We start from the raw sequence: 546479 nt of genomic DNA, 5'->3' as shown, positions 1-546479 counted from the left end.
GATGACTAGGTTTACATTTTAGCTGCTTCATTGACGAGTATATAGATATATAAAAAAAACATGTATAATATTTTCACAAACGAAATATCCGTGTCTCCATTAGACATTAATTTCATTGTTTGAAAGTGTATAATGAATAGACAATCTTTGACTTGATGGGCATTTATCACACTCAAAAGTACTACGGTTTGTTGTGCTCGATCCAATATACCACACTGTTCATATTGTTTACTGTCTGACTGCAAGCACAACATCCCGTGTGTCCTCAGCAAGGCAGCAGGATAAATAATTTAAAAAAGTTGATTACATGGTGGTTTTGAAAATATAAAGGTATGAATATAATTGGGTGTATGTACAAAACGTTGACAAGTGCCTGCTTTTACGATTATTCCTGAATGTAGACAACCTGCGGTGGCCTGAATCATCTCGCATCTCGTTTGTCGATTAAAAATATCGCGTGGTCAGCCGTACGTATTTCTAAAGAGCCTCCAATAACACAAATGTATTAACACTCATCGTTTCCGTATTGTTTCATTTCTGCGGATAAAGATAATTGGAATTGGCTGTCGGTGAGTCGAGTCGCATTCATTGTTTGAACACACATGAAACCGAAATTAAGTTTCTGTCTTTAGTAGTGTGCAATAAGCCAATCAACCTTCATTCAAATGTATTTAATTGTAATAACTGTATCCAATTATAGAGAATAATTCAATATACTGTATCTCTACCCTTTTCTAACCACCATGTTTTATAAATAGTCTTCTTCCATCTATCCACATGCAGTAAACGCTTACAATCGCTAGATGGCAGCAATGACTCGTCCGAGCTGAAGGAGCGCATCGTCGCTCCGCACTGATGACCTGAGGCTGATCTCTGGTCCGTGGACGTTTTGTTAGTTTGTTTCATTCAAAATACGGAAATAACGTGGTTTCTTCGTTTTCCGTTTAAAACCAAAAACGATATAACGGGAATGTTTAAAATGAAAGTCAAAATAAAAGCCAGTGATATATATTCGTATTTACAGCATTCTATGATGCAAACACATAGCAGGGTAACGTTAGAATACTATTAATAAATACATAATAAATAAATATACCTGCATGTTAGCGACAGTAGTATGTATGTATTTTTTTTATTCAGTCAATCAAATACAATACAACATTATTATATATAATATTCAAAACAGACTGAAAAGGTATAGGTAGAAGCAAAAATATGCTTATATATTCCTATCCTAAATTATTAACAACAACAAATCAGAAAATTCATATAAAATTTTAAAAAATAACAAAGAAAATAAATAAAAAAGTATATATAAATACAGATATACATCCACATACATCTTCCATATAAATACATTTCAATCATACTTATAACTCTCGAATTGTTTTATAAATAATTCCTTTGAAAACCAAAAATGAGTTCACCATTCTTATATCCATTTTAACATTATTCCATAATTGGACCTCTACAATAGAAATACATCTTCTTTTAATCCTATTTTTAGTGACCACAGGCAGTTTAATATTCATGCATAAATCATACCTGCAAACTTGTCACCTTTCGCCGTTTTGAAATCAAAATAGGTCATCCACGTGAATCGTGTAGATTATGCAATCAAAGCTCCTTAATTTCCATTTAATTAACGCTAACACCTGCTGGATGATTTGTTAAACTCCTCTCATGTCGGTTCACTTGCAAAACACCAGCCGATGCATGGGATTGAACAATTATGCACACATGTTTTATATAACAATTACTATCATAACACACAGTGCAGAGTGATAGTTATATTACAACTAAAAACACAAGTATTCACAAGTATTCATGTTTGAAAAGCTACATTAGTAAAACAAAAGACAAATTACTTGTGCAAATCCTTGAAAAGATGATGCAAACATTTATCGTCACACTGGACCCACGGCCAGTGCCGCCGCTCCCATAACGGGCACCACGCGCTGTGCATCGGACACCAAGTCCTGAGGGGGCACCAAAAAATAGGCAACTAAAAAATCATCGTAGTTATAATAATTATAATGCCGATATTATTTCAGTATAGAAATATTAGGCACCTTTTAGGCACGTATATCACAAAACATGCAGAACAAGAGATATATTTAATTGCTCAAAAAAAAGTTTCGATGGTGCCCCCCCCCCCAAAAAACAAAAAAAAAAAAACAAAAACACATCAACTTCAACTTCTCGCCATGGGTGCCCTTTCCTCTCCTATCTCCTGCTTGACACTACAGTAGTAAGCTTCAACTTTTCGAAAATGGCCTCAAAGACAACAGAAAGAAACTGCGAGATGATCCCCGTGCATCACTTTCAGGTAAGTCCATGTTTAATCATTGTTAAATACGGGAAATGTGCTTGGTTTGGTTAGTTAATATGCACTACACAACTAGCTGACGTTATTGCTAATGTTAGCGAGCTGCAAGAATGTCTCACGCTACAGGTTATGGGCCCAGTCAATCAGGCCAAAGGTGGTTCAGACTTTTATTAGACGGTGATGAGAAAAATTACGAACTCTGGGAAACGCGGTTCCTCGCGCACATGGAGTTACGCCGCCTCAGAGACGTTATCTCGGAAGACCCGGAGATACCTGAGGATGACGAAGAAGCTCTCGCGGAAGACGAGGAAAAGAACGGTGAGGCATATGCAGAACTAGACAACAAGAGCTTGTCATTGGTAATGAGAGACGCGAAACGTGACGGAAGAAAAGCACTGAATATTCTTCGCGAGCACTACGCGGGAAAGGACAAACCCCGCGTTGTGAGTTTGTATTGTGAACTTTCCTCGCTCCATAAGGCTAGCAATGAAACGGTCACGGACTATATTATTCGAGCAGAGACTATATTCACGTCATTGAGAAGAGCAGAGGAGCAGATTAGCGATGGGCTTCAGATGGCTATGGTAGTAAAAGGACTACCTGATTCATACAAGCCATTCATCGTGTACATCACTCAGACAAGTGACACTGTAACGTTCGGCGAGTTTAAAACAAAACTGCGAAGTTATGAGTACGGAAAAATATGGGAAAAGTGACGAGAATGTTGAAGAAGACAACGTAATGAAGACTAGCGGGGCAACGAGGTCACGAGGAAGAGGACGAGGGAAGAAAATGGACATGGCTGATGTCGAGTGTTACACGTGCGGTAAAAAGGGACACATGGCCAGGGCATGTCCTGACGGTTACCAGGTGAGAAGAGAGGAACGAAAATGGGGCACCAGGGCTCCAGACTGCGACCAAATGGTCGCATTTTGCACCTAAAATTAGACACAGTGCGAGTAAATTTGTCATCAACTCGCGCATGCGCGACCAGTAAATTAGCAGATTTTTTATTTTTAAATATTTTTGTTGCTGACAAACTTGTTCTACACTTCAGCCCACTATAGTTAGCGGTAATGCCTGAATGACTGGTTTGCTAACCGACATTAACTCCAGAAGAAGAAGAAAGGAGACGAAAATAGAAGAAGGCTGGCCTGTGTGTGAGCGGGGGATGACCACGGTTATAGGCTAATGTGTGAAAAGAGGCGGGTCTTGGGGGTTATCGCGCGAATCCAAAGATTTGACATAGCGGTGTCTCCTGTAAACAATGGCGAAGCGGACTATCAGTTCGTACTTTCTTCCTAAACCGAATGATATAGAGAAGACAAATCCCGAGAATGAGTCCGACTCAGATTGTGAGGAAACGGTCGTGGCGAAAAAAGGCAGGAAATTCAGCTTTCGCGATGAGTGGCTGCGCGAGTTCACCTGGCTGAGGTATTTCAGGGAGACCAATTCAATGAACTGTAAATTCTGCTGTCGATTCCCACAACATGCGGGGAACACGAAATGTGCTGATAAGACTGGCACTACACAATTAAAACACGACACGCTGATCAAACACAACGCCAGTCTGAAACATAAAATGTGCCGCGACCTGTGCAATGAAAGTGCAGCTCCACTCCCAGTCCATTTAGAAGACAAGAGGCTGCTAACCAATAAAGCATCCTGGAATTGCGAGCGACTGAGTAATATCCGAAAATTGCGTTCTTCAAAACTTGAGAGCCCTGCGAATTGCTATTGAAGTTTAACACGCCGTATTTCATTGCCAAAGAAGAACACTTTGCAAGTCGATTTATAGTGTGCGCCCCTAAATTTTTTGCACTCTACATCCCATCGTTTCCACAAAACATCTTTTCAGTCAAAGCAGCGACAGCCAACGGAGCTGAGGTCCGCTTCAAGGACAGTGATAACTGGCTGGTCCACAAGGATGGTACCATGTTCAAAATGGACGTGTATGGTAGGCTGTATTACCTTAGCACTGTAGAGGATGAAACTGTTGATGAAGTGTATGGTTGTCATGACATTCAAAAGTGGCATAAGATACTTGGTCATTGTAATTTTGATGATGTTGCCAAATTAGAAAATGTGGTTGAAGGGATGTCTATAAAAGGGAAACATGACAAGTCCAACCAAAACTGTGAAATATGCACACAAGGCAAGTTTACACAAAGCAGAAACAGACAGGCAGACGCTAAAGCTACAACTGTGCTGGAGCTAGTACACACAGACCTATGCGGTCCGATAGAACCAGCAGATAAAGATGGATACAGATATGCAATAGCATTTACTGATGATTACAGTGGGATGATTTTTCCATACTTTATTAAAGCAAAGAGTGACACGACAAAAGCTACAGAAAAATTCATAGCAGATGTAGCTCCGTATGGAAAGATAAAGTGCATACGGTCTGATAACGGCACAGAGTTTACCGGGCAGGAGTTCCAGTCTTTACTTAGGAGTAACTTGATAAGGCATGAGAAGAGTGCACCCTACTCACCTCATCAGAATGGAACTGCCGAAAGAGGTTGGAGAACCTTATTTGAGATGTCTCGATGCATGCTATTGGAGTAACCTCCTAAAGCAATTATGGACATATGCTGTACAGACAGCAGCTCAAATCCGCAACAGGTGCTACAGTAAGCGGCTAGAGCAGACGCCTTACCGTGTTTTCACAGGAAAAACACCTAACCTATCTCACATGGAGATATTTGGCTCTGAATGCTACATATATCAGCAGAATAAGAAAAAGCTGGATTCTAGATGCAAAAAGGGGATCCTTGTAGGCTATGACAAATATAGTCCAGCATATAACGTGTATTATCCCGAGACAGGAAAAGTCCTCAAACATAGGCTGGTGAAATTCCTCACCAAAGGTAGCGCAGATAACCAGACTCAGACAGATTGTGACATGGGGGAAGATATTGAGAAAAGAGATGCACCACCAAAGAGAGTCAATCAGAGTCAGGAACAACCTCAGGAGAGTAAAGAGTCAAATGTTGAGGAGACTGCTGAGGCAGGTCCGATTCTGACAGATAGTACTCAGAGAGAAGAGGGAGAAAAGAGATACCCTATGAGACAGAGAAAGTCTCCAGAATACTTAAAGGAGTACCAGTGTAAAGCTGAGTGTAACAATGACGAAAGTGAAAATGTAGATTATTTCTACAGAGTGGCTTATGGTGTACCTAAAACACTTAAAGAGGCAATGGACTCTAAGAAGTCAAAAATGTGGGCTGACGCGATGAAAGAGATGAACTCTTTGACAGAGAATGATACTTTCACTCTGGCCCCACTGCCAAAAGGCAAACAAGCAGTGGGAGGTCGCTGGGTACATGCAGTGAAAGAGAGCCCAGATGGATCTGAGACATGTAAAGCCAGATATGTCGCAAAGGGATAAAGTCTAGGGCTGCAACTAACGATTATTTTGATAATCGATTAATCGGTTGATTATTTTGTCGATTAATCGGATAAAAAAACAAAAACAAAATAATTGTAACCCTTTATTCAAAACAGGGTCCGTACGGTCATGGAAAACCTGGAAACGTCATGGAATTTTTAAATGGCTATTAGCAGGCCTAGAAAAGTAATTTTACAAAATAAAATCCCAAAATAATTGGAAAAGTAATGCAAATGTGTTATATTCAAATGTAAATTTACACAGAATATATACAATATGCTTTGGAATTCTCATTGTTAGTTTAAATACTACATCTTCTCACTTTATCACGTATAGACAGAGTTTTCACAAAATGTTTAATCATGGAAATTTGGTTTAAAGTCATGGAAAGGTCCTGGAGATCCACTGATCAGCATGTGGATGAACCCTGTTCACTGGTTACCATGGTGATGAACCTGTTCACTGGTCACCATGGTGATGAACCTGTTCACTGGTTTACCATGGTGATGAACCCGTCACAAACAGACCAGACAGCTACTTACTCCTTGGAGTTGGCTATTTTTGTTAAACGCCTCACGGGTGAGGAGGGGGTCTCTCGTTGCCTTTCTTCGTGGAAAAATATTTTCCGCCATACGCCACTGAATAAATAACCATGTTTATACTCTCTCTTCTCTTGTGGAAAAATGCCACACCACGACGTGACATGCCCTGGTCTCTGGTGGTTCACGCCACCCGGAGGCGCACTCAGCTCGTGAATGTCTCGACGACGTGAATGACTTCCGCATCCAGCCACGTGAGCAGCAGCAGCCAATTAGATTCATCAACAGAGGAGCAGCTCAGCGCTGATTGGCTCACAAACGCAGCGCCCGCCTGTGCTCTCTCGCTCTGGTTTCTCCTGCGCAGCTTTGCTCTCAACTCAACTTTGTTTATCTCGTGACTTATTGAGAGTGCCGTAATCGCGCGACACACAACGAATCGATAATGAAATTCGTTGCCAACTATTTTAATAATCGATTTTTATCGATTCGTTGTTGCAGCCCTAATAAAGTCAAGTGGAAGGGATTGATTATAAAGAGACTTTTTCACCGACAGCCAACATGACCTCTGTACGAGCATTAATGCAGGTGGCTATACAGGAGGATCTTACCTTACACCAAATGGATGTGAAGACGGCTTACCTCCATGCTCCAATAGACTGGTATATATGGAGCAACCGGAAGGTTTTGAGATAAAGTCAAAAACAGGAGAACACTTAGTGTGTAAACTAAACAAATCATTGTATGGTTTAAAACAGTCCGGACGGAACTGGAACATGTTACTGCATGATCACCTTACAGAGAATGGTTTTGTGCAAAATGATGCTGATCATTGTGTGTACAGCAGCAAATCTGAGAACGAGAAAGTGATTCTGTTAGTGTGGGTAGATGACCTTATCATCGCAGCGAGTAACAACACCTTACTCAGTGATGTAAAAGAAATGTTGAAGAGAAGGTTCAAGATGAAAGATATGGGTCCACTTAAACACTTCCTAGGTATCGATTTCAGAGGGAGAGATCAAAATGACTCAAAAGAGACATAGAGAAAATATTAGCAAAATTTGGAATGTCCGAATGCAAACCGAGATCCACCCCATGTGAGCAAAAGCTACATTTTGACAGTGAGGGTGAAGTTATTGATTCGACAGGATATAGAGAGATAGTAGGTAGCTTGATATACATCATGACATGTACCAGACCTGACCTGAGCTGGGTTGTGAGTAAACTATCTCAGTATCTAGCAGAACCAAAGCAACAACATTGGGCCACAGCAAAACACATTCTGCGGTACTTAAAGGGTACGATAGATCAAGAACTACACTATCAGAAATGTGAGGAAAGCTTACTACAGCTGGAGGGATATAGTGATGCTGATTGGGCAGCCGATAAGGATGATAGGAGGAGCACAAGTGGATACTGTTTCAGCTTAACTGAGAATGGTCCAGTTATATCGTGGAAGAGTAGGAAACAGCCAACAGTGGCATTATCCACCTGCGAAGCAGAGTACATGGCACTCGCAGCCACTACTCAGGAGAGTATGTACCTTGTACAACTACTTAAGGGAATAGATAGTGGTAACCAGCATGTACCAGTCAAGATCTATGAGGACAACCAGGGGGCGATAGCTTTATCTAAGAACCCAGTAGGCAGACAGAGAAGCAAACACAGATATAAAGTATCACTTCATACAGTCTGCACACGCAGAAGGGAAAATATCTATAAAATATTGTCCTACTGAAAACATGGTAGCTGATGTTCTTACCAAGCCAGTGACAAGGAATAAGTTTGAGAGTTTCAAGGGGTATTTGTTTGGTGAGTAATGTAAACTGTTGTCTCCCTATCTTCAGTGTTACCTATTAAAATAATTTTGTTTTTTACTTTTAAGGAAAACTTTTTAACTGCATGATTAAGAGTTTTAGTTCATCAACCTAGCTTTACACTAACAATTGCATACAAAACATACAACTTTTTAAAATGTAATTATTAGATGTATTAGATTTATAAACTGAGTGTTAAAGAAGGAGTCTGACAGCAATATACATCACGTGATGTTTAGAATCACTTTTAAAATAACATTTCTAAAACGTCTTTGTTGTTGTTTCGCAGGCATTGTCGTGGGTTTGATTCTCAAGCTCCTCACTCACACAGGAAGCAGCTGTTTGCATCTGCTCACAAATCCAGGGGACGGACAATTCGGGCTGAACGAGACATAATTATTACAAAAGCTTTATAAAGTATTTCATTTGTCACATAGACTATGTACAGTATTGAGTTATCTCCTGAAGAGTTGAATGAATAAATGTACAACAAAAAGGGGATGCGATTTCATTCAACAAGCGTCTCACTGAAACGGAGACAATAGTGGGTACAAACTTTGTGCGGCTCACAATATCAAGAGGCCTGTTGGAAAAATACAGATTTGGTGGGTTTCTCCGTGTAAAATGATTAATTAAGGAGCGGCATGTCTTAAAAGTCGCTCGATATCTGTGCTATGTGTTAACAATTAGTGTTTTATTGAAAAGTTATTTTATTTAGAGAGTATCAAATATAACATCTTACCTTGAAATTTCTGAAACAAGATGGCGCCTGAGCGGCTTGTTCTAAGTTCTAATTCTTAATTGTGAAATAGAATCATGCACCAGTGTGACGTCATTGCACCAGGTGTGTTAGAGGCGCATCTGATTGCGACAATGAGTAGGTTTGTTTTAACCGACGATAAATACGGCAAGGTCGGTTTATCAAGAAGAAAACCTGATTGGAGAAATGCAGCTGCCGGAGGGCTTCGCGCAGAACTGCATAATCCATGATGAGAAGGTTAACATCAGCGAGGACGCTCAGAAGATCCAAGCCAGGAGGATTGAGGATTGAGACACTCAGGCAAAGGCCTCGGTCACCGTTCAGACCGAGTTGATGGAGAACACCAAGATCAAGTTTGATAACATTCTGAACCTCGAGCGGTTAGAAAACAAACGGCTAACTGTTGAAAATGAGAAATTGAGAAGAACACCAGCCCTGAAGAACACCAGCGACCAGGAGACTCAACATCTACCAGCAGAAAACAGATAAGCTGAAGAAAGACCTGTGGAAGTGGAAGCAGAGAGTTACGGCTGTGAGCGATGAAAAGACTTCCCTTCAAGGTGAGCTCCACAGCCCAGGTTAACATCAAAGAGCTGCTGGAGACCAACGCTTCTCTCAATGAGACAGTGAACCGGGTGCCTCTCGGTCAAAAGGCACCGGCCAACACCCAGGTGGTGTTGGAGGAGGAGAACACCTTCCTCAAAACAGAGCTCCACACAGCCGAGCTCACAGAGAGTCACGGCTGTGACTCAAGAAAAGACTTCCCTGCAAAGGGAGCCCAACACCAGATCAAAGACCAGCCGGCGTTGGAGGAGGAGAAGACTTCCCTCCAAAGTGAGCTCGACACGTCGCAGAACAAGATCAAAGAGCAGCTGGAGTCCATAGCTGCCCTGAATGAGACGGTAAAACAACATCCGCTCAATCAAGAGGCAGCCAACCACCAGGAGACTCAACATCTACCAGCAGAAAACTGATAAGCTGAAGAAAGACCTGTGGAAGTGGAAGCAGAGAGTTACTCCCCTTCAAGGTGAGCTCCACAGCCCAAGTTAACATCAAAGACCTGCTGGAGACCAACGCTTCTCTCAATGTGGCTGTGAACCGGGTGCCTCTCGATCACAAGGCACCGGCCAACACCCAGGTGGGGTTGGAGCTGGAAAACACCTCCCTCCTAACGGATCTCCACACAGCTGGAGACCATCGCTGCTCTGAATGAGATGGTGAAACAAATGCCGCTCAATCAACAGGCAGCGGAAACCACCCAGCTTGTGTTGGAGCAGGAGAACACCGCCCTCAAAACAAAGCTGAAAGAAGCCACGGTCAAACACAGAAAATATGCAAGGACCATCGCATATATGACCGAGGATTCTACTGTTCAGCTCCTTGAGGTACAGGCTGCGGCCCAGGACCTGGAGAATGAAAGGATCAAACTCCGCAAAGATCTCCACGCGTCCCAGGTCAACAACAAAGAGCTGCTGGAGACCATAGCAGCTCTGAGTGAGACGGTGAAACAACATCCGCTCAACCTAGAGGCCGCAGAAAACACAAATCTGGTGTTGGAGGAGAAGGACTCCCTCCAAGAAGAGCTGAAAAGAGCAGAGGTCCAACACCAATCTATGAAAGGACCATCTCTGATATGACCGAAGAACACCATGTTTTGATCCTTGAGGCCCAGGACCTGGAGAGCGGCAGGAACTCCCTCCAAAAAGATCTCCAGACAGCCGAGGCCAACAACAAAAAACAGCTGGAGGCCATAGCAGCTCTGACTCAGACGGTGAATCAGAAGCTGCTGGAGCTAGAGGGAGCACGCCTGGCCCTGGACCAGAAGACCGCTACCATCGAGGAACAGAACATCATGTTGGAAGATATCAGACGAGAGAAGGAGGCTGAGGAAAACAACGAGCTCCCGTTGGAGCAGGAGGACACCTCGCTCCTTCAGGCCAGAGATCCTCCAGCAGCCCGAGATCTCCAACCGCCCGCGGGGAAAAAAATGGTTCCAAAAGATCAACCCATTCTCCAAACATCAACGAAAGACAAAAGACTAGAGACAACAAGAGACACAATATATATATAATATAATAATAATAATATAATATATATAGTATTTATAACAACTGTCTTGATCTTATTTTTTTTATGTTTACTTATTATGAATGTGTGTCTTCTCTGTGCTGTGTGTGCTTTTTATTATATGCTTCACCGTGGGAGAGTGGGAAACGTCCTATCGATTCCTTTGTATGTCTAACATGTGAAGAAATTGACAATAAAAGCTACTTACTTACAAGATAGAGACGAGTTTAATGGGGTTAGAGAAAGAAGATTGAATTTAGTTTTTTGTAGAATGAGCTTTTGGCGTCAGATAGAGGCAGCGAAGAAGGAGAGAAGAGATCGATCAGCTAGCAGGTCGTCTGCATGGTTACATTTCCTTTTAGACGCTATTAGATGTATTAGATTCATAAACTGAGTGTTAAAGAAGCAGTCTGACAGCAAAGCACATCACGTGATGTTTAGAATCGCTTTTAAAATAACATTTCTAAAACGTCTTTGTTGTTGTCTCACAGGTGTTGTCGTGGGCTTGATTGTCAAGCTCCTCACTCACACAGGAAGCAGCTGTTTGCATCTGCTCACAGGACTGATAAAGTGCCAGACAGCCCTGGTTGGCGTGGTTATACTTACTAACATTAAGAAAAGTCTCCATGTTTTTTATTTAGGTATCGATTGCTGTGACACAAGAAGCAACTTCCAGGATCTCCTTGACGACGACGAGGATGGAGGACCACATGAGAAGGATGAAGGACTACAGGACCAGATGAAGAGCGGCGGTTGCCTTTCTTTTAGTGGGCGGAGTAAGTAATCCCTCACTCAGACTACAGAAGTATCAGTAATACGATCACATCATTGGAGGCCAGATCCAACACAATAATGTAAAGGTTGTGTAGTTCAAACGTATTCATCTCTGGTGTTTGTGTCTCACAGGGCAGGACTCTTCTGTCTCACTCCCAGCTGAGGGTGGACGTCAACCAACCCGTCACCCTCAAGAGACCACTGAACCAGTCTCAGCACCCAGACACAGAGAGTGCCAGACTCAGTGAAGTACAATCAGGACCCCCTGCCTGTCCACCCAAACCCCCGACACCGCCCGCCCTGTCCGCAGCCAAGAGGAGGAGGAGCACCCAGTTCCCACCGGCAGAGGACCTAGTTTGTCTCAGTCTGCTTCTTCTGTGCTGAGCTCCTCACACAAATCCAGAAGGAGACGGACAATTCGGGCTGAACGAGACATAATTATTACAAAAGCTTTATAAAGTATTTCATTTGTCACATAGACTGCGTACAGTATTGAGTTATCTCCTGAAGAGTTGAATGAATAAATGTACACCAAAAAGGTGATGCGATTTCATTCAACAAGCGTCTCACCGAAACAATAGTGGGCACAAACTTTGTGCGGCTCACTTCGGCCGAAGCGACCATTAAATCCATGCAGTCCCAGAATAAACTTCTCTACGACCGTGTGGAGGACCTGGAAAACAGGTCCCGAAGATCCAACCTACGTATTGTGAACGTGCCAGAGGGCAGCGAAACTGGCAGGGAACCGAAGCGGTTTATAGCGGACCTGCTAATGGAGACGGCGGAGCGGGAAGTGTTCACTTCACCTCCGCTGATTGACCTTGCACCGGACCGGTACTAGAACGAGTCTCCACCAAGTCTAGGTCTTTTATTGTGCGTTTTCACAACTATTCGGATAAGGACAAAATATTAACTCCCTCGCTCCAATCTCATAAATGCCGGCCTGCCAGTTGACGGGGGCCCCTAACCCATAACAAAAACTTGTTGGATCTACACGATTCACGTGGATGACCGTTTTTGATTTCAAAACGGCGAATTTTGCAGAAAGGTGACACTTTTGCAGGTATGTGTAAAAGAAAAACCTCTTTTGGCTTCCTGAGGAAGGCAACAGGGCAGCAATTTGGATTAAATACAAAAAAGCTATAGACTGTTTAAGAACACTTTCACTTCAAACTTTTAAAACCTTTTATAATGCTTTACCCTGCAGCCTTCTTTAAGATGACATTATACATCATCAAGTCATTCTTAAGATTCTGCAACTTGGGTGATAGTTTACCACTTTCTAGAACAGTAAAGTAAAATCTTTTGAGTGAATTCAAAAGGGTTGGTCAGTACTTTGGGGTAGCTGAGGTGCAGTGCATAAATTAGTCCAAAGATTACCAGCAAGGCATCGCCAAGTCTGACCGTGGCATCACTTTCAATGATGACAGAGATGCTCACAGGGTGGCAGTGAACTGGACTTGCGTCAGGGTCACTGATGACGGTAAGGAGGCCCCACTGCAACACCATCGAGCTCTGGCTCATCAGACTCGTCCTGAATGAATGAAAAAGAGATGCTCATCACAAACTAACACATGGAAGAGAACAGATGACATATAATGTATCTTTCTTTAACCAAGTCCTATTGAAAACCAAGACCTCTTTTACAAGGGAGACCTGTGTCTCATTGTAAGAGGTGAACAACATAAGATCCATGTTCTGCACACACAAACCAGCCACATTACCAGAGAATCTAAGTGGTGAGAGACTGAAACCAAGCTAAAGGACATTTATAGGGAACATGTTTTACTGAACATCTTCTCACTTGCCAATACAGTTCCTGTGTAGTGAGGGGAAAGAAAACAGACTATACACGAAAACTGTATGGGTAGACTAAACAAAGGTAGGCCCAAAGTCTTTTAGTATATATATTAGTATTTTGAAGAACTGTTTACATAACACGCAGTAGATTCTGTGAGTGACTTAAGGAGACTCACTGTGCAGGTTCTGAAGAATTCAGAAACATCGTCGCACAGATACACAGAAAGGGCATGGAGATCAGCACTTGGTGTGGATGTCATTGATTTCCTATTCAGATAAAAACAGGATTGTACATAATGAAGAATTTACTGAACAAAGCTGATTTTAAAAGTCCAATCAGAACATATGTCCACAAATAACCTGTTCACATCTTTTTTGCAATCAGACAAATGGCAAACACAAAGTGGACTAATGCAAAATTCACTAAGTTGTTTTGAGTCATTGAACCTGTTTGAAGTTCCACCGGTTCAACCTATGAAGTGTGTAATAATCTTTTTACCTGGTCATCGTGGATTTTAAAAATGTCATCAGAGCATCTGCTGTCTTCACAGTTTTTGATGCCTTCTGTCTGAATCAGGTCATCAGTCGAAGAAGATGGCGGTCAGTTTAGCATAGAATGTGTTCAGCAGGTTCTGATTCGTAATCCGCTGGAACTCTGCATACAACTGCATTGAAATAACAGCAGGAGAATACAGCAACAAATACAAATTTAAAAAACTTTCAATTTGAAGAATCTAGCACACAAAGCAGAAAATAGCAGCCAAATTAATAAGAATCACAAGTTTCACTTAAAAAGAGAGCTGATCCATATTACCTCACTCTATTTTGAGAGCAGGCCAGAGGTCCATGAGTTCTTCACTGGTTGGCAGAACATCACTATGGCAAACTGGACACAAATAGATTTCCTCCATTTTCGTCCGTGCTACGCACACCCAGTGAAGCCATCGGCGACAGTGTGCATTCAATCTGAAAGATTGAGAAATTAGTTTTGTTTATAAATGCGCTATACATGTACATCACTTTTAGACTTCCTACCCAATTATCTACAGATGGCTCTGAGGTGTCCCTCTCCAGAGAGTTCTCTTTACCACACACAGAGCACAGGACCTTCAGATTGTCTATTAAAAGATATTCCAATTTAGTGGGTTAAGTATAGGAACATGTTCAGTTGGGTTTAGATGTAAGCTTACCAGTCATCCATTTCGGCTCGCAAATCGTTGATGCCAACGTTGTCCATGGCGAAATCAATGCTGCTTTCAATCAAGAGCAGCTCGGCTATCTTAAATAAATAAAAGTTTAGCTTTATGGGTTTCTTTTTGAACGTTTTTAAATGCCTAGTAGAGTAAATCATCTTACTTTGCACACCAGCACTCCACAGGATGTTGAATCTTGCAGAGGGGGATGCAAGACTGTGTGGCTTATCCATCTTGATAAATTAGGATTTTTTTTTCACATGAAAACCCTAAAGCAAAGATAATTGTTACATCAGAAACCATAAGACATGAAACAAACGATACATCCTTATACACTTACCTTGTAGCATCCCTACAATGTTTCAATTGATTGGGAGTAGCTCCAAATGGATCGACAAACAAAACCCTTCCCTCCTTAGAATACATGGCCTTTAACAGAAAGAATAGTTATGTGCAAGATTCTGAGCTTGATATTTAGTTTCAGAAATGGCATTGTTTAAGTGCACTTACCACCAGAGTCCGATGGTGATTCTTGCAGACAGCTCCAATAAGAGTATCCCACTCCTTTAAATCAAGCTGCAAAGTGACATTATAGTTTATAAGAGTGTACAACTGTAACTGACATCTTTTAAAAGTCTTACCTGTCTCAAACCCCTTGATGTGCCATACCAAATGGCTGTCATCTCAAAACTGTCAATGACTTTCACCTTACTTTTAATTCTTCTGGTCACCCATACCAGGTAAGCATTTATTATCTAAAAATGTAAAAAATATCAAATTAACATGCATTTTTAAGAGAAACAATCTTAACTAGCTTACAAACACTTACTTCATTCTCCAATTCTCTGCCAGCTGCCAGGTTCTGTAAATCTGTAGTAAATAGTTTGTATGGGCCCAGTTTCGACCAGATAATATGGCCCTTGGTCTGCCATATATCCTGGATAGCTGAAAATGTAGAACATTTGTCATTTTAAAGAGTGTATAGCATTTGAATTCTTAGTCAGATTACTGAAATGGGCTGCATCTTTACCATGGATGGGTTGAGTCTCTTCAGATGCGGCTGCTGGAGGGTTGGCAGCATGTTGATTGGGGCTGGAGAGGCTGGGTGGTGATCGTTGGGACGGGGGGGTCAGGTATAGGACAGCTGCTAACCTTAGTGAGTCTCGCTGGGATTCGTTGCTCTGGTTTGCTAAAAAGCTGTAAGCTGGTCGATATTAGCGACCGTCTTGCTTTTGTCCTTGGCCAAATGTACTCCTTTTTCAGTGCCCCAACATATTTGTCTCCATTCCCCCCCCCCCCCTTCCTCTGCTCTTCTCGAATGTTCTTTTTTAACACCAAGTCCCCAACATTAAAATTGTCCTCCCAACCACATTCCAATTTCCGTTTACGGATCTTGGAGTGACTTTTCTTTCACATTTTTTCGAACTCTTGTGTAAGTTTCCGGTTGGTTGCTTAGCCCTTGAAATAGTTGCTCCCTCCAGGCCAAATTTTCAACTTTGTCAGTTGTCACCTGAATTAAAAAATATATATAAAGTTAATAAAAACACAAGCAAAGTAGTGTTATATTCCAAGCCAGTAATCCAAGTAATCTCAACCCTTTCACTCCAAAATAAAGAGAGCCACTTACCTCGTCGTTTTTTGGCACCTCTGAGGGATACCTGGCCTCTCTGCCAAACATTAAATAATATGGGGAATGCTGTGTGGTTAATTGTTTTTTTGGTCCGCAGGCCAAACATTGTCGCCTGAAGAAACTCATCCCATTTTCTGGGGTTCGTTCTGGCCTGTTTGCCAAGAGACCTGAAAGATTTCACATAACAGCAGATATTTTATGTCAACAATTTATTTTATTGATGGTGAATTTTAATTTCTGAGAATGCATCTTACCTCTTTATGGTGCCATTAAGCTTCTCCACCAAACCATTAGTTTGTGGATGGTATGGTGAACAGAAGCTTCCATCGATTCCAAGGGTTTCACAGAGTCTCGCATTCACCTTAAATTGCATTTAGCAGAACACAAGTCAGCATTTACAGTATTGCTTGATAACAGGTAACGTTACGTTACCTGATTTTTAAATTCTGTGCCCTGGTCTGTAAGCAGTCTCCCGAGTTGCACCAAATGTGTATACAAAATCAAAAATACAATTGGTCACCAACCCTGCCGATTTATTTTTCAAAGGGTAGGCTTCTGCCCACTTTGTGAAATAATCAACCATCACACAGATGTAGCGTGACACGTGTTTGCAGAAGTCGATTATGTGTTATTTGTACCAATTGTATTTCAAAGTGAGAGCAATTTGGTAACTTCCTGTTTTGACACACAAACAGCAAGGGACGTTTCAACTCAAGTTGTCTCTTTCTCTCAAAAGGACTCGACAACGGTATGTTCAGACCAGACACTATACGAGAAGGTTTCCCATTTAATTGTAGAATTAAACAGTGCGGCATTCGCGAGGACAGCTCAGTGTTTCTTGGAATTCTTAACATCTGCCGTAACTCCGACAACAACAGACGCATTCGACCGAAGGTCGCCAGTTAACAGGGTCGCCTGTTGAACGGTAACACCGGCAAGCTTAATGCAGAAAAATCGGGCGCTACGTTAGCTAGCGTACGTTCGTTAGCCGCCATTTTTAGCCGCCATTTTCTCAGTCGAACAAGCTAGTTTAGTGGAAAACCTCGCGCTCCTCAGCTGGTCCGAGATGCACCGTCAAGTAACGTTAGCTAGTGCTAACCTGCGTGCGTTAGCTAGAGTACGTTGACACACGAGTAGAGTACGTTAGTCTACGTTAGCCGCCACCTGCGTCTATTGAGTTCAAACCAGCCACCGCTGAAGTCGAGACGGACACAGGCAGAGAAGACTGGAGTCTCAGCGAGTGGAGCAGAAGACGCGTGCAAAGTCAGGACAATTATTTAAATTACGGTTTTACTTTTTAGAGGTTTAGCAACTGTCTGATTGTAACATAATGTAACTTAATAGATTACATAACGCGATATCAATTTATATATACAATACGTATGATTTAGCTCACCTCGAAAACAGTCTGAGCTGACTGACATCCGAGCCTGGTCCCGGGACGGGTCCGCGACGAGAGGAAAGTCAACTTCGCCCGCGAAATCCCCATAATGCACTTCGTTAACGGCCACGAACACGCGACGACGACTTCGATTTACACGACTAATTCAGTTGAACGTGAATTTACAGGTTAACGTTTTTGTCGTTGAGATGTTGTCAGAATTTAAAACGAGCGTCCCTAGAAGCTACAGAAGACTTACAAATGATACCTGCAGCTGCTCAACACTTAAGTAAAATATATAGGCTACATTCAACTGCCAATAAAAATACAAAACATATATTCATAAAATAAATATCATCACAATATTCTAATTTTCTGAGACAGTCCTGTATATTTGTCTTCCACTAATGTCTAATGCATTTCCGACCATTTCCCCCAATCAAATTGTTACTATTTTAATAGGCTATGATTGCAATTTATTTGTTATGATCGATTTTAATTATTTGGTGAAGCACTGAGATTGTATTGTATTTTATTGTATTTTTAAATCATCCCTATTTAAAACAATAGAAATAACAGGACTTTATCATTCTTAGCATGGAATTACTTAATTATATTAAGTTGGAAATGTTTTAAAGTTATGCTTACTTATACACAAAATAGTTCCATTTAATAATAAAAATATTAGTTACAATTACTTAAAAAGAAGAACATGTTACACCAACTTGACATAATTAAGTTAGTAGAACTTTTTCTAAAACTTTGAGTATACAATTCCTTATCTATTTAATTAATTTGGACGTTCGGGTTTACAGCAGTTGGCAGGAATGTTCTCCCGTATCTGTCCTTGGTTATTCCTTTCCCGCTGGCTATCCTCTCACCCTCCCTTTTGGTGTGGAACGTCCTGAAGAAGCTCCGGCCCTCGCCCCCCAGAAACCAGAAGAGTCTACCAGGAAGAGGACTCGCCCCAACTGCCCCGGCAGGACTGATAAAGTGCCAGACAGCCTTCCCTCGCGTCTGGCGGGGTTGCTGGTTGGCGTGGTTATAATTACTAATGTTAAGAAAAGTCTCCACGTTTTTTATTTAGGTATCGATTGCTGTGACACAAGAAGCAACTTCCAGGATTTCCTTGACGACGACGAAGAAGATGACGAGGGAGGACCACATGAGAAGGATGAAGGACTACAGGACCAGATGAAGAGCGGCGGCGGAGTAAGTAATCCCTCACTCAGACTACAGAAGTATCAGTAATACGATCACATCATTGGAGGCCAGATTCAACACAATAATGTAAAGGTTGTGTAGTTCAGTTCAAACGTTGTTCTCTGGTGTTTGTGTCTCACAGGTCAGGACTCTCTGTCTCACTTCCAGCTGAGGGTGGACGTCAAACAACCCGTCACCCTCAAGAGACCACTGAACCAGTCTCAGCACCCAGACACAGAGAGTGCCAGACTCAGTGAAGTACAATCAGGACCCCCTGCCTGTCCACCCAAACCCCAGACACCGCCCGCCCTGTTCGCAGCCAAGAGGACGAGGAGCGCCCCGTTCCCACCGGCACAGAGGACCTAGTTTGTCTCAGTCTGCTTCTTCTGTGCTGGTGGCTTCGGGAAGCTCCTCACACACACAGGATGCTCCTCACACACACACTGGAAGCTCCTCACTCACACAGGAAGCAGCTGTTTGCATCTGCTCACAAATCCAGAAGGAGACGGACAATTCGGGCTGAACGAGACATAATTATTACAAAAGCTTTATAAAGTATTTCATTTGTCACATAGACTGTGTACAGTATTGAGTTATCTCCTGAAGAGTTGAATGAATAAATGTACAACAAAATCTAAATATGTTTTTTTATTGTTAGAAACTACTGGGTCAGCAAACACAGTGTTATGATCTTCATATTGGGTTATAAATCATACTCTAATGGTTGAAACTTTTATACACTAAAATGTTAGTTTTTATATTTCCGTTTTGGGTTGTTGGGTCATAATATTTTTTTATGCCAGTGCTCTCATTACTCATCTTGGTGGTAAATAATATTATACGAGATACAACACGCAAAAGACTGACAGCCTGACTCGAGACTATCTGCTTCTTTCTTGATCCAGGTCCAACACAACAAGAAATACAACTAAACATATATTGTTTTCTAAATGGTTCTAACTCAAGTGGACGGTGGAGCCAACACATTTTCTTAGTCAGTTCTTTGCATCGGGCGTGCTTATCATTCACATAAAATGCAAATCGATTTAAAATACCAGCGTCTGTATACATGAGTAAAACAATTTAAATTAATCGGGATCCATGTGGTTTTATTTATTTTCAGAACAGAAATATTTTGATCGACAAAGGCAAACAATAAAAACATCCCATGAGCAACAATATTCTTAAAAATTAAATTTATATTTCTCATCCGGCACTTGAAAGAAAAAAAAACCTAACAGGCACCAATCACAATGGGTATATCCTCATATTATGTAGTGGCATTTGTGGCACTGAGAAATAATGTTGAATAAAATATAAAAGCTGTATTTATAAAAATTAGATTAAAAAACACCTTCAATAAAACAATGCTGATTTGTGCTCAAGCACATGCTATATCTGCTAATAGATACAGTGAAGGTTGCTCTTGAGTTGTTTCTGTCTGTCTGTCAAAAGCAAACCACATGCAGTGTGCAAGCTGATCAGAGGGCTTTAAAAGAAAATATGACCAAAAAAAGAGTTTGAGAGATGGAATTTTGAGTGTATCGCTCTCCAGTGATTAAGTTATGGCACATCCTGCAAGAGAGAAACCGTGTCAGTAAGCCACAGACCTCCAGCTACAAGCATACTGTTATACTTTTGTTTCATAGTTTCTCAGACTTGAAATGGGAGCTACAACTCTGAGGCTTGAGCACAAGTACAAAGCCATGCATTCCAGTCAGTATTATGATATTACGCTATCTGCAAGAGAATGGCAGCATTATACTGTACAGGCACACAGTAAACACAAGTTTTGTTTGAGGCCAATACTTACATAGTTTAGAATCTATTTGGGAATCCCAGCCACGATCTCAGACTCACAGGGCTCTCTTTTGAAGACAGGCAAGCGTGAGATTTCCATCAGCACCCGATACAGCTGACCGTTGCGCGCGCCGGCATCGAGCCGAAAAGAGTTGTTGACGGGGGTGCTAGTGACTATTTTTATTTTTTTGCTCCATCCCAATGCGCGCAGACCGGCGTCGGAGCTCTGCAGCGGAACAATCGATCGGCGTATTGAGCACCCCTGCATTCAAGCATTAAATAGCCGAGAGGTTTTTTCAGCGTGAGGAATTCGATGTGTGGCGGGAGTGCGTGAGATAAGACCGAAATGCGTGAGTCTCACGCTCAATGCGTGAGACTTGAGAGCCCTGGACTCAATACCTGCAGTGATTCGATCCTCGCAGGATCTTAAAGAATCCTGTAGAAACAGAAACAGACCAGAGGACACTTTTACACATTACAAAAATAATAGATTTGACCCAACGTTAGCAATTGTTAAGTATCACATTTGGACATAGTTTATGTGTGAGAACATATGGTATGCTGGCAATCTTGCATATTTTTTACATTTTAACCTGATGTGGAAAAATATTCATATACATTATTTTTAAACATAACAATGACACAAAAGTATTAAATAAAAATGTACTTGGGTATCCAAGTTTTGGATGGGTATGAAAAGTGTGTGTGACAATGTGACAATTCAACAACGTGTTCAGTTGAGGCTGGAGTTAATGTATAAAAACAAACTTTATTAGAATCACATACATACAAACGTATACATACAGATACCGACTGCATTACATTGAAGGGATTCTGAATATTCCATTCATACATATAAATAGGAGGGCTAGCGTTTATAAACAGATACACATGCTGGTACACAGCTGGAAATGAGAAGAACATAAATAAAGGAGGCGAGGAACCCGACAGGGGAGGCAAGAGTTCCACTTCAAGTGTGAGTGAGAGAAAGTCAGAAACTTAATTTGAAAAAATCACCGAGCTAAAACGTGCAATCGGCATTTCACCTTTTTCTCAAGAGGTTGCGAGTGTACACGCACTCAGTATTCTGTGTGTTTGTACACACACGTGACTGTTCATGGCGCTCTCACCAGACTTGTACAGCACAAAGTCTTCATAGACGGCGAAGGCTCCCTCTCCTGGCCCATTCTTGTATATCTCACTCTGACAGCACTAAATTGCACAGTAATATTTCAAGCCTCTTCAGTTGAAATGCGTCAATGAAAAATAACCTATTTTAGGATTATGTTACCTAGCCACAAATGTTTGATTTGAGCATTCACTGAATGTGTGGATTTAATACAAAATAATTTAATAGTTTAATTTTAAAACTATTTTAGGACTATTTAATCGAGATTACATTTTGTAATATACAAAAACAGGATTTTCTTCCAAGTAATACTTGTACGCAGGCCACCAGGGCACCAGTCACACACATCGAAATAAAGCACCTGACCAGCTGTGGGTGCAGAAAGAGAAAGAGAACCATAACCACATACTATAACTTTAAGATTCCCCAATGTCAAACCATAATATAACCTAAACATAACCATTATTAACTGCAAGCCATTTGCACTGTTCATTATATTCGTTTACATGTAATCTTTTGCGATGAAACATTTTGTAAGAACTTAGATCATGGTTTAGCACAAGATGACAACAGATATATCCTTCACTGTATTTTTAGTGTGTTCAAAGGGTGAAGGAAAACAACTTAATGAATCTTTGTGAACCAGGAAATGGATGGAATGAAACAAATAACCTGGATATATTCGAATGATTATATTTAGACACTGTATTTGTAAAAAGGTGTAGCTTTCTCTTGATTATCAACGATCTAATATTTCCTCATAAGTAGGAATGTGTCCTTAATATATCCTAACCACTATGAAAAGTATGAAAACGCTTGGTGAACCCGGAAGTCATGATTTGCGGATGTACACAACGTGCAGACTCATTAAAATGCCTGAACAACAGTTTGGAGCATGTTGACAGCATGGTGGTTGCCATAGTGTCACTGAACGGTAGTTTACACGTGATTTGTAGTTGTTTTAGAGTCCCTCGACCTATATACCGCAGTAATACATGAACGGGTGTGTCTGGGATCTTTTGGCAAACCTCGCCGGAAGGGAGGGGGCCTGTCTGTCGGTCTCTGTCTGAGGTCGGGCTGCGGGAGACCGGTGTTTGTGATGTGATCGAGCCAACTAGGAAGGGCGACTATACCTTTAAGTGAAAGAAAGCGAAACAAGGAGCAATCAGCGGGATCGCTGGGTCGGTGGGTCGGGTAGCTAGTGGACTGGACGCACAGGGCATTTCGATATGATATTTGTCAAACTAATTCTCATGTTTTGCTGCCTACGAGACATAACAGGTACGTTTACCATTGATTATCACGGAAGAGAAAGTGTTCCGTGGTCGCAGTGGAGCTAATCGGATCAGGCACTTGTACTCTGCCGATGTAACTCGCTAGCTAGCTGGCTAATGTTGACGGTAAACCGGTGTGTTTGTAGCCGCCGTTTACTCGTGAGGGCTCGTGCCGTGTGGTCGTCACGTAACCGAGTTGCATCCCGTTTAACGGAAGGTGGTATCGGCTGAGAACGGCTTGACAGTCCGGGGGGTGGCGGTGGGGGTGGGACTGACACTACAGCGCTAACGTCGACGGACGGGTCCAATGGCGAGGAAGTAGCGAGGTTAAAACACTCCTAAGTTACAGTTACTGAATGGGTAAAAACAACTAATGACAGTTAAACGGTAGGTTTAGCTTCGCTAATAAATATATACACGCTGGCTTTTGACGTTTAACAGCGTTTACCACGTTACCAGAAGTAACTTTGTGAGTCTATTTTGTTGCCACTATTGACCTTTAACGACCCAAACTGAGAACATTGAGTTGGTCCACGGGTGTTGTTCTCATCAGCTGAATATACTTTTCTTATTCTTAGCAGGATTAAGTGACAAGCTATACTCAATGTATGTTACTTGGTGCTAGGCTTGTCACCTTACAATAATTAAATATAGTTCCTAAGACATTCTCTGATAATAGTTCATCATTGTCACAAATCATCTTATCAAACTGTTTTGAAGCAGGCAAAAGCGTCCTGTAATGTTGGTTGCTAAAATATAAATGCAAGTGATTTTCTCCACCCTGTTGATAAAACAGAATGCTTAGAGCTGAGGAATTATTTCCAATTTTCATACAAAACAAAACATCAAAAGGACCAAAAAAAAAATAGCTGAAAGGGCTATTAGGGTACATTTTATTGATGCTTTTAGTTTATCACTTGTTGTACATGCTGTGCTGCCTTGTACCACTGGTACGTTTACCACTGGTACAAGGCAGAAGTTAGTCTGGCTGAATGAAAGCTTTATTACATTCCATAAAAAAAGATGATGATGTTCAGAAGACAATACTTGCATTGTAACTTTGTCTTCTAGGAAAATGCTGATTCTATTTTTTTGTATCATTTGTACATTAACTCCAACAAAAGTTGTGGAATGGAATACACCTGACACATAATGTAATTCTTTGACTTGTGTGTAGAAAAGCCTAGATTTGTATCAGATATGTCACAGCGCTTATCTTTTTGTCTGTTCATATACATTAACTTTGTGTGTTTTTAACCTATGATTGAGGCAGAGAGCTGCAAAATATTTTGTTCATTCTGACGGGCATATTAGCAACCATTGCCAGTTCTTCTGCAGCAGCGCTCGTTTAAGTATAGAATTTAGGTCAGAAAGCCTTCCAGTTTCTCGATTTTGTTTTACCTTGCATCTTCCCTTGATTTCAGCATAAACATACTGGTGCTTCAGTTGCATCATGGGACTGTGGAGATAAAAACAATAAGAGCAACATTATGCTTGACGGATAGGAAAGTTCTGATCTGAACCTAAATTGCTGCAATAAACCTAGCCATTTGCTTCATGCTAGTAAAACAACCTATTGCCCTGAAATGTTTGAAATATGACGGGCATGATGGAAATTATATGTGTGGTTAAATGTGGATCGTGAATGTTTTCTGAGGAAGTCAGTGTTTCAGATTAACCTGGTTGTCTCACTTTTGACACGGCGGCTGTAACTCGGCCTACTTACGGTGATGGTACGTAGCAGAGCATTTATTTTGGAGCATTAACTTTCATCATGACAATCTTGGTCAGAATTGATGCATGCAGGTTACAAACAACCCTCTTACTGTTTTTTTCAAGTACATGGTGAGACACAAGTTGAGGACAGTGAGACATTTGTACTGCGGGGGTGTCTGATGTGTGTTAGCCTGCCTGCCATCACCCAGCAAGCTGTTACCACCGCCTCTGTTCCTGTCAGCAGTTTACTGTCTGGCAAGAATTGCTCTTGAGGCTGAAACGGATTGCACTGAAATCACGATGACATAGCCTTTACAGTAAAGCTGTCTGCCAGTTGATTTCTCAGCTTTTGTTGCTGTCTGACTAGAAATTTCAGCTGCTACTTCTTATTCAGGTCTATCTATTTCAGCCCAAATGAAATAGGATTGTTCCGTCATGTCATCATGCATTGGATTCATTTAACAACACTTTAAAGCAATGAAATAGCTTGCAACTAAACAAATCAAATATAATTTACCACATATAATGTAATCTTGTTTGAAATGATTGCCAATTGAAATGCATTTCAATTTCAAATAAAATATTATTTTTACAAATATTTAATAAATCCATTACGGTGAATTTTTTAGTTTTGTTGCAATTTATTATCCCTCTATCCCCTAAAAGTGTCTGACTTATTTTGTGGTTGTTGCTATGATTCCAATTGCTTTGTATCTTTGTGTGTTTTTTATTCAGCTTTAAAAATATTTGTAGTTTATTATCTATATAACTTATTTCTATGTAATTATGCAAAACTGTAATGCATTAAATGGTTTCATTAAGAATACAAGTTAAGTTAGAAAATGAATTGTAAACCCGATTCAAAATAATGACTAAAATAATGTAAATAGAATGTGGTTTATTTGTCGTGTTAAGTTGAGGGGAATTGGGGTCAGCTTTTCAAATTGAATGTTGTTAAACCAGTTGAGAAAGTTTTGTAAAAAATCCCGCCACCTTCAGTTAAAACTCCAGTTTCTCTGAATTTCACTCAGCGCATCTGGTTAATTTACTAATAATACTCTTAATGACACATCTTGTTGTTTTCCAGTGTTAGCCTTCATATTAAAATATGAGGCAATTATCTCGGGATGTTTCAAATCTTTTTGTAATTGTAAATTTACATTGTCTCTTTTTCTTTTTTTTAAAACACAACTGTTTAAGAGCTGCCGGTCGCTGGTATTTTAGTTATTCTCATTTATTCTCTTACATATTCAGGATTAGATGTTTACTTGGAACACAGAGTAACCTGGTTACTCTGATGCCTGAAGAGATGATCATAATCCAGGTTTCTGATCTGCTTCTGTCGAGGTGTGTCTTTCCAATTCTGTATCTGAAACCAGGATAGGATGGTTCATGTACAAATAACAGTTTGCCTCAGTAGACCTGATTATCACCAGGACGGTTGTGTGCTTTTAAAATGATGCCGTAGTTGCTACACTTCTTTTTAATGGTTTTTCTATTTATTTTTTACATTTTGATGATCAGCAATAAACCTGAAATCTCAGACTTACAGCTTAGTTATTATGCAGGCCACCGTCTGTTCATAAATCACCCTTGTGCTGTCACATTATTACATATTAATGGAGTTGTCACGTCCTACTGAGAAGGCAGATCTGAGCAATCTGAGCCAGTGTTTTTTTGGGTACAAAATCAACACAAGCGGCTGATGGTTCGAATCTTTTTATGCTGCATTCATGGACAAGTTGCTGCTAGCCCTTTACAGCCACTCCCTGTTCGAGGAGCTGTGACTCTCACCACATGGTAGTCCTACTGTAATGAACAACATATTGTTTAGATACAAGCAATATGGAGCACCATATCCCTTTTGTCCTGTGGGAGTTTGTTAATAATGTGTATTCTTCTATTTGTTGTACAATAGCTTGAGCTCAGCTGTGTGTCAGTCCCAGCATGTTAACCTCTTCTCCTTCTTGCATACGCTGGCGTGCTCGGCCGACTCTACATTCTATCGGAGGCTGTCGCTGACTTTTAGTGCGAGAATGACTAGTATTATATGAAAAACAACAACAAAGGGATCCACTGGAACCAACCATTTCATGCTAGCTTGTCAGGAAGGTGGCTTAATAAGTTAGGACCCTAAAGTTTGGCAAGGGAATCACTGGCATTACCATATTCACAGGGGTCTGTTTATATTATATGTACTACATACATGTGTTATTCTTTCCTATTGTAAAAGTAGTTTCTTCTCATTGGGTTCCCTGAACGGTCTTGGAATTGCATATTGGAAAGCTGGATTTATATATTCATATATGGTGATGCTATTCTCCATAATAAACGTTTCAATGTTGTGAGACCATTTTTTAAAATCGTGTCCCGACTGTAGGAAATGACCTGTGGGGACTAATAGGATAATCACAGCCTCGTGACATTTTATGGCACTCCGAGGTATTTAACAATATTGGGTTTCTGAACAGTTTCCCAAACAGTAGCTGTAATTGTCACCCAATCCAACACAGTTTTTTAAAATCAATTATTGTCAAGTGAGAATATTGTTAAACCTTGCACCAAATCAGTGTAACAAATTGCGAGACTTAATTGAGCAACTTTACACACAGTGCATCTCAAATTATTCATCATTTAGATGACACAACACCACTTCCATGAGCTCACATTGCTGATCTGTTATCTCCCTCGAATGATCCCCCGTCTCCATTCAAACAAAGACAACATGTTTAATGGTAGAAAGGTGTGGAAATTAAAAGGTTAAATAGAGCCCGTGCTAATTATTTTCAAAGGCTGCTTTTGTAACTTCTAACCGAGCATTTATAACGCCAACATGTCCGACTGATATTAAGTAAGTAGCCTTCTGTGTTGTCTTAGGAATGTAGATAAGCATTTGAATAGCCTGCAGCCAATCCAGGCACTGTTCTTGCACAATGACATGCAGTAGACGTACGGAAACCGAACCCCAGTCACCTGGCGGGAATCATGTGCTCCTCAGTTGCGCTTCAAACTGACTTTCTTTGTCTTTGTAAAAAGTACAAAGAAATAGTCAGTTTGAAAGCCGGCTGGATTACCTCTCTGGGGTCACATCAATAAGCCGAACAAGCCTGTTCAGCATGTCGTGTGACTGACCGCTTGAGGGATAGCTGGCTACTATGATACAGATTCATCCCGGTTTTATCAACCTGTGTTTATTAACCCTTGTGTTGCCTTCGGGTCAATTTGACCCGATTCTATGTTTCACCCTCCTGTCGCCTTCGGGTCAATATGACCCGATTCAATGTTTAACCCTCCTGTTACCTTTATATTTACTAACATATTTTACCCTTGAGGTCAATATGACCCCAGCTATTAAAATCTCCAGAAAATTATTAGAATTAATATTGTTTTCCAAGTTTAAGTGTGAGGTACTTTATGTTTGTTTGTTGACTCCCGAAAGAACACCGACATTAAACATTGAATCGGGTCAAATTGACCCGAAGGCAACACAAGGGTTAAAGAAGACATGGTGACATTTCACACAGTAGGACAGGTGCAGGTAAATGATAAGATTAATGATGGCTGAATGACATCTAACTGTTTCAGATTCAGGGTTCTGATATTGAACATGCTGCTCCCTGTCCTGGTTCACAGGGAAACTCAAATCGAACGAAGCCTTTGTTAAAGTTATGAACAAACCCTGTGCACAAAAGAGATTTGCAATCGTGGATCTTCTTGCATACGCTCCATGTCTGATAAACGAAATGCGTTCGCCCTGTTTTTGTTCGCCCATTAGTTGTAAACAAGGTTAATCAAAAGTATCAAAACATGAAGTAATGATTTTAACTTTCTCTTCAATTTGTTTTGTGAAAACAAACACGTTGTACGCTCCAATATCTGTCTATACTGTGTCAGTCAAATTCAGTATGAAATGGATAAACGCTCAGACTAATAACTTAACCAGACATTACCGTAAAATAATAAAGCAGAAATATTTTCTCTTGCAGAAAATGTGTGTTGTTCAATGTTGATAAGTTATTGAACTCTCTTTCAGGTCAGTTTGGGAAGCCATTGGACAAATATATTCGCCATTATGAGGGTTTATCATATGACACAGAAGTCCTGCACAACAGTCACCAGAGAGCCAAGAGGGCACTCTCTCCTCAAGACAAGACTGTGCACCTGGACATCCACGCACATGGAAGGTCAGTTAAATTACAACTATTCATGCTCTCCTTCTATCTTTCACTTAACCTCATACTATGCTGCGTGTACTTTTGTTGTTGTTGTGGTTATTATTATTTGTCCTACTTTTATGCAGTTTTGAACATATGCTGTAATCGTTTTATTAAATGGACCTACAAACACGTATTGTTTTACTCATGAACGTATATTATAATATTAAGTCCCTTTCGTTAAATATAATATTTTAATGTTTTCGTGTCTCTTTTTCATGATATTTATCTCATAATTTTGACCTTGACCTGGGCTGGGCTTATTATGTTCCCCATGCCATCACCACAATATTGTCTATTGTCCTTTGCAAAAAAACGTGTACGACAATGCATTGAAATGTGGAAATGGATATGGAAATCTTTGTTCAGTTCCCCCAGTGCCATTAGATGTGACATGTTGTATTATTTATGAATCTGTTCTCCCGTCAGAAACGTTTCATTGTGCCGCTGACCCTGTGTTAACTTTTATATGACTTACAGTGCACCCGGAAAGTATTCACAGCGCTTCACTTTTTCCACATTTTGTTATGTTACAGCCTTATTCCAAAATGGATTAAATTCATTATTCTCAACAGTCTACACATAAAAACCCATAATGACAAAGTGAAAACTGTTTTTTGCAAATTTTTGCACATTTATTAAAAATAGAGAACGAAAACATAACATGTACATAAGTATTCACAGCCTTTGCTCAATACTTTGTTGAAGCACCTTTGGCAGCAATTACAGCCTCAAGTCTTCTTGGGTATGATTCCACAAGCGTGGCATACCTATTTCTCGGCAGTTTCTCCCATTCTTCTTTGCAGAACCTCTCAAGTTCCATCAGGTTGGATGGGGAGCGTCGGTGCACAGCCATTTTCAGATCTCTCCAGAGATGTTCAATCGGGTTCAAGTCAGGGCTCTGGCTGGGCCACTCCAGGACCTTCACAGAGTCGTCCCGAAGCCACTCCTTTGTTATCTTGGCTGTGTGCTTCGGGTCGTTGTCCTGTTGGAAGATGAACCGTCGCCCCAGTCTGAGGTCCAGAGCGCTTTGGAGCATGTTTTCATCCAGGATGTCTCTGTACATTGCTGCATTCATCTTTCCCTCAATCCTGACTCGTCTCCCAGTTCCTCCCGCTGAAAAACATCCCCACAGCATGATGCTGCCACCACCGTGCTTCACTGTAGGGATGGTATTGGCCAGGTGATGAGCAGTGCCTGGTTTCCTCCAGACATGACGCTTGGCATTCAGGCCAAAGAGTTCAATCTTTGTTTCATCAGACCAGAGAATTTGGTTTCTCATGGTCTGAGAGTCCTTCAGGTGCTTTTTTGCAAACTCTGGCGGGCTGTCATGTGCTTTTTACTGAGGAGTGGCTTCCGTCTGGCCACTCTACCAAACAGGCCTGATTTGTGGAGTGCTGCAGAGATGGTTGTCCTTCTGGAAGGTAGGGTTTTTCCTGCATAGAGAAAATTTGGGCGCGCTCCTAAGCCGTTTTCCCGAACACCTATGACAAATCCCGAGCGCCTAAGGCAAAAAAAGTCTGCGATAAAAAACAAAACAAAAAACTGTTCATCACGTGCACGTCAGCGAATATGTTCTCAATAGTATGTTTCAAGTAGGCTACAGCCGAACCCTCGTTATGTTTTTATCAATCGTAATCGAGTTAATAAGCGTGTCTTCTTGTCTGATCAATACGCAACTGTGAGGTGCGCGAATGGACAGAGCGGCCAGCTGCTGATCACTCAACAGCCCGACGTGCACGAATACACCTGGACTATTGTCAATAGGGATGCACCGATCTGATCGGCGCCGATATTCCCATTATCGGTTTTGATCGGCGCTCTCAAAACGGCCGATCAAACTTGGCCGATCAGATGACGTAACATCTGCGAGAACTATCAGACGTTTCAATCGCGGCGCATCGCAACGGAGTAAATGCGCCCGGCGAGGGCCGCAGAGGTCAGAGGTCCACGAGGGGATCCTCACGCACCGAGCGGCGTCCCTGTCCCCCGAGTTGAATCACTGCGTCAACTCAGCCGACTCTTACATGTCTGCACCTATAGACTGATGTTCACGGTAAACGCATTCGATCGGGAGCGCGCGAGGGTTTTGATAAAGTTAGCAGAAAAATTTACGTGAAAACATCCGGTTTTGCAAAGTTAGCGGAAAGAACCACGTGAAACAACATCCGTTTTTCAAAATAAGATGTCGATAAATCATACACGAACATATAAAAGTAAACAATGAACTGATTTTGTATCTTTAGAGATCGTTTCTGAGATTTAGCTTAAATTATGCTAACATTAAAACATTGTTACTGTACCAAGGAAGAGTTTATAAAAATAAGTCAGACTTTTGTATGTTAAGAAAAGTCCTGTATATAGATTTCCCCAAGAGTTCCAGGAAATGAATAATGCAGATGTATTCCATACATATCTGAAATCCCCATCACTGGCAATCAATCAATTTGAATGTATCAATTAGGACATTTTTCAAAGTAAAAGTCCTAAATGTTTAAAGAAATATGTAATTTCTTTAATGTTTGAGGTGCTTTATATATGTATTTCCTCATATTCCTAGGCAATAATGCTACACAATAAATAGAATGCTTCAATCGACACCGTGATCGGTATTATCGGATCGGCAGATACTGATTTCAGTGATCGGTACCAAAAAACCTGATCGGTGCATCTCTAATTGTCAATCTATTAGCCTATCTATTTTAATCTAAAGTGGAAGCAAAATGATTTCCTCAAGCATAGCCTCCATTATTTCTGTGAAGAAAAAAAAAATACATAGATGTCTGCTAATTACGGTGACGTGGCAATATAGACTGTGCGCGCTGCGCGCGCCAACATTTATTTTGGGAGCACCGAAGACTCATTTTGACCCAGGAAAAACCCTGGAAGGTTCTCCTCTCTTCATAGAACAACGCTAGAGCTCTGTCAGAGTGACCATCGGGTTCCTGGTCACCTCCCTGACTAAGGCCCTTCTCCCCCGATCGCTCAGTCTGGCTGGGCGGCCAACTCTAGGAAGAGTCCTGGTGGTTCCAAACTTCTTCCATTTCCGGATGATGGAGGCCACTGTGCTCATTGGGACTTTCAATGCTGCAGAAATCCTTCTGTACCCTTCGCCAGATCTGTGCCTCGATACAATTCTGTCTCGGAGGTCTATAGATAATTCCTTGAACTTCATGGCTTGGTTTATGCTCTGATATGCACTGTCAACTGTGATACCTTATATAGACAGGTGTGTGCCTTTCTCAATCATGTCCAATCAACTGAATTTAGCACAGGTGGACTCCAATCAAACATCTCAAGGATGATCAGTGGAAACAGGATGCACCTGAGCTAAATTTTGAGTGTCATGGCAAAGGCTGTGAATACTTATGTACATGTTATGTTTTCGTTCTTTATTTTTAACAGATTTGCAAAAATTTGCAAAAAACAGTTTTCACTTTGTCATTATGGGTTGTTGTGTGTAGAATGTTGAGGAAAATAATGAATTTAATCCATTTTGGAATAAGGCTGTAACATAACAAAATGTGGAAAAAGTGAAGCGCCGTGAATACTTTCCGGATGCACTGTATAAAACAGAAACCTGAACTTGGTTATACCATTTCCTTATTGAACCACCTGATCATAGAAATAGCTGCAGCGGAAGTCAATAAATGTCCCCATCATACTGGGCAGTTGCATCACAACTGAAAACTAGAGCTTAAAAGTGTCCATGTAGAGAAAGTACCAGCTGTTTTCTTTACATTAGATCAGACATGCTTGAGAGTTTAATTAATCTTATTTGAGGGATCAGCATGGATCTTGTGTTGAGTGGGTTTTGGACCAGGGATCAAAGATACCCATCTCTTTGGAGCAGGCTTCTCTTACCACATTGTGTTTTTTTAAATTAAATAAAAAAAAGACTAAACCTATTATTTCAATTAATCAAATTAAGTACAGTGGTGCCATCCCTGTTTTTAGAAACAGATTATTTGAGTTAATAACAGTTGGAATTTTCTCAGATTTGTATCTGCTTAGTTCTTGTCTCTCGGTATGAAGTGAAAGCTGGCTGCAGCAGAATCTGTGTGTGTAAAGCATTTGGAAATGAATGGCTTCCAGTAGTAAAAGAATATGAACACGTTATAGAGCTAAAATGTTCACTGTGACCGAGCTGATGGTTTTGTACTCCAGGTTTGTCTTTGTGAGACTGGCGGTTAAATTTCTACCAAATGAAAAATAAATGTTTTAACTCACATTTGTGAGTCAAAAAGTGGAGATACTAAACAGAACATTGACAAGGCTGAAACCTTTCTTAAGTTTGTTCTGAGTGCAAAGATGTGCTCCAACTGAAACATGGAGTCATGCCTGCCTTCCCCTCACTAGACATCAGGAGAGGAATGCATAGTACCTCAACGGATGACATGGAACATGTGGACGAGCTGCCTTGCTGTAGCTAACTAACGACAACAGCAGTTTGTTTCCTTCTGCTATTAATTTGTACATATCAGCTCTTTAGTATCCATTCCTCACACACAGTGCACTCCTGGGGCTACTCCTACTTGTGCAAAACAGGTTTCAATTTGTCACTTTCGGTCTCATCATCTACAGGACTGTCTCAGAAAATTAGAATATTGTGATAAAGTTCTTTATTTTCTGTAATGCAATTAAAAAAACAAATGTCATGCATTCTGGATTCATTACAAATCAACTGAAATATTGCAAGCCTTTTATTCTTTTAATATTGCTGATTATGGCTTACAGCTTAAGAAAACTCTAAAATCCTATCTCATAAAATTTTAATATTTCCTCAGACCAAGTAAAAAAAAAGATTTATAACAGCTGAGTGTTTGTCAAGGCTCAGGAAACCCTTGCAGGTGTTTCGAGTTAATTAGACAATTCAAGTGATTTGTTTAATACCCTACTAGTATACTTTTTCATGATATTCTAATATTTAGAGATAGGATATTTGAGTTTTCTTAAGCTGTAAGCCATAATCAGCAATATTAAAAGAATAAAAGGCTTGCAATATTTCAGTTGATTTGTAATGAATCCAGAATGCATGACATTTTTGAATTGCATTACAGAAAATAAAGAACTTCATCACAATATTCTAATTTTCTGAGACAGTCCTGTATTTGCTTTCCCTTTTACTCTTTTTGTAAATTTTACAATAATTTTCTTCAGTAGCACTGTTTTTTCAGCAGGCGCCTCCTCCTGTCCTCTTCACCTAGCCAGTATGTTGTCAAACAGATCCCTTTCCTGTGTTTGTGGGCTCTTTCCTGTCTTTGCTGGCCAGGGAGAAACAGCTGGTACTGCCTCTATCGGTCAAGTAACCACAGCGTAATACAGCACAGCTGAGTGCACTGTAGTGTCTAAAGAGGACATTACCACTATTTTGGAGAGGAAGTTGAATTAGAGATGGTTTGCAGTATGATGCAGTTTCAGAAAGAGGAAAGAGTAGTAGTACTGGTGCACCAGATATGTTTAATATAGAGCACTCAACTTCAGGTTACTGAACAGTTAAAGAGTAGATTTAATTCAGTTTATTTGTATCGCCAATTTTCACAAATTAGAAATTTGTCTCAGAGTGCTTTACAATTTGTACATATAGACATCCCTGTCCCAAAACCAGATGAGAGATTTATGAGTATGTAATAATCCCTTTGGCTGGACATAACTGACAAATATTTAGAATTTGTATTAATGTATGTTCATGTCCACAAGGAAGGAAGCAAGGTTTAGCTTCACATTATTGACTCCAATTATAAATACTTTCACAGCATCACAGATGTGGATACAATATCATCTATGCTTGCACAAGCTTATGCAAGCCACTATCATGGTCTTGAAGCAAATATCACCTATCTGATGCTTAAAGTATTCCATTTTAGGTTTTGTTTTAACTCTGGTGTTACGGTTGTCGTTTGTTGTGTTGACTGACTTCATATATTGCATATTTGCATTTGTGTTTTCCATAATTGTGATAAAGTTAGTTTATGAATGGTGGTTGCTGTAGAAGCCTATTGGGCACACAGTCATTTATTTAGACACCAATTTGTCTTAACTTTATGCTTTTTGAGGCAATCATCACTTTTTAAGAAATCTGAAAACCTAAACTGGAAATATGTAAAATTATATGTATATATATATAATATCTTTGAGCTGCCAGTGGTCATAAAGCTACTATCTTTCCCTTTATATTGTCAATGCATTCATCAAGTTTATCAGTGTGTGTGCAGCATGTGCAAACACAGCCACACACTCTCCCCTCTGTGAAAACCCAAGGCAGGACTGTGTGGCACTATAGGGGTTTGTTGTAACAGGAGAAAAGCTTTTTTGTGTCCCACTCTCATGAGTATTTGTAGCTGGATCAGTGGATGGAACGAGGCAGGGCCGACAGTTGTCTCTGTGGAGGACTCTCTTCAAAGAGAGGTGACACAAAAGTAGTAGAATATAGACAATGCTGGGGGAAGTGACACAATAGATGGTTCAGTTTAGTGTCCAACCTTCCAACAATAAGGTTCTGGTTTGTGAAATATATTTTTCCCTTGGAAATACATCCAGATATTAAAGATTTGCAACGAGATATTTTGAAGTTGAATTATCACTCGCATAGGGATTAATCACACATTTTTCTTATTAGCTGCTCTCTAATTGTGATCATAGTTCATAGCTGTTCAAACGGAGCCAATTACAATAAAAAAGTTCAGTTATGGACCAAAGCACCAACATAGATATACAGTTATACTGGGAGGCATAGTTAATAATAGTTAAATTACTGTTATGACATTTGGATATTGTCCTCTTCATACAGGCACACCATCTCTGTAAACATGGCTTGAGGGCGCTCCTTTACTTTACTGAGCAAAGTGTGTGACTGTCAGACGCTGATGTTCAGCTTTTGGGATCTGTCTGAATAATTGATCAGTCAGCTGCTTCTGTGTGATGAGAAGCACTGGCTTGATCCAAAGCCTCCCCTCTTCCTGTCTGCTGCCAGACATGTTTATTAGCCTGCAGGTTTTTTTGTCTGGAACATGATGCAGTGGTTTCTTCACCACTTTTCTTCTATTAGTTGGTAAAATCACCAACAATTCGAGGTCATTTTTAACTGTTTAGTGAATTCTTGGTGGGAATTTATTAATGACATTTCCTTTATGAAATTATCCTAATTTGAATCCCTTCTATCATGTTCATTCATAATTGCTTAGTTAGTTCGTACATAATTGTTTTCCCTGAAATTGTGTCTCACAATTCAATAGGTTTTTCATTCCCTCTGATCCATAGAGAACGCCTGAGCTGCATGATTTATTCATTTATGTATTGTCTAGTAGACTGCAGCTTGCTGTGTAGCTGGGATTATGACTATAGCCACGGGATGATGTGGCTTTGGCTGTGGTAGCCATTGTGATTTATAACAGCTGAGTGTTTGTCAAGGCTCAGGAAACCCTTGCAGGTGTTTCGAGTTAATTAGACAATTCAAGTGATTTGTTTAATACCCTACTAGTATACTTTTTCATGATATTCTAATATTTAGAGATAGGATATTTGAGTTTTCTTAAGCTGTAAGCCATAATCAGCAATATTAAAAGAATAAAAGGCTTGCAATATTTCAGTTGATTTGTAATGAATCCAGAATGCATGACATTTTTGTTTTTTGAATTGCATTACAGAAAATAAAGAACTTCATCACAATATTCTAATTTTCTGAGACAGTCCTGTATTTGCTTTCCCTTTTACTCTTTTTGTAAATTTTACAATAATTTTCTTCAGTAGCACTGTTTTTTCAGCAGGCGCCTCCTCCTGTCCTCTTCACCTAGCCAGTATGTTGTCAAACAGATCCCTTTCCTGTGTTTGTGGGCTCTTTCCTGTCTTTGCTGGCCAGGGAGAAACAGCTGGTACTGCCTCTATCGGTCAAGTAACCACAGCGTAATACAGCACGGCTGAGTGCACTGTAGTGTCTAAAGAGGACATTACCACTATTTTGGAGAGGAAGTTGAATTAGAGATGGTTTGCAGTATGATGCAGTTTCAGAAAGAGGAAAGAGTAGTAGTACTGGTGCACCAGATATGTTTAATATAGAGCACTCAACTTCAGGTTACTGAACAGTTAAAGAGTAGATTTAATTCAGTTTATTTGTATCGCCAATTTTCACAAATTAGAAATTTGTCTCAGAGTGCTTTACAATTTGTACATATAGACATCCCTGTCCCAAAACCAGATGAGAGATTTATGAGTATGTAATAATCCCTTTGGCTGGACATAACTGACAAATATTTAGAATTTGTATTAATGTATGTTCATGTCCACAAGGAAGGAAGCAAGGTTTAGCTTCACATTATTGACTCCAATTATAAATACTTTCACAGCATCACAGATGTGGATACAATATCATCTATGCTTGCACAAGCTTATGCAAGCCACTATCATGGTCTTGAAGCAAATATCACCTATCTGATGCTTAAAGTATTCCATTTTTAGGTTTTGTTTTAACTCTGGTGTTACGGTTGTCGTTTGTTGTGTTGACTGACTTCATATATTGCATATTTGCATTTGTGTTTTCCATAATTGTGATAAAGTTAGTTTATGAATGGTGGTTGCTGTAGAAGCCTATTGGGCACACAGTCATTTATTTAGACACCAATTTGTCTTAACTTTATGCTTTTTGAGGCAATCATCACTTTTTAAGAAATCTGAAAACCTAAACTGGAAATATGTAAAATTATATGTATATATATATAATATCTTTGAGCTGCCAGTGGTCATAAAGCTACTATCTTTCCCTTTATATTGTCAATGCATTCATCAAGTTTATCAGTGTGTGTGCAGCATGTGCAAACACAGCCACACACTCTCCCCTCTGTGAAAACCCAAGGCAGGACTGTGTGGCACTATAGGGGTTTGTTGTAACAGGAGAAAAGCTTTTGTGTCCCACTCTCATGAGTATTTGTAGCTGGATCAGTGGATGGAACGAGGCAGGGCCGACAGTTGTCTCTGTGGAGGACTCTCTTCAAAGAGAGGTGACACAAAAGTAGTAGAATATAGACAATGCTGGGGGAAGTGACACAATAGATGGTTCAGTTTAGTGTCCAACCTTCCAACAATAAGGTTCTGGTTTGTGAAATATATTTTTCCTTGAAATACATCCAGATATTAAAGATTTGCAACGAGATATTTTGAAGTTGAATTATCACTCGCATAGGGATTAATCACACATTTTTCTTATTAGCTGCTCTCTAATTGTGATCATAGTTCATAGCTGTTCAAACGGAGCCAATTACAATAAAAAAGTTCAGTTATGGACCAAAGCACCAACATAGATATACAGTTATACTGGGAGGCATAGTTAATAATAGTTAAATTACTGTTATGACATTTGGATATTGTCCTCTTCATACAGGCACACCATCTCTGTAGACATGGCTTGAGGGCGCTCCTTTACTTTACTGAGCAAAGTGTGTGACTGTCAGACGCTGATGTTCAGCTTTTGGGATCTGTCTGAATAATTGATCAGTCAGCTGCTTCTGTGTGATGAGAAGCACTGGCTTGATCCAAACCTCCCTCTTCCTGTCTGCTGCCAGACATGTTTATTAGCCTGCAGGTTTTTTTGTCTGGAACATGATGCAGTGGTTTCTTCACCACTTTTCTTCTATTAGTTGGTAAAATCACCAACAATTCGAGGTCATTTTTAACTGTTTAGTGAATTCTTGGTGGGAATTTATTAATGACATTTCCTTTATGAAATTATCCTAATTTGAATCCCTTCTATCATGTTCATTCATAATTGCTTAGTTAGTTCGTACATAATTGTTTTCCCTGAAATTGTGTCTCACAATTCAATAGGTTTTTCATTCCCTCTGATCAGAATCAGAAACAGTTTTATTGCCAGGAATGTTTTCACAAACAAACGAGGAATTTTTTTTGGTGGAAGGTGCAACATTTGGACATGACAAACAAACAACAATCAACACGACAGAAAGACAACAAATAATGTGAAGTGTTTGGGTGTGTGCTTCAAGTGGTGTGTTTTAGTTAAAGTGCATGTTAAAGTGACGTGTGTGGAGGAGGGAAGAAGAAGGAGGAGGGAGGAGGAGTGAGGAGGAGGAAGAGGAAGGAGCGGGAAGAAGGAGGAGAGAGGAAGGTGGAAGAAGAGGTGGTAGTCCTGGGGGTGACAGTCAGTCAGTCCCGGGGTCCATTGATGAGCCCGACCGCCGTCGGGAAAAAGCTTTTGGTGTGGCGGGTGGTCTTGGTCATGATGGACCGCAGCCTCCTCCCTGAGGGGAGGGACTCGAACAGGGAGTGTCCAGGGTGGGAGGGGTCAGCGACAATCTTTCCGGCCCGCTTCAGTGACCTGGAAGTGAACAGGACCTGGAGGGAAGGCAGATTGCAACCGATAACCCTCTCGGCCGAGCGGATGATGCTCTGCAGCCTGCACTTGTCTTTGGCTGTGGCTGCAGGGTGCCAGGCGGTGATGGAGGGGCAGATGATGGACTCAACGATGGCGTGTAGAATTGTACCATCATTCTCCCTGGCAGGTTGAATTTCCTCAGCTGCCTCAGGAAGAACATCCTCTGCTGGGCCTTCTTGGTGATGGAGCGGATGTTCAGCTCCCACTTGAGGTCCTGGGAGATGATGGAGCCCAGGAAGCGGTAGGACTCCACAGCGTCGACGGGGGAGTCACACAGGATGAGAGGGGCGGGTGGGGCTGCATTCCTCCTGAAATCCACAACCATCTCCACTGTCTTTAGAGCGTTGTAACGTAATTCAGAATTGAACAGCCTGGAAGAGCTTATACAATACTACGAGTCTGCTATAGTTCTCTCAATTTAGGGAGACGTTTATTCACTGATCAAAAGCAAAGTACAAACCACGGGGAGCTCTCCTCAACATGCAAGTCGAGGCCCGACAACCACACCTTCTTTAGCACATCAAGATTCCATCTTTTATACCCAGATCTCGTCACAGGTGCATATCCCTTCCCTCGTACCCCCGGGTGGGGGCTGTCTGTTGGCCGTGCGCCCCTCTTGGTATGTGTAAATACTGATAACAAGGGTAAATGTTGAATACTGTCAGGCGTGTAGCTGCCCTTGAGCTGCAGACACAATATCTCTGTCTCCTCACAGGCAAAGTGCCGTCTCTTCTGATGCTTTGCCGGAACCTAGAGCGTCCACGTCTTTAGAGCGTTGAGCTCCACGTTCACTTCCTGATGGCGCCGCGGAAGGCCGCCTCGGTGTGTTGGTGCGCGATGTTTTTTGTTGTTTTCGTTTTAAATACTGTTTTCTGCTGTGATTCCCAGAGCTCTTTCACCAGAGAAGAGCTCATGAACATCAGGGGAACAACTCCAGCGGATTTATTTCCAACGTTTTTAACTTCTGTGGAGTTACTGGACATTTTGTAAAGGTGTGCTCACCTTCGCCTGCGGTGAAACGCCGCGGAGAGGGAAGCGCTCAGGGCGCTTATGCGGCTACGGAAGCGGGATCTCGTACAGCGCTGCGGGCATATTTCTCTCAACATCCGCTCACTGTGCAACAAACTGACGAACTCCAGCTGCTGGTGGGGAGAGACAGAGACTTCTCCTCATCCTCCGCCCTGTGTTTTACGGAATCATGGCTAAGTGGATCGATACCAGATTCTGCGCTCCAGCTCGCTGGCTTCCAGCTGTTCCGAGCGGACCGGGACACGGAGCTCTCCGGAAAAGCAAAGGGTGGAGGAATCTGCTTTTACCTCAACAACGGCTGGTGCAACGACGTAACGGTGATCCTACAGCACTGTTCGGCGGACCTGGAATCTTTATCATTCACTGCAAACCCTTCTACTCCCCACGTGAGTTCGCTTCATTCATCCTGGCGGAGTTTACATGCCGCCGCAGGCGTGCACGAGGCACAGCGGACCCTCGCGAACAGATACGGTGTGTGGGCGGACCTTCCGGACTCTTTAGTTATTGTACTCGGGATTTTAACAAAGGAAACCTCAGCCACGAACTCCTAAATATAGACAGTTAATTAAATGCCCTACCAGAGAAGAGCACTCTGGACCACTGCTACACAACAATCAGCAGGGCCTATCACGCCGTCCTCGAGCTGCACTGGGAAACTCTGACCACGTCATGGTTCATCTGATTCCCTCATACAGGCAGAGACTAAGGCAAGCTGGACCTGTGGTGAGGAAGTTCAAGAAGTGGACCAGTGAGGCTCTGGAGGATCTACAGGCGTGCTTGGACTGTACTGACTGGGATGTCTTCAGGACTGCTACCAACAGCCTGGATGAGTACACAGAGGCTGTAACTTCCTACATCAGCTTCTGTGAGGACAGCTGTATTCCATCCAGCTCCAGGGTGAGTTATAACAACGACAAACCCTGGTTCTGGCGGAGCTCAGGAAGCTAAGACTGCAGAAGGACCAGGCATTCAGGAGTGGGGACAAGGACCTGTACACAGAGTCCAAATACAGGTTTAGCAAGGCGGTGAGAGATGCTAACGTCTGTACTCTGAGAAACTGCAACAGCAGCTCTCAGCAAACGACTCTGCTTCTGTCTGGAGAGGGCTCAGGCAGATCACCAACTACAAGCCCAAATCACCCCACTCCATGAACAATGTGCTTCTGGCAGCCGGGCTAAATGAGTTCTACTGCCGCTTTGAAAGACAATGGAGCAGTCCTGAGACCATCCCCACAGCCCCATCAACAAGCCACAGACCATCAGCCCACCTCCCCAGCCCATCAGGGGCTCACACCTCTGGAGCACCCTCCATCAACTCAGCGACGACCCTCGTCATCCTGGAGAGAGGCGTCAACAGGCTGTTCAAAAGCAGAACCCCGCAAAGCAGCGGGCCCGGACTCCGTCTCCCCTCCACCCTGAAGCACTGTGCTGACCAGCTGTCTCCGGTGTTCACCGACATCTTCAACACCTCCTGGAGACATGCCACGTTCCAGCCTGCTTCAAGGCCTCCACCATCATCCCGTCCCAAAAACCCAAGATCACAGGACTCAATGACTACAGGCCCATCGCCTGACCTCTGTGGTCATGAAGTCCTTGAACGCTTGGTCCTGTCACACCTCAAGACCATCACCGACCCACTCCTGGACCCCCTGCAGTTCGCCTACAGAGCCAACAGGTCTGCAGACGACACAGTCAACATGGCCCTTCACTACATCCTCCAGCATCTGGACTCCCCAGGAACCTACGCCAGGATCCTGTTTGTGGACTTCAGCTCTGCTTTCAATACAATCATCCCGTCCCTGCTGCAGGACAAGCTCTCCCAGCTGCACGTGCCCGACTCCATAGAGAACGCCTGAGCTGCATGATTTATTCATTTATGTATTGTCTAGTAGACTGCAGCTTGCTGTGTAGCTGGGATTATGACTATAGCCACGGGATGATGTGGCTTTGGCTGTGGTAGCCATTGTGATTGTGGTGCGCTTTGGCTGTTATTATTATGGCAGTGACACATTCATTTATGAGTGTAGTTACATTAACTAGTCATATCCACAGCATCATATATTAAACAACAACTGCAAACGTAGTCTGAACGATAACAATATCCACAGCTTCAGCCACCATCGCCAGGCACAAGAGCGTGTTAGTGTTTGAGAGGAGTAATGAGCATTAAATGCATAATGTAAAGTGTCACATCATCTCTCCCTTCTGTAGTATCTGCAGAGCATTCTCCCTGAACTGGCAGCGTATGACTTGCATCCATTCCATATGCATCAGGGGAAATAAAATACATATATGCGAGGGAATGCAAACCTTTTTTACATATTTTATATTCTTCATTATTTTATATATGTATACTGAAAACAACGCAATACAGAACATAGACTGGGGGTCTAAAACTGAGTCGGGGGTGTTGGATTTTCACCCTATAGTTTCATATTATAGTTGTCCATTCATAATGGACTCTGGCCAACAACCTGCCATTTTGGTGTAAGACAGGCTTGGTGTTAAGGTTTGAATCATTCTCTAAATATCTGGGTATTCTTTGGTTGAAGTAGCTTTATATACAAGAGGAACCACATTTCAAGTGTGCAATAGTAATTCATAGAAAAACATGTAGCTGTTATGATATTACTGACTTTTTTTTGTCCTCAGTTATTTGGAAGTTGTCACGGAGGAGGATCTGAATAATCAAATGTGTAAAAGGTTGCACAATGTAGTTTGAAAGAAACTAGGTTAATTCTATAATTTTTAGACGGGTTCTTGCTGAGGGTTGACCCTCTCTTAAAGATATTATGTAAAAATGCTGGAATGCACAGTAACTGGCAATAAACATCCAAAATGCTTTTGCTGATCCCCGATAGAGCAGATTACATTTCTGACTGAATAATCTATTTATGGATTCATCTGTGTCTGTGACCAGCGTGCAATGATGTTATCATGGGAAGACCAAGCTTTTGATCGACCATGAAGTCATGAGGTCATACTGATTGTTTTAGGGGCCACTGATAAGGTAGAGAGACCAAGAACTATAATTAGTGTATTGATTTCATTATTTCCAGAAACAAACGTTGGGTTGTTTCATACAACCATTTTGTGTTGGTAGATGAAGGGAACAACTTAATGGAAAATATTAGAGGTGACTGATGAGTTAATACTTGACAATTCGATCTAAGGGACCCTGATCTGACTGACACTTGCACAGTTGATTTTTCATAGTGACCGGAACATGTGGTAATGAAACACGGGTTCATTTGACATCCATAAATAACATCATTAGTCCTAAACATATTTTAACTAAAAAAACAACTGGGGGAGCTGCATAGAAACTGCTCTTTTCTACTTGCGTCTCTCCCGCTGCCTTTTTACTTCCCGGCCTTTAACTTCTCTGTCGTTTCCCTTCCCACTTTTAATTGCTCCAATGGGGAAAATGGAATTGGGAGTGAGCAGGATAAGAAATTATTTATCTTTGTCCATCAAGGTGGGATGTGTTTAATCAATGAGTTTACTATTTGTAAGACTTAACCAATCATATTGGACTATGTACATTTTTTGTCTATAATAAATCACCAGTAAAAAAACAAAAGGGGTGCTGATGAAATGACAACAGTGGTGAAGGGAAAACTGAATGCTGGGTCAGTTCAATGTGCCATCCTGGACGGGGATATCCTGGACTGTGTCTGACCTTTTCCACATTATTTGCTGTCTCAATTATATTCTGTTCCACTCCTCCCCAAATCTACAGTCTGTCTCTTATCCTCAGTTTAATTTACTCTATTAATGTTTTCATGTACTTTTTCTCCTCCTGAAAACATATACCTCTGCCATTATATAAAAATATGATTATTCAATATACTCATGCTAATGCGACCGTGGTGTAGTTTGTTTATAGTGTACGTAGCGTAGCGTTAGCTCTTATTGCAGCCGACTGCTTTAAAATAAAAATAAAAAGTGGTGTTCATTTCTAACTATTATTTTGCTGAACAAAACATGTTGGTATCCAAAACTCAGTTTGGCATCAATCTTATTTTCTGCTCTAAAATCCACTGGAAACATTCCGTGTTTTTTTTTTAAGGAAGCAGTGCGATGCTAATTAACTTCTGAGGTTGGCCTGTTACAATATTCAGCTCTTAAACCAGGCAGGGGGCTTCAAACTAAATGTACTATTTTGGTTGTGGGTAATGTAGGATCCATTGTTTTTTGAGATTGACCTATACAATAAATAAATGATTTTAAAAACTGAGTCAGTTACTACACTTGTTTGATTCCTAAAACATTTAAACCTGTCTGCCAATACTAATCTCTGGTTAGATGTGGCTACCACCTGCCTATGAAAAGACAGGTGATTACAACAACTAAAAGGATCAAGCAGGAGACCACTAGAATGATTAGTTAATCTACATTTTCCATAATGTTTTTTTTGTCCCTTTGCAAATTGTGCTCATGCAAGAAATTAAAAAAAGATCCACCCATAACGGGCTCAGTAGGACTTGTGAGCATCATTTGTCGTTTGGAGGAAGCTCTCCCCTGGAGACCAAGCCTTGTGGTTACTGAAGAGAGTCCTGGTGAAGAGCCTCTGGAATGCTCCCTGCATTGCCTCAGGTTGCTGTGAAGCTCGTGGCTCATGTCCACCTCATGTGATGCTTTTTTTCTTTGAAATAGTTTTATGTGAATGAGAGGATTAATTAAAAAAACGGTAGTATGGCTGTGCACAAATGTTCATGTGCTTTCCCTCATGATATAACTCTCCTTCTGACTTAGTGAGCAACAACCAGCACAGCAACATGGTGAATCTCGGTAAAACATGTGGGAACTAGAATGGCACAAGATTGGGCATATTGAATACATGCATTAAGCATATGCATTGATTTGGCATTAAACATTGAACATTGGTGCAAAATTTTTGGCATTGATCCAAAAAATTTGTGAAAAATGGTTGACCTTGATCTTGATCAATGTTGACCTTGAAATGAAAAATAAATGTCAAATTATCCAATCAAACCATCATCCCACCAAATCATCAGAATTTATTTCATGCGATTGACCCGATCCCAAAATCTGATCAACTAGTCCGAATCTATTTGATCCGAAATCAAACCAAATATCAATCATAACCTGGATAATAAACAAATTTCCAGTATTATAATAACAAAATTAAATAAATAAATATTTAAACTTTTTGTGAAATAAAATCATAAAATAACGCATAAAAAATAGGGCAATGAATTATGAACATTTTCGGCAATTTTTTGCATGCCAATTGGACAAAATGTATCGTGCTATGGTAAAAAAAGTTTAACCTTAAAAAGTATAGACTATACCTTCATATCTGAAAGATTCCTTATATAAATATCTGAATCCATGATATAATGGTAATTCCCATCCCAATTGCATGCCAATTGGACAAAAAAAATGGTAAAAAATATTTGACCTTTGACTGACCTTTCCATCCCTTGATGACAAAACCTTCCCCCGATTCCCAAAAAATATAATCAAATCCCCCGCGATCATTAAATTAACTTTTTTGAGTTTGTTAAAGATTTTGTTTGACCTGTTCATGACCTTTTTTGACCTCGATCCAAAATCTAATCAACTGGTCCCCGGATAATAAACAATCATCCCACCAAATTTCATGCGATTCGGTTCAATACTCTTTGTTTGCGAATATCATACAAATAAATAAATAACATATAAATAAATCAAAAACCAACCTTCCTTTTTTTTTCAATGCGAAGGTAATAAATAAATACACGGCGATCAAAACATAACCTTCCGGCATTTTCAATGCGAAGGTAATGATATTGACAGTACCAGGGTTGTTGGTGTGTATCGTGTTACCCACATGTCACTGTGTCAGAGTACAACTTTGCATTTGGGTTTTAATTGCTATGCTCGTTACATATGTTCTCCTCTTCTTCTTCTCTTCAGACATTTTAACTTGCGGATGAAGAGGGATACAACTCTATTTTCCCCAGATCTCATCATTGAGGTTTCGGGAGAGGAGGTATCCATTGATACATCCCATATTTACAGTGGAGAAGTCTTTGGTAAGTCCAGCTGTTTTCACAAAGCTCATCCTAAACCCAAGCGCAGTTTCTTTAAAGCAAATGTTTCATAATCAATTACGTCACTTTTATTTTCAATTAATTTGAGACCCTGTATCATAAGTTCCTTTGCCATACTGTAATTGCTTTCAGTATGGCAATGTATTCCAATATATTGAATCGGAATGCCTGTTTTATGATGTTGTATTGCTAGATTCTTGCCAATACACATTCTCCACCATTTCTATTTATTTATCACAAAAGTTGTGTACATTTATAAAATAAATTTCACTGTAATCATAGCCATTTTTAAAAATGCTTACAATACAAGATTTGTCATCCTCCATGCACATACCACTGTCTTTTTGTCCAAATTGTATGCTGACCAGATTTCTTTTCTTAAACTTCTTGAATATATAGATACGTTTAATTGTGTATTTTATATAAAAGGATTGTTAAATTTGATCTTTAGTTTCATTACAATCAAGGAATCTGTTTTGTCTGACTCTGCTCATCATCTTTTGTGCTTCAGGTGAAAAGGGCACACTGACCCATGGCTCTGTGGTCGATGGGCGCTTCGAGGGCTTCATTAAAACCAACCAAGGGACGTACTATGTCGAACCCTCCGAGAGGTACATAAAGGACAAGAATGTGCCATTCCACTCCGTCATCTATCATGAGGACGACATCAGTAAGTATTTTACTTTGCTCTTGCAATGGCATTTCCTTTCCAGATAATATTTACACTATTTGCCTTTTGATATGCCAGGGCATTTTGCTTTTTAACAGGAGTATTTTTGTAATGCCTCCTGTGTATTTCTATTTTTATAACAATATTGAGCAACATTTTTATTTTGTACTGTGAGAAATTAAATTGTGAATAAATTGCTGTGGTGCTTGTGGTTTTCAGATGGGGGATTATGGGTCAGCAGTTCGTAGATTAGCCTCACAAGCTTAAAGAGTGTTACGTTTGATAGACTGATACTGGTAGGATTTGGGTCTGGGTTCTGGGCCATGGATAAGGTGTCCAGTATTTATATTAAATGCAGTATTGGAGCAGGACAACCAAAAAGATATCTCTTGCTAATGTCAGACGACACCCAAATGATAACTGCTCAGGAAACTGCAGCTCATAGGAAACTGCAAGTCAACTCTGAAAAGAGTAGATTTCAGACAGACAGGTTGTGTTGGGTAAACAACATGTCGAGTAGAAACACAATCCAGTGACTAGAGACTCATGATTCTAGCAGGTTGAAAGTGATAAGAACCCCGCCCTGGCTTTGGGCTTTGGGCTGTGTGAGCATGCGCATGCAGGCTTGTTCCGGAGAGATGATTATCAGGACAAACCTGAATAAACATAAACACACACACACATATGCACTGACACAGACACAAGGGGGTTTCTTTTTAACTTCATGAGACAATTCAAGCAAACTCATTTCAATTGAATTTCCAAATCAAAGGAACCATTTTTGACATCTAGATTTATAATGAAGCAGCAAACAGCTGTTTGCTATGTTACGCTAGTGGAGTCATTTCCACCTGAGCAGAGAATGAAGTTGCTCTCTTTCGGTTGTGTTTTTATTCCCGAGCCTTTCCTTGCTCTGTTGACATAGTCGTACTCTGTACTGCTGTCATGCAGCGTTTACAGCTAATAATGACCTCCCAAAAGACGACGTCCTCACACAAGCGTAGCATCCATCCTCCGTCTCTCCTTTGCTGCCAGCTCTGCCAGAACTTTTGCCTTATTTTTGCACGGAAAAATAGACCGTTCGCCTCGATTTTATATCCTTGTGAAATAAAAGTAAATCATTGCTGAAAACTGAATTCATTCGTATAAAAAGCATATTCTCCGATCCTCTGCTTTAGAGATTATTCAGGTATTTAACATGATTAAAATGCACCCTGATCTAACTATCACACTATACTGGTAACAGCTAATCACAGTATGGGCAGTTTAAGCTGTACTCAAATATTCCTCTCAGAGCATAAAACTACAGTTTTAGATTTGAATCACGTCTGTCTGCCATCAGTAATATCTTTATTTTTTCAATGCTGGTATTGGTGAAAAAGAGTCAGGACCGTCCTCCCTTCTGTTTCTCGGCTATTCTTCCAATTCTTTTTCACTTCCGTCCGAATTGCAAGGGCCTGAGGATTAATCGTTGAATGAGATGGCATTCACCTTAAAGGCAAAGAGGGCCGTCTCTGAAAACACACATAGTCTGAGGTTAAATCTGTTGCTTCAGTGCGTCGCCGTTCAGTTTAACCAGCACAGGACTGTTCTCTTCACTGAATGACTAGGATCTAGGGAATGGGATTACAAACTGCTCAGGCAATTCACTATTTACAGTTTTGATAAAACTAACATCATCAGAGCAGAGAGCATATTGATTTAGCCCCCACAAAAATATTGCATCATAAAAACATTGCAAAAAATATTTCAACCCATTTTGTATATCAGCTTCTTAAAATGATAGAAATCGCCATCCTCAGCCTGTTCACTGTTGTTCACTATAGTTCAAGTAATGTTTGACTACTGACACTCACTAGGCTTTAACGGCATAATAATATTAGTGCGTAACAGTTTGACCATTAGCTTTTTTCTTTTGCTATTAGCGACAACTTAACTTTGAGGATTTTAATACATCGGGTTGTAACGGCTGCTTGGTTGAAACAATGTGTGGTATAGTGCTCGTTTTTTCAGTATGTAATAGTTTCCCATTAGATAAGCCCAAAATAAACATCTATTCTCCGTCATCATTCTCTTTGTTCATAGCTCTTTTATCTGAAATAGCTTTTTCAGTGAGGTCGGGCAACTATGATTCATACATTACTTGATGTTGGATTAACATTTGAGGGTGGCAAGTGGTGAACTGAGTTGTGACTATCAGCAGAGGTGGTGATTATGTATCGTGAGACTTATCCCATCTTCTTTTTGTGATCCATTAAAGACAGCTGCTGAAGCCAGATGGCCATGCGGCACAGATTAATATGTTGTTTGAAAAATGCTTTCATTTTGTACACGGTGTGCTGTCTGATATGACCACATCGGTGATTGTAAAATAAATGCTGTAATAATTCCCTGAGTAGTCTATTAGTGTTACATGATAGTGTTGTTTGGCATCCGAAGTGTTTAATCCCCCAAAATGGAAATAAGATTACTATTGTACATCATAAACACCGTCTCATTTACCCTTTACGTTTAATTGCAGTGTGCGTCGAAGCTTGGAGGGCACTCTGTTACACAGCAGTGGTATATTGGAAAAAGGCTGGTTTGAACAGAGAATCAATGTTTCCAATTAGTAGAGGCTGTGCGTTTCCTTTTACTGCTCCGTGAGGAAGGAGAGAGAGGGATGACATTAACTCGTCAGTTAGGATTTGTAGAGAGTAAAGCCATTCCGCTCCAGCTTTTTATTTTATTTTCATGCAGCTACTCTTTAACACCCGACTCACCCCGATTCACCTTCTCCAGCCCACCACACACTGTTCGAAAAGAGATCCATGAGGGCAGTATAATCCCTTCACAACCATTCTCTTAATTCCTCCCTATCTGCCAGATTATCCTCATAAGTATGGCTCAGAGGGCGGCTGCGCTGACCACTCAGTGCTGGAGAGGATGAGGAGGTACCAGGCAACCGCAGTAGAAGACCCAGTGAAAGTAAGCAACCGGCATCATAACAAAGCCCCTCCCCCCCTTCTTCCAGCTCATAATTAAACAGATAAAAAAGGCCTGTGGGATTAAAAAGATCTTCTATCATATCCAGTCTACCTTACACCAACAGTATAGTCATGTGTATATATTTTAGAACAGCTGAACACACTTTAAATCCAAACTATTATTTGAATGTTGAAGCCATGCTAAAAATCGTTTTGCAAAGCTGTGTAACGTTTCGAGCACCGGTCTCTTTCTCAGGCTTCCTGTTCCTGGTGCTCAAAACATCACACATCAATACAAATCATTCTAACAGGAACTACTTGGTTGATACATAATAATTAGGGCTGTGAAACGATAAAAATTTTTACTCGGGTTAATCACAGGTTTTTGTGGATTAATCATGATTAATCACATATTACCGATATTCTCGGTATATTTTGTGAGAACACATGACAAAAGACGGATATATACATTTATACATTCTTCTATACAATGGTGCTGCAACTCAGCAGTTATTTAGCAGTTTTCTTCCATATGGAACATTAATACATCTTCATCCTAAACAGAATGTTTAACCCTCCTGTTGCCTTTCGGGTCAATTTGACCCCATTCAATGTTTAATGTCGGTGTTCTTTGGGGTCAATTTGACCCCAGGCTGTTTTTCACTGTGTCAAACATATAAGAAATATCAACTTTTTTATTTATTTAAAGGGCTATTTAGGTAGTCAACAAACAAACATAAAGTACCTCACAATTAAACTTGGGAAGCAATATTAATTCTAATAATTTTCTGGAGGTTTTAATTGCTGGGGTCAAATTGACCCCGAGGGTAAAATATGTTAGTAAATGTAAAGGTAACAGGAGGGTTAAACAGAACATTTTTCTCTTGTTTGTCAACCATTAACTCCACCATGATACAATCTAAAGGCCTCTAGTCTTCCTCTAGCAGCTGCTGAGGCAAACTGACTGTGTGGGTTTTCTTCATGAACTGGGGTCATGATGAAAGGGACGGCGGGGACACCGCTGCAAAGCTGAAACCTCACCGGACAGGTGGACAGATTGACAAGTGACTTTTTTTTTGCTCGGTCCCGATGCGCGCGCACGGAGCTCTGTGGCGCGCGAGACGGAGATCGATAAGTGTTAACGCAATGCGAAGAGACAGAAATGACATGCTGCTGTGGAGATACGATCAACAACAGACGTTTAGTTAAATAAAAGAACAAAGACGTGCTATAGAGAACATGTCAGGGGGCGGGCCAATCTTTTTAATGTCATGCGATCTACCAACACTACGCCGCGATCGACTGGCAGGTCGCGATCGACGTGTTGAGACCCTGATCTACAAGAAGTAAAAGTCGTAACAAGGTTTCCGTAGGTGAACCTGCGGAAGGATCATTACCGATGAACAGACCGTCTGCATGAGAGCGGACAGAGTTCAGATTGAAGTGGTGTATTGGAAGCTCATTTTGCAAGTGACTTTTTTTCCGTCCCGACGACCAACAACAGACGGATTGGAAGCTCATTCTGCGCATGCGTTAAATGCGTTAAAAAAAACCAACTAGTTAAACCTGTAATTGAATTAACTGAGTTAACGCGTTATTTTTCACAGCACTAATAATAATGTATCTGTTTTAATTCTGCTAGACATTTCTCTGATCCAGCACTCTTCCTATCAGACACTGGATCTTGTTGAACCTTTTAAATATGGCAATGTGTCCCCACTCCATCTTCCTTCCGTTTGATCCTGTTTTTGTTTTTTTGGGTACAGGATGTGAACAGTGTGTCGAGGGAGGAGGAGAGCTCCCATGGTCCTGTTATTCTGAGGAGAAAGAGGGCAGCGGCGAAAGAGAAAAACACTTGCCAGCTCTTCATCCAGACTGACCACCTCTTCCACAAATTCTATGGCACCAGAGAGGCTGTCATTGCCCAGGTATGCACACCGTGTGTACACATGACTTTGGCTGGAACCTATAAACTCAATCACATGTCTAGATTTTGTTTTGAAATGGCAGCCAAAGCTGAGTGTCTTCAATGCAGTAACAATAACAGTCATCATGTGTTGTTTCTTGGGTTTTCTACAAATCTAATTGACCACTTTCTTCACAGATATCCAGCCATGTAAAGGCTCTTGACTCTATTTACCAGGCCACTGACTTCCTGGGCATTCGAAACATCAGCTTCATGGTTAAAAGGATCAGGGTGAGTTGAAGATTCAGTTTGTATAACAACTGACCTGAAAGGAATCTAGCCGCTCAGATGAGTGGAGAACTTAACGTTGTCTTTTTAGCAGTGGACAATGTGGCATTGACTTTACTCCGTGTGAACCTTTTTTTGTAAGGCCTTGCCGTTTCTGGAAGTTGTATCTGCTATTCTGCCAGTATTGGGGACTCTCTCCTCTCTCACTCCTCTTGTGTGATTGTTTAATTCTCCTTTATTTAGATAAACACCACCACCGATGAAAAAGACTCGACGAACCCCTTCCGCTTTGCCAACATCGGAGTGGAGAAGTTTTTAGAGCTTAACTCTGAGCAGAACCACGATGACTACTGCCTCGCCTACGTCTTCTCTGACAGGGACTTTGATGATGGGGTGCTTGGCTTGGCTTGGGTTGGGGCTCCTTCAGGTTGGTACACTACCACACACACACACAGCGACTCACTTTAGCTCATCAAGTTGAACAGCATTCTTCCAATTTGCTACCCTGATATTTTGCTTGATCCATTTTCATTTATTCTTTTGTTAACGTTTGATGAGTTTTGTTTAAGATCTTAGAGCTCAGCAGCTTTAGCATAATGCTGTAGTCAGCACAATATGCAGTGGGTGGTCTGCTGGTTGGATACAATAGAATAATTTGCATTATTGTGAAATGGATTTTGTCCCCACAATGTGACTGTAACATTCATAACCTTAGCTCTTCACTAAGTGGCTTCCAGAGCTGTTTGTATAGAAACACAAACATTACGGTCTTCTGATCGATCCTCAAGTTTACAATGTGTCAGTTAGTATGCAAGTTTAACTGAAACCAGAATCCAAATGAGAAGGATACTTAGACATAATATATTATCTAATAGGAATAATATTTTATGCATTAATGGATGCCAGAGGGAATACAGTCTCCTTCGTCATGATTCGTCATGTGTTCTTCCCATTACGTTTGCGTGATAGGTTAAGGAATTTCAAAACTCTCCAACATTATCTTAGTTTGTCTTTCTACTTTTCTCGAGGTATGCATTACAGTTATGGCCATCTTGCATCCCATTGGTTAGCGGTCGGATGACAATTTGACCTCTGAGGGTAGTTGCCAATAATTCTGCATTAATATTCAGTTTATACTTGCCACCTGTGAAACAACCAGGTTCTAGAAGTCGTCTCTCAACTCAAACTCTTTTCTTGCATGGCTGGCCAGTGGATGTACAGATAACGTACATCTGGGCCAAGACTTCCTCTACCGTGCTCTGGTCATTGTTTTCGCTCCAATTAGCAACTTGAGATGCAAGAATGGAGTTTGAGTTGAGAGACGACGTCTAGAACCTGGTTGTTTCACAAGTAGCAAGTTTAAACTGAATATTAATGCAGATGAAGTTAATTCAAAGCTAAGTCGTTGCGAGACGACAGCCAGTGGGTTCCAGGGTTGCTTTTCGGATGACTTTTTCCTATTTTACTGTCCACACCGACTGTTAACCTGCATTCAACCAAAGCCAAACTTGTCTACACCTATGGTGGTTTCTCCTTTCTCCTTCTTTGAATAAGTTCAGATAGCACATCTCAACTTGAAGAATACAGAAACAGACAATCAATACGGGGAAATTGGCACTGCTGTAAACTGAAAGAATTGATTGAGGATCAGAGATGGAGAGTGAAATGGGCTGCAGCGAGCTGCGGGGAGATTATTTCAACAGAGGGAGGTCATCAGGAATGCTGGTCAAGCACAACTAAAGTGTATCTTATCTGATATGAACAGCTGTTATGTGTCTTCAATGGAGAAGTTGCACAAGTACACACACATGTGCGGTAAACGCATAATGTGCGGCCATATTTGTGTACACTTACACAGAATGGACACATTGTTTATTGCTTTAAGTGCTTTGGTTTCTTGGCTTTGTTTCTGTGCAGCTCGGAGCTTGACTTGGTTTATGCATTATGGGAAGAACAACTCTAATGCTGACATGCTTACTGTTAACTGTGACAGTGTGACCAGTTAAATTCTTATTTGGCATTTTCATTTTTAATAATGAATGAAAAGTACAGAAAAAGCATCAAATTCATCACAAATACCATCAGTTCTGTGTTTTCTTTTAAACCAAATAAAAAATGCGTTAATTTTTTCATATACGTGTGTATATATGTGTGTGTATATGTATATGTATTGTGTATATATATATATATATCGTTACACAATTAATTAACATACTAATGCATGCAGCCATTTCAAGCCCTTTCTGACCAATACAAATAACTAATCCAATCCTTCACGAATGCACTCAAAAAATGTTCTAAATATTAGTACCGTAATAATGAAATCATCTTACATCACAGGTAATATGCTATTGTAATACTGTAGACCAGCAGTTATAATTAAACAATAGAAATATCTATCTGTCAATATGGATCATCAATGATCGGCAATTAGTGTCTGAGGCAAAAGAAAATGTAATCATGGATCTCTAAAAGTTATATTTGCTCCCTTTTTTCTTTTGTGATGATCCGATTCGTGACTGACCTCCGATACGATCCACTGAAGTCAGTGTAAACCGTCATCAATTTGAAATGATAGCCAAACAGAACCTTTTTCGATGACCATCAGCGATGCTGCCAACCTTACTAGCTCTTCTCTTGTCAATTTAAACACGATTGGTTCATTGTATTCATTCTCCTTCCACAGGAAGCTCTGGGGGCATCTGTGAGAAGAGCAAACTCTACTCTGATGGGAAGAGAAAGTCCCTGAACACTGGTATCATCACTGTGCAGAACTACGCCTCCCACGTCCCTCCCAAGGTGTCCCACATTACTTTTGCTCATGAGGTTGGGCACAACTTTGGCTCCCCTGTAAGTACTATCATTTTAAAACACTGGCCTTTATTAGTGCACTTCGTTCTTTTTTCAAGCGGTGCAATATACTATATGCATCTCTCTTAAATCACTCTTGCCTACTGTTTTCCAGCATGACTCTGGGATCGAATGCACCCCTGGAGAATCTAAGTTGCAGGGCAAAAAGGAGCAGGGCAACTACATCATGTACGCAAGAGCCACATCGGGGGACAAGCTCAACAATAACAAGTTCTCTGTCTGCAGCGTCCGAAATATTAGCGCTGTCCTAACGAAGAAGAGAAATGACTGTTTTGTTGGTAAATTGTCTTTTACGAACATATATCTGTTCCTTGCTGTGCGTGTGAGCGAGCTTCCGTCTTCATGCTGTTGTGTCTGTGTGTTCAGAGTCCGGCCAGCCTATCTGTGGTAATGGACTGGTGGAAGAAGGGGAAGAGTGTGACTGCGGCTACAGTGACCAGTGTAAAGACCCCTGCTGCTTTAACGCCAATGAAGGGGAGGGCAAGAAGTGCAAGCTCCAACCTGGCAAAATCTGCAGGTCAGATGGGATTAGCATGCTGTGAAGAGAATTATTTAGCACAAATATTACTGTTAATAGCGTTTGTTTGCCTCCATATATATATGTAATTCTTGTTCTGCAGTCCCAGCCAAGGCCCATGTTGCACACCAGAGTGTGTTTACAAGAACACGAATGACAATTGCAGACAGGAGTCCGAGTGCGCCCATGACGGCCGGTGTAACGGAGCCACTGCTCAATGTCCTACCTCAGAACCAAAGGCAAACTTCACGTCTTGCCATGCCGAAACACAAGTCTGCATGGATGGGGTATGTTGGTATTAATAACCTCCTTTCTTTTTGCGTCTGGTATGAACCGTTCGTAAGCTTGTGTTTGTATTTCATGAAAACTTTTTTAAATATCCCCCCCCCCCCCCCCCCCGCATGCTTGTTTGGAACAGGTATGCTCCGGTTCCATTTGTGAAAAGTATGGTCTGGATGTGTGCACCTGTGCCAGCAAGGACGAGAAGGATGAAGCAGCTGAGCTGTGTCACGTGTGCTGTATGGAGAAGAGTGAGCGACATAAAGGGCAAAACCGTTCCTGGATCAAATTCTAAATTAGAGCAGAAATATCAAGCAAGAATCGTGTGATGACGTCGTTGGCAATAGTTGTGTCGTCTTCAGGCTAAAGAACTGAGTTATGGTCAGCATCCAAAACGTCTCTCCCGCCCTCTCTGCCCCCAGTGAATCCCAGCACCTGTAGCAGTACAGGCTCGGAGAAATGGACCCAATTCTTCAACATGAAGACAACAACGCTGCAGCCCGGCTCCCCCTGCAACGACTTTAAGGGCTACTGCGACGTGTTCATGAGGTGTCGTCTGGTGGACGCCGACGGGCCTCTGGCAAGGCTGAAGAAAGCCATCTTCAATGCAGAGCTCTACGAAAATATTGCAGAGTGGATAGTGGTGAGCATCCCAAGACGGCAATAAAGTCCCGTCGGCACAATAACGCACGTACAGACGGACACTTTCTATGATGTTTCTCCCCTGTATTTAGATATCTTTTGATATATCCTCTGTTGTGCAGGCTCACTGGTGGGCGGTGCTGTTGATGGGCATTGCTCTTATTATGCTGATGGCTGGCTTCATCAAAATCTGCAGCGTCCACACCCCCAGCAGCAACCCCAAACTGCCACCACCAAAGCCACTGCCAGGTACAGTACATCACATGTTCATATTATGTATGTTCACATACACCCTCTTTAGATACATAGTTGAGTGCAGCTTTAGGAGACAGATGTTACATGTTGAGGGACTTATTTTTGTAGTTTCGGTGTGTAGGGGGTCTTAAAATGTGACTATTTGATAATCAGTTTTAAGATGTTACTGCTATTTTGGCCTCATCTTCTTTCCATGCCTACTACAAACTATTCATACATTCTGGCATATTCATTGAATGTGTTTATGTAACTCTGTAACGCTGTTCATTCTGGTCACATGACATCTAATGCTCCTGTCCATCCGGGGAGAGGGATCCTCCTGTTGCTCTCCTGAAAGTTTCTTCCCTTTTTTCTCCCCTATAAAAGTTTTTTTTCTATTTCTTGGGAGTTTATCCTGATCCGATGTGAGGTCCTGGGACAGGGATGTTGTATGTGTACGGACTGTAGAGCCCTCTGAGGCAAATTTGTCATTTGTGATATTCGGCTATATAAAATAAACTGAATTGAATTGAATCTTCTGCTATGGGAACCTTTCTGATGGTGTAGAAAAGGGAGCAGCATTTCCAGTTTTCCTTTTTTTCTTCCCTCACTGATGTGTTTATGTCCTGTAGGTACACTGCGGAGGAAAAGGCAGCAGCAGCAGCAGCAGGCAAACCAACAGGCACAGGCACAGGGCCAGCGCCACCAACGCCAGCACAGAGAGAACTATCAAATGGGACAGCTGAGACGCTGAGACTGGTCTGCTCTTTGCCTCGTTTCTTGCTTGTGCCTCCAATATGAGCACTTCAGTCCAAAGAGTCACCTTTACCACCTATTGCAAAATTCAAAGAACTTGCAACTGGATCAATTTCACTGGATAAAGCCCGACTGTTTGGTTGGGCTTAGCAAACTCACTCACTTTTTATAGGAAGTAAATAAATACCTTTTTCCAAGGAACGACAGGAGGAGAAATTCACTGATCTCTGTTATGTGGTCTTAATCTTTGAATGCTTTTTTTGTTTGTTTTTTACCAGAACAGATTTGTACTACAGTCGCACTCCACGGTCCTTAATCTGTGCCACCTTTTTTCTTTTCCTGTTCTTCCTCTCAGTTCTGCCATCATCAGCACGATGGCAGAACTGCAACTCACATTGGTATTTACTAAAAACAGCATTGAGATATTCCATTTTTTTCCCCTCCAATGTAAATTACATTACTAAAGCACCATCAAAAGCTTTTTTTTATTTTTAAAGCATAACTATTCCTTTAGTGTGCAATTGTACAGATGTTGCAGTAGTTTTCTTTTCTCTGTTTCAAATTAAATTGATTTTCTTAAAGATTATTTACTGTTTTAATTCACATTCTCAGGATTAATACAACAGCAAACAAGTGTATGAAGTGGAAAAGATGACTGCATGTTTATTTCAGGGTACAGCCCCTCGGGGCTGAGGCCTGTACAGAAGGGTTCATGTTGGCGGCAGGTTCTATGAAAATAATTTAGATAAATGAGTTTAAAGAAATGATCTCATGTCCTCTGTGATCAGATGAAGGGGCGATGGATTATCTGGATGTGCATTTGTATTATATGGTTTTGCAGCTGCGTTTACATAAATGTATCGTCTTTGTACTGAAGAGTATGTCTTTACATTCAGAGCGATGATCCAACCAAAACGGAGACTGGTCAAACTTAACTCTGAGGTCAAAAAAGCCTGCGTACATAAGAAGTTATTTCAGAAAAGAAGTGTCCCATTGGGATTGTCCTGCCCACATGTTCGCTTGTTGTGTTCTGTCCACTTTAAAACCACTTAAGAACAGTTGGATCCTCTCAACCTCTGTCTCCAGATGAGGAACCTTTCTGGTTAAAATGTGTTTAGCTTTTATTGATTTCACTTGCAGTGCAGTTTATTTGTATATGTGGAGGAATTGAATCAATTTGGGAAAACTGGAGCTTCTGATTTTCTAATTGCTTTGTTGCTGCTGCTAACGGAGATTTACCGGAGCGAACAGTCAGTATTGGTCAGCCACCCACCGCTGTTCTGGCCTCTCTTTTCCTCCTGATCGGGGTTTTCTCAAAGAACTTTGTCTCCCTTGTTACACCCTCTTGGTTTGTGTAATTGCAGTGAAATGTGCCTACTCAGAGAAGTTGGACTGAAGTTGGTGTCCTAGTGTCAGAGCCATGCATGAGCTGGCAGTTCACCCGAGCACTGTTTGATATATATCAACTCTAATTTGGCGTAACTTGAGTTTTCAGTCGTCTCCAACTTGGGTCAACTTCACTGACGGATAGATAAGAGGGCAGAAGAAACCAGTTGAGTTACCCGCAGACGATACAATGATGTGTATCTAGAGGTACTTAAAATGATTTTAGGAGGGAACAACTTGGGGGAGCAAAGTATTTTTTGGGGGTTTCATTTTTGCAAAAGAGTTGTATGGAGCACAGCTTCAGTTCATCCTGTGTTCTTTGCAAGATGGGAGGATGTTGTGTAATTGATCAGATATATTCTATGCAGAGTATCACAGAGCTCCACCGCTAACACGTCTTTACAGAGAAATGCCTTCAATGTTTTCCCCTAAATGGGCACATGGAATATTCTGTTGTCTTTTCAGAACAAACTGGTTACTTCCGTCTATGTGCTGCAGCAACGTTTGTGAACACACTCGAATACATCCCGACGTTGCTTCTTTTACCGATTTCGTTTGTCTCGCTGGTGCTACTGGCAGTGCGTTCTCTGGATCGGAGATTAAACTAGAGTTGTTATTATGTGTGTGTGTGTGTGTGTGTGTGTGTGTGTGTGTGTGTGTGTGTGTGTGTGTGTGTGTGTGTGTGTGTGTGTGTGTGTGTGTGTGTGTGTGTGTGTGTGTGTCCTTATTCATTATTCATTTTATTGACATGAGATGTGAACAATACTAGGTGTTAGGGTATAATACTCTGGGATTTTTTTTCTTTCTGTTTCACATATGTCGCTGTGATGTTGAGAAAATGTGCAAGTGGTGTAAACGAATAATCAAAAATGGTATAGATCCAGTACTACTGTCTGATTTTAATGTCTATTGTGTCTTATACAGTGTCTTTGCTTTTAGTTTTTCTTTACTTTTATTGGTCTTTCCCATTCTGCTTACTTTGAAAATTGTACTTAATTTGCAAAGTTATTGTGCAAACAAATTTAATTTCTTTTGAATTACTTGAAATGCATTAATAAACAAGAGTTGATAAAATGTTTGTTTTCTCTGTTTTGCATAACAGCCACAGGTAGTGTTATGATTGTTTAACTGGTTGTACTTTGTGTTTAAGGCACATCTTATTACACCATAAAAGTTAGACACTCATGGCAGCGTCGAGCTGCTTGACATCCCAGAATGCTCCGACATGAGCTTCAGTGTTGTGTTTAAACCTATAATCGTATTGATCAAGACAAATGGAGGTTTAAAAAAAAGGAGATTGATCGTTTTACATACACGCAAAGAAAGAAATTCATATACATCTTTTAGGAATTAACATCAAAAGGTCATTGAACGTCCGACTGCGTTTACTGTCTGGTTAATATTTGAATTGGCAAACGTTCAACAAAGACATTAGTATGAAGGCAAACATGTAAATATGGGCTTGTTACTCAAAGTACAGTGTGCAATGCTTAGCTTATTCATAATTTCACATACATCCGTCAGACAATCATTTCTAAATTATTCCCTAAATCTGCACAGCCTCACTTTGAGGAGTTTGTGGACGTTCATGCAACTGTGAACTCCTATTCCATCCATCAGAGATCTTGAGTCTGTTCCACGGATGAAGAGCCTAGTTGTGCTTTCGTCTGTGCTGCTTTGGCGTGTTATCTTTACAGCGCACAAACACTTCATCTCGTGCCACTTCAACACGATGTCCATCATTGGTCAGGGCGCAGAAGGATGTCCTACAAAACAGAACCAAAGTAGTTGACGAGGTAAACAGAGTGTGTGAAACAAGCCACTAGGGGGCAGTAACAGTCTGAATGTGTAAATGTAGATGTTTGTTCTGCTGTCAATGGGACTCTGCAACGTGATAGTATTTGCAAAAAACGAAACTATTCTTTATCGAATAGGGTTAAGTGTATTGTATGTAATTAGTAGGATTAACAACTTGGCATTGTTTACTTTAATAGTCCATGATTTGTGACTGCTACCGTAAATATATACATTTGATTGTAATGCTCAAGTAGTAATAATCATCTAATACTTATGAGTACAGTGCATTTACTCATCTCCTGTTCTTAAGTACAGTTTAGATGTACTTTTTAAATGTTATGGTCCATAATCTCAAAGTAGTATTATAGTCCTTTTTTCTCCACTACATTAATATGACAGCTAGATGTATAACTTTTTTTACAATTTTCCATACAAAAAGTATTATAAAATATAATAAAATATATACACTATGATACACAACGATCTGAAACAGCATACTCTTTAAATATTTACTAACTGTAAAAGCATGTTTGGAAGGCTGGTTGTAATGTTGTATTTATAAGTCACATGACTAATTGACAGATTGTATAAAAATAAACTAGAAACCACCTCAGATACCAGCCTGAATAGGACAAATAGACAACAGAGAGCCGTCTTGAATTGTGCTGGAATGATATCTGACCTTTGCTCTGTGGGCAGCTGATATATTTAACAACCAATAGTATATACATTTGGTTAAATTAGCTCAATTTTTGCCATCTACGGCGTTAAAATTGTGCTTACATCTTAAAGTAATAAAATACTGGGAAGATCTATAACATTCAGAAGTACTTTTACTTTTACTTTTATAAACTTGTATACTTTTTTGTTGATAATACTTCTAAACTTGTAACCTTTTTAATGTAGTAAATGCTGTAATGTACTTTAACTTGACTGCGTTTCGTTAGTATTGATACTTTAAAACCACGACTGCCTTGCTAGCCGCAGCTGTACCTCTCCTGCGTGTCGCCTCCTTTGACGCTGATCTTGCCCAGAGTCAGCAGTGGCTTCCTCTCCTGGCCGCCCCAGGGAATGATGTTCTTCATCCGGTTCCACATGTTCTTCCACAGAGCCGATCCTTCCCAGTGCAAGTGAAGCAACATCAGATCCCCTAAGTCTCTGTCCAGGGTGATCAGGAAGGTGTGCGTCTTATTCCCTGAACTGGTTCCAGTGCTGTAAGAGTTTAAAAAGAAAAACACAAAAACAAGCGGACAAAGTAAGATTACTACATCAGGGAACATCTTGTAACAGATAACATTTCTTTAATACAAAACAAAGTGACGGGCACCAATTAAAGCAGGCCAGCAGAGGATATTCCTCTTCTTACGCTGGTTTGCCCGAGGCTCTTTGATACACAGAACATGAAGGATAACACAGTTGGAGAATAGTGTCTTGAGTAAATTATTCACTCCATCATCCCCATTTATAGTTCACTTTCATGCAGCAGCTCCAGTTGTTTCCACGTGTGTCAGCTGCCCTCTTTCTTTCTGAGGCTGAGAGCACAGCTGCATATTGCATGTGTCAAACACAGAGTCCACCGAGCGTATGTGATGTACTGGGAGCATGATGGGAGCCGGTACAGTACTCACATCATGATGGGGACGTCCCCACTCTCCTCCTTTGTTCCAGTGAGAGAGATGATAAGAGAGGGCTCGATCTCCTCCATCTGGTTGACCAACTGGATCCTAAACTGGTAATGATAGACTGACGAGGAGGAAGAAGAAGAAGAATGGAAGATATAAGGGAGAAGACGAGATAAGGAAGATATAAGGAAGAAGAGATAAGGAAAATATAAGGAAGAAGAAGAAGAAGGAAGATGGAAGATATAAGGAAGAAGACATAAGGAAGAAGAAGAAAAAGAAGAAGAAGGAAGATGGAAGATATAAGGAAGAAGAAGACATAAGGAAGATATCAGGAAGAAGAAGAATATCAATGGAAGATGGAAGATATAAGGAAAAAGAAGACATTAGGAAGATATAAGGAAGAAGAAGAAAGATGGAAGATATAAGGAAGAAGAAGAAGATATAAGGAAGAAGAAGAAGAAGAAGATATAAGGAAGAAGAAGATGGAAGAAGAAGATATAAGGAAGAAGAAGAAGACATAATGACATAATGACAAGAGATCCATAACTGTATCTTAAGTTTGGGCTGACATGGCGATGAGATGACGCCCACATACGTTTGTAAGGCATCTGCGAGCGTGTGTTCAGGAAGAACTTCCAGCTGGAGCTAGTCCGGACCTTCTGGATGTCGTAGCCCAGTGTGTTGCAGCGATGCTTCCGACAGGCCAGACAGACGCCCTTGTCAAAGGCCGTTTTGTTCCTGCACCTGTAAGCCATGCTCAGTTTGTCTTTGTTCAGCAGCGAGTCGATGAAGAGGTGGACGGACCGCTCATGAGCACATTTCACTGTCTGCTCGAAGCCTATGGGAGGAAATAAAGATATGGTGGACATTTATAACGTGAGAACATTGATATATATATATATATATTTTTTTAAACAACTTTGATCTGAATTTCCACCCAACATATTCTCCTGTAGATTGAGAGGCTGTGGGGTAATGTATCATAGGGTCTGATCATTATTATTAGTGAATTGGCTTCATTATCACCGAAGCCTGACATCTCTCAGACTGTCCTTCTGTCACGTCTCCTAGAGCGTCTCATTATGTGTGGCACTGATCTGCTCCGCGGGCCTTTTCTCTAGAGTAAACTCTGGTAGCCTGGAGGCAGCTCAGCTCAGAGGGATGGACAGAGCAGAGGAAGGCACATGTTGCTAATTAACTTGTGAGGATGACAGATGCTTTAATGTGGCTCTCACGATCGTATTATGCAGATGTGTTATTGATGGAGAAGCACCATAAATCCCACTACCACTGGTGTTGGACTGGTGGGAATTAAACTCATCCGCCTGAGCACAAATTGAGAAACCGTCAACAAGAAAAAGATGAATTGGTGCCCAGGATATTCCTCCTCCACAACCACTGTTTTGAGGTGTCAACACCAATTAAGAAAACATCTTCTTATGATCGGGCAGAGGAAGAGGCAAACCAGTAATTGCTTCAATTGGAGTTTTGCATTTTCTTTCACAAATGCAGGGTAATAAATGGCATACAAGAGTAACTCAAAAACAATCATCCAGAGTGACTGTCTCCTTGAGAAGGAACTGGAATGGCCTTCAATCTGGATTTTTCTTTTTAGGCAGCATGCGGAAATCACAGAAACCGAAATGAATTTTTTAAGGCACCTTATTCTATTCCAAGTATTTCACTCTTTTTTCATAAGCCAGAACTGTAATAGTGGAAAACAATAATGATTAGTTAATCGCGTAATGGTTACCAAATGTTGAATTCTGATGTTTCTGGAAAGTGGAACTCTCTCACGCCACCATCAGGATAAAATTCCTATTTCTACACCAAAATACAAACATCCACAGTCATCTACTAAAGATATTGCAAAAACTAATGGCATTGTCTTCATATCATCACCATGTGGCCTAATATTTCAATTTGTACGCAAGAAATGTAAAACATTAATAAATAAATATTAATTAACATTTCTGAGCACATAGATGATACGCCTTTCTCCAGCCTCACATGACATTTTGAGCTTCATACTGCAATAAGACGAGTACAAAGTTCTTTCCGTTGAGCGCTTTGGTATTTTAGGGTGTATTAAACATTACAGCCTCTAGGGGCCACTGGCAGAACTTTAGATTGTCCAATCCCCAGTGGACCATCTTAAATCATTTCTAAAGTGTTGAAGTCTGTTCTTTATCGTACCGAGGAGCCCGTACTCGTAGACGTGGCCGTAAATACTATGCAGATCACATCCAGGTTGGAAGTCCCCTCCGTTGGGGTAGAAGTCATAATGTGCCACGGCCTGCTTGATGCCCACACTGAGGCCCAAATGTTTCTGGGTGAAGGTGTGGATAGCATCCACAAATTCAGCATCGTCAGGAGACAGTCTGTCTGTCGGAGACATGCCTTCAAAAAGTGGCCCCGCTGGATCGAGACCTGAGCAGATACAAGACGCAATCAAGAAACGTTTAGTTACATAATATAATATGCATTATATTTGTTTTGGCTTGTGGATTTAGAAAAACCCAATTATTACACTAACATTGTAAAAAAACAAAACGAATCACCTGTAATTCTTCCAATCTTCTCTGAACCTTCCAGATAACTTCCAGCAAATCCAGAGATGTGAGCCCCGAGGCTGTAGCCAATCAAATGAACCTTTCTAACTGGGTACCGGTAGTGTACCTGGGGGGGGGGGGGGGTAATGATTATGAAGAGATCTGACAACTTAAATATGACACCTGCATGGTGTTTTAAGCTGCCTATTCAGTAAAAATGTGAACAATGGTTCAGACTTCACTTACTTATGATAAATGGCAAAAAGGTGGCATTCTGAGTTTAAACCTCAACAATGGTATCTACTCTGAAAATAAAGTGGAGATGTCCCCTGACCTGAAGGGACTGCAGCAGGTGAGCGATGTCTTTTCCAACAGTGCGAGTGCTCTGTGCGGCCGTGGGGTAGTGCGTGTGAGCCAGGAGCAACCAGTCGGTAATCACCACGTTGACGTCGATTAGATTTGTCTTCAGGGATGTGGCTAACCTGAACACCCAGTTCTCCATCATACCATCGATCTTTGGAAAAACAAGACACGGTATAACTCTTTATTATAATGGTTCAAACCGTATCCACTTCAACCAACTGCATCAGTAACGTTAAAGAAAGTTACACTCTTGATGTCTCTGGCTGCATTTCAGGGAGTTTCTGTACGCCACCTGAATGTTTGGTGATCTCAGCTCATCTCAGGGATTTGTTTGTAACATTTTACATCTGAAACAACGCCAGCAACAAGTCCTCCACACAGGCCCGAGTTCCATGCTTTGTATGCAATGGTTTAAGTCAGTGAAGTGGAAGAAAAATTGACCTTACCGACCACCCGTGAGTGATGATGATGATGGGATTACTGCTGTTGAAGCCACAGGAGGTGAGCGTGTGCAGCTGCAGAGGATCCAGTGTGCAGTTGTCCTCACCTTCTAAAAACATCCTGAAGACTGAGCTGCTGACGTACGGCTCGCTCAGCCTCGGGACTACCCTCTGCTCTCCGTCCACTGCACCTCGGGAATCAAACGGCAGAAGAGTCATCTGTTTGTTCTGGGTAACTCGGCCTATCAGAACACGCCGAGGTACTGGATGTGTTTACTTTGAGATGAATGATTGAAAATTCACCTTGTCAGTCCACTTAGAGAGCAGAAGACACGTTTGTATGAATGCCTCGATGCGATAATAAGTAAACAGGAAGACACTTCCTGTTGAGGCCCTTTTGGGCTGCAGGCGGACCGACTCCCTTTCAGAAGCGCTTTGCTTTGTTTCCAGATCCCGCAGACCTCTTTGGCAGATGCTCACAGATACAACTTCCCAAGACGTCACATTAATAAGTGAAGCCAGACTCATATCGGAATTTCTTAAATAAACTTCTCCTCCCTTAACATGTTTAAAACCACTACACACTTTAAAGATAATTTAGCAATTTCATTTCCTTTATGATTCATCATTGATTCTTGTCAAGCATATTTATTAATATAACATTTCAATGTTTATAATGCCAGAAACCCATGTGCCTAAATGCTCCATGATACATCTGATGAGCTCTGGTTGCTCATACGATAAAAACATTTCCACAGTCAGAGTAGTTATCATCCATAACCCACATTTTCCATGGTGTACCTCACTGCATATTGCATGTGTCAAACACTTCACTGTTATGACTGTTCATCCAATTAAAAACAGTGAGACTCATTTTTAAGAGAGCACCAGAGTGTACTTTACAAATCTCAGACTGTAATTAGTTTAATACGGTTTATGCAATAATGTTGAAGGATAAAAATAAAAATAAATAGCTGCAGCAATGTTTGCATGCACTGTGCTCTGACTGATACTTTATGTGGCCCATTTTTTTAATTTAGTGATTATTTTGCAATTATTATTAGCAAACTCAACATTGAACACAGTTGAAGTAGATATAGTTTAAAAAGCCCACATTTAAGACACTTTGAATTAAACAGCGAATGCCTGCAGCAATATTTACCAACTATTTGATTATTGTATCTCTTGTATCATTTCAGAAACAGCCACTGTAATTCTGCTCCAAACATTATTGGTGTTAATATTCAAAATATATTCAATACAAATCAACAACACGTGTCGTAAAATGTAATTTCCTTTTCGGTTTGAGTTGTTTAAAATAAAAATAAAAATGTAATTAGAAGTTCTGACTGACCTTCAATAAGAATTATTAACAAAACACAAACAATGTTTTTTATAATCTTACAAGAACAAGATATGAATAAAACAGGAGATAACATCTCAACACACAGCTCGATGCTGTTCAGTATATTTGTTCATTTTTTTGATATCTAATATATTTTGAATCAATAATCTTCGAGAAGATACAATACAATACACTTTGGATAATTGCGTTTGAGGTATTGGTTAGGTTGTGAAACATTGATTTCATATTGTAAACACTTTATTCAGCATCACATGGTTTTCAGAAAAAGAATATGCATTCTTGTTTCATGGTAGATTGCTTACAGTAAATTTCAATGAACTTCTGGGGAAGTTTGAGGAAGAATATATATTTTTTAAACTGCGGTTTGGTGGCCCATGTTCTGAAACTATCCCCAGGAGCTCGATATAAATTACATAATTTATTATATAATAATAATATATTAACTGACAATATAATGTATGAATGGGAGTGGTCCACTTATATTTCGGGTGTCCATACATAAAGGAACTCGAGCCAATGCAGCACATGCCTGTTATCACATTTTCTGGGATTATTTAAACACATGTTACTCACCTGCTTTGTTTCCTCTCATTTTCTTCCCCTCATTGAGATGAAACGTTAGCAGCCAACAGAACAGGATTCTGACCACAGACATGGTGCCGCACAGACACTTTGCTAATTCCCTCAAACCAACACACGACAGGTGATGCTTAAATTCTTTAGAAGGTAAAACGCTGGTTCTGTAAGATCCTTTTTTTTCTTCTTTTCTTTTTTAAAGAAGTGTAAATACTGTCAGAGTTGGAAACACATTGTGCTCTATTGTACAGCACGAGAGGGCACCGCAGGAGTAATGGTTATGGATAAGGGGACATTTGGTCCTATCCTGATTGGCTGAGGGCTGGGCCGTGTGATCGAACACATTGCGAAAGAGCGAAGGGAAGAAAGGGGTGGGGGGGCTGGCACGATATGCACTGATAGTGACTGAGAGGTAAGAGCCCCAGACTCTTTATTCAGACCCACCTCATGTCCCACCTTTAAGTGAGAGAAATGTCCTTTTTCATAACGACCAGTTCCACGCCAACGTTTAGTCTACAGACACACATTCGGGACGAGATGTGGAAATGTTCCTGTGTTTGAACAGGTGAGGAGTAGCACTTCCTGCCCCGGTGTACTCAGGCTAACACGTGATTGTGTTCAGAAGTTATCTTTGTGTTTATTTTTCATGATCCAACAAAATCAATGATTATCAAGAGGAGATTATTGATCAAATCAAGCCAATTCCATTTCTGTGTGTAATGTCTGTGGTGTTTTCAGATAAGAGAGTGAAATGTTACACATGCATCTCCAAATGAATGCCATGTGGCCCAGAGTATGCTGGGTGTTTAAGGTTTCCTGCATCATTCCATATCATATCTCCTATTTTTTGCATAGCAAATTCACATTTTAACTGCTTAAAGAACTAATATACTTTCCAGTATTGCTCTATTTTTTTAATAAACCAGAAATTGCTGTTTGAGGTCTGAATGAATGTCCCATGAACATTATTCTTAAATTAATTAATTATTATATTAATAATTGATGCTTTTTAAATCAATATCAATATCAATACAACAGTTTGTGAGACTTTTTTGAAATGCAAATGGGTGCATGTGGTGTGCTCAATGTGCAACTGAATGAACAACGTTCTTTTGTGTTGTTATACAAGCTTCTATGATGAAGGTAATATTAATTATACAGCGGTTTTCGATGCATTTACAGCAACAACGTTCTTTAAACCATAGAGGCCTTTGAATTACCATATTTGTCATTATTAGATGTATTTATGGAATATGCCAGAAAATAACTGTCCCATATCAGATCAGGAGTCACACACATACACGTAGTGTTTATATTTATATATTTATATATATATATTTATATATATTTATATACCTGTTGCACTGTAAACGTTTTCTTTGAAGAGCAGAAGCAAAAGATTGAACGCCACATCTGTGTGGAACAGTTTGGGACAGCAAACATGAATAACCTTTGCTTTTCCAAGTACTGTGTGGGTGTGTGTGTCTCTGTGTGTATTTGCCAATCCCTTCTTTTCTGAACAAATATACACAAATACAACAGTTTATCATGGTAAGAAAAAAATACAATTCTACAAGAAGTACTAAAAAGAACAAGCGTTCATATTTTTTTAGATTAGTGAAGGACATGAAGGAATACTGTCATATGAGCAAAGGGCTCGCGTGCAGTAGCTTATGTAAAGCTGTTATATTAAATTCAAACAGAGGATGCACTCTGGGGAAGAGCTCTGAAACCATCTAACCGCAAAAACACTCTTCATCCATTCTTCATGAAGTTATATAAGCTTTTCCAGTTGACTTCTTTTAGATTTTAATACTATAATTTCTACTCATATTGATGATTGTGTATATTTACTTGTGTCTTTGAGTGCTCTGGACTAAAGTAATGACTGAAGGTTGTATTTGTTGAATAAATGCCTGGTCTAAAACAACCTGAAAACCAACATAAGTTGAAGCGAACAAATCATTTAAACAATATTTATTCAACATGAAATACACTGAATAAGACAAACAGCTAATTTAGATGGATAAAGGCAATGCATCTTAGGAAACTACCTTATAAAAAGCAAATACGCAACAACAAAAGACATATAAAAAGATCAACATGTTACTTCCTGACAAACTACCATTCTGGAGACCGATGCAGTGACATCAAAGTGTGAGAATATATATATAAATATATATATATATATATACACATATATATATACATATATATATATATATGTATATATATATTGATAAATGGATATATATTTTTTTCTAGAGAGAGAGATTCAGTGAAACAAACACCTTCAACTAATTTTCAACCATAATGTAATTATTTTAATTCACAGTGTAAAGGGAACTCCCCATGAGTGTTAAGATTGTTCTGGCGATTGTTCTGGTGATTGTTCGCAGAAAGAAAATCAATGTTTGATGTGCCTTTGATCATATTATTCTGTTTCACAAAAATAAAACAAACACATTAAGACATTAATTAAGTAATTGTCAAGTATATGTGTTGTGAAATGGCATTCAGTGAAGTGCAATGTAATCCCACTATCAGTGTCAGAGTATGTAGTATAATTAGTGTAAGCACTTTATATCAGCACAGGTCTACATGTATCCTGTTGTCTTTTTATTCTAAAACATGTCTGAAATTCCCATTGCTGTGCTCACGCACTATGTATGACAACAACACAATTAATAAGAGTCCATTTTACATCTCCACGTATTATGGTTCCTTTCTTGTGCTCAAAGGTTTTAATGTAAACAGTTTACAGTCAGTGTTTGCATGTTGCCCCAATACAACATGTCCACGGACACAATTCACCACGGATTTCAGAATCATTAGCAAAAGCGTGCAGACCTTTACATGTCGTCGTCATGTCTGTTACTTGAAGTTACGGCTTGTCAATATCAACGTTGTCTGTAAAGAGTAAATCTGGAATCCAGAAGTTTAAATCAAGTAAAGTGTGTGTGCTGCAACATTATGGAGAAGACTGAATACCAAAGCAATGCCCGGAAAATCATTTAAGGCTGGATTTACATAAACATGTAATAAAAACTACAACGCTGTAAGCAAGATAAAGCAATCAATGACACTTTCTTTACGCACATGAAGTCAAACAGAATAAGGAAGTCTGTCTATCAAACACATCATTAGCTAAAAGTAAAATAGATTAAAACATTTCTCAGTGTATAAGTGCTACATATATTACATGTCCATGTTTGTTAGGTAGACAGGAGTAAAAAATAAAAACACTGTACAGAAACTTGGCAAATACGTCTAATGAGAGGAGATGTTCCTAGTTAGGAAATAGGAGACATGGAGAATACTATACATGTGTGCAATGCAGGGGGAAATCTCCATAATAGAAACATCTAAAGAGATTATGATTATCAAGCTTCCTTAATATTTTGATTTATGAAAGAGCCTCAGGCAGATAAAATCAGTCTATAAATAGACCATACCTTTTACAAAAAGAGACTTTAAATTGCATATGTTCTCTGATTTTTTTCTATATCAAATGGTATAAAACTGTTTCATCAAGATGAACATTTGTTGCTTTGTTCTTCATTTTAACTCAAAGTTATCATTTCATATTTGTCCTGGATGTTGTTCTCCTCCTGTTTTTCAGGCTCGTGATGGTGCAACTCAATGAGGAGAAAGTAAACGCATGCTCCGACTGCTCCGCCCACCATGGGCCCGGCCACAGGGATCCACCACCAGCACCCTCCAGCTCTGCAGAGAGGATCCATACGTAGCAATGTGACAAATTGCAATAACCAATGTATTTACTATTATTAAGCAAGATTATTTCATACACATGCAGGATTCGAAATACAGGAATAAGAACCATGTGAGCACTGCAGACACTTGCCCTAATATTGAATAAACATTGTTTGATTGATGCGGTTTGCTGCTTTAATTCTGCCTTCTTATTTATGTGATTTATTTAATGGTTTGATGTTTGTTTTTAAATGTCTCCTGATTTATTTATTTTTTATATCTATTTAAGTCTGTGTATTTATGTGGTGAAACAAAAAAAATATTAAAAATGGACTGACTTTTTTTGTGGCATTTATTATGTCACACTATGTTATGATATTTAATGTTATAATAATTAATGTTGTTAGGGCAATTTTGTCCCATTTGTATAATGGTGTTTTTATTATATTTTTTATGACTGACAACATTATGAAATGTGTGGTTTTTTTGTTACAGATAACTATACTGTGACTTTGTTCATAACTTGATTATGGCGTAAATATTGACTCGTTATCTAAAGCTCACTAATTAACATGCTTTATATTTACTGTTTTGACATGAGAGTACATGCCGTACACTTTTAAAAGAAACAAAGTACACTGCCTCTCCAATTTGAATGCGTATGTTAGTATCAACAGAGGTGAGTTATATCCAGTTATCCCAGATTACAGTAAAGTCTTAAGGAGCTCTGTGTGTCAGACAAACTGCATGTGCCCTCATGTCTCACTCTGGACGACCTCAGACAGGTCCAGAGGAAGATTAGAGCCCTCGGTCACTGCGGCTGTTCAGGGCCTTTACTGCGAGACAAAGGGCTTCGTTACCGACCTGATGCACACGCCTGAAAGTAAACAAGCGCCTGAGCAGGTCATCTCTCTCTTCTGTAGGCACTCAGGAAGTCGACTAGAGAAGGATGGTGGATAGATTATAGACTACTAATCTATGGTCACGGCCATTATAGACTACTAATCTATGGTCATGGCCAGGAGACAGTGGGTCACATTCACGCCATGTGGACGATGCATGAAGCCAAGTGCCAGCCTCCAATGGATTTGACTGCATTAGTAGTCGCTGTATTTCTATCATAAATGTAAAAGATTATGCCAGGTTGAGCATACACTTGCATAATATGAACATGATAGCATCGAGGGCTTACATGTACATTAAATAAATCTTGGTATATATTTATAAAACTATATACTGGTGATAGTGACACCTGTGACATGGAGACAGAGGAACACTGTACCTGTCTCATAGCAAGCCTTGAGACTGCCTTTAATTCTTCTTTATATTTTGTCATTCGGTCAAATAATTCAGATCCATGAAAAACACTCGTCTTTTATATTGCTTTTATGTAATGGCATATTTATCCAAGTTACATGTATTACTAAGTTTGATGGCCACATTAATCACTCTTAATGCATGTCAGCGATGGCGTGCACAGACACTTTTAAGCGCAGGGCTTAAAAATAAAAAAACGAGCAGGGTCGGTCACAAACAGCATAAATGTGGATATGTCAGCACGTTGTAAAGAAGCTTTGATTCACTGGTTTAAAAAGTCAACGATGGCAGTGACTGTTATCAAAATGGGATTTCTGAGACCCGTCATCAAGCCAAAAAAGGTAGCTATTGGTAAAGTTGTACATCTCTAAAAGCCTAAACGAAGATCTGGAGGCTCTTAGCCTGCAGCATCTCACTGGCAGAGTTCATCGGTTTGTGAGAAAGCTCATCTGTGGAAAGGTGCCAGGCGTGGTTGAGATCAACTCCTAAAATGCGACCAGCTTTGGATATTTTAGGGTGCAACAGTTAACATGCCTTATTATTTTTTAATTTTTAATTTGATATACTTTATTAATCCACAAGGGGAAATTAGTTCTCTGCATTTAACCCATCCTTAGTTATTAAGGAGCAGTGGGCTGCAGTGATGCGCCCGGGAAGCAACTGGGGGTTCAGTGCCTTGCTCAAGGACACTTCGACTTGCAACTAATGGGGAGAGCGGGGATCGAACCGACAACCTTGGGGTTGCAGGACGACCCTCTTACCCCACTGAGCTTCTGTCACAGAGATGTTGTTAAAAAAAAGCCTCAGAACTGGAACAAGAATCAGACCGACTGACCGAGTCTCCTCATCATTGTCATCCTCAGGGCTTGTAATAGGTTACAAGTTCCCAAGGTTCCACACTACTTTGGCTCAGTGGTAATTTAAGCTTAAATCAAATAGGTTGTTCTTCTTTATTTTTACTTCGACATATACAAACTAATCAAACGTACTTTGTATGTAAGACATGTAATCATGAGCCAGGACATGCAGGGCTGCCTCCAAGGAAGTCAGGTGACACACAGTAGAATAAAGAGAGACACAGTCGACTAGGGAGGAGTTTGGGGTGGATGAATGGATAGGTACAAAAAGAAAAAGTTCATCCCAACTGCTCGAATACGGCAGCATGGTCTGAGCCTCTACACCTCAGACGATGCTCTACGTAGCCCTCTGGTGTCAGGGGGGTCAGCTCCCACTCATCATATGCAAAGTGTCTTTTGAAAGTCCACTTCTCACTTCTTCTTTTTTTTATATGCGTACAGTTTATTATACTTCAGATTTATGTTTCTTTAGTTTTGGGAATTACTTTGTCAACAAAGCTACTTGTTTAGGGTTAGCCAACTAAAGTACTTGACTTGTAAGTACGTTTGTTATCACTTGCTCTGAACAGCTCATCCGACCATCAGGGGCACTGACCACGCAGCGGGAGTGGGTGAGTTGGGAGCGGTTACTGGTTGACCAAACATGTGACTTTCACTGCTGTCAGTGTTGTGTGAAATCAAGTCAGTGTTGACATATTGCACCTCACTGTTGTTTCTAATCTGGTGGACTTAAGCAATGCCATGCCAGTAGGATCTTTTCCTCCACCTAACCAAGTCGTCCTGTTCACTAAACAGCTTCTGCCCCATCGAGGCGGATGCAGTCGCACTGAACGCTTATTTTGGTGACCATAACTTTTCAAAAGATGTGACACCTACTTTTGTAGAGGGATACGTTGAATCAGGATACTGGAAATAACTTGTCCTGTGACAAATCCATGTGACAGAACATTGTGGAAACAACATTTCAGGCTTCCACAGACATTCGAGAGGTCATATGTCTTTTATTGATCCCAGTGGGGATATTCTTTTCTGGATTTGACCCATCTTTAGTTGTTAAGGAGCAGTGGGCTGCAGTGAAGCAGCCGGGGAGCAACTGGGGGTTCAGTGTCTTGCTCATGGACACTTTAACATGCAGCTTATGGGGAGAGCGGGGATCGAACCCGGTACATTACCACTCTCCCCACTGAGCTACAGCCGAACTATATGTATTTGTAAACTGTGATCCTACAGGGATACCTCCTGGAACATTTCACAAATCTACAAAGTCTGTTGTTGTAAACCATTCAGTTTATATACATGTAGCACAGCGTTGTTCACATTCTTGACAAAGTCCAAAGTGAACTTGAGAGAGATGCACATTATGCCCTCTCCAGTTTGCACCATGCACACAGTATCTGAAATGTACTTTGTGGCATTAAAATTCTTCCGTTGTCATGTGATCGCTTTTGGTTTTATTAAATTGCGATCCCACTTCAAAACTGAAGTGATCGTGCATATCTAGTTGTCTCTCAATGAAATATGACATTTAAAACTGTATAAAAAAGTATATAACTTGTTTAAAAAGAGAGGAATCTTAATAAATACCTCGGGTTTGATTAAGTTGAATCCGTATGTATGTACAATAAGGAGAGAACAAAAGGAAGAAAGAGAGGAGCTCGGAAACTGAAGAATATAGAATTGTGTCATTTGAGTAAAGAAATATTGAATATTTCATATATGTGTGCATGCATTCTCTCCCTCTTCACGTAAATCCCAGAGCCCTTTTTCTAAATGCATGAAATACATGAAATATTTATTCAGATATTCAAGAGAGCCGAGATGGAGCTACACATGCTGCTCGTTATGTGGGATAGAAAAGAGACTTTGTTCAACCCAGTCTCTTACGTAACACATCTACTATGTCTCAGGCAGTGGTGACAGTGTGATCGGTCGTACATAATGGAGCCCTACTTCTTTCAGGCAGGCGACATAAATGCCTTTCATCTTTCTGATAATAGCTCCAACATTGCCCTCCTGGATATTAAAGACTTTAAAATGCTTTCTGTCATATTTTAATTTGGAAAATGCTCTTCAAGTACCTGAATACGTCCATTCCCCATCCAGCTACAGCCGTGAAGAACCGTGGGCCGAGGTCTCGCGCCGGGTTGATTGGATAGCCGCAGTTCAGACCCATGGACACTCCGATGGCCATGATGACCAGGCCAATGCAGAGCGGCTCCATGCCCTTTGGAGCGCCGATGTTCTTGTCCGTGATGGCCAGGATGCACAGGATCAGTGCAGCAGTTGCAATTACCTTGAAAACAAAAAGCGTCAGACAATTAGCACACATAAGTCACAAGAGGACAACATTTCAAAATGACGTGTGCACTTTTAGAATATAGAGTTAAAAGAACATACTAAATGACTCTTCTCAGTGTTGTTGTTGTTGTCTGAGTTACTACCCCAGTGACCTCTGCCCTATGTTATGTTGTATAAGCTTATTAAGGGGCTTTCCCTTCCCCCTGTGTTAGGCAGCTTTACCACACAGCCCCATATGGCTCTATATTTCACACGACTGACATATTATCTAAACATTTTCATTTTACTTTATTTCACAGATTTTAATTTGAGCTTTTAAAGTCCATTTATCAAATGTCACCATGTTTCTGATGGTGTAGCTTACGTCAGTAATGCATGTTAAAAATGGTTTAATTCAGGGCTTTATTTAAATATATTTAGTTAAAAACAGAATACTTTTTTATCTAAAAGAAAACACAAGAGAAAAATACTGATTTGACCTTAATACACAAACTAACATTTGTATCTCGCCTTGTGCACATCCAGAACAGATGCTAGCTATTCTCAGCATCGGAGCCGAGTTGTTCATACATCAGCAAACAATGCCCATGTCCATTTATGCTCTGGATGCATTGCTCACATCTCTGTCTGCTCTAGTGGGCTCCATTTACACTGTTGGGAAATGTCATTGAACACCATACAAATAAAGGATTGGACTAAACCATTAAAATATTTTTCTTATATGTTATCAGGCGGTTTGTATAAACTGGTTAAAGTGTTGCTATCCATGTGTCTATCAGAGTATTTTCCAGGGGAAATAGATAACAAGTCTTCAGCTCCACCTGATCAACAAACCCATTCAGGACCGAGAGATGTTTTGCTGGATAAGATGCAAATATGTTGGCAGTGGCATTTGGACCAGTAACAGCAAATTCTCCATTGGTATATTCCATCAAAGCATCTGTGGAAAAGAAAATACAACAAAGATAAGCAACTGTTTACATAGATACAAGCTCCTCCAATATGTGTGTTATATTTCTCACAAGACATAAAAACAGTGTTTAGGTAAATAGTGGAATTGCAGGAGCATAATGTCTCCACTCTTATATCAAAGTTATCACAAGAAGCAGGATAATAGCTGGATAACCTCTCTTCAGTCAATGTTTCACACTTGATAGGGTTCTTGGTTTCCTCTGTAATGCTATCTGGATAACCTAGTAATCCTTTCTGACACAGTTCATGTACACATACCATAATACAACCCATAGACAGCACAGGATCCAGCAAAAGCCCCCAGGAACTGTGCCGCCACATACACGGGGAACTTCTTCAGAGGAAGCTTCCCCAGGATCACCATGGCCAGAGAGACTGCCGGGTTCACGTGGGCTCCTGGAACCACGCAAGAAAGGAAGATGAACTAAATATAGTAACCAAAACAATAAATGACAGTGACAAAAGGTACCAAGAATGTTATAATTCTCTCTCTCTCTCTCTCAATATATATATAATATATAATATAATAACATTAATATATACTATTATCTTTTATCTTTTTGCTTGAGAAATGACTAAAAGGCGTACTCTCAGGTTAAACGATTGGACTGCTGTAACACTGTCGGATTGACTATGAGAAACTTTTTAAAAAACGATGAAGCAGAACCAGATATATTGTCTTTTATATTTTACCAATTTATTTATTCTTGTCAAAACTTGGTCCCTACATTTCCCACAATGCAACTCTACTTCCAACAGTTCGGTAAGAGATTTAGATTTGTTATTTCAGTCGCAGCTCATTTAGCTTTTAGATGGTGAACTCACTTATTTCTATCTCCCCACCCATAATATATTTGTAATTTTCAAACTTGTAATCATCGGATCTAATGACGCTGACTCAAGTGACATTACTGGAGGTCATTTATCAGATTTCACGCAGTTAAATCAACACACAATGCAGTCGTATTCCCCGAGACTTTGGACCTTTTCGTGTAAAATCTCCTTTAAATAATAACTGATTATTAAAATAAAAGTCTATTAATTTCTGTCAGATGACTTATTGATTACATTGCTAATTATTTTAGCTCTTAATCAACTATCAAACATCTGCGACTAAGCTGAGAAGGACGACTTAGCAAAGCGTCTTATAAGTCTCTTGCGTCTTCTCTTACCAGATAAAGTAAATTAAGTTCAGTGGATTAGAACAAAAGCTGTCTGACCGTTTAGTGCCTGTGGTCAAACGCTCGAGAGCTCATTCATTTAAAACGTTCAGGATATTCTCAAACAAAGAGCCCTGGGGTTTGTGTGCCATCACAGTGGGCCTGTTTCCCTATATTCTATATTGTCTTCAAGAGGCGTGTTTGAACACATTCCAGTCAAATGTTACTGGGCTGTGATGACAGTGTGAGGTCGTTTATTTAACACTCTGGGATCTTGGCTTTGACCCCACTGTGGTAACACCACTGGGGGTATCAGCCATGCGCCCATTGTTAATCTCCCCATCCTGTTCACAAACTCTGACCAACACAAGCCAGACCGGCCTGTCTGAATTGCATCTGACATAATCTGCCTGAATCTGCTTCAGGCACACGTAGACCGCAGGTCATTAGAGTGACCGTGATGTGTCACACTTACGGTACACTGTCATCTCAAATCTGAGACTACAAAGTGAAAACAATTGTGTTTTTTGTCTCCATGGGGCCGTCCTGCCAGGGAAGCCTGGTAAGCCAGGCTTGTCACACCTGACTCCCCTCTCTCCAGAGACCCATGCCCCAGTAGAGCTCATTAGTCCAATACCTATGATCATCTTCAGAGATGTCGTTGGACAGAAGCTTCCCGCTGAGCTGTGGACCCCGGGGCTGAATGGCCCAGTCATGCAGCAAAAGCTCTCCATATATTAACCTCCCTGTCCTCAGGCTTTTCTACTTTTCCTCTGAAGCTTCACAACTCTTCTCATTAAACGTGTAGCTCCAGTGACACTGTAAACAGACATCATAAACTAAATGGAGATGAAAATACTGTTTCACTCTGCTTTTTTCCATTCTGAATCAAATCAAAATTTCTCACTGAATGATTTTTACATTTTTTTAAATACACAATATAGTTTCCCCACATCACACATGACACTGCAGAATTTATGCCATCCTGAGACTGTCATGGATACAACGTATTTTTAAGGTTTTAAAGGAATAGTTTAATATTTTTTCTAAAACACGCTTATTTGCTTTCTTAACAAAATCCTCCTAGACTTCTGAACTTCCTTTAATAACATGTTATATCTATTTTGTTGAAAGTTAAACAAAAAAAGTGTTATATTCTCAGTCTGACCAGAAACAATAATTAGTCTGACACAAAATACTTATAAAACCGTGAATTGTTGTTTTTACACCAAACAAACAGCACATTGTTCATTGAGGAGCTTTACAGGTAGGGTAGCTGTTTCCCCTGTTCCTGTCGTTATGCTAAGCTAAGCTAACTGTCTACTGGCTGTTACTTCATATTTTATTGACAGATTTGAGAACAAGTCTATTTTACACTTTATATAAGTGCATTTTACACTTTCACTTTCCAACAGTGATACAAATGACCACATAAAAAGTCTATAAGCCTGCAGAACGCAACACTATTATACCCTTTATTGTTAATTGATTGACACTCACCATTTTGGCTAAGCAAGCCAATGAGAAGCACTGACATTTCCCAACTATCAGTCCCTATCTGGCTGGTAACACACAAAGGGCTCTTCTTGCTGTAATCCTAGAGGAATGTACCCCAAAAAGGTCTCATTTGGACATTAGGACACAATATCTCCAGAGCTTAAGCACACCGACACCGCTCTCACACTGAAAATCCTCCCATTAGAGAAGGTAAAAATACACTATGAGTAAGTCTTGACTTCCAGACCAGAAACGAGGAGACTATTGAATTTACTCCATTATGTAACACATAACAAAAGAGTATGGTCTTTATAAACCATTACTTTATCCCGATCAGTGGGCAGTTATATCAATCATAATTGTGCTGTAAGAGCAATAAGTCAAACATCTGTGACCAAAGATCATTCAGACAAACAACGACCTCTGTTACCAGCCTGTGTTTGTAGCTGTCTCCAGGGCAATATATCAAATAACTATGGATTTTGCACAAATACTTAACTAAAATACTTGCAGGTATTTCTGAAACAATTAGTCAACCATCGTAAATAAATTTTTTGTATTTGCCAAACATCTTTACAATGCAGCTTATTGAGTGAGAATGTGTTTGTTGGACTGTAAACTGAATCTCTTTGAAATCAATACCGTTCAAAAGTTTGGGGTCATCCAGACAATTTCGTGTCTTCCATGAAAACTCACTTTTATTTATCAAATGAATTGAAAATTGAATAGAAAATATAGTCAAGACATTGACAAGGTTAGAAATAATGATTAATATTTGAAGTATTCATTTTGTTCTTCAAACTTCAAGCTCAAAGGAAGGCCAGTTGAATAGCTTATATCACCAGCATAACTGTTTTCAGCTGTGCTAACATAATTGCACAAGGGTTTTCTAATCAGATATTAGTCTTCTAAGGCGATTAGCAAACACAATGTACCATTAGAACACTGGAGTGATAGTTGATGGAAATGGGCCTCTATACACCTCTGGAGATATTTCATTAGAAACCAGACGTTTCCACCTAGAATAGTCATTTACCACATTAACAATGTATAGTGTGTATTTTTGATTAATGTTATCTTTATTGAAAAAACAGTGCTTTTCTTTAAAAAATAAAGACATTTCTAAGTGACCCCAAACTTTTGAATGGTAGTGTATATATATATATATATATATATATATATATATATATATATATATTTCCTTTTGGGCTTTTGGAAACTTTCATTTTTATTCCATTTATTGAAAGATGAATTGAATAATCTTCAGAATAATCAATAGTGGAAATAATCACTAGCTTCAAGAGCTGTGAATGATTTAGTATTGTCCTGAAAGTGATCCGTGCATGTGTCCAGTGTGGGCTACTTTTACCTGACACTCCTCCGGCCACATAGACGGCCATCATGACTCCCAGAGTGAAACCAATGTGGATGGTCAAGGGCTCCCCGAGAGCCCCTTTACTCAGCACCGTCTGGGCCACTGAACCACATCCAAAGAGCTGGGACACAAAACACACACACAAAGGGTGGAGGTAGAAAGACTCGTTGTTATTAATTATTCCAATTATAACCGTCATTAACACTATAGACCTCTTGTCCACCAACAGCCTCAGACTTCCACAAAGAAGTTGGCCTTCTTGAAGCCGGGAAAAAAAAGAATGAATCCCCCATTTATAGGTCAAAGGCAGAAGTAATTCAGACAAAAACAAAGTGTTGGGAGGAGAGCAGTTGTCCAAAAGGGAGCTGCATCAATGCATCAGGCATTAATGTGGACTCAGAGAGGTGACAGGTGGAGCTCAGAGGTGACAGGTGGAGGCGAAGACAGACCATAATAACTGAAAAGCTGGCAACTGTTTCAAAGAAACAAACATTATACTCGGTACTGCAGATAATTTGATACACCTAATTTAATCCCATGTTTATTTATTATTTTTTTACCATAACCTATAACTGAGACACAATGACATATTACAGTTATAATGAATCCTCTTTTATGTTACTTTGCTCTTCTGGAGGAGATGTGAGGAAGAAAAACAGTCCCACATCAGTCACATCTTGTTATGATTGTCAGGAGCAAATTACAACTGCAGCACTTCAAAGAGAAAGTCTGTTACTCCCATAATATACTATCTGTTAATAGAGACATATGAGAGACAGCAGCCGGAGTCCCCGGAGACCCAGTTTGACACCTTATTAGCATACTGGTTCAAAGCCTTAAAGCGACTGTTTAAGCTGCATGACAGGTGCAGAGGGAGTTACTCACTATCAGGATAAATATCCCAAGAAATTCCGCCAGGAACTCCTTAAAGATGTCCCGCCTCAGGCCAAATCTCTCCTTTATCTTCCTCTTGCTCTCATTTTCCATTTTTTAAAAATGTGTTGTTGCTGTTGTTGCCGCGGCTCCTTGATGTCTTCCTCCGATCGGAACAAACAACTAACAACTAGAGGGAGCGTGTGTGTGATTGTCGGCGCTGTTGCCGCCTCCCACTCGGTGCGCTCGGGCTGCGCCGGCTGAGCGGCACGCTAAGCTTTCTGCGTCTGTTTCCCTCTCTAACCACCAGGGGTCTACTTTCTATTAGAGACATACAGGCTGCAGATTATTTGCCCTGCCACCCACAGCAGCAGATGAAAGTACACGCCTGTGTTTGAATTACATTTATATACATTTGAAAGTCTTTTAAAATATTTTTTACACTAATATTATAAGATTGGTGTGCATCTTTAAAATGCTTTTATTCTTAAGGAATAACGTGCGTTGACAAGAAAACTAAATATAAGAACATTATTCCAAAAATATATATTTACCTCACAGCCTGATGTCTCATATGAAATGTGAATAAATTATTCAACTCGTATATGAATTGATGGCGTGAAAGTCTGAAATGCACCCATAACTCACCAGTATCATACTTTCGCCATTTGATTAATGTTAAGCTTTTAGGAGTTAAATCCTTCCTTTATTATTAATAAACTGGTCAGTAATTATCTTACTTATAGCTGTTTTTTGATATTGTACATTCAGAGGTTCAACACGTACTCATTTAGGATGATTTAGAAGTTTTAAAATATAAAATTAGCTCACTGGAAATTGAAAACAAATTTGAAAAACTTTCGGGCCAATGAAAAGTTATTTTTTAGAACGATAGTCTGTATATTTCCAACATCATTTTATGTGGATTTAATTTAATACATCTTAAGCCGACACCGTTTTAATATAGGCACAAATAATGGTCTCAATTGAGATTATACATATACTTGTTAGTTTTAGCTGATATCATAGTGTTCTCCTTTTTGGTATTAAAACATAAAACAAATTGAAAAGTTAAAAAACAAACAATCAATTTGCCATTATGAATCGGCCGTCATGTGTCTGTTTACATGTCCCAGAACAATGTTTAAATAACGATAGTAAAATGTGTGTATATTTATATTTCAGAGTTGATGAGCAAGTGTCAGTGCTGCCTCTGGGCTTTTTAACCATATAGAGTCTTTAAATAATCGAATTGAAGCTACAAACAAGGTGTGTGTGTGAGTGTGATCAATCCGCCAGAAAACAACTAAACTAAGAGATCCCCCACTTCGCATCTGCGTATTTCGGCTCTATTATTTATTCAACCTATTTATAGATTTTTGGCTGATAAAAACAAAAAAAGACGACATTACATTTCTCTCTAAAAAAAATAAAATAACTACATACACATATTTAACTACCATATCCCAGAGCTCGTTGCTTTGTTGGCACTTTTTCTTGTTGTCATATCAGAAAGTTTTCTCACTCACCCTCTTCAAGCAGCTATGGTCACATTTAATGTATCTTTTCTTTCCTCATCCCTTGTTGTTAAACATGACCATCCTATATAGCTTATTAAACCGCTCATTGTAAACACTGTTAAACTTCGAATATGTGTCCGAGGCCCGCTCTATCCAACAGAGGGAGCTCCATGAATACATTTGAACCGCCGCCTCCAGAGTTTGTCACCCCGCTATATCTTATCTTCCGTTCACTGTGCTCTGTGAAAAGGTGAGGCGACAGGCTGAGGCTGGGATGTTTTGAAGGCATTAATCAATGTCACTGTTTCAGACACGTCCTCTTTGATGTGAAACAGACACGTTGAGAGTGTCGCCCATGCTGTGAAAAAAGGGTGATGTGCTGATGGAGAAACAGCATCCTCCGGGAATTTGCAAATGATGGGCCTGCATCTGTCTCCACACTCCTTTGTCCTGTCAAGAGGCTCCGATTATGAAACCCTGAACGCGAAGGCCCTTCCGCTGATGGAGTGTATCGACCATCTTTAGCTTGTTTTAAAAACTATATTGTTATTCCATGGACCACAGATATATTTCTCTAAACCACACATCGACATCTGATTTGCCCTCTAACTCTCAACGTGTGCGGGAATCGAGATTTGCGTTTTAATTCCTTTAGTCTTCTGAGAGAAGATCGTCCCAACTAATTGGTGCATGGATGTTTATTGGCAGGGTTAAAGGAGGCGCTGTAAGGAATTATCACCTGTAGGACAAATCTCTGCCTACAACACCCCAGCAAGTAGCAACAATCCTCCTAGTCTGCATTTACATAACATCTTAGACCATGGGGAGGTTGTGTTAGGCAAATAAAGCCCACGGGGTGATAGCAAGCCGAGGAAAGTAGTTTGACACCTCTATGTCACTTAGGAAATGGTTAATGATGATGTCAGAATGTGACTTAATATGAGTTAATATGAGCATGTATGCTGATAACTTGTTTGTTAGGTCTCAACTATGATGCCCACATGGGCGAGAAATCCTTATAGTGCGCAGAAAAATTTAAATCTGAACATCTAGAACTGCATGACAACTGATGAAGGTCGTGTGATATCATAACACGACCAGAACAGCGACTACATGGACGTTGTGAGATTGTTTTGCCAGATAAATATGAAGGCTTCAGTAAACTATTATGTTGCAGTAAATTGTAACTAAAGCTGTTTTACTCAAGGGGCCCAATTATATAACAAATAGGGCCAACGTCATTTATGGCCTCATTATTTAGTTCAGATATAATACCTCAATGCTCAAGTCAAAACTCTTTTATTATTTTATGGCGCAGTGTTTTTTTTGTGTGTGCGTAAAACTATGAATTACTTTTGAAAAAGCTGTGGGCTGCTGGTTGGTGAAAGGAGTGTAAACGGAGAGCACTGGGAGTGTTATGTGGGTGGGGTGGAAGTGTTTCTCCTCCTCAACACGCATGGCTGAGGTCGTTTATGTAAATGCATGAATTTAATTTTCAAAAGGACAGCCCTTTTCTTTGCCCAATGAAAATGAAGTGCGGCTGACACCTGGCTATAAACCCAGGAAGAAACCCAAAGTCCTAATCAGAAATCTGTTGAAAACCCCCGAGAGGCGCAGCAGGCAAGACGAGTGGAGAGACAGCCGCGATGACTTCCAGTAAGACCGAGATTCCCGGAGAGGTGAACAGCGACCCCGCAGCTCTCATGGCATCCCTCCAGCTGATGCCCTCACCGGTGGCCAACCCGGAGATCAAGTACACCAAGGTCGGTTTCTCTCCGCGCTCTCGCCGCCGAACCACTCGCATTGCGCGCAACGCGCTCACATTGTGCTCGTGGACGTGTGATTGTTTTTTGAAGTAAACTTCTCGTGTGTCAGCGTCAGCCCGGGGAGCTCACGCAGAGACCCGGGCTGAAACAAACTTCGCTTCACTCAACTTTATTCCTGATTAACTGACGAGTTTTAAAGTCTCTTCTTCTGCGTCCACGTGTTCAGCGTATCTCTGAATTAAATACTCAATAACTTCCTGACGGGACAATTTAAATAAGTTGATAATGTGCTTTAATGTTCTCACGTTACAATTTAAAATGTGAGTCTATCAATAAATGACCATAAAGACTGAATTGATTTTGGATACACATTGGCACGTTATAATAGTTACAAAGTAGGCCTAACAGCTTTTAGAAGCACGGTAACGTTGTAATAAGACATGTCATAGTTGGAGCTGGTTTAAAAGTGAAAGTGTGGTAAAGTTTATATAACACTGAGCCACGAGGACAATTATATTTTACGATATCATATATGTTTATATTTTATTTCACATTGCACCTGAAGACAGACCAACGTCATCCCATGTTACAGCATGACAATGCAATTTATTTTTCAATTCATGTTGAATTTAATTAATAAAAAAAAGGGATACTTGTAAAAATTGCAATATTGCAAAATCAGAGCCAAATCTTTCTATTTATTTCAAATTTTTAAATCATGATTAAAATGTTTCACTTCAATAACTTTGTGGTATCTGGTGTGTCCTAAAGTTCTTCATTTAATTTGTCTTTGATTTCTCACAATGATTTGGTTTCAGTGGCAAAAGCTGAGTGGGCAAACAAAACAACCCAAATTCTTTCTGCCCGGTCTTTACTTTCAAATACTCTATGCACATGTTAGTCAAGCCCAAAGATTTGGCAGTAATTTAAGGCATACTCTCATTATAACAAGAGCAATTTTCTTTAGTGAGTAACTGTTTAATTAAAAATACATGGCAAAGAAAAAAATGTGGGATCAGTTTTTGGATCGTCGTTCAGTCAGAAGTGTGTGGGTGGGAGAAAAAAGATGCAGGAACAGCTGGAGAAAAGAGCTGGAGTCAAACAAAGAACTCTATTTGAGTCACGAAGAAAATCATGTTGCAGATAAAAAAACTGCTTTCAGAGAGATTTTGATTAGAACATCTGGTGAGAATATAGGTCCTATTGAGTGGTTCATTTGTCCACATTGTGTTATAATAATAAAAACATAGTGTACATCTCTTACATAACTGAATCAATCATTAATCAGTAAATCACAGTCTTTAAAACCTTCGCTCTTTGAATGTGAGTCTTGACCCACCGCGAGTCATTAGCCAATACACACATGTTGAAAATGGTTCTCATGTGTTTGATACCATCTCTGCAATTTCTTGATAGTTTCTTCTTCTTCTTCTTTTCATCGGCACATTCCTATGCACACATTCCACGCTTTGAAGTACATTTAAGTAATCACTTAAAGATCCTCTGAGATTCTTGTAATATTTACTTTGTGCTATACTGAACGAATATTTAAGCTGCACAGCAAGTGTTTTGTGATTACTTTGATTAAATTGCACATCTCATAGAGGTCAGATGCCCGATAACGCCGGGTAAGTTCAGTCACTGCTATAATTGCTCTGTGGTAACACATACCTCAGTGTTTTAAGTGCAAAGGGCACGCTGCTGCACCGTGAAGATGCATGTGGTATAGGCTGTAAGCTTTCCGTTCCCTCTCAGTGCAGTGTTGCTTAACGACTGGGACAAAACGCTGTACAGGAGGACATTTAGGGAGCGACTTGGTGAATTAACCCCTTGGAATTTGGATCATCCAGTCCCTGTTGGTTTGGTGGATATAGGGGGCAGAAGGGCCCTGATTTATGGGAACCCCTGGCGTGGGCTCCCCCCACACCCTGTTCCTGTTCTCCACCCCACTGACTGCACGGGAAACACGCAATGCTGTTCACTGGCCTGCAGGACGTGTGGATGGAGCTGCAAGCTTCCAAACACATTTATACATTCAACTTTTTCTCCAACATGAAGGCTCTATTAAGCTTCATAAAAGTAACATAAAAATACCTTTGTTGTTTTGTAATGAAAGTATTACATGTGAGCCACCCTGGAGATAGAGATACGACTGATATCACTGCTTCACAGGTCTGCTTCTATAACATGAGCATGTGATACTGCAGTCAAGGTTTGCCCCTTGTACTTTTCACGAGTCATGAATTTCTCACCGCCAGCTGATAGTATCAGCAAAGATATATTCCTTACTGTGTGCATTTATACAAGATTGGAGTTCTGTTATAAGTCTATTGATATCCACGTATGCAACAATGTTAGTTTTCATACAGCCTCTCGCTAAAAGCTTGAGGAGTAAAGCTCTCTCTCCGTTGTCCCGTCCCCTACCCCCACATTTCAACAGCTGGGTTACAAGACGGAAACAGTTTAAAGGTTGATAGGACCACGAAGGAAGCCATAAATAAGAGAGCCATGATAGCTATTTATTGATGTTTTCCCACTTGTGGTAGAAGTAGAGAAGGGATACTGTTTATTAATAATTAAAGCAAATAGAGAAACTTTTGCTGCTTTTTTAAAAGTGTGTGATACTTCTGGTCCTTGTGGTTTTTCACACTGTTTGCTGATGATGAGTTGTTAAACCGTTTAGTGGGACAAACTTTACAAGGGTGGTAATAACTCTTTTGCTTTTACTTTGAAGGAGCAGTCTGTAAAATGTTGTGTGTTGGGAAAATGCAAGTCAGCTCATTGTTTTACCCTTCACAAAAGTTAATGTTTTAACATGATTGCACTTTAGTCAACCAATAAGAATGTATGTCAAATGTGGTTTGTAGGTCCAGTTTGCTTTTACTGTCACATCATTCTTTCATATATAGGGTAGTAACAGAAAATAGTTCTACAAATAGAAAACTAACAAAGACCAGATTGAGGGATCCCAATCATTGGCCTTGTTCCTTGTCTCAACTACAATCTGTCTCTCTTAAACTAATCAATATTTACACATTTTCTCTGCTGCTTTGCTCCTGGTGACATCAGTGCACTTTCACCATAGGAACTTTTGCAGAACCTGTCTGCCGAACACCAGAGTATTTGTAAAGCAGTCTATGCCGAGACAAGCACTCAATTTGGATGAATAAGAGGCTCCATCAATCTGTCACTGATTGAGATAGCACAGATGGAGGCTCGGGGCTCCCCGATGCTCGGTGCTGTCCACCAGGGTATAAATTATGACCGTGTCTCACTGTGTGGGTTAGTGGCCCTGCCTCGCCAGAGCCTGACCTGCAGTTCTGGAGTTTTTCACTTCAAAACCACCATCTCACTGCAATCAAGATCAAACAGAGCCCGAGTTAGGGGATACTGTGCAACGAAATGATTTATCACAACGAGCACAGTGAGAGCTCTCCCCACTCTTCTCTGCCTTTGCTTACACAATTTCCCCGTTCTCACACACATGGCCACATACTCTCCAAAACACATCTCTTTGATTGTGACAGGGTAAGTGTGCACTGCCATTAATATGTCCATTGGTGTGAAATGCCCACTTGTGCAGCGAGTGTAAATTATCATCTTAGCAGACACGTCAACATCGTGTCCCCTGTCTCTTAATCACTGTTTAAGGAAGAGCAGTGACAGCAAGGTTACCCTGTTAACTTCCCATACCTTCAGTCGGCGGCCCTCTTGACAAGCAACGTGTAAATCCTTACGGTGTCACTGCGGAAAACACTTGGCTTCATAAATCTGTTGTCGGATTGGCTCTTTTTCCACCAAGCACGAGACACGGTGGAGACGGAAGTGCTTTTCGAGATGTTTATTTGTCTGTGAAAAAGCGTCACATTTCTTAAAAATTACTTCCTCTCTGTCCACGGATCCCACGAGTGAAACTACTGTTCTTTTAACGTGTCCTTGACCTGAGATTTAGAGGATTGGTTAAGTACACAGGAAACCCATCACAGCTCAGATGTTTCATGAGGAAAAAAACACTAGTAGGAGAGGTCCATTTTATTGTTGTTTTATGTGTGTTGTTTTCTTTTGCTCTAGTCAGATATGTAAAAAGGGATGTTTTGGAGTTTGGATGTAGATTGTATAAATTAATTACAGACTTTAAACATACATTTAATGGATATGTATCTGATCAGAAACTAACCTTTTCTCAGTTTTTTAAAATATATAAGAAATTAGCATCATATGAGCCTTGAATACTGAACACTCCCGTGACGAGTCAGAGTGAACCACTTTAACCACTCGCCCGCACACAATGGTGAGACAGAGACGTTTGCCAGTCAGTGACAGCGAGGCCGCCCTCGCCAAACCCAGGAGCGCAGGGTGGCATTGTCCGTGGGTGTGTGAATGAAAAACACCAAGGCTCCATGGTGTACGGCATGTGGAGCGGAGTAGGAGAAAAAACACCAGCTGGTCTCAACTTTCACATGCTCTCCACTAACTGGTACCAGTAGTAATTCTAAGATTTTTGAAACGCATCCAGAGAGGAAATAGAGTTCCTGTGATATGAAACTTCCTGTGCAGACGAGTGTTGCAGGTGCGTGGGAAGCTATAACGCGTCTGGTTGTGGAATTTTGGCGTGTTGTGTACACACATAATATATAAACCCATACATTAAAACCCCCTCTTACTAATTCCCCCCCCACCTCTCAACCTCGGCCCTCTAAAAATGAAAGTAGTAACACAACCTACCCCTTTATCCGAAGAAGCATTGACCCAAACAGATGTTTTGTTGGCTGCAGAAAGTGTTTTGGCATTTCTTACATCCTATTACAGTTCACTCCCAAAAAGAAAATTATTACAAAAAATCCCAGCAAAGTTTTTTTATATGACAAAGGTCAAAGACATTAACATTTGACTTTGTACCAAAAACAACGAATCTTCATTATTATTATTTTTGGGGTGAACAAAACCTTTTGTAACGGATGCCGATGATTAAAACGCGAGCATTAAATGGTCAAATTAACAAACAAATGCAAAAAACTTTGAAATATGTTTGTGTATATCAGGTCTAATCTTTGCATTATCCCCATGGCCAGGCTCTCCTCGTTGACGTGATTGACAGCTTTTGCAGAAAAGCCTGGGAGTTGCTAAATGTTTGCAGCTGCCCTGTGGCCTATGCAGAACGTCTTGACCTATATGCTTACTGCTCAGCTTTAATCCACATCAGGCCTCCTCATTATGCGTCAGGCATCACAGATCACAGCTTTTTGTCTCTTCTAATGCGATTTTTAACCAATGAAGCGGCACAAAATATGTTACACCTTTCATTTTAAAGTTGTGCATTGCAAGAGTAGAAAATCTGAATATATTTTTAAATATCTCTTAGTACTTACTGGCAGCGCAGATTTTTATGAACATGAAACCAACATGTTAGGGGTGGTAACGGCCCTATAGAGAATGGGAAAGAAAAAACCGATTAGTCACTTGAAAACGTGCACCCTTGAACTTGCTTTTTCATTGTTGTGTTCTTTGCTACTCGCACAAATGATCCAAAAAGCAATTTTAAGAAACCTCGACAGTTGATTTACAACTCGGCCCTGTCATCTCAATCAAGTCTCTCAATGGAACGAGACAAAAGTCTAACACCAGTCCGAGTCCAGAGAGAGGACCGAGCCAAACGGCGGCTGACATTTGTCCTTTTCTAGCCGTGATTTAGGTGGCGGCCCGCTCCCCTGTTCTCGTGCTTCATCCTTTCTCCTTTAGCAGTGTCTTGTGAGAGGGGTTACGCCATGCATAAAGCTACCCATGGTCTGCATTCTTGCTCGGACTGTTGAGGCTGTCAGGGGGCTCCTCTGATTTAGGGCGCCCCACTTCAGTGGCCCCTATAAATTTTAAAACTAATTCAGTCCTCTACAGGACTTTCTGTTTTTGTAGCTGGCCCTCTGCTCCTTATCGTTACTGACAATTTTATGAAGTGCTCTTAATGAGCGTCAGATTAAAGGTGGCCTCTGATGGAAGGCGCCTGAGAACCCTGGGCTGGTAGAGGGAAGCCTCTCCGGCCTTGTCTATCTCTATGTGTGTGTGTGTGTGTTAAGGTGTGTGGGGGATGGTGTGTGTGACCAGTACAAAGGAAACATAGAGGAATGAGTGTGTGACGTATGGTTCTGTGGGGTGGTACACACAGATACTGAACACCTTAAACGTCTGCATGTGAGTTATTCATACACAGAGAGACCGCATTATGAGCCTGTGAGCCGTGGGAATGAAGAGGAGGAGGGAGGCAGAGAGATGTGTTTGCTGCGACTCCAACAGTTCTCAGACTCCCTGGCATTTTATACCAACCCGAAAGTAAACATGGGTAACAGTTTACAGCCAATTAAATAGTGCTTAAAACCCAGCGTTTTTGGAGGTAAACATGTTGGAGAGTTTAGGGAGGCTAAGGCCGGTGGGATACTTGAACTCTGCTCTCAGGTTTGCTCTCAGTGCATCTGAACTCCTCCAAAGTAGAGGGACGGTAAGAGCGTATGTATACACAGAGGGATATGTGCCAGCAGATGTTCTCCCTACACTCTATCTATCAGGCAGACTGACAGCCATTAAAAACAGTGTGAGAGTAGTCTGTCTAATGGATCTAAACATGTCGGAGAAGAAGGAGCTTTTTCTTATGACCTAGCTTACGTAAGATATATTTGTAGAATTCAAATCACACCTTGCTTTTTTCGTCCCACCTTTCATCAGCTTATGAAGGGTTCGCTTGTATTTTATGTGACATAATCCTCAGCGTTGCGACTCTGTAAACATTTATTTTTCCTTTGGTCTTAAGAGATGTTAAATATGCCCTGTTTGGAATCCCAGGCGGTTGTTTAACGGAAGACCTGCTTTAACGCATCACAGAAACCAAGCGCGGCACGTGTTTTATGATCTCGTAAACGAGCAGCGATGTTGTGAAACGTGTGTCTGTGTGCTTGGGGGTGGGTTGGTGGGTGGGGGTCTGGTGTCTGATAGGGATTTATCTGCACCCCCCACAACACCCCCACCCCTTTGTCTGGATAGTGGAGCACTCCCCAGAGAGCAATGCAGGACAGGCAGGAATCTCAGTCCAGATTTCCAGAGATTCTCCCATATCCCTTACACAAGAGCCGGGAAGAGCTGGGACTGTTTTCCACAGCCTCAACTACAAGCATGTGATGAAATGATGATAAAACATAACATACATTTTAAAATAAAAGTAAGATAGTCATCGTCTCCCACTCAGGCTGGTTTTCTTTGTAGTCAAGATTAAGTTAGTTTGATTAAGGTTTTTCATAATCACTTTGTGCATTTAATTCTTCCAAAGGAAAATGCATTCACGATTTAACATTCAGATTATTTGATGCATCTGCTTACAAAAATACTAAAAACTGCATTTTTGTTCCCCTTCAGATCTTCATTAACAATGAGTGGCACAACTCTATTAGTGGGAAGGTATTTCCTGCCTACAACCCGGCTACTGGAGAGCAGATCTGTGAGGTTCAGGAAGCAGATAAGGTAAATACAGCATGCATTTCTCTGAAAACAAGGTCATCTTACATATCTTCACAAGTATGTACATATCAATACCATACTATATTACAAAAATTCATGTAAAAGTTGGGGACTTAAAGTATAAGCAACAAAATGTACTTAATGTATCAAAAATAAAAGTATTCATTATGCAGAATGGTCCCTGTCAGTGTTAAAATATTATTAGATATTTATAATGGATACGCTAACATGCCAGCATTACTATAATGTTGTAAATCAAGAGGGAGGAACTTTGAACTACTTCATATACTGCTGAGTAGTTTAATCAATAACAAGCGGGTATACCATTACCTTCTAAAATGTAATGGTATTAGAGATAGAAAATAATCTAAATTGTTCTTAAGTATATATTGCTAGAGAACATTTACTTTGTCACATTCCAGCATTCCAGCACAGGATAATTTAATGATGAAAACCAAGTTTAAGTTTTTCTTCCTACTTCAGCCTAAACCCTTGTTTCAGTTGACTTTATTCTTATTTAAATGTTGAGGAAAAGAAAAAGAATCTGATAAAATATTCAGGTATATGCTCCTGTCATGAAAAGTGCAAAGCGACACCTATTTAATGGGTTAGTATGTCATTGTTACGCATCTTGTCTCGTAGGCTGATGTTGATAAGGCGGTGCAGGCGGCTCGACTCGCCTTTTCTTTGGGCTCCGTATGGCGAAGGATGGACGCATCTGAGAGGGGGCGCCTGTTGTCCAAACTGGCTGATCTGGTGGAGAGAGACAGTGTCTATCTCGCTGTAAGTTATACTGTCATGTCTCTGAATGAATTAATGTGAATAGAATAACTTTTTTCAGTTTGAAAAAGCGATGTTATTATCCGCATATGATAACAACAAGTCCTCTCATTCACTAGATTGTTACCCCGATCATGTAACTGTACATTTATAGCATAACTGAAACTGCATAGAAGTATAACAAGTATTCCTTTGTCTGTATATATCATTTTATATCTTGTACAAAGCACTTTGAGTTGCCGCTGTGTTTGAAAATTCTCATAAACTTGCGTTGACTTAAAGAGAACATATAACTGTAACTTAGGGGCTGTATTTGTAGCTTAGTGTTATCTCAGTGTCACATTTCACCCATGGGAGAGTGTAAAGACGGGAACAGTATGGAATTATGTGAGGATCACAAGGTTATATCACATATTTCTCCAACGTCTCCCCCGTCTCCCTTCAGACTATTGAGTCACTGAACAGTGGGAAGCCTTTCCTGCCCACCATGTTTCTGGACCTTCAAGGAACCATAAGGACACTGAGATATTTTGCTGGATATGCAGACAAGATCCACGGCACTTCCATTCCAATGGGTAAGATCCCTCTATGAGTACTACAGCAGAGTTTTAGTGAAATAGACAGAAGAGTATTGTTGGGATGCCTGGCTAGTAGGACTAGTTATCAACAGAAATACTAGCAACTACATTTGCTCTTCACTAAGTTTATACAACTACGGTGGCAAAAATTGGTTTCCTGTTCAGATTATGACAGTCAAATCCGTCTTAACTTGAACCTGCGTTCCAATACAGACACTACCATGCTGTTTAGTGAGCCAGAACAAATACTCCAATACACGGTATGACCAAGCTGTCCTTTGATTTTGGATGCATTTTGTAGTTTACAAGTCTGCATGCTTTCCCCGGCTGTTACCCACAATCCTCTGTGCAGCAGGTATACAAGCCGGAGGCTCAAAGATAGATTTGTTTATTTTTTACCGAGTTAAAACACAATAAATACATTTCATCTGCAATAGCCGATTCCAGCCTATTGGGGGCATTGGAAACACGCTGTAAACACAACACCAGCATATCACCAACATATCATCACCTTTTTACGTCGACGTGCCAAATTTGGTAGTAAACAGTTGCTTATTATTACAACCAGAAATTAAACAGCCTCATTATTTTTGTTAGATATCGTTTCTGGTCACCTGACCAATATAAGTACAATATTCACTCCTTTTAGCTGAGGGAAATATCCGACTCTGCTAAATGTTCCACTGTGTTCACCAGCTAGTTGCTAACTGTGTCAGGTCTGGTCTGCTGTCTGGTATATTATTCAGTTGAATACAAAAAAGGGTTTGTAGAAAAATCACACTTATACTCAGCAAATTAAGTTATCGAATTAGCGATCAATCCAAACACTTGGAGGCTGCCATTAGCGTCCCCTCTCTACAGCAGTTTAATTTGGGGGTTAGGAGAGGAGAACGTTGGCTGTCTGTTTCAACAGGATGCACAAAAAAGGAAAATAGAATGAGAGAGGACATGGGAAACCTCCTGATACCACCGTATTGTCCCTCTCAAAGCTTCTCTTGTACACCGCTGCCAAACCAACCGTGCTAAGCATTCTGCCAGAGCTTTGGTTTGAGCTTCAATGCTCTATTAGACTTTCAGAGGAAATAAACAAGGGTATTCCTGTAGCCTGTATAATATCAGTATGTCAGTCACTGTATGTTCACCTGTCAGGATTGAAGTGCAAGCCATTTCAACAACCAATCAGCATTTATGCAGTTATGATAAAATTATTGTGTTCAATTTGTCTTCCCAGATAGTGTGAAATGGAAGAGCAGTAACATTATGTGGAGACCCTTTGGCTTCACAGTGTAATATAGTTTACACTGTTCGGTCCACATTGAAATATTAGTCATCTTGCAGCAATCATACTTCCAAAGAAACCTCACAGATATTTCAGCTACTCCTAAGAATCTCGTGTTTATTAGGTTTCTGGTTTCATTCTCTGAACAATAACAGCTTTGAAATACCCAACATCCTCTTTGTTATAAAGGAGAAAGGTTGACATCGTTCTGTGTCCATTGTCATACCTTACTGCATCCCATTGGAAATCAGTATCTGGCTTGTCATCAACCACTGGTCATTCTAGTCCAATTTCAACTTGAGGCAATGTTTTATCAGCTGACAACTGCTGTAGCAAATGTAGACACACATTTCTCAATATCAATTGTTTTCTGTGGAGAATGAACAAGCATGGCACACCCTCAGCAAGTACCTCCTTTTACTTCAGTAATGCAAGAGGAATGAGCAAAGTTTCCAGCATAACACCCATCTCTATGACCTGAAACAGTTACACACATGCCTGTGCTGCACGGGACTCGAAAAGAAATGTAATCTCTCACCGGGGTAAAGCAACCAGGAATGTTGCGTGTAGATTTCTTTACAAATTAACATGTTGAGTCAACAACACCAGGGGTATCAGGTGGTGACATTTTTCATGTCTTTCAGGCTTTTTATAATTGCTAAAGCTAGAACATTTCCCTTTGTGTGTGTGTGTATTTGTTTGTTCCTCCACAGATGGAGAGTATCTGACCTTTACAAGATATGAGCCCATTGGAGTTTGTGGACAAATTATCCCTGTGAGTATAACGCTTCCTTAAAGTGACATATGATGAATACAAATGGTCATAAAAGCTGATAACGATGAATTGGTTGAGTGTCAACGAGATGTTGTCGGTTTTGAGTCAGTTCTTTTTGTTGATTTACATTCTGCATTTTCCATTAATTCCCGTCACTGATTATATGTGTACATTTAGATGGTGAGCCCCAAAAGTTCCAGTGACAATGAGCTTGACTAATAGAGAACGAGAAATAAAAAGCAAAACAGCAATGAAGGGATTTAGTGTGTTTGAGGAAAAGAGAATGGTGAGAAGGGAGGAAAAGATCAAGGAGTAAGAGACACTGTTGATTGTGCAAGAATTCAGAAAGCGTGTGGTTCTGCGTTAAGCCCCATGGGCTCCTGTGTAAAGCAGAAATAACACAGGCCTGTGTTTCGTACAGTGATATGGGTCTATTGCACATGTGTTGCAATTTCCCGTCTTTCTCAGAATACTGTGGGAAGAGAAAATACTGTAGAAGTGCCGAGAACTTTTCTCACTTGACTATGTTTAGACAGAGTAAAAATGAGAGTAAGTGACTTAAGAGCGATGAGTTATTGAACTTGACTTGTGACCACCCAGTGTGCTAGTCAGATGCATCATGTCTTTTTCCGCTTTGTGTTTGTGTGTGTGTGTGTGTGCGTGTGTGTCACGCACAGTGGAACTTCCCTCTGATGATGACAGCATGGAAGCTGGGTCCAGCGATCGCCTGTGGAAACACTGTTGTCCTCAAACCTGCCGAGCAGACTCCTCTCACCTGCCTCTACATGGCAGCGCTCGTCAAGGAGGTAAATCATCTCTTTGCCATCTAACCACACATGTGTTCACGTGGCAGTTAGCCAACATTTTATTTGGGCAGTCCAACGTTAATACTCCCAATAACTGCATGCTTACAGGGTTCAGTTTGCCAAGAACACAGTGTTCACTATGAATCTGGCCAACACTTTATTTGGAGAGCTCATTATTAATATAATCACATGGTGACAAAGAACAGATGTTTGACAAAGTGTCACTTGTCAATCGGACACATCTCTTCAGAGACTGTAATCCTAATGTCCGCTCTGAGATTAACACCAGACAACAACACGTGCGCGAGAGCTAAATGGTTACAAAAAACAAATTGTATCACTTGTGGTCAGTAGCTATGCAGATATTTCTGATTTAATTCGCTAAAGTCTTACGATTTTAATCTCTTGAGAGTTTTCCTACAACTCAAATAGAATGAAAGCCAATATAATTGTGTTTGTGGTGTTTGAAGCATTGGAAATTCCCCTTTAAAAACTGAACTGCAACATGTTTCTGATGAAACAATGCTCTGGTGGCTCAGGATAATTCACACATTTCTCCGTGAACAGTTTTTATAGCGACTGAGATGAAAAAAAGATGTGAAATATATGAACCACCAAATATTGTTAAACGTTTATTAAAAGACTGCACAAAGCCACAGAAACAATCATAATGTTATTACTGTTGCACATAGTTGGCTGCTGAGCTATTGTGCTGCATTCACGTCATATCGTCTAAACCACAATAACAAGCTGCTGAGTGAGGAGGACAAACGCGCACTCCAGTTTTCAGTCTATTGACAGTTTTCTGACATTGTGTGGCTAACATTTGCACTCGGGCTAACACCTCGGAGTAAAGATTAATCCTATAACAGTGCCCGTCTAGTTTAGTGCAGTATCACACTGAACACTTAACATGAGGTAAAGACGAAGCATACTACTGAACTGAGGATGTTCTGAAGTAGGGCTGGACGTAGTGACGGTATAAACAGTGATATGTTCCCTTAATGATGTACTGTACATACTGAAGTTTGTTTCAATGGTGATGTGGGAAAAAAATAATGTAACAAGCTATTTAGTCAGTGACAAATCTTAAAACTGAACTTAACAAAACATTTGGAATAAGCAAACTGTAAAGAGAAACGGGAAACAAGCAGCAGTTCACCCGAGAAAACCAGCCCAATGTTGCCAACTCCTTTCCAAAGAAAGAAGGAAGCATCACCTAAACTAAAAAAAAAACCTAAATCTATCATGAAAGTCCCCAAGACTGACATCACTGACCCTTCTGGCTTTCCTCCAAAACCACTCCCCCAAAAATGATCATAATGAACGTAGACAACATACATGGCTTTTGTCAGTTTGGGGAAGACTCGGGTTACGAGCAATGAGTGCACAGGTAGAATACGTGCAGGTAGACACCCGTCCAATCATTTATTTCAGGACAAATTAAATGATTGGTCAGGCTTATTACCGTCTTCAGACAGTCACACATGCTAGATGTATTTTCATGTTATGTGTTGGAGCATTTGATTCATTGATTGCTGTCAAGATGTCAAGAGAATTTCAACAAATCTAACAATTCATTTTTTTTTAAAGATTACCAACCCTACCTGTACCATCAATGGACATTTCATTATCAGTGCTGACAAATTACAAAAGAGCACTCACACGCAGAGCTTCATTTACAGAGCAGTTAAGAGGATCAAGTCAACACGGTTAAATATGACTAATACAAGTATGCGGTAAACCAAATTCAAAACGTGGCACAGCAGTGCATTGTCAACGTCAGAAGCAATAGGGATAGCCAGTTGTGGACAATACAGGCACACACTAAGTTAAAGAACATGGGAACAATGCAGCATCCCACTAATGTAGAAACCCTAATCACACTGTTCACATCTCAGTGTCCACATTCTCCCCGTCTCCCCCTGCCCTCTCTCGCCTCGCCTCTTTCTGGAGACTATCTGTCTGTCGCCTACGTCTTTTTGACGTTCTCTCCGTTCTCTGCTGGTCGGGAGATTGGGTTGGGTCCGGATTCCCCCACACCGCCTGTGGTTTTGCTTGGCTCTGCTGTCATCTCCGTGAAAGCTTATTTCCTCTCATATTGTTTTGACAGGCTGGGTTTCCACCGGGAGTCATCAATATTTTGCCAGGATTCGGGCCAACGGCAGGAGCTGCGATCGCTTCTCACATGGGCATAGACAAAGTGGCTTTCACAGGATCAACCCAGGTACTTCTAATAACATGACTCAGACCAACAGCTGCCCACTGCTCTCCTTTGTCAGCACAAGTGACACCGCGACCAACATGTGCAGAGCATCAGAGCCGGCTGGGCAGTTAAGGGATGTTGTGACAAACAAATGGGGTCTTATGCTGCGTGCCCTGTCATTACTATACTCATGAAAGGGGGCTCTGATTTTATCTGGCACACATGCACATATTTGCACTGTCAAGAGTATACAAACACATCTCTGTGAAAAACACGGCCTCTCTTCTGCTTCCCCTCCGCTGTCTCTGCTGTATTAACACACCTCCACCACAACTTTCATTGAACTTACCTTCAGGATAAACCCTCGTGACTTTTCAGAACAGAGGGCTGTTAACGGAAAGCTAAATCATCAAGGACATACACCATGTTAGGTGTTGAGTGGGTGGAGGTGCTAAACACATTCCTCAGGCCAGACTGACAGCAGATTCTTTTGATATCCAAGATCATATATAGACATTTGTTATTTCTAACTGCAAGTTAATCCACATGTAGAGTTTATGTTTTGCTGCGTCCAGCCAGTACACACATGCAACTTTGGTAAATGAGCCGGGTTTATGTCATGTTCAGATTAGCCTTGTGGTTTATGGAGATCTCGGTTAGGACTGTGGTGGAGTCCTGGAGAGAACGTGAGTATATGTGTTGAGAGCAACCTCCAATAAGCTATACAGGTATAGATTAATGTCCATGAAAAGCCATAACAGAAACAGTAACTAACGTAAAACTAGACAACATGATGAATATATATTCGGCTATAACATTGTGTTTTTATGATCCAGCACACTGTAACACAAAACATGCATTTTCCTATCCCGGTCTGTCACACACACAGACACACTTAATCAGTGAGTGCACGCGAGCTGACATAAATGCACCTTCTAACACAAACATCTTCTTTGTTTTATCATCTCGTCTTGATTGAAAATTTCCTTTGTGAGTGGCCTCGTTTTTTTAATTCTAGTTTTCCTGTTGTTTCATGTGATCTGGAGTCAATTACTGAGAGAATGAGCCAGTGCTGTAAGAGACTGCTGATGCCCAGACAGTGAGTCACCACGCTGTAGTAGCAGTGGTGGGGGGATACTGGCCACCACAGCATCTCCTCAGGGTGGAGGGTGGCGGTGTAGCTACAGGTGGATTTTAGGACCACAAATCATCCTCTTACTGATTCATATGTGGCTGTGACTCCACATGGAGGAGTCTCGCAGCCTAGCGTGTTTCCTTTATCCCTGAATAAACACGCTAACCTCCCCTTAGTCAGCTGCTTTGTGTTTCCCATCAGAGACAGACGAAACACATCAGCAACATTGACTCCGGGCCAAGTATTGTGTTGTTTTGCTTCGGAACAGTTGATACTGTTCTACTCTCTGGTTTTCCATTGTATCTTAGTTCATTAAAGCGACTCCGACACAAGATAAGACGGTGAGAGAAGATGAGACAGGAAGACAGAAAGGGAATTTTTTCTGCTTAATCTTGTCAGTTCTCTCGTAAATTAAAACGAGCTGCATGAGTAACAGGAAGATGAATACTTGTTGAGGGTGTAAGGTTCGTGAGGAGAAGGTGCGATAAGTTTCTCAGGCTTCTAATCTTTTGAGTTGAAATAACATTTCACAACATTGAACAAATATCAGTACACAGCTGATTTCTCTCAGTAGAGACTCATGAGAACAAGTTTGAAAGAGAATATCTGAAAATAAAGCAAATTACATAAATTTGATATCGGATGAATAAAGGCAGACTTATAATGACATCATTACCATGACTACTCAATCCTAAAGGAATAGTTTGACAATGTGGGAAAGGTTGATACCACTCATGTTTGTGTGAACCTCCCTCTGGTGTCACTTTGACATTGTGAGGAAACCAAATATAAACTTTTCTGCCCTTGAATTGTATTAGAATACTTAAGTCTTAACATTATAATGCAAGTCAAATAGATGCAGATGTATTGTTCCCTGTGGTTACCCAACATGATCACGGTTTGAGAACCAGCGTATTCATTTTTATATCAGTAAAAAACACAGCAAATGCCTGACTGTCTACCTTCTTCATACCATCCTCATGTAGTTACCCCCCACACACCCCGCCCCGCGGTTGCTTCTTCCTGTCGTCAGTTCCCAGCTGAAACCTCATTTTATTTTATAATGCCACCTCCAAAAATAAATATTAATTCTGTGTGTTTGTAGAACTCATGTTTCAGCTGGCCAACCGATTCTCTGTTTGGAGCTAACCTCTCTCGGCTATTTAATGGCTCCATCTGATTTACCGATCTGGCTGCAGGTCTGCATTTCTGTGAGTAAACTCCAAATCTGTTTCCTTCGCTAGGTCGGCAAGCTGATCCAAGAAGCAGCTGGGAAGAGTAACCTGAAGAGAGTGACGCTGGAGCTGGGAGGAAAGAGTCCCAACATCATCTTTGCAGATGCTGATTGTAAGTTTTCAAGTTATGTTTTATTCAGTGCTCCAGTCACCCTCACGAGGTGGTCCGTCACTATCACTGTTTGGTTTCGTCACGTGTCTCATTCTCTGGACCTGCAGTCTGTGGATAAACACACATGGAGTGAGATTCTTAAAATGCTCAGAAGCTTTGTAGTGCTATGAAAACCTGTTGATGAATGGGTTTCATATGAATTCTAAGTGGCTCACCAAACTGGGGGTGCTGAGGCTTTCAAATGCTTTCAGCAGCCGTGAGAGGGGCTCCCTAAGGCCTGTAAATCAGGAGAATGGACCCTGACTCAGTCGGGCGCTTCAGTCGAGACCCATAAATCACAGGGGTCCGTTAACCCTTTGTGTGCAACAGCAGGGTCCTGTCTCTCAGGTGTCAGGTATCAGATTTGCACAGGAAACCTCCAATAAATATCGGGGCAAATTGTGTAACAATATACTGTGCACATTACTTTTTCTTTTTTTCCAAATGAAGTTTTTGCATAATGATGTGATGATAGGAGTTTCTGTTCACATGTATTTGACAAGCAAGAAAGTACAATTCTTATTTAATAATTAACCTTTATAAATGTTATTTCTGTGGTTTATTTTTCATATTTACAACCCAATTTATCAAACTATTTTATTTACAAAAATCCCTTTCTCTCCAGTGGACCTGGCTGTAGAACAGGCCCATCAGGGGGTGTTTTTTAACGCAGGCCAATGCTGCACAGCAGGCTCTCGCATCTTTGTGGAGGAGCCCATTTATGATGAGTTTGTCCGGAGGAGTGTGGAGAGAGCCAAGAGGAGGATAGTCGGCAGCCCCTTTGATCCCACCACCGAGCAGGGTCCACAGGTGAGGGCCACAGATCTACCTTTATCTTTCACTTTCAAAATGTGTCTTTCTCTGTCTGGTTTTATTTGACTTATTTGTCCTGGCCTCTCGTATAACGTCGGTCCTCCACCTCCACAGATCAGCCGGGAGCAGCAGAATCGCGTGTTGGGGTTCATCGAGAGCGGCATCAGTGAAGGGGCCAAGATGGAGTGTGGAGGCAAAGCTGTGGACTCGAAAGGGTTCTTCATTGAGCCCACTGTTTTCTCTAATGTGAAGGATGACATGCGCATCGCCAGAGAGGAGGTACGATGATAAAGAACCGGGATTTTGAGAACTTGAGCGCAACTTAAGCCCGTATAACCGTGTGAAATGGAGTGGTGGAAGAAGTATCCTGATTATTTTCTCAAGTATTAACATCACAATATTAGAATACTTTCATTAAGTTAAAGTCCCATATTTAAAACTTTACACAAGTCAAAATACAAAAGTATTATCAGCAAAATATACTTAAAATACCAAAAATTCAATAATGCATTGCCATATTAATTGCAGTGACCAGGAATTTATTTTGGCGCACACACACAGCAAAAATGCAAAGTTACACAACAGTAACCCTCCAAGTAAAATGATGTGTTATATGAGTGTTATAGTATCATATATATTATATCATGTTATTATTGTTATAATGTTATTACTGATGCAATAACATGTAAGAAGCATTTCATGTTCTAGCTGGTCGAGGTGGCGCTAATTTGAACCACTTCATAATAAAATTAAATACTGAAGTTAAGTTTATCTGTACTTGATTATATGTTATTCCTCACCATTGACATTTTAGTGCACGATGATTGGTGGTAACCCCGATCCTGAACCTGTCACACTTATTTATATGTGATTGGTAATGTATAATTATAATATATACACATAATTTAAGTAAATTAACTTTATTACTATTGTTTTACAGATTTTTGGGCCAGTCCAGCTGATCATGCCGTTCAAAACTACCGAGGAGGTGATAGAAAGAGCCAACAGCACAGATTATGGTTTGGTTGCGGCTGTATTCACCAACAACATCAACAAAGCCATGACTATAACCACAGCCATGCAGGCTGGCACTGTCTGGTAAATTTCATCTACTGTGTTTTTTTTAAGCTACAATCTGTAATATGTAGGAAATATCAACCATTTCAGACACTGGCATCTAGAAACTCTAGACTGGCAATGTGCCACTTAACTATCATTACACAAGCCACAACGAAATGTTTTCCTTCCTTCCTCCACTTCTTTCCCTCAGAGCAGATATATGAGATATAAAAAGCAAACATACAAAAGCAACTTGGCAGTGGAAGAATATAAATTGTTAATGTAAACTGACACCCTAATTATATCATTTGTATCAATGAAATCGTAGTTCTTGACTTAGCCTGAACTTGTTTAGTTACTTTTGTATTTACCTGCAGATGGCTACGAATAGAGGTAGAATTATATCTCAAATATAGGCATTATTCAGCACTAGTCATACTGACTACAATCCTCTGCTAGCTGAGACATTGCTCAACCTTGTCTGCCCAATCACTGGTACCAATGGTCTTTTTTTAACCTCTTTTTTTCCTCGACAAATCCTGTCTATTATAAACAATATTACCTCAAAGCTGATACTGACCACAGTTTGTTAAAAAGTAGCAGACAACCAGGATTTTTAATGGTGCACCATTTTACAATATCAAACCACAGGAGTCAAATGCATAAAGAGTGATCAATGTTTTATATATTTTCCAGGATAAACTGCTTCAACGCCCTAAGCACACAGTGCCCATTTGGAGGATATAAGATGTCTGGCAATGGTCGTGAACTGTGAGTATGACTTGACTGCCTCGCCACTGAATACACAAATAGCCACACTGTTACGAATACTGATTTGGGGTTTTGAAAACTTTCCAAAATTGCGGAATATGTCATAAATCTTAATCAAAGAAGATATTGCGATATTTTCAGCAGTGTACACTCTATATGTCAATGCTGCTGTCAGCATGAGATTAACTAAATGAGAAGAATTATCTAACTTTTCTGTGATCTGATTCCAGGGGAGAAAGCGGCTTGAAGGAGTACTCAGAAGTGAAGACCATCACGATAAAGCTGGTCGCCAAGAACTCTTAGGAAGCCACATCAATATTGGGAGGAGGTAGCGTCTTCCTCATCACTGACCCGTCTCTCATCAGTCCGTCCACAGTGGCAAACCACGTAAACCATCAAATCCAGTTATCTCCATGGCAACTACAGGCTGTGACCACTCGCTGCCCTCCCAGTTCCTCCATCCCCACCGCATTGCTCGCCATGGACAGTCAGCCAATCCTATCCCTACCTACCTTGAGTCTAACTGACAACCACTGAACTACCCCCCATAATGTATACCTCCTCAACTAACTACACTAAAGCACTCACAGAGTCGATGGGGAGGCTGCTCTGACTGCAAACTCCAATAACAACCCCCCCTCCAGCCGCTACACCCTGATCCATAACCCCCCTCCGATGCTGGATGCTCAGAGACTCAGTCACCGCACTTGAAATTAACCCTTTACTAGCAACTTGTCATGTGTTGGGAGGAAGTTTCTCTTTGTACTGTGCTGTATGATCGTCAAAACCTTGTGTCATTTTCTTGGTAGAATGTATGCAAGCATGTCAGCTCATTCAAGACCACTGATATTGTCAGCCTCAGATATGAATGGATGAAATGTTAATTCAGAATTAAAATGCATTTTTAATTGTTTTTGTTTATATTTTAGCTTGTGTGACTTAACACTGTATGTCAACCTTTGACTGATGTAAACGTGAAGAGTTTAACCTCTTAAAAGCATTTTACTCTCACCTGCTAAAAGAAGAGTAGATGTATTTTAAACCTTATGTAACTGATTTTCATTGATGTTCATCCATGTTTATGTTTATACAATCATATGCTATAAAATAATAAAATAACCATAGTGTTTTCTTCAGTAAAAACCTTTTTACTGGACAATAATTTGTTGAGTTCACTACATTTCTTTAGAACGCAGTTATATAAGTATAGTCCTGATGCATCTCTTTTGGAAAGAAATTGGTCCAAAGAGATGATTTAATTTAAATATTTGGAAGACATATTTACCGTGCGTAGATAAGTAGTAATAAAAGACAGAATTCAGTCTGTTGTACAGAAGGCATTTTGAAATGTAACTAGAAACGCTGACGCAGTACATCGAATATGTAGAGAGAGGTTAAAACAGTAGAAAAAAGATAATATTTAGAAGAACTATAGCATAAAAATCCAAATTAGACATCAAGATCAGGAGATCAGATACTTTCAGAAACATGTAGATTGGTCGAAGGAAGGGGGGCGGCCTACTTCCAAGGCCAGTGGTTGCTTAATAACTTCTGAGGTTTACAGTTCTGACCTATACACCTAGCTACATAACTGGTGTATGCATTTAAACTTTATCAGAGCCGTTGGGTAAAGTAAGCAAATAATAAAAGATGAAACACAATAGGTAACTTGAACATTGATCAAGATTAAATGCAAATCTTTATAGCATTCCAGGACCCTGTGATTGAAATAGCTTAATGGAATTTAACCACGATTATTTTTGTATTTCTTTCCTTTTCCTGTTTCCTCAAAATGTAATCCGTGCAAACATCCTAAAAAACTATTTGCTTTTTTGAGCCTGTAAGAAATGTAAGCATGGCTAATGCTGTGTAAATTAAACGATAGGCAGTTTAAGTTACAGTTAAAGCCAAACCCCTTTTCTTCAGTATGTTGCACGAAAAGATAATTCGGGACATCGATTCCTCCACATGAACGTTAGTTTATCGACACATGCAGTTACATTAATTCACTGCCATCTCAAAAGAAAGAGGTGTGGACGTGTGTCCATTGCGAGGGGCTAAAACAACAGAAATACAAGTCTGGTTGGTGTGGAGATGATCAGATATAAAGACACTGCACCGCAGCCTGACTTTGGCTTTCAAATAATCAGGCTACAGTTTCCCACATTTCCCTTCCCAGTTGGTATCTGCATTCTTTCCGAAGAGAAGATGAAAAAGTGTGCCCTTATTGCAGTACTCTGTTATCACAACAGGGAACGTCAGTGTAGACCAGCAACACACACTCTTAAGTTTAGAGTGCAGCCATGAACCTCTATGTGTCTTCTAGCAAGAATACTAATGAAATAAAGTTGCATTAAGTCTCCCACAAGACAGTCCACCATCAAATGAGTCAAGTATCCCCTCTTAATTCAGATATATCCATTTTAGTTTACCGATGTTGATTAACTCCTCAGCTCCTCGAACAACTTAACACTTTCTTTCATTTTTGCCCGCAATTTATTAAAAATATTAAAGAGACTGACTCATTACACATAAGCAATTATTTAAAACTATAACTACATTATCAGCACATTGGTATGTGATATGTGTGTGAAGCTTCCTGGATTAATGTTTCAGTACTGAGTGGAGAAGTGCTGGAGAAATCTTCTCCATGGAAACTTCTAAAATGAAGGGAAAAAAACTGTTTGCACGCAAGCATTTCAAGAAATAAATCATAAAATCAGGCCAAAATGTCCTTCGTGAAAACATTTTTAAAAGCCTTATTTTCTTAGTGTGTACAGGAATAACCCTTCAGTTAAGGACATCAGCTTGGAAATGGACCACACACTGACACGGACATTCACCCTTTGTCCACATGGATACTTCTCCTCCAAAAGCCATGCATGTGTATAGCTTCTGTTACTATTCCAGCCATATAGCGCTGCTTCTATCTCACATGAGTTAACCGTCAAAACACACATTTGCATTTTGTCACTAAAAGGCCGTTTTGTGTTTGTTTGTTTTCATAGATTTTTCAGAGATGGCACACGTCTGATTCTTCTCACTGAAATATTGAGCAAGCGTCTTTGTACATGCCTCTCATTCCAGTGTCGTGTGAGTCAGGAAGTACTGGCCGAACAGATCTGGAGAGCAGAGACTCCACCAGACAGCGAGGCGGGGACAACCTCATGACTGCATGCAGGAGTGAAGATGACAAGACTGTTTAACATCATACAATATAATAGCTTTCTGAATCAGGGAATTTGCAGCCCTCTAAACATTTTGTGCAAGAGAAATATATATAATTTTTGTTCTGTGCAAAAATCCATCACAAGTTCAACCAAAACTAAACAAGACAAGAGGTGCAACTTCCAAATGTTCAGTCATTTAAGCAACTCTGAGACATGACTGAGGGTCAATCAGTTGGTCCAGCACATACAGGTCCAGACTGGAATATGTCAACAATGAATTTGCCACATCATTTTGTACCAGAGAACATATTCTACAGACTTTCATAACTTTTACTTGACCAAAAGGCTAATTTTTCATTAAATATTATTTAGACAACTATTGGAGGGAATACCATGCATGTTTGTACAGACATGTAGGAGTTTAACAAGTTTTGGACCGAATGAAGACTGAGGGTTTTGTCTCTTCTCTCTAAATTCACACTATTAACGGGGCTCTTTCAACATACTTATACCAATGTTATTAATATACCACTGTTAAGTCAATTGCGAGTAATTGAAGTAAGAATAAAGCTAGAAATGTTTTCATAAGTAGTGGTTCGCTCACACAGGCTCTGCCCTCTACTGGACTCCATGGGTAATACTCTCCTCCAATTTTGACCATTCTCCACTGAAAATTAGCTTACGCGTAGCCGGCAAATCAGGACATGCCTCTCCGAATACAAGCAGCACTCAGCTGCCTGAATCCTTATTATTATTCAGCAAACGGCGATTTGTCGACTGTCTGCCTACCTCCACAGATGGAGTCGCCTCTTCGATAACATTGTCAGAGACCATCATGTCCTGGCCTCACTGTCGAGACGATTTCCAAACAGAAATACTTTTTGCTCAGTGTACTTTCAATTCCGAAGACAATATTTTTGTTTCTCCTCGTCCTAAACAGATTGCCCTTTGCCTGCAAGACGTAACCATCAAGCAGATAATGGAATGGTTACCTTCTGTTCTATGTCTCCTCTGTTTCTTCTCTGTGTCTCTCCTGTCTCCTTGATTGTTTCATTCCCTGCACCTGCCCTCAACCACTCTTGTCTCGTTACTGTCTCATGCCTTACACCTGTTCCCCCCCCCTATATATTGTGCCAGTCTCATGCTGGATTGTTGTCTGTAGTTCTGTTCTCCTTGTGGTTTTTGTGCCAAGCTCTATAACGTTACTTGTGTGTATTCCTGCCCCTTTCTGGACTTGTTTGTTTTTTGGAACCTTTTGCCTCAGTAAAGAGAGTTGTTGTTATCCACATTGAGTCCTGTCCTGTTTCTCTGCACCTGAGCCTCACCCCTTAACAAACCTGTGACACTTTCATGTTGATTAACCCTGAAACATAGGAAATCCTTCTGGCTACTGTTCCACTATTTCATGGCACTCCACACCGTCAGCGGAGGTGTGGCTACGACACTACAGCCATTGTGCAACTGTGGTACGAGGATCTTTTATCTCAACGACCTAATTGTTGTTGACAAGTCCAGAGAATGAGCTTTGTTCCACACAGCTTAGTTGATCTTAGTAGGGTTCACAATCAACTTTAAGAAGAGAGGCCCACTGCCACAATAACAGCTGGAGTATCATGCAGGTACTGTGGTTTGCTAGCCTCTGATTGGATGCCAAGAAGCACAAGTGGCCCTTGTTTACCTTTTCACCCATGGCAGAGAACAGTCTACTCTACTGGGGGTCTCCACAACACCTGTTGAAGGGAATACCGCTGGGAAGAGTGACCTCCTATGTTACGTTGTTCACAAATGCCAAACTTAATCTGAGGTAGTGAAACAAATTTGGACCTGGTATTGTAACGCCCATTTCCGTTTCTCCTATGCCTCCTCTGTGTCTCCTCTGTCTTGATTGTTTCATTCTCTTCACCTGCCCTCAGTCACGCTTGTCTCCTTGATTGTTTCATTCTCTTCACCTGCCCTCAGTCACTCCTGTCTCCTTGATTGTTTCATTCCCTTTACCTGCCCTCAGCCACTCCTGTCTCCTTGATTGTGTCATTCCCTGCACCTGCCCTCAGCCACCCTTGTCTCGTTAGTGTCTCATGCCGTACACCTGTTTCCCCCCCTATATATTTTGCCTGTCTTTCCCTGGTCTCCTGCTGGATTGTTGTCTTTAGTTCCGGCTTCCTTATGTCCTGTGTATTCCTGACTTGCCTGTTTTGACCCTGCCTGCCTGCCCTGCCCTGCCCTGCCCTGACCTCCGATTCCCTGTCTGCCCCCTTTTGGACTTTTTTCTATTTTGGAACATTTTGCCTGCTTAAAGAGAGTTTTTTGTTATTCATATTGAGTCCGGTCCTGTTTCTCTGCACCTGAGCCTCATCCCGTGACCATCCCCCAGTTCTGGCAAGCTTTTTTTTAGGAAGTGCAATTGGCTTCACTCCTGAAGGGGGCAGGCTGAGGAGGCTTGGATTGGCTGTACAGGTACAGACAATCCAAGCAGCAAGAGTAAGATGTACCGTCGCCTCTTGTAAGGCAAAGTGGTTAGGGTTCCAACACTGGTGCAAATGTGGCTAGATCCCTATTCCTGTGCAGTTGGGTCTATTCTCCACTATGGCCTCTGTTAAATTGTATGCAGCAGCCATTTCACAGAATGTTCTTTGACCATCCCTTCATAAAGAGGTCCTTGCAAAGGGTCAGGAGACAGCACCAGATGATGCATGCCTCCTCCCTGCAGTGGGAACTGCCATAAGGGTTTCTGTTACGCTGAAGGTTATTCAGCATGATGTTTTATTTTTTCCACCCCCACGGAGGACAGGGAAAAGGTTACATTTGTTTTGCCCAGTAGCATATTTTGTTGAATGCACAGCCCCCATCCAATGCACTGATAAGCTGTTTTTGTGCATGTTATGGCAGACTTTGGTGTTTTCTGCCTTATTCTGTGGGATCCTAATGCACATTTTCAGTGGGCGAATGAATGCTGCCAATAGAGGTCCCCGCCCGTGTTTATAAAACAAGGGTTACAACACCTTAACCTGCATTATGTTTCTGAGCGATCATATGCAAAACCACATATCCCCTCCCCCCCCAGAAAATGGTAATACAGTGTTTTGGAATGAAACCCTTGAACTATAATGGTGGCAGGCAAGGTCAGGGTCAAGTGTTGGTTGGGAAATGAGAGCCGGTTCTCTGACAAGAAGCACATGATAATAATCAACGTTCATATATCTGTGTCGTTTTTTGTTAGTCGGCAGAGTTAAACCTGCTTCACCTGAAGAAGATACAATATTTTTGAGAAGATGGTTTTGTGTATTGGTAAATTAATTGTGCTTCCTGATAAGGCAATATACAGTGGCCTTATTGCTTGGTATCTTGTACTCAACATAATAATAATCACAGGACCATTGTTATACAGAAAAGAAACAGTAACAACCTTTTGAAAATAAAGGGATAGTGATTCCTTGTTGCATTTGTGTCTATGTGATTAATAGGTCACTAACACCTCCAGTTTAATCTATCACATAAAACATATTTTACATTAAGAAGTGATATCCTTAAAGACTGGTCAAGCCGTTATGGGATAGATAATATATTAGATGATTCAAGCCGTGTCTTGGAATTACTCCAAGGTTAAGTGGTAATCCCATATCAATCATCACTTGAGTCCCAATACAAATGACCTGGACTATGTATTTATTGGAAGGTGCACTTATGGAGCTTGATAAGTATCATTCACCAGCCATTACCCTATGCTCAGAAAGATGATCTATGAGAACCATTTGCATGCTAATCTCTCCATCTGCTCAATATCTTCAATGGTACCATTTTTCAGCACAATTTCTTAGATTCAACCACTTGGATAAAACTTCCCAAAGAACAGAATTACTGAAGTGATCTATTGGATTTCCATGGTGTGCCAAATTCATTCTGGGACAAACGAAATGACTCATTTGTACCTTGTTGAGTGAGTTGGTGACATTGCGGCTTTGAATGTCATCATAGAATTTGTGCTCGACATGTCTATGGCCAAGCGTGAGTTGTGCTTTCTTCAATACAATGGGGGCAGAGAGGGAGAAGATGATGCTTATCAGACTGACCTAAAGGGAGGTTTGATACTTCCCTTCTCAAGGCAGAGACACCTAATCGTGTTGGCTTAGCTGGTTTGGAACTATAACGAAGTCTCCAGTTGGTAATAACAGTGCAGCAGCAAATATATCATATACATTATATTTTACACCATGAGGAACTATTTTTGAAAGTTGGGAGGGGTGTCAATTTGTTCAAAAAGCATACCAAAAAATAATTATAAGCCTGCATCAAGAGTGATGTCAGTGTAATGATCATAATGCTGTCAAGGATGTTGAAATAGTTTCCATCTGTCTATACAATCAAAGGAGTCTTTATAATACAGAATTACAACCTGCAAATTACAGCGTAAAGATTACAGAGAAAATTAGAAAATTAGAATATTATGATGTTTTTCTTAAAAAAAAAAAAAAAAAAAAATTCAAAATTGTTCAACAAAACATTCATGAAATATCAAGTTTTTGCATGAAATTTTATTGATGATTATGGCTTACAGCTTTAAAAAAAAATAAAATATCCTATCTCTAAATATTAGAATATCATGAAAAAGTAAAAGTATACTATAAGGGTATTAAACAAATCAATTTAATTGACTAATTAAACACCTGCCGAGCAAAGGTGAACCTTGACCTTGACCTCAGCTGTTTTAAATCTTTTTTTTTTTTTTCTATTAAAATAAAATATTAAGGATTTTTAGATTTTTTTTTAGCTGTAAGCATAAATCAAGCAATAAAAAAAAAAAAAAAAAAAATGCAATATTTCAGTTGATTTGTAATGAATCCTGATGCATGACATTTTTTTTTTTTTTTTTTTATTAAAAAAAAAAGAACTTTATCAAAATATTCTAATTTTCTGAGACAGTCCTGTATATTGGGAACTACAGTTCCCGGTTTTGTCATATTGTTCTGATACGTTGTAACAATATCAATGTATCTTACAAAGTGTATTGCTATTGCTGTTGTATGCAGACAACCGCATGTACAGTATCATGCATACACATTTAATTGTTAAGTATCAGTTCTCAAACAAAGGCTGTTTATATATCCTCAAGTCTCCCATAACCAATCACATCTTTTTCATAAATACTTTTTCTAGCGGCTTCATTATTCTGGAAACAGTTCCCAACATATGCTCCAACATTATAAAAACTGTAGAGGAAAATGTTTATGGCAGTTTTCAAACAGCTCAGAAAAAGCAAAGTAAAAATAAATGAATATTTCCTCTCAACCTAAAAAATAACTGCAAACCAAAATGTATAAACACTGAACTCAGAACTTCTAAATGTTTTCAACAAATAAGTATTGTTTGCATGTTGCAACAGGCGGCGTGACGTGTAGGAGCTGATCTCCTGTGGGGCTTTTATTGTACACAGAACAATTGGTTTCTGTTCACAATACAGTGCTACCGGAGTGTATAATAGAACCAGGAATGGTTTTACAAATAGAATAATAAGTTGAAAAAAAACATTTGGTCCTTTTAATTCTGTTCCCAGAAACAGGGCCATGTAACGTGGCCACTAGCCAACATGTTCCGCTCATTTTCTGTAACCATTGTCACGTCAGCCTGAAAAACATGGTGGAACTAGAACGGGCACTCGGTAGAGCGCATACCTTCGCATATCGCAAGATTGGGCATTGAATTATGAACATTTTGGCATTAGTTGCATGCCAATTGGACAAAAATGTATCGTGCTATGGTAAAAAAGATTTTGACCTTTCCATGACCTTGACCTTGACCTTTGACCCGATTGATCCCAAAATCTAATCAAATGGTCCCCGGATAATAACCAATCATCCCACCAAATTCCATGTGATTCAAGAAGATTTGACCTGTTCATGACCTTTGACCTTGACCTTTGACCCGATCGATCCCAAAATCTAATCAACTGGTCCCCGGATAATAAACAATCATCCCACCAAATTTCATGCGATTCGGTTCAATACTTTTTGAGTTCTGCGAAAGATTTTGACCTGTTCATGACCTTTGACCTTGACCTTTGACCCGATCGATCCCAAAATCTAATCAACTGGTCCCCGGATAAGAAACAATCATCCCACCAAATTGCATGCGATTTGGTTCAATCCTTTTTGAGTTTTGCGAATAACACGCATACAAATAAATAAATAAATAAATACACGGCGATCAAAACATAACCTTCCGGCATTTTCAATGCGAAGGTAATTAGCCAGCTAATGTTAGCTAGCCAACTAGCCAACCACTAAATGAGATAAATCAAACCACTAAATGGTTCTTCTTCACACTCTTGTCACAGCGTATGAAAGACGTAGAAAGGTCATTCACACTTGTTTACCAGATTCTGGGAAAGGTGAGGAATGATTAGAGGGCCTTGACCTTTTATGTCACGCTGTAGATTAATCCAAAACTGTTGACGATCACAGCATTGCTTTAACAGGATTAGGGCTGATTCAAAACCGGAGCAGGAGTTGTGAGCCATTTTCAACCATTAATAGCTGTTTTTTATAAATTGGGTAAGAAATGTTGTTTCACCAACATTTGTTTCATCACAATACAGTCACATCATCTAGTTTATATCTTTAAAAAAAAGATGTTTCACTGTGCAGTCCTTTTATGACACAAGTTTACAACATCGATACAGGGTAGTTACAGGAAGTCATTAAAATCTATGGTATCAAGTCTCTGCAGGGCCTGAAATCAGTTTAAGTACATAATAACTGCTACGGAGCTCCCATTACTCCTTCCTCTCCAACACTACTGCGCTCTACTGCTCTGTACACTGTGCATGTACTTAATCACAACTTGTTTGCACGGCATCTGAGGCCTTGTATGGTACAAGACTCAGATAAGAACATGCCCAAATTACAGTATATTCTGCCTGCAGGTCCCAAGAAACCAAACGTTAGCCCTCTGCCAGAATATATCTGCTCGAAGGCTTCTATCGTTTATTGTACTTTCCAAACAAATAAGCGTTTCATCAAATTACCCAAACTGACAGACATGTGGCAAACCCAGGGACATCTGGAGCCATCAATAATCCAGTCTTGTTTAAGAAGTATATGTGTATGTCCGATGCTATACTGTTCAGGTGTACTTTATCTGAATTAGTTGATTACTCTGATAAAAGAACACACCTTATTGCCTGCTATAAATAATCTCACTATATGGCCTCAATTTAGCATTGAATCTATTATGCTCAATCATACATTTGTTCACCATATAAACAGAAGCTACATCCCCTTCACACCTGTGATGATTGCTTATTCTCAATTAAAAAAACACCCATAGTGCTCTGATGAAGGCTTGTTTGCTGAAAATCATCATCATAATAAAATGCTTAACTGAAGTTTCAGCATTATCACAGTTCCTTAGTAACTGTGTATATTTTGCAAACCTCTTGGATTCACTTAAATGTCTCTTCTTATAAGACCATTCCCTCATATCCCTCTAATAAATGCTAGCCTGTCACAATGTAGGTGTGCCAAAAATATATTTCAGCATTAATGGTCATCTGTCATCATTAATGAGCAGGGCTGAGTCATCATACATAAAAACTAAATAATATAACAACAAAACAACGAAACATTGCATGGTTTGGCTCCCTTAATGCCTGCTTTCCCCCCAACAATCAAAGCGTTGCTGTTGTAAGCTGAATAGTGACACATTTTATTGCAGCCAGATCCCCCCCCCTCCCACACCTCCTCCAAAAAAACCCTGAGATTTGTATTTCTAAAAAGTCTTCAATGATCCTTCGATCCAGAAGAGTGATACAATATGAACATCCGAGGCACACACAGCCATCTTTCACGTGATAGATTAGGTGGTGTTGATTTTTCATTACAGATGATGTAAAGCTTGTGTTAATGCAGCGAATGGATTAGTTTGTCCATCCAGACATTTTTCACAGTTTCATCCATTTACAACAATTCCATCAATGCAGAGCCATCTCACAGGATGTTCCATTTAAAAAAGCTGTTATCTTTAACCCCAAAATGACAACTATTACTCTATTATGATCAATCAAAGCTCATAACCAGATATACGCCAGAGGAAGCAGCATCCTGTCCACGCTCGCGATTTGGACAAAGTGACTATGCTTTTAAGCAAAAGGGAAAGAGAATATGTTAAGTCTTTAAGCCAATCTGGGTCTCTGCCAACCTGCCTCTAACCTTTGCTCTTTTGGTTTGGGAGTTAGCTAGTTTCCTTTTTCCTCTGACATCACTCTCCAGGATTCACACAATGATAACATGGCCCAGATTCCATGACGTTACTGCTTCCTTGAATGCACATGGGAGAATTGTGTTAAAAATCCCTCTCCACTACAGACTAACTGCAGTTTCCAAGCAAGCACCAGCTGCACAGCTAGTGTCCATGGGAGAGACAGAACGGATACACAAAATATAGACTGTTATGAGGCAGGAACATTTCCTAGGGCAAGATGTATCTTACAATAATGTAGTGTAAGGCTTTATGATTATGGTATTAAATGGCAAGTGTTACCCCCTCTTAAACCAAGGCATGTGACTGGACACAAAGTAATGTGTGCGGGATGTTTTAACTAAAGAAAACTGATATATATCAATGTATATATTGTCACAACGGTAAATGCATGTATTTTGCTTCGCTAAATAGATATGTTGGGACTACTATTTGAAATACTGCTCCACCTTCAAATTAGACACACATTGGAAGGGATACTGCTGTATTTACAAGTAAATGGATTTAACTACAAACAAATTGGAGTCATTTCTTGCCAGCTTTGAGATCTGAACCTGCTGTTTTCTTAGTAAACGAGCTTTACATTGCAATAAATCTTACAGAGCGCTTAAACTCCTGCATTTAATATGTCCAGACCCCCAGGGAGTCTGGTTCTGAAATTTAAAGCTAATTGCTCCTTAATATAAGTGTTTTTTCTCCATGTCTCAGAACTTAATTTGTTGTTGTAGCCTATTTCAGAAATTTAAGCCAAATACTAAAGTAAAGCACACACAAAGAGGGAAGAAAAAATGCACCTTGTGTGATTTTTTTTCTTCTTCTTTTTCTGTAATGTAAGCCAGATGTGCCCGGGACCATGGAAACAGGTGATGATAGCATTACACTGGGATTGCAAACAGATGGAGAAGGGCTTGAACCTATTCTTGTGTCATTGTCGGGGTCATAAATAAAGATTATTTTCTTCCTCTGATGAAACGATTTCTGTATAAATAACACAACAGCAACTTTATGTAAACAAGCAAAGGCCTCTTACTGGGGGTCAACTGTTATTCAAAAGAACATCAAATTATATATTTTTGAATGAAGTAGAAAAAAAGAAGATAATTGTGTCTGCCTGAGCTGTTGTTTGCAGGGGTGCTTGTAGCACTGCATAGTAAAAGAGCTGAGGATTAGTCCAACTGAGGCCCACAAGACCTGCGTGCCACCATGGTTCAGTGTGTTCCTATTGTGCAATTGTGGGTTATGTGCAGTTATCAATAAAAGCTCTTTCACCATTGTGTTTCACAAAACTGGGCCTTCCTTCTGCAGCAGGGAGACTCCTCTTGTTTCCCTGCTTCAGTAAATGTTCAGGACACAGGTCTGGATCACATCAGGTGAATATATCACTGGAAGAGGAATGTCTCCAGCAATCAGCCTTGATGAAGCGGCTGGTGGGGCTGTCCTGGGAGACAGAGGAAAGCCACTGTACGTGTTGGACTAGCCTCAGAGCAATAGAGGACACTGTGCAGACCTGTGCTGAATGGCAGACTGGCCACCCCTGAGAGATGGTTATTTAGTGAGCAATTACATCTTGCACCACTGAGCAAAGCAATGACCCCACCCTCCCACCCTCCCACCCCAATGGCTTGAGTATTCATCTTGTGACCTCATCTCAAGAAGTAAAGTTTTAAATGTTAAGTACGAGCAGTCAAAACTGAGCGCACATCTGCAGTGACATATAAAGGCCACATTCAGCTAAATCAAGATCATTGAGTCACAACATGTGTAACAAAGAGTTGTAAAGTGTTTTTTATATCAGTTTAGAGAATTAGGAACAGATAGAGTGACTTACAGAAAAGGGAATTTGCATTTAACGTTTTCCAGGCTATCCCTGGAGCGACCACAAGAGAGCACAGCTGGCCGACTCTCCCACTCACTGCTGAACCTCCCCTGTGTCACACACAGGTGTAAAAGCCCAAGCCTTGAGCACAGATCCATGCTGTCACAGCTTCAACCAGCAACCCCAAATGGGGCCTCCCATTCTGCCATTTGGGAGAGTGGACTTTCACAGTAATGGACACTTAAGAAAGTGACACCTTGGCTCAGCATGGTGCCGCAATGTGACAAATAGTGAGTTCTTAAATCATTGCATTACAGAGTAAAATGATTTATTGGCCCCTGTAGCAGAAAGCGTTATCCAGGGAGCATTAAAGATGCACTCTGTTGTCGATTTCACACATTCTGTAACATGTTTATGCAGCTGGATTGTTTTATTGGAGCAATTGAATTAAGCTGTGATAAGTGAGCTGAAGTACTATGCTCAAGGGTACACTAGAAAGCTGTGGGGATGAGTTTGGCTACAAGTTATGAAAGCTTTCTTTCAAGTATTCTAACAAAACACAAACTGTTGCCTTTGAGATTCATATTTTAGATTCACTTAAGTTTGTAAAAGCATATATATATATATATATACATCTTTATTAAAGACTATATGACCACAACCTACTTGGATCTTACAAGACCTGTTACACAAATTAATTTTGTTCCTGAGTTTTCCCTTCTCCTGAAGCTGTGGATTATGTGCGACTACAGTTATAAATAAAAGAAGCCAAAGCTTAGTTGCGGTCTGCTGGAGAGGATCAGCTCATTTCCCTTACCACACAGCAGTGTGCTGAGAGCAGAGCTTGTCTTGGAAGATCAATGTCTCCTCTTTTGTCGCATCAGTCATGCAGCTTCTGCGTCCCACAATGGCATCGGGGTGGTTGGTGGGGTGGTGGGACGCTTCACTGGAGAGCAGAGGACCACCTGACCATCTACACACACACACACACACACACACACACACCGCTGATTGTGTCTTTATCTGTTAAGTGACAGCGGATTTGTTTGAATGTTTCTTTTGGTCTCCTCCCCCTGCTATAGAGTAAGCTAAAACGCTTTATTCTAATTTGACATACCAAACCACATACACTATAACGTGTACTAGGCTACGTGCTCGGAGGATTATTGAAACACTATACAGATTTATTTCTCAGAATTATTGCCCATTAATTGCACTTTTTTTTATATGTCCACCCTGACATTTCCATCCATCTCATCTGCCAAGTTATTATATTTTATAAATGTTTTGTATGTTCATAATATATGTCAGATATGAGGCCTGTGGGTGCAGAAGTTTCATGTTGATTTGTTTATTCTTGGGATATTCATGACTCACATTGTGCCTTCAGTTTATAAGAAAAAACATTGGCAACGAACTTTCAATTTAATGTGCAAATTCAAGACGTTTAGACTGGATAAAGGGCTATGAAAATTTGAATTAAGTGTTTAACGTTTTTTATTATTATTATCATTGTATGAGTTCCCCAACTTTCCACATATCTACAGCTGTGCTGGTACAAAGTATGTTTGATGTTTATCTTTCTCTCATAGCTCAAAAGCAGTTAACATGAAAGGAAGATCCGAACTTAACGTGCAACTGCACATTGTCATTAAAAGGAGTTGCTAAGACAAGACGGAGAAACAAAATAAACAATCACCCGTCGAACCATTTTTCATCCTGAGCAAGAATGCAGAAGCTGTCGGATCGCTGGGATCCAGGGCCTGTTAGTGATGACACTTCTGATCTATTTTCTCTGTGGCCTCTCAGCCTTGACAAAGTCCAGCATCAGTGGATTTCTCTATCTATCTATCTATCTATCTATCTATATATATCTATATATCTATCTATCTCGTACACACACACCACACACTCACACAAGCCATTTGTTTTGTTAAGTACATGCTAAATGCTACGAGGTGATTATCAGGAAAGGGGGTGATCTTTCCAAATTTCTGCAGGAAACAAAGAGTTTTAATGACTGGTAGGAAACACTTCGGCCTTCTTGAACTTCACACAAGTAGTTCAATGTTAATGAGCTCACCAGGGACTAATTTATTGCTACATGGCACGGATGCATGAACATTTAAAATTAAAATACAACTAATAAAATATGGTGAAACCTTAAGAAAACTACCTATAAGAAAGTTAACTATGTGACATGTTCCTGTTTCACAGGTTGCCTTGAAAAAGATTACATAACGCCATTTAAACTTTAAAACAGTGTTGGAAAGACAAGGAGATTGTAGAAATGAATGCCAGCAAGGCACTGTTGGAAATGTAGTACCTTCCTCAGCACTCTGCTCCATCCACTCAACAAAGTGTTTAAGTCGTTGACAGTAACAGTTAACTTTACGAAGGATCATTTTTGTTAAAATAAAGGTTTTTATCTTTGCCTTTTTTTTTTACCTCTGAAACCTGTACATGCCAACTTTCACTAAATGGATCCTTAAATAAACTGGTGGGAGCGTGAGATAGATTAGAGTTACTCCTGTTGCCTAAGATGTTTAAAGACATTAGTAGTGCATGGGAGTCCAGTGCAGGAGGCTGCAGATAAAACAAGGCCCCTAAAGAACTTTTGTCTCTCTTTTTTTCAAAGTGCATTTATTCAGAATTGCCAGCGTTGCTCATTCTACAGGTCTCCAAAAGACTGGTTTTACACTGTCTATACGCATTACTCCCATAGTCTGTTGAAGGCTGATCCTGTCACCCACATCTTTCCTGCAGCCGGGCCACCCAGCCAGGATGTGCCTCCAACATGTCATCCCTCTGTGTGGTCCTTAACAAAAGAGAAACAGATAGAGACAGAGGAAAGCACAGCAGTGCCAACCGAGAGAGAGATGTTTCAAAATATGACAGCGTCATCTCTGGGAAGGGAGTGCAGAGAAGAGAAAAGAGAAACAGCGTGGAGAACAAAAGTGTGCGAAGAGAAGCAAAAAACTAGCCTGAGGTAAGTTCATTGGGATGTAAGGTGCATTTGAACCTTTTTACTAATATTTAATAAAATATTAAATTAATAAAGTACATCAAGAGGAGAACAAAAGGTGTTACATTTCATGAATTTAATGTTAATAAATCACTTATAACCAGACATGGTCATATTTTATAATTATTCATCTCATCACTATGTTTATCTGCACAATAAAACATAAATCAAAGTCTCCAAAGAAAAACAAAAATGTGACTTCTTTCTAAATGCCAAAAACTTTTCAGCATTCAGTTTTGCTTATTTGATTAAGTAATCAATCTAAGCCAAAGAATAACAGAGAATTCGATAAAATGTACAATTACAACTGATTTAAAAGCACAAATTGTCTTAAAAAGTGACGATGGAGATCTGATCCAAACTTGTCGTGTACTGCTAAATATGTGTGGTGCTCTGTTGCACACGTTTGTGTTTGTGTAATGATTCCTGTGCTTTGTGGTAATCTCTGGTTGATTTATTTGTCAGTTGATGGATATTAGATAACACTGCACTGCTATCAGGCTCATTTGTAATTTGCGAGATAAAGATCTCCAGGTCAAAAGATAGATATCCAATGTCCTGAACGTGTTTTGTGTTAGGGAACTATTTTTTGGCCTGATTGATACCAGCCCACTTCATGTGATTTACGCAACACAATATCATACACTCAAAGATAAAGAGTGGTGGAAACAAATGATCTGCAAGGCATACCCAACCCGCCAGCTGAGTTCCAGTGTTGCGTTGGAAAGCTTGGAAAGAGACAACATTCAAACACATGACACTCATGGTTCGCACCAGTCCATAATATGTCATTCAACATTGGATTCTGATTCTGATTTGTTTGCCGCCACACTATAACTGTAATTACTACAAAGTTTAAAACAATAATATTTTGAATTATCAAAAAAGAAAATGTATTTCTTTGATATTTGTATCATGTAAAACCTATTTTTTAAATACTTGATTTTAAGTTGAGTGTTATTGAACATTTCCATACAGCAAATGAGTGTTAAAACTGATTTTGAGGAGTGTTTTGGTTACGGAGAAAAGAAAAGGGCTAAAATGGCATTGTCTCGAGGAAAAAAGTGTGTAAAGTTATGTTTTTTGTCACAGTGTAAATTTGTTGGTCGAGGAGGAAGGGGGAAATGATAATGAACAAGGAATACTCTGTATTCGTACATCTTTAAGTAAACCTTTAAATTCAAAATAGCCCCCCAATTTGCCCTGCATCCGTCAAACTTTGTGACTTTCCAAACCTGCCAATTTGACAAGCATGCCCCCAAAACACCACGGAGCCAACAGTTTTTACCTTCATCAGTCCGGCCCCTCTCTACAGGCCCTTTGGCACCACCTTCAATACGCCATTCAGAAGAGCTCGAATACTTTTGCCCATAGGCGTAGTCAAACAACACTTAAAATAAAATAAAAAAACACTCTAAAATAGTTAATAATAAAAATACCATAACTTAATGCGACAGTGTATGATATCATATGTTCTGTACAGACTGCTACAGCTGCTACATTTAAAGATCAATTAACACAGTGGAGATGAACTGCATTCTTTGTCAAAGTAAAAAATACTCTTGATGTACCCAAACCCTCTCAATATGGTTTGAAGCAAGAATATTTGAGTTTGGTAAGAGTTTGGTAATTCTGATTGTATCCTAAAAACGACATTCCCACAATAACTTTACAAGAAAACTGCATCGTCAATGACTTGATAATTTTTTCCCGCATCACATTTGTTTTTGACAATACATCTGGATCAGTCTGCAGAAGTCTTTGGAGGAAGGAGGTCAAGGAGGTAAAACAAGGACAGGACTTTCACGTCGGTGACTGCTTTTTGTGTCCTGTGCGAAAGCAAAATGTAACGTTGATTAATTCTAATTTACGTCTGTATCTTAAAAAAACGTAACAAACATTCTTATATTTAAGCCAAACCATTATCTTTTACCAAACCTATAGCCAATAACCCTCTTGCTTAAACATAACAGAGTCATTTTGTAGCGTTTTGGCATTGTTTCGCTTTACTACATTAACCATATGTTTCAAACTGCGACTGTAATTCTTTCGACGTTTTCCTCAAAATGTCATTGAGGATGCAGTTTATTTGTACGAGAACTCCATTTAGTAAAAGACAGGGTTTCTATGCAAGAACATTTGTGGAAATATTTTCATGAAAGGTTGACTTAAAGTCATAAAACCTGAGAGATATCAGGTTAATGTCAGAATATTTCCTACCGTGCCAAAGGTGCTCAGAAAGTGCACTTCTCCGAAGGTTAAATGTTTTGCAGCAGATAAGTTTGAAGGATGTTTACGACACACAACAGACGACACAGGTAGCGATGCCACAGCGGCGCGAGGATCTCACACTCAGTTCATTCATCCCTCCACACATTACTGGTTTGAGAGAGCCGAGTGGCAAATAAAAGATTCTGCACATTATGTGCTTTTCTGGGCAGACTTGGAGGGGTCGATGTAACGGTTGGGGATTACTATTAAATGACGCTCTGCAGTGAGAGTAAAGCTCTTAATTCAGTTTCTTAGAGTGGTTTTGTTTTTTAGATTTAATGGGCCTGAGTAACCTGAGACAACATATTTCAGTCCACTAAACAATAAATAATTATATATTTCCATCATATACTGGGCAGAAAATAAAAGCATGTTATCCAAATTTATATTCAAACTTCTTCTACTTCAATTAATGAGGCAATGTTTAACTGTAATGCATGTTGACGGCATCTCAGTTACAGAACAAAATAATTTCTGAACATGAAATGTCTTCACTTTCTGTAAGTCCTTGCAGTCTTCGGGAATAATTGTGTTTGTTTGGATAGGACGACTCAGCTAAATCCTTTCACCACATGTGAACAGTGTTTGTCCACGATAATTACTGCTGCTACATTACACAATACAACACATTCAGTATGTCCAAGCCTAAAGTAAATCAGCATGTGGCAAACTCACACAGAAGTAATGACATGAGAAAGTGAATGGATGTAAACAATACCATAATATCAAGACATTATGGGGGAGCAGCTGGGCGACTAAACGGTGCTTCCCTGGTCCGCAAAGATCCCGCTAATGATCATTCATGTGAACTCCATATCCTGTCCCAAAACCTGCAGCCTATTTATCTTTACTTGGTCTCTCTCTCTCTCTCAAACACATAATCATTCATGCGTTCATTCATTCAGTCATACTCTACTCTCCTTGAGACTGTGAGTGCATTAATACAAGGAGCATTTACACAGTCTCCTGAGAAGACTATTTTCTATAAATTATGCTCCTGTCAAATTAAGCGATTTATTTGTTTGTGAACAACAAACTACAAATGCCTTGAACTGGAAGAGAAAACATTGAGTGTGTTCCTCATCATTTGTTGTGAAAACAGTCCCTCTGGTGGCCTCCCTGCCCCCAGCCAGTGTTTCCCCCACTGTAAATCATGATGAAATGGTTTGCAGGTGTCAGGATTAAAGAATACTCTCAAAGGACGTTGGCCCACAGTCACAGTCACAGCTGCTTCTCTCCTTTTGTCAGGTCCTTTATTGCCATTTGTTTTCTGTTTAGTGGGACGGTCTTGTAGTACCAGTGCTGGGGTGGACGAATGGCTGACCTCCAGAGGTTCGAGAACACAGTACTTGGAGCTTTGCCATGAAGTAAACATCAACGGTCTGATGCAGTGCCTTTTAAATTTTTTAAACAAAAGTATCCATCCCTCGTTGGCACATCTACCTAGGCACTGGATGTAACTTTGTATTTCTTTCTCAGAAACAACGTTGCCCTGTGCTCGTGTTTCTGGAACCATGACATACCTGTCATACATAGATCACTGTAGTCTGTATGTGACGATGGGGCCCCGTGCAATGACTGGCATCATGAGAATGAACCAACATGTATCTTAATGTTTCCCCTCAGACTCCCTCTTCTCTGGGAAACATCAATGACAGCTATAACAGCTCAAATTGTTCTGTAAACGGCAATTTTTTTAAAGTCAATTTTTGTTTTTGGACAACATTATTCTCTGTTGGTGTTATTTTCATCGCTTTGGCCATCCTTTCTGTCAGTGTGCCACGTCAGACTCAGCACACGCTCCTACATCAGAGAACCGAGTAAATGACCAGCGTAAACATGATGAATGCCACCTGTGCGTACAAATGTGTGTGCTTTCGTAATAATAGTAAATCAGCATAATTATCGACCCAATAATAACATATGTGCTATATTGACGTCAATCTTTCAAAGACGCTTAAAGGAAAGTCTATTATTTTTAACAAGTCAGCAGCAGAATTAAAGGACTTGCTGAAGCCAAGAAATGGGGAGAAAAACCCAATGCGTTTAATGCTTTTAATACTTTTAATGCTTATAATGCTTTTAATGTCACCTGAGGGTCATACTGCCACTGAAATATTGAAGAAACATCTCGCCGCAGTAAAATAACCGATGACTGCTACGGGAGGGAGTCAAATAATTCAAATAATTTTGCAGTTTGAGATGTTCCTATCGACATTATAGTTATATAATCAAATTGATAGCACATTTTACTTTATGATATCATTATAAATAAAAAATGGGTGATTGCGCTAAGTAATAAATCATCATAACTTATTCGTACAATAACAAATATGTCCTGATGAACGGCTGTTGCATGAGGCATATTGTTCTCACCAAAGTGATATTCTAAATAATCTCTTAAAATAAGTAAGATATAGCAAGAAAGGCGATAATACAGGCCAAATAAATTGATGCAAAGGAAAAAACGAAGACATTTCTTTCGGAAACCGTTACGGTTTAGAGATCAACTTCCTGCTTCAACTCTGACCTAACCTACTTGCTCATGACCAGCAGTAGGCGACTCCTCCGGTTGCAAAAAGTAATCTGATTGTATCAAAGTCTCAGAGAAAATGACCCTATTTATTGCCCCATTAAACATTGTAAACATCAGTGTATGATCTTAATCGCTAGTTCAAAGTCTTCTTCAATAAACCATTATTTGCATTATTTATTATTATATTATGGTCCCATTCAGAGTAAAATAGACCAGAAAGCAGATTATGCTTTAGGGCGTGTTGACCTTGTGATTGAGTAATTGCTACAAGAGCCATAAAGGGCGTCTCTACCATGGCTTCACTCCTCCGCTGTCCAATCACGGGCACTTCGTTCACTGGTTGCAGAAATCCGAGATGATGACGGCAGAAATCAACCAATTCCTTCGTGAAATGACTGACTGAGTTTTTTGTTGTGAAATGTTCCACCACATTATTATATGTGCTGACCGTGTGTGTCTGCTGGTAGTGTGAACAGAGAGAATGAACCAAAACGGTAAATATTGGTGACAACAAATAAAAACAAAGAGCACAAGGCTTCATATGGTTGCTTCACCATTCCAACAAGATGCATGAAAATCAAGCCCAAATCGAGTCGATAATCCTGCTGACAAACTAACTCACAAATCACAAATCAAGCTAAAAAAACCATTCTTCTTATGGGAGTTGTATTACAGAAATAAATAATCCAGGTTTATTCTGAGGTAAATTCAAGGATCATCAAGCTCACAGCAGACACTTTTTGACTTGTCAGGTCAAACATTACATTAAGTAACATTAATGATGGCTCTGTTCCATGGAGGCACCCTGGTGAGCCAGCAGGCACATTAGCTGGACCTCAATACTGGAGCGGCCCAATGGAACGCAGCCAGCGTCGATGTTGATAACTTTGCCTGCACATTTATTAAAAATAGACGAATGAGTAGAAATAGCATCATGCATATTAGGTCATTTGTAATATCACCCACTGTAATCTTTAATCCCATTTACCTATCAAAACACAGAATTAGGTTTAACTATGAGATCTTTAAAGAATATTTTGAAAACAAAGTCACTCAGAATCATGAGACTTAGAGCAACGTTCTCTTCAAAACTTCCCTGACACCAAAGCAGGGAGGAAATATAATTAGTTGAGGGTGTTTGGGTTAGTATGTAGGTGTGCCAATGAAATGAGATTGTGCAGATCTGGCTGTTAAGTGTTGGCCCACTTGTATGTAGTGTAGAGCTGTTCCAAGCACGTACGAGCCATATACTTTCACATGTGAGTTTGATGCAACATGAGTGTTAGTTGTATCACACTTGGGCAACGTTGTATTTACGATTACCTTGCACCTTGAGTTGAAAACCACTATGATGTATGTGTTGAGCGCAGTGCAATGCCAAAGGGAAACAGGATATCCAGGGATTAGATAGGGTGAGTCTGACGTTTGCTTCAGGATACATTCTTTGCTTTCGGTATTTTCTGGACAATGGGTTTTAGTGTATATTGTCCGTCTTTTTTTCTTGACTATAATAAATATTAACACACTTGTTCTGTCTAATCTACTTAGTGTTACCAGCAGATTTTGCAGCTCTACATCGGTTTGATCCTCTTTTAGTTCATTTTTTTGTTTTTGTCCACACAGGGACAGACTGGTTGACTCCCACAGTCCTCATCATCATAACAGTAAACACAAAAACAAAGACATGTTTAGTGTATCCACGTGACTGTATAAGCCGACAAACTAAAGCTAGAAACAGTGTAAAACATATAATTTTTCCACAAGTTTAAGGTTCTTTTTCTAACTTCTGTGTATCACTGTGGGAATCGCCTCGGCGTTACCAACTAAGGGAGCTCCGATGACACCACGTCTGTCAGTGATAGGTCGAACTGTGCTGGGCCCCGTCCCCTCATATTATCACAGTCGACCGCCCCTCTCAAATCATTCTCGTTTTCTTCCCGTGAAGAAACTATAGCTAAAGTCTAATGTTCTGTTGAGCCAAACAACCACCCGACCTCCTCCCTACGTGGGAGCTCTATAACAAAATACCCTGCTGACTTCTTCCCGTCACAATTTCTATGGCCGTTTGAGGGCTCAATTATCCCTTAAACGTAAAGATATGTTATTTGTATGTTATTTTGAAGGACAAATTACACCTTCATTCAAAAAATCCATGCAGTGACATCATGGAATTGCAGTCATGGCTCCGCCCACCTTCAACCTGTCTAATCTGCACAAGTGAAAACACCTGTGTGGGCATGCGAGGCCGAGTAAAGTAACTGTCACGTCAACAACTGACACTGGAGGGGTGGTCATAGTTTAAAGAGTGGGACCACTGACCGAGTGTTGGTATTTTATGAGTTGGGAGCATAGACCGTATATAAGAAGTGAACATAGTCATCATGATGGACCGCCGGTTTGAAGCTTCGAGTTTGGCAATTTCGAAGTCGCCATCTTGGATTAGGGTTGTCGCCATATGTTTTTAACGCAACCAATACACAGAAGTTACCATATTTGGAATGCAGAGGAGTGATGTAGAGACAACAACCTGCTGATCACAGTAAGCCGGTTTCTTTAACTCTCAACGGGGCCATAATTTGCTTCATGAACATCACACAGTATTAAAGAATACTTGAAACTAGAGATTGCAACTATAAACTCATGTTTACTAAGACAATAAATTTACTAAATCAAGTGAGAAGTTGGGTCATTTCTCATAGACTTCTATACAATCTGACTTAGTCGCCTAGTGCTGGTCATTAGAGAGCAATGCAAGTTTTAAGAGTTCCACATTGGCTTCACTGGCTTCACTCGGCAGAACCGGAGGTTGCCGCCTGCTTGAGAGCAAGAATGTGTTTTTACAATACTGTCAGTTTGGAGAAATGACTCCCAGGACATTTTTATGACCAGCTCAGTGTGAGAGGAATAAGAACAAAATAATGAAAAAACCACATGAAATAGGACTTTGAAGTGGTGGCATCAAAATTACAATGGTGATTACACAGCTGAGTCATGTTACCTTCACTGTCTATCCCAGCATGTGTCAGGCCTGACTGTAATCACCTTGAGACCTGCATGTTCAAAAACAAAGACAAACTGCTCTGGCACACAAGAGCACCTGTTGTGAGATTAAACTCAGAGAAAATGAAGTCCTTGAAAATGATGATGATATTGACTCTCTCACACACACACACACACACACACACACACACACACACACACACACACACACACATCGATAACAGATTTGATTAAAGCATTTTGTCATGACCTGGTATTTATGGCTGTCATTTGAAAAACCTCATGTATCCAACAAGGAACAAAACCAATAGCGCTGAAGTAAACACACATCCATGAAAGACCACACAGCGGCCTTACTGCTCCAAATGCATTCAGTGGTCTCTTTGTTAGGTACACCTGTAATGCAATGCAATAGTAACACGCTGTCAGTGTTCTAGTAGTTTGTATTAAATTGCATTAGATTGTACAAGTGTACCTCATTCAGTGGCCACTGAGTTTTAACTAATGCACCTTTTGCATATAGAGTATTTGTATCCCACTACCAAGCAGTTTCCACAATTACCATTAATCTCTAAATAAAGGAAGATGTTTTAATGAGATATAAGATGTAAACACAGTTTGTGTGACTGCAGTCTAGGACTGAAGCATCGTCGGGACCGATTGTGGACAAAAACCTACCAAATTGTGTCTCACCGTTGCCTTTTTAAAAACTGATATCACTCCACGTCAGTGAAAAATAAGATTCAGAAGGATATTCATACATATATAAGATCCTTAGAATTAGAATAATCGTTTTAAAATGTGTGTTAGAGTGTGTTTTCCAAATCACTATGAGCAAGAACAACTTTAAAGGAGAAGGGGTGTTATATCTGGCTCTGAGCACCTGTCTGGAGACTCATGCCATGCAGCATGTAAAAGATGTCACAGAGGAGCGCAGCCTGGTTCTCTCCTGCATCCACAACTCCTCCACACTCTGCTTTTTATGACCCGGTGCCGTGGCACCTGCAGGGGCTGAGACAGGGATGTAAACACAAGTCAACCAGGACCATCTGCAGCCTGTAAATGTTTGCCAGAGTGTGATACATTCTCCATTGGTCATGGCCCTCTCTGTGATGCTATGTTTTATGCTGAGAGGAAAGAAAGAGCAACAGGAAGACAAACACGCTTTGTGAATTTAGTTGAGGTACTGCGTCGATGACACTCTGTACACTCGTCGTAAATTATTCATCTTCTGCTCGCTATCACACAGATGTTATTGTAGTTATGTCTGGGGAAATGTAAACGGAGTGCAATTGTGTTGAGTTTCAGGATTTGATTGGTAACTTGGTAGGACATTTGTAATGTAAAGAAAATGTAATTTTTTAATTTTTAAAAAAGATCACAAAGACATGCAACCCTTGTGTCACTGACTTCAAAGTACATATCAGTTTTAATTTAGGTTTACCTTAAACTATAACAAGTTAAAGGTAAAAAGAAATTTGTACAAATGTACTTTTTTATTGTATTGCACAATATATGCATAGCTTATATTACACTATAATAAAAGACAGAATTGGACAAAGTGAATAATTTAGTTGGCTTTACTCCATGTCCAGAACCAGTAATCTAAACCTTCTCTATCGCATCAACCAACAAACAACAGCACAGGAAGTGAGCGCAAGAGATGCTGTGGAATTTGATAACTTGATCATACTATCAGGTTTTAATTGTATACAGATTAAAAGTGGCAGAAACCCATAAATTAGCTCGATATATTCTGGTTAAATGTGATTCAAATGCTTCAACGGGAAAAATACGGTCTGTCCATTCTCAGAACTAAGCAACCCGGTATCAGGGGACACTTCAGAGCTGTGGCCCAAAGTCCACTGGAGCACATTGATGAAGTGCGTCTTAATCGGAGTCAGAGACTCACATTGTCTTCCACAACCTCCCCTCATTAGGAACACATTTAGCACATGCTGGAAAAATAGGAAGTGGATAATGAGCTTCTTTTATTTTATTATTTTAACAATAAATGAAATGAATGTGTTATATAAAGGCTTTACACCTATCGACACACCAACCAATAAAAACATCTGACCAACCCTGCAGCTGAATGGAGTATTGTTTGGGTCTATCAGCTCCACATTTACTGAATAGTTCAGTCTCGCTGCTCGTTTGCCCGATTCCCTTTCGTGGCTGAACTTTGTGTAAACTATGAAGACAAGACAGGTGTCTTACTCCTTCATATTCAGATGAGATATCTAATACTTGACATAAAATCACATGCAGGGTTTAAACCCCTTTTTGCCTGAGGTAGAAACACATCCACCAGAGGGCGATACTTTTGCACATTTCCTCCCCGCAGCTATCACTCACGCTTAATCCTTCGCTGAATGTTATTACGTTTATACATGGCTCAGAGGAGGATGTTCATGGTGGGTTGCTGCCCTTGTAGCCAGAAACACAACTATTGCAGTGACAGCTGAGACGTTTCAGAAAACAACAACCAGGAGAGGGCGAGAAGGAAGAATCGTCGACATATATTGGGCGGTGGGGGATATATAGTTGCTGGTAATGTATGTATGTTTCAGATTGTTCTCAATAGAGTGAACGTGAAGTCATTGCTGTGCCGAGTCTGTTATGTTTTTGTCCCCTGAAACCAATTTCTGCATGTTTTTGCAATTAAATACAACGCTGTCCTTGTCTGTAGTTCATCAAGAACATTTTGCACATTGAAATGTTACATCTCAGCTGGAATATATTTACAGAGTGACGGAAGTCATCTAATAGGAGGGCGTAGCTGCCTGTCCGTCTGACAGCTTGTCTCCGAGAAAACAAAACATTAATAAATAAATAAGGAAAACAGTCTGGGCCTCCCACTCCCACTCTGGTTTATCATTGTATCCAACCATCCTGTGGGGCCAGAGCTGTGCTGCGGAGTCTGTGCTCCAACATGCGGTACTGCAATCAAAAACACCTGGCCTCGGGGCTTGGAATGGTCACAACATTACAGCATATAAACGAGCCAACTCCTTCATACGGAGGCCCCATAATTGTTGGACTGAAGAGGAGTTCTGCTTTTTTTACTGCATGGTTTTACTATTGTTGTAAGACACAAGACCCAGGGCCAAACTTAACCATCCAATTCAGAATTTATTAACATCATTTTACAAACAATTAGGGATTACCCAGAAAGCTGCACTCCGCTGACTCGCCAGAACTGTGAGACTCTGTCTGGCATGGGAGGTCAAACGAACTGTCCTTCAGCTTTAAGTGATTTCCAACACCCACACATAGCTGCTTCACACCTGGCCTCACCACACTTTTATTATAATATTATGAACTAGAAATATGTACGATTTGGCAAGACTGAGAATGGCTGAATTTACACTTCTGGTGCTTGTTAGTTCGGGATATTCTCAAATCAAGGAGCAATGAAAAACACTATTATGTTGTTTTGGTCCGCCCTTATTTCTGGACAGCTTTCGATTGATGTCACAAACAACACTGGCCAAGAAATTATACCTTAACAAACTGGTATACTCTGCTTGATTGCCACAACTGACATTACCCAGAGTTCTATAATCCTTCAACCAGCGTTCACTAAATTCAATACACTGAGATAATCAACTTGTATTGGAAAAGGATGTCTCAGACTTTAAGAGTTTACTGAGAAAAAGTAGATGCATGTATCAAAATATAGATCTTTAATTATTACAATAGGTACCTTTTATCAGGAAGTGGAAGCCTAGAATATAAATTAACTATAGAAAGTGATTCAGGGCTCAAATTCCACTGAATGCTAGATGAGGGGCGTAAACAAAGAAAATACGGAGTATGAAATGCTTGAGGAGAGAGGAAGAAAAAGTTGGACAAAAGTGTATTGTTGTTATAACATTACTGGGGATGCAAGAATAAGAATTTCCCTCCTCATTATGACCAAGCTGCCGGGCAGGGTCTCTGGTTTCTCCCCCCTGCCGTGCCCTGGCACCCCCGCAGCATCCCCACAGAGGCGGCTTCCTTGCCATGATGAGCTTTTGACAGGCCCCAACACAGCCCGCTTAATGCTGTGCCAGGCCAGACATGGAGCGGCTGGGATGCTGGCAGCTTCTTGGCCCACGCCATGCATCACGGGCCTCAACCCATTTCCCCCTTAGTTTTCCTCCCCTCTCTCCCTCTCTCCGTCCGCCCTTTCTTTCTCGTGCCTCGGGATTGTTATGCAAAGCTTTCCGAGCAGAGATGTGGGAGTTCTTTTCCACCGCAGATGTATCCAAATCATATTTGTACAATCTCCTGCCATGGCGGGGTATGTAGTGTCCGGGCTGAGAGCTGCCGTTATCTGTGGCTGAGCAGCCAGGTGCGAGGCTGAGGCCTCACCTGGGACACACACCAGCTCTTTGGAACACACACACTCACTATATGGAGCCAAACTGCTATTTAGCTCTTTGTCACAAGTAACTGCTGACAGCTGTCGGTCCTGTTGATATCTTCAGAGATTGTGACTTATGGCTTTACGATTCATAACAATCTTTTCCTTATCGGAGCATGCGTATTGAAAAAGTAACAATTTGAAAACATCTCGAGAAGAAAGTAACAGCCCTGATGACATTGTGTCAGTAAAACAACCGGTTTTTTAAAAGATCTTGCATGAAAACCTGACTAAATAACAAAAGCCCAGGCTAAACACGATACAATACTGCCACCCAGTGGTGAACGATGAGCACTACATGCAGAGACTTCAGATAAACATATAGTCCATCTGCTACGAGACGGGACTACACAAGGACAACTCATTACAGCTCTACAATGCCTTTTCCATTTGTGCTCAGTTATATGGCTTTTGAACTGTAAACATTGTTCCAAGGAAAAGGAAACATAATGTGTGTGTTGTGACATTCTTATCTCACTGGTTTACTACGCTTATATTAAACCTAGTTTTACTATTGGGGGGGCGAAGAAACATGTTGGTGGAGAACTACGGAATAACTTACATCTGAAAATATAAAACAGCAGTGTGTGCAATACAATAACAGTGCATGTGTATTTTATTGTGCTTTACAGAATATTAGAAGTACATGGGATCATATTGAAACCAAAAATCCAACTAAAGCTGTAACTAATTATTGATTACACCTATTAAATCAAATTCATTAAAAAGTGTAACAAGATGAATGAAGGAGGATCTTTTGAGGAGGATGTAAGATGTTGTTATTAGGGATGGAGAAATGGGCCTTTGCTCTAAACAACATGTGAGAGTGTGAAATAAAGCAGGGCTGCTGAGATGTTCACACCTCACAGTTTACCATGTGTCAAAACAAAAGCACACGTTGGATACGGCCGCCAGTGACCACACAGACTGTCACTGTTCACAGATAGCCGAACTACGAGTTCATCTAATGAATAAACTACCAAGCTTTAACTTTATGCATATTTGAATTTACACTTATCATTTGGTTTTCAATATAACATATTAGGCCCAAATATGAAACAGTATATGTAACTTTCTTTATCCAGTGGAATGCAACAAAGAACGTTTAATGAAGTGCTAACTAAGCACAATGGTGTGGGATCGAAACATACCTGAAACTCTACGACTACGTAGTAAAGCATTACTATTATGAAGTATGAGTGAGCAACAATCATGGAAGGAGTAGCGTATGCAGCAGGATGTTGTACCTGCTAGCTCAAGCTCTTGATTGGGTGAATATTTAGCCTTCTGCTGCTGGAGGTCCATTTTCAATTCATCAGATTATTAGAGAAAAACCTTCCCCACTAAAATCTTTGTAGAGTGGGACAAGCAAAAAATACATTACAAAAAGCAGTATTCACAAGTTCAATATGTTACATACCAAAGACCCACCATCTGCAAATCTGATCAAACCGTGGTCATCATTTCCACCACAATGAAGCCAATCTGAGTAAAACGCTTGGTAGTGCAGGCTCAATGAACAGAACATGGCCTCACTCTAATATTCAGTAATGTCTGAGTGCAGTATTTAACAGACAAACACAAGCTCTGGCAACATTCACATGCAATAAGCTAAGCCATGTCTGTTGAGTGTAAAACAAATCAAATCAGAAAACTTAATCTTAAGAATGTAAAGATGCAATTAATCATTCCCCTGACTGTGTTTTACAACCGGCACTCAGTTCAAGGCACCTCTGTCTTCTTCTTCTTTCCTTCAACAGATTCACCCACCAGTCAGGGAATATTTTCCGATCGGCCGGCAGCTGCAGGACTCTCATGAATGTTGCAGCCACATATCATGCTTCCTCTGGCAGTCAACGGTCAGGACATGAATTATTTGCAAGCTTCCTCTCACACACATTTCATGTTGAGATAAGTAGAGACCTCAGCACAGTCCTGTCAGGAAAGTATTTACTTTCCTCGTCGCCGCGTCGAGAGAAAACACACACACGCACAAGCACAGACACACACACACACACACCTTTCTTATCCACAGCTTGAGGCATTTGCATATGAAACATTTGTTCAACTTTCACACTCCAGAAAAACACAAATGAGTCGCGTCGTCTTTCTCTGACCTGCCGTGAGGTTTGTCCACCAGATTTTAAGATAAGTGAAACATATTTCTAAAAGATTAAAAAGAAGTTTCTCTCGACTCAGTTTGAGTCAGAGCCAGAGAGGACAATTACTTAAATATTCTACCGTTGACCTTTTTGGGAAAACTAGTCCCCTTTTTTGCTCTTCCATACTTCTACATGCCCTTTTAGAAAGAAATATTGTATCTCTACTTTTTTAAACAACTATAGTTTCTAGTTGCTTGTCGGTTTATCTTACACTTGATGACAACAGATATTGCTCTGTAAGCAACTCGTTTTGGTTTCCTAAATAACTAAAGAGGTAAACATATACAATATATATAATATTTAAGAATTTTGTATATTTACTGAAGTAACATTTTGAATGCGACACATTAACTTGTAACCATACTTTAACTGAAGGGAAGGATCTGAGTCGTTCTTCCATCCCTCGTCCCAGTGCAGTAAGAGGAGGGAGCACTGGTTCTGATTGGGATGAGGTGATGGGCCCCAACCGTACCTGCAGAAAGCTGCTGTATGCTGCATTATTTCATCTCGTCATGTGCACTGAAAAAAATATGACAAAAACATCAGAGAATGGAAAAAGCATGAGGTCAGACTTTGTAACTGGCAGAAATAATCCCATCATTCTGCTGAGGGCCTAACTCGTGTTTAACGCCAGTCTATACATCATACTGTATATCTAATTTAAGGCTGAGCTGACTGGTCTTTGAAGAGGCAGTTTTGAAATCACATTCCAGTTTCTCCTTCCCGAACAGCAAATTATTTCTACTCCCGCGAGACGTGTGATTTCGGACTCAGAGTTGGTGCAAATCACTTGCAGACTACTTCACGAGGAGTTTATTAATCTGAGACAAGGGGCCTGGGATTCAAGTTGAAGTATAAACAACCTCATCATCAATGGAGAACCTTTTTTTTAAAGCTTCGACTAGAGTGTGTGTGTGCTTGGTTCCACCTCAACAACACCAACATACGTTCAGAGTTAGCATTGACGCCAGATACCACAGAGAAAAGCTTCGGCAAAAATGTGCCCCATAATTGGTAACAGTCTCTGAATTTATGTAAGCAAGGTACTATAGGCTGTAATTAACCCCAGCACAATGAGGATCTTCTGCGGAGCGTGCTCGTGTATTTGTTATTGGACGTCACCACAGGGCCACTCTGGAGCCCATCAGATACAGTGTCTAAATACACAGCAATCAGATGCCTTTCCCCCCCTAAAGCATCTCCCACCAATATCTCAGCAAAAATTACCGGAGGTTATCAAGGGGCATCACCGACCAGTCTGACCTGCATGAACCCGGCCTCATTTCCCCCAAACGTGCCTCATTTCTTCCTCATTAGAAACCCAGAATCAGGCTGTTTAAGTTAAGATAGCCTGCAGTTGGGAGAGAGATGATGGGAAAGACGCTGAATGTATAGCTGGCTCTTCTTATCTACCACATATTAGCAAAGTTGAGAAAAGGTATTTGCCATCTTGCATTAGCCTGCTGCTGCCGTCCCATCATCGCCTGCCATTCCCCACAACAACATGATCCAAATGCAGTCCAGATGTCTCAGCCATCACGCTTCAATAATTCACTGACCCTACATTAATCTGACAGAGCACAGATCCCTGCTGATAACATCGCACAGGGTTTAACCCTTGTGTTGCCTTAGGGTCATTTTGACCCAAATCAATATTACACCCTCCCCCCGCTTTAGGATTAATTTGACCCCATTCAATGTTTAATGTCGGTGTTCTTTCGGTAGTCAACAAACAAACATAAAGTGCCTCACACTTAAACTTGGAAAACAATTATTAATTCTAATAATTTTCTGGAGGTTTTAATTGCTGGCGTCAAATTGAACCCAAAGGGTAAAATATGTTAGTAAATATAAAGGTAACAGGAGGGTGAAACATTGAATCGGGTCAAAATGACCCAAAGGCGGGGGGAGGGTGTAATATTGATTCGGGTCAAAATGACCCTAAGGCAACACAAGGGTTAAGGACTTCAGGGCCTGCTGCTGACCACAGCTTCACGAGAAACTAAATTAACTAAAGAAGCTGGAAAACTGACAGTAAAATAGTTTGCATCCATTTATTATTCACAATAGTTAAACTAATCTACATCTGTGAAACTGGAGTCTTAATTTATCTGAATGTACATAAGAGCCCAAATGTCAACACCGTTTAAAATATAAATCTTCCGTTTATAGAACACAGATGATATACGAGGAGCGATTCTCATGTGAAATTTATTTCACATATTTCCTTATCCAGATGAGTCACAAAGCACATCATGAATATTTCAGGCAATTGTCTTAAATGTTTTTAGACTCGACACTTTTAATCCATTTCAATGGGCAATAATGCAAACTATGTTATATTTAAAAAGGTGTGTTAAGCCCTTTAAAAACATCACAGTAATTATATGATATGGTTTCTCTTCCAATTATCAAAACTAGCATATGATGGGGGGTAAATGGATTAATATAAAGACCTACAGAATGATCCGGTATATTAAAGACTCAGACAAGGAAACAATGTTCTTCATGCTCTCATCGGTGAGCAGTTTAATTTTCTAGAGATGGTTTCTACGCTGAAAAGGCTGATGAGTAACTTCCACTTCTGTAATTCAGAAAACCCAAAAAATAGATTGACATTTGGCAAACAACCATTTGGAAAATCAAATACATTTATTAAACCGTACTCAACAATCTGCAGGAAATCCCCATTTTCTTTCAAGACAAATTAGTCATAAGTCACAGTCTGCCCCACCTGCTGATGCCTACGATTTCAATAGTATTGTTAACAAACAACCCTCTCAAGCTCAAGAAACAATGACATTATTGGTGTCAGTGTCCTGACAAGAAACATTTCCCTCATGATACATATTTCAAATGTAGATGTAAGCGTCCTAGTCAACAGCAGGTGTGACACTGAAACAACTGAACCTAATACGATCTGAATGACAATTAAGTCTCGTTTCTCAACCCGCCATTCAATTTCCTTAGACTTGGACACCAACTTTTTAAAGAGTCTTTCCACTGAGCAAAGACGTTTTTCCTCTCTGAAGAGTTCTTGTCCCTGGATTTTAAATCCTGTTTGATGGATCCTGATCGCGAGGTCCAACGGCCAAACTGGTTTCCCCAGCTCCGGCCTTCCAGGATCAGTCCTCCTCTGAACACTCGGAGAGCTCGGCTTCTTCATCGCGAACCTCTCTGTAGGCAGCCATGGGGCCACTGTCAGGAGTGTAGCTCCCCATAGAGATCTTCAATGCCTCAGACAGTTTCTGGGCTGCCTGCTTGGTCTGCAGCTCCTGAAATTAAACACAGAAGAAAATGTTGACATGAATAGGCTGGTAAACAGAACACAAGCACATTATTATAAAGCACCACAGCCATAGCTATTAAACCCTCAACAAAAGTAGGACTGATAATAAGCTCAAACGGCCTCCGTGCGTTGACAGCTGCACACTGTTTGAGGTTTGGCTCTAAAGTCATTACTTTGGATGTGAAGCTCCTACACTGCCTGAACACCGCCCCCTGGAGCTGAGGGAGGGGTCTGATGTAGACTTCATTCAGTCTATGCGTCCTTATTCATTTAACCTCCGTTTGATTAGAACATGTCATAAATGTAAACTTTTATATGTTGCATCCAGGTAAAATATCAACATCAAAACTCACAACTGTAAATAAATTAGTTTGTATTTAAACATTTCCATAAAAACAGAGTTGCTATTTTCATCCATTACACATACTGATGCTGTATGATTCAACATATTTACCTGTCTGGCAAGGTTTAGAGAAATATTTCAGTGTATGCATTTAAAATGAAGGCCATATTCAGAACGACTTTGTGAAAGATAACAGCACAACCCAGAGAACTCCAGCAAAGTAGTTGAATCTGCTCAACTTTAGTTAGATAGTAATGCAATGTCAACCAGCAAGACGCTGTGGTGTACAACCAAATATGTAATGAATCCTGCTTATCATTTAGTCACATGTCACCTTTCTACTATAGACACAAATGAAGCTGATAAGACCACCAAGACATTCTTTTCGCATATAAAACATTTTATATGTAAATACATGGAGAGAAAAAGTCAAAGTACTTGACTAAGTAGTGACTATGTACTATATAGTTGACTATGTATTCCATATTACATTTATAATATATAGTCTTTTATCACAATATCGTTATGATATTTATATACTGACATTTCTGACCCGTCAGTCTGCCTGCAGTTTAATGTTCACGCTGGATGTATAACATAAGTGTGTTGGGGACTCGGCTGCACTAACCTGCTGCCTCCTGGTTTGTTCCTGCAGGAGGACGGCCGACTCGTCCAGAGACAGAAGCTTGACTGGACTGTAGTGGAGAGGAGGGAGTCTGGCTGAAGTGATGTCATCCAGGTGTTTTCTGTCCCGCTCCTTCTTTTTGTGTGCAGAGAGAGGCAATGAACCTTCAGAAGACTGGATAGGAGATGAGGATCCTGAGGGAGAGATTCTTCTGAGAGGCAGCCTGGAAACAGGGTAGAATATGGTATTTGTAATAAGAACTATGAAGTAGCTGAATGAAATCTACACACTAAATATAAGTATTTTTGGCATAAATATTTAAAAAAGTAGTCAGAACACCAAGAAACAAAGTCCACTCACTGGTTTGGTTTGAACTGTTGCTTCCTGATAACTGAAGTATTCTCTGTTCTTTCCAGGACAGTTAAATAGTTGGGCTTGTTGGGTACGTAATTGTCTCTTGCTGTACTGTTGAACGGGTTTTTGAACTTGTTACTGGAACTAGAACTAGTTTCAGACAGTTTGATCCTGCCCAAGGCCTCCGCAAGGTCAGACTCTTTGGTCTCATCATTGTTCAAAGAGTCCCCAGCAGCGGCCGTCTCCATGGTTTCACCAGCAGCTGCGCTGGAGACCAAGTGGTCCTGTTGCTCATCCAACATATGATCTGAGACGGGTGAGGTCTCCTTCTCCTGGACCACATCACCTGATGCAGCAGCATGTTGTCGCAAAATGAAAGCCTGCTGATACTTGGACTGAAACTCTGTCCTGGCAACAGACGCCAGACTCTGTTTCCTCTCCTCTTCATTGTGGTGTTCAACGGCAAGGTGCAATCTCTCCACAAATTCTTTTATCTTTTTCCCTTTGTCAGGAAGACTCTGTAAAAATCTCCTACGAACAACACACAATTCAAAACAATCATTCCATATACAGCTGGGAGACAGACCAACAGCAGTGTTTTAGACAGACAGATACAAACGAATGAACTCTTTCTTTAAGAGTTATTCTCCATTTTGTTGTATCAAAACTCTCTCACAGGTGTTCAGTTGAGTTAATATAGCAATTGATTCACATTATTTCCTAATTCATTAGCTATTCACTCCCCCTGAATGAAACTATCTACATTTGTTCTGTTCCACTGGTCCTTTCTTCAGCTTTTCTTCTTCTCCACCCATCAGTTTTGGTTTAGGTTGTCAGGTTTAATTCAACTTTCAAATCGTTGTATCATCATACCAGTATTGTAGATTCCCGAGTATGCAATATAATCTCGCTGTATATAAATATAAATTATGCGTGACATATTAAAGAATTAAAATTGGCTTAGATGCTAACATCAATGTTTACAATAAGGATAAAGTTAAAGCTATGTTGTCATGTTTAAGCATCAAGTCACGCCTTATAGTCTGAACACGGGAGGCACAACATGGAGCTAACAATGTGAACTCACTTGTTCGAGAGCATCTTCTCCTGTCGCAGGATCAGTTCGTGTAGCTCGGCTTTGCTCTGCTTCCCCAGGTCTCCCACATCTCCCTGGGGCTGAGTCCACGACGAGGACATCGCTGTTAGCTAGTGACAGCTAAGCTAGCTGCCGCCATTCACAAACCGCGTGAGCTAACGTCTTCCAGTCCATAATAACTAGAAGTATTCGTGAAGCTAAAAGCTATACATGTTAACTGCCTCTTGTATAAGTTAGAGATATTTAGAAAACTTTAAAGCCGGCAGGTTCACTTCGACAACACGCGAGACAACAACATTTCAAAGTGGTGGAATTCTTCTTCTTCGTGTGCGGAAATCCAACAACACGCTTCGGCGTCGCTCTACTGCCCCCACTGTACGGGGTAGTGTAATGCACCTCTGCTTCATGTCACAGCCGGTGAAGGTGCTTTGCTGCCCTCTACAGGCCAAATATAGCCATCGGCAGCAAGTTAGTGCAGTCGGTCGGAGCAGGCCTCACTCAGACTCAGATTATTTCCAGAGCTGCATTTTCAAGTCCGGATGTTTCTCAACCACTGTGCCAACCCACTTATCATTCAGCACAAGAAACAATGAAACAACTTCAACCAGGAGGTTACAGCCAGGGCCGGACTGAGAGGAAAAAGTGGCCCGGGAGTTACTTTCAGACAGGCCCACTCAATACACGGCGCATTGCCCACTCAATGCATTGCACGTATTTACCAGTCAGTGGCATACTTGGAAAAATATCCACACTTGACATTATTTTGGATGATTACAAAGAAATGACATTGTATATGTTTTTTTAAATAACATTGGGATCCACCAATTTGCCTAGATGGTCACATGGAATACAATTATACTTGCTATTGTTACACGCCACGGTAGGTATAGTTTGCTAGATGAATATGCTTAACTCTGGGCTAATATCAGATGGTTGTATAACGACAGATCCTTAAGGAATGAATGTCAGCAGAGAAAGATCACACAAAGAAACTTGAATTAGAGAGTAGAACTAGTATGAACTATATTGTAGAAATTAACAGAACAGAACATATGATGGGATGTGAACATCAGTGGTATCAGCAGTATTACCTGCTGGGTGTTTTGTGTGTGTGTGTTTGTGTGTTTGTGTGTGTGTGTGTGTGTGTGTGTGTGTGTGTGTGTGTGTAGGGGTGTGTGTGTGTATGTAGGAGTTTTGAAAGTGTATAACAAAACAATAAGTTGAATAACAGAACCTAAACTAACTCTGCCGGCACAGGTGCTTTATAGTCACATGGTAATAAAAAACAATATTATTGGGACTCATGGGTTATTATTCCTATTATGAATTCACTGCCCAACAATGATGTTAGACAGAAGAAATATATCCAATATGTTGATGCACCTTCCTCCACACATCTCTTCTTTTTCTTCCTGAGCGAGTAATGCAAGTGTTTAGTAGTCGAGAGTGATATTCATTTAATAACACCCAAAACAAAGTTATACTGATGAAAGAGATTAGATGAGTAAAGAAGGTGGAAACCATGAGTGTGAAGACAGATCGCGAAAGGTAAATCTCCGTCAGTGTTCTGTGAACCATAGAATAAAGTCAGAGCCAGTGATGTCAGAGGGAGGGCCGGTTGGTGATGGAGGTGGGCCGGTATTGGACCAGCCCGACCCAGTCGGCCTACCAGGGATTTTTTCCCGGTATCCCCTTTGGCCAGCCCACCCCTCGGTACAGCTGTGTCCTCTCGATCTCTTCTCAGAGACTTTGAACTGTTCAAAAGTCAGTTCAACATTTGGCTGCTGCTGCATAGTGCATATTGCATTTTACATTTATTTATAATATATGTATACATATAATATATGTGTGTGTGTGTGTGTGTTTACCAAATCAGATCACAGTGCACCTCTCTTCTTATCAGTATCCCTCAAACTAAGCAAAAGTGTAGCACATGTACTTTGTGATCTGGACTGAATGTACTTTACTGATAATATTATCTACCGCACACTATATATTTTACCCCATTGTGTCATTGTACGACACAAAGCTTTAGATTTTTTTGTCAATCTACAAATGTTTTTTGCAACATCAGTGATATGAACACATTCTGAATTTGTCCGTTGATTAGTGTTTATATACGTATTATATAATATTGCATTGCAAAGCCTATGAATATAATTTACAGTTAAACAAACTAGAACAGACAGTTCTTAGAATGTAGTCACTGGGGTTTTGCATATTTACATAAAGTTTATCTTGAGTTTATGCATGCCAATAAATGTGAAATTGACTCATTAGAAATAGATGGAATACGCATACCATTACAGCCTGTTTTGTGTTTCTAATGAGCTTTGTTAAATTCAGACATAGTGATTCCCATTAAAGAACAATGAAGTCGTGAGATGTATATGCTATAGGCTCCGGGCTTTAAAAAATGTATGAAGTTGCACAGTATTAAAGTGCTGACACAAACAGGATGCCACGGTACTTATACAGTAAGTCTTTATTATCCAAACATACGCTGGCCTCTCATCATTACTCGCAGTATGATATGTATCGTTACAGAAAAGGCTGATCATAAAGCTTTTTCAAACACAGTTGTGGCAGTACAGATAACAGCTGGATAATACTTGTGCCTGTGGCTCAGGATTGGCAGTCACCTTAATAAGGTCAATATCTTTAAAGTGATTGAAACAGTCTTTCATCAGCACATACATTTACGTAACATTATATTACTGTATAACCCTGTTGCCAATTCAAAGAGATTCATCCCACCCCCACTATCAGAGAGTAGGCCGTTCATAAAGGCACAAAGCATGTTAATAAATATGTTGTACATAATGTGACAAAATCCAAATAATATTAATAAAATGTGTACAGTGCCAATAGAAAATGATATGAATAAAGACATAATACCTGTATCAACCCAAGACTGAATGCTCATAGCTCTTTGAGCAACATAAGTAGGTTTCATTCAGTATAAACAAAACAAATATAATCTTTCAGTACATTACTTACAAAATATTTAAACAGCGCATTAGATTATTTACACCCTACAGCAAGCAAAATTTTTATTTTCATTAATAGTGCTATGTTAAAACATAGGCTAAAACAACCTACATAAGACATTTTACATCATCAACCAGACTGAAAAATATGTGATAGTGAAATAACTAATATGCATGTGATAAAAGGTCGTTTTAAAAAACATAACTCACAGTGAAAATAAGAATAAAGACAAATGATTTTAAAGGATTCATTCAACATTTTAGGAATCACGCTTCTTTGACTACTTTAGAGGAAAAGATCGATACCTCTGAAAATGGTAAATGTAACTGCAGTTGAACTACAGAAACATATAACTGGACAGTCATGATGTTGAGATTAGCTTCATGCTAAAATAACTGCAGCTACATATTGTTTAGCGGAGATAAACACTGGAAACCTGTATCTAAATTAATCTATCAGCACGTGTTAACGTGTAAAAACGTCAATTTGCAATTTGATGAAGGTTTCTGGACCAGATTATTTCTTCACTGGCATCACGTATCCAAAGTCCCCCCCATATCCCCAGTTATATGGCGAATTGGCGATGCACTTCAGTTACCCTTCTGCACCAGCTTTCGGAAGTAGGACCGTCAAGTTTGAGCCTCTGTATCGTGTAATGCAGCTCCACTATGTGACTTGTGATATTAGGAACTTCATCTCTGTCTTTATCCTTAACATCTTGACCGAAAACATTGCCATTGTATAGCATATCCTTCCTTGGATGAAACCTTTTGATTGTATCTGTCTTTTAAAGAACTTCTGACGAGGTTGGGTTGCAGCTAGCAAGTGAGTTCTCAGATTTGTTGACATTATGGAACAGCAAGCTGCGTTTACTAATGTCATCAAAACCTCATCGTTCCTGACTGCACGGTTTGAACAAGACCTGCGGGCTAGCTCTTTCCTTCTTTTTTCATTCTTTATGCTGAGCAAATGCATGTTTCTTTCCCAAAATGTCGAACCATTCCTTCAAGATCACTCTATGTTTACCTTTTTGGTTGTTTCCAGAAGTTTCATGAACGGTGTATCAACTTGAGGGGCTCTTGTTCTTGGTTGATAAAAGAGCCGAGAAGAGAATTCCTCGGATCTCGGTCGTGTGTCTGTGTTTGTTTCTGCGTCAACCTCATCTCTGCCTGACTGGACTGGACTCACAGGAGGCTCAGCCTCTGATGGGCGGGTGTAGGACAATGTCCCAGTCGATAGTGAGGGGATGTGCTGCAGGAAACGGCTGTACTGGACAGGAGTGTATCTCAGTAAACTGGACTCCAGCCTGCTTGGTGGGGGGTTATTAGACATGAACGCCCTGGGTTGGGTGGGGCCTGTTAGGTATTGAAATGGATGTTGAGAGGAAGATCTAAGGGATGAAGGTTGAATTGAGGGCTGAGATTTTAATAGGGATGAATGAAGAGTGGGTGATAAAGGTAGAGTGGGTGATCGCAGTTGGGTTGGGGATGAAGGTAGAATGGGTGATACAGGTGGAGGGGGTGATACAGGTGGAGGGGGTGATACAGGTGGAGGTGGTGATACAGGTGGAGGCGGTGATACAGGTGGAGTTGGTAATAGTAGTTGTGTTGGGGATGACGGTAGAGTGGATGATAGAGTAGGAGATACAGGTGGAGGGGGTGATACAGATGGAGTGGGTGACACAGGTAGAGGAGGTGATACAGGTGGAGGGGGTGATACAGATGGAGTGGGTGACACAGGTGGAGGAGGTGATACAGGTGGCGTGGGTGATAGCAGTTGTGTTGGGGGTAAAGGTAGAGTGGGGGATAGAGGTTTTGTTGAGGATGAAGGTGGAGTGGGTGATACAGGTGGAGTGGATGATAGAGGTAGAGTGGGTGATGGAGGTAGAGTGAGTGGTGGTGGTTGAACAGGTGGATCGCGTTGTATCGGATCAGCTGGTTCATACAGAACAGGAAGTTCAACATCATGTCTTTGTGCTTCATGTCTGCAGATGCACAGTTAGACATCAGAGTGAGACACCACCTCTAAATGAAACACCAAATATAACCCGGTGCTACTGAATATGTTACACTGACTGTTCTTCTTACCTGGGAAGCAGATCGCAGCCTACTCCTATCTCCCTTATTTCCAAAACCTCCCGTGGTCTATTCTGTGTGGACATAAAATACTTCAGCTTGTCTTCTAATTCATTATTCTGGGAAAGAAGAAAGAGGAAACAACACTGTCAGGTCAGGTACATGCAAAGATCTGCAGTCACTTAACATGGGGAAGAGACTGAGGTGCAGTGACGCGAGGAAACCACACAGATGTTGAACAAAGTGCAGGGGATCGATTGATCAGCAGCCCAGACAGATTACCACACCACACCAAAATAAAACTCACAGTAAACACACAGAGAAGGATTTGTCTTACCTCACACTCCACTATCGCGATTCTGTCCAGAAGCTCTGAGATGAACATGTCCTTCTGAGCTACTTGAGATCGCAGTGATTCAACCTTCACAGATTAAAGATTGAAGACAATGTTCAAGTGTTTTCAATCAGACCTTTTCTCTGCTCTGCAACATTGTTGGGATGATTCATTGATCATTTTTATTGACATCTTTCTGAAAATACCTATATGATTTGGTGCACTAATCATAGGGAAAATAGTCATGGAATTAAATTACTGTAGCCTATGTATGCGTTGCTGACCTGATGTGAACTGACTACAATACTTTCCAAGTTGCATTAGCAATTCATTGAAAAATGTACTAACTGAACACTGTCTCTATTCGACCCAATATACAGTATATTAGAACAAAGGAATGTTCTAGAAATGATTCAGTAATTAGAGACCCATCAAATAAACCGTTACAGTCCATACAACCATACAAGAATAATCCTGATAACTAATAACTGAGTATGATGGACACTGAATAAAAAGTTGAACCTTTTGGAAAACCAAGCTGTGACGAGTAAAGACTCTAACAGTGCCCTTTATCTTCCGATTCCCAAACCACTAGACCAGCACAACGCTCCACCCTTTATTGACTTTGGTTCTGATTAAGTTTTATATGCCTTTTGTGCATTGGACACACTCTGGATGGAAAACAAACTTTATCTACTTCAGCTGACATTGCATGCATCCACACCCATTATTAAGCCACAAGATAAATACAACTCTGCCCACCTCCTCGATCATTCCTTTGACTTTTCTCTGCTGGCAGAACACCATGTCGTTCAAGTGTTTGATTCGTTCCCGGAGGTCCACCGATTCAGATTTCAGCTCTTTGTACCTAAGCAGAACCATGAAGCAGTTAAATCCACATGTAAATCCATCAAGCTGGTGAAAAAATATTTTTCTGGAAATGCAGCCACTTCAGCAATTCTGTTTTTTATGTTTTTGTGTCTTTTAATATCACGCTGCAGATTTTTCCACTGCTCTCTATTGGACTGAGGTCCTTCACCAAGGCTGTGTCATACAGTTTAAAACTCAGGAAAAAGAAAGGATTCGTAACATGGTGTTTGTTTAGGTGGGCAATCTCTGTGTACCTTTTGACTGAAGTTCCATCAGTTGTGTCTTTCAGCTCCGCCGAGCGGAGACGTTGTTCAAGTTCCTGCAGCTTCTTCTGGAGTTCACTCTTTTCCTGTGAAAACGTGTTTCCATTGTCAGTTTTGTATATCTGCAAGAAGTGTAGATATACCTTTGACATGTTCAAATATTGCCTTACCTTTCCCATACAGTCCAGTAGGCGTTCCACTTCAATAATCCTCTGGTCCCTATCAGCAATCTTGGCCTCTGCAATTCTGATGTTACTTTCTGCTTCCTCCAGTCGCCTGATGTACTCATCGAGTTGGGCCTGTGTGAGCGGACAAACATTTTGGGATTAGTTGTTGGACTGCATTTTAAAAACTCACCATCCACCATGGAAGAAATAACCACTAGTTCTGCTATTTACTTGTTGTGGACATTCCACAAACGTCGGAACACCTAATGCCCTCGTGTTTGGGTTCATAACATCACCCGTAGGCTCACACAGCTTGTACCTGGGGGTACGTGAAGGCACTCCAGGGGGTATGTCAGAGTTTTTTTTAAATCTCACGTAAATTGTCATTCATTAAAAAATCCTTAAAAGAACATGAGCCCTGTGTTACGTGACGTTAAGAACGACAGCATCAACTTCACACAGTTAAGGCCACGCAATGCACCTCTGTGAACACATGGGAGCTGAAGACACACACACGCACACACTGCTGCTGCACAGAGAGGTGCACTGGCTCTCTGAGGGAGAAGACTCATCTGACCGAGGCCTCGAGATGAAGTCACATCCACACTCACAGCTTTGTGTGTGAAGCAGGACAGACCCTGAGCTGGGACAGAAAGCTTTGGAGCAGCTCTTACCCTTTGCCTCCATATATTTATGTGAGTCCTCCTTCAACTTGATCACAGGAGTCGCCTCCCTGCCCCCAAGTGTCTCAATAGAATGTAAGTGCAAAAGCACTCAGTTCAATGCAACAGTTTACATAGCTTTCTAAAGTTAGTTCAATATGTTTTACTCTAACAAAACAGTGACACGCCATTCCAAATTCATTTTATAAGTGCCAATCCTGAGCAGGTCATCTGTCAGGTATTAGCCTTGCTTAGGGCTGCATACTAATTAACTTGTTTTATTACCGATGACATCGCTATGTTGATTGTCTCAATAACTAATTGCTTTGTCTTTGAAAATGTGAAAAGAAATAGGTAAAAATGCTCAAATTTCTCAGACACTTTGTCTGAGACGGAGTAAAGATGTGGTAGATTTCAAAAAGTGGCCTTGGGACCAAGAATGACTTTGAGTACTACAACACAGAATGTACCATCTACCTTTTTGTCAATTACAATACATTTTCATTGCATCACCATGTGTCAAGTAAGCCATCCTCACACGTCCATCCTGTTCTTATGAGCCATAAAGTCAGGTATCTATTGGCACGTTGTGTGTTTTTCGATCATGAATAAGCTGTAAAGAATGCAGACCTGTAGGTTTTCGATCTCCTCCCTGTGTTTCCGTTGCTCCTCTTGCAGCTTCTCCTCATACTCCTGCTGTAGCTTTACTGAGAGCTCCTGCACCGCCTGATTGTTGGCCTCCCGTGCGGACTCCACCTGGAAATTTCACAGCATAGCAAAAATGCATTATTCCACACTGACGGGATAGGATCGAAGATGCAGCGGATGTGTTGGCGTGCTGCAGTGAGCTGATCTGTTGGCAAATTTGCTGGATCACCACGTACTGCTTTATCTGCTGATTCTCAGACTGTGTGTCTTAAATCTTTGAAATTGGGGTTGTTTGCTGTCTATTGGAATGTGCCAGTACAGGTGTGTTTACTGTAATGTATTGAGTTGTGTGGATTTGTATTATTATTATTAAACCTTTATTTAACCAGGTGAAACCCATTGAGATTAAAAATCTCTTTTTCAAGGGTGACCTGATTTGATATTTAAAAGTAGTAGGTGCTATCAGTTCTTTGAGTTTAACCCAGATAATGTATGAGTTCTTTTATTTCAATGAGTTGCTTTTTATTGGATTCATGAGGGTTTATGTGAATGAGGACGAAGAGATGTAATCACCTGCAGTCTCAGAGTCTGGTTTTCAATCTGCGTGGCTTCCAGCTCTTTCTCCTTGTCTCTGAGCTGTTCTTGTGTTTTCTCACAGGTGCTCCGCAAACTTTTCACCTCGTCTCTCGTGTCCACTCTTTTCTGACAGTTTTCCAGAAGAGATTTCTGCAAAGGAAGCTTCTTTTACTTATCAAGCCGGCCCTTTCTTTGATGGCGTGCAGCTGTCATGAAGTCGGTCTCACAGAATCAGTGATATTGATTTGTTACCTGCAGGCCGATGTTAGCTGATAAAAGGGAGCTGTTCATCTGATCGAAGCTTTCCATGGCTGTGGTCCGGATCCTCACCTCTGACTCCAGACTCCTCTGCTGTGAATTGGCATTCTGCACACACACACACACACACACAAGGCACATTGCATTTTTCCATGTATTCACAGATTCACAGACTGCAGTTCGGAGCAGTCTCACAGTGTTACATAATGTATTACCTTAATATCCTGTGAAAGCTTTTGCATTGATTGCTGCATTCCGCCGAACTGCCCGTACATCCGCTCTCTCACCTTCTCCAAAGAATCTCTCACCTGGAGACACAAAACATACAGATATCACCCACGCTCCATCCCACACAGCCTTGCATAGATAATGTGTTGATCTGTTAGTTTCCACTCACCTCCCTGATGTACTTCATCTCGTCCTGAAGGTGATTGACCGTCCACTCTCGCGCCATCACCTCCTGCTGTCTGTCCGAACCCGTCCTCTGCACCACGCCGTACACTTTGGGCCCATGATTCTCCTGCGTGCTTTCTGGAGCCCCATTGGTCATGTCTCTGAGGTGCTGAGGGAGACAGAATCACACCGGTCAGGTTTCTGCAGCCACCCTTCCCTGAGGCCGACTTCTACCGTCTACTGCGAGTCTGTGCATTGGTTTTTTCGTTTATGCGCTCGAATGCTCACTTTGAACGGCATCACATGGTTGTGTGTTTGTGCTGAGTATATAAAGTTGATCAGGTATTTCCAGTATTACTGCTGGAAACAGGAGGCTGGGAACAACCAGTGAAAAAGAAGTGCAGGGTGTCATGTTTCTGCAACCCAGTAAATGAGCTGCTGTGTGTCTGCCTATTGTACCTCCAGCAGCCAGCCTACTGATGCACACCGGCCGAAAAGAAGTGCAGCACTTTAACAATGCACAGACTAAATAACAGATGACAGTTATACTCCTGGTCACCAATCAACGACGGAACTGAAATTTAGAGATTCAATTTCTTTAAATATTTTAGTACCGCAGTGTTTTGTCTGGAGATTAGAAAGAATGATCTCTAGCTACAAAGATAGACTTCGGACGAGGGATTTGTCGACAAGCATATGTTGAATTCATTATTAATGACAGCCTTGAGGTGCATGCACAGAAAGGTGTTTTTACAGAAGGATGTCAGTGACACATGCTGCAGCCGTGGCAGTGTCATGCCTATTATTCATGTGTTGGATTCATGCGGCTGTCTACCTGCTGAGGGGACTCCCTGCCAGCTGGCCTCTCTCTTTCGATCAGCCCATTCTTCTTCGTCTTCTTCTTCCATGCCCCATCCTTCTCTTTCCCAGCCTTCAGGAAGAAAAGAAATACAATGTTCACACACATGTGTAAAATAAGTGTTATTATATTGTGTAAACTTTCTGCGACACTGACAGAACTTCTACTTAGCAATGTGCATGTTGCGATACCTCACGCTGGTGTGTCCTTGTGTCTGGTCACATCTAGGTGCTCTCTCAACAACACCCAGAATGCAAGCAAACTAACTGTTTTGGGAATGTTTGCAATTTTACCCATAAAGCAGGATTCTGACCCGAACACAAAAACACTTGGAGAAATTATCTGAAAGTAAACTAAAATATATTAAGAGACTCCAGGCACTCGATACATGGTGTAATATACACATACAAGTAGAAAACTATGCAACATAATACAAATAAGAAAAGCTTCTTCCGGCCACGATAGACAGACAGACATACAGACAGACACACAGACAGACACACAGACAGACACACAGACAGACACACAGACAGACAGACAGACAGGTGTCAGTCTCCCCATCTCTCAGAGATCAGATGTGGTGCTAGAACAAAGACGCCAGTGTTGTCTTGTTGACAGAGCCACGCCTTATTACTCCACCATTTCATACACAGAGGACATGCTGTTGAGGAATGGTGAAGGCCTGCTAATAAGCGGACGTGAATTCCAGCAGATGGGAGATAAGGACAGCCGTGTTTATTTTTCAACATCACTGCAGCTCAGAATAACAATGCTCTATTATGCTGTCACTTCAGTTTTGACTTTTACGATGACAATATTTGGCCCCACTAGTCGACACTGTTAACCTGACTTTAACCGAAACTGCAGCCATGTGATATGTAAATAAAACACAGTTGTTTTGTTGTTGCCTTGAGAAGCATGAACTCCGCACAACTCACTGACTCCCAGAATCATGTCAACATGCAAACACGTCTTATGACTGAATTAATAAGGACTCGTCTTATTAGTTCAGCTCTCATGGAATCTCTTTGTGCTGAACGGTGTTCACGTTGAAGAGACCATCATGGAGATTACATTCAATCTATGTGTAGAAACTTCTCTATGTAACAACTGCGTCCATTTTGTGTGTGTCATGGTGCATATGTTTCACATCACATCTCGGCCATAGTCACGAGTTAGATTGTGTTCGTGGTGTGTAAGGTTGCAGGACAAACCCTTTTGATTTGATGTTGAATAACCACTTTAACCAGCGTTCCTACTGAAGCATAATATCTCTAGCAGATGATGTTTCTGTCATATCCTTCCTTCACACCTTCGCTTTTTCCTTTCTTTTTCACAAAGTAACAACAATCAAAAATGTGCAAGTGATCTACATTTGACCTTCCCTCTAGATTACTTCTCAAATTTAAGTTTGAGCAACTTCATCGGAGATTTGTCTTCTTAAAAAAGAAATAAGGACATTAATGTTACATGTGTGAATTAGTTCATGTAAAAAGTGGACTGTTGAATCGTCTCTGCTGTGTCCCTTTGAACGTTGTGCTGGTACTTGCACTAAATGTTGTTGCAACAACAGAATTATGCATCACCGCTAGTGCAGCAGCGCCAGCACAGAGCGGTCAGCTCAGCACTGAATGCTTAATCAGCACACGAAGAGGACATTATGTATTAGATGGTTATTGCACTTCAGTGAATTATGTTAGTTTATCTTGAGGGGAACAAATATGTTCAGGGCCAGGATCATCACACCTTTTGTGTTTTTGGAAACCTTTGAAACTTATAGCAATAGTTTAAATGTTCTTTTTGGGAAACACATGTATTCTCTTTCTTTCTGATTCTTAGATGAGAGATTGAGCTGGTTAGCTTAGCTTAGCCGAATGGAAACAGGGAAACTTATCTGCACCTGTCTTAAGTTAACAAGCACCTCTAAAGCTTATTTATTACACATAACCCTGTGCCATAAAACAGCATTTTTTACAAGTGTTTTTAAATATTAAACACACAAGATAAAACACATTAATATGTCAGCTATAAAGGTGCTGGTAGCCAGATTCAGGGCAGCTGTTTCCAGCCATTTCCAGTATTTCTGCTCCCTCCTGGCTGAATAAATACAATTCCCACAACATTCTTATTCCTTCAAGGTCATTTCTTCCTATTGTGTTGTTACTCTCTTAGTTTCTTCCCACCAATTTCATTACACCTCAGGCCTCACTTGATTGCCTATAATAAAATAAAATAAAAAGTGCCACGCTGCTGTTAGAGCTGCAGCTCAGTGCAGTAAACAGACACTGAAGTACACGTAATTATCGAGCACATGGTTGTTACTCCACTTCGTGTTCACTCTTGACCAGACTGTCCTCTGTCATCCGTTCCAATAGTCATGGTCACACCCTCGCTAAAGGAAGCAGATACAGAGATTGTGGGGGCGTGCTATCAGTGCAAAGTGTGGAGGAGTGGTCACTAGACGAATACCATACTATGGATTCGGCACATTATGGACCATAAACCCTCTCAATACCATCAATAAGCATCGTATCACAATCAGTTCTCACACTCTCTCTGTCAATCTCTGGCCTTTGGACGGCAAACAAAGGAAGGGGCAGAGCCACCTACAGCAAACACACACACTGACACACAGCCTGCAGCGTACTCACAATCAGACATGAAGTCTAGGCAGAATGTGCTTCAGTAAGAACATGCACAGGAGTGCGATATCTGTCTGTTTACTTACCAGCATTTGACTTCATACTGTGTCTCAGATGTGTCAGGTATAAATATATTGTGTTTCCATTGTAAATATTTTCTATCGTATGGAATAGATTTACAACACAGAGTCAGACTTTAGCTTTGAAGTAAATGTGAAACAGCTGTGTTTGCATTATCACGGAGACACACACACACACACACACATCTGTCATGATTGTGTAACTAGTCCAGATGATAAAATACATATAAATCTCAGTGGCTAAACCATCTTTCTTTTATTTGTATAGGTTGTATTTTTAGTGCTTATTATTCTTCCACATCACTATTTTTGAGTGATTTTTGAAACCTTTATCAAAGAAGTGCTGTCAAGCAAGACTTATAGGCAGGATGCAGAATGGTCAATTGTAAAATTTTAATGAGGGAGATATATTTGACTCACTGTGTCTGTTTTCGTCTCCGTCTGTCCATTATCTTCTGCATATAGAGTTAACCTGAGGCATCTGGTCCTCCTCTGGCAAAAACAAACAGACAAAATGCAAATAAATTATACTCTGCAAACAATATGATGTTTATATTAAGTCATCGGGAGAAAATATAGAAGAGTTGATTTTGAAACATCACTGAAACTGAGGGACAGAATGGTTTATTTATAGTCAATGGAAACAGAGCTACAAACAAAGTTTATGCAAATGCTCCTAAACTGTTGTTACGGACATATGTATAATATACACCACAATGAGTGCTTTGTTTTGTTGTTCCCTATAAAAGAAACTGCAGGGAGGAACACACTCATGCTCTGTTTCCTAAATCATAATTGGATCTTTCTTCATTAGAAAGCATTGGGAATAAGTTTAAAGGCCTGTTTAGTACAAAGACCGGTTTTATCTGAGAGCTGTTCAAATAAACATGACAGCCTTGCCTCCTGCACGCTCAGCTCACATTACGTGATCCTGCAAGTGAGCACATCCTATCTCAAAGCTTTAGATGATCAGGGGACAGAATATGTTAGTTGGGACCGGGGAAATGTAACTCACTGTATACAGACAAAAAACAAGTGGCTACAGAGTTCAGAGGAAACGGGGGACAAACAAAAGAAGCACTGGACTGTTTGAAAAACACAGAAGAGAAGGGAGAGAGAGAGAAAATGGGGGAGACAGAAGGAGAGTTTCAGGGCCCCGCCTCATCTCGAACTTCTTACCTCAGTTAAAGAATCTAGAGAGTCCTCTGTGGTGGTGGTGGAAACAGATCGCCCTGAACCGTAGCGAAGCATGTCTCCTCTTCTGTCCACTCCTCGTTTCTCTTCCTCTCCCTCTCCGGACCTCCTCCCTCCCTTCCTCTCACTTGCTCCTTCCTGAGTTCTGCTCAGACTCTCTGTGCGACCATCTGCCCCTGGCTCCAGCCAGGGAAAAAGGGGGGAAATTCCACTCTGTCAAGTCTGGTGTTAGTGGGAGTCCACAGGGCAGAGGTTTCCTCTCAGGTGAAATCCAGTCGCACGCTCAGCAACACAGACACAACTGTGTCATTGTCTTAATTGCAGCCTGAATGCTCCTAACTCCACCTGGTTGACAGGCTTGTCATTCTATCAGCAACCTCCCTGCCTCTTTCTTTCTCTCTCTTTCTCTCTCTCTCTCTATGAGTGACTCTGCATTCCCATCAGACCTGTCAGGCCACATTTCAGCTGGCTCCCTGGTCTGTGCCTCCAGCCCAGAGAGCAGGACTTCCACAGGGAGGGGCCTCTTCCTTGGGCTGAGACAGGTGGAGCCCTTCTTATCAACAGGAGGAGCTGGTTGTTCACAGTTTGACAATTTTCCAATTTTGTATTGTATTAGTTCTTTAAATACGTCTTCCGGTTCTTCTTCCAATTAAATAGAGTGAGAAATAACAACCTTATACTAAAGGTGAAGGAGGTGTCTTGTGATACAGGAGTTGTTCAAGTTAATACATTATTGATGTTGTTGATAGTGGATACTGATGAAAAGGAAGACTACGCAGCAAACGTTATTGTTACCTTCTGCCTAACAACTTCACCTTCATTCAGTTTTACATTATAAATATACACTCATCAGATTATAATTGCTCATCCTGTCAAATATCTTCAAGGAATGGGCAGACAATCATCAGAACAGCCGGGTCACATTCCTCGTATGAATGGACTGCAGTCACTCCCTTTTAACAGAAACTAGAGACACACTCGAGTCACAAAGGATTGAAGAGTCAAGTTTAAAGGCCGAAGTTGCCAAGCAAGTGCTAGTTCTACATTCTTTTTTTCAACAAATATCAGTTGTCAGATAATGTCAACATTTGTCAATAAATAGGAAAAGAAAAATTTCCAGAACGACATACAGCTCTGAGTCGTTAATCAGTAGCCAGACATCAAACAAAAGGTATTACCTCTGCTATCAGTGAGCCCAGTCCAATGTCATGTGGAAATCCACAAACATATCGTATCCACTCCGTTTACTCAACTACATTTCAGAGGGAAATATGTACTTTGTATTGCACTACAATAAATAAACATCTTTGCTCTATTTCCGATTTACTTTTTACATTTAGAATCTCCATATAAAACATGTGACCAGTTTCTGAAATAGCATACCGTGTTATAGATTAAATTGGCCATCAGATCTCATCAAAGTTGAGCTGATTAGTTAATCCTGGTTTCCGGCTTGTTAAAAGTGATGATTCGCTGCTTTTCCTTGTTTTAAATCATAGTAAACTCATGTAATTTGGGGCTTCTGTGTATTCGTTGCACAAATCAAGCGATCTGAAGGTGTCATTTTGGCCTCTGCGAAGTTATGGAGGGTATTTATGACGATATTATATATTTTAGCGATCGTTGCAGCCCTATAGAATAGTTACACATTTGCTCTACCACAACAACTACAACAGTATAATTCAGAAAACACATTAATGCATCAGTTAAAAGTTTAACACTCACAAAGGGCATTTGAGATACTTTAATTGCGGTACATTTGCTAGTAATGCTTTGACTTATTATACTTGTAGTGTTGTAATAAATTACCATTAGTGTGGGGTGTAGCTACAGAGTGCTTGTTCAACCACTGGACGATAATAAATCCGTAATAACTAGGAGTAAGTTGCGTATTGCAGGTGTTTGATCTTCTCTCGTGTGGAGGGTAGCGTGTAAAGAAATGTGCTGTTGAAACCCAAAACAATAACTGTTGTCTGTTCAGATTTAGTTTGACTTGCATTTTAATGATTGCTTGACAGAAAAGGACCATTACAACTGTTGACAGACAACGTGCTGTCTGTGGTGACATGGCACAGCTTTACAATGCCGCACTGTTTTCAGGAATGTGTGGAAAAGCAACTGACAGTCGTAATTTAGCTCTATTGAATTTAGGGTTTGTTCTGTTAGAGATGCAATTAGTAACATGTTTATTGTAATTCTTTGTGTTTCCACAAAGAGTTTCCTTTCTGAGCGGGGGTGGAGGGAACGTAACATGATTTAGAAGATCCTTAAATGAGTTATGTAACTGCTGAAGCCTCATTATCATTGGCTGACATGTTTTTTTATGAAATTAGGATTACGGTGGATGTTATTGCCTCAAGTTTTCAAATAGACCTGACCAGATGTAAACCAAGTTTGAAAAACCTGAACAGCTTAATGGATCTTTAACCTCGGATAAATCACGTGTTCAGTGAGATAATTGACATCATTAAAAAAGGGAGGGCCACATTGGGCTGGTTGTTGACTCTACAGTAGTAGATGATCAATTATCTTCACCTCTGTTATCTCACGCCTTTGATAATTGATACTGTGACTGACAATGTTGTGTTAAACCTCACAATAACTAAAGACAATCGGACACTAATCTGTTAACCTTTAAGGTTATCTAATCCAAATCTGTGTGAATTTCACAAAACAACCAGAGCTTCCTTTGTTACTTTAAAGAAATGGACACAGCCTTGTAAAATACAGATATAAAAACTCAATGTTGATCATAAAAGAGTTGCGATACACGAGTGACGCAAAACACACACGGCCTGAAAGCCGGTTTGTCCTGCTGTACGGAGGTATTCACTGCCAGAGGTCTTCAGGGGATGTTTACCTTGGTGTTATTGTTCAGAACCTAAGCAGCTTTACTTCTATTACTCAACACAAAAACTCAATACAACTTTATGGGTGTCGATCTACAAATAAGATTAATGTGACGACATATTCAGGTCGGACAGCTATAGAGGTTGAACTTACACAACGGTCATATACCTCTTATGAGCACTACATTCAGTAAACATCATACATATCATAATAATCACTCACTAAAGTCTTATAGGGAGTTATTCATCATTAAGATGGAAGTATTTGGGAGACAGACTCCCTCCTTTATGTGAACGCTCGGCCAGGTGATAATAACCAGCCTCCACTCCCACTTACACACCATTTACTATTTACTACGTCATTATTATTCCTGTGTTTGCAAGTAGAAACATAATTGAACGCTGAGAACCAACACTATGAAACCTAGAACCATTGTGACCGATAGGGGGCAGCATGGCACTGTGATATTGGAACAGAATGTTTTTATTGTTTCTGTCCACCTACACTTAACCGCCATAATTGTTTCTGGATCCCTGTAAGACTTGTTATACTCGTATGTTTCCTATTCATAAGTTTGAAATAGAGAGCGCCGTGAGTGAAGGAGTAGCTCGTCAAATCCTGAATCTAAGAAAACCTCCTCAGTTCCCTCTCAGCTGCCTAGCTCTTTATTTACCAGCAGTCTCTCTTGTTGAAGTCACTCAAGCACATTAAGGAATCCCAAGAATGATCACCTTGTTAATCATACACACAACTTTCCCCTCTTAAGCCGGCCGACCTGCAGACCCTAGTTTACTGCTTGGCTTGACACAAGAGAGAGAGAGATAATACTGTCGCACTCGAAAGGTTGATGTGTTTGTTCCACACAGAATAGCAACAAATGAAGGTCATGCCCTGCCAACAATAGCCAAATAGGCCAGTGTGAATAAGAAAGGCCAGTCCCGTCACCTCCTTGTTCTGCTGTAATCAGCTGTAGATTGTAAAGAAAGATTTCAGACTGGGAAGTCTACACCTCCAGATTTATCATTCTAAAAAGATTCTTTAATATCAAGGTACATGAATATCTCGACAATATGACCCAAATCAATGACTTTCAACTGCTTGCTGCAACTGTAGACGCCAGGATTTATTTTTGTTGTTACGCCAGAGACTGAAGGAGGTCAAAGCTCTGCACTGAAAGGTAAGCAGCACCAAACTCAGGATTCATATGCTTTATATGTTCCAGCAGGAGAAATACTGACCCACTGAGCACCAAATGAAAGATAAAGAGCAGCTATTGACACAGCTGCTTCGAATGAAGTCAGTGTTCAACACAGTCAGAACCTTATAATTCTACACTACTAGATTTAAGAGAGAATCGTTTTTTTTTTAAATTGCTTGATATGCTTTGTAACATTCACATTTTGCATTATGGAAACACTGCAGTACTTGTGCCTGAAATTGAGTCCTAAAAGTTGTGAAAATATTCATTTGTCAGAAACCGATTACAATAATTGTATTTACTTCTATAACATGTTGCTGATAATTTTAATGAATATAATTTTACTTGCAATAGACTATTTTCACATAAAAAAAGGGATTTGAAAACTAATCTTAATTTAGAATTATTTGCATATTAATGAATAGATTGTTCAATGACAGATAAAAGGTAGATGTAATATTAAGAATTTTAAAATATGCATTTGGACCTTTTTTGGAGAAAACATAAAACACAAATTAGTAACTAAATTAGGATTAATTCTTTGAATTTTAAAATACCTCTTAAAAACATGTCTGGAAGGGATATTTAAATGTTCAAATCAGTTGCCGGAAAGTATTCAAAAGGGAAAAGTATTTGAGAGTAACTGGAAGTAACTTTATTTTAGCCTCAGCAGGATTGATGAACATACAGATGCGTACAGAGAGGAAGTGGCAGCGAGTTGTCCACTCCACAGTTGTCACACTATTCAGCAAAGAGCCAACAGAGAGTGGAAATTATCACAGTGTAGCAAAACATCAAAGTCAGTTTATCTCATCTGAAGAAATTCCCTCATTTAGGTCAGAAAAAAATTAGAGGAGGCACATGTACTCGGAATTGCAATGTTTTATGTGCACAGTGGCACAATTCAATTGCACATGTACGAGTTTAAACACAAAGTTAAACCATGTTCAGTAACAACACTGCCTCACTCAGGAGGGAAACCACCAAAGCTAGAAGTTAAATCAAAGTGTTTTCGGTACAAAAACGTCTTCAGAGATTTAGTGTTTTTTGATATGTGGCTTGTTCAGTGCTGTAACTTTTCGAAGTCTGATTCAATAATCACAGAAAAGACAAGAGAAAGTTATTTTAGATATTGTCACATGATTGCACAAAGCAGCGTTTTCTAATAGATGTTAAAGCAATAATGTGATTTTACTAATATTTGGAGTAAGGTGTTCTAAAATTTAAAAAAAAATGCATGTTGATAATATTTTCATGGATCAATTATTTGTATCAAACCATATAAAACTGTATGAAAATGGATGTGCACAAAGTCCCTCATTTATTGTTCTCTAAAACCAGGATATTGTGTATTAAACTGTGAATAAATAAGAGAAACATCCTGGCACTCATCACTTCATATACTCGGATTTGATCTTTAAAAAAAAGAAAAGGCAAATATATTTCAGTTAACTGAATGGTATAAAAATGAATATTCATATACTGCAGGTAAATGTAACAATCTTCATAGGCATACAAACTGAGGGTTAAGAACTTCATATTGTTCACAAAGGCAGTACTGGTTGCGTCGCTTTACATCAACGAGTGCGTTTTCAAGTTTACTAATGCTCGGATAATCATGTGAAACCCAAGGAAAGTCCACTCAGAATAAACCTGGCAGATTGACATAAAACTTAATTTGGGGATATAAAAATACCAAATTAAACAGTATATACATTTAAAATCTACGTAATTCTATGATTTCATCCTTTATTCTCAAAGCTGCTCAAATAATACTGAGTGAATATATGGGCATCAAGATTGTACACATAATTAATCACACGGATGGTTCAGTGTAATATCTACAGTTTTCTTCAAAGCGCACACGGCACAGATCTCCAGCGGCTTAGCCCAACGGTGATGCATGTAAAGCAGCTTCCTCCTCCGGCCCGGGGTTTGTTTACAGCGTGAAGGTGGACAAGATGTTTTCCTGACTCAAGGAGCGCTTGTACCCCAGTGACGAGCTGAAGTACGTCTCCCCGTCGGTGCTGGTGTCGTCGTCATCGTCGTCGTCCAGAGCGTTGAGCAGCGGAGCGGAGGTGCTCTTACGCCTGGAGGACACAAAACAATTTATAACGAGAAACATCACTTCGAGCTAATCAAGCGGCAAAATCCAGACTGTTTGCTGTCCTGGCTCCTCGGCGGTGGAACGAGCTCCCCACTGACATCAGTCTCTACATCTTCCACCGGAAACTAAAAACACATCTTCTACGACTATATCTTAAATAAAAACAGATGAGTATCACTCATGGTATCACTCATGGTATCACTCATGGTATTTTTGTAGTTGGGCTTTCTTAAAGAAACGTCACTTTCCTGATTCTTGTTGTTCTCAGGTTGTACTCATGGTTGAATGCCCTTATTGTAAGTCGCTTTGGATAAAAGCGTCTGCTAAATGACATTTAATGTAAAGTAATGACAAACTGCTGTTCTAGGTTTACCTGAGGTCACTCCGCAGAGCTTTGAGTTGGCTCTGGAGCTGCTCGTTGGCCTCCTGCTGCTCGTCCAGGTCTCTCTGCAGCTTCTTCTTGCTGTGCTCCAGTCGGTCGATCTCTTCTTCCGCCTCGTCCATCTGCCTTTTTAAGGCCTTAAGGCGCAGATTCAACTTCGATAAGATCAACGCGTACGTGATTAGGGAGAACAACAAATATGTCTATTTATTAAATCAAGATCTGTAGTAAATTGAGTTTAACGAGTTACGTAATACGTACTTGATCCTTTTGATCTTGAATAGAGTGATGTTCTTCTTCACCTTGCATCATCATTTCTTTGACCTTCCTCTCTAGCCTGCGGTTCACCAGCTGCAGGTTGGCGCGCTCCCTGAAACATAAACGCCACGCATCATCATACTGTACATGTCCTGCGGCAAATCATTCACTCTTGTATTCATCTTTGACCTAAAAGTACGAGGAACTCGTAAGAGTCTCCGACAGAATCTTACCAATCAAAGTTGGACTCTATCTCTAAATAACAAAATCATGTAGAAATGAGTGTATAGCTACAATTCCTACTGATCTACAACATTTAATCCACTATTCTAGTTGTGCTCTTCTATATAAGCTCCAACATTGATGTCATCAGTGTCTAAGTATACTTTTATCGAGAAGACTACCTGGCTTGCACACCCAACCTAATGAACCTTTCTCTACTTCTCAGTCAACCTTCTCTCTTCCATCACCCTGACCACAGCTCATCTCTAGCCCCCATCGGAGCCTTCATCTCACCTTTCCTCCCCCTCCAGCCTCGCCTCCAACTCCTGTATGCGAGTCTCCAGCTGGGTTAGCTGGCCCTCTTTGTTGGACTTGTGGGAGCCCTCTAAATCAGCCACTGTGCTCTTCAGTTCTTTGGTCTAGAGAGGTGACAAAGAGAGAAGTGCGGGAAAAAGAATGTTTTTGGAGAATAAAAAAATCAGAATGAGAAATTAATGTGAGAATGGATGAAAATCTGATGAAAACTATGAAAAGAAATGTGAATGAAATGAGTTGGTGCCTTGTTCTGAGTTTGTAGAGCAACACTGTGTGTACTTGTTTTCCTCCAGACAGGAGAGTGTGTACCTGTCTCTCGAGAGCCATCTTGTCACACTCCAGGTCCTGTCTGCTAGCCCTCTCCTGCAGGAGTTCATTCCTCATCTGCTCCACCTGTCAAGCCGAGTCCAGACACTGTCATTGCTACGGTCCCAAACAGTCTGATGGCAATTATTATCAGACATTGTCTGTGTCTCACTCACACCATAAACCACCGGAGCGCTCAGTGACTCAAGATGCTTAACAATAGAAGAATTAATGCTCAAAGGCCCTTCGTCAACTGGTGAGCTGGTTTTTCTTGATGCACCATTCCACTTCTTGTTTAAATTTTCGTGTCTACTCAGTGACAAATGGTTGTAATAAAAACAAAACACACACATAATAGTTACCAGGCTATAGCTGTTTCACTCTGTATCACATGTGTTTTTATGCTAAGATAAGTTACTGCTGGTCTTATATTTAACAGACAGATAAGTAAGAGATATACGTAGATCTTCTCAACATAATAATAATATTTATATTTAAAAAATGTTGAAGTAATCCTTTAATATTAATCTGATTTCCTCATATATATTACTCTGTGAACAAAACATCAACCCAGAGAGGCCTTACTACATGAACATGACTGCTTAGTGAGAGCCTGGTTCAAAAGAACAGAGGATGAAAAGAAATCGATCCAGCGGTGATGGTTCTTTCTTTGTGAGCGGAGCTTAGAATTGGTGATATTTTATGCCAATTAGTGGGTGACAGTGGGCTGCTCTGATGAACGATGGCCCCTATAACTGGTGCACCCAGCACAGTGCTTGAGGGAGCTGAATCAGCAGACTGGAACATACAGCGAAACTAATCTGCTTTGTGAAAGACGGCAGGAGAGGAGAGGGGAGATTACTCTCATTTAGACAGCGGAGGAGCACCTGGTGCCAGGAGAGACGCAGGTGTTCCTACTGCTGCCTATGCTGCAACCCCACCACCCCTCCATCCCATTGCCATACACCCCCCCCCCCCCACTCCCTCTCCCGCCCGCAGACATTAAAGCACACCAGCACATACCCGCATGCATTCATGTGTGTGTGTGTGCGCACTGCCTAACACACACCACTAGCACTCAGCCATACTACACTCTGAGTGCACAAAGCTCAAATGTTGCCTTGACAACCGGCCTCAGCCTCATGCTGAATGAACCAATGCCTCAATGACACTCGTTTCTCCCTGCCAGGAATTTATTTTAAAAAAAGGAAATCATTTAAGGAGAATTAAAACACTACTCGACAGCACTAAGCTACGCTACGCACAATAATATTTATTTCTGGTCACAACTTTTGAATCTGTGCCAATCCCGGACTGAGAGGAACCTGTAGCCAAACTGTACAGACCTGTTTGGATCTCAATGATTTTCACTTAATATTAAGGAGATGTAACTGTCCTATGAAACTTTGACCACAAGACATACACATTTGCATAAACCAGTAGGTTCTAATAAAGTTATCGTATTTCAAAACCACCAGAAGCAACATCCTGACCCTGATTAGTAAGCGCTCTCCCACAATCGAACACCAATCACAAAAGCACACATACAGTATAGACGTTTTACTTTATCGGGCTTCTGTCGGCAGCTTCAGAGCAGATAACTGGAGCCTTTGCTTGTGAGGATATAGACTTCGAGCACATGAACTGGATTTGTTCCCAGGATGAAGTTACAGAGCGTTGTTTCCAAGTGAACTCCAGAACCTGAAAACTTTAGACATTTGGCAGATTGCATTTTTTGGCTCGAGCGGTGCATTAAGGGGTGTCTTTTGTGACTGATGCATGAACATTGGATCGTCGCTCTTAGATCCCACTGGCAGGCCACCAACCTGAATGATTATGCAAGATCACCTTACAAAGCAATAACCAGTCCACTGTATCCATTCCTGAAATAAACTGGGAATTTTGCAGTGTGGATATGATATGCCGACACCTGAGTGAGCACATGCACCAAAGCACTGATATAACCCGTCAACCAGCATTTATATCATCTGAATTGACTCTTTCAGGATTATATTTGTTTTGTGGAGATCACATATTTGTTTCATTCAGAGATTAGTGACTGCGGTCATGATGTTAGAGGTGGAAGACATAGCAACAGGAGATCTGGATATCATTTACAGGTTGAGATGGAACAGAGACGCGTCTGTTAAGACTAAAGGGGACATGGACCGACACAGGCGAGCACACATAATGAGAATGAGTTCACCTGCTCTCTTCCCCGGTCTATCCTGCTCATCAGCTGGTCTCCACTCTGACGCTCCTCATCCAGGTCCAACTCCAGCTGGGCGATCCTGTCCTGCAGGACGAAGCAATTACATCCGTACATAATCAACAACAACTGAGGTCTATCGGCCTTTAGTAGGGGCTTTGATTGACATCATTATGCACCTCTAAGTGTTTGACTTGTCGAGATTTTTCATCTTTAGCGTTGGCCTTTTTGTTGGCCTCCAGCTCCAGATCCTGGACCATTTTCTCCAGAGTCGTCTCCTTGAGCACGGCCTCGTCTCGTTCACTCCTACACTGCCGCAGGTCCTCCTCCCGGTTTGACAACTACAACGAAATGAATCAATATACTTCACACATACATATTCCTGAAACTTGCTGATTGCTAACACATTTCATTCCCCTGGATAAAGACCTAAACCACATATTGTTACAACAAACATTGTATTTTGTCCTTTCCTTTTAGTGAAAGGGGTTCAGTGGCGCATTAAACCCTAAGCATAGCGATAACCACTTCTTGAAGGTCTATCTCCCTGTTAAACATGTCATCTAGCTTCTTATCGTATGTAACGTAAGGATCTTAAGTATCAACACTGTAGCAACAATTTAGTTGCTGCCAAGGGAAGATATGATATGGTTCCCCCGAGTGATTAATGAATCCAGTGCAGCTAGTTTCCCCCTGTGTTCATTCAGCAGCTGTGCCCCCCACAGCAAGACAATTGCCCCCATTGCTTAATGCTAAGACAATGAAAAATCATCATCTGAACATATGTCCCACCCAGAACAAATACTTAGCCATTAGTGCAGAATAATTCCATATTTCATCATGTAAGTACTTCATACATTAGCAAAGCCATGAAGCTAAGCATACACTGACTTAATAATACAAGTAATGGGATAATTGTGCATCCTCACTCAGGTGTCCTGAACACCACTACTCAAGTACATTAATCAATTACTGTAATGACTAAATAAAGCAGATCTAGGGAGTACAACTTGGCCACACAGCATAGTGCTGTTTTATCGCAGCCTTTTTGGGAAGGTGTCTCTTGACAAGAAAAGAAAGAAAAGAAAAGATTGAATGTGCCCTCCACTTAATAATTTAAGTTGTAGTCAACCAAGTCCACATGGGTGGAGATGGACGAGGCATTTGAGAGCAGCTGGAAAAATGGACTCACTAGGCCCGAGTGCAGAACAATCTGAGTCTCAGGAAAAATGCAGGAGGAGGATGTGAATCCTGCCAACACAGCTTTCACAACAATGATATCACAATACTGACATCCTCCTCTTCCTGTGCACCAGCTGGATGCAGACAGGAAAAGAATGCTGACCATGTCCTTCCATACAAACTTACTGAAAGCCCTTATGAGGGACATCCAGATCAGTAAAATCTTCAAATATAGGCTGAAAGTAGTGACAGTTTCCAGTGGATAATTTCAATACTCTTCTTTTTTCTTTGCTATAAAGCCTTTTGAGATTATTAAGAGCGGAGCACAGCCTGCCAACACCTCTATTGAAAAGGTGCCTAGTCTTCATTGTAAGCAGGCAGGGCTTTGTTTACAGGGTTAGAGTTGTGGTACATTGTTTAAAAAACATGCTAAAGGCATTTTCTGCCTCCAAAAACATTTTAAATGTTTTTGTAATCGTCATTGTTTCAGCATGTTTACAAGTTTTCTTCTCTACATTATTGCCACATTAATTCCTTTTGAGCACATTACCTCCAACAACATGTAATATTACTTCATAGAACTACGAGTGGGCAAATTTTTTTTTTTTTTTACATGACCACATCAAATCTCAAACAGAACTCTCTTTAAATCCACTAAAACACAAAGTGTCAGGCACTGAAACCAGTGACCTTTGATGTACTCTTATGTGTATTACTCTGTTGTGTGTATGGCCCCTTTCTCCTCTAAATACATAAAAATACATAAGCCATCCTCTTTCTAACATAAAATGTTCACATTCATCTGTTACTAGTTTCAACAAAAACATTCCTTACATTCTCAAGTCCTGACAAGGACAAATCGCTTGAATTGAAACAATACCGAGTGGTCACAGGCTGTTAAGTTTCACCATCACGGTGTTGTGGCCACAAATCAAAAAGGACATCTCCACATTTCCCTTTAAGTTCTAACTCCGAGCGTAAACAATAATTTAATAAAGAACAGAGATTTCCCACAACTTTACTCGGCTCAACTGCTTCACTTTAATACGATGTTTAGGGTTTGAGAGGACGGCAGGGAGCAGAAATACCTAAGCGATGACATCAGGACATGATGATGTTAGTGGGAGGGGTCAAACTAAACGATGGCTCATCATCTGCTGTTGTATGCGAGGGCTCAGATGGGCTGACTAATGATGGTCTTGATTTGACCACGCTGACCATGAAAGCAATGTCAGCATTCCAATCTGTAACTCCTCGCTGAGGACCGATTACGCTACATGAGGCTGACGTGGTCCACTGTACCTCTCCATACAGGGTTTTGGTCGTCAGTAGGCACTTATCCAACTCCTGTCCTCGCTCCTTCAGAAGCTTCTGCAGATCGCTCAGCTCCCGACGGTTGTTCGCTTTATAAATATCGATCTGCTCCTGGAGCTCCAGAGTGGAAGACTCGGACGCCACCACGATATCGTTCATCTGTAGGCACAGGGAGGTAGAGGACAGTGGGGGAGAGCACAGGGTGGGAGACAGAAATAAATGTGAGGAAAAGGCAATGACTTCACATCCAACCGGAATCCTTTTGAGAAAGGCATTCTTTACAGTTCCACCTGATACCCTCTCTTCTAGCTCTAAAAAGAAGACCCAAAGAACAGTTATTTTCTGTGACTAGTTTTATTTAGTAATCTTCAGGAGCACTTGGCCTTAGCATTGTTTTAATTACTCCATATTTAAGAGCTCAACTCAACCCTTTGATAAGAGATTCATCAGTCTCAAAGATTAATGTGGCACCGGTGGGTGTTTCGGCTCGGCTGCAGAGTGGGTGGAGCAGGGGTGTGGTTCGGGGAACAGTGTCGGGACCAAGTCTAATCCACCTCAGCTGGTGGTTGATTGTTAATCAGCCCCAGTTGGGGCTAATCTGTGTGTGCCCTTCCCCATAAAGGAGCCGTAGGGACTGAGGAGTGAGAAAGAGGAGAGCAGAGGCACAGTCTGCAGTCGCAATAAAAGATATTACAAAATATCATCTATAGGCTCATCCTTTGGGGCTTGGGGGGGAGAAACCTACACGTGACAAATAATAAATGCATTTGACCAAAACGGAGCCTCCACCCAATGCGTCGCCTGCTGGGATGAAATGTTCTCTACTCTAGACTCAAGTCCTCTCACCTCCTTCTGAAGTTTCTCCACCGTGCGGTCCAGCATCTTCCTCTCATCCTCAATGCCATTCTTCATGTCCTTGTACTGGTCCTTCTGAGTCCTCTCTTCTTTTAACCTCCCTTCCAAGTGATTGTGTTCAGTGCACAGTTTGGAAAAGTTCCTCTGGAGAAGGACACAATGTCAAAGATGCCAAACCGTCCTTGTGAAACGTCTCTGCGTGCAGCGCTGCTGATCTCACCTGCACATCCTCCAACCGAATGGTCAGCGCTCGATTGGCACGCGACATCTCCTCTTCTTGCTCCTCAATTTCAGCCAAAGATTCTTCCAAGAGCTTTTTCTCTTTCTGTTAAGCAGACATTGTTGCATATAAGGCGCTTGTGTAGGGTAATATGATGCGGTGGCAGTGTAGAACTAAACCAGTCATGTAATTAAACGGCAGCAGTTCTGTGACTGACCACTCTTCATGCATCTGGACACCCCTTACCTCCAGTCGGCCGGCTCTGTCGCCCTGCTTGCTCTCCTGTAGTTTGGCCTCATCGACGATGCGGTTGAGTTTGGCCACCTCGTTCTCCAGCTCCTGTGCGCGCCTGTGCAGCCGCCCGGCCTCCAGGGTCAGGCGTCCTGCTTGGCCCTCCACTGCACCCTTGGCTGCCTCCACTTCGGCCTTCTCGCGGCCCACTGCTGCACTGCTCTAAGGATCAGAGAGAGACGCGAGGCTTCAGTACAAAAGGAAGCGGGAGTCTGTGGCACTAAACAACGATGCATGACGGGAAAGTTTGAAACTCTCGCAAAGCCCTCAAGTTTCTCACTGAACCTCTTGTTGCTGTGGAGACCCAGAGTAAAAATGCCCTTCTGTAATTCTCTCAAAGTACATAATGAAGCACAAACAAAGGCAACTAAATATTCCTTCATTAGCCTCTGTTGATTGAGGTCCACACAAAGGAGATCTGCTAGTCTTCTGTGATCCAGAGTTTTTACACCTGACATACTCCTGTGATACGCCTTGTTAGACTTAAGCCGTGTGTCCAGTGGCAGGAACACAGTCCTGTGAGCTCTCCCCGTGCCCACATTTGTGAATGAAGGCTTTGTTTTTGGCTTTGACATTTGAGGGTGGAATGCTGTGCGGGAGAGAAAGAGCGGGAGACAGACGGAAGTACAATGTCTGTGCGACAGGAGACTGAGGCGAAGAATACTGACAACAACCACACGACTCAATCAGTGCGACAGATAACAGGTTTCAGTTGTGTTGACAGCCTTCCAGTGAACACAACAGTCAACAACCGACATCCAGCACGTGTCTTGGAGGTTGAATGTTTGGAAACTGGTTTGCCAATTGTCTGTTGATCTCAGTACAGGGAGGTACAACATGACCCGAGACATTTACACAATGTATAGTTACTGTTTCACTTCATCACAGTGTGCTCACTGTGTCAAAGGGCATGAAGTTCAATGCTGTCTCTCTGCACAGACGGGTTACTCTCTGACATCAAAGTACGTCACAGAATGTGTGAGCGCACAAAACACACAGGAACTACAAACTGGTTTGTGTTTCTCGAGCACAACCTAAATTACATCACAATCAGCAGGTAGAGGATTCATGAAATATGGGTTATTTCCTCCAACATGTATTCATCAGAAAAACTTGCCTCTTTTTAAAAAGAACAAAGAAAGTTATAATAGCAGATTTAATATGACATGGAACAGTGTATAATTGTGTGAGTTAATGCACTCTTGTTACTGAGCAGTTGAAGGCAGTTACTTATTCACAAATGCTGAATTTTGTTTCGTCTAAAATCCAAAGTCTACTCCTCTTGTGACGGAGTTGACAAGGCGCTTGTTGATCGAGTCGTCATCATGCGTGAATATAGACACATCCTGTCCTAGAGGCTTGACGGGCGCCTCCCTGCTTTAGTGGTGGCAGGCCAGTAAGACCTGTTTCCCCTGTCTCCCCAGGGCCGCCCTCATTTCTGCCTGACAGGCTCATTTAGTTTCTTCAAAGGAGCGAGGAGCCATTTTTACCACTTAAGATTAGCCGGACAAATCTCTTGTGTTATGTTGGGTTCCAGCAGCTTCCTCACATTGCTTTGAAAACTCATATCAAAGTGTTGTTTGATGAATGGAATTGGGGGTGGATATCGAGCTTAACACACTACAATAACAAAAAGGCACTGCGCAGAACAAGGCCATGTCTGGCAAAGTTAATTTAACTGAAAAATATGGTTCTGTTATGTAAATGTAAAAGGTTCTCCCATGGTACACCCTTCAGCCAATTACAAATAAATGGGGCTAGTTTTGCTTTTATAACCCTACTGACAAAAAGCAATCAAACTAAAACAAATAAACAGAGCACATCTTGTTGGGTGAGGTAATAAAGCATTGACAGTGTGTGTCATTGCTCCATTTTAACAACATATTTACAACATGCTCAGCCCTCACACTACCAGCCTGTCCCACATCAGGTCATACCAGTTAACAGCATGGAGGAGACCACGCAGCCAGAAAGAGGGAGACCCTGCAGCTGCATGCGCGAGGAAGCAGGGGGGATGCAATGAAGTGAGTTGGGATTTTTTTAAATTTGACTTTCCATCCTGCAACTCTCATTGCAGTGATTTAAGTAGATCTGCATCATTCATGCTTTTACTTTGAAGTCAAGCACAAAGCCCGCGGGCCGGATGCTGCCCCCCACGCCCGCAGCGGCTTGAAAGACATGATCGCCTTTTCTTTATAAAAAATGTAAGAAAAAAAATCCTGTGCTTTTATTTTGAAGTCAAGCACAAAGCCCGCGGGCCGGATGCTGCCCCCCACGCCCGCAGCGGCTTGAAAGACATGATCGCCTTTTCTTTATAAAAAATGTAAGAAAAAAAATCCTGTGCTTTTATTTTGAAATCAAGCACAAAGCCCGCGGGCCGGATGCTGCACGCCACGCTGGCTTGAATGACATGATCGCCTTTTCTTTAAAAGAATTTAAGAAAAAAAATCCTGTGCTTTTATTTTGAAGTCAAGCACAAAGCCCGCAGGCCGGAAGCTGCACGCCACGCCGGCTTGAATGACATGATCGCCTTTTCTTTAAAAGAATTTAAGAAAGAAAATCCTGTGCTTTTATTTTGAAGTCAAGCACAAAGCCCGCACGCCGGCTTGAATGACATGATCGCCTTTTCTTTAAAAGAATTTAAGAAAGAAAATCCTGTGCTTTTATTTTGAAGTCAAGCACAAAGCCTTTAACCTTTGATCTTGAAACAGAATAGAATAGAATGTTGTGACATCACGATGTCACGTCAAAGCCACTTTTCTGTGGGGAAACCTTTATATAGAGACCCAGCTGCCCAAGGCACATCTTCAATCCTTTTTTTCTCCGGATCTTCACGGCAAGTTATTACTGACAACCAGCGCCAAAGTCATTAATACACCACAACCGTCTTGTTAAAGACTCACCACAGAAACCTTCAGGATACATATATCTCTCTGCGCCTCTCCACTTTGCTTCATGGATTGCGGAAATAACAAAAGACACGGCGCTGGCCGCCGTCACGGTCGTCGCCAGCAACGTCCTCAGGACAATCAACAAGACCTTCCACAGGACCGTCCTCAGGAACCTCCTCAAGGTCAATATCAATCTTGGGAATTTCCATTGTCTCACGAACATATAGCCCATCTGAAATGGGTTATTTTTCATTCTGAAGATGAGATCCAGAGTCTGAGGATGCGTCTCGATGAGAAAACTGAGATAATTCATATTCTCAAGGAAGAGAACGAACATCTCTTTGAGAAGTCCCAAAGCTCAGAGACACTAGAAGAAAAGATCCAGACACTTGAAAGCCAAAACCAGGCCTTGCAGGACAAATGTGAGGCTCTTGAACAGAGGACTGTCCTGACAGGAGATTATTGGGAGACAACAATACAGAATTTGCTCTCAGAACGCCTTGCCATGACGGAAAAGTTTGAGGAAAAGTTGGAGGAGCAGCTCGCCGAGACAGAGCGGTTGGAACTGGAAAATCAGGTCCTGACTCAGAAACAACAGAACCACGAGTCAGAGACCGAGCAGGTCCAGCAGCTCACAGCCCAAAACAAGATGCTGGAGGACGTCAGTCTCCAGCTCAAGAAGAAGAATCTAGGCTTCTTTGGGAGAAAGATGCAGGACAGAGACACAGAGTTGGACAAGATGAAGAATAAGATGGAGGTGAAGCAGAATAAGATGGAGGCGAAGCAGAATAAGAAAAAAGGGAAGCAAGTGGTTGTGGAAAACCAAGAGGAGGAGACGGTGAGTGTTATTCCAGCCCGATGCACACAAGCGTGTGACCTGGAAAGAAAGAGCTGCGAGACACTGACAGTTAAGCCCAGAGTTCACTTAAGCCAACTGGAAGAGAAGATCCTCAGTCTCACTGAGACAATTGAGGCCCAAAAGCAGCTGCTTAGCCAGAGCAACCAGTCCTGGCAGGACAAATATGACGCTCTTGAAGAGAAGAGCGCCCTGACGGCAAATGGCTTGGCGACGAGAATTAAGAATTTGCTCTCAAAATGCAGAGCTGTGGAGGAAAAGTGTCAGGAGCAGATCGACACGGCAGAGCGGTTAGAGCTGGAGAAGCAGGTCCTGGTTCAGAAACAACAAAGCCACGAGTCAGAGATCCAGAAGCTCACAGACGAAAGACAGATCCTGGAGGACGTCTGTCTCCGGCTCAAGAGGAGGACTCTCGGCTGCTTTGGGAGAAAGATGAAGGACAGAGTCACAGAGTTGGACAAGATGAAGAATAAGATGAAGGGAGGAGAATAAAAAGTGGTTAGTCTCGTGATAGACAGAAGGTGCTACACTGATGGAGGTAGATCCTCCATCAGTTTGTTTGTTTGTTTCACACACTGTCACTTACACACCGATGGAGGTAGATCCTCCATCAGTGTGTAAGTGACAGTGTGTGAAACAAAGCGCTGTTCATGGAAAGACTCCCAGGCTCTGGTAGCCAATGTTGATGTGTCCTTGGGCAAGACACTCAACTCCAAATTGCCCCCGTAGTTGATCTACGGTTTGTGAATGTAGTCCTGATGGGCAGGTGCTGCGCTGATGGAGGTAGATCCTCCATCAGTGTGTAAATGACAGTGTGTGAAACAAAGCGCTGTTCATGGGAAGATTCCCAGGCTCTGGTAGCCAATGTTGATGTGTCCTTGGGCAAGACACTCAACTCCAAATTGCCCCCGTAGCTGCGGCCGACTCCCTTTCCCCGTGACCCGTCGGCGCTGCGGCAGACTCCCGTTCCCCGTGGGAGCCGGCCGCAGCGCCGACGGGTCACGGGAGTCGGTCCCAGTGGCGACTCGTTCCCCGTAACCTGTCAGTCATCCGTCAGCCAGCCGACTCCCTTTCGTGACCTGTTTACTATTAAAACAATTGATTAATCCAAGTCGAGCGGTGCTCAGGTTTTCACACAAAATCAAAGTGCCGACTGTATTTCCCGTAACCTGTTGGTCATCCGTCAGCAATGCGGGTCACGACGGGTGCTCAGGTCACACAAAAAGGTCAATTGTCGTATTACTAACAGTTGTACCACGTGGTTTGAGAACCTGATGCTCAGGTGATTCCAGATGATTAGATCCTCCATCAGTTAAATGTATTTACTATTAAAACAATTGATTCATTCAACACTCAGTGGGTTTTATTACCCAGGTGCTCAGATTCCCCCCCCCAAAATACAAAATTCAAAATTAGTTAAATATAATTACTATTAAAACAATTGATTAATCCAAGTGTTTTTTTTAAACCTGCTGCTCAGGTTTTTCCACACACAAAAAAATCAATTGTTTTAATAATAATTATGTTTAACCAAGTGGGTTCTATAAACCTGGTGCTCAGGTTTTTCCCACACAAAAAAAATTCTAAATTAGTTAAATATATTTACTATTAAAACAATTGATTAATTCAATTGTTTTTTTTAACCTGGTGCTCAGGTTTTTCCACAAAATTCCAAATCCAAAATTATTACAATGTATTTACTATTAAAACAATTGATTAATCCAAGTGGTTTTTTTAACCTGGTGCTCAGGTTTTTCCACAAAATCCAAAATTCTAAATTATTACAATTTATTTACTATTAAAACAATTGATTTATCCATGTGGGTTTTTTTAACCTGGTGCTCAGGTTTTTCCACACAAAAAAATCTATTGTTTTAATACTAAATATGTTTAACCAAGTGGGTTTTATAAACCTGGTGCTCAGGTTTTTCCCACAAAAAAAATTCTAAATTAGTTAAATATATTTACTATTAAAACAATTGATTAATTCAATTGCTTTTTTTAACCTGGTGCTCAGGTTTTTCCACAAAATTCCAAATCCAAAATTCAAAATTATTACAATGTATTTACTATTAAAACAATTGATTAATCCAAGTGGTTTTTTTAACCTGGTGCTCAGGTTTTTCCACACAAAAAAAAATCAATTGTTTTAATACTAAATATGTTTAACCAAGTGGGTTTTATAAACCTGGTGCTCAGGTTTTTCCCACAAAAAAAAATTCAAAATTAGTTAAATATATTTACTATTAAAACAATTGATTAATTCAATTGTTTTTTTTAACCTGGTGCTCAGGTTTTTCCACAAAATTCCAAATCCAAAATTCGAAATTATTACAATGTATTTACTATTAAAACAATTGATTAATCCAAGTGGTTTTTTTAACCTGGTGCTCAGGTTTTTCCACACACAAAAATATCAATTGTTTTAATACTAAATATGTTTAACCAAGTGGGTTTTATAAACCTGGTGCTCAGGTTTTTCCCACAAAAAAAATTTCAAAATTAGTTAAATATATTTACTATTAAAACAATTGATTAATTCAATTGTTTTTTTTAACCTGGTGCTCAGGTTTTTCCACAAAATTCAAAATTATTACAATTTATTTATTATTAAAACAATTGATTTATCCATGTGGTTTTTTTGTACCTGGTGCTCAGGTTTTTCCACACAAAAAAAATCAATTGTTTTAATACTAAATATGTTTAAACAAGTGGGTTTTTTTAACCTGGTGCTCAGGTTTTTCCACAAAATTCCGAATTAAAATCCAAAATTATTACAATTTATTTACTATTAAAACAATTGATTAATCCATGGTTTTTTTTTAACCTGGTGCTCAGGTTTTTCCACAAAATTCCGAATACAAAATTCAAATACAAAACTATTACAATTTATTTACTATTAAAACAATTGATTAATCAAAGTGGTTTTTTTTAACCTGGTGCTCAGGTTTTTCCACACAAAAAAAATCTCCTCCGTGAACCGCCACCTTAACGTGGTGGAGGAGTTTGAGAGGCTTGTGATCCTGGGAGCTGCGTTGTCCGGGGCATTAGCCCCTGGTAAACAGGTCTCAGGGGAGAGCCTAGACTAAGAGCGGTTTATGTGCATCATTTATATATTAATAATATTAGTAATTGTGAATGACGGTTTATGTGTTCAATTCAGTTTATTTACAATCTGTACACATAGACATCCCTGTATCCATATGTAAGCAACTTCTTCGATTATAACATGAATCCATTCAATTAGAAATTAAACCCACATTACTGTATCAAAGATCAAACGCACATTATTACACCAACTTTGTTCCAAAATTTTTGTTTACAGTTGAGAATAAGAACATGTGTGACAGATGGTGGTTCTCCACTGGTCTGGGGCGGTGGTTCTCCACTGGTCTGGGGCGGTGGTTCTCACCTGTTCTATCTATAGTCCGGCGAGTAAACTCACACGGCTAAACTCACTCTAGTAAAGTAACGCAAACATTTTCTTCACTTTTGGTGTGAACGCAGCATGGAAGAGTGTGAACAGATGGCACTTTGCTGCGTAGAAAGTTACCTTAAAAATAAAAGCACAGTATCTTTTGCTTACATTTCTTTTTGCCCAGGCAAAGGTTATCGTATGTCTTTAAAGTCGACGGGGGGGCCACATAAAATGACGTGGAGGCCAGACTAGGCTCGCGGCCCTTGTGTTTGACCCTTGTGCTCTAGATCACAGGTGTCAAACACGAGGCCCGCGGGCCGGATGCTGCCCACCACGCCCGCGGCGGCTTAAAAGACTTGATCGCCTTTTCTTTCAAGAAAGAATCCTGTGCTTTTATTTTGAAGGTCATTTTTCTCCAGCGAAATGTCGTCTGTTCACTCTTTCATGCTGCGAGTACACCAAAGAGAAGCGAACTCTCGCCTGGCTTTACTCGCCAAACTATTTGCGATCGTTCGCTTCATTCACGCTAGATGCGCCGGAGAGGAGGCGTGGCTTATCGCCATGAAAACAGTTCATTACCGCCGTCCACCATGTAAGAATGCTTGTGTCATTACAGTGAGACTGGTGGGGAGTTATTTGACAATGATTGCAGGTGTATTTAAATGTGTTTTGGACCACTTCTGTGCTGCAGAAGTAATTTGCTTTATTGCTGTGGTTAACCATGAAGAACCTCCACGTTGGCTTACAGGCAAACATGCTCGACAATGAGCTTTTAATCAAAATTATATATATACAGGACTGTCTCAGAAAATTAGAATATTGTGATAAAGTTCTTTATTTTCTGTAATGCAATTAAAAAAACAAAAATGTCATGCATGATTCATTAATCAACTGAATATTGCAAGCCTTTTATTCTTTTACCTTTATTGATTTTTACAGCTTTGCTGAAAACTCAAATATCCTATCTCAAATATTAGAATATCAGAAAAAAGTATACTAGTAGGGTATTAAACAAATCACTTGAATCGCCTAATTAACTAATTAACACCTGGAAACACATTTTGAAACAAATGTTTGTTTTGTTGTTATAAATCTTTTACTTGGTCTGAGGAAATATTCAAATTTTATGAGATAGGATTTAGAGTAGAGTTTTCTTAAGCTGTAAGCCATAATCAGCAATATTAAAAGAATAAAAGGCTTGCAATATTTCAGTTGATTTGTAATGAATCCAGAATGCATGACATTTTTGTTTTTTTAATTGCATTACAGAAAATAAAGAACTTTATCACAATATTCTAATTTTCTGAGACAGTCCTGTATATACATTTCATATGTATATAATATCATAGCTCGCCTTTTCCCCCTCCTCTACACCAACTCAAAGTTTGACTTGGTCTCTCTTGTGTACTCAAACCGTTTGCATAAAGTTACACATTAACTAACGTTGTGCAGTCTTTGAAGCGCGCCACAATTACTGGAGGTGAAGTATGTGTCCCGAGTCGTGAAATCTTGGCTCTCTCAGTTGTTCCCACCAAAGAAGGCTCCAGCATGACAAGAGCTGATGGGCTAAAGATAAATACAGCTGCAAGAAATATGTAAAAAACAGAAATCTACAACCTGACAGGGCACATTGTTTTCCTACAATAGTTCAATCCACAAACTGCATCTACCTAGAAATGTAAGCAGGAGTAACCCCTTTATCAGATATACAGGTGACACCATCAACACTCACACAACTGCACATTAAACTCGGAGAGACTCCCTATGAGTGGGTAAAAAGGTAGCCCAAATATCAATCAGAATAACTGTAAACAAACAGGTAGTTTCTCCAAATAAAGTAATTTTCCACAAATCTTGCTGCTTCCATGCTGTCATTTCTCTTCCCTCCTCATTCCCGATGTTGTTCTGCCTGTGCTTCGTTTGAAAACCAACATATTTTTTTATCTCATACGACTTCCCCCAGAGCACCATCTTTGAAAAACATTTGTGTCCACTGAACCCAAACAGACTGGCACACAATATAACATGCAGTGCACCAATACATTCAAAAAGGAAACAGCAGCTGCAAAAACACGCCAACTGAGATGTGGCTTCCAAAAAGGGGCCAAGGCAACGCTGGAAAGGTGATTGGCTGATGCCAAATGTAGCTTCTGTAAAAGTCTCACGAGGAAGTTTGATCTCACACTTCTTCTGTCCTGTGTTGTCTAAGCTCATTTTGTTTACACATTAACTTTCCTCCTGCCCACAACAAACCGATCCGTATGATTCTCTCTTTTTTTAGACCAATAGTTAAACCATGATCTCCACCTCCCCCATGGCTGCCATCACCTGCAGTCTGCACTACTGATTCAACAGGAAGCTTCAACATCCACTTGCTGTCTGCATTACCACAAGCATAGACTCCAATCAGCATACTCTTAGAGTATTGAGTCTGCATGCGATGACGATTTTTACGTTTTTTTTAAAAGAGTGTACTGGATTTTTTTTTTTCCTAGGTGAAATGCACGTTATTTCCTAAGTCTAAACAAAGGGATTCACATTTTAAAACAGACTGTAAATGCGTGGCAGACTATAATGAGCGTTGTATATCTGTCAGCACCAAGTGTTGTAGACATGCATTATATGTTTATGACTTTCGTGGCTGGAGATAAAATGTCCCCAATCCTGTTTTTCCTTATCCCTTGAGTTTGTGATGTAGCCTCATTGTGTCAAATAAAAATGCATTTGACGGAAGAGGCATCAAATCCAAACTTGATTTAATTAAATCAAACTGGTCAAGGTCATTCAGAGCACTGGTCGTACCCGTGTGGCATCACATTATCTGAACTTAATCCTCATATCAGGAGGATAATAAGAACAAAAACCGTCTTGATTGAAGCCTTGCTTTCTTTTGCCAGCACAAAGTGTGTGTTACAAATACAACAGCGTTCTTCATTAAAGAAGACACCCAGACCTGAGGTTAGCTGAAAGCCTGCCACGGACTAAAAGGAAGGATGGAAGTAGAAATTAAAATGCGATAGCCGAGAAGCACTGGCATCTCTTTGGTGAAAGGAGGGCAGTAATCAAATCTTCTCCTCTGAGAAATGGAAACAGAAATCGGCTTTTAAAATGTCCGTGCAAAGCCAAACTTCAAGCGTGCTGGCGGTTTGGGATATAACATGAAATTATTGAGATTGTGACCATGCAGATGCTCTGAGTGACTTGATGATTTTGAGATTAGATGTATGGAAAGAATATTGCTTTCTTAAAATCACAGCCACACACACACAGCCACACACACACACACACCTCCTATCGTCAATGAAACGAGCACGGCTGTAAGACAGGAACCTGTTCTGATGTAACTTCAGCACAGCGCACCTCGCTTGCAAGATTAAAACAACTAATCCATCAGAAAGGGTGTGCACACCATCTGAACTGAGGTTTTCATGATCTCAGGGATGCTCTGAAAAACATATGCTTGTCAATTGTACTCGTTTTTTTACTCCATGACCATCAGTACAGTCACTGACCCCAAATATAGGGACACTTACTGTAGCATATCTTATCAAACTAGGTCCTGTGGGCTTACACTGAACACTAACACTTGACTAACAAGAAATAAATGTGATTTCAAAAGGAAACTTAAGGCAGCAATAATCAGAAAGGAAATTATAGTCGATTAGGTTATTATTTTAGGTATTTAAGGTATTTGGGTATTATTATTTTACTTTTAATGTAAATGTTGTTTTCAAAGTCTAAGTGTTTTTGTGATAATTGATCATGCTGTACTGCATTTTATGTATTTGTAATGTTTCTTTTGCCTGGACCCCAGGAAGAATAGTCTCCACTACAATGTAGACGAATGGGGATCCTTAATAAACTAAACTAAACTAAACCACGTTGGGGTTTCTGAAAAACCAACAAAGTAGCATCATCTAATCTATCGCCTTTCCATTCCGTTCAAATATCCAAACCGCTCATCCCATTTGGCGTCGTGGGGGTGCTGGAGGCGATCCCAGCTGACTTTGGGTGAAGGCCGTTCTTATCGCAGTGGATCGCACACCTACGGGATATTTAGAGTCCAATTAACCTGAGCTGCATGTCTTTGGACTGTGGGAGGAAGCCAGAGAACCGAGATCAGGGATCGAACACTCGCCTCTCTTGCTGTGAGGTGACAGTGTGAGCCGCTGCACCGCCACCCAGTCCTTCTATTGCCTTTTATTTCTGTAAAAATATTCAAATGTAAAACTGGAACAATCAGTGTGACACCAGATGTATCAACTCATGATACCATTTCCACTAATTAAAGAGTATTTATTTAAATGATGGATGTTGTTGCAGTAGACGTTACTCAAGACTTTGACTTTCAGGCTCCACAGTGCCAATAAAAACATGCACCGACATCCTGGCTAAAACTCAAAGAAAGGCTTACAACACGTGTGTGTCAGTGACGTGCGGTGAGGTTCATGGTTGGTGAGGCACTGACTCCTTTAGTGTCAGATTTACAAATATATAAACCCAAAAGAGGAGCTTATTCAATTGGCTGCTGGTTATTTCATGTCTCATCAGCATTCTCCACACAACACACACGCGCACACGGTACATATTACAGATACGTAAAACTTCCTTACGTACTTCGCAGCAAAAATTTTGTTAATTTTTTAATGCAAAGTAGCGTGAATATATGTGCATAAACTTGACTCGCAAGCATTATAGTCTCGTTTTGGAGTAATTTGATTTGTGTGTTTTTCTGTCTGTGTGCTTGCTGTTTGTCCTGGCGATTCGAGAATCGCCGTCCCACCCACCCCAATGTGAATCTCTGAGCCCCCCCTCCCAGGAGGGTGAACCCGCGTGAGATTCACAGAGTAAATTCCTGCTGGAAATCACTTCTATATATAAACTCTGTTTCGGCGCTCTGTGACGTCACAGCACAGAACCGGAAACGCTAGAACGCTAGCGCGCTATTAGCATCCGCTAGCTAAACGGCGCTAGCCTGAATTAAGAAAAAGTTTGAAGTAAACCTTTTAGCTCCGGCGTTGGTCTACCTGTGTTAATCACGTCCACTTTTGACTGAAAGTCCAGTTTTGAGACATTTTTAAGCTGAGCTATATCATCCTCTTCCATGTTGGCAGTCTGGCGTAGCAAAATACAAAAACAAATGGACTTGACTCGCCTGGCGCCTCTGCGTAGAAGAAGCAGCAACAAGTACCCGTTGGCTCACGAGCGCCCCTTCAGTGAGGCAGAGTATCTGCCTCACCCTGCGCCTTTTCACTGCGGTTTTATGTCCCATCAGCAAAATGAATATGTCACTTACAAACATTAAACTGTAATGGTTAAAGACCTTATAGCCAGACTGTGGATTATCAGGGCAAATAAACATATCTGCAAACATTATATTGGCGACATGCAGAGATACGGCAACCCGCACGGGCCAATTGCATGCATCAACCCAGCTTGTGATGGATTGCGCAATCAGAGGTGAGGCTCGACTCGTCGCTGCCTCACCTCTCGTTTCATCCTGTGTTTGAACAGGAAATAGGCCAATTCTGCGATTTTGACTATAAAATGTTCGAAATTAGTCATACATAAAGATCTGTGGACAAATATTAATATACATTTGATGTTATCATTATTTTATTTTGTATTTTTTACTTTTTTTACACACGTCCCTCGTGTGTGTGTTGTCCAGGCCTAAGGCCAAAAAAGACTGAGTTTGAATAAACTTGTGAGCAGAGAAGGAACGAACACAATCCACATCCCCCACAACACCGACCACTCAAACATCTCCGTCCAGATTGATGTTCTGAAAAGGTCAGCTGGCATAGTTACAAACACAAGATGGAAATGTAATCTAAAATACCAGGGAGACTGCCAGACATTCTGATTCATTATTTCATGGTCATGTGGATTATAAGAAGGCAGAACATTAAACAAATCAGAAAAATGAACAATCCCAGACACTTTTCCCTGCCTTTAAAAGCGGCGCTCGATGGATTCTAACTCTCAAATGCTATTGGTCACCTCTTTGGGAGATGTGTATTTACTTGACACCTGCAACTTGTTTGAGCAGATTAGGCTCCCACCACATCAGCATTCACAGGCAGCGAGGTGAAGGAACAACAAACACTAACATCCAGCCACTGGCTTCACACGGACGTGACGCTCATACGGCCGCGCAGCAACATTTTCTGAACTGAACGTTTTCCAACTGAACTGCTGCAGTATTTAATTCTCGTTTTTCATGTCATCAAACCATGACGTTATCATTAAAGCTATTTGCAGTCCAACAACGATAAATGGCTAATTCCTAGCAGTCTCTGCCAGGATCCAGAAACTCTCCATCATTTCCTTCCTCACTCACTGCCCTGCATCTCCTTCCAGCTCCTAAAGCTACGCTTGGAAATATAGTGCTATCATCAAACACACAGACTCATGCGGGAGTCTTACCTTTCATAACAAGCCTGAGGGGGAACTCTTCTGTGGGCCACGTCAGTTTGATGATCAAGACAGTAGGACTTCAGTTCACACACTGGCAGAGATTACTGGAAGGGGCCGGCGGAGAAAGAAGCGAGAATGGCACAGGCCGGGAAATTAACTGCATTGGAGGTGAGCGGGAGATCACCGCGGAGTCTTGTGTGGAAAACTGTGGAGTTTGGAAATGAAAAAAATACGCCATTTGGGATTGAGGTTACAGATGAGAGCGTGATAACAATGTGGCCGTGTTACACACTGTGCCTCGGGGCTGGAGGTGAAACTTAACACGAGCTGGAAATGGTGTGATAAGCACACGGCTCTGTCTTTCCAGTGAGGAAGGGAGCGAGTGCAGCTGAGCCCTATTAAAGCCTCCAACACTGAGAATCCGGAGCTGCTGCTGAGACGGAGATGCAACTGCAGCACCCAGAAGAGGCATGAATGAAAAAGTGCAAGCCTCTCCCGCAGGTCAGAGTGGGTGCACTGTAACAGAGCTGGAGTTGAGTGGAAAAAGGAGGTCTGCAGGGTGCACATTCTCCACTTCAACCCCAACATTCCTGGAAACAGACCCTTCTCTCTACTCACCACACCTCATCTTTCCACATGTTTTGCATACCAGCACATGCTGACACGCAAGACCAAATCCACTTCCAAAAATGGGCAGACGCCTTGTGCTCCAGAGCATTAAGAACTCAGGTGAGTCAATATTTTTAATAAGCTAATTCATATCTCCTCAAGAAAGTATGAACACTCTTCTTTTTTTTTTAAACCTTGATGACATTCCACAGATTTCAGCTCATTGTAAACACAATGCAGCTTTCAAAACAGGCCCCCCGCTTCTTTCAGGGGGTCAGCCACGCATCCCTTTTTCTACAGCACACTGACCCACTTATTCAGCATGTCCCAACCCCCGCTGCTATTATTGTGTGAAACAAACTCATCATTCATCATCGACTGAGGTCCACAATTACCCCCACTCTTTCAGGGCACCGAGCGAAGAGGGGACACGACGCAACTCAGAAACAGCCGCTCATTAGATTAGTGATGGCTTGACACTGCAATTAACTAGTATAGGGAGAAACTCGGTGCTCCAGTTTCCAGCATTCTTCTTTGCATGGGCTGCTCTGGTCCACCAGAACGGTCGGGCCACTCGGAGGGGTTGGTTTGAGATGGGGCACACAAATAAAAGATGCACAGTTCACTCTGGCTCTCCTCTCTCTGACACCCTCATACAAAGTTGAAACGTACGTGAGATAATAAACGGCACTCCCTTTTAATGCCAGGCGTTCTCAAAACCTGGAGCTCAGACTACCGGCCACATGCTGTGACCATCTGAGCTTCAAAAGGCTTTGGGTTTCATGGTGATACTTAAGCTTGCTATTCTTTTGGTATGTGCATATCACACTGTATATGGCACGAAAACATAATGTCCAGAATGACAGAGGATGTATTACCCACATGTTTTAAATATGCTGATTTTGTAGATATGATATTTTATATGCCGACTTGACCGATGTTATTTTACGTTTTCACATTGCCCTGACATAAACAGCGTATTTAGAAAAAATCTTAAAAGTGCCACTGTATATAGCAAAAACATAAAAGTGCCACTGTATAGATGAATTTGAGTTGACGTTTGATCGTCACACTCTTCAAATCTCCAAAGGCCTCGGCCTAAACCTGACGACAGAACATGAACTCAATGACTGAGAACTCTTTCACATCCCAAACCCAAACATACTTCATCCTTCCGAGTGTTTACAAAGCACTGAGGCTAAACCCCTGATGACACGCTCCCTTGGGGGAGCAGTACCTCCGTTTCAACTAAAGGAAATGTTCTCATCGACCGATGCTGCAGAGCGCTGCTGTGCACCCCCACCGGGCCTGCAGGAAGTCCAGAACAGGCACAACTTCCACTCTTTGAGACAAACAGGACACACGTGATGCGAGTCACACAGTGACCTACTAGAAACAATACGTCTTCAGTCCTTTCAGCGTGCCGTCTCCTGCCATGCACTGCTGCTCATCTTATCTCCACACACCTCGCCTCCCTCCATTTTTAGAACAACAGTTTACAAAGGCTCTCTGCTCCACAGAACATGTACTGCAATCATTCCCTTTTCATTGATGGCTGGTTCTTCACTGAGTCAAGGAGGTTTTTAAATTACGATGTGCAGGTTTTCAGAAGTTTACTTCTTGCGAATATTGTAGAAACATAAGTTTTGGAGCATAACAGGGCCTTCAATTGAGACTTGCTACTAAGCTACACTAGTGACCTTGCCAGCAAGGCAACTTCTTTATAATAATCTTCAGATACATTTGTATAAATGTCATTATTAAACATCCGTCTTCCTGTCAAATATTCCTCCCTTGAGGAGCAAGCTGAGATAAGACAACACCTCCACACGAGAAAGACTTCCCATGAAAAATGGTACGAGCGACATTTAGCTGTCACACGGCGTTTCCTTTTTATCAGTTTGCTCTGTTGATGCAGGTCAAGTGTGTGAACTAAGGGGAGCTGAATTTCAACTTGCGTCATTTGAAAGAAATCATACAGCTTCACACTGCTGTAGGTGAACATGTTATCCTATGCTGATCAGTGTGTTTAGATCCGCAATAAATACTAGAATGTTTAAGCTCTTTAACATCACAGAATGATGATTTATGACGAACACAGAAGCAGCAGCAGCACAAAACCATGTGCTTATCACATTATGAAATCTATGCAAGTATTCCTGGAATGTACAGGGTTAACAGAAATGTAAATATTGAAAAGTCAACTGCATGTACATGATGCTACTTTGGTGCTTCTAAGGCCGGTTGTTAGAAACTATTATTCACTGAAGGAGACTGAAGAGTATTATGCCGAGTGCAGGTCTGTGAAATGATGTTGTTGAACGATAATATTTTAAGGTTTTCGAGGTACAATATAAAAATAATCTCGTGTTACTCAAGTTTTTTCATTGCACTCCGATCTTTACCTGGTACAGTAAAACAAATGTGCCACCTTGAATTCACCATTTCTTAAGGGAGACAATGAAACGAGGCCTCTTTGCCTCTTTGCCTGATATTTCTGCATATCCTAACAATGATACTCTTATTCTGGAACCGGTATGTCCTGCTGGTTTTAGAACCACAGATAAGACACACAGACAGACACACACACACACTCACAGCTTATCTTGACTCTCCTCTGTGACAGGGCGTGTTTCTGGTGTGGGGGTGAGCGTACGCAAAGGAAATGAGGAGGAGGGAGCACAAGGAGTCAAACTGGAGGAGAGGGAAGAGAGGAGAAACTAACAAGAGGCTGATTACCTGCTTGGCCTCCACCAAAGATGTCTGCAGCCTGCTTATTTCCTCCTCATACTGATCCTTCATCTTGTCCACCTCCTGGTCATGAGCGGCCACTTCCTCCTTCAAGGCTCCTTTTAGAGCTGTGAGCTCCCTCTCTCTTCTCCTGAGCTGCTCCTCCTGATCCTCCTTGGCTTGGAGAACTTCCTGCATCTCCACCCTCATTTGCATCATGTCCTGTGTAAAATACATTTTTGGGGGATATATTCACACTGTATTTAAAACTTTTAAATACAGTGTGAAACTGCACCTTGAATGTTAACCCACGCGAAAGCTCCGTTTAACGTCATGGTTTTAGTATTCTAGAGGCCTTAAAACCTTTTATCTTCAATGGTGGTTTTGATGGGATTGTTGCAATCAGCCACATGTTCTACAAGCTTAAAGTAGAACAACTCAACGACTTCTTCTTCAGAACAATGAACACTGCATTACCCCCATAATGATCTCTCTCTCTTCGTCTGCGGCTGACTTCTTGGCTGAGTCGAGCTCGTCATGCATCTCTGACAGCTGGTCCTGCAGGTCTCTGATCTCTGTCTGGTGTTGCTCCCTCTCCATCTTCACCTGGAACAGCCTGACAAACCACATGACACGTCACAACACACAGTACAGGCACTCTACATACCGTGCACATACACACCCACACACCTGCACCGTAATTCGCACATAGAAATGGCAGCACCTGTGCTGGGTCTTAATGTGAGGCCTACAGAGCTCAGGGGTTAAAAGGAATACCGGAGCGACGGCAAAGCAATAATGTGTAAACGGCCTCGACAGGACGACACGGAGGAGGAGGAGGAGGAGGAGGAGGATATGTGATGTGACCTTAATGTAGACTGAAGCATATTCCTGCTGTAAGAATTAACTAAATGGTGTTTGGTATCTGAGAAAGAAGCACAGTAAAACTGAAACTACAGAGGATAGACACAAAACTTAAATTACACCTTTGATAAGGGAAGAATCCTGTTTTTGAAAAAAAAAAAAAAAAACTTTTTAAAAAGGTACAATAGATAAGGAGGCAGAAAAAAAAGAAACAAAACATATATTGTGAAGATTATTCCAACTATATCGATCTAAAATATTGAGAACCGAAAACAAATCAAGCGAGCGATGGATACGTCCAACCCCTTAGACATCAAACTGAGCAGTCCAATGGCATTTTTATAATATGTAAAGGAGCAACACTGGAGCAGTACAGTTAGTGCTGTCCCAATGAACAGTAACACAGTCACCAAGCATGCATTAATATGTGAAAGATAAACCTACCAAACCACAGGACCCACAAAGGGCGGATCATAAGCAACCACTACAGTAACTACCAACAATCCAATAGGTTCCATCAACAGACATCCTACACTGCTTTTGTAGAGACAGTACATGGGAATTAAGTGTCACGCAGTGCAAAGCAACAGTTTATGAATGTCAAGGTTATAATTATAATAATTATTAGTATAATTATTAGTATGGCATAAGGAAGGCGTTACCAGCAACACCACTTCTTCCGTTCGCCTGTGAACAAGGAGCTTCACGAGGAGGACTTAACTTCCCAGCAGATTGTGGGCAGGGTCCTCAACCAAGCGTAGCAACAAGATCCTGATTCCTTGTGTGCTAAACTTACTAAACCATACCAACAAAGCTACGCTCGTTGATGATCTCCACTGATCACGAGTGACTCGTCATTCTCCAGAAGAGTCGCTCTGCTCTTACTCTTCCACTGTGGCTTGCAGCTCCAGCTCGGTTCTGGACAGCTTCTCCTTCAGGCGCTTGCACTCCCCTGCACCGCGCTCCAGCTCCTGCTGCAGCTTCTTCAAACCGGCTACTGCCCTCTTGTCCGCCTGATTCTTCTGTTGGTGAAGCAAACAGGTATTACTGTTGACATTTCAGTGTCAGGACACACACACACAACTGGTCTTTTACATCCACAATCTTTCTTTAGATTGGATTGATCTTATCCGTTTGATAAAGACATAAAAGACATTGACATTTTGTTCAAATTAAATGAAACGTAAATGTGAAGCAAACAACAGTGTTTTGAATTCCCACTTCCTCTATTACAAAAAATCCACCTACCACATAATTACATGTTTTCAACATGCTGAAGAGCCTGTTAATAAAAAATTTGCCTCTGTGGTAAACTTTTTATTCTAAATCAATCAAATGCTCTTTAGGATGTTCTTGTGGAATAACACATTTAGCTATGGTGTTGGAGGCACAGCGAGACTGTTGTTACCGTGGTCTGGTCCTCGAGTTGTCTCTTCAGTTCGGCCATTTCTTTCCCCAGTTCCTCATTTTGCTCCTGAATAGCTTTGGTCTGTGCACCAAAGTCCAGAGACTGACAGAAGAAGACAGACGTTTTAGGGTTGCTTAATTATTATTCATTCATAATGAATAACATTAGAAGATGAATATATATTAGCAGTTGGTTATTAGGTAAAGGGTAAATATGAAATGGCTTACAGTGTCTGCTATGTCACAGAGTCTCAGAGATATAATATGTTCAAAGTCTTACAATATTGTAGTTTTCTTCTTGAATCAAACAGGATGTTAACAAATAATTTACTTTGGAAATTATTGTTAACACAAATAAGTTTGTTGCATTTATCAACCCATCAACCATTTCAGCGTCACTTTGGGAAGCTAAATCATCAAGGTAAAACTGCACTTCCACAACCCCATGTTTAGGAATCGAATATAAACATGTGCAAAATGAGCAAAGGAGAAGTGTCGTACAAATACAAAGAATAACAATGTCTCACCTTGATGTCGCCTTGTGCGCTCGCTGTGGCCCGAGACTTCAACGTCTGAATCTTCTCAAAGACGAGGTTGACCTTTCTCTTTGTCGTGGCGTCATTATCAGTGCTTCTATACACACACATTATTAAAAGGTAGGAAAAACAACTTTTACCAGTGTTTGGGGGGGGATCAAGAATTAATTGCAGACTGTTCTGGGAACGGAGTAAGTCATTCCCAGCTTAGAAAGGGTCAGGAAGGATCAAGCTGCTTTGATGTGTCACCTCTCAGCACAAACCGCTTCATGACATGCGCCCAATAAATTATGAGGCGTTCAAGCAGAAGAACGAAACGTATGGGCAGTTTAATGGAATTGCTGCATAGTCTCTCTTCCTAGTAGGAGCCAGAGCAAAATATTGAAAAAAATGCAGCAATCAATACATTGGTTAAGAAATATCACTATTTTTAAAGGAATTTAATGCCTACTGTAATAACAATGATATGATTTAGTAACATTTATGGTAACGTACCACCGTCGCTTATATCATTAGTTACCGAAAAACCAAAAAACAGATTTTTTTTTAAGAAGCCTGACCACAGTGGGTCACAAAACCAGCCACACCCACATATTTTCTGCCTCGGGGCTATTCTCTTTAATGGTAAGATATTTGATGTCCTATATTTAAAGATATAGTGCTAACCCTAATCATTGACTATATTGATCGGTTCAGTCAAAACCTCCTTAAACCTAAACAACAACAACATGTCCAGAGCTAAGAAAAGCAGATTCTATTCACATAAAAAAATAAGCATTTCTGAGTTTATTGTCAGTTTGAAAGTCCAGAGATAAGGGTTTCTCAACCCACAGAAGAGCAATAATTCCTCCAGTTAAAGTGAAACCATCAGAATTCACAAAACTGGAGTTTCACCACTTCCACATGCCAGCAGTATTCAATATATTATATGGCTGACCCAGATAGCTAAAAAACCCCAAAACCTATTTTCTCCTCATACAGATGATTTTCATTAAACTTTTATAACCCCCGTTTGGTCAATGTTTGTCTTCTGAGGCCTCGGGAATGTAGCTCAGTTTCAGCCCCACTTCCATCTGTGTTTCCTTTCCTTTGTCCTGTGACTCCTGACCTGTGGCCCGACACACCCAATCAGTTTCCTGCTCTCCTTCTACACTCTCACAAGTCTGTCACACATTAGAACATTAGCTAACTCTCTTTAACTGGGAAATCACACACAACTGATCCAACTGCTGTCGAGTACAGTTTAACTGGCATTTGTCCTTCACTTATACTTTTTCTAAATCAAGACTTTACAGTGACTTCCTACTACAAGTTAAAAGACTGTAAAGAACGCATAAACCATCATATTTAGCTGCTTTAAACCCGTAACTGCATTTAACCTTTTAACCCAGCAGGCAGTGAGTGTCTGATTACAGATACAAACTGAACGTTTTTCACACTGCAGCAAAGAGAAAGCAGAGGGAGAAAGTGGGATTGTGCAGAAAAAACAAACTCCAGACAGCTGGATCTCTCACAGCCTGGATGGGAGGGTAAGACGAGCACATTCCTGAACTTTTATCAAAAACAGTCCAACTCTGATAAAAAAATAACACAGAACGGTCTCTTCCTTCATGATGCATTACCTTATGGCGTAACAGATTACATGTGGGTGTTCTCGTAAACAATATGCTCAGTTCATGAGTCAACAGCCAAAGAACTAAGACCAAAAAATGTTCACCACATTCAGTCTTTTTTACGATTTAATATGAGCAAATAAAGCCAAAAAGTATATTGATAAGAAGTAGCAAAAGAAATTCAAGATAACTTACCCATCCTTAAGGTAATTGAACAAAATGAGTTTGGCTGTCTCTTCGTGTGTTTGTTGTGAAAGCTCCTGTTGACCTTTCAAAAGATCGGGTGTCGCCTGTCAATGACAGGAAGAGAGAACTTAATAAAGTAAGAGAGATCTTAACAAAGCAGAAAAATTAGTTATTCACTCACATATCTTGTTTTTATAAGAAGGAACAGACGATCATCTGTTGGAGAATATTCTTATAATTCAACTAAACTAAGACATGTAAAAACAGACATTTCACATTAAAAGAATTTAAGATTTAAACATAATTCTTCAGCATATATTCCCTTTTTACCTGAGCATCTGGCTCTGTATTGGACTTGTTGTCCAAGGTGGAAGAAGGCCTGGATGGAGGCGTTGACGGCGATGTTGACGAAACCTTTCCAGTTGATGAGGCACTGTCCTCGCTTTTGTGGCTCTTAAATTTTACTGAAGAGGTGCGAGTTTGTGGCTTGTAACCCTGTATGGCCCCTGCACTTTTAAAGATGGGGCTCCGAGGGGAGCCAGGGGAGCCGGGCGCGCTGGTGACACGAGTTGAAGCCCTCGAGTCGCCCTTACCATCGACAGACGTGAGCCAAGAGTCCTGACTGCCGCTCGTTCTCTGCAGCCGGAGCTGCGAGGGCCGCAGGACGTGCTCCATCGACGTGCCTCGCTGGCGGATAAACCCGTCCGCGTACGTGGAGCCCTCTTGTAGGCCGACGGCGCTATCCACACTGCGTGAGCGCTTCCTGTCGTCCGGATTGATCCTGTTTCTGCGGCCAAACCTCCCCCTGCGCTGGGGGCTGCCATCTTTGGCGTCAAACTTCTCGATGAGTTCATCGACACCCGGAATGGAGCCTCTGTCGATGTCTCTGCCTGAACCTGCAGAGAAAGGGATGTAGCGGCGGTTCTCGTGGCGATTGATGGTGTCCGTGTTCATGAAGTCCATTTGTTCCTCCATCAGAGTCTTAGAGGTGGACGATAAGGAGGAGGTGCGGGAACGCGATGTGGATTGAAGAACTGGCCCGCTGGAGTCGGTCCTGCGTAGGGGAAGGACATCCGGCGCACGGCGGTTGCGCTCTAGGCTGGAGTTGATGCTGGTCATCGAAGTGGGGGATTGGGACGATCTCTTGCTTTGTTCAGTGGGACGAAACACAGCGGAGGGCTGAGGCTCAGATGGAGACACTGGCTGCTGCTGCGTTTTAGAGGCTGGCTTGGACTGAGGTGCTTTCAGGTTGGCAAGACGTGGTTTGGACCGCGGCTGAGCCACGAGTGATTCCGGCCTGGTCTGGTACGGAGCCGGATGGGCTGAAGGCAAAGCCTGGGGCTGTGACCTTGGCATAGGAAGGGCTTTCTCAGCCAGGCTCTGGGATGGAAGTTGCCCTCTCTCTTGCTGCTCAGGAGCTTTGCTCCTGTCCAGGCTTGATGACATGGCATTGGACAGCGCAGGTACAGCCGATTTGGAGGAGGAACTGTGCTGTTGGTTCCCAGTCTCAGCCAGAGGCCTTGCAGGCAGGCTATGAAAACCATCAAGGGTCAGGGAGTTGTTGTCGGGATCATACGGCTGCAGTAACTCAGGGTGCTTCTGAAAGTTCAGAAGGGAAGATGGTTTCTTCCCTTGTGAATCTGCGATGCCATTTTGAGGACCAGTGTAATGAGTCATCTTCTGAGACCCGTACTCCATGAAGGGGCTGATGGATCCAGCCTCCTTTCCTCCCCTGAAATCGTACTCCTGGTAGTTCTCAATAAAAGAGCCCTCTGTGTCAATGTACCCATTACTGTTCGGGTCCATAAAGGATTGAGGACCCTTGTCCTGGTTGTTGAGCACTACATAGGGGTGTCCATCTATACCCTGGACACGGATGCTGAGACCGTATGTACCAGCTCCATTGCTGTGGGGCCTGGAGGGGCGGGGCGGCTGAGTGTGGCCCCGCTGTGGTCCGCTGTTAGGAATGCCAGTCACTCTGTACGACTCCATCAGGAATGCAGAAGGAAAATAAATCCCACTCCCTGGATCAGGTGGTCCACCTCTGCAAGCAAAGATTCAGACAGCTTTATGAGATGAGACACTACATAATTCAGTGATATCAACTCATCTTTCCCAGTTCCACACTCAGTCACGAATGAAACAATTAGGTCCTGCTGCATTTAATGTTGTTTTCTGCTTTTTCTTGTTTTGCATGAGTCTTAATGTTCCGTTTTCACTCTACTGAGATCTCTCCAGTCAAAGTGCTCTGAACAAATGAAGAATGAAACAATAATGTCCCTGTGTTGTCGAGAACATCTCAGTCAGAACACATAGTATCTCTGAAGATATGACTCAACATCAGCCACATTCTTTGCAAAAATGACCAGGGACTGTTTTGAAAAACACGACAGGTGTATCACTAAGACAACGACTGTAGGGCATGACATAGAATGTAGGTTAAACAGGTTAGGAGAAAGGTATTTAATACATTACTTTAATATGAGTCAGTCAGACCTGAGAGAAATGTGAGAACTCTGCCATCTCTACACAACTTTAAAGGTGTCAGATTTAGAGTGAATGTGCACTGCGCGTGTGTGTGAGTGTTTGTTTGTTTGTTTGTTTGTTTGTTTGTTTGTGTGTGTGTGTGTGTCTGCATACACAGTATAATCAATCCTTGTAAATGACATTGTAATTGCAACCCACGCTCACGGGATATGCCATAAAAAGAGAGCAACACAATCTTATTTGGCTCAATATTGTCACATTTATAATAAATGCGGGATTGTCGAGGTTTGACTGATTTGACTGTGAGAACACAGCTGGCAATAAATATTAAACTCTGTACAAACATTAAAGTAAGCAACTGAATGTTGTTAGACACATTTATGTCTGGAAAGCCAGTGGAGACAAAGCCATCAGCAGCAAACATGTGTATAATTAGACAATGGGCTTTGAACAGGTTCCTGTTGGCCTTGCTGATAGCGTCCCATTCTACCGCTGTTACAATACAAAGACGGGCTGAGATGGGGCTGGAAGGAGGACACTGATAAGACCGGCAGCAAAGCCACAGGGTCACATTAGCATGAAATAGGTAAAAGACAATACTGAGCCCTACTGAGCCTATTTAGTTTAAACATAGCACTGTGTAGGGTTTGGAGATATGCGATGCATACCATCACAAGATGTACATTTCGTAACCCACCGAGGTTTGCCATATTGGTTATGTCGGGTTTCACAAGTTCATTGTGAGCAAAGTAATAAGCACAAATCAAAGAGCAGCGTAGTTTTATGTCAATATTGGATTTTTAGTTTGATTGTTTTTGCTTCAATATTAAAAATACGTGTCAGGTTATCAATTGGCTGGATTAGCCCAATATTTACAGAAGTACTATATTGGGATTAAATATCAATATCACAAAATATATCTAGAATGAATGCACCCTGAAGGAAGATTTCAGGGTTACCCCATGAAATTGGTTAGACAAGGTGGTGCCAACCTGAAACATCTTGTTTACAAAGCATTTGCGGCATGATATCACCTGTGCTGTTTTTACCCTCAGGTAACATATAATTTAAATGAAGTGTATGAATCTATTTGTTTTGGCTGTCCGTGTTTCAAGTTAGGTGGCCTGCCTCTGCCAGAATACACACCAGGCACAATTTATTTGATCCACGTCGGCCACTCCTAGCACCACGAGAATAATTCACATCAGCTGGGTGTTGATGGGTGTGCATGGAGGGAACGAGGCCAAGTGTCCAGTGCACGTGGAAGAGTGCCATCAAGGACAGATTCAGGCCAAGGATGGCACGCTATAGATTATTGTATCCTCCGTGTCACATGTATGTCCCAACAAGTGTGCAACTGTCTTCCTCCCATTGTGTTTGGGAGGAATCCTTCACTGAGTTTGGGGAGGCCGTGCTGCCTTCACTGACCCCTGTGCTGTTGTGCAGAGAGGTCAGCATGGGGCACAGGTTGGATGTCAAGGCCCTTGCTTTGATCTGTGCAGAGGGGAGACTCTGCAAAGACTTGACAAAGCCGAGTTGTATCTCCTCGTGTGAACTGATTAGTGGTGTGTGTCACACAGAGTCCAGAGCGGGTGTGCAGCTGCAGTGGCTCACATGACTACACGAAGAAAACACTTCAGTTCACAGCAGCCGACCTTGACAGATTGAAGGTGAAAGAAGTGAGTCGAGACAGCGAGGAGTTACACTGTGGGAAACTATGAGTACGTTACGTAACATGAACGGGAGTTCACTAATCTGAAGCGTCAGGTAGATGCAACGTGAGCGTACGGGATCAACCGTAAACAATAGAAACAATTTAACACAAGAACACCAGTTTGTTCATGACTGGCACTGATTTAGAGGAAAGTCTTAAGCCCCGTGAAGTGAACATCAGTTGACTGAAGTGAAGTTAACGCAGTTTCTGGACTCCGTGCTACAGGTGGTTTAAATCACAAGCCGGAGATATACTTTAAAACTTGTTTCTTTCTTCCCCCGCGAATCGCTTTAGTAAGTCACGCGCGTGGCACGTCAGGTGTCCTTCTTGCTGTTAAATGTTAAAGTTGTTCTGCTTTTTGTTGAGTTTGAACGTCTCGTAACGCTCCTCCAAGCAGACGCGTAGTCCGTGAACGTCACAATGAGTCTGGTTAGTGAGCGCAGTTACTCACCAGCGTCCTCCTCGCGCGTTCAGGGATGATACGAGTGTGTTTACAACGATTTTTAAAAAAAGATGAGCGGGAGTGGAAAGTACTCACGCCACTGCTTGCTAACTTATTTAGTTGTGTGTTGTTTTGTGGGAGAGAGAGAGCAGGACAGTTTCAGCAGGACGTCCGACCCTCCGGGCCGCTCCGCCTCCAGAAACAAGCGCACACACCCTCCCTCCCTCCTCCTCCTCAAAAACATTCGGCTGGTCCAGGAACAGATTTCGAAACCGCAAATTGGAGGCGAGGCCTGACACGGTAATGGTTACGTTAATGGTCTTTCTTATTATTATCATCTAATTATCTTCCTCATTAGCTCATTTTATAAAACACTTTCAATTAAAAAAACTAAATAAAACCATTTTGGACTGCCAGAGAAAGTAATTAAATAGTATGCTCTAGTTGCGTGTACTCGGAAAAAGCTGTGCCAAGATAATAGTACAGAAAACACATTGAACCGATGGAGCCTGATTGAGCTCATACAGAGTCTTTGGGGATACGTTGCTTTTTGACTATGTGAAACAAAAAGGACGTGGGTGGACCCAGTAAATATAGCTTTTGGAGCAATATTATACGAATGAGCCAAACACACCCTGCTGAAATATTTTAGAGATTAAAGTTACAAACTTAAATGGATATTCATTTATTGTACAACCCCATGTTGTAATGCCCTGGAGAGGTGTACGCGTATGTGCTCCGCTTAAACTCGATGTCAGTTAAATTATAAATGCAATTTGCAGCTGCATGTCTTTAAAAACCGAGAGCGTCATCTAGTGGCTATAATATAAAGGTGTCATGAATGAGGTTAGTTAGTGACAACCGGTGCAATGTATGTTACCCACACAGAGGGAGGGCAGTAAATGCATCACAGAGTGCACGAGGATGGTGGGAGTCCAGGATTACAGTGTCAGAGCAAACAAGAGGCAGCTATCCCATGATGCAGAGCAGGATGAAGAAATGTTGAATCATGTCCTGCATATACTGAAGAATGGGTATTATTTTTTAAATAAAGTGCCCGCATTATGTGTGTGTATTTTAAGAGTAAGTGCAAGACGAAGCAAACAAACCTGAGCAGTGAAAAATATGATGGCTTAAAATATGGTCGTCGCAGGAGGAGGGTTCACAGTCAGCTCCAGCATAGGTGCACTGAGAGATGTATACTGTATATAAATATCTTCATGCTACAAAAACAACTATGTGATATTAGTGTTCACAGCATCTTAAAAGGACCATGCCCATATACTATATATAAACTGTTTTGGGAAATAAAACATTAAAACAAGTTGTTAGATAATAATAACTAAATTAGCTTCTATTATACTCTCACAAGAAATATGTTACAGTTTATGCTAAGCACTAAGTAACAAGAAAGTCATTAACATCTTTTTTTATAAAATACCACTGTAATACATATTGTAAATTAACATGTTTTATTGATCTTGACAATAATAAAAATAAAGATGTTCATTTAACTCAACAGGGATTTGGGAGGTTATACTTTGTGGTCTTGTATCTGATTGCATGATATTATAATGTGTTTGTATTATATTTAATCTTCAATGTATAAATATTAAATACAATATTTCAAACATCTCTATAATTTTGTTTCTCCATGTTCTTGCAATACTTACGCAGAACATTTTGGCAACAATATTTTTATTCCTCTGGCTATTCATTTCACACGGCACGCGTACAATTGATACAGTTACCTAATATAAGTATCTTTAATATCGCAGGCAGTATTTCATACAATGACAGTTTCCCTACTTTCAGAATCTCAGGCGGATGTTTGTATACAAAGTCCAGTAAAAAGTACTAAGATTAAAAACAGCAACAATACCACAAACAGATACATTTCAATAACATGTTTATTTAAAATACTACTTGACACACTGTTAGATAGTTTAATCTGCAGTGATTGTACAGTATTATATACAGTAAGTAGATCAAATGTTTCAAATGAAAAATCATCAAAGTAACTTCTGACTGTAGTTTACCCTTGAAGTATATAGTAGCAAATACAAATAAATATAAATATAAAGTATATAATACACGTAAAAACGGTACTGAATTACAGGAGTAAAACGTAATTACTTTCAAGTTCAAAACAGCGCAAACATTCTGACACTGAGATGTTGAACAAATGATAAACTAAAAGTTCTTCAGTAATAAAACTTGTCACTGCAGCATAAACTTTGTCGTGGCCCACTGTTTATGTTTGTGTGTGCAGAGACGCCGCGCGGTGCTCCGCAGCCTTTAATCCGAGCTCTTTGCCACTGTGCTGAGTTACAGCAGCACACAATAAGAGCTCTGTACTCTCTGGGCATGCTCAGTACACACAACAGGCTTATGCTGATTATAAGAAGGACTGCAGGCGTTCCAGCGACATGCACCAGAGATGTCATTGAGGCACGCATTAAACTCATTGGATGTCATCTTTTACGTTGTTGATTCATGACAAGAAATTGTTGGCAACGTTTATATGAACTGGCTCTGCACCAGTGTGACAGGCAGGAGCCAACACTGGAGACAATGTGGTGGAGCAATCAGTGCGTTTACATGATGGTATAATTCGAATCTTGCTTTAGTCGGACTATGCTATCTTTTGGGGGATCTGCTGTTATCCCAATATACATGGCAGTGAGTGATAGCATGTCATATCCGATACGATAGGTGGCGCTGTTTTCATTACAACTCGTGGTGATACAGCCATTTCTGCTTGACCTCTTCACCACTACCAACAACAACCAACAACAACAACATCAACATTTCGAGAAAGATGGCGAACAGAGAGCAAGGCGAAGCTACATCCCTCTACTATTCTTGCATGATGTTAATAGTGACATTATCGTCTCTTTCGACTTCCGGGTCACGACATGGGAGGGAGGGAGGGAGGAGGGCGGCGGGATCTCAAGCATGCGCAAAGACGCAAAGTCCAGTTCCTAATCCAATTCACCATTACATGCCGCGATAGTCGAATTATCAACCGGATCGGATCGAGTTATCCAGGGGTGTCGTAGTCGGACCGCACATAGTCGAACAAAGGTGTTTACATGAAACGGATCATTCGATTTCAGTCCGACTAAGCCAGTTATTCGAATGCATGTAAACACGGTCATTAATGACTACTTCCCTCTCTCAGTCTGTTAACATGTTTATGATTGCAGATGATAACCATAATTAGAGGCTCTATTTTTTTTTACGAGGCAGCTCAATAAGGCTTCATCCCTGGTGGACTGGTGGTGCAGCCAACGCCTTTCCAAAACGATACAAATGGTGGTTGATCTCCATTAGTTTAGGATTAATTGTCAGGAAGTTCAACAGGTTGAGTACTACAGAATTACAATTTCCTCTTCTTCTTCTTTTTAGTATTGACCCTTTTTTTTAGGACATTTGGAGATTTTTTTCATATACGGGAAAGGTATCATGCAAATATATTATTGTGGCACTAAGAGCATCCTCACAGGTAACTGTACACATCTCACAGGTAACTGTACATGCACAACACCTCAGAACAAAGTGGTGCAAACTGCATCAACAAAATTATAGGCAAGGAGCTACCATATTCTTAAAGACTCAACCCTCTAACCATCTTTTTACCTCCCTTATTTCTTTTAAAACACTGACAAATAACATAAATAGATTCAGTGACAACACTGAATAAACTCTGGTTTATTACCCAGAGGCTGTTTATTTCCATAACTCCAAACAACCAATGTGCTGTTATTATTCTTGTCCAAAAGACGCTGTCATTGTATCATGAGAATATGAGATCTCTGGGTATAGTCATGTAAAAGGCCCGTTCACCAAGGCATCCAGACTGATGCGTCTTTTTGTTCATCGTTCAGTGACATCTGATTGACATGTGACTGAAGCCTCTGATGTCAAATGAATATTTGTAATTTTAAAAAATTCAGAAGTTCCCATGAGAAAAAATGTGTGTAAGAAATGTGGTACAAATTCTAGAGGAAATAGTAATGTTCTGGTTATCGATTGTTCAATCAAGAAACTGAAACAGCAAATTGGAGAGAAGACAACCGGCTGAGTGCAGCATGCTTCCTGAGATTAGCAGAGCAGGATGATCGTACTGCTGAGTTTAAGGAGCAGAAGGTTCTTTGGTCGAGCTTCAAGGATGTGAGCCAAGACTCTCTGTCAGCAGGCCCAGCAGCCATGACAGGAAGTCAGCCTTCAGACATGGTGTCCCACTTCTACAGCAAACATGCACACCCTCCAACACCAACCCAACAAACACACTCACACCTGGAGAGAAGGTTGAAAAATGACATGCATGATTTATGTTGCATCGCTGAGCTCACCGCATGCAAAACAGCAGTCGGCAGATTGTCACCTCTGTCAGAAGAACGAGCTGGAATCCGACCTCTCGGGGTGTAATGAGTGCTCTCGTGCTCACTTGGGCATGCAAAGATTATTCTGTGCAGATGTAACGAGGTCTGAGATTTACAGCACAACGCTCCTCCAGGTTTAGAGCAGCAGCTACGCAACACTTTTGGGATTCGTGAACTTCGGTCAAAGCACAAAATTGAGAAACTGCCGACTGTCTACTGAAAGCTTCTTCATAACATAAGGAAACACAGTTTGTTCATTTCATAATGGCTGCACTTAGTTCATCAATTTGTTATTTATGTGCATTAACGTGATGTTTTAAAAATCAGAAATAAAGAATCTTGGAATTGACACCGCAGCAAATTAAACTTTCCCAAACAAACTTAAGATGTTCTCAATATTAATTAAATGTTCCCAATTGAAAACATGTTGGTGTGCTGGAGTGGATTTCCTTCAGGACCTGTCTCCATCTGTCCTTCATTCTGCATGAATCTAAATGTTATAAAAGTAGGACCACAGTACATGTAAATTATGCTGCTATCACACTTTATTAAAAATAGAAACATATTCAGAGTACTTGTCATACAGACTATGATGGTATTATATTAAAAAATGAGTTTCATACTATAAAACATTATTTTGGCCGATACACTGTAGAAATGTCTTTTAAAAAATGTCTAAATGAACCCCCTTATGGATCTGAGCTCAGCCCACTTTATCCTTCTTGAGCTTTTTCATGAAATAAAACTTTATGGAAAGGAAAAATGTAAAGATGGAGCGAAAACAGAAAAAAGAGAAAGAAAATTCTCGAGGAGAAAAAGAAATGGACATACAACTTTAAAAAAAGATGGCACATTTATTTCAACATAAATGTTATTTACATTGTTTTTCTTTTGAAAAGGACAGAAAATTCAAATTCTCGTTGCCGCAGTTTTTTTTATGTGCGTCGACAATACCTTTTCATTTGACACAAGAACAAATCTTTTAGCATTCAACACCGAGAGACTGAAAAACAAGATGATGGTCGCCTTTTTAGGAATCTGGAGCTCGTACGAAGTCTTTTGAAGGACTACGAGCCTAGTTCTTAAGATGCCATTTGTAGATGTCTTGTAATAATGGACAGGCTATTGTAAATAACCCTACGTTTTACTATCTAATATAGTAAAATAAAGTAAGAAACTTTTTACTCAAAACCTTTGCTTTCAAAAATCTAGAAAGAGTAATATTTAGAATTCAAGAAATATTCTTACAGTATTATTGTATAAAAGACTAAGGTAACTACAGTGAAAAATAAGCCAAATGTTTTTTTTTCCTTTTCAATTTTTTTTCTCATATATTATACAAGGAAAAGCATCTTGGAATACAGCAAAGTCTAACTTGGCAAACAGAGGACCAAAGAAACATCCCAAGGACAGGAAATGAAGAAAGAGCAGGAAGTGACATCCTCACTCAAAGTCTGCCAACATGAACACAAGCTCATGAATACTGAAATGAAGAACAAGGCCACATTCAATCAGAAAATACATGAACATTGTTGTTGTTTTCTTCTTTACAAAAAAGTTTTTAAATCATAAATCTTTAATGTAAACTCTTGATGTGGTATTCTTTATTCTAATTTAAGTCCCTTTTTTGTACAGAATATTGATTCTGAATGTGGCATCCTTGTTGAAGGTGTAGATAATGATAGGAGACAATATACAAAGACATTTATGGAATATAAAGCAAGTCTTAAAAGCAAAGACAAACACAAAGCATGCACCCAGACAGGAACAAAAATAATAATGATATGAACGATGTCTTGAAACACAAAAGACAATCCTATTAAGTGTTTTTGTTCGTTATTGTGCTACGGTTCTATGATATTCAACGAAATGCATAAATATATCTAGTCTGGTTTATTGTATGTTTGATGAAAACATAATAATAATAATAAAAATCTCTCCACTGAAACTGGATATTATAATGCTGGAAGCCTTTAGACATGACTTGTTACAAGACAAATCCGCATAACTCAATTTTTACTCCGAATTACTGTATTTGAACTGTAAGGTCTTTCAATATTAACAGAAAGAAAAGGAAATGACGTGTTCATCAGGCCAGGAGAAAGTGTGGTCGTCGTCGTCGTTTACTTTTTCTTTTTTTTTACTAATCCTGCAACCTCTGATTAGCTGGTGGCGGAAAAATGACAAAAACTAGCCCCTTCTGTGCTGACGTCAGGAGCACGTAAATGAAACTGAACAAAGACAAGAATCCGCTCCAATATGTCACTGGTTATATTCAACACTATATGGCAAAGAGACGGGTCATGCAAGTGCCCTTTCTTTTGGTTAACGCACTAACAATATGCAGGGTTTGCAAATAGTTGCTCACTTTATTTTCACTGTTCACAACCAAAGAAAAAGAGCACAACTACATTTGAGCTGTCAGTAAACCTTGATGTTACCATCCGCCTGTCACCTTTTAGAGAATATTGTTGATGCTTACGTAATCGGGCCAAATATTCTGCTGGTCAGCAGCACAGGAACAAGATCTAAACTACACAGAAACAATCATAGGTAGTTTTGGTAACACATGTGGCCAGTGGCAGAATGAATAAACTATAAATATAAATAATACCCTCTTTTTTTTCTTCAAATGGGGCGCATCTGTCTTCAATTCAAAAAAGCAAAACAAATTTAAGTTGGGTATAGATATCCTTCTAAACCGGCCAATAAATTAATCTTATCAGTGCCCAAATATTTCCCCCTCATCTCAGACTCGCCAAATATTTACCAGGGGGGGGGGGGGTGCTCAGTATTAATGGAGTGTAGATCAACTGATAAGCACCATACTTCTCTTTGACTTTGCTCAACTTTCCCTTTAGATGTTCCCTTTTATAGCTCAATAATGTAATAAATAGAAAAAAAAGAAACAAACAAACAAAAACAGTTGCTGTTACAATGCATTTGTCAATGCAGTTTAGGCACAGGGCAATTTCCACGATCGGTTGGAGGAGATTGCAAAGTCTCTGATTGGTCAGGAGCAACAACACTTCTTGCAGACGGTGATATGTGCTGAGGATCTTTTCTTTGAGGTGGGGAGAAATTTGCGGAAGGAAACTGGTCACCGGGAGCTGGACGCTTGGCTCGTCTTCAACCTTTTTGGATTGTGTCAGTCTCGTAGATTTGATGCAAGTGGTCTGTCTCCTTCGATTGGTGTCACAAACCGTGAGTCCTGTCTGTCACTGAGCAAGGTCGCCGACTCAAAACGGGACAGAAGTGATGTGGGTCACCTTGATCTGGAGAGACGAAGGGGGGAAAACGCTGATCAGAAGGAGGGAGCAATCAATAATCAGACAAGGTGCAAAACAACTTTGATAAATGTTCAATGACAAATGGTTGTGTCTGAAGTCTCACTGCTGTTTCATATAGTTATAGCAAAGGTAAGTAGGTCAGAAACAACTAGTCAATTAATCAATTCTGTCGACGTCCATAAATCACCCTGAAACTAACTGATCAATCACAACTTGTTTATCATGCAGCAGTGCCAAATATTACAAAGTTCAATAGCTTCTCCAGAAAACCCACTACTTTTATTGGGTTATTTTACTGTAAACAGGATATCTTCCAGTTTTGGAGTGTTGGTTAAAAAAAAAAAAGCAATTTTAAGACGACACTTTACAATTTAGGAAATTGTGATTTTTCTTAACCATTTTCTAGACAGGATTTAAAAAAGATCTAGTGAACAAAATATGTACACCATTTTTTTTAAATAATCAAAACAATTACAATAAATTCCATCAGTTAAGAGAATGCATAAGGTACAAAAATTACTGACTGCTGGTGATTGATAATCCATTGTTTGAGACAACAAGAACAACAGTGAGTTGCAGCCTTTAAGTTGAGAGTACCTGTCTGCTGCTCAGAGGTGGCCCATGGGGTTGGATGTGTCAGTCAGGCCTGGATGGACCCCCGCATGGGCTTGTTGGGGGTCACAGGAGCCCCCGGACACTTTCTCCTGCTCCCTTCTCTTAAGGCCGGCTGATTTGGGGTTTAAATTCCGCTCTGTGGGTTCAGAGAGACCGAAATCAAACTTTTATTCCATTTGACTTAAAGTAGTACATTGATCTGTTCTTTTTATTTTTTTATCATTCCACTTTATAAGTGTAAAATGTTACATGGACATCCAGCCTTCCATTGAATGAATGAAGCATAAAGCGGTTAATTGTGACACCATTTCTGACTTAACATTAATGATATCTAATCATATGCTACAGCAAACCAGAATGTCATCAGCCAGCGTCTTTCTACTCTAATACAGCTTCCCAGCAGTTTCTTCATGATGTTGCGATATCTTGGCTCAATATCCATATTTGGCAGTTATGTCAGTGAAATAACTCCCAATAAATCAGAGTGCAGCTCTGTTTACTGCCCTTCTCCTTTGTATACCTCCATATTTACAGTATCCTCGTTGGATGTGACAATGTCAATATTGAGTAGATGTGATGTAGCATGGACATTTCAGTTATTTGCAATAATGCTATTTGAAAAAGCTTTAATGAGCTGGACACTGACCTCTCACTTGGTGCTCCAGGTTAAGTATGACAGTCACAGCCTGATGGAGGATGAGCAGTTTAGTCACGGGCTTCTCGTTTTTCAGGTGCAGCTGGCACATGCGACCCAGCTCCTTGAAGGCCTCGTTGATGTCTCGCACCCTGAGGCGCTCACGGGCATTGTTAGACGTCCTCCTCTCGCGCTCACGCTCGGCCTTCTGCTCCGGGTTCAGGTCCTCGTCCTCGGTGATACTTTGGGAGAAAGAACTGTTTTACCGTTAATGTCACACAGCGACAAAAAACAAACAGATAGACATTTGTATTCAGAATTGTTAATAAAAGATGTTAATAATAAAATTGTTAACAGATTATTGTCATTGATGGTAGACAATGTCTAGTCTACTGCTCAGGGCTTATCAACTCTTTGTATTTTCTATCTTTAGAAAACATCAAAGTAAATTTCTGTTCAAAGAAAAATCAAGATTTAAACCATTTTTAAAGTCAATAATAAACCAAGCATCAGTTAAACCCAAAATTATTTAACTTTTAAGAAGTATTTTGTTTATTTCTATCTCAACATGTTATTACCTGGTGCGGGTGCCAGCTCTGGGTGTCCTCGCATCTCTTCTGTCGCTCTCATCATCTGATTTGTCATCGTCAGAGAGGTTATCATTCATGTCATCCTTGTCCTGCTTCTCCATCTTCAGCAGGCAGCTAGCAGGCAGATGGCCGGCCAGGGCTGAAGCGAGACCTGCGGGCGACAATGTAAACGCAAAGGTAAGACATCACTCACAGAAACCGTCAGCCATATCATGAGTTGACAGGACTCAAGGGGCGCATCCGACCTCTGAAGGTTTCCAATTGGTGGTGAAGATCTGAGCTGGATGTGGAGCCGGCGCTGGGAAGACCTCCATGGCTGTTGTTCAGGCTGGCAGAGTCGTCAGCGTGGGCACCTCCCTGTTGCAACACAGACAGGAAGGACATTGTCAAGCAAAGGAAGCTGATGTTCTCCGGAGACGGTGCATGAAAATATATTTTTGAGCAAGAGTGGAGCGATTAATTAGAGCCTAAAATTGAGTAATACACTTCAGGTGCCATGGCAGATAGTTATCAGGGAGATCAGTACAGTAGGAAAGTAGATCCAGGTCTCAGATTTTAAGAAAGGTGTTTTTACATGTTTAGTACATGCACACAAATAGTATTTGTTAGATTTAGATGGGATGCTATCTGAGAGCCTGCATATATTGGAAGATTGTTTTACAAACATAACGTTCAGTGTTTAATATTTCATTCAACGCTGCTGCTTTAGTGACTTGCTTCAACACTTTGCCTTACATGTTCACATCAGGCCAAGTTCTCTGTAACCTCAACTACAACCACGTCGGTTTTCATGTTTAAAATGAGACAAATCCTTCTTGCTCTGCTTCAGAAGATGTCAAACTGAACCCACTCGGCAGTCTCCATAGTTCCTCCTTATTTTGTACGCATTCATAACATACAAATGGTCAACTCCCATAGAGTTGACCCACAAAGTCCCTCCTTCGTGAAGGTCAGCACATGTTCTTGAACTATTTGATTTCCCCTCTGAGAACCAGAGAAAGGAGGGGTAATCGTCACTGAGGGCGGAGGGTGTCCCCTCCTTTTCTTAAAGGAATGTGATCCCCAGTCACTGTTGGCCTCTGTTAACCCCGCCACCCCGAGACCCTCCCCTTCCTCAGCACTACCATAATCTTTGCTGTGCTCTCAACAGGTGTCCCAACAACTCTTTGTCTGCAGGAGGAGGAGGGAAGCCGAGCTCTGGCAAGAAAAGAACGCTGCCATTTTCATGGCCGGGGCCTGATTACCATACAGCTGAGGACCTCTATTTGGGTGGAGGCTGCGGGTCCAGACACACGTTTCCAACGATTCAGATTTCCTGGGTTGTTAAAAAGAATTGATGAAAAGGGGTGGAAGGGGGTGTAGGGTGGGGTGTCGGAGTAAAAAGCCTGTGGCTGTGCCGTGCCGAGGCTGCTGAGCTCTGTCTGAGTGGACCTCTTCCCACACAGGACGTGCTGTGTTAGTGCAGACACAGTATGTTCTATCTCACAGTCGCAGTCGGTCAACATCACTGCCACAACCGGGCTCTCTGTAACAAATAGATCAAACTGAGCTCTTCTGACAACCACAAGAGGATTCTTGTTAGGGGACTAAACATGTCACTCTGAAAGATCCAACAACTTCTGGAGTACAAAGCCTCTTAAATAGATTTAAGAGCACAGAACAGAGAGAGGGACATAAAAAGTCCTGATTAAAAGTTGGACCAAAACACAGTGCAGCTTTGATCATCATGCCAACAAAACACAAAGAAATCGTTATGTCTTAATGAAAACATGATTCCTTCTTCCTTGTTGTTGCACTAAATTTCAAATGGATGTCAGAAAAATATATTTATAGTCATCAGCTGGAGGCCAGGGACTGGGTTCAAAAGGAAGATATGACACTACGAGAGCTGAAAGAAATCGATCAACAGAATAATAATTGGCATCATTTAATTCACTTTACGAGCATAAATGCTAATTATTCTTTTGTTACAGATTCTCAGACGGAGGATTTGCTGCTTATCTTTGACTAATATGGTAGTGACTTGAATCCGGTGATGTCCGTAGAGCAAAACCAGAGGACATTGTTTTCAGTACTTAAAATGAGTGATATAAATATGGCTCATCATGAAACATATTGTAAAAAGTGTTTATGATTCATTTTCTACGACTTTTTCCTTCACCGTTTGCTTTCCAGATGTATACTCTGAACTCGTCGAAAAGATTCAACATAGATTTTATTTTTTGTGTGAAAATAGTTATTAACAATTTCCTCCGGATGACAGTTGGACGAGCAATGGACATTATAATTTCCACAGCAGATCTTTTGGCTCTTTAGAATGAAATACTTTGGATTAAAGATGGGTGAACACTTCATGATTAATAATAAGATCTGCATTCTCCTGTGTCTTAAGAGATGTAGTGCAACTTATACTCACTTCCTACAACAAACTTGACTCAGCGGAACTGTTGTGAACAGGTGGTGTATATGAAGTTTGAAATAATATGCAGGATTACACCAATGTTTCCTCCCTCGTGTTGTGCAATATCCACATCAGAATAAAGATAAAAGAATAAAGATATGAAGTTCTCATACCATCGCTGCTGTCCGACTTTGAACCAATGCAGAGGCGGGGAAGTTTGCTCCCAGGGCTGCGATAGGCCCATTTTGTGCCTGTCCCAGCAGACTGTGTATGTCGCCGGGCAGACTGGCGGTGGAGCCCACTGCATGGTTCCTTAGAACAAGGATTGCATCATCCAGTCTGTCCAGACGATCCTCCATTCGAGACTGGGAGGACCAGAGGAATTGAAGAGTGAAGCGTTAGGGAGAGGGAGGGGGGGGAGAGAGCAAAAGAAGGACAGAGCCGCTTAGTATAAGCACATTAGGACAACAATTGAAAACACTGATTGTATGGTGTGGACTTAAAAAGAAAAAAACACATCTGAAACACAAGATAAAGAAGGCCATTCAAATGCAAAACCAATTGAGCTGTTTCAGCTTGAGTTGTAAAAGTCAAACAAATGCCGTTATTTCTGTTAAACTGAATAATTGACAGATGCACATCAGGAGTGCTTCGACAATTATTTTTGTATTTAACATTTAAGAATAACTTAACTGCAAGCTGGAACCGCGAAAACATAACATGACAATATGGCAAGAAAGGCAATAACAATGAAACTGCGTTACATAGTGAGGTATGTGGACTGCAAGTCAAAACCAAAAAATAAGGAATGCAAAGACTCATGGGACACGTAATGAGTAAAGACTCTATCGGAAGAGTACCTCGCAGACATCCTTTAAGAAAGACATGGCATCCTGGAGATGCTCATGTAACTGCTGATGAACTCTGTTTTTCTGTCAAAGTCAAATAAGAATAAGACAGGATTATGAAAAAAGAACAGTATCTATATAAATACGACAAACCGCACGGTACATAGAGATTGTTTTTGTAAAGACACACAGACAAGAAGGGCAGGATTTATAAGATGCTGACCTTGTCACTTTGTAAAGAAGTTTGCACATTAAATAACCACTTCTCTAGTATTGGTCTATTCTACTGGTTTGTAGGATGGGTGACACAAAGTTCACATCCTCCACCATATATTGTGCGCTTTTGACTTTTGATAAAGGCTGCCTTCACCATTGTCCATTATCACCCATAAGAGTTAACATTATCATGCATAATGTTACCATGTATTGTTATATTCATATATCCAGCTGCGCCTTTTGCTACACTGAAGTAATATGAAGCAACGGGCCACTTTAAACAAAGGGTTTGTGAATGATCAAAGCCGGATATCTTACAGAAATTAATAAAAATAAGCCTTAACTGAATGAAAACACATTCACTCACAAGATTAATGATCTAATCCTCAAGCCACATGGTTAGACAGTGGAATAACTGTAAAGGAATCTTTTTGAGTTATATTTAAACGCTTAAATGGCTCTGGATTTATTGGACATACAGATTAGGCATTCTCAAAGCTCAATGTTTTCCATATTTACGGCTTAAACTTGAAAGATATATAGTGATTTTCACACATATTTTAGGGTCAAGTATCCATGAAGTTTTCCACAAGCAGATGATGCTTACCACATGGCTGAATAAGTTAAATGATCAAAGAGCAAATATTTGAATATAACCTTGAATCTTGCTTTGACTTCGACCATGCTGATGGTTTTTAGCAAACACTGTGCTGTATTATTTGTCTGTATTGGCACATTTTTAGCATATTATATACTTAGGCTGGATGAAAGATGATCTGCACTTCTGGTCACATGGCAGCGAAGGAATCTGTTCAGCTAACAGCTGCCACCCCAACACCAGCAACCCAAACTAAACCCATCCCCCAACTGTCATCCCCATTCTGGCCCCCGGAGTGGAGGACAGATGGCAAGCCCCGAGGGACAAGTATTGTTCAGTTTGGTTATCCCTCCACACCCACCTTCCTCAGCAAAACATTTGTCAGACAGGAATCTCCCTGTAATGCTAGCTCAGTCCTTCCCGTGTAACTTATACAAAGCGAGCATCCATAATACAAGAGGGAGGCAGACGGGGAGCTTACCAGTGAGTGAAGAGAGGTCTCGTAATTTGGAGAAGAGGGGGTTTCTCCACCAGCATGGGGCCACTGGTTGGTACCTGATGAAGAGAGGAAGAGATCTTCAGGAAGTCAGCATTAGCAATCCCAATGATGCAGTTTCACATCAACATGGCTGATGGCAGTATCCCGCTCCACTGGGAACATCAATACAAAGACTAACTGACCCATACAATAACTTCTTGGTTCTTGTTGTTCTATGTGGGATATTTTTATGTTTTATGACTCAGTTGCATCACTTCCTGAAGGCTGGACTGCATTCTGACACACGAGTCAGCGGATTGTTTGTCTGAGATGTATGCTACATATGCACGTCAATACGCAACGCTATGAGAGAACTATTTGAGAGATCTGATTTAAGACGCTAGTTTTCCTTCACACTTCCTCGTTCCTGGAAACGTTGAGTATCGAAACACATCAGAGTGAATTTATGCAGTGTGGCTGAGTAGTCTTTCAGTTCATGGCCTTCATCAGGGTTTACGATGAGGGAAATATGCCAAGCATCTGGCTTCAATAAATCTCATAAGCTTCCCCTACATTTTCCAGTGTTGCTATCTTTCTTTTTAGTCTTTTGTCAGTCAAACATTGGTTTGACTCGTGATGCAGTGGCAGTACAGTTGGCTTCTAAGTATTTTAAACATCTGGGTTCCATTATTTCATTTATAACAATATATCACCCATTTAGCCAAATATGCTGATGAACTCTTCCTCTTTTCATTGAAAATAAAAACCTTGCATTTTAATCACACGATTTAAATATAGAGAAACTTAAGACACTCTGCTCTTGCTATTACAATTTCATTTGGCTGAAGGATGTTCCCATTTTATTTGAGCCAAAAAGTAAATCTACAGGCCAGAACAGGAAAGCAAATCAAGCCGATTTGATCCGGTGTAAATTAATGCAAAGGAAAAATAAATCCACATTTGCTCATCATGTTTCCAGTTCAACGTTTCTTTTGTTTTGTTTTTTGAAAGCTCAATCATCTGTCTAACTTATCTGCCATGTGCAAGAGGAAGCAATGCCTCATATAATCAAATAAACTCAGTGGACAGTAATGAACCTTTCCAGGTTATTCACAGTACGTGTGTGGATCTTTTCCAGCAGTCTTGTGACTATGATGGTGGAGGGATGCCAAACCCAACCTACAGAAATGGACTCAACTGTAGCACACTCTGCAGATGGAGATTTTATTTTAGTTATTTATCCTTTTGGGTGAATTAAAAAAATTCTTCTTCTAGCAAAGCTACAGATGGTAGAATGGTATTTGGTTTGTGTGAGCATGACTGGTTTAATAATAGTTTGTTTTTATAATTCAAGGCCTATGTGGTCAGACAAAACACGTAATAAGGCTGATGTAGAAAGAAATTAAACTAATTGAAATGGTTTTAAATGTGTTTTTCTCTTAATTCTTTCCCATGAAATGTCTCACGATATGCTTTTGTACGAGAATTTGTTGTTTCTTTACACTCACAGCCTAAATCAAACTTTAATTAACAGACTATTTAAAGTAACTTTGAAGGAGGAAATACAAAATCTGCTTTCTCCCAGGTGAGTGAGACAGGAACTTCACGTGAGCCTCTGCTGGCTGGCGGCTATGAAAGATTAGCCCGAGACTCCGGTTCCCCCGTGACCTGAGGACGGCTAATTGAACAAACCAGTCCTGAGTAATGTTCTGTTTATTGGTGTAATCCACATGATGAATGGATTTACAAGAGCGAGACAAATTTTGTGCCGATTTTAAAGTATTGTTCTTTTTTTTCTAACCCCAGGTGCATAATAAGAGTGAATAATTAGCAACACAATATTAATTTCCTACAATCCCAGAAGTATTAATTTTGCAGAATGTGTTTTTCTATTTATTAAATATATATTAATACCATTAATTAAAATAAACACAGAACTTACTTATATTAAATAGAAACCCTGATTAGAACATCCAGTTCAAAACCACAACATATTACATGATGAACTAGACTATACATTATTATATTGTGATGCTGCTAGGTCTGGCATGCTGGACTGGGAATAGGTCAAGAGAGGAATCTCCCGATGTGAGGCCATCCTCATCATCAGCTGAGTCACAGCTACCCTCCTTCATCCTTTGGCAGATAAATGAGGCCTTTTGCAGCCTGTTCTGTGTGCGCGTGTGTGTGTGTGTGTGTGTGTGTGTGTGTGTGTGTGTTGGGGACAACAGCTGTCCGTTGGGCAGGGCAACAGCTGAGGATGAGGGGGGTATCCGTAGAGACAGCTGTCACCACTCCATTACAGCACATGACACTACTGCCCGTTAAAACAACACGCTGGGCTTTCCCTGACTGCCTCCCCTCGTTCACTTTCCATTTACTCTCTCACCTCTGTTAACACATCTGACAATCCATATTCTTCTTATACACGTCTCCTTTGACTGTAAAAACCCAGTCTATCACAAACAGGAACCTCCTCTCATGTGCTTTCTCAGCTGTGTGGGTTGCTTTCCTGTTTTTGTCCTGAAGCATTTGTTGCACTAAAGGAATATAATTCAGAGGGAGACTCGTCTGTCCATCCTCTAAAATATAAATCGACATAAAAGACAAACTGCCAAGCACTTGGCTATGACCTGTGGAAAAAAGGATTATATTATAATAAATCTTTGATCCAAAATAAATAAAATCCCAAAAGCTTTTAAAAAATGAAAGTCAAGTCTCACCTCAAACATTCTCATTACAATATTTTCCAATCCTTAAGAACCCTAACAGCCACAGCCACAGTCTTTTCAATCTGCGTCGTCATTTTAGGACTTATTATTAGGACTTAAAAACATTAAAAAGTTCTGTCTGAGTCAAGACTTAAATGTCATTCCAAAAATACTTGTCAGCTAGATCTAAATGCATGAACATCAACGAGAGAGACAAATCTGGTGTATGATGTCACACAGGGTGTCGGCCATGGAAATAAAGCCCATGATGTGAAGAGTAAAGCAGACAGTCAAACACAATTTTACTTCAACATGGATTTCATGCATTAAGTGCAACCCACATCACTTTGTGAGCTCAGGGGCTGCAGATAGAAAGCAGCGAGTTCACTTGGTATAAGATGCACCCATCCGGCTTTTTACGAGACCTGAGCTTTGGGTATATTGGCTGATACCGATTACCGATTTGATTACAGTGTTTAAGTAATCAGCTGTACGCCTCACTGTGTGCAAGATCATTCTTCTATGTGTACGGCAAGATCAGGCTTGACTTAAACACTGCTCCTAACTTTGTAAATAAAACATAACAAATGAAGACATAGACATAAATGTAGTGGATTGTTATTTATAAAAAATAATGTAATTGGGTACCAGATGGGCCCATTGTCACGGATACTCCATCCAGATAGATCAGTATATCTCTAGTAGAAAGCATCTCTTCCCTTTGCTTGTGATTAACATTTGTTGTGCATACAATTATTATAATACAACGATTATTTTTTTATTTTTTTATTACAATATTAAATGCATTTAATATGTTTATCAAATACTTGCAGGACTAAAGTCAGCTTTCTTTTATAATGGATTAGTGTAACTAAAAATAAATTACAAAATCCATTCCCTGGCCTGGCATGTATAAAGTATATATAAATAAGACTTTGAGTATGAGTAGAGGCGGATTAGAGCTCCTTCACAACTAAAAGGGGTATTAAAGTCCACACTTCACTCTGTTTAGGCCTAATTAATCCAACTAATGCACCATATAGTTAAAGTAATTACATTAATAGAAAGCCATATTCATCAAAACCTCTAAATTAGTTCCAGATCATCACTGAAACTTATAAAGAAGCTTTAGAGAAGTACATATTATCCTGTTAATATCTGGTGTTGGTGCATAGCAGGTGTGTATGTGATTACAATCCCACCCTGGTGCTCACCTGGCCTTTCAGATGGGGGGCCGGCAGCAGCCCCCGCAGTGCAACCAACTCTGTAAAATTCAAGCATGTCTTAAAGACATAAAAACATGGATGACCTGCAACTTCTTGATGTTAAACTCAGACAAAACCGAAGTAATTTTAATCGGCCCTGAGCACCTCAGAGATCAATTATCTGGTGATGTGGATTCTGTAGACGGCATTGCCCTGGCATCCAACACCACTGTAAAGAATCTTGGCGTTATCTTTGATCGGGACTTGTCCTTTAACTCCCACGTAAAGCAAATCTCAAGGACTGCATTCTTTCATCTACGTAATATTTCAAAAATCAGGCACATCTTGTCTCAAAAGATGCAGAAAAATTGGTTCACGTTCGTTACTTGAGACTGGATTACTGCAACTCCTTATTAGCAGGCTGCTCTAATAAATCTCTTAGGTCCCTCAGTTGATCCAGAATGCTGCAGCTCGTGTTCTCACTAAAACTAAGAAAAGAGATCACATCACTCCTGCACTAGCTGCTCTGCACTGGCTCCCAGTAAAATCAAGAATCACTTTTAAAATTCTTCTCTTAACCTACAAAGCCTTGATTGGTGATGCTCCATCATATCTTAAGGAGCTTGTCGTACCATATTGCCCCACTAGAGAGCTACGCTCACTAAATGCGGGACTACTTGTAGTTCCTAGAGTCTTAAAAAGTAGAATGGGAGCCAGAGCCTTTAGTTATCAAGCTCCTCTTTTATGGAACCAGCTTCCAATTTCAGTCCGGGAGGCAGACACAGTCACCTCGTTTAAGAGTAGACTTAAGACCTTCCTCTTTGACAGAGCTTATAGTTAGGGCTGAATCAGGTTTGCCCTGGTCCAGCCCCTTGATATGCTGCTATAGGCTTATAGCTGCCGGGGACGTTTAGGATGCACTGAGTACCTATCTCCTCTTTTTTCTCTCCTTAAGGATGAATTTTCATCTCTCAATCACACGTTACTAACTCTGCTTTCTTCCCGGAAGTCCTTTTGACTTTACGTCTCATGGGGTCATCGGACCCTATGAGACGGCATAGATCTATCTGCCTGATGGATCGTCGAGGTCTGGGTCGTGAATTCCTGCTCATGACTACGCCACTGTCCTGTTGAGACTCCGCCACTCCTCCTCCCCACCGCCATCTGCCTGATGGATCGTGGAGGTCTCCATCGTGGAATATGCCTACTATGAACTATTCATACACTCTGTCATATTCATTGAATGTATTTTAACTCTAAATCTGTCCTTCTGTACACATTACATCTATTGCATCTGTCCATCCTAGGAGAGGGATCCTCCTCTGTTGCTCTCCTCCAGGTTTCTTCCCTTTTTTTCCCCCTGAAGGGTTATTTGGGAGTTTTTCCTGGTCCGATGTGAGGTTTTGGGCCAGGGATGTCTATGTGTACAGATTGTAAAGCACTCCGAGACAAATTTGTAATTTGTGAAATTGGGCTATACAAATAAACTGAATTGAATTGAATTGAGGCAGCACCTGCTGTGGCAGTCAGAGGTGAAGGAGAACCCACAGGTGTCGATGGGTTGGATGGGAAACTACTGCTGGTGTGGTCAGGAGAGTAAATCTGTCGGAGCGAGAGCAAAGGAACAAGATCATTAATGCACAATCTGCAGCCCGAGGACCAAAGAAACATCTTCAAGCCAAAGAATGTATGTTATGGAGATTTTGTTGCCAGGAATGTCATAAAAAAGCTACTTGCATTTATATGAGCTGTTAAAAGTCATCTGCTCAGAGCACGGACTTAACAAAATGAACCAGAAACAATATTCACGTTGACGTCTCTCGTCTGTTTCTGGCTGAAGGTCAACCCCAAAAGACAAATACTGTACATCTTAATAGTGCCTTTAATTATTGTAATTAATGTGGCTGGATAAAGGAAGTTGAATCTAAACCTTTAAAAAATATTAGTTTTAATTCAAGCAACTTTATTTATTTTTAAAAACAATAGAATTGTATACACTTAACTTAACAAATTGAAATATAATGTTTAAACTCACTTATTACTGTATGTATAAATGCATATATCTTCATAAAAAATAAATACATGTAACAGGTTGTTATGCTGTTCATTTTCAAAGAGCTGCACCAGATATTCTGAACCATATATTTAAAATCGAGTAAGATTTCTTTTAAATGGTCAACTCTATGAAGAGGTCAACGGTGGTTTTCTGCCACACGTAACATTAGAGTTACTTCAGTTTAATTTCTCCACTAACGTCATTGTTTCAGCGTGTCCTTTCTGGTTACACAAGGTCACTGAGTTTCAGGATGATATGTGAATCCCAAGGGAACGAGGAGATTATGTCTTCAGAACTTCCAAAGGGATTCCATTTGTTTAAATACATGCTGGATTAAAGCACAAACACATCCCTGATTCTTTCCCCCTCCTATAATAAGAGGATATTGTGCCATACTGGGACATGTCTCAGTGAACTCAGGGTATTACTGGTGGATCCTGACAAATTAGCAGAGAAAAACCCTGCAGATCCTCAGAGATTTCTACTCCAAGTTAAGATCAAATTGAACTTGAAAAAAGGACGTTTGACTTCTGCGGGGATGATAGAATGCACTCATTATTAATAATCCTCTTATTTCATCTTGATCTCCGGGCTTAACTTTTTCAATCAATTTGGAGTATCAGGATGGAGGTTACATTGAAGTGTAGAGGAGGAGGACAGTTGTCTAAAGGGAGGAAAGACTATTGATGCTTTTCTACACTCTGGGAGCACACATATATCCCAATATTTCTCAGTTTCTCAAAAGCCAGCTGTTTATTACCGTGACTTCTGACCCGACAATATATGACTTTCTATTCTGTTCACTCACTGGCTACTGACGCGGCATTCAAAATGAAACATGGCTCATTTTACTGGAATAAATGAATGCTCCGCCTCATCATCAGTCACGCTCCCGCAGGCGGCGTGAGGCCAATAAGCACGGCCAATTTAAAAGGGTGCAGAACAAAAGCTCCACAAAGGGCGGCCCGTGGAGTTGAGCCACAGCAGTTATAAACTCCCCTGTGCCCCCTGCTTCATTCCCCCCCACCCCAGTCCAACCGTGTCCATTTCACTCCCGCTTTGTCATGCTAATAGAATTGAGTCTGCAAATATAAAGGACTTAATTTGATATTAGCATCCCCAAACTCTCCTAGTTTGTCTTTACACTGATAAGAGATACCCCTCGTGAACGTACAGCTTCTTCTGCTGCCGTGTACAAAATAACCAATAACCAATAACAATGCACACATGTCTATGCAACATGTTTAACAGAACCTAAGGACCTTTTCTTGAACTTGTAAGGTGTAGACTTTTAAAATCATAAGCAGCATGTAATAAAGCAGAATTTTAAACAAATTTGAAATATCTGATAACCGATCTGATAAACCCAAATAAATACAAATACAATGCCAGAGATTTTTCCAATTAGACAGATTGGGGACAGTAGTGTTGGTTCAAGGTTAAATGTTAAACCTGTTGATGTTTTTTCTTAAATGTCCTTATTTATTATTGGGGAAATCTCCTTCTTAGGTGAAAAATTAGGACTGAGTGAAGCTTTCTCAATCATATTTGGAAACAAGTGTAGTGTTAAATAGTTTCTCTTGTTCTGTAACTTTGATATGATCGAGCTTTAGGGCTCTGCTACACATAATAGAGACTGAATCCATCGGCTGATACAATAAGCAAGACACATTTCTTTCCATTATGAGAGCTACAGCAAATTAAACACTTAATACGATGCTTAATATATTCAGAGCTGTTTTTCCTAAGTGAAGTGTAATCCACTGGCTTTAGGAGCATTTCCAATGTACAATTCCCTTTCTTGTATGCTCCTATTTAAAGCCCACAATTATCCAGGCTTAGGCCAACAAACAACTACAAACATGTTATTTGTTTGTTTTTTAATCAGCAGTCAGTATAGCACTTAATTCCCTGCATGATTACTGAGGTCAACTTCTTTAGAGAAATCCAAAGCGTCACTCTCTGAGAGCAGGTCAGACTTGAGGTGCAGAGGCTGTGTTTCCATGTCTATGGGTATGCTGGCTATGATCTCTTTTTGTTTAACATACTATTACATATCGCCAATGTAAACCACATCTTGTATGCTGGTTTTGATAAATCTGATTATGCTACCTGGAGAAGTCCAAAAGAAACCAGGATACTGTGGCATGCAACCACCAGAGCCATGTCTTTGGACATTCTCTGTTGGTGCTGAAAATGATGACTCAGATGTTGATTATCAGAAACTTGAATAAGAAGAATCATTTTTACAGTGATATAAGACCAGGTTTCCTCACGTTCAATGTAACCATGTAGGATAACACCCCACACCGGGACGTTATGTAAGAATGGGAGAATAAACTGAAGTCCAAGTTAAATGTGAGGCTGTAACTCACTGAGGCTAAAGCCTTGCCCAACGCTTCTCCAGTCAGGGAGCTTCCAGTGGCGTTCCCCCGATTTGCAGCAGCTAAAAAAACACAGAGAGAGTCTTTGTAAAAGCAAAGTCGGACAAATGACGAGTGGTCACGGTACACGAAGCAGCTGTCGAACTGCCCGACTCATTACTTTTACAGAACGAATGTTCGGTGATGATTACATCGGGGCCATTGAATTAGTCATTGTGACCAGGTAGCTGAGCTGTTAATGAGAGAAATTACCCATGACCCCATCGACCTCGTTGACGGACGTGGTGTGCGCTGCGGTGACGAATGGTGAAGTGCTGGTGTTGCTTCGGTGGAAGCTGGACATGGGAGGAAGGCTGGCATTGACGTCTGGAGAGACTGAGTGTCCGGGGTAATTCTGGAAAAAACGGTCACAAATGTAAATGTGTGTGTTGGAGAGAGAGAGAGCGAGAGATTATTTATTCTCTGAATTCTATATTCATCCTGACATCTCCCGGGCTGTGATAAAGCAAAAGTTACTGAGGGGAGGGACAGAGATAAAGAGAGGGCGGGCAGCATCTGCAGGCTCCCTGTGATGCCCCGCCAGCTGAGGCAGGCAGGCGGAGATCAAACACTGACAAAGAGGATCAGCGGTGTCTTCACTGATAACATCCAGACGACAACTGAAGACGCACACACACTCTAACTGTGGGCGGGTGGACGGCTGAAAGATAATGTACATGCTGTATACATTAGATCTCTTATGATGGTTTGATTCTAAATAAAGTTTATGAACAATCGTTTGTCACTTGCGTTGATATGGTTAGAATATTAGCGATATCCCCAGCTGAGAGGGAATGCTTACCAAGCGGTCGTGTGAGTGCAGGCTGCTGTAGCTTCCTGACTGAGGCATGTGAGAGGAAGATCCATGGAGCATTCCCCCGTAGCCGGGCTGACTGATCCCATTGGACGAGTTCCAAGGGTCAGACGAACTGTGGGTGCCATCTGAAGATAATACAGGGATCATTTCAAAATGCATTTTAGTTTTGACACAGTGCCAGAAAGCAGCCAACCTCCAACTCTACACTTAAAACTTCCTTTTTCCTCTCAGAGCTAAAACATGATCTTCATCCTGGACACAGCTGAGATAACACAAAGATAAAAACAATGAAATAAATGCTGAACACAGGACTATTATTGGAGCCAGGAGTATTAATAAATACTCAACTGTCTGGCAACTTAACAATATGTCACTGCGATAAGTGCCCCAAAATGATGAAATGATGACGAATTAACACATTCTGTTCTAAGAAACAAAAAACAAGCCCCATGAAAAAAACACACGTATATATATATATATATATAAATATATTATATTATATTATATCATATTAGTCATTAACACAAAGATATTATTAAACTAAGACAAAAACAAAATATTGGAATATAAGAGTATACTTTTTAAAACCTGTGGTGTAAGAATCAGATTGCAAACCAGCTTTTGAACTTACCAAAGAAAGTGCTTGCGAACATATTGCTGGAGGGTTTAGGGGAAGAGTAGGACGGGGAATCTCGGTTGAAGTCTTCTGAGTTTGGAGACGGTGCGTACACCTGCCATGAGAACACAAATGATATTAATAAGATAGCTTACGGCCCACCACACAGTAACATCATAATAAAACACTATTGTGAAGAAAAATTATGCTGAAACCTGTAAAAGAAGCTTGTGTTTCAGACCTTAATTCCAGTGAAGTATCACAAATATGTTTAGGTACGTAAAAATATGTGATGAAACACATGTACAGCTGAGACGACCCCCTAAAACCACAAACACACGATAATGACGAGCAAGCAATCCAGCTGGGGAGGGGAGGCGTGGATTATCAGGGGTATTTGCATTTCAAATCAACACAACCTCTAATGGAAGTATAATGACACCCTCTTACATGCGCAGACTAAATGCCTGACAAATTACAGCATTCCCAGAGAGGCAGAGATCAAATGAGTGCTCCAAAAGCAGCCCTGCTTTGCGTTCCCCATATTTGTACCTGCAAGCTGGTGGTGGCACAGTGAGAGGAGAGGCACAATGGGCATGCTGTTGTACAGCTGTGCGTGTGCCAAGCAAGGCGGGAGGATCAAAGAGACTGAAGGGCCGAACGCCAGTGATGTGGTCCCTGACTTCATCCACTCCAGATGGAGGGAGGGCGGGTGAGGGAGAAAGAGAAAGAACGCGGGAGAGAAGGTCTGAAGAAACTCTCCGTCCCACAGACAGGACTGTACGACCGTGGTGCGACACTAATGAGAGCCAGACCTGCCGGCTCCGTTCCACCTGCACACGCACAGCCCGCGTCTCCATCTCTGCAAGTTGAATCTTTTGTATGCCTCACATCGCAGCTCGGATGTTGGCAATGTGACAGTTTGATGACGGCCACAAAGGTCGCTTACTTGCTTAACTTGTTTTATGACACAGCGCTGATGGAAAATGTGCCACGAGAAAAATAAATATATATAAATACACTCGCTCGCACACATGTAAACACAATATCAATACAGAGTGCGGCCGGAGTGAGACTCTTTGGCTTTGCTGGGTGAGCTGGACTCCAGCTTGTTGTTGCATGGGAGTGTAATTAAAGTGCTCTTGGAGGGGTGGAGCCCTCATGGGTCTTCTGGTTTACACATGTGCCCAGGGTTGACAGTAGTTCCGTGGTGATCTCAGGTTAGGAGCCCGGGCTTTTGTCTTTCGCCTCTGTCAGGCGCTCAATGTGCAGCATATGGCGGTGGATAATGCTAATTGTCCTTTGTACCCTGGGCTAACCAGTCAGAGCATTAATAAACCATGCCCAAACGCTGGGTGCCTCATTCGGCTGGCCTATGGAAGAGAGGGCCCAACTGGGTTTCCTTTTACAAGGCCATTAATTAAAAGCTGTCACTCACACGGATCCGCCCACCAACACAGACATACACCAGTTGTTTGAGCGCCAGCGGGTATTTGTTATTAAAGAATAAATTCCCTTCTGTACCCAGTTCACATAAACTGAGGCTCAATAGTATAACACATGTCCGTGTGTTACACAATACCAAATGAACAAATTCGTCAAAACCAAAGTTGCATTAAAATAGCTTATATTTATGCAACAACACTCCAGCAGATAAATTAAAATAAATTATAATCTATTTATTTTCCTCTCAGCAAAGACCTGGCAGCTAATTATAACCAACTCTAAATAACAGTAAGGCAAACAATGGGGTGTAACTGTACCTCCTGATAAGTGAATGATACATAATTAGGATTGTGTTTAAGTTAGAGGTGGTAGAGCTCTTGGCTGTGACATTCAGCAGGACTCGACTGAGAAGTGAATACATCCTGTACACCTTCGTCCCAATGCTGCCTTTGAAGTTCATGCCACACTGATCAAAATATCAAGTGTTCAAACAAAAGCTACCAACTTGCACTAAGGATGTGACATAATAAAAAGAAAAAGAAGGTAAATACATCATTTTTAAACTAAGGAAAAAAAAGACTTATGGCCAAGAAGTTCAAAGAGAAGAGTTCAAAGTGTGTGTGACATTATTTGGAATCAAACCATGTGACCGAGGAATTTAGTCCAAATCTAACACACTTGCGAGGCTCAGTATATGCAGGACAGACACAATGCCTCTTCAAACAACTTGCAAGTGTTTTCTGAGAAAAAAAAGGGCTCAGTATTTTCATTCATTGACATTAGAACTAAAGTCTTGAAAAAGACCAACATTCACCGGTGAGGGGTTTTGATTAAGATGCCGATGTTATCAATTCTACAAGCTTAACAAGAACATTTCACATGTATTTGGGCGAATTCTATTTTTTTGTATCTTCCCTCAAATAAATCTTACTGTCCTAAACATGTATTAGTAAGGAAAGGCAATACATAGCCATACAGCTCTTGAAATTACAATTATATAATACATTTCAACACCATGTTTATTTTACTGACATGGAACTGGAATATAAATAACACGCAAAAAAATGAATAGATTGAGATATTTAAAATATTAAACCGCAGGGAGAAAACAGCTCAACAACACAACAGAATAGAATATTTTTTTGATTTCAAATGATGTGGATGCACAATTTCAGTCAAACAATTAGCAGGTTTAGGTTTTTTCTCCATCTTTAATTTAGCAGTAAAATATTTGAACCAGCTGCTCATTCTGACGGCAGAGCAGTCTCTCTGAAGCCGGTACTCTAAAAATAGCACAACTACACTGCAAAATAACACCTTCCGGTCGTTAATACCACGGAAATTAGATTTGGGCATCAATGCAACCTCATTAACCCTTAACAACATGTGTGATGTGTAAATACAGAATAGAGTATATAGTGTGCAATATGCAACATGCGAGCGTGCATGCTTCAGTGGAACACATGTACGGATGAGTGTGAACCTGTTGCACTACAAAACAACAACAGGCCCTTCAAAGAGCACATGTTGTCTCTTTTGTCATTTTAGATATTTTTTAGATCAAATTTGATTCCACTTTTCTTCTTTTGCATGCTCTTAACGTCAAAGCAGGGGTTTCATAAAAGGAAAGCATTTCTCAATGGAAGAAGATCAGTGGGCGGCTCCATCTGTATTGGTTCTGTGCATCAGCTCGTCAGCCAATGGCCGACTGTGAATTCTGCCAGTGCCCCAGATGGTGAGCCCGCTATGCAACTCGGCACGATGACACATTTATGTGGATCAAGTTGATGCAAAGAATGAGCGCCACCTTTCTTGTTTTCCATTGCACAGAAAACAGGAATAATAAAAGTTAAAAGTAAAACTGCTTTTGATCATTAAGTTTGCCCGTTCTATCCACATGCTCCCAATTTTCTCTGAATCATCAACTATAACACGCGCCTGTTAATACTAAATATGAAAAAGATCAAAGTCATCTTTTATGTAGCGGGAACAAAGAGGAAATGCCTTAACAGGTTATACGGAAAAGTTGAAACACAAGAACGAGTAGGATTATCTTTTCAGTACAATAACTATCATAACTTATTTTCCCTTCATGTGCCCTTTATGTAATAACAAAAACAGCACAAGCTATGACAGGTAGAAATCTGCCTGTGTAGTTTGCTAAGGACAGGATCATCACTTCAGGATTACTGACTGCACGACAGAACTCATTCAGCCATCGTCAGAACTTTGTCCTTGATCGGATTCAGACTGTGAGCCCGCTCATTGTTACAATTACACCGACCATAAAAAGAGGAGCATTTATTTCACAGCTGGACCTTCACATCAATGCCTTAAGTTTGATTTAAAAGTCACTTCCATCAAGTCCAAGTGCAGCAAACACACACACACACACACATATACCCATTTTTAACACACATACACACGCACACACACACACACACACAGAACGCAATTTCAGAGTAACAGAAATCAAAGAGATCATTAAAGAAAAGTTCAGAAATCACATTGGGCTCCCTGTGGCGTCAAGAATGCCAATGTGATTATAAACAGATGGAATAAGAGCAACACTCATGCTTAGAGCTCAATCTGCACAGGAAAGTCTAACCTCAACAGGCAGCCTCTTTACCATAATCATTCCCAGACTCCCACTTGTTAATATTTCAACAGTCTCAGAGCCGAAGCAATAAGCCAGTAAAAATAAATCCAAGGCTGCAAAAATCTTTTTCTGCCAAAATGTCAAAATGTTTATATTTCTATGTATGAAAAAAAGTTGTTTTAAATGGAATAACTTTGTACGTGTTGCCGAGCATATTAACTTGCGTGTACACAGCTATAAAGGATTTTAAAAATGGTCTGCTAAAATAAGTTTTTAAATAAGTTAAAACTCTGAAATTATAATTAAATTGTACTGTCACACAGCATTAACTGATGTAATGGAAAATCAGAGAGAGCTGCCTCAGGCACATTCACACACACCCACACACCCACACACACACACACACACACACATTCACATGCACACACAGCAACACAATAGTTTTAAGGTGAACAAATTCAAATACTTAAAGCACACTGAGACCGACAGGCACAAACACACACAGGCACACACACTCTTCTTCCAGCTCCTCTCTGTCTCATACACACACATCCCCAAAGAGACTACTCACCGATTTTCCGTTGTAGTAATACATTAAAGAGTTACTGCCCATTCCTGGGACAGGGTAGGCGCAATACATTATAGCTTTAACAGTTTAAGGGACACAGATACTCTACAGCAGCACACTAGCTTTCTCTCTGGACATACATCCAAGCTGTTCAAAAGGGTTTAATAATTCTTTCAGTGCTGGCCTCCACACACGACCCACTCAGAGGAAACTTATGCAAAGCAGGACTGTGCCATTCCACCCTATGGGAAGGGGTGGCTGTCAGAAGGGAGTGGCCCATGTGGTACATCCCTCTCTTAAGCCTCAAAGTGCTGAGGCAAAGAGGAAAAGGAGGAGGGGGAGGGGAGGCGATGGGGAGGTGGGTGTAGAAAAGATAAAGGGAAGTGGGCGGGACAGAAAACAAATGTGTGAGCGGATTTAGTAAGAAGAAGAAGAGTGGAAAAAATAATTCCCAGTATAAACATTTTAGATTTTCTGCAGGGGAATCCCAAACTGGAACAAAAATAATTAAATTCTAAGAAGGATTTCATTAATACGTGGAATTAAAAAGCATTCAAATGAGTGCATACATAAGTATCTTCCACACATTTTAATCCAGAGTGTCTAATCTCTTTTGTTTTTGTGATGACTAAATGAGTCTACAGGCAGGGAGGTAGAAATGCGGCGTGTTGGCTCACAACAAGTAGGAATTAAGGGGAGAAAGTGAAGGCTCGACATTTGACAAATTTCCCCTTGGGGATTAATAAAGTATATATCTATCTATCTATCTATCTATCTAATGGCAAAAAATAATAATAATCCATGAATATAAATCCAGGTAATGAGAGAAAAAAGAAAGATGGAAATCTGTTTTCATGAAATGTGAAATCTAAGAGTTTTTGGTGTTGGCACGCTGAGTCCTTCAGCTGAACAGTGCCTGTGGACACAGTTGTAAAGCATGCAACAGCTGCAGAAAGGGCTGCCTCGTGACGTCAAAACATGAACATAATGCTCCATTTCCTAAACCCGGGGGACGGGGGACGGGACGGGGGGGGCATCGACTGCCATTTTACCATTGGTTACTGTCACTGTCACAGAGCGATCTATTACCTTTATCATGTGGGAGGAGGGGGGAGGAGTGGGAGAAGGGAGGGGGGGGGGAGCAAAGAAGAGGAGAAGAAAGGAGGAGAGGATAGATAGATACCACATTCAGAGAGAGCCAGGTCTGTCCAGTCGGACTGGAGCCTTTCATGTCTGCCACTCGAAGCTTCCTGGACTAAACACAGGCCTGGACCTGGACTCATTGAGAACAGAGATGAAAGCTTCCACTTCCCTAAGAAAACTAGACCTTTATTATGCTTTACCTTTTCGTACTGTTATTATTTATCCCCCTTTCTTCTCTAGGACTCTTTTAAACGTGTCCAAAACACTGGCTCTACATGCGGTTACCGCTTTATATCCTGCACCGTTTCAAGTTTCAATGCTTTAAGGAAAAAGGCCATGATGGAAGTGTTTGAAGGGGTCTAAAACAAGTCCAGACACACAGCACCGTGTTGGGAGGGAAACACATGAAAGCAGAAGGAGAAGGGCATTGATTTGGGGAAATGATGCGCACATTTCATTCCATTGCTGGCTGACTCAGGACAATCAGTGCGTTTACATGATGGTATAATTCGAATCTTGCTTTAGTCGGACTATGCTATCTTTTGGGTCATCTGCTATTATCCCAATATACATGGCAGTGAGTAATTCGAATCATTGGCCGAAAGCATGTCATATCCGATACGATAGGCGGCGCTGTTTTCATTACAACTCGTGGTGATACAGCCATTTCCGCTTGACCTCTTCACCACTACCAACAACAACCAACAACAACAACATCAACATTTCGAGAAAGATGGCGAACAGAGAGCAAGGTTAAGCATAAATTCTGTCTGCTCTTCGGTCCAGAAATGTGTGGTGGCTCTTGTGTTCTCCATAGCGTTGTTTGTTTGTTTTCTGCCGGCCAGGCTCCCGGCAGTGACAACTTATCGTCTCTTTCGACTTCCGGGTCACGACATGGGAGGGAGGGAGGAGGGCGGCGGGACGCAAAGACGCAAAGTCCAGTTCCTAATCCAATTCACCGTTACATGCCGCGATAGTTGAATTATCAACCGGATCGGATCGAGTTATCCAGGGGTGTTAATCGGATCGTAGTCGGACCGCACATAGTCGAACAAAGGTGTTTACATGAAACGGATAATTCGATTTCAGTCCGACTAAGCCAGTTATTCGAATGCATGTAAACACGGTCACTGACATCCCAATATGGACTTAGTGAGAATTACTTTGTCAAGTAGTGAACATGTGTAAAGTAATTCAACTGAATGAATCAAATAGCATAACACGATGCACAGAAAACAAAGTCCAGGAGTTTTTCAGACAGTGAGGCAAAGAGAGGAGAGGGAACAACCAATGCTGTGAAAACAAGAGGAAGTTAGTTATTGTAGTTTGGCCTGTTTACCAACACAGCAGCTGGAGCGACATGCGAGTGGCTGTCACACTCAGCGCAGAGAGAAGCAGTTCAAGTTCAAATGTGCACTTATTTTCAGAGTCATAATGAAGTCTAGCCGCAGACATGATGCATATATTTTTTTATTTAAAATGGACTTTTCCTGGTTGTCATTATCCCTAATGTCCCTCACCAATATACATCCATCCATCTCCTTTGAAGTCATAGGAAAAAAGACTTTGTATAAGTCCAGAGCTTCTGAGACTCATCATATTTCAGTATGTTTGAGCATTAAGGTAATTCAGAGATAGCCATGTGTACATCCATGGTGGCGTTGAAACAGGAACTGCTTGTAGCTTCATTCGTGGACATCCTTGTCTCAGTTTGGGCTCACAGAGAAAGACTTTGGAGGGGAAGGCTCAGCTCCACCCACCTGTTCACACGGGCCTCTCTAAAGACACTCGAGTCCTCTCAAGGTGCTTTTCCTGGGATTTGTTTGGGTGTTGAAAAACACAGAGCAAATCCAGTCTGAGGTCACCCCCATCTCACGGTTGGATTTAGGGATGATATCATCAGACAGGAAGAAGCTTTATAAGACCTTCTTAATGACTTCATTAAATTCATGCTTGCCGTCTTAGACTACAGTACAGGGGCGCACCAGACCGACCTCAACACCCGACAAGAGGCCCAGAGTACAACATGAAGACGTCATGGACATAATCATTAAGATTATGAACTCTCTCGTGCAAAAAAGACTCAATCACTCACAGTTCTGTGACTTCACTCCTGTGTAACACATATACAACACACCATGTTTTAAACTGATTTACATGACCAATACATCGAACCAATTTCTATGGCCTTTGTTTGTTTTGTTGGATTTTATAAATTACTTTGTCCTCTCTACAACCAACACATTTTTACAAATAAGTTTTTGAGATGTGAACTCAAAACTGGTTTCGCAGTTTTTAAACACAATGGACAAGTTTTGGCACAGAATGTCCAAATGTCATAAAATGTCCTCTGCATTCATCAGGCAGCAATGTGTTCCCTTTTCCGCCCATTATAAGTTTGCTTTGGTGTATATGTTGCATGCATTTATGTTTTCAATCATGCTTAAAAGGCTGCAAGAAAGCCGTACACAGATTAATAATTGGGCACAGCGGTCTTCAAACAACTGCTATTTAAACTGCTTTAAAAGTCTGACGGCAGTAAATATGTGTAAAAAAAGCCAACAATTACTTCCATCCCCCAAGCTAGCAGAAATAAAAGGTAGCACATTTGTTGGACATCTGTCCTCAACCATTTGCTGGAAGAACTAGAAACCCAGAAAACATGACTTTTCCTGTTTACATTCTCATATTCACAAAAACAGATTTCTATCGTGTTCACAGAGAAACTGAAAGGCATAAGAGCCACGTGAAGAGAGCGATGGAGATTTCATTGAGGGAAAGTGAGGATGCATTTCTCCAACGGTTTGATTTTAGCTGACTTGTTCTTTTCTCACAAAAGCCAGAAATGACAAAAGTGGGGAAAGCAACGACCAGGTGGATTCAAGAAAAGACCTTGTGATACTACCACCATTTTAAGAGAGTCATGTATGAAGTCATGTTGATGACTTTGCCTTCTATTTGAACAAACTCTCTCATCTTCTGTGTCGCTGGATGCTACCTCACCCCTTTATCCAGCAGAAACATTGCTTTTCATGTTAGGCCCGTGTGTGCCCGTGTGCTGTACTTTACTGTACAACAACGTGTACACCTGGATGTATATTTTTCTAAATGTATATTTGAAAAGAGGAACTGGGAAATAGCAAAACAAGGGAAACAACTAACTGACACGTCCTGCTCTGAGCAGGATGGTCACCCACTACCACCATTACTTTGTCACCATTACACTGGATTCATCCCTCTCACGCATCACTCTACACATAACCATCCTGGAGGTAAGAACCTCAGGGACGCCATGAACCTCGTGTTGTTTGATGACGGACTCTCCTGGTCACAGCGGCCTGGCTTAGATGGTCTCTAAATAACAAACACAGCCTGTGTTCTTGAGCCTGCCAGCGATCCGAAATCAAGGTTTGCATTAATGCTGTAAACTCACGCAAGCCCAACATGAATAATACACAACAGGACAGAATTGGAGTAATGACTTTAATCTGTGCATTATTGTCATAGTCTTTGTCCTTTTAACTCCTTGTTCTCCTGGTAGATGAAAGGGGTCAGGCCTCTGGCTTGTTTGCCTGATCCATTATCTGCAGCCTCTAATGTCAGTGGTAAATTTCAGCAACCCAAACAAAGATAAACACAAAGGCCAGGGTCCCAGAGGTGGCCGGGACTGTTCAGCATCATCCCTGTCAAACCAGGGGTGTCTATCTAATCAGCCATCTGATGAGGCCATCTCAGGGGAGCTCGCTAACTCGGGTCAGGTCGGCGCCTAAAATACTGTCCCCTGAGAGCTGCACAAGCAGAGCAAAACATAACAACATCATACGATCCCATGCAGACATGTTTCTGCTAAACTAACCCGCACATTTGGAAAAAATGACCCAAATCATCGAGATATAGATCACACACCACATCGACAAATTTCCACACACGCCTACGATGAGTTCCAAATAATTTACAGCAGCATAACAGATGATAAAGTTTTTATGAAAAAAAAACAAGAAAATTGAATCACCAGTTCTGCATAACAGCTATCATGTAAGCGCTGAACTTTGTGAAAGCCTTTGTACACTATCTGGGCCCGTCTTGCACATTCAGAACCAGCACTCACTTACATGTCTGCTGTGTCATCTTGAACTCTGCAGGAAGCTGACACGTGTCTGAGCGTGTTTGCTGCCTATGGTTTTATGTGGGTGGACTCACTAAAGAGTAGAAAGACTCAACCACAAAGTGTAGAGCAGAAAAACCCCAAAACAATTATCTAAAGGCAGATTAAAGCTGCAGAGTCAGCGTGTTTGAGCAGCATGAGCCACCCGTTCGCAGTATGTTTCATAGTGTTATGTTGTGTTATGTACATGTTGATATTAGGTGTCTCTATACGCATTCGGATATCAGCAGCCAAACTATAACAAATGTCATTTGTATAATGAGCATTATTCACATTTTAAACTTTCTTTTAACAGAACTTTAGAGCAAATTAAGCACCAGTGAATAATGAATGATAGTGAACGAAGAATTTCTGTGGTCGAGGTTAGCCCAAATGAAAACTGTGAACAATCAGTTGGCTCGACAGAACATCCGTTTCAAAACAGTTTAACGTTCTTTAACCCTTGTGTTGCCTTTGGGTCATTTTGACCCGATTCAATGTTTCACCCTCCTGTTACCTTTATATTTACTAACATATTTTACCCTTTGGGTTCAATTTGACGCCAGCAATTAAAACCTCCAGAAAATTATTAGAATTAATATTGTTTTCCAAGTTTAAGTGTGAGGCACTTTATGTTTGTTTGTTGACTACCGAAAGAACACCGACATTAAACATTGAATGGGGTCAAATTAATCCTAAGGCGGGGGGAGGGTGTAATATTGATTCGGGTCAAAATGACCCTAAGGCAACACAAGGGTTAAGTCACAAAAACTGCATCGCCTAATGTTTGCTTTCTCATGGCTGCACTGTGGAATAATGACTGGAGCACTCAGTTCTGCCTCGTGACTCAATAACAATTAGAAATACACTTTTTCAAGGATGCAGTGCAAGTACATTTATTTCTATTCTTTAACCCTCCCAGTGTCAATGCTATTTGTTTGTGCATGTACAGCTTTACACCATTCTGCTGGTAGGCTCCAAAATCTCATCTTGCCTTAGAGACCTAGAGGCCTGGGGTGATGCTGGCTGTTAACACGGGGCTTTACTGATGCGTTTTATCCACAGTCTATTCACCGAGCCCTGATGCTATGTTCTGGCCTGCCGTGGTTCAGAGAAAAGAAACAAAATAGAGCCGCTTCCTCGGCAAAAGGAACATTAGGTTACTGATGGAGTACAATGAAATGATCTGTTGTCTTTGAGCTGTTGCAGACAGATGGATAGAGAGAGAGAGAGAGAGAATATATCTCTTGAATGTCACGCGCCAGACAGCGCTGCAAGAAACAGGCTTCCTTTCTTACAGCTCACACAGTACAAATCTCTCAGAAAACAAGGGTGTCTGAGTGATCTGTCAAAAGCAAATGTCAATCTATTTTGTCATCGACACTCAAAATTCTCACTTGCAAAAGTCCCCGAGGGCAGCTGAGTCTCTGCCCACCACTTTCTTTCTCTCATCCCGCAGCCATATCATCACCAAAGCCAGGGAGGAAGTGTCACATCAAGCCGCTGTGCCTCTGACAAGGGTTTGTAGGGGAGGAAGAAAAACTATTTACACAAACAAACAAACTGACGCACACACACACACACACACACACACACACACACACACACACACACACACACCATACCCTTGCAGCTTCCCAAAAATAACCTACAAGATGGAACTTTCCCCCAGAAGCAAAACATCTCTCTCTCTCTCTCTCCCTCTCTCCCTCTCTCTCTCTCTCCCTCTCTCTCCCGCTCCCTCCCTCCCTCTCTCCAGTCCCCCCATCAGACAGGTGCCCACGCAGCTGCCCATCAGCATCCTTCAGCGTGACAACATGCTCTGTCCTCCGCTCTCAGCGCTCACTTCATTCAGTCAAAGAATGCGGCGAGCCAATTATAGCAAATGTAGCTACTGTAACAATGATAAAGCTTTCATGCTTTGTCTGTCACACTGGGGTGTTAAGCTATATGTTAAATTTGTGAGCAAGGTTTTTTTTATGTTCTACTCCTACATTTGGCAAGGTGTAAAAACGTGGTTAAACAATGGCGGATTTGTTCAGCGTATGCATCACATAATTACTACCACAACGGCAGAATCCCACACGTCTGCAAGCGGATATCCAGCAGAAGACAGAGAAAGGTATTTGTGTGGCTTTGGGAGGAGGGTGTCTGTATATAAGTTGAAGAAACATTTAAATGTTTGCAATCAGCCAGCTGGCCTGTCTAGATAGCCTTCACATCCTGCTGCACTGCAGTGTCAAAGCCTAAATGCACAGAGGATGTGCTCCCATAAATATTTTGATTTAGCTCCATCATGTAGTGTACACTCACACACACACACGCACACACACACACTCGCACACACACATCATGCTTGGGCTTGCAACTTACATTGCCCATCTGATTCAAAACTACAACATTTATTTTTAGACTGAGAAGCGAGGATACAAGCTGGAGGGAAAAGGGGATTTGAGAAATGAAATAAATAAATAAGAAAATTCCCAGCAGTAGACATAATGATAGGAAGCACTGTGTTGATTCTATATATATATATATTTTAAATCAAGCATCTATTCAGGTCTCTGGTGATCCTCTCACGCTTGCTTACACAAGCAAAAAGCTTTCAGTGGCATCTGCAGCTGCATTCATGCTTTACAGGTACGCTGCAGGCTCTTCACACAGCTGCCCCTGGCAGAGCAGCTCTGACTCCAGGTGCGCCTTCCTCCCTCAACACTTCAGCACCGCCTTCACCGCTTCCAGTGTCGCTGCCAGAGACACAAACATGGGTCTTCACTGATAACCATCCTGAGACATACAGCAATCTGAAATCGTGACTTTACACATTTTTAAGGGCCACAAGTAGCTCTTTACACCATCAAATGGTTCATGCCACCGTACCTCACCTACGCCCCCAATAAAAATATCCTAACACCTCCTAAAAGCTGCCAGACAACCTCCCACTCAAACATGTTCCACTTATAAAAAAACAGCTCTCTGTTTTCCTTTCTCTGTCGGCAGGTTATTACAGACCTATAGCCCATTATTCAACACCATCTTTTTTCTTTCAAATGGGATCAAAGACTAACTGGGACAATTCCTCCGAGCTCCCGGCCTTATCTTCTGAGCAGCACTGAGTGACAAGAAGAAGCTGTATTTCATCCCATGCTCCTTCACTGTTTTCTCCCCATCTAGCATTGTACTGCTTGCTTTTTACTCTGATGAGTCACAGAACCGCACCTGCGCCCGTGTGTTAAGTACTGACAAATAAAAGCCCAGCGGCCATTTACACAACAAAGAGATGTAACCCGTCAGCCAACCCTTTGCCTCCCTCCCTCCCTCCGTCTGACAAGACCACAAATATATCACTTACTTAAGAGGAAGGCAGAACGCGTCCCTGCTGCTGTCAGGAGGCTTCTCTCCCTCGTGCTCTCTGACAAACTTCTTTTCAAATACAAAGCCAGAAACAAAAGACATGCCAGCCTTTTATGCTGCACGGCCTGTTCCATGTTTGATTCCAGAGTAACGGCAGCAGAGGTGACGATTATCAAGGCAAATCCTGTCCCAGACTCCCTCGCTAAAAAAATAAGAACAGACAAGCCTTTTCATTGTTTGAGGACGAAAAGGGTGGGATTTTGGTAAACCAGTTGCTTCTTAATAAAAAGAAAAGGAAAAAAATCCTTGTCTTGTACCAGTTCTAAGAATTTATGGCAAGGCTTAATACAACCTTTCCCAATCCACCAGGGTTTTAACAATGAACATCTGACTTACTGATTTATGCATATTAATGAACTCCGACTCCCCCTGTCTAAGCGAATGCAAGCTGAGCTCCACACTTCTCTGCATCCTAATGGTTTCTGCTCCACCGGGATCATTACCAATAGAAAATGTCAGATATTCTGTGCTATTAATCTCTGTCTGTCCTCCTGTTCGGCTACGTAATGACTAATTAAACATCAAAAGAGCAGAGCTGGGGATCTGCTCTGACAGCCCCTCTTTCTCCCAGGAGAGGCTGTGAGGAGGCTAGACTGTGACAGGGCAGCGCTGAAAATCAATCACCTCGCGCTGCACACGTGTTTGCAAGCACACACACACACACACATACACACGCTCATGGATGTTCACGCCAACACACTTACAACCACATCAGCTGTACAGAAAATAATGTGGCCAACAGAGACATGTTCATATAAATATAAAACAACAAACATAAAAAGTCAGTCTTAGATTATCAGGCAGCTCTGGTGTCACCGCTGAGGTGAAAGAAACAAACAAATTCCCATCCGAGAAGTGGATGTGAAGTCAAGAACGCTCCTTGTGTGTCAGTGTTGAGAGGGAGGGTGTGTGAGGGAAGAGTGTGCGTGTGTGTGTGTGTGTGTTTGTGTGTGTGTGTGTGTGTGTTTGCTTAAGTAAGCTCACTGTGAGATCTATTTATATGAGAGGGAGATGATCTTCCACTCACAGATGAAGGGAGGCCAGGAGGGACCTTGCGAACCTTCTTTGTTTGTAGAGGATCTGTGGAGAGATGAAAGCACATCCAGTCATTCACAGTAAAAAAAAAAAAATGAGGATATTTTGAATGTGTTGTAAACAAGCCATAACTCGCTATCAAAAATGTACTTTGTGGCATTGTTCTGTCAAAGGTATTATTTTGATTTAATTGTGACAAACTATTTTGTTCTTACAATACACTCAAACCAGAGAAAAAGACAAAAGCAAGTTCATCCACTTGCTCACAGCTGTTAGCATATAACTGTTTTTTTAATTTTTCATTAACGTCTAAAAGAAACTAAAGATTAAGACTTTAGTGAAACTGTGTCGACGATAAGTATCCACTTGGATTTTGTTTAGCATGAGGTTCTGATTATTTTAAATATTTCATACACTTGTTCCTGAAGCCTGAAGGATGGATAATAGAAAAACACTGACCGATGGGCGCAGGATCTGGCAGTGGTCGTCTTCTAGGATTGGCTGCATTGAAAGAGTAGAAAGGAGCTGCTGCTGACTTCCCTGACGGAGTCACTGGACTAGGACTGGCCAACGAGACGTCTGACCTAACAGAAGAAGACTGACCGAGAAAACAAAAACACAAATGCTTATAATCAAAGGATAATACCAGCTTTCATTGTCAAAAATGAGTGTTTACCATCGCTGTTTGTAGTAAAAAGTCAACTCGTAAATCCAAGCTCAATGACATAGATTGTGTTTATTTGTCTCAATGCATATCACACATCAACATTTAACATCAAAGATAATGTACTAAATAATAAATCAAAGAAGCACAGTGTGTTTACGGTAAATAGCAAATCTCAGAAAATCCAAATCACACATGTTGCAATGGTTGTACAAATTGTTTTTTTAATTGACTATCATATCACTTGTTAGGTGACATGTGACATGTAAGCCTGTAATTCTGTCACTGGACGGACTCCTCGCATCCTCTTATCCCCAATATCTATTTACATTAACCTCGAAAACACCAATAAACTGGGCTCAGAGCCCAATTAGGAGCTCGGTCTAGTTTGTGTAACCGGCTGCAGACCGGCCGGGATCTTGTGAGCGAGTATACCTCAGAGCCATGTGCAGTATTTGACTTGTAAAGTCGCCTCGTGTGCCCCGCTGGAAACAGCAGGCTAAAGATGGACACAGTAACTACTGAGACCTTTTATAACACTGACAAAATCCAAACAATTATAAAAAATAAAAATGAAATGCTCTATAAAGTAAATTATTTCTCTGACCTGTAGGCCTAAATGTAGGTCGTGAAAAACTGTCAGAGGCAACGTAACACAAATGTAACACAAAATATAATGAATCAGGTCAGGTTCAGTAAGACGACAACGTGTCACTGCTGCTACAGCATCCACATGACACAATAGACCTCCTTCTGCTGCTGCCTTTGAGCAATGTTTTTGAATCCCTGCAGCAACACAACTCTGACCTCTTTTACACTCTTGTAGCTTTACAGCGAGGAACCACTGAGGAGTCACGCAAAATAGATGCTCGTGAACACTTTGTGAACAATTCAGCATTAGTTTCATTGATGCAAAAACCAGATAATCAAACTATTGCTGATTAAATACTTTGTTGTTCCTAATAGCAGCTTGAGAAGACACACATATTCAGATATATATCAGACAAGTTGCAGTTGAGATGTAAAGAACTTGACCTATTTGTACCTGCCAAGTCATCGTCTTTTTTGGCTTAACTATATTACGTATAGGGCAGGCTATAAATCAATAGGGCGGATACAAAACCATTCATCTCAGATCTCTGCAGCTGACTCAAGAATCCCTGTCAACGTGAGTTTAATCGTGGATGTATGAATACCTTAAGGGTTCAAGGCACTTTAAATTTCTTAAAAGGTCAACATTTCAAGTGACTTGGGATTACATCTTGTTGAGCGTTGTAGACTCTTTGAAACAAAGGTCTGCAGCCCCACGTTGAGCCTTAGACACTCTGAGAAAGAGTGAGATGTTGAGATCAACTCTAAAATGAACAAGAAGCAAATGAAAGGAATAGAGTTATTTTAATAAGTTATGGACTCCCAGTCCAGGCAGAGATTTGCTTTGTTAGTGGTATTTATAATGAAGGGAGCTTTTATTTAAAGAAAAAAGAAAAGGATTTACAGTAAGCCAACTTTGGTTGAATAAAGTCATGGACTCCCTTTTTTAAATCAGCAGAATAGAGGCATGGTCTAACTTTAGCAACATTTAAAAGCAGTCAAAATTCAGGTGTAAATTAATGTTTTTGTAGTTGATCGGTTATTGAAAAAAGTTTTGGATCTGTTGAGCTTCAACTGTTTAGAGCCTCTTTTTGATACACTGATGCATATATATATATATATATATATATACACTACCGTTCAAAAGTTTGGGGTCATCCAGACAATTTCGTGTCTTCCATGAAAACTCACTTTTATTTATCAAATGAATTGAAAATTGAATAGAAAATATAGTCAAGACATTGACAAGGTTAGAAATAATGATTAATATTTGAAGTATTAATGTTGTTCTTCAAACTTCAAGCTCAAAGGAAGGCCAGTTGTATAGCTTATATCACCAGCATAACTGTTTTCAGCTGTGCTAACATAATTGCACAAGGGTTTTCTAATCAGATATTAGTCTTCTAAGGCGATTAGCAAACACAATGTACCATTAGAACACTGGAGTGATAGTTGATGGAAATGGGCCTCTATACACCTATGGAGATATTTCATTAGAAACCAGACGTTTCCACCTAGAATAGTCATTTACCACATTAACAATGTATAGTGTGTATTTTTGATTAATGTTATCTTTATTGAAAAAACAGTGCTTTTCTTTGAAAAATAAAGACATTTCTAAGTGACCCCAAACTTTTGAACGGTAGTGTATATATATATATATATATAATATATAACAATTTAGAACATGTGGCTTGATTTGTTTCCAGGTGAACCAGTTTTTGGGTTCACTTTTGGGTCGTGCCGTAACCACAAGGTAGCCGGTTCGATCCCCACTCCCCCCATTAGTTGCATGTTGAAGTGCCCTTGAGCAACACACTGAACCCCCTGTTGCTCCCCGGGCGCTTCACTGCAGCCCACTGCTCCTTAATAACTAAGGATGGGTTAAATACAGAGATGAATTTCCCCACGGGAAAAATAAAAGTCTACATTTCTTTTCTTTAATGGTTTTAGAGAATACAGAAGCTGACTTATTTCCTAAAAATTGTATGTAGCTCAGCCGTGAACTCACCTGGCCACTCGATGCTCCAGGGTTCCTCCCGTAGCCGGGAAATGGAGCCTTCTCTGATTTACCTGTAAAAACGCAAAGAGAACATAACAGCACTATAGATATATATATATATATACTGTATATATATATATATATACTCTCTTTCATGAGAGTGAACATGCACCTGCTTTAACACATAATAATAGACGACATGCGGTGTCCTGGTTGTTTTGTTGTGAAGACTTAAATAGCTGTTTTAAAAACATTTAACTTTATCGACAATAAAGTATGAAGATCCTGTTTATGGTATGAGTGTTTTAACTAAGAGGTGTGGTTCCTTATACTGAGTTGGTTTTCTTTCACTTGGATATCATCTGATGCTGGCTAAAAGAAAAGGGGGGGGAAAAGAAATTGCATTTCATAGAAATAACCCTAACAATGTATTACGTACTAAATATACTAACCAACAAGTAGTTGAATCTTAAGAAAAGCCCAAACCAAAACCTGCACTTTAGTTATTTATCATCAAGTTTTCAGTATGCAAAAAACTATATAAATATGATAAACATAAATAACAATAAATACAGAGTGATAATTGGCTGCGAGTCCTTCTATCAGTGTCACATTCAATGTGCACCCCTCAAAGGAATGCATCCGAGCAGCCATCACGGGGAGAATATAACTTACAACACACATGAATCATACACATCACAATATTCAAACTCAGCAGTTTTACTCCCACTGGAAAAACAAAACAAACAAACAAATGAGAGCTCCTTGTGGAGAATGATGAATAACTTTCCCAGCGTTGTACATTATTTTATGCCAGACTTCCAAATATTACAAGGACAGACACAAGCGTTGGAACTAAATTCTGTTTACTCTGGGGGAAAATGTAAATGTGTTTTTTTGTGACTTCAAAACTTGCATACCGTGTATCTCATGTTACACAATGACTGATCTGAACATTGCTTTCTCAAGCGCAGGTGAACAGAGGCACATCTAAGAGAATTCACTTGTGCTTATCGGGAGACGGTTGTTCTGCATCTGTACAGACGGTCCCGAGAGACGGAGGAAGCTGAGGAACTCACGGAAGATGGTTAAACTGGCACCGCTGCTTCTCTTGTAACAATAAGGCGATACAGCTCTGAGCCACCGCTCTTGTAAAAGGAAATCGGATTAAGTTGTCGGTTACCACCGACGTTAACTATTGTGGCAGCACGATGAAACATCTCCTTTGATGGAGAATTGTGAATTTCTGTATTTATGTCAAACATCTAAAGGGGGTTTAGTGGAATTCCTTTTCACTCCTAAAATGTTTGCGGAGGAAAAATAGTTATCTTAAATATTCATTGGCAGCATGTGTTATTGTCACACACACAGTGTGTCTCGTATGAATAATTGATGGTCACTGTTGTAGTTTCAGGGCCAACCGGGGCAGACAGATGTGTTAGAGAAACAATGTCTCGCTCCACGGTACGAGACGGTGAAGCAGCCGCACGGCGCTCCCCAGACAACTGTGGAGCCTGACAAAGGTCTATGAACACGGTCAATCAACAGTGAAGCCTAAATACACAGGAATGCACAGTATAACCAAGGCAAAATACCATGAAAGTAAATATTTACTGCATTTGTAAGCACTGCAATATGGTCACGTTCTACGAGGACACTACTTGTTACAATAGGAAAACACTTGTGAGGAAAAAGACAGTTTTACTTTTTTACCCCTCATAAGTTGCAACCATCATATTGCTTAGTTTATGCAAACATCCTGAGTGGTTATGCGACAACATCACATGACGTGTCACCTGCTATGACCGATGCGGTTCTTTTTCCTTTATTAGAGAGTTATCAATCAGGTATCAATTGTTCATACTTCTTTTATAAACAAAGTGTTGAGTGTATCTGGGCATCATGCGATGCAATGTCCAAGTTTAGATTCAGTCTATTATACTCTATGTCCTTCTTTTCTGTCTCAGAATGCTGCATATATCTTTTCAATATTTCATAATAGACTTGAATGTAATGAAACTATATTTGGTATTATTTAGAGTCCTGACTGAACCATGTTCCTCTAGTGGTAATCGAGGAGAGAACATTTACAATTACATTTTAAAACTATGATTGTAACAAACTAAAGCTACTGTTCAACACCAGTGTATGAATATGAACGTCACTTTCCTTCAGCATGATTGACACCTTCTATTGAGCATTGAAAAAAAAGGCTCCAGAATGGAAAGGATGATGTTCTCTGTCCTTCTGATGCGACACATTTATGTACAATGTCTTTCAAAATAGTCAGTCACTTGTATTTATGGTTTGTAGATTAGGAGAAGATAAAACAAAATATTCTTAGCATATCATACCAGAGCAAAGTATTTAATCACAGGGAAAAGTCCATCCAAAAAGCCATCACCTAACCACTAGACAACGTACGCTGCTGAATGAACTGCTTTTCATATTTCAGGAGAATGCATATTTATGATGGCGAGGTAAAGTAGAGCAAAGTGATAGATCAAGTGGAACATATTGCTGGGTTGGTCAGTTCTAAAGCCACCAGCCTAAATTAGCTGAATAAAATACACTCGTATCATGCAGTGACACAATCTCCTCCCTGACGCACACAGACTGTAACTCATTGTTAGGAAAAATAGGTTACTGTAATAATCAGAATTTCCCAAAAAACAACCTCAAAACAAGTTCTTCAATCACACATTTCCCGGATTGGAGTATTTAGGCTTGCAACACTAGCTTATGAATCAAAGACTGTTCCTACTGTCGGGTAAAGAGAAACACACACACACAAAAACTGAATTAATTTAATGAGTTCCAGGCATGTTATTAAACATGCTTTGTTTTCCCTCCTCTGAGCAGTCCTGTGTGACCACAGCCGCACAAAAGCACTATTATTGTTATCATTATTTCTTGAGTATGCCCATTTGTTCTGAGTAGGGCTACACGGGTCTAAGCGGGTGTTTTTTTCTGTGTGTCACAGACCTACTAATGAGTCTAAAGTGCAGTGATTGAGTGGAAGCAAAAGGAATTATCTACCTTAAAACAGCAACGCATGCAAAAGGTACAAAATGCAAAGAAGCCTCACGAGCTAAGTGGCATAATTACTGCACCATCAGTAATATCAATTTAAGTATGCAGACTGCCATCGCACAGAACCACCCCAATGCAAAGAAGAATCAATCTAATGAGGTTAGAAATTCCATAAATTCTAAGTTGCTCATTAGCATGAAACTCAGAGATGTGACTCAGTGCAGGAGTATCTATATTGAACAGAAATTGTCCTAACAAACAGATTATAGTAGTTGCTAATTTTGCACAGGAGACAACACAGGTCATTGGCTGTGTATGGAACAAAATCCTTCAGTAAAATGCAGCTGTGTGAACAACCCAAAATGTCCAAAGATATGGGTGTCAAGCTACATTACACAATGGCTTGTCAATCCCAAGTGAAATATCTATATGGTATATAAGTGAAGTCTCTTATCCCGAGTCAATGCAGTGGAACTTTTGGTAGCAATCATAGCTCCAGGTTCTCTTGTCTACATTATAGTTGCTCTCTCTCTGTCACATTGGCACAGACCCAGTCAAGCTTTTTAGGAAGCAACAGTAAGCCTATATGCCTGAGGTCAAGGCTTCGTGAGCACTAAAACCAATGTAAGGCACTCTGAAGCAGGATATACTTAATAATGTGTGCCTGCATCTGGCAAATTATTTGGTCAACACAACCTGGTGACATCTGAGCAATGTGCTGTGCCCAGTAAATCAGCTTTTGGTTAACCAGATCAAAGAATCTCATGCTTTTAGTCTTTCATAATGTTTTCCATACTCCAGGCTGCTGTCATGTGCCATCATTTCTTTCCATACAGTCCACATGTTAGTGTTACACTGACATGTTCTGGGTCTCTTGCTCAGTTTGGTTGGGATGAGTAGCTCCAGATCTCTTCTTCCACTTTTTTATTTCCTGGGATGAAACCCGCTGACATAGACCGACATTGACAACTGTCCCACACACCCGTTAAACATCTACACGACACAGGATGGGGGCTATGTGCATTGCACAAAGCTACAGTTTTAACACAAAGAAGTAATGTTCATCTTTCTTGAGCCAGATGTTTTCTTCTATTGCACAAGTTTTAACCGGGAACCTTATAGATATGAGCTTGCTTCTCTTCCACGCGTTAAGCACATCAAAAAATACAAGTGGTATACGACCAAATGATGGACATTTTGTTTAGCGAGCATTTTCTCAACAAACTGTTCAGGCAAAGCATTTTGGTGTTAATGTGAACTGTAAATATTGAGATTGTTCAACTAACACAAGATATACAAAACACCCCTTCCCCGAGCACATAAAAAGCACCAGTGCACCTGTTCAATTTCAATAACTGTATGTTCAAGTGTGAGCAATAGCTGTATTTTTAGCCACAAACTTATTTATCAAAACATGGAAATCTGACTGAATGAAATCCGACTGAAGGAAGAGCATGCTGGCCAACCATTTGTCGTGTGCATCCTTATTGATTACAGCGCTGCAGTGCAGCCCCTTATTCTGATAATGTGAGAGGTAGTGACCTAAACGCCTCCGGGGATCAATTCAAAACCATCGCAACAAAAACAGCCAATTAGTGAGTGTGCTTCACCGCCTCTCCAATGCATTCCAAGCGCCTCTTTTTTTTCCATCCAGAAAACACGTCTACTTTCCTCGCTCCAAGGAAAGTCATGAGACCATGAAAACAAACTCATCATACAGGATGAAGAAATGTTGTTCATGTAGAAACCGTGTGAAATGATCACGTGTGTCTGTGCTCATGTTACCGCGTGACGTCTTCCATGGCACCTAACCACGAAACATTGATCCTATCAAGTTAATAGTCTGTTTTCGGACCCCCCTATTAGGATTATTTATAGCAGAAAGAAACATTATTGTAAATCTTTATTTAAGACTGGCATCAAATTTGTGTTGTTTTTCTGTTATTTTCTATGAAAAATGCAGAAGGCCCTGATTCTGTGATAATCAAATCTTCTCTCCGATGTCAAGTCCTTGGAAGTAAAGCTGTACGGACTCCATGGTTACGAATACATTCTTCTGGCAACAAGAAACAGCACAAGGACACATCAGATGTACACTCACTCAGTTTTGCCTCGTACCTTTTAAAATGACCCCTTTTGTTTCCTTTACTCAAGAGTTTGAGTACATCCATCTTGTCAGAGCTGTTTGATGCTTCCACCAGGTTCTGTTTGACAGTAAATAAAAGCTGTCTGGGTTAGAGGTTAGGTCAAAGAGGATGAGGAAACAGGGAGGGGAGGTAATGCACTACATTAGCTTCCTCCCTCCCTAGCTGGGGGTGGATGTCTACAGCCCATCCGCAGGAACAACAGTATGACGGAGATACATGATGGAGCCACACAACACTGTGAAACATGTCGCCCCTGCCCTGAGCGTGACATTAATTTCTACGTACAGCCCTGTCAGCAGTGACATTATTCAAAACAGCAAGAGCCAATGTTAATGAGTTCTTATTTGCATATTCATTTTTTTCTTTGTTGAAATGTCACTGATTATTACGTTCTATGATGATAAATGCATCTGCTCATGCAGCCTGATGTGTAATTAGCCATTAGGTGGAATAAATAGATCAATTAAAGAAGAGGGACCATGATTAAGAGAAATCAAACCAAGAGTAAGTCAGGAGTGAGAAACAAAATAACACATTAGGCTTAGGGGAGGGAAGGTGTACCTGCCTTTAAATTAGACTAGAGATCTGAAAAAGGGATCAAAGATATTAAATACTATACTGATCATTCTTTAACCCTGAAGTACAACTTTCAAAATCAGGAGCTGCTGCCCTTTGAACTAAACAGTTTATTTTCTCCTAAAATCCATCTCTGTGTGAGAGAGGAGATGTGGATTTTCTGATTGTATTTGTCCCCTCCCGGGATAATCAGGTGCCACGGCTCGATCTATTTGAATTTTTTTTCGGTAAAAATAAAAGAGGGGGAGATGTAAAGGGGGAAGTGTTTTAGCTTGGCCTTTGCCTTTTTCCGAGCCCAACGATTCTCCTTCCAGCGCTTGTTATTCACGAATGAGAAAAAAAAAAGCATTACTGCAGACCAGATGGGAACATTCCACATGACCAAACCAATCAATCACCTTGGTGGGACGCAGGTGGGACACAGCGGTGCAGCAACACACCATTTCACAGTCTATCAGGCACAAACACATGGTCACCAATCAATGGCACCCTGAGGACCCATGAGGAGGGGTGCTCCTCCGCAGCCTCGGTGGTTCATGGATGATGACTTCATAATCACACATCCATTCTCTCTGAGGAGGAAGGCGATGAGCTACCTAATAACATCTCCCACCATGTGGGCACCAACACTGTAATGGATGCCCCTTCGATAAGGCCAACATGCTCCCCATGCATCACACATTCACACGTGAGCTCACCAGCACGGTCCCTCTCATATTGAGAGAAGGCTGGAAACAAGAGCACATTTAACAAGCTGAAGAAATGTCCCCTGGTCAGATATTGGAATCAAGTCATTGTGTGACATCAAAGTGGCGTTGTGTGTTTGATAGTAGATGCCAAACAACTGTTGAACAGTAAAACAACAGAGGTGAAGGACAAGAAAAGGATACACACATGGGTTAGGAATGCTGATCCAGCTCCAAGCACTGTGGGCATAGTTCCTAACACAGAAAACCCCTGCAAACCCTTTAAGTACATGAGCCTGCACTAAATAAAACACCAACAGCCTGAAGGGGATAACTCTTTTGATGAGTGCTTTCAATGTGGATGGCATTGTACTTGGTCAAAAACCGTGGCAGCCATTCAAAAGAGTTTTGTTGACTTTAAGTTGACAAAAAGAAATGTATCTTCCCACCCCCATATTCCTAGCTGAGAAGTAAAGATCTCACAGAGCTGTGCCTCTCTCCACTTCCATCCCCTCACACTCTGAGGGGCAGTGCCAGGCATCGTCAAGCAAATGTTTGCGTTTTATTAACCAATCACAATCCACTTCAGTCCAACAGGAAAGGAGTGTAACATTATCTGGTGTTTTGTTTGCCAGCACACCCAGCATGGACACAGGACGCCTGGGAGAGCCGTGTTGACTGTGGAAAAAATGGAGGCGGGGGTTCGGAGGAGTGGGCAAAAGAATTAAACAGCAACTGTTGGCCAGGTTTTCTGAGGCTCTTCTCAACAGAGGACTCAACCTTTGATGTGTTTTCAAAGTAGACACTTTAGCTGAGAGAAACTTTACAAAGTTCCCCTAAAACCTGACTTGTCCATGTTCCAGAGATTGTCCAGGACGCAGAGGCCAAGTTCATGCATTCTCCATGTTGTAGTAGAGTTATTCCGTTTCAAGATAAATAAAGAAAAGAGGGCTCCAGTCATCTGTGCTTAATCTGGTTTCACACCACAACCGTTACAAAATAAACGAGTCATGAAGTTGGCATTTGTGATACATGCAAGCAGACCACCATGTCATGCTTTTACTTTGTATTTTACATTCACACGTTCATACCCTTCGGTACATATCATCCCTACACTGTGCTCTTCTATGCTCTTCTGTAATGTACATATTGGAAAACCAATAATGTGCCTCTTGAAAAGATAGTGGTGTGATATTTCAATGATTATGTATTGTTTTTTCCATTTGCACAGAGGCCAGCAACATGAATCAAGAAGGTAATCTAAAGAGGAAAAACAACCTATACGCCCTATGGATCGGCTAAAGATGTGTGCAACAGGTGTATATAATAACACTTAGTGTCAGGTAAGATTACGGACACGGCTATTTATTCAGATTTGTCTCAACTGAAGCCAGCTGTTGCCTAGCTTTGATGATCAAGACAACGTCTGGAAATTCAAGAGATATTAAAGTCAGTGCCAACACTGCTAAATGTATCAACGTTACAATACGATTGCTTTGTATAGAGATCATTTTAAAAATGTGTTCAGTTATCCAATTAAATAGATGAGTCACACACTCAGTCCTGCTTTCTGTAAAGAAGACAGAAAAGGTTAGGACTCAATGGTCTCTGGCTTTTTTTGTTGTATATTGGAGCTACGCAGAGAACTCAAAACGACCCGCAACGCCAACGGCAAGCTGCACCGAAGTCAGCAGACTTTAATTGTTCCACTAACAGTCATTCTTCTGAATGAATAATTTCCATTTTAGCTTTGCACTTATATTAAATAATCTCCAACATTCTTCCTGGCATCAGCTGCAGGCAGCATGATGTGAGAGAAATGAGAGAAAGGGGGAGGGGAGGAAGAACCCAAGAGAGTGAAAAAGAGAGCGAGATGTGGCATTTACAAGTAGGCCAAATTGGATTTATCTTAACTCCTTTTAACCATTACTCAAAAATGTTCAGCACAAAATATATTTTCTTCAAGACAGAATTGTCTCTCTTTTTGATTTGCAAACATATGCAGATGCACATCTACACAGTGATCCACAAGTAGCTCATCCCGGACCCTAAAATAAATAAATATACATAACAAGCATTCTTTCTTAAAATGCAGTGAAACGAGCTGCACAAGGACACCTGCCGCTAAATACAATCGTAATGCGTGATGACTTGTTATGTCATCATACCTTGGCCTTAGCCAGGCTCTTCCATCCTCTTTGGAGAGACAGCCCTCCAGGCCTACTGAGACTACAGCTGATTCTCTGCAGCTGGGCAGCCTCGCCAGTCGCATGCTCGGGAAGGCGAGGCCAGGGCTGGGCTGGGCTGGGCAGGGCTGAGATGGGCTGAAAAAACTGTGCGGGGAGGCCTGGGTTGTGTGGGGAGATGTGGGCGGCATGTGGATGGAGTAAAGGGATTTGCACCCTTTCAGCTCGTCTTCAGCTCTTCATGCTCAACTGACCGCGGTAATAGATAAGCACACCCCGCAGCTCTGCATAATGACCGGCTACATCCACTAAACTGTGCTGCACATGTCCTCGTCTTCCCATCTGTGCTCTCTCTTATGTTCGGGATACAGTACACACATATATAGACATTTAGCATTTATCACTTTTGACAAAGTGAATGTGCAAAACATAGTCATGCAGTATTAATCCCTTACTATGAAAATGTGCAGTGTGTATGTGTTGGGGGGGTGGGGGGGGGAGTGTGAATGACAGAGTTGGGAGAGGCAGCACCTGTCACCCACTCTGCAGTGAAAAGAGAACTAAATGCACACCTGAACAGCACCTGGCCACAATCACAGCTAAGGAAGGGTCCCCCCCCCCCCCTCTCCCCTGGGACGCAGCATTAGCACATGACACCTGCCCCAATAAATACACACTGGGGATCCAATGTGATGTGGGATTTGACACTTCACCAAAAGCCTTGAGGAACAATTAGACGTTAAAAGGGAAAAGGCAGAAAGAGATTAATTCTATTCTAGTATAAAAAACTACATAGCATGGTGGTGATGGTATATGATGATATCTTACAAAATGAAATGTCACCTAAACAACCCCACAAAGTTTTAAAGGAAACAAAACCAACACAAAACAGAATGTTTTTGTTTATACATTTTGCAAATGAGGAGAGGAATCAACTGCACCATCAAATGCTTACTGAATGCTAATATGATGCAAATTATAGGTTCCAGCAGGGTATTATTACGCTCCCTTTAACCAACAGAGCACAGACAAATACACAGCATATGATTACCATTTCATGACATCCGTGATATCAATCCAGCAAAACAAGGATGGATATAAGATATTTGCAAAACCATTATATTACAACAAAAATGTTGGCTATGAGCAAACAGAGAGTAAAACAAAGGTCTGCCAATAAATAAATAAATAAAACATTAAACAATTAAATTATATGTAAACATCAAATCATCTGTAATAACACAATATACAAAGCAATACTATAAGGTTGCATGCCATTCAAATTAAAATCTAAACTATTGTTTAAGGTGAGGCATTGACCTCGAGTAGTTAGGGTCATGTTTTTTTACATTTATTTTATTTTGTTTAATTTTTATTATAAGACAAAAGAGAATACATAGACATAACACCTAGAGGTCGACGAAACAGTGCGGTCGACAAAACAATGGACATAACATCATAAAGTCAGAGTATTGTGAAATAAGATAGAAGAAGAAGAAGAAGAAGAAGAAGAAGAAGAAGAAAAGAAAGAAAGATGCATGTGTACATGTGTATATGTGCGTGTGTGTGTGTGTGTGCGTGTGTGAGTAGTTAGCGTCATGGTTACAGGTACCTTGGACGCCCAGCCAATCCTAGCACTCGAATGCTACACAGGGATGGTCTTGCTAAAAAAAGAGCAGTGGAATAGTGCACCTGTAATACAGGTTGTGGAGCCTTTATTTGGTCACGTGAGACAAATCTTGCTTTTTTCTCAATAAACAAAACATGTTCAAGAGAACTTGATCACTTACTCAAATACAACATAATTGCACAGCTGGAACAGATTTTTTAAATTTAAACTAAATCTTCCAATGAGGCCCTCGTGAGACTGAGCTATCAGTTAGGATGAAGTCTGAAAAACATTATAATACAACACGAGGAGCTTGTCTGTAATGTATCATGACTGCAACACCAGTACTGAGCTGTCTAGACATTCTCTTTCATGAATAATCAGCTACATGGCAACAGAAAACTCCACCTGACTGATGGTGATTGAGACCAGAGCAAAGCAGCAGTTACATAACAATAACATAAAGTAGTCCATTGTTACGTTTAATGTTCTGTATAACTAGCATGTGGAGTCTTTAAAGCTGGTGATATTTTACTGTTGGCTATGGAAACACCCAGTGAAAGGTGATCTGAGACAAAAACATGGGTAGTCACGTTAAGGCCACATGAGAATGCTCTGGGAGCAGGAGGCATGCAGCTACATGCGTGTGTTGGTGAGAGCGTTAAGCTGATTAGTTTCCATGCAGGGCTAAAGCTGCATGAGTAGTATGTATGAAGGATACCAGAGAAACGTGAGGATGAAAGTACGACTCAGCAGTTGTAACATCATGCCCTACGAGACCTGCAGAAGACCTTAAGTCAACCATTACTACCACAGAGAAGGAAGAGAGCCTTAGAGATTTACATCCATCGGAGTCATCAGCTGCACAGTAACATGACACGATTGGGAAGAACAAACAACTGTGTGAGTTTTAAAGCTCGATGTGTAATCCTAGAACAGTTGGAAGAAGTCCTTAGAGTCTGGACCAATCAGGGTTTCAAGTCATTCATGAATGTCACATCATATAATGAGAATTTAAATTGTCGGCTCATCAGTGATGTACAACAATTACGTAGAGATACTTCTGTGAAATGATGCTCCTTCAAGTCATTTCACCATCTATTGCTTCATCAATAATAAATCTGTGCATCTAGAAGTAGTCCAGTTCTTGTTTGTCTTTCTATCTCTGTTGAGCTGAATGGTGCCGTGCCAATTTACGTCAACCACACATATATCTTCGGTATTGGTCGCGACTTTGTCAGAGTATGCAATGCCAAGGTGAATGTTTTATACGTCCCTCCGCTAAAGGTGCAGGGAAGGCGAATATTATAATATAATATGTTAATTTTTCCCTGATGGAGGGGGGGTGAATAAAACATTTGCTTCCGTTGGCCAAGCAAATTCACAAATCGCATATATTTGCATCACATGGAGTTCAAGTTCAGTCCACATGTGCATGTGCGGCTGACCCCCACTTGGCACTGCCCACATTTACATATTAATTTGCGCATTTATTTGATCCTGCCCTGAATCTTTTCTCATGTCATCACGACTTCAACTTGTGCGATAAACACATCGCAAAAGACACATGGACGATATTGCTCTATCAGGCCGGTGCTTGGAAAAGAGAGTGAGCCACCGACGGTACTTCTTATGCTGCACAAGACTTTTCTGTCCGTCTCTGTACAAGTAGAGTGTGCGTTATCGCATATTTTCCTCATATTGTGCAGCCCTAATGAGTGGTCGAGTAACAGGAACGTACAAGGCTGAGAATGAAAATATGTTCCAGAGTGCCCGATATAATAAGCAGGAACAATGTGGCTGCCACCTGTCCGACAGCATGCAGTGGATGACGTGCGGATTAGTAAAAGGATTGCGGCCCAAGAGGGTGGGGCTAAGATGCCCGTGAGGGCCGGACCAGCTGATCCGTATTAACATGGGAGTCGGCCCCTGGTGAGAACAGTGTCATCCTGAAGCAACCGGTGCTTTACTGGCATTCACCCAAAACCTCATCCAGCTTCAAAGCCTCTCACTCTTCTCTTGTAAGCCCACTTTATCACAGCCATCTATCACCAGTGCTCTGACTATACAACTCCTTTAAATCCAGAGAACCGAGAGACATTTCTGATGAAATGTTTGAACTGTAGCGACATACACACTGATTCATGTTTTCAATTGTCCTATGGGAGTGTGTCGGATTTACTCAAATTAATCTAAATACAATACCTTACTCAAACAACATACTGTACACACAAACACTGATAATGAGCAGTGCATTAGCACAAGGCTATACACAGAGCAGCCTATTGGGATTGTCCAGTGTTTTTGTGATCAGGTATTATTATCATGTGTAATTCCAAGTGTTGAGCTGTAGCTGAGAGCTTTAGTAGTAGTACTTTAGTTTTACTACTTTAGTAGTACAGAGGTCCACTGTTGGTCAGGTGTTTGAAGAGTACACCACATTTCAACCACTTTTGACTTTTTTTTAGTACTTAAACTTTTAAATTTCAACTTGAATTTTTTTGTAAATTTGATTTTACAGCTTAAATTTTTGATTATTAATACTTAAAAGTGTTCAATTAGTCTTAACTCAATTATTTTAAGTTATCAAAACTTAAAATGTTCAATATGTTCAACCAACCATTTTATTCAGTTAAAAACCAGAAGTTCATAAGCTAAACCACCATTTCATGTATTTTAGTTCAATTTATTCAAATAAACTTAACTTTTTGTTTTTTTATGGCAAACAAATAAAGATTAATTACAACGTTTTAACAAACTCAAATTGAACAACTTAATTTTAATGTACTGAAAAAAAATTTTTACATGCTATTTTATGAAAATAACTTTTTTGCTTAATTTATAATTCAAAAAATTTCTTTATTATCACTTGTAATTTAAAAAAATTAACAATATAAAAACAATAATTTAAGTTTTGCTCAGTAAAGACAATAACATAATTTTATACCAAATAATTTAAAACACACTATTAAACTTCGAGTATATTTGATTAAATCATTAAAAACATCTGAAATAATAGTGGACATTTCTATTAAAAGAAAAGATATTTCTTTATAGTCAAAAAATAAAACATAATTTCATGAATGTTAAAAATCAATAAATAAACATTTTAATTTTGCAAAAAAATTTATAAAATTTTTTACACTAACAAAATAATTTGAATAAAGATAAATATAAATAATAGCATAATGAGTATTGTTGATATAAAAAAATGTATGATTTTACTGTACAAACCATATAAAAAGAAACATCCAATCAAAGAAAACAGATACACACACAACGAAATACAGAAAAATACTGATCCAGTACCATAATACATCATAAGCTGCATGGTTAGATCATATGAACAGAAACATACAATGGCCCAACATAAAGTATTTACACAACAATTCTGTTCCACAAACTCAAAATAAATGATTGATTATACTGAACTTGAGCTTTCAACATCTGCAATTTCAAACACAAGGTCAACTTTTATGAACTTTAAAAACTTGGTAACAAAAGAAACACCAGAATGAGAGTACCTCTTCTTTATGAACAAGAACACCTGGTGACATGTGCAGGGAAGCTCCAAAGACTACCAGGAATCATGAACCAAGTCTTGGGATCACAATTGGCATCCTGGGGGTAATCACACCATGCAATCTGTTTGTCATCAAAGATTTCCACCCACTGGTAACTCTTGACACTCAAGGACATCCAGACTGAATGAAAACAAACACAAGCTTGTAATCATCAGACCTAACCTGATTGAATGACTGAATGACAAAATGTATCTTTCCCAAAACAACAGATGAACACATGAGGCAGTTCAAAGGAGAACCATCTCCCAATGAAAGACAAGGTCCAAACACCAAGGAGACCACAAGTCAAGAGGGGAACTGCAAAACCCCAACAGAGCCATAAGACATGAACTGCAAACACCAGAGAAGCCAATTGTCCAGAAGACATGAACAGCACAGATGACGAAACAGCTAAAGGACATTTACATGAACATAGTACTGAAACATAATAGGGGTACATTTAAAAGGACAATGAGCTAAAACAATATAGCACAAAGGGTGCAACTGTTAATGAAATGAATCTCAAGATAAGTTAAGATAGACTGATGAACTGTTTGATTCACACACTGGAACAAAAAGTACATAGATTTCATTAAGAAACACTAGCATGTCTGTAGAATCCAGACATGTCAGGACAGACAGTGCACATTAAGGTATTTGGTCAGTGGTTTAAGTGTATAATTCCTTGTTTACATTATTCAGATAAAACACATATGTACATTTAAAAATATCCATTCACAAACAACAGCACAAACCAAATGTCATTCACAAAATTCAAAACATTCAAACCATACACAAAACAAAGTGGACTAATTGCAAAATTCATTCCAGTTCATCTTTAAAATTGTTCTAGTTCGACGATTCAACTTCTTTCTTAAGTCAACAATTTACCTGTTGGTGAATCTTGAATTTACTTTTGATCATCAGTGCATAGGTTCTTTGCTCAATGTGGATTTCTTTTGCAAGAAAAGCAAAGTTCTGAAGGTGGGAAAGCTCTCTGCTCTGCAAAGCTGAATGGAAAGATTGGTCAAGCTCTCAGTACCTAATAAACTGGCAAAAATCTTGATTTTAAATTAAAAAAATAAAATCAAATCAAATTGAAATAAATTATATTTATTAAAAAAAATTCAATTTAAGAAGAAGAGAAGATTCTATTTCGTATAAAAGAATCCATCCATATAAGAGAAGAGAATCACTGTAAATGAGACTAGAAAATAATAGCATTGTTTTGAAGATCAGTTAAATTTATTCTTTAGAAATAAAGAAGCTAAATTTAAATTTGTTTTAAGTTGATTTCAGAATCAAGCCAGTCACTGATCACGTTTAAGTTGATTCTTCTGGTTTCCTCATCACTTCTCATGAAGAATAGTTTTTCTGTCAAACTGGCTTGAAGAAGAAGGGGGCATCCTCAGACGACAGCTTCAGTTTGAAAGTCAGATGCAAGACCGCTTAGAGTACTACTTTATGAAATCGATTGCTGAGCCTTATATGGGCATGTCACAGTTTACAGATTATGGGCATGTCACAGTTTCCATTCAAAAGTTATGGCTGGAAAGTTGAGTTGCTATGAAAAATCATCACAGGGTTAGATATGCTTGTATGAATGCTTTGAGCAACACACTCTGTGAGGTTGGTCTCTGTACTCATGACATCTTGTCTTTGATGATATCTGACTAGGAAGTGCCAAGGAATGCAATCTGTGTTCAGCATGAAAAGTGTCTGAAAAATGGAAGAGGAAAGGTTGCTGCAGTGCAACAAGGTGCTTCTAGCAGTTCAATAACTGTATTCTGAGGGTAAAGAACAGTTAATTTTAACCAGCAAAGAAAATAAACCAAAAAAAAAAAAAAAAAAGAAAACAAACCAAAAACTAAAAACATTTTTAAATTAAAAAACAAAATTAAAATAACAAAATTAATACAATTTATAAATTAAAATATTAGCTAACAAGTTAATTAGATACAGCTACATAACATGCTCATACTTTGATTACTACGGTGTTTAAAATTTGCGTATTACATTTTTGTAATAAAATGATTTGAAAAAAAGATAAAATCTGAAAGTAACTGTTTCCTATTCATCAGAGAAAGTTTGAGTTTGAGAAGAGAGAAAGTTAAAAGGAAATTTTTAGTTCATTCTAAAAAATATAATTTATTTTAATTCTATATTTTTCTCCTAAAAATATTATAATTTGTGGTTCTGGAATTATTTCTTCCAAAAATCTTTTTAAAGTTCAATTTTTTTTCAGAAAGACATTTTTTACTACAGATAGTATTCAATTCGCTATGTTTTTTTAATTATTGTCATCAATTTTTTTTGTTCTTGACATTTACAAGATTTTTCTGTCTTTGTTTTTGATTTACATACTTCATTTCAAAGCAACACTGATTCCCATAGCCTGTTGGTCCTGACATACAGGTTAGGACAAACATAAAAATACATGTCACAACATTCATAAAAACATAGCATCAATACATGCAGCTTCATTATATCTTTACATAATATTTCATCTCAATAGGAGAAAACAACATCTAACCCACTACACGTATAACAAATATAACAATAGAACATTAGTAATGTAATAAAAACATTTATCGACGATACAAGAAATGCCAATAGTCACGCGCAACAAAAATAAGAGAGAAGAAACAAGAAATAGAATCGCGTAACCAACAGTTAAGGCCACGTAGCTCGGAGATCAGTTACGCGTTATGTTCTAGTTCGTCTCATGTTTAGTCTGAACAAGCAAGTGGAGTGAACTACGGAATGTTACGTTAACTCCGCGAACCGCGGTACTTATAGCTATAGTAGCATAGTATTAGAGTAACGCCAGCCAACGGAGAGCCGAGGCCACTTGTGTCTGAGCTCAAACCAGTGACTGCTGAAGTTGGAGAGACCACTGCTGAAGTTGAGAGGAGTCTCGGAGAAGGATTGAGTCGTAGCTCTCTCGTAGTCTCGCAGAAGTTCAGGAAAATTATTTAAAGTTATTTTTAGTTTTAGTTTAGTTTTCTGATTGTAACATCATGTAAATACACACACACACAAATATATAATATATAAACAAAACACTAAAAACTCACCTGAAAACAGTCTCAGTCGAACAGTCCGAGTTTATCTGCGATACCAAGCCTAAAAAGAAAAAGAAAAACCCCGTTAAGTCCCATAAATGCACTTTGATAACGGCCAAAACTTGAAATGACGCCAGTTGATTTTTGATTTTGTTGAATGTGAATTTTCAGATAACGTTTTTTTTTTCGTTATTATGTGACTAGTTATTTTTTATTATTATGATTATCACTCATTTTCTTTTGATACTGACTAAAAAAACTAAAACAACATTTTACTGTGTATTTTACACTTTTATTGTATTTTAGCATGTGATTTAGGTTTTACTTTTATAACTTAGCATTAGCATTATATAATATATAAATTTATACGTTATTACGCTTGTTGTTGTTTTTTTAATAAAAAAGTTCCAAATAAAAAAATAATTAAAAAAAAAACTCAAAAAGAGAAAATACACCAAACAACATAACATATTTAAGTTACTTTCTCTAAAACTTTTACGTATACTACTAAATCTTGATATTAATTTGGACGTTCGGGTTTACAGTGCAGATACAAACCATAATATACAGTTCAAGATCAGAACACTACAGAATACATTGTTACTTGTTGTTTGTCTCTGGTTCCTTTGATCTTCATTAATACTATTGTTTTACACATCTTCATCAAACATGTTCCAGATTGGTTTTAAATGCTTACATTTAAACATAATCTACAGTTGTAAAACAGGTGGGCTAGTTTTGTTTGTGTTTTTGTTGTTGTTGGTGTGTTAAATATTTACAAGTGTTGTACTTTGTGTATTTCTGTATTGTGTAACTGCATTATGCCATTGTGTTGGCGTAGTATTGTGATCAGCACTGCGCGGGGAAAGGCGCCACTAAAACTGCCAAAGAGCAAGAAAAGAGTCATCGGTTTGCTTTTCCACAGCAACGCGTGTGCAACTATGTTTCCACTGGTAATGTCTTTGCAACCAAAGCAAAAAGGGGGACAGATCTGTGGAAATAAAAAAAGGATATCTGTTCATCAGGTAAATTATGGTCAACTGTTGAGCCAGTTAAAGGCATGCTGCCACTGTAAACACACACACACACACACACACACACACACACACATATTTCATTGTACAACACACACAGCCTCAGGAAAACCCAACAATTTCCACACACCTGATGGAACGACTGACTATTTGGCCAATTCTGAGGTTTAGAAACTGTTCTATATGCTGTGTAACAACCACCAGGGTTGTTGGGATACTAAACAACCCATTCAACAGTTCAGAAACTGTATTAACTGACTTCTCCGTTAAACCATTGCTTTCACTACTGCAGGATGTATTAAAGGTTATGTATAACTGTTGTGTGGTTGTTGTAACCTGGAGGAATACAATTTCAGGCATGCTTTAATGAAGTTCTGAAAACTCCATAAATGTATTTAAGTCCCAGATATTACTGTGGAAAAATAATTTATTAAGACTAAACTCATCTTGAATTCCAAGCCTGAGATAAGCTCAGGCATTTGGAAAGTTTACAATCACGCTGTCTGAATGTGACACATCACTGCAACAGATCACATTCACATTCTGCAGCTGTTCAGTATAATTACTGATGCAGTTGAAAAGGGGTGAGATACGCAGTGTGTGCGTTTGCGTCTGAAACAGTCATGTGATCAATTACAAGAAAGATAACGTTGTGTTTCAATTCAGCAGCAACCATTTGTGAACTAATCGCTTTTCTTGGAAACCAGTCTCCAGGGCCGTTCCATAATGAGCTGAGATGTAGTTAGCCATAACACTGTCAAGTGGTTACACATCACAAGCATGCCAGGGCAAAGAGCTGGATAACACACAGCTTTTAATTATAATAAGAACACTTAGTCAGAAATAGGGTACCATATGTAGCTGCAAATGGTATTTGTGTCATCATTATCAAGAAAGAAGTTATGATTTAATCTATATCTTTAAAAAATCCACAAATGTGTGTTAAGGAGGAAAATAAACCAACAAATAAATAATCTTTCGGGAATTTATTATCACAAAAACAAATAAACTACCAGCAGCCACACCTTCGCCAACCTGTGTCAGTTGTTCCGCCCGAACACCACGTGTTCTAATTGAGCCTGCATGGAAACTAGATCCAAAGAGAGCAGGGAAGTCAAAATGGATCTTTGTAGAAGTAACGGATGAATGGCTTGAAATATGCAGCTTCTGCATTGCAAAGTGGCAGAAACATTTATTTTGACAATAAAATACACATTACGCAGTAAAAAACTAATATGTATTACTTTTTATTGAAAGAATAGTGTTAAATTACAAATAATATTTGTGAAACGAATGGTATTGACAATGGTACTTGAGCAAATCTACGAGCAAAAACATAAAAATAAAAGGAAATCACTGCTGCTCTGCACTGGAAAATAGATATAGAATGCAATTATAGAATTCTTCCCATTTATATCATGAAACCAAAAGGTGATTAAATCAAGCAAACAATGAGGTCAAGCAAGAGATATTTAAAATGAAATAATCTCCAATGAATTCTAAAACTTAGATGTCTCTGTGAGACGGTCTTCATCCGTCAGTTTAACCTTGCACCCTGAAGTCACTACCATGCTGCCAATGGCAGTTGCTGAAGGTGGTTTTGATGTCTAGGCTTCTTATGACAGAAAGCTATACTGATGGCTTGATTTTTAGCCTGGGGGAGGGTCATCACAGGAGGAGGAAGAGGGAGATACTGAGAGAGGGGAGGAGGATTAAGGGAGGAAATAAAGACAGCAGGAGAAGGAGAAAAAATAGCCCTGCGGCCTGGCAAGCCTTTCAGTACTGCTACCTCCAGATGCATGATGTGCCTTAACCTCAATCAGGCAATTTTCAAACGCGATTTCCACTACCAAAGGGCATGTGAGGGGTGAGTTGAAGAGAATCACTTACTTACCCATTATGTTTGAGTTCATGAAAGGTGTTGGGGACAATCCTTCGTGGGACACTAATCGACTGTCACTCAGATGATCGCCATAATGAGGCCTGTCAGCGAAACCCTGGGGGAAGAGATCAGAATAACCACATTACTGGGCAACTTCACCAATTGAATGATATGACATTACACTAATTAGAAAGAAGAGAGCACAATAGTCGGGAAAAAAATGTCAGGGGAGAAAAACAGCCTTGGCAACCCGCTGCCTACACTGCACAGCAAACCCAAAGAAGGAAGACAGACTCATCAAACAACCAAAGACTCGCTGAAGGCTAAACAAGTAGCAATATTTTGTCTCCATCTTTCATAGTTTCGCCATCTGCGTGAGCTCACCGTTGCAGTGCAGCAGAGATGGCAGAGAGAAGCTCAATTATTAGCAACATTGTCTCTCCATCTACGAAATGTTCCACCAATAGCGTAGCTCGCTAGAGCCTCATATCACAGTTTGTCATCTCAAAGATATCTGAGAAATGTTGAAGTTGGAGCCTTACTCCTTTAATTCTGATACCCAACGGCACAGAAAGATGACACGTTATGTGTAACATCAGCTTACTACTCTGGGGGGATTTGTGTTTGTGTCCAGTCTGTCCTTTGTTTTACGTTCTGTTAACACGGTGATGTTATTATCGTGATGTTGGCACTGTATGGTTCTGCAGGCTAGTTGTTTATGAGTAAAACCATTTCAATTTTCACAAGTTTTAGAATTAAAACAGATTTCCACTAAATTCTTCAGCATATGAAGCATATTGCCAACATATAAACACCTGTACATATTTGTGCTGTTTCTCAGCTCTTAGAAAACATTTGAACCTGCTGAAACCTTTGTTTAATCTGTATCACAATATGTCCATGAATCTAAACCTTAACTGTGTTTACATTTAAGTTTTCTTCGTGATTCTACTATTTTATCTATAACAGGTTTATATATAACACCCCGCCATTCATAAGAAGGTGTTGTTACATAGAAGAGAAAGAAACAGAGAGATGCAATCCCATATCATTTCCAGGTACCTGCAGCTTAAATAATTGTCTTTTTCTCCTTCAGCTTAACAGTGGCTTTTCGCGACAGTTATCAGTTTTGGGGGCTTAGGTCTAAATATCGGTCACAGTATGGTTTTTGAAACTCGGGGTGCTATGTAATAAAAGATAGTCTGTTACAGTGCTAATCTTAAACCCTGTGAAAATCCTCCTGTGCTTCAGAAGTCAAATACATCTCCCCAAACTCCCACCAGAGTAGCAGTGGGCTTGTATTTCTATAGAGTCATTTTCACCAACTCATACCCTTTGCATTCAACATACAGTAAGAAAAAAAGTCAATCTTATTATCCATCTTTTTTTTTGAGTGGATGGTGATGGAGTAATTTCAAAGGCACTGGGGTGTTGTGCTGTGTCGAGGGAATCCTCAGAGATTCCCTATTGTGCTCCTGCCAGGCCGCACACACTGTTAATCACACCATGAACAGACTCAATAACAACAACAGACCTGTGAGAGGCTCGAGCACGCTGACGCTCACCGGCTTACACAGCTAACGTAAGCAAAACACATCTCCTCTCTTCTGCAGCAAAACAAGGAAAATGCTTCAAACTTTGGAAAATAATACACTTATGTGTTTTCTGACTGATTGATACCCCTATGTGTGTGTCCATTAAACATTAGGCAGCAGCTAGTTAGCTTAGCTTAGCATTAATACTGAAAATAGGGGTAATCAGCGAGCCTGGCTCTTTATAACCAGCCCCTCGAAAGCTAACTAATTAACATCTTATATTTTTGTTTTTGTGCCTTCACTTTTTGCTTTCAACCCAAAAAATTATATGGCAAACTGCCATTTTTATGCTTCATTTCTTTTCCAGATTAGACGGACAGTATGTAATGTGTTAATTAGTGAGTTTTACATCTGGTTGTTTCGCCATGTTGTCACTCTGACTATAGCAACTGATTAAACAGACAAATCCTAAAGTGCTATTGATTGTATCACCTAACTCTTTGCCAGAAGGCAAGTTCCACAAAAAGTAACACTACTCCTTTTGATGACATATTAGAAAGCACTTGATCATTTATCAACAAGTCTTCTTGTTATGACCACCACTGTCAATCCAGGCCCATTGTGTGTGTGTCAATACAAACATCTGGGACAGTTACATCATCAATCACAGATCCCTTCTCATTCTCAAACACTAGTGGCCGACATCTATCTGAAACACTAACACACGATGTCACTGCAGCCACAGGGCAGCGTTGACACTATTGGCTAAATAACTGTCAGATCGCTATGGCGGCGTGCGGGCCTTTTCCACCAATCACTCGACCACAACATTTAAAAAGTCATTTCTTTCCCACTCTGTGCTGCGTCGCAGGTGAGCGTGTGGCTGCATGTGGCCGCTTGGGAAGTGATGATGTGGTCGTGATGGATGCGTGAGGGGTCGGGTATCAAGTCGGGGCAGGGCGCTGGGGAAGTGGGGGTTGTCGTGCGGTGGGCACAGCCCCCGACTGTCAGACCACCAGCCTACAGCCACAGCTGCCCAGGATACAGCGGCTGGCCGGCAGCCAAGGTCAGCACGGCAGACTCGGGACTGTTCACAGTTGACTGATCACAGTCGTAGCTCACCCGCTCAAACAAGCTCAGGGACAAGACTGAATCCCCTTTGGAAACTAAACAAAGATGGAGCACTGCTTTCTTCTGAGAGCCTTGGAAATATTAGTAAGAGAGTAATTGAATGAAATTAGTCAATCCTAAAAACATCTTATTGTCACGGGGTGAGGCTCAGGTGCAGAGAGACAGGCTGTACTCCAGATTTGAGTGAAACAAAAAACACTTTACTTCAGGAAAAGGTCAAACATAAAAACTCTGGCCTGAAAGCATCTACAAAAAACACTAGGAATCACCATGCAAACAAAGACTGAGAGTCAGACATCGAAACAGAGACACTACAAGAGAACAAACCGACAGGAGACAAGGGATATTTAAATATTTAAAGAGCTAGAGGAGCCTTACAATCATAAAGAATGATCTTACTCTCATTCCTGCCATTTATGATCTTCATCTTCATCATTTTAGTTTTACAATGGAAACTGAGACCAATATTTTCAGAAATGCGTTCTGCAGTCATATCTGGTTCGTTATAATATTTTGGATTCACGTTTGTTTTATTAGGAAACCAGGGGGGTTGAGAGGTACAACAGCTCAGTGACCAAGGAGTCGCTGAAATGTTACCATTACCATGGCAACGTTTGATTGCAGCTGATTAAGATGAGCTAATTAGTACAGTTTGACAAATGCACACTAATATTATTACGGGACTTAAAAAATAATATAAACTCTATTCAGACCTTATGTTCGACATCTTTCATACATTATGGGCCTATTAATCAACTGTTAAAGCCAGCATGTCAGATTAGTGTCAGTATTTCAACACACCTTAATTAAAATCGTCACACAAAATTTGCAGAAATCAAACCAGCTGCAGGGACTAAGAAGCACTACGAGTTACGTAAACATTGTCGAGTCTATTTCAATCAATTTCATATCAATATAAGGTGTATATAGATGTGTGTGGGTGTGTAGAGTGTGGCTTGTTTTATTGCCTGCCTTATGGTGGTGCAAACAGCTGTCTGCTGGCGGATGCTGTGCCTTGCGGTGTCAGAAACACTCATTTATATGCACCTGGAGCACAGATATCTCAAGCGTCTCTGTCTTAGAATTCAAATCAAGCTGCCTTTGTTACTATAGCCTGTAGATGTTCATTCGGGAAGGGCACAGAGAAATAAACAAGGTAACGCAGACCGAGTGGCTCTGACATTTAACTGAAATCTAATTGAAAGTGACAGGAGATTGACATTAAATGAAATTCATACAGGGCATCTAGAACAACCAATGTGTGAGGGACAAACAAACAGGGAGAGAGCTGTTCACACTTGCTCACACAAACAGTGAGATGTTCTCACTTTGATACAACCACAGAGATGCAGTTTAATATGCACAGTTTCTTTATCAATTTCAATCATTACCATTATTACTATTATTATTATACAAATGCATTCCACATTTATCCCTCTTTGTGATGCAATAATTGTATCGTGCATTGTCCCTGTTAAATGAAATAAAGCATTTTTAAGACAATAGCAATGATTTCATTGCATTGTACGGACTGTAGTCATTTTATTTAAAGATATAATAATACAATATCTAATTTTCTTCTTTAAAAAAAAATCTATGATCACTAACTATCACAAATAACATAGTATAATCTGAAATATTGAGGCTGCACAGAAGACCAACCTTCTCCTAGCATAGTGCAGAATAATATGAAATAAATGTCAATCTAAACTATATACTGTATACGGACAAATTATTGTTTCGATTTGCAACCAAAAACTGCTTAAACAGTCTGTCTAAATATCACATTTTATAGTTTTTCTTGTTGTTTTTCACATGACCCCCAAGTCATATAAATTGGTGTATTTGCCTCTGACTGACACCAAGAGCCATCAACTGGGAGCCATTTGCAGTAACAAATCCAATGTACTGTCCATACACTACTGCCATGTCTTCAAAGACTTTGAGCATGTGTAAACCCTTTGTGGTCAAACAACGAGCGTTCACTCGTCATGTATTTATCATTCATACATCAAGATCTCAAACAGAGGTCAGTGAATTCCATTCAAACCTGCTTAAAACCAAATATCTCCTGCTGTTGACTTGTTTCACGAATGTTGACGGACAGTTTTTAAATGCACAAACGGCTCGTTACTTTACATCATTAAAGCATTAAAGTTATTTCCTCAATTAAATATTTTAACAGACCTATATGAGGAAGCTTGAATCCACAATAATATCAGATGCCAGTGAGGGTTTCCTGCGATCTGTACAACATATTTGACTAAATGTAAAGAAATCTAATCCACCAGCTGTGACAACATTAACAAGTCCTCCCTGTCTCAGAGAAATGTGTCTATTACAGGTCATACAACATGACTGGTAGTCTGGATAAGGTGAGACTAAAACATTGTGAATGTACCCGTTTGATGTAATGAGTGTTAAATGATATGCTGTGGAGCAGAAAGGCCATTGAGAGGCGTTAAGGTGAGGGTCATCTTACCCGGGAGGACTCATAGGGGGGACTGGACTCGCCACCTGGGGCCCAAGATGCTTGGTTGGTCCGCTCATCCATACCTGTCAGAGAGAGAGATGCACGACTTAGTCAGCAAGTAAAGGTTACTCACACAGTTCAACGTACGTGTATCTACATGTTCTGCTCCTGTCTCAGATAGAGGCACGATGAAGAGATGAAGAAGTGGAGAACAACAGCTGCATCACAACGACAAACACAATGCTGGTCACTAAATACACGTATGATACAGGTGTATGCAGTGTCCCTGTAGTTTGAGTAGAACATCACATATAGACAATACTGCACTTGAAATAAAGACATGTTTTTCTCTGGATCCCTGAATGTGACTTTAAGAGAGAAAAGGATATATGTCTGAAAATATTATATAATTTTAAATTAGTGAAACCATTAGGCGATTAATTGAAATGACAGGGCAATTATATTGATAATTGAGTAGTCTTTTGTCAAGCAAAAGTATCAAACATTTTTTTTCTATAATTCAAAGTTAGTTTGGATTTGTTCGTTCGACAAAAAAAAAGAAAACAAAAAAAGGGATAATGAATGAAATAATTGACGGATTAATTGATGAATAATTGATGAAAATAATCATTAACTGGCAAATAAATAAAATCCTGAAATCCATTTACACTCTTCAGAAGTGATTTGCATACAAGCGGAAAAAATGCAACAGATAATCAGAAGGACAGGCGTATATTAAATATAAAGTTTGATTAACATCTCACTCAAGTATAAAATGTTATACGACATATTATCTTAAAGGGGCAGGATTTTACAACCTAACTAGGTTTCTTTCCAGTTTAGAAATTGCTTTATGATAAAAAAGAGCTTTTTCCATGGTGTCATTTTGTTTGCTTTGTATAAATCATGACCAACAATAGGCATTGTTTAATGCGCTTTGATGTTCCAAAAAGCCAGTTACAACTTCATGATTTGACATTGATGCATGCCAGGCTACTTCCAGAACGCTGAGCACTAAAACCTGATAAAACTCATTTTTAAATGAAAGAAAACATCTATGCTTCAAATGTCAAACAGATAAATACATAAAATTAATAACAGCAACCAACAGCAAAGACCATCTGGCCTATATAGAAAAACATACTATCTGATCTTTGGAATCTGATTTTGGAGATATAGTCTGTAAAAATATTTGAGGGCTCAATTGTAGTGGCTGTTTGAAACAATATTGTGAGTTATTGATTGTCCGTGTCGTAATCGCCTCAGTAAAATGCAATACCCAGTTCATGTTCACTTTCAAATTCAAGTAAATAAAGAAATCACATTTGAAGAAATTGTGTATGCTCTGAAAAATAATACAGCGAGAAAACAAACAATGTTTTAATATCAGGTCAATTTAGTTTATCTTAAAATCTAACAAATTATATGCACTGAACTGGCTCCATACAATCCAAGAAGCACGACTGAAACAAACAACTCCAGTAAAAGCAGAAGTCCAATCTGCACAGTAAACGCCTGTGATCACAGATCGACACACGTGGACGGGTTCTCGGGTTCAAGTCGAAGTATAGCTCAGCGAGCGGCACAACAGAAAGACGATAGCTATTGATTCCCCCCGACCAGGTTCAAGGCAGCTTCCTCGTATGCGTCACTAAGCCGAATCATTTCAAACTGAGCACTTCGACACCAGAGAAGAGTGTGAGAAAGCAGAACGATGGTGTTTTCAGGTACCTTATCTGTGAAGGTAAAACAATACCCGATCTGAAATGTGATAAATTACACATTTTTGTAGACAATGTGAGTGACAATTTTATATTATTATAAATAAATGTTCCAACTGTCAGCTGTCATGCTGCCAATCAATTCTCATTCAAAAATGTAATTATGCACTTAACCAGAAAGCATGTGACGTTTCTCTCACCAGAAATCACGCTGCAGTGAGCAGAGTTATAGAGAAGTTGCATCCTGACCAACATGTTGTTTTGCTGCTCGCACAAAGCAGATTCATTTCCTCTTTAAAAGACAGAGGCTTAACGGAAAATATATATTTATAACTATTTTTCTCATATATACACTACCGTTCAAAAGTTTGGGGTCACTTAGAAATGTCTTTATTTTTCAAAGAAAAGCACTGTTTTTTCAATAAAGATAACATTAATCAAAAATACACACTATACATTGTTAATGTGGTAAATGACTATTCTAGGTGGAAACGTCTGGTTTCTAATGAAATATCTCCATAGGTGTATAGAGGCCCATTTCCATCAACTATCACTCCAGTGTTCTAATGGTACATTGTGTTTGCTAATCGCCTTAGAAGACTAATATCTGATTAGAAAACCTTTGTGCAATTATGTTAGCAAAATTAATACTTCAAATATTAATCATTACTTCTCACCTTGTCAATGTCTTGACCATATTTTCTATTCAATTTTCAATTCATTTGATAAATAAAAGTGAGTTTTCATGGAAGACACGAAATTGTCTGGATGACCCCAAACTTTTGAACGGTAGTGTATATATGAGAAAAATAGTATATATAGTTGTGTATATATATATATACATACATATATATATACATACATACATATATGTGTATATATATATAGGCAACAGTCTCACTTTATCTGAATAGAGAAACTTGCATTGCTAATTTAACTTCTATTTTTGACACTCAGAGCACATTGTGGTGCTGTGACAACAGCAATGTGACATGTTGTAGCCCAACGGAGGTCTTTTTACACACAATGGTCAGCGTTTGCTCTCGGGGCCACTGGCTGTCATCTTGTCTAATTAGCATCTCCCTCCACGGCTCAAGGGTCCTCTCTCTTCTCCGAGCAGACAGGCTGCACAGTAAGATTACTCACAAAAGGCGAAAGGGACAAACACAAATACGATGAATTGGGCGACCCGGTGCTGCTCTGCTGTTTAAGATGCACATCATCAGGAATCCTGGTATCCTTTCCTCTCTCATACATATTCCTCAAAGCTATAATCAATAGTTATATATGAACAATGGATGTGTGTGCAATGTTAAAATCCCCCCAGAAAGAATTATCACCTAACTCGGCAGCTGCTCTGAGCTTTTTACCTTCTTTGAGCAACTTCACAGTTTCGCACAAACACACACCCACACACCCACACACACACATGCACAGACACAGACACACATCCACAAACAAGCTCTTCTGTAGGCAGCTACATGGCATCATAAAAAGCTCACACAACTCAGATGTACCCAACCTGCCCGTCACCAAACTACAGGGATAGATAAGGTTGCTGAAGAACATACGCTTAGTTACCAGTTTATTAGCTACAGCTCTCTAAACAAATGCAGTCTCTCTAATGCAACAGTTCTGTAATAAATCCTTACTTTCATGAAAACGTTATAGTGTTCCTTTTTTATTGAAACTATATAAAAGAGGTGTTGATTCAACTTTATGGGCCGACTAAATATTCGAAACAGAACCTTGCAAATGGTGCTCATTCTTTAACAATTAAACAAAAATGTGACACTCTTGAACACCTGATGGGTGTTTTTAATAAAATAAATAAGAGTGAACTAATGTGAATTTGTAGAATTTAAGGACAGAACTTCACGGTTGGAAGACGAAGGTTATATTTTCATGTGTGGCTACATTTTGGGAAGAAGGGTGAACAAGTGAGAGTCACAAAGCCTCACATGAAAGACGGCTCATGATGTCTTAGTGAGCTCTTTGTGAGAACAGAAAACATCAATATACATAGAAGAAGGATTAAAGTGCATGATTAAACTGATGATCAACATTGTGTATTAAATGATAAATTACCAGTGTCTTTATTTTTGTTGTCATTGTTATCAATTAATACAAACATAGAAAGTTTATGATTTTCCACAAAATACCTAAGAATAGATGTTTGGTTTTATTCATTTGTAAGTTGAATTGTATGTTTTATCTTAAGGAGAGACAGACAGAGGAATTACAGATACAAACCAAATGGGTTTTGACAATACAGAAAATTATAGAAAAACATAAAAATTATAATAATGTCAGAAGCCCCCAAAAGATATAAATCCTATTACATATATATGTTAACAACACCTCCGAATTTAAACTGGCCAAACAATTTCTCTCAGAACAAATAGTTAAACAGAACAAAAGCTTTACAAAATAAAACACGGAAAGCCTAGAGGTGTTTTCACATGCTTCCCATAAACTTTTAAACATAATTAAATAGAATATAGAATAGAATACATTCAGACACAAAGATAAACAGTTTGATTGAGGAATCTATAAAACCATTCCTTCTGAGATCAAATACTTCCCGCCACTCATAAACAGTTGGCAGTCAAACAACAGGGCTGAAAAAAAAGAAAGACAGAAAAGCTTCTGGTCCGGACGGCATCTTGAATAAAATGAGAAATGAGAAATGTTAGACATTTAAAAACGAGTTAACCTGATTCGCTGCACAAACAACTTTCCTATGACCCAAAATAAATAAACAATTATTCTGAGTAAATACACTGATGGAGGGTTGTTACATTTGACTAGACGATGGAAAAGTACTACGACTGCACTGGAATTAGTTGAAGACCTGCCTTCATTAAGCAAGTTGAATGAATTTAATGTTAACAAATAAACTCCTGCCTTGCTGATTCTGAAGAGCTTTTAACCAGATGTGGTTTCCTGTATAAATGAACTGAGAGCAGCACTAATGATCAATAAACAAAAAAACATGACTGCAACTAGCACATGTATACGAATGATGAATGGGAAGTCAAACCTAGACTGAGAAGAACAAAACAGTTAATGAATAGAATAGAAAATAAATGTCCAGGCATGGTGAGACTCCCTGTGACTGTGAAGTTCGTCTTCTTTACGGCCTGAAATTGTCCGGACATAAATCCAGACCAGAGACACCCAAACTACTCTCACAGGGTTACACAAACCAAGTTATTTGCTTTCTGATATATATATAAATGAGTACAAAGTAAAGTCAAACTTTAATACACTTAAATTAGGACATCGGTATTTTTACAAAAACTTAACAGAGCAATAGATGTTGTTTCATTATGTGCTGGAGAACAATACTATGGTTTCCACATTGTATTTATCTAGCCTGAAATGGATTAAATCAAAGTATTCAATTCAACATTAGTACAATCCTCATAAAGACAATGCTTACTAAATTAATCATTCCTACCTAGGTTGAGAAATGATTTACGACACAGGAGTGACCTCTGACCTTTGGTTTACCCAAAAAGCTAAACTCAAAGTGAAGCTCTTTGGAGCGTTTTAATGTCGGCATCCAACCGACTGACAAACCAACCTCCGAGCTGCTCATCACAACCAACAAATGTTCCACTGCATGCCACCAAATGAAAATGACCTCTTCAACAGCAGCCATCCACTGCCCCGCCACACTGTACCAGTCAATGGCCTCATCAAATGTGCATCATCAACACAGCTGTAAGGGAGAGATGATGAATCTCCGTTAGAGCCACTTCAGATTTATTTTCCAATCCATCTCTCTCCGGCACACTTTTGGAGGGTCTTGCCAGCCCCACTCTGCCTCAATTACATAGCTCTGCCCAGCTGAGATGCAATAATCCAAACTCTCATTCCCTGCAATTTCCACACTTCTGTCTGCACACTCACTTGCCTTATGTTCACAATCACTTATGTAGGCGCCTCTTCCCTTTCCTTGAGGATCAGAGACACAGGAACGCATCCCGGGGCTGGGGGAAGGAGGGCTTTTACCCACACGGGCCGACACACTGCTGAGGTGAAGCACTTCATTTGCACATCATTATTTCTGACGTGATAGTGGTTGCGTTTTGCATAATTCCGTAACAGGCCGGCAACTGACAGGAAAATAGACAGGAAATCGTAGAGAAATGCTAAACTATGTTCGAGGTCATTGAGAGAGAGTGTTTATCCTAAAAGTGAACTTCATTTCACTCGTCATATACATAAATTAAATTTGACCTCTGCATTAACTCATCCTATGTATGAGCAGTGGGCTGTGATATAAAGCAACCAGGGAACAACGTGGGGTCCATTCTCTCGTTACAGGACGCTTGTAAGCACTGGGATTGAACCAACAACCTTCTGGTTAAAGGGTAAGACACTCTACCCATGATTACCAACTGTACACAGTCGTGTAGTATATATCTCTGTGACAAATTCAGAAAAAAACTCAGGGGTGAGGATCACAATTCTGTTTATGTTGAGAAAGATTTCTTAAAATACCCAAATCAAGATCAGCATAAGCCTCAAACCCTTAGTATTGGTCAGGCCATGCTATAAACATCCTGAAATGATGAATCCATTCAGTAGTCAAACATATACAGGTTCAACATGATGGAGAAAAAAAAAATTTGATATCTTTAGGTTTTTCATGTTATTGAAACCCTGGACTACAAAAACACTGGAAACTGGAACAAATTATAAAGTCCTTGCATTGTTTAGATGCCTGTCCAACATTAGTTTTCTGACCATCTACTCAGAAAAAATTGTCCATAATTATCTACAAAATACCATACTAACTCATCTTTGATACATTTTAATATTTGGGGTTTCAATGGGTTCTTTATTAAGGACCTGTGTAATTATTTTTTTCCATTTTGCATTCATTCAGATATGTTTCGGGTTAAAATTCAAAGCATTTAACTGTCAAAACGTGTTCATTAATATTTCCCTTAAAACAAAATGAATCCACCAACATGTTAACCATCATATGTGGATGCAATATTAGGTCACCCAAAAAGGATCTGGTTATTGTGGCTGCCTTCTACCAATGAAGTTGAAGTTGCTGATAATCCACTCGAGCCGGGCAAGTTCTGTTTTATGCCATTACAGATGGATGAGATTTAGAAACATTTGTACAACTATTTATAGAATGATGTTAAATTGTTATAGACAAATCTTATAGGAAACACAAATTGTATAAATATGAAGTATAAATCAAATCTTTCGCTTTGATAAAACACAATTCTCTCCCAGCCTCTAATTCTTTTCTGTCCCGGACAAATCGCAGTGCGCTGCTGATGGAGTCTTTATTTAGAAGTCACAGAGTTCAAGGCCCAGCCGAAGGGCGGCTGTCCGCATGATGTCCACGTCTTACGATATTAAATCATAAAGCACACGCAGCAATGCTTCCTAAACAAAGCACATGGAATACATGGATGTGGCGGTCATTGTAGTGAAGAGTCAGTATATGCGCTCTGGTTATCTGCAGACTATCTTCAAGAATCAAAAGTTTCACTGTTTTCACAACCTGGCTTGTGACAAATGTAGTTGTCACTCATTACACTGAGTTACCAGCTAATGAGATACACCAGTATAAATTGATGGAAAAATCTGAACTTTGACACTTTTTGTTATCTTTAAGGCTGCAGTGGTGGTGAAGTGGCTGCATAATATTAAGAAAGTAGATTTTAGATCAAAAGGTTGATAAAAACTTTTTTTTAAACCCTAAAGACTCAAATAAATGAGGAAGGTGTGACTTTACAGTAGATTTGACCTTGTTTTACTGGAGCACACGCACACACCCACACACGCTCGCATGGTTAGGTATTCTAAAATGAATCCTCACAACTGCATAGTCATTGTGAGACAGCTCTGTTCTCGTTCCTTTGTCTCTTCAATCCGTTTCCACTAAGTGTGTGTCTTTAGTTTCACAGATAACTGACTACAACGAGGCTTTGTGGACTGCACACAAAACATGCTTTCAGAAAATATAATGCTTGATTGTTGATATACTTTTTGTAGTAGCACATCAGACAATAGATGTGTTTTGGATTAATGTCCTGTGGCATGTAAAGCTGGGAAGCCATCCAGAAGCAGGGAATCTGAAGTATTGTTATTACAAACGAACCATCCATCAAGTCAAGATGCTTCATAGATAAACCAAAAACGACAAGTAATTAGTGGAAAAGACGATTCAGTGTGTGTGTGTGTGTGTGTGTGTGTGTGTGTGTGTGTGTGTGTGTGTGTGTGTGTGTGTGTGTGTGTGTGTGTGTGAGGGCTATCAGAGGGACTTGCCAATTATCAAACTGCTACTTGTTCAAAGGAAAAAAACACTAGAGAAAACTCAATGAGAGGAAGTCTCACGAACCCATTAAACTACACTAGAGTTCACAGGCAGCTCCACTTCTGATTGCATCTCACTTAGACATATTAATTAACCTGATTAAAGAAGTGCCTCCAACACGCCTCACAGCGAACCCTGAGAAGATCAGTTCTGTTTCTCTGAACACTTGCTGCACTGGGCGATAAGAGCAAAACCTTCTATCTCGATATCGGTCACTTCATGTCTCGAAAGCGATACATTATATATATATATATATATATATATATATATAGTTTTATTAAGAACGTTAGTGCAAAATGAACGTCACAGTTTCAAGGGAAATTATTGAGAAAAAAAAGAATAAATATTCTCATCTAATACCAACTGTTTACATGCATGCACACAAATACAGAGTAATCACACTAATACAATAGTTTGGTTTAAATATACTGGGTTATTCCCAGAAGCAGAATTGTTATTGGGTTTTTTTGAGTTAGTATTCGCTTGTAATTATTAGTTTAGATGACATGTTTGTGTATTTAAATATCTTGATATGATTCCATTGAAAGTGATACATTATTAGATTAAATTATCGCCCAGCTCTACACTTGACATAACACAAAGTAGCCAAATCATGCCCAATTTACACCTTAGTTATGCCTCTGGCAGTACAGCAAAACATGATTCACTGTTTTGCACCATGATGCCAGATGAATAAAACATTGACACTTGTCCATGAACTAGAGCGCTTTGTTCTTCTTCTTTACTACAACACTCCACTGGAGTTCCAGGAGGAGAGCGCACGTTTTACCCACCAGAGCACACCGAGGGGGGGGGCATCACATGCAATACAGGACTGGAAACTAACACCTTTATCAGACGTTATACTGAAATAGCTTCGAGGGGTCCTACCTGGTGCAGTGAACTGACTGCTTCCGAGTGTGGTGGGCTTGTTTTTCGCTCCGCTTACAGGTGGAGAGAACATCTGAAATGAAGAATATGGACCTTCAGTTCGAGAGCATATACTCAACAGTGCATAAGAAAACACTCATATTATTTTAATTATATTATGAGCTGCAGTTCTCCTTAAAAGCAGCTTCTGGTTTTCAGAAAACATCACAGATACACAAATATATATATAGTCTGTCAAATCCTATTAGCCACCACTAATATAAACTGATCAATTAGTCATGTTTCGCCTATGTGGTCCTCCTCACACCTTTAAAAAGCCCTCAGATATGCGAAGGCACCAATAGGTAAAGACCCCCCCCCCCCCCCAAAAGAGTTGTTTTAAAAAAAAAGTCATCCTACCGCACTGAAATCCAGCAGGTCACTTAATTCCTTGTCTGTTCCGAGAGCGGCGATCCGCTGCTGAGGATTCATCCTGACGATCTATGAACCTGACGAGAACACAGTCCATCAGGTCGCAGCGTGGCTGCTTCACAGCGGAGCGCCACTGGTTGTGGGCGCCGAGCGGAGACCGCGGCGGGGAAGTTAAATTGCAGCAAATAAGAGACGCCGACCGTTCCGCCACATTAAGGGCGGATTAAAACAGTGCAAACATGGTGTCGGCAACGTAAGTTTATTTAAAAAGAGACGTGCGGGGATGCCGTCGCCCGGTCTAAGAGCTGCAGCATCATCACACCGCTGCGGTGGCAATTCGTCTCTCCCGCAGCACCGACGTGTCTGTAACCCGCTGCCGAGGCGGGCCACCGTAACGTCAGTGGTGTGCGAGGCGGACTCGGCGAGCAGCCCGGGGGTGAACGTTACACCGCGTCCCTCCGCCGACGGGCTCCCGACTCATTTACAGAGGGTTTAAGCGACGAGCTGCAGCTTGAAGACACGAAGGAGCGGAGACTTCTTCCTCCAGCGAGACGTACATTACATGTAAAAAAATAAGTCACTCAAGACAAACGCATATATTTCAAATGACAGTCTGAATCTCCTGCTCCAGAATACAACACGCAGTGATGGTCTTTTTTTTTCTTAACTCCTAACTTCTTTCACCCGTCCGAAAGCTTTTGGTAAACTCCCCCTGATATTTGACATTTTCTTCCGATTAAAATCCCGACTAGCTCTGGTGAAGACACGCTTTCTTGCAATACAACTCAAGAGCAAAATGTGATCTTAAATGACAATACCTGGGTAAAATATCCTCTCTATGTACATATATCAGTGACGAGTTTCCCTTAGGCAGACATTTTTGGTTTGCAAAAGCTTCAGCACCACGATGACATTAGTGATGTATCCCTCCGCCGAGCACAGCGACATGACGGTCCCACTCAGCATGAGAGTCCACACACACTGTCGCCGGTCACACTGGTGCGCCACATGGCTGCCTCTGCTTCATTGAAGGGGCGTCTAATGGATTATACAGACATATTTATATTTTAATGCCTGGAAAAAAATGCAATGTATTTCATGAGAATACATTATAGTCAAATACTTGCCACAAGATGTTGTTTTTAAAGCGTTGTCCATAGCTTTTCTCCCAAAGCTGATATTTCTTCATATGAGCAAAGTAAATGTTGTTAGCCTATACGTCATGCAGCAAAGGGATGTATAATGTATGTCATATCAGCTCATGTGGATCCTGCTGTGTACGCTCATTTAGCTGATGTGACAAGCTAAAAAAGCTAGATTCAAGTTGGTTTTGTTGTTGGTAAGACTATCTTTTTTAAAGAAACCGAGATCTGAGAGCGAGAAATGAAAGCGACCCTCTGCGAGGGAAAAACAATTAAGGGCCAACATCTCTTACAGCTTCACAGGGTGGAGGAAGTTAAAAGAAGACAAGAATATATACGAACTGACGGGACGTCGCTAACTATCTGTTGAACTTGTAGTTGGTGAAAGCCACGTGAGGTCATGCGGGTCCTCACATGCTCTTCAAAGCTCATAGCAGATGGGGCTTCATATAACGATGCATATGTACACAATACTGTATCTGACTCTTCTTCCCCCTCGTGTTATTGAACAGCATGTGAATGCATATCTAAATATTTAATTTAAATCAGGAGCCATGCACATCATGCTTCTAAAGTGGTTCTCTGACAACTCAACTTATCTCCAGGTGTGTTCAGGGCCAGTGATCTGCAGGTGTGTTCAGGGCCAGGGACATGCTTGTTCATGTCAGATCTGACAGATCGACTTTGAGATGCTAAAATGTGACCCTGTTGAAAAAATATGTAATACGTACAATTACGGCAGCTTAAACATTTCCCCTTTTTTGTTAAATGTTCTGAAAGACCACAGTCCGTAAACATGTAGACTGGACGGAAGGTATTGCGTATTGCGTAAAACACGGTTCAGTGAGGGTACTACTTTTTCCTCCGCGCTGTCGAGAAACCAGACAAGAGGACCCTCTGTCAAGTCGGGTTCATTTAGCCAATGCTGTAGCTTGAGATCGTGCAACGTGTTTAATGAATGCATTTTAAAAGCCTGGTACACATTTAACTTGTCATTACCTCCAACAACTGCTTTGTGGATTAATTGTGTTTATTTAAAATTCATCTTTAGGTGTTTATTTTGTTTTTTTGTTTATTTATTGGATCCCCATTAGCTGACGCCTTAGCGACCGCTAATCTTCCTGGGGTCCACAGAAAGGACAAAATACAATACATACAAAAACATACAAAACATATCGTGAAACCAATAGTTAAAAATAGTACAACAAAGTTTAAAAAATAGTGCAGTCAGATGCTCAGTACAGTTGAAGGATAAGATATATGTTATGCAATTCAACTTAATTCATACGAAGAAAAAGAAAAAGAAAATCAGATGACTAAAAAGCAATAGAATACGTCAAGTGGTGAATGTTCTTAGGTGCGCCTTTAATTGTTTTTTGAATGACAAATTATTACTCATGTGAGTTAAACGAGGAGGTAGTAAGTTCCAAGCGGTAATTGCACGATAGATAACAGTACGTTTGAGGTGTTTAGATGGATAAAAAGATATTTTATCAATCCCGCCAAGGAGATTTTTTTCACTACAGCAGCATTTATACATTCAGGTAAAGCAATATTAAATGTAGAAATGCAAAATTTAGAGAACAAATTAAATAATAATAAATTAACTAACAAAACAAAAGTGCAAAGATGTCACCAAACAAACAGGATATTGGAGTTATCCTTGAGTGATGCCTTTAATCAGAGCTAAATTATTATAGTGAGAAGGAATGATCCCCTGTATATGTCCTTTTTTGGTAACAATCCATAGATATTCAAATGTTAATTCTATGCTGAAACTGTAGCAAATATAAAAACAATTTCTATGTCTCCCCTGTTCAAATCATAAAAGACCTGATCATGTGGGAATATTGTAATTTTTAATCATGTTTATTATCGGTGCTTATTTTAAAAGTTGCATAAAAAAGGTGTTTAATCATTTCATAAATGTCAGGAACCCAGTGATGCATTTGGCAGAAACTTTAAAGCTACTATGAGGAACTTACATTGTGTGTTGATTTTGGCGGTCCCTGTGGACAAAAGTGGAAGTGATTCTAATCACCAGAGTCTGTTAAAGAACTCTGCTACTGCAGGCAGTCTACCCCTCTAAATCCTGGTTCTGGTTCTGCCGTGCCTCCCTTCCCTTTGGCGGGGCCAGCGACACAGCCTGAGTCTCCAGCAGCGGGGTGTTGGTGTTTTTCTCCTCTCAGAGATCGGTAGAGAAGCAAGGCGAATCTCTGCTCGTGTCCGGAGAAGGAGATGCTGCCGTCAGGCGCTGAACTCCTCCCGCTGAAGCTCTGACTGCAGGTTGACGGGGGTAAGCAGGATCTGGGTCCGACAGAGGGCTGGTTGATGCTTGAGGTCCGCTGGACTCTAAGTGGAAGCAGATTCTGGTGAACCTGCATTATATAATCGGATTTCATAAGAATCTGAACCGGTCACACCGATGACAATCAAACCGATGAAAAACTATGCAGAAATGGAAAGTCCTCTCATTTATGGTCTTGTTTACTTATAAAGGTCACATCAGTATTTCATAGAGACTGTTTTATAATCAGTTCCTCACAATAACTTTAACAAATTAAGAAAAGTTAGCGGACACTCCAGCAACTTAAATCTTGTGGAGTGAAGAGGATATAGGTTTGTGTTTGTCCTGTAACTTAATGCCATTAAAATGTATTAACAATAAAGAAACCACTTAAAATAATTTGTACGAGTATGGTGTAATACTTCCTTACACAACGCAAATGTTCACACTTTAACATTTACATCGATAAGTCATGCAAGAGGAGATACTTTATCACATAAAACAAGGTATCCCATAATGCTGAAACATGGACACAGAGCGCCTCTACCCTGTATTGTTAAATCCAGACTGCCACCTGTTGGACAAACTCAGATCACACAAAGTTCACCAGAAGTTCCTCACTTATAAAAATATCTAGATAAGCAAATTGTTTTAACATATTGTTTTTTGCTTATTTCTAAGATTTCAGAAATCGGAAAAGTACAAATTAGTAAACGAGAGATAAAACACATTTAGGATGTACTGTTTATATGAAGGAACATTATTTTATATGGTTAAATAATGTTTCTTCCTCAAAACTCTATAATAAAGGTTGCCAGGTTGCTACCATTTAGAGAAACTACAAACCAAATCGTGGCCTTCATTTTATGTAAATGTATTGATGATGTTAAGCAATATCTTGTGGTAAGAAAAACAAAACCCACGATATGAAATCTGTAGTTCTGAATGCATCCAACAATGGTGGCCTAGAATTCTTAGACTAGCTCTTTTAACAATACATCGAAGAAATTAACTCAGGGTTTTCACGTGTCCAGTTTTAACACTTTCCAGTCATGGAAAATACATGGAAAATGGGTGGGAAAAGTCCAATGTCCGAGAACATCTTGTGTTATCCTGGAAATGGTTTCAACATCCACAATATACCTGCAGCACTGTAGAAAGTGACTAAAGGCCATACAGAGCCCCACATTCATGAAAACTCGTAAACTATCACCACCTTAAGAGAGTTAGCCTCATACGGGTCCAATCAACTATTCAACTTTGTAAAAAATGTGAATCTGTCGGTGAGATCTGTAGCCGTATACCATAAAGTTCGCATTTTAACATTAAAAAAAATGTGTTTCCTTTTAACCTTTCAAAACAAAAGTCCGATTTATCTGTTAAGCGGAAGTAGTATAAAACGTCTATATTTAGAATAGAATAGAAATATACTTTATTAATCCCCAAGGGGAAATTTGTTTATTCAAACAATACAATATAAAAGGCATACATCACAATCAATAAGGAAAATGCTAAACAGTCAAACAACTCAAAACAATAAACCCTTCATGGGGTTATTTACAGGCGTGTTTACTTCTCAACAAAAAAACAGCAGGCATCTGGAAAAATCTGGGAAATAATTTGTGAATCGTTAATAAAACATGATTTACCCTTCAACTTCCACTGATATGCATGCAAACTAATACATCATTTCACACACACACACACACACACTGTCACACGCACAGACACACATACACTAAAACACACACATAATGACAGACACACACACAGACACTCGCATACATACACACACACTCATACACAGACACACACTATCATACACACACACACTCAAACACACTCTTACACACGCACACATACACACACACAGACACTCAAACACACACAGAATGACAGACACACACAGACTCTCACATAAGTACACACACATACGGACACACAGACATACACACACTCACACACACACACAGAATGACAGACACACACACACACTGTCACACACACAGACAAACACACACTCACACACATACTCAGACACACACAGACACTCACATACATACACACAGATACACAGGCAGAGACACACACACTCCCACACACAGACACACACTATCATACACACACACTCTTACACGCGCACACACACGCAGACACCCACTCACACACGCCGGCTCATGTCTCCTGTCCTCAGCCTCCAGAGGACGTCCATTCATGCTGCTGAGGTCCAGCGGCTGTGGAGACGTCCTCCTCCATGTTGTCTGTTCATTGGTTTTGTTTCAATGTTCTCCATCCAGTTAGGAGTTTGGTATAAAAGCATCATTTCATATACTGCCGGGGTCTGTGACTTACTTTCCTATTTTCTATTGTCAATGAAAATCTTGTAAATATAAATGATGCATTGCTTTAGTTGGATTATTTAGAGTGAAGATATATGTTGGTATTTGTTGCTGATGGTTGCCAACTGACATGACACATGTTGACGTTTTGCCATGTAGGATGTTTTGTACGATAAAATATCTTTGTGGTCATTTACTGTAAGCTATTTTTGGCAAAACACAAAACAAATATAATTTTTGGTTTAATTGTTTACCAGTTATGAAGATGATAAATTAGTACTGGCTTAAACTTACAATATATTACTAGGGCTGGGCACGTTAACGCATTAATCTTGCGTTAACGCATCAATGAATTAACGCCGACAATTATTTTATCGCGCGTTAACGCAGGTTTTATTATTTATTTTATTATTGTAAAAGTGTGTTGCTCACAGGCTTTTATTTTGTAAACGTCTGCTACTGCTTGCTGCGGAACCAGAAAAGAAAGTCATTCGCGGTTTAACAAACATGGAGAATCTCAACAAATGACGGCAGGTATGAGACGCCCTCAAGACACACATCACACGGAGAATACACGCGTTGTATGAAAAGGAGAGGACTGACTGCAAAAGCGACAGCTTCACAACGTGCACCCTGTTGCTCTCACTGGGGACGACTGGACATCGGGTGACCAGACGTCCAGTTTTCCCCGGACATGTCCTGCTTTTGAGACCTAAAAAATGCGTCCGGCAGGGATTCCAAAAAGGATTTTGCTTCGTCGGATATTTGTGTTTCTCTGGGTTTTCATAAACTAGTATTTACCCTTACAAGTTTTGGAAATGGTATCTTCCAGTATAGAGAACAGTCATTGGTCGACCGATCTCAGGGTTGCCAGATACACGATAATTATCCTCCAAATACAACCATTTTGAGCCTTTGGTACGATACTTCACCATCTCCAATCTGGCAACACGGAGCACCTTGCCGCCTCCACTAGTTCATTGTTGTTTGTACCATAAACTCCTACCAGCGCCGCCGCTCCACAAAATAGGCAACAAAAAAATCCTCATAGTTATAATAATTATAATGCCGATATTATTTCAGTCTAGAAATAAGAGATGTTTAATCTCAGCACCCCCCCCCCCCCCCCCCCCGAGACGAAGTGTCCTCTTTTTCACAAACTCAAATCTGGTCACCCTACTGGACATCACTCGGTAACCACAATGACTTCGGAGTTACTGTGCATTATATTGATGAGAAGTGGGCGCTGCATTCACATGCCCTGACTGATGAAAACAGAGGAGAGACATTATGCTGAAACGTGCGCGGGACACTTTACTGAAGTTGCACAGCAGTGGAATGTGTCAAATAAAGTAACCACACTGAGCACAGATAGTGCACCAGAGATGATCGCTGCTGCGAGACAATTGCCTTGTGATCATGTCCCTGCTTCGCGCACAGTCTCCAGCGTTCTGTCACAGTGTCTCTGCATAACAGCGTTTGACAATGTCCTGACAGATTTTATGGCACTTTAGTTCATATGGCAGTACATTTAAAATAAGTGTCAAGTTCTAGGAATTGACTAACTGCACTGAAAGTGTTTTCTGGTGTCTCACTCTAACAGGGACAACACATGTTATGGCACTTTCATTCATATGGCAGAACATTTAAAATAGAAGTGCGCTATACACTACTTTTGAATTAATTATTGGATTTTGCGTATACAAATGCGATTAATTGCGATTAATCGTGATTAATCAGGGAAATCATGCGATTAATCGCGATTAAAAATATTAAGCATTGCCCAGCCCTAGTTTAAGGTTTGCTGGAGACAGGCAGAGTGGGCACGTTGGGTCTTCTCCGTACCATTGTTGAAGGTTACTGGGCGATGGCAAGACATCATACGTTGCTCGTAAGATGAAGCTGGTATGAAATGCTTCCATACTCCACAGTTCCTTCTAAGAGAACTTCCTTCTCTCAACACCCTCCCACCTCATCCACTGTCCCTGTTTCGATTGGGAGACAGCCTTTGCGCACCTTGTTGCCTGCTCTTGCCGGCGCACCTCCTCAACGACCAGACCTCTGCGTTGAGATGGAGCTGCCTTGTGCCAAGATGGTCTGCTCTCTCCGAGGCCAAAGCCTCCTCTCCCCTGTTGCACAAAGCCAACGATGTCACGTATAATGTATATTAAAGTTTTTTTCTGTACCCTTAATAATGATCTCTGCAGGGAAACTTTTGTCGTCGACAGCAGCCACATATTTTGTAGACCACCCACCCATAACTATAATCTTCTCCACCATAAACATGCTTGACGACCATGAAATATGTTGCATTCACTCTTCACAAAGATAAAAGTAAATCAACTTATACAATCCAATATTGTGTGAATGTCCAATCTTTAATCCAGAACCGAAACAAATTTGAATTGCGTTATTGGATGGAAACTAATCTTTTTAATAAACGCTCCAGGAAGTACGACAAATACACTACGGAAGTGATTACTGATTGGTCTACACAGTCCGACCACTTCCGCCTTTCTCCGGGCTAACGCTCTGCTAGCGGTACAATCTTCTCCATCCTGTGTGAGGTAGACCCCAACTCCATGACATTATCTTCCTCAGATCGACGTGCACCAGTAGCGCTGCAGTTGGTATCTCCACACGACCTTTAATTGCGACCCAGAGGCTGTCGGTGAGAGAGGTAGGCGGAAACACGCAGCATGCACACCCAACTGACTGCAGTCTTTGTCTCAACGGCCACCTCTCACAGTGTGAACGTGCTAACGAGCTAATGTTACGTTAACCGATAACACCTGCAACGTGCCGACAGGATGAGTTGGCGATAAAAATTGTTTGACATCTTTCACAATTCCTGCTAAAAACCAGGTGGAGTGCTTCAACCTCGTCGCGTGTTGCAGAAAGCTGAAGAGCAGGAGCGTTGGTACATGCTAGCTTGTTAGCATTAGCTACCTGTCTGTAACAACACAGGTGAGCTAGTTTGAGGTAAGCGAGCTACACGAACATAACATGGACTAATACATCGGTAGATGGTTTATCCGGTGACTTTAAAGAGGTTTGAGACAGATAATATCTATGTTTTCATTTACTTCTGTAACGTGTTCATATAAATCTTAGATATTGAGGATCTAATTGAATAATGTGCTTTAACGTTCTATTTAATGTTTTGTACTATCTCGACCTTGAGACTGAAATAAAAGTTTGATTGATACCTCAGACGTCACCTGCCACACGTGCAGAAGTAATCATAACGGATGACATGTAAAGTGAAGACGACACTGCTATCATCCCCACTGACCTTTACAGAGTGTTTTATCTTTCAGCTTATTGTTTTGGTTTACGGACCTCAATATTACTGTCCTCTTCTCTCAACATCTGTTTGAGTGACAGCAGGCAGCTGTTTTCAAGGAAACGCCTGACTGCAGGCAGAGTTAGTGACTAGCTGGTGAACGTAGTGGAGGATTTAGCACCTAAATAAACAGATATTTGCCTCATGAGTTGTTGGGAAATAAATGGAGATAAAAGGAAAGTGAATATTCAAAATTGCCAGGTGGGCAGAATCCCCACTCTAATGGAATGGAACTGTTGCTCTGTGTAAGAAAGTGCTTACAAACACGTCGTACACAACCTGCTCAGCACCAAACACTGGAATATAAGCTAAAGACAATGGTATCATTGTTGAGTTGGTGAGGAGCAAAATAGTTCTTGAAGGAGACTTTTGTCAGGTGGCCAGAAACAAGACCACAAATTAATGCTACCGTACTCGGTCTGGAAGTGTAGATATGCTGACACACAGCCAGAAGAACTTGAACAATATTTTACTTGTAAAGCTAACAAGTGATAAATATGGTTTTTAAGAAGCCTTTGCTCCAGCATACACAATACCAGAAGCCAGACATTGTTTATTCAATTATTTACACAGGTGTGACTAAAAGTATTTGATCATTGCTTTGCCGTGTCGCTATCTAAAAAGTTTTTTAAAATATACTATTTAATGTTCAGGTTGGCTAAATACTGTGTTTTTCTGCTGCAGGTCCAAGATGTCTGAACTTTTTATGGAGTGTGTTGAGGAGGAGCTGGAGCCGTGGCAAAAACAAGTTCATGAAGTTCAATTGATAGATGACGACGATGATGAACCCATCTTCGTTGGAGTGTTCTGTATGTCATAGCACAATTTATATATGTTAATGTGTTTAAAAACCTAATTTTGTTGATGATGATCAAACAAAATCATATGTCGATTTCAGAATCACCATCTGCTTTTTAGTAATACACTATATAATATGAGCTCAGTATTGATCGTTTAATATTTAATGAATATTTTTGTAGAACATAATCTTTGCTCTAAAACTATCCTGTTAAAGTGCATTTGTGTGGCCTCTTTTGTATGTTCTTACAGCTAATAACCAGAAGGATGTTAAGCATAACCCTCCTCCTCAGAGGAACACTGCAGGGAAACTAGAAATAATGCATCCTGCTCCTAAGCCGGTCATTACCTCCTCACCAATAATGATGCCATTGAGTCTGACTGGAAAGGCAGTACACATTTCAGCACCTAATCTGACAACAATGACCCAACAGCCTGTTATGGTCAATAACCAGGTATTTTTGTTCTTCACATTTTTTTGTTTTCAAATAATATGCAGTAAAAAACAAACGGCTGTTACATTCCTTTTTGTCTTATTTTTATTTTTTATAGGGTTTTATTGTCACTTCTCAACAATTAGCAAACAGCAGTGAGTTTATTGCCTCTCTTGGAAGCCACTACCCTCCTGGGACTTCATTTACGATTATACCAGGTAAATTTGAGTATCATATAATATGAGGAAACCTGCTTTCCCCACATGTGTCACAGGAAATCGCATGCATTTTCATCTGGTAATGTTCGGTTTCTGTGTTTCAGCTGGTCAGCAGCATCTTTTTCAGCAGGTCACGTCAGCCGTGCTAATGCCTGGTGCTGTGCACAGGCCTCAGGTGCAACAAATCAGCAACAATGTTGTGACGTTGTCTAATGTGCAGAGTCCTGCTGTGTATTCAGCTCAACTCAACCGCTCCATCACACAATCTTTCCAGACCTTTTCTATGCCTGTAAATGCCACGAACAATAACATAGGTATTTGTATTTTCTCATATAATGTAATACATTATTTCACCATACTTGTGCATCAATCAGCTGGCATTAACCACAATGTTTATGTATTATTTTTGGGTTTCATACAGATCAAAGCTTAGGCAAACAACTATTACCACCACAGCAAATAGACAGCCCGGCAAAAAGAGCCAAGATTGAATTGGGTAGGTTTCTGTTCTTGCAGTAATTTAAAGACCCTTTTTATGTTAATGTACAAGCAGTGCTGATGGTAAATGTAGTCAATTAAAGAAATATATTCCCCGCTGCGTGATATATTGACCGAGAAAGCAGATTTCTCCTCCTGCAGAGCCGGGCTCTGTGGCCAGTTCGCTACGTTTGATCAATATCAAAATTAGACTCCCAAATTGTCAATAAAGAAAATATTCTTACGCCTAAACAAAAAACAACAACTGTATACCTTCTGAATTCACACTTAATTACTATTAAATACAAATGTATACCTTCTGAATTCAAACTTGATTACCATTAATTACTCATTGTAAAACACAGTTTATGTCATTCAAACAGAAATTCCCCCAAAATCGCCCTTGTGGTATGTGTTTTCTTTTCCAATTTGTCTTTGGTCTCCTAAAAATTTACAGCACGAATGCGGAAGAAAGCCTTCATGCATAGTAACACACACAGCTCTGTCTCTCTCTCTCTCGGTTGTTGGCGCTGAAATATCACTCGCTAGTTCTTCCATATGTTAGGTCTGCACATTTTCCCATAGAGATGCAGTTTTGTTCCTGTAAGCACTGTCGATTGTAACATCTAAACTGTTCTTCTGTAGGGACGTCAAACATAACCGTTCCAGTGGAAAACTGGAAGTTAAAGAAAAAGTGCCTTAAGTGTCAAGAAGAATTTCACACACAAGCGGCCCTGAAATTGCATATGGGGGTGAGTAAAAGATATTGTCTTCATGAGTGGAAATGAACATGAAAATGAGGTGTGAATATGTATCCACCTAAAAAAGCTCTTACGGGCACACAGTGCGTTTACATGATGGTATAATTCGAATCTTGCTTTAGTCGGACTATGCTATCTTTTGGGGGATCTGCTATTATCCCAATATACATGGCAGTGAGTAATTCGAATCATTGGCCGAAAGCATGTCATATCCGATACGATAGGTGGCGCTGTTTTCATTACAACTCGTGGTGATACAGCCATTTCCACTTGACCACTACCAACAACCAACAACATCAACATTTCAAGAAAGATGGCGAACAGAGAGCAAGGCGAAGCTACATCCCTCTACTATTCTTGCATAATGTTAATAGTGACATTATCGTCTCTTTCGACTCTTTCGACTTCCGGGTCACGACATGGGAGGGAGGGAGGGAGGGAGGGAGGAGGGCGGCGGGATCTCAAGCATGCGCAAAGACGCAAAGTCCAGTTCCTAATCCAATTCACCGTTACATGCCGCGATAGTCGAATTATCAACCGGATCGGATCGAGTTATCCAGGGGTGTTAATCGGATCGTAGTCGGACCGCACATAGTCGAACAAAGGTGTTTACATGAAACGGATAATTCGATTTCAGTCCGACTAAGCCAGTTATTCGAATGCATGTAAACACGGTCAGTGTGATGACAGGAGCAGCAGATGGGGTTTGAAAAGTTGATGTTGGATAATAAAATGTTTAGTTAGATATTATAATCACAGATTCTTCGATATGATACTTGGGCTTTGTCTATCCGCCAATACAGAGTACAGTCTGATACCCGTTTTTAATTAATAAGCTGTATGTGGAAGTGGCAATGATCACTCTTTTATAATATAATTATATTTATGTTTTCTAAAACTATTATTAATGAATTGTACACCAGCAACCTGGGGGTGAAAATCGTATCAAAGTGTATGGAAATTACAATTCAAGTATAATCCTCTACAAACTAGCCAAAAGTTGAAAAGGAATTATACTTCAAGTATCTAATGTATATAGACTATAAACATAAAACGTAATTTAATATATTGACCTCATTGTCACTGATATCTAATCCTGCTACTTTGAGCAAATAACACTCAATATACAATATTGGTATCTGTGCAGATTTTTTGATATGTTTGCATTGCTTTAGCGAATCTACATTCACATGAAGTTTGCTTATTTATCTCAAACATATCTTTATTTCAGAGCTGCGGTAAAATGATAGGAGGTACTCAGTCATCCCAGAATATTGGTGCAAACAAGCGCATCATGCTGGTCTCGGAGTTCTACTACGGGAGGTTTCAGGGAGATGGGAACAAAAAGGAGGCGCTGAAGCCAAACTCCACTTTCAAGTGCCAAAGCTGTTCAAAAGTTCTCAAGAACAACATCAGGTATGATCACATGTCTTCTTGCTCCCAGTAAAATAGGGTTCTAATCCATTTATTTCTGTATTTATGGCTTCACCGTGCTAAATATTCAGCAAGGGTGTGGAGCAGCTCTGAGTGACGATGCAATGTTTTCCAACATTCAGCCTCCTGTCAAAAACTTGACGTAGTCGTTAATATGCTCTCAAAAACAGACGGGGCCTTAAAGGACTTTCTGAAAGGCTATCTGTTCATTGCCAATAAAGACGGTGTGGATGTCTGTCGTGGTCCTCACTGCAGTGTTCCTCTCAGATGGATGACAGTATCAGACCGCTCCCCCTCATGGGCCTGAACATGAAAAATGACAGCTACTTGAGGCCCTGAAATAACTGTTCCTTTGAATAAATTACTTTGCTTCAGGACACTGCAAAAAAACAGCTTATGTAAGCTGCTTTTAATGGGTAAACACATTTGTACTGCAACCACACTCATCGTCGAGGTCATAGTTCATCCACATTTCTATTAGGGGAGCTGAGGCGGCAGAATGTGCCGGCTGAAAAATGGGCCGTGCCTCGTCAGGGCAGCGGTGCCAGGTAGCTGTGGAGGTGCTGGTTGCAGCCGTGAAGCACGACATCATTAAGCAAAACAAAAGATTTGTGCAATTGCTGATATTATTATTATCGGCCATTATGCATGCTTAAGGAAGTGAGGTGCAAGGAACATACTTAATTTATCTTTAAAACCTTTGGGACCATGACCATAACCACTGCACACATAAATTGTCTTTGTTGTTATTAGCTGTTTTGCACTTTATTACTTTATTACTACGATCACTTTATGTTGGAGAAAAGAGAAACTTACTTTTCTGATCTTCTGCACATATGGAAGAAGTAACAAAAAAGATGACTTTGACTTTAAATATTGTATGACATAGGTTTGGTTTTAATGCGGCAATATTTGAATCAACGAAAGCTAGAATGGTGACTGTAGTTCCCCCGTGGCCGGTTCGACACCGAGGCGCCACTTGGCTGCTCATCTGCTGGAGTTCTGACGCGTTTCATTGCGTTTCAGGGTCCAGTTAGTTTATTGTTTCATTTGCATGTATTTATCTCAAACTAAAGCTTAAACAATGTTGCCACCATTTAGGTGCACATACTTAAATCATAATACAACACAAAACCATTTCTGTTTCTGCTTTGCCGTATTGTCACCTGTAATAACAGGTGAATCACATCGAAAAACGGTTTGCTTCCCACAAATGAGCAACGCCTGGCCTCTATGCCTCATTTCGTAGGCCTAAACATCAAATGAAGTCGGCCTTGCGCCACCTAGTGGTGGGGTGTCCAAAGTAACAAAACCCGATTAAAATGGCTCTTAACAGGGACCTTTCTTTTTTTTCACCATCAATTAGCCAATCATTTTCTCGATTTATTGAGCAATTGTTGATTCAATAAAATGTCAAAGACATGAGGAGAATGTGGCCATTGCAAGTTCAGGGAGCCCAGTCAGACAGCCTCATATTGATTTTATTTGTCTAACTAATGTTTTTTGTCAACCCCAACAATACATAACTCACTATCATATATGACAAACAAAAGCAGCAAATTATCAAAACTTTACATCTGAAGCCAGCATGTGTGGACAATAAAATATCAGTTTGCTAAATTGTTGCAGTTACATTTTATGTTAATTGTTGTGTGTGTGTGTGTGTGTGTACTTCCCGTCTCGTGCAGGTTCATGAACCACATGAAGCATCACCTGGAGCTGGAAAAGCAGAACAGCGAGAGCTGGGAAAGCCACACAACTTGCCAGCATTGCTATCGACAGTACAACACTCCATTCCAACTGCAGTGCCACATCGAGAGCGCTCACAGCCCGATCGAATCCTCAAGTATGACATCGTAATCTTTACAGCTCAATCTGACAGTTGATGGTATGACCGTTTGCTCAAACACTATGCAGCCTTTTGTGATTTTTCTTTTTCATTCCTTTTTCAGCCAATTGCAAGATATGTGAGCTGGCGTTTGAGTCGGAGCAAGTTCTCCTCGAACACATGAAGGACAAACACAAGCCCGGCGAAATGCCCTACGTCTGCCAGGTCTGTCACTTCAGACTGCGTTGTGATTTGGTTTTTACCGTGAAGTGATGAAAACATTCACTGATACAGATGTTCTGTTTTACTGATTCCACAGGTCTGCAATTACAGATCGTCTTTCTTCTCCGAGGTGGAGACACATTTCCGAAGTGTCCATGAAAACACAAAAGAGCTGCTCTGTCCCTTCTGTCTCAAAGTTCTGAAATCTAGTTGTGTATACATGCAACACTACATGAAACATCAGGTACGATGCTGCATTTTATTCAGATTTGGAGTCCTGGCCACTTTTAGTTTGTACTATTAGCTCCAACTCCCAAGGTTGGATTGATTTGGTTGTCTGCCCTGCACCATACTGTAATACATAAAAGGATGACAATAAAACCTGCTTCTCTTCACCTGCCTTAAAGGAGCAATAAATATGGTTGAGTTGTAACCAAACCAAATTAATTGCTGCTGTATTAATAGCAATGAAAGTAGTTTTTCTCATACTCGTTATATTCTTTCAGTGAATCCAAATGAAACATCTGAGTAATTAGCCTCTAGTCACACCACTTATTAATCAGGGCTTTTTTTCTATTTCAGAAAAAAGGGATCCATCGCTGTGGAAAATGCAGACTAAATTTCCTCACCTGCAAGGAAAGATTAGAGCACAGGACTCACTTCCACAGGACTTTCAGAAAACCCTTTGCCCTGGAAGGCCTTCCTCCGGGAACCAAGGTCCGCCCCCGTCATAACAATCAGTACGATATACATTTTTTACCGTTTTGATCTATTCTTATATTAATACAATTATTGTTCTCTTTCCAGGTGACCATTCGAGCCTCGCTCTCAGCGAAGACTCCCACATACTCTGAACGATCTGGCTTTATTGTCGGTTCAGAAACCCAAAGTTTCAACAAGAAAACCAAACCAAGGTCCAGGTCAAATGTCTCTCGAGCAGGAAAAGACAAGATGACTCTGAGCCAGAAGCAAGGCGGCAAAACTACGAAATGCATTCTGACACTCAGGGATCTCAGGTTGTTAACTGAGCTTTTCACACAGCAGCCAGAGAAACTACAGCAATAACTCATTCATATTTTTATGGAACATAATTCTTTGTACAGATCTTCGCAGCCGTAAAAAAAAAGGGGTGAAATCTTTGTTATTAGAAAGTTTTAGTTCTTTTAGGTTGAAAGCGGCCCATGTAAATCTCCAGCATGTCCCACATCCCACCAGACCACTGATACAGCCCCACCTCCTGAATATTTATGACCGGGTGGAGGCTGATTAATATACGTTATTAAAGCCTATTCATACACAAAGTGGCTAATTGCATTTTCAATACATTTTCCTGACAGTGTTCATTAGGCTGGCTAAAAATATTATCCAGTAAAGCAGATAGTGGTAAATATTTCAACAAACTAATGGGTGTGATATTTGGCTATTGAGCTCAGTAATCCAAAACAATATATTGCCTTTAGTCACATGATGTGGGCTATTAAGCAGATGAGACATGAGATAATGGAGTGGTGGAGGAAGAGTTCAGACTAGTAGAATAAAATCAGGAACCTGCGGACCTCTCTGCACACGATTAACATAAGTCATTGTTTTGTGCATCTGCTATAATGAACCAACTCGGATTGCAACAGTTCTGATCGTTTGTCCCTTTCAGTGTCTTTAAAATCTGACTTGACCCATACAAACAGGGTATTCTCAGTCCCTTTTGATTTATCTTTATGTTTTTGTGCACATTTCAGTGTCAATGGAGGGTCGTACACGTGCATCGAGTGCAACTCAAAAGTCGAAGACTTCATTTCTCATTTCCCGGGTTTTTTATTAAGTTGTGGTGCGTGCACATATCGGACAAGTTGCAAAGTCTCTTTTGGGAATCATATGATAAGGTGAGGGAAGGAATTCCATTATATTAGGCCCAGTGGATATTTATCTGATCCATCTTGTAAGAAGCTTTTCTTTGTCCTGTGTTAGGTTTCATAGCACCATAACCAAAAACAGATATTGGAAAATGGATCATAAGAAAAATTCATCTGCATTAAAGTAAGTATCCTTCATTAAGGCTATTCTGCATGCAAAAGTAAAAGTCTTTTCTGATTTGAAACGGCTCAAACATTCAATTGTTTCCCTCAGATTCACCCTGGTCTGTCTCAACTGCGACCTCCTCGTGGACGCATCGTGCGGTGACCTGATGACCAAACATTTAACCGACAGACCAAATCACAAATGCAAAGTCATCCAGGAGAACGGTACGCGTCTTTCTTCCTGCGGCACCTCACTCATGGCTCGTTTAGTGTTGCGCGTCTCTTTATATTAACGTCTGTTTCTTGTTTTTAAACCATCAGATATCAAAGCCAGTGATCGAGTGTGAGTAGAAACTACTACCCACATTACATGCTGTCATCTGACTGTCTTTATTTAATCTATAATCTATTACAAATATCTCACTGTCAAAGACCAAAAAACATGTCGACACTTCTGTAAATGTCCTGTGTTCTCATAACCTTCGCATTGAAAATGCGGAAGGTAATGTTTTGATCGCCGTGTATTTATTTAATTGTATGCGTGTTCCTCGCATAAGAAAAAAAGTTTTAAACCGAATCGCATGAAATTTGGTGGGATGATTGGTTATTATCCGGGGACCATTTGATTAGATTTTGGGATCAATCGGGTCAAAGGTCAAGGTCATGGAAAGGTCAAACTCTTCTTTTTACCATAGCATGGTCGATTTTTATCCAATTGGCATACAACTAATGCCAACATTTTCATAATCCAATGCCCAATCTTGTGATATGCACTCTACCGAGTGCCCGTTCTAGTTTAAAATATTATCAAAATGGTCTGGTGTCACAATGGCGCTTGGGAAAGTTCTACCTCCTTATCTAGGTTTTTTTGCTCAAAGCGGTCTTTAGGCGACAGCTGTTGGTACAAACAGCGCCGCCGCTCCCATAACGCGCACTACGCGCTGTGCGTAGGGCACCAAGTCCTGAGGGGGCACCACAAAATAGGCAACTAAAAAAATCCTCAGTTATAATAATTATAATGCCGATATTATTTCAGTCTAGAAATATTAGGCACCTTTTAGGCATGTATATCACAAACCAGGCAGAACAAGAGATATATTTAATCGCTCAGCCCCCCCCGTCGACGCCGCTCGCCGTGGGTCCCTTTCCTTTCTCAGGGGGGGCATCATGCAGGAGTTATGCTTAGGGCACCAACATGGCTAGCGGCAGCACTGGGTACAAAGATTCATCTTCAACAACGCACTCTCACACTAGAGTTTACAACATCATTATATTTAGATTAGTTTTCAGCCATTCGAATGTGGAGGTTTCCTGCTTTTCTCTAACACTGAAACCTTTTTTCTCACAGTTTTCACTATTTTCTGACATTTTATAGACAAAAAACATAAATTTATCGAATAAAAATCATTATCAATCAATAATTCCTAAACTTCATTATAACCTCAGATTACCGATTAACAAATGTCGAGTACTGCTGTTTGATATTGTTTGGCAGATTAATTAATAGTAGCATATTGCTAAAGGCGTTAAATATATTTAAAGAATGTTTTTTAATGTTTTTTGTGTGCAGGCAACTCTCCCTGAAGCAGCCTACAAAGGCCTTGTACCGCTTGATGCCGCCGCCTGCTCTAAGACCGAAGGAAGAGGGCGGGAAACGTGTGGACAGTTTGACATCTGGAAACGTTGCTGCCGCCCCAGTTGACCGGCCGCAGTCACAGCCGATGTTACCCAAAGCTCATCCAGAAATGTCTCCCTCAGAAATAGCTGTCATTGAAGGCTCCTCTGAAGGACACTCAAAGTTGTCGTCGCTGCCCACGATGTCGCCTTCAGACGGAGTTTTAGATCTCTGTGACGAGTCGGTGAGTAACTCAGAGAGCCGAGATGTCAGAGAGCAGCTCCCTAAGCGCGAGACGAGGTCCCAACTCGCTAAATCAAAATGAACCAGTAAACAATGCTCCCGACGTGGAGATTACTGCACATTTAAGAATTTCAGAGTAACTACTTCATCAGTTGGCATTGTTTCTTTTACAAAGATCAAACGTGTTCGTGTTGCTTTGGCTGCTGGTATTTGCTCCCAACACCCTCACGAGGAATGTTTTTGGCAGGTACATTTCCACAACCAGTCAAAAATATTTCATCATAGTTGGTTTCTGTAAAACGCCATTGCCTAAGTAGATGTCAAGTGTCTTTGTATTTATGAATTAAAAAACAGCCACTGCAGTCTACTTAGTTTCCATATAAACCACAAAGTTAAATAATTTAAAGAGTCCTTTAAACATCAGAAATTAGACTAAAATGATTGGCCCATTTGGGAGTCATCTGATTAATGTCCTTAAGAAAACCAAGAGGACAGTCTTCTTCTCCTCCAGGATTATTTATTTGCTTAACTGAGAATTCTCAATGCAGTCCCCTTAAAAGTAAAAATACTGAAATAATGTAATGCCTTTTATTCATATTTCTAAAATCTTGGTTTTAATTTCATGTTTGTTTGGGCTTTTGAGACATCAGTGTTGCTGAAACTTTTCTTTTTAAATCTTATGAAAAGTAATCTCTCCTCCCATTATATATAATTTGTTATCTTGTAAAAAGAACATACACTATCACTAAATTGTTTTACATTGTTTACAGAAAAGTCTACAGTTGATACACATACATTATTTTGCTACAAGCTGGTTTTGAACATACTAGAGTAAAACTTATCTCAACACTCAGAAAGTTGCTTTAACTATTCCAAATGATGTAGTACATGTATAAATATTGTAACAATCCTCTGAGAAAAAAACTGTCAGATGTGTGAAATGTGTGGCTAAAATAACAAATGTAAGTAATGGCAGGGAATATTAGGTGGAATAATTACAACCATTTGAGGAGTGAGCAGAATATTATTTGTACATCATTGTGCTCAAGTATATTTAAATGTCTTCTTTTGAATTGGCTGGAAGTGCGAGCTTGTAAAATAAATGTAAACACAACATTGGGCGCCACACTTGAGGACATCTGTCTACCAATTGTTACGCCCCAGCTGCTGGTTAAAGTTTCCTGTCAATTTGCATACCCGGTGAAACAAGCTGAAGCTTCGGGAATAGTTTATAGGGTTTGATTTGTTTACTTTGTCTGACTTAATCTGTCAAAATTGTTTATTTCATAGGTTTTTAAGAAGGATTTTCGCTTGTGTAGTATCTATAGACCAAGTCTGTTAATGCATCTATGTCGATGATGACACTGTAAATGTAACCCAGAGTCTGTTCTGAATACAGTCCTCAAGATATTGTGTCCTCCCGAGGTTACATGTTCCTCAGATCTATAAAGTACTGGGTTTGGGTCAGTGTTTTCCATTCTGTTGTGTAAATAAATCTTTAATACAAGACATTTTGCTCTATGCGTGTTATTTTTCTTATCCAAAGAAGTGCATTGGTTACTTTACTATTATATTATTGTAAAACATGAATACCATAGTGTAGTGAAAACATAATAAACAAACTATAGTTCAAGGGACGTAGCTGATTGGGGAATTAAGACGGACATTATGTAAAAAATGTAGGCTAAATAAAACAATTCAGTTCATGTCTTTCGTCAGACAGTTTTTTCAAGGAGATAGTAAATACGTAAAATATGTATAAAGTCCGTTACAATTTTCAATATGAGTGCATTGTTGATGTTGGCTCCATAATACGAAATGTTGATCAAGCGGTCGTCTATATCATGTCTACAAATGACATGAGGCGGAAACGGGTGAAGAAGACGTTAAGATTTCGCCGGACCTGACGTCATCGTCAGCGCTCATTCTTATTGGCTTAGCGTACGCGGCGTTCCCAGGACAACGAGACCTCAAACAACCTCGGAAACACGGCGACACAAGCAGGTTAACGACGGCTAATTAATCGCCTCCTTGTCTACTGTGGTATCCAAATTCACTTGAATTTAAATCATTCAAAAATTGTTTACGCATTAGAGAGTAAAGAGGAGTTAAGTCCAAAAGGCGGGAAGCGAAGAAAAGCACCGCAGCCATGGTAAATCCCGAAGTTCCAGTTAACGTGAGCTCGACCACTACAAACGCGACAGCCACGTGACCGCACTCTTACCACTGTGTCACTGCTCCGTCGACTTGTGGTGTGTTTCTTTGGGGCAGACTGGTCACTGAACGTCTCAGCGCCAGATGCAGGAGCAGCTCCGGCAGCGGGAGGCCCAGCGCCTGGCCCGAGACCGGCAGCAGCAGGCCGGTATGCGGGACGAGGAGAGCTTCGAGAGGAGGAGGAACCAGCGACAGGCGCAGGAGGAACTCAAGGAGAGGCGCACGGAGAGCGCCATGCTGAAGGTATGCGTCTCTTTCTTTTGAACAAACTATGTATGACAAGTGACCCTCTCTCAAACTGTCCCCATTGGTGGCGCGAGAGCCAACTTTTGATCAGCACTATATTACACAACACTACGCTGTCTCATCAATGTATGAACTATAATTGACCTAAACTCAGATGTTAATATTCAAAATGTAACTTTACTTTCAGGCACAGGAGGAGAAAATAAACAGAGAAAAGCAACTGGAGCAAGAGGAGAGAATAGCTAAGGAGCTGGCCCGCATCAACATTGAGACACAAAGAAATGAGAAAATGAGACAGTATATTAAAGAGAACAGGTATGCACATCTACTTTATTACCTGGACTTACTTTATATTCTGGGTCAATATACAAATGCAGCACTTCTTGTGTAGGCCTTAGTGTCATCCTTCTCTGCTTTGCTCTCGTCATTACTTATGCACATTTTAAAAGCTATTTAAATATCTTTCAGCTTGGAGCTTCGAGAACTGGAGTCAAAGCTGAATTATGCGTATTTGAATAAGGAAAGAGCCGCACAGATTGCTGAGCAGGAAGCAACGAGGCTTAAGACAATGGTGAGCACCGTCCTCATTGGTTTCAGTCTTCTACCAAAAACAAGTCTGAACCTCTGGTTGTAAAAGATGGATTCTTCCTTTAAATAACTCTAAATGCTTTTCTTTGCATAAAAGCCACCGGGCAGAGTTAATAAAACAATTTTTAAAAGCTGGATGCCACTATTCATTGAATACAGTTTGATGAGCATCATGCATCAAGGCCCATACATCTCAAAGTACTCAGTTACACTTCAATTTAGCAGGAATAAAAAATAAGAATTCCTCGTATCAGAAGCGATGGTACACAATGGCTAAAAACAGCACATTCAATACGGGCTCATTACTGCCCTTGTTCTTTTTCTGCCATCAGCGCGAGGAGGCAGACTTAGCCCGCAAGATGAAGAGCGAATATGAGCGAGGAGACGTCGAGATGCAGAAACTGGAGGAGAAACGCCACGAGGAGCTGGTGCAGTGTCAGAGAGAGCTGCAGCAGCAGCTCGTGGAGAGGGAGCGCAAGAGACAAGAGGCGTACGAGGAGTTCCTCAAAGAGAAGCTCGTGGTTGATGAGATCGTCAGGAAGATCTACGAAGAGGATCAGATGTGAGTCCTTCATTTATCGTTCTTCCGGTCTTTAACAGGAATGCACAATGCATACAAGTCAGTTTGCTTTTGCTAAACCTCCAGAGGAAACATGACGGCTGTGCTCGTGTGTTGGATTTATTGAACAATAACAATGTTTTCTCAAGGGAGAGACAGCTGAAACTGGAGACGGTCAGAGCCACTCAGCAACACATCGAAGCGTTCAAGAAACAGCGAGCTGAGTGGAGACGCATGGAGCAAGAGAAGATGGAGGCGGAGAATAAACGGATCATGGAGTTTGTGAACAATCAGGAGAACATGGAGGAGAGCAGAATGGCTAAGATCAGAGAGAAGGAAAAAGGAAAAGATCATCTTCATAAAATAGTTAAGACAAGTTTTTCTAATATTTATTCCCATACTTTTATCTTTTCATTCATTGACCAATGCCTGGTTTTACCACTCAATAATTCCTCTGTTCTCCTCTAGCTGTCTGAGAAGATGGAAGGGGAGAGGCAGCATCGTGAAGAGATGCAACAAGTCCGTGAGGAACTTTATTTAGAAGAACAGGAAGAGGCTAACAGGCAGAGAGACATTGTAAGTATTATTACTAATCACCCATTCATAAGCAATTCTGACTATAAGATCAAACTTGAGACAAAGTAGAAACAAATAGTTATCAATTCATTTTTATTTTTAACTCCCAATGGAAATGGACAACAATACAGAATCACTGTTATGACACAAGAGACACACACCGAGTCCCGTGTGCTCTGCAACTTGAATTTATAAGTGCACCTGAACAATATAATATTTTTTTTTTACATTCATCAAACAGGAAGAGATGGAGAAGAAAATCCGACAGCGGTTGATGATGCAGCAGACCTGCCAGCAGCAGATAGCTTTCAAAGAGATGCGACGGCAGGCAGAGAAAGAGGAAGAGGAGGCCTTCAGGAGAATGATGATGGCTAAGTTTGCAGAAGACGACCGCTTGGAGCAGATGAATGCCCAGAAGCGACGCATGAAGCAACTCGAGCACAAACGCGAGGTGGAGGAACTGCTGGAGGACAGACGACTGCAGCGCGAGGCCGACTTGGTACGAACATCATCGCATCAGGAATGGTCTAGATTTACTGTATTACAGATGTACAGTCGTACTTCATCGTGGAAGGCAACAGGTTGCAGCAAACGAGTTGTATCATGATGATATTTGATTAACACAAAGTCTGAAGATGTATTAATGGTAGTCGCCCAACTTGACACACATCCCAACTTCTAGTACCATGGCTAGCTACTTTTACCACAACTATTAAGATTTATTTGTGGAACAGAAGTGAAAAACAACAAACTGTAAAGCATCATCTTTGTCATGTCGGTTGGGGAAGTTGAATGCCTGCTTTTATGATAACATTGATCTCTCTCTTCAAGGAACTGGAGGCTAAAGAAAGAGCCATCGAGCAGGAGAGGGAGGCGCTGCGTCGGCAGATAATTGAAGAGGAGAGGCAGCGGCTTCTTAAACGCCACGCAACACAACTCCTCGGGTATCTACCAAAGGTATGATGCCGTGGATGAATCCTAAATAATGTTACACAGGTGCATGTCTGTGTGACCATGAGTGTATCCATTTTCAGGGCTTGCTCCGTGAAGACGACCTGGAGCACTTTGACGAAGACTTCAGAAAAAACTTTAAACCACGGCAGGCGGAGGATATCTTCTCTGAGGACGACTGGGACGGCGATGAGTAGATTGCATTCTACGCCACTAGAGGGCAGTTAATGGTTCCACACAAAGTTCTTAAATTCCTCCATGATGGTGCTCATGAAGCATTCAGTAACTACAACATTATTAATTGATGTGTTTTTATTTCGACTGTGCTGACAGGATCCTAATAAAAACAATTCCAGAAAAGACCTGAGGCTGTCTGCTGGCTAAATGTGATAATAATAACGACATCTCTAAATCTAAATGCACTTTGAACCCGAAGGCTCTCATTTATCTGAACCTCTCTGCGTCTCGGACTTCCCCCAGTCCAGAGCCTTCATGAACTCGTCCTCTGTGAACGACAGCAGCTTGGCGGCTTCGAAATGCATCTGCATAAAACAAAAAGTCAGTTATTGATGAAGCTGTGGGCAGGGTGTGTGTGTGTGTGTGTGTGTGTGTGAGAGCAGGGTGTGTGTGTGTTAGATGGAGATGTGTACCTTTTGTCTTTTGAGGATGTCAATAAGCTTGAGCTGTTTCTTGAAACCCACAACGAGTTCCGATTTCTGTTTTTTGAGCATTTTGTTTTCAGCAAGTAGATTTTCTTTACTCTGATGCTCCTCGGTTATCTTGTCCTAATTCAAAATGATTTAAAAGACTTAAATTAGAAGTGAAACCGATCTTACCTTTTGGGCAAACTGAGGACTCCTTTGCAAACAATTCAAAAACATGTTGACTTTCAGTTGAAGCTGGTACTTTATGTAACTCCAAAGGGTTAAATAAACTTTTCTCTTTCCATCTTTAATTCTCATATTCCACATTTCGCAGCATAACATTTAGCAGCTCTACATGATCTCTCTGCATGCTTGAGTTTTATTATTTAGGTCAGTGTGCCCATGTTTCAATATCTGTGATCAGGAACTTGTATCTGCTCAAAGGAGACATTATCGTTTTACTTTAAACATGTTAGCACTTTACCTCACTTCACTCATACTTTTGTGATCTTGAAACCATATTAATAAGACACTCATAATCACAAGGCTTTAAAATGATATTAAATGAACCTTTTGAACACATGTTGCTGCTACGCCCTCTAGTGGAATAGATGTTATATTAAAATAAAGATTTGATTCTTTGTGATTGTCATGAATGTTTTTTAAAAGTTTTTTATAATTATGTGTTTGGTTAATGATACTCTAACATTAAAAATGCTTTTAAATGCACACTGTATGAAAGAAGTTTAGTTTACAAGCCAATAGCAGTTCCACAGTATCCATGAACATCTCTAGCTTGTTATAGAACCAATCACATTTGAATCATTTGATGATGTGTTCATCAGCAGTGTAATGTGCAAACCTTGTTGGTCTGTGTCATCTTGTTGAGTTGAGCCTTGAACCTCTCCCCCTCCTCCAAGGCTCTGTTCAGACGGACCTCCACCGTGCTGTGCACCGCCGCCGCTTGTTTGTGGGATCGATTCAGATGTTCTATCTCCTGCACAGAGCGAAGCCAGGAGACGATCCCCCATCAGCAGTTCACGCGAGTCACATAAGACGGTCCAGCATTGATATGTTTCACACCTTGTGTAATGCAGACACTTGCAGTTGCAGGCCATCGCACTTCTTGTCGGACTCCTCTGCTAAAGCTCTGTGCTTTTCCATCTGCGTCTGCTGGATGTTTGTAGTTTTCTGCAGTCTGGCTCGCTCCTCCTCGAGCTCCTTCATTTTAGCACCGAGCTTTGAATTTTCATCATCCTGCAACAACAGACGCGTAATGTTATTAATAAACAACGTTGAGTCGTCGCTCGATGGCTCACGGCTGTTTAAATGGAGCTCTGACCCCCTCTGCTGATGGGTGGGAAACGGGGCAATAACAGCTCATTGTCTTTCAATGAAGTACCTTCTTATAATATTCACATGAGAGTTGATCCAGTTCCTCCTGCATGATCCGTAGTTTTGCCTTATGAACTCGTATTTGAGCTTCTGAAACGCCTTTAATAAAAGAGCAACACAGACTTATGAATACATGAACAATGACTTTCCCCCCTCAAAATACATATCACTGAGAACTGTGATTCCTAATGTTGAAGCTCCAATTTATAATAATTTATGAAGTATTAAGTGGCAAGGAAAATCATTTCTTAGTAACATTTAGATCCCACATTAACTCCAAAATACAGGAAAATGTAATTATGTGAATGTGTTAATTATTGTTGTGAAACACATTCAGACTGAAGAACTGAAAACTAGTGGACCTGAGGGTTTTTTGGGTAATTCTAAGACAAAATGACATGTCTTTAAATAAATATTTATGGAAATTGTTTATAATTGCAATTAATACGTCTTGGGTTTACTTTTCACACCGTGTCATAAACATTACCTGGTCCTACATCGTCTCCAGCATCAACCTCTTCATCCACAACATCTTCTTGAATCACGATGTCGTTCATCTTCTCCTCCATGCTCCGTATCGTCTTTGCCAGGAAGAGATCAGAGTCTTCTCCATCTGCTAAATCAGCCACATGAGATATCTTTGGGGTTCTGAAATCAAGCCAATTATTGAAAAAAAATGTTAGCGGCCTTATAAAGAACGGTAATGCAGAATATATTTAACAAAATTCAATAAAATTGGTTGTAAACGACTCTGAAAATGATCTCCAATCAAACTCACACTGTTTTACAACGAGGCTCTTTTCTTTTGTTGGTCACCACCTAAGATGAAGGAAACAACAACAAAATGACATGTAGCCCTAAAGCATGAACCAACTCTACCTGTGGAGTGTAAACATCTCTGTTGAGCAAAGTGTCTGCCGGTTTCTGGAATGTAACTTTATAATCTGAAGTGATACCTTCACACCAGGCTGCTGCATCGTGCTCTGTGGAGGCCGCGTCTTCCTGGAGGAGAACAGAAAGACGGACAGACATTTTGGGAGATATGCTGTATGCATACATACATATATCAAGAAATAATTAATTATATTAATGATTGATTATGTTCTCTGTCTTACACTGCTTTAATTAACTTTCTATATTTGAGTAATCTGTATGGAGGCTGTAGACCCTTGCAGTAGTCACAAGAAAATGAACCACTGAAAAGTCAATAGCCATTCTTGTGAGAAGCCTCTAAAGATCTGAGTCTCAGATATGAATTACCTTGACTCCGCTTCATCCTCAACGTCCGTGAACAGGACGGTGGAGAAAGGTTTTGACAGAACTTCTCTCTGGTCTCTCTAAAATCCGATAAACACAAAGAGCGATTATCACTTCATAAGGCAAGTCCTTACTTGTCAACATGTGGATAATAACGTACCATAAGTTGTTCTGCCTGTCTTACTAGATCTGCTGTTTTGGCTTCCAGCTCTGCATTTAGGAGTCTGAAGGAGATAAAATGGAGAATAATCATATCAAGGGCCTAATTTTAACATGTACACGGATTTCCAGGACAGCAAAAAATACAATACATCCATTGTGTTTGCAATATGACTTATAACAAGATTTAGTGCCTTACGGCATCTTTAATAGAAATACCCGTTTAGATTGTTGGCACTCTTACTTGTGGGTATTAAAATGTCACTTGTGGTTTTTTATTTGTAAATGTAAACATGATGAATTTCTCCCTCGGATGGTTTGATGACAGAATCAACAGACGCTGATGGAGTCAAATAGACTTTAACCAATGAATGAGAAGTGTGCCTTATTCAATGTGTTTCCAATTATGTGGATCAGTGCTTCTTAAAAGAAAGAGAGAAATACATGTCTATTGGACAAGGTGCTCTTACTTGTAATGTTCTTCCTGAGCAAGAAGGTCATCTGTGTGCTTCTTTGTTGAACCACAGGCAGATTTTGCCTTCGGTCTGACTTCCACCATCTTGGACCTCACAGCCTTGCTGCTAAAGGACGGACGTTTCTTGGAATAAACAAGACAAAGCAGCAGACTTTGTAACATTAATTCGCTAATGTGAGATTTCACATTTCATGAAATTGGATATAGTTTAGAATGAATTGCATTTCACCTTGTTATTTTTATCTCAACTTTACCGATACATTGGCAGACACGTCGGTATGTTGGCTGACAACCTGAGAACCCTGACTAGTTCATTTTTCAACTACTAAATATTCCACTCAGTACAACAATTCTTAAAAAACAAAACCATTTTAAGGGATGTTTTTTATGTTGTGTTTTAGAAACAAATATCTGATATTTTTTTGATTAGATTACATTAGATATTCCTTTATTAGTTCCACAGTGAGGAAATTGCAGGATCACAGCAGCGGGTGCACATTAGAGCATTAATCAAAATAAAAGATACAAATAAAACACAAAACACAATAACAATACTGAATACTAATACTAAACTACTAACTATACAGAAGAAACAAAATACATACACAAGGCAGTGACCAAAGTGAATTTTCAGCAGCAATATTGCATGCACGATTAGAGAATGTGACTTATATGCATGTATGTAGAGCACTTTGATATCAAAGATAAAATAAGCACAATTTGGCTTTTTGCATTAAATGTTTTACACAGTGTGAATATGTAATTAAAGCAATTTGTGACATACTTGTGGACAAAATCCCAACTGCATCTAACTAAATTGTCTTGGTGTCCAGTCTATTGTACACACTGCATCAGTCTTATAACTTGTGGTATTAATATGCATAACTTTATTCATTGAGTTTCCCTCTATCTTAACATTAGTAATGTTGGAAGAGACAGAACTGATGAGGTTTATTAAACGTCGTCCCGCATAATTTGACTGGAAGCAGCGTGACTAGCTGGTGAACGTTAGCTTGTGTTAATGTTTGTTGACGACACTTCACCTTCCGTAAACAATTAGGTTTATGCTGGTGGCATGTAAAGCCGTGTTGTTTGAAACAATAAGGCTACAAACCTGCGAGACGACGCATTGAGGCGGACGGACCCTTTTATCAAAACTTCTTTCAGCCATTGTAGAAACACGGAGGCGATGCGGCTCAGGTTGCATAGCAACTACTTGTTCAGTTCGCGCACAGTACGGTGGCCTGCGACGGACATTTAAGGGCAAATTTACGAAAAAGGTATTAGATTAGATTAGATTAGATACAAGCCAGGCACGTGCACAGATAGAGCCCTAGTGGTGCTCAAGCACCAGCCCTTTTGCCCTGGATGAGAAAAGTGCCCTTTTGGCTGGAGCCCACTTTTTTTATTTATCAGTATTTAAGAATAAAAGTTACTCTTTCTGTCATCAAGTCCCCCCAAATGTGTTTTAATATCCGACGGGGCATTTATCTGAGAACTTCGCCCCGACATGCTCCGCGGCGCTCACGAGCTCACGTGCCCTTGTTTTTGGTTTGAGCACCTGCCCCCCAAAATGTATGTGCACGTGCGTGGATACAACTATATTGTCATTACACAAATTACAAGAACTGGTGCAACGAAATGCAGTTATCATCAAAACAGAAGTTCAACGCAGAAGAGTGCAGAGTATGTGCAACTGGTAATATAAATATAGATACAAGTGCAGATGTGACATAGATATGTGTAAAGTGCAGGTGAAGTACAGGTGAAGGTGGCAGTAGAGTTTATGAAGTTATAGATGAGGTAGGAGACATGATAAGATATACATACTATGAATATGGACAACAATATTAAATATATGAGGCTACAAAAGCGACATACAAGTGCCTCATAATTATTTATTTTTACACATTAATTAATCATTTGAATTACAAAATGAATTGGCATTACTTAGTTATGAATAGACTATGTTATTTCCTGATATACTGGCTTTGTGGAAGTTATATTTGCCCAATACGCCAGCCTGCGTAAAGTAATAATGCAGGTATTCAGCAAATGTGTCAATAAAGGTGCATGGCTCAGTTAGAGAATGTGTCTCATAAGCATGATCAAATAGAAACGGTTTGAGTTTGCTTTTGGCCCAAGACACAGATGTGACTGATCTCATGTGATCAGGCCCCAGGGCAAAAATGAACTGCTGAGCCCCTATTAACCCCTGCTCGTGCTCGTCTCTTTGAATTGTGCAGTCTATTGTATCTCTGTATTAGAGGTTTTTCCCCTTGTTTCCTGTCCCAGGCACCTCACTTCTACATTCACTTCCTCATCTGTCCTGCAGTAATAACTCGTCACCTGATCTTCCCCGCCCACCTGTTCACCTGTTTATACTTTCCCTATCAGGCCGTAGTATTTTACCAGCCCTTTCCACTCGACCCAACTCCAGATCGACAACACTGCTTTGTTGCTTCTTGTGTTTGAGAATCTGCTATCCTACTGTTTCCTTGAACCTGTTGACCGCTTCTCTGCCCCTCTGCCCCTCTGCCCCTCTCCCTGCCCCATTCCTGCTATTGTCTGGGTTGTATAGAATCTCTGTTTGGACTTGTCAAAAGGTTTATATACGTTCACCTTTGCAGTGAATAATAAACTGTCCCTGTCTGTCTGGTAGATTGCATTTAGGTTCTCTTCCTCGCTGTCTCGTCCTCACCCTTTTCTGAAATAGCTCACAAGCCTGAAGAGTTTGGAACTCCTGGTATAATATTTAATAATGCATTGTATTTTCTAAACTTAGATTATGTGTAAATGTAAAATTTTCACCTGAAAGTTAACTGGTACCTGCACATTTGTACGTACATAAAGTGGAGTAGAAATATATAGTATGACAATATTCAAGTAAAAGTAGCTCAACCGTGTACTTAAGTGCAGTACTTAAAATGTAGGCTACTTCGTTATTTTCTACCACTGGTAGTTTTCAGATAATAACGCCTGCATTATATCAGTGGATAGTATGATTTAGTGTTGCATATTTTTGAGTAAAGGTACAGGTTACCAACTGACCACAAACCATCCTCAAACTGTCAAGATGGGGCTTTTTGTGGGCCTATAGGTGTCTGGGCCCCCTAGACTGTTGCCTGCATCGCTATGTTGCTAATCCATATACAAATGCATATAATAATAATAATAATAATAATAATAATAATAATAATAATAATAATAATAATAATAATAATAATAAAAATAAAAATAATAATAATGATAATATATATTGATCAATACTAATCTTCTTATGCACATTTTTACATTACTGTTGTCTCAACATATATAACTAATACAAATATTCATATTTAAACAGATTTAAACTGATAGTAATAGTAATATGATAGTAACGTGCTCAGTAACGTCTTCTGTTTACATGTTTTTAATACTCGAGGTCTTAGTGCGCATGCGTTTCCCCAACAGCTACTACTCACCATGCACATGCAGAGCAATCCCATAACGTGAGGGGTACTGCAGGGCAGAGCACACCGGGGGACTCGCTAGTTGCCTTGCAGCTGTCCGTTTACTATCTACGCCCACCTTTATTTATACCCGTGCATCACGTCGCGTTTTTGACAGCGACCCGTAGTTTGGTTGCGCCGCGTCTTTAATTCACCAAGTGCTGCGACTCGCGATGTCGGAGGAGGACTGGGCGGTGACAACAACAACAACAGGGCGCGCTGCTGTCCCGTTAGCATCGCGACGACCTCCGGTCCATGTTGTTTAGCCCGAGTACGCCCGTCCACGACTCCCGCCCAGTCCAGCCCAGACTCGCGCCGAGGCCCGCCGTGATGGCCGAGGAGGACCCCGAGCAGCAGCCGGACCGCGGGGCGAGGAGTCCGCCCGGCCTGCTCACCGGGCTGCAGGGCGCTGAGGCCAGTGCTCTGCAGCTGAGGATCAAGAACTCCATCTGGTGAGGAGGCGTTCACTCACTTCCACTAGGATGATTCTTCATGGGGAAGTAATGAGCTGATATCTCATGTAAACTGAGGGTCAGTACCCAGAGGTTGAAGTAGTGAGAAGGAGTAGTGATACTACAATGTAATAATACTTCATTAGTGCAAGTAGTCCTGCATGCATACTGTTACTACTTAGGTGAAAGTGCACAAGTATAATTAGCACAATGTACAAGCATAACATGTAACTTGTTGAGCCCATTATGAGTATTACATTATTATATATTGTGTCACTGAATTACTGATGCAATCATATGTAAGCATATTGTTCCAGTTGCTCAAGTGGGATCCAAGTTTACCCACACTATATGCTTTTGTTAATCAACAACAATTAATTGTATTTTCAAGACGTATTGTATGTTTTACAAGAAAAATGTGAATCTATAGAGTTATTGTAAAATGGATATATGGCAGTAAAATGAAAAATTGACAGAATTATAGAATGGCAGAAAAGTGAAAAACTAAATGCAGCCAAATTCCACCACTTTGTTTATTGTTGTGTGTAAAAGAAGCAAAACCACATAGTACATACTTTCTATTACAAAAAAACACGTTTTGCCTTACTCATTATGCATGGCACAGTGGTTTCTATCAACGTCATTGTATTGCACTGCACATTATTGCTGAAATTTGACTTTTCATTTTGTTATTTATTTTCCTTTAAATTTGAACTTTTTTCATACTGTCAAATAGTTCAATCAATAATGATCACATATTAATCATGTTCTATTCACAGATTATGTATTGTGTATGTAAAATATTGATCTGTAACATATACCTGTCAGATGACTTTGATTGAGGAAGAAGTCCAAACTGTTCCTCTGAAATGCAGTGAAGCAGAAGCATTAGTGGCATTAAATGGAAGTACTCACATGAAGTTCAATTACCACATTATAGTGTACAAAAGTACATTATAATACTGGAAAGAATATACTCATTGTTTGTGGTGGTTGTAAGTGCTGACAATAAGTCAACACTTACAAAATCAATAATTTGTTTTAGGGTTGGGCGTTGACAGACAGTGGTGGAATGTATAAGTGCATTTACTCAGGAACAGAACAATGTGGAGGTACTTGTACTTAACTTGTTAGATATATTACTCCATTACATCTAGCCGGAAAATATTGTACATTTTACCACTTTGTTTTTTTGTACAGCTATAGTCACCAGTTGTTCTGCATATATATATAAACAACTGGTGACTATAGCTGTAAAGAAAAATACATAATATTATTGGTAACTTGATAAATGTTTTTGTTTGATGTTACTTAAACCAAGTACTTTATTCAAGTAACATTAAACATAAACAATGTAACTAATCACTTCTGCTTTACTTTGATTCAGTGAACACATTGCTCAAGAGCAGAAGTCATCAGTTAAATTACTTTGTATTACCTTCTCCAGCTCAGTATTTCCTTTTAGTGCTCTCAATGGCATTTGAAAGATTCCAGCACGTAGGAACAAGAGGAAGCAATGAGACTCAAGGAATCTCTCACGCAGCTGTCAATCACTGCTCGTGAACTTAAGCTGTACGATGCAGCACTATGTTGCAGTATTGCCTATTTCTCACCTCAAATATTTTCAGAAACATACTTTAATGTTATGTTTAGCTGTAAAATGAGAAAGTTCTGACTCGACTGTCATGTTTCAATTAATCAAACCAAAACCCATCAACGCCCACCGAACAGAGCAAACCCGCCCACTCGTCTTTAGCTTGATTATTGATTGGTTGAAGGCATTGTCGCAGTAATAGTCATCTACATTCAACTTCCCTCTCTTTCCATCATCAAAACACGACTGACATGCCGAAACCAACAGCTCCAGTATGTAGCTCCTGTAACAGCTGTGCTAAACCCTTGAAATACAAATATAATGGCATGTTTATTACCAGGATCTGTTTTTGTAAACTGCTCACACCTACCAGACATGGCCATGCTATTATCCAAATTCTCATACCAGTTTATTTAAAAGAGCTCACACAACTCACGTCTTTGTTTGGTTTTAGGCTACAAATAAAAAATTCAAAAAGATTAACCAGACAGAAGCACATGAGTGTGACATTACCAGTTGGAAATAATCAGGACTGACACGTATATACTTACATAAGATAATCCCAAACACTGAACCAAAGCCTTATGGAAACCTGGAATGTATCAAAAATACATTAATGCAAGGGTTGCATAGCGCTGCCAGTCAGTTTAACAGCCTGTTAATAATAGTAATAATACAGCAGTTGTTGTCTGTATTCTAATACATTTGTCAACTATAATGTTGTATTAATGAATTAAATGGGTTAAGAGATGTCACATTAGAACAAATACTTAATTGAGTTAACTACTGATAGTGAATTGTGTCTATGGTTGTTGCTATATAGGGCTGTTTTCTAACTGAAAGTAGTCTTTTATTTCTGAATGTGAATGAACTTAACAGCCATAAAATGTCAAAAGGCTGAAATACCAGAAAGCACAACAGTTCAGAGGTGAAACGTCTGCAAACAAATATATTGGATATTTGTCCTGCTCCCTAAATCTTTAACCTTTAAGAGGATTAGAGCATAAATATTGACGTTGCCTTGAGCGGCTGAGTGGTTCATGGTGGAGTGAGACCGTCTTAGACGGGGTCAGCAAGTTCATTTGCAACTAGACCGTCACTGTGTCTTGATCACCAATAATAGTCTATCGTGAATTGCTACTGTTCCTCCTGGTTTTCATTCAAGCCACCCAATCAGAGACTGAATTGTACCTGAATATTATACACAGGATGATTGAAAGTTATCAATTCTTCGATCGATTCAGTGCTTCCGGAGTCATTTGGCATCTCTGACAAATCTGCCTAACAAACAGTTCAATGACGGCTCCCTAGTAGCAGTGAAATAAAGTGAATTGTTCTTGTCGCGGTTTATAGCATCTCCTGATTCTGACCTGTCCAGTGTCTCCGAGTAAGCATCTTTAAATGTGACATGCCTTCTGTGTCTTAGTCAACAACAACCCGACCTGTCTGCAGATTAGGAATTAGACCTGGATAAATTGTATTCATGTACCTTGTTCCGTCCTAAATCATTCCTCATTGGTTTAATCTGTTTTTTAATCTTTGTTTTTGCATGAAAAAGTTATCTCATATACACTACCGTTCAAAAGTTTGGGGTCACTTAGAAATGTCTTTATTTTTTAAAGAAAAGCACTGTTTTTTCAATAAAGATAACATTAATCAAAAATACACACTATACATTGTTAATGTGGTAAATGACTATTCTAGGGGGAAACGTCTGGTTTCTAATGAAATATTTCCATAGGTGTATAGAGGCCCATTTCCATCAACTATCACTCCAGTGTTCTAATGGTACATTGTGTTTGCTAATCGCCTTAGAAGACTAATATCTGATTAGAAAACCCTTGTGCAATTATGTTAGCACAGCTGAAAACAGTTATGCTGGTGATATAAGCTATACAACTGGCCTTCCTTTGAGCTTGAAGTTTGAAGAACAAAATTAATACTTCAAATATTAATCATTATTTCTAACCTTGTCAATGTCTTGACTATATTTTGTATTCAATTTTCAATTCATTTGATAAATAAAAGTGAGTTTTCATGGAAGACACAAAATTGTCTGGATGACCCCAAACTTTTGAACGGTAGTGTATGACTGTGTAGTTTTTTTGTTAGTTTGATCTGCATCTTTTGTCTAACTAACCAGAATGGTCAGTATGGGTGGAACCGGGCTTCTTTCATGGTAGAATATAGAATAAAATACACATTAGTAAAAGTTGAAAGTCCATATTTAAAAAAAACTCATTCTTCCTTCAAGACATAGATATATACGTGTAATAGATTTACTCAGTGACTGCACATGAATAACTATTCTTCTGGCAGAGACAATGTTTCCACAGTGGCCGTCTCTCTCTCTCTCTCTCCTTTTACATATGACAACATGTGTTCCTGGTGGAGGGATATATGATCTGAGAGATGCTGCAGTGTCGTCTCATGCCAAACATTCCTGTGCTTTATAAATAAATACACTTTAGACCAAAGCGTTCATGTTACATAAGCTTGATACTAATTTATACTTTGTCTCTGTTTTGCAGCAAATCTGTTCAATCAAAAGTGGAAAACATTCTGGTAAGTTAGCCCTTGACTTGTTTTAACTGACAAATTACAAACCTTTTAATATAACTGTGAACATATTTTTTGTAATGTATTTTTGGTTCTAGTTTGTAGGGCTGAAATACTATTGAGTCCTATTGAGTCCCCAGCGTACTCCGGTTTATAAAAAAAAATTAAATAAATGGTGTACAGAATATATGCTAGCATACTTATATTGTTCCTTGGGTTACCAGTAATAGGTTAAAACGTAAAAAATATATCCTGGGAGTGATAAAAGAAAAGTTCATGGGATCGTTAAAATGAATAACCTAATGTTTGATCCTCTTTGGAGCAAATTTAATTTTGACCTGAAGGTTGCGCTAGTTCCAAAAACAGTAAAGCTCTGGGAAGAATGAGTGAGCTCTGGGAATATATTGTCGTTATAGATTAATCTGACAATGTGTTTCTTTAATTCATCGGTAAATCCTTTCGTCCATAAAACATACAAAAGTTGTGAAAAATAACCATCACAACCCCCCAGAGAAACACAAATATATTTCACCAGTAATCCAGTAATCATATTTGTGAAACAGGCAGTAAATCCTCACTTTTGAGAAGCAAGGACCTGCATTATATTTAGCTTTTTGGTCTTAAAATTGATTTCTTCTTGTGTATACGTTGTAGTAAACCAAACCCCTTGGGAATATGCAGGGGACCACGAATATCTCCAGTATAACGAAATATCTTTAACTGAATATCTGCAACTGAATTTTGAGAGCTGAATATTTATTACCATTAAGTAAATATCCTGCCCAAACAAAGCTGTTGGTGAGGCAGGGAAAAAATATATATATATATATATATATTTAAAAAATATATACATATTATATAGATGTTTACAGTGTATTTAGTTATCATGAATTATGTTTTGATGTCCGTCGTTGATACATTGTGACTAAGGCCGTGTTGACTTTGTTGTGTGTGATGCTCACGAGTAGATTTCTTAATCTGCTATATAAGAAGTCGAGTGCCAGCGAGTGCTGTATCTAACTGTATGCTACATTTGGTGTCCAGTGCTGTACAAGCCAGTTGCTATTCAACAACAAAATAATTGTTTTCTTGGAGAGTGTGATGGTCAACTCTAAAGCCTCACGGGAGCTGTAGCCTACATGTTGAAAAAATATAAATATGTTCAAAAGTCATGAAGAATAACGTTTTATTTGAGCAGTTGTAGACAACATTTACAGGTTTTTTCGTTTGCTCAGCGACAGCGGGCACAACTGGAGTCACATGTGCAAAACTCTAACTACAGTCTGCACAGCAGCAGTTCATGTGGACCAAACTCTAGTTTGTTTTTCATTGCTTGAACACAGTTTTCAAAACTCTACACACTTATCCCATGACTTTAACCACAACCTGCACAACACTGTGGATCGACAGCACTTTGTTCAAATGCTAACACACTGCTGTCAAAACTGTGAACCACATTCAAAACGGAATAGATTTCAGCCTTGTGCCTTTCAAACACTGCTGATTGCAATTTCAGCTGAAAGGCTAAGCAGGTGTCTTGTTTTAGACTTGTTAGTTAACACACATATATACAGGACTGTCTCAGAAAATTAGAATATTGTGATAAAGTTCTTTATTTTCTGTAATGCAATTAAAAAAACAAAAATGTCATGCATTCTGGATTCATTACAAATCAACTGAAATATTGCAAGCCTTTTATTCTTTTAATATTGCTGATTATGGCTTACAGCTTAAGAAAACTCTAAAATCCTATCTCATAAAATTTTAATATTTCCTCAGACCAAGTTAAAAAAAAAGATTTATAACAGCTGAGTGTTTGTCAAGGCTCAGGAAACCCTTGCAGGTGTTTCGAGTTAATTGGACAATTCAAGTGATTTGTTTAATACCCTACTAGTATACTTTTTCATGATATTCTAATATTTAGAGATAGGATATTTGAGTTTTCTTAAGCTGTAAGCCATAATCAGCAATATTAAAAGAATAAAAGGCTTGCAATATTTCAGTTGATTTGTAATGAATCCAGAATGCATGACATTTTTGTTTTTTTAATTGCATTACAGAAAATAAAGAACTTCATCACAATATTCTAATTTTCTGAGACAGTCCTGTATATATATTACAGTATATATAGGTAGAGCTCAGAAAGACTCATTTTGGAAATGGAACAAGGAAGACGGGTTCATGGCGGGAGAAGGGTGGCAGGGAGAGGGCGGATGCGTGGAGGAAGACAAAGAGCTGTTATTCCAGATGAAATAAGGGCTCCATTTATAGAGCATGTCTCCATGGTCTCATTGAGAGAGGCAGGTTGAGGGTGCAACCCAATTTGCAAAAATCCACAGTGGCATCTGTCATGCGAATTTTCCATCATACAAACAGGTGAGAGTTACATCCTTACAGTAAATGAAAACATTACAGGAATCTATTTTGTTTTGCAATGATAGAATATTTACACAGATATATATTACAGTAAGTTTGACTGTAAAATATATTTTTACAACAGGACCCAAAGGCTGCCCCCAACAGGGGGAAGAGGACAAATATTTTCAGATGCGCAGGAAAATGCTATTGTTGACATGGTTGTTGTCAACAATGCAATAAAACTGCGGGAGATTAAAGATAGAGTGCTGGCTGATAATGATATATTTGAAAATGTTAATTCTGTCAGCACAACTATTGCTCGAGTCCTAAAGAAACACCAGGTTACAATGAAACAGTTATACACTGTACCATTCGAGAGAAACAGTGAACGGGTAAAAGAGCAAAGATACCAATATGTCCAGGTAAGACGTCTGAGGTTACATACACAGCTATAAAGAATATTTACAGTAAAAAAAACACTAGCATTTCTACAGTAAAACTGTGCACTTACTGTTTTTCAGAGAGTAATGGAGGTGGAAGCACTGGAAAGACCACATTCATTTGTATTTATCGATGAGGCTGGATTTAACCTTGCCAAAACACGGCGCAGAGGAAGGAATGTTATAGGTCAAAGGGCCACTGTGGGGGTTCCAGGCCAAAGGGGGGGAAATATCACCATGTGTGCTGTAGTGGCCAATGATGGTTTGCTTCTCAACACACCACTTATTGGCCCACACAACACAGAAAGGCTCATAGCTTTCCTCGAACAGCTCTAGGCTCAGCTAGTGCCAGCAGAACAGGGGGACCAGTAAGAAACCCCCAGGTTGTTGTCATAGTTTGCGATAACGTTGCTTTTCACCACTCTGCAGCTGTCACAGATTGGTTTGCAGCACATCGCAGATTTATGGTTTTGTACCTGCCTGCATATTCACCTTCCTCAACCCAATAGAGGTGTTTATCTCTGCCTGGAGGTGGAAAGTGTCTCTTTTGGAAGCCATGCGTGCCGGATGTGAGGACAAAAGTCCAGAGGACTGCCAGGGATGGATAAGGCACTCCAGAAGGTTCTTCCCCAGGTGCATGGCAAGAGAGAACATTAGATGTGATGTTGATGACAACATGTGGCCTGATGCGAGAGAGAGGCAGGATTAGCCCCTCAATTATTTGTTCGAATTACAGCATGTACTTCTAGTTTCTACCTTTTTTTTCCTCATTACTGTAATTCCATAAATTACTACAGACTATTGAAGCAAACTGCTAATTTTCATTTACCTTAAAGAATTGTTATGTTCTAAAAAATTTATAAATCATGTGAAAGAATGTCACTCTTTTCTTTGAAAAAAATATTACTTTGTTTGAAGTCACTGAAATTGTTCAAACTGTAAAGATGAAAAGTTAGTATTTTCTGTATTGGTGTTTGATGCTCGTGTTTTTACTGTCAGTGTGTTCTGAGTGACAGTGTGTGTTACCACAGTGTGTTCTGAGTGACTGTGTGTGTTACCTCAGTGTGTTCTGAGTGACTGTGTGTGTTACCTCAGTGTGTTCTGAGTGACAGTGTGTGTTACCTCAGTGTGTTCTGAGTGACAGTGTGTGTTACCACAGTGTGTTCTGAGTGACAGTGTGTGTTACCACAGTGTGTTCTGAGTGACAGTGTGTGTTACCTCAGTGTGTTCTGAGTGACAGTGTGTGTTACCACAGTGTGTTCTGAGTGACAGTGTGTGTTACCTCAGTGTGTTCTGAGTGACAGTGTGTGTTACCTCAGTGAGGGCTGTGCAGAGTGTTTGGCTGCACTGAGCGTGTTTTGAGCCGTGTGTGTTAAGAGTTGTGTTGCTTGGAATGAGTTTTGCAGGTGATGTGAACTGTTTAGCTCAGGTGACTGTTGGTAGTGCAGACTGTAGTTAGCGTTTTGCACATGTGACTCCAGTTGTGCCCACTGTCGTTTAGCAATCGGAAAAAACTGTAACTTAAATATCCAGGTATCAAGTTTCAACTTTTAATAAAAGAAACCCTCAATGCAAATGGCGGAGCCAAGGCTCATCGGCCAGGACTTTGGTTGCCCTGATTTAATACTCTATATATAAGGAGTGATGTCATGTCGTGTTGTTAATACAAACTGGTTCGTCTACCCTCATCCCTTTCAAAAGGGGAAAGTCCAACATGCCCTTTGACCATGTGTCACCCTGTGTTGTCATCCTCCACACTCTCCTTGCTCTCACCTCAGATGACACACCTACAGCATCTTGTGTCAGACGTTGTGTACATCACAGAGTACACAGCTGCTCAAAACACACTTCCACAGTGCAGATAAACCACCCACTCCGGAAATGTACACTGTGTTTGTGTCTTGCATGCTGGTAACAACTTTGGTAAAGTGGGGATTGGAGTCCACTGTGCACAGCTGATGCCACATTACCAAAATGACTTGATCGTCCAAGTCAGCAGAGCAGCAAGTGAGTCGCACAACAACAACAAATGTCCTCTGAATGATGCACAACCAGGTTTAAGCGGTATTGCCTCTGAAATGAAGTTCAAATATACAATTAATTGTGTGACATTATTGCCTGGTTAAAACATATTGGATTATTTCTTATAGGGATGATGTGTATTACCTGTATTCCTCATGGCTGCTGTCTGTTACCTTCAGTCATGGGAGCGCTGTGGGGTCAGCAAGCCGCTCAAGGCAGAGGATTCAAGTTCACTTTAAAAGCCTGTCTGCCTGTCTGCCTGCCTGTCCGTCTGTCTGCCTGTCTGTCTGTCTGCCTGTCTGTCTGCAGCCATTTAAACTGCATGTGTGCATATACTTGTGTATCTCAGCTGTAAGAATGCAGCATATTAATGCCTCGTATTGGTGGATTCAAGTTCACTTTAAAAGCCTGTCTGTCTGCCTGTCTGTCTGTCTGTCTGTCCGTCTGTCTGTCTGCCTGCCGGTCTGCCTGTCTGTCTGCCTCCCTGGCTGCCTATCTGTCTGCCTGTCTGTCTGTCTGTCGGTCTGCCTGCCTGTCTGTCTGTCTGTCTGTCTGTCGGTCTGCCTGCCTGTCTGTCTGTCTGTCGGTCTGCCTGCCGGTCTGCCTGTCTGTCTGCAGCCATTTAAGATGCATGTGTGCAAATACTTGTGTGTCTCAGCTGTACAGCTGTAAGAATGCAGCATATTAATGCCTCGTATTTCAACAAGTCAGGTTAAAACTTAATTCATGCTCCTCACTTCTCGCCCTGTGCTTCAATGTGGGGATGGTATGTACGCTATGCCACGTTTGGCTTACGCCAAAAATGGGATCAAGCCTGACGGACAAAAAAAGCACCCTTCCAACTGTGCACCATCTCCGCCTCTGAAGCTTATAAGTACTTCACAGATTCAGGTGTGTTACTTTATTGGGGGCTAATGTAGCCTCAAGCAAAGACGAGGAGAGGGCTATATATCTGTTAAGCTCACTTCTTTATAACTCCACACCTCCAGATTTCTTTCTTTTCCTCAGCACCAATGATGCTGACTCAAGTGACATCACTTGAGTCAATTTAACTGATTTTGCACTGCTCACCCTGGAGCCACAAAGTACCTTTGACAACTTGTTTCACTCATGAAGTTGCCAACTAAAGTTAGACTTTCAGATATATTATGTATCATAATGCAAAAAAACATTTTGTATTTGCAATTAATTGAAATCAACATGTAGATATATTTGTTTTCTGTTTAAAAACAGTGAAAAAATCTGCGATTCAGAGTTGTGTAACAGCATAACATCAACATTTTCAATGGAGGGGGAAACTTTTCAAAGTATTTGTGACTGACATCCTTCCCACATGGTTGGAGTATTGCTCTTCTGGTATCATGTTTATTTTCCTTCTCAAGAACGGCGTTAGAAATATTTAAAAGTGTTAATAGCTCCCGTCCGTGCCAAGGACATTTAGTTAACACACATCTTAGATACCAAGGCTAACAGGACAGCCTAATGACATCTTGGAGTTGAAGATTACTTTTAGTTTGTGGAGGTAAGAGCAGTGAAAGGGTTCCTCTGCTGTCTGGATCTACAAAACAAGATGTCTCCAAGTGTATTCACTCAAGCTGGATATTTACAGGAGAGTATAAAACATGACAGAATTGAGCTTAATACATATTTAATATTCATCCAGTGAAGCAATTGTTACTTCACATTTAAGTTGGGATGGATAAGCCTGCGTGTATTGTTTGTTTGTGTTAGTACTGTTACATTGAGCATAGGCCAGCATCATAACTTACTCTTTCAGTGGAAGGAAGGCAGGTGCCCTGTTGATCACGCCTCAACAGTCCACAGCACAGGCCTCCAACTGTTTGAACTCTCAGAACTTATTTGACAGAATGAGAGTTGTACATCGCTAACAGCAGAGATCATTTACTTTGATGGTCTTTTGATAACATTTCAACTGCCGCCTCTATTTCAATCCAGCCATATATGCAAAGTGCTTCTACTATTCCTCCTGAAAATTTAAATGTCAATGTTTTGCCTTTTATTGTCCTTGGTATATTCTGCGTTCATTATCAAATCTGGTGTGCGCTTGCTAGTCTGCTCACGCCATCTAATGTCACAGCGTCAAATTGAAAGCAATGCAACTCATCGAATTATTAACTGATTGGCAAAATAATCTCTTTGTGTCGGAAGGGGGCGATGGCAGTGAATTTGAAACAGGTAGTTATCAAATGAGTGTACATATTATTTGAACCTTTAGCGAGCCACTTGAAAACAGTTTGCAAGCTACAGGTAGTGCAAGTGCTACTTGTTGGAGACCCCCGGCCAACAGCCTTTGGGCTAAATGCGTCACAATGACAAGGTTAACAGGTGTAGTAAGTGTGATGTTTCCCATCGTCACCATCTTACAGCTGGGCGTATTGGCATGCTAACATTTGCTTATCTGCACTTTACACAAAGTACAGCTGAACAAAAGTCAGGTGCTCGCCACAGTAATTGCTCTTCATCTCCAGGGTTTGATGAACGTGAGACTCGGATGTCGTTGTAATGCACCCGGTAGTTGTTGCTGAGACTTTTTAACTCAAAACCACAAATATGAAGCTGCTGGTGGCGCTCAGGAAATATTCAGATAATCCACAAAACCATTCATCCTCTGGGGATCATGAATGTCTTTCCTACATTACTTAAAGAAATTCCATTTAAAAAAAGTTTTACATATTTCTGGACCACAGTGGGGACTGAACCCACTATCTGCTCTGCAGGTGTAGCCGGATGACCTCTACATTTAAATCCAAGGCAGGAAGCTACTTCCTATGAATCGGAAGGCCAGATATTACAACTATATTATTTTTGTTCCCTTTTCTTTGTACAGCAAGATGTGGAGAAGTTCTCAGACATTGAAAAACTCTACCTCTACCTTAAGTTGCCTTCTGGTCCAACCAGCATCATTGATAAAAGGTAAGAAGACACTTGCTTTCTCACAATATTTACAAAAGAAATGTAAAGTTAATGAAGTGGCATGAATGTTTTTGTCTTTAAAATGTTTAGTATGTGAACGACAGAATGGTAAAATAACAATGACACACAGACAAAGTTAGATTATCTTGGGTGAGGATGATTTCTCAGGACTCGCTGAGGTTTCAGTGACTTGAGTGAGCCAAGTGTCGTTCTTTTGCTTTGTCAATCAATCAATGATCCACGTCTTCTCTCAGTGACCAGAGCGCCCTGTCATCAAGCCGCACTCAGCAGATGCATGCGTTTAACTGGATCCGCCATCATCTGGAGGAATACCCAGAGACATCTCTTCCCAAACAGGAGGTCTATGATGAATACAAGTAAGATTCTAAAACACATACAAAATATAAGTCACAGAGAATACATCTGATTTGTTTACCTACCTATAGACTCCACTATGTATTTGCACATGTTCCATTGGTGTTCACCTCCTGAATAGATAACAGCTACTAATGGTCGATTTTCTTTCTCTTCTAAATTACTGGCGGCTGAAGCAACAGTATAAATAGATGCAGCAGGCATGGGAATCACAGAGAGCGCCATGTGTTGGTAATATTAGAATGGAAAGTCTGAGACAGCCATTGAAATGCTCTGGCAGTGTTATGTAACGGTCTTTTTAACTCTACTAGATCAGAAATACAGTGCCCTCCAGAAATATTGGCGCCTTTAGGATAGACAGGTGAAAAGGCTTTAAAGAGACATTATGTGCTTCACTTCAAAACAAAAACTATTTGTTTTCAAATGGTACTGCAAGTACTGAAGTCAGGTAAAAAGTGCATGAAAGAAGGATGACCTCTCTTTATGTGAGACAGAAATGGGGATAATGCCAAATCAACCACAAGAACAACAATGTAGATACGAACGTCACTTAGTTCTGTTCTCAATTTACGAATGTGTCAAACTGTGGGTCACTTTTACAACTCTATTGTTGCACAATGTCTTTACATATTATACCGTTAAACCTGTATGAACTGATTTTTCTTTGGCCACTCGGTTGCAGCTAGACGAATCGTAAACACGACTTTGACGTTCATTTTTCTGCCTGTGATGTCTTTCAGGAGCTTCTGTGACAATCTAAACTACAATCCACTGAGTGCTGCGGATTTTGGAAAAATGATGAAAAATGTCTTCCCGAACATGAAGGCGCGTCGACTTGGCATGAGAGGAAAATCAAAATATCCTTCAGTGGAATGGATTGTAACGGTCTGGGTCTGTCTCTGGTCACAGACCATCTGCTGTTGCAGTTCATAAGCTCTCTAAATATAGATGTGAAATGAAATAAAGTCCCCCTCTGCCTCGGAAGCAGAAGCATAATACAGAGGCCATCGGGGGAGTCACCGTGATCTTAACCTTCATCACACAATTGTCTTTTTTTTATCTACTATTTTGCTGATGATGTAAAAGTGCGAAACTTGATTTATAATTATAACCGTGGGTCATTCAAGTTAAGGAATTATGTTGGTGTAATGTAAGATTGTTATGGGTTATGATGGCGAAACACTTTTGCCTGTTAAAGGGAGTTTGCTTTTTACTTGTTAGCAAACTGCTAGTGTCCGAGGATCACGGATTGGTTTTCATTAATAGTTTGACAATAAACACTAATTGAAATAATCTGTAAAATAACTTCTTCAATATCAGCATATTAAATTAAAATAAAATAGTTTAACTGCGCAAAGTGATTACATTTCTGGAAACTCTTGAATATTGAATTTCAAGCATGAATATTCTTATTTTCAGATTTAAGGCCCTTGATAGAAAATTATCTAAAATCTTAATTGGACATTGATCTGACACATAAAAAACAGGCTTGGTAACAAATATTGTCCAATTTTCTCATATTGATTTTTACATTAAGAATTTAACTGGACTGAACTTGGAATTCTATATTACTGGAGACGTTGGAATCCCATGTTTTTAATCTTAACACCAGTTTACATATTGCTACAGTGGACTGAGGAAGAGGCCCTTCGTCCACATGCCATCTTTACCATCTCTGGATCTCCATAAAACAGGAGATGGGGTAATGTTTTGACTACATTCTTGTCAATGTCCTGTAATGCAATGTATCATATACATATCTACATACATATCTACGTATATTCATATGTATACATGTAAAAACCCAAATCTTGTGTGTGTAGCTCCAGTGTGATGTTTTAGAGTCACCGGGCCAGCTGAGCAGCATAAAGGAGGAAGTGCGATTTGCAGCCTGTGACCTGGTGTGCGAGTGGGCCCAAAAGGTGCTGAAACGGCAGTTTGATGCCGTGGAAGACTTGGCTCGCTTCCTAATCGACAGCCATTACATCAGCAACAAGTCTCTGGCAGCTCTCACCATTGTCACCGGCACAGCAACAGGTCAGACGCTCTCCAGATCGGCTTCACGCCGCCTCTGTAAAAACAGGTCAACTGTGGCATCTTGAGGCGGCTGACAGCTACTGCTTTTTATGTCAGTGAGAACAAGTGTCTGCTCTAAGTTGCATGTCTTAAGTACCCAACTTTTCAGCTTTGCTGGAGATCTCTGGTACATACATATTACACATTCAATATGTGGATAAACAAAGATTATTCAGCATTGTAGAATCAACAAGTGCTCCCACATTCCAGAGACAAATGCATTTGCACTTAAATCAGAATGTAGCTGAATACATTAATGTAACTATCTCATGTTGCAGCTTTTCTAATTATCAGTTTAAATGTATCTGCACTTGATTGTTTGCATAATTTGATCCAGTTATTGATATTATTAACAAATTCATGTTATTTGATTTTGTTTGTATGGTATTGGGCTCAGAAGGGTTTTTAAATCTAAAAACACAAAAATAGTTTCTTAGCTTTTGGACCTTGCACTCATTATTGTATTAATGTTTGTTTTTGTTTTTAATGCGTGGACTCCTGGATGTTTAGTATGATAAACAATAAATTGTGGTATTTTCTATAGAAGTGCCATGATCAAAGCATATTATCTTTACATATTACAATGTCGAGGCTTTTACTTTATTCTCTGAACTGTAACATAATTGATCTCTAATCTCCCGCTGTTCCCTTTCTTTAGAGGCTAAGCCTTCACAGACGGTCTCAGCGTTCGTCCCCACTGCTGAGGCTCACTCCTTCCAGCCTCACGGCACGACGCTGTCCTCACCCTCCGTCGATGCAAAGCAGCAGCTCCAGAGGAAGATCCAGAGGAAACAACAAGAACAGAAGCTGTACTCCCCTTTACCTGGAGAGGGACACGTCAAGAGGGCGGATGACGGTGTGCCTTGTGCCAGCCCAAGCCCTCCGTCACCTCAGCCAACTATCGGCATCGTGGTGGCTGCTGTGCCGAACCCCATCACGGTGAGAAAGCAGCATGTAGATTACACTTTAGTATTCATGTTGTCCGATCTTCTGTATTCACCACACTGGTAAATAGAAATCAAGATTTTATTCAAATTTGACTTAAATTATAATACATTATAAATGTTATGTTTATGCTTAGAACCTGATGAACACATTGTGTGTCCCAAATCACCATTTCTTTTAAATCTAATAACACAAGTGAAACAATTGGTGAAGATGAGTGCAGTCATTTTCTTTTTTTATTATATTAAATAATCAAAGACATCAAAGTAATCACACTAATGAAAATGGTATTTTTCATCTTGTCTACGATGTAAAAAATAATAGAGATAGTCAATGATATTTACTTCAATGTCTCAACATTTTAGTCATTTGGTTTAAATATGAGTATAAAGCTGCCATTTTTAGAAAACCACATGATTAGTCAAAACAAATAATAATTTATTTTGGATTTAGTCAGAGTTTTGTGTTATCCACTTATATTCAACAGAATGTAAACTATGTTGAACTAAAAACAAAAACTAATATTACAAAGCTTTTTTCATACATGTTGGCCTGATGGCAGTTTTATAACTAAAGATCATTTGTTTTCACAGTTTGACATTTTATTAATGATCTATAATTCAGTTGTCCACTTTCTGATTGACCTTCCCTCCCTGCAGGTACAAAGAGGCAGGCAGCTGTTGTCCCCCAGCCCAATGGGAACAGTAGAGGGCAAAATGCTGCCAATTAACTTCCAAATGGTGACCCAGCCGGTCCAGGCCGTGAAACAGAGCCCCAAAACCCCACAAAGTCTTACAGCAAGTCCAGTGGGAGAACGCACGGTTCGGCAGCGCTATGCGCAAATCCTGCCCAAACCTGTGGCCGCGACTGCTATCACTTTGCGCTCGCCCTCCACCATGATCATCGGGAGCAGCCCTGTGAAGACTGTGTTGACCACATGTTGCGTCAGCCCAGTCAGTTTAGTCCAGATGACAGCCATATCACTCTCACTCAACGGCAGCAATACCACCACTCCCCTCGCAAACGCCACTCTGCGACCGGCTTCCGCCGGCATTAGTGGTACTCTGTTTGCAGAAGACATCAGCTCAAGTCAAAGCATGAGGAGTACTTCTGCATTCCCCATCCTGGCCCCGGTGGCCAGGTTCGGGCCGACTACTAACACTCGTGCCATCGATGTTGAAATGGAAGTTGAAGCTATACATAAATACAGCCAAATGCAAAATCCTGGTGCTCTAGTTTTTCCTCAAGAGGCAATGGCAAATAGGGCTGGAGGGGCTTTCCAGAGGGCTGCTAGTGTTCCCATAACTCAGTCTAAAGGCTTCTTGAGTCTGGAGAACACATCCAGCACCAATCGCAATGGAAATTCCTCTAATACTGTTAGACCAGTTGAAAATAGCAATAATAGTGCAAATAATACAAGCGCCTTGCACTCAACTCCGAATACCAGCGCTGTTTCTTTACTGAACACCAGCACACGACCTTCATTTGGGGAAAGCAGCAGTGTAATACCAGCAACGGAAGGTTTCCTGCCCACTAAGAGCCTCAGGAAACGTTCCAGCCTCAGTCCAGACCTTTCTCCCATCAAACGGGCTTTCATGCACCAGCAGCCAGTAGAGGGCGGCGCTGGTCTTGGATATGGGATTAGAAACACGGTCCCTAACCTCCTCAGGCCAGGAGCTCCAACTAGACCTGAAAGCGCACCAGCTGCCAGAGAGGTAGAGACGAGAATGATCTCTGCCCCATTCGCTCAAGTCCACGCACCTTGCACTTCCTCCGTCAGAGCCAGTGGCTTCTACTCTGTTGCCAAAACACAGAGCTCAATGCAGAGGAAAAACACTTCCACTGTAATGGAAACTTGCCCCTCAGTCAGTCACCCATTAATTCAGCAACAACAGGGGCACACGATGTCTAACGTGCATGCCGTACCGAATAACCACGGCCTCCAAACACATTCAAATGTGAGTGATGTTCGGGGTTCAGCCCCAGGGAGCCTGGAGGGAGCTCAACAACATACCTATTCTAAGTCTATCCCTGTTACGACACCCTTAGACTTTTTGAATCAAGCTTCATCCTCAAGCCAGCTCCCGATGCAGACTGATATGGACTACTTCCCCTTTGATGATGATGTGACTCAGGACAGCATTGTGGAGGAGCTGGTGCAGATGGAGGAGCAGATGAAGCTTAACCAGCAGGAGTTTGGAAACTGTGTTACACAGGGCCAACAGGCTGCGATGCCAGACAGCCTCGTGTCTACCAATCAGACCATGACCACCTACTATCATGCCACAAGCTGCCGCAGCAACCCCATCCAGACGCCAACACCTACTCCAACTCCCACATCGGAAATGATCGGAGGAGTCCAAGGCTTCACCAGAGAGAGCCCCTTCTCCCGCATCGCCTCCACGACACCAGTGGACAGCGCACTGGGAAGCAGTCGACACACCCCAGCTGGTACTCCGCACTCCAACTGCAGCAGCACTGTGCCTCCCAGTCCAGTGGAGTGCAGGAACCCGTTTGCATTCACACCCATCAACTCCAACGTCACTGGTTTCCACGACGGCAGCACCATCTCCAGCAGCCCAGTCAAGCCCATGCAGAGACCGATGGCAACCCACCCAGACAAGACCAGGCTGGAGTGGATGAATAACAGCTACAACAGCAGCAGCAATGGGAGCTTGAACAAGTCAAACAGTGGAATGGGAATCCTCCCCAGCTATCAAAGCCTGATCGGTGACCATTTCCAAAAACCCCACGCTTTCGCCATCCCTCACGCACGGCACCACGACAGCCATTTTGGCCGCTTGACTCCCATCTCGCCGGTGCAGCAGCAGTTCGCCAACACGGCCAAGCAGGAGGGCTTTGCTGTGCCGGCCCCTCTGGATAACAAAGCCGCCAACACAGCCGCCTCGACCTTTCGATGCCGCAGTGTAAGCCCCGCCGTGCATCAGAGGAACTTGTGTGGAAACACAGGAAACCTTCCCCATATCCCTCAGTCGGTCGTGTCTCCCTTTCACTCTCCCGTCACGCTAGAGATGTTGAACATCTTCGCGAACAGCCAGACGCAGTTTGGGGTGAGCAGCATGGCGCAGAGGAGCCATTCTGTGCCGCTCAACATCCTGATGCAGACTGAAGTCCAGCCCCCGCCGGGCCAACGCTGCAACAGCAAAAACATCGCCAATGTCCTTCTGAGCAAGCTGGATGGGGACCATGACGACACGGTTCGGGGGCTGGGCATCAATAACTTACCCTCCAGCTACACTGCACGCATGAACCTCACCCAGATCCTTGAATCCGACCCCGACCTCTCCTGCAGTGATCACCACCTCAGCCTGATGACCTCTGACTCCTCCACCAGCAGATGCAAGTTGCAGAGGCCAGATTACCTCATCGAAAATGCAATTAATGAACAAATGATTCTCTCAGCAGGTGACAGCCGAGTACAGTCGGCTTCCAGAGAGCAGCATCGACAACAGGCCCAGTCGATGTTGTTGACGCTGTGCTCACAGCAGCATCAAGAAGAACTGCAGCAGCAGTTGGATTTCAGCAGCACGGTGAAAGACCTGCTGGCAGACAACGGCCTCACTGCTGGCAGTCAGCTCCTGGACCAGGGGTCGGAGATAACTACAGGCACAGCCGATTTCCCTTGTGAAATCCGATTGACATCGGAGCTCTCCAGTAGCATCAATGACCTTAACGCGTTGGACACGGACCTGCTGTTTGACCCCAGCCAGCAGCAAGGCCAATACCAGCATGCTGCTGCAGAGGACGAGTTGGTGAATGATGTGCTGTTTCAGCAAATTACCAGCGACACAGCACATTCAAGTGGACTTGACTGGCTGGAAAGCAAAGATCATCCAACTGTTGGCTTGATAGGTTGAGAATAGAGCTTTTTTTGTGTGTCATGTTGAACATGTGAACCTGTTGTTCTTGTTTGTTTATTTATTTTCAGGCATTTACACTTTATATAATGCAACACTGGACACATTGAGGTGTGTCCGGTTTAAGTGCCAGGCTGAACGGCAACAATGCTGCAGCACTCTGATTAAAATGCTGGTCATTTCCGTGTAATCAGAGGACATCGCCTCACATTGGTTCCTCAAGTTAACAAAAGGTGCTGAACAAATAACAATCTTTCACTGGAAAGTCTGAAAAAACATAACACAGCTATGGATTTCTTAGTGTAAAGAAATGTAGACATTTCTGAAAAAAGGATTATCATGAAGAAGAAAAAATAATACTAATAATACAAAAATATTTATCATTGTGACTAACTCTTTTAACTGAAGCATTATCTAACGAAAGCATAATGTGAATAATGATTGCTGAACTAATAATACGTCATATTTGCAACATTTGTGTGCGATGCATATTCACTGAAAAAAACCTGCAAGTATAACAAGTTATCTTTGCAGGAGCGTTAGGTGTCAGTCTAGTCTATGTCTTTGTTTTTAGCAGAAAAAGATTTTTAACACGACATGTTTGAAAGTATACACATAAATATGATTCAGTGACAGAAACAGAGAGCAAAATTCATCCATAGAAATCCCGTTAATATATTCCTATGATCAGCTGGAGTTGGCATGGAGCATATGATGAGGATGCAGAACAATTTAAAATATGCAATGAATTAGCTGATTATATAAAAAATTAACATTGATAAATCAATTTGATGGAATTCATAAAAGAGAGGGATCAATGTAAAAACTGTCAGTTTCTGTGGTCCACATGTTCAAGGTTTGAGGTGTCGTTTATTTATATGTGGTCCCAGACTTTGTGCCTCTCTAACGGATTCAAAGAGTCAACCAAGTCATCCTCTCACGCCTTCATCTCCCGAATCAAACGTCTGCTCATTATGGAGCTCAGACCGCTTGAAGAGGATGATATCAATAATAGAATTTGGCCTCTTTTGCACTTTGTATTGTTTTCTAAGCCACATTTTGCAAACGTTTAGAAAAAGAGAAATTGTCTTTTATAATCTGCACTTTAACGTTGCAGAAACTCTCATGATACTCTTTTATTAACATGGAAAAACATTTCTTTGTTTGTTGTTCAATCCATATAAAGAAAACCAGCAGTGTAAGATGAGGGCTCTACTCTTAATCACTTGTAGATCCAAATGGAAAGAATTTATGAAATAACTATTTGATAATAATTAAACTAAACCCCATGAATGTGGGGTTTCTGCACTTTTAGATTATGATTCTTGTAGAAAAGAAGTTAGAGTAAGAGTTATGGGACATAATAATAGCCATTTTCTTAGCACTCAGAAAATGCATTATTGTATTGTTTGCAAATAACTTATTTGATTAAGCGGTGGAGGTTTTCATCTGATAAAAAATATATTACATTTATTAAATTGAGCGTTAATTAACTCCTTATCTCTAAAGAACTTGAACAATTTTGCTTCCTACTGTAGCACTCCTCATTCTGCACTGACAATCTGTAACACTTGTGTTTCTTAACATGCACTGAGTTTTATTTGAATGCTGGAGGAACATGATTGACTGCATGGCCTGAGAAGATTAATCATAAAGTCACTGATCATATATGAAAGTGTTGATTTGCACTGATTTAGAGCTGTGTGTGAAGAAGTCATGCAACCACAGATGAGATGAGACTCACAGGTGCTCCCTGAGGGTTCTGGTTTCTGAGCCTTATGTCCATACCAAAGACAAATTGTTACATATAACCTGCAATAACATGCACTAAGATATTGGCTGACATACTGAGTTATGTCTAGTAACAGCCATAACAAAGATTCTGTAATGTGAAGAATAAAATGGGAAATAAGTGAAACATTGGGGACAGTTGGAGCACTGGAAAAACCTTTCTTTATATAATCAGGACAATGTTATGATTTTTTAGTTTACTGTTGTTGGTGATTTTATAAAACCAACAGGTAAATAAGGTTTTATAGAGGCAAAAAAGACACTGTAATTCATCATGTTTCTCTGTGTTAGCATTAGAGAGTGTGTTTTTATTTTTTTGTCAGTCTCACCGTCGTTCAGGTTGTTTGTGTGTTTACTATTTATTCAGAGTGTGTTGTTTGTACAGAAGATGTAACCTTGCAAACTAATATTGAACATTCGCAACAATCATAATGTTTGGTAGCATACATGTTCAGTGTCAGCATATAACCACATAGTATACGGTATACTGTTGTTCAACAGATGATTGGTCCAATGAGGTGAAAAATATGAAAATGTAACAAAATTCGAAACCTTTCAGAACTGAATTTTGACAGAAAATTGCTCAAAATGTGTAAATCGGACAATCTAATTATACGGTGTAATATTAATGTCATGATATATTGCGAATGCAGAACATTAAATCTCTTTCAGTATCTTGATAAATATTGTGCGTTGTTTTATACATTTTTAGAAAACCTTTAATTTCTCTAAAAGCAGATCATGTATGTTATATATAGTCTCATTTTGATTATGATTTGACATCGATCAATTTAGACAAACGTTTCTTATTTATGTTTTAGTTTATCTTTCCTGTGTCTGTGAAAACCGGCAACGCATTGATTTGGTTCACACTGGTTTGTGTTTGAAGAAGACTTTACCCTTCCTCTTGCTGAAAGTGGTCCAGAGCTGTAGAACTGCCCTCTACTGTTGTGTTGCTGTGATCAGTGAACGGGGGGATTTTTTAATAAGGGGAAGTGCTTGTTGATATTGCTTTTTCGAGAGTTTTTCAAACAATAAACATTTTTAAGTACATACGTATTCTGGAATCAGTGTTTTTTATTTATTTACATATGCCAGATATGTTGTCAGACATGATGGGATCATCAGTTAGACCCCATTTTACTCTGAGGCGGTCTGACTTCAAAGCAACCTCGGCCTTCAGTTTAAGTAAGGATTAAGAATTAATGATTTATTTCCTATCTTTCAAACATTGATATTGATATCTGTGGTAGCACTTCAATGATTAATTTAAAGCGTGAGCATTTCCTTTTAGAGTTTTGAGTCTTATTGTAATAAATAAGGTTTACATTTGCAAATTCGGGTCTTCCAGTTGGCTGGCAAGAGAGAAATACTGAATGAAATCCAGATTAGGATGTGTATATACATTTTCAGCCTTGGCAGGTGTCCTTAAATAGAAATGTTGTCTGTAGATTCATGACTTAATGTCCAGCCAGTGTCTCTTTCTGTTGGGATTTAATAGAGAAAACGATTGTACTTTTAACTTATTTGACAGATATAGTTATTTAATTCATATTCATCAACCTGTATGATTATCTCACTGAATACAACACACACACACAGCGTACATATTATCATCAGTGATAACAACAATATTACAATAGTACTTTTACTCGATGTCGGTATGGTGGATGAGGTGCTGAGACTTGAAAAAAGTACAATATTTCCCTCTGACATGCATTGGAGTATAATGTGAAAGGTGCATAGATACTATAGCCTACTATAAAGTAAAGTAGCTGAACTATGTACAACTGTTCTTAGTTACACTACAATATTGCTTGTGGCTGATAGTAGGCTACCTAATTAATGAATTACATTGATACACAACGTGTACTTGTAATGAAGATTGTATGTACTTTTACTTGAATACTTCTCCCACCTCTCGTTTATTCAGAGAGTGATGACGCGTTCGGCTGAGCCTATCGCTCGTGTTGTTCTGGGCTTTCCTCAGACTGGAGCGGTGCAGGAAGAAGGGAACGAGAGGAGGAGAAAGGACGAAACACAGCAGGAAGAGGAGGAAAAGAAGAAGGACGATGGATCCAGTGAATGACGACGGTGTCTCAGGTAGTCGCTAGGTCAGGTTCACGGCAGCTACCAGCGGAAACACGCAGAGGGCATAATAGAGGCAGTAGAAACTAAACACCGAGAGTCGACGGTTGGCCGCGACACTATCGTCTCCTTCTCCTTACTGTCGCTCCCTGGAAGGAGGAAGGGCGAGGATACTATGGCTGCACTTTCTCCACAGATCCGAGGACTTCAGATAGATGAGGTAAACTAACGCTCCTGTCTCCAATCCGCCGTTAACGACCGTAAACACGTCGTTAGCCAGCGGGCTAACTAGTTAACGCGCACTCCCGCGTGAGCTAACCAAACACGACCAATTAACGAACGTTAGCGAGCAAACTGTGAAGTAACATTCACTGTGTGTAGTTATGTGTGCGCTACAATGTGGGGCTCGTCGATTGTCCTGATCAGTTGTACTTCTCAGCTCACGCTACACCACATTAGAGCTCCAGCTGTTCACTTTTTCTTCCAGGAAACACAACAGGCTCCTCGGCTGTTAACGCCTCTGTGTCGGCCAACGGCTGCTTCCCGTCCTCAACACACGCACACACACACACACACACACACACACACACACCAAACTGACATCGACCAAACTCTGAATTAACTCGTTCAAGAATAACACGGAACAACGTTAGGGCCCGATCGTTGTTTGCTTTTTGTCAGTTGGATTGATTGCGAAATAATGTGATTATTAACCAACTAAACAGTAAAGGCATAAACGAGAGCTATGAAGGGAAATGTGCAACAGTGCCAAGTATTGTCCGGATGTTACGTCTTCCCGTAAACACTGATTGCGGGGGTATGAACACGTGACAGGCATTCATACTCCAAACGCTATAGTTCATTTACATAAGCTGTGTGTGTGTGAGTGAGAACACAAGATGATATTCAGTGTTCTGGACTTGCATTACATATGTACAGCACATGACTAGGTACCATTATTCTATTCTAGTTTTTAATTTATTTTTCTCGTGAATATTGTTATTGTTTATATTTGCTACGTGTCCTAGTGCTGTTTGAGTTATGATTCATGAGTGACGCAAGACTCCATATCTGTCTTTATGTCATTAACATATACACAAACTCATGAATATTATTCTTTTTTTATTTTCAGGAAGAGTCCAGAGTCCTAAAAGTGAAAGTCGTTGCTGGAATTGGGCTGGCCAAAAAAGACATACTCGGAGCCAGGTAAGAGGGAGTTGGTTCACGCTTACTTCTGTATGTCTTATGATGAGGGCTGCAACTAACTTTTGGTTTAATCATCGATGAACCTGTCAAGTCATCTCATCATTATACAATTCTGATATCAGCAAATATATTACATGTACAGTATTTATATATTTTTCCATTCAGCAGTCCTAAAAGCCAAATGTTTACTATTACGCAGGACAATTTAGAACCTAAAACCATCAAATGTAACACTAAATTACTAATTATTTTAGCTTTACATACATTTTACAACTAGATCTCGTCGGTGTAGTGTCCGTCTCCTCGTCGGTGTAGTGTCCGTCTCCTCCTCCTCCTCCTCCTCGTCAGTGTAGTGTCCGTCTCTTCGTCAGTGTAGTGGCCGTCTCTTCGTCGATGTAGTGGCCGTCTTCTCGTCAGTTGGCCTCTTTATTTTCAGTAAAGTTGGACAGACAGAACGTGCAGCCTCTAAACCATTGTATGTAGATTAGAATGACAGGAAGTGGATGACAACCTTTTTCACAACAAACAGCACACGTACTTCAGCCATCTGTCAGTGAACCGGGAATCAGTTTAGGTTTCATTACTCCAGTTTAGTCCGCCATTCTCTCCAAAATTCTATCGACACTCTAATTAATGTGCTATATTTTGTGTGTGGGTGTCTCTTGTTTCAGAAGGATTTTTCTTTTTTTTGCAGTTTTCACAACAGACAAAGAGAACCTATGAATGCAATCTGACAGTGACACAACAAAACTAGATTGTGGATTTATTATCAAAATGTCTGTATTAGCATCACTCTAATTTCCTAGCACTCACTTAGTCTATCACCAATGACAATGCTGCAGGCCTAAAATCACATAAAGATTGGGTCATTTTTTAATGTGGCTTTAAATGCATGCCCCTGTCAAGGCTAATGCCACAGGTAGCGAGGTACAGGAGATCAAATGCAGAGGAATCGAGAGGACTCAATGTAGATGAACAAAAACCACTTCACTGAAGCCAAAAGGGTTACAAAAAACACAACAAAGTCCAAAAAGGGGCAGGCAGAGAATCGGGGTTCAGGGCAGGCAGGATCAGGTACATTATTACATTACATTACGAAAGACAGGACAACGGAAAAAAGACAACAATCCAGCAACAGACAAGGGAAAGAGTGGCACAATATATAGGGGGGGAAAGCAGGTGTACGACAAGGAAACAGGTGTACGACATGAGACATTAACGAGACGAGAGTGGCTGAGGGCAGGTGCAGGGAATGACACAATCAAGGAGACAGAGGAGCCACAGAGAAGACACAGAACCTTACAGCCCCAGTACCGCAAACAATCATGAAACAACAATTAGAGTCAACTTTGCATCAAGCACCAGTATGTTACGGGATTAACCTCCCTCAGAAATAATGTAGAGGTACATGACAGAAGAACAACATAAACCACTAATTCATAAAGAGAAGTAGATCATAACCATTTCAGTCGTTCTAGATCGACGTCTACACCAGACGTGAATCTAATGTGTGTGTTTTTGTCTTGCAGTGATCCATACGCAAGACTGTCCCTCTATGACCCTATCAATGGAGAAATCACAACGCTTCAGACTAAAACATTAAAAAAGGTGAGCAAGTGAACATCTACATTTGCTTTTAAGCTTTTTTTATTTTTTGTGGATTATATTTATTTTGATTTTATTTCCCTTCCCATCGCATGTTACATGAAGACACTGGACCCGAAATGGAATGAAGAATTCTTTTTCAAAGTAAGTTCAACTTAAAATGGATGAACATTTTTAAATGCATCTGTTTATCTCTCATGTTGTGTGAATATCTGCATAATGTCTCACGTTTTGTGAGATTTTATAACAGGACTCTAGATTTAATCTATACTTAATTATATGGTACCATAAAATTGTCTTTTTATTGAACCCAGTACGTGTGCGCTTTGATTGTATAGTCGATATTATGTTTCAGGTGGATCCCCGGAAGCATCGTCTGCTCCTGGAGGTGTTTGATGAGAACCGCCTGGTAAGTTATTTGCTAAGATTTTGATATACACAACATATCTTGGGTTGTGGATTCCAAGTGTGGAAAGCTTGGTTCATCTAAGGGCTACAACTAATGATCAATTTCCTTGTCAATTAATCTGCTAATTATGTTCTTGATTTTTAGTTGGTCTGTAACATTTCTTTCAATTGTTTGGTTTTGTTAGACCAAAAGTTTAAAACCCAAAGATATTCAGATTTACAGAATAAATGCTGAGTAAGTAGAAAATGAGAACATTTTAATATATCTGCTTGAATAGTTATGATTTTAAATAATCAATCAAGAAAATAGTTGCCAATTAAATTTTTCTTGATTGACTAATTGATAAATTGACAATTTGTTGCAGCTCTTGTTCACCTATGGATATTGGATACATCCCCTCTGTCAGTTTGTTATAATTGTGGGGCAAAGTGTTTTCATTACTATATTATTCTTAAAGGCCCTGGACAAGCTCTTACATTGATGGGCCTACTCGCTCTGTAATGACCAGAGAGGATTGAAAATCAATTTTAAGAGCCACTTCACTAAAGAGGGACACAATTTAATTGATATTTGTAACACACTTCGCCTATTGGATACAACCCATCGATGTTCAAGTCAGGAAATTATCTCAAATGTTTAAAAAGAGCTTTAAAACAATTGGTCGCGAACCAAAAATTCACGTCACCTAATATGCGTCGACCATAAAGTGAACAATGCATGCCAGATAAGGCGATGTGTCATATTTCTACAGATACGGGTATCCTCCAGTCAGTGCAAGGTTAACTTTGATCTGTCTGCCTGATACAGCCACCCGTATTTTGACACATGTGAGTTATTGTTGGACAACTGTGAGCCCTTATTATTCAGATCTGATAATACGGGAAAATCTGGCTACCTTAAGGGTAACTAAGGCTTGTCGTTGAGAGGCGTGGCTGGTGATTGAAAGAGTCATATCAGGTCACGGGTTGAATATCGTATATAGATATATATCGCTATGTATATGTAGTGAGATATATATGTATGTATTGCAGCTCAGTAGGAACTGAGGTTTGAGTTGTCGTGCTGGTAGTTTGAGTTTTGAGTGAGTGACTGTAGATCAGTGTTTTCTCATACGCAGTTAGTACACAGCCACGTTGAAGCTTTTGGGAATGAGAGTTTGTAGCATGACTTCAGTCGAGCTGCTGACCCAGTTTCACCCCGTTCTGATGCACACCAGGTACTGAGACACCTGAGCAGCCAGACTCGGTGAGCACCGTTGCTATCTGAGACTTCCTGCTCACGGTGCTCTCTGTAAGTAAACACAGTGAGTGAGTTATTGGGGTGTTGTCAACTTGGCAAACCACACTTTACTCATTTAGAACCGTTTTATCAGAGCTTTACTCAAAGAAAACCGGATGAGCAAAGTAATAGATTCTGTAGTTCGGGCACCCTACCCTACATTTATATGCCACATAGCTTTTATTTATTGATCTGTGGCTGCATAGCCACACATTGGATAAAGCCAAATATAAAATATTTTTGGAAAGTTGGGCGCTACTTGTTTTATTTAACTGCGGTGGCTTGATATTATCCCCCACTGTAATTTCCCTTTACGCTATTTCGTACTCTGTTCTGAAGCAAAGATAAGTTATAAACGTATAATGTTGTTGTGTTTAGTGCTTACAAATAGTAGTTTATTTAATTTATTATCTTGCAGTTTTCTTACAGAGTTGCAGCTCTAATGACTTTGCTCTTATCTTTACCCCGTTTACCCCACTGCTTCAACTACCTGTCCAAACTGGTAACGTCTGCTCAGGAAGCAGCACATTCGAATGTCAGAAGAAGACATCAAGGGCTGAATATCACATAGATTGTAGAGATATTATGTGTCGTGATACATAATATCTCCCCTACATACAGAGCAATATATATCGCTATGTATCACGACTGTGTCAGGCCTTTATAATACTAAACCTACCATGTACTCCATGTAACTTCTAATTGGTTCTGCACAGAATGAACAATGCTCTGCTATAAAGTGGAAATCCTGTATTTCTTTTCTCCCACTCCTTTCTGCTATTGTGCTTAGTTTCCTTGTGTTTGAAAATATGTATTCTTATTTTACACAAAGTTAAAACATACAGTCCACACATGCACATGTATTCCACACAAACTTAGTGTCTGCTTCACAAATTCAGCGTCACTCTATTTAGTTGAGTAGTTTGGCTGAGTGTTTGGAGGACGTGTCTTACAGTCAGACCAACCTGGGTGTGACTGACTCAAGTCTGCCTCGTCATGATATGATCCAGTGAAAATCTGAAGGGTGTGTCCACACTGTGAACTTGTTTTTATGCATGTGTTTGACACTCAGAGGAATGAGCAGGAAATCCAGGAAACTTGAGCAGAAATGTTTTGTTTTGTTGCTCAATGTATTAGTATTGTTCCTCAATAGACCCTGATCATGTTTGTGCTCTTTCACCTACTGCCATTATTATTATTCCACTTCGGCTGCCCGTTGAGCAGGTTACACTGTCGAGAAAGTGAGTGAAGGCAACTCCGGGCAATTTATTTAACGACAGTGGTGTTATTCCTGGAGACACTCGCAGAGAAAGACATACCCATAATCAGACCCGTGCTAAATCTATATAAGATGCATCAAAGATACATTCTACGGTTTGCTTTCTGCTATCACAAGCTGGCATGGAGATGTTTGTGTAGCAGACCTTGTCTCACTTCCAGAGGCAGCCTGAATAGAGGGTATGCACATGACCGTATGCAGAGGTTGCCATGGTTACCCCCCCTCGAATGAATGGCCATCATGAATTCACATGGAAAACACTGATCAAATGGTAAGGAGGAGCTGTTGTGCAACCAACTGCACCTCCTGATTCAGGGAGACGTTTTTACCGAAGGCTGAAGGGAATAGAAGCACACTTTCCAAACCCACTGTCATCTACAAGAAAAAAGTAGAAATAAAATGCTCCCAGCCTATTCTGATGGTGAGATTTGTCCACAGACAACTACATATCCACTGAAGTGTGATTTTGATCAGGCTATAGGAAGTACAGCAGTCATTAATATAGTAAACATACCGAGAACGTAAAGATTCAAATACACAGTTAGCCCATCAGTAATCCAGTTCCCTTCATCATCAAGTTTTCTGAGATGGTTCAGTAGTCGTGAGGCTGTACATGTGATGCTCGCAACTTGTTAGCCAAACACATGACGGCTGCTGATTGACAGCCATCCTGTCTCATGTGTCCCGCCTCTACTGTAACCGACCTGCCAGGGTGTCATGGCACAATAGGGCTTACCTTTCAGTGTTTCTTTTTTCGGCACGTTGTTTTTATGGTGCTGGATTCAATGTGTGAATCTCGCTTAGCTTTGTTTTATTATTGGCCTATGACACGCCACCACTGTAAGTATGTATGACACCAACATAAATCATGTATCACCATAAATGCGATCTGTTTTTGGCCACATGAGTGATTGGTAGCCAATCACAAGTTCTCCTGGTAGTCATGTCGGTTAAAATAAATGGGCAGCTGCCGCAGCGAAGTGTCCTCTAATGAATCATGTCTTTAATCCTGGCTGTCTCTTACTCATACAGCTTGTACTGAAACTGGTTTGGATTCATACTAATGCCCTGAAATAGGCCAGCCTGACGCACAATAGGCTGTCATTAATAAATCGGACTGTCAACGGCCACGGAGGGGAAATCAGACGGCACTGACTGTTACATGAGGTGTCACCTAACAGGTGTCATGTCACTGTCACAGCACCTTCTCATCTTCTTGGGTTTTCCGTAGGCAGGCAGAAAATGTCACAGCTTACTTTATTTTATATTATGTTAACTTTATTATTTTGTTATTACATTATCTGTTTCTTTGCAAACCAAACACTGTTTCTGACATATTAAGTTCCTTTTACTGATACTTTTGCAGTTTCCACTTGCTGTCCTGCACATTTTCACAGGCTATGGTGGTTTTATTTTGTGCTACGCTCCCCAGTTTGTTACAGAATTATGTTGAAAGTCTTTTCCTTTTGATTTCCTGTAATTCGATAGTAGTGTGTCAAAATATTGTAGGGGGCACAGAGCGGTAGTAACATTAGACGCACACCCGCAGCAGGAAGTAGAGTCTCACGGGAGAGAGTGGCCTGAGGCAGATGTAACAGTTTACCAAAGCTTCAGCCGAGAGGGGCCAGCATGTCGTCGTTTTCTCCAAAGGAGTGAGGCGGCTGGAACAGACACGCGGTGTCAGATATTAATCTGGCTGGAACTCGGGAGGCTGCCGTGAACGAGCAGCTAGCCTAAGGTTATAAAGCAGGTCAGCAGTGTCTTTTAAGTTTTTATTGCAATGTTGTTTTCCGTGTCGGCTTTAAGCTCCTTAAAGGGGCCAACGTCTGGGATTGCTCTTGTTTCAAAGGTCGTATGTTTGGGTCATGTCTCCAAACAGAACCACTGACCCCCCCCCCCTCCGACGAAAAACTGAGATCAGCCTGCAGAGGAATGTAGGGTGTCACCAGAGCTATTTTGGCAATGTACAGCCGCTAATGATTGTGATCACAGAGCGGAGCGCGGAGCAGTTGCTTCGCTTTCCTTTTTTCCTCCCAGCGAGTTTGATCGTGCAGCTCTCGCCAGCGCTGCAGGGATTAGAGAGTTAACCGAATGGCACGTCGGCTGCGCTTACAATTTGCGTCGAGGAGAAGCAACACGGACCCTCTGTCAGAAAGCCTCAGCAGCCACGGCGAGGAGAGTGGAGTCGGTGCGTCAGCTCGGAGCGCCGCAGAGAGTCCGGCGCACGGCTCTGTCCACTTTAAGGTGACGCCGCTGTCCCCAGACTATGCTAATCCACAGCGGCACTCTTCAGTATTCATACCCAGGGTTAACACTGGAGGATTTAATAAGAAGAGCACTCTACAGATCTTGCTGCAGCCTCGTGGAAAGCTTAGTGGAGAGCGAGATGGCAGTATAGAGGATGGAGACCCAGGGGCCAGAGGAGGAGGAGGAGGAGGAGGAGGAGGAGCGGGCGGTGGCTCTGGCGGAGGCTCGTGCAGCAGCGGCATGGCCAGCGATGCCGGGTACTGTAGCAGCAACAGCATCTTTGAGCCAGAGGCGTCAGAAAAGCACAGGACCACCCAGGAGAGGAGTCGACTCCGCTGCAAGTCAAAGGTCCCGTTGAGACGGTGCTACTCCTTGGTTATATTTCAGAAGAGCCCCTGCAACAGCCCGCCTGCTTCTCCAGTCTGCCCAATGGCTCTGTCTGCTCTCCCACCCGTGAGGGGCTCTCATCAGTCATCGCCACAGACAGTAAATTGCAAAGAGTCCACTACCACAGCGGTAAGCGGCCAGCGTCTCCCTAAAGGAAGCTGTTCCGCCGAGTTAAGGGACATCAAGCACGTGGTGCAATTTAAAATTCCTTTCCAGGAAGAGCCAACATGCAAAATGGAGGACAGGAGTAAAATCAGGGAAACGTCGTTATCTTCAGACCGATCGAATCGGCACTCCAGCAGCGTGCTGCTGCACTTTGCCCACCAGAGACCAATAGTGTCCGGCAAGGGAGCTGCAACCTCGGCTAATGTGGATAATCCTGAGGCTCCTCACCACCCCGATGGTGGACACAACCCTCGGAGAACACTGTACCGCAGTACTTCTGCCTGTTTGCTCTCCTCGACGAAACCAACAGAGAAAAAGGTCTGTTCATCAGGGAAAGGACAGGAAGGGCCTGAGGAAAACAATTGTCCCCGAGTCATACAAAGGAGCTTTTCCCTGGAGGTGCCATACGCCAGCACTGGAATTTCATGTCACGTTTCAAATCCCAAACTCAGTAGTCCTCACACTCCACATGTGCACATTCATTTGTCTCCTTGCTGCCCAGCTAAGTTGCCCAGCTCTTTTACTGATGTCAACACAAGGCACGAAGGGATTAACATGCAAAAGAGTCCGGTTGAAAACACCAAGGTGAGTGTTAAGTTTCTTCATTGGAACTCGCTGATGCTCGTTATCTGTCTCCACCGGAGAGATGTCTGCCTTCCCTCAAATATTACGGGACTATATGGTGCTCAAAGTGCCAAACGTATATTCCCATTAAATTGAAGAAAACACAGACATCTCCTCAGCAAAACACCAAACAATCCAGATTGATAAATAGCCCTACAAGTAAGAGGAAAAATAGAATTTATTTTATTTTAATCTGTCACATTAACAATGAATTGAGAGGCAAAGAGCTCTTTAGGTAGTAGGAGTCAGAAAAGGCCCTCTGGTGTTGAACTGTGGAGTCAATTTAAATGTTGTTTAACTGGTTCAAGCACATTCCAGCCTGCTTTGGTTTGACAGCTCAGGTGACGCCACTCAGACTTCTTCTTTAAATTAAAGTTTGACGGTCATAAATATTTCCCGTAACAAATAAAATAGTACATTTTGTGCTTATAGTTGCTGAAGGAAAGTTAATCCTTTTTAAAAGATACTTCTGGCGTTAAATCATTTCCAGGATTTAAATGCTGTGATGGCGGTGCTCGTCTTCAAAGCTATCACCATTAAAATCCTTAAAACGCGGTTTACTGAGCCATTAGGCTCACCACAAGCTCGAGCGACTTTCAGTCACGGAGAAGATCACTACAGCTTAAGGAATGCAATTAACAAGCCCGATGTGGACAAACATTCAGAGGTATTCAGTTACATTACAGGGATAAACATTTTCATATCGGTTTCCAAAAATGCGTGAATGAGGAAAAAAGTCTTGTGAGTCTGTTTGTTGGCGAGTATGAAGACAAACTTTAGAATAGCTCTCCATTTTTACTATTCTCTTAGCGCTATGAGTAATCGACTTTAAGTATTTACCCGGGCTATTTTTAGTGGTGGGAAAAGCAGAGCCCCTTGCTGGTATAAATAAAGTGCTTCTGAAATATTCCCCTTGACTCCAGATAGTCTGGCGGTCTGTAGCACTGCCCAGTCCCATGGATTCAAATTTAACAGCATGATACTAGAGCAGCGCAGTCATGCAGTGTGTGTATAATGTAGGCAGGAAGGGAGCGTTCCCTTCCCTATGGGTCCGCCTACCAGGCAGTGTTTGTGATCTATCAGGTGTCAGCCCCCCTCCTGCATTTAGCAGGCTGTCAAGTAAGGAGTCCTACTCCATTTCAGTTTAAAGACCTACATTTGATTTAGGAAATCTAGATTTCATTATCTTAATTTAAAATGCCTGTGAAATACCAGCATCAAATGTATTATTTTCACTTGAACTTTGATGTTCAAAGTCCTTGGTGAATATTTAGTCACTTCACACATCTCCCTGTTAAAAGTCTGTCCCAAATACTACACACCTTTGTTTACATTCTGACTGTCTGCTCGGACCTGAGCAACAACAATATGATTGAGACTCAATAAGTCTCTTAATTCAAAGATCGGGGAAGCATACGTAAAACTAAAATATATATTTCAGAAATGTAAGTATTTATTTGAAGTGGTTGTGGTTACTACAAGCAATCAAAGGGAAAACATACAGTTGTTACTCATCTAAATAATGCTAAATCTAAATATCCCCTTCCCCAAGACCTATATGGGCTGAATGTGCCTCCCTTTGTTAATCTCAACAGTGGCAGGTTTGAGATCGTTATTTTCAAAACAAAGATAAATCTGTTTCAATATACAGTTGCAGCAGGATGTGGTGTTTTTTTCCATCCCACAATGTAATTTTTTTATGGAAACTTTTGGTCTTCTTTTCTTATCTTATCTCCATTGCCCTCATAACCCGTACACCTTACCTCACGAGTTAATGAACAACCGGTAGTGACCACATTAATCAAGGAAGAGAAAAAAACCTAACTCGTAAGAACCACAAAAGATGAACGACACACTTCTAACTTCCTGAGGGATCAAGTCGACGATGAGCTCCGTGTCATTACGGAGCCTCCAGATTTGATTGTCTCAGCTCGGTGTGTGCAGCTGCCCCGCTGTTTGTGGTGCGTTGCATTTCCCAGCTCAAGCTGCAACTCTTTCAGATTCTTTCACAAGCGATAACATGTGGTTTCGAAAAGTCACTCGTCCGGAATGAAAAGACCCCGGCAATAACGAGCTTAACTCTTGGACTTTAACTTTAAAAACTGGAATATAGCAGCAGACAAGAACAATATGACCCCTTTCTTCCTTTTTATTGTTAAAAAAACTGTTTGTGTTAAACCACTCTCAATCAGCATAATGAGCAGTGCAGGCCATCAGACTTGGGGCTGCTGCCTCCTGCTGTGACAGCAAATGCTTTCAGGTGTGGAAAACAAGGGCTTCCTCATTTCAACGCGTTAACTTTGTCGAGATGAGCATCGTCTCTGCAGCGCTGGCAGACTCATGAGCGGGTTTGACAAAAACGTAACTCGTTTCAAACCTATTTCATGAAATAGTTTCTCCGATGTGAACACAAGTTCCTGGTCAGGCTGGCTTATCGTCAGCCTCTGCTCCAATCACATCAGCCGCTCGTCAGGTTTAGGTTTCACATGCTGCGGTCCACCTGTTGAAAGCAGTTTGTCTGAGCCCAGCTGAGATGGATATCACTGAGCTCGCTCTACAGATGCCCAAACGTGTGTGGCGCTGTTTGCCACAACCTCCCACAGTACATGGTCAGCACGGCTTAATGCCACAAGCGGAACTGAGTTTCAATTAGTGTCACACGAATCTTCTGGGATGCTCTTCGTGAACACGTGTCTATGGCTATCTTGTTATCTTGGGAAGTCTTGTCATGTCCAAGGCAAACACTTCCTCTTTGTTCAGCGTGGCCTCAATCCCCTCTGCATCCACTCACTTTCCAAGGGAAGAGACGGCTTCACTTGTTTGTGACTGATATAGAAATGAACCGGCTTGACTTGTGAAACCAGCAGGGACAGCCATCGCCATTAGCCTGACTTGTTTATGCGTTGCTGTTTATGGCATACGCTGTTTTAAATTGACCGAGGGATCGCTTGTCCAATTAGGCTGTAATTGTTTGTCTATTGTTAAGATTCTCGTCATCTGAGCGGACTGTTCCAAACAAGTGCAGATTGTATCGATAAAGATTAACATTTCCAAGAGGTACAGAAGTAAATGAGTGACTATTACATGAGCTTAAAATGTATTATCAAAGTGAGAGTTTAGATGAAGGTAGATCGGATCAGTGCTGATGTGAATGTGACACAGACATGTTGTCCTGCTAGATGTTGTACTTGATTTATTAACTTGAATAAGTTATATTTTAACAGTTATAATGTGAGGCAAGACTGAAGTTTAGAAATGTCCTTCATTCCAATGTCCAATGCCTCTGGCAGTCGACACGAGGCCTGTTCATTTATTTACAGTTAAGGGGGAGGAAATTATCTACAGTGTATTATGAAGACATGCATACATTCATGTAAAGTACACCAACTGTCTGTCTGTAAACGATATCAAAAGAAACACAAATTAAACTTTTTTTAATGCTCCGTAGTGTGTAAATATATATCCAACATTTATGGCCCTGGTCCCTCTTTTAATAAACATCCGTATTTTAGAAGACCTCACTGTCAGGGAAACGCTGTGCAAGGCTCTTCTCAAAATGCCCCGTAAACGCAGTTACCCACTGCAAATAGAAAGCAACTCCAGCTTGCAAAAAAGTAATGACAACACTTATGCTTGACATACCATACTGAATGTGTGTTGCCTTTTTAGATCATTGGGACAAAATAAGTAATGGAATTATTATTATTAGAGCTTTGGGAAATTGCATTTGGTCACTTTAAACTCTTTTCCGTCATCAAATGATTAATTGTGTTGTTGAGTCAACGGGCTGCACATTAAAAAATAATTAAAATAATTGTTAACTGTAACCCTCCTTCTGTACACGTGTGATTTCTATGTTGGCTGTGGATCTTTGTCCAGAGGGACTTGCAGTAAGTGCTGCCATTAAGTCAGATTGAATACCTCAAACAACAACATTACAAGCAACATGTAGTAAGACTTGTGTGTCTTAACTTGTGTGTCTGTTTAGGTGTTCAGTTATGAAATATCCAATAATTACCGTTATTAACTATGATGTAGTTAAAGTTCACATGAAACCCAGAATGGGTCAGAACATTTAAAATGTATTTTTCTAAATAATTCAAAGACCATCAGTGAAAACTGCTCACCAAACTAGTTGCCTGTATTTATTAACCTCGGCATAACGGCTTTTCTTGGCTCCACTATTAGACATGCAAGGGCAGGACGGAGGAGGCCTCCATCTATATCTGTTCACGTAAACACTCCAGACTGCTGTTGGACCGTTCGACTCGGCGCGGGTGTTAATTTGGTCCCAGAGCTGGCTCCCTCAGTGCAGCGCGTGTTTGCCTTTGAGACTGTAAGGGCAGCAACAAAGGCCTGCAGTGAATGTGTGAAGTGTTCAGAGAAAAGAAAAGCGTATCCAACAAATGCTACATTATGTTGGTCCCACTCTCTGGAACTAACAGTTGGCCATTCATTGTGGGCTGACATTCCTATGTAGACCACATACTTAACATATAGATATAGAAATAGATGAAATAGTAAGAGAGTGCATTGTTCTGTTCAATCTAACTCTTAAAGAGCGTGTGTGAGAGGATTTGGCTCGTAAGAGATGTAGCAGACAAAGAAAAAGTCTGATTGCGATAAAATAACACAAAAAGAAAAAATCACTATCGGAGACACAGCATCTTCCTTTGTGTTTCTCATGACTCCAAAGTGGGCTGATTAACAGCATGTCCTCTGTGCCTTTGAATGTAGAAGGAGATAATATTGTCATATGGTCCTCTTTCTCTCTCCCTCTCTCCTCTTCACCCCCCCCCCCCTCCCCCCTCCTCCTGTCAGACACGGGATGACTTTCTGGGACAGGTGGACGTTCCCTTAAACCAGATACCGGTAAGTCTTTGGTTGCAGGAAATCCTTGTTCTCTGTATATTGATATCTGTGACTTTTTCCAAGTACCGTACGTTAGGATCTATTTAGTTTTGAACTGTAGCTCTGGACCTAAATCTCCCCCATGTCACCCTGGGAGTATACACCCTTATTCTAGTGGCTGTTCCACATCGCTGCCTATCGTTTTGGAAACACAGTCCATCATGTTTATTTTATGCTCCTGCTTTTGTTTCATTATAAATACAACACGCACAAATAAGCCCTCATGGTTCACTGCCACCATCATCTATCTTTAAATATACAGTCCTGTGTTCTGATACACTGCCATGCAGTAGATTTATTCACGTCTTTTTTAAAAATGTTTTGAGAATTAAAGATTTCTTTTTATTGTTTTGTTTTTTTCTCAGACAGAAAATCCTAATACAGAAAGGCCATACACATTCAAGGATTTTCTGCTTCACCCACGAAGGTTGGCATGATTTCATTGCTTTTTAATCCTTTTGTCTTCTCCTGTTTTACATTCCATTTCACATATGTTAATTTGCAGGGGAAATGATAGACCACAGTTCATACTTAATTTTTTTGTCATGACAATATTAATTACTTCATTGTTTAAATAAAAAAGTATTAATCTGTTGGTTGGTTACGCAGCCACAAGTCCAGAGTCAAAGGTCACCTGCGTCTCAAAATGACATATCTGCCAAAAAACCCAGGCTCAGAAGAGGAAACGGCAGAACAGGCTGAGAACATCGACGTAAGTTTCACTCGTGATTCCTCAAGTTATCTTGTTAGAGCATCAACCCAAATAGATTGACAGTTTTAGTTCACGGTCACTCTGAATTGCTATGAGCCAAAGAATATACCAGGTTTTTACCCAAAAACAAGTTGAAGGCGGCCTCAATTCTGATTGTTGTTTACCTTTTCGCTCCTTGCAGTCACTCACTGCAGGTGAAATGATTGTGTATTATTCAGCATGATTGCACGTTGAAATCAGTGTCTGGCCATTTAATATCTCCACATGTCTTAATTAAACCTATAAGTTAAATACTATGTCGAAAAACTTGTAATTAATGCTTATTAAACTACAACCTCTGATTTTTTTTTTTAAACGTCACTTTCAATATAATAAAGCGTAGTTTGATTTCACCGTAGACCACAGTTTAAACAATCAGAGGTCAAAGCACTAATATGAGCTCCTCCCTATGTTATGTAAGTCTTGTCTTAACATAAAGTCCATGAGTGCATATTTGTCCCACAGTGTGTCCTTGGCCTTTTTAAAATATGCTCATGAGTTATTTACGTAATATAACTCAAAGCTCCAGTCTTCAGGGAATGTTCTTGTAGTTTGAAAGTCTTTTTTGGTGGCTAGATTTTTTTTCATAGCTAGCATTAGGATATTGTCCCCCTCCTGCTTGTGCCGCCTTTTAACACTTTCTGTTCATGTCGAGCAGCCTGGCTGGGAGTTTCTGGAGTCTCAGGACATGTCGGGTCCCAGACAGAGCCAGCTGCTGCCTGCTCTGCCCTCTGGCTGGGAGGAGCGGGAGGACAACCTGGGAAGAACCTTCTTTGTCAATCATGAGAGCAGAAGCACACAGTGGACACGACCCACAACCCAGTAAGACTGCTCTCCCCCATCCACAGCAAAGTTACATCATTTTCTTTGTTGTTGCAGTACTGAGTGTGTGTCTGTGTGTCTGTGTCCGTCCTCGACAGGGAAGGTGATGTGACCGTGCAAAGAAGGCCGAACAGTAATATGGATGCGGAGCAAGCTTTCAATACACGCAGAAGACAGATCTCAGACCCAGATGAGAACCCTGCACGAGAGTCTCCTGAGGTAATTGCACTGGTAGCCGTGTGGTTCTGGCTTGTCCTCTGAGGGCTTTAACATTTGAGGAAATACACTTTATAAACAATGAGACTTATTTTAGGTTTACAATACATCCGTCTGGATGAATCTCATCTGTCTCATCTTCTAGAGCTGGGAGATCATCACGGAGGACGAGTCCACCATGTTCCACAGCAATAACCCGCTCGCATCGCCCCCACCACACGGGCCTGCAGAGTTCCAGCTGTTCCACGACGAGCTCAGAAACAGCACTCACTTTTCTGGGGCCACAGCTGTCGAGCCGCGCGCCTCCCACACGGTGAGTCACTTTTTGTGCGCCATACGGTTCTGCTTACCAGGAAAGTCGGAGGAATAGAGGCTCACATTGAGATTGATAGGAACCACACACTTTTAAGTGAGAGAGGGAGAACAGTGAAAAGTATACAACACATTCATGGCCATGGTTGTCTTTGACGTGCTTCTTCCTCTGTCCGGCAGCATCATGCAACTAACTCAAGTCATTCCAGTCGCAGAGGAAGTGCCCCAACTTCAACGGGAGAAGAACATCCTGTTAACCCTGTGGTGAGTACTTCACTCACTTATGAAATCACTCCTTCCTACTTTGTACTGAAACTCTTACATCAGAATGTTGCTGTTTGTGTGGACACATGGCAGCGTTCAAGATTCACAGCTGTTTTCTTTAGTCTACCAGTTCCTGTGCTTTGGAAGTTAGGAAATAGTTTGAGTGATGTTATGCGTTTGTTGGTGTTGGGTTTCTCAATGAGCTGGAGGTTTTCAGTATTGATCACTTTTTATGTCTTTCAACAGCATATTCCAACCGCAGCCGTGCTGCCTTCAGGATGGGAGGAGAAGCGAGACAGTAAAGGAAGACGCTACTTTGTCAACCACAACAGTCGAAGCACTTCATGGTCACGCCCCCTCATTCAGGTACAACGTTTTTTATTTTATTCTTACTGATACTGATAAGAGGGCGAAAGTATGTAAACTAGTACTCAACTAGCAGTTTTTCAAGCACATTTCTCCATACCACCTCAATATTCTATTTATTGTTGGACAGAAAACCACAGAAGCACCAGCAGTAGTGGCACCAGCGGTAGCAGCAACAGCACCACCAGCAGCAGCAGCAGCACAGAGTGGTGCAGGTGTACCCCAGAGCCAGGCTCCACCCATGTCCCCCGGGGACTCTCCCTCGCAGCACCCCCCAAGCACAGAGGCCACACATGACTCTGGCTCCCTGCCGGCTGGTTGGGAGGTTCGCAGCGCTCCCAGTGGAAGACCCTTCTTCATTAACCACAACACGAAGACTACTACCTGGGTGAGGAAGCAGCAGACTTCAGATTTGCTTTTATCTTCAATCTTAAGTCGTGACTATGAATAAATACAAATACAATACAAAGTCAGCTTAAAAATAAATGATGGTTCGTAGTCTGCAGTATACTAAATGCTGTTTGTTGTGTAAGTATTTCCTCTTTGACTGAAACCCACCCTGTTTGTTTTCCTCTGAATAGGAGGATCCCAGACATCCCAAAATTCCTGTGCTAATGAGGAAGAGACCCTCACTCGACCCATCTGATCTCGGCCCTCTGCCGGTAAATTCAGCAGTTACAGAATATCAGTAACACTTTAATTGAAAGACATTTATCAGCGTTGGGCTTTAGATCTCAGGCAAAAATGATATACGAGACCTTAATTACTCTGTGTTGTAATAAATAATCAGAGCAGATATTGCTGTCTATTTCATTTAATAGTATAAAGCAAACGTATTTAGAATGTAAAATGTTCTTCCTTCCTAGCCTGGCTGGGAAGAGAGGATCCACAGTGATGGGAGGATATTCTACATCGACCACAGTGCGTATGATTACATTTAATACTAAGGTGCCAGCTTGGACTAAACAATGTGTAGGTTTCCATGTTAATGAATGGCCTCTGATGTATTGTATTTCACAGACACCAAGAACACACAATGGGATGATCCCAGACTGCAGAACTCAGCGATAACCGGACCAGTGAGTACAGATTATTTTTGACAAATTATTCTTTAGTAATATGATATTAGCACTCAATAAAAAAAAATTTTATTTATAGTTTGCTGGTTTCCTGTAAATATGTATCGTTGACTAAAGTCACATGTTACGGTTGGTTTGTCCTCCGTTGCTTCTAGGCAGTGCCTTATTCCAGAGATTATAAACAGAAGTATGATTACTTCCGGAAGAAGCTGAAGAAGCCGGTGAGTGTCCTCAAGGAGCAGCTGTAACTGTTGCTCCTTTACAGCTACTTCCACCTTGCAGATACTTGATCCCAATCAGGACTGGTGTTGCTTTAACCTCTGATATCAGTTTGTCCTTTCACATATGCTGTATTTATTCAACCTAGAGATATTCATAAACTCTCTTCTTAATAGGTGGACATCCCGAACCGCTTTGAGTTGAAGCTGAAGCGGAATGCGGTGCTGGAGGACTCGTACCGACGCATCCTGTCAGTGAAGAGGGCCGACCTGCTGAAGGCAAGACTGTGGGTGGAGTTTGAAGGAGAAAAAGGACTGGACTATGGCGGTGTGGCCAGGGAGTGGTTCTTCCTCATGTCCAAGGAGATGTTCAACCCGTACTACGGACTGTTTGAGTATTCTGCCACGTGAGTCTACCCACTGTCTCTGTTTATGTTTCCTCTAATGGTCTTATTCATAATTAAGTCCTGTTTAGACGAGGTCGTCTTGTCTTGCTGCACAGCCATTCAAATGTAGAGGTTCAGATGTGCTGGTGCGCTGACTTGTATGAAGAAACCGTAAATAAAGGACATTCAGAACAGATGTTCTGCCTCTGGGTCTGGAAAGTCCAAGGAAATATGAGAAAATACCATCTTAGAGAAATACACATAATATATGTGTATGATATTTGACATTTATGTTTGTACAGTATCACAGGCCACAATAAGATTCAAATAGCTCATCTTCCTTTATTGTCCTACAATATGTGGTCTGAAAAACTTTAATTGTGGAATGGAAAGCAGTTAGTATTTACATAACTTGTGATGAGCATCAATGAAACGTCAAGCGGCAATATCTCCTCACAATCACAGGATTATATTTATTATAACAGCAGCAATCTAAGCATACACATAAACAAGCTGGAATTATCTGACAGAAACCAGAACAGCTGAATTCTAAAAAAATATTTGTTCCTGTTCATACTTTGTGATTTGTCTTCCAGAGACAACTACACACTGCAGATTAACGCCAACTCAGGTTTATGTAACGAGGACCACCTGTCATACTTTAAGTTCATCGGTCGGGTGGCGGGCATGGCCGTGTATCATGGCAAACTGCTGGATGGTGAGTGCCACCTGTGTACATGTTGTCGTGGGCACAGGGGAGATCAAAGGGGTTTGAGCAAATGGAGATTTTATAGATCCTGACATTTTTATTTGTGTCCTTTTTTTAAAAGCCTTCTTCATTCGGCCTTTCTACAAGATGATGCTGCAGAAGCCGATCAATCTCCAGGACATGGAGTCCGTTGTGAGTGTCGCATGTTTCCACTGCCAATACTTCGGTGGATCAGGTACTCTGGAAGATATTTATGTTGTGTGTTGTCGTTTCAGGACAATGAATATTTCAACTCCTTGAAGTGGATTTTGGAGAACGACCCGACGGACTTGGATTTGAGGTTTGCCATCGACGAAGAGCTGTTTGGACAGGTGTGTTCAACATGTCGTCTTAGATTTATGAGAAGTGGTTAACTGTGTAATTCGCATTATAAATGTAATTCTTCTTGTTCAGACCCACCAGCATGAACTGAAGCCGGGCGGCTCAGAGATCGTCATCACTAACGACACCAAGAAGGAATACATCCAGTAAGAAAGAGGAAAAACCCCTTATCATGATCACCAAAGTGTTGAAATGAGGGTCCGATGCTAATCGGCTGTGTTGTGTTTGACAGTCTGGTGATGCAGTGGAGGTTTGTGAACAGGATACAGAAGCAGATGACCGCCTTCAAAGAGGTCACAACTTATTTGATACATTCTTTTTGCAACATGGTAGACACCATTAAATAACATTAAGTAACAAGAAAAGTCATCTTTTGTCTTTAGGGATTCTTTGAGTTGATACCACAAGATGTGATCAAGATCTTTGATGAGAACGAGCTCGAGGTAAGTGGTCACTGTGTCTGATGTGCTGAAATGACCATTCGGGTTGATTGTAGATGTATTCCAGATTAATAATGACGTGTCCCCCTCCACAGCTGCTCATGTGTGGTCTTGGAGATGTCGATGTGAACGACTGGAGAGAGAACACCAAGTACAAGAACAGCTACTGCTCCAACCACGCTGTTATCCAGTGGTTTTGGAAAGTAAGACAACTTTCCATGCCTGAAGCCATCAAGCTGAGCTGTGGACCTCTTTCAGAGTTTATTGTCCTTTCAAAAAGAGCTTTGTCTTTGTTATGTATTTGTATATCTGTTTGTGTTGTTCAGACGGTGCTGTTGATGGATGCAGAAAAAAGAATCCGGCTCTTGCAGTTTGTGACGGGAACTTCCAGGGTCCCGATGAATGGCTTTGCTGAACTCTACGGTGCGATGACGCTTGTTTTACTGCATCTTTGTGAAAAAGTAGTTTCTTGCCCAGTCTCGATAATTCACTCTTGTCGTGTATTATGATACATTTCATATCACATGTTTCCCTCTATACTGTGTATCTATATAACACTTCAATTCACAGGTGTTGTTTTATTGTAAATTAATTCCAGTTGAAATCAGGTTGTATGTGTTTGTCTAATGTTTGATGGGTTTGTTTTCCAGGGTCTAACGGACCACAGCTGTTCACCATCGAGCAGTGGGGAACGCGTGAGAAACTCCCTCGAGCCCACACATGGTGAGCGCTTCACTCGCATTATTCCGCTAATATTTTCCCACGTTTAAAAAGGCTGAAGCTGATTTTTGCCCCAAAACTAATTGCTTGCTGACATTACTTTGTTCTCTCCTCGCTAGTGATTTGTTGTTCATGTTGAGCAGTGAGGTTTGTCATGAGAGATTCCAGTTAGGCTCCAAGGAGCAGTCATTGTATCTTGTGTCTGGATGTTCAGAGCCCACAAAGTCTCTTGATGATGATAATAATCTGTGCATGCGAGATAAAAAAATATAGATATTTATGGGCTTCGACAAGGATGTCCAGCCATAATACGGCATACGGGGTTGTCCTTGACCCAAGAAGTTCTGAGTCGACAAACACCCAATGTTGCCGACTCGTTAATTAGTTAATTTAATCGACATAAATGTAAAACTGAGTTACTCCCCAAAGAATCACTGAGATTTTTGTGTGAACCAGAGTTGTGCTCACATGTTGCTCATACCTTAGAAATAAGTAATTCAGCATGAAAAATCATAAACATGGCTAATAGACTTTATGTCCAAGACTAAAACGACCGAATAGTTGGGGGGGGGGGGGGCTGCCCTGCCCTGCCCTCATGGCATCACTACTTATCTGCCCTTTCTTTATCTGAGGTTTTGTGTGGCCATGATAAAGAATGATAATGATGAAAAGATATAGTGGGTTGAAGCCCTCTAGTGGCTGGATACAGGCATAGCTCTCCCTCTGCTCTAAGAAATACATCCAGTCATTAGGCTCAGAAAGTCGCCTCACTGTTTATTAAGGGTGAACTCAACTGATTTTTTTTTTAATGTCAAATTGCATTTTCTAGTAAGTCACAAAGAGAATGCAATCGTAGCAACGTTTACGTTTTATGACATTTGCTTGGATATGATCTCCCCCATGTTGTCCTCACTGTCTTTACTCTCACCTTGTACAGCTTCAATCGACTGGACCTGCCTCCTTACGAGTCCTTTGAGGAGCTGAGGGAGAAACTTCACATCGCCATCGAGAATGCACAAGGCTTCGACGGGGTGGATTAGAGCTCGTGGTGACTTTACTGCGCGATGTGGTGAAGACGTGTAATGATGAGAAAAAACAAGCTGTGCGAGAGAATGTTGTCTTAACCTGCCAGCTGTGTGACAGATGAAGGACAGTCACACAACCTTCACGTTGGTCCTCTGTCGAGCCACATGTGAAGAGAGGACAGTGCATCTGGAGGAACGGGGTTATTTAATCACTCTACATGTTTTAAAGTTTACAAAGAAAAAATGCAAAGCTGTATATTGTATGACAAAAACATCTAACCTTTTTTAAAAAGTTTAATTTGGGCTGAATTGCCTCAGAAAGCGTTGCGCTCCGATTCTCTCATCAGGTACATGTACGATTTTGTCTTTGCGTTGTTTTTGGTGTTAACATAATTTCGGCTGTCGCTCCCAAATCCCTGAACTCGTTGGAGTCAACATTGTGTCAAATGTTTTTCAACAAAAAAACTTAAATAATCAATTGGCAATTCAACCTGGATTAAACATGTTTTCCTAACATTAAATTCTATACATAATTATACATTTTTCATTCCATCACACACATAAACATATGCACCTCAAAAGCATTGACAGTCGAACATGTGCACGTTGTAGATGCGTTTGAGCGAATACACTTAAGGAAAGTGTCTAATTTTATTAGTATAGTAGCGATGTAATAATACCAGGACCAGCAAAAGGCTACATTTAATATACTGTCGTTTGTAACTGACTTCATGCAGTGTTAGATTGTGTGAAATTGTTAGGCACAATTGTACATATCGACATGAGCTAATTGAATATCATCCAAAAAAACTAAACTGTAGATATGAATTGAACTTTACCTTCTCCAAAATTATAAAGTTAGAAATAACGGTTATTGGTGCACCTCCTACATTAATACATATTTCAACGCTAACTTTGTGTATCAGAGAATTAAACAAATGTATTCACGCATAATATCCAACAGGCTTACCTTTATCACAAACGTTGCATACAATAATGTTAGAAATTCAGTTTTGTCAATGAGTGATTTTGTTTTGTTTTCCTCGACTCGTGTTTGTCTAATTGCAGCACGGTGCTCTATTTTTAAGAGTACAACTTTAAAAATTGTTGGTTGTCAAAATATGTACAGATTATTGTCCGCTTTCAAAATGAGTAATCACTTGTTAATACCTTTTGTAGGAACGCAACTGTTCTTTCGCAGTAGTTTTAATATTTTCTGAATGGCAACACGTGTTTACACGACCTGCCGTGTTTACAGGTCATTGATAAAAGAAGATATCGTGGGCTGGTTCTTGTCTCTGACAACACAATTTTATACTTTATGCTTTTATACAGTCAAGCACTTTGTTGATATCGATGAGTCTTACTTCTAAACTGTCTGAATCTTTGCCAATCTGTCACCTGCAGACCGCTTGAATCGCTCTTTAAGAAAATGATCCTATGCTTCAAGTGCACGTCTTTAAATGTTTACATGTGAACATTGCTGAAAATAAGCACATTCTCTTCTTTCACTTATATATAAAGTTAAATACAGAGGCCTTCGTTTGTAATGTATTGTAGAATTTGATTATTAATGTTTTAATCTCTAAATGTAAGTACTGTTATATAGCTATTGTCTACTGAAGAATATTGAATAGATCAACACTTAAGTTCTGAAATATCAGATTTGTATTATTATAGAAATTAATTAAAACACCTATAAGTGCATTAAAACAACAACATACATATAAGAGAGTTAAAAGGGTTGAATCAACGGTAGCTGTCGAATCCCCATTTGATGGCATATAGCACACCAAATTCAATACAAATATATTTGAAAAATAAAGAAATATAAAAAGTTATCCTGTGTCTTCATGTCTAACTTTCCCACGGATGTGCATTTGTTTTATTTCCTCTTACTGCAGTTTTCACCACTGATTTGAAGTCTGACAACTTTATTCAAAGACTGACGCAGCGATCTCAACTTCAATGCATTCAAAGATTTTACACAGTTGTTAGTAACACTTTACTTTAACTTGGTTGAATACAAAAACTAAGTTTATAACACATTGTAGTTTTAATGTATGTATTCTTCAACAGCTGTAACTCCTCCTGGGTACCTAGAAGTGGAAGCTACAGTAGATACCAGTAATATAACTTGTCTAGATTTGAGTTTTGATGGCTGATTACAAAACACAAAGTTAACATACCCTTTATAAATGTTAAATAGGATGGTTAAAGTGTTGATCAGTTGTCTACTTATATACAACTACCACATGGAGAACATGATTGGCAGACCATTTAACACCAGTAAAATACATTGAATTACAAGAATTCACCTTTTAGAGTTGTCTCACAGTCCTTCTGTTATGTGTGATATAGTCAGAGCGAGCGAGACAATGTCGAGGTATAAAACGTGTGATTCTGTAACCGGTGGGAAGTCTCATGTGAAAAGAAACACGAGGCTGGTGACCTGGAAAGAGAGACGCTGAAGCCGGAGGGTCAGAGTATTCTGTGGGAGAATCACTGGACGGACACTAGTAGTCCAGCTTTGTAGTCATGAAGTTGGTGGTCCTGCATAAACATGTTTCTCTCATGATGCACAGTGTTTAATGATTGTATGAGGAGTTTTAAGGACATATCTTGAAGCTGCCGTTTGCTGTTTGTCATCGCCCAGTGTGGTGTTTCTCAAAATTGGGCTTTTGTTCATTTACAGAAAAATTCATAATTCATTTCAACTGTTTTTAGATTTGATTTAATGGATTTTAATAGGATTTTAATTGGACTTTTGAGATCTTACACTAATATCTTGCTTCCATTATTTCAGAGTATCCTAAACTCAGTCATGAGACGTGTTGTTTCTCTTTTGGGTGGCACACATGTGGAGCCAGATGCTTGTGGTTTGAACAGATGTGTGTTTGTAGTACTGAACTCTTCCAGATGGGGGAAGTAAAACACAATGTATTCTTTGTGAATGGCGTCACCCAACTATTCAACATTTAAACTTACATCTGTCGAACAGAATTTGTTTGTTTCCCATCACATCAGCAGGAAGCTTTTGACTCAATTCTGCTTCTTTATGTCCAAATGTCGTCTCACATTTTGGGATTTATTTTTAAACTACATTTCAGTGCTGTGAGGACAGCCTGTCTGGTTATTTAAAGCTAATTTAGCTGCAGTCGCGTATGCATCTGTGATCTCTCCGGTGAGCTTGTTGACCTGCAGTATGGAGAGCTGATTCATAAGTCGTGTTATCTGTTGACAGGCTCTGTGGAGAGGACTCGTCAACATCTCTGTGGTCAGAGCCTTTTATGTGACTCAGCTCCTATATTCTCCTCAACCCCCCTGTTGTGGCACTAAAAGCCCCCCTCCTATCCACAGGGTCAGTGGAAAGGTCGCACACCATTCAGGCCGGCCTTTTGGACACCTCAGGGGTCAGTGGGGATGGGCATGAGGGTCAGCAGGAAGACACAGGCCCCGGCCAATGGCAGCAGGTCCTGGGAAAGCTGGCTCCCCTTTACCCACAGCCTTACTAGCATTCATAACCTGATAATTACTTTTACTCCATTGATCCGGCCACAGAGCTTGACCCTAGTTTAACATCCGGCTGACCATCGCTCCACCCACAAACTCACCCACCCACATTGGCAGGTGCCGAAACTGCATATATTATTAATTAAACACCCTTGGGAGAGCCACACTGACCATGCATGAGGCCATGCTCTCACTTTCCCACGTTATGTAAGAGAGGTGCCTGCCATCTGTAGGAAAGCTGTGTAGTATAATTTGGTTTCCAATATAGTTATACACTTTAATCACATTACACTTAGTAATAGTGTGTGTAAGATGTACTGTGGGCACAAGACACTATGTTAACAACATATATTGAAAGAGGTTAGATTGTTTTGATGAGTTGAAATATATCGTGAGGCCATTCTTAGAACGAAAGTGGGAATACAAAAATAATATAACCAGAAACTATTACATTTACATTTATATTAACCTCTTTGTACACATTTATTCATGCCAACTATAAAAGGTTCCACAGTTTAAGAAGTAATTTTTTTTTATTGATAATTTGTTATCTGACTAAAGTTACCAAATAATAATAAAATTCTATTCCTGTTTAATATTTAGGGGAAATTATAATGATATTGATGATGACAATAATTTCTTTCATTTTTTAATACCTTTTTAATTAATTTCTTTCGCGGAGAAATACACAAATGGCTAAATTTCAGTTAATTGAAGCAGTTTGAGTCTTGCAACATACCCTCCATGTTTCTAAATGTATTTACCAAGTGCATAAATGGAATTGGAAACATATATTGTTAAAACCCTTTGCATCAGTGACACAGTGTTTCTCACGGGTATTTCTGCAGAACTTTTTCTTGGGTGTGTTTAGTTTTCTGATTGACTGGACATCACAGCTGGGCTGCGTGCTGCTGAAAGAGGTTCACAGAGGGAGGGGCGGGACTGTGTGAGGGAGGGGGGGGTTGGATCTCTCTTCACAATAAGGGATGGACATCGGATCAATATCCACACTGGCACAGCAGATGTCCTGCTTCCTCTTAATTAAAAGGACCCAGTTTTAAAAGACATTCATTTCCATTCACATTTATTTTCAGTCTGCAGAGACCATTTGGCGTACAGTTAGTCTCATCAATACAGCTTCACTTGTATTGATATGGGAGAGGGAAAAGGTCTTGGTGGACGAGAATATCGCTGTGCACACGCCGAACTCCCATTGGTACAAAATGTACAAAGCATTCATCATTTTGCTGTCAGACAAGTGATCTGGTTTAAAAGTTATTGATACAAAGCATGCATTGTTATTCTGTTTTCCTTCATGAATGAAAGGAAGCTCCAATCAATCAATGCAATGCATAAAAGTCAAATACATAATCAAAAATCAGCTTCTTCAAAGGATTACTGATTTAGTATGTCCTCAGAAGCGTTAACGTAGACACAACAATGGTATTCAGTCAAATCTTCAGTGGAAGTAATTGTCATGGGCTTTCCACCCCTGTAAATATACACATTGTACTTTATGTCATCAGATGGCACCTGAGCCAGAGACATCCAGACTCTCCTCCAGCAGCTGGAACTACTGTTCCTCACCCAGTGGACAGGTGACCCCCAGCGGGATGCGACGGACAGGTTGCTGTTCTTGTACATATCGTTGCAGTAAAGAGCGTATATGTTGCCAATGTATGACAAATACTGAAAGCATTTGAGATACCACCAATGAGAACAAACATATCTACTTAGTATACCCCATGTTCATAGAATTAACATCTACAGATATACATAAGAACACTACATTACCACCATTTTGTGAGACATCATCAAAGCCGGCTTAGGTCCAGACCACGAGGTGCCCTGAAGGCTCCATATGTATGATTCTAACGGTTTGTTATTTGTTTAGTAAGACATTTATTTGGTAATGTGCACGTTAAAGAATAACAAACTGAAAAGATAAGGGCATCCATATGGACAATGCATTGCTAGCTGTCTTGTCTACCTGTCTTATAAGTAAGTAAGTAAGTAAAGTTTATTTATAAAGGGGCCTTGTGTTAGAATGTACACTGGTGTGTACTCCTAAATAAATGAGGTGTAGATTTAGTTAATAAGTGGGGACACACACCTTGGCTAATGTTTTCCCTTATTGCAGGTTAACCTTCACCCCACTCAGAGAGAGATATTGTACCTCATACTCAATTACATTTATATAACAGCTGTCGTTATAGTTTATTTTCAGATAGTATAATAAAATATATAATATAATATAATGTGACACATAATGCAAAAAGCATCATAAAGTAATAACTTAGTGCTGGAATACCCTCAGCAGTATAACATAGCCTCGTGTTTCCATCCATCAGCACAACGACCGGGACCAGGTTGAGCAGGTGGGTGCAGTACGCGCCACTACCGCCAGATGGCGCTGGACTAAACGCTCCATCCAAACCCACCGACCTGATGCTTTGGCTAACGTCCGTCCCAGGGGAGGGGAAACGCTCGCGCTGCAGCTCCACGCGCGGGTCCTCCTCAGTAGCAGCGCAGCGCATCTGGAGGAAACAGCCGTGAGAGGAGCGAGCCGGCACGGACAACTCATGTAGTCCAATGGCGCCTGTCAGAAGGAGACTTTACCAGCGGTGGCTGTTCCTGGTCGCGTTTCTTCCAATCTCAGGTGAGGAACGTTTTCAGCTCATATTTTGGCTCCAGAGTGAAGTGAAACGTTAAAACTCTTAACAATTAGGAACACGTGACTGTCCGTCACCTGCATGAATACACGAGAATGCCACCCTGATAACTTGATGAACCGGGAGTGCATGTTCTAATAAATTAAACGTGTGGATAATTATTCACAGAACAATTGGCCGAGAAAACATCATTTATCGTTCAATACGTTTTTTTTCTTTTGAATGCCCGCTGTTTGTATCTGAAATGACGTTAATGTTATATTAAATAGTTAACGGTTGTTTCCATCAGTGGCTTTACTCTATTTAATCGTCTCTAACTGCTGGAAGGTTTGTTAACTTGTGTAATTATCGTTACTTCAATTCAACACTGTGCTAAGCTCCAGCTAAATATAAAGAGATCATGTTACTGCTGAGGGCAAACTAACGTTAACAGGGTGGATATATTCTTTATAAAGTCACATTCAATGCTGTCAAGTTGTATTTTGGTTGAGCCAAAGTAAACTGACAGTATTTGTATTGTTAAGTATTACAGAGTATTTAGTTACAGTTCGACTCCTTGATCCTCTTTCCACATCATCCAATTACAGAGCTGACATGAGAGATCAGCAGTGTGTGTCAGTCCAGCAAAGAACTCGTTTCTGGTCCAGAATCAAAACATCATATCAACCACTGAGCTGCTGTTGGCCGTGCTTCATGTTGCAGGTTCACGTGTCAGTGCTTTGAATTAAAAGTACCTGCAATGTATTCTGTTGACATGAGGAGGAATGACTCTGTCTCTTTATTTGGTCCATAAAGATCACATTCATGAAACATAAAGCTCATCCTGAGAGTTCAGTAATATGTTCTGTGTAAACTGAGGCGACTAATCGGATCAACTTTCCCCGTCAGCTGGTAACTTTATGAGCGGTAAATAATTGGATTAAAGTGCTAATGACAGCTACAACGTGATTACAGCGCCCTCTCAAATGTAATATTTCACCTTATAAGTGCCACATTTGTATCTGAGCCTATAACACTGAGCACTGAGCACAGCCTACAATAAGTTTACTTATTGACCTAAAACTGACCTTTTAAAATCACTTTAAGCCATTAACCACCGTCACTCACATGCTTTTCCTCTCTCTTTCTACAGGTATTTTATGCTTTAGTGAGTTATTTTTCTTCAAGGAGCCCCATGATGTCACTGCCATGCGGAGAGAAGCTGTTATTTTGGACTGTCAGGCACATGGAGAGTCACCCATCAACGTCCGATGGCTCAAGAACGGAGTAAAAGTGGTGGAGAGCGAGCGGGTGTACCATCTCTCCAATGGCTCCCTTTATATTTCGGAGGTGGAGAGCAGAAGAGGAGACAAATCAGATGAAGGGCTCTATCAGTGCCTTGCTCAGAATACGTATGGCGCAATCCTGAGCCAGAAGGCTCGTCTTACAATCGCAAGTGAGTATCACGCCGAAGTCACGGCATTTTAAACGTTGCATTATTTCGCTGCTCGGTGTTGCGTTTGAGGCGGCGTTGGTGGCAGAGAGGGAGACGAACAAAGTCTTCAAAGTTAGAGTCCGAAAAAAAGATGGTGTTTGGAAGAGGCCCATTGGTGTGTTAATGAAGGGGCAGCCGATCTGAAAGGTCAGGAGCTGTCCAGGAGGCCGGGTCTCCAATGCTAAAGAGCGGATGACCCCTATTCACTGGCTGGGGCTTTCATGTTATTGCACCCTGATCACTTTAAGAATTGTCCTTTTGGAAAGCTTTCTCATCCGAAGTTGGTTTCGTATTTTAAGGGGGGAGAAGAGAAGCTTTAGGCACAGTTGGCTTTTTGGGACCTTCCATCCCCTCCTCAAACACCACAGGCATCTTGCTGTGCCACTTTTTGAAGAATGCATGTTGACCTTTTTACCCTGCCAGCAATACGTTCACTTGTAACTACATATTTAACATGGCTGAAGATTTATTTCACGTTCAATTCAATGAGGCAGAAATGGCCCTATTGTCCTGGGGTTGCATTGAAATCTTTATTTCCATGTGGACCATTGTTTTCCCGTGAAGTCAATTTCACCTCAATGTGTGATCCAAGTTGCTGAGAGTGATCATTTCTGATGGTTTTCTTTTAACAGATGATCAAGAAAAACAAAGTCTGCTGTCATGTAAAATTAAAAAAATCCTCTCAGACAAGCAGCGATTAATAGGAGCTGATAACCAGCACTTTTGGATAATTATAAATTAACTTTGGTTTAATGAGGTGAAATTAACTTAAGTTACATAACAGTTATTGAAGTTCCTTGAGCCAGTTTGCATTAATTCTTCTCAAGTTGTACTTAACTACATCCAATGCTCTCTAGTGGAGTACCCAGTCTTAAGTCAGATATGTTCTGATACTTACAAAGTATATATAGTTCATTAATTATGTGAGTGGTATACCTGCTTTATAGTTTGAAGTTAAGAGGCGATAAAGACGGCCAGTAAGCTTTACTAGTTAGTTTAAAATGGCACTTAGACCTGCTTGAGGGTCTATCTGGGAGCTCATAAAATTTACACATACCTGAGAAATGCTCAGTTGCAGGACACAGAGGGATCAGTGGGGGTTGCAGCGAGAGGTGTGCCACACACTGACTGTTTCCCAGCCTGACCCCGAGTGCCTCAGTGACCAAACTTTATGGCAGGTCTTACCAGGTCAGTCGGGGCTGGAGGCTTTGCACACAATGGTTTTTCTGCCTCACTTCTCTGGTGAAAGGGTGAAAAGCTTTACACTGACTTTTTTTTGTCCACATTGTCTCCCGTGCTCGCAAAAAGGAAAGAGTTTCTTTGGGGTCAATTGTTTTGGCCTGATATCAGTGGGCAGAACAGCTGGATCTGACCACCACTGAAAGGCTAATTACATTTATTGCAAAAGTTACACATCAGAGATTGATTCTAAGTTTACATTTTGATTTAAAAAGTCAGGGTGGCGATCCTCATCCAACAGCATGGCTCTGTTCTATGAGCTGTTGTCCTGTTCAGTCGGCTCAGAGATCTTGGCAATACGTGAACATTTGAATTTGATCTCTGGAAACTAATCATTAATTCGATCCAAGTGTCCCTGTGTCCTGAGGTCTTTTTCACATGTCAATTCCTCCTCAGAGAGATCCATGGTGGAACACGTGGGGACCCTCCAGTCCAATTACATAACCCTCTTTATCATACTCATGCTCCCGTTTCCTTTCCGTGGTCCTTCAGAAGATGTGTTAAGCGTGCAGGAGTCGTGCCCTTGGTGAGTTGTTCCACGCTCCTGGACTGAAGCTCTGGACCTGCTGTTCGTTGAGGAATGCGATGATGATGGAGGGTAACCTTAAACATTGCGTTGCTAAAGCACAAAAGGTGAAAAGGGATTTGGCCACGATGAAAAGGAATGTGACACCTGATCCTCGCCATGTGACTTTAGTCAATATACTTCAGATGGATGGGGATTTCAGGAGAGAGAGAGAGATGTCTCCTTTCCTTTTTGCCTCTCCTGTTCCACGTAAACACAAGTGGCATGAAAACTGAGAATAATATCAGAGTTGTCATCTCATGTGTATGTCTGAGTTCTGCCCCCCCCCCCCCCCCCCCCCCCCCATGTTGGTGTAAAGCCAGAGTCGTTGAGTTGTACGAATGCATTGCATTCTGGGTGGTTTCAGACTTGATGATACTTTAACCCTTGTGTTGCCTTCGGGTCATTTTGACCCGATTCAATATTTAACCCTCCTGTCGCCTTCGGGTCAATTTGACCCGATTCAATATTTAATGTCGGTGTTCTTTCGGGAGTCAACAAACAAACATAAAGTACCTCACACTTAAACTTGGAAAACAATATTAATTCTAATAATTTTCTGGAGATTTTAATAGCTGGGGTCATATTGACCTCAAGGGTAAAATATGTTAGTAAATATAAAGGTAACAGGAGGGTTAAACATTGAATCGGGTCAAATTGACCCGAAGGCAACACAAGGGTTAAGAAAGTTATTGGCCTGTAATGATTATGCTCTGCTGTACTCAAACCACCAGGAACAGTTGAAATTTAGGCCGTCTGATCAATCACGGAGAAATGAAAGAGCCTGTGTTGCAGAATACATGTTTTAACAGCTCAGATGTTTTATATCACATTATGTGTCATACTCACAGGGGGCGGCTGTAGCTCAGTGGGGTAAGGGGGTAGTCCTGCAACCCCAAGGTTGTCGGTTCGATCCCGGCTCTCCCCATTAGTTGCAAGTCGAAGTGTCCTTGAGCAAGGCACTGAACCCCCAGTTGCTTCCCGGGCGCATCACTGCAGCCCACTGCTCCTTAATAACTAAGGATGGGTTCAATGCAGAGAACTAATTTCCCCTTGGGGATTAATAAAGTATATATCTTATCTTATCTCTTATCTTAACACTGATGGTGCTGGTTTTAAATGTGACATGATCCACGAGTCGTGCCTTGTTGAAGTGTGCGTTGTTGCTGCTTGATGAACGACAAGTCATTTAGCAAAGTGCTGGTTTCGTGGCGGCCACTTCATTTGCAACTGTCGTCCAAAGCAATCTGTTGAAGTACCGATCCAACTTTTTTATCTCCCAGCAGAATAAGTGCCAGTGCCTTGTAATGGCATCCGAGATTAAAGTTTTAGTGTGACTGTTTCTAGCAAGTTCCAGAAGTTAGATATCTCATCCTGCATATTCGTCTTTTAAAGGAGTGCTTTGAAGGAGCGGCTGCTGTTCATGGACACAGTTTATTTGACCTTATTGGTGTGTGTCCATAGGCATTCAGGCCGGGGCCACAGCATGATTTTCGAAGTTGCTACGGAATGGTCCTGACTCGCTCGGCACAATTAGAAACCCCAATAAGACGAACGCAAACCTTGCACAGTGTGATCCGTGCGCTGTGGGCTGAATGAATGAAATGGACTGATGGGAGACGACTCAAAGCCTGGAATCTTGTTTTTCTCCTCGGCTGGACACGAAATGTAACCACGGTTCCCCTGAACGGCAGCCCCAGAGGTCAAAGGTTTCTTTAAGTTGTTCAATAGATGGAGGGCAATGAGACAGAACACAGGACTTAAATCTTTCCGCCAACAATTCAGGAGTTTTATCAGTTGTAATAGTCATCAGTCGTCTACTCTCTCACTTATCTGTCGTATTGTGCGACACAACTTTTATTTCGTCATCTGCCATTCATTTCTTTATCTAATATGCCGTGACGAAATACAACGCTGCTACAGAATGTAGCTATTTACAGAGTTCCTTGTTTAGCTCTATATATATATACACATATGTATATATCTACGATATGGAGATTAAAGACAATGAAGCCACTGTTTGTGCTGAGTGGAGGTGGCTGTTGAATGACTGGAAAACTTTGGAGCAGAGATAAGGGGTTGGAGGAGGGGATGAATGCTCCTTCCAACACCGCTCCCCCACCGCACGCACGGTGCTCTCAGAGGTCACGCTGCTCATGGGAATAGTTCTTTGTTTGGCCAGGCCAGTGGTCACTCGACTGTCCTGCAGCCTGTGTTTAGCAGCAGGACATCTGCCAGCCGCCTAGTGATTGATTTGTGGGCTTTTTCAGCTCTGCATTCTTCTCCTTCTTGCTTATCAGCTTTTCTTTTTTGCCAAGAGCCCTTTTATTAATGTTTAGTCACTGAACATTGTAAAGGACTCATCAATCAGTTGAAAAGTGGTGTTTCTCAGGAGGAGTTGTGGAATAAGTGAATGTACTAAAAAAAAAACTTATTTCGGTGCATTCAGGTTCACAGGGTGGTGGTCCATGAGGAGAGTATGTCCAACTTTTCAAGAAGTTTCAATGATTCATGGGCCTCTTGATATCGAAAGACATCAACTTAGCTTGCAACAAGAACATTATTTGATTGAACTCTGGGGGGGGGGGATGGGGGGGATGAACTGCACACACACACACACTGCTTCATCTACAATGTTAAAACCAGATTGAAGTTAACATACTGTCATCATACTGAAAATAAATGTTTAAAAATTTGTTTATTCCAGAATCTTTTCAGTTTGGGGATTTTTACAAAACAGCAATTTTTTTATTGTCCCCGATAAAACAATGTAAAAACCTCCTTCACGCATACAGTAAGAAACATTAACATAACAAGTCTTATCTATTCGACACAGAGTGTGTTTCCTTACCTGAATAAGAGAACACATGTTTAATATGAGATGTGTGAAACGGGCTCTCTGTGTTCAAGCTCACTTGCACTGAGAAACTGACCACAGAAACCAGAGGAGAGAGGGCTGAACTAATTCCTGGTATTTGTAAGGGAACCTTTGTTTGGGCCTGACCTGTCCGCTGACATCAGCAGACCCATCTGTTGCAAGCTGATGGGAAGCAAATATATCATTTTTCAAGGGAGCATCCAGAGATAAATAAGGGATGTGGACGGACTCATATTTGTAAATCTCTAGTTTTGAATGTTGACATTGCTGTCCCTACATGCCAAGCATGCAGTTATATGGATATTATTACAACGCAGCGTTTAAAGACGTCGCAGCTGGAGAACAAACTGGGAGACCTCGAGGCAGTGAGCGGCAGTGCTGGATCGGGATGTTCATGTGCGGCTCTGAGTTGGGTGCGAGCTAGGATTTGTGGAGGTCAGAGGTCAGAGGTCAGAGTGTTGGGAAGTCAAAACTGTTTCTTCATGCTTTTGGGGAATAGGCTTTGGAATGTATTCGTCTTTATCCTCTTCCTCTTCTTCTTCCAGTTAACTGAAGTGTTATGGCAAACGAAACCAAAGAATGTATATATGTTGGTGAATTAAAATGCAATGATGCTCAGTGATGGTGAACAATTTAATTGTTTAATTGACACAAGGAGTCGATGGCTCAATGAAGATAGTTTAAGTTAATCACAAACGGCTTGGCGTGTTCGCTCTGATCATTTCATCTGCACTCAAGATTCTTCTCGGCAAACATTATCGTTCACGGCAGAAGGTCAGCCTCCTAGTTTCAGCCGGTAGTGCTCTGGCCAACGCTCGACAAACCCTCACACTTATAGATTCCTCTCCTTGTCTTAGTAGTTTATCAATAATCAATAATCATCTCGCTGTTTGTCAATCCAGCGTTACTTGACTGAAAGGCAAAGTCGTGAGGCAGAGGATCGGTGCAGCTCATCTCTCATGTTCTGCTTCACCTCAGCACATGAACGGCATTTTTGTGAGAGCCTGCGTTAACAGTCGGGGGTGGGACATGGCGTGCATGTGAAGGAGGGGCTTTGATGCCCCCCCCCCCCGCTTCTGTCTTCACATCAAACAACCTCAGTGGAGCTGAGAGGGGTAACAGCTCAAGACTAATTTGATTAAATGTGTCGATGGCGAAACGATCGGACTGTGACAACAGTTTGCCTCTTGTCCGACAAGAATGATAACAGGCTGATCAAAGTCTGTGAGGGGCCATGCCCAGACAGCGTGTTGGAAACAACATCCATTCATTTAATAAAGTTATTTAGATTCTCGTCTCTCTTTTCGGGTCCCATTACGACACGATGACAATGGGGGGGAAACAGACTCAGCAGCCAAAATAAGTTTGTTTTTTTAACTAACCAATCATTACATTCATTTCAAATAATCTAGAAGTGATAAAAACCATACATTATTGTTCATCATTTTATCTCAGGAACTAAAACTGCCACCCTTCTGATGGATTGGCCAAAAACCCTCTTGACTTCCCAGATGTCAGCTCGATTTGGAGGCAGAGCGCTGTCAGTCGAGTACAAGTCATAAATCACTGGATGTTTTTTGGCGTTTATAGCTCTCCTGCTGTTTAGCACCAGCACACCTGGAAACAGTGCAGGCACACAGCCATCCATCTTGCTCCTCGTGGACGCCACAGTGTGTTTATGGCAGTGAGGGATGGCCTGTCGACTTTTCTCGAAAACACAGGTTACCACAGCATAGTGTTGCTTGTAACTGTGTCTACAAATATATGCTAATTAGGGTCTTAGATATACAATTTAGTATAAATACTTACCAGACATAATGTTTTTTTCCCCTTTGGTTTCATGAGGATCTTTTAAATATTCGACTTATTTACGCCATAATGGAACATTGTGTAAAACAACGTGTTATATTCGTCTCATGTTTAGTTACTCATTTAGTAAATGATTTATTCATTTATCATTATTACAGTTATCCATACGGGTTTATTTCTCTCCTGCACCGAATACGTGACATATGTGTTTTCACCTTGATGCTCCTTTCTGATGGCTCCCTGCAGCATGATGCTCGGGATGTGTGGACGGAGGTCGGAGCACCACCGAGTGTTTCATTACTTGGGAGATGATGGTTTCTTCCTAAAAGCAGGCTGCAGTTTTGCGTCTCGAAACGGACTCTTTGAAACGATGTATTATGTCATTTGGTAGAATGGAAAGTTCTACAGCTGTATTCTTCTGTTCCATCAGGGGAAAACATGTACAGTCTCTTGATTTGTCCATCTCTGTTTGTCCCGTGTATTATCTTCATGATAATGAATGTCCTGTTAGTGTGCTGTGTGTTTTCTGGTTATCATAGTATTCGCTCTCTGTCCCAAACAGAAGTGCAATTGATTTCCTTTAACAAATGACTGACCTTAGGCTTCTGCAGCTTTTCTTGCACAAACAGGGACGGTTCAGAAGTGGGTGACCTTAATGGCTTTTCGGGATAATACGGCCCAGGAGGAACCCCTGTCAAAAAGAGCATTCATTAACAAAAATGTTAACACAACTTCTATCTTTACAAAATGTTCGGATGACCACAAAAGGCCTGATTGTAATTCGTGTCGGGCCGTATTTGCTTGCTGCTCAGCTGGTTGCTGACGACAGCTCGGTTTCAGTGAAACCTTATCCACGCAGGATGTAGCTGTTCCACTCCAGTCATCACCTTCTTGCAGCACTCAGCGGGTCTGGAGCTTTAGGTAATAGCCTGAAATGCATCAATGAGTTTGGAAAGGAAGAGCGGTAATTCAGAGAGAGATAATGAGATGTAATCATCTTGTAATACTTGCCACACACACGTTATGTCTATAATAGCGTTTAGGTCATAGTGGTGGAAGTTTTATTGATAGTGATTTAACTTCACCGTGGATCATCTTTCCCTGCTCATTCAGAGTGTCTCTCTAACCCTCTCACCTGTCGACTGATTTCACGTCTTGGCGACTACGATCAGGGAGAGATTCTACTGAACAAGATGTCGTTAGTTTTTGTGTGTTCGTAGAAGCTGTGACCAAACTGCTCCCCTTATTGCCTTCATGGCCAATGTACAATCTCAATATGTGGCTGAAGAGAGACGAAGACAGTCTATATATCGTCTCACTCTGAAGCTACACGTGTAATGAAATTGTTTCTTGCTGCTGTGTTTTGCTGCAGGTATTTACGCTTTTGCAATCCAGCCAACGTCCATCGTGGTGACTGAAGGCTCAGTCGCCAGGTTCTCCTGCAAAATTAGTGCACACCCTCCTTCCATCATCACTTGGGATTTCAATCGTGTCACATTACCCCTCGCCACTGAAAGGTATGCACTCTGGTGGTTTAAGTTTAATTTCATATATGATATTCCAGTTATTGTGAATATGTGATGTGTAATTGTTCCATATTCTAAGTAACACATGCTGTACCATATTTCTGTCATCCAGAATCACAGTCCTGCCCACTGGCGTTCTCCAGATCCTCGGGGTGCAGCGGGCAGATGCTGGGAACTACCGCTGCATCTCCACCAATATTGCCAGCCGGCGCCGAAGCACAGAGGCCACCCTCACCGTCACCCCCGGTGGGTAGACCTCTTTCTGCAAATGCTTTGTGTGAAGAGCATCAACACATAGCATCGTCATAGAAACTGTGTTTACATTTTCTGTACGCCTATCAAATCTGATGGATGTTCTCTAATTAATTCTAGGAAAGGAATTGGGATAGAATTATCACACGGAGAAAAAAAGATTCAAAGGCTTATTTGTTCGCTCAAATCTCCAATGTCCGTCACATACCACCACATGCACTAAAGCTGTCTTCCTCCCGGTCCCGGCAGCTCCCAGAACCCGGCTTTCCCAGAGGCCACGCATCATCGCTGGTCCACAGAACATCTCAGTGTCGCTGCATCAGAGTGCCATCCTCGAGTGCATGGCCACAGGCAATCCCCGACCCATCATTTCCTGGAGCCGAGCAGACAGCAAGTCTATTGATGTCTACAACACCAAAGTGTTGGGAAACGGCAACCTCATCATCACTGACATCAAGCCCCAGCATGGAGGAGTCTATATGTGCAGAGCCACCACTCCTGGCACGCGGAACTATACAGTCGCTTCAGCCAATATCACCGTGTTAGGTACAGATATACTGTAGTTTGGCTATATATATATATATGTATGTGTGTGTGTGTGTGTGTGTGTGTTTGGGTTTTGTTTTGATGATTCCAGATTCTCATTGATGTTTTTCTCCTCGATTTTCTTCCTCTGAAGCGCCACCTTCCTTGGTCGAGTGGCCAGAAAGCCTGACCCGCCCCGTGCCGGTACCGCCCGCTTTGTTTGTCAAGCTGTCGGCGTTCCAACGCCGCAAATCACCTGGCTCAAGAACGGAGAGAGGGTTCACTCCAACGGTCGAATCAAGATGTACAACAGGTATGTTCCTCTTGATATTCAAGGGATAATTCCTGAGATCCATAACTCTCTTTCTCGGCACATGTATTTGCATCTGTGTGCACAGAGATAATGGAAACAGGAACCCTAACTCCTCTTACTGTACCATGAAACACTTTGTTGGCAAACGTTTTAAATATAAATAATTCACTACTGTCGCTACAGTAGAAAGAAAACTGAATAATTGACATCAGTGCAAATGGGGTTTCAGTTGGTTTCTCTATAATTTGCTACGGCTACTTATTTAACTGTCATGCTTAAAGGGAATAATAGAATGATTACATCCTTTCAAGGGAGCCAGAGGATGAAGCCATCTGTGTGCACACTCTTCATCGTTGTGTCTCTGTGTCACATAGCAAACTGGTCATCAACCAGATCATCCCTGAGGACGATGCCATCTATCAGTGCCAGGCAGAGAACAAGCAGGGGTCGGTCCTCTCCATGGCGAGACTCATTGTGGTGATGTCTGAGGATCGGCCGAGTGCTCCCAGGAATATTGGAGCTGACACCGTGTCGAGCTCCGCCATCCTCCTGGCTTGGGAAAGGCCTCAGTATAACTCGGATAAAGTTATTGCTTACTCGGTGCACTACATGCGGGCTGAAGGTGAGTGATAATGTTTACACAAACAAGAGATAGCGCGGATCGGATCTTTTATTTGTCACACAGGGATACTGTCTCCAGTGAAAAGTTATCGTTATTTATTTAGGCATTTCATGTTGGTGGAGTTTAACAGAGCAGAACACGTCCTGTCTAGAGACTATATTGTGGGAGCTGACGGCCATGTGCTGTTAATGCTATGTTGGTGGGCAGAGGTCAAGGGAAGGAAGAATAAATGCTTCTTTAGGATAAAGAAGAACAACAAGCCATTTCTTGACAAACAGCAGTATCCCTCTATAGACCCTCTATAGCACTGTTGAGTTTCAAGATGCAGGTTCCTCTCCTTTTGACTGACAACATTCAGCATGCGCACAAAACTACTCACTCAAAGCACAAGGGTTGAAATGTGGCAGCAGAAAGGCCTTTCAGCTTCCATGGGAACTTTTGCTTTTGACAACAAGAGTCACATTCAAACAATGCAAGACAAAATATCAGCTTGTTCATTCCTGCACTTAATTATAATGTCACTAACCTCCATCGGGAAAGTGAAATGTACAGAATGCCTCTGGAGAGAAAGGAACACCTGCTATATTTGGTTGGGGATAAGGAGATCAACCTAAAAAGACCACGTTGAACAAATTCTCTCTGTTTTATTGAATAACTGGCAACTGCCAGGGATTTTTTTTTGCACTTGATTTAGATTTAGTGACACAGTTTCCTGGGTCCCAGCCACAGAGAACGGCTGTTCACTGACCTTGAATATCAGTGAGTACCTCACGCCACAGAGAAAGAAGCTGAGCACTAATTGGAAGCTCTAATGAAAGGAGGAACTAATTAGCCCGTGTGATGGAGTGTCCAAAAGTGTGTATTCTGTCAGGGCTGTGGAGGGTGTGAATTGGACAGGAAGGTAGACTTTGTTACACTTTTCTGAGAGGCTTACTGCTGCATTCAGACGACGGAGAAAGCTTTTTTTTCTTCTTTTTTTTACTTATCAAGTACCTTGTTTTACCAAGTCAGACATTTTTCCCAGGACACAAATACATCCTTTGTGCTTCTCTGCTAATCTTCTCTAATTAAATGACGTGTACACAGTAGGTCATAAAAATAAAAAAAGCTAGTGCATCTGGAGATGAATGTAAGAATAATAGTGCTGTAGGAAGGAAGACTCTAGCTTTACAATATTTTTGTAGTGATAAGACTATGGATGAAAATGTGTTGGGCCTCGAGGGAAAATTATATTGTGTGGCGTTTAATTTAATTTAATGGAATAAGAATTTAATGAAATAAAAAGAGGTGAATGTCTTTTTTTCTTTATTGTTTTACTTGAGTGAAAACATAAACTGTTCCCCACTGGTGATTAAACTACACAAATGTATTTATGAGAATATTAACAAAAAAATGTTGTTAGCTGTTATTTTTCGCGGGCTGGAGATGATGTTTCCTGTTGTGTCCAGAAGTAATGTTGAATTGTTTGGTTTTAATATAAAAACAATTTTGACAATGTCTTCTGTTCAGGATTGAATAACGAGGAATACCAGGTTGTCATTGGAAACGATACAACTCGCTACATTATTGATGACCTGGAGCCGGCTCGCAACTACACCTTCTACGTGGTGGCCTACATGCCGATGGGAGCCAGTCGTATGTCGGACAACGTGTTCCAGCACACGCTCGAGGATGGTGAGGCTTACACTGAGTGAAGGTCACAGACAATACAAACTTCAAACTGTTAAAACAGAAGCATGTCATATCCAGAGAGGGAGATGGACAGATAACGAACCAACCGATCTCATGGATCTTTAAAGAGACCCCAAGACTACGTTACCCCAGTGGGAGTTTATTTACAGAACATTTCAACTGCATGGGAGACAATCAAATGATTTGTACACAGTGTATATACGTGTATGTGTGTGTGCCTACACACTCACGTTCATGTCTGTGTATCTGTGTTTGAATCCCATGACCCTCAATTTTATTTAAATTCCAGGCAAAACTATTTTGTTCTGACCCCACCCCTGTTCTACACCCCTGGTTCAATTTAAAATTGCAGCTTGTGCGATCACATTTCGAGATGGTCCCATGCATCACTCAAGTTCTCAGTTCTCACCGTTCCAATTGCAGCAGCTCATGGGACGGCCACTGAAGTTATATGTTGTCAGTGATCTGCCATGTTCGGAAAGAATTGTAGCAAGTGAACCCCAATCCTAAGGTTCCCCTCTTTCTTATTAGTAAAGACAAATCTTCAGAAGTAACATATATTCAGAGCATCAGGGGTTACTTTTCCTGTTTTCTTTGGCTCACAGGAGTTCATCTGGTTTTAACTTGCCTGTCTTGCTGATCCACAGTTCCTCTTCGTGCCCCTGAGCTCAGCCTCACCAGTCGCAGTCCCATGGACATCCAAGTTTCTTGGCAACCACTTCCAGACAAGCTGAGTCGCGGCCGAGTCTCCGCCTACCGTTTGTCCTATCGCATCAGTACCGACAATAGAGTCTCGCAGATGGAGCTACCTGGAGACAAGACCCAGCATCTCCTGGAAAACCTGCAGCCCGACACCATCTACCTCCTGCGTATTGTTGCTGCCACCAGCGTTGGGTGGGGCGAGCAGTCTGTCTGGACAACCCACCGCACTCCAAAGTCATCCAGTGCGCGAGGTATAACTTTTGGAGGAGTTGCCTTCATTCACAAAATATTAACATCTAGAAATACAGACAGATGGTGCAAAAAGGTGAATTATCAATGAGCGTTTCTCTTCGGCTTAAGCCATGAGAGAATCGGCTCTCATAATTTTGTTACGGCATTGCGTTTGTTACTCTTTGACCTTTGCCCGGCACTGAGAGTAACATTGGAAGGGTTCAGTCATGGGTCGTAAAGGCTTTTGGCTGGGAAAGAGTATTTGGCTGTTTAGAGCCACATCTGAAGCTTTGAGCTGGGGGAGGGGAGGATTTGTTTTTCCTGCCCATCTCTATTGCCCTCCAGTTTAAACCGTTTAAGTCTTTTAATGACAAACTTCATTCCTAAAATATAAATCTGTGAAATTGCTCCCTGACTACTAGAATAGGATGGTAATAGATCTTGACATATTATCTGAATATAATTGTTTTTCTGACTCTTCCTTCTGTAGTTCCTATGGCTCCCGAGCTGCATTTGGAGCCTTTAAACTGCACCACTATCTTGGCGCGTTGGCAGCTTGCACCCAGGAACTCAGCCAGTGTTCTGGGCTACAGACTCTTCCACCATGAGGAGAGCCAATCAGAGAGGGCCCCGGTTCAGCTGCGTGCCTTGGAAAATACATACACCTTCGGAGGCCTTGGTAAGTTTGGTTTTCGATCCTTTGAGTTCCCTGCTGCCACTGCAGTACCTGTTACGCAGCCATTATAGTCTACTTGTGAATACCAACACTCAACAACAAAACAAATATACAATATTTACATCGGAAGACTCCTTTATACCGTAGATTTTAGAGCATTTTAGAGTACCTTGCTGCATAGATTTGCATATTGGAGAAGAAAAAAGAAAAAAACTCAGATAACTCATAGGTGCTTTAAAGTACACGTTCCTATCAATAATGCTGGTTGTGATGTGGAAAAGGTTTACCTTTCTTCTCTAATTCCTAAGTTAACGTAATTATTGACCATCATTACATCATGATGCCAGCTGAAGTACTCTTTTTGTAGTATGTGAAGCAATATGACAACATAGAAATATTTGAGCATGCATCAAATATATTTCTACAAATAAGTGACACCCCCAAAGCTTTTACAATAAATATATACATGTATTAATCGTCATTTAAAATGTTTAAACTCACAAAGCTGGAACTGAATTAGTTTGTGGTGGTTAAACCAGCAGCAGCCTCTATAGGCAGCTTCTGAGTGATAACTGGTCGTATGTGTTGAGCAGCAGAAAAGCACCACATCCCACTTCCACGACCTCTCAACCTCTGTGCAGGATTTCAGTGTGTGCCTTTAGCAGCTGCTGGTTGGTGTTTTGGACATATCACAGCTCTTCTGGCCTTTAGGTCAGATTCATTTTGGCTTTTTTTGTTTGAGAGAGGAGAGGGGGCTCAGGCCAATGCAGCGGACAACTGACCATCTGTGGGTAGAGGGGTCAACCAGGTGGTCAGCAGCTGACTTGTAAATCAGGAAGCTGAGTGCTTTATACGGGATCAGAAAGAAAGAAAGAAAGATGACTTGGCACTATAAATTACTTTAGGTGTTAACTCCGACTGCTGCAGGCATTTAGTTAGTTAGATATTTAGTTCAATGGGTTAAATACCACTACTATTAGTGCTACAATACACCTACTATGAAACCAATGGCAACTACTCTTTTTTCTATAAAATCGCAATAATTACTAAACACATTTAGCGAAATATAAGATAAGAGATAAGATAAGATAACTAGGGCTGTGAAACGATTACAATTTTTAATCGGGTTAATCACAGGCTTTTGTGGATTAATCATGATTAATCACATATTACCGATATTCTCGGTATATTTTGTGAGAACATAGAGATTTATGACAAAAGACGGATATATACATTTATACATTCTTCTATACAATGGTGCTGCAACTCAGCAGTTATTTAGCAGTTTTCTTCCATATGGAACATTAATACATCTTCATCCTAAACAGAATGTTTAACCCTCCTGTTACCTTTCGGGTCAATTTGACCCCATTCAATGTTTAATGTCGGTGTTCTTTGGGGTCAATTTGACCCCAGGCTGTTTTTCACTGTGTCAAACATATAAGAAATATCAACTTTTTATTTATTTAAAGGGCTATTTAGGTAGTCAACAAACAAACATAAAGTACCTCACACTTAAACTTGGGAAACAATATTAATTCTAATAATTTTCTGCAGGTTTTAATTGCTGGGGTCAAATTGACCCCGAGGGTAAAATATGTTAGTAAATGTAAAGGTAACAGGAGGGTTAAACAGAGCATTTTTCTCTTGTTTGTCAACCATTAACTCCACCATGATACAATCTAAAGGTGGACAGATTGACAAGTGACTTTTTTTTCGTCCCAACGACCAACAACAGACGGATTGGATGCTCATTCTGCGCATGCGTTAAATGCGTTAAAAAAAAAAAAAACTAGTTAAACCTGTAATTGGATTAACTGAGTTAACGCGTTATTTTTCACAGCACTAAAGATAACCCTTTATTAGTCCCACAGTCGGGAAATTTCAGGATATATAAAGTCCTGTCTGGGATGATAGTTTGATAATATATAAAAGAACTGCTTCGTTCATCTATTATTTATGTTACGGTCACATTTTCATTATTTATGTCTACTAATACGTGGAGATCTGCAGTTTTTGAAAGTTGACCGAGTGCTCTTTCTTACTTCATCCGATTGCACCGAAGGTTGAATAAATGTTCTGGGAGGAAGAGGAATATGCCGTCAGAGCTGCTGATAAATATTAAGCCAAATCAACAAGCTCTGCATTGCTGTGTTCTGAAGAGAGGGAAGCTGTTCCGTGGAGGCAGATTTATGATGTGTTTTATGGCTGCTTTGAGCGGGGTTGACATCAAAGACTCATTGTGTTTGGCTCTGAGAGCCACAAAGATAGTTTATTAGCTAAGACTTAAAGGAAATGCAACCTCTCACCAACTGAGCCGTGGCCCAAACAATGAGTATGTCTTGTGAGCGAACTATCTTGCAGTTCTGAGATTTCTGTCTCATTAATTAGTGCTGCGGCACTGTGCCAAAGCTTCTGACCCCCTGTGTGGCAACACATCCTGCATCAGAGAAAGCCCTGCTGTGCTGAGAGGAATCTGACTTTATGGCTTAAGCGCTTAACACCAATTATTACTTCCTTTTTTTTAAGGCTTTGCTTTTTGCTGTTATTATTGCTGCTCCATTCAATTAAAATTAAATCTCACCGGGAAAAATCTGAAAATTACGCGACTGACCGGTCACCAATCATGGCCAGTCGGCTGAAAACTGGCCGGTTTCTTTTTAAAGTTAGCTAACATTACCCCCCCATAAGCCGCTGGACAGCTTAGACCTGAGTGTGAAGCATAGTCACTGCTCTGTTTCCACAATGATAATAAAAGAAATGTTCCTTGTTGGAAATGTTAGATCAACTGTTTGACTTAATGCATTATAAATAAATACCATTAAATGTCTCTACAACATGTTATTCACTGAAAGCCGGTTGCATTAAATGATAACAACATGTTGTTATTTACTCACAAGCACATGAAATGGATTAAAATAGAGTGTACTAGGCTTCCATTTTTTAAATATTCACGTACACTGGGTAAGCAGGTGCTGATGTACAAAGGAAGTAGATGCACAAAATACGAGAATTACGAGAATTACAGTAGTCTTATGAACTGAACGGTAATACTAAACGGCAGTGCTTGAGACTTAAGATCTTCCTCTCAGACACATTGTGTAGAAAGTTTTGGAAGTTTTATTATTCAGACTTCATAACAAGGCCGCAGTTCCTGCTCTTTATCTTTCTCTTTCACACACATACATCAAATTTGTATTTTTTTATGATTCATATTTCCGCTAATTAAATCAGCTCGTACTGTAAATGGCAATTCCTATAATCCAACAGAGGCCATTCCTTTTTGCCAATAGCAATGATTTCTGAACTGCCGGTTGTAGCTACACTGGATGCTGCAGATTTCGCTCTCTGTCGGTCTGCAGAAGGTCATGCTTGGAGCTGGCTGTTAATTTGTCGCGTTTGACCAATCCAGATGATTGAAAGCACACCCTGAGAGACAGGAATGTGTTTGAGGGGCTCCAGTTGGGTAGAAATGACACGGCGTTGTGACCTTTCCTCGTATGTTAATTCTCTGCTGAGATGAACATGTCGTCGTAGTCGAGGCTTGAATACCTCTCATACCTGTTGGCACCAGGCCGTGTGCACAACTGCAGATGTATCTCATAGCTGCAGGCCGTCTTGCATCTGGTCCACTTTTTGTTCCACAAGGCAAAACATGCTTACTGTAAAAACTACATTTGCACTCCAACATTCAAAGTTTATGCTTAGTGTCAGTATGCATCTGTGTTGATTTGCGTGGGTAAGCGCGAAAGAGAGAGGGGGAGGAGAGAGATAGAGAGATGATAGATGCTGGTGTGAGGGTTCATGCAGGAGTTGACGTTTATGGCCCCTGTTCAGGCCTGGCTTGCCGCGGCCTGGGGGGCCTTTCACAGGGCAGAACAAAAAGCTCAGAGGCCAACAGGATCGGCATTTTGGCCGTAGAGAAAAAAAGGGTGATCACAAATGGCTCAAATATGTCCTTTAATACAAACAGCATAATTTATGGGAGTAAGGACATGTGAGATTTATCTCAGTGGGAAATGTCTTCACTCAAGGAATGGAAACAAACAAAACGCAGTACTCTAATGCAACGTGTGGTAATGAAGCCACATTTATGTTTTTCACTGCTATATCAGGTCCTGTTTAAACAATTAGTCGATTAATTTTAAATTAATTAGCATTAAGGTTGATAATGGATTCATCATTTAAGTCTTTTACTCAAGCAAAAATGCCAACATTAGTGTTTTACAGCTCCTGAAATGTGAAGATTGCTGCTTTTCTGTGTTTTATGTCCCTGCAATCTGAATATCATTGACTGTTCTTAGAATTTGTGGTTCCGAACCGAGAAAGAAACGTTGGTTGCAGGGTTAATATCAGCATTCATGAATAATAACTATTTGATTATCTGTCACTGTGGTAGAAAGTGTATTTATTGGGGTGGTCACGTCATATAATGTTTTACGGTAAGAGCTTCAGGTGTCAGGGCCATTGTGAGTGAACAACTAACTTTTCCTCCTAGCTTTCTCTGATCAGGACACAGTGTTATCACCTATTCAGTGGCATTTTATTTTGACTCTTGGTGTTTCCCTGTTCTCACTTCCTGTGCTTGACCCTCCCCCGCTCAGAGAGAGGCCTATCACCCCTCCTTTTGCAGGATTTAGCTTGCCCAAATTCCATGTCAAAGGTCGTGGCCCAGATGTCACAGCTTCCCCCCTCGCAGTGCTACTCTCTTGCATAATTAAGACAGGCCCATTGTATTGTGGGGATGGGTAGAGGTGCACACGATGGGCCTGCTCCTCTTACGAGGTCGACACTAGGAATAACAAACTGGGCAGAACACTTTGGATTACAAGGTGGACATTGCAAAAAAGTGCAGGTTTTCTGGTTTAATTCATCTCTTGCAACAAGACAAATAAATATATCAACTTACTTTCCTTGAGATTAGTCTTTGACAATTATCTACCCGTCATTCATTTCATAAAGCAGTTCATGTCGGTGATTAGTATGTTGTATTTTTCTTTTATTCCTAATTGTCGTTGCAAATAGCGAAATAGTTTTCGGCAGGGAGAATCTGTGAGCAGAAATAATGAGGCTCATCTCATATTCCGAAACCGTGACATGAGATTCTTTCAGAGTTTAATCTCGGCCTGACCTGCTGGCCCTGGTCTGGCTCCAGTGAAACTCCTGAGGGCTGTATGGGGGTGCGAGAAGGGAGACTCCACCCCTTCTAAACTTCTCTAAGCTCCATGCACACAAATTCATCTCCTGTGGTCTGCCTCTTCTCAGGAGAACCTAAACTCCTCATACACCAGTAGAAGTGTGCTTTCTGCAGGATAGACAGGCCTGTAATAATATTAATAGTCAAGATTATTTAGTAAAGTTGATGAGCTTCTGTAATAAACCAGCCTGCAAGAATGTATCGCTCTAGAAGGGCATCTATTGCAGCGTATTTTACAGTTGCTGCTCACAGACTCGTAAGCACAAATGGTTTAGCACTTATAGTCCGGTACAAACAAAAATACATTAGACAATATTTTCATACCACAATGTCAAGAATGGCAGGTGGTGCCACTCTTACATATTTTAAAGTTCCTAGATCTCAGAATATAAACTGCTTTGATTGTAATTTAGCAACATGTGCATACATGGGATTACAAAAGTGAATTTCATATTCCCACCAAATGTGACCAAGAATTTGAGATACGTTCATTCAAAAGATCAGTGTGCATTCATTTTTAATGTATGTAGGAGTTGACAGATATGATCCAGATTATTATAAGTGGATGCAGCATTAAAATCAAACCCTGATTATTGTTCTTTCATGAATAAAAGGGAGATTCGGTCAGATGGCTTTTGTTCAGCCACAGGCTCTAAGGGTCACGGGGGCCTGCAACTGTGGATTTTGTCCGTCGATTTGACCCCCAGATTCTGGCCCTGAATAGGAGTGTCCACTGACCAATGACCAGCAGGCCTGACTGAGGCCGTAGAAAGGGCCTCCTTATTTCCTCAAAAGACTGGAGGTGACAGCGTGATGGATAGTGGAGCTCTTCTGTTCTGCTGCAGAAGCTGACCAAAGGACTTAAGGCACTGAGCATCTGTCGCACTGCCTCACCTCTGGTTCCCATCGCACCATCAAACCAGAGAACCTCACTGACCCCACCCCCACACAGCCCCAAGTCTCTTTCATGTATCACTCCTGCTTCCTGTTAGCTGTAGGAATCACGTAGTCATCTGTCTTGGTGTTGTGGTCCAAGCTGAAGAGTTGAGTGTTGGTTAGAATAAATCTCTATGGATGTGGACCACAGTCCAGATCTGAGACTTGCGAGTAGACTGATGGAACGTTCTGCGTTTCACATTTCTATGAGTGATTTATTTTTAACATGTTGGGCTCTTCTTCTTTTTCTTGATGTAGACCCAAGGAAGATGTACCACATAAAACTTCTGGCTTATAATTTTGTGGGAGATGGCTACCAGGCTGACCAGACCATCAGCACTCCTGGATGTGTCTGTAAGTCCCACAGTATACTTGAAAAAACATTTTTTTTTTAAAGTGTGTCTGACTCTGAAGCATGATGATGTCGCTTGTATTTGACCGATAAATAACATGACCTTTAATGTATCTCTCAGCTGTCAGAGATCGCCTCGTGCCCCCTCCACCTCCTCCACACAATGTGTACACCAAGACTAACAGCTCGACCGCCGTGTTCCTGCACTGGAGCCGACCGGCCTTCACCTCCAGCCACGCGCTCAACTACACCGTCCGCTGCAACCCGGTCGGGCTGCAGAACGCCTCACTGGTGCTCTACCTGCAGACGTAAGAATGTCTTCATCTCACAAGTTTTCATTTTAAGCAGCTTTGATCGTTGTTTTGAACTATTAATTGATGAATGCAGCTTTCATACATTTGTGGGCCGTTTTATATGATGCTTTCTTGATTGTAAATGAGTGTTTTATTGAACGTGAAACCAGGTATAACACGCGTGTGTTTGTGTATCTTCCTGTGTGATGACTTCACACTTCTCTTCTTAACGCCATATTATATTATTGACATATCACAGCCTCATCTGAATCACATCACCAACACGGTTTCTTTACAACACTTTACACACACAAAATAAATTAAAAAAACGTTCCTAACACTTGTTGAGGAAACTTTACTGGTTTCCAGAAACTCTTAGTTGTTTGTTTTCCACCATTGCTAGCACAGCTCCATATCGCCACCTGCTGGGCAACACCCTTTATTAAAGGACCAGTTTACAAACACGATATAACTTCATAATGCATACGGATTTATATAATTATATCATGAACGACACATAGCTTTTAAAGTTATGTAATTTATTTGTGTAGTCTGCGGTACACACTTGTCATTGATTGTATCCTTTTAGAGTGATCTCTACTGATATCTCAATACCTCAGCAAATCACATTGAACTGATTTTGGTTATAGATCTTCTTCGAGGCAAAAGTAAATGTAGTACGTGTTGAATGACCCTCTGTCGTGTCTTTCTTCTACAGGAGCGAGCAGAACCTCCTGGTGCGAGATCTGGAGCCTAACACCAAGTATGAATTTGCCCTTCGCCTTCACATCGACCAGCTGTCCAGCCCCTGGAGCCCTGTGGTCTATCAGAGCACTTTCCCCGATGGTGAGTGCAGAATGATCAAACATTTAAATCGTAGTAATTATATGTGTACCAGGAGTTTGTGATTGCTGCCATGTTGTCATTTGACCATGTTCTTTGTATCTGCACCCACGCAGCTCCCACGCTGGCCCCTTCCAATGTGAAAGTGACTCTGATTGAAGAAGACACGGCGCTGGTTTCATGGAAACCTCCAGATGAACCCAACGTAGCGGTGACACATTACACCATCCTGTATGCCGCCAGAAGCGCCTGGATAGCTGGGGAATGGCAAGTGCTGCAACGAGAAGGTAAGGAGAGAACGAGGTTGCACAGGTATGCGGGGGGGAGACACGGAGACGTCCTCCTGTCCCACACCAACGGGCCATTGGAAATCAGTAACTCATTTAATGCTGCTCCTTGTGATCCCTGAATGGTGCCATGACAGGTTGAGCTCACTGCTTTTGTTTTAATGATGGAAGAGCAGCTTGGAGGTTTAATGTCATTACAACAAAGACTTTGATTTACCTTCTTATTGACCTTTTTACCACAAAGACGCTTTTGAACCACTTCTATTTATAGAAACAGACCATATCTGTCCCGGTGATGCACTTTATGCAAATACCAGTGCGGCATTGGTGAATGCATTTATTCTCTCTTTCTGGTTGTTTTCCTCTCTGTTTGCATTTGATTAGGTATTAATATAAAGTATGCAGATGAATGCAGCTTTTAACTCATAGTGTCAATGTGAACAAGCAAAAAGAGGGCTCTCTACAGATGTTTGTATGTTGTCTGCGCTCCTGTAAAGTATCATCCGTGTCAGATCATGGATTTGATTAGTTTTCATCAAAATAATCAATATGCAGACTCCATCGACTGTGTAACTGTGTTGTTTCTGGTTGATCTTAAAACAGTATCTTTAAGTCCAAACTAAGTAACTAAGTTTTAAAATGCATTTCATAGTGTATCCTACAGCAGGTCTTAACTCTTTCAAGCAAGATTCAGTTTCCTATGAAGTTGTTTCAAGAATAACACATTATTTTGCCACATTACAACTGAGAGACATCTTTGATTTTGAATGTACACTTCGGATGGGACACGTGGGAATTGAGTCAGACATAAGTTACTTTTTATCGAACAGATTCACAGAGATATAAACCGCAAGTGGGAGTTATCTGTTCACAGACACATATTGTTTGATAGGATAAAGGGATAACGGCAGAGGGAAACCAATACCAACAAATATTCTGAATGATTAAGACAATAATTTTGCCCCAACAATAAGGGAACGTGAGAAATCTTTGTAAAGCAGCCATTCCACTCAGTCACAGGCATTATAAAGCTGCCACTCTATCCGGGTTCTGAGGCAGAGAAGCTGTTTTTTAGGACACATGACCTCAGGAAACACAAAAAGACACACTATGCCCCCTGGTGAAGGGGTCAAAAGTGAAGCCGTTCACAAAGCTCCCCCAGCTTAGCCCAGCCCCCCTAGCCCTTCATACTGAACACCTCTCTCCGGTCTCTTATGGGACCCTGGTGGTGTGTAGACTGGGTGGTACTGGATAAGGGAATGTGTGTAGCCCTGACCTCCTGACCCCCTGCTCTTCACTCACACAGCATCTTTCATCTTTGAGGATTGTTTGTATGTTTGTCTTTTTACTGCGTCACAAAGCTCTGCTCTTCAACGGTGACTGAACAGATCAGATGTTTACGTGCATCTTTACAGTAGCATATCGGGGTAACAGCACATCAACTATGTGTGTTTATTTAAGATGAACTCTCATGTTGTGGTGCTTATATATAATTAGATATTAAAGGAAAAGTTGAACATTTTAGGGAAACTCGAAACGTATTCGCTCTCTGGATTTTCTTTCCCAATGTGCAGTTAGTGTGCAGTTAAACACCAGAGTTAATGTCTCCAACAGGAACCATCACCATGTCACTGCTGGAGAAGCTGAAGCCTGGCCAGATTTACTTTGTGAAAGTTTCTGCATCCAACAAGATGGGCGATGGGCCGTTTTCTCATACAATAGAGTTAACAGTCCAAGCAGATTTATCCTCTGGTCATGATCCTCGAGGCTCCACCCACTCCACAGGTCAGTAATATCAACGTCACCCTGACAGAATCACTTCATAACTCACATTTGGGGTTTTCCTGTCACAAGCACAAACTTTTCTCCGACTGCAAATTTGCCAAATGATTGATACTCAATGTTGCTTCATCCTTCACAGGATTTTCTGATGGCTTCTACCACCTGGATCAAAAGTCTATGACAGGGATCACTGTTGGAGTCTGCATCGCTCTCATCTGCATCATCATCTGCGCGTTCATCATCGTCTGCAGAGGGAAAAATAGGTACTTCGTATGTCTGAATGCTTCTAACAGCACACATTTCCTTACGTAGTTAAACGCCAAACATCATGTATTTGTAAGAGAGGAACTAATTGGACTGGAGTGACGCCATATTTGTTTCCCTCCAGGAAATTGTCCGCTGTTAAAACATGCAGAGAAGGAGTGAACACGTCTGCCTCGGCTGCAGGACATCTGGGCTCTGAGGGACAAGCTGAACATGCTGATGTCAGCATCCCCATGATAAGCCAAAATCATGTCATTGATTCCAAGGTACTTGACACTACAGCATGTAGCGTGCTCACCAAAATCATGATATCATTGTGGAATGTGGTTTTTCTGAAAATGTGTCAAATACTTTTCTTTTGTTCTAATTGGTGTATCAGAACTACATGAAATGTAGTTGCAAGAGTATCATCTCCAATCATATTCATTTTTACAATAGAGTTCTGCTTATGGCTCATACGTTTTCATACTTAAATATAATTTTAAATATTTATTTATATATTTTCACTTGTAGGGTGGAACAAATCTCATTATAAATTATCTCGGCCCCGTTCAGCCCAGCACTGAGAAGAAAGAGAAATGGTTTTCCTTCAGCAGTAGTGTGAAAAAGGACAGCGAAGCATTGCAGGTAAGATTAATTAAGATTAAGATCCCAAAAAATATCGTACCAGTGTTTGTAGATTACAAGAGACTCTGTTGACCTTAATGGAGCTTCAGGCTACATCTAAACCTGGCTTTATGAAAAGAGGAGACCCAAAGCTCAGCCTAAAGCTCAGCCTAACCCTCAGCAGATCTTATTGGTGGTGCCTGTTGGAGGTATTTGGCTACCAGGCAATTAAGGCCTTCTAATTTAAGCTTGTGAGTGCATTTTGGTATTTAAAGGTCATTCTCAATCTTTTTCTCATTTAGTAATTATGAATACAGTGGAAGAATCATGAATGATGTAAAGAAGGTATAGATGTTGTTATTTTTCATCTACCAAAGGTGAATAAAGAAACAACATGAAGAGGAAAGTAGACACATTTTATTAGTATTTTCTATAAAAAAAGGCTTTTTAGGAACTGCAAAAAAGTCTTCTGAGGGTCCTATTTATAATGTGGATGATAGCATGTGAAGGCAGAATAAATTCGATAATAAAGTTGCAGCTATCTGCAACCACACAACGACAAATAAACACTCGGACTAACTGAAGCAACATGTTCTCTGTGTTGTAGAGCGTGAGGCACAGCTCCGCCTCCTACCAGCCGAGCACCACCGTGTTGACCTCTGAAGAGGAGCTGTCCGTGTCTCCTGACCAGCCGACCACCCTGCAGGCTCTGCTGTGGCGTCCCGGTGACTCGGAGGGCTCCTCCAACAGTGAGGGCAGCCACGCAACCGGGGATTCGGGTCGCTACTCTCACGACGAGACAGAGATGACCAACCTGTCGTCTGGAACCAGCAGCCGCCCTCCGTCTCCGACGGCGGAGGAGAGCGGAGGCTCGGACTGCAGCACCCCCCCCGAAGAGCCCGACGAGCTGCTGGAGGAGAGTCACACTGACCTGAAGTTCATGGAGTCGGTGGAGAACGCCAGCTTTCATCATGAAGCACAGAGCAGTTCTGAGTCTGCACTTTCTCTCCAAGAGACTGTCTGTGTGTGAGAGACTGTAAGTATGTGTGTGTGTGTGTGTGTGTGTTTGTGTGTGTGTGCGTGTGTCTGACGATATGAAGACAGTGGTACACTTGCAAAAAACTGCACTGAAGTCGAAAAGCAGCTGAGCAGATCTCTGTGATCGCTGCAGCTTCCGATTTAAAAAAACCAAATGTTTTCACTCAATTATTCATCTTTTTGAGAAAAGTGGTTTCAATCTTTTCATCTCTTGTCTCTTGCGTGTTTCCCAAAATGTCTCACGAATCCTTTAACTATGGAGCTGCCACCAACAAAATTCTAAAGTCATCCAGGTAAACCTCCTGCAGTTCTTTTCTGTAAGTGTACCACAGGCCTGAATGTGAGTGTGTGTGAGAGAGAGAAAAAGAGAGAGAGAGAGAGAAAAGGAGAGAGAGAGAGAGAGCTGTAAAAGAAACAAAGAGAGACACCTTTTTCAACCTTTATCCTGGTCCAACACACAATGAACAAAAAGCCGAAAAACGCCTTTTACAGTATAAAATATTGGCAGGGAGGGGTCATTTGATTTCTTTTACCTATTTCTTTTTCATTCAATGAATGTCTTTTCTTCTTTTTTTCGTTTTTTATTTGTGTCTGTATGTTTAAAAAAAAAATTCTCACCCACCATGAATGTTTAAAAAGACAGTCAGAAATGTGACAAAAAGTGACATTTCTGGCATTATTTAAGAGAGTTTATCACTGGAGCGAAAGGGAAGTGCGAGTCCTCTTCACGAATAATCTACCTCGGTTTACCTCCGGGTAAACCTCCACTGTATATTTAATAACTACTTATACCTACGTTTTGTGATGGGCTGCCCCAGTTTCATTACACTGTCTACTTCCTGATGACTTTTCTTCCCATTGTCATCCATGTTTGTCCTCTTCTCTTACTTTGTCCTGATTTTACTGGATGGTAAGGGCGCTGCTGCTCTCTCCTCGAGCTCCACCTGCTGTGCGGCCTGAAGGACGGGAACATACAGTCTGTTATTTATCTCCTCAGATGTTGCTGAGGTACTGAGCCAGTATTAATAGTGTTTTTGATCATTTTGTCCATTATTGAGTAATGGTGTGAAAAGATAATGAATGTCTGCTATTGTTTTGTACGTCAGTGTGCAGCTGCCCTTGCTATTCCTATTTTATACTACCTCGATTAAGAATTTACGTTATTGTCTTATTGTTTTCCTAAACTCAGGGAACACAGTTTAGTACATTTATAAAGTCATGTCGTGTTACATGCTTCACAGGGTATCTTCTCAGTACTAAACTGTTGCAGAGTGTAATTGCCGAATAGAATGAATGTGTCTGTTGTTGTGCCGCCCTCCCCACAGATGAAAACCTCCTCTGGTCCTTTCACGTCAGTTTTTTTTTTACAACGGACTCTTTTGTTTATTGACTTCTTCCTTTATATTTGCGTAAAGATTCACACCAGAAGTGCTTGCAGCGGCGTGTCGGTCCAGAAAAGCTTTATATTTGGCCTTAACGTGGGAAAGCCGCCCTCAGATGTGGAAACCAAAGCCTAATCTTTCTGAGGGAAAAGCTCCGCGTGAGGATGCAAAACGAGAAGAATGATTGTAGTAACAGAAATGGAAGTGTTTAATCAGAGAGGAAAGTGAAGAATTGGATGAACACCGTAAAACTATATTTTTGTTCGAAGATAATGTAGTTCTGAGTACACATCGTAGTTACCTGTGTTCCAAGTAGTTTTTTGTTTTGTTGTAGAGTAGATAAAGATTAGCACTTGTCTGCCAAGTAGTTTTGTATTATCTGCCAATGTGCAGCGGTGACTGATGCTATTAACCAAAGAGTTGTTTGCTACCTGAGTTTATTTTTGTCTCTCAACTAATCTCTGGCAGACGGTTACTGAGGAATGTGAAATGATCGGAACACGTGAGACCAAAGATGAAACGCGGCCTTCGAGATCAGTTGAGCTCCTCAAACGAAGCCTTGCACGTTAGTGGCCTTGGCCCGCGACCAAAAGAGGGAAGTGTTGCGGGTTAAAACTCTGAGGAAGTGCCAGCGGGATGAACTGGCACGACGGAGTGACGATTAATAATCAATCTTATGCACCCGAATCAAATTATTCTGTCGCAGAGTGCCTCCAAAACTATTGCAAACGGATGTCTGTAAATTGTAGGTGAGAATGATGAAATACAGTATATTATATTGAGTCGTGTCTGTGTTGCAACAGTGCAGTCGTGTGAAAATGAGCTCCCACTGATTTTTAAACATGATTTACAAAATAATTTTAAAGTTTGCGAAATTTCCTCTCATGGTACATACGTAAAGTACGTTACGAACAAGAAATATATGTATTTGTTCATGCCTTTTTATACAGATAACTTAAAGATCTCTCACATTTGTTTTCCAATATAATAACAGAGAATGTAGAAACGTCAGTGGGCACCCAAATGTTTTCACACTTCTGTATTTTTAATCAGAGGATTCTGCGGCGGATTCAATCATGGATGAAAAGTGACACAATCAGCTTAACTTTCTTTTGAAAAGCAAACAACGTAAACCAAAGATTATTTTTAGAGGTCACCGTTGCGTATTGGCATACTGACAGAGATGAAATGTGGTCATTGTCAGTGTTCTCATATTCATTTTATTACTGTATAATATGTTGTACAATGAGAAAGCAGGTTGAAAGCTGTTTTTTAATCATTTATTTCCACTAAATCAAGTTATTTTTGTCTGTTGTCTTTCAAGATACTTTTTTTGTTTAACACAGTGGAGTCATGAAGGATATCCATTTCCATTGTAACTGGATCCATAATGTATTCCTATACATCCGGTATAGTTAGAGCTTTAAGGGCTCAATCCAGAATCTGAAATCAGCTCTGTTGCTTATTTTCTGAACCCAAAATGTTTAAGTCATTTTTTTGAAGCTGTGGTAAGATACTGAACACACACACTCTACTACCTCTGGTTTTTATTTTGTCATGTTCCTGTTAGAGGTGCAGATGAATTTCAGCTGGGTCATTATTGTCTGTAAGATTGAAGTCAAGATCCTCAAGCAAATGTCCCGAGATGTTGGTCTGTGGTCTGTCGTCTCATGAATGGTGTTACGTTGGAGTTCTGTTCCTGTCCAGACGTGTGAATGTGGGGATGAAACACAGCGTTTTGTTTTCCCTGTTTGCAGTATTGTTGTGTTTTGATAATGAGGTGGAGCGCTGTGGGTCATTTTTAGTCAAACTCAGGGGAACCCACAGCTGCTCCTCCTCAGTGGGAAAGAGGTCTCAAGTCTGGAAAATTGAATGTACCTTTTTGTAATTAATATCTTTTCTGATATGTTCTGTTACTGTTTTGTTATATTTCGACTTTGTCAGCAAAGTTGGATTTTGCAAAAAAATTGTTTAGTTAGGAGGTTTAGACATTGGTTAATTATGAAAACGTCTGATTCTCAATTTAAATAAAAGTATTAAAAAAATGCAACGTGTCTCCATTTGTTTTTACTGTCATCATTTTGTATTGCTTTAGTTTAGTTTAACTGTAAAGGCTGTAATTGTAACCACAATCCAACATGTTCCTTTAACTTCTTGAGGCCTTCCAGAAAGGAGACATATTTGTAAATAGACATGAACACACACACACACTCACTAAAGTGGTTTTAATAGAATAATACAGCATCATGTTTGTGAGCATTCAATCTTTGAGTTGGTTGAAGTGTTAAGTTTAAACTATTTTATAGCGCTGCAGCTGATCATTATTTTCAGCAAAAATTCGCCAGCTGCTTATTTTCTTAATGAAATAATTGATTAATTTGTTTCCTAAAAGAATCTGAGAATAGCGAGAACACCCGTCATAAATTACCCAGAGCCCAAAATTACTCTTCACAATGCTTGTTTTGTCCAATCAATGTTTTCATAGAAATTGACTAAAATGACTTTCACTGTATTTGCTGAAACATTTTCTGTCATTGACTAAACGCTTCAACTCGACTTGTATTACTCGTTGGGTGTTCTAATGTATGACAACGAATACCATTTTGTTAAGCTCTTCATACGTCACATTGTTATTTAAGTTTAAGGCCCTTACTTTGTTCCTCTGCTGTTTCTTCTCCAGTTAGCAGGGAAATTTAGTTTTTACTCCACATTTTAGTGGCTATTCAGCATAACGTGATATTATACATTTTTTCTGCCAATATTTTTGCTAATGTTACGTCCCGTGACTGAGACGGCCCTCTTTCAGGAAGAGGGTGGAGCTATCTCTCTCAGTTCTGGTACGCCTGGAGTACCACCACCTGAGAGGGATCACCTAACCCGCAGGCGGGGCTTATATACACCCTGACTAAGTGTTTCTCTCTCTCTCCACCTCTGAGCTGTGACCATTCTGTGGTATGGTGCCGAAGTGTTGGCCACCATTTGTATTTTCGGGTCAAGCTTGTAGGGGTTCTCTGCCATTTTTGTTGTGTCAGTTTTCTCCTGTTTTGTGGTCAGACAGGGAGCTTAGTATTGTTTTTCCTTTCTTCAATGGTAGGTCAGTGGTATCTTTCGATTTCTAGTTAGCATTGTGGTTTTGTTTGTTGTGTTGGCCTTGGAGACCCTGACGCCTATTTTTCCTGTTGCTTTGCTTCTGTGTTATTCGGCCCTTCGTTAAACCTTTAACTGTGAAATAAATCTTCCTTATTTTGTTCAAGTATTTAACTTTATTATTTGCCTCCTTTGTTTCCCCCTTAGCTGTATCCCTTTTTGTATGTTGCGGCCTGTGCATCCCTAGTTAACCGAGAGGCCGTAACATAATTGGGGGCTCGTCCGGGATATGGCTTTTATTATGGAGTGCTTGTTGGAAAATCCTACCTTGGAACGAGGTGTGTTTCCCCTAGCAGGTTCGGAGCAGTCGACCACAGCAGATGACCCTGAGGCAGCTGCTACAGGGACGACATTTGTATTGGGTGCCCCTGAGGATTTCTCGGGAACACAGGCTGCTGAACTACCTGGGGAAAAACTACCTTGGTCGATGTCACGGTTTGAGCAAGTACCAATTGACTCTACTCCTGTTTCTTTTATGGGTGCTCGTTTAAAAGTACGGTTAGCTCGTCTTGCACTTGAAGCAAAAGAGAGGGCCCGTAGAGAGGAGCTAGAATTTCAGCTGAAGTGCCGTAAGCTTGATGCCGAAACGGCAATAAAAATTCGCCAGCTTGAGTTGCAGTCTCAAAAGGAGGCTATTAGCCAACCTGGGTCTTCCCAGTCAGTTTTAAACTCGTTAGCGTTCGATGTCAGCAGAAACATTGCTCTAGTCCCTCCTTTCAGAGAAACGGAGGTAGAAGCCTATTTGAGTGCATTCGAGTGTATCGCCACCGCCCTGCATTGGCCCAAGGAGGCCTGGCCTCTACTGTTACAATGCAAGTTGGTTGGTAAGGCACAAGAGGCCTGTGCAGCTCTGTCTATTGAAGACAGTTTAAGTTATACTCGCGTGAAACAGGCAATACTTAGGACTTATGAGCTGGTGCCGGAAGCCTATCGACAACATTTTCGTAGTCTGAGGAAATCTCTCCCTTAAACCTTTGTTGAGTTTGCTAAAGAAAAGGTGATGCTTTTTGATAGATGGTGCCTAGCCAGCAAAGCCACTGACTTTAGCTCACTTAAGGAATTGATGCTGTTGGAAGAGTTTAGGAACTGTGTTCCAGAGCGGATCATAGTGTACCTGAACGAACAAAAAGCCTCAACGTTGCAGGAAGCTGCTGTCCTTGCGGAGGAGTTTGCCTTGACCCACAAGAGCGTCTTCGTGGTGAAGGGGGAAATCGCTACCCATGACCATGTCTCAAGAAATTCTAACCCACCTTTCCAGCGTTCGCAAGGGTTTTTTTCAAAGTCAGAGAAGCAGTGCTTCTATTGCCACCACACTGGGCATCTCATCGCTGACTGCTTGACCCTCAAGCGCAAACGGCAGCCTCAGCCAGGAACGCGGGCCAGGGGTGTTAGTGATGTGGTGAATAATCATAAATCAGTGAAGGATGACTTGGTGGAAAGTCATCCTGATGTTTTTCGTGTCAGTGTCCTCAACAGGTCCCAGAGAAGGAGACGGAAAGGAGGAAACCTGGCTGCCGCCAGTCTTGCACTTGTCTTAGAAAATGACAAGCTGCCCCTCGATCATCGTGATCCTGCACCTGAAACCCCCAAAATGGCAGACTTCTCGTTGGATAAGGAGATGCAACAGCGCGGTGGTTTTTGCAAAGAGCCAGCCCAACGACCCACGTTCGGAGCAGGTGCAGAATGTGGCAAGAGTTTGGACGCTCTGCAAAAGTTCAGAGCCAAGGAAGTCAGACGGCGGCGTGGCGCGGGTGATGTGCAGGGTGCTCGTCAGATGACCGACTCGCGGAAGCAAGTGGGCCCTGTGTCAGTACCAGTACCCATGACCAGACGGGAACTCCGGCGGTTCCTATCACTGGTTGGTGCTCTGGTATTGGCTGCCCCAGACTTCACCAAACCAGTCAAGATGGAGCATGAAGAGAAATTAGGATGGTCCGGTGTGACAAAACTTAAAAATTATGCATGTTTTTATGGGAAGGGGTGTTACGTCCCGTGACTGAGACGGCCCTCTTTCAGGAAGAGGGTGGAGCTATCTCTCTCAGTTCTGGTACGCCTGGAGTACCACCACCACCTGAGAGGGATCACCTAACCCGCAGGCGGGGCTTATATACACCCTGACTAAGTGTTTCTCTCTCTCCATCTCTGAGCTGTGACCATTCTGTGGTATGGTGCCGAAGTGTTGGCCACCATTTGTATCTTCGTGTCAAGCTTGTAGGGGTTCTCTGCCATTTTTGTTGTGTCAGTTTTCTCCTGTTTTGTGGTCAGACAGGGAGCTTAGTATTGTTTTTCCTTTCTTCAATGGTAGGTCAGTGGTATCTTTCGATTTCTAGTTAGCATTGTGGTTTTGTTTGTTGTGTTTGCCTTGGAGACCCTGACGCCTATTTTTCCTGTTGCTTTGCTTCTGTGTTATTCGGCCCTTCGTTAAACCTTTAACTGTGAAATAAATCTTCCTTATTTTGTTCAAGTATTTAACTATTATTTGCCTCCTTTGTTTCCCCATTAGTTGTATCCCTTTTTGTATGTTGCGGCCTGTGCATCCCTAGTTAACCGAGAGGCCGTAACACTAAGAAAATAAATCAGCTGGTAATACACGTATTTATTCTTTAAGGGTTGGTTCCATGAAGCATCCTCATGCTGCCACACAGTAAAACCCTGTTATATATATTATTAAACTCTTAACACAATACCATGCTGTTGTGTGTGGGGGTTTAGTGTCAGTCGTTTTGCAATGTTAGTTACTTTTTGCTCAAACTAAAGGATACTTGTAACTATTGGTGATTTTAATACTCATAGTGCCAACAAAACTAGTCACTGTACTAGTCCATCCAGTCGGGGAACATCACTTTGTATTCATCAACCAGATTGTTGGTTCACAGCCGATAAAACGCGCCAACTGCCCATAACAACGACGAGCACGTGCTTGTCCGCATTTGTGGAATACTTTATCAAACTTATGCGAACACCACTGCGCAGTACAACAACACCCAAGTGAGTTTATTTTGTTGTCTTTTCGTCGTGATTGAATCTATTGGCGCGGTCTGTCACGCTTCCTTGTTTATGTTTACCAAAACGCAGGAGTTGTTTCCACCCTCGCTAAGCACGTTGGGCCACCGCGCTGACTTATGGGAAATGTGGTTTCAAGACTCCTGTGCAGGCGCGGCGCTGCCTGATCACCCACACCAGTTAAAAACTACACTTCCCACAACACTTCCCGTCGACAGTCAATTTTTCCGTGTTAACGAATAACTTGGGCTGCAACAACTCTTGAGCTCCATGTAAACAGCTGCTGCGTCGTTGGGCACAAGATACCGGTACGTTAAGTACATTTTCTACACAAGTGTTTCACAAGCTAGAGATGTTAAACGTGTGCTCGAGATAAAGATATCGATAAAGCACTCCTAAACCGATGCTCAGGGGGTGATGTTACTAACCAACGTTAGCCTCTAAGTTAGTGAGCTGCGAACAGACCGTTAAACGTCACCGTGTGGTTGATGTTAGCAGATGTTTGCTTCAGGGAACGACTGTTGTTAAGGAAGTTGGCTGTTTTCGTTGTCAGGCAGCAGAAGCTGGCCATTTGTGTCTGCTATTGTTGTGGTTAGTCACCGATAGAGGTCGCTGTTCACATGTGTTTAAATATTATTATTATTAGTTTGAATGAGGGATACAAGTATTCAGTCTCAAGTCTCTGAACTAATGACTGGACACATCTTAGTGCTGACTGAGGTGGTGAATGAAACTAGATGTAGCCATCCAGCTTAACCTGTTCAATAAAAACAGTTTTATATTTTCTAAAACAATCAGATTGGGCTCATAGTTAACGTAACTTAAGGATCTTTATACAAAACAAAAAAGTGTTTCCAGTACTTAGTAAAGTAGTGATAGTCAAAGTAGAATAGTGAACCAGTTACAAGCTGCTTGGGGGGCAGGTTAGGTTTCGGCTCAATCGGGTAACCCTGAATAAATAAATATTAGTGTCATTGTTCAATGTCAGCGTGACACCACACCGTGACACAGGCACCGTCAACACGTTCATTTTCATCAATGAACACAGAAAACTGGTTTCAAAGACTTATATCAGGTTCCTGCTATTTAATGTCTTTATGGCACTGAACTTGTATATCCGACTGTCAAATACACTAAAAGAAAGAAACGCAAACAGTGTTTATTTGCATAAGACTCTTGAAGTTTATTATTGTATTTTATATCTTGATTATGTACAATAATATGCTCATTTTGGACTGTTAAAGCTGAAGATTCATGACACTGTTTTTCAGCTTGTGGACACATTTGCACACTGTGTTTCTGTCACATGCTGTTGACAGTGTTTAACCTCATTATCTCTTGTAGATCCCTGGACCCTGTATGTTGCTGACAACTGACAGAAATGTCAGAGACATCAAGTGATGCAGAGTCGTCCTGTGGCTGGACCATTATCAGCAATGAGGTATATAAATACTTTTTTTGTTCGTAATCCCAGCTATTTTCTGTTGTTGTAGTCGTATTTTTATCTTATTTTAAGGAGGCAGCAAGGAGAGTTTTTATAATCTAAACAAAACGAGAAACAAAACCTATCCAAACTTATGAAATTATGACTGAAATGTCTGTGAAGGAAACTAAAGATATGATTATTAAAACACAGATTAGCACTTCAGTGGCACTTAACTGGCTCTTATTATGGTACTTTTGGAGTTCGACTATGTTAAGGAAATGTTACTTTCTGTATTCTTGTTGGTCTGTTTGTACTCTAGGTTGAATGCACTTATTGTAAGTCACTTTGGATAAAAGTGTCTGCTAAATGACATGTAATGTAATGATTATGATATTGCAAGATCAGTGCAGTCTAGCATCACATTTATTATCTCAAACACCCCCACAACTTTCAGCAAACTGTGAAACATTTTGGCCTTTTCTTCCCAACTCATTCATGGAATTGTTGAGAAAACTTGTATATAGTTTTATATAATGATCCGTTCATTTGACTGTATTAATACTCTAAGACATCATACACTGATGTGACAGCACAAACCTGTAATAAACATTATCACAATAAAAGATCCCATTAAAAAGGGACCATTTGCAACTCCCTAGAATAAACTGCAGCAACTTGTATCCACAAATATATGTTATGAACCAAAATTCAAGCCATGGTTTTAGTTATAAAGACTATTTTTGCACATAATTATAATTTGTTGCAGTTGTTAGTCAAGGCTAATTTCATACAAATAATTTCTGTACTTGCTTATTAATATCAAATGATGCAGTAGTTATGATTTTGAACAAATATATATTTATATATATATATATTTCTTCCATCATGCTCAGTTTTAATGTGTGCTTATTGTGTTTACAGGGTTCAGATATCGAGACGTTGGGATCGGAGGCTGCAGTGGAAGCTGAGCTGTTAGAGCGCGCTCCAGGGAAGGAAGCAGAGCTGCAGCATAATGGTAAACATCTTCATAATAAACTATTTGTTCTGCTTGAGTTTAACAATATCAATGACTATAACAGTAATATTAACTGCTAATTATGTAATTTGGGGGCGGCTTTAGCTCAGTGGGGTAAGCTCAGTGGGGTAAGAGGGCCGTCCTGCAACCGCAGGGTTGTGGGTTCGATCCCCGCTCTCCCCATTAGTTGCAAGTCGAAGTGTCCTTGAGCAAGGCACTGAACCCCCAGTTGCTTCCCGGGCGCTTCACCGCAGCCCACTGCTCCTTAATAACTAAGGATGGGTTAAATGCAGAGAACTAATTTCCCCTTGGGGATTAATAAAAGTGTATATTCTATATTCTATTCTATTTGTGGGATATTATAAGATTAAAAGGTTTTCTTTGGTACATCAAGTGTGCAGACAAAAACAAGTGAGAATTGCCATATGTCATTCATCTGAAAGTCACACTGTAGCCTAATTCTTTAAAGATGCTAAATTCAAGATTTTGTATATAAAAATCAGATTTTATTAGCTTACCATTGCAAATGTTAATTATGACCTCCTTCTGAATGTTTGTTTTGAAAAGAAATATGAATTATAATCAGTTGAAATAATTATTCAATTATTTACTCAGTTAATTATCAGAAAATGTATCTGTAACCATCGGGGAACAGATTAATTTGTCATTTTTTAAAGTAAAACTGGTTAGGAAGTGATTTGCCAATTAGCCTTGTACGACATCAAACTAAATATCTTTTTATGTAGTCTGAGCAAAACAGATTATTGTAATTTGTCAACTTGGACTGTGTGTTCGTCAACTCACTATTTGTCTTTCTAGACCAAACTATTAATCAAGAAAGTAATCAACGGGATAATCAATAATGAAGACTTGACTTTCAGCTCTAATTATGACCGTCATTGCTGTTACATGTATTCTTGCTGCACGACTCAGTAAAATGTTACTTTGTGATAATAACAATTCCCTCATCTCACTGTGAATGGTTTGTTTTCAGCTCAGCCGGTTGAAGAGCATGTCGCCGAGTCACTGGACGAAACTCTGGAAGAACAAACCATAGATGAGACATTGTGTTCTTCCGAGGTGAGAAGACTTCACTCATAACCTCCAGGTTGCTGTTGAGTAATTCAGATGCTGCTCCCTTTGCCTCCCCACTTCAGCATGTTGTGTCCTCAGCAGGCCGGAGACGCCGCCAAAGGGACGCAGCTCGCGGCTCTGTTGTCCTCCAGCGATCACTCCGACATTGTGACTCTTGGAGACTTGAAGGAGGGCGAGCACGTGGAGGCGGCGGCCAATAGAGAGTTTGACCTCGGCACGTCCTGCAGCAGCCTGTATGCCTTCACTGCAACCGAGGCTGGTAGGACTGCAACAACACTTCCAGCTATACACTGTTCTTTCTTTAGCAGCTGGTTTTATTTCACAGCCAAAGAGTCTAGACTACAGGAATTAGACGCATCAACACAAAAACTCTGTTCCTCTGCCTTTTTTTTTCTACATCAACAAAGCAGGTTTGATGTTGAGTCACTGGAAACTTCCACAGAGCCTCGTGAACTTAGGCTGCCGTCTGAGCAGTCGGCTCACTGGAGGCCGCTCGCTTCCAGGTGGCCTGATTGAAACTGGAGTGAATCTAATATGATGTTAAGCTTGCTCACAATCCACAGAACTAATCCCCATCAGCACCCCCCGTTTCATGATGTGAGCCAGTTGTGCTTCTTTAATAAAGCATGATAATCCACATATAGAAAGAAAAAACAGTGTTTCCACGTGTGTGCATGTTTGGGTCTTTGTTGATCTGTCTACTTTAGAGTTCGAGTGTAATTAATATACTAAATTAAGAGATATTGGAATTCGGATGAAATTCAGTCAGTATAAGAATTGTAAACGGATAATATGCCGCCACAACCCATGACTCTTTTGTTTAATATCTGTGTGCATGAGCAGATCTAAGGTGTGATTCATAATCTAAAACAAAGCGTTAAAGTGAATTGATTGAAAGGGAACATTTCGGTTTTACATCAGTCTTTACACATATCTTGTTTTTGCCGTCCTTTTGGAAAAAGGTTGTTTGACATTTTGGGAAGTATGCTATTTTTGTGTTTCCCTCTTTTTGTGTAAATTTATTTCCAGTAAATAATCACTGCAGCCATAACTTTGTGTATTTGGCCTTAGTTTACCCAGTGCAGCAGCCTCCAGGGACAAACTCGAGCAGCAGTGAGGACGAGGCGGGACGAAGCACCGGCACTGTGGTCCGAAGACGGCGGCTGAGGAAGAATATCATAACCATCGTCACAGAGCCTGAGGAGGAGGCGCTGGAGTCTGGTCAGAGTGAGGAGGAGGAGGAGGAGGTTAAAGAACAGAAGTTTCAGCAGCAGGAGGAGGAGGAGGAGGTTAAAGAACAGAAGTTTCAGCAGGAGGAGGAGGAGGAGGTTAAAGAACAGAAGTTTCAGCAGGAGGAGGAGGAGGAGGTTAAAGAACAGAAGTTTCAGCAGCAGGAGGAGGAGGAGGAGGTTAAAGAACAGAAGTTTCAGCAGGAGGAGGAGGAGGAGGTTAAAGAACAGAAGTTTCAGCAGGAGGAGGAAGAGGAGGCAGAAGTTAAATGTCTGGATTCCCGACTGCGAGGCCAGGGCGGCAGCATCCTCAACAGCTGTATCCTGATGGCCCTCGTCATCGCCATCAGTATGGGTTTTGGCCACTTCCACGGTAAGAAGGTCACGACAGAACTAAACGATTTTAATGACGTTATGGGAAACATAGAAAGTATTTCACAGACATTAAAATGTACATATTTTTTTCTTGCCAGAGGATTAACAGTACAGCACCTTCATCGTCGGTGACCCATCAGATAGTCCCACTGGTTTTCAAAGGAATGTCTCTGGGTTTGCGTCGTGGCCCTCGTCTTTCAGATGTGACGTTGCGCTTGTGTTGTTTATTCATCAGACTTCTCCGTCTCCTCTTGCAGATTTATAAATGTTTCTTTTCCCACAGCTCGGTTTACTTTAGGACCAAGAGATATCTCAGCGGTTCGTATCTCTGGTGGAAATGACAGTTCTTATGTGAAATGTAAACCATGTGTCCCTCTTTTGTTCCTCCTAACTGTCTTTGAGGGTTTTTTAGACCACTTTAAACTGTGATGTAGACATGATTCCTATTGTTAAATAAATATGTAATATCTGAATATTTGTGTTTGTGTTTCAGGTACAGTCCAGATTCAAGAAAGACAGACGACTGGCAATCAAATCAGAGTAAATGAAGTTGATGCTGCGAGGGCTCTGATTCAACATGTTGGAGAACAAGCTCTTACAAAAGAGGTAAGTGTCAACAAAGGTCACAAGCTGAACGAAACATTTCAATAATCATTTCCTCATTCTGGTCCCTAATGTGTAGTTTATGTATTCTTAAATGCTTATTCAACCAAACAAGTCTCATCAATTCAAACATTTTTCATCCATAATTTTTAATTGATACTCTCTCCGAAAGGTGTTTGTTCAACTCTGGTTATTCTTGAGTTTGAAGTATTGTATTGGATAACAACTTGAATGCACCATGACTCGTCTTCCTTTTACCACCAGAGGGATGAGTTTGGTTCGGATGACCCGGAAGAGCAGAAAGGGATTTCTCTGCTCACAGAAGTGATTGAGAAGATAAAGAAAGAGAACCAGGAGCTCAACATCAAGCAGGAGCACATTCAGGTAACTTGTGAACTTATTTGGTAATGAGGAAATGTTATGAGTTACAAATCCAAACTGAAGCACAAACTCATTTTATTTTTCCTCTTGCATTAATGTTTTACTGCTCTAATGCTGAATAAGTCATTCAATTAAATAATCTAATATTTTGTTTGTTTGTTGTTTTCCTTCTTCCCATGAAGGCCCAGAGAGATGACCTGGAGCTGCTGCTGAAACAGAGGACCGAGGAGAGGACGAACATTGTGTCTCAGCAGCAGGAGTTGACGGCTGAGAACCAGCTGCTGAAAACCTCCCGAGAACGTGATGAAGAGTCCCTTTCCACCCTCCAGCTGGAGCTGAGAAACCTGCACTCAAAGATGAGAGACTGGGAGGCGATGGAAGCGGGTACCCACGCGCTGCTGTCCGAAATACAGAGGCTGAAAGAGCAGCTGGAGGAGGAGAAACGGCTGATCGAAAGCTTCCACAGCCAGAGGGCAGACACGGTGGCCGAAGCACAGACACTGAATCATCAACTTGACGAGGAGAGAACGATCACAGGAGAGCTGAGGAGAGAGTTACATGTGCTGAGAAATGACATCCCAACGGAAGCTGCTTCAGAGGCAGAAGAGCTTCAATCCCGACTGGCGGAGCTGGAGAAGAGGCTGAGCTTCGAGCAGCATCGCTCGGACCTGTGGAAGAAGCTGTACGTGGAAACCAAGGGAGACGGAGCGAGGGAAGACGCGGAGTCCAAATCGAAGAGAACAAATGAGAGCATGGCCGGCAAAGTGAAGCAGACATTTGACGCTGTGAAGAACTCCACGAAGGAGTTTGTCCATCACCACCGAGAGCAGATAAAGAAAGCGAATGAAGCTGTGAAGGAGAAACTGAGGAAGTTTTCAGATTCTGTCAAATCAACTTTCCGACACTTCAAGGATTCGGCTTCGACCTTCTTCAACAAAGCCAGAGGGGTTAACGATAAGAGACGCGGTGGGAAGAACACGAAAGAGTCGCGGAGCCACAGATTCCACAAACCTCCTCACAGAAACTAACGCAAAGCTGACGGGTCCTTCCAGAGCAAGCAGGCACACGGCTGACGCCCGACGCCATTTGACCCCAAATTCTAAAAACATCTCAACTGGTTTGATATGTTTGCAAATTCTCTTTTGGGTTGTTTAGAAGCAAAGTCTCATGTTTTTTGTAAGTTTGCACAATGTTAACTTTTTAATGCTACTGAATGTCCTTGAGCTGTTTTGTTTTTAGTGACGTAATCGTTATGTTTGAGTGAAAGATGTGGCATATCTGATTCACAAGTTTCATAGATAAAACTCTAATACAACTGGAAATTGGGGACCTGATGATTTATTCGTTAAACTACTGCACGTGTGTTTAAAAAATATACGTGAAATTCTTGAGCAGAGAAATGTTTATTGGGATTTTTTTCTTTACAATAATTTAAATTATGCACATGCCACATTATTGGATGTTTTCTTCTATAGCCATGTAGTGAGTGTGTGAAGTGATTTAAATGTCATCTCAGAGGTAAGATGCATTGTTCCCACATTCCACCTCATGCTTGTTTTAACTCACAGTTTTATTTGTCTTTGTTTACATGCGTTGGCAAAAAAGTACAAGCAATAATGTCACCAAATGTAGTTGTGAAAATAAATACAGGTGGTGTTATACTTTAGACATATCTGATAATTGGGATTTAAAAAAATAGTTATTACAATATTTAATACAGTAGAAAATCAATATCAAGTCACATTCTCATTTAGGACAGAAACTTGCCGTTGTTCCAGTGTTTTCACTGTCTTTCATAAATAAAGATGCTTCCTCCAACTCTTCCCTCTGGAAAGTGAGTATGAAATATCTCCGCTGTCCTCACAAACTTATTCCCTTGCAGAAATACGGAGATTTCCTACAACAAAAAACACATATACAAATCACACATTTTGACAAATACATTATATAGACATCATTTGTGAATATCTTACCTTCTCCAAAACATCAAACAAAACCAGATGGGTCGGTAGAAAAGATTTGTGTGGAAATGAAGTTCTGAGCCAGAGGGGAGGATCGTCGTAGAACCGGTCGGCTTCATCAACGTAGCCGTCTTCTCCAAGATCTGGAGGACACTCCAGAAACCTCATCTTCATCGGGCAGTGGACGTGGCTACGAACAGAGAGCACAGTCAGAGGCAACAAGTTATTGTTTTCGACAAAAACCTAGACTTAGAAAGGGACTGTAGCCTTATTTATTTAATCTTTGGTCACATATTTTCGGAAATCAATACCTAGTCTTTATTTTCTTAGAAGGCAAAGTTTCATTAAAGAAACAATCTCTTTTACATAAATGTAGCATACTTCTTTTCTTTATTTAAAAAGGGTTAACGTGTTTCTATTACACACAGAGTTCATTAAAAAAAATACGTTAACGATTTTTTTTGGGAAATTCCGAACCGGAGCATCGATCTTGAGAATAAAAAATATATATTGCGTTTAGTCCTCACCTATAATAGGGAGTTGAGTGGCAGGGCATGAGGAAGAGGACATCTGGCTGCAGAGGGGAGGAGCTGCTGCTGACGTCACACAGGGTCTGGAGGTTGCCCATGACGACCAGCGGGCCTCTCTGGTGGACCAGGCCAGTGTACAGCGCTGCGGCCAGGTTGCTCACTAACAGGATGAAGGCAGCAGTTCGTCGCCACGCTTTCAAACTAGCCAAAGAAATCCCTGCAGGAGAAGAAGCATTAAAAGACACGTCTGACATCTAGTTCATTATCACAAAGATATTGTACGTGTGACATAACAACCTACCACAGAATATCATACAGAAAGGCAGCACCGGGTAGATGAATCTGAACTCCTTGTGAGGAAGCAAACTGAAGGAAAGGATTCAAACATGTCGGTAAGTGGTCGAGGTTTGGTCTTAAAGGCGCTCTGTGGAGTCATGAGTGGGTCACTGGGTGGCAGCAACACACCAACAATCACAGCAACGTGCCAGCACAGAATATGGATGTTAACAATGCAGGTTTCAAAATGATCAAAAACTAAAATAAATCAGGCTGCCAAATGTTTCATCAAGATATGTTTGTTAGAGGACGTAAAGTAACTACAACTTTGTTTACAAGTAAACTCTACAGGGCACCTTTAAGAACAACATTCAATTATGAATCCTTCAGGATGACTCCAACTTACAAACGTAAGAATAAAAGCTATTCATGAACTTTCTTTTGACTTAAGAGAAGTCAGCAACTTCTGAAAAATGTTGACTGATGTATCAAGATGAATAATTGGTTCTGAAGTCATTCAGAATACTATTTGTTGCTGCTTTCTTGTAAGCCCTTATCTGCAGACACACATTTGATGTTACACTACTTGCCACCTATTATCTAATCATATACATATTGAACACATTTATTGCCGCTGTAGATATTTGTTGAACTACACAAACAAATCCAGCTTTTATTCTTCTGCAGAATAACATCTGACTGAGAAAATGAGGATGGCATTTGAAAGAATGAAAGATGCCGTCTGTGGGATGAATCCTTGTTTCTGATTGGCTATTCTTACACTTAGCCTACATGTGATTAATCATGTGATTCCACTCCAATGCTTCACTGTAACGAGAAGTCCCTGTTGGCTCAGTAGAGCAGTAATACGTGTAATTCATTGAGGTTTGATAAATACAGGCTCATGGATGTGAACACAGACATTTTACCTGTAAACCCCGACGGTCCAGACGACCGCTGCCAACAGAATAGTGTATCTTTTGAAGGCGATGCAGAACCCGTGAAGGAAGAGCGGAAGGTGTGGGCCGATCACGACGGCAAACCCCTGAGTGAAGTACCAGTGCCAGGGATGAGAGCCGTAGAAGTCCGCTACACTATGGAAGACGTTAAACTTCAGGAAGTTGAACTGCACCATGGTCCACTGAGAGACAGAGAGAGCCGCGGTTACATCTGTAAAGTGCTTGTTTGAATAAGCAGATATTACTGTCATCCAAAAATTACATGATGGATTTTAGCTTTTTACCTTTTCATAAAATATACAGTCGATCACTGTTGAAATCACGATCGCCAAAGCTCTGGAAAAGAGAGGGGAAAAAAGATTATGCAATGAAGACGTGAGGATGAAACAGAATCGGTTGACGGGGGATTCAAAGAACAAACCCTATTGGAAGTAAGTTGTGAGTGATGAGCCTCAGTTTGTTCTTTTCCACCCAGAAATGGTACATCACCAGAGGAAACCAGACAATCAGGGCCGTCGGGCGGACGATGACGGCCAAGGCGACCAGGGTCAAATATATTTTGCTGGAAAAACATAAATAATGTGACTGTAAATAATACATTTTAGGGAAGTTATGAACACGAGAAATGCGTCACAAGCCCGAGACCTGCTGTGTGTTTGGGATCCAGGCAGTGGGAAGTAAGACAGAGCCAGACAGGTGAGGGTCGTCTCCGTGCTGTTGGTCAGAGTCCTGGTGCAGCAGAACCACGAGAACCACGAGCACATATGGCAGAAGAACTAGAGAGCAGAACAAGAAGAGGCTGTAGGACTCCAGGATGTAGGATGAGTGTTCGGTGGCTAGTATCTGCAGTGACTCACACAGTTTTACCGGTGAACTCCTTACCGTCCATTTTGCAACGTCACCACTTTCCAACCTTCGGATGAGGAAGAAGAATTTGACATCTGCAAACGCAGCGAATAGCGCTTGAATTATTCGTGGAAGCCATATCTGTAGAACAAAGCAGACCAGGATTAGTGGAGCGAAGTGACTACAGGAAATATATTTGGTCATGCCGATGTAAAGGTCGTCTGGATAGAAGATATGTGAACTTGCCAGGAGATGAACTGAGTCGCAGTTTATGAAGTATAATAACTTGTATATGAATGCAAAGAAGAGTGGATAGGTGAATCCTCTTAGTCCTTCCTTCCATTCCCAGGTCACATAGCCATAAGTCACACTGTTAAGGTCATGATAAAAATATAACATACAGGAGTCCAATCTGAGGTGTTTCTTTACATGTGATATCGTACTGATTATAGAGTTAAAAAACTCATTCTAAATGATTCAACATTGCTAAATCATGCTTTCTATACGGAGGTGATGTGAAAAGTAAAGCAATATATCTGCTCCCTTAAGTGATGAACATTGTGTTAATTCAAGTGTAGCCAGATATTTGCTCTCAATGTATTGAATTCTGTGTGTGGCGATAATAATTGGTGCATATTTTATCTTTAGATAAAACCAGCCTCACCTGCACTCCCACCTCTTCCATATCTACAATAAATCCCAATAGAAGTGAACTCTTCCACGGCGTCATTGAACCGACTGTGCGGATCACAGTACCTTGTGATCAGCATACCGCTCATACAGTCCTGATAGATGGTTCTTAAATATTAATTATGATACACAACAGCCCAGTCACATCGTTGCAGATGACAATGCCAAAGGATATTCGAAGACCATACGATGGGACACCTCCAGAGACTGCCAGTACTCATCAGGGACGAAGCTGGTTTGAACCAGGAGGCAGTTGATGACTCTGAATGCCACAGAAAACACAACAACTCTGGTTCTCAGCTCACCTGTGGAGTTCAAGAGGAATCACTTCATATTAGTGGTATTACTGATGTACTTTCATCACAGGATGCAGTTGTTTGGTCTACTACTGTATTTGAAATATCACATAGAGGGAACCCACCGTCGTTAAGAGGACTTTCATCGTCCTTTGAGTACAGTTGGGTGTTCCGTTGCCTCAGTTTCACATCTTCGACTTTATTTCCAGATGTAAGACGTGTTCGGATGTTCTCCATCAGGACATTGTGTCTCTCGGCTTTTATACCTGCCAACACAGTAAACCGGTCAGGACTATATACCAGTATCACCTGAAGGGACTATGAACCTGTCAGGACTATGTACTAGTATCACCTGTCAGGAAGATGTACTAGTATCACCTGTCAGGAAGATGTACAAGTATCACCTGTCAGGAAGATGTACTAGTATCACCTGTCAGGAAGATGTACTAGTATCACCTGTCAGGAAGATGTACAAGTATCACCTGGCAGGACTATGTACTAGTATCACCTGTCAGCCTGTAACTCATGTGTTCAGTCAGAAGCTGCGTCTACTCTAAAAAACAATCAGCTTTATTATATTAAATTAACGTCAGATACAGTTGTTGGTCGCATCCTACGGTTGAACAGCCGTCACAACATTTGAGTTCATTGAGCCAAAAGTATTAAACTTTACATCTAAACGAGAAGTAATTGATATCAACCTGGACTTTACTTCGCACAGTGAGCTGTGTTCAAGTTGTGGCTGCACTTCCGCACTCACACTTACTTCCGGCGGAGCGTTGTTTCCAGCCTTCAAAGTAAAAGGTCGGAGCAACTAACGTTCAACGCCGTAATGCACCGTTAGACACATTTATAACTTGTCCACGACTGTGCATATAAATATATCAGTCGTAAAGTAAATGAAATAAAAAATGTTGACCGGTGGGAAACAGATCGTAGCCTAAAAAATATTAATAAAACGATCTAACGCAGGTTACTCATTACTCCGCCAGGTGGCAGACGGCAGCGTTTGCAGTTCTGCCAGAACAAAGTAGAAGAAGAAGGTTTGCCTTCTGTGACCACCACACAGACGCCTCCTCTGGTGCATGTTGTCGTTTCTCGTGTCTTGACCTCTGCGCCTCTTTGCCTGTCTGTGTTTGGGGATTGCAGAAACTGCGAATAAAGCGCTTCCTTGGTGAGTTAAGGCTGTTTGATAATCGTCTTTACAGCAGCTCCATTGTCACGTTACAGTTGTTTTCAGTAACGCTAAATGATCAGGGAACTGTCAAGCTATCAGACACAGTTTTTACATATCCGGTCTGGGCTTTTCAAATTAAGATACGTTTAAACGTCTTTCGTTCACTGGAAATAGTTGTATTGTCAAGGAAAATATCTCTTTTGTATTGCTGAATGGTTTATATGACCATAAAAAAAGAACATGTTGTCATCTAATATTGAGTAAACTTGTTTAATTAAAGCGTCTATGCTAGAGCAACACATACTTAAATATTACACCTTTAAAGATTATACTGCCATCAGTGTATAGGCTAATCTAACCTAATTTGCCTTGTTCCAAATCCATCAAATAAATACAGATCCTCATTCAGCTTGTATAGGATATACACAGGTGTAGATTCCTAATAATACAGGTGAAGGGCCATTATTCAGTTGTCAGCTTTAATTTAAAAGTGATTTTGTGTATCTGGTAATGATTGAAAATGAAAATCTACCATACACACATTATTTATGCAGAAATACTATGTGGATGTGCTATTAAATCAGTATCAACAACCCTACTTTATCTGTATGTAGAGTATCTAACAACCATGCGGAAAGTTATGCTTACAATTTTGTAAAAACATGTAACTTTCAACAAACAGAGCAAAGGAGATACAAAATTATAAAAGATGATTAAAATAAAAAAGAAGATCAGTCATAGTGCCTCGATAAAGTGTCTTGGATAACACCACTTTACTCTTCTTTCAGGATCGTCTTGAGTCTCAACATTTCATCTCCTACGATCTCGTATTAAAGGAAGCCATGTTTCGACGGAGAGTGCCCTTCTCTCAGATCACCGTGGCCATACTGCTTGGAGTCGGAAGTGGTGTTTATATTTACAGACCTTATTTTGAACCGGTGCTGAAGCCCTCAGGTGAACAAAACCAGGATGTGGCAAAGAAACCAAATGAAACGGACTGAAATGATTCATCAATCACAGGAAATAAGTGACATACAGAAGCCAGAAGAATACATCAGAGGCTGCTAGACTATCAGAACCGAACCGTACCAAAGGAAAGGCCAGCATGGATACGTGCATGGTTGTTTGGGGTTCTTTGTATGATTTCTAATGTCCAAAATAAAGTATTTAATTTGACACCCTGAATTATCATCTATTTCAAAAGGATGTGTGTCAATGTTGAATTATACATCAGTTTTAATTTCCAAAGCTTACGGTAGTCGTTTTAAAGACATTTAATGAGTCGTCTTGCGTACTTTAATGTTGTGTTGAAAATTGAATGTATTAAGTAAACAAATGTATATTGTTGCATATTGGCTTTGAAAAACCTAAAGAAAAGCATAATTAATATTGCACCAAGTCTTCATGTCAAACATGACAAAGTACTGTAAATTGTCCCCTGGAATCTGAAAATAGTTTGTTGAGAAAATGCAGCCTTCTAAGGCAGATATGTAACCAAGTACGTAGCCTACATTTAGTTAATTCAAGTGCTTAAACACACTAAGGTATTGCACTTGAGTATTTACATATCTTCTAGGCTACTTCTACTTTTTAGTGCTACATTTATTTGACAGCTTCTACTTGGTTTTTTTGCAGATTATCACAAAATATGAATACACTAATAAATGAACCATTATTATTGAGGCTTCACATTTGCCAGCTGCAACATTAAAGTGATGAAAACATGAATCCATCAATATTTATAATTCAGTACCATAATAAATGATTCTGAAACGGGCCATTGTGCGTCATGAGTACTTGTCCTCGTATCCTAGTGCAAGCAGCAGCATGGTGGGACTACTCGGTCGAGGACCTCGTCATGTCGTTTCCTCCAGTTGGCTCTGACGTGAGGAGGAGCTGTTGTTTCTCAGCCACCACGGAAACTACAGGGAGGTGTTCAGCGTTAACGCAGCTGGTCGCTCGTCCACGAAGAGCCGAGACGCGAAGGAGAAAGTGAAGCCAGCGTCGTTTATTCATACTATATTATTATTAATAAGTCCCTCTATACTAACTGTCAGGACACTGCGCAGCTGCAGCGGCCCGAAGCTGGTGAGTAACGTTTCACACTGTTTTCAGGAAATGTCAGTCCAGATCATCCGTCTGTCGCGTCTCTCAGCAGTTAGTTAGTTCGCGTAAGTTGTGAAAGCAAAAGTTGTATTTGAACTTTAATGATCTGCGTTACTACGAACTCGGCGTGTTCAAATTCAACCGTCGCAAAAAGTTGGGAAACATTTTCTCCACCTGCCTTTTCCTCTTTTTAGAGTCGTATAGCTTCTTCCACACTTGCTCAATAACGGTGAAAGACCGTCACCACTGTTTACACAAGTTTATACAAGTGTATAGAAGTTTATACAAGCGGATACATGTCCACATGTGTGTGTCAGTGCTGGGGTCCATATGCTGGCTGCAATATGTCTGACAGAGGAAGCTGGGAAGTTCGCATCTTATTTACGCATCAAGTAAAAAAAAAAAAAAAATGGGGGCGGGAGGATTATTTGTTACCAAACACACGAGGACCATCTGAGGGTCTTTGTTAACTTCGGTTAATTGTGGTGATTGTTTCTTGAGCCCCACGCGGCTGCTGTTAATGACGCCTCACGAGGAGGTTTCATCAGGCGGATACCAGCTGTGGCAGCCGAAGTCTCAAAGATACGCGCTGCCTTTCTCAAATCATTTGATTTTATTTAGAGTTGTACATCATATGGCGCTAAACACTTTAAAGTTGATGGTATGTGAAGATCCGGATTTCCCCAAGGAGCTGCCAGGGCCTCGGTGTTGGACAGCTGCCCGGGGTGGGTCCTCCACTTATCACTCCACGAACGCTGCTGTTAGTGTTCTGGTCTGCGTGTGTTGGCAGGAGTTGGGAAACACAGCTCGTTAACTCCCAGTGAAGGAGGAAATGCCAACAGACATGAAGGTAGATTAACGTTTGTTTGAACGTGATGTTATTAGGATTAAACATCTCTTTCACCAGAGTCAATAGGGCTTCAATGTGTCTTTTTATAAAAATAAAAAAAATTCTTCTGGTATCATCATCCAGTATTTTTTCGCACTCCTATCAACCGATGCAGATATGGATTTTAAGTATGAATGCAGGTGCAACACAAGTTCATTCTTTTCAGACATTCTTGTACAAAGGTAATTAAGAAATGTTGTCAATATTTTGTTGTTAGCTTTAATCAGTTTCTAATAGGGACCCAAGGCCCAATGAACTTCCCTTTCTCCTGCGTTGTAAACATGTCACTTAGTAATACAGTGGAGGTAAAGGCAGGGCCACCAGGCAGGAGGCACCGCGAAGGAGGCCAGACCTGTGAGGCCAGACCTTAGAAGCAGGAGGCACAGATAAGGAGTTAGGGCCATTGGGAAGGAGACCAGGCCTAGGCCAGAGGCTGGATGCAGGAAGCAGGGGCAAGGACCCAGGACCAGCGTAAGACACAGCCAGGTTGCTTAGGAGGCGAGAAGGCACAAAGACTCCGGGAGGAAGAGTTAGTAATGTGCGATGGAGAGATGTAAAGGAGAGAGAGAAGAGGAGAGAGGGGCTCAGTTTATCTACTGCCGCAAAACATGTATTTTGGTTTAGGTTAGGGTTATATTAGATTACACTCAAATGTGATACACAGTGCTGTGTCATCAGTACCTAATTTAATATAGAATATATTACATTTAGTTTATGTTCTTGAATATTTTTTAAATGCCTATTTTCAAAGGATGTTTTAACCCTTTAACCCGTTGGTAATACAGACTCAGATGCACAGATCTTGATACACAGATTTGGTCTTTGGAACTGAGGGTTGGTAATCATGACAAACTATCAACATTTTAGAAACTCTTCAATCAGAAAACCCAGCCCAATGCTGCGATCTCTTTCCCAAAGTAAGAGGCTAGCAGCACACGCTCCAGAGGGAAAGCAAGGAAGTCAAAGACATTCACGGCCTCCCTCAAAGCAACTTCCCCAATACTCTCATTACGAACATGTAGAACTCCCAGCTGTTAAACTAGCAGTGACAAGCAATGAGTGCCATGCAGGTAGACATGCAGGCAGACAAGCAGGCAGACAAGCAGGCAGACGGGCAGGTAGACATGTCCAATCATTACATTCGGGCAGAAGGAACTTATTGGACAGGCTCGTTTGTCCTGCAACAGCCAAAAATACCTTTGCTTCATCCTTTGTTGCTTTCAGGATTTAATGAGAATTTAAACAAGATCCTTCATGTTTTTTAAGAACAGTACTTTTACCTTTTTAATAAGTAGTAAATGCGATCGATCCGTTGATTACAGATGCTCGTTCTCTTTCAACTCAAGTCCCGTAAATTTCCCCACTGCGGGACTAATAAAGGATTATCTAAATAACATTGAAAAAACACTTCCTTCCATCGTTACATTAATTCAGTCACTGCTAAATAAAATAAAAAGATCTACTACTGGCTTCAGATTGTCTTCTGGAGCAGCTAGACTATGTAAATATTAGAATGGGTTAGAAAAAGTCACCGGATTGCATAAAAAGGTTATAATTTGTAATCAGTGACTCTAATTTTTAAATAGAAAAAACTATTTTAAAGATGGTATTTACTACATGTTTAATATTCCAATATATTGGTGCATATCACTTAAGAATGATAAACACACCTTCTCACCATCCTGCCAGAGATTGGGACATTGCTGGTTCTGAAAAGTGTCTCGTTCATGTTGGGTTGAAGTCTGGAGACGATTCATTGAGCTCATGCTGCTCCAAACACAACAGAAGATCATTTAAGACTCTGCCATCAGTTGTGGTCGGACTGAGACGTGTACTATGACTTGGAAAAGTTATGTTTTTACCACAGCTTCGCATACCAGACAGACACATGATGCATGATCATTCACTTATTGTCATGATGACATTCCCTTGTTTACATGAATTCATACTTTTGATTGTTTGTAATTGGAGCTAAATAAGAAGACTTCTGATTTACCCGATAAGTCTGCAGACATGTGCGCACACAATCTTCATTGTGTGGTTTTGCGTGATTGTGTCAGTTATGTGAACAGAAATCATATACTAATGTTTATAGTGATGTCAGTCAAAAGTAGGACAGAAAAACAAATATATATATATATATATATATATATGTAGTCACAATTACCTTTTTCACAGCAGATGCTTTGACCTGTCACTAATCATATTAAATATGTCTCCATCAATTGTCCCGGTTGCACACCCAAATGTCTGCTGTCAAAAAGGTTGAGTGGGAACATGCAACTGAAACTGACGCAATCTACATAACTGGAGCTGTTGCTTCATGTTTGTAGTAATTTCAGAGATGAACCGTCATTGTGGTGGAAAACATTTGAAGGAAACATGGCTCAAAAGAGCAAAACGCAATTCATGCAGCACCATCGACTGTGTGCTACCACATGATCATAAAGTTGAATCAACACCTCTAAAACCGTTACCACAAAAACTGAACATTATAACCTTCATGCAGGTCTGATTTATTGCATGTGTGTGTATACATCGTATACATCATCGGGCCTTTTGAGTGGAAGGTAAGAGCCCAGAGGTGTAATGAAAGATGAAATGTGGCAGGAAGATGTGAGTGTTAAGCTAATTAGTCCTCTTGCTCACAGGTGAAATATAAATGTGTGAATGTTGTGATCTGAGACACGATTATACATTTTTGATGTTACACTGTTTACAGCTTCTCAGTGGGTTTCCATGCAAATATTTACAGTGAACCTGTTGATCACGCATGCTTACATCCTATTTTGAAACCATATCATACTGAAATTATAATCTTAGCTGTTTGATGGTTGCCTTGCAATAAAAAAATATATTTGTAAAGAAGATTTGAAAAGCGTTATAAAGAGCTTTGAAACAGACAAAACCATTTACCAAAAAAACTAAAAACATTACACCTTTTAAGCTACTTGCAGGGCTCCAGACTGCGACCAAATGGTCGCATTTTGCGCCTAAAATTAGACAGTGCGAGTAAATTTTTCATCAACTCGCGCATGCGCGACCAGTAAATTAGCAGATTTTTTTTTTTATTAAATATTTTTGTTGCTGACAAACTTGTTCTACACTTCAGCCCACTATAGTTAGCGGTAATGCCTGAATGACTGGTTTGCTAACCGACATTAACTCCAGAAGAAGAAGAAAGGAGACGAAAACCGAAGAAGAAGGCTGGCCTGTGTGTGAGAGGGGGGGGGGGCTAATGTGTGAAAAGAGGCGCACCGCAACGGAGGGCCGCAGAGGTCAGAGGGGATCCTCACCACCGAGCAGCGTCCCCGTCCCCCAAGTTGAATCTCTGGGTCAACTCAGCCGACTCTCACATGTCTGCCCCTATAGACTGATGTTCACGGTAAACGCATTCGATCAGGAGCGCGCGAGGGTTTTGATAAAGTTAGCGGAAGGATTTAAGTGACAACATCCGGTTTTGCAAAGTTAGCGGAAAGAACCACGTGAAACAACATCCGTTTTTCAAAATAAGATGTCGACAAATCATACACGAACATATAAAAGTAAACAATGAACTGATTTTGTATCTTTATAGATCGTTTCTGAGATTTAGCTGTAAAAGTCCTAAATGTTTAAAGAAATCGGTAATTTATTTAATGTTTGAGTTGCTTTATATATGTATTTCCTCATAGTCCTCATAGCAATAATGCTACACAATAAATAGAATGCTTCAATCAACACGGTGATCGGTATTATCGGATCGGCAGATACTGATTTCAGTGATAGGTGATCGGCACCAAAAACCTGATCGGTGCAGCTCTAGAAACCAATAAATGTTTTGATTGGCCACATCGAAGTGCAACATGCACATGCTCAAGGTATGTTTTCTCTTAAAATATGTTTAAACTCAATACAGTAACTTCTGAAGAGTTCTCTGTTGTGAATTTTTTGCAGTTCATGAAGGCAAACAGACATAAGATTGTATATTGTCAAATTATTTATCAGTAATACAGTAAAAATGATGGGGAAACTTTGCAAGTCGATTTATAGTGTGCGCCCCTAAATTTTCAGTTTGCGCACCTAAAATTGTAAGTTAGGGGCCACTGTGCTCCTAGTAAAAAAAGTTAGTCTGGAGCCCTGACTTGAGTGAAATCGGCCCACGAGCAGTAATGTGGACCTTGTAGTTCTGGGGCTCGTGGTCTTGGCTCACTGTTTGTGGATCCATCGGTGCTTCACAGCGAATCTATCATGGAACTTGATTTTCCACGAGACCAGAAGCTGCTTATGACTCCAGAAGGAAAGTTCAGTGAGGGTTACACTGAAACTATTCCAGACTTGTCTGAAGTCTTTTCTACACACCGGTCATATGATACAGCTGCCCTTTCATTTGGATCTTTTGACCGGAGTTAATCGACCATGTCAAATGTTTCATCCAGTACATTTCAGTGTGGTTCTCTTTGTGTAGGAAAATATGTGCTTCTTCACTTCAGTCCTTTTATTTAAATCAATTAAATATCTACACCCTTTTAATCTGTGGATCAAAAGTACAGCTACATGCTGGTCGTGCTGCGAGTGAGTCTACAGACAAACTTTCTGTGAGAGAAACCGAGGAATTTAAAATGCTTTCTGTTTTGTCGGCAAGATGAAACGGCTTTTACACGACACACGTTTGCCCACAATGCCATCAACTGGACACATCTGAATATGGATGGCTAGCATAATATTGTCAAAGTGTCAGAGATATTATATCTTTCTCACTCCAGTATTGACTGTCAGTGAAACGCGATATCAGAGTAATGAAGGGACCTGAGCCCATTTCTTTTGATACTTTTAACATGAATGTTACAATGCATGTTTGACTGTGTGTGCATATTCAATTCAATGAAAGCTAAACCTACATGCCATCACTGACTCTTCACTGCACGGCCCTTTAGATTACATACGTCTCTCTACATCAGAAAACTAGCAAATATGGATATGTTTTAGCTTCTTTTTTTACATTTCTGTTTTCAGTTCAAACCGCCTGTGACGACTGAGTTTATGTCGAGACGATGGCTAGAAGACGACTGTCAACCAATGTCATTTGCATACTGTTAACGCAACCTGTTGGACTCGTAAAACGACAAATTTAAGATTAGACATAACCAGACGGAGGGAATCCGTATAGCCAATGTGCTTCAAAGGGAACTTGATTGACATCTCCCTCCCTCCCTCTCTTGTTCTGTTTAATTCCTTCCTGACTGGCAGGAAATAAAGTGTCTATGCCTCCTCCACACAGGTCGAGAGCTCATGTAAATGCAGTCCCTAGCATGACGTGCGGGCTGCCTGCACTTGTGTGGGCTACACTCGGCTTCTTTGATCTTCACACTGTCAGCCTGATGTTTTCCGCTGGTTATTCACGAGATAAGATCCATGTTTTGGGACTCTATTTTGCAGGTTTAAGGAGGAAGGAGGGAAAGCACATTCTGTGTGACCGCAGTGACGCCTACTTTCACATTCCTGTTCACCCCGAACCCAGAGAGTTCCTTCATTTTGCCTTTTGAGTTCAAGCTCATGAGTTTGCCACCCTATTGTTTGGCTTGTCTTGCTCCTTGCCAAAGATGCATGAGGCGATCCTTAACATTGCTCGGTCTGAGGGGAATAAACATTCACCCTCAACTCAACGATTGCTTAGTGAGTCCTTGTTTTTTAGATATGTGAAAATGCTGGCATTTGAAATGTATAGATAGGGAGGATAATTACAATTTTGTATTCAGACAGATACACTAATTGGTCATTGTGACCTCATATCTGTCCCTTTGCATTTTAAGGGTTCTCTGGTGTTTAAATAGTTGGATGAGATGTAGATCATTGATATGATCCTCCATCATTGCTTCACTATTTCATTTTCTACACCTGAGGAAAAAAAATATTAATATTTAAATTTTTTGATTTATTGCTTTTTCCGAATGATTGTTGACTGAGTTTTTCTTTTTGTGTGTCTCAGAAATAAGCGCTCACGATGTCTGATGGGGACTATGATTACCTCATCAAGTTCCTAGCCCTCGGTGATTCTGGCGTGGGGAAAACCAGCTTTCTCTACCAATACACAGACAGCAAGTTTAACCACAAGTTCATCACGACAGTTGGAATAGACTTTCGAGAAAAAAGAGTGGTAAGTTCAGTCAAATTTGGATTTCTTTTATTCAATACTTCCGTAAAAGCACACTTGGTTTACGCTCTGTACTACTGGCATAACATTTCCTTGTAGGAATGTACAGCTTCCTAATTACGAGCTTAAATGCATTCCCACAAAATTAAGCAACTCTCTTGTAACAAAAGACTTCTGATGAATGTTGCAACAGAAAGCCGAGTAATGACTAATGTTGGTGAACAGCAGGCAGCAGCCTCCTTAAGAATAAACACTTCATGCCATTGGCAAACAGCTGAACAGTTTTCATGTTTACACAGTATTTTGTCTTTAAGGCTTCTGGCCTCAAGCTCCAAGAATATAGTGTGGAGAGTTTTATCAGCTCTACTGGAGTTTGTCAATCCAGGACAATGTATCATGTGACTCGATGTCCATTATTGACCATCTTTTGAAAAGAAGTATTTCCATCACTTATGATAAAAAAGGATACAAATACAGCTAGTTAATGCTATGTAAGGAAACACTTGGAAAAGTTACACTTACAGATTTTAAAAATAAATAAATATCAGAACTAGTCATCATGGTTTAAGCACAATGCAAAATTATATTGAGTCCTCAAACAATGCAGATCTGTACTTCCTGCCTTTTTGATTGTTAGAATCCATTAAGTGAAACAATTAATTAGTTTTGGTTTTCCTGTTCGTGACATTAATATGAAGGTGCTTATAATGGGATTCATACTCCAGTAACACTGGCTCCCTGTCCAGTGGTCACAGTCAAAAAGCTGAAAGCAACAGCACGCTTCAAGACCTCATGCTACTTGGCTTTACACCACTTTTAATCATAAATAGGTTCCATGCTGACAACGTATGCACAAAGAAAATATGTGAATAATATTTAAATAAATTAATATGTGCAGTTACAGCCGAGGACTCTTTTAGTCAATTCCTACACTGTTGGATGAAACTCCAATAACCCAGAAGTGTCTATCTGCTTCCAGTTTACCATAAATCACCAGATTAATGCTGCTAATCTTTTATTATGAACTCAAACTGGTGGGAACTGAATTGTGTATCAGGAAGTAGTTTGCCATCTATGCTGTAACTAAAGCTTTAACAATCTAAAAAACCACTGAAATGCACGATTTATTAAAAGCGATATAATGCAGGATATTGATTGTCCGGTAATGGACTACAAATACATCATTTCCAAAGACTATGACTGGATGTGATCACAGCACCAGGATACCTCAAATACACATTTACATTGGCTGGACATTTAAGGTTAATTTCAGTTTCCTGAAGTCAAATTTGCCTTAAACCTGATCGAGAGGCAAAATGTGCAACTCCACTAAACTACACTCTGCTTTACAAATTCACTCCTTCAACCCGTCTGTAACTACAAGCCGTGTTCCCACAACACGACTGGTACAGATTGAGATGAAATATTTTTCGTGTTTGTTTTATAGCGGTTTGTAATCTGGTAAAGTTGGTGCATGGAACACTAGTAGAGGTAATGTTTGACCTCCCCTGTCTCTCTTTCACTCAGGAATACAAATCAACCAATCCAGATGGGTCTCCAGGTCGAGCACAGAAGATCCACATGCAGCTGTGGGACACTGCAGGGCAGGAGAGGTACAGGACGAGCGAGCGCTTCCTCACCAACCGCAAAACTGGGGTCTTTTTTTCGAGAATCATTATTTTTCTCATGAAATGTTTTTTTCTGAACGGTGTCAGGTTTCGGAGTTTGACGACCGCGTTCTTCAGAGACGCGATGGGCTTCCTCCTCCTGTTTGACCTCACAAATGAACAAAGTTTCATCAACGTCAGAAACTGGATGAGTATGTCCTCTGATGTATCGCTCTAAATGTGAACTTTTAGTCATCAAAATGATGTCATGTTGTTTTACTTATTTTATGTTTGAGAAATTCAAGTGCACAGGACATTTGACAATATTAAATTGCATCCAGTGAATGATGACAGCTCTTTGTTCATATAGAGTTGACACTATGTTGTTGTCAGCAAATGTTTTACCACTGATACTGTGCTCAACTTTGTTTTATTTGATGGAAATACAAGACATTAATTATCGCTTGATTTCTTTTTCAAAAGCAAACGTATAACGCTTCAAAATAGGACCAAATACATAATAACTTTCTGAATGTGTCTTTCAGGTCAGTTACAGATTCACGCATACTGCGAAAGTCCAGATGTTGTTCTATGTGGCAACAAATGTGACCTGACGGATCAGAGAGCAGTCAGTGAAGAAGAAGCCCGTGAGCTGGCAGAAACGTACGGGTATGTCCCGGTTTTGATCCATCTGTACATGAACCTCTCCCTCCGTTGTTTGTCAAGAAGGCAGTGGCTGCATTGTTTGCCCAAGTCTGTGCAGGAGAATGTCAAACTAAAATGGTCCTCCTTGAAAAGCAAATATTTGTTCACATGTGTAAAATATCCTGCTCTCACCTATTAGACACACCTTTACAAAAAACACACATATTGTAGTGGACGTGTGTAATACATTTGAAATGCTTTGGAGGGAGTAAACTCCAGTATTAAATATAACGAGTCAATCCAAGATGACAGGTTTATTTTAGTAATTAGTGTTTTATTTTTATTGTATTGACCTGTTACGCCTGTACGAGGAAGAAATGTAATGAAATGTCGTACAAATTGATTTTGTGAATCTATAGAAATATATTAAATACATTTTGTTAGGACTTTGAAGTAAATATGTCTCATTGTATGATTGATCGTTTGAAGTTTTAATAACAAGGCAGTCTGTTATATTCTTTTTTTCTATATTTTTCTTAATGTCAACAAATCCCAGAAACAGACCAAACCCAACATTGTAGATTACCATCGTTGCCCCATAATGTGAAAACATGGGCACTGTAATTTAGAGTTGATCACACATAGACCAACCCGCTGCTTTACAAACTCACCAGTGCTTTAAATGTGTATTAATCCGCAGCTGAAAATATTCCTCAACAAAGGCAATATTTACTCCTGTTTGAGAAATGTTTTTTTTTTAACAACGGTTTCCAGCTGTTTCAGGAAAGAGTCTTCAACCATATATTTAGCAATGAGTTTTTAAAGATTGACATCATCAAATGGAATTGAATGTGTTTAAAAACAACACAGACAGTTAGAGAGTATTGTGAGATAGCCTGAGTTTGTTGGATATAATAACAGAATAACTTCAGCCGTATTCTTATTTTCCTCTAACCCAAACATTTTGTGTCACATTGTAACTGTCAGCAACAGTTTTACGATAACCAATATTGTCTCCAATGCAGGATCCCATACTTTGAGACGAGTGCCGCAAACGGGCAGGAAGTCAACGAGGCTGTGGACGTCCTGCTGGATCTCATCATGAAGAGGATGGAACGGTGTGTTGACAAGTCCTGGATCCCCGATGGGACCGTCCGAGTTAATGGATCCACCAACACAGACGTCGCAGAGGGATCTGAGAAGAGCAAATGTGCATGTTAGCGTGAACAATGGTTACATGCATGTGTCGATAATACTGAAGAAAAAAAATAGGAAGACATCCAGGTTTAACGGTGGGAGTATATATGGTATAATTTTATTATTTGAGAGGTGAAACTTTACATTATTTGTGTCCATTGGCCCACAAAGCACTGCACTGATATGCATCCATCGACATGGTGTATTGTTTGTCAGTACAGATATAGTGCCTTTTGAATGTGGGCATTTCATTTGAATTCATATCATGGGTCTTTTGAATAATTTATTCATAGTATGGGTTTATTTTTTCTTATGCCTAGCTGAAATGTACAGTCACTTAAATGTTGACTGTGATACCTGCAGTCATAGTTTATTGGGTGTGTAAAATCTGCTACATATGTACTTTAAGTAAACTTAAGTTATAAGTGACTGATTGTTCTGCTGAATTCTGCAATCTCACTGGTGCCATAGTCAGAAAACATGTTGCGTGTTGTTTTTCTCAAATGTAAATTATAGAATAAATAGCTAAGACATCTACCCTTCAATATAAGACAATCAATACAAAACTTGATGTTCAGTAGTTCAATGAAAGAAAAGGTTAGCAGTAATTCAATTAATTAATCCTGTTGTATGAAGGACCCATGCAAAAAACATTGGAGTTCTCCCAATATATTTGAAAGAAAAAAGATGTAAATGATAAATCTTAACGTAGTAAGGCTGACCTTCAGTCCCTTGTATTGCTAAATTTATATCATTGTTGACCTTTGACGATGCCTTTCGTTGTAAATTCTACATTTTAAAGTATACAGGCTCCACAACATTTTGATATTAGTTCTATACTGAAACGATGAGCATCTTTGCTGAAATCATATAATAATGTATTCACTTTTATCAAATTAAACTTTAAACTGCAGGGAAAATAAGCAGAGGTGCTATTTCACAGGCAATGCCATGTTTTTATTGAGTGGATATTGTTTAGGCTGTCAGCGAATACAATATTTCTAATAGAAACACTATATTCAAGTGCTAGAAGCAGTGAAAAGAGCTGTACGGTATTAAAGGACAGCTCCATTGCTAAATGATCTAAGAGGTGACATGCAGTTCAGTTATCTTTTATAGTGTGCATTTAAAATCTTAAAGCTCACGCTTTTAGATCAGTTTATAATTCCACTTATATTTTATAAATACTTTCACTCACATATAGACTTTATTTGTATTGTACTGTCATTCTTTGCTGTATAAAAGGGTGACATATTGTTTTAGTTAAGACGCAAGTATATTTTTTCACTCAGTTTCAATCCACAGATATGAAAAATGACCACTCAAATTTTATTTGATATTAGTAAGAATACACTGGAATTTGTAATGTTTTTAATTGTGCCATAACGTTTTCATATGCAAAATATGTAAATGGTCCAAAAATAAACAATTTATTTATGCATTCCTTGAAGCAGTATCGATTTGTATGAAATCCTTCTTGAAGATGTTAACCAAGTAAAATAGTAACAAGACGTGTTGCTATGAGGGGCCGTGAGGGACATTATTCAGAATACCCTCTCACACACACAACTGAAATGCTCTCACACACACACACACACTCGTGAAATGCTCTCACACACACACACAACTGAAATGCTCTCACACACACACTCGTGAAATGCTCTCACACACACTAGTGAAATGCTCTCACACACACTAGTGAAATGCTCTCACACACACTACTGAAATGCTCTCATACACACAAGTGAAATGCTCTCACACACACTACTAAATGCTCTCAAAAACCAGCCCAATATCAGAACTCAAAATATGCCCGTGCCAAACCATATACACTGCTTTTAAAGTCCAACAGCATTGCTATCATTGCCAAATGTATTGTAATATCTACAAAGTAACACCAAATGTTTAGTATGCCAGCATTAAAAGCAGTTTATGGTAGGATTTGGGTATAAATAAATTATTTCATTTAAAATATGGATTTTTATTGAAAGATATTCATGTAATTTGCATGCAAAATAGGTCTACCCGAACCAGCGGACACAAAATTCAACCCGCGGCAACACTTCAAAAGTTGCCCAATGCCGCGGGAAAACCGCGGACCTGGCAACACTGCACCTTCCGTTGCAAGTGAAATGCCTTCCGTTTCAAGTGAAATGCCTTCCGTTTCAAGTGAAATTTTCATATGTGTGTATGAGAGCTTTTCATATCATGTGTGTGTGTGAGAGCTTTTCACTAGTATGTGTGAGAGATTTTCAGTTGTGTGTGTGAGCATATCGTTTTTCAGTAGTGTGTGTGAGAGCATTTCAGTAGTGTGTGTGAGAGCATTTCACTCGTGTGTGAGAGCATTTCAGTAGTGTGTGTGAGAGCATTTCACTAGTGTGTGTGAGAGCATTTCATTTGTGTGTGTGAGAGCATTTCACTAGTGTGTGTGAGAGCATTTCACTAGTGTGTGTGTGTGTGAGAGCATTTCACTAGTGTGTGTGAGCATTTCACGAGTGTGTTGTGTGTGAGAGGGTATTCTGAATAATGTCCCTCACGGCCCCTCATATGTTGCACTCCGCTGGTTTCCCCCTTTCGCGCCTTCCAGCACCAAGGAATGAAAACACTAGTGTGTAACATTTGGCAAGATACTTTATTCAGTGTCTACTCTGCCGGTCTGTCTCTCCATCTCCTTTGCAGTTTATGTAGCAGAGAGACAATCAACCTGATTGCCCACAGCTGAGACCAATTAGGCCTTTCCCTGAAACCTGAGCCACTCCCCCACACACCTCCACAGCTGACCGTAATCACGCCTCAGACACCACAAATAGACACTTACCACTTTTAAATATCTTATGTAGAGGTATAAGAAATAAATAGATACACATTTTATAAAATACAAATACCACAAATGAACAAACTCACAAAGCTCCATTTAAAGTGAACTGGTAGAGCGCAGCGTTTAATACATTTTCTAAAAACAATGTGATTTAAGAACTGTCATCTCATATCTGACATTGCTGACCTTAGCAGGTTTTATCTATTGCTTCATTCTAATCCACTCTCTAATATTAGCCTGTGTATCACCTGTTGAGGTGTTGTACCATAAGGTGATATTCTGTATTGCATGCTAACTTTAAAAGTTTCATCAACCAGTTCATGGTCAATAGCTGCTTTTATCTGGCTCAGACAGTCGTGACGTGCAGATACGCATTAATATGATGTCCATATTAGCAAAGGTCTTTGTAATACGTGGAATCGGATAATCATAAGTGTGGCAAAAGTATTTGCAGACTAGTATGACACCCTCGTGATAAATGGCCTATCTCGTGAAAAAGGATTGCCTATATTATAGGCTCCGATAGTGTGTTTGTCTGATATCCATGTTTATATTTGGAAACTATACTGTAGTTATAATGATTTATAGATGGGCAACATAAATGACCTTGTTTGCATTGCAACTTTGCGTTTTATCTTCTCAGTGCTCCAGATTGAAACCAACCTTGTGTTACCAGTTTAACCCCTATTCCTGTCAAGATATCCAACATACAAGGACAACCGACTGAGCAACCATCACCGCAATGTTGACTCCTAGCAGCCGGTGGCAGTATAGGACTGTGACTTAACTAAAGACTAGCTTTACGTCAGCCTCTTGTGGTTGCAGAGGACTTGGATGAAACAAACGTGTCTGCTTTGTTGAAGGGTCATACGCTGCGGGAATGTCAGTGCTCAGTTTAACTCATGTGTGTTCGAGTAGGTAGATGATTTGGCGGCGACGGTAAACTGTTTATAGTTCCCCTGTCTCCTCATATGTTTTACTTTGTTTGATTCATGTTGCAAATTATAGTTTGGATGCCGAACATGTAAATTATGGAGTGTATTTGTAAAATTGTTTAAATGTGATGGCGTTGCAAATTAGGCATTTTGGAGAAGTCTGTGTGTGCCAATTTCAAAAACTGAAAACTATCACTGTTGAACAAAGTACATCCACTCCTCATAAACTCTTCTGCCTCTGGTGGGACCACACATGATTGATAAGTGATTTCATTATTCCACACTGTACCTAGCAGGACTAGGAGTGCCTGTGTGTCTTTTCTTGAGGCAATTCATCAGCTATTGGTCTCAGTATATCTGTTACTCTGAAATATTCTCTCTTCTTTTAGGTGATACTAAGTGACTATTTTTCCTATAATTGTTGTAAGATTATGGATCCTAACACCAATAAGTAGTAGTTCCCACAAGACACACTTTCATATAAGCTTAATTGTATTAACTTTATTTGTTAATCAACAACAACATAAATGGTAATGAAATGAAAGATAATCTACCAGTGCAAATATCCGCTTTTTTATTTCATAAACTAAGGTTGGTTTGAATGTTTTCAACTTGTTCAGCTGGATATTAACTAAATATTCAGATTACTTTTTTTGGTTTAATCTTGGAGTGGCAAGTGGACTGGACTTTACACAGTCATGACATCAAAACATCAAACCATATTGTGCCGTAAAAAACTTCTCATAAGATATGCCATGGTACATTATGCCATACAAATGTGTAATTAAATATAACATAGTATAGTTTGCCAAAAAAGTGTCTTGGAGTATTATGTCATAAAACATTGGTTATGGAACCAAACTCCTGAATACTTTTCTATTGTTATATAAATAAAATAAAAATATATATAAATATATATATATTATCTACCGGCAGGGGGCAACACTGCCCCCGCATTGCTCCGACTAACTGCAGTATTAATCCAGTGAAGAAGAAGCTCCAGCAGCCTGAGCGGTTTTGAAGGTATCTGTGACACATTTTACATTAACGTTTATTTTGACGTTACGCCAGTAATGTTAAATTAAGGCGCCAGTTTGACTAAAAGCCAATGTCTCAAAACCGACAACAAGGCGATACTTCAGCTACATTTCACTGAGCTCAACATTGAGACAAAACGCTAGCTTCATTTTTATTTGGCAAAAGTTTCGCTATCGTTTGAGTTAAAACTGGCTAAGCTCCAGCTGGTTGGTCTTTTGACGTAACGGCACTCGTTATTTCACTGGTTTTCTCACGTTACTTCACGACCTCTTGGCTCACATTTTGTACTTTAACTGTCACACAGAGTAATACTACTACTACTGGGTCACATGTTGGACTTTAACTGTCACAGAGTGAATTTACCACTACTGGGTCACTACTTTAACCCTTGTGTTGCCTTCGGGTCATTTTGACCCGATTCAATATTTAACCCTCCTGTCGCCTTCGGGTCAATTTGACCCGATTCAATGTTTAATGTCGGTGTTCTTTCGGGAGTCAACAAACAAACATAAAGTACCTCACACTTAAACTTGGAAAACAATATTAATTCTAATAATTTTCTGGAGATTTTAATAGCTGGGGTCATATTGACCTCAAGGGTAAAATATGTTAGTAAATATAAAGGTAACAGGAGGGTTAAACATTGAATCGGGTCATATTGACCCGAAGGCGACAGGAGGGTGAAACATTGAATCGGGTCAAATTGACCCGAAGGCAACACAAGGGTTAAATAACACAGAGTAATATTACCACTACTGGCTCACATGTCGATAGATGTGCATTAATGTGTGTGTTTACTCTTGCAGAATGCCTTTCCATTTCTGCCCCCAGTGTGGGAAAAAGTTGCAGCCTGATTTCAAATTCTGTCCATGCTGTGGGGAGAAGCTTCCCTCTCCTGTTGATGAATCTGATCTTGTGAACTTGACGCCGTCTTTAAGTCTCTCTCCACCCAAAAGAGATGAAGCAGTAGCTAAATCAAGCCTGGCTTCATGCTTAATATGGGAGCCGACAGAAGGTACAGGTAAATATCTTGACAAGAGTGACTTGTTGTCATTCATACATATGTGTGTAATTATGCACAAATGTAAATTCTCTTTTTCTTTAATCCGTGCATGTAACACCTCAACTCCAGTTACACCGCGTCCTGCACTGCAAAAGACCCGCATCTCCCTTCGTCTAGACAAAGAAGTTAAACTCAACATTAAAGATGCAACTCCACCTGTGGTGCCCTCCACTAGACCTGTTGGAGATGGGAGGATCAAAGGTAATTAAAATGGCCTGGAAGAAGAGTATTTGCCTTGAAAGGTTTATTTAAGCCGCTGTATAAAACCTACATTAAACCATCATTATGACATAAAGCGTCCTCCTTCAGGCAACACATGATGGGGCGGGTATAAATGTAATTATTTGACAGCTGATGCCCTTCTTTGGAACAACTTTGCTCTGATTTGTATCAACAGATATCGGTGTTGGATTGGTTGGAACTCCACCAAAACCTCCCCCAGGCCCTTCTAAACTGGTCACATGCACAGAGACCGCTTCAGAGTCTCCTGTCCTGAAATCCCCTCGACCAGGTGAGCTGAAACACGAAGCATCTCTTGTGAAGAAGGCAATGTCTCTTTTCTGTCTTCATGTTGTATCTTATTCATCTGGTCCATATGAAGTGAGGGGAATGGCCAAACTCTGCAGCCCCGTTAAGCAAGTAGAAGAGAGAACGAGTCCGATGGATAAAACAAGGAGGAAAGCGGAGGAATCCACGGTAGACGTCTCTCCTGTGGCTGTCTCTTCCCCTGTTCTTCCTCCAATCTCCAGGTCCCCGTTGAATGGTGAGCAAAGAGGTTTGCCATCGCTCCGCAACTTGCTTATTTTTTTTTTAAGATTTATTTTTTATTCACAAAAATTTTGTTTTACAGAATATTTGTCGTGAAATAGCATTTACAGTTTGTTATGCTGAAAATATTATTTTACAAAAGAAAATATACAAATGTATAACCTTGTGGAAATCACCACACAAGGATGATGTTTTTTTTAACATAAGATGAAAACAAGGAGAAAAAAAAAAAAAACCAAGACAAAACAAAACAAAAACATTACACAAAACTTTTTCCCCATCCCACCCCTCCCCTTGTATGGCTCTGTTTCCTTTCATTTATACATCTACACAGTCTCTACACAGTTTACCTACACACATCCGTACACATTTGTATCTACATAAACCAATACAGCACTCACAACAAAATAAAACCAAAAAATAAATAACCTGCAGCAGGCTTAATTTGACGCCGGTCTCACACCACCACGATCAGCCAAGTCCAGACTTGCTTATTTAACAAGTAAAAGGTTTATCATATTATTATTATTACCAGTGAAGTTCAGCCTCCTACTAAATGCGGACGTAAGTTAGAAAAGTTGAAAAAGAAAACGTAAAGCGCCACATGCAGTTACAGTTTTTGAAGTGACTCATTTATGAGGGGGAACAATAAAGCAATTCAGCTTTAATAACCACTCGTAAAATGGTCCCGTGAGACGACCGGATTCACACGGCAGCGTTTCACGAGTGGTTCTTAAAACTTGTAATGTCAAGAGATGTAGAGTGGGGGCGGCCTCTTTGTAACTGTAACTGTGGCTTTCCTGATTTGATCCCGATCATCTTCCTCTCTCCTCATGTCTTCTATCACTGTGCACTTCCTGTTGTTGGGACTAAAACACATGAATGTCATTAAAGAGAATCTGGAAAAGAGCCCCACATTTGTTGTTGATTTAAAAAAATGTTTAAAATAAAAAACATCTGTGACATCAGGATGCAGCAATTAAGGCCTGAGAGACAAACTGTACAGTTGTGCATCATTTAGTCATGTGAGTGTGTTGGCTTACCTTTTCTTCTTGTATCTACAGCGACGGCAAAAAACAAAGCCAAGAAGGCAAAGCATGCGTCGGCTGTGGAGCCGCTACAGGAAGGTGAAAAAGTGACGGACACGACGGGAAAGACGTGGAGGCTGGTGAAACTGCTCAGTCAGAGCACGACAGAGCTCATCTACGAAGGTGAGACTGTGTACATGACGGCGTGGGAAAACCTGGGAGGTTAAAGAAAGGAAGAAGAAAGCGTTCTAATGATGATAATATTACATTTACGGTTAAATATCTAAATACAAACGTAACAGATTTTAAGGGGTGAACTTCATTAAAGCAGATGTCGAACCAGCTGTATAGAAAGGGATGACACGGCTGCATTTTTCTACAACACAAAATAACAATTAATTCTTAAACATTTTTTTAGAATAGTGGTAGCAAAGAGTCTGTATTGGCACAATCAAATAACGTTGTTTTGTCTTTTTTCTAGTTTTGCAAACAGATTCGAGATCCAATTCCAAGGAATCAAATAACATCCTCAAACTGGTGAGTATCAACACTTTTTTTTAAGTACTGATGAATTATAATCACAGATGTTACAAAAATGAACACGATCGCTCTCCTACTTTCCTGCGTGGGATCACTAAAGTTGATCTAATGTTATTTTTCTTTATCTCAGGGAGCTAAAGTTGGAAGAATCTTCAATGAGCAGAACTTTCTGCAGAGAGCTGCTAAACCTGCGTCAGGTACGGATTTAGTGTGTTTCTAGTTTAGTACCTTTAGATAATGTTCTGTTACCTCTGCAGTCACACCAGGTCTCTTATCTCATCTGATGATAACTACAAGAGACGTATACTTTGTCAAAACAAAGGCAGGCGCCGTATTTAACGTTAAGTACTTCAGTGGTTATACTGCTGCTTAATAATCAGTTATAACAGCTGACAGACAGAAACAGAACTACTGACAACTAAGTAGACGGTAAAAAGTGTTCCGGCAGTTTGTCACGAGATCTAGTTTCACTTTTATTTCATAATCCATTCAGTAGAAAAACCGAAGTGGACAACCTCTTATTCAACAGGAGCAAATGAAGTGTGTAAGCTTTCAGGAGCAATCGTGGTTTGTCTGGAGTGTAACTTTCGAACCACACATGGTAATGCAAACCCACCGTCTCTCTCCAGTGGACAAGTGGATCAAACAGAACAAGATGGACTTGCTGGGGATTCCTTCCTGTGTTGGCTTTGGTCTTCATTTAGAGTCCTACAGGTGTGGACATGCACATTGTAAGGACGAGTTTAACATCAACACTGCTCTGCTATAAATGTTCTTTATTTCATTTGTTTTAAAGGTTTCTGATTCTCCCCAACATGGGCGCATCTCTCCAGTCTGTCATGGAGAACGAAGCAGAGCTTCCTTCTGAGAAAACCGTCCTTCAGCTCGCCTGCAGAATAGTGAGCGTAAACCGGATGGATTGTTTTATCAGACAATGTTCTTGATTTCACCCTCACCGAATAAACAACGTTTCTTTCTCCTCCAGGTAGATGTGCTGCATTACATCCATTCAAACGAGTATGTTCACGCTGATATCAATGCCGAAAACATTTACATCAAAACAGGACAGAAGTCACAGGTGAAAAATATGTTGATGCTGTAAATCAGTTCCCATGATTGAAATGTGTTTTACGTTGACCACGTTTTGCTTGTGTGTGTGTGTGAGATTAGGTATACCTCGGAGGATACTGCCATGCCTTCAGGTACTGTCCTAGTGGACAACATGTAGAGTACCGTGAAGCCAGCAGGACACCACACGAGGGCGCCATGGAGTTCATCAGCCTGGACGCACATAAGGGAGCAGGTGACCTCAAACTAACCCCACCAGATGTATTCTCGTCTTTCCTCAGGGAACTCCTGCAGCCCGTCGGTCTGCACACAGGCTTCACATTATGAGACCGTTTGTTTAATTGTGATATTCTTTAGTCTAGGAGTCACTCATAGGTGGACCTAAAATCAAAAGATAACTAAGAATTATACCATTTTAATGGAGTGCCTCTATTTCAAACGGCGCAGCTTTTGTAGCCTTTATGGCTCTCGTTCAGCCGTCCAGGAAACAAACACAACAACCAATTTCATGCGTTGTAAATCGTCTCGCATGCTATTTGGCCAATCAAATGTGTGTATTCTGATGTATCGCCCTCGACTCGAGGAAGATAAACACACATGTCGAGAGACGGGGCGAGAGACCCAAAAGTCGGAGAGAACGTGAGTCGGAGAAGTTATTTCACATGACGTTCTCTAAAAATAGAAACGTGGACAGCGAGACCAGAGGCTTCAACTAAGACTGGACAGGCTCGTATGTTCAGTCTTCACACGGCCAGTTCAAAACCAGTTCGTCTCGTATGTTCAGAGACGGTGGGGATTTGTCGATTTGATGGAAAGGCGGCGATGTGAAACGCCACAAGGAGACGAAGCACAAATATTTTGAGCAGACGCATCGACACAAATTCACTGACCGACAATGATGTTAACAGAGAGGAGAATATAGCTGAGGTTTAAATAACCACAGACATGACAGTCAGTTATTACATCTATATGTTAATTGTTAGTCTACTTTAATATATATACTAAATATGAGCTGAACTAGACATCATTGCGATGTTCCAGACCTTCTTAACCCTCCTGTTGCCTTCGGGTCATTTTGACCCGATTCAATATTTAACCCTCCTGCCGCCTTCGGGTCAATTTGACCCGATTTAATGTCGGTGTTCTTTCGGTAGTCAACAAACAAACATAAAGTACCTCACACTTAAACTTGGAAAACAATATTAATTCTAATAATTTTCTGGAGATTTTAATAGCTGGGGTCATATTGACCCCAAGGGTAAAATATGTCAGTAAATATAAAGGTAACAGGAGGGTTAAACATTGGATCGGGTCAAATTGACCCGAAGGCGACAGGAGGGTTAAATATTGAATCGGGTCAAAATGACCCGAAGGCAACAGGAGGGTTAAGAGGAAATGATCTGTATCTGGACCGTGTTGATTTGGTATTGAAACTGCTTTAGTGTCATCGGTCTTGACTTTGAAAACTGCAAAAGAAGGTGATGTGTCCACCTGAGGAGTGTTTGCGGTGTTGATGTATCTAACGGGGTGAAAGTGGGAGGAACAACATATGTTGTAATCACCATGTCTGTGTATCCTCCTTTCAGCTCCGTCTCGACGCAGTGACCTGCAGTCTCTGGGCTACTGCATGCTGCACTGGCACACAGGGGCGCTGCCCTGGACCCTCCTCACCGACCCGGACCAGGTAGCCAATCAGAAACAGAGGTGAGAGGAGTGTATCATTACCGCTGGGATGTTTAAAGTCCAGAGACTTGCGATTCACCAGAGTAAGGCTGAATTGCGTCTGCATGCCTGCATAACATAAACCTAAATGATCAGCCTATTAGTACGACACAAATATAATGCAAGTACTCTAAATATTGTCTTTGTAGGTACAATGAGGATGTTCCTGCGTTGTTGAGTGACTGCTTTAAGAAGAAGGGAGTTTCCAGTGAGTTAAAATGTTTGTGATATAACACAAGTGTGTGATTAAGTGCCATGTTCTGATATATGTGTGTGTGTGCGTGTGTGTGACGCTGTAGGTGCATTTCAACCGTACCTGACTGAAGTGATGGCTCTGCAGTACTCCGAGCAGCCGGACTACGCTGCGCTGAAGGCGGGACTCGTTGCCGCTTTGCTGCAGCTTGGGGGCGCACCGGAGCTGCCGCTCAGTCTTTAGGTGATGACTCCTCACACGGCACGTAGCGTCACGGTTCACATCACGGGGTCCAGACACTTCACAACCAGAAAACGTGCTCTGCAGAACATTTAATATTTTTAAGAATAAGAGGTTCAGCTCCACCGAGTTGGCACCTTGGGTTTTTGGGCAGTGACACATTGTGTTCTGCCTTTTATATTTCTTCATATTTTTTGTGAAAAGATTATATGAAGAGATATTGTTACCTTCCATTTCCAATTTACAGCTGCAGTTCCACTCTTACATTACATAGAGATCTTAAGGTGATAAACTATTTTAATTCAGGACACAAATAATTCATGTGAAATTGAGAAGGAGACGTTCCTCTCATCCTCAGCAAATATCAAACCTCAAATCTGTGTTGAAAGTTAAGAACCATTCTGTGTGATAATTGTATTTTTTAACTATCTGTTTTACTTTCAGAGGAATGGAACAAAAAGAAGATTTTTTATTTAGATGTTTAACTTGTTTTTATCATGCCGTGTTTTATCCTTGATGTTTTATGCACTGAATGAAGTGTTGTAGAGTTCAATATGCAAATTACACATGTTCTGTGCTCATTTTAAGCATTTCTGGTATTGTGGGTTCTTATGTATTAGTGTATTAAACATTACAAGGGCAACGTGGATCTCACGTCTATCCTTGAGGTTTGTTGACACTGTTAGTTAAATGTGTCGAATGTTCCTGTTAGCTGGTCACCTGTTAAACACTTTAACGTATTACTACTGAACATGTCCTTTCCTTAAGACACAGATGTAGATGAACACAACTCAACACTTGTTGATGACTTGCGTAGGTATCCGTGCCTTAGTGTCCTTTGGCTTCAGCAGAAACACCTCATTCACTTTATGGGGTGTTGTGTTTTGTTGTGCTCTTGCTGTGATGTGACAGTCCTTATTAAGATTAAACATGCCGATCCATTCAACACAAGAACAGACGTGTTTATTTCAAAGAAACCTTTATAAAGTTGAAACATTTCTGAACATGAACATTTCAAGACATATACAATTTTTTTAATATGAAACAGTAAATATCTCTTATTGTGCACACTCTTAAAGTAATTCAGAAAATAAACACTTATCTTTTGCCTGATCTCTTCTGTCGTGGCATTTCAACCCATACATCTGTCACTTGAGGCACTTTCTGAATGAGGAGGCTTTAGTGGAAGTGAAGCATGATGCTGACAGACTGCAGCGCCCCCGTCAGGCGGCTTTTGAACACGGCTACAGACCTGATGACTTCTTTGCACTGAAGCCGAGCTTACACACTTAAAACTGATCCGTTGAGCTTTTTGTTCAGACATGCTGGCAGTGTGAGGCAGCTACACATGCGGGTTTAAATATACTTTGACACTGCAGATTGTTTTCATGGTGGACCAACGTTTGAGGAGGAAACTGAAGACTCCCCGAGTGTTTCTATTCAGTCCTGATATCACTAATGTTCCTCGTGTTGATCTGAAGGTTGAATGTAACTTCTGCACTCTGTGTGTTTCTGGATCATTAACGGTCTCTAATAGCTGGAAATAAAAAGATATTGTCAGGATACATTCCAGGCTTAGAATTGACTTAATGTCCAGAGCACATCGATGAAAGACTCCAGACAAACATCACGTGCTCATGAAGTCTTTCCATCCGTCACTAACGGGGGAAAGAGCTCGGGGCCGTAAACTGACTTAACACTTGATTCGTTAGTTTTCTTCATCCGCATATATCGACGGTTTTGAATGCAAACTAGGGACAACTCAGTAAGTGACTGTAGGCATATCTGTATATTTTAGAAATCCATCAACTTAAACTAATAAATGCTCTGTAATAAAGCCATAAACAAGGCCGCTTTCAGCTGCTCATGAAATGTTTTTGGACATTGAATTTTCACATGAGAGAAACAGTTTATGAAAGCGTAAACTCAGCGATCTCCCACCGGCAACGTGATGGATTGAAAGGAATGAGGACTTTGAAGGGACTTTTCTTTTGGAGGGGGGGGGGGGCTTTCATTCATGACTAGGGTGCAGACACCTCGAGCTTTATTGAGGCAAATATGTGCACAAACTCGATCGTGATGGAGGAGCTCGTTTGTCTGAGCGGGAAGTGGAACGTCCTCGAACACATGAGGAGTGTAACGGAGATGGCGTGAGTGGCTGAAATGGTTTGGCGATGGTTCCACGGTGCCATTAGGAGTCGGTAGTGGCCAATTGGGTGGGAGTAGTGGGGCGCTCCTCCTGACCATGTGACGGGTCCTCTCCTGAAAGATGAAAAACAGGGGAAGTTAAACTCCTCCCGCCTCCCGTTCTGCGGTCACGTGAACGGCTGCAGCCTCCGTTGACAGACAAACTCCTCACCGTGTTTTCCGTCTCCCTTTTCCTCGCCGTGCTCCTCCCTCTCCTCGGGCATCTCCATCTGACACAAGTCCTGCGCGTCCCCGACGCTTGACTCCTTTAAAGAAATAAAGTTTCTTTTCTCAACTTGCATGTGGTTAACATGAAAAACACACTCGCATTTAAGAGGATACTTTGGTTACCTGTGATTCAGAGAAACGATCTTCATCAGAGTTCCTGAATCCTTCTGGCGCCTCCATGAGGATCTGGAGAGCGTCTGCCTCCTCCTCCTCCTCCTCATCGCTGCAGAGGGGGACACATAACCGGAGGCGAATGCAACAGGGACTTGTGCATGCGGGGCAAACGTAAACACTCTAGTTGCATGCATCCACTGCATGACGGACATGATGTATGGAAACACCTGGATGGTTCCACATCCCTTCAAACACATTTCCCTAAAATATCGACTGATGCATTTGGTATATTTGGCGATTTTGGCCGGATTTAAATTAAAGTTGGTCACTAAGAAGTTTATGGGATTTAAGAAACCATAAGACCTTCTTTAGTAAGATCTATTGCTGCGTTCATACATATGAAAAATAATTAAGTTGGAGGTATTGATTGGGTTTTCGTCAAACCTCTGGCTACCAAACACCTTCACTCAACAGCGGTTTCCTCACTTCAGTTGATTCGGCTCATTTAAACGAGTTTTACACTATTTATGTGGTTTCACTCGTTAAGAATCCGCTACAAATACGTAACACAAAAAAGTAAAGAGTTGTTTTTTCAGTTGTGTGACTGCAGTGCTTGAAGTGGGAAAACCATCTGGGAATAATGCACGAAAAGTCCCCCGTCAGAATAACGGGAGGTGTTCCCGTTTGAACAGGAAGTTGTTTTATGTTTATTAGTCATGTGAAATGGACAATTGTTTACATCACTAACACTGACCTTCTTCCAGAGTAAAAGTGTTCTTCAGCCTCCACTTTCTCCTCCTCCATTTTGTTTTGGTTCTCTTCACGTTGCCCGTCTTCCTCCTTCTTTTCTCCTTTGTCGTCCTGTTGTTCCTCGTCTTCCTCCTCAAGATCAGAGCAGTTGAGAAAGTCAAAACTTTCAAGGGCCGTCTCGACTTCCAGAGTGAAACTAGAAGAAGTAGGAAAAGAAACCTGTGGAGAAAACAAATGCAGGTGTTGAACTATCGGTGCCACGACGCCGTTACCTCGACAACCGTTACAGCAACAAAGGCTGAAGCTCACCGGCAGAGCCTCCGCTGGCGGCTTTGCCTCCTGGACGGCCTGATGTGGCCCTCTGTGTTTCTCTGATGCTTCTACCTGGCGTCCCTCTGCGGCTGCAGTGGTGCCGTCTTTCGTCTGGGCTTCAGTCCGTCCGGCCTTTACCGACGAATCCTCACGCGCGTCGTCTTTTCCCCCCTTCGCTGAAATACAAACGCGCGGGACGCCCCTGTCGGACAAACCCTTTGCTTCCATCAGCGACACGGGAGGAACGGAGGAAACATCGGGGCACGAGCAGCTCGGGTCTGCCGAGGACTCCGGGAGGTTAGCCGATTGGACGGACGCTCTGTCAGTCACCGTGCGGTCTGGACTGTGAGCGCAGGGAGTCTGCAGATGGCCGTTGGGCACCGCGTCCGCCTGAGTGGACACCCCCCCGGCTTTGCTCTCGCGCTCCTCTCGGTGAGATGAGAGCGACGGCGTTGACGCGCTGGGCTTGTGCGGCGTGAGGGACGGCTGAGTGGGGAGAGTGGAGTGCAGCATGTTGGAGGCCGTCAGCCTCTGACCGTGGTGAGCCAGCGCCGGGCTGGACGAGTCGTCAGAGGATTCGGAGGAGTTGGACCAGACGGTCCCGTTCTCCGGCTCCCCCTGTCGTTTCAGCAGAGACTACACGGGGAACAAGACGGGGAACATCAATGGGAACGCGTGATCTCGTCAACACAACCGGGTTAAAGGATGACGTGTGCATGTTGGTCATCAAATGCATTCGATAAATACAACTGACGAACGCAATAATACAGTGTGCCCAAACTGTGGGTCACAGAGGAAATGAAGGTCAACGGAGGTTAAAAATGTGGAACTAAAGTTCAATGATTTGGTGGCATGTGCGACCGGTCGGGCGGGGAGTGGGATATGAAACGGTTTCTGCTTCCAAAAGTGTTTGAGAACCGGTCCGTCATTCTATTGACAGGAGCTCATTCCTAAAACTAGCTACGTATTAACACAACAAACGTTTGGAGATTCACGAAGACGTCGTCGTATAAACCTGATAGATTTCTTTTTTAGTTCCTTCACAGATTACAATATGTAGGAAATGTTCATTTATTATTTTGGGCTCCGGTAACATGTAACTTGTAATATCCTACACACTAAATGGTTGTCATTGTTTGTTGCTTTCAATAGGCAAAAACAATCACTTGTAACTCAATTCATTGAAGGAGAAAGTGATCAATTAATGAGCCTTAAAAACGTTACAAAGAACCATTCATACACTTTCAGCTGACAACATGTCTGCGATTGTTTCTCTTCATTTTAGATCAACATAAATATAATCAGACTGTCTAATATTGTCATCTATTCATTGTTTGGTCACTATGAACTAAACTACAACTACACCCCAACACATGTAGTCAAATAATGAGCGGTTAAAAGTTTTGCATATCCGTCATACAACCTGTAACCTCGTCGTGTAACACAGCAGGTGTGATGGTTTGTTGTTCTGTATTCTGGTAGGATCTCTTTCATTGTGACTCACATAAAACACCTGCTCCCGCATAGAGGGCGTGTCAGGAGGGCTCTGATTGGACAACAGACGTTTGGAAACTGTACTCGAGGAGGATGTCTGGTCGTCCTTTTCAAACGGACTGAAAAAACAAACAAAAGCAAGACAACAACTGAGAGACAGAACAACAACAAAAAACGAGCTAAACATGTCAAAAGGGTTGAATTGCAAAGACATAAAAGGCCGTGCGAGGTTCAAGTACCTCCAGGTGACCACGAGGTTCAGCTTCACCGTCCCGAGGTCGTTGATATCCACGGCGAGCGTCTGGGGAAGCGGGCAGAACAGGTCGAGCATCTCGCAGGACACGCTGCCCACCACCACGTGATTGGCCAGGCTCTTCAGCTCCGTCACCTTGACAACCAAAACAAGCAAACCTCAGAGAGATGGGGACGGGCCATGTGAACTCAACAAAACGGGACAATTAGCTACGGCCGGCGGTCTGTGAGGATAACGCCGGCGACGGCATATATTGCACCGTTTATTTTGAGTCGCCGCGGTAAATACAGCCAACGTGTGAAAGCTGATCTCATTACCTTGATTGAGAGCAGTTCTGTGACGAGAGGCAGGAACACGTACTCCTCACCGTCCCATATCTGCTTGTTGCTGACTTCCACGCGGCCCCGTAGCCTCCAACGCTGACGCCCGTAACGCATGAGGACCTGCCGGGGCCAGAAGCAGCCGACGTGATGCGGGGACCGATGCAGGGACTGCGCACAATACGCGTCACGTGCTCGTATTCGTGTTTCTTACCTCATACTGGTCACCAGCACACAGGCGTGCAAAGCCGGCGAGGCCTGGAACGTCCGAAAGAAGAACATTAGAGCTATATAAATGTATCATGACGCAGAGTGAAGGAAATAGGAAGTGGTAGAAAGTGACTCACCCTTCATCTTCACATGAAATTCTCCCATCTGGCTTTCTAATTCACTCTCAAGTGAGCACATGTGCTGCAGAGGCAGAAGGAAGAATTTGAATAACATAACAGTGATGTGTTCGAACATACAGGACATAGATATCTATTTTAAACTCAAACACAGCACAAAGAACCCAGTGTTTGCTGAAACACACGCGGTGTCACCATGTCGGTCACTTGCCTCTGTACATTCCCTGTAGCCTTTGTTGGCTTCACTCAGGCTCTCTCTGGCCTCCTTGCTGCCAGTGGCGCAGTTAAAGGCCGCCACCATCTTACTTGCGCCGTCACGCAGTCGCCGCTGTATACAATAAGCATCGTAAAGCTCCTCTACCTGGAAGAGAGAATAGTGCACAGGCATCAACAAATTAATGTGATGCTGGATTCTCACCAGAACAGCGGATGGAAATGAATGTTATTGCAAATTTACTTTTTATCAGTGTCTTGAATATTGGATGAAAATGAACTCATAGCAAAATAAATATATATATATATATATATACACATAGACACACATATATAATTATATATGTATGTATATAATTATATATATACTGTATACACACACACATACATATATATATATATATATATATAATTCATCTAATTAACTCCTCATACGCACCTTGCTGAGGTGGAACTCCAGGTGACGCATAAACCGCTCTATACCTTTCACTTGCTACAAAAGAAAAGATGTTAATTATTAAACTTGACCAACTAAAGACGAAAGTCTCTCTTCTGTCTTCGTACAGTTTCGATGTGCTGCACTGGTCTCTGGAGCAACAGGTGTGAATGAAACTCACCTTATCCAACTCATACAAAGACCCCTGCAAAGAGAAAAAACACACATTTAGCATCACAAGTGTCAAATTAGCATCCCGACTGACTGACGGGCGATGACAGCCTCCTGACCGGTATGAACGTCAGTCAATACTGGGAATACTGGTCTGACGACATGGGCGCTCACCAGACGACCGTTCCTCTTGTTCTCTCTGCTCTGCTGGCCCAGACTTTCCAGCTCCAGCTGGTGGACCTGCAAGTACGACCTGACAAGACAAACAAATTGGTATTTCTTTATTTTCAGACTAAAAAGGCAACCGTGTCCTGCCCTTTCTGTGATTTTCCACCTGGCAGCCGTCCACGAGAAGCGTTGCCAACGGCGCCCGAGACGCGTTTACTCACTGTAAGCCTCGACGCAAGGCGGCGTACACTTCATCCAGCCGCTCGGGCTGCGGGGTTTTCGTGGGTGGCAGTTTTGTGGAGCCTGTGAACATCCTGCTTCCTGACAAGGCACGTTTCTCCTGGATAAAACCGCGCTGAGGGAGGGAGAGCAACACGGGATCACGTCGGATAAGATCCGTCACGGTTATCTCAATTAAAGCACGTTGAAAATCAAGGCAGCGAGGAAACTGGCCGCGCAGAGAGTGAGAAATAATAAGTAACGCTCACCTGCTGAGTAACGAGAGATCGTGCCTGGAGAGTCGAGTGCAGCGCTGGGGCTTCAACAAACTGATGGACATGTCCTGTAATGACACCAGAAGGAGACATGAGAGACAGAAACGTCCCTCTCTTCGCTGCATACCTCACTGTAACTGGCAGGATTCAAGTTCTTACTCTGTGATTATCAAGGCTTCTGATAATTACAGGAGGTCACTGGAGGAAAAGAGACGACGGGAACCGTTCTTTCACTTCCTCTGCCGTGTTTCGTTGAACGTCTGAGACGGTGAACGGCGTGCATGCGGCGGCCACGGTGGCCGCGGCTGACCACAGTAGGAGCACATTGTGCTGTTGCTTCTCTTCCCCTTCCTTCCCTACTTCTCCACCCCCTCCACATCCAAACACCAGAGGACAGGAAGTCTCACGGCTGACTCTACACAGGAAGTTCGACACAGAAGTTCGCCTCAAGAATATAAAACTAGCCCTCTGCTCCGTGCCAGGATGTCGCAAACGTTGCCTTTTCGATGACAAAATGAGCCCTTAAACGTGCAGATTAGTGCGACGGCTCCGCCGGGGGAAGCTGTAGGAAGAGAGGGTCGTGCATGAGCTAATCTAGTCACAAAAGAGATTACAGATTTAAACCAAAACTAAAGCTGTCGAAGCAGGAGCCAAACCCATATTAACACATGGGATGTGTGAGGAGACAGGACAGAGATGCGGCACATCGACTTACACAGGAGGAGAAATGTGTCGTATTGTCACAGATGGTATTAAACAGACAGATTATGTATGTGATCGAAAACCTTGTTAGGGACAACATTGCTGACATTAGAATAAACTGTACACACCCTGCTGTCTTAATCTATGTTCTCCTGCCACACAAAGAGGGCTCGGGGTGCAGCAGGCCAGGGCTCCAGTTGAACCACTAATCTCAGCTGCTCACTGGGAGGATTAACTCCAGTTGGTCAGGGGACAGAACACGGCAAAGAAAAGGTGCCATACCAGACTTTACGGATTAAACACCCCACTACCAACCACATTTTGCCAAACATGGCCCAAGAACATGGGAGGTGGGCACAGCTGTGAAAGTGAGAAGTCATCAGGATGAAGCACAGATCTTACACACTCCCACCCACCCATCAGCAGACTTTATATTGAGAATTGATCATTCCGAGAGCCATTTAACTCAGATGTGCTTTTATGGCTTTTTTTACATTAGAGATCATTAACTGGATTAATCGTCTCCTCCGAGCGGAGGCAACAAAGAGGACACCGTTTCCAATCACCTCACAAGACTGGAGTTTAGTTGGAACAAAATTAATTTGGTTCACTCTCTGAATTCACAAGCACATGCAGCCTTGTTCCGCCAGTAGATTGGATTTACAAAACATTCACGGGTCACAATCATTTCTTTTGACAAATGAATCGATCACTGAATAGGGCTGCAGCAAATTAGATATTTTTTTCATTACAACTGATTTAAAAAAGAAAAGAAAAGTTGTTTAGTCTTTAAATAGTCACCAAAAAAAAGGTACCAAATATGTCCACGATAAAAAAAATTATATATACAACGGTATAAATCAGATACAGGTCTGACGTTGTAGAAGCTGGAATGAGTAGACATGTGATTGATAATTCATAATATATATATATTGTTTTACAATTATCAAAACAGTTGACGATTAATCAATGTTTCAGCATATTCATCCCGATGCACCGCATCTTGAATCGGTTTAGTAGTTGCTCGATGTGTTATCACACAGAATAGAGAGTCGTGCATGTGACGTTTAGAGATTAGTCATAATCATAACTGGAAGTGATTAGTTCATTGTCGATCAGATGATCCGCTAATTCCCGAATCATTAATCCCGGGGATCATTGGTGCCGCAGATCACACCACATTAGATCCATACTTTGAGGGTCTAGGTGTGTTTGAGGAGGAAGAGGAGGAGGAAGAGGGGAAGTGTGTTACAATAAAATGCCACCACCTCCAACAATATTCGAGATTACTGGATTAACCTAACCCGGCGGCAGCAGGCCACCGAGTCGGATCAACGCGCTCCCGCATCCCGGTCGTGCTCTTCAAACGGAAAAGGAAAAGGATGGAGGTTTAGGGAACCGGAGTCGAGACAGATTTTGCATTCGGTACATATCCCACCCCAGCCCCCGTAGCTCATCACAGGCCACAAAAAAGTCCACTCCCGTCCCCAAGCAGGACCCCCAACACTCGGTTCCCCCAAAGTGTCGCTCCACCAGCACACGATGAACGCCAAAAACAGCACGGAAAATTATTAATGAAGTAAATCTCAGCGAGCTGGCTAATGTATTTTCGATAACATCACAGGAAAGCAACTTCACGTTGGACGGACTTATGCCCATGTAGAGAAAAACATATCCAGGCTTGTTCTGTGACCTTGCGGACAAAAGCGGCAGCCCCCTACCTCTGTTTTATTGTCCGACCCCACGGAGAACAGGACCGGAGTCTCATTTCCAACGCGATGCTCCACACAGTTTGCAGAGGTTTACAGTTATTCTGGGCGCTGTCCCTCTCCTTGATTTCGCAGTTTTTTGTGTCCACAATCAAGCTAACGGCAGCTACCACAACTAACTTCCGGTTCATGGTTTTCACGATAAAAGCTCACACAAGTGAAGAGAAATGTGCAGTTGTTATGATGTATTTTGGTGCACAAGGTTTAGGAAACGTTGAACATTTATTCAAGGATAGTATATATACTATACATATATATATATATATAAAGTTGTTTAGTCTATAAATAGTCACCAAAAAAAGGTACAAAATATGTCCACGATAAAATAAAAAAATACAACGGTATAAATCAGATACAGGTCTGACGTTGTAGAAGCTCGAATGAGTAGACATGTGATTGATAATTCATAATATATATACATATATATACTATCATTGCGATATACAGGGTAAAGTCAGTTTCATTTATTAATTTAAGATCACAAGTTTTTCTCAGAATATTATTAATTTGTAGAAAACCAATGCCCTCTTTAGAACCTCAATGTGGACAAATAAAGGTTTTTCCAAAAGCCTTTAAGGGAACAAAGGAAGATAAACAGAGAGCAACCTTGGGACGAGAAACAGTGGAGGGATGCCTCCTTCATTTCATACTAATTTATACAAAAATTGCTGTAGATACATGATACAATTATGAAACGGTCTGACAGTAACAAAAGTCAATTTTGAGTGTAACAAGTTAAAAAGCAAAATACAAGAAGTATAAAAGCCCAAGCCATGTGAACACATTTAGATATCCACCTTCTGGAATCAACAAAGATGAGCATAGTACATTTGTCAACACAGTATCAAATGACGCCGACTGAAAACTAAATATTTGACAATCATAGACACTGGCTACACAGGGTTATAATAGTCTATTGTTGTGTTATAATGATTCATTTCAAAACAAACATTTGATTTTCAGTATATCTGTAGCTTTAATTGTGAACAGCTGCACATAATTCAGAAGAATTGTTTTTCCCAATGTTATAATGACATTAATTATCCACAATTAAACCCCTTATTTCACAAATTTACTGTAAACATCAAGAGGGAGCCAGCCATAAATCCTTTCCAAGTGTCGATTTTCAGACTTGATCTCTCATGGGTTAAATGTTGCTCCACGCCTCATTGGATACAGTATTGATGAAAGGTGAGATCGAACTCATAAAAGCGCTGCATAACTCTGCTTACATGTAACACGATGTGTATGTTTAATCTCACTTTGGACCGCGAACATATGTCATGTCAAATTCACACCAACGAGTTGCATAAAACGATTGCACGCGTTTTATTTTGAACTGTTGCTCCAGCAGCCGGAAACCGTGTTTCGGCTAGTTGCTGTGGCAACAAGGATGTCCTATAGCCTGTCACTGTTTGCTGCTCGCACTTCGCAATCGCTAACGGAAAGAAAAAAAAGCAGGCACGGAGTTTCCGAAGGAGACGAGGCAGACAAAGTGCCAACGTCTCCCTCAGCAATAGTTGACACCCAAGGGTGGCCCAGTGATACGTGAAAATTCAACTCGAGCGGTTCAAACAACCAGATGCAGCAGCGGGGGGAGGCCGCCCGAGCCGGGGGCGGCTGGTGGAGGACAACATGTGGCGCTTTTTTCCTCCAGATTTCCTACAAAACAGGACGTAGCAGCTGACCAAACCAAGTGTTGCAATAACTCTTCGAGATGGGATTGTTATTCAATAAATAACGCCGATATTTATTGCTTTATAATATTCAATAATTCAGAGTGAGTTATAACGTTCACTAGATACCTCCACCGACGTGTAAACAAAGTTTAATCAAGTTATTGCGTCACAATTATCCAGACACCATCACCAAGTAACTAATTATAATCTAATTAACATATCTAAAGTTACCCAATGCTAGATCTAATTAACATATCTAAAATTACCCAATGTTAGATCTAATTAACATATCTACCTAAATAGATCTAACGTTAGGTAGATATGTTAATTTTATCATATAATTAACATCTACATAACTTTATGTATAATTCATTATATATATATATCCTATAATGACGCTTTTTGAGTTCTTGCTGCTTCGAGCCTGAAGCTTCACACGTCATAGCTGTAATAATAATAATCATCTGGAGCCAAGATTACAGAGACTTCTCCACTATTGCATGACTGAGGTTCACAAACCACAGAAAGCCCGGAGACACTAAATAAATGTCGGATGCAACACAAAAACTAAAAAAGTTATAAATATTTCGCAAGGAAATAATGTAAAGAAGACATCGCTGTTTAATTAAATACATTGAATAGTGTCCACATCTCATGCCATGTTGCATTTTGGGATTACCCAGCCACCATGTCAACAGTATGATAGGAAACCAATCACTGGGCTCAATGCGTTGATTCACTGGGAATTAGGACGTTTGTATAGATAGACTAGCTTAACAGCTTCTGCAATAAAGTAGACTTTAAATCCAATATCAGTTGGGGTATATATATTTTTACAGATAGCATTTATAAAAGTAACAGCACTACTGGAGAAAAGAAACTAAAGACACATTGGAAAGTACAAAGGAATACCATTGAAGAACTTAATTATCCCCAACAGGATGTTCTCACATGATGCTCATGCATGCAGCATGTCACATGGAAAGTTAGTCAGTATTTCTATAACCTTCCAGAACAATTAGAGCCAATAAGCACCAATGACAAGAGCACTTCCTCAGGGAAAAAAACCACTAAATTACTGTGTGTGTAAATTGAAGCAGTTAGGTTTTGTATGCATTCATAGAAAAGAGCTGCGCAACTTTTGATTGGATAAAAGTCACAGCAACCATCGGTCATGTAGATAGAAGACCGAGTGCTCAACTGCCGACAGAAGTTCAAACCTCAGGAGAAATATTAACAGTCTGAATTTTGGTAAAATCCCCAAGTTACACTGGAATGGACATTTACTCTGCTGTCTCGTTAGTTCATAGAAAAGAGGAGATCTTGATATCAAGTAGTCCATTTAATAAAATAGATCTGCAAGCAAAATACAGACATTTGTTAGCACTCCCGTTGTTTCACTGCATATTTTGATAAACAATGTTCCAGCCATAATTTAATGGGGCTTTAACTGTACTTCAAACCAATGTTAACTTCTTCAAAACAAGACTGATTTTAAACATCCATTATTGAAGTTATTACAGCTGCAGACGCATCAACATTTACTTTTCTTTAAAACGTGGTTGTAAAGACATACATCTGTTCATCTGCCAGTTATTAAAATATCATTCAAGCTGCTACGTCACATTGCCAATGACACAAAAGAAAAACATCAACCCAAGTGGAATGGCTACAAAAGGAAGCAAAACAATGTTCATTGCTTGCACTGATCAGAGACAATGTTTAGTAATACAAGTCATCTAAGGGTGGCACAGTAGCAAGAAAGGATAATAAGATAAGCAGGCTATTACGCTTTTAAAAACTAGAAGTGGTTTTAATTTAAAAAATAAAGAGGAAATACTAAAAAAACACAGAAAAGTAAAAAAAAAAACCTCATCCTGAAAGTGGCTGTGATAAACAGCAGTATCATCTTCCTGAAAGTTGCCTCTGTTTCTGAAATCGTATGACATTTGTTATGTTGTCAGGGACTTTAAACTTGGGCCCGAGTGGACTTTTCTCCAAAGCAAACCCAAAAAGCCAGTTTCTCTTTTATCTCATCTATTTTCAGAGTAGTTTTATGTCCAAACTGAGAGGTGCACAGAGCTCTTCAGTGAGGATATAGAATATTGCCTGTAGTTACAGCAAACAAAATTAAAGCAATGTCCACATTATGGGTGTGACTGCTACCTACGTACAACATTTACTCACACAGGTGTATAAAGTAAAACATAAAAAAGAAGTTTCACCCAGAACTTCTATAAAAATGACATGCACCCAGTATAGATGTAAGGAAGAGTCAGTCTACCAAGTCAAAATATATATATATTAGACTAGAACGTAGAAGAGATCTTGTAATGTAGAAGTGTTCTACCACATAACAGCTAGGAGGCTAAAGGTACTGCTGTCAATTACAGCCATCCAAAACTCAAATGTACTAAAATGAATTTGTTGGAATTAAATCCATATTAATACAACTCTCATAAAGCACATCTTAAATTACAACAGTGATGTGCAGGATGCAAGTAATCCTACATGACGGGAAAGAAAAATGAAGATGTGATCATGGAATTATACGCATTTACATGTTAGACTTCCACATCCATCACCGGTCCATCATGCTGAGGATCATCTCAGGAGTGAGGTCTCCGTTCGGTGCGACCTGGGGAAAGTCCTCCAGCTGAATGGTCGACTTCCCTCCGCCGACCACCACCTGCTCCACGGTCTCATCGTTGGCATTCTCATCATGATCAACCTCCTTCTTCACAATTATGTCATCTATCTGTCCAGTGACTTCATCCTCCACGCGAATGATGGCAGCCGCTGCAAAGAGTCTCAGGTCAGATTCTGGTACTATAAGCTATGAAAATGTAGAAGTCATTTTTTTTTATTCTAGCCATTCTTTTCTGTTGTTTTCATCGGACTTAGTGCATTGGCATCAAGTCTCACTATGAGACAGGACAACGTGCCCAAAAGCATTGTAGTCCTGACACTTACTGCTTAGCTTGTTCTTTGGTGGCCGTCCACGTTTCCTCTTGACCGGTGGCTCCACAGGGGTCGGGACAGGGACGACTGGTGGGTCCTGTTCCACTTCAAGCTCGCTTAGCTCCTCTTCCTCCTCCTCCTCAGGCTCATCCATTTCATCTTCTACAGATCAAAGCGTAGGGGCATAAGCAGATTTGACTGTAAAAAACAGACTACAACAACTTTTTAAAGCACAGTTAAATTTAACCTATGTTGAACAAACTTCATTGCATATTCTGAAATAGAATTGGGGGACCGGCACACACAAAAACAAGACGGGTTAAATTTACAATACCTGTGTCCCCCTCGTCCCTCCTGGCCTGCATCTTCCTCTTCCTGCCACGACGAGCCTTTTTGGGCGCAGGAGTTCCATTTTCGTCTTCTTCAACTTCACCCGTGCAGTTATCAGTGTGACGCAGCATGGTGTTCTGTGGAGCACACACACACACAACCATCACAACTCAGTCACATACTGTAATGACAGGTACATGCATTTGATAGAACTCAGACCTACCCTGCGGGTGAACGTCTTGTTGCACTTGTTGCAGACGAAGGCTGTAGGCACAAAGGTGGGATCATGGTAGCGCCTGAAGTGCATGTCCAGAAGCTGCTTCTGACGAAATGTTTTCTCACACCGGCTGCAGGCAAACGGCTTCTCCCCGGTGTGTGTACGCTTGTGCATTACCATGTGGCGTTCCTATGAGGCAATAGGTCAAAGTCATTAAGCATGAAAATAAAAATACCATAATCATATTCCGCTTGACACACACCTGTCTGCAGCAGTAGTCACACTGTTCACACTTGAAGCGTTTCTCATTCTTGTGAGTCTTCTGGTGTTGGATGAGAGCATAACGCTCATGAAACACAGCATCACAGTAACGACATTTCTTTCCCTTCTCAAGGAAGGAGTGCTGCTTCCGCAAGTGAACACCTGGAATAGAAAACAAGATACGGAAATCTGTTACGAATGTTACTTATTGCATGGGGGACAAAAAAGTCTTACAATACTCAAATGACTCGGACTCGCACGTTTTAAACACTATTTTCATTGCATTATTTGGAGATGAAAAATCATTTATCCAACAACTATAGGTTACATAGAAACAAAAGTCAGCCTTCCCAGTACATAAAAAACATTCTAATATATGCAGTTGATCACATAACGTAAAAAAATATATAATGTTAACACATAACTAACCGAGGTCACTTTTGCGGGCTATGACCGTATCACAGTGTGGGCAGTGGTACTTGGCCACGTTCTCTGTGTGCTTCTGCAGAATATGCATCTTCATGGTGCCACTCTGTGTGAAACGGGCATGGCAGATGTAGCACTCGTACGGCTTTTCACCTGCACAAAAGAGGATGGAATTTAGTTAGTGTGGTACTCTTCTGCAACTTGGAATAACACTTCTTTTGGGCCAATAGATGATGCAAGTATGTTACCTGAATGTGTCCTCATGTGTCTCTTCAGCTTGTAAGTGTCTCTGCTAGCATAGCTGCACAGACTGCACTGGAAGGGTCGCTCCCCAGTGTGAGAGCGAATGTGCCTCTTCAACTTACTCACCTATAGAAAAATAAAAAAGAGAGTAAAGAGGATTTTATTCCTGGGAGTAAATTAACGATTAAATGAGCACTTAAAAGACAAACATGTGGACACGTACCTCCACGCTGCAATAGTCACACATGGAGCACTTGAAGGGCTTCTCGTGTGTGTGTTTGTAGCGACGATGACGCACCAACTCACCACTGGTGACAAACGCCATGTCACAATCTGTGCACTTATGTGGGCGGGTGCCTAAAGAAATAGAAGTGAGAATGAAAAAGCGCCGCCATTTATTAATACAAATATTTAAAAGTAACGTTCCATCAAACACAAAAGCGTGACAACTAGTCAAAAGTGTAAACTCCTAATAAATATCAGAATTATTATAAACTGTAGCAGTTGTATAAATATCATTTTCTGCATTACCCGTGTGTGTATTGAGGTGGTTTCTCAGTAGTGTGACAGTTCGAAATGCCCGTCCACACAAGTGACATTTATGTGGTCTCTCATCTGTGTGGCTCTTCATATGTCTGTCCAGGTTGGAGCGCCTTGGACAGGTGTAGCTACACAACTCGCACTGGAAAGTCTTCTTTACACCTGGACACAACAGCGTAGGATTATGAAAAGAGGAATGTCACACAGACAAACTGCCATCTAACATGTGTCTTTTCTGCATCATGTCGATACATTTACAGAAACGGTATGAAAGACAAACCTTTTTTCTTGATCTTTGTAGGCTTTGGTGGCTTCATGTTGCCGACAACTTTCTCAGCATTCACTTCTGACAGCAGCCCCTCTTGCTGCTCTTCTTCAAAGTCGTACACAGAAACATCCATGTCACGATTGCCCTCTCCATAGCGCAGGCGGCTCTTCTTTGGTTTCTTCCCTTTATTTCGTAGACCGGAGATGGGCTGGTAGTCCGGGTCCTTGGTCCATTCTGGGTCTTCTAGTGGCACAGCGATTTGCATTTCTGCTGGCGCTTCCACCTCCTCTCTCACCTCTTGAAGCGCCTCATGGACAGAGTGCAGCTCCCCTTGCTCTACAGTCTCCACCTCCCCATTGGCACCCACTTTTACCACCTAAAAGAAAACATTTCATAATCATCGTATTGTGACAAAAGTAGTCCATAGTTAAGGAGCTGTTCTCTGCATAGAGTTGTTTCTCACCTGGAAGCCCTCAGGCAAGGGAAGAGTGTGACAGATAACAGGCTCTGCGTCCTTGTTACCTCCTAATACATTAACATAGGTGGCCTGGAGACCCTCAACATTCACTGCTGTGACAGGTACCTGCACCAGCTGAAGCTGACCAAGACTCAATGCACCCCCTGCCTGCTCCTCCATATTCACCACCTACATAAAAAAAACATTGCTTACACATCAATAAACATTTGACAACAAGGACAGTAACAGATAATTAAACTGTAGACAACATTGAACTTTATCACTTGACTTGTGTTCTATACCAACCTGGAGCGTGATGATCTGTCCCTCATCACCACCAGTAACCATCACTGTACCTCCGCCCTCCAGCACCTCCGTCTTCATTTGCAGCAGAGTTGGATCAAGAGCGTCCATCACAATCATCGCCATGTTTTCAGCCGCTTGTGCAGCTAGAACCGCTCCTTGTATCAAAGCATCTCCACCCTCTGGCAGGACCTTTCCATCAGGAACGAGGGCAGTGGTCTCCATGGAAACAACCTCTCCCTCCAAGACAACGGGCCAAGTAACACCCTCTATAAAGGAAGACAGAAAAAAAAGCTAGAAAAATGTACAGTGCAATAAAATGATTTAAAAGCAATTGCTTTTCCTTTTGCATGTATCCAGATGGTGGTAGTAGTTGCAGCGATGGGCTCCACTAGGGGCACATGTGTGGTTCTTATTTTGATGACCCAGTTCAAATAGTACTTCAACTGTGTGCATTAAATCTGTCCTTCTGTACACATTACATCTATTGCACCTTTCCATCCTGGAGAGGGATCCTCCTCTGTTCTCTCCTGAAGGTTTCTTCCCTTTTTCCCCCCCTGAAGGGTTATTTGGGAGTTTTTCCTGGTCCGATGTGAGGTTTTGGGGCAGGGATGTCTATGTGTACAGATTGTAAAGCACTCCGAGACAAATTTGTAATTTGTGAAATTGGGCTATACAAATAAACTGAATTGAGTAGAAAATATTTAACTACAGGTACTAAATATACATTTCAGCGTATGAAGGAGCCTGAAGGTTCAAACTGGTGATTGATTGCTTGTAATGCCATAATATACATTCACTATAACTGGAGTTTGAGGCATTATATAATGCACTGAGTGAGCAAATCGGAGATAGTCTCTGCCTTAGAGACCCGTAATAGCATGTCCCACAACACGCCAGTGAGAAGACCCCCCCCCCCCCCGACTTCTCACTGCTCACCTGGCTGAGAACGAGTCAGCCAAAGTTAACTCGGGTGATAAAAGTATCGTGAAGAAGCAAACTGTCTGAGCTTATCATGTGTAGTTTCACAACAGCGAGGCTACACTGAACTCTTGAAAAGTGACGGTTTAGCGGTTCGTGTCCCTGTGTTGATGAGACAATGATACCACTCAATCGATCAATCGATACTTTGGAGCCACTCGTTCGACAACGAGAACGTTTAAATTACTTTTTCAGACATTGAACGTTTAAATTACTTTTTCAGACATTGTCGACAGTTTACAGGCGAAATAAATGGCGCATTGTTAAATATGCAAACTATTCAAACATCAACTCGTGTTAGTCAACTCGGAAGGCGCGAGTAGGATCTGAAAACAGGAAACAAAGGGCACGATAAGATGGACGTCAGGCCTGAACAAACTTATATCAGAAATACTCATAACTATAAGTATCCCTGAGCACATACCCCGAAATATCAGGCCCAAAGCCCCAAACAGCTCAACCGAGACATGGAGTTCCAGTTTATAGACAGATTTAGTGCGTTTTGGATAACGATAGAGGGAGACAAACACCCCCCGCCAGCCGCCTGGTCGGTAAGCCCTACCGTGACACCTAGAGGCCGACGACGGCTCCTACAAAAACGTTTCCGTGTTTGGAGGAAAACCAACGACTTCACTTACTCGCAACTTCTTCTATCCGCCGATATATTCAGTTTGCTGCACAATGCATTGGGTTGTTCTCCTCGGTGCCGCTGTAATCGTCCGTACGTGCTGAGCGCCGGACTAATAGTTTTCACCCGCTTAAGAAGAGTGGGCCTCACACAAAATGGCGGTTCTTAAGCGCAAACGCGGCTGCGCAAACACAGAAGCCGAGGGAGTAAAGGGGCGTGGCCGAGGTGGCTGAGGGGAATAGGCGCCAGATTTGAATTCAAGCGTGGGCGTGGCGTCCGGAAATCTGACGAAGATTATTGATAACATGGAAAGGACTATTGATTAGTTTTATGGCATATCACTGTTGCCCGGACGTGACTTTTAGATCATCGTCAATTTACAGTTAAATTTAAATCGAGTTTACATGTAATTTTGTGAATTAAAGCAATTCACAAAACCGTCACAAGAGGGCGGTGTGAATGTTGTAGGTGTAGGGCGGGCCTCATATACTCAATGGCTTTTATAATGGTGTCATACTGTAGAATATTAAGGAGACCATTTTACATGCAAGTAATCACTTCAACGAGTGATATTGTGACGCTAGCCGCATTTTGAAAAATAAGATCTTGGGCTATAGTTTTTCTTGGTACTTCCTGGCTCCAGATATGCTGATTTTGTTTTGCTTCTTTTTTGCTTCTCTACTAGAGGTCTGGATACATCTGCAATCTGCACCTAAGCACTAAACTAGCTGATGCCAGATACGTGGAAAACCTGACATGTTCAAAGGTGGAAAACAAGTTACTTCTTGGTTGTTTAGTAAGAGTCAACCTCTCAGAACGGAAACACTACTTCCCGAAATAAATATGATAGCCTACCCAGAGAAATTGTGCAGATTTGGCAAGTTAATTCTAGAGTCAAAAATCAAAGTGGTATCATATTAATCTTATTATAATGTGTAAATTATACATTTGAACCAAAGAGTTTCAAACTTGAAATTGAGTTGCCTGTTTTCATTATATTAAGCTAATGCTTTTGACCGAAGGGACTTGCAATCATATTACAGTCATACACAGCTACAGGGAGCAATTCAGGGTAAAGTGTCTCGCTCAAGGACACATCGACTAGGGCCGGGATTGAACCACCAACCCCCTTATTGAAGGACAGACCTTCTTACCACTGACCCACAATCGCCCCTTTCAATATCTAAAATATATACAAACTACATCAAACTTCCTTTATATGCACCATGGGGATTTAGTAGTATGATTAAGATACATAAAGATGTGTCCTTGTGTGTGTGTTTTATTTTAGCATGTTTGAGCAAGTCTTACAGCTCATTATCCAGACATCTAGCACTCCTCTGTATGGGCTATTTATTTGTTCTATTACTTGTGAGACATCTTTTTTTTTATTACAGCATGTCTTTTCCGCATATAAAATAAATTATTAATTTCTTGCATAACCCAACACAACGTTTTGTTCATTGCAGTATCCTCACTTGTCATATATCAGGATGCAGGGTTGAATACATGTCTTTGTGGTCACTCTATTCTGCCATCTCTTGGCCTCTTGTTATTTCATCACCATATTTTTCTCATGGTTCCCCTCTTGGAGGGGAGGGGTCTGAGAAAGGAGTGATTCATGGTGTCAAATCTGTCAGTCTAGCCAGCCTGGCCCCTCCCTTCTCGGTGGAGGCATTACATACTGCTCCAGCTCTTAGCAACGGTGCCTCAGCAACAGAGCTCCACGGCAACAGCGTGCCGTGTCTCCCCAATGGAGCTGCCGTTGGGCGGACCAGCGCTTAGGCACTACACCCAGAGCAGACCGAGACCTCACCGACAAAAACTGAACTATCGTCCCAGCAGACCACAGGTACTGTGAAGGAGGATGAGAGGATGGCAAAGATGGAGTGTGAGGAAAAAGGTGCTGTGTGTGAGGAGAGAAAATGGAAGGGAGGGAGAGGGGAGAGATGTAATAGGGTACAGAGGGGAGAGGCAGGGGGAAGGGAAGGATGGAGGAGGAGTGCTGTAAAAGATGCCTGGTCCCTTGAATAAGGGAGTCCCATTGTACCGGTCACCGGCTGTTTGATGAACACACACTTGGCATTTTCCGTGTGTAAGAGCAGGATGACAATGGATGAAAGACCAAGCTGTGGCTTGGTCTGAATGTCTTCTTTTTCTCGCACTGAAAAAAAAGCCACTGCCTTTTTTTTGGCAATATAATTGTATAAAAATGGGTGCGATCAGCTCTCATTTTCCACTGAGCTGATCCTGTTGTCACAGAGCCATTAGGCTGGAGACACACAGTCACTCCCTTGGAGCCTGTGGCCAGGGAGACTAAATTCAAGCAATTCCCCAGACAGGATATCATGTAACGGAGACTTCTGCAAAATGTGTGTTCTGCCGTCAACCTCCTGGTATTAATATGATCAGAATAATGCAACACCGGCTGCAGCGTTGATATCACATATCGGCAAAAATGAGTTATCTTGCTTTCATTCTGCATGTAAAATCCAGTGACGCCCCCCAATTGTACGTTACTGAGCAACTGACGCCCGGGAGGCTGGTTTTCAGCATCTTCGATGAAAGATTCCAGCCAAAATAAACCCATAGATGCAGAAGAAATACTAGTGCCAGAATGTGGGTTTTTTCATAGTTTATCGTTACGTAATGTGAAGTTTGTTTGATCTTTGGAGTGAAATGTTTTTCTGTGTATGTGTCTGGTGATTAGGAGACAATAATTGAGAGTGACAATGAAGTCCTTGAGCTCATGGGGAGAGTGGATGAAGGAGTTGAAGAGTTCTTTACCAAGAGAGTACTTCCTACTGATTCACCGTGAGTATCAACAGCTGTCCATTTACTTCTTTATAGTTCCTTGATATTTAGCCAATCTAGACACTAGCTGCTTTAATACACGAGAATTGAATGCACACAGTATTTTAGTTTGATATACACAATATGATCCTTAATAAAGGGAAAAGCAAGATGAGGAATCCATCACAGTGCACGAAGTGGCCCCTGCCAGCTCTGTCCCCTGTCCACCGCCGGCGAAAACACTCAGGAGGAAACTCGGCGATTTCTTTACACTCAAAAGGAGACGAGGTCTGAAATCAGAACCAAGCCAGGAGGGCCGACCCAAAAAGACCTCCATCGCTGATCTCATCCGCCCGCTCAGAGCTGAGAAAGAAAAGGATAAGGACAGAGTCAAGGAACAGGGCAAGGAAAATGAAAAGGAGAAACCTCCCGGTGCTGTTACTGGAGAGTCGGCTGCTCAGGAGACACCTGGTGCTCAGCTGAGGGGGGAAGTGGGGCCTCCCCGTCGGGCTCTCAGAGAGGGGAAGTCCCAGTCTCTCATTTTGCTGTCTGGATCAGCAGCAGCAGGGAATACTAATGGCAGGAACACTTCAAAGGTGGGTGCGAGAGTTTAAGTCATATATACATTTATATCAGTAGATTTGTTTTGAAAAGCACTCACTACGCTACCGTGGCTCATTTCAGAAACAGCTGGAAGGCCAACATAGCTTTGAACAGAAACTCCATTTCATGCTTCAACGTATTGGAGTTTCCAAAACCCAGCCAGGAGAGGCACAGGTTTGTGAACGTGTATGTATACATTCACAGGTGTATACTGCATGTAGGAGTCTGCAAACGTGTTTAAATGCCTCTTTTATTCTTGTAGAATCCGGAGGGAGAGATGAAAAAAGCAGAGTCTGAAGGTATGTCCCTTTGTCTATTTTAAGTTTCGTATGACTGAACTCCTCTCTGCTCCAGCTTAGTGTTAACGAATCAGAATTCATCTTTGAAGTTGAGGGATTTGTATCAAAAGGAGAGAACACACATCACTTCTCCATTAAATATATTTAATGTCTCTTTGGGCAGATAAGACTGCTCTCCATCTGCTATAAAGACATATTGGTGAATTAATTCCTCTGGTAAATGATCTTTGTTTCGAAGGTACTATCATTGACAGCAAACCTGAGCCACCGCCTACTTTCACGAAACCTCGGACGATGTCTGCATCATCAGGTAGAGCACCAACACGGACTGACTCTCTCACACAGTATGTGTATGACAGGCTGAATCATTTGCACATGCCTTTTTGTTTTTCTGTAGATACAAGACATCAAATCCGCTCAAGCGTGTCAGCACACGAGTCCGCTGGGAAACCCGCTTTGCTTCCAAAGCCCGTTATCAAACCGGGTCCACCCCGCTCAACATCTGGCCGCAACACACCTGAGAATGAGTTAGCCCAAATACAGGAAGGGGAGTCCAACACACCCACGAGGGCTCCATCTGCCCCTGCTGCTCCGGCACTCACTGCTACCACCACTCCTACTGAACCGACACTCTCAAACTCAGTCCCGGAATCTACCAGTTTTACAAGTCCTGTACCTCCCTCTGACACAGATATATGCACCGACTCTGTGAGCCCCACTGCAGCAGCTACAACACCCACCAGTGTTACAGAGCCCAACAGCGGACCTTCCGTCCTTGGAGCTAATGCTACTACCCCTGAACTACCCGCCTCCACCTTTCCGACAACCCTTACGAGCAGTACTACACCCACCGAGCCCCCCGCCACTGTTTCGGTTACTTCCGCTTCCTCTGACTCCATCACTCCGAGCCTCTCCGACACTTCCAACTCAATAACACTAACTACGCCTTCCATTACCACCTCGGAAACGGTTTCTGCTGCCAGCAATGAAAGCTCCGTTTCCACAACATCAACCATTCTGTCAACGAAATCAACTTTCCCAGAGACCAATGGTGTCCTCTCGGTCGATGCTATTCCTGCTGTTGGTGATGATGCAGCTATTTCTGTCATCGCCGCTACTTCGTCACCATCCATCAGCATACCAGAGATGCCCCCAGGCTTGTCTGCCACCATCAATTCAGTTACTGAAGAAGCGTCAGTCAACTCCACGAGCTCTGTAACTTTGGTTTCATCAGTCACTAAATCAACATCTCCTCCTCCTAACTCAAGTCATAACATTACAACTGCAGTTCCTCCATCACCTGTCGCCTCCATTACCTCCTCCTCCCTGATCTCTTCCGCCCTTCCTCCCACCATCTCTACCTCATCCAACTCCATGACCACCCCAACATCCACCGACTGCATGAACTCCATCTCTACCTCCGCCGTTACTCCCACAGCCACTTCTAGCCCTGCTGAAAGCTCTGTTCCCTCCACTTCTTCCAGTGAAACAAACCCCACAGACACCACCTCCTCCACCACCACTTTAAACCATGCAGATAGCACTTCCACTACCAGTTCAGCTACCGCTGCTGCAATTTGCTCCCCACTTATAACTGACTCAGACCCACCTTACACTTACGACGTTAGCACTACACCAACTAATGATAACTCAAGTGCTACTACGCAACATTTGACCAGTCCAGCCCCCTCTAGTGATAAACCAGGTCAAGATTTACAGACATCTCCTGAAGAAAGATCCGATGTAGAGCCTGCAGAAAAGGGCACAGGTAAGTTTTGAGTTCTGTGAGTATGTCTTGTTTGTAATTTCAGCTTGATATGTGTGTTAATGTATGTTGAATGCTGTTTTTCGCAATTTCCGTCTCTCAACAGCAAATGAGAAGCTTAAGATGGTTCAAGAGAGCAAGCAGACTGAGATGGATGAGAACAAGAAAGTCGTTGACGGTGGGAAGGAGAGCAAGCATGAAAACAAGGAACCAGCTCTCACTTCCAGCAGTGAAGTTATGATGAAAGAAGTGCAGGAAGAAAGTGTGAAGCCGGACGAAGACACAATGAAATCAGAAGTGGGAATGGCTGAACCTGCATCGGGGAAAGATGGTGAGCTGTGCAGGAACAAGGTGGAGAAAGAAGGTCAAAAACAAGAAGAAGGTGAGGAGTAACTGGAAAATAAAGAATGTGCTAAACACAGGACCAACTACTGTGACAGGGGCAGGAGAGGCCACAGTAAAGGGTAACGGAGGAGGGGGAGACGATCCATGGCACTTCCAACAGGGGCCACCACATTACAGCAGCACACCACACAGGGTGGGCCACCGGACCAAAGAACTGAGATCCCCTTGGTGTGATTTAATCAACAAATCCAGCAGTGTCTTTGTCCTTTTTTAACTTATGTTTGAATTTTTTGCATTGCACGTATGATTATGTACCATAAGACAACTACTGTGGTAAAATACACCATGTTTACAATAGATGGATAAGAGACATAGTTATGAATATTAAATGGGATATTAAATGAACTGAGTTGCTTTCTTATTTCTAACAAATTAATGTTACTCAAGGTATACTTGCTAGCTAGTTCAGGAGTCAATGGTCTTCCTCGGTTGCCATGGAGATAGCTCAGTTGTTGCAGTTATATCATTGTCTTGGTTCAATAATGGCCTTTGGTGCCAGAACAACAGTCGACAACAAAACAAGACCTCTCATGATGAAATGTCTTTCAGCCTTCTTGACTCAAAACACATATATCTATCATATAACATATATTTGTAATGGACCAGGCACTTTTATACATAACAGATTGTTTTAATATCACAACAGGGGGAAGTATACAACACTTTTGATGCTATAGCCTACTTTAAAACCAGTGTAAGGAAGTTCTCAAATTGATTAAAAGTCATATTTTGTTTTACATTACAGCACTGCTGTATATTATGTGTGCACACAGCGCAGTCACATAACTAAATTCTAAAATATAGGTAACTTTTTTATCCAAACCAAATGCATTATTATTACAGTTGTATATATCAGCAGTTAAAATACGTCCAAAAAGTCCCAATATACTTCCTGTGTCTAATATTGCCGAAAGAAGGCTGGTCAAAGCCTATAGAACAGGATGTAACGAAGGGGGGCCTGTCACACCAGCTGGAGGAGTAATAACGAGTATTGTGGGCCTCTTCACAAAATGTGTAAATCATAGTAATGTTCTACCTCTTGATCTTGAACAAATGCTTGTGTATAGTTGAACATGCAGAATGTGTTTTGTAGGCCTACATTGTATAAACAGACGTAGCCTACCTGTTGATGACACCCTAATACTTGATGACCCGCGGGCAGAGTGTAAACAGTTGAAGCACAGGGAGCTTTCTTTAGGTGTCTTTAATGTACAAAGACAAACACAGATTACCTTTATTTCTTTAAAGGTACATTTACATACAACACGTGCCTGTTCCTTGTTTGGATGTCCATGTTTGTTTAGGCCGTTTGATTCAGATTTAGAAGTAGAAGAAGAAGAAGAAAAATAAAAGAGTTCATCATCCACACCAGCAGGGGTCGCTAGCGGGGACATCGCCCAGAAAGCCGCACTTCACCCGGAAAAGGAGGACCGAGGGAAACGACGGCAGAGGAATTGTTGTCGAGTCTCCACACAAGAGTTTATTTCGCTATTTAGATAATCCAGCGAGTTGCGAAACAACTACTACCTGAGCTATTCGCAGGAGGATTCAGCCTCGTCGTGCACACGGTAGAGATGTCGGTCGCGCCTCCCAATCGCTCGGCCGCCGGCTGGCCGCGCGGCGGTGCCGTTCAGTTTGGGAACAAATACATCAGCGGGCCTGCGAAGGCGCTCTCGCTGGAGAGGACCATCAACCTGTGAGTGCATGTGCAGCAGACATTTGCAGCTCGTATCGGTATCGAAAGGTGCTCGATAGTTAAGTGGATTTAGTTTTTGTCAATAATTTGGTGCCAAATATTTTTGATTTACTCAAATACAACTGTGTGTTTGACACAATACATCAGTGTCCGTGTTGTGGCCATTTATTGCACTCAGACGTGGTTGCTTTTCAAGAATTAAAAATACTGGTGTAAATTTTATTAACAAATATATAATATTCCAAATACAACCCCACACGTTTCAGCTTCTCGCATGGCATTTATGCTGGTTTCCTTTGTCTACTAATATATGAAACTAAATATGTTTGGAAAAAAGGGGCACTTTAATTGCCAGCCGTGAATTTGTGATACTTCTTTTTTTTTAATGAGTATTTACTTCAATTATACGCATTTTGTTATCCCGACGATGAATTGAGAATACAAGCCACAACTCGTCCATTCAAACTCAGGAAACTAGTAAATGTTCAAATTTCAGAGGCTGGAGGCAATACCATTAATCAATCATCAAATGCTTGGGGACTCAATTTATAATAAAGCATGTGGAGGATTTGCTCCTTTTTATGTTTTATTTGAATTGAGATTAAATTAGGGTCTGTGTAAAAAAATAATTTAATCTTTGCGTCTCCGGAAATTACATTGTGCACATTTCACTATTTTCGGACAAAATTTGATTAGAAAAACAACCAGTTCACTTAAAAATTGCAATATGTGGTTTAATTAAATTGTTGCAGCCCAAGATTACAATTGTAGTATTAAATACCAAATTCCTAGTTTTACTTTTTTATAGCGTATAGGTATGAACCACACTCTATTGAGCTCTGGTCATGCTTAATTACTTTTCTTGTGTACTTCAGATACCCTCTAACCAACTACACATTCGGCACCAAGGAGCCTCTGTATGAGAAGGACAGCTCGGTGGCTGCCCGGTTCCAGCGGATGCGGGAAGAGTTTGATAAAATGGGGATGCGGAGGACAGTGGAGGGTGTCCTCATTGTCCATGAACACAGGCTGCCTCATGTGTTACTGCTGCAGCTGGGCACCACTTTCTTCAAACTGTGAGTAGTTGATGTTCAGAGCATGCAGCAGTAGAAAGTGCTTCTAAAGGTTTTTATGGAACTGACAGTTTGCTTCTCTCCTGCAGACCCGGGGGAGAGTTGACTGCTGGAGAAGATGAGGTGGAGGGTCTGAAACGCCTGATGACGGAGGTAGCTACATCACTGCACAGTTTTAAGCTTTTAAGTGGTGATTGTGGAGTTTACACATTAACTTTTGTTTTGATGTCAGATCCTTGGAAGGCAAGATGGCGTGAAGCAGGAATGGGTGATTGACGACTGTATCGGCAACTGGTATCGTCCAAACTTTGAGCCTCCACAGGTTAGTGCACAGATATACATTAACAAGTTCTGAGGATTTGATTGAAAGAACAATTTAATAGATGCTATTTTCAATATATTATTGGAAACCGTTGTAGCATTAACCAATCAGTGCTGATTTAGTTTATATCCGAGTCCCAATGTGAGCTGATCATTGTAGTTTGTCTTTCAGTATCCGTATATTCCCGCTCACATCACCAAACCCAAGGAGCATAAGAAGCTATTCCTGGTGCAGTTACAGGAAAAAGGTCAGTATATCACAACATAACTTATGAAACTATTGCATGTTAGTGTTGATGTTTATTAGAGCAATAAAATAGAGGAGACTCATGGATAAAAGTTCCATTGTACCGTTGCTTGTTTGGAAACCTGTGATCCATGTTTCTGCAGCGCTGTTTGCCGTCCCCAAGAACTATAAACTGGTGGCGGCACCTTTGTTTGAACTGTATGACAACGCTCCTGGATATGGACCAATCATTTCCAGTCTACCACAGCTATTGAGCAGGTATAGTTTATGTCATTGTGGAACTAGCCTGAATTGAACTGATACCCTTGGTTTTTCTGTTTTTTTCTTCTTTTCTTTTCTTAACTGTCACTGGCTAAATTTAAACGTGGCCCTGGAATAAAATGTCAACACATAAACTGTCTGAATCAAGGATTTGCTATGTGAAACTGTTGACGACCTGTATACTCTGTAATTTTCTTACTATTCAATCGGCTTGTAACGTTCATGTTTTGAAATGTAACATAATAAACATTTTATCAACACAGTGAAAGCACAATGAGTATAGAGACTACTAAAGAGTTTTTTAGATAGTATCCATCCTTCTGAAGTATCTGAATACAACACCGAAGACTCAACCACAGCTTATCTATCAAAGCCAGGAGAAGTAATACAAGATGTATACATTAACACACTATTTGCAGATAAAGAGTCTAGTTAAAAAATAACAAATATGCACTAAAGTGTGCAGGAGTGTCACTTTTTATCCAAGTTGCACACACTTTTGGTGTATTTTGGCTTTAAATTTAATCTGAAAATGATTTTATGTAAAGCGATAAATTAATACTGCAAAAGGGATACGTTAGTGCTGGAGTAGTCCTTCAGAGCAGGAATTGACTCTTCCATGATCTCTAAAACTTAAAGGGTCAGTGTGTAGCATTTCAGTTGACCTTTTAGCAGGAATGGAATATACTATTTTTACCGATGTTTCTATTGGTGTGTAATTAATTCAAACTAAGACTTATTGTGTTTTCTTTAGCGTCAAATGATTCTGTATCTACTCGGGGAGCAGGTTCTCTTCATGTAATCCATGTTTCTACAGTAGCCCAGAACAGACAAACTGAACACTGGCGCTTTAACGTTGCTCAAAGGCCACCGTGGTTCTCTGACACGCTCTCGAAACGGCAAAACGGTGGACCAGAGGGTGTAAAACCAGGTCCCACCAGCAGCCGTCTGACTTCCGTTGCTCCTAAAGTCAAGTCATGATGGTAAGGATGGTCTCCGAGTAAGGGGAGCAGCATTTGGCTGTTCCGTAACTCCAGTCTTGGAAAGGGAGGCGTTAGTGGAGGGATATTCAGTTGGTAACAATCTGCTGCCAGACCCGTTAGATGCCACTAAATCCTACACACTGTCCTTTTAAAGGTTCCCTGTGGGCTTTTCTTGTATGTTTACACTCACTTTTTTTCACAAACACATTGTGTATCTTTGAGATAAAACAAATGTGTTTAATGCAGGATTTGATTTTCACCCCAACAAAAAAAACCTGCTCAAACTCCACAGTTTACCATAGTTTTAACATAAAAAATAAGATAATACTTAATGTTGCATTGCCATTATTGTGAAAATCATTAACTGGATCTTGAATAATTATCTTTTTATAGGTTCAACATCAGTTACAACTAACTAGAAGTACGTCTGGCTGTCTCCGTGAGTGCAGTCGTGTGTGAGTGAAGATACTTCTCATCTTTAGCTCAACTTTCACAAAAGAAAAGCTTGTCATGTTACACAAGGGGTGTTTTTACTATTCGAAGAAGAAAATTAAAAATGTCATGCGCCTTTTATACATTGAGAAACTGCTTGTTTTGTACTTTGCAAGTCTCTATTCCAGTGCGTGTTTATCAGATTTTATGTTCAGAAAAGGCTAATGTTGGATTAAACAAACCACATCATTGTGTTTCATGTTTTAACCTGTGACGATGCTGTTTTTTTCCTTTTTAATAAAGCAGTCTGTTTTTTTATAATGCTTTTGCTTATTTCCTCATATTGTCATTTGGTGAAGGTGTACACAAATATTTCAGCATGAATTACAACCGGAGCTCATGAGGCTCAAATGTTATGATCCTAATCGATTAGCCAAAATTAATGTTTGACTAATAAGACCATTATTCTTGTCAGTTATTTTAAAATGCAGCATGCAAAGTTGCATTTAATAATTGCACATTTGTACTGGGAAAAAATATATTACTTTGGAAACCAGTATTCTCTCAAATCAATCCAAATCTAACATTTTCTGTTAAACACGATAACGTAAGAAGGTGGTACCAAAATATTACACCAACAGAACAGAGGATATGTGGTCTCTACTTCTCTAATGCATAAATGTTTTCAGAAACATAAAGTGTATTTGTTCACCTATAAGGAATTTGCCTGAGTGTTTGGGGAATACACGCAATAAAAAATACATGTCAAGTACTACAAAATCCAAGAATCTAAATATAGAATAGAAAATTAAGAATCTGAAAAAAACCACTGTAAAAATAAATATTTATTAATTGTAATACGAATATTAACAATATATATGGAGTAGTGTCTAAAATATGTTAATGCTGTGAAATGATTCTAATGGGGTAAATCATTTCACAGCCCTAGTTAAAACATTTGATTTAACAAATAAAGTATTTTCTGTCAGTTTGCCAAAGCTGCCTTACAGTCTATACTCAGGGCAAAAAATTCGCTCTTTCTCTTACGTCATTTCCCCGCGTCGCACGAGTCATCTCACACACACGCGTCTGTAGTGTGAACGGACTGTCAAAGCCGTTCACAACCTGCGTGATAGTGTCTATAATGGCGTCCAGACGACGTCCCGCTGACAGCGTGAAAACAGACAAGAAGAAGAAGAAGACGACGACGACGAGTGAGGAAACCGCTGAACTCTGTTCACTTGTAGGCGACGAGCAGGTGAAGAAGAGTGTGCAGGAGGCGTGGAGCCAGAGGACTGCTCACAGACAGGGTGGGTGAAGCAGGAAAACTACAACTTTTATCAAAGCTCGTTGACACTTTGTAACGCTGCCATGTCACAAATATACATGAGACATTAACTCTTAACTGTATGCAGCTTGACTGTCAGGATACTATTTACTACCATGTACCCCTTGAACCAATGCAGGTGAACTATCCAGTAGTGACTTGACTCGTTGCTGTTTTGGTATTAATGATTGTCGTTGGCTTAATTATTGATATGTCATTTTATGTTATCATGGCTATTATATTGTATTGATTTTTCTTTACAAAATAATTGAGACGCTGTTTATGAATAACATAACCGGAAAGAGGTATATCTTTTCTAGGCCATAATAAAGACAATGGTGCTCATTGATTTGCAGTATGATGCTCAAATATCTAAGAGGTCCAAATATGAATGGTATAAACGGTTTGACAAAACACTGAGACCAGTTTATATTCTCTAATGGTACATTTACATATTGCCCAACCTTCTGACATGTCTTGACTCTATGAGTGGAGGATAATTATGTTCTCAATATCTTTTGATCTCATTTAACCTGCCCTACTTGAATAAATATGGACTTTATTTTGTAACTATCTCTGTAACTATTACTTAACTTTTCTTTTTGTGCAGTTCAGTTAATGTCTTCTGTTTGTAGTCCAGAGTCCTTCCACAAGCAGCAGGGAGTTATTTTTCCACATAATAATTTGATACTCACCAGTTGACGGATTATTTTGTGTTTATTATGTGCAGGAGATCTGGAGTTGGACTGCCACCCTTTCCCTCACTGCATCATCAAGAACTTCCTCGGCAGCGAGACATTCGTGAAGAACTTGCAGAGAGAACTGATGGAGCTCAACTTCCATGAGAAGTCAAATGATCTGTACAAATTCAAACAGGTGTCTATAAACGGACCGTCTCACAGATTTATTCCTGTTGGTTTGTGTCGTTTTCTTATGATCTTCACTTTGTTGATGTTCCCACACAGTCAGACGACTTGAAGAAGAGAACAGAGCCACATATCTCGGGACTGAGGTAAAAAAACAACTTGTGTTTGTGTACTTTATGATTATTAGAAGTTGGTATGAGTTTCCTTCGTCAGTAGAAAAGGATAGATTGTTAAAGTGTAGATAATGTTGGTCTCAGAGGTACAATAAAATAAAAAAAGGGGGAAGCTCATTCTGTCAGGTGGGAAATATGCTCACAACTTGCTTTAATGTCCATTTGTATTACAGGTCATCTGTTCTAATAGACATAACATTTACTCAATCAATTTGCAAGTTGGTGTCTTATAGTCTTTTTAAGGATAAGTTATTGTCATTATGCAAAACTGGAATGCACAACAACATTCAGTTGTAGCTTATTTGAAAATGCAACAAACACGGGACAAATAAAACAAAAGCAGATGTACATTTCTGTCATGCATTTATTTTATGAATTTGCATCATAAGGAACAAACAATTCTCTTGGTAGATAATATGGCTGACACATTATTCAACATGGGGAACACGTTGTCCATCAACGTTGACTGTTTGAGCATTATGTGTAAACTATAGTCCAGCTCTTCTCGTCCCTCCTGGGTCCTGCACTCTGTCCTCCTGTCCGCCTGTCAAGTGCAGCTTCATCTGGGATGGAGCCAATTAATCTTGATCAAGAGCCCAAATTAAACCAACAATTAATGCTGAATCGCCTGAGCTACAGCTGTGTTTAAAGCATAGTCCCTACTGGTAGTCCAGTGTAATCATTCCCAGCCTAACAGAAGGGACGACCTTTCTCTAAAGCTAGGTAATTTTATTATTCATCCTGATTTTGACTTTTTTGTTTTCTTTTTGCAAAACAAAATGTATCACATCTGTTCGTCCATTTTGATTGATATCCAATTTCATACCTGACAAAATGAGCTGTCTTAATTGAAACCCCTTTTCCTTCACTGATGATGTTCTTGAGGAACAAGCTCAAATAGTCAGCACTATGTTTTACTTGTTGCTGATCTCAGATCTGTAATTCCAGCGACACACGTTTAAACATACTTCTAGCTTCTCAAACCTTTTGCTTTGATAAAATGTGTGTTGCTGATGCCAGTCCCACACATATTCAACACATAAATTGAGAGATGTCTTAATTTCTGATCTAAAAATAAATGCGAAAGTAGTTTTGTGTCTCTAGTATTACTCTGCATTTCTAAGTGTAAAGTTTAAAAGAGGTTGTTTTAGTCGGCAGTGAATGAATCTCAAGGCATTAATGCTGGTGGAGACGAGTTTATCAGCTCCACCAGGTGGAGCCAGACGTCACACCGGTCTCCTACTTAGTGCATCCTGTTCTTTTAGTGGTTGATTCTGACGGCATTAACTGAGGCATGAGCTCAGTGGGAAATGCACTCAGCTGCAGTGGCTCAGCTGTGACCATTGTTAAAGCGAAAGGGCCGCTTCTTATTCAGTCTGGTTCCAGTGCTGCACTTTGCAGTGAACACAAGGGGAGCACACTGCAAGTTATTACAGCAGTGTAAATGTTGTGGCTTTCAAACAAATGACTCGAAACAAATATGTAATTGTAAAATTATAGAGCAGCAAACCTGCCAATATGCTCAGTGTTTTAACCAAGTAAAAGAAAAAACAAGGTCTCAGTGGATAAATCAAGACGATATAAGCTGGGTGCCAATTTGAATCCTATTACCCAGATAACAAAGTAATACCAACATCTTTTTCCTTATTTTTTAAATTATTGTGCAGTTATTTTATGATGATTGTGACGAGCAGCGTTTACAGTGAGACTGCAACATGTACTTTCTTGCAAATATGTATTTGTGACTCTATACACTGGGCTACACCGACTGAAATACCGCCCTGGAATAAATACCACAATTAAACACACAATAACGACCTCCTCTCGTGATCATCTATTATTTATGTCACAACAAAATGTCACGGTAGGTTTGAGCACACCAACAATCTGTCTGTGTGGTGAGGCTTTCAAAAGGTCTTTACAGTTTATACAAGGTTAAAGGTTCATCCACATTGTTACTTTCAATACAAAACAGGATTGCACCATAAAATCTATTTCTTGTGTCACTGTTGTCAGGGCAGCACTGTTTGGGCGTTTCCGCTCTTGGCTTGGGGAGGTGTTGCAGGTTGCACTGGAGCCCGTGGTGGATATCTCTTGTGCCAAATATGAATACACAGGTGAGCTTTGTTTCAGGTTTTTGAGAAAGAAACTTCTGTGCATTTTCCTTTTTCCCCCAAATGTAAAGTTCCTTCTTCCTCCTAGATGTTCTTCTGTGTCACGATGATGAATTGGAGGGGAGGCGCGTTGCTTTCATCCTGTATCTCGTGCCTCCGTGGCAGAGCAGCGACGGAGGAACCCTCGATCTTTACACAACAGACAGTGAGCATCTTACTTTGTGTGTGTGTGAATTTCTGTGCTTTTCTCTAGATGAGTCTTGTGTAATTTCTTTCTCTGTCATCAGGTAATTTCCACCCACAGAGTATAGTGAAGTCGCTCGTACCCTCTTTGAACACGCTCGTCCTCTTTGAAGTTTCTCCAGTCTCCTTCCACCAAGTAAGAAAAGTTGCTCCTGCCTTTTCATCTTCACCGTTGCACCAAGGAATCGGTTTTGATTGCAGATGATGAGATGTGTTGCGTTTGTCCAGGTGTCAGAAGTTTTGACGCGGGCCAAGTGCCGTTTGTCTCTTAGCGGTTGGTTTCACGGGCCGTCATTGGAGCGCCCTCCTCGCCACAGAGGGCCCCCTATCCCACGGAGCCCACACTTACCAAGAGATGTGAGTTTGGTCAAACGTTCACATTATCTTTACAGGAACAGTTTCAAATACATTTTAGGAAATACGCTCATAACTTGTGTTTGTTTGGCAAAAGATTTCCGCTTCAGCCATTTAGTTTAGCTGAGCATGATGACTGGAAACAAGGAGACAGCTGGCCTGGCTCGGTCCACAGGGAAACCAAATACCAAACCAAATGAAATCTAAATCTCACTCATTAAAATGTTGAATCAAGTTTGTCTTGATTTGAATATTCTTGTCTGACTTTCAGCAAGAAAGTGAATGTCTATTTCCCAAAATGACAAACTATTCCTTTAACAGACATGTTAAACATTCCTACTGACTTGTGTTTTTGTGTTCATAACAGGAAACATTGCTGCTGGAGTGGGTCAATCCAGTGTACTTGGACATATCTTACCAAGAGCAGATCCAGGAGGAATTTGAGGACAGCTCGGAAATCCAGCTCAAAGATTTTCTCAAGGTAACTTCTCACTTGTGTTGTATGTTTCTTCCTTTGCACGTGTCTATTCCTTTCTGTCGGTTGATAGTGTTTATCTTCAGGAGGAAAAGTTCAAGGAGGTGAAAGAAGCACTGCACCTCGCTCAGATTCAGTGGACAAAGAGAGGACCACCTAATAAGAGGTAGGGCATGTTTCAGAGGTTATTTTAGAGCGTGATCTAGGACTGTGACTGCAGGTGCTGCATTTGTGTCCATTTAGATGCTATGAAGCGGCCTCTATGAACACTTTACCTCAGTGTGTGAGTGCGTGTTGGGAGCTGCTCAGTTCAGAGGCATTCTTCCTGCTTCTCTCCAACTTCACCGGCCTTCGATTGCACTACCTGTGTCCTGCCGATGATGATGATGAGAATAAAGATGAAGAGAAAAAAGATGAAGAGAAGAAGGATGTACGGGACGCTGAAGCCACAGGGTCTTCGACCAAATCACCATCAGCAAATGCGAGCGGAGAGAAAGGTGTGTGTGTGTGTGTGTCAGTATGATTGGGTTTCCTCCTCAGCCTCAAGTCTTTGCAGCTGTTTGTTTTGATCTTTGTCGTTCGCTTTAGAGCTGAGCACACCCATGTGTTGTGGGGAACTACGTCGATGGTCTTATGGCGGCTACACTCTGTTGCATGATACAGAAGCATCACGTGCAGAGTACGCTCTGGACCTTGTTTTACCTTTTTGTGGAGCAGGTGAGTCGACACACACACACACACACACACACACACACACACACACACTGAAATCTTGTGACTGTTACAAAACCTTCTTTCATAGACTGGCAGTCAGAGTTCGGGGGCTTCACTTGTTATGTTGCTAATGAAGAGGATGAGGAGGTTAGTGTTGTTTACACTATAAAGTGGAATTGGTTTCTGTTGGCAATACTTCATTATCATCATCGCTTTGGTTTCTTCCTCATCGCAGCTGCTGACAGTGTATCCAGAGGATAATTCCCTCGCCCTCGTCTACAGAGACAAAGAAACCCTCAAATTTGTCAAACATGTCAACCACAAAAGCTTGTCTGATTCTGACAACAGTTTTACCTGCAGATCCTTTTTTGACTTCTCATTTGTGTACTATGAATAAATATATGTCTGTCCATCTTGTGTGTCTTCTTCACATCTTTGTTTCATCTTTCTAAAAGGGTGGTACATTTTAGGACATACCACGTACACATTAACAGATGCTGCCCTGGTCTTTGGGAGCTATTTGAGGTTCAGTATTTTGTTTAAGGACTCTTGAGCTAGGAATTAAGCCACAGACACTTTGTTTACTGGACCGCACCAGTTACTCTTGAAACCTAATTATACTTCTTCTGTTTAAAACTATATTGTTCAGGGATACCCGTTTGCAAAATATCAGTCCCCTAAAGGTCTGTTGAGTTTCAGTCAGATTAGATAGCTCCTTTCAGTATGTCTTCATTTCATGAAAAATACAGATCGATGATTTTCGTGGCACTGTTATTTTGATTAAAGTAGACATCAGCCAAGTGTGCGAGATGACAATTGAGCAAAGATGGGATGAGACGGTTCTGTCCCATCTCGTCTTAATTTTAACTGAATCATTAAATATTACAGGTTTTTTTGTTATAAGTGTCAGTGTTAAAAGGTTTAAGTGAGAAACACAAGACTGGATGTAAAATAAAAATCCAAAATCTGAATAGTTTTGTAAAGAAATCTTAAATAGTGTCCACTTAATTGGATTATCTGAAAAGTTTCTCATTCATTTTCAATCGGCAATCTATTAATTGACAAATTATTTCTGTTCAATTAACAAACGTTACCTTTTAATTCATTGTCACACTTCTGACAATGCTTTGCATTGTTGTTTTTTAGCAGCTGTTCACACAAATAAAAGCAGAAAATATTGCCACAGTATAAATTAATATATTATAGAAACCCAAGACAAATATTGGATCATAGAGAAAATCGGTGAAGCTTTTAAAATTGACAACATTGTTTATTCGTGTTGTCATGAATTACAGACATACTGATTGAGTAACTTCACCCAAGCAGTCTGACCGCCCTCAGCCACTTCCTTTGTCTTATTTCACTAATTATTTAAACTCATCAGTTTGCCCTGACAATAATGTTTATATTTCAGTCATAAGGAATAATAACGAGGGAATGTTCATGTTAAAGATAAAGCGAATGAGATGTTTTCTATTCCTACATTGAATATGAAAAACTCACTTCCTTCCTGTCATGATTCATCCCTTCAGGCGACATGTTGATTTCCACCAATCAGCGTCTTCTTTGATCCAAGCTCAGCCAATGGGAGGCGACGAATTTATGGCGTGCCAGTGGGTGTGATCCCGCAGGAGGAAGCGTCAAGCCACCGAACAATATACAAAAGTTGTAAGGTAAGTTTGTACCCACTTTAACAACGACTTACTTCACAGTAACTATTCAGGATAGTGATTTAGAAACCACATCTACCTGACACAGAGCCTTATCTGTGATGTAAACACGTCAGCACTTTATTTGTCGCGCCGTGGCCGACGTTTTACGGCAGTTGTGTCCAGTTACGCCGTGAGTGTACGTGAGGTTTATCAACACGATCTACGTCCGATCTCCTTTTACTTCTTCTATTGAAAACACAACTTTTACGATTAAAAATCACCCGGTTCATGTCTGCAACGTACCTTTGCAGTTATTGATCAACGATTCACGTCAGCGGGACGTAACGAGCTAACTTCACGTCAGAAAGTCACGTGTGACGTTACTACAGCAACCACTTTATTTAGCTGTCGGCCTGATAACTCAATAAATGTATCGCTTTGACATTATAGTTACATCTGGATCTGGATTCAGACCATCATGATCTCTCCATATTGGTATCAATAATTGGATTAGTTTAGGAAACTATACATACCAGTTATATGCTAAACACAACATGAGTGACATTAGTTTAAGAGCTATCCTCACTTAAAGGAGAGGTTAAATGTTGTTTTTAAGTCTCAAAACAATACACAAACCTATGTATGTTAAAAGCATTAATACTCTCTGTAATTGTTTTTTGTGTCCATTCATACTAATTGTAGCGAAATCCCTTAAATGCTCAGTTTAATCCCTGCCACCGAGCAGCTGAGGCCTATCTGACCCGCTGAGCATGAAACCTCTGTGAAACAAAATAAAACTTTAAATACTGTTACTTTGATTTTTTTCTTCTTTTCCTGTCAATCGATTGGTTGACTAATTATTTCAGCTAACATCACTCATAGAAGTAATATACATTGTTTCCAGTTACTTTTTCTATTGTTTTACAAAACAGACGCTTCTGGTCTCTCTGGTTGGTCAGATCACACTGCAATGCTTTAAAGAAAGCATCTCTCTGTCGCCATTATGGGTAGGGGGACTGATTACTCCGATCAATAACTGTTGCTATGACTATGTATACCCGTGGGTATTGTCTTGTGACAGATTGGAAACATTTGAACCTTTTCTTCATGCCCCTACACAACCACGATACACCTACACAGGGGTTTTCGTTTATTCCGCCTGATTAGTAAAAAACGTACCCCTCTCTATCACCGTCGTGCTGTAATTCCCAGAATAGCCGGGGTCAGGACATTCATATGATTACAGAGTTGGTTTAGTGAGAGTCACAAATGCTGTGCATTGGCAATATGACACTTAATTTATTAAATGTAGTTCATTGCCTTGAACGAGGGACTGGCTGATGTGTGGCATCCATGTTTGAGATATTTAATAAACACGGCATGAGCAGATCCCTCAGCAAAGGCCGAACCAAAAGCACCTGTGCAGCAGGACTTGTATATATTTATAAATATTTTTATTGAGTGTACGTATAGACACGAATTGTATTCATTAGAAAATGTAATGCTTTACCTGTTCCTGATGACGTGTTTTGATTGATATGAATTGACTTGCCTCTAAGTTGCATGGATATCGTTAAATCAAAGGGATAAGTTAACAATAATAAGTTAACAACTGAATGTCTATAACTGGTTTTAATGTGTGATTGTGTGCCCCACATTCTTATTGCTTTTATCTATTGTTTTTTTTAAATTGTAATTTTAGTTAGTTTTATTGTATAGCTTCTAGGATGTTTTAATTATGTGATGTAAAGTGTCTTTGAGGACTTAGAAAAGCGCTATTCAAATTTAATGCATTATTATTAGTAGTATTATTATTATTATTATTATTATAAGTCTATATTTATCTATAAGTTGAATATTTAGCCAGTTGACAGAAAATGAATCACCAATTACATTTTAATGATATATTAATAGTTTAAGTCGTTTATCAATCAAAACATCCATTCTCTGTTTCATATTGTGTTAAATTGATTGTTTTGGGGGTTTGGACTGCTGCTTAGATAAATCCAGCAACATGAACATTGGGATCTGTAAAATTGTGAAAGGCATTTTCTCATCCAGTGACTAAATGATTCATCAAAAGATAATCAACAGATCGTCTGGTTCGCTATAAGCACTGAAGACACAGAACAGACACAGGCTTCAACTCCCATCCTCACATGAAGGTGACGTTAGTAACATCCTTGTGCGAATCAATAGATTTCACCTAAATGTCAGCCAAGCTGTCAAGGGAATACTCGAGGTTGCCTTTTGACTGCAAAAGCTAAATGATATATTTTAAGCTCCTGATGATCCTCATACAGCTGTTGAACAAATCGCACAGTATACTTGCAGAGTATCGGTAGATGGGATAGCATAATTATATGGTGGCTAAATTGTGGAGATTCCTGTCGAGCCAGCAGCCAAGTGTACTGTGTATTAGCGAAATGTGAGGACATGCATGTAATCCAGATCAGAGGATGCTCTTTCCATGCAGAGCGCTCTGCATCCCGGGCATGGAAATGGCACCAAGAGGGCTAACGGGCGTGTGCAGCAGATAGGTGCTCGGCGGGGGAGGGGAGGACTGAGATTAAACATGTTTTTGCGTAATGAGGGTTTCAAAAGGAGGCTGGAGTGAAAAAGGTTAAAGTGGAGTGAAGCCGAGTCAACCAGAGGACATAAATTGGTTTAACTCTATGAGGAAACATATTTAGAGTGGTTATGCGATTTATTTTCCTCTTCACTTGGATTGGAAATGATTTCATCGGCTTCAGTTGAAAGGAAAAGCATTTTGAACATTTCATCAATTTCAAATTGGAAAAATTTGACGGACAATTCAGTTCAGCCGAGACAATATCAACTGTTTTTGTCACCACATATTTGTTTAATTTAATAATGTATTCAGTTTTAACAACATTGATAAATGCTTCTCACAATATAACAGAGCCAACGGTGATGTAAATATGGCCAAATATATTCAATGTACAATCATAGGAAACAACCCATCCTCACATTTAAGAAGTTGAACCGGTGAATGTTTGGGGACGATTGTACTCTCACATATTGTTTGTCCACTAGAAACCACCCAGAAACCACTCTACCGGATTCCTTCGAAGCTCAACTATCAGCTGCAGCTAAATTGCGTATTAAACTTGACTACTTATTTTTGTTTACCTATAAATAAATAAGTTGTCACACAACAGCAATATAGTGAATGTAATCATGAATATTGTGAATGTCTACCTCACTAATCCTTTGACAGTGTTGACCTCTGTAAGTTTTAGTTTTAGTCAGGTCCCATGATGTTATCATATGAAATGGTTGTCGTATTATGTAATTATAGCATGTCTTTAAAACTAGACAAATAAAATCAGTCAATTATTTTAATGTAAATTATATTTATTGATTCGTGACATTTTATAGGATAAATAGAAAAGGATTATGCAGCAGTCATACAGATGTTACAAATACACACAGAGACACACATTTGTCAGACTGCTGGATACACAATCAAAATCAAACAACTGCACTTATTAATTTACACACTAATGGAAGAAATGTGAGGACAATCTTGGCATTTCATGGGGTGGAAACCATCATGAAGGCAATAAAATACACTTTTTATACAACTTTTTTTTCCTTCTGATTTACATAATGTTTCATATAATTAACACATATATTGGGGAGAGCTGTGGACACATGGCAAATATCTTTATTCCCAGTCAGTGTTATGTTGGTATGAAGAGGAACGTGGCCAAAACAACGGGGAGATATTGATTCCTCAGCGATATTTCAAAGCCACTCAACACACAATTGAATGAAATGACTCAACACTTTTAGTGACTTGTGTTGCCTTCATGTTGTGTTCAGAAGATGGCAGACAGGACAGTGGACCGTGGACCGTGGACCGGATGTGCCGTCATGTTCCTGCAGTCGCTCTACCCCGGTGTGAACCTGCTCTCTCTCTTCAAAGACAGAGAACAGGGAAAGTTCATCATTTTCAAAGTCATCAAGCTGACTCTTATCGGTGAGCTCTCGCATCCGAATTCAGATGAAAGATGAATTCATCATGACACGTTTATCTTCTTGGATGTAACATTTATTAATCGGTATTTTACGTGGTCAGATTCTGCAGGAGGTCTGAGTGGTTATGAGATACTTAAGGTCCATGACGCCGACCCCTTTCTGGGGGTGGAGGTGAAGTTTGAGGATGTGTCGGCGTGTCAGCGGTTCCTGGAGAGCTACAGCTCTGGATTGGTGCGCCAGTCCCTCTCGCAACACGCCTGTCGGCTTCTTACTCTCCCCCAAGAGTTCACAGTGGAAACTCAGCTCAAGGCCAGCGAACACATCCTGGATCTGTGTCTGGACAAGCTGGAGCTCTGCCTACAGCACATCCACCTGTCACAGGTACACTGGGCTTTTCTGTTGGTCTATTCTTTGGCAATTTGAGATGGAGCTGCAGTATCAAGTCAGTCTGAGCTCTTCCTTCAGCCTGACATTGTGTTCATGTCTGCTGGGGTATTCACTTTTAGGCTTAACCAAACACTAGAGGTTGATATTCATTCTTTTCTGTTGATGAAACTTTGCTCAACAACTTTTTTCACATTACTAAAAAATAAGAAGGTACATCTTAGTTGTTACTTCTGCACTATTTAGCATTTTTGGGAACTCATTAAGTTTGTCATCTATTAAAGACAACATGTCGATGTTACTCATCTCCTCCACAGGGTATTTATCATAATTCCCTCAACAAACATACATAAAGAAAACTAATTTCATATTAAAACTCCAGTTTGACGTTTTCATATTCAGAAATCAATCTTTAATGAGACCATATTCTAACATCCAAAAGAAGAAGAACATCTTTGGACAAACTTCTGTGTAGTTTAATTGGCAACGGTCACCAGATGTGTTGTATTATTTCCGGTTGGTATAAAATGTATTTAAAAAGATTTCCCCAACACTTTCTAATGTGTCATAATCTGCTCATAGCATTGTACATTCATAGTGATAATAATAGTGATCATAACATAACAAAGCATGTTATAAGGATTTAAAAGGGGAAGTTTCATGATACTTCATTTTGCTGGTCACTCTCTGACTATAATTACCATTGTTTTATCATCTTATTCTAACATTACACTGTTATAATGCTTTATAATGGTTTTATTATCATAAGTTCCTCTAAGTGGTCATTGTTTGCATAAAGTAAGTTTTGGGTGTTGTTGATGATTTATTTTTCTTAACGTTTTATTACGTGAGTCCTGTGGTGGCAGGATGTACACTAACAAAAACAAGAGAAAAACAGGGTAAGTTCACCTCAATGTTTTCATTCCTTTTCTTCAGTGTGCGTGAACTTTGTCATTTGGTTTTAGCCGGAGCGCCTGCGCGATGAGGAGATTGATTACCTGGAGGAGCAGCTGCAGATTCAGGCCCGTGGCCCCGCCCCTCAGCCGACCCCCATCATACAGGAAGAGTGTCCCGTCCCCGGCAACTGCTTCAAGTTTCAGAATAAAGTGTTTGGTGAGTTGAGACGATCATTTCCACTTTTGAGTCTTGTGTAATGCGTCCTTCACAGACTCTGCGCCAGACTTTTGGTCGAGTGAGGTCACGATAGAGATTAAAAAAGCATTTCTTAAACACTTGGTGACTTGTATTCTAGATTCACCAGAAGCACACGGTTCAGTGACAGATAGGGAGGAAATCATGCTGTAAACTTTAAATCACCATACTACATTTCTTCTAATCCCAAAGCATACCATGAGTTTTTAATTGATTTCCTGTCTTCCAGAACGCCATTTGTTTCACTTCAACGGAAGTTGAGATACAAAATTAATGGCAAAATATAATCCATAGAGCATCAGATGGTATTTATTGTTTACAACGTCTGTGTCAAAACTGCATGTCTGTACAGTCTGAATATTTAAACCTTTTTAATCTTTGTTCGCGTCCTCATCTGAAACCTCAGCATCGGAGATTTATAGGTCTGCGGACAAAAAGTTTATGATCCGAGACGCCGACAAAGGCATGTTAGCCGTGTTGCTATCACAACATCTGACCCTGACAGCATTCACTGCTGTTTGTCATCTGACTCTAATCCAACCTTTTACTAATTATATCGGTCTATGGGAAGAGATTAGTGCGAGTAGATAATGTATTAGGATTGCATTGATTTTAATTTGTCGACCTCATACTGAACTGTTAAATTAACATGAACTGATGAGGCATTAGAATGTCTTGAAAGTTAATTTGATTTTCTATTTTTGTTAATTAAAGATTTGATTTCAGTTCATGTAAATGTAGTTTCAGCTTCCTCAGAAACACAACTGTGTCTGGGCATCAGGGACTTCTGCTCCCAGAGTGCCTCCTCCGAGGCACCAACGGCCCAGACTGACCTGGTTTCTGGTTGACTCTTATAATGAAAAATGATTATGTAGTGGGTAAGCCACATTTGAAATAAAGAAATGTAATACATGTATTAATTACACATTGGCTTCTGTTAATACAAGATAAGATCAAATTTATGCAATTAAATGCACTTCCCAGTTGCACTAATCTCTTTTATCTTCAATCGGATGTTTGGTGGCCACAAGCTATTGTCTAAGCTCGCCGCTGCTGTATAAAAGCAACGTGGTGGCTGTTTCTTTGTAATTGCTTTAATCGTCAAGCTATGAAACTTGTCAAACTCCCTGCATGTTGTAGCAAAATAAGAAATACAGTTCAATTCAGATGGACGCTTTAATTGCATTTGTTAATTGATGTTGGTACTTTTGATATTCGCCAATGATATTTAATTAAACTAAAACTACAAATGTTGGTATTGACTTACGCATATTTCTAACCATGAAGGTGCACAAGTAAATATGTTTGTATCGGCAATGGATTCAATCACTTTGAATAATGTGAAAGATGTCGCTTGTTGTGGAAAAACTCAGAGAATATCTTCAGCCCCTCTCAGCATTAAGGAGCATTTTAGCATGTTTCAGGTCATTGTTTTGGTTTTATGACCTGCAACTTAACAGTTTTAGACCTCAGCACCAAACAGCAGACATACACAGGTTTGTGGCTGTCACCAGTAGGTTTCTCCCCCAAGCATCGAAGGACGAGCATACAGGACGGATATTTGGTAATATCTTTTATTAAAGATTGCAGACTGTGCCTCTGCTCGCCTGCTCCTCAGTCCCTACGGCTCTTTTATGGAGACAAACGCACACATACGCATAGATTGACCTCAGATGTGCTGATTAACAATCAGCCACCAGCTGAGGCCAATTAGACACCGTTCCTTGAACCCCACCCCTGCTCCACAGAGACCAATCAGACTTTAAAGACAGTTAATATTGGACTTACATTGTCAGGTCAAGAACACAACTCCTAATTAGTGCTAACTCTTTTTCCTTTAACCTTTGGCCCATCAGAGGACCGAATGCTGACCGCGGGAGATGTCCAGAGCTTTTCTAACGGAGTGGGCCGTCAGTGGAAGCATGTCGGGAGGGCCCTGGGGAAGAGCTGCCGGGCTCTGAAGAGTCTGGACATAGACAACCTGGCCTACGAGTATGAGAGGGAAGGGCTGTATGAGCAAGCCTATCAGATGCTCAGTCGCTTCATCCAGGCAGAGGGCCGAGCAGCCAAGCTGAGCCGGCTGGTCAAAGCACTGGAGGACTGCAAACTCACCAACCTGGCGGAAAATATTCTGGAGCCACGAGAATAACTCTGTGTGCTTTTGTTCTGCGTGTACGAGTTTTAAAAACTGAGGGGTGACGGATGCTCTCTGCATGAGGGGTGGTTGACTGTGTGTGTGTGTGTGTGTGTACTTGTGTGTGTGCCTGCGTGCATGTTTCAGACAGGTTGTGTTAACACATCTGCGAAAATTGATATTCATATCATGATCTGCTTTTCAATTATTAGCGGTATTGTCTCATTTAGAGGAAATTATCTGTCATCACTGTTTAAAGGACATGCTGTCTCGAGTTTAATGCACTGTTTGAACCTTTTATTTGTGCTTGATGTCATTTTACAGATGAAACCTTCAACAACTGAAGGTTATTGATTTTTTTTTCTCTACAAAATGGTTGCATACAAATTAAATGGTTGTATAAATTTTTTTTGTGTTTAATGCATTAGTGTAATTAAATCTGTTATTTTCTGAAAATTCCCTCAGGTATAATTTAGTGTTAATCCTCCCTCCCTAACACACACGTGCACATGCTCATATGATTAAACTGGGCTGCTTATGTGTGGATGGACCTGCATGTGTCACGTTGTGGGGGCTTCAGGGCAGAGAGGTGGAGGGGGTAGCTGAGGTGTGTGGTTTTCAGAGGTTTTTTCTCCGCTTGGCTGATGGACACAGTCTCCTCAGGTTGAGCTCCTCTGCTGGTTTCCATTCAGGGTCCAGTGTAAAGCCCCCCCTCCCCCCCTCTTTTTTTACTCTACTTGACCATCCATCCATGTGATGTGTGGATTAGAAGCTTTTATCATACACACAAACATTTATTATTGCTATATGGTACATCCACAACCCCCAACATAGACATACACATTTTAAGGCATGATTAATAATCGCATCTCTTTTTACTTCTGCTGTAACCGGGAAACTGAAGTTATGCCTGAAGTAAAATTTCTCGGGATTTTGTGGGTTTGTGAAATGAGTTGATGTTCTACCTGGACCAAAACATTACAGATGTTGGTGTTTCAAAGCCAATTTATTGTATTATGATCAACAGAAGTGGAGAGTGAATATGTACATTTAGACACAATTTGATTTTTTCTATTTTCTTCATGGATGTTTAGACATTGGGACTAATAAAGGACTTGAGGAGCCTATAACTTCCTTTTCCTTCTGACTACTTCCCTACATTCATAAAAAAAAAAAAATCTGTATTTGGACCTATATGGTGTTTTACAAATCAAGTTATTATAAAATGTCTTTGATAATCTTCTGAAATATAATATACCATTTTGAATGCAGGACCTTTACTTGTATACTGGTGTGTGTGTGTGTGTAGCCTACAGTGATATACTTGTACGTAAGAACCGGATCTGAAGGGCTGCCTCCTCCACCGTCTGTTTTACTTCATTCTAAACTAAACAAACAATTAATGAACCGACTGCATTTTTTTATTTCGGCTAATTAAAAGAAACCGTTAATCTTGTGCTCCTTGAACGCCCCACGTGTGTGTGTGTGTGTGTGTGTGTGTGTGTGTGTGTGTGTGTGTGTGTGTGTGTGTGTGTGTGTGTGTGTGTGTGTGTGTGTGTGTGTGTGTGTGTGTGTGTGTGTGTGTGTGTGTGTGTGGCCTGTTTGCGTTGTTACACGTCCGCGCAGTGCTTGTGGAGCAGAATACAATTAGTGGTAGGGGCGTTTTAATTTCAACTACCATTTCCATTAATGCCAAGAGACAAGAGGGCAACATTTGGCATTCAAACGGCTCTTTCGTTTGAATAATCTTTCATAGGACGTGATTAAAGCCCCGGCTGCTCTGATGTAAGCGAGATGTTCCGCGTTAGGTGAATCTCGCGCAGCTCAGCTTCGCTCCGCGTCCTCTCGCGCGCCCCTCCTGCGCGAACACATACGATGAAATCTCCGGCGCTCTTAGTCATCATCACCACCAGCACCGCCCTGTAGAGAGAGAGAGCGAGAGAGCGAGAGCCCCCCCTCCCAATCTAACAACATCCCCAACCCCGCAGGCTCGAGCACAACGACCCCACCCCCCAACCCCCTCTGAGAGAGGAGACGGAGCGAACGAGGCGCACATACAGAGTCACGGAGAAAACACCGTTTCGGGATCCCGGCTCCGCTTTGCCCTCAACCCGGGCCTAATGCTGTAGCAGACAGCGCAGGAGGAGCTCGAGCGAGAGACCGCGCACTGATTGAGAGTCGGTGAGGGACAGGGCGCACCGGAGAGAAGACGGGATTGCTCACTCGCCTGGAAACATGGGATGTACGCTGAGCGCCGAGGAGCGCGCTGCTCTGGACCGGAGCAAGGCCATCGAGAGGAACCTGAAGGAGGACGGGGTGGTCGCCGCCAAGGACGTCAAGCTGCTTCTGCTCGGTAAGAGAAGAGCCTCTCCGGCCGCGGGGCTGCCGCGGGGCTGCCGCTGCGCCTCGGCGGCGCGGCGCGGCACGGCACGGCTCGGGTTGTGGTTGGGACTGCGTGGGGCGGAGGTGCTCTCCGTGGTACTGATTTCCCTGCCGGGTCTCACTCTGCCCTCCCGTTCTTTACAGGCGGCGGGGAGTCCGGTAAAAGCACCATCGTCAAACAGATGAAGTAAGTGTGTCTTGTTCGGCTTCGTTTAGCCCTTTGCGACTCCGCCAGAGCAAAAGGCCCGAGATTGCGCCTCCCATATCTGTGCTAAGGCAGGTTGAGCCGCCATGTTTCGAGAGGCCGTATAGCACCGGAGGAGTGCCGGTGGCTCGAGCACCTCCCGCAGACGGACAGCTCGGCCGCGGAGGCCGGCCCGGTGCCTCCCGGGGTGCTGTTCACTGCCCGGGTGCTGAAACGTAGTTAACAACGGTTTTACTTGACTATAGGGAGTGTGCGACTGGGGATACGTGGGTGTTGTTCCTCTATGTGTGTGTGTGGGCGCGTGTGTGTTATGCCCGTGTGCCCGTGTGCGTGTGTGTGTGTGTGTGTGTGTGTGTATTTGATGTGTGTGAATTACATCGAGGTCACTCCAGCTCCATTAGTGAATACCTCTGCTTTTAATCTTAATGGCTTTAAGTGCCCGATATCGCCGGGAGTACTTTGCTTATAAAGCGGATTTACGCAGAAATATGGCTTCTAAACCTTCCCCTGTCTAAGCTAAATCATCTTTTGATGTTTTAAATCACTGTTGTGGTTTTTCACTAACCCTTTTAGTTCGGTTTCTAGATATTCTCCTGCGGAAAAGGCTCGGTCCGTTGTGGGTTATACGTGTTGTCTGCTCGTGGTGTGGCAGTGTTTCTCTCTGCCTCCGTCCTGCTCAGCGCATCCCGGCCTGCAATGCACTGACTGCGCCCTCCCTCCCTCCCTCCCTCCCTCCCTCCTTCTTTCCTTCTCTCTGTGCCCTGCTTCCTCCTCTTCCCTTCACCTCATTACCCTCCCCGTGCATGGTCTCTAGTCGTCCATAAATCACGGCTGTGCCCTGAACACAAGACACTGGCTCCAAATAGTGTTTACAAATAGTGCTCATGGGTTTGATTGAGCCTGTAGCAGCAGATGGATGGGTGTCACCGGCCGACACAGTGTGGGCCGGGAAGTTTAGATGTTGGGGGGGGGGGGGCAAGTTTAACCTGCTCTGCTGTAATATGACCACTCATCATCATCATCTTCATCCCCTGATGTGCAGGTTAGTATAAAGGTTTCATATTGTGTGACCCCGGCCTATGGATGGTGGAGGTTTTGATTGCTGTATGTGTGTGTGTGTGTGTGTGTGTGTGTGTGTGTGTGTTTGAGAGAAACAAAGATGGAGAGAGTCTCACATTTTTGGAGAAAAACGATTTTAAAAAACTTTGAAATGGTCAGAAAATGTTATAATCGAGTATCAAAGTGAGAAAGATGAACACATGGAGTATATTTGATGTTTAATGAATGAAACAAAGAAGCCTTCATTGAGGGTGATGGACGGCACTCATGTCAGTTGTGTCTATTTTTAGACTTTTTTGGAGACTGAGATTGAGCAGTTAAGTTTTTATCACTTGCGCATACTGAACGCGACAACGATTAGTCAAATCATTAAATAAATAATCTGCAGTTTGATAACCTCTTAATGGTTTAGGTCATTTGTAAAAGAAAAACTCTATTAAAATCATTGTTTCTGTCTTTATAAAATGTGAATATTTACTTGAATTTTGGACTGCTGGTTGGACAAAATTACAGATTTGAAGATGAGCCCCCGCGGCCGGATGTGCATTTCCAACTACTTTAATAAAAATCTTTTTCACCAATTAATTACGGAATCAAGAACATAATTAGCCAATTAATGAATGCAGTATGTAATCGTTAGTTTCTGTAATTGTAACTTCTTTGGCCCGTGAGGCCCTTAAGTATCTTATTGAATGCACAACATTCATTAAATGCACCTCTTAGTGTTTCAAGCACCTTACACCTAAAAAATAGTCACAAATACTTTAGCGTTGGAGCGATACATTGATTAATCAATTAGTTATTATTGACATAAAAATGATTCTGCAACTATCCTCATGATCGAATAATCCCTTCAGTTTGTGTTGAATCCCAAACATCCACTGGTTCCTGTTACTTAAATGTGAGGGTTTGATGCGTTACAGTCAATGTAATATTTTGGCTTTTGGACTAAGCGATTAATCGACTCATTATTTGATAATAACAAAGTAATTGTAGCTTCTAGCCCTAAACTATCTAATGGCCTTTGCTTTGTGAAACTGCTCCTCGGCTCCTTCATCCTGACGGCGAGTGTTTCATTTCACAAAACTCTTCATTTTTATGACCTTACTGGAGGTGGCCAGTTGGCACTGCTATAAAACACATTTTCATAACGGGCACTGCTGGAATGAATGTAGGTGAAAACCCATCATCCCTAATTTATATTCCTCCTCAAACATCATTCACGGATCGCAACAGAGGTGAAGAGAAGCTGGTGAACTTTCAATGTGTCAGGAAGTTATGCCTGATATATGTTATAGACTCAGTGTGCACGAGGTCAGGGTGAAGAGGGTGCGCTTATGGACAATTTAATGATGACCAGACTTCAAGCAGTTTAACTGTGCCGCACTAAATGTAACATACTGTGTGGTGCGATTGATTAGCGCTCTGGCTGATTCTACTCCATCGCCCATCATAAATTATAAATGGCTTGAATATCACATTCTTGTCCAATTACAGAGCGCAGATTGAGAATGTGATCAATTCCCATCCCATTACACACTGACGATGTTTTCGGGAGAGACGGTTGGAAGAAGAGAGACGGGAAAATAATATGTGTTGTGTTTGATGCCAAGAAACACCTGACACACACACACACACACACACACACACACACACACACACACACACACACACTCTAATCTTGGTCTCTATGGTCGTATGGATATGTGATGGTTATTCTTTTAAGTCCATACTTGTGTCTTTGTATTAATATCTGTGTGTGCCTGCAGGATTATCCATGAAAATGGCTTTTCTGGGGATGATGTGAAGCAGTATAAGCCTGTGGTCTTCAGCAACACCATCCAGAGCTTGGCGGCCGTCCTCCGAGCCATGGACACACTGGGCATCGAGTTTGTAGACAAGGATAGAAAAGTTAGTCCCCCAGTTAGGCTCAAATGCTCACCTACCGAGTGCTGAGCAACTGATGTTTTATCTATATGTAAGGGTTGAAATGCTATATGTATCTATTTGGATTAAGACACGTAGTTGACGTCACCTCATGTTGACTGGAAGTCTTTTTAAGAAACCAGAAAGTGCATCTGAATAGTTGACCACAACAACATTAAACCACAGATATAAGTTTGCTCCTCATTCTCTGACCTTCTGACACGTGTTGGTCCAGGCCGATGCCAAGCTGGTGTGCGATGTGGTCACCCGTATGGAGGACACGGAGCCGTACTCTGCAGAGCTTCTCACCGCCATGCAGCGCGTGTGGGCCGACGCCGGGCTCCAGGAGTGCTTCAACCGCGCTCGGGAATACCAACTGAACGACTCCGCTCAATAGTGAGTGGAGCGAGAAGGACTGGGAGAACCCTGATGTGCAAAAGAGACACCGTCTAACTCACATTGTTGTTGATCGTTATCTCAGCTACCTGGACAGTCTAGACCGCATCGGGGCAGTAGACTACCAGCCCACAGAGCAGGACATCCTGAGGACCCGAGTGAAGACTACCGGTATCGTCGAAACCCACTTCACCTTCAAAAACCTCCATTTTAGGTAGAGCGCACATGCAGCGCAAGCGGACTTGGTCTTTGTCGTTGGCACGTTGTATAGATTAGGTTCAGGGATTACAGCTCGACCACTGAACTGACTTCTTGCTCCTTTTTAGGCTGTTTGACGTTGGGGGTCAGAGGTCAGAGAGGAAGAAGTGGATCCACTGCTTTGAAGATGTGACTGCCATTATCTTCTGCGTTGCGATGAGCGGATACGACCAGGTGCTCCATGAAGATGAGACAACTGTAAGTGTGACTTAATTAATTCAGTCTGAATCCCTCTGGTGCACAATTCACTGAGGGGTTCTGATTTCCCGGCTTCCTGATTGGTTTAGAGACGTACGACTGCAACATCACCTCTGTGAGTCTGGATGGGGGTGCATTCACATCCTCACTTTGGACCTTTGACTCTCTGCGTCTCCATTTCCCATCTGCACACTATCGTTTTCTATCGATTAAATGCAAAAAGCTCAATAAAGAAATCCTTAAGAGTTACAGTTTGACAAATCCAGCACACTTTTTGTGCCTTTTTTCGCATCTCAATTTTATTATAAATTTGAATTTTCACTCAAGTCAAACATAGTTACGGAGCATATTTTCTTATTTTAGTATCCCAAATATGTCCCAGAGGGTGTCAGAAATTATAGAAATTATATCCTTAGACCCTTAATTTGAGTAAATCTAAATGTCCTGGGGAGGCAGAAACCCCAACAGACAGTGAAACAAACTAACAATAAAGAGTGAAATACTTTATTTAGTCGTCCTTTAATAAATGATTGTTTTACTTTCTTCCTCTGAGGTCAGTCTGGTGTCAGTGGTTGGGATAGCAGAAAAGACTTTAACATTTAAATGTTTATTTGTTCTGTTCCTTTTTGATAATTGACGAAAAAGAACTTTGACCAATAAATGTTATTAAATCAGTTATTTCTCATGTGTCGGTTACACATTAAGCAATGGGTTGTGGAAGCTGTTGTAAAGTTGGTAAACTGGCATTTTGTCATTGATTGAAGTTATTCTACTCTACTTCCTGCAGAACCGCATGCATGAGTCACTCATGCTCTTTGACTCCATCTGTAACAACAAGTTCTTCATCGACACCTCAATCATCCTCTTCCTCAACAAGAAGGATCTGTTCGCGGACAAGATCAAGAAGTCACCGCTGACGATCTGTTTTCCAGAATACACGGGTGAGTTTCCTCTTCAAGCAGAGCGTCGTCATGAGCAACGTGATAAACTCTGGTGCTTCATGCTGTCTGCTCTTCTCTCTCTGTCTTGTCTCCAGGTGCTAATACTTACGACGATGCTACTGCATATATTCAGGTTCAGTTTGAGAGCAAGAACCGCTCTCCTAATAAGGAGATCTACTGTCACCTGACCTGTGCCACAGACACAGGAAACATCCAGGTAGTGTTTGATGCCGTCACCGACATCATTATTGCAAACAACCTTAGAGGGTGTGGCTTATACTGAGGCCTGGCCAAGCACAGAGGTTGTTATGGAGAGTATGAGGTGTTAATAATGATAATTTAGATGATACTTAAACACATTAATATGTAATTCTTTATTCTACACGTCCAAATGGACCCAAAGAGCTGCCGTCTGACACCACACTGGATTATTGCCATGATTTGTTCCCTTCCTCTCATTTTGATTTCAGTATACAACCCCAGTTTTGTCCTATAAAAATGTGTTTGTGAGCTGAATGTTTCATGTTTTCTGATGACTGTGTCCACAACTGGGAAGGTCAGAAGGGGCAGCACCAGGCTTTTGTTCAGCTGGAGCCTCGTTTAGCTAAACTCAGAAATGCAACGCGAGGAGAGTGCAGTGTCATTTCTAACCACAGCGCGGACTACGGTTCCCTTCTTTAAGTGACGTTTTTATGTGCAAGTCTCGAGGCATTTATATCTGTACTGAAAATAGCCTGTTGTGCTGCGTTTGAAGAGCTGCTGTGTGTATGAAGGTGGACATGATGATGATGATGATGAGGTTGGGGAGGTGCTGTACTCGTGGCTGACGGTCATGGTTGGGAAGGAGGCTATTTTAACTTTCAGAAGGGACAAAGCTTCCCTCCTTCAGACCCACACATGACTGAGTAGCCTGCAGGTCTTTTCCACTCTGTTTTCTCTTTTACTTTAAAACATAATGAGAGGATTCTTCTGTTCAGAGTGGCTACCCATTTCCATTGGCCTCCTGCAGTGTGAGGAAAAAATGCCTCGCAGCCAATGATAGCTTAAAAAAAACTAAAAACACATCATATTGGTGCCAACCATCTGAGGACAGATTAGAATCAGAAATTATAGTTCATGTTCATACTATCACGTGCTATTATTTAAATAACAGATTATTATCATCAAATGACTTATTTATTCAAGCCTCATGCACTCCATACCTCCTACCTCCTGAAATCCCGTGCCACATATTTATTTCCCGACATGACAAACTGGGGGTACAACAGACACCTGTCTCGGGTTCAGAGGGCAGAAAGCAGCCCTCCGATGACACCTTGTTCTCTGTGTGGTGCTTTACCCTTCGATGTGAATCTGTGTAGAAGTAGAAGACTGAACAATATCATTTGAGGCGGCCAGTCTGGGGGAGTCGTGGGTTCCCCCCCCAATCAGTAAACAGGGAACCATTAGCCCCCCCCCCCCCCCCCACACACACACACCTCCTCCCCCGTTTCACTTTTCACAGAGAAAAAAAGTACAGCTCTCCATTTTCACCTGTGCACCCAGAAATTTCTCCCATCTCTCTCTATACTCTTATCTATCACATATCAGTCCCTATATCCATTTTCACCTTAAAAGCACCGTACTGTATATATATTATGATTATACCAGATTTTTTTTTTTTTTACTGTGAATGTTTTTGTGCTGCACCCCATCCTATTTGGTAGTTTATTGGTTGCTCTCATGTGGAATGTTTGTGCTGAGCCAATCGAATGTTGTGTTTACATTAAAGCCACACTTTTCCTAACTATTCCTGCCGTTTGTGCTCCGAGTCTTATTTCACTGACAGAAGTAAGAGGTTTAAATACACACCGACCTGCGTTAATCTATGCAGAGAATTGAGGTTAGACCAGGAAATTAGGCTGACAATTATGAGAATGGACCACTTTTAATGCTTCAATGCCCAGTGAACACAGCTTTGTATTTAGTGTCAGAAATATGTATAAAAGATTGGGAACCGGTCTTACATAGCAACAGAGCAGCTCTCAATTTATTAGGTTAAAAGTGTTCCATCATAACAGACAAGGAGCTATTCATATATTGAATGACGAGGCTGGATCAGCTGTCTGACCTGCTTCTGTCAGTTTAATGGGTATGCTGTTCATTACTGCTCCATTTCACCGACGGCTCCACTCCTCGGTCCCAGTGTGCCCTCGTTTCTCAGAGCCAGCTACAGGTTAACAAGTCGGGACTCCCGGTGTGACACAATTATGCTTTTTAATTACACATTCAAGGGAATATTCTCATACATTACAGATCATTCATATCAAATAGTTCACCATTAACCATAAAAGCTGAGCTGTAGCTATGATACAGACCGACATGAGCCGTGTGGAGCAGAGGGCAGAGTCTGAAAAACCTGTCGGAAATCTCCAGGATGAGCGTTTTGGTTCCAGACAAAAAGAAAATCCCTGGACCATTTGGCCCGCCCACCTCCATTTACAGAAACATGGATTAAACCTGGATTGTGCAGAGCTCTTTAGTGCAAAGCGTCACAAGGTGGTTGCTGCACGGCTCCCACTGAGGACCAGCGGAGGGGTTCGTGAGTTACAGTCGCAGCCTCTTGATATCTTCACTTCTGAAGTCGATACGAAGTGCTAGAACCTGACGCACCTCCGCCGGGGTCAGCCGCCACGTCAGCGGGCCCGAGTTTGGGCCCCAATAATCCAGGATCTCAGTTACCTGCAGGACAAACAGGTACATGTGAGTAAACCAGGAGGAAGTACTCACATTTACTGAAGTAAGTAATAGTACATTTTATCTTTAATCTTCAGCTAAATGTAAAATAGCTAAAGATTATGCATTACTATTCATAATGCATAACCATGCCCCAGTAAGTATATAATCAGCATTTCACTGGCAGTTTTGCAGCACAGGTGCTTCAGCTTCATGGTTTGCATCTATAAACCCCAAGTTCAACTGGATGCCCCATTTTACTGTTGTACTTGTTGAGCTGGAGCCAATTCAACTCCTTTATATATTGTCAGTAATCAAATGAATACTAATAATGGGAGTAAAGTTGAGTAGAAATATTAAGTAGCATAAAATGGAAATACTCAAGTATAAATATCTCAAACATGTACTGAATCTGTACTGAAGTAAATGTACTTAGTTACATTCCCCCACTGCCATAAACATTATTATTATTAACAATTATTCAGTGCACGTCTGTCATATGATCTAAATTACCCGCTCCAGGTTGAGGATGGTGGCCATTTGTGTGAGGCGAGCAAATTTATCCCTGATGGTCCAGGTGGTCACGGTGGTGAGGTACGCCACGAGAGACCGGAGCTCTTTATCGAACTGCAGCCCTCCAAGCTACGACGGAACAATCAGAATCAGTGAATGGACTTCATGTTGCACAAAGTATTAACATTCGATCAGCGGTTCACTGTAGACACGCTCAAAATAGGAAGATGCTATCGTGACAAAAGGAGGCACCCTCCCCTCCAGGCCTTTCTGAACTCATTAATAAATCATTGCTCAGGCTTATCATCATGTGTCAGTGATGTAATGCGATGTGATGCAGAGGGCGCCCGACGCCATCTTGTGGCCGAGCCCGGCTCCTCACCCTGCTGAATGAGCATTTGAGAACAGTTTTCTCCATTTCAATAGAAATCAAGCTCGTCATCAGGCTGGTCAGCGTGTCGTAGATGAGAGGAGACAAGGCAGTCTGGTGAGGAGACATAGAGAAGTTCAAATGACAAGTGTGAAGGATACATTTCGGTGTTGTTGTCGTAGCTGCACAGATGATACCTTGAACTCCCCCATGAGCTGCTCCAAGTTAACGATGAGGTGCTGCACCCAGGGATCATTAGCTTCGTAATCACTAAACTCCTCCTGTGAGGAACACCAGCTGTTACAGCAACATGTTTTCGTGACCTTGAGTTTATTTCCGTTCACTATTCCGAGTGCGTTACCTCTTCTATGTTGTGTGTGATGGACAGGAAACTGCCGATCCAGGGTTTGATCTGAGACTTTATGGCTGTTGTGTTTAACTCAGTCAGGCCCTCCTGTGAAGTAAAACCACATCAGAGGATACAACATGTACTTGTTTACACACACACCTCCAATACAAGACCTCAGACGCATGTCCTGCGTTACCTTTCGATAAAACCTATTAAAATGGTTTTCATCCTTCTTCTGTGAAATTACACCAATAATTCAGCTCTCTCCTTAAAATGTACATTTATTGAAGAACAATATTCTAAGATCTCAAGGTCTGTGGATTGGACTTCTTATATTTATCAGTAACTTTTCAATATAATAGAATAGTCTGTAACACTAACCATTTAAAGACATATAAGATATGTTCCCCTTTCCCACAGCCTCTACTGTAAATCAGTAAATACACAACACTAAGCTGACAGGCACTGATCAATATGTGTCTGTGTGTGTTCATGTGTATGTGTGCGTGTGTGTGAGAGAAAGACAACAACCTGTAAGAGATCCTTGAACTTGGTGGATGTGTTGACGAGGTCGGACAAACAGCTTTCAATCTTAGCTTGTTCTCCAGAGCCGGGGACCTGAGTGAACAACTTGGAGCAGTCGTTCTGTGAGGAAAGAAAAAAAAAAGAGGTAAATCTCCAAGTAATGAGGTCAAGTGTAAATGAGAAGACGAATAGATGCAGAGTCCTCGCACAGATGATCAACTTACCTCAAGGTTCCTCTTTAAAGTTGTGATGTTCTCACTACACACCTCAACATTATTCAGAGTCACCTGAATTAGAAAGAGAGAAAAAAAGCCAATATCGTTAAAATCTGCTGAAATATTTTGGCAGTTATGAATCTTTAAGTGTTTCTTGATTCTAATTGATCTTTTGACAAATGGGTTGACATGTTTTTGGGGGGGTAGCACTTCTTTTAAATATGACCTTACTTAAATTAGGTAGAGGTTATTCATGCATTTGATTTCTCACTTAAATTAAATAGCGAGGTAGGGACATACACATGTATGTGTTTGTCTCTGCATCTTACCAGAAATGCCGCCTTGGCGTCTTCAGCACTTTCGATGCCCATCGTGTTGAACTTCCCCTGCTGCAAGCTGCTCTGCATGAGACTGACCGCACTGCTGACGCCACGCTGGATGTCCTGAAGCGTCGTAGCCGGGAAGCCCTGCCGCAGCTTATTATACAACACCTCTCTGACAGGTGCGAGGCGACGGGGCAGGAAGAGGCGACATCAATGAGACGTGAAGAAGTGTAGAAAAATATTGAACGCGTCAACTGTGACGTGAAAGAGGGAGCACCTGAAGTCAGACTCCAGCACAGAGTTGGCGTGGTTGATCATGGCGCAGAGGCAGTCGATGCTGGAGCTGGATAAAGCTCGACTGATGCACTTCTTCACGATGTAGAAACAGTCGTCCACCATACTGGAGTTGAGCTGGCCCTTTTCATATGTATCCATAGTTACAGCCTGCGGAGAAAAATACACTGTTACTATCATAACTGTTCAACACTTTCACCACATATTATCTTATAGTCAAATGTCGAGGTTGATCAGATAATTTATCTCAGTTAGTTGGAGAAAATACGCTTTAAAATATTAACAAGAATCTGAATTCACTTCCCAATAACACTTAAAATATAGATAGATGTGAGGAATTGTGAATGTATAGTTATTTAATTTGATGACTCAAATTGGTTAGTTTCTTTGTCGTTTTTTATTTATTTTTCTGGTTATTATCATTATTAGATATTTTATGTACTTAGGCAAAACTGAGCTGGATAATAAGATTTCATTAAGAGGAAAAAAAGAAAGAATTAGAATCAGAATCGATGCAGCAGAAACCAGATACATCATCGGATTTTTATTCCACGCTTTATTTTTCCTTGTCAAAATCCGGTGCCTACAATACCAACAATGCAACTCTGAGTGCCTACAGCTGGGTCACAGATTCAGGTGTGTTATGATAGTAGTGGCTAATGTAGCCTCAAGCTTCGAGCCTCGAGCAGAGATGAGCAGCAGGTCACTTTAAGATGAATTTTTAAAATATAGATATCCCGTATAAAACTAATGTACCTTGTTGACGGACTCTCTCATGTAGTACTCTTCCATTGGAACATAGTAGCCAATCAGCTCCTGCATCGTCCTGCTCAGCACGCAGTGCTTCAGGAGCGTCTCCACGTTCTGCTGATGCTCTGGATGTCCAAATATGTGCAAAGAAATAGCATTTTAGAGCATAGATAACTTTTTAGCTCCACATTTCCAAAGGCAATCTGTGCATGCATCGCCACACGCTAAAGTAAAACTACCCTGTGTGACGCTCTGAGCATCCCCAACTTCAAAGTCGGCCAACATGCGCCGGCGTAGAAAGCGCAGGTAGAGCTCGGCCCTCGCGTTCATCAGGGTCACTTCACTCAGCACAGGGTCCAGCTCCCTGTTCGGGTGAGACAGACGGATAAACAACAACACCACGCAGACAACAACAGAGGAGAGCAGGATGTTGCTGAGACAAACATACTTGGGCTCGATCCCCTCCCCCGGCACGCTCTTCATCATGCTGCTCTGGACGACCTGAAACTAGAGGAGGGATTCAAGTCCACAGTAGATCAAAGCCACAGACTTTGACATGAACCCCTTTAGTGTTATATGATCGGTCTATGTGTCGCTGTTTACGACCTGCTGCTCTGTTTTTTTTATGCCGCCGTCTCTGTTTGGTGAGCCAGAGACAAATCACCAGACAGAGAAGAAGATGTCTTGTATTGTACAGGTATGCAGTGAAACATGTCACGCTCACCTTGTTGTGGTATCCTCTCTGTTGGATGAACTTGTCGACTATTTTCTGGGCCTGTTGGTCACACTCCTGCTGCAGGTGAGTGATAAGTGTGTAGAGATGCCCCGGGCCATAATACGTCTCTACTATGGGCTGGTGAGTCTCAACTACACGAGCAATACCTGTCAACACACACCAACGCGTTAGATGTTAGACATGTGCGAATAAAGCTTTACCTGCAACATAACACCATTTTATTACAGAGGTTTTAAGCAATGATCATCATTCAAGCACATAATGATAATAGGAACTTATTTTATTGAAAGTGTTCAGTATAATTTGGTCATTGTGTTTGAACAAGACAGTATTGCTTGGCATTTAAAAAAATGTTTCTTGGAAAATTGTTTATATATCCTACCATTAAATATGCATATTATGAAGTTGGTTAAATGATTTTACACACACACACACACACACACACACACACACACACACACACACACACACACACACACACACACACACACACACACACACACACACACACACACACACACACACACACACACACACACACACACACACACACACACACACACACACACACACTCACCTTCCAGCAGCAGCGTCAGAGTGTCTGCAAATACCAGCGGCGCTCTCTTCTCGCTCAGGTCTCCTCCTGTAGCCAAGCGCAGGTTCTCCTCAGCTTTGGTGGCAAGCTGTGATAAGATGCGTGTGGAAAAAGGTTTTAAAAAAACATCTCATATGATCATCAATTTTCTTAGAATCATAAAAAAACAGATGAAAACATGGTGGCTTCTCTTTGTTTATGGAGCAGGTCATTGTCCTCATGTTTTTACAGAGAGGGAACACTTTACTTTAATTCAAGTATCTACCCAAAACTCTTGTAAAATGGGAGCAACATCAGGATCAAGAAGCCCTCAGAATGCATGAACCTAAACTCTCCATTTGATCTTCATTAGAATACACATTGTGATGCAACAAATACATTTACCAAAAAGGTTTTATTCAAGTGCATCAGAGAAAATAACAAAAATGTGTCGAAATACATAATTCTTTAATCCTCGGATCTGCAAAATAATCATATCAACTGTTTATTGGTCCACGGCCTCTTTCCACCAAACTTAAATCAAGTTTTTGAGCTTTAGCCAAACAGGAGCCACAACACAACTGACCTGACTGCAGAGATATTGGCCAAAGCGGGCGAGGCCCTGCTGGTGGAGGCCCAACAGAGGGAAGATCTTGAAAAACCTTTCCACTTGTGAGAGGTCGACTGCTGCAACCGCTTCGTCCAGCTTCTCAGCAACAATGACCTTCAGTTTCTGCTCTGCCTCCTGCAGCATTAACAGACTGGCATCCACAACACTGCCTGAGGAGGAGACACGATGCATCGGCGTCACAGTGTTACAGTGCAAGCCCGTCTCTATTTTAAAGCTCATTGTAATGTATACTTATAGTGCAGTGAGAACGGTTTACATAAATAACTACAATCCTATAACAATCGGACAGATTTTATGTCAAAATAGAACAAAACCCCAAACTCCGATAAGATAACACTACTTCTTCACTGCAGTGAACGACTACATACTGAGCTGCACTATGACAGAGAACTAGAGGCCTCGTACTTTCTTCTCCCAGTCTGCTCAGCTCAATGACCGACTGGTCCAGAGAGAGGTATCGGTGGATGTGGGCAGCAGCCTGCTCGTAATCTTCGTTATGTAGAGCTGTCTGCACGCCGTCTGTGCAGAACTTCAGATCGAGGATATCGTCGGCACGCTGGATGACATTATACAGCCGCGTCTACAAAACCAAAAAAAACAAACACACTAAGATCCTTGTGTGGGATCCAGTACACCATTCTCACTGTATGCAACAGTGGAAACATATACACTTCGTACAGGTGTTTTAGACGTGATGTTCTTACCTTTGCCAGGTCGAGCTGTCTGACTTTGCGGCTGACGTTTTCAGCCAGGCTGCAGGTAAATGTGATCATACCTGACAACTGACTGGCATCTCCTCCAATCAACTGTAAGTTGGGCCTACAGAGCACAGAGACAGCTGTTCTCACACAACAATATTATTGTTTCATTTAAAGAACGCAGCTTGTGTTAGTTGGAGCTCAAATAAATGATGATGAACTCCACTGATTTATAAACTGTACCCCATCCTCTGCAAAGCCAGCATCTTTGTGTGAATGGTCCCCTCCTGGCCCACCAGTCTGTCCAGCTCAGAATCCACTTCTTTCTGTATTACAAAGCATGCAACGAGCAACAATATTTTGTTCAGCATTTTCTTCACAGATCACATATACTATGTATGTCGCGACACATTTTAACATGTTTAACTGTGTTTCTTTATCCAGTGTCCAGCTGCTTTCATACTCTCTATCAATCCTTCATAAATAATTCAAAGAAACCACTTATATATAATACTTATCTATGCATGTTGATGCAAGTGGTTTAAGACGGCATCAGGACTCCACATATTCGGTAAAGTAAGCGTCTGGGACCTGACTTCATGTGTCATTTTCTTTATTTACTAAGCTCTCCGGATATCTGTATCATGCTGTCTTCTTTGCTTTTGTTCATGTGCTTAATGACACAAACAAATCATGGATACAAAAACACCTTATGGACCATACTTCATAGTTAATGCACTAAAAGCCGAAAGACAAGCAGTAATGATCTGTTCTGTATGTGAAGTGGAAGCACTCAAATCAAGCCACTATACATAAGGAACACAGCTAACATGTGTAAGTTCCGGTTCTAGGTCGGTGTGGGTGTTTCTTTTGCTGTAATTTGTACGAACATGCAAAGACAAGTCATGAGCTTAATTATCTAATGTTCATTTAGCCATCATTCAACAAAAAGTGGAGTTTGTGTTAGGAGCCAGCAGCGTCCCGGAAGTTTACGTGGATGACGACAGTGAGTGTACACGTCAAACAAACTGCCATTAACGGCGGTTCATACGAACCTCCTCCGCGCAGAGCTGCCGGTAAACTCTCTCCAGGTCCTCCAGCTCCGTCAGCGTTGAGATGGTCTCCATGCTGACGGAGGACAGAGAGCCAGAGTCGCATCTTTTCGCTGCGATGGGTCCGCTGTCAGCCATCTTCCGCCGCCGATACAGGGGCACTCAGCACCACGTCACCGTGTTGTCATACTCCCTGGGTTCTGTCTGTCAGGCGGCGCTTCTTCGGCGGACAATGGTGGCACTGGTTACATCGTTTTATTCAGTCTAAAGGGTGCATGGACTCCTTGTTTGACATGTATCCTAAACATGACCATAACGGTGTCCTTGGCCGTCTCTAACACGAACCCACATGATACCTTGGTGGTCGCAGCTCAACAGCACTACCTGAGAAGTCACACTCTGGGCCTAAAACAGCCCACCATAGACGCATGCGTCGTACGTAAGTGTTTATTCCATGGGTTAATTTATCTGTATATGTTGCTTGGAGCTCTTAACTTAAAGTGAATCAGTGATATTGTGTTGAAATAGTACGTTACCTCAGGTTTGCTGTGATCTAAGTTAGACATATGCACGTTGAATATTTAATATTTAATAAAGATCTGTCTCGGTCAACATGAATACAAAACTAGAAAGTAACAATATCCAAGTTATTCAGGATAAAGTTGGCCCCACTAACTAACATCATTAGTTATGTATACATTAAATAAAGGAGTTTATGGACATCTAATTATTTTATTGTCTTCCACATAAAGATTTGTCAAACGAGTGAGACTCCAGTGGATGTATGCAACTATTTTAACCATAAAAAACGGCCTTTAAATCTATAAGTGTATAGACTTGAAAATGATCCCTCCTAACATTCTATATTGCCCAAACATCCTGTTTCAACAATAAGGATGCTACCCTTATTGTGATTGATCCATCTCATGGTCAGTTTCATATCAATTGTTACTGACAACATGATGTATTGTGGGTACTAAAAGTAAGAGAGGATGAATCAATTAAATTAGTTGGATTATTTTAAGCTCTCGCTGTGAAAATAATTAAAATCTCAAATGTAACTACATAGCAGTAGCACTCTCTGATGTGTTAGTACTGTCATCATTCCAATTCCATGGCAAATGTACACATTTGAGTGAAAAGACAAACTTTGGATTTGAAATCTGTCCTGCAGACTATATACATTTTTAAATAGCTTGTTACAGCCATGAATTCATATAGGTAGATGATGGGAACAAGAGGTTTTTCCTTAATCAAATGTCTATTGATGTAAGTGGACGCAGGACATCCCACAATTCAATGAGCCAGGACCAGAGTGATCAGTAGAGAAAGGATGATGCAGTACAACACAGCTGTGACCCAAAAAACAACAACTGCTCATTGATTGTTTAAATATACATATTTTACTTAAAATGGAGTGTACATTTTTACATTAGTCCCAAAGCCTTTGTAGAATATCTCAAATCAGGAGGAAAACAAGCCAAGTCTTTCTCTTTCTTGCTGAAGCTCTTCCCATTTCCTCAGCAGTGCCGTCGTTTCCTTCTGCACTTCTTTTCTCTGTCGACTCAAGTCTCTGGCTTCCTCCAGCTGTGCCGTCCTCAAGGACTCGATCTGCTCCCTCTCTGCAGCTGCCTCTCTGGCATTTACTGCACGCAGCTTCTCGAGCAGCTCCCTCTGATACTCCAGATTCCTGGCCTCCACTCGCTGCGCTCTCCTCAGAGCCTCTATCAGCACACGCTCTTCTCCTTTAGACACTTTGAACCAAAGAGAGGTCACATGTTTAGTGTCATTACAATCTTGAATACAGAAGAAAATACTAAATGAAAAAGTTAAAAAAAGTCATGTTAATTGAACATCATTAAATAAATTAAGAGATTCATCCACTCAAGTTACACAAGGGGATTATGGTTGCTGAGATACCAAATTGTTTTCTTAAAATTACTGAGAAAATGATAACACAAGTAATTAAATAATGTGCTGGACGATGAGTCACCTTCTTTGGACTATAAGGGCAATTTACAGAGATAAATATATCACCATACCTCTGATCACTGATACAAAACTGGCTGAATGTTTCATTAACATTTAATTTGAAACATCAGCCATATAAAAGCAGGGCTTGTTATCCAACTAACCTCGATACCTTTTGGTACCAACTCAAGCTACTTCATGCTGTCAAATACTAAAAGCGGGCCTCAAATATCAGTTTCACGATGTTGTTTTTATTATAATATTATTATTTGCCTGATTTTAATACAAATTCTGCAGAGTTTGTATAGCATGTTATCTAGGTTGGTGTTTATACAACATTTAATATTTATCTTCTAATAAATGAAGACGTGTTGTAAAAACAATTATTAATTAATATTTTTTTCTAGTGGCACATGTTCCAGATCTGGTGAAAAACTGCAAAAGGTTTTGCAGGGATTCGTCTCAAAAAGGTAAACGGGACACATTTAACATTGCTTTCTTATAATATATATATATATATATATATATGTCACTTATTCCACAAGGTGTCTTTGACAAAGACAGAACGAATGATGTATACAAACAACAGTCAGCTATAATACATTACCAGAAAACGGTCGCTGCTTCTCTGTCTCCCCAGCGTTCTCTGGTCGCATCAGTGTGTGTGAGTGGGGTGCTGGTGGGTGCTGCCCATCTGCTGCTAGCTGAGAAAACACCTCCGGGTGTCTTTTGGACATGTGTCGATGTAGGTTGCTGGTGCTGCCGCCTTCAAAGTACTGTAACTTCTTCATGCAAATGCAGCAGCGAGCAGCAGCCAAACTGTCCAGGAGCTCGTAGTGCCTCCAGATCAAGCTGCGTTTGTTCCGCCTACGTTTCACAGGGTGGTCGTCACTCTCCTCCTCGCGCTTTATATGTTTCACTGGACCTACTTGTGCATAGTCCAGGAGGCCATTCATGGTAGAATTAAGGGTGTCATTGTCTCCATCCTCCAGAACCACTTCGACTGAATAAGAAGAAAACAAAATTATGATTAGGTTTGAAACTAACAATTAAGTACAGAATTATATGTGGATAAAATAATTTAACATAACTAATTACTTGTTCGGTGCGATAAAAAATCTGCACATATTATACTGAAGCTTAGATTATAGTCTTTCTAGGTTTATGTCACCGTTAGCATCTGTGCTCTGTGATGAGTGGGGTGCTGGTGCTGGTGGTGCTGGTGGGTGCTGCCGATCTGCTACCAGCTGAGAAAACACCTCGGGGTGTTTCTTTGACATGTGCCGGTGCAGGTTGCTGGTTCCGCCCTCAAAGGACTGTAACTTCATGCAAATGCAGCAGCGAGCAGCAGCCAAACTGCTCAGTTCCTCGTAGTGCCTCCAGATCAAGCTGCGTTTATTCCTTTTGCGTTTGACAGGTTGATCAGCACGCCACTGCGCACCTTCTGGGTCGCCATTCATAGCAGAATCAATGCCAGCTTCATTCACCACGATAAATGTGTCAGAATCTCGGTCCTCCAGAGCCACTTCCACTAAATAAAAGAAACACAAAGTTAGAATTAATGACTGATTTTTGATTAATACTTTGATATATATATATATAGGTTCAAGGTTCAAGTTTTTTATTTGCCATCTGTGCCTAGACCAGCAGTCCAGACACATCGGAATTATTTTTGCAGGGTTCTCCGAGTCAACAGAGGTACAAAACAAACACACTATAATAATAATAATAATAGTAACCGTAATAGAAATATGAAACATATTTTAAAAAACACTGTACAAAAAAACACACTGTTCATAGTGTGGTAATGTGTATGCAATATTTACAGTAATAAGTATGTAAGTAGGCTAGTGCTGTACCTAGCTTGTAAAAGGAAAGAAAGAGGGGGAGGGGACAGTGTTATGGGGATATTGCACATGTTCAGATGTTGGGGGAAGGTTGTGTGGGGCTATTGCACTGATTGTAGTGTTGCACATTTTCCACAGTTTCAAGGAGTGCCTCTTTCTCAGTGGCTGTGTTGCGCCATCAGTCTGACTGTGGCAGGGAAGAAGCTGTTGAAGAAGCGTGTCCTGTGGGTGACGATGCTGTCCGCTCGGCTGTGTCTCCGGTTGTATGTGCAGTGTTTGTGTCGGAGCAGAGAGTGAGCTGGATGAAGTGAGTCTCCAATGATTCCCTCTGCTCTTCTCCGACAGCGCAGCACATGCATAGAGTCCATGGACGGAAGTTGTGTCCCTGTGATCCTCTCCGCGGTCCTTATGACTCTTTGCAGAGCCTTCCTCTCTGCCTGTGTGGTGTTTCCATACCACACAGTGATGCCTGCGGTGAGGATGCTCTCGATCAGTCCTCTATAGGCCTGGGTGAGAGGGCGACGGTTCAGACCAGCTTTCCTGAGCATCCTGATGAAATAAAGCCTTTTCTGGGCCTTTTTCACTGCGGCTGTGGTGTGAAGAGTCCAGCTCAGGTCAGATGTCACCTGCATTCCCAGGAATCTGTACCCGTCAGCCCTCTCCACCTCAGTCCCTTTGATGATGAGAGGCTGTAGAGGGGGAGGGTTCTTCCTGAAGTCCAGTATTATTTCCTTGGTCTTGTTTGTGTCGAGGATGAGGTGGTTCTCCTCTCCGTAGACCAGGATGTTGTTCACCAGGGTCCTGTAGCCCGACTCATCCCCGCTCCCCTTGATGAGCCCCAGGACGGTGGTGTCATCGGCGTGTTGATGAGGATGGTGTTGTCCTGTGGAGGTGCAGTCATGGGTGTACAGGGTGAATAGTTTGGGGCTCAGGCAGCAGCCCTGTGGGGATCCTGTGCTGACTGTGAGCTCGGTGGACACCCGTCCTCCCATTCTCACCACCTGGGGTCTTTCTGTCAGAAAGTCCAGAATCCAGTTGCAGGTGGGAGTTGGGACGCCGAGGTCTGTCAGCTTCTTGATTAGTTTTCCCGGTCGGATGGTATTAAAGGCAGAACTATAGTCCAGGAAAAGCATCCTGGCATACGTTCTGCGGCTTTCCAGGTGTTGCAGAGTGCGGTGTAGAGCTATTGCTACCGCGTCATCCACTGATCGGTTGGGGCGATAGGCAAACTGGAGGAGGGTCGACATTGTCCGGGACCGTGTGGTTGATGTGGGTGAGGACCAGTTTTTCTAGGCACTTCATGGCGACTGGTGTGAGTGCCACTGGCCTGAAGTCATTTAAGGTGGGTGTGTCTGGTTTTTTGGGGACTGGTATGATGATGGAGGATTTAAAGATACGGGGAACTACAGCCTGAGATAGTGACAGGTTAAAGATGTCAGCATACACTCCGGCTAGTTGTTCCCCACAGACCTTTAGGACTTTGGGGGGAACTCCATCATATATATATATTTGATTAATTATTATTAACAGTGTACAAAATGTCAGACAATTGGAAAAGGAAACAAGTTGGTAAAGCAGCACAGCCTCACACCTGAAAAGCAAGGACAGTATTGGCCATTGTTGAAACTTTAATAATTCGTTTCAGCTTATTAATTTTCAATTACAGCACTATTATGATAACCTGCTGCTTTTCCTTGCTTCTTATCATTTCAGATGTGACGGAAGAAGATAACAATCAGAGTAAAAGCCGTATGCTTAGGGAAAGGAAGATCACGTGTTGGGTTCAAATAAACATGAAGGAAAACTTACGTCACATCCGTTTCTTAAACAGCAACAATAACAGTCACTCTTACTCCTATTCATACTTTCCAATATACAACAATAAATTAAGAAAATCCTTGATACCACATTGACAACCACAATCCGGCTTAGCAACGACATATACCGGGCTCGAGCGAGCGGCGGTTGGGCGGACAGCAGCGACACACGAGAGGTCATCTCACCGCAGCAGGACGGCTCACTGGCCGCGTCCTCCTCTTGGCTGCTCCTGGAAGTTGTTTGTTTATTTCTTTTAAAAGCTCCGATCGGCGCTTCTTCTGCGGTCCTTAACTTCGCGGTTCATCATCAGCCAGCATTCACCCCTGTGAACCGGATGTTATCACCTTCAGCCTCGCGGCTGTGGAAATATCGTCTAATTTCTACTGCTCAGTAGTTACTAAATTTATCGGCTCTTACCAAATTGATAACTGTAAGAATCAGTGGGGTTTATTCGGTGTATTCTTATCTAAACCTCCGCCCCACAATGCATTGCTGTCGCAATACGTCATATCCGGGGTGGGGCCGGTCTTGTCATACAGTAAAACCGTTAAGAACCACTTAAGCCGTTACACCCATCCCCATTTCGAATAATAGATGATTTGTAATGAAGATAAAATTGTCCTTTTTTCATAAATTGAATGTTGAAGCGTCAGTTACTTTCTGTTGCACATTTGGTAAAAGTACAAGAGGATTATTAATGGTTAAATTTGTTTATTAATATATTACCCGATGTACCACACAGGGGTATGGCACTGTAATTCAAGACATTCATGCTCATGTATATGTGCATTTGTAATCATATGTTAAAACTAGTAACGTGGGACTTAGAATGGTTCACTAAATAGATATTAAAATACATATTTTGAAAGTAATATTACATTACATTTAATTTATCTTTAATATCTGCAGCAATCGGGTCCTGTAAAGGCAAGGCAAGGCAAGGCAAGTTTATTTATATAGCACATTTCATACATGACTGCAATTCAAAGTGCTTTACAAAAAATAGATCAAGAATAAGAAATAAAAAAGAGGAATACAAAGTGCATCAAAGAAACAATTTAAAAAGGCATAAAAGCATAAAAGAAGATTAATAAAAGAAAAAATAAAGATAAAAATCTAAGTGCAAAGAATCATTCCTTCTGTCGTTGTCTTATTATTTCAGGATTAATACAAGATTCAATTTAAGGCAATGGAGAACATAAACGTTTTTAGCCTGTTTTTGAAAGTAGTAAGAGTTGGTGCAGATCTAAGCTCTTCCGGAAGTTTGTTCCAACTGTGTGTGGCATAATAACTGAATGCTGCTTCACCATGTTTTGTTTTAACTCTGGGAACAGTTAGCAGACCGCCCCAGATGACCTAAGAGGCCTAGAGGGTTCATAAGGTGGAAGCAAGTCAGAGATATATTTTGGACCTACACCATTTAGAGATTTATAAACGAGCAGCAGTATTTTGAAGTCGATTCTCTGACATACTGGTAGCCAATGCAGAGACCTGAGAATTGGTGTAATGTGTTCAACTTTCTTAGTCTTTGTTAGGACTCTGGCAGCGGCATTCTGAATAAGTTGTAGCTGTCGAAGTGCTTTTGGGAGACCTGAAAAAAGACTATTACAATAGTCTAACCTACTGGAGATGAAGGCGTGAATTAGTTTTTCTAAATCTTGTTTGGACATAAATCCTCTAATTCTTGCTATATTTTTTAGATGGTAATAGGCTGATTTTGTTATTGATTTGATGTGGGTATTAAAATTCAGATCCGAATCAATTATAACACCTACATTTTTGACTTGATTTTTCGACTTTAAAGAAAGGGAGTCCAGATGAGCACAAACTTTCAGCCTTTCTTCTTTAGCACCAACCACAATTATCTCGGTTTTATTTTCATTTAGTTGGAGGAAATTTTGGCACATCCAATCATTGATTTGGTCTGTGCACTGACGCAGTAAGTCTATGGGAGCATAGTCACTTGGTGAGAGAGCTATGTATAGTTGAGTGTCGTCCGCATAATTATGGTAAGCGATTTTGTTATTTTGCATAATTCTGCCTAAGGGGAGCATGTAGAGGTTGAATAGAAGAGGCCCAAGGATTGAACCTTGTGGAACTCCACACGTCATGTTAGTCCGCTCAGATACATAGTTGCCAATGGAGACAAAATAGTCCCTGTCTTGTAGGTAGGACTTGAACCAGTCTAGGACCGTACCACATTACTGTAACATAGTACTCCCACGGAGAAATGATGACTGTGGAGATGAGGGACAAGGCATGATGGAACATATAAATATGCAGTTAATGTTTGAAAGTGATTATTCAGGCCGATTATAGGTAAATATTAGCACGCTGCTAGCTCAGTTGAGAACACTGACCTGAGGAGAAATATTAGATTTACAAAATATTAGATTGTTTAAAAACAACTATTTTTTATAGTTTCAAAGTACAAAGACTTGGCAGTTAAACGCCACTTTTGTCTTTAGAAAAATAATAAACTGAAGTTTGACCAATGACACTATTATTAAAACTGTATTTATTTAAGGAAATATCTGTCAGGTAGTTGAACAGTACAGTTTTTGAACTTAAATGCAACACATTGTGCTCAAAAAGCCATATTATCAATTAATACAACACTAACTCTAAAACAGAAATATTACAATGGCAATTCACAGGCTGAAAACACAAACACTGAACAGAATAAAGGATGGGAAACTTTCTCCACACCAAGACATACATAAATACAAAAGTCTTCCTTATACAAACACAGTAAATTACTTTTTGCAGTAAGTCGGCTGCTGCGAGCGCCACTCTGCATATTAAATGTCTGGCATTGTATCAGTCATCAGTGCAAAAAACAAAACAAGAGCAACAAGAAGGTGAACATTTAGTTGGAATGCATTTTAATAGCGGTGGGTTCTGGAACAACCTGCAGGCAAATGTGATGTGTTTTATAAGAACACTTAATGTAAACTTGATTAATTGCTTTGGTAAAGCACTGTTGGGATAGCGTGAGGTAAGCGTGTAAAGTGAATGTATCCCTATTTGCAAATTCTGCGTAGGTCTAAAAAGGGAACGGACCAATCGAATCCAAGTACACTCTCTTTCTGTCTTCACTTCCTGTCTCAGCAGTCGGAGCACTGAGGCCCAATATTATTCAGGATATTCAGCAGTGCTGAGATGCAGTGAGTGACAACAACAACAACAACATATAACATACAACAACCGTAAACTGTGAAACATTTTCTTCTCTTCGTCTGAGCTTTTAGTCCAGTGGTTCTACTCAATTAAAGATCAGTAAGGTTTCAGGTTAAATGGTGTATCGGGGTGGATTGAGCCTCTTCTTGAGAATTCTAAACATCTGTAATAACTTTAAATGCATAGATCGCATGAAACAAAACCTAAATATAAAAACATATAAAATGACTTCAACAGATAATACATGTAAACAAACCTTTTAAACAAAATTTGTGTCGCATCTAAAACCTTTGACAGTTTAACAATAAAAGGTCACCAATCTGTAATTTCTAGAACAGGCCTGTTTTTACTCACGTAATATTTAATGCGATACTCCACCTCGAAATCTATAATCTGAGCATCAAATGCTCATCATGTAAACTTGACGGGTGGCTTCTAAAAGATGCTTTCCTTCTTCAAAGTCAGTTTCGATGGCTACATAGATTTCCATTGGGGAGTTTTCAGGGTGGAAAACGGGTACCAAACCTTTCACTGAGGCTTAATCCACTTCACCGTAGTCCTTCGACATGTTCTATTTATATCCAGCAAACGTTTTATATTATAAAAACGTTGCGTCGCCCTCATTGAAGCTTCTTACAGTCGTGTATACATCTGGAAGCAGTACATGTTGATGAAATAATGATTGACCATATGGATGACCTATGAGTGGTTTAAAGTTGATGGTTTAGACACTTTTTCCACGACGAAAACATGTCACTACTGTTATACTGTAGCTGTCATGAATGTCTGTGAAGAAGGAAACAAGGAAAAAAAGCCTTAGGATTAAGCATCACTTTTAGAATTGGGCATTTTGAGGGGCAGTGCTGCAAACTAGCATTTTTTTAATTCAGTTTTCTACATAGCTTATTTTACTCAATCCCTGGTATCTTGTGTATGCCATGTTATGTCATAACATCAACACCTCCAAGCCCCTCTTGCAATCTTTGACTGGATGCTTATTATCAAATATTACACAAATAAAAAAATATAAAAAAAACTCTGCACAGCTCCATTATTCTGAAGTGTATCGAGGCTGAGCCCCAACGTCATATCATTTGAATTCTGCCGGGCGTGTTTTGTTAATCAAATCATCCTCGTGCTTTGATATTTAAATACATTTCCAAGCTCAATGCTTCCTTTCAGTATAAGGTGCTATTCATGTTGGGAATAAAGGAACACCAACATCTAAATGTTATGTACAACATAAAATACAATATTAAATAAAATGTTTTCTTGGTTGAACTGTACACTTACAGTTGCCTGATAATGAGCCACATTACAAAACTTTACTAAATTAATGGCTTGTCTCAACAATTGGTCTTTATGCCTGTGCAGCAACTTCACAACTTTGTTTTGATTGTGTTGACTATTCAACCATGTATTGGTCTTAATTGTAAACTGATCCATCTCTGATCATCAGTCAAACACAACAACTTGCATGTTTCTTTAAATACAGAAATATATCCAAACATGATAATGAAAGTGAGGAAAAGGTCAGACATTCATTGAACGGTTGTTTTTTGACTGCCGTGGAATTTCCCCCCTGGCCAATATTTGACATCGTGCCTTTCTGACAGGTGACATACATCAACCTCATTTAGCAGGGTCATGACTCCATGACTTCAAGCTTCCGTGAGAATAACAACTGCTAACCTTTTGGCGTGGCAAATGTAATAAACGTGTAAATGGAAAGGTAGCTATTTAAATATTTCTTTTGTTGGGAATCAGAATAATGGAGCCGTGTTCACGAACTTAGTGTACAAACGAATCATAACTGCGAGGGCACAAACATCCACGACACAGTCATGTTTTCTAAATTAAAGTATTCTGCTCAATGTGACAGAATTTGAATATTCAAAAAGTAGTCATGGGTAACGTAAACTGCCTCTGCAGCTGAATTAAAGGGAAAACATTCAGAGCCCAGTTTTGTCAGACACATGGATAAGTTGCACTGGGTGTATAAATACGTAATAATATAATATTTAGTTCTTATTTCTCTGCAGAGCCTCACACAGGTTGTGATTTGGATCTGGCTCCTGACTCATGATCTCAACACACTCCCATTCTCCACTACAGCCGGACTGTTTCACCGCCTCGACCACCGTCTGAACATAGAGGCCATCCTCGAATGTTGGTGCCATGGCAACCGGTCCTCGTTCCCATGACCTGCGCTCCTCGTGAGCCTGAAAAGACTGTCTCAGTGCCTTAACCATGGAGCTCAGACCCTGCAGGTGAGGCAGAGGCATCTCTTTCACCTCTGGTCCCACCCACCCGCTGTCGCCTAGCAACAGCTCCTCACCTTTACTCCCATTGTGTTGACCATACAGCTCTGCCCCCCTGGCGACCAGTCTCCCAGTGGATCCAACGACCATAACCTCGTGAACAAATGACCCTGGCATGTTGAAGTTCAGGGTCACAGTGCAGCACACACCACCAGAGCGAGACCCAGTTCCAGACATCAACATTTGGAAGAAGCAAAAATCATCGCTGGTGACGCGGCGGATGCCTCGGATCAAACCATTTTGTTGTACAAAAGTCCGCAGTAATCCATGAACACGATTGGCTCGAGCACCGGTTAAGTAACTTAAAAGGTCAATGATGGACGAGCCGACAGTGTGGAGGCCGCCTCCTCCCATCAGCTCCTCACATGTCCAGCCGTAAGACTGGTCCAGGAGGCTGGGGCCATAGACTCGGACGTCACACACCTGGATTTCTCCAACGTATCCCTCCGCCAGCAGCTGGCGCATTGCCACAAAAGCTGGCAGGAAGCGCAGGGTATTACCCATAATGCTGAGCAGCTGTGGGTAGTATCTGGCTGCAGTCACCATCTTGAATGAATCCACAGCAGTTGCAGCTTTCTCACACACGACATTCTTACCGATACCTGCAAAGAGAGAGAGAGAAGGGCAGAGGTTATCATTCTTCAGATAAACTGAATTCAATAGAGTGCTTCAGTAAAAGGTCCTAAAATCCAGAAATGAGTTAGCATCTTTGTACTGCCGGTTCCGTTGCCTTGAAGACAACGATTATTTCAATGTTTTTTGGTTAGATGCTTAAAATACGGTCTGCAATTAACAAAGGCGTAAGATATTTTTACTATTGGTGTTTAGGACATAAAACAACACATTTTCGAGCTTTTATGCGTTATAAAGAAAGGTAGTTGCTCATAAATGAGACTCCAGACTAGGAGAGTACCCGCTATCACTCTGAACAAAGACACTCATCTATTCCCTAGTGGGCCTTTACAGCCTGGTTGTGATTATACTCATGCTCTTGCAAACTTTAGACTTAAGCTTGATGCCACTCACGAAAGGTTTTTGCAGAAGACGTAAGCAAAATCCAGTTTGGAAATCTCAAGTTGGAAGCTTAGTAGCAGTAAAGTTTAAGTCGCGTGACCGTGGTGTAGTTTGTTTATATCCTATGCTGTCTTTTTACTTCCATCAAATTTAATTCATGCTTGAAAAAAGGTTTTCATTTGTGAATATTATCTTGCTGAAGAAAATGTGCAGGTATCATAAGCGTTTGTTTGCCACAGAGCTTTTTTTCTGTAATAATCTAAACTCGAGTGGCAAAATCCTCTTGTTTTTTTGTTGAGTGAACCACTGCAATGCTAACTTCTGGGTCGGCCGAGCAGAATACGTCATCCCTGCCGTACTCTATGACTCTGACATAAAATGCAATGAGAATACTAGAAGTTTAAATGTCAAAAATAAAATCTGGCAAATCTCTCACCCCGATTCAATGCCAATTTGTAAAACTGTTGATTAGACTGCATTTGTTTTCGCTTAGTGTACCTTTTAAAATGCAACATAGTGTATATTAAATACAATTTCAAGATGTAGGGCAGACTAAGTGTCTCAGTGCTCTGTGATAGCACAGAAGGTGTGTAAAGCTATATATGGTGATCGCCAGCCTTTAGTTCCCCTTGGAAGTATTACCGTGGATAAGTCCTTTGGCGGGGACACACACACAGGAAGTTGCAACTATAACAGGAAGCTGAGGTCAACACTCAGGAATTCCATCAGATACAGTAAGTTAACTTTATAGAACTACTCTCCTCTGATAAGAGAGGAGACGTTGATCATGTTTGTTTCAATGTGCTGCTTGTGAAGGACTGTATATTCATCCTTTGTGGAGGACTGTCATTGCAGTCCAAACGTTAATTTCAATTGCAGAGCTCCCCCGCCACGCCCAGCTGGGTCTGATCACATGAGCAGTGGAACTGGTAACATGGTATCAGTGGAAACTGGAACGTAAGACGTGGCATTTTGGAAGAAAACTTCCAAAATCTTAGTTGCTGTCAAGAACAAAAACATTCTGAATTCTTATATGTAAAAGAAAATTAATCGCAATGCTGGATGTTTTATGAAATATGATAGTGTGAATGCATGTTGGCTTCGCAAAAATATTGAGTAAAAGTGAAAGTTCTATACTTAAAATATGCCCGAGGCTTTTGGACAGGACAGCGGGAAAACCTCCCCGCATTTTAGTAAAAGTTAAATAATTACTTACCGAGTGCTTTGACAGCAATCTGTCTCGTCATCGAGGGTGGTATATAGATGCAAACAAGGTCGACATCTTGGTGCAGCAGGACGTCATCAGATCGGCTGGTGTGAAATGGGATGCCGAGCTCTCTTGCCAGGCAGCACGCTTCCTCTTCGCTTCGCCCCCAGAGCGCATGAACCTCAAAGCCCTCAGCTTTCAACAACGGGACAAGCACTCGGGCTGTGCTGCCCGTGCCAAATACACCGACTCCTGGCAACATGGCAGTGCCACTCAAAGCGTCCTTACGTGTTAACCATGGCTCACCTCACCGACATCCCAAGATCCTAAGATTCCTGGAGAGCTCACCGTGCCTGTAAAAGAATAAGAAAAGAACAATAACACTATGTGACATTGACAAAATTAAGTATCACACTTTTTTAAATTCCAATTCATATTTTTTTTTAAACAATAGTTAAATTCAAGGTGAGCAATAATGACCATGCATGTAAACATTCATTATGAAAATCCCTTTACTGCCATGCAGGATTCAGGACCAGACCGTAAGCCATTTAAACTATATCAAAATGTTAAGATAAACTAAACCACAGAAAATAACTTGTCTAGGAAGACAAGCTCATTATATATAGTGACTATATTGACAAACAGGACCAACACGTCCAGTAGCGGTCTAGACCAGTTTTGTAATCAGTAATCTCTGACAGCTACTTACACTCTGTCCTGCAACATAGTTAACATACCATTCCTCATTTGTTCCACACCCACCGAAAGTCAACGTCACCTCTACCTCTGTAGCAATGTAGGTTACGTCTGTGTGTTTGCCCTCATACAGGTCATCCGTTAGGGACCTGCGACTGCTGTGGATTTCATTCGTCAATGTAATTTCTGTTAACTAGTTTGAGTGGTTGGGCACCAGTGTTATCTATGGGAGGGTGGGCGTAGGCGCTGGCAAGAGCTCAGTCTGCCTCACCTGTCTCCCTGTAGCCATGACATGTAAAATCTAGCTTTGTCACATTGTACCACCACACACATCCATTTCCCAGGCTGACAGCAGGTGAGACGTCCTTCTCTGAGACACAGACCCCGACGTAACCTCGCCGCGCTGTGCGGCTGGTCAGATAACAAAGCCACCATCGATCCAGTAATCATCCATAGTCAGTTGGGTCTCCACCGTATGTCTACGATAACACAACCTTGCGGAAAGTGGCCAACAATGTAACTAATACAGGCGGTTAATGCTCCGGTTAGCCTAGGCACACACACACTAAGCTAGTTAGACGACTCATAACATTAGCTAGCACGTTCAGCTAGCCACCAGGCGTCCACAAAGTGGACTCAAACAGTCCCTCAAGAAGGGAGCTACTTTACAGAGTTAATACACAAAGTAAATTCATCTGATGGTATTCAACTGTGGTGTATAAAACTACCCATATTTAAACATAACGTTATCTACCTGCTGTATTCACCAGGACAATGTCAACAGCGGTTCAAGGTGTTCCGTCGTGCGCTGCCCAGTTGCTAATGGTAACTTCAGTAGCAACCGCAGCAGGACCGTGTGGCGGGACAGAGACACTACAAGATAAGAGATGGGCCACCAACAGAGAATAAAGTAAATGGGACACAGTGGGTAGCAGCGTTAGGACCGTGTGGACTGTGGAGGAATAGAGACAATACACGAGTGGAGATGGAACCTAAGTGGAGAATAAAGGAAAGGATACACAGGGGACCAGCTGGACTCGATGGCGTTGGCTCAAAACATGTAAATAACAGGCAAACATTAAGTTGTTCTATTTTTAGATGAAATGTAAATAAATAAAACATGATTGATAAACTCATGTAGCTCGTATGTTCACTCTTTGTGCACTTTTTGGTCGGGTACCATGTTTTCCCATGATTCAGTCTGGTAGCCACCTTTAAAAACTGACTTGATGTTTGTATTAAGTTTTAGTTGGGGTATTTCTACAAGTTATGTTTTTAACAATATGATGTTGCTTGGTTACTTAAACATACATATTAACAGGTCTATTATGGTTTATGTGGAATGCACTGTAAGGTTTACCACACACTGACCGGCAGGTGTCTATACATTTCTAGAACTTAGCCTTATTAGCCTATGTTTCATGAATATAAATACACTCTTATAGAATATTTCAGAAAATAACTACAAGGTGTGTTTTTGTGTGCTTCACACACGTCATACTGACGACTCGGATAATACCAATTATATAATGATAAAGACAAATGAAGTCGACATTTACAAACCTATAGTGCTCATTTGCATTACGCATGTTTAAATTTCCCAGAGTACTCCTTAAATTGGTTTTAATTCGTTTTAAAACAGTTCGCTCAAATTTGAAGTTGTTTCTTTTGTAAATATCCTTTAATATTGGGCAATGAGATCTGAAGCTAAATGAACTTCCATAAAGTATGTTTGATGTAGCATAACAATATCTACCTGACTTAAAACTCACACATGTGGATAAAGAGATTATATCCTGATGTGTCTGACAGGTGAAGTAATAGTTGTATGTGGATGATAAAAAAAGATGACAACATCCAAACCAGTACATCATTTTGTGGCTTTTGGTGGTTGCCACTAGATTCAATCACAAAAGAGGAGTCTACGAGGTCATCTGGTGGATGATAAAGGTTACTGCCACATGCAGACATGCATAGTTTTAATGTTCTCTTTCAGGTGGTAGGATTGGCAAAGCAGTGGAAGGAAACGGATTCAAAATGGGGTGGAATTGAAATTTAGCAAGAGCTTGTATTTTCTTTCAGTATTTATTTTGTCAAATTGAATATATGGACTCATTTGATCCTCCCTGGATGCTTGATATAATACTATAACATACTACTTTTAGGCCTAACATTTATTGCAAACTGATTTGCTTCGCAGATACATGCATATGGTGGAGAAAACTCTTTGTAGGAAACTCCTTTTAAATGGGCTGCATTTCATCTTTGAATGATATTGAACACTTCTAATTTGGGTTTATGTGTGTTCAGTATGAGGATGTGGATATTTACTCGCTTAATTAACATTCTGGAAAGCTTCGTTTTACACCTTCACATGTGTTTTTACTTATGTTGCCTAATTAGACTTCTACCCAGGATTTAGGCTATAAATTCATGGAGTTTGTTTACATAAAGGTAATTCCCAGGAGGTTTAACTTTATTGAACCGACCCATTAAGACCAAGGTCCCATTTCTAATGGGGCCCTATAGCTACATGCATGAATACAATAAGTATATGATCACAAAACAATAAAAGTGAGAACAAAAATCAACCATCAATAATGAATTGTAACATATCAACAATTACACATTCAAACTAAAATGTATTTCAAGCATTCTCAGACCTTGACATAAAATGTAAGATATCATTGAATTTTCTAAAATAAACTATGGGTATCTCTTGAAACGTATTAGGCTCTTCAAACAGACTAATTAAATATATTAAATAGAGCTGTCTTCTTTTAGCGGCCAAGGACGATCTGCCCACCTGATAAAAGGATCACAAAGAAGTACAATGCTGGGGGATGAACTGTGTCAAACTGTTTAGAGTTAAGTAACGACTGGCATGTAAGCAACAGCTTTCTATATTTCGAGTGTACTTTACCCGACTAACGTTTTAATAAGCCAGTGTATTTGAAAACACTTGTGCAGAACTGTGTATAAACCAGTTTTGGAACAGACAATTAAAGTATTTCCCTCAGAAACACGATTATTCAGAAACACAATCTGCATTGTGAATGAAGCTATTCTTCTTCTACTGTCAGCGGAGCTCAGAGTTGTGTTACCACCGACTGACCAGCAGGGGCGGTAGTCAACTAACGGACCTGGGCAGGAAGCGCAAGGCATTATGGGACTTCTAGTTCTCAGTGGAGGACCGCTGGCTTGATAACACCGCGAAGAACAAACCGAGACATTTACCACCGAAAATAAAATATCAGCCTCGAATTTCGCACAAGTAAGACCTATGCAGGCTTCGAGTCCGGATAAATTAAGGTGGATTGTATCGTCGTACGAAGAAAAGAGGCTCACTTTTGGTTTAAAAAAAATAAACAGGAAGTTGTTAGCGTTGTGGGACGTGTAGTTCCGCTTGTAGGCCACTGAACGTGATAACAACGCGTAGAATAAAGAAACAACAATAAAATAACCTAAACTTCATTGGAAGACCGTGCTTTTGGCCTTGGCGTTTGGGTAATCATGCCAGGGTTCACCTGCTGTGTCCCTGGGTGCTACAACAACTCCCACCGGGACCGGGAACTGCGCTTCTACACATTTCCTAAAGACACCACGCTGAGGGAGCTGTGGCTGAGGAACATCTCCCGGGCCGGGGTCAGCGGCTGCTTCAGCACCTTCCAACCCACCACGGGACACCGAGTCTGCAGTGTGCATTTCACCGGCGGGAGGAAGACCTACACCATCCGAGTCCCGTCCCTCTTCCCTCTGCGCGGGATAAATGAGCGCAGGAGTCGGCGGGGCAGAGGCAGGAAAGTGTCGGTTACTGCAGCGACCTCCGGGGTCGTGATCAGCAATGCCGAGGGCAATGCCGAGTGCAATGCTGGCGGCGAGGCGAGCGATGACAGTATCACCGTGGTTCAGATCGGCCAGAACGGGGAGTACCTGGGCACGGCGCGGCTGCCCGCCCAGTCAGAGGGGACTTGTTACAGCGCCGACGAGCTGACCGCCGACGACTCCTCGGTGGAAGCCGCGTCCGCGCCTGTCCAGTACGTCAGTGTGACCAGCAGCCCGCTGGACCACTCGTACTCTCTGACCACCGGCACCACGTCGACCGAGCTGCTGCGGAAACTCAACGAGCAGCGGGACATCATCGCGCTGATGGAGGTGAAGATGAAGGAGATGAAGGCGTCCATCCGCGAGCTCCGGGTGAACGAGGCCAAGCTGCAGGAGGAGGTGCGGGATCGGGACCGGCTGCTTTACGGGAACTCGGCGGCTTTTAGCGTCCGAAAGAAAATCTGATGGGTGAACATCAACGGAGGCGACCCGTTACAGAGACTCAGACTAACGGAGAGGACACCGAGGGGTTTGCAGGCAACAGATCCAGACCTATTTTGTATAAAACCACACGCGATGACAATGTATTTTCAACAAGTAGAGCTGATTTGTTGTTTGCCTGTGGTAAAGAGAACGTTAGGCTATAACAATAACATCATTGGTAACTATCATGCACACTCCCATATTCACATACAGCTAAACCAAGGTGTTCATTCAACCAGGACTCAGAGTTTGCACAGTCACACTTTAGGCCGGCATACACACTTAAAACCAGACTGACAGGAATATGTTCAACACTTCCCAGTTGCATAGAAAGTTTTTGTCTTTAAGATTTCTCTCATGTGTCTAGTTCCTTGTTTGTGAATTTTAGTTTAGGAGGCATTTATAATACACTGCAGATCTGCAGAGGTAAAGTTCTCTAATATGAAACATGTTCTTGTGAACAAAACACTACTCTCGGCACACTGTCAATGAAATGACTTCATCTGAGCTGTCTTTAAAGTCACTTTAAGTGGTTTTCCAAGTTGTTTTCCTTTTATTTTTGTGGTGAAAAAAACTTGATCAACAGAAAATGGAATTAAAGGAATTCCTTCAAACTTGAAGTGCCGCTCAAAAGATGTAATGAGTTTCTTGGTGACATGGATTTCATTTGCTCAACCTTTTGGGTTTTTAAGAACATCTTAAGAGAACTACAAAGAAAAACATTTTCTTAAGATACTTTATGCAACTTGAACATGTCCGTCTGTCGCAGAGGTTGTTGAAACAGGCCTGCTGGTTTCAGTGTGGTTCTTTTGTGGATGTTTCTCCACACAGACATTTAGTGGCTGCATTTCTCCGTCCTGTACACCAGGTGTTTTAGACACGTTGAACTTGGTCTGACAGGTATGCTCTCATTTTGAAGTCCATTTCGTTTTGAAATGGTGTGTATTTCCACTGAATAATTTCTCAGTTCATGAAATGTTTCCTGATTTTATCCAGTGTCACAGTTACAAAATGTTGAGTCGGTAGTATTTGTAATGATTTTACCGTCAAGTTGAGCGCTTATAGCTCAACTCAAATGGGTCACACTCATCTGTCTCGGCTTCTTGTTTGGACTTTTTCTTACGAAAGATGAGCAGATTTTGAATTTTCAATAACTTAAGCATTGTAAGTATTTATTTTCATCTGTTCTGAGTTGTGGAAAAAGCAATAGTTTGCATCTTAGAAAATCATAAATCATAAAGACTCAAATCTCAGGGTTGCTAACCAGTCGGCTGAAAGCCTCACTCGACATTTAGCTACCCTGTCATTGTTAAGAGACTGTCCTGATAAAGATAATGCCTTATTAATATTAATGTGATAGATGTGATGAAGAGTGCAAACCATCCTTTGAGCTTGCTTCTGAAATATTACTTGTTAAATATTAATTGGAGTTATTTGTTGAGAAACAACACAAAAGCACTGACTCCTGCTCATGTTTATGTTTGGATTGTAAACTATGGTAAGCTTTATTATGGAGGGATTACAATAACAGATGAATTAATTGGTTTGGCCATAACATGTTCAATAATAATGAAAAGGCTATTAAGAGATACAATTGTGTCCTCAGATTTCTTTTATTGGTTTAAAAGTTAAAAAAGAAAATGAAAGGTTGTTTTTTAAACCGGCAAATTGTTACATATGAAACCACATTAAGAAAGTGTTTATCTTATTTTTCTATGATTTAGTTACAGTGCAAGCCCCACTGCAGTGTCTGGTTTCTGTTTGTTTATGTACTTGATTTATCTCACTGGTTGATAGAAGTCAATAACACGTGGTAAAATGTGTCATGTTGCAACATGACTTTCCCCCCCTAGATGGCGGTGGCACAAAAGCTTGAAGAGCAGGAGGTTGAGCTCCTAATTTGTCTGTCTGTGTGTGTTGGCAGCTTGGATGGTCATTTGCTTAATTGTTACTTATATTAAAGCAGTGAAATGTGGAATGCCTTAATGTGATTGTAAAGCAGTTACTCAACGCAAACGTAAAGCCGTCCTTCTGAACACCTGCCGTGATAATGGGCCACATCAAGCGAGAAAGAGGGAGAGCCGGATGAATGGATAGAAGCAGAGCATTGGAGAGAGCGAGGATCCAGATCATAATCTCATCTGCATCCCAACAGTGTTGCATAATGCCTTAATCCAGTGCTGTCGATCAAAGTTGCTCAACTCCATCTTCCCTTTTGAATGACCACTGCCATTCACAACTGCCGTGTTCACAGTGGAATGTGACACACATTTACATTTACCATCAGATATCTGGCTGTTAAACTGTCCAAATAAAGCTGTTAGGGGGCGTTGGATCTTCAGCATCAGTAATCAGCATCCATGATGTCCATCCTCGGAGACGAAAGACTCCTGTAGAAACAGGACCGGTTTTCTTTTTCCATTTGTTTGTTTGCATTCAATGATCAAAATACACACATCATTTTCTCGTTCCATGCAAATCCACATTCTTGAACCATGTCGAAAGCCATGTGCTGACGTGTTTTAAAGGGTTGTATCGGTCCTGATTAATACCGTATATACACTAAAATGAAGCTTTCAGGTCGCGTTAAACTTGGGCCTTTCTTATTACGTCATCAGATATTTACGGATTGAAATCAAAATTCTGCATGTTGTCGTGTTCATATTTTATTTAGACAGAGTTCTTGTTGGTGACATCTAAAAATATATAAAATATAGGATTGGAAAAAATGTTCATACTCAAAGTAACGTTGGGGAAAAGTATTCAAAAATCAAAATTCCTTATATATAATATATATATATATATAATATATATAAGGAATCCCCAAAGGGAGGTCCATATCTATTTAAATATATATACAGAACATTTTCATGATGATTTGCACTGCATTGCCAAAAGTATGTGAACGCTTCAGCCACAAGAACATCTGTGAGGTCCGAAACTGACGTTGGACAATAATGCTCACAGTCGTTGCTCCAATACATCCGATAGGTGTTGGATGGGTTTGAGTTCAGGGTTCATACACACCAGACTGGGGAAAGCATTGAACTTCATGGAACTCTCTTGAAATTAAAACCAAACATTAGACATAAAGTTGGAAGCACTAATAGCTGAACTATTGCTGTATACTGCAGCATTACTATTGTTCTGAAATGGCACTTCTTTCAGGGCCAACAATGACAGCCCAAGTACATCCCTGAATACTAGAGTGAAGCGCGAGGCCCTGGGTGTCACACAGCACCCTTACCCCAGGCATTCTTTGCATACAGTTGCATCAACTTGCCACAACACAAGTCCCAAACAATCAAATATCACTACAAATCTGTGGAATGACGTCAAGATTACAGTCGTGCGTCACAGACAGCTCACATCCAGCTCGATTGATCCTGAGCGCATCTGTGAGGTAAGAAAGTACAAAAACCTGATGTTCTAAGGAAGAAGCACATCTGGAATTGCTGCCCGAGTTCCCATGATGTATTGATTCAGGCCAGCGGCTTCAGATGCAGACAGATTATTCTGCAGTTAATGGTTGTTTTAAGCCACAGATTAACAATGGATTACCATTCCTCCTGTGTCAGTGTACAGATGTGAACAGGGACTTACACTAATGCACACAGTGCGAGCCATCTGGGGGGCGTATAGCTGGAGATTTAAAGGCCGAGAGGAAGATGAGGAGGGGGATTGAAGACACCAGCTCAAGTAAGAAAAGTTGGGAACAAGGTGGATGGTTTACAATCACTCATCCAAAATGTGTGTCTGCATGTGTAGTGTGTCGCTGTCCAACCTTTAGTTCAGAGTATTCAACGCACACAGCGCTCTCCGATAACCCATCGTGACCCACATAGCTGTGGATGATCCTCGTGTGTCGCTGCTATTTTCAGACGGCGCTTTGCAGCTGTGACGGACTCCCAGGTGAGCAGGATGCTCTTATCCTCAGTGGGACTTCATCCATCTGTCCACATGAAAACAAAAATCCTCCTGACACTTCCGATAATGTATTCCTTTACTTTCATTTGTGAAAAACTCCTAGTTTAAACGTAAAATCTGTTTTTTTTGCAGCAGGTATAGTGAGTGAACAAGACAAAGGTGGTGAAAATTGATGACGTATACATATTGAATTTGTGTTTCAAATAAATGTACTTAATACTAAAGACCGGAAATGAGTACTCTCTAATCCAGTGTGCTGTCATCGGTCTGCTGCCTCCGAGCTCTCTACGGCTCTCACCTCGCGCCCCTCCCTCGTGCACACACACACACACACACACACACACACACACACACACACACACACACACACACACACACACACACACACACACACACACACACACACACACACACACACACACACACACACACACAGCATCCTCTCTGACTCTCTGCGATGCAACAGCCTCTTTCACAGTTAATCCAGACGGGTTGTGCCACTGTGCATTGCTGTGCTTTTGCAATCAACGGATGGCCGAGCACGTCACATTTTAAAGCAGTTTTGGACTCTTTGGACTTACAGTCAGTGGGAGCTTCATACATCAGAGCCTCTGGTTCAGAGGTGGGACTCGTGGAACCAACGATGAAGTCCCAACCAGGCATGGCGACCATGCTGCTGCCCATCGCTCTCTGCCTTAGTAAGGATGTTTCTTTCATCGTTGTGTCAGTGTGCTGTTATGTGCATTTATATCTTCTGGAAACATTTGTATGTTCTGAGTTTGCTCTTGGCTGTCCTATGTGGCACACAGTTTTTCTGGTGTAATATGTTTTTTTTGCACGTCCTGGAATTCAGGTTGAGACCTTTTACCCCCCTCCAAAATATTTACGTTGATTGAGAAAGGATATTCCATTAAAGTTGTTCTGAAACTGAGGAGAGGCAGGTTGTTAAATATGCACTTACCTTCATGAATTACACTCTCTCCTCATGTCCTAATTGTTTCCCGCTCTCAGCTCCCATTTGTGTGTGTTTCTGTGTGTGCGGTGTGTATCTCAGGCAAAACATCTTGTATTTAAGGAGCAAATTCTACTATCTGTTATTTTTGTAGGTTATTTTGTATACATTTTTCGAGAATTACTAAATATTTTGCAGTAAAATCATTAAAAAATAAACAAGGGATGAACAAGAAATTAACAATCATGATACAACACATATAAATATAAGCATGCAAATACAAGAGAACAGGAAAAAAGAGGGCAAAATCACTTAAGCTAAAGTGTATAGCTTATATTGTCGATAAAATAATCACCCACTGACCTATTAGGTCAAATATAGAGATAGGACATTTACAAATAATTACAGTAATGCTTTTTTTAAAGTAAGTATATGCTTTTAAGGATGAAATGGACTTTCAGGTAATTACTACTTGTGCTTGCAAAGGTTAATTTGCCTCTGGCCTTTTTTAAATAATGTGGCTAAAAGTAAGTGGACACTCCTGCACCCTGTAGGTCTGGGGCTGTTTTCTGCGTTTTGATGCACTGAAGTGCATGCAGTGCTCGCAGTTTACCAACGGCTGCTGACAACTACACAGATGTCTTCAAGGCCAACAACACAGCATCTGTGTTGGTTCTATTAAAAGGAAGATAGCGACAACTGAAACACACCTCCACAGCCTCATGCACTGATTGGGTTTATGTAAAACATGTCAAACTAGAACGGGCACTCGGTAGAGCGCATACCTTTCGCTCATTTTTTGTTGCATGCCAATTGGACAAAAAAATGTATCGGTAAAAAAAAAAAATTTTTTGACTTTTCCATGACCTTACCTTTGACCCGATTGATCAAAAATCTAAATCAATGGTCCGATAATAACCAATCATCCACACCAAATTCCATGATTCAGAAGATTTGACCTGTTTCATGATCTTTGACCTTGACCCGATCAATCCCAAAATCTAATCAACTGGTCTAATAATAAATCATCCCATACAATCACATGATTCGGTTCAATATTTTTTTTTTTTTTTTGAATAACAACACCACAACAAATAAATAAATAAATAAATAAATACACGGCGATCAAAACATTACCTTCCGGCATTTTCAATGCGAAGGTAATCAATGTCTAAATATTCCAGTCAAACCTTGATTCCTCTTTTAAGGAACATTTCAGTGATTCAACTAAAACCGGCCTCAGAGGGACATGTTACGTATGAGCTGAATTTGGCTTTGAGGTTGGATAATCCGTCCCGATAAATGGAATAGTCCATGCTATACACATATTTCTGTATTTGTTTGATCCATCTAAGCACCAGATGGACCGTGTCTCTATGAACACAATGGGCTTCACTCCACAAGATGAAATCCCCGACCCAAAGAATCTAGATTTGATTTGTCTCCCTCATCCCGAACTCATCCCGATACAAATATTATTACCTTCGCATTGAAAATGCCGGAAGGTTATGTTTTGATCGCCGTGTATTTATTTATTTATTTCGTTATTTATTTATTTGTATGTGTGTTATTCGCAAAACTCAAAAAGTATTGAACCGAATCGCATGAAATTTGGTGGGATGATTGTTTCTTATCCGGGGACCAGTTGATTAGATTTTGGGATCGATCGGGTCAAAGGTCAAAGGTCATGAACAGGTCTAAATCTTTCGCAGAACTCAAAAGTATTGAACCGAATCGCATGAAATTTGGTGGGATGATTGTTTATTATCCGGGGACCAGTTGATTAGATTTTGGGATCGATCGGGTCAAAGGTCAAAGGTCATGAACAGGTCAAAATCTTTCGCAGAACTCAAAAGTATTGAACCGAATCGCATGAAATTTGGTGGGATGATTGTTTATTATCCGGGGACCAGTTGATTAGATTTTGGGATCGATCGGGTCAAAGGTCAAGGTCAAAGGTCATGAACAGGTCAAAATGTTCTTGAATCGCATGAAATTTGGTGGGATGATTGGTTATTATCCGGGGACCATTTGATTAGATTTTGGGATCAATCGGGTCAAAGGTCAAGGTCATGGAAAGGTCAAACTCTTTTTTTACCATAGCACGATACATTTTTGTCCAATTGGCATGCAACTAATGCCAAAATGTTCATAATTCAATGCCCAATCTTGTGATATGCGAAGGTATGCGCTCTACCGAGTGCCCATTCTAGTTGATGAATGAATTTCTCTTGATGTTCCTCAAGTTTAAACTATGCTTTTCTCTTGTCTCTCCCGCTCCATTAGGCCTGGTCACTGTGTGTTTCGGAGCTGCGGTTCCCTACGCATGTGGTTTCATCTACAAGAGTTTTGCTCAGTGTTTACTGACACTTGGAGACAGTTTGGTGGATACACAAAAAGACCAGAGCACACAGGACATTGATTCAATCTGCAGGTGTGTGTCCGCCCGTCACTGTGGTAACCATCCAGTAAACACATTTTCTGTCTTAATACAAGACATTGTTAAAGTTATAATCCTTAAAGCTGATACAATGCCCACCATCGATGTTAGTGTCAGTCGATCCACCTCTTTGGTCACCAACTGTAGCATGGATAATTCATCTTACTCATTCTTAGTGATCCTCTTGGGCCCTTAGAGGTTGACATTTTAGGATTTTTGTGAAATGTCTCAACAACTATGGATTGCTAAACCCAATGAAAAGCTTTATTTTTTGTGCTAGCGAATATTAGCATGCTAAACTAAGATGGTGAACATGGTAAACATAATACTTGCTTAGCATATTCATTGAGGGCATTTCCACATGCTGATGTTGGCCTTGAGGTCAAAGCAACAAGTGCAGCCTCACACAGCTTCCATGGCTGTAAACTCCTGTTATATTCACAGCGGATGTCACATGCAGTGACGAACCCACAGAGAATTATCGCCTGATTGTGCAGCACGAAGAGTTATGCAGTCTTTAAACTCATTGTTTAGGGTTTATGTGCCTATCATGTTATAAATATTGTTTAGATTATGCCAAGAGGCCAAAGAGTCTCTGAGCATAATTTCTTTGTTAAAAATCATTACGCTCTTCTTCTGTTGGTTTTCTGACATCAGCATGTTTACTTCCCCTGAATGGAACTCGACTGTTGAAACATAGGCTACTAGCCATCATCATCACCAGTAACCACAGGTGTTGCCAAATAAACAAAGGCAAAAAAAGAAGGATTATAACTTTAAAAAATAATTTAACACCAGACCAGCAACATAAGGAGTTAAACCAGGGACTCATACTCTCATCCCTGTATTGGTGCATTCTACCTGTACATTTCTTCACTGATATCTCCTCATGCCTGGTTCATTGAAGGTCCTGGAATGCGTTCCATGTCTGTGCCAACTCCGCCCTGGCCGGGTGTCCTGGTGAAGCAGCCGCCGTCTGGGAGTCACTAAGACAAGAGTCCAGGAAGACGGAATTCTCCGGAAACCTCTATGACATGTGTGCCAGCCGCACCACCCTCCCAGCCAGCATTGTGCCTGCGGCCCAGAGCCCCCCCACCTCCGACCAGACCAACCAGGATAAACTGACAGGGCAAACGAATAAGCACAGCCCCACCGCCAGCACACTGCTGTTACCTGTATGCAGCACCTTACTCCTTCTGCTCAGGAGTTAATTAACCCAATGAGTCTTCCAGTCAGTCAGCCGGTCGTCAGCGTGCAGCTACACCATCCAAACACACACGGGTAAACACGCCTCGTGATTACAAATCAATCCTAAAATAAGGAGGCATTTAATAGTAATGTTGAAATGGTCACGTCTTGCTCTAAGAAGTTGACACAGAAGTTGCTTTCATTCTGACACATGTTCATGTTTAACTGTCTGTCTCACTTAAAATTTAGTGGATGATTGATGGTGATTCAATTTACTTTGACTATTGCTTGGTCACATTATGTAGGCTGGAGTGATGAACAGATAAAGTCCCTCCGACTTGGCGGAAAGAAAAATCTCGAAGTTAAAGTAGAAAGCTGTTTGTTTTCGTCCCTACTGCAGTACATCAGGAATACGGCCTGATATTTTAGGACAAAAGAGATTTCCGTGGGGGGCCAGGTGTTCAGAAGTGCTCGTGATCCAATCAGGTGGGATCCAGCGCAGAGTATTACTACAGGCTGCAAAACTGTTTTTGTGCAGTTTAATTCATCATCCTTTTTGACCAGTTTAATAGAGGAACATTATATTTTATGTGGGAGCGTGCTTCACAGTGTGTGCATGATGTTGCAAGATGTACTTTCATGTGACCCCTTTCAGTGTTTTTCCAGTCCTTCTTGAAGCAGTTATAGGATAATTAAAAGAATTCAAAAACTTTTTATAATGCATTAAAAAGAATCATTACAAATGGATTCATTAATTCAACTGCTGAATTGCTAGTTTTTAATATTGCTGATTTTTTATTATTAAGAAAGCTTAAAAATCCTATCTAAATAAATTTTAATATTTCCTCAGACCAAGTAAAAAAGTATATTTATTAAAACCAGCTAAAAAAAGAAATAGAACAGGGTCACATGTTTCGAGTTAATTGAATTACAATTCAAGTGATTTGTTTAATAATTTACTAGTATACTTTTTTATGATATTCTAAATATGAGATAGGATATTTAAGTTTTTATTTAAGCTTTTCGTAAGCCATAATATTAAAAGAATAAAAGGCTTAATAAAGGTCGATTATTTTGAATGAAGATCATGAAATGAGGAATTTTTTTTTTTTGCATTACAGATTAAAAAAAAAAACATCACAATATTCTAATTTTCTGAGACAGTCCTGTATGTTGCTCTTTCTATTCTGTTATGTAACATTAATCAAGAATTGTATGCATCCCACGTGGAGCAATTAAAAAGGATCGAGAGCACACACTCTAAAATAAAATAATAATCACTCATAATTAAATCAAAATATATGCTAAGTGGTAAAGTCAGGGGTGGAAGGGGGAGTGAGACGTTTCCCAAGTTTCATCCATAGAGCATTAACAGTTGCTCTAAAGTGATTTAATGTTGTATAACTTTTCTTTGTTACTGAGCTGTAATGCAAAATGCATTTTATTCACTGGTTTTCATAATAACAATGTATTTACTGCATTGTTTTCAGTTTTTTGGGTTATTTGTATTTTTTTTTCACAGCAGTATAGAGTGATACATGCTTCTTTGATGAACTCAGATTTTTATTTCGAAATAAATAACTTCAATTAACTGACAAACACAACTCCGAGTTATTTTCCTTATAATATCGCGACTATTACTTTATTTGAAGTCATGGGTTTTTGAGTCAGTTGTGTGTGTGTGTGTGTGTGTGTGTGGGGGGGGGGGGGTATATGTGTGTGTGTATGTGTCTTAATACTCTTAAGCTGTTCCATAACAGCCGTATCATAAGTAGATTAATCTGGTCTGTCTTTATTCGTCCAAAGTGGAGCAGGTTGCAACTCGAAACCCTTGAAGCAGTCTTAGTGCCTTCGGAGCATAAACACTGTAAGTGGTAAATAATGATGATTGGTTGGGTGGCGTGTTGCTGTGTCAACATGAAGTGAGCCGCTATGACATCTAAAGGTCGGAGGTGACAACTTAATTATTGCAGCATGATGAATTTATTAAGTAATTGCAGCGGTCACTGAAACCTCAGGTGGACGACCCGCTTTATATTCTGCTTAAAGTGTGTCACAGTGATGAAATGCCACATTGCAGCCTCTGTTACCCAAAGTTCACAGGTGTAATGACTCATTTACATTGTGCTGTTAATAGACTTCACAGTTGATTCCAGATGCAGTGTGCTGACAATTTGCACGACGTATCTGATTACATTTTCAATCTGTGTCTAAAAGTCTATTTTTTACCGACTGCCTATGTGTTTAAAAGCCAGATTATAACCCTGATTTGGTCATAACGACAAAACGTGGCAGGTCACAATGGGCAGAGAGGGGATTTCAAATCTGTTGCTGTCTGACTTAGTAAGAGCTTCTATGAATTTATTGACCAGGCTTGATTTTTACACATGAAATAGGAACAAATATGAAGGCATGACAGTAGTTTGATTAGGAATCTAAAGGCAGTGTACCTGTAGAGCTGAACACACCTGCAAACATATGTTAAGATAAAGATAAAGATGAGTTAAGGGTTGCAGTTCAGTCTACCAGACTAACTTGTTGTTTCTATACATATTCGATTTATGTGTCCAAAAAAAGCTAATTGTAGATGTTGCTCTGGATTCACTTTTGGTCCAGTCCAATGCGTTCTTAATCCGACTCAGACCTTTTGTACTTGCCTGGGTTCAGGCAACAAAACCACTCAGTTAGGTTGAGTAAAAACACCATGGTTGGGTCCAGGAGCACAAGTAAAAAGTAAACAACTTGTAAGGAAAGCCTGACACAAACATAACTTCAAAATAACTCACTGGTCTCAAACACCAGCGTCCTGCGTTTGTTGGATCCATCTACCTCCATCGCCACCCTTTGTGTTTAAAAAAAAGAGATTATCACACTCCCAGGGCATTTTCTCTGTGGGTCTAATAATGACATGCCTGGGGTTTATATTGTAGTTACTTAAAAGCTAATAACATCTTAGACAGACGCTATAGTGGTGTGATAAATCGTTGGTATTTCAGAACGTGCTGTCGAAAATGTGAATCTTCTTTTTGATGTATATTTACATCCTTTGATAATATAGTATAATGACTGTCAACATTTTGGGTAACTTCATTAAAAATGTATAAGGCTTTTGAAAAGTGGAATCCTGAAAACAGCCCGGAGGAAAACTAACTCGCTCTTTGAATTCAGAACACCGAGGTGCGCCTGCTCACTCTAATCTCTCGTCATCCTGCATTTCACTGGAGAACATCTACAACATCCTCATGACATCTTTTCTGGGTGCCTCACTTTCTTTCCCCAGCTGTTGAAATGCTCAAGATACAAGCAAAAGTTTTTCTTCAGAAAGATTTCCCCTCTCGGCTGAACGTCACAACAATTTTAGAACAATGTTTACGAATGTTGACCAATGCTCGCTAACAGATGGTGTGTAGCATGAAACATGAGATTATGAATTTCATGTGGAGCAGATTGTCTGTCCAGGACCTCATTTTACAAGCATAATAACTAATGCTATCGCAGTGTACGCTGCACTGCTCACCAACTCTACAAATATGATTCAGTAAATACATTTAATAAATATGAAATAAACAAGAAATAAATTTATTTCCCATTAAAAGAGTTTTTCCACACTCTGAATCAAAGACAGAGGCTGTCTTGTGTGCCTTTATGATGTATGTATGTGATTACAGGCTATTTTAAATAACTCTTATGTAACTAACTTTATTTCTGATTCGAAGGCAAGGCTAGTTAGCATTTTAAATGTTGAAATGCTTCTATAAAGACGTGTCATCTTTAACATTGCAGGTAAACAAATACTGGTGAGTTCAAACCTTTTACAGCACATCTACGCTCACATTGTCTCTTTTATTGGATTTCTGAAGTATAGTCAGGAAACATGGGGAGAGCAACAGTCAGCATAAACCTGAGGAACCTAATGACATTTGTGTTATTACCTTAAAACATAATTTTGAAACTTTGTATTATTTTAGTTTGGGGTTCACTTAATAATATGAACACTAAGTCTGAATAAGAGTTTGGATGACTTTGGATTTACTCCAGCTTGTAAATATTGTTAACTTGTTCCTCTTCAAAAAGTAATTTACAAAGAAACCACAAAGAGACATGTGAGTACCAGGGGGCCAGTACTTCTGACCTGGAGCCAGTTATTCTGACCTGGAGCCAGTTATTCTGACCTGGAGCCAGTTCTTCTGCCACTGGAGGCCCTTCAAAGGTTAATCCAGTCATGCTGACATGCTTGAACTATTACTTACCTGATGTTTTTATAACGTTCTGATCAGCACCGTCTTAATATATTATCTTAAACAATGACCTACTTCTTCACAGACAGACCTAAAGAGAGAGAGAGAGAGAGAGAGAGAGAGAGAGAGAGAGAGAGAACACATGCAAACATACACACTTAAGTGACAAATGTGTCGCCTCAGAGTGAAATGTTTAATAGTCAAAATGTCCAATTAGACCATGTGAGTTGTCTGAGCGCCTGGGTGGAGGCTATATATTTGCTCGGTCCCCCAGTCACCAGCTTTACTGGAGGAGACTCAGGAGGACGACCCAAGCACCTGGACTACTTTGAAAGAGTTGCTGCAAGTGTTTTCGAAAGGATCTTCAGTTAAAGCTTTTTCTCCAGTTGCAGCGAGTTTCGGAGCTTAGTCCGGGACCATGGAGGAACTGGCCCGGGAGAGCATCAGCCTGATGGCCCGGTCTGCGTCCCACGCGGACCCGCCGCGGCTCGGCTCGTTCGGGGCGGTGTTCATCATGCTGAAGTCTGCGCTCGGGGCTGGACTGCTCAACTTCCCCTGGGCTTTCCAGAAGGCGGGGGGAGTGACTAGTGCCATCAGTGTGGAGCTGGTGAGGCCCGCACAGCAAACACCTCGTTAGTGCACTGTTAATACAGGCGCATTAAAGGCCCTGCAGGCCGACATACATTCATGGGATTATTAGGGGGAAAAAGCTTTTGGGGGATTAGTTTGGTTGTTAGCCTGCAGACTGTGTGTGTAGAGAGTCACCACCCCTCAGTCTCTCTCCCTGGTGTGAAAGAGGCACATCTTTTCACAGGTGAGCTCTAATGAAGCCTCCTTTAAAGTGAGGACCTGACCTTTCATTGCAATGCAGAAAAAAATGTGTGTGTGTGTAATGGATGCATTTGCATTCTGATTTTCCAAGAACAGGCCCAGGGTCTCAAGAGGTCCGGGGGGCTCCTAGAATGAGCCTCTGATGGCTCTTGATTTCAATTTGAGTCCTTTTCCTGTTTATGTTCCTGTAATACATCTACAAACAGTCAGTCTACATTTAAAGTAAAACAAGTAAGGGAACCTAAAGAATAGGCAGAACAATCTTTATGGGGCCCGCTGTCTAATGGTGCGTTCATGGTGTGTGTCATGCAGGTTTCGCTGGTCTTCCTCATTAGTGGTTTGGTCATCCTGGCCTACTCTTCATCAGTCAGCAGACAGAAGACGTATCAGGACGTGGTGAAAGAGGTGTGTGGAGGAGCTGTGGGTCAACTCTGTGAAGTCTGTTTCTGCTTCAACCTCTTCATGATCTGTGTCGCCTTCCTGGTGGTGGTTCAGGACCAGCTGGAGAAATGTAAGGCCTGAATGTTTGTAACATTTAATTGGTGAAATTATCCATCCATGTTATGCAGCTTATCTGTGTCCTTTTGCATTAAAGTGATTCATAATATCTTTTAGATTTATTGTATTGGATGCTTATGATAATGAATAATTCTGGGCCATATTGTTCTGACTGGTTTTCTATAATTTCAGGTATAACTGTTAAACAGGTATTAGAAAGTTCTAATTGCTCGCAATGAAGGAGTCACAAGTCGATTGGTAGATGCCAAGCGGAGTAAACGCACTGGGGTCTAAGGTTAGACCATGTCCTGGATGTCGACTAGACCCGGTCGGTTCGCAGCATGGAACAGAAGTACCAATGTTTTGAAACGGATGCAGGCAGCTGGTAACAAGTGAAGCGAGCGGAGGACTGGAGTAGTGTGGGTAAATTTAGGTTGAAGACCAGTCCAGCTGCTGCATTCTGGATGAGCTGCAGAGGTCAGATGGCCTTAGCAGATACACCTGCCAGGAGGGAGTTACAGTAGTCTAGGTGTGAAATGACCAGAACCTGGACCAGAACCTGAACCTGTGCCGCCTTCTGAGTAAGACGAGGATGTTTTCTCCTGATGTTGTGCAGCATGTTCCTCCAGGAGCGTGTTGTCGCAGTAATGTCGGCAGTCAGAGAGAGTTGCCTGAGTGTCACCGAGGTTGGAAGTCGGGGCTAACACGGGGTTCTTGAAGGTGGTCGTCAGGTCGTGGGTGGTCAGGTCGTAAATTATATACATGTTGCTCCAATGTAAAACATAGAATACTCGTACATAACACAATCAAGGGAAAATAAATACAATACATATTTGCAAATGTGTGCGTCAAACACTGTAAATAAGGGATTAAAGTATAAGACAGTTGTGCCTGAATTGTAGCACAATGTGTTCATGTTATTATGAGTTTGTGATCAATTTAACAGCCATTTCCATATCAAAACATTAATCTCTCAGAACACAAATCATCCGCACTTTAATTTTCATTCTAGCTAGTATGAGGGTGAAAACATGTGACTGGGAGCAGTAATGCTACCCTTTTTCATTTTTACCTCTGTTGTTTTGTCCATCTCAAATGCTTAAAATCCCTTTAATGTTTTTGCTCTGTTCCAGAGCACTTGGTTGGATTTACAAACACGCTCACTCAAAAAAAAATCCATCAATGATCAGAGATTCTGCACCGAGCTCAGTCCAGACGGAGAATTTAACTCTCGTGGGATTTAAGCATATTGTTTTCATTATTCTTTATGTTCATCCCCAACGTTATTGCATTCATGTTGCAGCCATTTCAACAACATAAACCAGACTTTTAAGCAGGAAACAAAAATCTGTAAAGAATCTGTAAATTATTCTGTGAGCATGCAGATATTTACTGTAGTTATTGCTGCTATTGTTATGTCTACAAGTTTCAGCAGATAAATAGACTCTGACTTTGACTCTGACTTGTTTTTCTTCCAGTGAGTATTTCTTTATATGAGACAGTCACTTCCAGTGAGGGAGAGATGCCTTATCACTGGTACTCCGACCAACGGTTTGCCCTCTTCATCATGTGCCTCTTCATCATCTTACCCTGTCCATCCCAAAAGAAATCGGCATCCAGAAATACACAAGGTATCTGTGGTCACAATGACATCCAGTCAAGTGTTTATCTTTATGTTGTTAACATTTATTATTTAGTTTATTGCCAAGTACAACACAGTGCAATAGATCAAGACATAATTTAAACATAAAAATAGGAAAATAAACAAAAGAATATGATAAAGAGTTTGTTAAAATAAGTAGTTTATTAAAGTGTATATTTAAATGGTTTTCTAACAGTTTTCTCCCTATGTCAGTGTGTTGGGAACGCTGGCTGCTACGTATCTGTGTGTGGCAGTGATTGTAAAGTATTACATGATGGAGAGCCACACTGTTATAATTACTCCGGAGCACAGCCAAGGGTCAGTAACACTGTTTTTAATGGATGCATTTCTGGTTGTGTGTTTATCACTGGCTTCTCATTGTATACAGCGGTTGAATTGTGTGCATCAATCAATGTGTGTGTTTGTTTCTTCAGTGTGAGTTCATGGGCTTCGATGTTCAGTGTCGTGCCGACCATCTGCTTTGGCTTCCAGGTACGATCAACTTCAGGCTTTGAACTCTGAAAGTAATCAGTTTGACGTTTGGTCTTCAAATGTTTAACATGAATTTGAAGTTGGCCAGGAGCACAAACCAACCAATAATAACAGACAAGCATGTGAAGCTTAAGGACATTATTTTAATTTCATGTTGTGCTTTTGTACGAATGCCCGTATCATCAGGTCTTTTTACACTTGCACACCTTTCAAAATGTGCTCATTAGCTTTTTTTTTTTTTTGCTTTTCATTTTCATGCTATATAACTGTAAAATGATTAACGATGATTAACAATGAACTAAGTATGACCAAAATAAACATTTGCCCAACTCCTGTTTACATACACAAACACTGACTGGACCATGTTCAGCCATAACAATACAACTATTCATATTTATGGAACCGCAGTAGCGGATGTCAATACATGTATCCCATATAATGGTTATTATATACAGGACTGTCTCAGAAAATTAGAATATTGTGATGGAGTTCTTTATTTTCTGTAATGCAATTAAAAAAACAAAAATGTCATGCATTCTGGATTCATTACAAATCAAATGAAATATTGCAAGCCTTTTATTCTGATTTATTGCTGATTATGGTTTACAGCTTAAGAAAACTCAAATATCCTATCTCTAAATATTAGAATATCATGAAAAAGTATACTAGTAGGGTATTAAACAAATCACTTGAATTGTCTAATTAACTCGAAACACCTGCAAGGGTTTCCTGAGCCTTGACAAACACTCAGCTGTTATAAATCTTTTTTTTACTTGGTCTGAGGAAATATTAAAATTTTATGAGATAGGATTTTAGAGTTTTCTTAAGCTGTAAGCCATGATCAGCAATATTAAAAGAATAAAAGGCTTGCAATATTTCAGTTGATTTGTAATGAATCCAGAATGCATGACATTTTTGTTTCTTTAGACCCGGTCGGTTCGCAGCATGGAACAGAAGTACCAATGTTTTGAAACGGATGCAGGCAGCTGGTAACAAGTGAAGCGAGCGGAGGACTGGAGTAGTGTGGGTAAATTTAGGTTGAAGACCAGTCCAGCTGCTGCATTCTGGATGAGCTGCAGAGGTCAGATGGCCTTAGCAGATACACCTGCCAGGAGGGAGTTACAGTAGTCTAGGTGTGAAATGACCAGAACCTGGACCAGAACCTGAACCTGTGCCGCCTTCTGAGTAAGACGAGGATGTTTTCTCCTGATGTTGTGCAGCATGTTCCTCCAGGAGCGTGTTGTCGCAGTAATGTCGGCAGTCAGAGAGAGTTGCCTGAGTGTCACCGAGGTTGGAAGTCGGGGCTAACACGGGGTTCTTGAAGGTGGTCGTCAGGTCGTGGGTGGTCAGGTCGTAAATTATATACATGTTGCTCCAATGTAAAACATAGAATACTCGTACATAAAACAATCAAGGGAAAATAAATACAATACATATTTGCAAATGTGTGCGTCAAACACTGTAAATAAGGGATTAAAGTATAAGACAGTTGTGCCTGAATTGTAGCACAATGTGTTCATGTTATTATGAGTTTGTGATCAATTTAACAGCCATTTCCATATCAAAACATTAATCTCTCAGACCACAAATCATCCGCACTTTAATTTTCATTCTAGCTAGTATGAGGGTGAAAACATGTGACTGGGAGCAGTAATGCTACCCTTTTTCATTTTTACCTCTGTTGTTTTGTCCATCTCAAATGCTTAAAATCCCTTTAATGTTTTTGCTCTGTTCCAGAGCACTTGGTTGGATTTACAAACACGCTCACTCAAAAAAAAATCCATCAATGATCAGAGATTCTGCACCGAGCTCAGTCCAGACGGAGAATTTAACTCTCGTGGGATTTAAACGCATATTGTTTTCATTATTCTTTATGTTCATCCCCCAACGTTATTGCATTCATGTTGCAGCCATTTCAACAACATAAACCAGACTTTTAAGCAGGAAACAAAAATCTGTAAAGAATCTGTAAATTATTCTGTGAGCATGCAGATATTTACTGTAGTTATTGCTGCTATTGTTATGTCTACAAGTTTCAGCAGATAAATAGACTCTGACTTTGACTCTGACTTGTTTTTCTTCCAGTGAGTATTTCTTTATATGAGACAGTCACTTCCAGTGAGGGAGAGATGCCTTATCACTGGTACTCCGACCAACGGTTTGCCCTCTTCATCATGTGCCTCTTCATCATTTTACCCCTGTCCATCCCAAAAGAAATCGGCATCCAGAAATACACAAGGTATCTGTGGTCACAATGACATCCAGTCAAGTGTTTATCTTTATGTTGTTAACATGTATTATTTAGTTTATTGCCAAGTACAACACAGTGCAATAGATCAAGACATAATTTAAACATAAAAATAGGAAAATAAACAAAAGAATATGATAAAGAGTTTGTTAAAATAAGTAGTTTATTAAAGTGTATATTTAAATGGTTTTCTAACAGTTTTCTCCCTATGTCAGTGTGTTGGGAACGCTGGCTGCTACGTATCTGTGTGTGGCAGTGATTGTAAAGTATTACATGATGGAGAGCCACACTGTTATAATTACTCCGGAGCACAGCCAAGGGTCAGTAACACTGTTTTAATGGATGCATTTCTGGTTGTGTGTTTATCACTGGCTTCTCATTGTATACAGCGGTTGAATTGTGTGCATCAATCAATGTGTGTGTTTGTTTCTTCAGTGTGAGTTCATGGGCTTCGATGTTCAGTGTCGTGCCGACCATCTGCTTTGGCTTCCAGGTACGATCAACTTCAGGCTTTGAACTCTGAAAGTAATCAGTTTGACGTTTGGTCTTCAAATGTTTAACATGAATTTGAAGTTGGCCAGGAGCACAAACCAACCAATAATAACAGACAAGCATGTGAAGCTTAAGGACATTATTTTAATTTCATGTTGTGCTTTTGTACGAATGCCCGTATCATCAGGTCTTTTTACACTTGCACACCTTTCAAAATGTGCTCATTAGCTTTTTTTTTTTTTTGCTTTTCATTTTCATGCTATATAACTGTAAAATGATTAACGATGATTAACAATGAACTAAGTATGACCAAAATAAACATTTGCCCAACTCCTGTTTACATACACAAACACTGACTGGACCATGTTCAGCCATAACAATACAACTATTCATATTTATGGAACCGCAGTAGCGGATGTCAATACATGTATCCCATATAATGGTTATTATATACAGGACTGTCTCAGAAAATTAGAATATTGTGATGGAGTTCTTTATTTTCTGTAATGCAATTAAAAACAAAATGTCATGCATTCTGGATTCATTACAAATCAACTGAAATATTGCAAGCCTTTTATTCTGATTTATTGCTGATTATGGTTTACAGCTTAAGAAAACTCAAATATCCTATCTCTAAATATTAGAATATCATGAAGTATACTAGTAGGGTATTAAACAAATCACTTGAATTGTCTAATTAACTCGAAACACCTGCAAGGGTTTCCTGAGCCTTGACAAACACTCAGCTGTTATAAATCTTTTTTTTTACTTGGTCTGAGGAAATATTAAAATTTTATGAGATAGGATTTTAGAGTTTTCTTAAGCTGTAAGCCATGATCAGCAATATTAAAAGAATAAAAGGCTTGCAATATTTCAGTTGATTTGTAATGAATCCAGAATGCATGACATTTTTGTTTTTTTAATTGCATTACAGAAAATAAAGAACTTTATCACAATATTCTAATTTTCTGAGACAGTCCTGTATATATATACATATGTTAAATAAGTTACTTAATGCTCAAGATACTCTGAAAAAAAACATTGCAAAGCAGCTGTGACTCTGGAAAACAAACATAAAAATCCCCCAAACTGACCTTTGTAATCAGAGTATGTGTGTGTGTGTGTGTGTGTGTGTGTGTGTGTGTGTGTGTGTGTGTGTGTGTGTGTGTGTGTGTGTGTGTGCGTGCAGTGCCATGAAGCCTGTATTGCGATCTACAGCAGCATGGAGAACCAGAACCTCTTCCACTGGGTGATCATCTCTGTGGTCTCCATGATTTTCTGTTTGCTCATCTACACTCTAACCGGTGAGTTCAACTCTCACCTGTCGACCTGCGTGCTCACCTAAAAGCTGTGAATCACATTCGCTCTCTCTGATCTCCAGGTGTGTACGGCTTCATGTCGTTTGGACGAGCGGTCGCCTCTGATATTTTGATGTCATATCCAGGAAATGATGTGGTCATGATTATCTCCAGACTACTTTTTGGAATATCAATCATCACCATTTATCCTATTATTCTCCTTCTGGGGAGGTGAGCGACACCGGAGTTGGTTTGTTTTCTATCGTGTGAGTTTGTGTGTGTGTTTTAACGCTTAACTTGTTGTTTATCGCTGTGTCTGTGTGTGTGACACAGGTCTGTCATCCTGAACCTGATGCTGCGTATTCAAAGACATCATCGGGGAATCGTCACTCAATTGTTTGAGAGTCGTTGCAGAGTAGTTCTCACCGTGATCTGGATCACCATCACTCTTCTCATCGCCATGTTCGTCCCCGACATGGGGGAGGTCATCAGTGTTATCGGAGGCATCAGCGCCTTCTTCATCTTTATTTTTCCTGGTTTGTAAACAACCTTAAAATATGCATCGTGTGTATTTATCTCTGTTTGTAATGACATGATTTGTAAATCCATGGCTTTATATTCAGATACAGTTTATATTTGATATATTTCTGTGTAAATCACTTCGAGGTGGACTCACCTGTATGGAAGGTGCTATGTCAAGTTTGGTTTGTGTGTTACAGGTCTTTGCTTAGTGTTCACTATGCAAAATGAATCCATCACTCCAAGAGTCAGGTGAGTGAGGAGCTACAGACTCATATGTAAATGAGATTATCAAGATAATCATTTTATTTCAAGGGCCATAATTTACGGAATTATTTCCTAGTAATTTTCAAGTAAATTCCTAGAAAGATTAATGTAATTGGTGCTAATTACAGGGAAAATAAATCATGTTTAACTGATACACTTCAAATTAATGAATTAATTCCAACCTTTTGTGACCTGGACAGTCTTTAAGCCTCTTCACAGCCGACTCGATTGAAAATGCAAGAATGCATATTAGTTTACAGGCAAACACACAACTCAAAATCTATGCAAAATTCATTTTCAGATAATTAATTAATCATTAGAAGAGATTTCCTTATAATTCTCTATAATGTGTCTCAAATGACATGTTCTCCCTCTTAAATTCCAAGGATTTAAAAAAATAAAGTACACATTTTAATTTTAGCAAATTAAACCAAAAACAAGTTAACAGAGAGGAGTATCATAAAAACATGTGAGGTCACATGCTGCAGAGTAACACTTACAAACCTGATGCAAATGATCAGTCGGCAACAATCTGCTACAATCAGTCATCACCATTCGAGTTCACAAAGTCCTTCTTTTAGTGTTCTTACTGACTGTGTTATCCCAGGAAAGAAAGACAATGAATAAGAAAGTGTCTTTTATTTTATACAAATTAATTGCTGCAAGGTCGGTAAGGCCTCTATGGATATTGATATCCATTTGATCCTTTTTAAAAGGAAGATGTTCGAAAAAAATAAGTTTATTAATGAATTTTAATCCCTGTAAGGAAGAAGATTCATATTGTAGCCAAACAACTTTGTGTTGAAATATGTCTTTCTCCTAATGTTTCCTGTTCTGCTTTGCAGGGTGGTTTTATCCATTTGGGGAGTCATAACCATTGTAGTTGGAGCCTTCATATTCGGACAGACCACCACCATCGCTATCATGGAGCTTTGCAACAAATTCTGATTTCCCCACGTTTTCACCACCATCTGCAGCAGCTGCTTCATTGTGACTTCACATTATGAAAGTTGCATTTGTAAATGTGGTTTTCAGTTGTATATATGATCCTTATCAAGGTTCTCCATGACCTGGACATACAATATATATCTACTCTGTAAGAATATTTTTCTGTGTGTGATGCATAAATATCGGATTTAAATGGACCATAGTATAATGTCAAAGAGAAGAATACAATGTTAAGTATTCCATTTTTAGGTAAGTGGAGAATAATAAAGTTTGAATATGTGTTTTATTATTTGATTTGCTATACCAATAATATAGTTTTAGTATATAGATAAGCATTCACAAAGGGTTTGCCTCTGACCTTTTATTGTGCTTGCAAAATCCTGCCAGGGGGCAGTATTGTACTACAGAAGATCTTTTTATTTATCTGCATAGTCATTAATTCATATATGTGTGCAATTTTCTATTGGAGACACAGATAAGAGACAAAAATAGATCTTATTATTGTTATCTTGGTGATGGGGATCGTTTTGACAATAGCGTGCCACGGTTTTATCCAGCAAGACGTTGTTCCTTTTTAATATATAGGTATGGATTGGGTGCCCTTGAAATGCTTGTTTACATGTACCAGATTATAACATGCATCAATAGCATAAAGATTGTTTTTCTTTCCATAACATGTCTGTTATCCTTCCTCTGCATTTCTCTTGTCCATCTCTCCACTGACCTCCACATGGCCTGAATCATACAAGTGATTTACATCTGGAGCTTTCGTTGAGCACAGATTGGCTCGCACTCTGAGAGTGCACATGCTCACACATGCGTGTTAGTGTATGAGTGAGTAACGATTTACAGTCAATCTAGAAAATGGGTGCTGTCTCTGTTCCTGGAGGGCTGTGGTGAAAGCAACATCAGCCATACTAACTTCACATAGCATAGCGTATCTATCAGAACACATACACAAAATAAGAACTGTAATTGTTGGTTGTTTCCAGACTTTCTAGAAACACACATACTAATAACTGCTTCAGCTTGCTCAATACAGTATATCCGTCATCCCGTGCAGCATTAATGTCCTTTGGGGAAAGACCTCAAACTGTGATACTATACTCGTGTTTAGCTCATGGGATTATATTTCAACCTGCTGGCCAAATGACTAAATCCACTAAATGCAGGAAAAAGAAAATCCTTGAAAATCACACAAACTCCTTCTTACTCATCCTACAGCTGCTCTCTCTGTCCAAAGCAACTCAGCAGTCATGGGAAATACAACTATCATACATATCATATATGATAGTTGTACAGGAGTTTAGCATTTCAGTTCTCTGTTTGTTTTACTTGTTTCAGACATTTGTGCTTCCAAAAATGAAAGAATGGCCAACCTAGCTATGGTAGGACTTCAAAACAGTTATTGCTTCTTGTCACACCAGAAAATAATTTTACAAAAAAATCTAAAATAGTTCTCTCCAGCCATGCAAGTAAGGCTGAACTAACAGTGGTGACTAGAACTAGCATTAGTATGCTAACACAAGCACCATGACAATGCTAACATAGGCTACTGATGTTGAGTAGGTATAATGTTTACTAAGCAAAATGTAGCGTGTTAGTATGTGAACTTTAGCTAGTTATTCTAAATGTGTTGTATCTACATGGTTGAATGCACTTGTTGTAAGTTTCTGTGGATAAAAGCGTCAGCGACTACAATCGTAGCCTAATGTTGTTTGCTACCTCACTAGGCTACAGTTGACGGTGACGAGAATACAGGTTGAAGAACATAAGAAAACAAATTGGATCATTGAACTGATGGTCACTCTGAAGCGAAGGTCAGTAAGTTATTACATTTCCGCCTCAAGGGAACATGAATGTCAGTCTGAACAAAACTGCCATCTTCTATCTAATAATTGTGGAGATATTTCAGTCTGGACCAAAGAGGACCAACCGACCAGCCAACACTGCTATCCCTAAAGCCGCATCCACCCGCATGGCTGAAAGTCATCCATTATTCTCTGTATTACATTATCTTTTCATTTTCCTCTGTCTGTGAAAAATAATTGCCAGGCCTCATTATTATGTTGTCCCCTTTAGCGACTTTGTTTTTGAAAGATTACTTGTAATGCAAGGCCTATAGGCTTCTCAAAGTCATAATTAATGAATTGCCAATTTGTAGGAACGTTCCTTTTAAATGTTAATTGTTTCTGATAAGAGCGTCAGCAAGAGTCCTGAATGATTCTGTTCCTGTGTGTGTGTAGGTGAGTGTGTGTGTGTGTGTCTCGCAGTCACTGTCATACCGATTGTAATCTGAATGCCTTTTGTTTTCAAAATGGAAAAAAAACCTATTAAGCTCCTGTTTAATTTTCAGATAGCCTGCAGTTTATGACCAACAGAAAAGAGGGATGATGCTGTATCACAGCTGTGTGCGTTTAACAAGGTATTGTATGCATGCCATGGCTGGGAGCATGTATTCTGTATGACCTTGTTTTTAGCAGGCTGAGATCATTGTGATGGAGATAACTTGCGTCCATCATTTTGCTACTCAGGCTTTTATTGAACTGGTGACAGCGAATGTTTGACCTCCGAGCTGAACTCTGCTGCGTAATCACTGCGGTGGCAATGAGCCCAGGTGAAGGAGAGGCCTCTGTCACCTTGTGGGCGTGCAGCAGATCAGGACAATACTAAATCCTGTTCAGAATACTAGGAGCACACTAGTGTCTTGAAATGTTTTAACAGCTTTTCTCCTTTGCTAAAGAGCTTTTTCTTGTTGAATTTATAGACAAATTATTGTGTGCAAATAAACCATAATGATGTAAATTACATTTAATTGCATGCTAAATGGGATAACTTCATATACTACTGCAAATTTATTGATCAATCTCTGGTCATATTAGATTAGCACAATTTGAAAATTATTATAACAGAAGTTTAGCTTAGCTGAAATTGGAATGTGCTTATTTCTGTTACATGGAAGTAACAATAAGTTGCAATGATCTTATTAATTTCACCCCCTGATAGGTTTCTTTTGAAAATAATGTCTATCAAACAAAGATTAAGAGATAAACAACCAAACTTGACGAATTACATTTTCTTCAGAATTTAGATATGATTTATACGTACAGCAAAAAAACACGATTTAGAATTAATCATATTATTATACCTACACACAATGCAGAATAGAAAACAGCAGTAAGACTGCATGATACATGTATTCTCCCTGTCATGTGCAGTTGGGCTTCCCTGATGTCAGACAGAATTGTCAACTCAAACTCGGTGGAATGGGCGTATTCAAAGGTCTGGACTATTGTACTTCATTCGCCCACTCATCCAATTACAGTGATGACTGCAGCATTCACATCTTTTTGGTGAAAAAAAAGCTTCATGGCCCAAACATTTTTTTTTGGAGGGATCACAGTGACCTTTGTCCCCTTTAATGTAATCACAAAATCTAAATGTATTTTCATATTCAAGTTATGTTAAAATCTTAACTGTGTTGGCAATAACTGTAATATGTAACTGTAATGATCTTAACAGCTGAAGGATAACAGGTGAATTATGTAAGAACATTTCTATCAGTAAGTAAAGATTCAATGTAATGCATAATATAGAGAGAATATACAGTTATAACTGAGATTGTCTTGTCAGCATTGTCCCTCACACCGTGTCCTGAACTTATGCTGATTTCTATAAATAAAAAGACTAGTGAATGCAGGATAACGAGTGTTATCTTAAAAAAGGTGCTGGAAGTATCATAAAGCTCAAACTGATGGATATTTGCACATCTAATTCTAGATTTAAGCATATGAATAAAAAAACTAAAAGCCTATAGCCACCACGCTATCAGCTGTCCAAAGCTATATTTAGTCACAGGAATGTTTGAGGAAGTGCTAGCATCAACATGACAATGCAAATGGCTGATGCAGTTAGCCTGCTGTTTTATATGGTAGCATGCTAACATTTGCTAATCGCCACTAAATACAAAGTACAGTTCAGTCTGATGATGATGATGATGATGATGATGATGATGATATTCCTTTATTTGTCCCACAGTGGGGACATTTCAAAAATCACAGCAGCGGTGCACATCAGAGCATCAATGAAAATAAATATAAAACACAAAACATAATACTAAAAAACTAAATACTAATACTAAATATACAGGGGGAAAATAAAGTAAAGTGCTGAGTAAAGTGCTGAGTTTGCCAGGATCTCTAGCGATCTACTGCAGTGTGTTGTGCAGCTGATCCTTCTGGAACTATTATTGTTTGTCCAGCATTTTATGGCAATCGATCCAATATTTCTGAGTTATTTCAATACAAAACTAAATGTTTAACATTGTTGTGGCCCTCGTGGAACACTGAACTCAGTTTGATACATAAACTGGGAAACATGAATGTGGCCACAATTTCATGGATTTTGATTCATGTGCACCTTATTATTCACGTTGTTGGTGGTGTTGGAGCTTTGGTATGCGATCAACAGAGAAGAAACAACCACATCCTAGAAAGTACAGGTGTAAGTTGAGTCACAAAGTTTTTTCCATCCAAAACAATAAAAAAATAGGCCAAAGAGGTTTCCAAATCTGCAATATGGAAAATGCAACAGCATACCATCTAAAGTGAAGATAAATGTTGAGTTAGTTATGGTTTTCCAGCTAGTTGTTCAGTAGGACACTTAAAGTGCAGCTTCACGGCCAAGTGGCAGTTGGTTTGTTAGTTGAGACCTGAGTGGACTGAATGCTGCAGGGAAGTGGCTGGAAGTGGCTGGAAGTGGCTGGAAGTGGCTGCCCTTTAGGAATAATAAACCACATCGAGTACGGATGCTGTCAGCCTCTCGTCCCATTTGCAGAGCACATTTAATTATATTCAAAGTCACATATGACCTTTAAAACCTTCAATCTCTTTCATATCAATTGTGATATACAGTATATGTTGTTGCATTTGATTTGAATACAGTAAACTCAGAGCTTTTTACATGGCTCTGCATACCTTTCCCAAACAAATATTAAGATCAGCCATTGTTGATAAAGTTGCAGAAAAGTACTAAGTATATTCTTTAAATCAATTTAGCAGTTAGTATGCAAACACAAGTTTTGATTGTGTATTTTCAAGAGAAGCTATTTCATTTTCCCCAAACCTCTTCAAATCCCTCCTCAACCTGCATTTGAACAGTACTGCATTAGGATATAAATAGAAGGATATCCTCATACACATTAATAGTAAAAGAGGTGTCACCTTTATTGCAGTAAATTGGACGAAAAAATGTGTGAACCCACCATTTTTTGAAATCCTAATTGCACCTGGATATCCCAAAGGTCCATTATTTATGAATGACACTCCCTCTGTGATTGTCCTGCTCTCACTTAGCTACATATTTCTTTTTAAATTATAGTCTGAATTATTCTAAACAGCATATATATGTGTCCTCCCCATCTAATAGGGAGGAAAGTGAATGCAGTTTGTAAAGTTCATCAGCTCACACTGTAGAGAGGTCTAACAATTATAGAACAGGATGACACCGATCAGTTCAGTGTGGATAATCTGGCTGGAAACATCCACACACAAGCACATCCAGCAGACTCAAATTCTTCTGAATTTACTCATAAAATGAAAGTTCAATGCCAACCTTTATATTGAACCATTCTCTTATTGCCATTTGTCAGAAAAACCAAGTAACCATATCATTAGAACCTTTTTCAGTGTATCCCCTGTGGAATTTTGGGCATAAAAAAGAAATGTAATATCCATCACTGTGCCATCAGTGTCTGACTTAATATATAATATATAAAATACAGTAGATGAAACTTTATTCACCAAAGAAAATGTTCAGCGATGAATTGACATTCTGTGCAAGATTTCACGGGATAACTAGCTACATTTGGTTTATAGTTCTGTAATTTTTATTTTTGCAGTTCCCTGAAAAAAACCATTATTAGTTAATATTATAAATTAAAACACATGTATTGATCCCTGGGGGGTAATTCACATGCGACACAGCAGCACATTTAAATGAACTCCACCTTTACCAGTTGTAACATAAGTGATGAACACATTAATGTATCAAAAATTAAGACACAATTATATAATATGTTTATTTTCTCCTGTAACGTGCCATTCAACATTATGAGTATTTTTTGTACTCTCAATAAATTCCGACGCTAATATTTGTGCAATCTCTTCACTTTTATTTTGATGCCATGTTTTTACCAAGATATAAAACAGACGTATTCCTTTAAGAGAGGCCGAGCCCTCTCTGCTGTGCGCAGGCGCAGTGTGATTCTGAGTCACGTGTCGTGAACGCGCGATTCCATTCCCTGACGGCAGCTTCAGTCCGGTGAGTTTGTGTTCAGTAACTTTCAGGGTGCTCGTGTCTCTCGTGTCGACAGGCAGCTCCACAGACTGCTGATGTTTACCTCGGAGAGTCTTTATAACAGCTCAGTGTCGGGAAGCTGCCTCATGGCGGCTCAAGGAGACTCGACTCGGCCCCGAGCACCGCGCCTGTAGCGAGCGACCCATAGCTTCAACTTTAGTGTCAACGAAACATGCATCACACAGGAGTCTTTCCCCTGTCCCGACACCAGCACACAGGTAGCTCAGTTTCACCTGTAAATAACACACATTGGTTCGGTTTCATATTTAGTGAACATAATCTAGACATATATTCACATTTACTGGGAAACGTAAAGCAGTTCAGTTCCTATTGTTGCCTGAAGTGTTAATTTCAAACGTCAGTGTTGGCTTATTGCATTTTTTTATTGATATGATGGTAATGTTTTATATTGGCTGATTAGACTATACGGATAAAGTTCCATGAAGTCTTTGTCAAATTACTTAAAAATCACAACACAATAATTTCATAAGTCTGCAACTAATGCTAAGCTAGTATTCCGTGTTACTTTTTAAAGCTTGTCTGCAGCTGCTGCCACAGCTGTAGTTGCTATCAATCACATCTGGGAAGATGCACTCTTAATTAAGACACAATTAATAATCACTCAGCTTAATTTATCTCAAATCTCTTTATCACCTTCCTAAATCTTTTATGCTTAAACTGTCACATCAGGCTGGTTTATGTAAACTGCAGCTGAAATAACACAGCAAGAAGCAGATGCCTTCAATACACACAAGTGGTGCTTAACAATATGATTGATGGGGAATATTTGATGAGTGTTTGAGCTATATGCCACATATTGCCATACATCACTCAGTCACTGCAGACTACTCAATAAATGACCAGTGTTGTCATATAAATCATGTGCACATGAGCTGAGGATTAGCTCTGGGGTTAGTTTGATTCTGAATTCAAATTATGTTATGTAATGAATTATAAATTGCTCAATATCTAAATGAGTCTGTCGTGGTTCAGTCATATTGTGGGAAACAAACGATCAAACTCTCTTGTTGAACCACGTATCTCCCACAAAACTGAAGGAGTTGAGTGTCCCTTCAAGGGTTGAGGAAATGCTTCTCTTTGATAGGATAAGTCAATCATACATATTCACTAGGTTGTCTAAAAGAAGACACTGCAACAAAGCTGAATATGTGGCTTTCACAGTTCAACAAAACCTTTAATATAACTTCATGTTTGTGGTCATCATGTGTTGATCAGATATATTCGAGGAGACTGTGTGTTGTGGTAGTGTTGAAGAAAACCTCTTGATATTGGATGAAGCTCTTGCATGGTGAGGTAATCACCAGTATTTACAATCTGCCCTGCTGCCTGAGGGCGCCACATCATAATGAGTCTCCATAAGTAATTCAACACCACTCAAGCATGTAGAGAAGAATGAAGGGTTGCTGAGCCGGGCCTCCGTAATGTATAATTCACTGTGAAATGTCCTTAAGATTGACTGCCTCTGCCCCGTCCCATAAACACTGAGCAGTCTGGTGAATTGCATCAAAACACAAAGTAGATAATCGGGACATTTCAAACTCCTCTTGTCCGGCTTCAACAGGTGTGGAGGATGAACTCAGGCCATGGGACCAGGAGGAAAGTCGCCACGCTGCAGCAGCATTTCAACAACACGGTGGCGTTTGACCCTGAAACACTGACAGAGATTCAAGGTATGTTTAATAAAATTCGAACATATGTGAAACCTTCGGATGGCGAGTGGTGCGTCCCCAACCCAAACGCCACTCTAAGCCACAGTGCAGAGGAGCACCACGGGCTGCAGGCCCTGAAGGCGTCTCTGAACGAGGTCAAGAACCAGCTCAGTGACAAGAATGTCCACGTCTGGCATCAGCACACCAACTCCACCAACCGGGCCGGGAAGGTGATCGGCGCCGTGCGCTCCGCTGCCAACGCGGAGCTCTGCACTCAGGCCTGGTGCAAGTTCTACGAGATCCTGGGAACCTTTAACCTCCTCCCAGAGGAGGCCCTTCGAAATGGAGAGCTGAACACAGTCCACCTGTGTGAAGCTCCAGGGGCTTTTATAACCGCTCTGAACCACTACATCAAAACCAGCGAGACCACGCGCTACTGTGACTGGAGCTGGGCCGCCAACACTCTCAACCCGTACCACGAGGCCAACGGCGGCAGCGCGACGATCTTCGACGATCGGTTGGTCGCCAACACGCTCCCCTGGTGGTTCTTCGGCTCGGATAACACGGGCAACATCATGACCCAGAAGCATTTGCTGGAGCTGCAGGCGTTCGTGGCGAACATGCGCAGGGTCGACGTGGTGACGGCAGACGGTAGTTTTGACTGTCAGGAGAAGCCAGACGAGCAGGAGGCGCTGGTGGCGTCGCTTCATTACTGCGAAGTCACAGCTGCGCTGCTGCTCCTGAGCCCCGGCGGCTCCTTCGTGCTGAAGATGTTCACTCTGTACGAACACTCCTCCATCTGCCTCCTCTACCTGCTGGCCTGCTGCTTCCACTCCGTCAGCGTCTTCAAGCCGGCCACCAGCAAGTCGGGCAACTCCGAGGTTTACGTCGTGTGTCTGAACTACGACGGCAAGGAAACCGCGAGGCCTCTGCTCTCCAAGCTGATTCGCAACTACGGACCGCACCTGGCCGACCGAGAGGCACTTTTCCCGAACTCGCTCGTCCCCGAGTCGTTTCTGAAGCAGCATGAAGAAGTGTGCTCGTACTTCCACGCGCTGCAGCTGGAGACGATCACAGAAAACCTGCGACTGTCTGAAGAAACGAGCTCCGCACAGAGGCAGCGTCTGGACTACATCAGGGACTGCACCGCTCAGGAATACCTCCAGCGCTTCCAGGTAGGAGGCTTGTCGAGGCCAGTCCGGCTGGAGGCTCATTCTTGACCTATTGAAACCAAAGCTACACATTTTTTTTTCAAATATAGGGTCAATCGGTAGCTGTTCTCAAGCCTTCGGTCATAGCACACCGTCTTCATTCGCAGATGGAGTTTGCCCAGGATAAAATTATAGTTGTTGGGCTTTTCTTTCTACGGGATTTATTGTGCATCGTCGGCTTTAGCATTAAGTGCGGGGACAATTTTAAGTCTTCAATTCATTTGAGTTTTAAGTCCTTCTGCATGTATTGAGAAATGTGGCCAGAACCACTGCAGAGCAGTGACGTCTTCATGAGTACCCAACCTGAACACGCCGTAATAACAAGTGAACCCACGTTGTGGCTTTCATTTGGTTCATTTTAGATTTTAATTGGTTCATACAGTATTAGAACAATAATGTTTAAGCAACTTTCCGGGGGGGTTTAAAGCAATAGAAGCTTTAAAAAAGTTGAAAATTGAAGATGATCATGTGTCTCTGCGTGTAGGTGGCCTTCCTTCCTCGGAGCCGATGGATCTCTCGAAACACGGTGAGTCCCGCCTGCTGCAGCGCCTCATCGGGTCGACCTCTGGGACAGAAGAAGCAAACAGGCTCCTTCAATGAGCGCATGGAATTGCAAACCTTGAGCTGGAGGGAGCGCCTCAAGAGTGGTTGCCATGCCGCCGCTTGGGTGCAGACGCACCGCACCGAGGCCTTGGGGACGGGCTGCGTTCTGGAAGGACCCCTGGCCGGGTGTCGCGTGGCTTCGTGGTACGTTATCGTCGGAGCTGCACTGCCCGCTGTCAGTAACTCCGCCTTCTGCGATGGAGGCTTGTTAAACCACTTGAATGAAGCCCTGCTGGACACGGCAGCAGACTGGACCCGCCCACCTCCCTGTGACTTTTGCCATGCAGTTAGCACGGCCTCCGTCTTGTCCGATGTTGCAGGTCTTTGCACCTTCACCGCTGACGGTGATGGGAACAGAAAGCGCAGGCGGTGTTTGGTGTTTGGCGGCCGCTCGGTGTGGGATGCCAGCGAAAGCCAACTGGGGGATTTAGTCTTAACATTTTCTCCAGAGCCTTCAGCGCCTCCAAGAGGCTGCAGCACGCTGCACGACGGGGATCCGCTGTACCAGCAGCAGCTCTTGGGTTGCGTTGCGTTCGCCCTCCAGACTCTGAGCTCTGGGGACGCCCTGCTGCTGCCGCTGTTCTCCGCCTTCACCCGGGTCACCGCAGGCGTCGTGCTCTGCCTGCACGCGTGTTTCCGCTCGGTCACGTTCAGGTGCCCGTCCCCCTGTGGCGTCGTTGGGACGGTGCTCGTGTGTGCTGGTTTCTGCCCCGAAGCTGCTGCACGACTACGCCCGGTTCTGACTGACGTCCACAACTGCATGGGTCAGCTGTTAAGAGAAGCGGAGGACTCGGGTAGAGATCTGCCATCTGGGCACCACACTCAGGTTCTGCAGTTTGTCCCCATGGAGGAGCTGCTCACAGGAGGACTAACTGAGTTCCTGCGCACCATGAACTGTGAAATCATTCAGCAGGAGCTGCATTTGCTCATGCGATCCTAGTGCAGACGAGTGAGCTCAATGTCAGCAGGAGCCACATGCATATTGGCAGACTTCACCTCAAGGGCATGGATAATAAAATGATGCTTGTATTTTAAATCCGTAAAAGCCATTTCACACAGTCGACAGATGTCCCCCACTCTTTGTGGTGTTTTATTGTGCTGGGAATTTACCATTTTTAAGGTCATTGCTCGTCTCCCAATGTGCAAATGTCCCACCAGAACAAGTTCCTCTTTTGTAAGGGCACCGTTGCTACATCCAGGACGACATGCCCTCCAATATGAATGCGATTGGTAAACAACAAACAGGCCAGAGCATCTTTTTCCCCCCTCAAGCAGAATGATAATGTGTGCATCCAGACCGTCCTCCCGCGCTGACACAGTGCTGTGGACATGTGGAGCGAGACTAAGTGAGCTGTGACTGCCTACAAGCCGTCACGGTCCGTTCGGTTCTCCGTGGCGGTTTTTTCCAGCAGTTAGTCACTGAATCATTTTGTATGCTGATATCAAGAGTGCTGCACTCATTTAGCATTGCACTGCTATAACATCGTCAGGATCAAAATTGAGGCTGCACAACCAGAGAGCGTCTCTTTTGACTCTATGCATCCTTATTCTACGTTAAAACATCAAGTGACCCCACAAAAGGTTCTTACTGAGTCTACTTTCAGATTAGCATACGACCGAAATGTACAACCATAGAAAACAATAGGAAATGTGGTAAAAACAGAATTAGAGACTATCGGATTAGACTGATACCTTTTTTTTGTTAATACATTTTAGCTAATGTATAGTTATCCCAGATTCATCGGTATCCGCTTGTATGTCGATTGATGAATAAGAAATTGCTGAATCAGGACACGTCTGTCAAATGTAGTCAAGTTTTTTTGGAGGTCTTCCATACATCTTTGATCATGGCTGAAGTTTATTAATTCCAAAGTGAAGATTAAGAAGAAAATGTCGGGCCAATATTGACATTTAGAGAAATAAAGATTTACTCTTGAGACAGGATTGTGAAATAACATGAGTTAATATCCAATCAAATGAATGTATTATGAATGAATAAGTTAACATTTTTTTTTCAAATTATTTCATGAATTGTCAGTTCTTTTATATATTTTTTTAGTCTGCCTTTTTAACTTTTTTTATTAATGACAGTTTTTATATATTTCTTTTTTTAATGCTTCTGAAAAATAAAATGGTCAGTGCTCTGTGATGGTGACTATTTCTTGTTTACATATACATGTTAGAAAATTTGTTTTATTTTGCATTCAAAAAACTTACAATGATTAGTATTCAAAACTGATCACAAAATATTGAAAAGCCTTTGATCTGATTTATTTGGCTTTTGAAAACTCAAATAGAAAATTCAAAAATAAAATATTAGAATATGAAATAAATACAAAAAGGGTATTAGTAAAATATTAAACAAATCTTGAATTAACTAAAATTAACGAAACACCTTGTAGGGTTGACAAACACTCCAAACAAACTCAGCTGTTTTTTACTTTTTTTTTACTTGGTCTAAAATTATATTGAAATTTTATGATAGATTTTTTTTTTTGTAAGTAAGCCATAGCAAGCAATTATAAGAAAAAAGGCTAATATTTTTCAGTTGATTTGTAAAATCCCAGAATGCATGACATTTTTGTTTTTTTAATTGCATTACAGAAAATAAAGAACTTTATCACAATATTCTAATTTTCTGAGACAGTCCTGTACACTTATATATTCCAGATAAAATAGTCAGTCAATCCAATCAATGTATCATTAACCTGCAGGTTGAATAAGGTAAACCTTCCCTCCACCAGTAAAGTCATTTTTTTGTGCTTTTTACATAAAGTGACTTACTGTTCAAGAATGAAATCGTTTGTGTCCAGTGAGAAAAACCTTCTATTCCCATTTAAAAGGACAGCGTGTCTGGAGAATGATCTCTGACCAGAGGGAGGGTCTGGCTATAATTATATACAATGTTAAATAAGAAAGCTAAACAAGGTGTTCCATCTACTCATTATCTTTTTCCAGGGGATTGAGGGTCTTCTGTTTGTTTCTTCATTGGTTGATGTTATTCATTTATGTTTAGTGTTTCCTGATTTTATTTTGAAATCTCTACCTCCACTTGTGTCCCATCTGGTTTTACTTCCCTTTTCTTGCCTTTAGCGGGTTTTCCCGCCTTTTGATTGCGTCTCCCGCCCTCATTAGTTTCACCTGTGTCACCAGCCCCTTCATGGCCAGATCTTCTGCTCACCTGTTCCCACTTCCCCATTAGCCAGTGACTACATATACCGGCCTAGTTCATGTGATGGTGGTCAGTCTGTAGCGCCTCGGCACGCTGTTTTGTAAACGCACATGTTTCATTGAGGGCTTCTCTCAACACAGAGGGTATTGTTACGAAGAAATGACACAAAGACAATATTAAAGTTATAAAGTGAATAAAACTAAGAGATAAAAGAAAAAAGATCCACTCTTTCTAAGGAGCTTTTGATAAAAAAAAGAAGTAAAAAAAAAAAAAATCATCAAGTCCAACGATAAGACTGATAGTTTCTTAGTTTCAGCTCCATGTTGTCAGATTTTCTACCGCTTTGCTCATCCAGAGGTTTATTGGGTCAGAAGTAAAGAAGAAAATGATTGTGCTCTCTGTGATTGTATGAATAATATTGCTGATTTTATCATGTTTAGTGTGTCCGTGAAGACTTGGTATGGATATTAATATGCATGAACACATGACATGTAAAAATGTAGATGTACAATTAGACGCATCCGCACTCTTTTTACTTTTTAGGGGTCCAACCGGTTTGAACAGATTTGAGTAAAGTAAGTGTTTGAGGCGGTTTGAAGAGGTTTTAGGGTGAGCCTGATGCAGTAGCGCTGCAGTGGGAAATGGACAACTGTATGGTGGACTGCAGGTGAACAGTATGCTGGCTCAGCCTGCTGTTTTAAAAAGTTCTCCAGTTCTTGTCAAAGATTATGAAATGAGAAGTAGTGCGGTTATATTCTGTGGCATTGTGAGATAATGTTATAACTGTCTTTTTCGTCACGTCATATCTCAGCTGCTTTACTTTGTGTAATGCAGACATTAATGGACGTGGTTGGTAGATTGTTGCACAGCTCAGCATCTGTGAATCAAAAGAAGATGGAGACTTTCCTGCAGCATGCCTTCACCTCCAGAACCTGCTCATGAAAAACTGACACGAGGTTGGTTGTTGAGAATGAAGCGATTCAGCCTGCAGGAGGTTCACTTCAGTGAGGCAGCACTTTGTGTTCTAGTGTAAACCAGGAGCTTAAATAAACCACGTACAACAAAAGGTGACAATCTGCCTCTAAATTATACAAAATAAGTCATTATATAGCAAAATATCCTTAGTGTTAAACTATCGTAGAAATACATGCCATCCATTGATATTAATGATTATCCAGCAAGCAACACTTCAGCCTTATGCATTTAATAACAGTACATAGTTTTATGTTTTGTTGTTTAGATTTTATTTTTAAGGCAGCATGGCAACATAAAACTAATGTATAATCTCACCATTGAAGATCAAAAGAGAAATACCTCTGATCGTTGTGCCCTGTGTTTAGTCCTGATAAAGATTAGATTAGATTAACTAACACCCGTATCACAGAAAACTCACCAAATGATATTCATTAAAGTTAAATACCTCCAGAGTTCCTGGTGTTTTGATTTTGTGGATTAGCCTACAATAGAAAACGGCATCCGAAAAAACACTTCACAAAACCCTCTCTTCCGACAACAACCGCCAATATATTAGGCAGATTAATAAAAATAAATTATTTCCATATATATTGTGTCCATGGAGTCTCTTTAAAATGTCAGCGTTATGTTGGAAGTTATTTATGTGTGTTTGTGTGTGTTTGAGTCTGTATCTATTCACATGGAAATAAACCAAATATTAGAAACCACATTAAAGCTGTTCACATGGAGAAAAAAGTGAAAAGAAAGCTGATGATGAATCAGATGCATATTGCCAATAATGGACCTTCAGGTGAGCAGTGAACTACACGGCAACAGCACATACACATTGGTATAAATGTGACGAAAAAATACAGATGCTTCACACAGCTTTGAAAGGCCTGCTGCGTACTAACTATTCATTTTTTTCTCCAGGACTTTATAAAGGGTTTCAGGTTTAAGGAAGTCTAGTTCAAGTTTAGTTCCTCATTTTGGGACATGAGTCAACCGTTAATTAGATAGATAGATAGATAGATATATACTTATACTATAATTAAACATAATAACAAAAATATCCAAAGAGATAAATGAACAGAAACGCTTCAGAGTTTGTCGACATCGCAATTGATTTAACACTTATTTTGGTTGCTAGCCAGCATTAAAGAAAACAAAAACGCATCATGTCCGACCCTTGTTGTGCGCTCGTGACCATGAAAGAGTCCAACTGACATAAGACTCAACTTCCATTGTTGGCAAACTGATTCAACGCGTAAAAAGGACTTGATGTAGATTATTCTGGTCGCTGAGCCTCCTTGTTGTAAACAAAAAACTAAAAATAACTGAAACAGAAAAAAAAGCTGACACCAAATCCTCCAGCATTAAGTCTCTCCAGACAGCCACTCAGCCAAGAGCATCATGGGAAATCTTTTGGCTCTTTGTGTGGCACGGACAAAAAAGTCCCAAAAATAAATCGTATTCTGTTCTCTTGTCTCTTGAGTTAGAGAATATTGATCCCACTCAAGTTAGTTTGATGAATATGAAGTTATAGCCATGAGCTGGTTAGCATAGCGTAGCATGAGGGGGAAACTAAAACACTGTGACATGAGGCATTTTAATCTGGTCAGGTCAAACCTGTGTGTTTGACAAACAGATTCAATGTACCTTCATGCTATCTGGTCAGCTGATGCTGATGTTTCTGCCGAAGCAGATGTTCCGCCAGATGCTGCGCCAGCTTTGTCGTACATAGAGAAGGTCAAAGTGAAGAAGGGAAGAGTCCTCTTTCTGTTTTAGCACGCGAGTGCCGTGGCGGTACGGATCGGTCCGCTGCTCCACCACTTTGCTCTAAAAGATCTCAACATCTACAGGAATGTTGTCCATACAGACGTTCATGGTCCACAGAGGATGTATCCTGATAGGGATCCCTGGGCTCTAGCGCCACCATGAGGTTCACCTGTGTAGCTCTGAGTGTTTTAACAAGACAGGGTCAAAACAAGTTCAATTAAAATGTGTCCACTTTGTCAAATACCAGCAACATAATAACAGTAATGCTTCGTGCTAATTAGCAAACCTTTCTTTCGAGATTTGTATTAGCTTTCCAGCGCGATGACAACTTAGATAGTGAACGTTGTACACGCAGTGACATTTTAAGCACGTTAAAATGTACCTAAAATCATGACTGCTTAATCATTTAATGTCTGTCGACATTATAATACATCAACAGAAATGAACAATGAGTTGTGAAAGAGAAATACATTTTACATATCATATTTCTTCGTGAGGGACGATTGTTTTAAGATAGTAGAGAGTTAATCTGTGTACAAAATACATGTCGATGATGACTAATGTTTCAGCTCCAACAGAGTAAATCAACACACCACTGAGCAATCACAGAGAACATCTGTTCTCTGTCACAGCGACTCTGCAGCGATGCAAACGAGTCGCTCTCTTTCCTCCTGCAGCTGCTGCCTGACAACAAACCCGGTTTGTCACTCTCACGGGCGAAAGATGGATCATCTGAAAACGGAGAGAAGACAAATCAATCTCTGAATTAGAAAAAGAGATATGGGCCATATCACATCTGGCGCAACAGACACAAACAATCTTTTATAAATGACTGCAATTTAGATTATAAACGGGGATATGAACACAAATGAAAAACATTTTAAGGGAGAAGTTACTGTCATTTTTTAAATATACAGCCAAAAGCAAAGTCTCCTGAGCCCTGCAGAACAATTACTGGTTAAGATGACGCTCAGCTATTTTCTGCCGTTTAAGAGGAAATGTAAAAATGAAAGATAAGTACAAATAAAACTGTGAAGATGTAATCCAACCAAAATGTGATGGGTTGACTTGAAATAATAAGATAGAAGCTTTCCTGCTTATCAACTGACGGCTGCAGGTAATGTTTGAAGTGATACGTATACTATTATATTAATCCTCGAGGCCTGACTGATAGAGAATACACAGTTGGAAAATCTTTGGGAGGGAAGAATTAATGAATCCAACTTTCATTTACAGTAAGGCCGTTTGGTTTTTAGTCCTTAATGAGGTTGTAGATGCAGCTTGAGTGTCCGTAGTGACAAATTAGAAACTCGTCGGAAGAGAACAAAAAGATTTGGAGTTACAAATCTTTCATTGTGGCTCATAAACAACAGCAACCAATTAACCTCTGACACTCGGCCAGAATTGGAGTGTCAGTCTTGTCGATTTTTGGAAATACTGCAGTTTAGTTCCAGTTCTTATGGCTTATTTTATGGATTGAGTATGTAAATCATGCTGGATAGTCTCAACCTATTGCCAAAGCACAATGGTCTTTGGTTTTGTCTTCTTAAAATGCAAATCAGATTAATTCTCTTGTCTAGCGCTCCTGCTCTAGAACCACGAAACACAAACTCTGTGATACTCGAGCTATGAAGCTGCCCCGAGATCATACGATGTATTAACATGAAATGTACTGGGGCTTTACAGTGTTTACCGGCTATTTTAACATTTTCTAAACTATTAGTTGACTATTTATTTTATTGAATGCATCTGCAGTATTATTTCCGTATGTTACATTGGACGAAAAGGTTTTCAAAAGGTTGCTTACATTTACATTGTTTTAGCATAACAGGTTTAAATGAGCCACACAACTTTTTTTATTTATTCCTTATTATTTAAAAAAGAAATATTTTTGCAGAACATGTCTCAATTTCTACCTTTGTGGTCAAAATTAAATGATTCTTCTTTTGTATTTCTTAAACTTAGAAATCACACATAACATGTAATTAATTAAATGTAATAGTATAACAATACCAATAATTACAATATTATGAATAATAAATCGAGACTCAAAGAACCAACTTTGGATAGAATTACAAAGTCTCAATAAATAACCATCACAAAGAGATGACAGCACATCAGTTCTTGGTGTTAATTAATTTAACAATCACAGTTACAGTATGAATGAAGGTCCGTAGCGATGTGCTTTGCATTGAGAAAGATGAATATTGCATCAAAAGGTAAAAGCTGGTCTCAGAATAGACAGTGTTGTTTTAGTTTGATGGACCCATAAAGTGACGGATGGATTTCTATCTGCAGAGCAATGTGAGGTTATCACACTGTGCCGTGATCCTGTTCAGCAGCACGATAAAAAAAAGTGCAACTTGTGTTTGTCCTACTGGAAAACAAACTCCAGTGTATGTAAAATGCTTAGATAAGGCAGTTTGGAGCCACACCTTCAATGCAGGTTCTAAACTCCTGATGTTATTAAAAGCTGACATGATGTTGAAGGCTGTGGTACTAACTCAGTGCTGCTCGTCATAACCTCATGCAGAATGCAAATACTGTTGAATCAAATCAACACGATGCAAATACATGTATCAGTGTTTGTGTGTGAAAGGGTGGACACAGACACATGTCTCGTACTGAGTTCACTCAAGGTAAATTTGTTAATGAGACATTTTAGTACTCTGTAAATCACATCTTTATGGATAAAAAAAATTTCGATAGAAAAAAACATATAAAAGGACGGCATTTAAAGTTTGAGACGTCAACTTTGTGTGTGTAAGTCTGCATATTTACCTGTAAAATCCAAAATGTTAATCTGCTGTGGATAAAACCCGCCTGGCCTCCATTTACAGCCAGCAGCTTGCACTTTGAGCTCATTGTGTCATATTCTGTCCAAATTAAAAACACGATGGAGCCAAAGCTTTAAATGAGCAGCTGCCAAACACAGTGTGTGAAGCTGCTGAGTGTCTGTTGGTCACGCACGCTCTCCACCAGTTTGGCAGTTAGCCCCGTTTGGCCCGCAATGGGTTTTAAATCAATTTGATTGATTTGTTTCAACACTTGTAATCACGGGGATGATTCCCTACTCCAACCACGGTTATTTCTCTTCGACATTAAGTTCAATCACAATCAATGGCTGATAGATCCGTTCTTTTTGCCAGTTTTGTTTACTAGACACTCGTGTCTCTCTCTTTTTGCACGAAGGCACATCGAAAGACCTCTGTTCACTTCTGAGTTGAATTGACTCCATAAAAGGGATTGCTTAGAGAGAGGTGGGGCAGAAGGCACAAATCAGGCCTCAGGGACAACTTGTTTTCGGCATTCAATATGTGCAAACACACACACACACACACTCAAACACACTCGCACACACACATAGCTGAGGATATGTTTGCTCAGGTATGTATACTGCACTTTCATATGAGCTTGTCGAAGTGCTTGTCCACGCTTCAGTGCGTTTGTTTACGGCGACCTGTCAACACAATGATTCATCACAGCTCTCGGCTCCTTTACTCTCCCTGCATGTGTGTGATCCACGTTTCTTTCTGCACAGAATTCACTTTTTTTCTTCTTTCAAAAAACACTTATGATGAAGAGTGGTGGTTGCAGGTCAGCAGAGGGCAGGGCATCGTGAGCCTTAACTCACTAAATGTGTGTGAGGTCAAGCACTTGCTCTATGACAACC

The 546479-nt window shown here is 40.8% G+C and overlaps 33 protein-coding genes across 61 annotated transcripts; 20 read left to right on the top strand and 13 right to left on the bottom strand.

Annotated features, from left to right (window-relative positions):
- Nucleotides 1-22923: 22923 nt before the first annotated feature.
- On the top strand, nucleotides 22924-60077 carry adam10a (ADAM metallopeptidase domain 10a). Its single transcript, XM_056411923.1, has 16 exons — nucleotides 22924-23094; nucleotides 28837-28987; nucleotides 46352-46470; nucleotides 47000-47158; nucleotides 50025-50125; nucleotides 51891-52052; nucleotides 52229-52321; nucleotides 52562-52745; nucleotides 55005-55168; nucleotides 55284-55467; nucleotides 55556-55706; nucleotides 55810-55993; nucleotides 56125-56236; nucleotides 56408-56628; nucleotides 56750-56876; nucleotides 57494-60077. Exons 1-16 carry the CDS (start codon nucleotides 23043-23045, stop codon nucleotides 57613-57615), a joined length of 2286 nt encoding a protein of 761 aa, XP_056267898.1. The 5' UTR covers nucleotides 22924-23042; the 3' UTR covers nucleotides 57616-60077.
- A 203-nt stretch (nucleotides 60078-60280) lies between these two features.
- lipca (lipase, hepatic a) lies at nucleotides 60281-67963 on the bottom strand. Of its 2 annotated transcripts, none has more exons than XM_056411924.1 (9): nucleotides 67717-67963; nucleotides 65784-65968; nucleotides 65309-65488; nucleotides 64984-65101; nucleotides 64619-64852; nucleotides 63018-63260; nucleotides 62429-62543; nucleotides 61794-62012; nucleotides 60281-60769 (listed from the first exon to the last, which is right to left on the bottom strand). In XM_056411924.1, exons 1-9 carry the CDS (start codon nucleotides 67796-67798, stop codon nucleotides 60655-60657), a joined length of 1491 nt encoding a protein of 496 aa, XP_056267899.1. In that variant the 5' UTR covers nucleotides 67799-67963; the 3' UTR covers nucleotides 60281-60654. The 2 variants fall into 2 exon arrangements, with proteins under 2 accessions (XP_056267899.1, XP_056267900.1); XM_056411925.1 differs by having other exon boundaries at nucleotides 65784-65962; nucleotides 67717-67962.
- A 1716-nt stretch (nucleotides 67964-69679) lies between these two features.
- aqp9b (aquaporin 9b) lies at nucleotides 69680-81984 on the bottom strand. Its single transcript, XM_056411926.1, has 6 exons — nucleotides 81795-81984; nucleotides 80904-81030; nucleotides 77136-77273; nucleotides 76727-76845; nucleotides 75686-75900; nucleotides 69680-71445 (listed from the first exon to the last, which is right to left on the bottom strand). Exons 1-6 carry the CDS (start codon nucleotides 81894-81896, stop codon nucleotides 71283-71285), a joined length of 864 nt encoding a protein of 287 aa, XP_056267901.1. The 5' UTR covers nucleotides 81897-81984; the 3' UTR covers nucleotides 69680-71282.
- Nucleotides 81985-84832: 2848 nt separating this feature from the next.
- Nucleotides 84833-105276, top strand: aldh1a2 (aldehyde dehydrogenase 1 family, member A2). The gene is made up of 13 exons (XM_056413392.1): nucleotides 84833-85065; nucleotides 92467-92571; nucleotides 93211-93351; nucleotides 93794-93923; nucleotides 95919-95980; nucleotides 96658-96786; nucleotides 98900-99013; nucleotides 101372-101474; nucleotides 102139-102323; nucleotides 102441-102605; nucleotides 103267-103424; nucleotides 104082-104156; nucleotides 104387-105276. Exons 1-13 carry the CDS (start codon nucleotides 84949-84951, stop codon nucleotides 104457-104459), a joined length of 1557 nt encoding a protein of 518 aa, XP_056269367.1. The 5' UTR covers nucleotides 84833-84948; the 3' UTR covers nucleotides 104460-105276.
- A 32018-nt stretch (nucleotides 105277-137294) lies between these two features.
- polr2m (RNA polymerase II subunit M) lies at nucleotides 137295-154981 on the bottom strand. Of its 4 annotated transcripts, XM_056413047.1 has the most exons (15): nucleotides 154502-154978; nucleotides 153743-153814; nucleotides 150577-150672; nucleotides 149746-149910; nucleotides 149564-149656; nucleotides 149343-149456; nucleotides 149088-149240; nucleotides 148497-148622; nucleotides 147208-147336; nucleotides 147029-147123; nucleotides 146667-146772; nucleotides 145908-145991; nucleotides 145583-145689; nucleotides 139058-139277; nucleotides 137295-138072 (listed from the first exon to the last, which is right to left on the bottom strand). In XM_056413047.1, the coding sequence occupies exons 1-15, from the start codon at nucleotides 154571-154573 to the stop codon at nucleotides 137923-137925; spliced, it is 1782 nt and encodes a 593-aa protein (XP_056269022.1). In that variant the 5' UTR covers nucleotides 154574-154978; the 3' UTR covers nucleotides 137295-137922. The 4 variants fall into 4 exon arrangements, with proteins under 4 accessions (XP_056269022.1, XP_056269021.1, XP_056269018.1 ...); XM_056413046.1 differs by lacking the exons at nucleotides 137295-138072; nucleotides 139058-139277 and adding an exon at nucleotides 142971-145479 and having other exon boundaries at nucleotides 145583-145644; nucleotides 149088-149252; nucleotides 154502-154981; XM_056413043.1 differs by lacking the exons at nucleotides 137295-138072; nucleotides 139058-139277 and adding an exon at nucleotides 142971-145479 and having other exon boundaries at nucleotides 149088-149252; nucleotides 154502-154980.
- Nucleotides 154982-159196: 4215 nt separating this feature from the next.
- On the bottom strand, nucleotides 159197-194555 carry cgnl1 (cingulin-like 1). Of its 2 annotated transcripts, none has more exons than XM_056412464.1 (19): nucleotides 194408-194555; nucleotides 190086-191799; nucleotides 189765-189859; nucleotides 187948-188053; nucleotides 187422-187523; nucleotides 186899-187035; nucleotides 185627-185765; nucleotides 185159-185371; nucleotides 168181-168387; nucleotides 167935-168039; nucleotides 167706-167858; nucleotides 166848-167018; nucleotides 164543-164704; nucleotides 164361-164450; nucleotides 162158-162241; nucleotides 161828-161952; nucleotides 161315-161423; nucleotides 161045-161208; nucleotides 159197-160654 (listed from the first exon to the last, which is right to left on the bottom strand). In XM_056412464.1, exons 2-19 carry the CDS (start codon nucleotides 191745-191747, stop codon nucleotides 160504-160506), a joined length of 3975 nt encoding a protein of 1324 aa, XP_056268439.1. In that variant the 5' UTR covers nucleotides 191748-191799; nucleotides 194408-194555; the 3' UTR covers nucleotides 159197-160503. The 2 variants fall into 2 exon arrangements, with proteins under 2 accessions (XP_056268439.1, XP_056268440.1); XM_056412465.1 differs by having other exon boundaries at nucleotides 161045-161190.
- A 5071-nt stretch (nucleotides 194556-199626) lies between these two features.
- On the bottom strand, nucleotides 199627-223072 carry tcf12 (transcription factor 12). Of its 2 annotated transcripts, none has more exons than XM_056412322.1 (13): nucleotides 222901-223072; nucleotides 218300-218399; nucleotides 217654-217793; nucleotides 217065-217206; nucleotides 216804-216874; nucleotides 213887-213974; nucleotides 208460-208533; nucleotides 206490-206681; nucleotides 204161-204272; nucleotides 203904-204066; nucleotides 203338-203582; nucleotides 202674-202827; nucleotides 199627-202061 (listed from the first exon to the last, which is right to left on the bottom strand). In XM_056412322.1, exons 1-12 carry the CDS (start codon nucleotides 222967-222969, stop codon nucleotides 202685-202687), a joined length of 1539 nt encoding a protein of 512 aa, XP_056268297.1. In that variant the 5' UTR covers nucleotides 222970-223072; the 3' UTR covers nucleotides 199627-202061; nucleotides 202674-202684. The 2 variants fall into 2 exon arrangements, with proteins under 2 accessions (XP_056268297.1, XP_056268298.1); XM_056412323.1 differs by lacking the exon at nucleotides 222901-223072 and adding an exon at nucleotides 218837-218882.
- A 31757-nt stretch (nucleotides 223073-254829) lies between these two features.
- Nucleotides 254830-270988, bottom strand: LOC130192376 (transcription factor 12-like). Its single transcript, XM_056412324.1, has 5 exons — nucleotides 270177-270988; nucleotides 269778-269850; nucleotides 260820-260893; nucleotides 255684-255786; nucleotides 254830-254879 (listed from the first exon to the last, which is right to left on the bottom strand). The coding sequence occupies exons 1-5, from the start codon at nucleotides 270246-270248 to the stop codon at nucleotides 254830-254832; spliced, it is 372 nt and encodes a 123-aa protein (XP_056268299.1). The 5' UTR covers nucleotides 270249-270988.
- Nucleotides 270989-278479: 7491 nt separating this feature from the next.
- LOC130192914 (zinc finger protein 280C-like) lies at nucleotides 278480-290856 on the top strand. Of its 2 annotated transcripts, none has more exons than XM_056413110.1 (19): nucleotides 278480-278636; nucleotides 278822-278923; nucleotides 279987-280111; nucleotides 280353-280555; nucleotides 280653-280752; nucleotides 280857-281066; nucleotides 281174-281248; nucleotides 281875-281981; nucleotides 283222-283406; nucleotides 285113-285270; nucleotides 285377-285477; nucleotides 285572-285718; nucleotides 286057-286191; nucleotides 286282-286490; nucleotides 287211-287354; nucleotides 287440-287508; nucleotides 287599-287714; nucleotides 287811-287832; nucleotides 289060-290856. In XM_056413110.1, the coding sequence occupies exons 3-19, from the start codon at nucleotides 279994-279996 to the stop codon at nucleotides 289427-289429; spliced, it is 2469 nt and encodes an 822-aa protein (XP_056269085.1). In that variant the 5' UTR covers nucleotides 278480-278636; nucleotides 278822-278923; nucleotides 279987-279993; the 3' UTR covers nucleotides 289430-290856. The 2 variants fall into 2 exon arrangements, with proteins under 2 accessions (XP_056269085.1, XP_056269083.1); XM_056413108.1 differs by having other exon boundaries at nucleotides 278822-278938.
- A 469-nt stretch (nucleotides 290857-291325) lies between these two features.
- Nucleotides 291326-294681, top strand: mns1 (meiosis-specific nuclear structural 1). Its single transcript, XM_056412593.1, has 10 exons — nucleotides 291326-291499; nucleotides 291619-291804; nucleotides 291995-292122; nucleotides 292276-292378; nucleotides 292728-292957; nucleotides 293104-293320; nucleotides 293423-293530; nucleotides 293772-294029; nucleotides 294362-294487; nucleotides 294565-294681. Exons 2-10 carry the CDS (start codon nucleotides 291646-291648, stop codon nucleotides 294676-294678), a joined length of 1443 nt encoding a protein of 480 aa, XP_056268568.1. The 5' UTR covers nucleotides 291326-291499; nucleotides 291619-291645; the 3' UTR covers nucleotides 294679-294681.
- A 94-nt stretch (nucleotides 294682-294775) lies between these two features.
- tex9 (testis expressed 9) lies at nucleotides 294776-302040 on the bottom strand. 4 transcript variants are annotated; one of them, XM_056412595.1, is made up of 13 exons: nucleotides 301876-301944; nucleotides 299526-299655; nucleotides 298407-298534; nucleotides 297938-298001; nucleotides 297781-297857; nucleotides 297477-297522; nucleotides 297299-297339; nucleotides 297008-297168; nucleotides 296528-296619; nucleotides 296209-296382; nucleotides 295988-296122; nucleotides 295132-295266; nucleotides 294776-295023 (listed from the first exon to the last, which is right to left on the bottom strand). In XM_056412595.1, the coding sequence occupies exons 2-13, from the start codon at nucleotides 299616-299618 to the stop codon at nucleotides 294922-294924; spliced, it is 1248 nt and encodes a 415-aa protein (XP_056268570.1). In that variant the 5' UTR covers nucleotides 299619-299655; nucleotides 301876-301944; the 3' UTR covers nucleotides 294776-294921. The 4 variants fall into 4 exon arrangements, with proteins under 4 accessions (XP_056268570.1, XP_056268571.1, XP_056268573.1 ...); XM_056412596.1 differs by having other exon boundaries at nucleotides 297962-298001; XM_056412598.1 differs by lacking the exons at nucleotides 299526-299655; nucleotides 301876-301944 and adding an exon at nucleotides 301982-302040.
- A 117-nt stretch (nucleotides 302041-302157) lies between these two features.
- On the top strand, nucleotides 302158-324385 carry LOC130192536 (DNA-binding protein RFX7-like). Its single transcript, XM_056412592.1, has 9 exons — nucleotides 302158-302354; nucleotides 306480-306513; nucleotides 314176-314261; nucleotides 314516-314638; nucleotides 315377-315497; nucleotides 316258-316338; nucleotides 316460-316673; nucleotides 317371-317651; nucleotides 318317-324385. Exons 1-9 carry the CDS (start codon nucleotides 302158-302160, stop codon nucleotides 321533-321535), a joined length of 4356 nt encoding a protein of 1451 aa, XP_056268567.1. The 3' UTR covers nucleotides 321536-324385.
- Nucleotides 324386-325353: 968 nt separating this feature from the next.
- nedd4a (NEDD4 E3 ubiquitin protein ligase a) lies at nucleotides 325354-349055 on the top strand. 2 transcript variants are annotated; one of them, XM_056412389.1, is made up of 29 exons: nucleotides 325354-325634; nucleotides 326547-326620; nucleotides 328150-328228; nucleotides 328331-328369; nucleotides 328581-328634; nucleotides 339436-339486; nucleotides 339891-339952; nucleotides 340135-340237; nucleotides 340935-341098; nucleotides 341197-341317; nucleotides 341460-341627; nucleotides 341807-341890; nucleotides 342137-342256; nucleotides 342387-342644; nucleotides 342838-342918; nucleotides 343123-343177; nucleotides 343277-343335; nucleotides 343491-343556; nucleotides 343731-343960; nucleotides 344536-344657; nucleotides 344770-344840; nucleotides 344924-345019; nucleotides 345102-345175; nucleotides 345262-345322; nucleotides 345413-345472; nucleotides 345565-345672; nucleotides 345796-345892; nucleotides 346120-346192; nucleotides 347127-349055. In XM_056412389.1, exons 1-29 carry the CDS (start codon nucleotides 325590-325592, stop codon nucleotides 347227-347229), a joined length of 2778 nt encoding a protein of 925 aa, XP_056268364.1. In that variant the 5' UTR covers nucleotides 325354-325589; the 3' UTR covers nucleotides 347230-349055. The 2 variants fall into 2 exon arrangements, with proteins under 2 accessions (XP_056268364.1, XP_056268363.1); XM_056412388.1 differs by lacking the exons at nucleotides 325354-325634; nucleotides 326547-326620; nucleotides 328150-328228; nucleotides 328331-328369; nucleotides 328581-328634 and adding an exon at nucleotides 333126-334575.
- A 4257-nt stretch (nucleotides 349056-353312) lies between these two features.
- On the top strand, nucleotides 353313-379493 carry prtga (protogenin homolog a (Gallus gallus)). Its single transcript, XM_056413037.1, is given in 20 exon segments — nucleotides 353313-353386; nucleotides 354532-354834; nucleotides 362737-362881; nucleotides 363003-363136; nucleotides 363392-363688; nucleotides 363822-363857; nucleotides 363860-363980; nucleotides 364355-364602; nucleotides 366112-366276; nucleotides 366942-367247; nucleotides 367718-367906; nucleotides 374295-374390; nucleotides 374510-374696; nucleotides 375400-375527; nucleotides 375641-375811; nucleotides 377426-377596; nucleotides 377733-377856; nucleotides 377982-378123; nucleotides 378371-378484; nucleotides 379071-379493. Coding segments are annotated over 20 exon segments (3567 nt in total). The 5' UTR covers nucleotides 353313-353319.
- A 6816-nt stretch (nucleotides 379494-386309) lies between these two features.
- On the top strand, nucleotides 386310-394980 carry ccpg1 (cell cycle progression 1). 8 transcript variants are annotated; one of them, XM_056412740.1, is made up of 11 exons: nucleotides 387213-387341; nucleotides 388378-388474; nucleotides 389381-389474; nucleotides 390469-390554; nucleotides 390648-390828; nucleotides 390977-391072; nucleotides 391641-391816; nucleotides 391853-392171; nucleotides 392667-392779; nucleotides 393041-393160; nucleotides 393340-394980. In XM_056412740.1, the coding sequence occupies exons 2-11, from the start codon at nucleotides 388415-388417 to the stop codon at nucleotides 394183-394185; spliced, it is 2091 nt and encodes a 696-aa protein (XP_056268715.1). In that variant the 5' UTR covers nucleotides 387213-387341; nucleotides 388378-388414; the 3' UTR covers nucleotides 394186-394980. The 8 variants fall into 8 exon arrangements, with proteins under 8 accessions (XP_056268712.1, XP_056268711.1, XP_056268714.1 ...); XM_056412737.1 differs by lacking the exon at nucleotides 387213-387341 and adding an exon at nucleotides 386310-386331 and having other exon boundaries at nucleotides 391641-392171; XM_056412736.1 differs by lacking the exon at nucleotides 387213-387341 and adding an exon at nucleotides 386316-386335 and having other exon boundaries at nucleotides 391641-392171.
- On the bottom strand, nucleotides 394709-399653 carry pigb (phosphatidylinositol glycan anchor biosynthesis, class B). Of its 5 annotated transcripts, none has more exons than XM_056412747.1 (13): nucleotides 399482-399653; nucleotides 398841-398981; nucleotides 398595-398724; nucleotides 397976-398093; nucleotides 397766-397870; nucleotides 397529-397659; nucleotides 397305-397445; nucleotides 397168-397219; nucleotides 396854-397065; nucleotides 395950-396014; nucleotides 395646-395865; nucleotides 395131-395308; nucleotides 394709-395054 (listed from the first exon to the last, which is right to left on the bottom strand). In XM_056412747.1, exons 2-13 carry the CDS (start codon nucleotides 398950-398952, stop codon nucleotides 394941-394943), a joined length of 1578 nt encoding a protein of 525 aa, XP_056268722.1. In that variant the 5' UTR covers nucleotides 398953-398981; nucleotides 399482-399653; the 3' UTR covers nucleotides 394709-394940. The 5 variants fall into 5 exon arrangements, with proteins under 5 accessions (XP_056268722.1, XP_056268719.1, XP_056268718.1 ...); XM_056412744.1 differs by lacking the exon at nucleotides 399482-399653 and adding an exon at nucleotides 399068-399475; XM_056412743.1 differs by lacking the exon at nucleotides 399482-399653 and adding an exon at nucleotides 399224-399475.
- A 131-nt stretch (nucleotides 399654-399784) lies between these two features.
- LOC130192640 (uncharacterized) lies at nucleotides 399785-401068 on the top strand. The gene is made up of 2 exons (XM_056412748.1): nucleotides 399785-399889; nucleotides 400681-401068. The coding sequence occupies exon 2, from the start codon at nucleotides 400735-400737 to the stop codon at nucleotides 400891-400893; it is 159 nt and encodes a 52-aa protein (XP_056268723.1). The 5' UTR covers nucleotides 399785-399889; nucleotides 400681-400734; the 3' UTR covers nucleotides 400894-401068.
- Nucleotides 401069-401774: 706 nt separating this feature from the next.
- rab27a (RAB27A, member RAS oncogene family) lies at nucleotides 401775-413910 on the top strand. 2 transcript variants are annotated; one of them, XM_056413128.1, is made up of 6 exons: nucleotides 401775-401980; nucleotides 408856-409023; nucleotides 410548-410633; nucleotides 410736-410839; nucleotides 411173-411296; nucleotides 412298-413910. In XM_056413128.1, exons 2-6 carry the CDS (start codon nucleotides 408871-408873, stop codon nucleotides 412491-412493), a joined length of 663 nt encoding a protein of 220 aa, XP_056269103.1. In that variant the 5' UTR covers nucleotides 401775-401980; nucleotides 408856-408870; the 3' UTR covers nucleotides 412494-413910. The 2 variants fall into 2 exon arrangements, with proteins under 2 accessions (XP_056269103.1, XP_056269104.1); XM_056413129.1 differs by lacking the exon at nucleotides 401775-401980 and adding an exon at nucleotides 406193-408542.
- A 3317-nt stretch (nucleotides 413911-417227) lies between these two features.
- Nucleotides 417228-424525, top strand: vrk3 (VRK serine/threonine kinase 3). 2 transcript variants are annotated; one of them, XM_056412842.1, is made up of 16 exons: nucleotides 417228-417245; nucleotides 418067-418281; nucleotides 418393-418524; nucleotides 418721-418834; nucleotides 418925-419086; nucleotides 420156-420302; nucleotides 420601-420656; nucleotides 420790-420856; nucleotides 421289-421373; nucleotides 421456-421558; nucleotides 421645-421737; nucleotides 421830-421962; nucleotides 423314-423431; nucleotides 423599-423657; nucleotides 423749-423885; nucleotides 424327-424525. In XM_056412842.1, exons 2-15 carry the CDS (start codon nucleotides 418068-418070, stop codon nucleotides 423883-423885), a joined length of 1620 nt encoding a protein of 539 aa, XP_056268817.1. In that variant the 5' UTR covers nucleotides 417228-417245; nucleotide 418067; the 3' UTR covers nucleotides 424327-424525. The 2 variants fall into 2 exon arrangements, with proteins under 2 accessions (XP_056268817.1, XP_056268818.1); XM_056412843.1 differs by having other exon boundaries at nucleotides 418067-418275; nucleotides 423749-424525.
- A 298-nt stretch (nucleotides 424526-424823) lies between these two features.
- LOC130192617 (rho family-interacting cell polarization regulator 2-like) lies at nucleotides 424824-433971 on the bottom strand. The gene is made up of 18 exons (XM_056412709.1): nucleotides 433793-433971; nucleotides 433376-433431; nucleotides 431364-431437; nucleotides 431097-431230; nucleotides 430882-430960; nucleotides 430718-430741; nucleotides 430540-430593; nucleotides 430099-430248; nucleotides 429888-429951; nucleotides 429755-429798; nucleotides 429538-429663; nucleotides 429207-429355; nucleotides 428978-429086; nucleotides 427471-428109; nucleotides 427166-427380; nucleotides 426421-426520; nucleotides 426242-426335; nucleotides 424824-426144 (listed from the first exon to the last, which is right to left on the bottom strand). Exons 1-18 carry the CDS (start codon nucleotides 433969-433971, stop codon nucleotides 426074-426076), a joined length of 2361 nt encoding a protein of 786 aa, XP_056268684.1. The 3' UTR covers nucleotides 424824-426073.
- Nucleotides 433972-436846: 2875 nt separating this feature from the next.
- Nucleotides 436847-443285, bottom strand: LOC130192981 (transcriptional repressor CTCF-like). 2 transcript variants are annotated; one of them, XM_056413218.1, is made up of 13 exons: nucleotides 443145-443285; nucleotides 441529-441794; nucleotides 441229-441411; nucleotides 440778-441141; nucleotides 440489-440659; nucleotides 440181-440314; nucleotides 439963-440083; nucleotides 439718-439867; nucleotides 439290-439450; nucleotides 439034-439216; nucleotides 438815-438947; nucleotides 438493-438642; nucleotides 436847-438318 (listed from the first exon to the last, which is right to left on the bottom strand). In XM_056413218.1, the coding sequence occupies exons 2-13, from the start codon at nucleotides 441748-441750 to the stop codon at nucleotides 438101-438103; spliced, it is 2190 nt and encodes a 729-aa protein (XP_056269193.1). In that variant the 5' UTR covers nucleotides 441751-441794; nucleotides 443145-443285; the 3' UTR covers nucleotides 436847-438100. The 2 variants fall into 2 exon arrangements, with proteins under 2 accessions (XP_056269193.1, XP_056269194.1); XM_056413219.1 differs by lacking the exon at nucleotides 443145-443285 and adding an exon at nucleotides 442931-442949 and having other exon boundaries at nucleotides 441529-441792.
- A 1602-nt stretch (nucleotides 443286-444887) lies between these two features.
- LOC130192616 (mucin-2-like) lies at nucleotides 444888-449302 on the top strand. The gene is made up of 8 exons (XM_056412708.1): nucleotides 444888-444986; nucleotides 445845-445948; nucleotides 446088-446523; nucleotides 446612-446704; nucleotides 446793-446829; nucleotides 447068-447139; nucleotides 447227-448597; nucleotides 448701-449302. Exons 1-8 carry the CDS (start codon nucleotides 444888-444890, stop codon nucleotides 448985-448987), a joined length of 2499 nt encoding a protein of 832 aa, XP_056268683.1. The 3' UTR covers nucleotides 448988-449302.
- A 1141-nt stretch (nucleotides 449303-450443) lies between these two features.
- On the top strand, nucleotides 450444-454333 carry nudt21 (nudix hydrolase 21). 2 transcript variants are annotated; one of them, XM_056412552.1, is made up of 7 exons: nucleotides 450444-450695; nucleotides 451571-451771; nucleotides 451858-451921; nucleotides 452001-452090; nucleotides 452262-452337; nucleotides 452480-452594; nucleotides 453974-454333. In XM_056412552.1, the coding sequence occupies exons 1-7, from the start codon at nucleotides 450574-450576 to the stop codon at nucleotides 453993-453995; spliced, it is 690 nt and encodes a 229-aa protein (XP_056268527.1). In that variant the 5' UTR covers nucleotides 450444-450573; the 3' UTR covers nucleotides 453996-454333. The 2 variants fall into 2 exon arrangements, with proteins under 2 accessions (XP_056268527.1, XP_056268526.1); XM_056412551.1 differs by having other exon boundaries at nucleotides 452480-454333.
- Nucleotides 454334-455120: 787 nt separating this feature from the next.
- Nucleotides 455121-460690, top strand: ogfod1 (2-oxoglutarate and iron-dependent oxygenase domain containing 1). Its single transcript, XM_056412907.1, has 13 exons — nucleotides 455121-455322; nucleotides 456070-456215; nucleotides 456305-456351; nucleotides 458395-458495; nucleotides 458581-458697; nucleotides 458780-458871; nucleotides 458964-459092; nucleotides 459457-459570; nucleotides 459651-459730; nucleotides 459808-460061; nucleotides 460153-460281; nucleotides 460367-460425; nucleotides 460514-460690. The coding sequence occupies exons 1-13, from the start codon at nucleotides 455157-455159 to the stop codon at nucleotides 460673-460675; spliced, it is 1596 nt and encodes a 531-aa protein (XP_056268882.1). The 5' UTR covers nucleotides 455121-455156; the 3' UTR covers nucleotides 460676-460690.
- Nucleotides 460691-461169: 479 nt separating this feature from the next.
- Nucleotides 461170-470876, top strand: tradd (tnfrsf1a-associated via death domain). 2 transcript variants are annotated; one of them, XM_056412909.1, is made up of 5 exons: nucleotides 461170-461951; nucleotides 465780-465936; nucleotides 466036-466316; nucleotides 467285-467432; nucleotides 469328-470876. In XM_056412909.1, exons 2-5 carry the CDS (start codon nucleotides 465783-465785, stop codon nucleotides 469618-469620), a joined length of 876 nt encoding a protein of 291 aa, XP_056268884.1. In that variant the 5' UTR covers nucleotides 461170-461951; nucleotides 465780-465782; the 3' UTR covers nucleotides 469621-470876. The 2 variants fall into 2 exon arrangements, with proteins under 2 accessions (XP_056268884.1, XP_056268883.1); XM_056412908.1 differs by lacking the exon at nucleotides 461170-461951 and adding an exon at nucleotides 464075-464095.
- A 659-nt stretch (nucleotides 470877-471535) lies between these two features.
- On the top strand, nucleotides 471536-478761 carry gnao1b (guanine nucleotide binding protein (G protein), alpha activating activity polypeptide O, b). The gene is made up of 8 exons (XM_056412292.1): nucleotides 471536-471958; nucleotides 472132-472174; nucleotides 475021-475162; nucleotides 475413-475573; nucleotides 475659-475787; nucleotides 475900-476029; nucleotides 476817-476970; nucleotides 477066-478761. Exons 1-8 carry the CDS (start codon nucleotides 471841-471843, stop codon nucleotides 477251-477253), a joined length of 1065 nt encoding a protein of 354 aa, XP_056268267.1. The 5' UTR covers nucleotides 471536-471840; the 3' UTR covers nucleotides 477254-478761.
- A 446-nt stretch (nucleotides 478762-479207) lies between these two features.
- On the bottom strand, nucleotides 479208-486868 carry cog4 (component of oligomeric golgi complex 4). Its single transcript, XM_056412291.1, has 19 exons — nucleotides 486719-486868; nucleotides 485907-485989; nucleotides 485670-485784; nucleotides 485371-485545; nucleotides 484921-485114; nucleotides 484338-484443; nucleotides 483749-483906; nucleotides 483473-483531; nucleotides 483264-483388; nucleotides 483031-483149; nucleotides 482258-482424; nucleotides 481987-482152; nucleotides 481667-481729; nucleotides 481449-481562; nucleotides 480930-481022; nucleotides 480766-480849; nucleotides 480581-480682; nucleotides 480199-480327; nucleotides 479208-479691 (listed from the first exon to the last, which is right to left on the bottom strand). The coding sequence occupies exons 1-19, from the start codon at nucleotides 486851-486853 to the stop codon at nucleotides 479557-479559; spliced, it is 2322 nt and encodes a 773-aa protein (XP_056268266.1). The 5' UTR covers nucleotides 486854-486868; the 3' UTR covers nucleotides 479208-479556.
- A 1227-nt stretch (nucleotides 486869-488095) lies between these two features.
- On the bottom strand, nucleotides 488096-492497 carry LOC130192362 (uncharacterized). The gene is made up of 4 exons (XM_056412293.1): nucleotides 492479-492497; nucleotides 489858-490217; nucleotides 489294-489689; nucleotides 488096-488469 (listed from the first exon to the last, which is right to left on the bottom strand). Exons 2-4 carry the CDS (start codon nucleotides 490144-490146, stop codon nucleotides 488180-488182), a joined length of 975 nt encoding a protein of 324 aa, XP_056268268.1. The 5' UTR covers nucleotides 490147-490217; nucleotides 492479-492497; the 3' UTR covers nucleotides 488096-488179.
- A 2355-nt stretch (nucleotides 492498-494852) lies between these two features.
- gfod2 (glucose-fructose oxidoreductase domain containing 2) lies at nucleotides 494853-501561 on the bottom strand. Its single transcript, XM_056413496.1, has 3 exons — nucleotides 501527-501561; nucleotides 500083-500426; nucleotides 494853-498454 (listed from the first exon to the last, which is right to left on the bottom strand). Exons 2-3 carry the CDS (start codon nucleotides 500333-500335, stop codon nucleotides 497553-497555), a joined length of 1155 nt encoding a protein of 384 aa, XP_056269471.1. The 5' UTR covers nucleotides 500336-500426; nucleotides 501527-501561; the 3' UTR covers nucleotides 494853-497552.
- A 2400-nt stretch (nucleotides 501562-503961) lies between these two features.
- Nucleotides 503962-507058, top strand: thap11 (THAP domain containing 11). The gene has a single exon (XM_056412714.1). The coding sequence runs from the start codon at nucleotides 504286-504288 to the stop codon at nucleotides 505060-505062; it is 777 nt and encodes a 258-aa protein (XP_056268689.1). The 5' UTR covers nucleotides 503962-504285; the 3' UTR covers nucleotides 505063-507058.
- A 2504-nt stretch (nucleotides 507059-509562) lies between these two features.
- On the top strand, nucleotides 509563-514264 carry nrn1lb (neuritin 1-like b). The gene is made up of 3 exons (XM_056413422.1): nucleotides 509563-509705; nucleotides 512246-512393; nucleotides 513307-514264. Exons 1-3 carry the CDS (start codon nucleotides 509651-509653, stop codon nucleotides 513608-513610), a joined length of 507 nt encoding a protein of 168 aa, XP_056269397.1. The 5' UTR covers nucleotides 509563-509650; the 3' UTR covers nucleotides 513611-514264.
- Nucleotides 514265-518243: 3979 nt separating this feature from the next.
- slc38a8b (solute carrier family 38 member 8b) lies at nucleotides 518244-527668 on the top strand. Its single transcript, XM_056413062.1, has 10 exons — nucleotides 518244-518432; nucleotides 518969-519167; nucleotides 523374-523527; nucleotides 523752-523856; nucleotides 523972-524029; nucleotides 525218-525332; nucleotides 525410-525557; nucleotides 525660-525862; nucleotides 526046-526097; nucleotides 526958-527668. Exons 1-10 carry the CDS (start codon nucleotides 518244-518246, stop codon nucleotides 527058-527060), a joined length of 1326 nt encoding a protein of 441 aa, XP_056269037.1. The 3' UTR covers nucleotides 527061-527668.
- A 5685-nt stretch (nucleotides 527669-533353) lies between these two features.
- Nucleotides 533354-539050, top strand: cmtr2 (cap methyltransferase 2). 2 transcript variants are annotated; one of them, XM_056412571.1, is made up of 3 exons: nucleotides 533354-533381; nucleotides 535000-536262; nucleotides 536783-539050. In XM_056412571.1, the coding sequence occupies exons 2-3, from the start codon at nucleotides 535009-535011 to the stop codon at nucleotides 537839-537841; spliced, it is 2313 nt and encodes a 770-aa protein (XP_056268546.1). In that variant the 5' UTR covers nucleotides 533354-533381; nucleotides 535000-535008; the 3' UTR covers nucleotides 537842-539050. The 2 variants fall into 2 exon arrangements, with proteins under 2 accessions (XP_056268546.1, XP_056268547.1); XM_056412572.1 differs by lacking the exon at nucleotides 533354-533381 and adding an exon at nucleotides 533418-533635.
- The last annotated feature ends 7429 nt before the right edge of the window (nucleotides 539051-546479 follow it).

Source organism: Pseudoliparis swirei, chromosome 4 (genome assembly GCF_029220125.1).
Source record: "Pseudoliparis swirei isolate HS2019 ecotype Mariana Trench chromosome 4, NWPU_hadal_v1, whole genome shotgun sequence".
Classification (NCBI taxonomy): Eukaryota; Metazoa; Chordata; class Actinopteri; order Perciformes; family Liparidae; genus Pseudoliparis; species Pseudoliparis swirei.
Note: the sequence above shows the minus strand (reverse complement) of the source record. Positions and strands in the feature narration are given on the sequence as shown.

Bases quoted from the DNA above. Each gene is read 5' to 3' on its own strand.
- LOC130192362 (XM_056412293.1), bottom strand. From the start codon at position 490,146: ATGAATGGCGACCCAGAAGGTGCGCAGTGGCGTGCTGATCAACCTGTC. The intron at 489,690-489,857 runs GTGACATAAACC...CTTCTTATTCAG, and splicing joins ACAGAGCACAGATGCTAACG to TCGAAGTGGTTCTGGAGGAT. The intron at 488,470-489,293 runs GTAATGTATTAT...TTTGGTTCAAAG, and splicing joins GAAGCAGCGACCGTTTTCTG to TGTCTAAAGGAGAAGAGCGT.
- LOC130192640 (XM_056412748.1), top strand. From the start codon at position 400,735: ATGTTTCGACGGAGAGTGCCCTTCTCTCAGATCACCGTGGCCATACTG.
- mns1 (XM_056412593.1), top strand. From the start codon at position 291,646: ATGCAGGAGCAGCTCCGGCAGCGGGAGGCCCAGCGCCTGGCCCGAGAC. The intron at 292,958-293,103 runs GTGAGTCCTTCA...TGTTTTCTCAAG, and splicing joins ATCTACGAAGAGGATCAGAT to GGAGAGACAGCTGAAACTGG. The intron at 293,321-293,422 runs GTTAAGACAAGT...GTTCTCCTCTAG, and splicing joins AAGATCATCTTCATAAAATA to CTGTCTGAGAAGATGGAAGG.
- nudt21 (XM_056412551.1), top strand. From the start codon at position 450,574: ATGTCGGTCGCGCCTCCCAATCGCTCGGCCGCCGGCTGGCCGCGCGGC. The intron at 451,922-452,000 runs GTAGCTACATCA...TTTTGATGTCAG, and splicing joins TGAAACGCCTGATGACGGAG to ATCCTTGGAAGGCAAGATGG. The intron at 452,338-452,479 runs GTCAGTATATCA...ATGTTTCTGCAG, and splicing joins GGTGCAGTTACAGGAAAAAG to CGCTGTTTGCCGTCCCCAAG.
- polr2m (XM_056413043.1), bottom strand. From the start codon at position 154,573: ATGCTTCGCTACGGTTCAGGGCGATCTGTTTCCACCACCACCACAGAG. The intron at 149,457-149,563 runs GTAATACATTAT...GTGTGTGTGCAG, and splicing joins AGCTTTCACAGGATATTAAG to AATGCCAATTCACAGCAGAG. The intron at 145,690-145,907 runs GTAAGACAAATC...CTTCTTTCCCAG, and splicing joins TCGCGATAGTGGAGTGTGAG to AATAATGAATTAGAAGACAA.
- LOC130192914 (XM_056413110.1), top strand. From the start codon at position 279,994: ATGTCTGAACTTTTTATGGAGTGTGTTGAGGAGGAGCTGGAGCCGTGG. The intron at 280,753-280,856 runs GTAAATTTGAGT...TCTGTGTTTCAG, and splicing joins TTCATTTACGATTATACCAG to CTGGTCAGCAGCATCTTTTT. The intron at 285,271-285,376 runs GTATGACATCGT...TTCCTTTTTCAG, and splicing joins CAGCCCGATCGAATCCTCAA to CCAATTGCAAGATATGTGAG.
- LOC130192981 (XM_056413218.1), bottom strand. From the start codon at position 441,750: ATGGAGACCACTGCCCTCGTTCCTGATGGAAAGGTCCTGCCAGAGGGT. The intron at 439,451-439,717 runs GTTAGTTATGTG...TTTCTATTCCAG, and splicing joins AGCCCGCAAAAGTGACCTCG to GTGTTCACTTGCGGAAGCAG. The intron at 438,319-438,492 runs GTAAGTGTCAGG...GACTCTTTGCAG, and splicing joins ACCAAAGAACAAGCTAAGCA to CGGCTGCCATCATTCGCGTG.
- gfod2 (XM_056413496.1), bottom strand. From the start codon at position 500,335: ATGTTGCCAGGAGTCGGTGTATTTGGCACGGGCAGCACAGCCCGAGTG. The intron at 498,455-500,082 runs GTAAGTAATTAT...CTCTCTTTGCAG, and splicing joins GATTGCTGTCAAAGCACTCG to GTATCGGTAAGAATGTCGTG.
- cmtr2 (XM_056412571.1), top strand. From the start codon at position 535,009: ATGAACTCAGGCCATGGGACCAGGAGGAAAGTCGCCACGCTGCAGCAG. The intron at 536,263-536,782 runs GTAGGAGGCTTG...CTCTGCGTGTAG, and splicing joins AATACCTCCAGCGCTTCCAG to GTGGCCTTCCTTCCTCGGAG.
- thap11 (XM_056412714.1), top strand. From the start codon at position 504,286: ATGCCAGGGTTCACCTGCTGTGTCCCTGGGTGCTACAACAACTCCCAC.
- nrn1lb (XM_056413422.1), top strand. From the start codon at position 509,651: ATGAAGTCCCAACCAGGCATGGCGACCATGCTGCTGCCCATCGCTCTC. The intron at 509,706-512,245 runs GTAAGGATGTTT...CCGCTCCATTAG, and splicing joins GCCCATCGCTCTCTGCCTTA to GCCTGGTCACTGTGTGTTTC. The intron at 512,394-513,306 runs GTGTGTGTCCGC...GGTTCATTGAAG, and splicing joins GACATTGATTCAATCTGCAG to GTCCTGGAATGCGTTCCATG.
- vrk3 (XM_056412842.1), top strand. From the start codon at position 418,068: ATGCCTTTCCATTTCTGCCCCCAGTGTGGGAAAAAGTTGCAGCCTGAT. The intron at 418,282-418,392 runs GTAAATATCTTG...CCTCAACTCCAG, and splicing joins GGAGCCGACAGAAGGTACAG to TTACACCGCGTCCTGCACTG. The intron at 418,835-418,924 runs GTGAGCTGAAAC...GTCCATATGAAG, and splicing joins CCTGAAATCCCCTCGACCAG to TGAGGGGAATGGCCAAACTC.
- tcf12 (XM_056412322.1), bottom strand. From the start codon at position 222,969: ATGTATTGCGCCTACCCTGTCCCAGGAATGGGCAGTAACTCTTTAATG. The intron at 216,875-217,064 runs GTAATTTCTCTC...GTGTTTTTTTAG, and splicing joins CGAGGTCGATGGGGTCATGG to CTGCTGCAAATCGGGGGAAC. The intron at 213,975-216,803 runs GTGAGTTACAGC...TCGCTCCGACAG, and splicing joins TGGGCAAGGCTTTAGCCTCA to ATTTACTCTCCTGACCACAC.
- adam10a (XM_056411923.1), top strand. From the start codon at position 23,043: ATGATATTTGTCAAACTAATTCTCATGTTTTGCTGCCTACGAGACATA. The intron at 52,053-52,228 runs GTATGCACACCG...CTTTCTTCACAG, and splicing joins GAGAGGCTGTCATTGCCCAG to ATATCCAGCCATGTAAAGGC. The intron at 56,629-56,749 runs GTGAGCATCCCA...TCTGTTGTGCAG, and splicing joins ATATTGCAGAGTGGATAGTG to GCTCACTGGTGGGCGGTGCT.
- tex9 (XM_056412595.1), bottom strand. From the start codon at position 299,618: ATGCAACCTGAGCCGCATCGCCTCCGTGTTTCTACAATGGCTGAAAGA. The intron at 296,383-296,527 runs GTACTTCATTGA...CTGTTGTTGCAG, and splicing joins CATGTGAATATTATAAGAAG to GATGATGAAAATTCAAAGCT. The intron at 295,267-295,987 runs GTTTGCACATTA...ATTTTGAATTAG, and splicing joins AGATGACACAGACCAACAAG to GACAAGATAACCGAGGAGCA.
- cog4 (XM_056412291.1), bottom strand. From the start codon at position 486,853: ATGGCTGACAGCGGACCCATCGCAGCGAAAAGATGCGACTCTGGCTCT. The intron at 485,990-486,718 runs GTTCGTATGAAC...TTTGTAATACAG, and splicing joins GGCAGCTCTGCGCGGAGGAG to AAAGAAGTGGATTCTGAGCT. The intron at 481,563-481,666 runs GTAAGTTGATCA...CTTTCCTCACAG, and splicing joins CTTTAAAGAGGAACCTTGAG to AACGACTGCTCCAAGTTGTT.
- slc38a8b (XM_056413062.1), top strand. From the start codon at position 518,244: ATGGAGGAACTGGCCCGGGAGAGCATCAGCCTGATGGCCCGGTCTGCG. The intron at 518,433-518,968 runs GTGAGGCCCGCA...TGTGTCATGCAG, and splicing joins GTGCCATCAGTGTGGAGCTG to GTTTCGCTGGTCTTCCTCAT. The intron at 526,098-526,957 runs GTGAGTGAGGAG...TCTGCTTTGCAG, and splicing joins TCCATCACTCCAAGAGTCAG to GGTGGTTTTATCCATTTGGG.
- ccpg1 (XM_056412737.1), top strand. From the start codon at position 388,415: ATGTCAGAGACATCAAGTGATGCAGAGTCGTCCTGTGGCTGGACCATT. The intron at 390,829-390,976 runs GTAGGACTGCAA...ACATCAACAAAG, and splicing joins CTTCACTGCAACCGAGGCTG to CAGGTTTGATGTTGAGTCAC. The intron at 392,780-393,040 runs GTAAGTGTCAAC...TTTTACCACCAG, and splicing joins AACAAGCTCTTACAAAAGAG to AGGGATGAGTTTGGTTCGGA.
- LOC130192616 (XM_056412708.1), top strand. From the start codon at position 444,888: ATGGAGCTGCCGTTGGGCGGACCAGCGCTTAGGCACTACACCCAGAGC. The intron at 446,705-446,792 runs GTTTGTGAACGT...TTATTCTTGTAG, and splicing joins CCCAGCCAGGAGAGGCACAG to AATCCGGAGGGAGAGATGAA. The intron at 448,598-448,700 runs GTAAGTTTTGAG...GTCTCTCAACAG, and splicing joins GCCTGCAGAAAAGGGCACAG to CAAATGAGAAGCTTAAGATG.
- LOC130192617 (XM_056412709.1), bottom strand. From the start codon at position 433,971: ATGAACCGGAAGTTAGTTGTGGTAGCTGCCGTTAGCTTGATTGTGGAC. The intron at 429,799-429,887 runs GTGAGTCACTTT...CGGACGTTCCAG, and splicing joins ATTTCATGTGAAGATGAAGG to GCCTCGCCGGCTTTGCACGC. The intron at 429,087-429,206 runs GTACTTGAACCT...TTGTTTTTTCAG, and splicing joins AACCTCGTGGTCACCTGGAG to TCCGTTTGAAAAGGACGACC.
- lipca (XM_056411924.1), bottom strand. From the start codon at position 67,798: ATGTCTGTGGTCAGAATCCTGTTCTGTTGGCTGCTAACGTTTCATCTC. The intron at 64,853-64,983 runs GTGATTCGTTTT...GTATCTGCTCAG, and splicing joins GAAGATTGGAAGAATTACAG to GTCTCGATCCAGCGGGGCCA. The intron at 62,544-63,017 runs GTATGTGGGCGT...CCTCCTCGTCAG, and splicing joins CTCGCAGATGCCTTACAAAC to TCTATCATTACCAGTTTAGG.
- gnao1b (XM_056412292.1), top strand. From the start codon at position 471,841: ATGGGATGTACGCTGAGCGCCGAGGAGCGCGCTGCTCTGGACCGGAGC. The intron at 471,959-472,131 runs GTAAGAGAAGAG...CGTTCTTTACAG, and splicing joins CGTCAAGCTGCTTCTGCTCG to GCGGCGGGGAGTCCGGTAAA. The intron at 476,030-476,816 runs GTAAGTGTGACT...TACTTCCTGCAG, and splicing joins TCCATGAAGATGAGACAACT to AACCGCATGCATGAGTCACT.
- pigb (XM_056412743.1), bottom strand. The intron at 398,725-398,840 runs GTGGGTTCCCTC...TGAACTCCACAG, and splicing joins TGAAAGTCCTCTTAACGACG to GTGAGCTGAGAACCAGAGTT. The intron at 395,055-395,130 runs GTAAGATATTCA...TTTTTGTTGTAG, and splicing joins TGTTTGATGTTTTGGAGAAG to GAAATCTCCGTATTTCTGCA.
- aqp9b (XM_056411926.1), bottom strand. From the start codon at position 81,896: ATGGAAAATGAGAGCAAGAGGAAGATAAAGGAGAGATTTGGCCTGAGG. The intron at 77,274-80,903 runs GTAAAAGTAGCC...GCGTGGTTCCAG, and splicing joins TGTGGCCGGAGGAGTGTCAG to GAGCCCACGTGAACCCGGCA. The intron at 76,846-77,135 runs GTATGTGTACAT...TCTTTTCCACAG, and splicing joins TGTCTATGGGTTGTATTATG to ATGCTTTGATGGAATATACC.
- aldh1a2 (XM_056413392.1), top strand. From the start codon at position 84,949: ATGACTTCCAGTAAGACCGAGATTCCCGGAGAGGTGAACAGCGACCCC. The intron at 95,981-96,657 runs GTGAGTATAACG...TGTCACGCACAG, and splicing joins TTTGTGGACAAATTATCCCT to TGGAACTTCCCTCTGATGAT. The intron at 104,157-104,386 runs GTGAGTATGACT...ATCTGATTCCAG, and splicing joins TCTGGCAATGGTCGTGAACT to GGGAGAAAGCGGCTTGAAGG.
- LOC130192376 (XM_056412324.1), bottom strand. From the start codon at position 270,248: ATGAATCCTCAGCAGCGGATCGCCGCTCTCGGAACAGACAAGGAATTA. The intron at 269,851-270,176 runs GTAGGATGACTT...TCTTCATTTCAG, and splicing joins ACCTGCTGGATTTCAGTGCG to ATGTTCTCTCCACCTGTAAG. The intron at 260,894-269,777 runs GTAGGACCCCTC...TCTCTCTGACAG, and splicing joins CAGTCAGTTCACTGCACCAG to GTATGGATGAGCGGACCAAC.
- tradd (XM_056412908.1), top strand. The intron at 466,317-467,284 runs GTACACTGGGCT...ATTTGGTTTTAG, and splicing joins AGCACATCCACCTGTCACAG to CCGGAGCGCCTGCGCGATGA. The intron at 467,433-469,327 runs GTGAGTTGAGAC...TTGGCCCATCAG, and splicing joins GTTTCAGAATAAAGTGTTTG to AGGACCGAATGCTGACCGCG.
- nedd4a (XM_056412388.1), top strand. From the start codon at position 333,283: ATGGCACGTCGGCTGCGCTTACAATTTGCGTCGAGGAGAAGCAACACG. The intron at 343,336-343,490 runs GTGAGTACAGAT...CGTTGCTTCTAG, and splicing joins ACTCAGCGATAACCGGACCA to GCAGTGCCTTATTCCAGAGA. The intron at 344,841-344,923 runs GTGAGTGTCGCA...TTGTCGTTTCAG, and splicing joins TCCAGGACATGGAGTCCGTT to GACAATGAATATTTCAACTC.
- rab27a (XM_056413128.1), top strand. From the start codon at position 408,871: ATGTCTGATGGGGACTATGATTACCTCATCAAGTTCCTAGCCCTCGGT. The intron at 410,634-410,735 runs GTACAGGACGAG...GAACGGTGTCAG, and splicing joins GACACTGCAGGGCAGGAGAG to GTTTCGGAGTTTGACGACCG. The intron at 410,840-411,172 runs GTATGTCCTCTG...TGTGTCTTTCAG, and splicing joins CAACGTCAGAAACTGGATGA to GTCAGTTACAGATTCACGCA.
- cgnl1 (XM_056412464.1), bottom strand. From the start codon at position 191,747: ATGGAGTCGTACAGAGTGACTGGCATTCCTAACAGCGGACCACAGCGG. The intron at 164,451-164,542 runs GTGCATAATGAT...TTCGTCCTGCAG, and splicing joins GACAAGTCAAACACTTAGAG to GACAGGATCGCCCAGCTGGA. The intron at 161,953-162,157 runs GTACACACTCTC...TCACCTCTCTAG, and splicing joins AGATGGCTCTCGAGAGACAG to ACCAAAGAACTGAAGAGCAC.
- ogfod1 (XM_056412907.1), top strand. From the start codon at position 455,157: ATGGCGTCCAGACGACGTCCCGCTGACAGCGTGAAAACAGACAAGAAG. The intron at 455,323-456,069 runs GTGGGTGAAGCA...TATTATGTGCAG, and splicing joins GAGGACTGCTCACAGACAGG to GAGATCTGGAGTTGGACTGC. The intron at 458,872-458,963 runs GTAAGAAAAGTT...GCGTTTGTCCAG, and splicing joins CTCCAGTCTCCTTCCACCAA to GTGTCAGAAGTTTTGACGCG.
- LOC130192536 (XM_056412592.1), top strand. From the start codon at position 302,158: ATGTTGTTTAGCCCGAGTACGCCCGTCCACGACTCCCGCCCAGTCCAG. The intron at 314,262-314,515 runs GTAAGAAGACAC...GTCTTCTCTCAG, and splicing joins ACCAGCATCATTGATAAAAG to TGACCAGAGCGCCCTGTCAT. The intron at 317,652-318,316 runs GTGAGAAAGCAG...CCCTCCCTGCAG, and splicing joins CTGTGCCGAACCCCATCACG to GTACAAAGAGGCAGGCAGCT.